The sequence below is a fragment of the Nymphaea colorata genome, chromosome 6, assembly GCF_008831285.2.
Source record: "Nymphaea colorata isolate Beijing-Zhang1983 chromosome 6, ASM883128v2, whole genome shotgun sequence".
Lineage (NCBI taxonomy): Eukaryota > Viridiplantae > Streptophyta > Magnoliopsida > Nymphaeales > Nymphaeaceae > Nymphaea > Nymphaea colorata.
Window position 1 is genome coordinate 23,425,897 of NC_045143.1, and position 576,716 is coordinate 24,002,612.

The window sequence follows — 576,716 nt, forward strand, 5'->3', positions numbered from 1 at the left end:
TTACTATCCCTCAACTAGCGTAAGAAATAACAAAGTACCCAAATTTTCGAGCTGGGATTCGTTGTTCCAATGGAAAATGTATCCATGTTGATTACTCGATGCCAAAGCATTTGACATTGTCATAGAAGCCCCGACTGCATCGCAACTAGCGCAGGTCAGTCAGTAGCCAGTAGGTGGCTGGTCCTTGGTTTGAGTCCTTGGTTTGAGTGGCAAAAATTTCTTTTGTCAATGGAGAAAAGGTGATACATAAGCTGAAGTGTAGTATAAGTTTCAAGCTTTGGACCTTGGATGGTTAGGAAAGGAGGGGTGTTTCCGCTCTCATATGGGGGGTGATAAGATGAAATACTCCTACTATTCATTTCAGACAACATCCTACTATTCATTTCAGACAACATTGTTATAAAAAAAAGATAGACCAGTAAAAATATGAGTGGTCACTTATATTTAGGGTGCAAAAACATTTGTTGGTTGCTTAGCTATTGGATTGGTGTTAAGTGTACTCGGTACCTTTTTCAATGTAGTTGACTAATATAGTTTTTAGAGGTTCGAAAACATCTCAAAAATGTTAAGAGATCTGACAACATCCTTGACTATATAGCAAAACTCGGATGTTGTTTCAACACGAAGAAACCACCCTTGGACATATGAACTGATTTACATTCACTCCATGTGCAAAAAGGATTAAGATTGTTAGAGGGTGGTGCAGACGAAATTTGAAGTTTGGAACTGCCCTCATATTTGACATTTAAGCCAGCCATGGCAATTGACAAACCATTGTATATTATGGTTTCCGATCATTCCAAATGATGGGTAAGAAGCCGACAACAAGGCAAATTCAGAAACAAATCTCTCTCTCTCTTTGTCTCTCTCTTCTCAACTAAAATTATGGGAAGAGCAGTTAGGCTCCTCATAGTTACTCAAAGCTTTTTACACTTTATGAATGAACTTCAAGTCTACTTCTCTTTTCAATTAATTGCAGGTAGCATACTTTGATGAACTTGAAAGATAATAATGCTTTATTCTGCTAAGTCAATTATAGCATATTAGTATCATTAAGCATTTATATGTGCCACTTCGTTTCTCCCTCACATCATAAAATTTCTTTGTTTAGTGATAACTGTCACACCCCGACCTTTTTAACCCCCATTTTTTTTATACAAAACGTTGAAATGCGACGACACAATAATTGAAATAGAGCTATGCAAATCAAAATGGCAATGAGTCAAAACATTCAATTATGTGACAAAATCAGTTCATACAAAATGACTTCACATTTATCAATGACACACATGACAAAAATGCTTCTAAAACCAAGGCATCGATGTCTAACAAAAATAAAACGTCAATGAAATCAAAAAATGATGTGTTGGTACGACTATAGACCCAAAATCTCCTTAGTAGAATGTGAGCGGAGCCATCTTATCAACCTACTACCTCAAGTCCACCAAAAACCTAAAAAATATAAACAATAGAAGGTTTAGCTTTCAGAATATGACAAAAACCCAGATAAATCTATAATCATTTTAGGTAAGAGCTTAAATCTGGAGTATAATATACAAAGAACGTAACCACTATAATATTATTATACATGCATGCAGTCACATAACTTGTCTTGGTATTGTTTAACATATTCCACGATATATAGAGAATGCTCAACGGGCACATCAAATTCATACACATTCACTTCATTCACATTGATAAATGGGCAAACAGTCTTTACTCCCAATAAGCACTTGTGTGTCTATCAATCAAGACACGGCTCCTTGCTTTAGATTCATTAACTCTGGACACTTTTAATAGTGGATGAGGGAAATACTCTTTCATGAATTCTTTGAGTGGTGACCAATGAATCCTTTTTACTATTTGAAATTGTGAGTGACAAAATTGATATTCTAATGGTTAGAGGCACCTGCAATATTTGGAAGATCCTCTCTACATTATGCACCTACCCCTCTACATCCTCAGCCTTCTTCATTCCCATTAACAGAGAAAGTCTACCATAAACATATTGTTAGTGATTCTGCCTTCTCTAATTTGTTGACCATGCAATTTTGTGCCGTCATTTTGGCAGTTGCCTGCATCTCTAGCATATGATTGGTATCCTCCACTTGCACTTTTACCATATCAATCTAATTTAAAGAGATAAGCAAATAACAACCAAGGTTTTGCCACCATGTGACAGGATCTTGAGAAGGGCCTTTATGAGGAGACATCTGATGGATATTCACCATATATAAAGCTCATGGGCACCTGGATCAAAATTTGGGGTGGGCATCGGGCCGGGCTGGGCCGGTGAGCCCAGCCCGGGCCCGATAGCCCGGGTCTCGGCCTGGCCCGGCCCATAAATATATATTATTAAAACAAAAAAAATAAAAATAAATATTTTTTTATTCTTAACGGGCTAAACAGGCCGAGCCAGGCTGACCCGGGCCGGCGTATCGGGCCCGGGCCAGGTTTTTCCCGGCCCGGCGGCAGCTCGGCCCGATGCCCACCCTTAATCAAAATGTTCTCATTTATGAAATGAAACTTTAACTTGCCAACTATATGTGCCCCATCGCTCTAGGTTCCAAAGTACCAAACGCATATGACAAAACGTCCACATAGACATGCATTCATTTCCAAGTTCATGTGAAACATGTCAACATTTAGAGTGACATTATTGACCATGGTTAAGGAGATGTGCATTGTTTGGTACATGCAATGAACACCCAACAATGGACAACCTAAAAACTATCCAACCGAACATAAAAATACATTCTATTCAGAGCCTATTCGGCAAAAAGTTGCATAACAGAATGATAGAAAGTATAAAAAATAATATCGATAAAACAAGAAAAAGAAACTTTCGACGCTGGTAAATAAGTTTGTCAAGCATAGTTCTTGTTTCGTCTCAATGCAGATTGACTTCGTAGTGTTTGGAATAGGTTCTACTACATAGCTAATAATTCTAAAGATATTGGTCTAATTGAACTAAAATTTTAGTCACTGTTCTAGACAAATGCCCAGTCCAAACAGAACGTAGGTTTGGTCATGCCTCTAGATAGGTTAGACTAGGTACTCTCTTAACAAGTAAAAGCAAATTCTTAAAAATTAAAATAAAATGTGTTTAACTAACACATGCAATACAAAACCAAATACAGAAGAAAGCAAGAAAAAAAACATTTGGAGAAAGGATAGAAATAAAATGGAAACTTCTCGGAAACGGGCATATTGTTGCTGGTTGATCTCCACCACAAAATGAACTATGTCGCATATTCATTTGTCTACTTAATTTACACCAATAGAATTGGTAGATATAAATGGGATCTGAGAATTTGCCAACATATTTTCATGAAGACTTATCTAATTTGCCACTGGAAAGATTATCTAGTCTACATTTTGGCTGGTTGGATATGATAAGGAAGTTTCGACTCGATTGCTGAATGGATTTTGTCTTAGTATGCATTTTCATAAGTGAATCTAAATCCTGGTTTGATATCCAAATGGGATCTGATAATGACCCAGCGAGATTATATTTACCCTAGCTGATCTTGTTATTATTAAATGGGTACGAGGTGTATTTGATGAAAGATTTGCATTCATATATATATTTGCAAACTTGTGAAAAAAAAATTATCAACCTTTTATTCTAAAAAATGTTATACAGTTTTTGTATCAATGTCACACATATGCACATTCTCTTTCTTTGGGAAGCTAAGCTATCCTCTTTAAGCGTGAAGGTTCTCAAAACATTGTATTATTTTGCTTGATCCGTACATCTTGCTCATAGCAGCTGGGGTTGCAAGAAGATGAAGAAACTAGTTCTAGTGGTTTATCTTTTGGAATCGCCAATAAACTAAAGGAAAAATTTATGATCATATATGCATCAAGAGTGAAGCTCAAGCAACTCTCATCCATCTCGTTTAAGTGGCTGAAGTTCAACAAAGTCGAAATTTCATCTCAATTGAACTTTAATATTGGCAGAAGAAATAGAATTTAGGGTACGCCACTTCTTTTATCCAATCAATTACTGTTTGTAAGTTTAGAACTAAACCAAACATCCTACTTCGTGTAATTTAAATTGCATTGATCTTATCTTGTTTACCGGAGAACAACATCGTTACCTTTTAGCCAGGTAATTGATTGTTCTACTCGCTATTCTTCCTTCCTTTCCAGTTTCCGGATAGCTGCCTAGTTAACTGTTAGAAATGCTAACCTTATGAAAGTGTTTTGAGCTTTATGAAAAGAAATCATTTACATTTATGTTTGAGCACATTGTTGTATATTTTTTCCGTAAAAAAGATAATCTTTGCTGCAAATTGCAGGCTGATCAAGACAGCGGATTCAACGGCCAGATTGGTATCCCTTGGATGATGAAAAGATGCCTTTTTTTACTATTTCTGGACGGCCCGTGGCGTCGGTCCCCCACCAAAAAGTGGTATTGTGCCAGACACCAGGTGGTGCGAGGTGATTTTTTTTTATAAAATATTTGGGGGGTATTGGGCGGCCTCTCTTGGGCTAGAGCTTCTAGCCTCCGTTTGAACATCCGGCTGGCCTCAGGCGGCCGCGACTCAGCTCCGTCTCTCCGGCTGCCTGCTTCCACGACTAAGGTTTTTTCTCTCTCTCTCCCCGCCCGCCGCTGCCAACACCACCCCCCACACCACCACCACCCCCACAACCCAAAGCCTGAGTAGCTGTAGTGCGTCTCAGGTGTTGCGTCGGCGGCACCATGCTTTTGGGAGTGACAGCTTGCAGTAGCAGCGGCGTCAGTGGAGTGCACGTGAGCAATCGGCTGTTGCAACTTGATCACTCTTCCTCTCTGCACAAGAAATACATCCCCCGTTGGCTCTGCCCGCAGTCGGTCTCCCTCCGTTTGCGCAACTTCGAGGGGTCGGTGAGATCCATGGCTGATGTGGGGACAGCATCGGTGCTAAAGAGCTCATCATCTGCTCAGCCAGGCTCTCGTAATCCCGGTACCTAGTTGGCTCCCTTTTTTTGTTACTAAAAGTTCGATTTTCGCCTTTTTTTTTTCTCTATTGCACATTGCATGGCCCCGTTTTTGTTCCTTCAATATGTGGATGTGTTTTGATGAACAGATATACATGCACTGGTTTCTGTAGCGGTTGTTAGTTACTGACTTTATATCGTGCTTGTTCCAAGTTGGATTTGATTCAAATGCAGGCCTAGTTTTACTTTCTATGGCAATTTTTGTTTATTGAGTACCAGTTTTGCTGGATTAGCTTGTGCTCGATTGAAGTTGTTTTTTTATATGTTTGATCGTTTATGTCCATTTGTTTGTACAAGTTCATGATTTCTGCCATCCGCTGCAAAGTTCACCCAAAGCCCTCGCTTGTTTAAGAGCCTATGGTTGTGGAGATGGGGTGGATGCTTGTTGAGTTTGAGTTTTTGTTTTGTACCTCCGTGAACTTTAAAAGCTGCTAGATGTGCTTTGACCGGCCATTGGTCCACGCTTCTGCTAAGAATATGTGCTAATTTTTCCTGTATGCATTTATAGGTAGCAAACAGGCACTTATATCGTTGTCAGATAAGCGGGACCTTGTTTTTGTAGGCAAAGGACTTCGTGACTTGGGGTATGAGTGGCTTCTTCACTTCTTGAATTTCCCCAGTATATCTTATTCTATTATTCCTTATCTCATTGGATTGCTCGTATCTTGCGAAAGAATGCTTTTATTGTTTGCTTTTCTATTTTCTTATGTGCAACAAGATATGTATTTTACTGTATTTGGAATAGTTTTCTGCATGGCAACTAGTGTGTGGTTAAAAGCTCTATGCTGGAATGACAATCGGTCGAAACATGGCTTCAATTGAAACCAAGTTTTGCCTTAAACCAGATTTTTGGTAAACCGGGCTTGCCAGAAACCTGGTTTTTGGCTCTGTTTGTCAATCATGGAATTCATTAATGGAGTTTTGGTTTAAAAAAAATGGAAGAACTGAACAGAAAATAATCTCAAACAAATTCTTGGCTTCTCACTGACTGGCACATGGTTTGGCTAGGACTGCCCCATAAGGTGATCCTGGCCATCCAATTTCCCTGCACCTAGGTGGCTAGGAAAGTAGTCTGAGGTGAAAAAAAAGCTCGTTTTGTTTTATATTTTTTGCCATTTTTTATCAGAGGTTGCCCAGAAAATGGTGACTCAGTCGTGTTGCTGAAGTGGTGCCATTCTTACGATGTCCCACTAGCCTCCAGCTGGAACTGGTCAAAAACTGCTTTATCCCCACCAACTGTGGTGAGGATGCACATCATCACTGTGAGGCTATAAAACATGGGTACAGCTAAAAGGGCCAAGTATCCATGTCGTAAAGGGTTGACAACTTGACACGGGTGTGGGCTTGGACACGGCAGCCTTAGTTTGTTTGTTTGTTGCTTATATTTTAGTATCTTTTGTACCTTTTGTATATATTTTAGTATTTTTTTTGTCCTGTAATATATTTTTATGAATGTAAGCAATGAATTTACGTGTTTATTTAGCCAAAGTCTTACTATCATACATATAAATATACACATAAAAATACATGTATGGTTGTACCCCTGTACCTGTGGTCTTTGAACTTGGTCTGCACCTGTGCCCAAACCAGCACCTGTGGCTGTACCCGAACTCACACCCATGCCCATGTGACATAGCTGTGAGGGGTTCATCGTGTCACCACCTCCATAAGAACCTAGTTTTGTAGGGACAACCTAGTTTTATATCAGTAAATCAGACAAAAAACTTGGTTTTTCTTAAAAAAAGTGGTTTTGGTGTCTAGCAAACAGCTCCTTGGACTTTTGTTGGTACTGCTGAAATCCCATGTGATCAGGCTTATTACTACTCAAGGGCCATTCATCATAGTAAAGATGTTCCGGTGTTAACTTAGTCAGTAATTCTCAACAATTTGAATAGGAAGTCGTCAGATAAATATGTTACAGATATGCATAATGTGAGTTTCTTTTCTCAAAGCTTCATATTATCCATGTCATCTGAATGGAGGTTTATATATGTACAGTAGGCGTCTTCATGACCTGATCTTCACTTTGGCTTGCATCTTTAAACATGATGGAGATAGATTCCCCACATTAATGATATATTTATCCATAAAACAAGTAATTCTAGAAATCCAATTATTGTCGTTGGTTACAATTTTGCTTGATCAGGCTTGCTGCTTTGATAAATTATCCAGTCTTTTCCTGGCAAGGCCTTGTTATGTACTGAATTAGGAGTTGCAACCAGGAAGCAGCCACTTTATTTTGCCTCAATGGGTTTGTACTCCTGATGATGTTGGGTAATAACACCATTCTATGTATGCAATCTTTGATCCTTCACGCAGCCTGTCTCTCTAGTACATAATATTGAAATAGAAAAGGAGCATATATGTCATCCATACTGACCTGCCTTTCCATTTCTTTTACTGTTATGGTTTTCTAGGAGGCCCAAAAAAATGGAAGAAAAATGCATATTTTGCACACTTATGGGAGACTAAGGATCAGTATGTGTCGGTTTTTTCAACTCTGTAGCCTGTACAATTGTCTATCTGATGGTTCCATGTGACAGTGGGCATTTAGTTTCTACAATTCATAATTTACTGCTGGATAAACTAGTGCATGATAGACAGGCAGAGAGGAGAACGTGTGGAGCAGCAATTCCTTGTCACATATATTTTAAACGTATCTTCAAATCATTGCACCTGCATGATCTCATGATCTTTAATTTTACTTTGATTTTATGGATTTCTCATCTGTGTTTATCATCCTAGTTTTGCATGCTTAAATTTTAGGTATTCAATTGTTTCAACTGGAGGGACTGCAGCTACTCTAAAAGAAGCTGGGATTTCTGTCATTAATGTAGAAGAAATCACCAATTTTCCCGAAATGGTAAAATGTCCTGATTTATTTTTCCTCCAACTGGTACAGCAAGATGTTTAAACTTTAAATCTATTAAGTTTGGTGATGAATATTTTTTCTGTTGACAATGGATGACCTGGACTGCTGATCTCTAATTTGGGGAATGTTTTTTCATTCTGTAGCTTGATGGCCGCGTAAAAACTCTTCACCCCATCATACATGGAGGAATTCTTGCAAAAAGAGACCAGATTCACCACATGGAAGCTCTGGCTCAGCATGAAATCGGTATGCAGAATGAACTTTTTTCCTGAAGAGGGTAACAAGGTAGTCACCTTTACGAGACTTCACTGATGTGGGTGTCAAAATGCCAGGAACTTTTGATGTCGTGATTGTGAATCTATATCCTTTCTATGATCGAGTTTCTGCTGGCAGTGGGGTCACTTTTGAGGATGGAATCGAGAATATTGATATTGGTGGTCCTGCAATGATTAGAGCTGCTGCAAAGGTGTTACTTTTTTCTGAATAAATAGTAGAATAAGATATAATGTTTCTTAGTGGTTTCTGAACATGCCTTGTTTTGCAGAATCACAAGGATGTTCTTGTTGTTGTTGACTCCAAAGATTATCCAGCTTTGCTGGAATATTTGCAAGAAGGTAGTGATGGTGAACAGTTCCGCAGAGAACTTGCATGGAAGGCATTTCAGCATGTTGCTTCCTATGATTCAGCAGTCTCGGAATGGTTATGGAAGCAAACTGCAGGAGGTAATAATTATTATAGTCTACTGATTTTGGAGAACACTTTCTTTTTGCTATTTATGCAGGATAGCTCAGTGCCACTTGAATTTGCCAGGCAAATTCCCTCCAAACATGACTCTCTCACTCTCCCAGAAATCCTCTCTTAGATACGGTGAAAATCCTCATCAGAAAGCTGCATTTTATGCTGACAAAAGCCTTTCAGAAGTTAATGCAGGTGGCATTGCTAGTGCTATACAGCATCATGGAAAGGTTAGTCGGCACTTGTTTGTATTTTGCCAACCGATAGATGATAGCTCAAAAATGTATAAATCTGACTTATCTTCTTGTTTGCGATAACAAGTCATACTCCCTGGGTCTCTAACTTTTATGTGTGTCGTGAAATTAGTAAGGTTGTATGGTTGCAAAAGTCTAGCTATTCCTTATTATGTTACAGTAGTCATGATTTTGGTAAATGGTAAGTTGTGAGCACCAACCTGATTGATACATGAGATCATGCAATTAGAACAATCCTGTAGATTGTTCCCCTGCGTCTAGAGTCTGTACAGTCATTTGCTTTGCAATGTACTTTGTTTGTTTATGTTGAGTCTTGGTGTAAGCTTTAGTGTTCACCTGTGTCGGAGCACCCTCCCAAAACGGCCCCAAGTGTAATATTAGGATTCCTTGTTTTGGATGGTCGGCATGGGAATTCTGTAAGCGGCTTCGGCCATCCTTTGTAAGTAAAGTGTAAAAGCTTACTTGCTTTCCCTCGTGATGTACTCAACTTTCTAAGTCAATATATTGCGAGTTTTCTTTCCACACTCTTTGTGTATTTCGTGTCTTTTATTTTCAAAAAGCGTTCAAGTGATCTGTGCACACTTGAACGAGGCGAAGGCTTGCGGCTTACTGGCGAGAGTTTACCGCACCGCACGGTCCGAAGGAGTCGTCGGCCCGTGACAGCTGGTATCAGAGCCTAGATTCTGATCAATCTGGAGAAGCGATCGGAGAGTCGGTGCAGAGCATCACGCCGGCTTGTTGCTGTTGAGGAGGACGTCATGGCATCACAATACAATCTGTGAGGTGCCAAAGGCAAGGAGTCGGCCCGCCCAGAGGAGGCGAGCCCGGCCCATGACCAGGGAGACCTGGAGGAGACGGTGAATCGGTTGGTCGCAGATGTGGCGACCCACAAGGAAGCCCTTGGCTTTGCTGTCGAGACCTTTGAGGGATTCAAGGAGGAGATGAAGTTGATGCGGGAACAGATGGCCGAGTCAGTGGCCATGAACCGATCACTCTCTGACTTGGTGAAGACCCTGCAGGACGAAGTCGCTGGACTTCGTGCTTCAAACCAGAGACTGCTACGTACTGATTCTGCCAGTAGTAGCCAAGGGAGGACCAGTAGGGTTGACGTTCAACGTCCGGCGAAGTACAGTGGTAGCCGGGATGCGAGGGCGATCGACAATTTTTTGTTCCAAGTCGACTACTACCTGTAGAAGAGGACTTGAAGATCAAGACCGCGGCAATATTGTTAGAGGGAGATGCTGTGGCTTGGTGGAGGCGAAAAATGTTAGACATTGAGAACCTGCACGATTCGTACCTTCGACGACTTCTGCGAACAGTTAAAGGGTTATTTCTGTTAAAATATAAATCCTTCACCAGCACGTTGAAGAGGAGTCTCTTAGGATTCCACCTCCTTGTAGAATCATGTGAAGAGTCTCCTAGGATTTTATGTTGTAGTTAATATCCTTGTTATATGGGAAGTCTCCTAGGATTCTATGTTGTAGTTAATATCCTTGTAATATGTGAAGTCTCTTAGGTTTCTATGATGTAATTAATGTCCTTGGAGCTTGTGAAATCTCCTAGGATTCTACGATTGGAGACTCTTAGAATTCTGGAAATGAGATTATAAATAGAAGCCGTGCAAACCATTTTGGCTACGGCTTCTTCTCCTCAGTTTCTTCTTGTTTTCATTCTCTCTCTCCCTCTCTCTCTCTCTCTCTCTCTCTTTCTCTATCTCTATCTCTATCTTCCTGTGTGAGTGCTGTTTTCTGGTTACAGATATTGGTGCTAGATTTCTATCATGGTATCAGAGCGCCAGGTTACGTTATCTCTACCAAACGAAATGCCCAAACAGGTCTGATCTGGTTAGAACTCTTTTCTCATCTTGTCTCTATCCTGAATTTACTTTTCTCTTGCGCAATTCTTGTTCCTTTTTCTTCTTGCTTACCCAAGGACACATCTTGTTATATCGTGTCTTCTTTCCCTCTCATCTTCTACCTATATACCATTCCTTTTTGCTGTCATGGAAAACCTTTCGCATTCTAGCATGTCCTCAAGTTTTCTTCCTCACCTTATTACCGAAAAACTCAACCATGAGAATTATCTGATCTGGAAAAGGCAAATCATGCCTTTCATAAGAAGTCAAGGCCTCTTTGGACATCTCGATGGTTCAACAAAGGCTCCACCAATATCCGTCTTACAGGAAATAAAAAATGAGGCAGGAGAAGTTATTGCTGTTCATGAAGACAACAATCCTGAACATGCTATGTGGATGAGACGTGATCAAAGTCTGGTTGCGTATATTTTGTCCACTTTATCTCAACAAGTGTTACTTTCAGTTTCTGATGATTGTACTGCAGAAGAATTATGGGAAACCCTTGTTGATACCTTTTCCCAAATATCAGAAGCTCGAATTATGTACTTAAAGAAAGAATTTCAAAATTTGAGCAAAGGTTCAACGTCTATCATGGATTATTTGGGGCGTATTAAGGCCGTCGCAGACCAACTTGCTGCCTCGGGGAATAACATTTCTGATAAGGAAAAGGTGCAGCAAACCTTGAATGGACTTGGGCATGATTATCATGCTTTTATTACAGCTCTTGAGGTCCTTCCTGTTCTGCCTTCCTTCAACGAACTACAAGGTAAACTTCTCCAACATGAAATGAATATGAAAAGAGTCATTGAAAGGACTGATCAAGGGAACTCCCAAAATGTGTTGGCTATGAATGTAAAGTTTGGTAAGAGCCATGGGAACTCCAACCATGGTGGTCGTGGCATTCTACCAACACCACATAACCAAGATATGTCTCCTTTGGATACTTCAAGAAAAATACCAATTTGTTTTCAGTGCAACAAGAAATGACACATGAAGGCACAATGTTGGTTTAATCCTCAAAATAAAAACAAAGGGGTAAGTCATGATTATAAACAAGGAGGACAAAGTTCTAAATCCACCGCTGAAGATATGCAACAGCTATTGATGACCGCATTCTCAAAAATGACTATAAAGCAAAATGAGCAGGGAGAATGGTTCTTGGATTCAGGTGCAGCTACCCATGTGACAGGAAATGCAGGTAAATTGACTAACTTATCCCTCATTACGGTAGAAGTTGCATTATAACAAGTGATGGAAAATCTCATCATATTACACATATTGGAAATGCACATATTCCATTGTCATCCTCGTCTCTATCACTGTCTAATGTTGTTCTTGCTCCCAATATCAAAAAGAACATCATATCCATTTCTAAACTCATTGATGATACTAGCTCTTTTGTTGAATTCACACCTTCTTCTGTCTATGTCAAGGACCTCCAAACGAAGAAAATGTTCGCTAGAGGGGAGCGTCAAGGGAATATGTACGTCCTCAAGGAATGTCTACCCAAGGATTCATCCACTTTTGATATAGGATTGAAGACATTTTCTCTTTCTCATAATGCGTCATCAGTGCCAAGTTCTTGCCATTTTCAATCAAAAGTAAGGGGCCCTAACCAATTTTTGGAGTCTGATTTGTGGCATAGTCGGCTAGGACACTGTGGTCGACATTTCATTGAAAAACTTGTCACAGATAGTCTCATTCCAAGATCAAGTTTACCTCTTACTTCAAGTGTCAAAAAATGTTCAAGTTGTGGACTTTGTAAGAGTCATGTTTTACCTTTCCATAATATAAATCAAAGGGCTTCCAAACCTTTTGAAACTATTTTTTCTGATGTATGGGGGCCAGCCCCTATTGATTCCATGTCTGAGTCAAGATATTATGTCTTATTCATTGACTCTTACTCACGTTTCACCTGGATTTACTTCATGAAACACAAATCAGAAGTACCTCACATATTTCGAAACTTCTATGCCATGATTCAAACTAAATTTTCATCCAATGTGGTGCATTTTCAATGTGATGGAGGGGGAGAATATTCCTCGCTTGATTTTATTGAATTTCTACGTGAAAAAGGGATAACTAGACAAATTTCCTGCCCTTACACACCACAACAAAATGGTGTAGTTGAGCGGAAACATCGACATATAGTTGAAAGCGCCATGAGCATGATGCATGATACTAATGTGCCCATTTCCTTGTGGACTGAAGCCTTCCATACTGCTGTATACATAATAAATTGTTTGCCTATGACACTCTTGATGTCTAAATCGCCATATTTTACACTCTTAGGCAAACAACCTGATTACAAAAACTTGAAGGTTTTTGGTTGTGTATGCTATGTTCACGTTGATGGTGCCTTGAGGAACAAGTTTCAAGACAAAGCTATTCAATGTAGATTGGTTGGATATGCTGATGAATATAAAGGTTTTCGATGCTATGATCCAACAACTAAACGTATCAAAACTTCAAGAAATGTCATTTTTGATGAACATAGTTTTGATAATACAAATGAAATGCCTATGACCATTGAATCTTATGATCCCTGGACCAGTATACAGTTATTCAATGCAGATCCTGTTATAGAAAATGATGTGCCTCAAAGTGAAGATTCAGAGAGAGCAATACAACCGTCGGATATGGCTCAAAGTGAAAATCAAGAAGATCCAACACAGTCATCAAGTCATCACGAAAACAATAATGAAGAACAGAGCAACGATGCACATCGGTATTCAGGTCTTATCTACAGTCGACGACTAAGGGACAGAGATGCTCACAGTGAAGAAGACAACATGCCCCACCTTAGAAGATCCCAACGCATTCGTCATCCCATTCACAGGTGGGTTAGCTATGATTCTTTATCACTTGATTTTCAGTTATTCATGACAAAAGTTGGCAAGGAGGAAGAACCTACTTCATTTGATCAAGCATCAAAATCACATCATTGGAGAAAGGCTATGAAAGAAGAAATGGATGCCTTGCATGAATGTGGAACATGGGAGATCGTTCCGAGGCCACACGAAAAGAACGTAGTGGGCTCCAAATGGGTATACAAAATTAAATACAAACCTGACGGCAGCATAGAAAGACACAAAGCAAGGTTAGTAGCAAAAGGGTTTACACAACAATATGGAGAAGATTATGATGAGACATTCAGCCCTGTGATCAAAATGGGAACAATTCACGTGATTATATCATTGGCAGTTGAATATGGATGGAGACTACATCAAATGGACGTGAAGAATGCTTTTCTTCATGGTGATTTAAGGGAGGAAGTATATATGGAACAACCTCCAGGATACACGAAAGGAGACTCTCATGCATGGGTTTGCAAACTAAGAAAATCTATTTATGGACTTAAACAGGCCTCACGTTCGTGGTTTGACAGTTTCTCTTGCAAGATTCAAGAATGTGGTTTTCGGAGATGTCCTCTAGATCACTCTCTTTTCATTTATCGAAAGGAAAACATATTTACTTTACTTCTTATATATGTTGATGATATTGTTATCACAGGCAATTCAGAAAAACACATAGAAGAAGCTAAAGTTTTGATGATGCAAAACTTCAAAATGAAAGAGCTTGGTGATTTACGATTCTTTCTTGGAGTGGAGATTGATAGGCACAATAATCGCCTCACATTGACACAACAGAAATACACGTTGGATCTGCTGAAAAAGTCAGGTATGTCTGATTGTAAGCCTGTTGGAACTCCTAGTGTTCTAAATCAAAGACTAAGTGCTCAAGATGGGGAGTTATATGAAGATCCTACGCAATATCGAAGTATTGTTGGGGCACTTCAATATCTTACATTTACTAGACCAGATATTATATATGCTGTGAATCAAGTATCTCAATTTATGCATGCACCTAGAGATACTCACATGGATGCTGTCAAAAGAATATTAAGATATCTTAAAGGGACAGCAGGAGATGGCTTAGTTTATGGTAAGAGTGAAAATATAACTACTGGACATCAACTTATGACATTCACAGATGCAGATTGGGCTGGAGATCCCGATCAAAGAAAGTCCATTTCTGGTTTTTGTATTTTCATTGGACGTAATCTTGTGTCTTGGAGTTGTCGAAAGCAAAAGGCAGTAGCAAGATCCAGCACTGAAGCTGAATACAGATGCATGGCTGCAGGTACTGCTGAAGTTACATGGGTTAGACATTTGCTAGAAGACATTGGAGAAAAGATTAAAACATCAATGTTAATGTGCGATAATCAAAGCGCTATTAACATTGCCTTTAATCCCGTACAACATGGTCGAACAAAGCACATTGAGATTGATCAACACTTTGTTAGACAAAAGGTGGAAGACAAGGAGATTTAGCCTATTTATGTTCGTACAGATGAACAAGTTGCAGACTTATTTACAAAAGGATTAACAAAGGAACGATTCTGGTTTCTAAAAGGCAAGTTGTACATGGTGCAAAACCATGCACAACTTGAGGGAGGGTGTTAAAATATAAATCCTTCACCAGCACGTTGAAGAGGAGTCTCTTAGGATTCCACCTCCTTGTAGAATGTGTTAAGATATTTAATGTCCTTGTAACATGTGAAGAGTCTCCTAGGATTCTATGTTGTAGTTAATATCCTTGTTATATGAGAAGTCTCCTAGGATTCTATGTTGTAGTTAATATCCTTGTAATATGTGAAGTCTCTTAGGTTTCTATGATGTAATTAATGTCCTTGGAGCTTGTGAAATCTCCTAGGATTCTACGATTGGAGACTCTTAGAATTCTGGAAATGAGATTATAAATAGAAGTCGTGCAAACCATTTTGGCTACGGCTGCTTCTCCTCAGTTTCTTCTTGTTTTCATTCTCTCTCTCCCTCTCTCTCCCTCTCTCTCTCTCTTTCTCTATCTCTATCTCTATCTTCCTGTGTGAGTGCTGTTTTCTGGTTACAGATATTGGTGCTAGATTTCTATCAATTTCATGCCCGTGAATGCTGAAAGGCACGCCTATAGGTTGGTTGCAAACCTGAAAGAGACTGGTGCCATGAGAGATTATATCTGAACCTATCAAAAGGTCATGTTGGATGTGCCTATGATGCTAGAAAAGGACAAACTTCATTGGTTCATCATAGAGCTCCAAGCCGACGTGGAGAGATCGAATCCTGAGACTTTAGAGCAGGCATATGTGGCAGCCGAGCGCTTGGCCGACACCTAACGCAGAAGCTACACAGATACCTTCAAGTCTACGAAGGAGTCTGACCACGGCGGTATGAGGGAGGAACGGCGAGACAACAGAAATGAATCGTCGTCTCAGAAGCCAGCCGAGAGAAAACCCTTCTTTTGTAAGGACAACAATGGGCCACCAAGAGAAGTGACTTGTTGGGTCTGCGGAGGAAGGCACTATACGCGTGTCTGCCCAAAACGGGTGAGACCTACTGAACAGGCCAATGCTGCGAGGGCTACCGAAGGCGGGACTGAAGAAGGAGAAGGATCGAGGATTGGTGCACTTCAGCTTCTCAACTAGAGAAAGCCAAGGTAACAACAACTCCTTCCAAGGAACTCATGTACATTAAGATTCTGGTGAATGGAAAGCCTACGATGACTATGATAGATACGGGTGCCACACACAATTTTGTCTCAGTTGTGGAGGCGAGGAGATTAGGCCTCACCCTTGAGAGGGAAGAGTTGCGCATGAAGGCAGTCAACTCAGAGGCAAAACCCATCCATTGAGTAGCTCGAGATGTGGTTGTGAAGGTTGAGAGTTGGTCAGAGAAAGCCAACTTCTCTGTGGTCACGATGGACGATTACCAGATGATTCTCGGCATGGTCCTTAGTGCAGCAAAGATGGTCCCGATGCTGCATTTGCATAGTGTCAGCATTATGGATGAGAAGTCTCCCTGCATGGTGCCAGTGGTAACACTGAGGAAAGGCAAGGGCAAGGCCGCGATGATATCTGCGCTCCAATTGAACAAAAGCCCAAAGCACGGTGACGGGATGGAGGTGGTGGCAACCAGGGAAGTGTCTAAAAACTCTCCTAGTTTGGTCCCAGAGGTGCTTGCGCCTGTCTTAGAGGAATTCGCTGGGACAACGCCTGCGAAGCTCCCTAGATGGCGGCCACCTCGGCATAAAGTGGGCCATGCCCCTATAAAATTGAAGAGACTAGCAGATCGAAGACGAGGGTCGATGGAATTTTGAGCAGGCGACCAAGTTCTCGTGAAGCTTTACGCAGACCGGGCGGGCATCTTTCGTGGGCGACGCCGAGCATGGATCAGAAAGTATAAAGGGCCATTTACTATGGTCAAGAGGATGAGGAAGCTGGCATACAAGTTAGATCTCCCGCTAGACTTCAAGGCTCATCCTGTGTTCCACGTCCGCAACCTTCAGCCCTTCTATGTCGACGCTGAAGACCCGGAGAGAAGCCAGCCGCGGCAAGAACCAATCTTGCAACGAGCTCCTTCGACCAAGAGGACCACCGACCGACAGTTGGACCAGATCTTCGGCACAAAAATCAACTACCGTGTCAAACCGAAGCGATACTTGGTCAGGTGGGTAGATGAAGACCAGCCAACAATGGAGTATGGCTTTCGTTTGAAGCGAAGCCATCTAAAAGAAGTCAGGGTCTACCATGAAGCTGCTAGCGTCGAAGACGGTGCCTGATTTGAAGGGGGGAGCATGTTCCCATGCGTCTAGAGTCTATACAATCCTTTGCTTTGCAATGTACTTTTTTTGTTTGTGTTGAGCCTTGGTGTAAGCTTTAGTGTTCACCTGTGTCGGAGCACCCTCCCAAAACGGCCCCAAGTGTAATATTGGGATTCCTTGTTTTGCATGGTCGGCATGAGAATTCTGTAAGTGGCTTCGGCCATCCTTTGTAAGTAAAGTGTAAAAGCGTACTTGCTTTCCCTCGTGATGTACTCAACTTTCTAAGTGAATATATTGCGAGTTTTCTTTCTACACTCTTTGTGTATTTTGTATCTTCTATTTTCAAAAAGCGTTCAAGTGATCTGCGCCCACTTGAACGAGGCGAAGGCTTGCGGCTTACTGGCGAGAGTTTGCCGCGCCGCACGGTCCGAAGGAGTCGGCCCGTGACATAGATTGCCCCGTTGATAAAAGTATTTAGGTGCCTAACAATAGGTGCCACGTATATTTGAAGTTCCCCTCTTCCCAAGTTAAAGCTGTCACACACCAATTTATGACATATGTCCAGCAGCATAATGTATCTTACAGGCACTTTAGAAGCGGATACCATAAAGTACTTCATTTGTACTATGTCCCTGTTTAACTATAAACTTGAGTTGCTATCCCATAACTTAGCATATACTTTTTGCTAAAAAGCGGCTGTTTATGTGGAAACGTTAGATATTCTGACAGCTTGTCATGACGTTGTTTTTCCCTTATAATTATGTGCTAACGTAAATATGTCCTAGTTGGTCCATGCATAGGTTGGTAGTTTCCCATTGAGTTCTATTGCTTGGGTGCAGGAAATGTCATACAACAACTATTTAGATGCAGATGCTGCATGGAATTGTGTATGTGAATTCAATAGTCCAACTTGTGTGGTTGTCAAACACACAAATCCATGTGGTGTAGCATCACGCTCTGATATATTGGAAGCTTACAGACTAGCAGTGAAAGCAGACCCAGTCAGTGCTTTTGGTGGCATAGTGGCTTTCAATGTGGAAGTCGATGAGGTTAGTTCAATGCAGAATTTGCTTATTATGATGAGCTTGGATTACACACTTGTATTTCTGTGCATTACAGGATCTTGCAAGAGAAATCCGAGAATTTAGAAGCCCAACAGATGGTGAAACACGGATGTTTTATGAGATTGTGGTTGCACCCAAATATTCAGAGCGTGGACTTGAGGTTCTCAAAGGAAAGTCAAAGAATCTTAGAATCCTCCAGGCAAACAAGAATGGAAAAGGAAAGCTTTCCTTTAGACAAGTTGGTGGAGGATGGCTAGTTCAGGAATCTGACGATTTGACGCCTAGTGATATTGAGTTTAAAGTAATGTCTGAAAAAAATCCTGAGGAGAGCACTTTTCGCGATGCTGAGTTTGCATGGCTCTGCGTGAAGCATGTTAAAAGCAACGCTATTGTGATAGCAAAGGTGGTTAGCTAGAACTATATACTGCTTCTTGTTGTCTTGCTCCATTTGCACTAGTATAATCCGCTGAAAAAACATGTTTACTTAGATAACCTTCTTGTTTAATTCAAGGATAATCGTATGTTGGGAATGGGAAGTGGGCAACCCAATAGACTGGAGAGCTTGAGGATAGCAATGAAGAAGGCAGGAGAAGAGGTTAAGGGTGCTGCTTTGGCTGGCGATGCATTTTTCCCATTTGGTAAGAGAGTTTCATGTATACTTAGTGGTCGTTCTTTGTTCCTTGTCTTACATGAGATTGCCCAACAGCTTGGAACGATGCTGTGGAAGAAGCATGCAGGAGTGGCATTGGAATCATTGCTGAACCTGGTGGTAGCATTAAAGACCAGGATGCCGTTGATTGCTGTAACAAGTATGGTGTGTCCCTTCTCTTCACCAACGTCCGCCATTTTAGGCACTAAAATAAGTTGGCTACGTCAAATCTTTTTCTATTTCCTTGTGGCGTTGTCAGAGAATTTTTGCCGGAAGGCACAGAATAACATGGTACCGTTAGCGAGCTTCCTTCACAACTGTTACCCTGTATCTGTTACCCTGTATCAATTCCGTACTATTTGAACACTTTCATTGAATGGCATCACCTGGCACACCTGCACTACCTGGAATTGAGCAGCATAGTTCAATATCTCTGATATCTTTGAAATGTCAGTTTAGCATGGTGCAGGAATGGCCTCTGGACAGATTTTTTAAAATAGATATCTTTGAAAGGTGATTATTGTCCATGTCTAGCAAAACATGGTTGATTTGAATCACCTTGATAAAGTACAGTACCCTTTCTACAGATTTAAAGGACTCCTCCTAAATCTGAAGACATGAGCTTTTAGAAATCCCAAAAAAATCTAGTTCCAAATTTTGAAAGCAGTAACAAACCAGACTTTTGTAAAAACGAATTGCTGAATATTGGAGGAAGAAAAGGACGAGAGAGAGAGAGGGAGAGAGGAAACTTTTAGATGCATTCACGTAACCCTAGTTTCATATTAAAAGAGATTAGGGTGTATGACTACATATTTACAATTTCAGTCCATTAAAATATAAAAAAACAATAAGTAGATCTTTGTCTATTTTTTAATATTAAAAAGACTAGAATTGACTCTTAAAAAACTTTAACATTTTTCTTGAAGTTGGAGCATAGATATCAATAATGTTTAGTTTGTTATATTCTCTCAAGAAATCTCCAATAAAAAAGTCTTAGTAAACATATCAGTCCTTTGATGTTCAAAGGAATATGTCCTTTGATGTTCAAAGGAATAATGACTCATTTTTGTATCAAAGTCTCGAACAAAATGGCAATCAACTTCAATGTGTTTCGTTTTTTTATGAAAAACATGGTTATTTGCAATGTATGTAGCAGCTCTGTTATCACAATACATCTTTATAGGAAGCTTCACTAACATTCTCAATTTTATAATGATTGATTTGACTTATGACATTTGAGTCATCGCCCTATATTCAGACTCAACACTCGAACTAGCAACCATATTCTATTTCCTGCTCCAAGAAATAAGATTTCGGCCAATAAAAACGTAAAAACCTTACAACATTCTATTTCCTGCTCCTTCAAGAAATAAGATTTCAGCCAATAAAAACGCAAAAACCTGTAGTAGATTTTTTGTCATTTACTGACATTTTATAATCAGCATCACTATATGCTTTTATGTCCAAACATTCTTCTTTTTTTTAACCATAATCCCTTTCTGGGAGCGGGACTGATTTCAAGTATTTTATCACCATAAAGCAGCTTCTCAAAGAACTTTTTGAGGTTTCTTCATGAATTGGCTAAGCTTGTTTACAGCAAAGCGAGTGATGGTCAAATATAAAAGTTTCTCTATCAGAGATATGTAAGAACGAGAGTAAAAAACCTTTGATTCATCATCGTGCATGAGTTCGATGATTCATAAGAAGTGTAGCAGGTTTGGCTTCCAATAATCATGTTTCCTGCAGAACATCAAGAACATATTTCCTTTGAGACATCACAATCCTTTTACTATTACGAGTCAATTCAATACCAAGAAAATAACGAAGTTGATCAAGATCTTTTGTGACAAAGTGTTTTTGTAGAAACTCTTTTGTTTGAGCTATTTCTCGAGTACTTTCTCCAGTGAGGACAATGTCATCAACATATACAATCATTATCACTATACCATAAGTCCCTCGCTTGATAAACAATGAGTGATCAAGCTGAGATATTCAAAATTCACATTTAAAGACAACCTCACTTAGCTTATGAAACCATGCATGAGGACTTTGATTAAGTCAACAAATAGTCTTTTTGAATTTGCATACATTGGAACACTCCCCCTATCGTTCAAAATCAAGTAGTTGTTACATATAGACTGTTTCAGAGAGATCACCATATAAAAATGTGTTTTTCACATTAAGCTGAAAAAAGGTCAATCTTGCTGAACTGTGAGAGATATAATTAGGTGAATAGTACTTAACCGTGCCACAGGCGAAAATGTCTCGAAGAAGTCCACCCCATAAGTCATGTATAACCTTTAACAACAAGACGAGCTTTCAATCGCTCTACAGATCCATCAGAATGATATTTGACGGTGAATACTCATTTTGAGCCGACAACATCACAATTCAACGGTGGGTCCACAAAGTCCCAAGTCTCCCTACAAAGAAGAACATCCATTTCTTCCTGCATAGCGTGCTTCCATCGTGAATCTAATAAGGCTTGGTAGTGAGAGGTCAGAATAGTGTGACTAGACATAGCTCGATCAAACTGCACCAAGCTTGTACTCAAATGGTCCATAAAAACTGAGTTCAAAATCGAACGTTTTGTGCATTGCCGCTGGCCCTTGCGAATAGCAATAGGTAGATCATATGCAAAATAGTCATTATTTCTTCTTGAGCTAGTCATTATTTCTTCTTGAGTCAGTTTTATTATTAAAACTTACCTCATGAGAAGACTCTAGTGGGTGGTTTGGAGAGGGACCTTGACGCATAGACTATTGAAGGATCACGAAAACGATCACCTAACAGTGGTGGAGAAGACATGATCGACTCAAGTGATACTGGGGGAATATGAAGACGAATAGACACGGGAAGCTCAGACACTGTGGTATTTGAAGCCAAAAAATAAGGACAAGACTCAACGAATATAACATCTGCATTGACAATCTCTTTCTTGGTATGAGGATCAAAACATTGATAGTCTTTTTGATTGGCAGAATATCCAATGAATACAATTTGACAGCTTGGGCAACAAGTTTGTTTTTGTTTGAGCCCAAGATGTGTGCAAAACAAGTGCAACTAAATACTTTGAAAGGTATATAAAATAATGGTCGATCGGGATATAGTATTTGAATGAGAATGCATTTTTGGATGGTAGACAAGGGCAATCTGTTGAGATAGCATGCGGTAAGAATAGCATCATCCCAAAAATAGGTAGGCATATGAGTATGCAACATGAGGGTGCATGCCACATGTAGAAGCTGTCAATGTTTATGTTCAGCAACACCATTTTGTTGGGATGTGTGAGGACATGTATATTATGGTAGAATCCCATGATTGGCATAAAATTGAAGTAGAACTGAAAATTTAAATTTAAAAGCGTTATCAATGTGAATATTTTTTACAATAACACCAAACTGAGTTTTTATTTCAGGGACAAATTTTTGAAGAATATAGATGACTTCAGACCTGTCCCATAACAAAAATACCCAACTGACTTGATGACTCTAGTAAAATCATCAACCAGAACAAGGTAATACCAAAAATGTGAACGACAGGAAACACGACTTGGACCACAAACATCAACATGCAGAAGATCAAAGAGACTTTGACTCGATGGACTCTGACTTAAAGGAAAACTACTACGTGTATGCTTGCTAACTGACATGCATCACATAAGAAAGACTCTGATGCAGGAATATCTGAAAAAATGCGATGAAGCTTGAACACAGAAGGATGCCCCAGTTTGAGATGTCACTGCAAAGAAGAAGGCTTCGACACGAAAGATGATGCAATAACATCTACAGGGACAGAGAGGAAATAGAGCCTCTTCCGTTCATGGTCGTCACCAATCATCTTCCCAGTTTGTAAGTCCTGAAATGAACATGAACCAGGATAAAAATGATTATACACTGTAAATCTCTAGCCAATTGCTTAACAGATAATTGGTTAAAAGGAAATCGAGGAACATATAGCACATGTGTAATGGTGCCAAAAGGTGTGAAATATATATCACTGCTGTCGAGAATAGGGGACAACTTGCCATCAACCAACCTGACGTGTTGTGGTATAGTGAACCTGGTAAACAATAAAAACATATCTGACTTATTACAACAATGTTTGGATGCTCCTGAATCAATTATCCATATCATAGCTGGGTCACTGGTAGAGGCACCAACAGAGAAGGCCGAGTCTATGGTAGTTGTGCTAGTTGAGATAGGAGTAGAGCTATGAGCAAAAACGAGATCATATTCTTCTTTGCTTAAGTTGAGAGAATACGATGGAGGTATAGAAAAACAGGTAGGACTGTAGGAGACTCAAACATAGAAGTTGTAGCTTGTGAAGAAGTTGTAGTAGATGAAGAAGACCCTTTTGACCTACTACTGTTAACCATAGAAAAAAAATTGTACTCGAACACGAAGACCACAACCAAGTGGTGGTAGGTCGAACACAAAACATACAACAAATATAATTTTTTCTCAAACGACAACAAACATCAATTTTTCAGACTATAGCAGGCAGCAAATGTTTAGACGACGGCAGACAACAAATTTTCAACATGCACCACACAATTATTTATTTATTTATTTATTTTTGGACGACCACAACAGGCAGCAATTTCAGATATAGATTGCAGGCAGCAAACACACATAGGTTGGACAGCTCCACTCAACGTCAACTATGTTGAAAAAAGAAACAAACTGAAACCAGTCTTGACTTCAACGATGCTGCCCCACAAAAAATCTGAAACCAGTCTACACCACTTGACTTCAACGATGCTGCCCCTCCATATGATTTCAACGCTGCCAACAAAACATACCTTTAAATGTGAAGATCCACAAGGCAGCACCCAACCAAGCATATCAGCATACCCTTGTCCATGGTCTGACCTTCTTCCACGACAACAACATACACAACGACATCAGGTTTGTTGTTTTTTTTTTCTGCAACTTAACTTCTTCAACCAAGCAGATTAGCATACCCTTGTCGATGGTCTGACCTTCTTTCATGGCAGCAACATACACAACGACATCAGGTTTGTTGTTTTTTTTTTCTGCAACTTAACGTCTTCAACAACAACACCAGGGTGTTAATCACGTCTCTACATGTTAAATGTGATTAGCACCTTTCCATCAAACAGTCTGATTGCTTCTTTTATAATCAGCAAAGATTTCAGACATGAAACCCTAGCTTGACGGGAGAGATGAGAAAGGAGGGAAGGAGCGTGAAACCCTAGATCGCACAGTCCTAGGTCTGTTGCTCTGATACCATGTTTAATATTGGAGGAAGAAAAGGACGAGAGAGAGAGAGAAAGGAAACTTTCATATGCATTCACATAACCCTAATCTCATATTAAAAGATATTAAGGTGTTGACTACATATTTACAATTTCAGTCCACTATATAAAAAAATAATAAGTAGACCCTTGTCCACTTTTTAATATTTCAAAAAGACTCAAATTGACTCTAGAAAACTTTAACACGAACCAGTCCCAACAATACTAACTCAAATGAACTATAATTTTACTATAAAACCTTTAAATTCTAACTAGGAAACTAATAAAACAGAGAAAAATAACAACCGAAGACAGCAAGTGCACAAACAAACATACAAATGAATCTGCTAGAGTTCAAGAATACGATGAACAAAGTTTTATGTCTGTTTTGCTAATAGAAAACTAGGTTTTGTATGGAGGTGGTGACACGATGAACCCCTGACAGTGATAATGTGCATCTTCACCACAATTGGGGGGATAAAGCACTTTCTGGACCAGTTTCAGCTGGTGGCTGGTGGGAAATTGTCAGAATAGCACCGCTTCATTTAGGCGATGTAAGGCCGACCATTTTCTGGGTGGCCTCTGATAAAAAATGGCAAAAAGATATTAAACGAAGTTGTCTTTTTCTTCACCTTAGACCACTTTCTTGGCCACCTAGGTGCCAGGACATTGGATTGCCAGGATCACCTTGTGGGGTAGTCCTAGTCAAGCCATGCTAGTCAGTAAGCAGTACTGTTACTTACGCTATAGAAAGTATCTATTTTTATTAACGTTAAACGCTTTTGCCTGAACAATTGTCGAACAATGGCCAGCATTACCACTCTGTCTGGCTAAAACTTCTTCTGGGCATTGAGAATCAATGTCTCAAGCATTTTACTTCTTTTATTATTGAAGCTTGCCAACTGTTGCAGTTTCTTTGAAGTTTTGTAATAATTTTTTAGTCCTGTAGACAGGATTCTCTCATGTAGGCCTGGGTGTCGGGCCAGGCCGCCGGCAAGTACTTGGTACCCGATGCCCACTCCTACTCTCATGTGAGGTTCCTGTTTTCGAGAGTGCAGTGACTTTCTAGGGCATAAAGGAGGTTTGATTGCTTGTCTTAGGAATCCAATCTCAGAACTGAAATTGTTTGTTCCTATCATATCAGATCTCTCTATGTTAACTGTCGTGATGTCAATCTACGGATGTAAACTGGCTATTTTATTAATAAACGAATGAACTTTATTTCCATATTCATGAAACAGTACAATTGATCTTTCCACATTACAGAATACGGATTGATTTGATTGAACCAACTTTACATTTTCAGGGAGAAAGTAGAAAAAGAGAAAGGAAAAAGATGTTGGCTTCTATCCCAGCAGGTGTCAAGCCACATTCGAATTTGACCTTGTCCAACTTTTATTTTAATCAAGGTATTAATCTTGAAAATTAATTATCCACCTTGGCTTATCACTGCCCAAATTTTTTTTAAGGACGCCTTGTTATAAAATCAGGATGCTTTCTCCTAGGCAAGGAAACCTGGCTTCTTCTGGCAAGAGCTTTAACTTTATAAAAAGATCATCCTGCTACAGTTACAGACCTCCTCAAACAAAAGGATCGACAACAGTACTACACTGCAGAACAGAGACGAGATTCTTCTCTCGCTGGCAGCTGATGCGTCTATCACTGGATTTTCAACGGCAAGTGCAGAACAATACAGCCTCGCTCCATGCGCCGGCAATGCCTCCCGGAGCTGCATATCTTCTTCTTTGTGGCTGAGTTCTGGTTATTCTGATTGCTATCTGTAACTTTTACCCGAACAATGTACGACCAGATGGTTTTGAACTACTCATCTCATGAGAGAAGGAAGTAGTGACAAGGTACCGCTTGTTCTTCTGGAGTACGAGCTGTGAATAATTCAGCGGGATGGATGTGGAAATACTCCAATACGTACATGAGCTGTGATATATTGATATTCTGCCATACAATGTGTTCCCTCATATATATTAATGTGTGCCTTCTTTTATATATATATATATATATATATATATATATATATATATATTCTTCCCATAAAGAAAAAAAAAAAAGGCTGATACCACTCGTTCTTGTCAGTCGGCACAGCCTGGTTCGCGTCACTGTTGAGAAGAACAAGATGCCCTGAATACAAATGTGTAAAGGGGCGTGTGATTGCTCATGATATAAAATCTTTAGGATCAGATTTAATATCAGACCTTCCTCTTCGGATCTACAGTTTTGAATGCAAAGAATTAAAATAAGAATTTTAAGTGTATATGTTAAGTCTGACCTGAGACTCTTAGGTTCATGAAGACTAAACGGAAACTTTTATCGTATCAACAAAAACATATCATCACATCACATCCACATATTATTATGTGGATTGATTCAAATACGAAATAATCAAATGTCTCGTAAAATAAGAATAACATTATTTAAAAAGGACCCTCCTCTTACCATTTTATCCGGATCCATTGCCCATAGTTCACATTTGGATTTGAATTCCAATGATAAACCGGTTCTTATTTGGATCCGGATCCGAAAGTGTCGAATTCTGCTGCGGTTCTAATTGAATTCGACCCATATCCGCTTTGTTTTTAGCCTCGTGCATTGAAACTCACTTGCGAAACCCTAGCCTCCGGAAGAGCCATACAAAAGGTAGAACAGCCTTCTCGCGGCTAGAGTTTTTGAGGCGGGAGCAGGCAATCGCCTAGGGTTTCCGAGCTTCTTCCCACAAGAAGGAAATCGAAATGGTGAGTTTTTCTTCTTGTTTGCGACAGCTCCGTCTTCTTTCTCTTTATGGACCCGTCTTCTCATTTAAAAGGACACACGCATTTGACGTATAAAATCAGGCCCTTGGGACCCGCCCGACCCGGCCCGGGAAGGATCTCCGGATGAGTGGGGAGTGGTCCGACCAAGTTGACACCCACCCCATCTTCCTCCCTCGCTTGCCGTCCTCTCGCTTCCTCCACCCACTTCTCTTTGCCTTCCTCCAGTCCTTCTCTTCGCCACCTCTCTCCCTCTCTTGCAATCGGAAGCCAATCTTCCCGTCTCATCAATGCCCTCTTGTTTAATTACGGTAAGCAACTCAAAGTGCTCTCTCCCTCCCGTATGTATATTCATATGGTTTTCCTTTGTGGTTATTTCTTGTTCTAAGGGGTCTAAGCGTCCTTTTTTCGGTGGGTTTTTTTCTCTTTGAGGAGTTACCGGACCTGGATGAGATTCCCAGTATATCGCCCTTGGCAAAAGGATGATGGGTCTGGCTGCTCTTAATGAGTTTTTCTCTTATTAATAATGATACCACGAGGGTTACTTGGTTTGATTTCTCCGGAGATGAGATGAGGAGTTATTGATGAGTATGTTGTTTAACTGCGAAAAGGTTCTTTACTAATTTTGCTTATAAATTGCTCCTGAATGCCGCTTCACGTTGAAAAAAAGCAACAAGTTTTAGCAAAGTGATGTTCCAATTGAAAGCTCCTCGAGAGCGTGGTAAGTTCGATAGTATGAGTGGAGCATTTGAAGTTGGGAAAGTATGGTCCTCAAGATAAGCCTTTTTTGTTTTCCACTAAAAAGTTGTGTTATAAATAATAATATAAACCATTCTTTTTGCGAAAAAGGTGAAGCACGAGTTGCCGTTTGCCCGTTTTCAACTGTAAATTTCAAAGCGTAAAAGATATTATTTGTTTGAAATGCCTGCAGCAATTTCTTTGAGAAATCTGTGTTTGTATTATGTTTCAGTCTTATGAAATTGAAAATTTGAACTAGTCACTCTTAACATTGAAGGTCTAGTTCAAACAGATCTTGGTTCAGGTTATTTAATGTTAGGGGGTACTTACACAAAGTTTTATAATGCATGTATTTAATGGAGGTTGATGATGTCATTCGATGTGAAATTAGACCTGATAGTGGCAAGAATCATCTTAATGAGCCTAAGATTTTTCTTCTTCTTCAATGTGTTAAACCTGAGCCTTGCTCATTTAAGCTTATGAAGTGTGAGCTTGTACGTTGTCAACTTTTCATTTTCCATAGTCAATTTTTCATTTTCCATGGAAATTGTCCCACTTAAATTGTGATTGAGACTATTAATGGCGCTGTTTTTTTTTTAATATTATAAATGTGGTATAGTAGTAGGAAACTGATAAAGCATACTATGCTAATCCTCTTTTGCACCTTAAGTTCAAACTGCCTTCAAGCCTTAGACATATGGATTGCATGGCCTTGTTAACTCAAGGATAGTGCTTCTGCTTGGATAATACTTGAGAGGAAACCAACCTTTGGTTTTTTTTAGCTTGATTCTTTGCTACCTGAACCTAGGTCAAGGTTGAAGACTATTGTTCAAGCTTGTCTCAGTTCTAACTTCTAAGCTTTGATTCAGCATGACCAAGCTTGAACATAGCAACTCATTTTTCTCTTGCTAAATCCAAGTAAAGTGTCTGTTCATGATCATATTGTACACTTAAATCATTATAGAGATTCAATCAACCTAAGCCCAAGCTCTATCTCATCTCATTAAGCCAAAGTGATTTTGAGTTCAGCCTGTTTGATAAGCATGATGAATCTGAATGGTCAGGCTCAGGAATGTCAGTTTATTGTGCAAAACTAAAGCATGTAGGCAAGCATGGAAACATCGGGCATATGATTCTTTGATGACATAATTAGTCAAGTTGAAAGTTTGTTTTATTCTCTTGGATCACTACAGCATTATCATTTAATTCTGAATTAATATTAATGTAGTTAGATTTGTTGCCAGGGTATTATATTTTCTCATTCAAAGGAAAATAACTTTTGGATGGCTTCCTTCAAATGCAAACTTAACCTTTTCTATTATACTAGTATTATCTGAGGTTCTTTTCTTTCCCACTTCATGCAATCTATTGAGTAACAAAAGCATTGGAATCCTGAAATATATATGATCATGAAGTACAACTGGCAATTTTTCAGATGATCACTGTATTTAACTGAATAGAGGTTCTCTCACTATTTAACAATCTATGTATGTTTCTAAAATATACGAGAAAAGTAAGAAAAAATGGTTGTTGTTCTCTGACCTCATTGTCAATTTCCTGCCCTTGTGTTGCTGAATCGGTCACTCTGATTTTACATGAATAAAGTTTTAAAAAATAGTATAAGAATATTAGACTGTTCTGAACTGGAGCTTGCAGAATCTTGTATTCTTTTTTAGCTGAACAAAACTGGAAATCAATTTACTAATAGGTTCTTTTTTGCATCAGCTATTCCCAGCTAAACTGCTAAGATTGCTTTTTTGTCTTGTTCCTTGTTCAATATTTACTAAAGAAGATGGTCCTTCGTGCATGGCATGTGAATGATAAGTAGATAACTTCTAAAAGGGCTACTAGCTAAGTCACATGGGTACTTCAGTAAGGTCCACATACCCGTGTCGCCGTACCCCGTACCCAAAATGGGTACTTTGACACTTGGGTACCTATAGATCCAAACTGCTTAATTTTACTTTGATTTAATTTTTTTCACCTTACTTTTTATTCTATTCTTTGGATGTGAAAATTCGATTGATGTTCATATTTTACTAGGGGGTTGTTCGGTTGTCCATATGTTTAAAGTTTTTCATAGGTTTCTTAAACATACTACTGCAAGAGTCGTTGATGTATATTTTCTATGTTATTTATTTGTTTATGTTGATGTATATTCTTTATTTTGATACATATTTTCTAAGTATTTCTTATTGTTTATATATATATACAGCCGTACCCCCGCACCCAAGTTTTTTTAAAATGGTCAGTACTCGTACCCGCACCGGTACCCGTACCCGTACCTATGTGACATAGGCTACTAGATATAATTTTGGTCCTTTAAACAGAAAAACAGAAATACAAGGAATTATTTATTGCTTATTGTCTGTTTAATTGTTCCTTAATTTGGTGGTCATTTCAAAAACTAATTAAAAAACATTTTTGCACGTGTTCTTGTTTGTGTGCCCATTCTCATGGTTAATTTCCGAGTGATTTGATTGTTTTTGTGTTAATGACTATTGAATGTCAGATGGAGGAATCAACAGTCTTCTAAGTCATCAGCTTATATGTTTCTTTGCCCAGTTAAGATGATTCTTGCTCCCTGTTCAGGCTTTGATTTGTTGGTAAGTTCTTTATACTTTATCTTTTGGAGCTTCAGAGGGAATTGCATAGTGTATTAAACGATCCTGTCATGATCAATTAATTCCTTCAGTGCCATATCTGTGAGTGGTAGTAGTACCTTTCATGTTGGCTGTCCGAAGCAAATGCATGCATTGGTTTCTTTTATCCTTAGCAAGCTCTTATGTTAATCTTATAGACATTATCTTGGTAGCTTGCTGAACTTTCTCCAAACAAATTATATATATATGGCATGTTCTTGTGTGCTATGTCTTGTAATCTGAAGCCCAAGTTGCACAACACCTATTGTTATCCAACAGGACTGTGGAACTCATTGAGTCCAGTATCCAGCCCATACCTGATACTGGGGACCACCCCAGCCCCAGTTCATGCCCTGAACTATGTAAATTCATGTATTAGTTTGTGTATAGAGGAGTACTTTGTAAATGGATGCTTGTGCTGAAGTTGATTGGAAGCAAAAGAGAAACAAGGTGGTTTTCATAGATCCAATCATCCAACAACTTAACAAATCTTGCTTCCTGACTGGTCAATCAGATCCTCCAGTTTGACTCCCATTCTTATTCCTTTAGTCCTATAACTTGGAAAAGTTTTTGGTCTTTCACGAAAGTTTTGCCAAAGCAATTGGTTCCACTCATTTTGCTTTGAAAAGGTTTTTCCACTTGTTATCTTACTAGTCTTTTAGACGAAACCTTCCTCTTCTTCTGGAGGGGAAGTCTTGTCTTATCCGGACTTGGGCACACAGCTTACTCATTCTTTTGTTTATCTTGTTGTCTTTAAAAAACAATCATGTAAAATGCCTTCGCTTGTTCTTTGTTTGTATTATTCATTAAACAAGTTCTGCTTATTAAAGGTTGTCATGCAAAAAAATTTCTGTAGGCAAGACCTATTCCTTGAATCAAAGAGGCCCTCATGTATTGGAACTTTGTTAGAAAGATTTTGCACATATTTTCAGTTGTATTCATGTGACCTTGCTTCTTGTGCATTAATTGGTTTCCAGCCATTGCAAATAGCATTGCAGGTGAAATCAGGTTGTCTACATAAAGACCAAGGCAGCCATAAAGCATAGGCCTTATAAGTGTGTTTGAAAAAATATAAAAATAAAAAAAGTAAAGAGTGTCTTATGAATGAAATATCAACTAGTGGTAGGAAAATAAGTGTTATGACTTCCAAGTTTGTCACACAAGCCACATCATGCATGACAATTTAACTAACAGATAACTGTAGTTATATAATTCTAAAAATATCCAACCAAGTAGGAGCAACCACTAAGCAAGACATCTTCATAAGTGTGGAAAACTTGATGATGTTAAATAACTTTGTGCACATTGAACCTGAGAAAGATTCGTAGTATATATACAAGTACTCAGTTTTGTGCATGTATACTTGATTTGAGTATTCATGCTCTTTAATGTAAAGAGCCTTGTGTTTAAGCTTGTTAATTTGTGCATATTAATGTATATAAGGCAGTCTTTAATCGACATGTGTGTAGTTTGAGCATGGGAGGCTAAGGGTTACCCCCATAACCGTTATTTTTGAAGGTGACTGAGGGTTTTCCCCCAAGGGCAGGCAATAAAAAATGTTTCGAAAAGAAACTCTGGCCCTAGGGAAGTGTATCTGAAGAAATTGGGTCTGGGGATCACCCCTACTTTATTGAAATGAATAAAAGAATACAAAAATCAAGAAAAAATAAACAAAGGCTCTACAGAGCAATCAACGAAACAGGGCCTTATGGCTATATACATTCACATGTTCCCCAAGAAGGGAAACAACTTCGTTCAACAAGAACTGATTAAACAACAGCAATGTTCTGAACATAAGGAATACCAAGAGCGGACCGCCAGCAACTCCAGTTGCTCTAAAGCCAGACCTGGAGCCATTTTTTCCACCTTACATTGTTAGATCTAAGAACCAGACGAGTCTCTCTTATGCCAATCCTTATTCCAAGGGAGTGTATCCAGTTCCCAAAAGGGGAGGAGTTTTTTCTTTCGTCGACATATGTCCCCTCTGCTCACTGTTTGTCAAATCACTTATGATGTTCTTTTGTACATCTTCAATATTTTACATATGTTGATTATTCGTGTTTCTGCAATAGATAAACTGAAGCTTTGAGTAGCATTTTCTGTACTGACGACTTTGTTTTCCTTTTCTTTGCATATAGTCTTCAATGTTTTCATTGTTTAAATCTTCGTAGCCAGCATTGGTTTTGAACCAAAGTTAACACATTTTCAATTGGGCATGATTTCTGCCTTGCAGTTGAAGCATCAAGACGCCAGTGTAAAATGTAAAATTGGCAAGTATTCTTGTGCTTTGGTGAACCATTTGTCAGATAAAAAGTTCTTTGCTACTGTTGCAAATGAAACCTTTGGTTGTATAAAGAAGCCTAGAAATTTTTCTATCCACTCTTCAGTTGATGATAATGTAGTCAGTACAGGACAGTCTAGCAAGGCTTCTATAGCAGATTCTGGTTCCTCTTCTAAAAGAGATCTCATTGCCTCGGAACCCTTAAGTTCTACAATGCTGAATTCCCAGATCACCGATGTTAATGTAGATGAAGCTACAGCTAGTCTTAAGGATCCTGATGCCGGATTGCAAACAGACTCTCTTCAAGAGGGGAATGAGAAAATATCAAGTACAGAGCAGATTTCAAGGAAGCCATCTATGACTGCACGGGAAAAGCTAAGAGCAGCGCGTGTGCTGTCCAGATTCAGAGACACTCCTGAAAGTTCAAAACAAGATATGGGTATGAAAGTGCTGGATGCACTGAGGGATAGTGATAAAGGGAAATCAAGATCAGGCTTGCCTCAAGCACCGACCAATCTATTTGATGACAGCAAGCGTGGCCTGCCCAAGCAAGGCCTAACATTTGATTTTCCTGGAGGCAGTGATCTGTTGTTCATTATTTTCTCCTTTGTATTCATTAGCTCTGTCATGTTTGCTACCACTTACATTGTTTGGAAAGCTGGTGCAATCCACTTTAATGAATACTGATTTTGTAAAATTGCAGGATGTCCACAGTTATTTTACCTTTTGTTTTTTTTTTTTTTAAATATATTAGCCATGTAACAGAAAATGAATCACCTGTTTAAAGAGCATATCGTGGATCCAGATGTTGATGGAAAATGACAGCCTGGTCTTCTAATGTTGTATATTTTGTTAAGAGAATAATGGTACCTTCTAGAAGTTCCATTGTTCATGTTCTTTTGGTCATGAATACTCTTCTCTGCTGTGACCGTGTGAATGTTTCCTTGCTTTTGTGTTTTAACTATTATTGCATTACCAATTGTCATGCAGCATGTCCTCTTTCAAGGAGGATTCTCTAAATGCAAACATGGGGGAAAGATGTTTAATGTCAACAATCCATGAGTTTAAATGCATTCCCTCATCTTTTCAAACTAACGTCCTGGTGAGCATCTTCGGACAACAATAAACAAATAGAGGGAGAGTGGGTCCCCTTGTCTGAAGACTATCACTATCTTGTTGGCGAGGAAACTTATCTCCCCCGTTAGTGGCAACCATGCACAAGGCTATCAAGTCCTTTGTCAATAAAGCCAACGTGGATCGATGCAGTCTTAAGAAGTTGACCATGCTATATATCTTGGACAAGCCAAGCTTTTATGAGTAAGGATGACCCATTATGTCTCTCTATATTATTGTTCAATTCATGCACTAATGAGATCTGACCCTTAGTAGTATTGGAGGAAGAACCAACCTCCCTTCTTTGGCTAATCGGCATACGGAGCCCCCACGTCTCTTCTGGCCAGCCATAATTTTACATGTAAATTTATATACTTAGTTGCAGAAAGCTTAGACCAAAAGTCTTTGATATCAATATCTCTTAGGCACTTAGGGATGAGGACAAAGTGGGTTCTATTGACCTTCTTAACCTGTTTCTCCATTCTAATGAAATCCTTGACCATTACGAAAACATCATTCCCACCACATCTTAGTTAGTGTTGTATAATCCAGTAAGAAAGTCATCAGCTCTCGAGGTCTTGTCACTATTGAATCACAAGACGGCCATTTCCTCTCCTTTATCACGTGCAGTAGATAAATAATCTACAACCAAGTAGCAATAGTTCCAAGCTTTCTTAACCACTTCGACACAACCCTCTCTAGGTGTCCAGCACATGAAGTTGAAACCTCTCCAGGTGTCTAGCACATGAAGAATTTGAAAATTCCCTTACCCGCCATCAAGATGGGATGGTCCTTAATCACATACAACAGTGAGTTATGATCAAAGAATGTACAAGAAGCACTTCAAGGTAAAAGCATTAACCAGGGTCCCAAAACAACCTCTAGCTAACCATGTCCAGTTATGTCTGTGTATCTGCGACCACTCTGAGGTACTTGTCACCAATATTTTAAAACCTGGTGAATTGGGACTCGACTTGTTCGTTCTTGGCTCGTGACTCAGCAGGTTAACTCGTGATTCGGGTCGGGTTTTGTTAACTATTGTTTTAAAAGAAAAACAATGTATAACTTGTCAGTTAAATATAAAAAAGTTGTAAAATGACTTGAATACATGTATAATTTATACCATCAAGTAATAACTAAGTAATATTATCTCTTTTGATAACAAGATCTACAATTGCATTTTTCAAATAAATTTGTGTGGCAAGGCTCAATATATCAACTAAAACAAATCAATAAAAATCAAACACTAAGATTAAGACATTCAGCATTTACAACTATCTAATGGTTAACAAATTTGACATAAATGTTAATATGATATAAAACTAAAAATCCAAAAGTAAAGAGTCCAATGTCGTAAAAAATTGAAATAATACACCGTACAAGAAGTTAAACCTAATTAGTTTTACATTTTTATTTGTAATATATAAGTTTAATTAAATGAACAATCATTCTAAATTCTTACATTTCAATAAGTTAAGAAGATTCATGTCAAAATTTAAATAACTAAGTGACTAATTAATAAACAAATGACCTTGTTAATTATAAAATCACTAGAATACACCAAGTCAAACCGACTTTCAGCCGAGTCATGGCTGAGGCGGACTGAGTCAGTCTGAGTCATGCCGAGTTTTGACAAAAACTGAGTCCCCTTACTGGTTTGACTTGTTAGAGGGAGTCAATGAGTTGTGAAACACTTCTTGTCACTGAGGAAATTCTTGGGAGTCATAGGCCAAAGGATTCCAGGGATTCCCAATTTTGTCCCACTAGAAGCTGATGAGGCAAAAGAAAGTGGGAATGGAAGAAGGACATCTGCTTCAAGGATGTTTGACTATGGATCATGGTAGATCCCTAGGACGGCTAATTGTTGTAGGCATGATTTGACTGCTCGGTTTAGTGCAAGCAGAGGCATTGGCTTTTCCATTAGCTACTACACCACCTTCACTTTTCACCTACTTTCATATCACCTTGACAGTTGAGGTCTCCATTGGGGCACCTTTACAATTCAATGAAGTACAAATTTGCACTCCATTTAGCACAAAAATGTAACCCTTCCTCAAAAAGATTCCTGCAAGGCAAGCTCTGACCAATATGAGTGTCAAGTTGAGCAAGATATTGATAAAGTTGCAGCGTGAAGGCAAACCACTTCTATTTTTTTCAACTTTTAACTGTACTTACAAAATGAACCCACGTCCTTTTATACAGAGAAAAGGGATGGATTTCAAATCTGGATCCATTTACTGTATTTGAGATTATCTGGATCTAGTTACAAAAGTATGGATCTGAATCTATCGCTCTGCATCAATCTCCTCAGGTTGGAGAAGAGTCTTCCTCGACAAATTTTAAATCTTTCAATCTACCAAAATGAGCCTTCACCTCCAAGGTTTGGTTCAGTTCAAAAGAGGCCCACTGCACACCTGCTTATGCTAGGTGGTGGACCGCCAAACATCTTCTCGTCGGGAATCAAGGTGGCAGCGGCTTCGACGGAGGTTCTGAGTGTGCAACGTGAGCTTGGACCCTCTCCAAAGGTGATCCCAAACCAGATCTAGTTCGAGAAAGCAGGCTAAATAGGTTTGGATCCGAATTCGGACTCTCAAACTCGAAAATCGGGTGTAACGGATCCGAATCGCGTCGTACTCTCGAACTGAACCGATCCGGTTCCATAAAGAACCGGCCCGCTCCTGTAGGCTCGTTTTCCCCTTCCACATCAAAGGGTGGCAGAGCTGCAGAATGGAAAAACCGCCCCACCCATACCTCCTTGCCCTTCCATGTCGGAGGGGATTGGCAAGCGGAGGGCAGCCGCCCCCATCTTCTTCGGCGGGCGGCGAACCCACGGGCACCAGTTCGGGCGGTGAAGGCCCCCCAGTTCTCACCCTCACCTCCCTTAGTCGAGAACATGGTCGATGGCGAACACAAGTCCTTCGGCCGCCTTCCCCCAATGACCGTGTGGCTGGGTACTGGTGGCGACGCCTCCAGGGATCTCCCACGAGCACCGAGCGAAACAGAGTCTATTCCACTGCTTCTGGTGGCGAATCCAACGCCTCCTCTGGCTGGAATCGTGCATGCCAGTGAACGCCACTCCTCCGGTCGCTTACCCAAAGCAATGACGACGTTCGGTGCCGTTTGTTCACGAGAAGGTGGAGTCGCCTGCTCTTCGATGGGTGAACCCAAGAGCAAGAATCATGCGGGCGGTGAAACTCCCCTGTTGCAGGCTGCGGGTCGAGCACCTCTGCCGGCTGCCAACGAGGCGGCTTCAGCGCTCCCAGCTCCCTCGACGACAACGGTACTCACCATTCTTTCCACACCGGCCAGTGGCAGACTCCCCATGAAACAAGGTCATGTCGCAACCCCTACACACTGGTGCGCGGAAGACCCAGTGTCCCTCGCCCCCCAACGGACGGTGGCCCGCTCGCTGTTCGGCAACTTCATTGCTACCGTCTTCCTCAACGACGGTCATTCTCCCACGATCCACCGATCGACGCCCTCAGCACCAGTGCCCTGCCATTCATGGGTATAAGCAAAAGTCGATTCACCTTCCTGTCTAGACGACGACAGAAGAACTCCGGCGGGAGCCTCTTCCGACGCAGCATCGACTCCACGGCCCCATAATTCCTCCAAGCTTCCAGTGCCTCTTGCAGAGCCCTTTCCAGCCTCATCGTTTGATGCGCCGATGCACGGATGGCGAGTACAACAGCAGTAGGATGAAAACTTTGTCGTAGAGCCGACCATAACAATTCATCGAGCTTTTGTGTGATAGAATCTAGCGGGTTGTAGCAGCAAAATCCTACTGATATTCGCAGTAGCAGACACGTGCCTTATTAATGTCTGTTGTACTTATACCTTCACGCCGCCATTTTTTCCTTGAGCCATTACCATTAATTGGTGAAACAATAATGCCCATAAAGTTTCGCTTTTATACTAATTAATGTAAACAAATTAAGATTAGCTGCACTTACAACTAAGCTAAAATTAAACTAAGAACTAACTATATTATCGTGTGTCTAAGAGTCTGTAAAGTCTTTTGCTTTAGATTTTTAGTTTTGGGTGGTCGACTTGGGAATCCTGTAAGCAGTTTTGGCCATCATAAGTAAAGTTGAGATCTTATATAAGTAAAGTTGAGATCATTCTCCTTGCTTATCTTTCTCATGATGTACAAATCTTCCAAGTTGAATACATTGCGATATTTCTTTATTCACAAAGCGTTCTTTATGCACTTGCTTCTTAAAACTACCTTTGCGCCCCTTTCGGTGGTTTGAAGGCTTACGACAATCAGGTTCTTGTCGTACCGCACGGGCTGAAGGAGTTAGCCTGTGACAACATGTATCAAAGCCAGGTTCTGCTCAATTTGGGAAAGCAATTGGAGAGTCGGTGGAGAACTACAAGCCGGCGATCATTGATCGAAGAGGATGTCCTAGCGACTCAATACAATCTGCGAAGCGCCAAGGGCAAGAGAGTAGCCCAGTCTGACGAGATGGGTACATCCCAAGGTCAGAAAGACCTGGCCGAGGTGGTGAACAAGTTGGTTGCCGATGTAACTACTCATGAAGAAGCGTTGCGCAATGCAACTGAGTCCTTCAGGGAAATGAAGGGCGAGATGAAGATCCAGTAGGATCAAATGACCGATCTCGTGGCCATGAATCGGTCACTTACTGACACAGTGACCGCACTGCAAGCTGAAGTCAAAGAACTTCAAATAAAGAACCGCACACTACAGCAACAAATCTCTGTAGGTGGAGGTGACGATCGCCTAGCGATGGTCGACGTTCAGAGACCAGCAAAATACAACGGAAATCGAGATAGTCGAGTGATCGACAACTTTTTATTCCAAGTGGAATACTATCTAGATCTGCAAGGTGTTGTGGGGGACGACCTTCAGGTCAAGACAGCGGCTATGTTGCTTGAGGGCTATGCTGTGGCATGGTGGAGACGGAAAAAACTTGACATTCAAAAGGAGATCTGCACAATAGACACTTTCGATGATTTTCAACCAGAGTTGAACTTACTTCATGCCCCTGAATGCGACACGTCATGCCTATCGAATGGTCAGTGAATTAAAACATACGGGATCTTTGCGAGACTTTGTGAGGATCTATCGGAGGCTCATGTTAGATGTGTCAGATATGTAGGAACAAGATAAACTGAATGGTTTATTTTAGGACTTCAATCATGTGCACAATCCGAAGTGGAAAGGAGTAATCTAGAGACCTTGGAAGATGCTTATGTGGTAGCAGAACGCTTGGCCGATACCCAGCCAAGAGCTACACTAACACCTTCAAGCCTTCGAAGAAGCCTGACCTTGGAGGAAAGAAAGAAGATCGACGAGAACATAAAGATGAATCATCGACTCAGCATCAAGTCGAGAGGATGACTTTCTTTCACAAAAATGACAACTCTTAAAATGGAGTGTTGAAATGCTGGTTTTGTGAAGGTAGCCACTTGGCAAGGCAATGCCTAAAGTGTCTAAACAGAAACAATCAAGCAAGCTCTTCAAGACAATCTGCTAGTGCGGTACAAGGTGAAGAATGGGAAGGACCAAAGATGGGTGCCCTTCAACTTCTGAACACCCTAAAAAGAAATGAGAAAATGAAGGTGACAGCGACACCTTTCAATGAGCTCATGTACCTAGAGATCTTGGTAAATGGAAGGCCTACTATGGCCATGGTAGACACTAATGTCACGCATAACTTCGTCTCAAATGAAGAGGTGAGGAGATTGGGCCTCACCCTTGAGAAGGGGTTACGCATGAAGGCGGTGAACTCAGAGGCAAAACCCATCCACGGTGTAGCCCGGGATGCAGTTGTGAAGATTGAGAGTTGGTTAAAAAGAGCCAACTTCTCGGTGGTCTCGATGGATGATTTCCGGATGATCCTAGGAATAGAGCTACTCAGTACAGCGAAGATGGTCCTGATGCCGCACTTACACAGTATCAGTATCATGGACGAAAAGTCTCTTTGTATGGTTCCAGCAATATCGGTTAAGAGGGATAAGGGCAAGGCCGCAATGATATCTGCTTTTCAGTTGAAGAAAGGTCTGAAGCACGATGAAGAGACGTACTTGGTGGCAATCAGAGAAGTAACTAATGACTCCCCTGGTTTGGTCCCAGAGGCGCTTGCACCTGTCTTAGTGGAATTCGCAGGAACAATGCCGGCGAAGCTCCTTAGACGGCTGCCACCTCGACGTGAGGTGGATCATGCCATGGAACTCCTTCTTAGTGCCAAACCTTCTTCAATGACACCTTATCGAATGGCCCCTGCAAAACTAAGAGAACTTCGGTGACAGTTGGACGAAATGTTAGTTGGAGGTATAATTAGACCCTCCAAAGCTCTTTTTGGTGCACCAGTGTTATTTCAAGCGAAACATAATGGCTCCAAAAAGGCTATGTGTGGATTATCGGGTGCTGAACAAGGTAACAGTGAAAAACAAGTACCCCTTACCTTTGATTACAGATCTGTTTGATCAACTAGGTGGAGCTTGAGTATTTTCCAAGCTGGATCTCAGGTCGGGATATTGGCAAGTTCGGATTGTTGACAGCGACGAGCCGAAGACAACTTGTGTCACTCACTACGATGCCTTCGAATTCTTGGTAATGCCGTTCGGGTTGACGAATGCTCCAGCTACTTTTTCGACTCTAATGAATAAGATATTATATCCGTACTTAGATAAGTTTGTGGTAGTCTATCTTGATAATATTGTAGTGTACAGCGGCTCAATGGAAGATCATGTGGAACACCTGCGAACAGTGTTCAAGGTGCTGAAGGAAAATAAACTATATGTGAAGCGCAAGAAGTGCTTATTCAGCCAACAAGAAATCAGTTTTCTCGGTCATATAGTAGGTAAAGGTTAGCTGTGAATGGACATAGAAAAAGTGAGGGCTATTCAGGACTGAAAACCGCCAACCAATGTATCGGAGTTGCGTTCCTTTCTCGGCTTGGCGAACTACTATCGGCGATTCATTGAGGGGTATTCTTTGATAGTTGCGCCTCTCACTGATTTGGTGAAGAAGAACCGGACTTTGGCTTGGGAAGGACTTGAAGAATGTGCCTTCGAGAAATTGAAGAGGGCCCTGACGCATGAGCTTATGCTTAGGTTATCCGACCACTCGAAGAAGTTCGAAGTCCACACAGATGCATCAGATTTTTTTATTGGCGGAGTGTTGATGCAGGAAGGTCACCCGGTTGCCTACGAAAGTAGAAAACTTAAGGACGCCGAGCGTCGATATTCTGTGCATGAAAGGGAGATGACGGTCATTATCCACTGTCTTCATACATAGAGGCACTACTTGTTGGGAAGTCAATTTGTGGTAAAGACTGATAACGTAGCCACAAGTTACTTCTAGACTCAAAAGAAGTTGACCCCGAAGCAAGTCCGATGGCAAGAATTCCTTGCGGAATTCGATTTTGCCTTGGAGTACAAGGTGGAGAGAACAAACGTCGTAGCCGATGCACTAAGTTGGAAGGCGGAGTTGACAGCTACTCAGACAGCATCATTCGAAGCACAACTTGAGAGTGCTCTTCTCGGGCGGATTCGAGAAAGCATGAAGCAGGACCCTGTGGCCAAGCACTTGGTCGAGACAGTTGAAGCGGGAAAAATGCGACGATTCTCGTTGCGGGATGGACTCCTGATGGCAAAGGGCAGACGGGTGTTCGTACCTAGATGGGGCAACCTTCGGTGAGAGTTACTGAAGGAATGACTCGTTGTGGGCTGGCCATCCTGGCCAGGAGCGGACGCTGGCATTCCTCGAACGTGGTTACTACTGGCCACAGATGCACGATGACGTTGAAGCATATGTGAAAACATGCTTAATTTGCCAGCAGGACAAGGGAACGAATCAGAAGTCTGTCGGTCTCTTGGAGCCTCTTCCTGTTCCAAAACGTTCGTGGGAATGTCTCTCAATGGACTTCATCGTCAGCTTACCCAAAGTTGACGGCATCAGCTCCATCCTTGTGGTTGTGGATAGATTTTTGAAGTATGCCACCTTCATCACAGCCTCTAAGGAATGTCCCGCAGAGAAGACGGCAGAATTATTTGTGAAGCATATAGTCAAGCACTGGGACGTGCTGAAAAGCATTGTCGGTGATCGGGACACTCGCTTCACAGGGAAGTTCTGGTGCGAAGTATTTCGTTTGCTGAGGTCAGATTTATTATTCTCAACGAGTTTCCACCCACAAACTGATGGCCAAACTGAATGAATCAATGGATTGTTGGAACAATATCTTCGGCATTATGTCAGCGCAAATCAAAAGAATTGGGTGAAATTGTTGGATGTAGCTCAATTTTGCTACAATTTACAGAAGAGCGAGTCTTCTGGACATAGTCCGTTCGAGATAGCCACTAGGCAACAACCGTTGATGCCTCATACCCTTGCAGCCCAAGAAAATGGACAGTCTACTTTTGCCTACCAGTTCGTTCGCGATTGGTAGGAACAGACGGAAATGGCTAAGGCGTTCTTACATAAGGCCGCTAAGAAGATGAAAAAGTTTGCAAATCGGAATCGAAGGCCAATGGAATTCCGAGTTGATGACCAAGTCCTCGTGAAGCTCTATCCTGATCACACGAGCATTTTTTGTGGACGACACGGGTCATTATTCCGCAAGTATGAAGGTCCCTTTATAGTGCTGAAGAGAATCGAGAAGCTAGCTTACAAACTAGACTTGCTGCCATACTTTAAGATGCATTCAGTGTTCCATGTCTGCAACCTGAAGCCCTTCTACTTTGATGAGGAAGACCCTGACAGAAGCGTCCCTGAACGAGACCGATCTTATAGTGAGCCCTGTCGACCCAGCGAGCGGCGGACCGTCAGATTGAGGAAATTCTTCGGCACAAAACAAACTATCTAGAGGAGCCGAAGAAGTACCAAGTGAAGTGGTTAGGCGAACAAAATCCAACCTGGGAGTATGCCTTCCGTATGAAGCAGCGCTACCCGCTGAAAGTTAAGGCCTATCATGAAACTGCTGGCACCGAGGATGGCACTTGATTTGAAGGGGGGAGCCTGTTCCCCTATGTCTAAGAGTCTGTAAAGTCTTTTACTTTGTTTTTCATTGTACTTCCTTTGCTTATGTTGAGTCATTTGCTTACGCTTGTTTGCTTGTAAGGGAGTACCCTCCCACTGGTCTAAGTGTTATGTATTGGGATTTTTAGTTTTGGGTAGTCGGCTTGGTAATCCTGTAAGCAGTTTCGGTCATCCTATATAAGTAAAGTTGAGATCATTGTCCTTGCTTATCTTTCTCGTGATGTACAAATCTTCTAAGTTGAATACATTGCGAGATTTCTTTATTCACAAAGCGTTCTTTATGCACTTGTTTCCTAAAACTACTTTTGTGCTCATTTCGGTGGTTTGAAGGCTTACGGCAATCAGGTTCTTGCCGTGCCGCACGGGCTGAAGGAGTCAGCCCGTGACAAACTAAAACTCAAGCAAAAAAAGGAAAAGAGGGAGAAATATAGCAAACCACTTCTTTTTTTTTTCAACTTTTAGCTGTACTTACAAAATGAACCTACTTCCTTTTTATTATACAAGGGATGGATTATAGATCTCAATCCATTTACAGTATTTAAAATTATCTGGATCTAATTATGAAAGCATTGATCTGAATCTGTCGCTCTGCATCACTAATGAAGCCCTCAATGTTGAAATCTGTCACTAGGCACCAACAACTAGTGACCAGCTCCGAATTGCCAAGTTTCCAAACTCCTTGGAAGATCAACCATACCGATGAGGCAGCACACTGGTAGTAGTTCAACACTGTTAGTTCCGGCTCATTGCTGACATTGCAATTAAGTCTGCATAAAGAATCAAGCCAGCATGAATGAACTCGTTTGTAAATGAGTTGAGCTCTAGTTCAAATGTACACCCGAAATATTAAATGAGTCGAGTTGTAAGAACTCGATTGAGCTCAAATGTTACATTATAATGAGATAATAATTAAACTAATAGTAGTTAAACGAGTTAAAAAAATGAGACATGTTTAACATAAATAAGTTAAATGAGTTGAGTTTGAGCTCGACATTCTATCATTGAGTCGAGCTCGAGCTTGTTCTATCAAACTCTACTCAAGTTTGAAGCTTGAGTTTTCTAAGTCAAGTCGAGCTCAACTAGAGATGGCCCAGCTCAGGCTTGACTCGACTCTTATGCTGCCTCAGTTGTGCCTCAGTTGTAACTAGAGCCATGAAAAGAACCAACCTCCTAGGATGGCATTGGGCCAGAGGGCTGAAGCCGTCCTAGTCATGATGCCACACAGCAGAACCCTAGCCTCAATTAAGCCTCGGTGACGTGAACTAGTAAAATGTGAATCTTAACCCTTACTTTGATAACCATGGATTTTGAATCAGTAAGACCTTACATGTTAGCAACAGGAAACAGGAAGATATTTTACCTCAGTATGTCATCTGAACAAAAGTCATTGCCATAACAAAAATGCCGTTTGCAATTTATCACATATCTGAAGCTGTCGCAAATAAAGCACAATTTTCCAACACAGCGCCATGTTCCGGACTATTTTTCGAAGAAGTTGAACTTAATTTCAGACTATGGAGATATAATATTCATTTCAATTATACATTTCCACATCTACCAACCTCGTCAATAATTTTGTTTAAAAACTTAAATGTAGTCATTTTTATAACCCCATATTTTCCCAATATTCTCCCTTGAAGAGTTGCGATAAAGACCCCTCACAGAATGTTTAAAAAAAAGTCAAGGTTGACATGACAGGTCACAACCAGAATAGCAAAAGCAGCGAGTGCTAGAGTTTGAGGAGATCAAGTCCACCGGGGACGTAACTGATTCAGATTCAAATAATCCAAGTACATCAAAAATATGATTCCATCAATTCAGTACATTTAAACAGTCACGACCCAAACCATATCCGAACCGGTTATATCCCCAAGTCTAATAATACTGCACAAAGAACCACAGTTTGGTGCAGCTAAAAAAGCCTTGATGAATAATCAAGTCACGTCCAGGTAATGGATTTACAAGTTTGAGATAACACTGGCATAGTTGATGATAGAAATATTATACAAGCATGTTCCAGATTCTACTTCACAATGTCTTGCTCATATAAGCGAAGAATGGTTGTTGTTGTGAAGTATAATACCAGTTGCATCATCAAGAATACACAACCCTGATTCTTTCCCCTTAATCCAACCCACGGTACAAAAGAACAATAAAGAACTAGCAGCAAATATCGAGAACAAAAATACACTTCGTAATACATTATCATCTCCCCTAGTTCGTCAGCTGTAAAGATCCATCCCTAAGTAGCTTCAAGCTCAGACTTGTAAAACGCTCCCGTGAATATTGTCTCGATGCCTTCCTCCAGTCAGTTCCAGCCTTCATCATTGTTGCAAACTCATCGTAACTTATCCGTCCATCCTGTGTAAGGTTGCTGTTAGTAAAAAAAAAAAAAAAAGGGGCACGAAAGAGCCTAAAATTAATTGTCCTAGTATCACTTATATACCCAATCAATAAATCAAAAGGTTGCATTTGATAGCCTCAGATCTTAGATCCGAGGCTGCATAAGTGTTTTGAGAGAAACTATGGATTTAAGGTAGGATGGGGGGTGGTCTGATCTTAAATCTACGGATCTGAGATCCTAGTACCTTAGATCACTGTCGATCTGAGATTTGAGGTGAAACAAAAACAACAAAAGTTTTTCCAGATACCATAACATTTTGTCGATGGTTAACAGCCTAGGTCCAGGCACATCTTATCTGCCTGTAGAGACAGCGCAACACTCCCTACGTCGAGTAAACTAGGATCCTTTTTTCTTTCCCTTCGAAAGAACTATAATGATAATTTTATGATATGAATATGCTAACCTTGTCAGTATCAACATCTCTGACTATTGAATTGACAACTTCATCATTATCTGGACCTAATTCATCAGCCAAGGCATCTCTCAGCTCCTCGATCTCAATGTATCCACTTTCATTCCGGTCAAAATATGCAAAAGCTTTATGTAGATGTTCATCATTGCCAATCTTTTTCAAGTGAATGGAAATAGCGACAAATTCTCCGTAATCCAGTGTGCCATTCCCATCAGCATCGGCCTGTATTATACAAGTGAGCTAACATATTCAGAAAATGGAACATGCAAAGCATCAAGTATATTTTCAGCAACCAAATGTTTATATAATAAAACTCATTAAAATGCAAAAAGGAAACTCATCCCTCCATGGCAAGTCACAAACTCAAAGTGATAACTCAGAAACCATAGACAGTTTGTGGACAGACGAATTGGCTATTCTTTCTTCATACAGATACAGGTGAATATAGAAAGCATCAGGAAAGTGTTGCATGTTACTACTAGCACGATATTAGATTAATACACCACCAAAAGCCAGATGTGCAGTCTCAAACCATGCATTTCAGTCTCCACAAAATGCAACATTTTATTCTAATCATGTACTCATAAGTTCACCATACAGATAGATTGCAATAAACAAACTGTTGCGGACCGACTCTATCTGGCCCGGCCAAGCCAATAGAAGGAGATGCTGCTTGGTCAGCTTAGGCATTGCTTGGGAAGCATGTGGGATCCAATCGAACGCTCAGTCAAGCAGAAGGCAATGCACGTGGATGTGTAGCCCGGTGGTATAGCGACGAAGTGTATAAGTGCATCATGGTCATCAGTCCCTTTGGAAGTGCAAGTCCGTCATTGGGGAATCAGCTGGGTTCCCCACACATAGCGTTTGGATGCACATGGGGGTGCGCATGGGTTAGGGGCAATTCCCCCGGTGGACGCATATGTTGCGTCCACATCCACGTAGAGTCACGCGGGGGCGAGTAAGTGAATGCTCGTCGTCGAGTAGGGTGATGGTCGGCCGCCTTGCTTAATGACATATAGTCATCAACTGGCTTCGGCAGGGGACTTCCTCCCAAGGGAAGTCTACCCCCACCCAGATTTCGTGTGGATGTAGATAGGCGCTTGGAGGAATGACGATGTTCTGACAAGGCCTTATGGCCACGACTTGCCGATGGTCTATATGTGGGATAAAGCTAGGTGATGGTGTGTCGAGTGCGTAGCACTCATCGTCTAGTCAATAGTCCCAGAAGATTGATGAAAGCTTCCGCTACATTAAGAACGAGTCAGGTTGGCTGAAGGCTTGAGAAACCTTCGGCGCTGCGCAGGCCAAATAGGCTTGAAAAAGTCGAACCGTGACACAGACTGTGCTCATAAGTAGAACATGTGTAAGGCTGTAGGCATCACGCACGGGTAAGCTTCAATGGGAAAAAAAGACCATTTATGCTATTTAGCACACCAACATATAGTTAGGAGTCATCTAAGAAAATATAGAAACCAGTGATCAGATGATTATTCCTTGAATCGCTTCCTCAGTCACAATAAGTATATGCAATCAAATCCAAGATAGATGCATATAATAATAATCATTTGGACAAAGATACTTAAACATACTAAATTATATGCATCAATATGCCTGTGTATATGAAAGTTGGATGCAGGAATTGATGTGCACAACATGCACAATATCTGGTCGAATAATACATAAGTACATGGTCGTGCCAACTAGTTCCTATATGGTGTGGGATCCTGCAAAGGCATTTTACCATTAATCTTCGTTTATTAACCAACTTCTAGAGCTTCCACTTATCATTTGTTAAAGATGGGTACTAATATCAGCAATATTTTGTAAATACTGTGATTCTATCATCAAAACATCATAAGCCATTTTAAAAGTAATAGTAAAGTCTCATAATATTTTCAAAACAGCACCAGAAACACTTTTTGTGACAAGACTGCAATATTTTCTGTCTACCTTTAAAAAAATACCATTTTTAAGATGTTTTTAGTGGAGGTTTCCATTTTTTGTTTATTTTAAAATTGTAAAAGCCATTTAGAGTCTTCACTAGTATATTTATAAGAAAATTAGTAATTCAAAATTTGTCCTCGTAATTTTGAATTCCCAAGAATGATCCGAAGAAAGACAACTTTGCCAAAAGGTTACCTGAGAAAAACATAGCTAGTAAAAGGCCCACGACCAAACTAACAGCCCCAAGAGGGTTGGTACCGTGGGTTAGGCTTTGGATGTCAAAAAGGCAGTCAGTTCAAATCTAATGGGCACTCCCTTGTACACAAGCTTAAGCAGGTATAAGCCCTAGGGACAGGGGTAGTAGCCACAAGGCTTCATGTAGGGATTAAACCTCACGTCCTGAATATCCTTCACATGTCAGATGACCCTCAAAACTATGTAATAAAACAAGGTCTTCCAACCTATGTATAAGGTAACATACTAACATGTATAGATCGAGTCAATAGTTCGATGTGTAATTTAACGTAAAAAGGAAAGTTGCAATCCTTTTAGTATTTAAAAAATGAAAAGATACAAAAAATTAAGCAAAAAAAAAATCGCCAAAGAAAAGTAAAATAGCATAAGCACAAGTTTATATAAAAAAGTAACAAATGACAAACATGAAGCACCAATTTTAGTAGAAAAATAGTAAATAAAAATTCACATTTCACCTAAACAAAGTTCAACTTCATCCATTAAATCAACTTAAAGTCCTCCATACATAAATTAAGCTGAAAACTTCAAGTACATTATTATAAAATTCAAATTCCTAATGATGAAACCCTTAAAGGCTATTAAGAGGGATCATTTACCTACAATAAAGAATAGACGACTTACTAGGTTGTTTGCTCTACTAAGTTCTCTTGTTTCTCCTAATCCACTAAGTTCATGATGTGTGTAGGTCAATACTGCTAATGTTGTTTGAGTGACACCTCATCTTCACTAAGTTCTTCTTTGATGTGTAGGTCACACATCATATTGATTCATATAAATGCATGAAGGCCTAAACGCACCCTTTAGGCACTTGTCACAACAAGAACATGTTACAGTCCTAAGCATTTCAACTAAAAATATTAATGTGCATAACCATTGTGTCTTCCAAATTCCATTAAATCCAGCCATTGACAAATCTAAGTTAAAGATTAATGAAAGAAAAGGCATATAAGTTATTCTAAGCATAGTCACAAATAACATTTCAAAGTTTTAAACAGCGAGATTTTTCTCGGGTATAATATGGTGAGCTTGAAAAAACGGAAAAAATACGGTAAAATTTTAAAATTTAAAAAAAACAACTGAAAATAAGGAAAAATAAAATAAGTGAGAAACTAATAACACAAACATCAAAAGATAAGTAGATTTGCAACAAATAAAATACAAAATGAAAAAAAAAAACTGTTTGGCATTTTAAAAGTTGAAAAAAAAAACGCATTAAAACGAGCTTTTTTGTTTTTAACATTTTTTTTTAAAAAAACACATTTTTTTGTTTTAAACGGCAATTTAATTTATCACGAATTCTTTTCACGTTTTTTGTGACTATGATTCTAAGTAAAAATAAAAACTACACTAAAAATCAAAATACCATAAAAATAGAAAAATAGAGTAACAATTGCAAAGTTTATATTTTTACAATGCAAATATACTCACACACAAAATGAGAAGAAACCCTTTTTCACCACAAAATTAGCCCCTCAGGCACATAGTCCTGATCAATGTTTTCCTCCTCAAAAGGGCAAGAGTCTCCATATGACTCTTAAGTGTAACTTGGAGATTTTCAACCCCAATACATTTTCATTTTTCTTCCTTCTTCCTCCTCCCTCCTCCTCTGTTTTTCTCTTGCTCCTTTTCTTTCTTTTCTTTGAGGGCCGCATCCTAGCACCACCCACATTACATTAAAATCAACGTGGCATCCAAGTTCCTTTGGTTATGTTGTATAATATCATGACAGTACAGTACGATATGCATAACACTGTTTGCAACAATGTTTGTGAAAGACTTAAGTTACATGGACACGCTTATCCTACTCTTCAATACCTTGCTTTTAGGTTGTTAGTTTAACTAGAAATGTCTCCATGCTACGACAGAAATTGGATTACATATCACAATATTAAGAGAAATCAACTTAGATGCAAGCATGTAGAACGTATAACCTATGTGCATTCTAACCTTCAGTTCTTTCATGGAACAAATGTTAATACAGGTAAATAATGAATTATAGATTTGTATGAGTATCTTATTTTATACAGTTTTATGTACTTGGTACTATCTATATTTTGTGGATTGTATTGTAGGGAAGAAACAAGCAAATATTGAGATGTGAACACTAAGGAATGTGACTTAGAAAGAGAAAATGAGTTTGAATATCTTAATTCAGGTTACATGATCCATCAATTCCATAATGTTTAATATGTAACAAGAGGATGATTTGGGGAAGGAGGTGGACATGGATGAGCTATAATAATGAAGATTTTGATCTTCTTATGATAAACAATGTTTCATAACTTTAATTTGATGGGGTAATCATGAGCAAAATGAACTACAAAATTTTGTCTACCAATTTTGCGTTGGTTTGAATTTTTGTGCGGTTATATATATATATATATATATATATATATATACAGGAAAATTGAAATCTGCCTGCAGCCGAATGTTGTTAGATGGCTAAATGTTTCAAAGTCATGGGTGAATGCGACATAAATTGTTGCTAAAAGCATCATAAACAGTCATTAGTATCATAAAACATTGCTAGTGTATCGATTGCATCGTGTTTTTAGCCACTGGTTTTAAAGATTTTGTCATCCGGCAACAACAAATTGAAATCAGCTGGCTGCCGGATGACAAAATATATAAAAACTATGGTCAGAAACACCATGCAAGTATTAGCGAAAGTTTATGCTGCTTTTAGCAACGTTTATGTCACTCTCAGTTTAGAACACTACTTTTTTGCCATTGTTTCATTTAAACATCAACCAGTTGAAACGATACAAACCGACATGACCAAAGTTGAACCCATATCAGTCGATATTCTAAGGACCCCTGATTTGTGAATTGAGGAGCCAATATGATATATGTTGACAGGTATGGACTGAGGCACACTGATATTGACATGATTGAGAAATGCCAGCCTGCACCTCTAAGAAAGGGCGCTAAATGCCTGAGCCCCAAATGTTTATCCTTTTTACCAAAAACAAAAAATCAGAACAGTCCTACCTTTGCCTTTCCTTTCTTACTAAAGTACCCATTCTGAAAAAGTTTGAGCAGCACATTTTAAGGACTTTAAACAATTTTTAAAAATACCAAAAATCTCCCTGTTAAAATGAGGTTCAGCAATGGAAAAAAGTTATAATATCACACGATGATGTTATTGCAATACCTCTGTGATAATTTCAAAACGCTAATCTACGTCAGATGGGAGTGCGGATGCAGCAATTTTCAAAAAAAAAAGGTGTGAGTGCAGTGAGTATATATATACATGCATATATATATATAATTTGTTATATAGTTAATTAATAGTCTACCTAACTTTACATCTTAAACATCTTTGTGTGCATCTAAAATGGTGAGCCTTGAGTCCTTGACCTAGTTTGCCGAACCACAGCAAACATGAAGTGTCAGAAGAGCACCAGGCACCCATGTCGTGTCGACGCAGGTGTAACAGCTGTTTAGAAGCACCCGCCCATCATAGATGCTGATTTTTTCATTGTTTCAATTTTTGCTGCATTATTATGTGAAAATATTGCTATCTGTGACAGTATTGTATGTGTTGATATATGTGTTTGTATAACAACTTTATAAAAGAAGACAGTTTTATGACGAGCAATGTCTACATGCAAGCTATCACTAAGGTTTATAGCCACTTATTGTTTTAATTAGATTAGTTTTTTTAGGTCTTAAAAATAAGAATTTTTAATGCTTCACCTTATGAAACTATAAGACCTTGCATGCTCTATAGCAATGAAAAGAATTGATCTTAAGTTATAAACCTGGTCTATTTATGTTATACAAACTCTAAACTCTAACCATCTAACATCATCAAATTTGATCTCACAAATTTTTAGGTTATGTTTATCGTCATGCTATGGGCATCCAGCATGTTACTGTTATCATGCACTTTAATTATTTTATTATGATATGTTGACAGTTAAAAGCTTCTCACTGAGAAAGCTTTAAGTTTCATTATTCAGTTAAACCATTAATGTTGCGTTGTAAATGGTTCTTTCCTTTTTCCTTTAGGGTGGGGTTGGGGGAGGCTTCTTATTGTGTGAGTGGGAGGGGGAGGAGAACTGGGGAGAGAAATCATGCTGTAAGGAGGAAAATTTTGAAATGAATGCTCACTGCTTCCATTAACATCTGCACATCTGCATCTGGAACCTGATGACCAATCTTGTGCAAGCCCACTTTCAGTTCCTCAAGTGTAATTTTTCCATTGTTGTTTGAATCCATCATGCTGAACATTTCCTTTATACCTGCCACTTCCTCCACGGATAAGTGTTCAGCAATCACCTGCAATGGCCAATTTTAAAAGTTCATAAGCGTTGGAAGAAAATATGATATTTAAGCTAAAAGAAACACTAGTATATATGAAGTTGCCATTGCTTTAATTCAATGAGAAAGCTAGACTAAGTGACTGCAAAAATACAAACTCAGCATCTTCACTATATAATGTGTTTTGCACAGCAAGATAGGAGAAGCCATATTTGCCTATTTGACTAGGCCTTGCATGTTTGAAAAAGTTTTTTAAAGAAAAAGAAAGAGTTTTGATCCAAAATTTTCCTGTATTTCATGACATACCCTTAATGCTTTCTTTTTGAACTTGCTCATGACAGAGAACTGTTTGAGCCTCGCCCTGACAGTCTCTCCGAGAGGAACATTTGGAGCTTTTTTTGCATTCTGCAACCATGTATGATCTGTATGCAAGAAATCATCAAGAAGCACATCATTATGTTTAGTAAATCTATCTACCTACCAGTACCAACTAGAGTAATCTAATTAGAAGAAAGTATCCAAATGGTTGTATAAATGCAATAGGCATTTAGTGATGAAAAATCAAAGGAAAGCACTTTCCCTTCCAAAAGGCATATGACAAGATAGTCTACATATTCTTGCAAGAATTATGCTCATTTGCTGAATATGCTAATTCCTTTCATGCAGCAATTGAACAACAGATGGGAATTAGACTGTTCACATGGCCACCAATTCCAAAACAAAACTGTGCAGACTGCAGAGCACATGACCAGAAGAGTCTTTCTCTGTAAATTATAAACTGTCATTACATATACAAGATTAAATAGACAAGACCTAGATAAGAGGTCATATGCCATGGACACACACACACATATATATATATATGGAAAGAAAACTACTGAGAGATTCAGAAGTAAAAAAGCACTGTGAAAGGACATTCCTTGGTAGAAACTAGCTTCTTAGAAGCCAGAAGGAGGAAACGATGTGAGTAAGAAACGTCAAGAGAACAAACAACAAAAGAAAACACACTGTATGTAGATGCTTGCCTCTATGCTCCAATGCAAACTCACCTTCTTCATAAATCTCTTCATGAAAAGAAGGAACAAAGTTCAACAGCAACAAAATTTTAAGGATTGGTTTTGATTTTCTATGTAAAAAAATTGTAAAAATCTTAATATATTTGAGCAAGTTTACCTCAAGCTTAGAATAATCAAAATCTCAGATATGATTGTACAGACAACTAACAACTAAAAAGTGCACAGGTTACTGCAAAGCTTATTTGACAACCAACAAGACAATTTATCTGCCCCAGGTGTGTGTGAGAGAGAGAGAGATGACTCCTTACGTCTGCATTTAAGTAATTTCATGATATGACATCTAAGAGCCATAGAGGGAGACATTCTTCAAAAATTAAAGCAACATGAAATCCTACAAAAATGGTGAAAAAAAAATCATAATTATTATATCTTATAAATAAAATACTGCAGCTGCATGTTTCACAGCTTATAAACTTTTATTGGTTCTACTCTAAAATAAATATCACCACTTATAATTAATTTTCTATTACAAACACCTTTTTTCACAGACACTGAGTCTGATTAGTTCTGACTTCGAGTTCTGATTTATGATCTGAGAAATTAGAAAGAATATGGATCAAACTTATCCACTAAATCACTGTCAGAGAATTAGTGCCTTTTGATGACACATCATAATATCACCGGATAACACCATTGCACAGAAAAATACAAGAAATAGATTTTGCTATCATGTGTTACATTTCTAACAGCATAACCCAGTCTAGATTTTGAATTTCACATACTTTTTGAAAAGAAACCTCCTACGAACCATAAGAGATCATGGGGTTAACCTCAACTTTGGAGAAAGCAAATGAACTTATGCCATAAGTTTCCAACAAGAAATTAGAGATATCAATATTTCAAATCATGACAATACCTTGAACTCAAAACATTAAGAAAACAAGGCAAATATGGAATCCTAGTAATATAGGCTCAACCAGTGTCCTGCTTCAATTCATAGATGAGCACATAGTGAGTTAGATTAATTCTGAAACCAACTTATGATCTCACAAATCAGAGACAACATGGGGTAAGATTATCCATTAAAATCACTGCCATTGATGGTCTTTTGGGACAAAAATACCACTGCACAAAAAAAATGCATGAGAAATTAGCTTTATGCTGTTCTTTTCTCGAGATAAGAGAGACCATAAACAGTTGAAATATGCCTAAATATGGCTTAAGGGCTGCAAATATAAATCAATGTCTCCATGCTTGTAACACAGACAAAATCAAAGCTTCATATCACAGTCAGTAGTTACAAAGTAAATCAACAATCTTCACAGACATACCGAGCACTTCCTGAGCTGACAGACGATGCTTGGGATCTGGATCCAGCATTCGCTTTACAAGATCTTTTGCATTGTCTGAAACTTTTGGCCAAGGGTCTCTCTTGAAGTCAATAACCCCACGAATTATTGCCTGTGCAACCCCCTGTTCAGTTTCTGCAACGGAAAGAAATTCATATAATATATATATATATATATATATATATATATATATATATATATATATAAGAAGGGAAATGCATATAACATATATATAAGAATTTTCTAGAGAGCAAACAGACTGCTAGAGCCAGGTGTAAGCATTTACAACTCATTAAACCCAACATCTTCAGCAACAATATCCTACTTGATCAAGTTCAAGCCTGCAGCCTCTATTGACTCGGTCATTCCAACCAAGTGACCATATCTATCATCTTCAAGTCAGAAGTTGCTAATAAACTTGGATTAGTTTAAGTCTATGAGTTCTAATCAGTTCAAGTTTATAATGTTAGCCCACTAACAACTTAAGTTGCAAATCCAATCAATGAACATCAAAGGTCAAAAGTTGCTTTAATTTAGACTAGTTGCCCAACCTACATATCCAGCCCATGTAGTCCAAAATCAGGTTAATCTATGCATCAACTCGATAGAATCAAATGAGGTTAACAGCTGTTTTCAGTTTATATTAAAATCAGTCGATTGCAGAAAGCTAACCTGCCCAAAATGGAGGAACACCACAGAGTAGGATGTACAGAATAACGCCTGCACTCCATACATCAACTTCCGGCCCATAATTTCGTTTCAGCACCTCTGGGGCCATATAGTATGGACTGCCCACTATTTCAGTAAAGCACTCACCTTCACAACATAAACAAGCATACTTGTTGATCCAAAAAAGCACCCCAGTCCAAGAAGTGAGTCATCAAATGGAGGCAAGAAAGGTCAACTTCATCATCATACCAGGCTTAAAGAAAACAGAGAGTCCAAAATCAATTGCTTTAAGGGGAGAAGCTTCCTTCTTGTTTGCAAACAAAAAGTTCTCAGGTTTTAGGTCTCTATGCATCACTCCATACTTGTGGCAAAGCTGCAAAAGAACAAGGGAAGTTTAAATCTTCAAATCAAGCATTCCTATTACATCTTCTTAAAGAAAGCAATGTTTTAAAACCCCGTGCCCTGGGATTTGACTCATCCATTACCCACTCTCTGCAGGACAACCCAATGATTTGGGCCAGGTTTTGTTAACTGTCGTTTTCGAAAAAAAGAAAACAATACATATTTGTCATTTAAATATTACTTATATAATTCAGAAATAAGTAGAATTAACATCTAATAAAGTCATGAATAAGTCACATTTAGTCATGTAATAACAAGAAACAAAACCATTAAGTTATTCTATTGTTGCAATTACATTATTCTACTGTTGCATACTTCAACAAACTGAAATCAAGTATCAATAAAGAAATGAAAAGCAAGATCTCAACAGCACAAAATTTAGGTAAGTTGAATGAGTTTTGGGTGAGTAAAGTCAACTTCACCCATTCACCCTAGTCATAGGCGACCGAACAGCTGCCCCCCCTAATTACTGGCAAGTTTTTTCAAGATTTTGGATAAAACCAAGTCCCTTTATTGGGTTGAACTGGTACCAAAGACTATTTTGTTCAATTGGGAAAAGAGAAAAAGAAAAACAAGAAAAGAAGAAGGAACTGCTGCTGAAAAGTCAATTGTGGCACCCTTACTTGTTAAGGTATGGACTATTCCACGCCTAGGCATGAGTCCACACCCATCGCGTATGTCGATCACTTAGGTGACATGTGCTAGACTGGCAGCTAGGTGTGCCTAGGCTGGACTAGGCGCCAGCACACCTAGTCCATGGGAAGTGAAAAATCACCTTCCTTCAAATCAAGTCCTCCAATTTTATTATACACTGTTATACCGTATATGCCTATATTATATGCAGTTATATTATATAATTTCTAATCTTTAGGTACAGTTATGTTAATTACATATTCTATATCAATTCATCAAGTGGAAGTTCCAGCCATACATTAATTACATATTCTATAAAACCAATGAATTTCTATTATAACTAATGTGCTCTAAAACATATTTTGTAGAACCTATGCCAGCCTTCTTACCCATGTTGAAACCTAGGTTTATGGTAAAAAGACCACTAGTTTCTCTTGTTCAGTGCATGTCTAGTAATTAGATAAATACGTGCGAACCTCACTTTCGCAACCTGAATACAAATTTATTTTCTCATTTGTGAGGCTGTTTTTGTGTTATATGTATATTATATGTTATATGTACAATCTGTTATAAACTTGTAATGTATATTATATGTACTGATTTGATATGATTTTTTTTTTAAATGATTCAAATGAAATAGTCTATATAGAATCTATAACTGAAATAGTCTATAAGAAATGCAAGAATTGTCCAGTATGCAAACACGAATGACATGTTTTCTTTTGTTTATCAAACTAAGACATCATCTAGAACAAAACAGCACAGTTTTGTAGTATGTAAGCAAGCTGGAAATGTACTGTTAATCTGTCATGAAAACAAGAACATAACAGTTTTTCATGTTTTATTTTTTGGCTTTATTTACAAAGTATAATCAATCAATTAGAAGAGAACAGAACATTTTTTCAAGTTTTACTTGGAATAGAAGCTTACAGTTCAGTCAGTAACTACATAGTTTTATTATGTAATGGTTAACATAACTAAAAAACTAAAAAAAGGTCACCTTTTTTGCCTAGGCACACCTAGTCCGGCCTAGGCGCTAGGTGCTGCCTGGGTGCCTTGACAACTAAGGTGGCACCTTAATCTTAGTCTGGAAATAGTTATAATTTAACAATTGACAGCCATCATGAAATGTGAAGCATGGGCAAATGGGCATTTAATCAAACATTCTCCAAGCCCAGACTTACTTTGGCACCCTCACAGTTGCAGAACAGTCCCCAATAATAAACATGTGGATGGATCTAAGAACATTGAGACTACTAATCACCAATGATGGAACCTTGGTTTCATTTTGCCAATAAGTTGGTATTTCAAAAACTTTTTAATCAGCTCGTAGCAATGGATTTGATTGCTTATGAATTGTAAACGCAGCAGTGGATACCAAGGAACTCCTTTCCTCTTTTTCTTAAAAAGCAAAAGCTTGGAAGTCAGAGAAAGACAAAAGTTCAACAAGACTAGGATATGATGGTTCATGCACACTGTAAATGGAATTTGTGTAGAAATTAAACCTTGACAAGAAAGTAACATAAATCGAAATTTGATTCATTTAGCATCAATCACAGCAACCATAGCATCTAGAAAAGAAAACATAAACACAGAGCTAAATCAAAAGTGGATGGTAATTGATGTTCCAGTCTCCAGATCAGCCAGTTCATGCACAAGGCAGAAGGTTAACAGTGCCCCTTGGGACCAAATCCATCTGGCCCTAATCTTTCAACCACAACGAATATGGGCAAGATAACAAAAACAGGAAGCAGTCCTCTTGGGCCACACATGTAGCCTTCTCCAGACAAAACAACAAAATTAAGCAAACAAATGGGACGGCCATTCTGAGGCTAACAAAGAAAAGAGTACAAGGTGATGGGAACTGAAATTACAAAAATGCCCAAAGTTACTCATCATCCTAAAAAGCAAGTTTGGATCATCTCATTCGGCAAAGGTTGATCCTTTAGAAAATATGGAATACAAAGAGACAAAGAACAAAGTATGAACACAGAAGGCAAATCGAAAAGAAAGAACCCGATCAACATCAATCCCGCTAGCCTAACTTTACGAAAAGGACACAAACAACACCAAGCCACACAAAAGAGGAAAAAGGAGACTGCTATGAGACATGCCCACCTCAGTTGCAAAAGGAGTCCCGTCTTAAGATAAACTAGAAGCAATGCAGTTATTAAAGAAAGCAGGATCAGGGATAGAAATGAAACTACACAAAAAGATTGTGCTAAACTCAATGAAGGCAAGAAAGAAAAAATACACCAGACCAAGGAATGGCATATACGAGAAAGGCGCCATAGAAATGGGAGCAGGCAAAATCAATCACGAGGATAATGTAAGACCTGAACAACTTCAACAATGGTTTTGGTGACAGCCGCTGCTGCTCTTTCTGTATAATGCCCACGGGCCACAATCCGGTCGAATAGCTCGCCGCCCTCGCAAAGCTCCATCACGAGATGGACGGCATTGTCGTCTTCGTAAGTGTCCTTGAGGGTCACTATGTTGGGGTGCTTCGGCAGGTGCTTCATGATTGCCACCTCCCGCCGGACATCCTCGATATCGACCTGAGTCCGAAGCTTCTTCTTTGATATGGACTTGCAGGCGAAGACCTCCTGCGTCTCCCGATCGGTGCAGAGGTAGGTGATTCCGAATTCGCCCCTTCCAAGCTCGTGGCCGAGCTCGTATCGGCTTTCGATGTCGTGGCCTGTAGGGTTGCTCAAGACTGCAAGCTTTCCGCCTGGGCCATTGTTAACCTGGTTACCGCCCGAGAAAGGATTCGTCTTTTCCTTCTTCTTTTTCTTCTTCCGTCCGGCGCTTCCCGGTGAAGCACAGCAATTACCCATCGTTCAATCACAGCAAGGAAACACCAATGAAGACCCAAATTCGTCTCTCCAATTTCATGGATCACCAAGAAAGAAAGCAAAAGGGTTCTAGGAATGCGATCAGGAAACAAAAAACCGCACCTTTCGACCTAGAAACGTGGCTGCACTAATCGTGTAAAGAGCTTGACAGTCGGAACCGACTATAGAATCTCTGTTCCTCGGGTTAGGGAAAAAAAATGGTCAATGATGCGGGACAGAATAGGGAAGAAAACTGTGATCTGCATGAGAGAGAGAAACCAGGAATGCCTAGGCCTAACCTTCTTTCAGGGATTTGGGGTTCTAGAGGGGTTTAAAATGGGTTGGGAGATTAGGAAGAAGAAGTTGGAAAGGAAGAGATTTGGGTGTGAGGGAAGATCTGGTGTCAATCAGCCATGGCGGAGGAGAGGCCCTGTCCCCCTCGCTCTCCTCTCTTCCCCCACCCCCACCACCAATTACGAAAAAAAACAGAGATCCTGGCCCAGGCTGTTTCCCGAAGATTGCCAAGAATGCATCTGAGGAATTTCAACTCAAGGATACCATTTAGTAATTATTTCGTAAAAGCTCCTAATTTTTCCAATTATTTTGAACAAGTTTGTTTTTTTGCTTAGCGCCCCCAAAATAAAGGTTTACTTCCACTTTTATCACTTAATTTGGTTAAAGAATCAATTACGTGAGATGCCCATAACATCTCTTTCTTTCTTGTATACAAGCGACTAAGAATCTTCAAATTAAAAATATAACATGAAAAATTATAAAAAGTGCATACCACGTTGAGGAGTTTGGATGTTATGTCCATAAGGTGTGAAAGCCCTCCCTCCGTCGCAAGTGGACGGGCTCCTGACAATGGGCCCGCCCTGTTTGTTGCATGTTAAAAAAATTTTGAAAAGTGAGTGCCCTTTTTATGTTTATAGCTAAATCACCGAGAGTGAAATAAAAAAAAAAGAGGCTATTGTAGAATTTTTAAAAAAATATATAATTAAAGATTATACGGATTTTACCGTTTGCGAACTATCCCTTCCTGCGTAGCTTTTTACAAAATGTTCCGCCGTTTTCTTGGTTGTCGTGAATTTTCTATGCGTTGTGAAGTACAACGCATTTTGGGGTTCGGAGGACTATCTAAAGTAGCAAGTATCATTTTGTTCGTTTTGTAACGGTCAGATTTTTCGTTTTTCGTTGTAATGTAGAATCAAGTGGTTTCCTTCTTAAACAGTCATGTCTGATGAATTATACTGCAAAACAATCCGTTATTTCTATTTTCCAATCCAAAGGATCCGTTCTTCAGGCGTTGCGACTTGTGAGTGACTGATTTTTTCTTTTCCACTATCCTCAGGTTTATCCGTTAGTTATCGTTGAGATACTATTTTAAGGGAAATAACACCCTAAAATTTGTTGCTGTGCCCTTTGAAGTAATGTAGGTGCTCTAATTGGCTACGTAGATATTCTTCAAGTCGGACGAGAATTTTTCTCTAAACAAGTCCATTCTATGAAATGACCGGCAGCCATTTGCAGGCATATGTGTCGCACGTCCCTCGGCAATGGGGAACGATGCACGAGTTGACATACAGTGCTAGCTCCAACTCAGGCACCGACATAGTCCCTAACCTTGGGGGTAGGGAGGCCTCAGCTCTCATTTAAATGGTGAGTTTTTTTTTTTTTTTTTGGTGAAAAAGAAGAGTATTTCAACATATATTGCCTAGAGGCTTCTATCATAAGCCTTATAGAGCAGTAAAACTCCTTCAGCCGACCTCCCCAACCCAAAGAATTACACATTGCATTGCTTTGGCTTATGACCCAAATGATATCCGTAAAGGCCTCAACCTTATCCACTATTTACTCGTTTTACGATAACCCTAACTAAAAGCTAAAGACGTGGATTGGGCCAACTTTGCTCAGTATAAATCTGCCAGAAACTCACTGTCGCATACTTTTAGAGGTCAGACATGATTCTCTAAAAATTTTCCAATCATTGATTTGAAACCAAGAGGGGCACCCATGAATTTAGAAAGGCGAGAGAGAGAGAGAGAAGGCGGGGACTGTCATGGACTTCATTCTACTTGGTAAAGATGACATGTGCACGTGATTTAAGTTGCCCTGGTATCAAAAGCAAGTTCAATGTACCATTTGGCCAAAAAAGCAAGTTCAATGGGCCATTTGGCCAAACTGGTAGGCTAATCGACTATATATAAGTAGATGCATGCCATAGTAAAGATGCGAAGCTCATGTGCGTTTACAAACCGAAGGTCCCTCCTACCACTATACATGGCAGCAGCTCGCTGATTGCATATCAAATTTGAAGTTTGCTGCGAAAGATTTCGGTTGCTAATGCAAGGTTAGACATTAGGAATCGTCTTGGTTTTGTGGCTCGGCAATTTTTATCTGACAGATAAAGGAATAATGAAGAATCTCATAGCAGACCAATAAGCTGGCCTGAACCCAATTTGGATTTTGGACCTGCCTCGCTGGACCTGAAACCAAGGAGGCTTTTACATCCTCAAATTAGGTACCAAGTACAAATCTGACTGATTTGCAGATCATTCATCTCAAGATTTTATGCTTTCACGAAAGACAATCAGCCAGATCGGCCAAGTCTTACTGCAACAGAGATTTTTTCCCTACCCCAAAACAGCCAGGTCAAAGAATAGAGAACGCCATGAGAAGAACCTATAAAACTTGAAGCAAATCAGGAGCTTCAACACGCTAGAGCTGCTCACTTGATCTGTCGAATTGAATCTAGAAACTTCAAATGCCGGAATAATTATTAGGGAATGGCAATGGGCCCATGGCATATCATACCAAGTAAACACTTCCACCAATTTAGCATCACCAACACAGAAAAAAATTTGGGCACAATGACTCTAGCTTGAACATGCTACTGCTGAGTCGAATCTGGTTCAGTGTTTATTCACAAATAAATATTAACAACCATTATCTGCTTAACATACTAAAAGCCAGCTACGAAGCATGTCAGCAATTCCAATGTCTCTGCCCATCCAATTGTGAATTCTGATAACAATGCCTCCCGTAACAGAGCCAGGAACACCTTCAGATTTCAATCAGAACGGAGCAAAAAGCTCGATTCCATTATTTCAGGATAGTATGTAAAAGGGAAGGGTGTTTTTCAAGGGAAAGACAGATTGTCAAAGATGGGACACTCTTTCCAACAAAAACCAAGTAATCGCAGTAATAAGATGAAACTATTCCTGATTTAATTATGAATCTTTTCAGAGGCTATCGAAGATGCTGGGATCCCTCAAAAATTTCTCCATCTGCTTTGCTCTAGTCCTTATTGACATATCAAAGAGCTTTTGTCCAAACTCAACCACCAAGCCTCCTAGAATGCTCTGGTCAATCTGCAGAAACTTTCAACATGTTAAATTTCTAACTGGATCATAACCATCATATTGCTGCTAAAGAGAGGGTGATTATTTGCGCCACAAAAGTTTGAGCAACTAAATGCAAGAACTCAGCAGTCCACTTCAGAGCGAACAAAGGGAATTGCAAAGCTGCATTCACAAGAACCACGACCTCTTCAATAAAACAACTTCCAAAGAAAGAAGCACGCATAATAATGAAACCAAAGAGCCTAGGTTGGGCTGTAATGCTGGGCTATGTAGCCAAAAAAGGCTACTTTCTAGGCTGCAAAACTTACTTAGAGTCTGGGTGGGACTAGTCAAGATCGACTTGGACTAGGCAGGGCTAGACAGTTCTAGGCGGTCCACAAAACAGAAAAGAGCAAAAAAAAATATCATGACCAATATTAAAATAATTTAAAACATGTGTTTCTACACAGTAACACAGTATACATGTCATACAATTGCATATGATGCACACCAAACAAAAGAAATTCAACAGATCAAGAAACGATTTAACCAAAGACAGCAGACTAATTTAACAAAGGAACAGATGCATACACACATTCAAAACACAGATAGAGGGAAAAGAAAATGCATGTTTCATATTGATCATTCCAAAAAACAATGAAGACATATAGGCATGTAATCACACAGAACAATAAGCACGTAAGGAAATTGATAACAACAAAGAAAACTGAACTCAAAATCTGACCAATGTATACATTGACAAATAATAATAGTTGACTGATATGCAATCAAGCACGTCAAATTTCATAGTATGTTAAATAAAAAGTAGTAATATCTTAACAAGTAAGAGTAGCACAACTAGATAAGAACATAAAAGAAGTGGCATCATAGCACAAGAGAAAAAAGGAAGAAGTGGAAGAAGAAAAAGTTAAAACAAAAAAATGCAAATAGAGGCAGGGTTTTAGCAAGCAAAAATGAGATGAGAGGAGAGGTTGAACCGCCTTCTTTGATGTTATACAAAAATAACAATAATAGTAAATCACATTTGTGTCAGATATGGCATCATGCCATGACTGCACTTGTGCAGGCAAGGGACAGCTTAGGCAAGCTTTACATGAAAATCTCTCTCTCTCTCTCTCTCTCTCTCTCTCATATATATATATATATATATATATGAAAACAAGCATCTAACCAGGGCCGTTTGATCCATCATGATAAACAGCTAACCAAAAATAAGGAGAAAAAAGTGATGAGACTTTCATCATCTACTATTAGTTCAAATTTTTTTCTCCTTTTTCTCTCAACCATCCATCTGCTTCAAATGGACAGCGCTCGTTAGATGGCCATAGATCAATGCAACATAACCGTCACTAGAAACAACACAAACCATCACTATACCATAAACCGCTGCTAGTGCTTCTATTGCAAGGTGTCTTTAGTGATGGTTCTTAAATATTTTGTTGTCCACCAACATCTGGCAGCCTACTGATTTCAGTTCCTCTCTCTCTCTCTGTCTCTCTCTCTCTCTCTCATATATATATATATATATATATATATATATATATATATATATATATATGAGGTCCAATGGTGTCGTATACCAGGTGTTGCTGGATGGTTAAAATTTAAAAATTTGTTGCCAAAAAAGAGCCACTAAATTGGTATGAAGTTATGAACCATAGTTTATGATGTGGAGACGGCTTAAGATGGTTTTAGCGGATGATTTTTTGGTCTTTTTAGTGATGAATTTTTAAAATTTGTTTTCCGTTTGCAGCAAGGAAATATGACAAGATTTCAAATAAAATAATAACACCGACATACACAATAATCATATGCATAGCGTTAAAAACAAATAAGGAAAAATGCTAAAACCCTAAATTCATCTAAACATGTGTACTTATCATGGTTCCATAAATTGCATAAAATGAATAACAAAACGAAATCTACAGTAATAATGCAAATAAAAAGACTAATTGACAAGAAAAACAAAAAATAGAAGTGAGACAAAGAAGCATCAAATAAAGATAAAAAGTGAAATGAGTCAATGACAGACAAAGCTTGAAAGCTATGACACATGAGCACAAAGTGCGGGTGTGCAACACTGGAAATATGTGTGTGCGGGTGCATTTTTGTGTGTGAGAGAGAGTTAAAAGAGGATTTTTTTATCATATACTGTAAAATAAGCCAGTTATTTAATAAAAGAAAATTTTAAAAAGGTAAAAAGTTAAAAAGGAACTTTGTAAAATGAATATCTTCCAAAAGTGATAATAAATGAGAGGTTTAGAACCAACAAACAAAAAAATCAATAAAAACCCTACCCCTAACCATTAACCTCAGCCATGTGTGCGTCTCCACCGGCTGCAAGCCAGGTATGTCTTCTTCTTCTTCTACTTCCTCCTCCTCTTTCCCACCTTTTTCCTTCTTTGATGAGGACAGCACCTAAGCAACACGCGCCCAAATGGTGCATCCATTTGACTTGAAATCAAAGGCCCTTGAGGACCAGAAATAATACTTGCAAACTTTGCTAAAACAATCAAAAAATAAAAAACCAAATAAAAAAAAAGAAAAAAAAAATCAAACATATATAACCCCTGAGTTCAGTCCGCTGTTTTATAGGTTGCCAGATATTAGCCAAGCTAATTTTTCAACTCATCATCCTTAACCAAAAGTGAAAAGAAGTTTACTCTTCATCTAAAACAAGTTCAAGTCAGCACCTCCACAGAAGGCTCAGCAAAAAAGCCTGTAAACTGGTTTATATCTAGCTCCACACTTCCTTCTAATTGGATACAGAAAGAACAGAAAGCTAGGAAAAAGGTGTCATCGCATTTATGAACCAAGGATGGTTTTCTCCCCTACGTTCGAAGGGGAAAAGTGACTCTTCACTTTCAGTAGTTTGCTGCTCTAGATAAATACCAACTTCACACAAAATCAAATAGAGGAGAATCGACATATAAACGAATGTTAGCTTTGTCATTTTGAAGTGAATCCACTTCCACATATTGAAGAAAAACCAGATAAATTTTGACAAACCATAAACTACCAATTTCAACCACCTCAAGGCTTTGACAGAAAAGACTTCAGTATAATAAGCAGAATGTGAAAGAACTATAAACTAATCAATATGGAGAAGAAAATTGAAGTACCGAAATAGTTCAAGGCCCAGGAGTTACAGAAAGTGAAACAAATGCAGGTTAAATGATATGACTGGTAACAGTACCCAGAAAAGAAGCACTTGCAAAACCAAATAAAGGTCCAGTACACAGAAACATCACCTTCTGTTCTAGCCTCACAGTTTTTCCCTTCCCAAGTATCTCTTGTAGGGTTTCCTTCAATTGCTTTTCCTCTTCAGCTGGCAATGGCTGCCCAAAGCACATACGAGGTCATAAACATGAGATTTGAATTGACTTGCAGCAAGATGACATACTTTCTTGTAGCTTTTCTTTGAGAAAAAGGACCCAGTATTGCTTGTAAATATACAGAAGTATTCTGCACATTTCCTTTAAAATCAATAAAGAATGCTTCACTTTCGCAAGTTCGGGGTCTCCAGCACATAAAATCTGAGCAAGTTTTTTGTCTGCAGAACATCGAAATTGTGCATGCTGGTCCAACAATTTCAGCCTCATGCTGGTCCTCACCATAATTTCATGTTCTAAGTGCTTCATTTTCTTCATTTTTTATTTTGTGGTGGGGGAAATGTTTAAATTTTTTGTTCCCACTTTACTTATTAGACTAGTAATTTCATATATAACTGTTAAGTGGCATTCATACTTACCACTTAGTTTATCATTGTGTTATGTTATGTATCTCAGGTGAATTGTGCTTTTTATTTGATTTATAGTGATATACTGTCTTCTTCTTAACTCAGATACATCATAATATGTCTGCTGTGGGTGTCGGATGTCGCCGGATGGCGGATGGTTAAAATTAAACAAATTTAACTCTAGAGAACAATCAATAATTTCACATTAGCCATGGTTTATGCGCCGCGATGATTTATAGTGACTTTAGCGATGCTTTATGGTTTTTTTAACGACAGATTTTTAAATTTTAACCATCCGGCAACTATCCAGCACATGTCAGCATCCATTAATAATATATATATATATATATATTAGAAATCCTATAAGACATAGCAGTTTTTAGAATTAAAGTAAAACAATATTTAGAAAAGTGTACATATCAACACCTTAATAAATGAAATAAAATAATAATTTATTTCGAGTCTAAACCATTGTCGTAAGTGTGTTTCTCAGGTTTTTATTATGGGAAAAAACTGTGCTCTTCTCAAATAAATATCTCAAATTCAGAAAGCCAATCTATAAATATAACAACAGAGATAGTTACGAACTCAGAGTCCACTTACAAAAAATTCTGATAAAAATTCAAAATAGTTATTGAACTATTAAAACAAACCTCAAAAGCTTTAAATATTTAAATACTTTCTTTCAGAAATTCTTTCAGAAACTCTATCATAATAACATTGCAAGACTTTCTTTTTGGCAACATTTTCTAAATATGATAATTTTTTCACATACACATATGTTCTGTTTTTCTTATTTTCCATCTTAACTAGATATTTTGAGAAAAAAAAAACACTAATATTTGAAACGATGAATTACACTAATGAAATGAACTTATAACTCAACACCAAGCCCGAGTCAAAGACAAGTCTAATGTGCATATCTTCCACCTATCACAGTTGACATTTGAATTTAGTGAACCAGAGCAGCATCAGCAACCAATGTACGACACATACACAGTGACAAAAGCTCTTTTATCATTATCAACAATTTTGGATACCACTTGGACCTACTCAAACCACCTAGCTACTACAAGTCCTTTTAGTCTTTTAGGAGATTCATGAAATAGGGTGTACGTATATCTCATCAAATCTTTTATTTTTGCTTTTTATTAGGTTTCTCTATCATAATTACATTTACATGCTACCTAGGCCAGAAAAAATCCGAAATTAACCACTTCCCACCATTTTCTAGAGTTAAACTATAATAAATTTTGCTATTCAAAAAGGGAAACTAATACTTACAATAACAGTTGTCACAATAACCTTCACCTCCCCTTTATGTGCCATTGTCAACTCCACAAATTTTTGGGCAATGCTCTCAATGGATCCCAACCTTCCATTTTCAGCTAAGATAGCTGAAGGCACAAAGCCAAGTGTGAGGGCAATTCTCCTTTCATTGATATTCTGAGAAACTATAAGGATAAAAAACAACTGAAAGAAGAAGCAATTTCACTAAGTGAAGGGCAATGATGAAATAGGATAATTGATAACAGCTGGACTTCTCTTGAACACACTAAGTGGATAGTGAACACACTAAGTGGATAGAAGGTTTAAATTAAATGCCACAAAATAAACAAAAATGTACACGTACAGCCTAAACTTCGGAACATGGAGGCAAGACAAGTTTCCCAAGAAAATGCAGTAATTTTAAATTAAAAAAATTGAAAACTCTTTCCTGTCTGACGGACTCCAAGAGGATGAAGTAGCATTCCAAGGGTGTGTTTGAAATAGGACATACTTCAAATTTTTGGATATGTTTGAATGCTGGACATGTTAATCTCAATTTTCAGCAGAGTGTACTTTCACCGACAATCAGGGAAAGAAAGTCAGACCACTACCAGACAACTTTCTTCTATCAGTTTTTTTCCGGATTAAAAAGTGAAGTAGTATATCTTCACCTGGTGGTTGATTGCCCAGGTGTATCTTGAGGTTAACTTTACATGTACTAACAATTATCCACAAACATTCCCTTAAATAAACAGTTTGAAAAAATCTTTCTCGTACAACAGACTCCAACACAATGATGCTAGAAGTGCAAGGGCAAGCTTGGAACACAAAGGTGAAGAACGTCTGCAATATGAGGCTCCATCCTAAGACCCATTCAACAAATGAAAAGATATCCGAGCATTGCATCTCCATGAATTCTGAAGGTGAAAAAAGTTAGACCACATCTTTGATTTTCTTAACCTGGATAGGTCCTCCAAGTTACAATTACCCTGGATGACTTATTCAGGCATTCAAACACACCATAAAGACAAGCCGAAACTGATTGGCATGATAAATACAACTTGATATGCAATTTGCCCAGACACATAACTCCAAACCACATAAAACTTGAACTAAACAGTTATTCAAAATTTGTAGTGATCAGGCATCAGACAAGCTGGTCGGCCATAGAATAATTCACTTGTTAGCAAGCAAATGCCCTATCAGATTATGCCAACCAACATGCAACACAACCCCCATCAACTTAAAGGGTCTTAACTCTTAAGACAAATTCTCCGGCCAGGTGAATGGAAGTCTTAGCAGTTAGTGAACTAATTAGAAAGATTGGTAAGATGTTCAGCTCATCTAGATGCAGAAGTACCTAAGAAGTTCTTTGTGACATTTGAAAAGCCAGCTTCAGAAAATATAACTTCAACAGCCTTCTGCCTAGTCTTTCCAGGCACCGATAAATCCTTAATAAATTGTGAGAAGATTGGACTTTTCTTGGAAGCAGCAACAACATCAAGAAGCTCCGCTTCAACTTTGTCCAAAGCATTAGCTTTTGATGCTGCAATAAACAATGCAGAAGCATAGTTTCCAGACCCACCAAATAAAGCAAAAGGTACCTGAAAAATTATAACCAAAACAAAGATAGCCAACATTACCTTGTAGCTAATGGTGAAAACTTAGCACAATAGAGATAAAAGATCAAGAAAAACACATGATAATTTATCATTCTTCCTTAATTTAGCAGTTAATCAAAACTTTTAAGAACAGAAAAAATCCATGACTGGCCTTCTACTTTCAAATGTAGAAGGAAAAGAAACAACAAAACAGAAAAGTTAAAAGCTAACAGTGGAGCGTGGACTGTGGCGAAAGGTGGGGTGGCAATCAAGTCTTTATTGGCCTCATCAGCTGGGCTACAGACATGCTACAACAATTGCGCAGCAAGGCAACTTGAACAGTGAAAGAGACAATCCAACTACAGGAAGAGGAATATAAGCCAGGGGTTTTCCCCAGCTTAACTATCAACAAGAAATAAAATGTTTGCAATCTTATTACAGCTCGCAAATCAACAGTCTAATTTATAAAATGTGCAAGGAAGATAACAAAATAGATGTTCATACTTTCAGTCATGCTATGAACAGGAGATCAGCAACATGAATTTCTTGTCATGCTATTGCTCATCTGGCTGGGCACTCATTTATATTTGCCCAAGAAAAAGACCATAAAACTCTTCAATTACCTAATCACCAAACAAGAAATTATTGGGATTGGAGAAAAAACTAGTTATACAATGAGCTCATTTTCAAAAAAAAATTTGTGGTTGGCAAATAGTAAGAAAAGTCTTTGGCACATTCTTTTTTATCTTTTCAAGTGTGTATGCATGTGTTTTTTGGGGAAGGGGGCTCTGTAAGGCAGTATTATGTGTATACAATATGTGATGTAACAATTGTGAAGGCCCTTGTGAATCTGTGATACTCAACCATTAACTAGTTACAGAGCTGTAATGTATCGTATCAACCCATATCATATGATACAGGTTGCAAAAATCAAAGTATTGTATCATATCCCAATCTTTTGCAATCTTATTACAGCTTGCAAAAACACAAATCTATGATACAGGTTATGATATCGTATCAACCCATATCATATGATACAGGTTGCAAAAATCAAAGTATTGTACCATATCCCAATCTTTTGCAATCTTATTACAGCGTGCAAAAACACAAATCTATAATTTACAAATGGTCAAGGAAGATAACAAAGTAGCAACTATCTATCAGGGATGCATACAATTTGTTTCCCAACAGAATGAACAAAGATCATCTTCAGGATTCATCATAGAGTAATGGTGTTCTCGTCCCTTTTTCTGTGGAAGGCAGCCAACATAGTACTTATCTGACGATCATCAGGGCAACTAAGAACTTCCCTTTGGTTCTCCACAGTGCAGTCAACGAGAAGTTTATTTTCATTTTCTATTATTTTGACATGCATATGTGTGTGCAGAATCTCCTTTTCTTTGCTGCACAGAGGGTAGTCTAACCAGCACTAACAACTTAAAATTCAGATCGCACAAGATTTCCCTACTTATTATATAGCAAAATAAATCAACTGCAGGCTTTTACCTTGACATCTACATCTTTCTTTGGTGTTGCAGTAGTTGCATAGTTCATAGATCTCTGCAAACCGAAATGGCAAGAATGTCAAAACATTAAAACAGTTACAGCACACCACCCACACACCTGCATACACACATGTTATCAGTGCATGTAAGTTTTGTTGTGATCTATATTTAGAAGCATGAAGCAGCACCTAAACAATGATTCCAGCCAGTGTAGCCACGTCTACGCTGTACTAAGTGCTTTAAGCAGTAAAAAAAACAGTAAAAACTAAAAACTAATAAAATACAACATTAAACGTTATTATATAAAAACATACATATAAACATATGTAACATCAAAAATTGTTAACATAATAAAAGCAATTCAAATGAATACACATGCAATCATATTAAGTTATATATGTGTGTGTGTGTGCATGTGCTATGCACTACGTTATGAAAAAAATTAGAGACAGCCTATGTCACACGGTCTCTTCAAAAAGGGTGCAGCACCCATTGCAACGCGATGCAGGCGAGGGTGTGGATGCGGCTCCGAGTCACACCCCAATCGCACCCTATATTATTCCCTTTAAAAAGAAAATCCCTCATTTTCTTTGTTCTCTCTCTCCCTCTCTTTCTTTATTTACATTTTAAAGTAATAAAAGTAAAAAAAAAAAGACAAATTAAGCTAAGAAACAACCATATAATTATATATATACCAGGAATACATATATTTATATATATAATAAATTTATATATATATATCCTCATCGCATCCCCGCACCCAATTTTTTTGGGTCGTGCCATAGAACCACCCACATCTGCACCTGCACTGGCACCCCGCATCCGTGTGACATAGGGCACAACCTAGGTAGGACCAGGCTCATTGGCGGGCCACCACCAAAAAAGGAAACCAATAAAATCCAATCTGTATTGTTAAAATCAATTATGAAACTAAAGCATTTCTCAACTAAAAATTTATAATATCAACTTATAATCACAATAACAAATAAAATCAAACCAATTTGGTAAAGTGCATATCGTAACATGTACAGGTTGGGCAAATAGATACCCAATATTTAACGTATTGTAAATGTATCATAAATTTATGTTTAACATTAAAAAATTAAAATGAATAATAAAGATAAAGGTAAATCAGAAAAATAAATAAAAATATGTTCTCCATAAAAAAAACATGTAGCATGTAAATATAATCTTTTAGGAATGAACATTCATCAATTGAACATAACATAATCATAATGTCATAACTAATAAGTAATAAGACATTAGTTTAAACTTTAAAGTCTTATGCATCATTGTTTAATGCAAATAACAAATGTAAATGACCAAATATCATCGAATCATCATTTATCATCTAAATATACTATTTGCAGATCATTTCAACTGATCATTTTCCTCACCTTTGTGCACCATTGTCATGCAAGATTGTTTGAAGCCATATATTTGCAAAAGTTCAAACAATAGAAATCTAAAACAATGTTCAATATTACTAATGTAATTAGAAAAGAAGAAAGTACATACATCCTCAGTTGTTTTCCATTACAGGTTTACTAAACAATAAAAATTAAGAAGATAATGCATATAAATTATTCAAAGTATAAGAGTATGTGAATTCTACTTGTAACTATAAATGTGTATGCACACACACACGCATGCGCGTATAATTCCAATACAAAATCACATGCAACAAGAAAAAAAAAAGTGAAAAAATGCCCCAAAACAGAGGTAGAAAGAGAAAATTATCTTGAAAGAAGAAAAATGAATAATAAGAAAGAAAGGGAAAAAAAGCTTATCAATGAGAGAACAAAACTAGCTACTGAGTGCCTAAGCAAGCCCGAGGCATCCTAACAACAGCTAGCCCAAGTGATCAGCCAAGACTAGGAGCACAGACACAAGACCAAGCAAGCCATTTGACATGCTAGGTTCTGATGAGTTATTCATTTTCACATTTAGAAGGTAAACAACGGATGGCAAGAAGTTTCCTTATTCCAGAGCAAGACAAGAAGCAAATTGAGATAACCACATCCTCCTTATCATCAAGTTCACAAATGGCCATACGAAGCAGCTTACATGTTGTCAAAAGCACTAGACACAAACTAGGCGGACCAAGCAGCCGCTCCACTACCCCCACCCCGAAGAAGGCAAGCAATGAAATGCAATATTAAATATTAAAATTGATAATAGAGTGAATCATTTCTCAATGAGGAACATATGCCTATCAACTTAAAAATAGACAATAACAATAACACATTAAGCATTTCATAACATGATAGCAACCATCACATAAACTTAAAACATCAAATTTTCACTCAAAATTTAAAAGTAATATGACATTTAAAGCAGATGGTGTAGACTGTATAGTATGCAAAATCTTCTAATTTCCTAAATGCCAACTGCCAAAATTCTAATACTAATTTCCAAATATAAAAAACCTAAACTAACTCAAAAGTTACTAATCTATTTTTTTAAAAAGGAAATAGAAAACATAAATCCTCAGCACAATCACAGTTTCCCTGTTAACGTTGTTTGTCACAAAATAGTCTTACATTACAATTCTATCAAACAAGAAAAAGTATTAGAAAGATCAATAAAAATATCCACATATATGTGTGTATGTGTGCACGCAAATGCGTGTGTGTGGGTACAAGACAGTTAAAAACCTAAAAGAGCATATAAATATTCAACATATAATAGTAAGTGAAATACAAGTCTAGCTATAAACATAAACGCATAAAAAATGACAAAGACAAACCCTGCACAAACGCAGAAGAAGAAAAATTTTAAAAGACGAACAAAATACTTCGACGACAAAGCATTTTCATGTGGCAGGTCCATAATAGCTAACACTGGGACCTAGGCGCACCAAGGTGCAAACTGAAGTAAATCTTCGACAACGTAGAAACGTTTTCATCTCAGATGATCACAATGCTGTTCGGTCGTCGTAATTCAACGATTTTGGGGCAAACCCACCGTCCAGAAAAGAAGGATCGGCTGGACTATTGAATTAGGAAGCACGTAGTCGTGACATTTCCCATATTTCTGGATAAGTGGCTACATCCAAATGACACAAAGTCGGTGCCGAATTAATCTAAGAAATCTAACTGAAGATTCAAAGACCCAGACACGCCACCATTCCTCTGTCTAAAGTTAATCACAGTTTTTGTGTTAGCATTTTCCAGACAGACAGATTTTTCTCGTCATACTCCCACCCGAATAAATTTGAACCAGGCCCAAGAAAGTTGGGGCTAAAAATTTCAGAAACCGGTAAAAATCCCCCCCTCGGAAGCCTCCCCTGGAAATTAAACCAAAAGTGTCAGAAAAAAACCCCGAAAAAAAAATACTATGATCGAGTCCTTAACGGACTTCAGCCTCTGTGCAATCACAGGATTATCATAATACAGTGTCTGTAATGCAGGGAATCTTGAAATTCTTTCTTTTTTCTCTTTCATTTTCCCATGCGAACCGGGATCAAATAGAGGCATCAGGGCGGAAAGCAAGCCATGAATCAACTGAACCACCAACAGAGAGAGAGAGAGAGAGAGAGAGAGGGAGACAAAGAGTACCCCAGCGAGAACAGGAGCATGAGATCCTGGGGAGGTCCTGGTGATGCAGCGGATGAGGGGGAGAGTCGATCTCAATCGAGACGCCATCGTCAGGACTCTCTCTGTGATCTCCCTGGATGTGTGCACTGGACCACTGGTGCCCTAGACGAAGTTGGAGGGAGAGAGGATGGAGTGCTCAAGCCAGCATGTGCAGCGAAGGGATGCAATGGACAGGATACGTAGATATGGTCCGGAGTATTGTTGATCCGAATCCGATTCCGCTGGCCAAGCTTTTTACATTTCTCGAGTGTCTTGCACCGCGAAGACTGACTTGTTATATCAGTTTATATGAATGTGTAGTTACAACTTACGGCACCTGATCAGATTTTTTAGGATGGATTGGATTTTCTCAATGGTCACAATATTTGCCTACGCTTCGGGTCGGTACAAATTTTTCTCCGTCATCCAGCCTAGACATTCCATGAGTATTTGTACGATTAGATTCACCAGAAGTTCTAGGTTAACTGAAAAGTTGGAGGGCACAGATTTGGGTTTTCCTTTTGCCACTATTTTGTAGATATGCATCATTTAATTTTGTTTAAAATAAAGCTGGGAGGCCTTTACAATAAAAAATTGGTTTGCATCAACAAAAAAATAAATGTAAGTTTGAAGTGTAGTTTGTATATATATATATATATATATAAAAAATATAGTTTGTGAATGAAGACTCTGGCAATCTAGAGTCAGCAGGCTTTTAAGCAGATGATTGAGATAAAAGGAATGAAAAAATAATGTAAACTAATATGACATAACAAAAATGTCCATCACCTTTTTTCTCATTGTTTTGCTCTTAATGTTGATTAAAATGGCCTCGATTAGATGGTTGGGTGAGTTTAAAAAGTCAAAGTAGTGAACTTTTCTTTGATTCAAAGGTTTGATGTAATTCTACATTTGGTTTAAACTTGAATTGAAGTAGTTGGGTTCAACAAGAAAAACTGTATCCACCTAGTTGTATGAGAAGGACATGGTACCTTCATACCGAGTCTCATAAATATCCAATTCCTCACTGATACCTGTCATATCCAAACTTAATTTCATGTAAACCATTGGATGCTATTTAGTATTTCTACATGCAAATGGTTTTATACAGTGGTAGCTACTTGATTTTCTGAATATGATCCACGATTGCCTCTACTTGGAGCCAACCGAATTTCCAACCTTTCTTACTGGATCCCAATAAATCTATACTGGATCCAAATATGATCCAGGATTGCGATAAATGTACCCGTACAGAGTTACATTATTCCAGAGAATGCATAACACTGATCTTTTAGATCCATACCCTAAAATGGACTGAAGATAAAGCTGAGTGAATCCTCGGGAGGCATTTATTCAGCAACAGTATTATATTGTTCCTGTCCCAACAAATGGAACAAATTTATTGAACACTTAAACACAGTGACTTATTTTTTGAGGATGTTGACGGGACAGTAAAGAGTGTTATTATTGCCGAACAGCTCATAGAACAACCGCATAATTCACGCGTCAGCTAAACGCATAGGAAATACGACTCCCATCGAACTTAATAGAGCCAAAAGTGAAACTCAAGGGTGTATGCAACCCATCTGCATCTCTCCTCGCTAATTCTTCCGATGTGAAAAAGTAACTATGCTAATTAAGCTGAACAATGATTCCCTATATTTTATACTTAAAAACTTGGATATAGTAGTAGTTGCATCCATTGTGAATCAAATCCGTTTGCATGGAGGCAAGTAAATATTAACCTTTGTTAATGGGTTGGAATGAAATTATTCCCCCAGTTTATACTGTTCTAAAACATGCAAAATAATAAGTTATGGTGTTCCAATAAATGCATAATATTGTACTTTTAGATGCATAACCTATATGGTGGAAGACAGAGACGGAACCCTATTGAATGGATTTTGATGATGGCAGTTTTTTTTTGTTCAGAGAAATGCATGCTATGCTATTGGCTTTGAGACAGATACCCTATGCGAATTGATGATGAGAGTTGAGAGAACCCTGAAGTGACCTTATAAATTCGGATCAGCAAAATGGCTTGGAAGTCGGATACCAATCGTATTAACTGGAGCCAAAAGTAAATCTTAAACCATATCCTAGTCAAGCATGTTGACAACACAAAAAGAAAAAAAAAAAATCATTATTGACTTGGATAGCTGAGTAGGCTAGAGATGGTGAAGAAGCCTGACTAGTACAATTCACGCTCAACTTAGTTGAAACTCACCCTAATCTCTATCACAATTTGCATTTAAACACAAAATGGAGATGGTCTTATGCACATTAATGTTACGGCACCCTGAAAACATAGTTTTCGTACAAACCGAGTGTCTTTTGGAACGTGTGTCGTGAGACCAAAATGACGTTCCATTGGGGAAAGGGTGGGTTAAAAAACATATGTTTATGAAAACAGAATGTGTGAGACAAAACTAATACAACATTTTTTGAGAAAAAACTGGGCGACCAACCCAGTTTAGATCATTATCAAAACACAACTTACATGGCGTTTTCATAAAGGTAACCAGACAAGCCCTAAGACTTCATCCCTTCGACCAGGGACCTTATTTTCTTCATCAAATCCACTTGTCCGTTAACCAGACCATCAAAATGCCAGCAGGTGTTACCTGCATTGAGCTCGTCCAGGCGACCTGATCTCACTTAAACGTTTTTAAGAAAGGACAAGAAATGAAACAAAGTCGCTGAGTCATTTGGTCTTTGCTAAGTTTAACAGGTTATAACTACCACAGCATTAAAAAAAAAAAGGTCCCCTCCACGAATAAACAAATTGTTTTCACTTGCAATAGTGTGGGAAAAAGCAACTAACTAGGAATGGGAAAAAACGCAAAATCGAGGGGATTGACGCACAAGCTAACAAAAACTCCACGGCCTTCACCTTGAACACAACTGGACAATAACAAAGAGCGGGGCAAGTTCAAAGCCTTCTTCCTCTTCGTCCACCCTTTCTTCTGGTGCTATCAGTGGGAATGGGAGTCACGTCCTCTGGAACAGGTTGCAGAACAAATAAGGCAAACGTAAACAAAATGCGTTACTTGAAAAGAAAAAGGATAATACTTATCCAAATGAAAGTCTACAATTCAGGAATAAGGAAAAAAGACTCTTGAGTTTCTCCAAGAGAGAAGGTTCAACAGAATCTCTAATTTTTCCTGAAAAAGGAGTATCATTTTCATGGACTTTTCAAAATGGTATTATCTCATTTCAAAAATATTTGCATGTTATTTTTATCAAGTTATTCCTTTATTTTCCCAAGGAATCCAACAACTAATTTGGGCCAGTAGAGTAAACGATATGGATAAATTTATCAATAGCATCAAGTTAGGAATAGTTTTGGAAATCATCAATGTGCTAGGGTCGAATTTGGAAAAACGGTTCAAATATATATGCAATCAGAACGTTTTGTCATACCTATCCGGCCAATTCTCATTCCAGACCGTGCCAAAGCACGAAGAGCTGATTGAGCACCAGGTCCAGGAGTCCTGGTCTTATTCCCTCCTGTTGCCCTCAGTTTGATGTGAAGAGCAGTGATGCCAAGCTCCTGCAAAGGGGCATATTCGATGTCAGATTTGATAGGGATCTTTAGAGCTCCTATAAGATGTTGGAGATATCACACAGAACGGGAGTGACAGCAAGAGTTATTTATGCCCCCCAAATATCACAAGGTGACTGCATCATAGACGTAAGTGAGCAGCCCAGCAATGGTAAACCACATAGACCCCACAACTAGCTCAACGAAAGAATGACCCCACTCAACACTTGAAACTGAGCAACTTAGCCTGGTTAAAGCAATGCTGATTGCTTGCCGTAAAACTCAAGGCAAGCCCAATGAGACACATAGGAAGACCAGAAACTCTCTGACAGGCCAATAAGGAAATCTAAAACTCCAATGGCAGCAAAGGAGGTAAGAACCTCTTCACCAAAAAGGCCCGTACGACTGCCATGGAGTTAATGTATATGTACCTAAAGAACTAAAATAAACTGCAATATCATGAGAGTACTCTGTCAAGTCACATGTGCAGGATTGACTAACTGTTCCACCATGCTCCATTTGGCTCGGGCGAAAAAGCATTAAATTGATGAGACTAAAAAGCAATGTCTAATGCTTGTCAAGCAATGAAAGACGAGGAGCTATGAATTGACCTACCAAAAACCATCAACAAACGCAGAACTGAAATGAAGAGACAAGCCAGAAGGAAACAATACTTTGCATCGCTGGGCAACATCTTGAGCTGCAAGCATAGCAGCATAAGGGGAAGACTCATCCCTATCAGCTTTGACTTTCATCCCACCTGCAAGGAACCACATTTATGACTAGTTAGCTTAACATGTCTGGCAATAGGAAGTAGGAAGTAGAACATCCATAGTGAAAAAAGACCTGGTAGGTACCAACTACCAAGTGGTGGGAAATGTCAAGAAATTAAATTCTTGGACCAAAACAACAACAAACTAAACATGTACACGTAAAACTCCGCAATGGCAGTAAAGGAGGTAAGAACCTCTTCACCAAAAAGGCCTGTACGACTGCCATGGAGTTAATGTACATGTACCTAAAGAACTAAAATAAACTGCAATATCATGAGAGTACTCTGTCAAGTCACATGTGCTGGAATGACTAACTGTTCCACCATGCTCCATTTGGCTCGGGCCAAAAAGCTTTAAATTTATGAGACTAAAAAGCAATGTCTAATGCTTGTCAAGAAATGAAAGACGAGGAGCTATGAATTGAACATGCACCTGTAATTCTAACGAGGGTTTCCCTTCCAGACAAATCTGTTACATGCTACAAAACACAATTCCACGCACATTTGAGTCAAATAGCAAATAAGATGTAATTAAAAGGTAATATTTTTGTTTCCATCAACGGAAAAAATTGTGAAAAAAAATCCCACATACAAACACATTATTGACCACAATATGCATAAAAAAAAAAAACGCAATGAAACTAACCACAAAGGTATCGTTGAAGGAGGCAAAGATATGAGCCACTCCAAAAACATGTTCACCCTCTCGAACAGTGGGGCCTAGTGTGACATTCTCCTCCTTAACTTCTCGAGTCTTCTTCCTTCCAGACTGCCAAAGATAGTAATTAGAAGCGTAAGAACTAAAAGCAAAAGAATACCCACCATATGCAGGCAACTGGTAGACTACTTTCCTTCCAAGCGTCTATGCCTAATGACACTTATCCCCTAGAAGAAAGACTTCCTGATCATTTCAGTGGTTCTACTTACACCCCTGGAACTAACCACAACTAAAAGAGACATGTCTGTGTGCACACATCTCATTTTCAACTTTCTTGGATCAATTACACCTAGTATCCATGTGATAACAACACGATGAGCTACGAATCAATGGAAAATTTAAAAAATTATGGAACATGGCATCGTTTTCCATAATTGAAATGGCAAAACATGAAGAAAAACCAAACACAAGGACAGCCTTTGACACGTCAACCAACTTCGACATCTCTCTTAACCATGGAGATAAACATAACGACAACACCATTAACAGGGAAGAAACAAATAGCTCAAGATCAAACTAATATAAGCAGAAGAAATTTCTTAGGAGCCATTCTGCAAATACACTGTACTTAGATAGCGTAGAGGCCATTTGACAACAGTAACACATTTTTACTGTCCCATGAAACAGACCCAAAAAATTGGACAAATTCATGGAACACTGCAACCCACCATTTCAAGAATCTCCCCCATTTCCAGGGCAGATTCGTGAAAGAGTAACGGGATCTTACTGTTGCCTAACGGGACCGCATGGAATACCTCATTCAGTTAACCGGTTAAGGCAAATGACAAATATTCCGATTTTATATTCAAAAAAAAGAAAAAGAAAAGAAAAAAACAACTGAACGCCTCAACATTTTTGAGCCGAAACTAGTTAACTAGGAAATACAGGTCAACCAACGCAATACGAATTATCCTGACATATTTATCCATGATTTTCCAGTCCTACATTGAGGATTAACCCTCGTACTTGGCCTATGGAATTTAGGTTGTTAAAGAAGAAAAAACTCGGTATAACTCTAAAAATAGCCACCAAAAGAACACCTCCAATCACTACACTTCCCAGCTCGAAAGCTTGTACAGGGTGCCGTATTTGAGCCATAAGCGTGCCATAACAACACAAAACAAAAGTAAACAAGAGAATTCGACGCAGCAACATATGTATTCCGCAGATATAATCGTCCTCGTATACTGTCTGTTTGAAAGATCAAAGACGTTACGAAAGATCACCAAATAAACGAAACCAAACAACAATTTCCCTAGAGACTTTCTTCTCCGAAAACCAAAAATAGGCCATATACCATCACATGCAGATCAAATGGAGAAATGGCAATATATCAATGAGAAGACGGATCCATAAGAGAAAGAAGACGGAGCTGCAGCAAACAAGAAGAAAACTCACCATTTCGATTTCCTTCTTGTGGGAAGAAGCTCGGAAACCCTAGGCGATTGCCTGCTCCCGCCTCAAAAACTCTAGCCGCGAGAAGGCTGTTCTACCTTTTGTATGGCTCTTCCGGAGGCTAGGGTTTCGCAAGTGAGTTTCAATGCACGAGGCTAAAAACAAAGCGGATATGGGTCGAATTCAATTAGAACCGCAGCAGAATTCGACACTTTCGGATCCGGATCCAAATAAGAACCGGTTTAGATCATTGGAATTCAAATCCAAATGTGAACTATGGGCAATGGATCCGGATAAAATGGTAAGAGGAGGGTCCTTTTTAAATAATGTTATTCTTATTTTACGAGACATTTGATTATTTCGTATTTGAATCAATCCACATAATAATATGTGGATGTGATGTGATGATATGCTTTTGTTGATACGATAAAAGTTTCCGTTTAGTCTTCATGAACCTAAGAGTCTCAGGTCAGACTTAACATATACACTTAAAATTCTTATTTTAATTCTTTGCATTCAAAACTGTAGATCCGAAGAGGAAGGTCTGATATTAAATCTGATCCTAAAGATTTTATATCACGAGCAATCACACGCCCCTTTACACATTTGTATTCAGGGCATCTTGTTCTTCTCAACAGTGACGCGAACCAGGCTGTGCCGACTGACAAGAACGAGTGGTATCAGCCTTTTTTTTTTCTTTATGGGAAGAATATATATATATATATATATATAAGAAGGCACACATTAATATATATGAGGTAACACATTGTATGGCAGAATATCAATATATCACAGCTCATGTACGTATTGGGGTATTTCCACATCCATCCCGCTGAGTTATTCACAGCTCGTACTCCAGAAGAACAAGCGGTACCTTGTCTCTACCTCCTTCTCTCATGAGATGAGTAGTTCAAAACCATCTGGTCGTACATTGTTCGGGTAAAAGTTACAGATAGCAATCAGAATAACCAGAACTCAGCCACAAAGAAGAAGATATGCAGCTCCCGGAGGCATTGCCGGCGCATGGAGCGAGGCTGTATTGTTCTGCACTTGCCGTTGAAAATCCAGTGATAGACGCATCAGCTGCCAGCGAGAGAAGAATCTCGTCTCTGTTCTGCAGTGTAGTACTGTTGTCGATCCTTTTGTTTGAGCCTTTATAGCAAACGCTTGTCGGTGGGAGCGAGTGCAAGTATTGCAAAAGAGCTTTCGAGTCTGATCATTGACAAGGAGGTCTGTAACTGTAGCAGGATGATCTTTTTATAAAGTTAAAGCTCTTGCCAGAAGAAGCCAGGTTTCCTTGCCTAGGAGAAAGCATCCTGATTTTATAACAAGGCGTCCTTAAAAAAAATTTGGGCAGTGATAAGCCAAGGTGGATAATTAATTTTCAAGATTAATACCTTGATTAAAATAAAAGTTGGACAAGGTCAAATTCGAATGTGGCTTGACACCTGCTGGGATAGAAGCCAACATCTTTTTCCTTTCTCTTTTTCTACTTTCTCCGTGAAAATGTAAAGTTGGTTCAATCAAATCAATCCGTTTTCTGTAATGTGGAAAGATCAATTGTACTGTTTCATGAATATGAAAATAAAGTTCATTCGTTTATTAATAAAATAGCCAGTTTACATCCGTACATTGACATAAAGACAGTTAACATAGAGAGATCTGATATGATAGGAACAAACAATTTCAGTTCTGAGATTGGATTCCTAAGGCAAGCAATCAAACCTCCTTTATGCCCCAGAAAGTCACTGCCCTCTCGAAAACAGGAACCTCACATGAGAGTAGGAGTGGGCATCGGGCCGGGCTGAGCCAGCCCGGCCCAATGGGGGGAAGGGGGGAAGGAGAGGTCCCAGGCGGAGGGGAGGGAGGAGGAGGAGGATGGGGGACGGGCCGGGCCGGGTACCAAGTACTCGCCGGCGGCCCGGCCCGACACCCAGACCTACATGAGAGAATCCTGTCTACAGGACTAAGAAATTATTACAAAACTTCAAAGAAACTGCAACAGTTGGCAAGCTTCAATAATAAAAGTAAAATGCTTGAGACATTGATTCTCAATTAGGGCTGAACACAGTCGAGCCCGAGGTCGACTCGACTCAAGCTCGAATATAGCTCGACTATCCTGGCTCAAACTCGACTCGATAGTCACTCATCCTTACTTGTTGAGCTCGAGCTCAATTAAGGCTCGATAAACTCGTTTGGTACTCATCCTTATCGAGCTCGATTAAGGCTCGATTACCAAGGAAATCAAATGTCCCATTGGCCGTTAATGTTTATCCTCATAATTATATTTTCCTATGAATTCCTAAAAAAACTTCAACTTAAAAAAATAATAATAAGAGGTCATATTTGAGTTGACAAAATTAAACATTATATGGGTTGGGAGTAAGATCTTATGAACATTATATATTTTCCTTTTGGTGCTATGTTGTGAGAGTAGGAGCAACAGAAGAGATACCTGTAACCAACATAAGAATAAGTTCTACGCATCAATATCAAAGTCATCTTCAGTGATTGATGAAATAATGGAACTAACACTCTTAAGGGAAAGCTTTCCGACTCTACCATGCAACCATTTACAGTTTATAAGTTTACAAGAACTCCCCTGTCTGCATAATGCTGAGGGTCTGGAGAAAGATCACATCTACAATCATCAAAGCCTTCATGGCAGAAATGGGGATTGACTTCATTTAACAGTTCATCATTTTGACCACAGCTTCTCAAAGCCTCCAATGCTTCCAAATACATGGGTCGACGAAGAACAAGTGAATTTTCTTTCATATACTGAAGAGTTAGAATCAGAACAAACATTTCCCTTGCTATTGAACACTTATGGACAAGAATATTGCAAGTAACCTTGTCAGGCTGTACCCCAGCATTTTGCATTTTGCATAAGATGTCAAATGCCTCCTTGAATTTACCTATATACATTAAAATATTGAATTAAAATAAAAGTCTGAACAAATGAAGCTCGTGTAAGCACACTAGCTATCCAAATACACTAATTTTTAAGTGGCGCAGATGCAGGTAAAAACCAAACAGCCAGGAGAAGCACTAGAAAAGGGATGTGCAAATTCTTGGTGCTAATGATAAGTCATCATACATCATCCACTAATACATAATGAGTTTTTCTGTGTTTTCAGGAATTTCTGTGTCCAAAAAATTAGTGTCAATGCAGGACGTGAAAGCCAAGTGAAACTATCTGTTGACATAGCTTTGAAATGTGAACTTGGAAAAACTCTCAGATACGCTTCAATGTGGATGCATCAGACATCAAATGGCAATGAGATGGAGCAACTAGTTCACCTAAGAGTAAAAAATGGTGACTGAAATAGTATTAACTACCACCACTTCCAAATGGAAAGTGACAGAAGCATATGAACTTTAAATACTGGTTGTGTGGAAATCTTGCAGAAAATAGCCTAATTGATTTTCAATAGAAAAGTAGAAAGAAAAATACATGACACGTTCACAAGTGCCATTTCCAAAGATTGCTCAATGGAATATGATGTCACATGATATTCAGAATGTCTATGGATATAATGATTTACAAAGATGATGTGAGGATCTTTGCATGTTATCTACATCCATATCTTAAAGACTGCAACTTCATGCAACAAACTGATGTGACAACCAGATTCCCAATGATACTATCCCTATAATAGCAAAAGCTTGGCTGAATTCAATGAAGATGTTCACTTGATCTTGATCAGGAGGCATTGCCGGACAATTCGTTCTTCTGCAAATACAATGAAGTCATACTTCACTCACCAAGAATGACATAAAAAAGCATTAGTAGCTTAACGTGCATGGTAGAAGGCATGCAATTATCTAAATTATGACATTATGTACATATGCTTATTTATAGCCAATCGGACCAAGCCTGATATTCTGAATGATGATGTTATACAACATGCAGTAATAAGCTTTATGAAATCCAGGAGACCATTTTAACAATGCTTACATTGTCCTGTGACTTTCGATCCTGAAAAACATAATTGAGCATTTGTCCAGTGAGAAAAGGGATGAAACATATGCATTATATGAACTCAATACTAGACATGTATGGTCAAGTACCAAGGCAGCAAGGGCCATAGCTTCACAAGCGGACTGCAAGAAAAATGAAATGCAGGTCAGTCATTGCTTAATATTTCAGCAGAAAATGGGAACCACCAAAATATTTGCCTGAACATCACCATGCTGACGAAGTTGATTTCTAACAAATCGTACAACATCTAAACTGAAAGCATCAACATGAAAATATTAGTGACCAAAACAATCATATGACTAAAAGAGTTCAACATGTTTGACTTTTGCAAACCAGCTCATGTAATCCCAGAGGCCATCTGATGCCAGGATTAAAAATTCTGCGTCCATGCCAAGAGCGACTTGGTATACGTCCGGAGTAGCAGTAACCCAGTCACCATTCATTTTCACCCTGGAAAGAAAATAAAATAAATAAAATCAGCCGAAAGTTTTCCTTGCCCCATAGCTAGTAGTTTGAGCTATTAGAAGAGAAACCAGAAAAAATTGTCATTTGCTTTTGCTTCTGATGGTTTCTACGGAATCACAGACCTGCTTGTTATATTGTCACCTATTTAATCATCGTCACTAGCTAAGAAAATCTCCAGTAGGATTATAGGATATCATGCCAGTGCTGTGTGCTACTTGAAATGGCAGATAAAAAATAGATATGTATTCCAACACGAAGTCAAAGGACCTTCATGAGGAAAGCAATGATCTGCAGGATAAACACACCAGATATATGAACAAGATAAAAGCATTGAATTTCATTTAAAGCTAAAGAGCACCAAAGGTATTTTCACTGTTCACACCTGAAAAAGTTTCTTCATGACACTTTTGATGCTAATATCTCATTCAGCCTTGCAGACTTTTGACCCTTGTGGAGCAAACGTGATGGAAGCACAGAAGAAAGAACAAATACAAATGCGATACAAAGGATTGCTAAAATTCCAACCCACCAAGCCTTGTATGGAATCCCAAGTAAAAGTTCATCACATACTGCATTTGGGAACAAAAATTGAAACTAGTAAGTATACAAAAGAACTTATTTGGAATTACCCAGATCCACCATTTGTTTCGTCTTTCAAGACAGAAAAAGGTAAATTGAAGAGGATGAACTCTTTGTATGTATTGAATTTGTTCATCAATATTTATTCATGGCAAATCATATAATGCTTTTATTGGGATAATAAATATAGATCAACAGTCTGCATTAAGTCGCCAACATGAGAAGTATGAGTTTAAGACCTTCGAGTTGAAGAAGCTCAACAATTCAATGCCCCGAGTGTATCTCTTGGCATAATCTGGTAGGGTCAGCCTACTCCCCTTTGCCAATTGGAAAAAAGGGTCTTCACAAATTTAGGAGCTCAATCGAGTGGGCAGCCAAATGACAAAAGCCAAAGATCAAGTCATCAGTTGCAGTGACTGAGACAGTAACAATATACCTTTAGCACCCATTTGTGTTCTGCCATACTTAGGAAATAATTCAGTACCTATGGTAGGGCAGCTGATTAATCGTGTAAATTCCTTACCAATGTTAAACATATCCTTTAGATGTGGCTTTGCAACAACACCTTCCGGCTGAACATACACTAAAGCACCCTCACTTGTGTCTTCATTGTTCTCCTAACAACGAGAGCAATCATAATAGTTAGTATGTATAAGACATCACTTGCTTTCCTAATTACACTCATAAATGATTGAAAAACAGTTAGAAACCAACCAAACTGTGACCTCCAGATCTGAAAATCAGCTTCTCAGTGTTAAGCAATCTTCTGAGACTAAAAGCACGTTCTTGTTCAAAGTTCCCCCTCTTCAATTCAATGGAAAAACTTGCTGGAATCTAATGAGTCATGGGATCAATATTATCTTAAATGGGCATCATGGTGAACATCAAGAATCAGCAAGGGATACTGAAATACGTACAGAAGCAGGGTAAGATATCTTCACTTCATACCAATGTAGAGGTTTCAGACCAATTAACTTGTAATAGCGGCTACCCATTTGTAAAGGTAAAGTTTCATTATGCAATTCTAGTCCAACAGACAGTTCCTTCATATCAGATCTGCGAAACAAATAACAAAGTAAACTTCACAGACGAGAAAACGTACAACAGTATAAAGATGGGTAACTCAGGAACATTATAAATTTGAAACTAAGAAGCTTCCAGGTTAAGAAAACTAACGTAGTTCCAAGCTCAGAAGATACACTGCAAATAAAACACAGATGAAGGCAAAGCAGAATACTCAGAGCTGCCATCTAACTGGTTGGGAGGAAAATAGCAGATAAGTAGGAAAATTGCACCATAGAACTGGACTCCCAGGCTGCCATGAAAATAGTGACAAATGATCAGTTATTCCAAACAAAAAGGCAAAACTCAACCACCAAAATGACACATCATTTAAAAATTTATGCTTTCATCAAATCATGTAACATGTTTAGCATGTCTCAGACTCATATATATTTCACCTCACGCTGCAAAAGAGATGAGCAGAGCGCAACAAGTGTATCTGGTTCTTCGTGGGAACCAGGGAGAGGCATTCGGATGTGTCCGAGGAGACGGAGAGGGAAAAGCGTCTGCAGGAGGAACCGAAAATATGAATCGCGATGAAAACGAGAGAGAGAATGCAGAAAGAAAGCGTGAGAGAGAGAGAGAACTTGCACAGGCAGGAACCTTGGTCAGCTTGAAGGGAGAAGCGCCAGAAGGCTGAAGCAGAGAGCACACGCAGACGCAAGAGCGGAGAGCACAGGCACAGGCAGGAACCTTCGGCTGAAGGCGGAGCAGCCGGCTGAGTCGCTGACCTTGAAGGCTGAAGTGTCCCACGGCCGCGGACGACGGAACTAGGAAAAACGCAGTCACAGACGGAGAACTGGAGAAGAGAAGGAGAAGTCGGAGAGACCGAGAGAGGGAGAGTCGGAGTCTGAGAGAGAGAGAAGTGAGAACGAAAAAAGGAAACCTAAGCGAAAAAGAGTTTCCCGCTTTCTCATCTGAACCGGTTTTTTAAAACCGGTTCATTAACTAATCGAAACGAGTAGAGCTTTAACGAGTTCGTTAAGTAGTTCATTTAAGTGAACTCGAACTCGAACTCGAACTCGAGTGAATTAGTTAAACGAGTCGACTCGTCAACTCGAGCTTGACTCGTTTAACTAAATAAGCAGCTCGAACTCGCTTACGAGTCGAGCTTAAATGAGTCAAACTCGAGTAGCTCGACTCGTTGTGCACCTCTATTCTCAATGCCCAGAAAAAGCTCGTTTATCAGTAAGCAATTGTCGTCACTTAGCTCAGATTTTTAGCCAGACGGAGTGGTAAGGCTGGCCATTGTTCGACAATTGTTCAGGCAGATGACTTTCTATAGCGTAAGTAACAGTACTGCTTACTGACTGGTATGACTTGACTAGGACTACCCCACAAGGTGATCTTGGCAAGCCAATGTCCTCGCACCTAGGTGGCCAAGAAAGTGGTCTAAGGTGAAGAAAAAGACAACTTTGTTTAATATCTTTTTGCCATTTTTTTTTATCAGAGGCCACCCAGAAAATGGTCAGACTTACGTCGCCTAAATGAAGTGGTGCTATTCTGACAATTTCCCACCAGCCACCAGATGAAAATGGTCCAGAAAGTGCTTTATCCCCCCAACTGTAGTGCTGTGAGGGGTTCATCGTGTCACCACCTCCATACAAAACCTAGTTTTCTATTAGCAAAACAGACATAAAACTTTGTTCCTCGTATTCTTGAACTCTTGCAGATTCATTTGTATGTTTGTTTGTGCACTTTCTGTCTTCGGTTGTTATTTTTCTTTGTTTTATTAGTTTCCTAGTTAGAATTTAAAGGTTTTAGAGTAAAATTATAGTTTATTTGAGTTAGTAATGTTGGGACTGGTTCGTGTCAAAGTTTTCTAGAGTCAATTTGAGTCTTTTTGAACTATTAAAAAGTGGACAAGGGTCTACTTATTATTTTTTATATAGTGGACTGAAATTGTAAATATGTAGTCAAGACCCTAATATCTTTTAATATGAGATTAGGGTTATGTGAATGCATATGAAAGTTTCCTTTCTCTCTCTCGTCCTTTTCTTCCTCCAATATTCAACATGGTATCAGAGCAACAGACCTAGGATTGTGCAATATAGGGTTTCACGGTCCTTCCCTCCTTTCTCATCTCTCCCGTCAAGCTAGGGTTTCATGTTTGAAATCTCTGCTGATTATAAAAGAAGCAATCAGACCGTTTGGTGGAAAGGGGCTAATCACATTTAACATGTAGAGACGTGATTAACACCCTGGTGTTGTTGTTGAAGACGTTAAGTTGCAGAAAAAAAAACAACAAACCTGATGTCGTTGTGTATGTTGCTGCCATGGAAGAAGGTCAGACCATCGACAAGGGTATGCTAATCTGCTTGGTATTGAAGTTAATTGCAGAAAAAAAAAAACAACAAACCTGATGTCGTTGTGTATGTTGTTGTTGTGGAAGAAGGTCAGACCATCGACAAGGGTATGCTGATCTGCTTGGTTGGGTGCTGCCTTGTGGATCTTCGCATTTAAAGGTATGTTTTGTTGGCAGCGTTGAAATCATATGGAGGGGCAGCATCGTTGAAGTCAAGACTGGTTTCAGTTTGTTTCTTTTTCAACATAGTTGACGTTGAGTGGAGCTGTCCAACTTATGTGTGTTTGCTGCCTGCAATCTATATCTGAAATTGCTGCCTATTGTGGTCGTCTAAAAATAAATAAATAAAAAAAATTTTGTGGTGCCTGTTGAAAATTTGGTCTGTTGTCGTCTGAACATTTGCTGCATGCTATAGTCGAAAAATCTGCTGCCTGTTGTCGTTTGAGAAAAAATTATATTTGCTATCTTGTTTGTGTTCAACCTACTGCACATTCTTTGGTTGTGGTCTTCGTGTTCGAGTACAATTTTTTTCTATGGCTGATAGTAGTAGGTCAAAAGGGTCTTCTTCATCTACTACAACTTCTTCATAGGCTACAACTTCTATGTTTGAGTCTCCTACGGTCCTACCTGTTCTCCTATACCTCCATTGTATTCTCTCAACTTAAGCAAAAAAGAATATGATCTGGTTCTTGCTCAGAGGTCTACTCCTACCTCATACCTCAACCAGCACAACTTCCATAGACTCAGCCTTCTCTGTTGGTGCCCCTACCAGTGACCCAGGTATGATATGGATAATTAATTCAAGAGCATCCATACATTGTTGTAATAAGCCATATATGTTTTTATTGTTTATCAGGTTCACTATACCACAACACGTCAGGTTGGCTGATGACAAGTTGTCCCCTATTCTTGGCAGCAGTGATATCTATCTCACACCTTTTGGCACCATTACACGTGTGCTATACTCCTTGATTTCCTTTTAACCTGTTATCTTTTAAGCAATTGACTAGAGATTTACAGTGTAGAGTCACTTTTTATCCTGGTTCATGTCTTGAAAGATGATTGGTGACGGCCATGAACGGAAGGGGCTCTATTTCCTTTCTGTCCCTGTAGATGTTGTTGCATCATCTTTCACGTCGAAGCTTTTTCTTTGCAGTGACATCTCAAACTGGGGCATCCTTCTGTGTCCAAGCTTCATCGTATTTTTTCAGATATTCCTACATCAGAGTCTTTCTTATGTGATGCATGCCAGTTAGGCATGTCCACCGTTCGCCTACTGTTCGGCAGGCCAACGGTGGAGCAACTGCACACGAACCGCCCGCGGGCAGACGGTCGGACCCAGGACCCGGATCCATAAGGATTTTCAAAAAAAAAAAATCCTTTTTTGCCGCCCGCTTGCGTTTCAGATTTTCTGGATCCAGATTGGGTCTTTTCGGAACCGACCCGTATCCATCTCGTTTAAGAGTTTCAGATCCGGGTCGGATCATGTTGGACCCGACCCGTATCAATCTGGTTTAAATTCAGTTTCAGATCCGGGTTGGGTCATGTTGGACTTGACCCGTATCCATAAGACTTAAATTTTGAAAATACGGATTTTCGGTTTCGGATCGAGTCATTTGGGACACAACCCGTATCCATACGATTTAAACTTTGCAAAACGGTTCTCTTTTAAAACTGTTTCTGAAGAGAATCGAACCGGTTCATTCGGTTTAGTACCGATTTGACTCGATTCAGAACCGGTTCGTGCTTTTCGGAATCGATTCAGTTCAAGTTTAAAATGGTTCAGACCGGTTCAATTGATTTTCAAACCGGTTCAGAATCGATTCAGTTGTTTTTCAAACTGATTCAGGGCTTTTCAGACCGGTTCATTCAATTTTGGAACCAATTCGGACCCTTTTCAGACTAATTCAAGGCTTTTCAGACCGGTTCATTCAGTTTTGGAATAGTTTCCGACCTTTTTCAGGCTGATTCAGGGTTTTTAGGACCGGTTCATTCAGTTTTGAAACTGATTCGAACCCTTTTCAGACCGATTCAGGGCTTTTCAGACCGGTTCATTCAGTTTTTGAACCGATTCTAGCCATTTTCAAACCGGTTTAGTGGGTTTTGGAACCGATACAGTCTAATTTTGTACGGTTCGTTCAATTTTTAAACTGGTTCTTTCCTATTTAGGACCATGTGAGTGGTTTAGTTGCGGTTTAAGAACGATACGAGCCATTTTAAGGTCGATTCTATGGTTTTTGACCCATTTAAACATAATTATGGTACCAGTTCATGAAATTTTAGATTCTTTTGGGCCCATTTCATTGAATGATTTTGGTTTTGGATTCAATGAAGGGACAATTTTGTATATAATTTGGTTTATGCATCATGTTTTTGCGTGTTGTTAATTTGTGGGTGTACTTTAGATGAATGTTTGGATTAAGAATTTGATCTTTGGCCATGTCTGTTGTTTGAAATGAGTAAGTTTGTACTTCATGTCACCAAAGTGACCACTGTTGTATGAATTTGCCTGTTTTGAACATTAGATGATAGTATACTTAATCCATGCGGGCAATGATCAACCCAAAGGAGGATTGTTGCTTGGTCAGGTTCAAGTATACATGGCAATGAATATGTGATGATTTTCAGGTTTCCATGTGAATAGCGAGTCAATCCAAAGATAGGCTCGTTGTTTGACAAGGTTAATTATCTATATTCATTGTTGATCAAGAATACCACCTGCAGTTTATATTTCAATCCAAAGATTGGATATTAACGTTGCACCGGTACATTGTGATGAGATTTAGGCCGTTGTATTTAAATTCATTTATATTTGTTGTTTCATCTTTGTACATGTATTGATTGTGATAATGTTTTGGTTTGTTCTTTGTACAGTGAGTTCTGCTTCTATGATATCTGTAAATTTGAGTACTATTCCTGAGTTCAATGATTCGATTTTTAAAAGTAAGAAAAGAAACAATATTAAGAAAGTTGCAGTTGACCTGTCATCCATTAAGAAATAGAAGAAGCAAAAGGAAAGCCAATCAGGCGGCTTCTTTTGTAAGGGTGAAGGTTATATGAAGAAAGATTGTGCTAAGTTTCACGCATAGCGTGAAAAGAAAAGTACACTTCTCACTTTGGTTTATTCTGAGGTTAATTTAACTTCAGTACCCAGAAACACTTGGTGTATAGATTCAGGTGCTACTACTCACATAAGTGTGTCTATGCAAGGCTGCCTAAATTGTCGAACGCCAAATGATACTGAAAGATTCATCTATGTGGGCGATGGCAAGAAGACGAAGGTTGAAGTCATAGCAGATTTTTGATTATTGTTAAAAACTGGTTGTTATTTGAATTTGACAGAAACTTATGTGGTACCGTCTTTTAGACGGAATTTGGTTTCTATTTCCTCATTGGACAAGTTTGGTTATTATTGTTCATTTGGAAGAAGTAAATTTAAGTTGTTTCTGTACTCAAATTTGATTGCCACTGATTCTTTGTCTAGTAGCATAACCTCTATTTGCCTGATACGGTTGCTTCATATCATGAAACCTTACATGTTACGTCTAGTTGTACTAAAAGAAAATTAGCCAATGAGAATTCTGCTATGTTATGGCATATGCGCTTAGGACATATTTCTGAAAAGAGAACAAAAGGCTTATGTTGAATATAATTCTTGAGTCCATTGTTTTTTATAGACTTTAATGTTTGCATTGAACGTATAAAGGGAAAACAAACAAACATTAAGGGGTTATAAGTTTTATAATCCATCCATTAAGTCTTTTTTTGAAACGAGAAATGCCTATTTCTTTGAGGATATTGAGTTTGAGGGAGGTGATGGGGTTAAACATATTGTCTTTGAAGAGAGATATGAGTCTACTCATACAAATGTTGAAAGCAATAGTCAGGTCTTTGTTCCTGCCATTGTTCCATCAACATATTCAGAAGAAGACAATGATGTCAGTCTCCCTACTGAAGAACAAACTCAACAACTTCAAGAAAATCAAGTAAAGGTGCCACTGAGGAAATCCATCTATGGGCTAAAGTAAGTTTCCCGTCAGCGGTATTACAAATTTTATCAAGTTATAGTTTCATTTGGTTTCGAGACTAATATGGTTGATGCATGTGTATACCAAAAGTTCAGTGGGGTAAATTTATCTTTCTGGTTTTGTATGTCGATGATATATTGCTGGCAAGTAATGATGTGAGTATATTGCATGAAACTAAGAAATTTTTGTCAATAAAGTTTGACATGAAGGATCTTGGTGATGCATCTTTTGTATTGGGGATCCATATATTTCGAGATCGTTCTCGGGTTATTCTTGGATTATCACAAAAGGCCTATATTGATAAGGTGTTTCAGTGATACGACATGAAGGATTGTAAACCAGGAGATACACCAGTTGCTAGAGGGGACAAGTTTAGTCTCAAACAGTGCCCTAAAAGTGAAATCGAATCTAAGGAAATGAAAAGGATTCCCTATTCGTCTGTTGTGGAAAGCCTTATGTATGCTCAGGTTTGTACTTGTCCGGATATTGCATTTATCGTTGGAATGTTAGGCAGATACTTAAGTAATTCAGGTATGGATCATTAGAAAGCAGTCAAAAAGGTATTGAGGTACTTACAAAGAACAAAAGATTTTATGCTCACATACAAAAAGTCAGACCAGTTGGAGATCATTAGGTATTCAGATTCTGACTTTGTTGGGTGCCAAGATAGTCGTAAGTCTACTTCAAGCTATGTATTTCTATTTCCTGGAAGAGCTATATCCTGGAAAAGTGTCAAACAGACACTTGTAGCTACTTCAATTATGGCAGCAGAATTCGTAGCATGTTACGAGGCATCCAATCATGCTTTGTGGTTGCAAAATTTTGTCACAGGGCTACGCATTGTGAATGGTGTAGAAGAACCACTAATGTTATTGTGTGACAGTAATTCAGTAGTCATGTACTCTAATAACAACTGCAGTTTGTTAAAGTCGAAGCACATCGACATTAAGTTTTTGGCTGTTAAAGAGAGTATACAGAATGGTCAGGTGTCTTTAGAGCATATTGAGACAAACTCTATGATTGCGGATCCGCTTACCAAGGGTTTAATACCTAAGGTCTTTCATGAACATGTTGTTCATATGGGGGTGTTGCCTTTGGATGATGTGCTGGTTTAGTGAGAGTTTGTATTTTGTTTGCTCTTATGTATGGACACATATTTAGTTTTCTGCAGAATAAAAGTTTAAAGTTCTTTGGTTCCATTATGTGTTTATTTTTTTGATCTCCATAAGGTTTTAAAGTTGGACCAGTTGAGATTAGACATGTTGTAATCACATTACATGTAATTCTCATGCTATACATCCATATCGAATATATGTCATTGATTGTGTTAACATTCGTGATCATTGAAGGTTTAGATAATTTTATTATAGCAAAAGCCACTTTGGTCATGTGTTGATATGATCATGGACGAGATTGGTGAAAATGACATTTAATAAGATAGCAGTTATGAGCTCCTAAGGTTTTATGTAATGTCTGAATGTATAAAGACATATTTGACCCAAGTGGGAGATTGTAAGGATCATTTGGTAGGCCGGCATATGTCTATGAGAAATTTCAGACATTATGGCTATCTTAATGTAAATATTCGCTTAAGTGATTGCATTTTGAGATATTACGTCATTTTATATGGTATGAGGTAATTTTATGATGTACAGATACCTGCATGCAATTATGGACTCTTTGATGGGTTGAATCCGTAATTGCCCATAATATAAAATGGTAGTGGTCCCTTGAGTCGTGCGAATGGTTGGCAGAAACGTTGGTTTCTAGGATGGTCTCTTCCCCATCTGAGAGTCACCACACGTGCATCGCAAAGACCCTGGAAGATTCTACCGCAATCTACCGTTCGTGCAGTTCAGATGGATTCAGATACGCTTCCGCTTAAGTTAAAGTTTTTGTTTCAATGATTTAGCATTAACATGATTCTGTTTAGGGCATATTCGTTTTGTGTATGCATGACGAAAATCTTCCATCAAGGCAGACATACACGTAGTAGTTTTCCTTTAAATCGGAGTCCATTGAGTCAAAGTCCATTTGATCTTCTGCATGTTGATGTTTGGGGTCCAAGTCGTGTTTCTTGTCGTTTACATTTTTTATATTACCTTGTTCTGGTTAATGATTTTACTAAAGTCAGGTGGGTATTTTTGTTACAGGACAGGTCTGAAGTCATCTATATTCTTCACAAATTTGTCATTGAAATAAAAACTCAGTTTGGTGTTATTGTCAAAAGTATTCACACTGATAATGCTTTTAAATTTAAATCTTCAGTTCTACTCCAATTTTATGTCAATCATGGGATTCTACCATAATACACATGTCCCCACACATCTCAATAAAATGGTATTGCTGAACTCAAACATTGACAGCTTCTATATGTGGCCTGTACCCTCATGTTGCATACTCATATGCATGCATATTTTGGGGTGATGCTATTCTTACTGCATGTTATTTCACCAACAGATTGCCCTCGTCTACCATCGAAGAATGCATCCCCATTCAAATACTATATCCCGATCGACCATTATTTTATATACCTCCCAAGGTATTCAACATACTTTCGAATCCAGATCCAAATAAGAACCGGTTTAGATCATTGAAATTCAAATCCAAATGTGAACTATGGGCAATGGAGTATGGATCCGATAAAAATGGTTTTGAGGACATTGCACACTTGTAGAAGAAGAGGGAAAGTAGGGATGATTGAACAAAAGCAAAGCCCTAATTTCCTCTCTGATTTAATGATGTAATTCAAGCCTCCGTTTCTTTCACAATCAGCAAAAGCCCCAATTCTGCAAATCGTAGTTTTATTTAGAACTTATTTTTCAAGATTGATCCACCGTTTCTCATAACTGATTTAACTGGATTTTATCATTTGGTTACATACTACAGTTGGTTTCAAGCTTGATTTGGGACTCTCAATTTTGAAACTCAATGTAAATATGACAAATATCTAAACTTCTTGTATAAGTAAAGGTGGGCGTCGGCCTGGCCCGGGCCGATTGGGCCCGAGCCCGGGCCCGATAGGCCGGTCTCGCCCGTTTAGATTAAAAAATTATTATTTTTTAAATATTTTTGTTTTAATAATATATATTTATTATTAATAAATCTATTTTATATTAAAAAAATTATTTTGTAATTAAAAAATTATTTTTTAATTTTAAATGGGCTGGGCCCGGGCCGGGCTCACCGGCCCGATGCCCACCCTTATGTATAGGTGGGCTGGTTCTTTATCAATTATAGACTCAAACTTAGATATAATTTAATAATTCCAGGACCATGTACCGAATCAAAATTGAGTTAACTGGATCCAACTAAAGGGATTCAGTTTGAGGTGGGCAACTAGATTATTTTTCATATTTATCAGAAGAAACGAACACAAACCAAATGATAGAGCTACACAAATGAAGATGATGGCTCACAAAATCCTTGTACCTAATTGTTTCTACCTAGTGCGCAAATACAACAAATAAAACCCTTACCATTCAAGAGATATCACACAATAATATATATATATATATATATATATATATATATATATATATATATATATATATATATATATATATATATATATATATATATATATATAAGAATGCAAATGAATTAATAAATTTAAGCAAAATAAGAGAGACACCAATTTTAAAAACCATATGATTGAGAACAACTCAAGAGCAATTCACTATGGAATATAAAAATGGCTGTAAGAGTGCAATATCCAATGCATACACTCCAAAAGTCTACAAACCACCACAAGAGAGATACAATAAAATCAAACAGAGAGGAAAGAGTGGGAGAATACCATCTTGTCAAGAGTCATGACCTTCCCATAACGAAATTCCTCTTTCTCTTGCCCCAATCTTTACAAGACAAGGAGAAAAAACAAGAAAAAACTCCAACCAAGAATTAGAAGCTCTTTTTTCTTTCTTTTTCAATCTTTCACTTTCTCTCTTTAACAATCTCTCATATTTCTTTAAATGAGTGGAGAACAAGACTCTCCCCCTCTTTCTTTCTTTCTTTGCTCAATAAGAACCATATGGAAGAAGAGAAACTCTCAAAGTCTAGTTTTCCTTCTTTGAAAATTTTAAAGTTTAGTCCATGGCCTTTCTTGAAATTACTTCTTTTCAACTCTTCTTCAAGTACAAGTGATTGTTTTCTTTTATTTTTTATTAGGATTTATATTTTTCACATGAAGGGGATCCAACCCAACACATCTCCCTCTCACCAAGTAAGTGGAGGATCTTGCCAACCAAGTGACAATACAACACACTTCAAACTTTGTATGAGACAATTCATTGGTCATCATATAAGAACGATTGTCATCTATATGAATCTTTTCAAGTTCAAGTTAGTTTGTTTTTAATACACTACATATCCAATGATACCTCACATCAATATGTTCTACATGAAAAGTAAAATTCTTGCCAAAATGAATTCACAAAGCAAAACATACTTTCCATATTGGTTGGACATAGTTATGATGAACAAAAGAGGTCACATTATCTAGCTAGATTGAAGTGGTGACCTAAATAAGCACAAATCCATGTCTAATTTGCTCCAATTCATAAATTGTGTTACCATCTATTGGCCTTAAGTGTAGTTATTATACTAATGTCAAATATGATGTTTGAAATCAGTTAAAACAATAATAGATGAATGAATATGCACATCATGTGTAGATATAATCTCAAAGAATAACTACATGAACCACACAAATACGTTACCATTTTTTTTTTCAAATGAAGTAACTTAGGTATATGCTCTATTCAGAAGCCAGCTGAGATGAGATGCACAAAACCTTGGCACACATACTTGATAGTGAAATAGGTTTCGGGATATTGATCAAGCTCAAACAAGGATTGTGATATATATATATATATATAAGCTATTGCATTGGTATCCAAGATAAGGTCGCTTCATCATATCGTTTAAGACCAACATTACTAGCTCCAAGTCATGTACGAACATGAAAACCAAATGAGAGAGCTCATATTGGTATCGTAAGATATTAGGCATCTTTGAGTGTTACTCGAGTTAGACCCTTATGAAGTCAACTCATAATGGGAAAAATGAAAGATGGTCTCTGCTTCTTCCTTGATTGAGTCCGTAAGGGGCACTTTGTCAATAAGAACCATTTCTTGCTATCCATCTATGTTCTACATGGAACATTAACAAACTGTTATTGAAACCAAACAGCCCTAAAGACACGATAATATGCCTTCCTTTATCCTAGTGCCCTTTGTGACTATATCTTGAGGAGAAAGCATGATATTGCTGCTTTAGTATGTTTAATAAAACCATGAATGAAACATGTCTAGGGAATCCATTGACCTTAATTAAAGATGCATGAGTAAATAAGGAAGAATATTTGTTGTTTCACAATTGCCCATGCTTCTCTAGAGAGTTGGCTCATTTCCAATCATCTTTTGTTTAATAATTGCCCATATTTATGTAAAAGTTGGATAATTTCTGACCGCTTGTTGTTTCATAATTGCCCACATTTTTCTAGAAAGTTGGTTCATTTCCTAGGAATTTGGACTTAATTGTGAACATGGATCACTAGAGTGAGGGCTTATTCTAAATGACTCAAAATTCTATATGTCAAGGGATTCAGTATGTCACGGTTCATAAAACGAATAATATATGAGCTACAGCTGGTACCTAGTGTCGACATGATGTCCACCAATTGACGTTTATTTAATGCAGATTAAGTATGTTTTCTTTCCTTTCTACTTGTGGGGATTCGTAATTAGATAAATAAAAAAAGCAGTCTAGTCTGCCTATCACGTTAAGTGAAAGAATAATTGCATTTATGAGCATGACCCCGCCCATCCTCTCAAGACTCCACTCACTCTCTTGTATACTAGACACACACACACACAACTATGCTAAGTCCCTTGAGGGGGGGGGGGGGGGGGGGGGGGGGGGGTGGGGGAGAGAGAGAGAGAGAGAGAGGCCAAAAACAGGTCTTGCAATAATTAAGAGGCCAACTATGCTAATAATTAAGTTTAGTGCAAGTTTAGTGCATATATTGGTTTGTCAAGCAAAACATGCATAGATTACAAGCACACCCAAGGAACATTCCAGGCATGTATATATATATAAAACGTTATCCGTAAGAGGATTGTGGGTGGAGCATTTAGTGCTCTCGCTGTGCATGTTAATGTGACTTCCAACTGGACCAGCATTGGAATTAAGCACCTATAATAAGAGAAACTTCAATGTCTATGCTTCAAAAATTCGTTGAGGTCAAGTTAAGATTCAAAGCGTTGATTGAAGAAGCAGCCTAATGGAGAGCAACAGCAATAGCCTATACTTCAACGATTGGAGGTAATTCTTAAGACCAAGATGCGCTTACTTTTGTTGCAGTTTTTGTTTGCAAAACATGATTGCTAGCTACCATTTTAGTCTTCCTTTGGGTTTAACTTACTGCATGTCTTTGGCTTTATGTTGGGGAAATGAGTTGCAGCTCACTGATACCAGTATGTTCCCAATGCAACCAGGATGCCACTTGGTGTTCACTGCTCCTGTGTTCGCCCTGACCCTGTCATTTTTGTAAAAGAATTGTGAAAGGCCTTCTACGACAATAAAGTGGGAAAACAAAAAGCTCAAGGATAGTTCTTTATATATATATATATATATATATATATATATATATATATATATATATATATAAAGAACTATCTTTGAGCTAATATTTTATCTGTTCCAGATCAGAATTTTTCAGCCGATCGATCAAGCAAGTAGTGCCAATTGCACTTATAAAGTGGCTCGTAATTTTGATCTTGAATCATCTCTTTTGTCATGAGTCCATTGTTGGCGTGCGTGCGTTTGAAGGCACTTGTATGACATTAAGCAACAAAGGAAGCAGATATGGGCTTGTGAGGAGGACAAGTGCCCACAAAGACTACCTCAAATTGCTTAATTCTATATTGATGTTTCTTGGACATTTTGACGAGCTGGCTCGACTCGTTGTGCAGCCCTACCCACATGTAACTGTACCGATGCACACATAGACCAGGCATCCTAAACCCATCGTCCTTCATAATAAACAGAGACAAAGGACGGAAAGAGAACTAGACTACCCTTTGGATGAATTATCCTTGTCCTATGCATTTACTTCACCTCTATAATCAGTGGGACTTGGTTTCACATTTCTGTCTCCCACCTATAATCAGTGGGACTATGTTCATTTCTTTCTTTCAATTTCCTTCCCTTAATATCTTTGCTAACCTAAATGGCTATTTTAAAAAACAAAAAAATAGTTGTTAGTGAATCTACCCTAAATATTAGGGCAGATTCATAAAACACAGTAATAAAATGTTGCACGAAGCGGTGAGATCCATGAAATTATAACAAACCATTCTTGTTGGCCAAGCGACTCCTAGTGGTTTTCATGTGAGTGGAAGGAAATCCTACTACCTGTGTGAGAATCGAAGCTCCTCCACCTTTCTTCCCTTAACCTTAAGGTCGAGGCCTTCATCGGTGTAGAGCACCACCATGCCACTAGGACCAGCGGCTAGTCGCTTACTGGCCATTGGCCGAAGCTGGTTCATGTACCAGCACCCAACCAAACAAAAATTTGGATCATCTCTAGATTTGTATAGTCATCCTTGTGTAGGGCCAGCCATGCTAATGTTCTACGTATGGTTCCAATTACTAATTTCATCAGGGGCAGAGCCAAGGTGGGGCTTGCATAGGCCTTGGCCTCACCTTAATTTTTTTTAAATTTACATATAAATTTTAAAAATTACATTTGTAGTATATAAAAATTTTGAAAAATGATATTTCGGCCTTAGTCAAAATTTAAAAACTTTAATTCAGCCTTCCTCATAAAAAATTTCTAGCACCACCCCTGTTTAATGACCTTAAATGCAATTGCTTCCTACTTGCATCATCTTGAAAACAATTTGTTCCATGCTTCCGCTTCACATATATATAAGAGTTCTCCATGTCCTTCTAAACCCTGTTGTTACGTGCCTCCTTGAATTGACGCAAGTTTTATTTAGGGCCATGCTCCTTACAAGTAGTGAGCACCTCTTAATTTGAGACTAAGATATCATGATTTCTTCTAAGAAACTTTTCTGGGGAAGATGAAAAGAAAAAAGGAGACTGGTAAGAAAATAAGATGTTGTGCTCCAGCTAAGTGACCTTACAAAGCACATCGATGGCCTCATTTGCACTGATGAAGCATGTCTTCCTGTGGTCTCTTTCGAGAATAAGTTGTGTGCACCGGTCCAGAAAGAAAAACAGGTAGGGGGATGTTTTAAGAATTATTAAAAAAATGTCTTTCATAATTTTTTTTTTACTTTTTTCAGTTTCTTTTTTTGTTTATACAAAAAGTTTCATTTTTTCATTAACCAAAAGCATTTTCCTAAGTTTGTGTACCGCAAGGTATACATAATCCACTTGAGTCTCTTTCAACATTTTCTTAATTGGTTAGCTCATCCACAAAAGAAAAAAGGAAAGTTCTATCGCATGACGCATGTTCATGTGGGGTTGCTAGTATCTGAGTTGGTACGCTCATACAACTGCACAACTAGCCGAACCAACTTGGGTTTGACTCAAACTTACTCGAAAAACTCGGCTTGTGCTCCATTAGTTTATAAATTAGCCGAATTCGAGCTTACAAAGATACTCAAAACAATAGATGAGTCGAGTTTGAGTGTCAAGATCTCGATTCCTTTATACTCGACTCAACTCGCAAACCAGTGACAAAACCGGTTCTATGAATCACTCGTTTTAACTTTTAAGGCTAAAACAAAATTTCACAAGTTACATGAGTTAACACTTACACGAGTTAAACAAGTTAATGCTTACACGAGTTAATGCCTAAACAAGTTAAATTGGTTAAACGAGTTAAGTTCGATCCAAGCTCGAGCTCGACTCAGCTCGTGTGCAGCCCTGTATACGCTCATGAGGTAACCCCATATCCTTGCCCATGATCATAATTGGGTCCCAGCATTTTCTTTTAAAACAGTAATTGCCATGTTGAAAATGACATTAATTACTAATTAGATCCCTCTCCTTAGCACCACTATCAACAACATCATGTCGTCATCATCATCATTAATTATTATCTTCTTTGAACTAAAAAATATATGGAAAGACAAAAAGTAAATACTTAATTCATTTATATAACAACAGCTTCTTGTTAATGCCAAACACAACCTTTTACAATTCTATATTTTTTAGAGAGCAGTAAGTTTTTCTCAAAGTTCAGTAGATAAACGCCTGCCTGCATGTTCGGTTTGGAAAGTATTTCTGCCTTCAAAAAGGAAAAAAAAAAAAACCGTTTTTCTACTTTCCTTTTTTTTTTCCATAACAGTGCATTTTTATCATTTTAAGGCTGGAACCTACAATCCTATGTTTGGGGCCCCAACATATAACCTTCCCATCATTGAGCTTACCCTTTATCTTGTGCAATCCTTTTACCCGTTTATCATTTTTCGTTCTTCTCATCTTTTGGACCTCAAAGGCTTCTGATCGATCGTCTTACAAAGTAAAGAAAGTCGACCACTGGGTTCAGTTTCAATGAAAGTTTCAGGGTTTGTTGTATAAATTAAGACAAGGACAAGCACCCGTCGGATAGTTTTCTAAAGAAAGACAAATATTCTTTTACTGCAGATGCTATGGCAATTAGGTACGTTATCCTAATTGCTAGGATAATGTGAACATAACCACACGAATAAAAAGTGAACAAAAACTGACTTCATAGTCAGCACCAACATCTCCGACATTATCTATCGAAAGGCATCATTGCTTCAATATACAAACATCATCCATGAATTTGTTTACTTTTCTTTTCCTTCCCTTTCCAAAAAGTTTTCTACCAATCAAACTTTTGCTCATAATTTATTTTCAATTTGAAATAGGCTCCACACTTAGTGGTGGAGCAACAAATTTTATCTATTAAAAGAAAAAAAAAAGGGGGGTAGGGGGGGGAGGGGGTGGGGTTTGGGGGTATGGGGCCGCGGAGGAGGCCGCAGATAGTGAAGAGGAAGTAACAACCATGTCCTTCTCCATGGGCATAGTGTGCACTTTGTAGGCAATATACACAAACCCATGAAAATGCATATTTTCATAATTGATATTTTGGGACAATCTTTTTATTTATATATTGGTGGCTTTTAAAAGTTTAAAATCTTATAACTGATGCCTATTATCCAAAATTTTCTGGCTCTGCCTTACATTCTTTCTAATGAGATAGGTACCTCCCCTGCTTGACGTCCGGAGCGTTGAGAGTCTTGTCCTTTTTTTTTTGTACCTTTTAATTTAAGAAAGTGTACTTGTCCAATTGGAAGGCCTGCAGTAGCCAATGTTTCCTTGGTTGCAAAGCCAAGGCGAGGAATCTATATATATATATATATATATATATATATATATATATATATATATATATATATATATTGAAATCAGTGTTCTACCTTTATGGGCAGATAGTTTTCTTTAATTTACAACATTAGAAATTTTTATAAATGGTTCATTCCATGACAAGAAACCTTGGCCGATTGACTGCCCTCGTGGATTGAACTATTTGTGATAGTTTTAGCATTGCAAAATATAAAAAAACAATCTGATCATAGAGGCTGGCCAACTGATTTTAATTCATATATATATATATATATATCACACACACAAGAGAGTGAGAGAGAGAAAAAGGAGACCCGTGGCAAACTCATATTGTGCACAGTGCAGATATATGTAGAAGAATGTCCCAGCAGAAGAATTTGACATTCCCTGATGAGGCATTAGGGCTTCATTATTAGCTTTTTCTTTTCTGTATACGTAGAAATTTGGTCGTTAAAAGTTGGAACAACCCCTTTCCGCATATCTCCGATTAAATTAGCCGAGAAAATGGAGAAGCAAAAACCATATGTTGTCCAAAATTTCTTGCTAGTTTCGATCAATTGTCTGGAATGTCTAGAAAATCTTCATTAGGAAGGTAATCTAGATATCAAGAACTCTGGTAAACAACTAAAGAAGGTAGATAAGTAGAAGAGAAAAAAAATGAAGGCTGCTGGTTTGTTCTCATCTCCAAGTAAACAGACGCAACAATTAGCAAGAATATGTGTTTTCTCTTTTCCTTCTTGATTGTTGCTGCATACGGCCCTTTTTCCTAAAAAAAAAAAATAAATAAAAAATTCAAGTCGAGGTACTACTTGCCTTCACCACCATGTTGTGGGTCGCTGCGTCTCATATTTGCAGCAAGCATGCGATCTGGCAGACAAGAGCTGGTTATTTGTTGCATGTTCTTCTCCTTTTCTACTTAGATATGGTAAATAATCAAAGAGTTTTTTTCAGCAGAAGGTTTGCATTTGGTTGGCGGTTAGTTCATCTGCCAGCATGAAGTATCTGTCTTGTTTCATCTCTTTTATCATCTTGCAAAAGAGCAAGAAACCAAAAAAGGATTCCTTCTTTTTATATATTGCTGAAGGAACTTTCTCTCAGTGGTCATATGCTAGTCACTGTATGCATATGGTCGCACAACAAGCTTCACCGAATTTGTGGGCATTTAAGCATGCACCCGTAATTTTCTTCTAACATTTTCTTTCTTTGCTTTTGTTGCTTGTTTGTTCATAGAGTAGAAAGAGGGAAATGGGTCATCGCTTAGCAGGGCCCACCATAACATGTTCACCATTGTGGCATTGTGTGGATTCACAACTACTGTTCTTCTTTTGGCATCATAGTTTGTAGGTCCAGCAGAATGGATTTCGAATTAGCAGTTTTCCCTCTTCGTTTTGTAGACCATTTACATAGTGGATGCTTGTACTGAGATAAAATGAGAGATGGGCATTTTTTTTGGTCTTGGAGCGCCAAAAAGGCGAAGGCATTTGCAGAATCTTCATATTATCTTAAGCAACTCAAATTTTGCTTTAACTCTTGTTAGTAATTGCCTGAAAAGGTGGTTTTTGATATGATAACTTCATTCAGATTGTTGTTCCATATAGTTGAGTACCTTGAGAATTGTGGCCCTAAGAAAGCAAGCTGCTTGGTTATGAGAAAAAGGGTCCCTACTGTTAGGTAGAGGTTTCCTATGTCATAGTCATTATACCATCTTCTCTTAATGACATGATGATAGCAAGTTGATTCCAGGTTCCACTAATGTAAAAATCAACATTCAAATAGAAAAATGGCTTATTATGAGCCACATATTTGATTATGTGATTATTGCTAGTTTATTCTCTTGCAATGGTGAAGCTGTTCTCAGGTTCATCATGCATTCACATGATAATGTTAACAAACTTAATGATTAGGCTAGTGGCAACTTTGATAGCAGCTCTTTGAGGAGGTTCTTTGGCTATTTCTACTTTCTGTTGTCCCTGTAATGTGAATGAAGCCAGTCAATTCCCACCAGAAAAGATGATAATAAAGTCCTTTACATGTTCTCTTTATGATCTTGACCTCCATGGAGCATTTAAATTTCAATGAAAAAGCTACCAAAGTCAGTCATTTTGAAGCCATCACCATCAATCTCATTTTCTAGTTTTGATGCTTTTTAGAGGTTGTTAACCTATACTTTTTTTTTGTTGTAAATGACTTGTGTTCTAAATATTATTGCTATCAGTTTTGAAGTTTTAGTAGATAAATTTTATTTCTTGTTTTGTGTGGCTTACCAAATGGTTATATTTCTTATCAGGCTTGTTTTCAGGATGGATGAGCTGGGCATAGAAATTGCACAGATCGCATTTCCTGCAGCACTGGCTTTAACAGCTGATCCAATTGCATCTTTAGTGGATACTGCATTTATTGGGCAAATAGGTCTGATTCTCTTGCTTGTGTTGCATGCAATCTGTCAGCTGCTATTGTTAGTGGCTGTTTTCTTTGGTTCATAATAAGTGTTAAAACACTTCATAATTTATGAAAATTGTTATGTTGCCTTTAAGGTTGCAATATTACAAATTGTTGTTTACTAAAATTATTTCCGATGGCAACAATAATACCAAAAGGCATGCGTTTGACTACTAAGTTCATGCTCTTGCCTCTTTTGCATGTTGCTTGACTTAATTAATCATGTCTTCTTCTCATAACCACACTATGTATACGCGTATGTATTGTGGTCGTCTATACATGTGGGTGGGTGTGTACTATTTGTAACTAGAACTTAATGCTTTTGTGAAAAATAGAACTTTGGTTCATAATAAGTGTTTAAACACTTCATAACTCATAAGATTACAGTTATGATGCCTTGAAGTTTGCAAATATTACAAAATTTTTTATTGAAATTATTTCTGCTAGTAACAATAATACCAAAGGCACTTTTGTCTAGTAAGCCCATGCCCTCCTCTCTTGCATGTGTCTTGACTTGATTAATGTGCATTTCTCCTCTTCTTCTCAATCACACTTGTATATGTTTATGTACTGTGGTTGTCTATGGGTGTGATTTTGTGTGTGTTATTTGTAATTACAACTTAACATTTTGTGAGAATAGAAGCATGTCGAGTTTCCATGTCCTCCTCTTAAACTGCACACATCAAAATCTTCCCATGGTCAAGGTGTTGGTTGATCTCTTCATGGTATGCTTTTTCATTTTGAGCAAAAAAAGAAGTTAGATGATATTTGGAGGCCAAGTTGGTAGCTATACTAAGTTTTGTTTTGTTCTATGTTTATTTCAGTAGAGCTATACTTGCCACAAGGAGATAGTTGTTATGAGTTGGATTCACTCTCAAGGGCAATAACATAGTTAGTCCTAGCAAGGACAAGGTCGCAAGTGCAAGGGTGCCATAATACTTACATTTTTGTAAATCAGTTTCTTGTGTTGAGAATTCTTATATTTCTCATTTACCTACTATCATCTTGATGAGTTTTTAGAGAAATACTCATGGACAAACAAAATAAGTGCATGACCATAGAAACTTGTTTTCCATTTTATGTAGGTCTAAGAAGTTTCATTGTTCAACTTTCTTTTAGTAGGGATAAGGGCCTCCCTCATAGACTTAGAAGATGTCAATCTAGTTGATGAGAACATCTTAAAATATTAGTTCTTTTGACTTGGCCACCGGCTCTAGTTAACCAACTTATAGTATGTCTAGGTGTGGCCAGCATTCTATCATGTGAGTAACCCTTGTAGGAAAGGAACTCTATTTTATGCGAAAAATGCCTACTCTAACTCCATCTGCTCATGCCTGCTATGTTCTAGCCTTATGCAAAAATCATGACTCATGTGTGTAGGTGGTCGTATTTTACTACTTTTAGCTTGTTGGTTTTGGTAGTCACAAGCCAGTATGACCTGCCTCAACTAGCTTTGAGAGCATTAACAACTGATCATGGTACAACTTAAGGTGATTGGTGTTTTTGTGTTAAAATCTCCACATAATATCAGCATTATTGTGTCTATAGGCTGGTCAATATTTCTTAGACATGTCTTGAAGATGAACACCATGATTTTTTTTTTTTTTAATTCATGGAGGGTGTACAAGTTATACATGCACAAGCATGTGTGTCTACATGTTAAAATAGTTAGAGATAACAAATAAACACATCTATACATATACATATATATGCTTGTATAAATATTACATATAACGTAAACAATGTTTTCAAGGAAAACATTATATTGTTTCTGTTTTTTCTTATTTTTGTTTGTTACAATAATTTTCTATGCTAGTCGAAGGATATAAGATACTTACTTTAGGGGTATGTAGTAGTCATATTTCAATATATGTTCATCTTTTGTTGTATAATTACACGGGCATATAAAACTGTAAAAGTTACTTTCATGTTTAGCTTCTTCTTAATGAAGAATGAATGCATTCAGATAGTTAGGATACATATTGCTCATTAACATACTGAAACAATTTCAAACATGGAATTACCTGATAGTTGAAAGTTCATGAGAGTTGTTTGCATGTCAGTTTACTGAAAAATGTAAACTTTTTTATTGATAATTTTCAATTTTTTTACATTTTAATATTTGCACATGTTTTTGTGTGTGCATATGCATGTGTGATGCTCTTGCTAGATACACAAGTTATATTTTTTATTATAAATTAACATATTTTACAACATTGACTTAACATTCTTATTGCTTTTGTACATTACATAATTGATGCACCATGTTTCAATTTAGATATCATTAAATCTCTAAGATTTTTTTTCCTCATCGTCTAGTTCTTCCTTCTATTTTTCAATGTTTTTCGCATTTGTAGGTTGTAAACATATGGTTATTATGTTTCAATTTCATTTTCATGACCTCCCATTGATAAAAACAACAGGTCCAGTAGAACTTGCTGCTGTAGGAGTTGCTATTGCAGTGTTTAATCAAGCCTCACGGATTGCAATCTTCCCACTTGTAAGTGTTACCACATCATTTGTGGCAGAAGAAGATGCAACATGCCAAGTACCTACTAATGAATTAACTAACTTGGAGTTGGAAAAGGGAATTAGAAAAGAAGAAGAGATGAAAGAGTTGTTGCCAAAAGTTGGTATGTCAATTACCTAATCCAATACAAAAGTGGTGTGATGGAAGAAGAAAATATGTGTTGCCACATTTGGTGTACACAACTGCTTGGTCACTTTTCATTCTACTTTCTATTTGCTATAATGATATTGATTGCTTTAGATTTTGCAGAAGCATATAAGTCTTCATGCATTTCAAGCATCGATCAAAAGATGAAGGATGAGAAAAGATACTACCCATCAGTGTCTTCTGCATTAGTAATTGGTGGAGTTCTAGGCATCCTTCAAGCAACTTTACTAATTATTGGTGCAAAACCTATCTTAAACTTCATGGGAGTGAATTCTGTAAGTAAATGTTTTTTCGATTAAAAGTTACATTTTTCTCATCATTTTATTTTTGTATAATTCCTTCTAAAATTATACACAAGAAAAAAACAACTTCTATTTAAATAAGAAAGCTTTCCCTTTTCTTTTGTTGATATTTTTATAATTTCAACTGTTTGAATAGAGTGATCATGTAGTCTTAAGTTTTTGAAAAGGACTAACGAACTTTAATTTGGTAAAACTTAATTTTAATGTCATTGGACGCTATTTTTGCTTTCATGAATACAAACATTTTAAATTGGATAACTTATAGAACTCATAGTGGTTTTATTGGATAAATGTACTAAAAGTGCAGAGTACTTAAAACTCATTTGCCTTTTGTCTTACTGTTAAAAATCCTAAAGAAATAACATGCAAAAATTAGTGGTCATATCTTAAAGCTTCATAGAACATATTCTATCAAGTCAAAGATCTTCAAAAATAAAAATAACCAAAAAATGTATAAAAAATAAAACAAAATGAAAATCACTCTAATTTTGCAAAAAAAACATGTCTATGTTTTATTGTTTATAACTATACATGATTATGTAATTAGTTAACATATAAAAATGCAGCCATATATGCATTTACATTAATTCATCTTAAAGGTTTTGGGTAGTTGAAAATTTTCTATTTTTGCAACAAACTTTCAAAATTCCAAAATCCAAGGACTGCTTATTGAGATACGCTACTTCAACATGATTAACTCAAGCTCATTTTACTTCAGGTATATGTAACAAATGGACAACATTTTTTTTTTCTTTTTATGAACAGTCTTTCTTGGTCAACTAGATTGCATTACCATTCACCAGTTTCATATCTTTTCATGTCATTACTACGAGGCATGAGGACGGCTAGAATCTCCTTGACCTACTTCTTGTATAACGTTGACAATAATACAACTTGGTGCAATCAACATCAATAGTGATAACTTTTTTCGTCTTTTCTCGTGATGATAGGAATCTCCCATGTTAAGTCCAGCACAAAAGTACATGACTTTGAGGTCGCTTGGTGCACCTGCAGTTCTTTTGTCCTTAGCTAGCCAAGGGGTATTTCGTGGATTTAGGGACACCAAGACCCCTCTTTACGCAACTGGTAATTTAAAATATTTGAAGGTCATATGTTACTTGGTTGATTGCTTTTTTTTTTGTTTGAAGCTGATAGGATGCTTAAATTTGGTGCTAACATACAAGAAAACAATGGAAATAAGATCAAATTAACATGGGCTTGACTTTTTAAATAAATAACACTAAAGAATGATGTTTGAGAGATGAGTATATAAAATACATATACATGAAATTAAGTTACCAATATTTTTTGCTTAACTTTTAAGATAAGGGACTGAATCATTTTAGTATGGAATGATTTTCATTGAAATAAATTTATTGATTGGTTAGTCTATGGGTTTGCCAAATACATAAAAGAATTATAGATGTCATAGGACATCATTAACTATAGCCATCTTATCTTCTTAAATTCATGTTGTAGAGTTAACTAGCATTGACCTTGTTATCTTATTCACCATCTTCTTTATATCCACATGATTTTATCTAATAAAGAAAAATAAATATGTGAAGCAAGAATGAAAGTTAAAATATGTTTTTTCTCTTTATGACAAATAACTTATGTAAAAAATAAAGGCTTAAATTAAATATATTAGAGATCTTACTTCAACAAAAATTTCAAATACTAATTCACCAAAGAGTAAAAACTGACTTGCAAATATTTAGATTTTTAAACTGCAATGACAGAGCAAGCAATCCTTGTTTTTGGATAAGAAAACCTCCACATATATTTAATCTGAAACTTGGGAGGCTTTGAAATCCCAAGATTGTCATTGTTAACTTCCTTGGTAAATTAAATATTCTAAAACTTTTTTTTTTTATTTTCTTGTCAAAATAGATTTTTTTTTCAAAAAAATAACAAATGTTCCAGATGAATGTACCAAGCAGAGGAGGCAAACGAGTATGAGACACCCAAGTAGTAAACTGAGGTCACTTGAAACCATTTCATGGCTTCTACCCTTTTTCATGGCAAAGTTCAATCCTGTGTCTATTTTTTTAATTATACAAATCTATTGCCAATCTCTTTTTTATGTTTTTTCTGTTTTACCCACAATCTATATACATGAGCCTAATACTTTCCATCTTTAGATTTTGTTCAAGATATTTTTTTTTCATGAAGTATTCTAAATAGAAGGCCGTTTATTTACCATTCCTTTAACAAGGTAGTGGTGCAATCCCTTCAGGCAATTCTATTGCAACTCTCAAATTCTTGAGTATCTACCTTTATGTGATGCAACTTGTTTTTGCTTATTTTTTTTTGGAATTCCCTAGTTATAAAAGGTTTCTTATCACTATTGCTTATGACAATTAGTAGATGTGCACATAAGTGAAATGTGTAATAGTTTTTAATCTTTTTGCTTAAGACATTAATTCTTTCTGAAATGGATCCACTTTTTTCTCTCTTCCTTTTCTGATATCTTGTCTTTGGTTATTCTTTGTTTTCTAACTCTTTTACTTTTTCTAGTGGTTGGAGATGCAATAAACATTATTTTAGATCCCATTCTCATGTTCATATTCAAGTTAGGTGTTACTGGTGCTGCAATTGCTCATATTTCTTCTCAGTAAGTACTGCATATTTTTGAAATTGTTTGTTTACTAATAAATGTGTATATGGTTTATTTGCTAACATGTTTCATAATAGGTACTTGATTGTGTGCATATTGTTGTGGAAATTAAGCACACAAGTTCAACTCTTACCAACTAGCATCAAAGAACTAGGATTTGACAGGTTTCTGAAAAGTGGTAAGAACATAACTGTTCATGATTTGCTGCTTTTTTTGTCCCTGATGGTGAAAGTCACAATTTTCTTCTAATATCCTTTTTTCATTTTAATAAATTTTAAACATAAATTATCAAAAAAATAGCAATATGATAACTTTGAGTAGCAACATGATGTATCTCTTTTACATGGGAACTCTATGTATGAACTACATCTTATATCAAACTATTTACATATTATTATGCTTTATTTGTCTTGTTTTTTTTATTTCACGACACTCTCAATAAACCATATTTAATCCTATGTGTTCTTGACCTTGAAACATAGCCAATTACGAACTTGGCATTTATGATTTCATAAAATGTTAATTTTTGTATAGCCTTTTTTGATCTAGATATTTGTTGTGGACATTGGAAATTGTTGCACTTTTTACATAGCAAGTAGAGAAACTCATGCACACACCTTATAAGGTCAAGTAACTGGCTGGCATTTTGCATGTCCACTGCCATATGTGCATGTCTTTACTTCTGTGTGCCGGTGTAGTCTTTCTCTTTGTATGCCATGCACCTTCTAGTGAACTTTCTATGTTTTCACTTTTGAAAAGTAGAAACAACACCCATCCTTCATTGTCGTTTCTTTATTCTTTGTATTGATAAATTTATGTTAATGTTGTCGACCTATGCTATTGGTAGGATTTCTGCTACTTGCCCGAGTCATAGCAGTAACATTTTGTGTAACACTATCTGCGTCTTTGGCTGCCCGTCAAGGAGCAATACCAATGGCAGCATTTCAGATCTGCTTGCAAGTATGGTTAGCAACTTCACTTCTTGCTGATGGCTTAGCAATTGCTGGGCAGGTAAATTATTTTGGCTTGTTAAAGCATTGGGTTTAGAGTAAGAAGAATGATCTTTTAAAGAAAAAGTGAATGTTTATATATATATATGTGTGTGTGTGTGTGTGTGTATAATTTTTGGGCATTTATTGGCGTGGCTTCCTGTGGTATTAATTTGAAAATTTGTCTTTTTTAGGAAAATCTTTGGAGCTTCTAGATACCGTCAAGACTGTCATTGTTTTTCCTTTGCAACTATGAGTTTTTTTTTCCTACCCACTTCCGCTCACTTAAAATTTTCTTTTAGCATCTGATTTACATTTCAATATTTTCAACTTAATTTTACTATTTGATGCTTTTGCTTATAATGTTTCAGACTTGTTCAAGAGTTTGGGTGTAAGATAATATTCAGGTTTTATTGCTTAAAGTTATGAAAGATTGACGTACTGTAATCATTCAAATATGCATGTGTATATGTATTTACTTTTATGGACATAATTGTTTCATACCCTAATCTAGTGTATAGTGTGCCTCCACAACAATTTTATCAATACTTTGGTTCATTACTGTTTCCATACTTGTGTCATCTTCATTTGCCATCTTGGACTATTCAATCAAATGCTTGGGTGTTTGAAAAATTTGTTATCACAAAAATGTACATTTTTTGGTATTTAAAAGAAAGTTTTATTTGATGTCACTCTAATGTTTAAGGATTTTTAGGCACTAAGATTAATTCTTTAGAAATATAAAAGTTTAAACTAGAATTTCACAGTTTATCATTTGATATATTAATGTGTATTAATAGGTTTTTCTTCTTGAATGGGAACAAAGAATCATGTCCAAAATTTATCAAGATACTATGTGCATGTGTGTCTCTTGGCATATGCAAACATGGTAACTTTCTTGAGCAGTTCTATACTTCTTGTGAGGTAAATATGGTAGTCACATGCATGGTCTTGCATTAGTTTTAAATGTTAGTTATTATTTTTATTTCATATGGTCTTGCCATAACTTCAAATTTTGTTGCTAGTTGTCTTTTTCCTTGCATTAGTTTTGAATGTTAGTTATTATTTTTATTTCACATGGTCTTGCCATAACTTCACATTTTGTTGCTAGTTGTCTTTTCCACATGTAGAAACTAATATCTGCCTTCGTGTCATGGTAGGCAATACTTGCAGGTGCATTTGCCAAAGGAGAACATGATAAGGCAAGAATAATTGCATCCAGAGTCTTGCAGGTAATCCCAAATTTAGCTCATCTTGTTTATTTTTACCTCAACATATTCATGATATGTCAAACGACATCCAAGTTTGTCTAAGTTATGAAATAATGGAATTATAAATTTTCTTGCTATTTTACTTTGATATACTCTGTAATAGCTTGCCATGTCCATGTACAATTCTAGTTATTAATTAGGAGTAGGGATCTCAAAAACTACCAAAATTTAACATATTACTCTAGCACTTTTGATTTCAGGAATGCCTTATTGATTATTTGAAAGTGACATTTTTTGTTTCTTGATGTGATTATTATCATATGTTAGTTTGAAATCACTTGTCAATATATATATATATATATATATATATATATATATATATATAAAAGTCCCGACCATTCAAAAACATACATCAAAAAAACATACATCAAACCAGGGCCGTCTATTTGTATGACCCTAATTTTTATTTTTTTAATATATTGCGCTCCTTCCACTCATGATCATGGGTAGAGGGGACAGGGGATTCCCAACAGCTGCCCCTCCCATCGCAAGCTTCAGTGGGAGCTGGTGACGGGAGGAGGGAGGGGGGAGGGGATAGGGCTCTCCCTTCCCTCAACCCATTGTGGGTGAAGGAAAGTGGGAAGCGTTTGTGACTTCTCCCTGCCAATTGAAGGACCCACTGCAGCTTTCCCTGGTGGTAGGGGGAGCTGCTGGTGATGAGAGGGAGGACAAGGGGAGAGAGATTGAGGGAGGAAAGGGGTAAATTTGGGTCGTTTGATCTAATCGGATGGCCCAAATTTGATGCCAACTGGTGTCCACTTAAATGTAGTCACCATTCAAATTTTCTAATATGTATGTGTGTGACAGCCTAATCGGTGAATCCCAACCCTTCCCCCAATAGCTTCGCTTCTTTCTCAAAAAACAAAAAACTAAACATCCGGACAACCAATCACTTAACAATCCCTTTTATGAGTTCCTCAAAATTCTCACAATCTTTGATACGAGATTAAACTGTTGGGGTGTTATAACCTACCCCCCCCCTTAAGGCACACGTATTCACGTGTGTGGGATCTTAGGTTTGAGTGCTAAACCAATATTGATACTCCTATATTAGCTTGATTGGTTGATCTCAACCTGCCCCCTAACAACTTTGGTTCCAGCTCGAAAAACGCTAGAAATCATGTAAATCAATGACTTAACAACCCATTTTATAGGTCTTCCAAGATTTTTCACAATCTTATATATATGTCTAAACTTTTGGAGAATTACAATTTGTGCCTGTGTGTATGTTTTATTGGGTTGCATCGATAGATAGTTAGCCATCTCATACGTCCTAATTTTTGAAAATTACTATGTTCTACCAAGTGCATCACTATTGCATGCTAGTTCTACTTTCTATATCTACCACATGTAGCATAAACCTTAAGAATTTGTTTGATCAATGAGGCATGCAATTGAAATGTGGGAAAATGGAAAATATGATAACTTGGTTTCAGATCATGCCACTTGTTCTATTCTTTGTTACTGAAAGCATCACCAACATGGTTTTCCAAGTGCTAGTCTTATGTATAAGGCTGTTAAATGCTATTAGGAGCAAGTAGGTGGGCGAACTTATGCTTCAAGGGTGTTTGTATAAAAGATCTATAGTTTTTTTCAACGGTTCATAAAACATATCAGATTTTATATGTATACTATACATATGTTACATATGTATATATAATATGTATGGTTCACCATAACTTTTGCCAACTTATGCTTGAAATTATTTTTTGAAAATTTTTAATTTGTTTATAAGATGTCACTAGATTGAGTATTATTTATAGGTATTAAATAGCACTTGCAACACTGAAGTCTTTTCTCATATAATTTATTTGGTTACATTTGGCAAGCTTGAGAGCAGTGATTTGCTTACAAATCCATAGGGATATTGAATTTTGAACAAATAATAAGAGTGCGAGGTGTTGGCTTGGAGCTTTGATATATGAATGCTAACTACTAATTGTTACAATGTTGCAGCTTGGTTTTGTACTTGGATTGATTCTTTCAATAGTTCTTGGAGTTGGCTTGCAGTTCACATCAAGATTGTTCACAGAAGATCCTCGTGTTATGCAGCTTATGCATATCGGAATACCTGTATGTGCAAAGCATGGGATGTGAGATTAATTGTATTTTAGTAAATGACTAGCTGAGATTAGATCTTTGATCATGTGGTGGGCATGATTTCTGCCATGGACACATGGCTCACGATTGAATCCATATTAAGGCAGCGTCATGGCCTGAAGCTAAGCCATATTCTTTTTACAAAAGCTTGTGCAAGTTTTAAGTATTTCTTCCACCTTTAATTAATAGTCTCATGCTTCCCTTGAAACTTGTCGATGCCTCAAATTGTAGCATTATCAGGCACACTGGATGAACCACATCTTGCCACCAAATTAATAGTTTGAAAGTTTAATCTTCTTATATTGGCTTTGTTCTTTTAGTTTTCAGAATGTTGGGTTTTATACTAACTGCTTGCAATGATCAGTTTGTTGCCGTAACTCAACCTATTAATTCAATGGCCTTTGTGTTTGATGGAATCAATTTTGGAGCATCTGATTTTGCCTATTCAGCATACTCTATGGTGAGTTATGGACCCTTTTGTCTATTTATGTGCAGGAAATAACAATAAAAGAGTCAAGAATGTTTTAGGACATGATGTAGCCTTGAGTGAATATGAAGGCATCATGATTTTTGTAATGCAATTCAATACATGCCGATGTTCTTAGTATTCTTTTGTTTAGCTAATTCTACTTGCTGCCTCATTCAATGACAAACTAAAATAGCTATGTTTATGGATTTCCAGGTTTTCGTAGCCATTTTAAGCATCTTTGTGTTGCTGATTTTGTCAGCCACATATGGTTTTGTTGGCATCTGGATTGGGTTGACAATTTACATGGCTCTTCGAATGATTGCAGGATTTTGGAGGTTCATGAATTCCTCTCTTTTTTTCTTTCTTTCTCTTTCCCTCTTTTTCTAATATATATGTGTGTGTGTGTGTTGCTGAATACACGTTGCTACTCTCTCAAGTTTGAGACTTGACAGCTGTTGTCCACATCATGCATTATCCATTTGGAAACTTAGGAATCAACAAAAACGTTAACATAGAAGTTGATGTAGTATATTGTTCTTGGTTGTCCGAAAATAATCTTTTAGATCTCATACATTCCACCAATATCAAGCCTAAGTTGGCACCGACCCTCGTGGTGAGGGTATGGGTGGAGCTACACATAGTTGAAGTGGCACGTGCCCCCATCCTAATTGATAAAAACTAACTTAGGTGCATGAACAATGATCTTTTTCACCTTTCCTCAAATAAAAAAAAATTAACTATAGGTGCTCCATCTAACTTAAATTTTGGCTTCACCAATTGGTGAGGGATCAAGCCATTTGATTGTATGGCCTCAGGAGTTCAAATGAGTCTCATATCTCATGTATCCTCATGTTAGGAATGAAAAAGAAAAACAGTAAAATGTATTTTTTATTTGTAAATCAAATTTTGTAATAGGTTTAGTGCATTGAATAGGCGGCCTCAATGTTTTGGTTTACAAAAATCTTATTTGCACTTCTAAAAGGCATGGTTTTCATATTCTTAGCATTTGGAACACAAAGATAAAATTCATCTATGTTTTTTGTAGGAAAAAGACTTGAATAAGCAACAAGTTTTGAATCCATAAGGGAAGTGTATATAATACACTTTGTGTGTGTGTGCGCGCGTGAGTGCATGTGTGTGTGAGATTTGTTGGTGTTAAAGGAGAAGGTTTTATGTCATAAATTTAAATGAATATAAGAATATTTTATGGCTTTTGTGCAGAATTGGGACAGCAAGGGGACCTTGGAGTTTCTTGAGAAGTTGATTGCGTTTGCTTCAACATTATTTTTACTGTACCCAGTTAGCAAGTCAATAGTGAATTGTGATGCCTCAAGTACCAAGAAAGGGAAGGTAGATGTGGAAAGGCAGATGAAGAGAGAAGCCACCCCATTATTTTATCACATAATGAGGATTCATGTTACTTCTATGAATGATCTTGCTCTTTCAGCAATCCATCAAAATGTACATATGCTTCCGTTATAAAATATGTTCAAAACATGTTCAAACATGAAGTTTGGTCTACCAACTTTCTCCTTCCCATGCTCCTCTTTTTCCCTCATTTTTCTTCTCAACTCTTCCCTTCCCATTGGGTAACTCTCCCTTTCTTTGATTTCATATACATATGTTATAGATAGTCCAATTTTTGAAAAATATGCTTCTTATTAAATTAATAATTACAAATATAGTAGCATGTACTTTTATGTTGTAACATGTATATATATATATATATATATATATATATATATATATATATATATATATATATATATATATATATATATAATTGAATGGTGATTATACATTTTTAGAGTCATCCAGCCATCTAACAAGGACCATTGGATCAAAAAGGAAAAAAAATGTGATTGACATTTTCACTATCTAATATTATTTCACACATTTTCATCCCTGTTTTTCTCTCAACCATATATTTGATTCAGATAAATGGTCATGATTAGATCTCTCTCTCTCTCTCTCTCTCTCTCTCTCTCTCTCTCTCTATATATATATATATATATATATATATATATATATATATATATATATATATATATATATATATATATATATATATATATATATATATATATATATATATATATATATATATATATATATATATATATATATATATATATATATATATATATATATATATATATATATATATATATATATATATATATATATATATATATATATATATATATATATATATATATATAACACTGAGAATATCTAGAGTCATCTAACTAGGGTCATCCATCTCAAGCAGATAGATCATTGAGAGAAAAACAAAGAGAAAAGGGTGTGAACTAATATTAAAAATGAAAATACCCTTTACAATTTTCTCTTTGCTTTTCTCTTAACAATCCATCATGTTGGATCTAATGACCTTGGCCCCTGTTAGCTGGCTGGTGATTCTAAAAAGTCATTGTCACCATTCAATTCCCAACCCTCCAAACACACACGCACACGCGTGCACACACACACACACACACACATATATATATATATAAAATTATTGAATAGGCCAATTTCAAATTAGATGAATACCGAGTGAAGAACTATGCCAATCTGGAGTATTCTCTACTTTCCATTGGTTTCTCCACCAAGTAGGTCCATCAAAGCTCCACAAAATCCAGGACAATATTACAACCACATTGAGGTGGTTCGAGGACTAGAACTATATGATTTCTTAATATAAGGTTGCTATACATGAACTTTATTGATCTTGTTGTTGCTATGTCTGAAATATTTAAAGTCAACCTGTCCTCATAAAGTGCAAAAAAAGAAAAAACAAATGGACATAAGAGAGCCTTCTACAAAAGAACCATAATCTAAGTAGAATGACCCATTCTCATGTCTTAACGAACAAACTGGAGACACTAAACCTACAACGGTTGCTTTATGGAATTTCACATAGTTCACAAGATAAGCTTCTGATTCTATGGAACTAGCATCTTGGTACCAGGGGCAGAGGTAGTTTGGGTCTCCCATGGGGCATACATCCCATGGATACCCGCTTTGGAACGTTAATTCACTGTTAAAATTTGAGTGAACTTAGGTCGAGTTATATGGGGTAACCCCACAAGATTTGGGATCACTACCCCATGGTCAATTAAAAATTTGTTAACCATATATTTAGTGTCCCATGGAAATAAAAAATTCTGACTCTGCCCTACTTTGGTGCACCAAGTCCACAACTGCTGTATATCATATGTATTATTCTTTGCACAACACCCTTCACTTTGAGAGCTATAAATGGCAACATACACAATAAAAAAAACTGAAGATGGTGAAGACTAGATCTCTTATACTAAGTACATCTCTATGTTCTATTGTGCAGCTCCATCCTGTTCATTTAGTATATATCCAGTATCATTCCATTAGATCTATCATTCCAGAATGAAGCATGTCATCAATTGCAAGAATACTTTCTTATTTGTTGTTAAACAGCACAGGTTTCTACCAAATTCTTAGAGGGAGAAAGAGAGATAGAGAGGAAGAGGCTAATCAAGTATCAATATGTAAATTGCAAAATAGAAAACAAAAGGCTCTAAGTGAGTAAGAGACTATAAACGCTACAAAACATTTTGTCAGTTTGATGAAAAATCAAGATGGTCCAAATGGTAAACATTGTCCAAATAAGGCTGCATATTGATTAAAAAAAGCTCACCTTAGTCATGCTCTTGTAGCGGTCATGGAACAAAGCCATAAATAGCTAGCAGAGTGGACCATTGTGACCTTGTAATTCCTAGAATCAATTTCTGCTGCAAGATCATGTTTACACATCATTTCCATTGGTTAAAGCAGGAAGGTTCTAGCTCTTGAGGCCTCTATTTGAAGTCAGATAGCTAGTGGGTACCATGGCAGGCCATTTTTTGAATTTTAATACGTACAGTTCGATCAAAAATCAGAAAATTGCCTCATAAAAGCTCTTCTGCTTCTTATAGCATTAGAATTATGACCGTTCAAATTTAAGATGGCCAAAGTTCATTGTTTGAATCCCTTGTTGGCTTAATATATTAGATATCTGCCTTAGGCTGTGTTTGATAGCCGAAGTTGGATTTTAAGGCAAGATCTATGGTTTTAACAAACGTTGGATCTCAAAACCTTGGATTTTTAAATCCTCAATCAGGACAAAACCACACTTTTGAGATCCAACCCCTAAACCCTAAACCCTAAATCACTCGCGTGGATCACAAATGCATGCGAAAAGTTCTCGGAGGAAACACCTGCACACACACACAGAAACATCTCTCGACCAAGGATGTCAGAAAAACTAGGGTTCTCCCCAAAAGGAGAGAGAAAGAGAGAGACTCACCATCGTCCAGCGTGATAGTTTCAAACCCCGGATCTTGTGCTACCTTATGGTAGTTGGTGTCCCCCAAAAATTGAAAAAAAGGGCATTTTTTCCATTATGCACATAAAATTAAATCTGCTCACATGCAGCAAAAGTTCACTAATGCACCTCAAATATTGGTAATTTGGGGAACATTATAGATGTACAACTATTTGGTAAATTAAAGGGGCGTGACTTCAATTTTCAAAAAGAAAATCAAAATCTAAAACGGAAAGCTGAGAATGGGCATACACACACACACACACACACACACACCCCTTTGCAGGCAAACAGACAAGGACTTGATCAACAAAGCAGTTTGAACAGAGGGAACTCGATAATGAACGAGAAAGATGAATCAAGCAACCGAGGGAAAAGTAATATCAGCTCTGGATTTGTAACTGAAACTATAGTTGTATCCTCCTTTTTCCCCTTTGTGGGTAATCATAATACCACTTTCTAATGAAGTCTGAATTACATATATCCATGGAGATATCCGTGTCTGTATGTGTCAGTCGTCACTTTGTGAAAAAAAATCAAATAAAAATTGACCGAGGACACTTTGTCTACAGAAGAGATGTAGTGTACTTCTGTCGGTGATATACCAGCTAAAGAATTCCATCGGACCAATTTGAGACTGATAATTTTTTGCATTTTTCTTTTTCTGTATATATACCACGTAAAGTGCCTAGTCCAGCATAGTTACCACCAGGCTTCGCAATATAGATCACAAGACAAGTTTAATTAGCATAACAAGTAGGACCATGACTGCAACAATCGACACTGCATTTGTTTACTAAAGCACCATTGAGCCATTGGATTGTTATGAAGTGGTTACATATATATATAGTTTCCTTTTACATAGTATCATGCTGTATATGCCACTTATGAACCCCAATTAGGATACCCATAAATAATTAGAAATCACGTGTTAAACTCTAGAAAAGCTTCATGTATATTTGCAACATTTCTCTCTCTCTCTCTCTCTCGGTATTTGTAATTAAAAGAAAAGGGAAAAATGAAAAGAGAAAAAGTGAATCACAGACAAAGTTGATCTCAAGAAAATGTGTTAGGAAACTTGCATTTGCATCATCAAATGAAATTCCACTTAGTTAGATGCTCCAATTATGACTACAATTCCTCCCTTCAAGGAAAAGCAACTATGTCTCCCATTACCGCCTTCACTTCATCATTTCCTCCATATATTGCACAGACAGCAATGGATTGACCAAAGAGAAACAAGCCCCACAAGCCTGGAAACCCCCAATAAATTATGAACCCTAGACGGCATGCGCACTCAAAACAATTTCGCAGGACACCAATGATGAACTTAAGGTGGTAATGGGAGATAAAATTATTTAATATGGTTGCCTCCGTGGCCGAGCAACATGTGGTCTTGTGTAGGCAATTGAACATATATATTCCCACATAAATTCCTTATTTTTATGTTAACATTCAGGACCCATTTACTTAGTTACATATAATTAGTTTGCCCTTAAAAATTAGAATATACCTAAACACCACCTTTTTTTTTTGTTCAATAGCTAGCTAATCATGCTTGGGCATAAAATTGGCAGCGAGGAAACGATTATCTATGTTGGTGCTTGGTGTGGACTAATATTTTTTAAAAATTTCTTTATATATATATATATATATTCCTACATGACATCCAAATAACTATCAATCAAGGGAATAAGTCCAGATCATGGAGGTGATCACATTTGCATAGTTAAATTAATTTTTCAGAATAGAACTTCAAAAATTGAGTTCCAAGCCCCATTTCTGCAATTGCTCTCTACCAACACCCAATTAGTTATCTGTGATTCAAGAAGTCAGAAGCAAAATGATAGATCGAGCCATATATTTGATGTCATATATAATAAAAATATACATGAGAGGTCATGATCAAAGCCAATCTAGCTGTTTGATCAATATTGTAAACGTATGGTCTGCAACATATCACATGAAAAGTAAAAAGTGGTCCTTGTTTACCAGAAAAAGACCCTTAATTTAGTATGCCCACCCATTAGTTCAGTCTAATTAATCGCTGTAAGAATCATTTCAGAGAATATAAACTAGAGCAGGATCTTGATCTTAATCTAAACGCAGACAGACAAAGCAAAGAAAACAAACAACCGATCAACTGGATTGAAGATTGATAATATGAATTTATTAATAGATCCTATTAAGATAAACAACAACCAAATTGACAAATTTAATTCAAAATTAACCACATCCTAAGAACATATAACGAATGTTCTAGCTAAAAGGGTTTCTGTCCCAATTAAATTCACCTATGATGTATGGTGAATAATTAATGACAATTTAAGCTGTGAACCTGCCTTTTGCTACTGACAAACCCCATTCCCTGCCTTTTCCCCAAATCATTCGTTGAGGTTAAGTCAAGCTTGCAAAATAAAACCAGTTTACCTTGAGTGAAATGGCATCAGTACCAAAGAAAAAGGCAGTAAAGAAGAGATAAAACTGCGACCAATATATATATATATATATATATATATATAACACCAAGACTTTAAGAGTTTAACTTGTAGGAACGACCTATATATAACACTAGTCCGCAATACCATCCACCTCAAAGAGGTCTGAGGTTTAAATCTTGTGGTCGCTGTCACGACCGAGTGTTCATCTTCTACACCGTAATAGGTCTTGAAGTAAGTTGTGAACCCTGAGCATGATGGGTACATCGGAGGAAGTCTTTGAGGCAGTGTAATGAACCACTAAGCCTGCGCACTAAGCCGAGCTGCTGCTAGGTACTCGACTTGACTTGGGCCTGGGCTTGGACAAGGAAAAATGAGACCCGGGCCAGCCCAGGTGGGCCCGATAAGCCCAAATTGGGCTTGATATTGATTTTTTAAGTTTTTATTAATTTTTATATATATATATATATAATTTTATTCTAATTAATTATTTTTATGTATTATTTGATATTTAAAAATATTTTTTTAATGTAATCGGATCAGACTTGGGCTCGGATTTTTCGAGTTAGGCCGAACCCGAGCCCGAGTTTTAGATGTTGATCCGGCCTGGGCCAAACCGAAGCCCAAGCTTCAGAACCACTCTTCCTAATTAAAAAAGAAAAAACCTTGCGTAAGAGCCTTCCCACCTTGGCTATAATAGACGATACAGAAATGGTGTTCTTCTTTAAATACAAAAGTCCAGACTCAAAAGAAGAGCTGCTACATCGGAAAATTATAGTAATCAACACCCTTGAGTTAAATACCACAAAAGTTGGATCCATGTGAAGACAGGGAATAGCCAATCAAATTGAGAGCAAGACTCCACAATCCTTCGTGACATATACAAGTGCTTTTGTTTCTGTGTTCTATTTAATGTTTATAAATAAGTTCAGCCATATGCCATCGGCTCACCAAAGTTTAAGTTCAAAGCTAGCTTTTTTCCAAGGATGTATATTTATTTCAAGTAAAATAAATTCATTTGCCAAACAAAATCATGCATTGCGCTGTCATTAAAATTCAATGCCTTCAATTAGATTTTGTGAGCCGAAAAAGTTAGAGATCATCAACTTTGGAATTGTTAGAACATCAGATCTACTACTCATTCTCTTTCTCGACCTCCTGGCTCTTAAAGCTAATTAACGCCACTGCCTTCCCTCCTCCTCTTCGTTTCGACCTCTACAAACGAACACACATGTCGAATCAAAGACAGGTGGAAGGCTATGAATTGGAAGAACAGATGAGGCTCAGCTGCTCTCCCGCCCTCTCCTCTCCCCATCATTCCGGCGACCCACCACCAGCGGCGGCACTCACAGCAGCTTTTACTCCTCTCTACTACGTCCAGAGCCCCCACTCCTCCCTTTCCCATGCCCACACCCACACAACTCAGCAGGCGGATCAGACGCCGCTGCTCTCCCCCATCACCTCCACTTTCACCGCCAGTGCTGCCACCGCCATGATCGTCTCTACCAATCATCGGCACCACGCCATTAATGACTCCAACAGCTTCTCTATTGCCCTCCCTCCCGATCAGAGCGCCAGGTCCAACCTCTCACGATACTCGTCCTCCAGGGGATCAAGCAGCTCCTTCCTTCGAGCCAAGACCAACTACGTCTTCTCCAAGCTGGAGAACGGTCTCCGCAATGTGGGTGGCGGCGATAATGGCGGCCATGGTGGTGGTGGCGATGACGACGACCTCGATACTTCGGCGCATTGTGTGTACCTTGTGGTGAAGATTGCATGGAAGGCTTTGGTTAGCTTTCTTGCTGCAATTTTTGTCTTCTTACTCCTTACACGACAGCCTATACCCCAACTGAATGTCAAGGTCTCTCTCTCTCTCTCTCTCTCTCTCTCTCTCTGATGGTGGAGGTCCTTGTTGCTCACTCAGATATCGAACCAGATTTGTGTCCGACTACGGCTACATTGACACAAGAAAAATTTTTCTGCCCATCTGTTAATTATTGCAGGACGTGATGATTAGAGAATTCAGGTTGGCTGAGGGAGTAGACAAGTCTGGCGTCCCAACCAAGATGCTGAGGTTCAACTGCTCTGTGGATTTGGAGATTGACAACAAATCTAGGGTCTTTGGTGTTCACCTTCACAAAGCAACGCTGCAACTGGCCTTTCAAAGCCTCACTCTTGCCATTTCACATGTAAATTCAACTACTCTTAATTAACCTTCCTTGCCTTGCATATATAGTGCATCTATACAGGACTTTTGAAAGGGAATCAATGGTTCTGTCTCTTCGACATCTATATCTATATATAGCTAGCGAGCCCATAATTCGGAACCACTGCTGATTTACAGTATCACAGAAGTTGACAATAGTTTTGCGCTAGCTAACTAGAAATGTTGATCATATATATGATCATAAGAAAACATTATGATTTTCCATGTGACATTTTGCAGTAAAACAGAACTGGTATACCATAACTTTGTTAACATAGCCATGATCGAGCCTGCCTTGTCTTAGCCATGCATATGGCTGTGCTTGTATATGTAATTAGGATGCATACATGCATGCAGGGGAAGAGATGTATGTGGAAAGGAACACGGTGCTGAGCTTCAGGCTGTTTATTGGTGGGAAGGAGAAGGCCATGTACGCGGCGGGGGAGGCGATGGATGCGAGGTTGGAGTCAGGGATGGGGCTGCCCCTTGAGCTGCGACTGAGCATGAAATCACACGTTGCCCATCTATGGGGCATCGTCAGGCCAAGCGGCTTCACTCACCATACCCATTGTACTCTGCTGTTCCTGGACCGCAAAGATCACGTTTTCCTGCGTCCCAAACAGGACCGGAACGTTACATGCACGACCCGCTCTCGTTAATGTTTACCAAACTTAATTTGCCAAGTCACTTTTTCCCTCCTTTTAGATCTCATATATATCGTCCGAGTTATATATTGTCTGTAAATGGTTATGTAGCTGCACGGTTCAGAGACCAATGCATGCTTCGGTGGATAGGATCAAGATCATAAAGTAAACAACATTTTATCTGTTGTTGGCCTGCTAATTCTCCTTATGAAAAGACGTCTTTGTTGTTTTCTATATGGTTTCGAAGGTGATTTACCATCTAACCTGCAAAGGAAGCCCATAAATTTTTTATGAGTATGGTTAAATTAAAGTTTTTAAGTTTTTGAAATGGGTGATTTTTATATAAAATAAGTAAAATTTTCTAAAATTTACACGTAATTTTTTTTGAAGGTGGGGTCAAACCATTGCCGGCCCCTTAGCTCCACTCCACAGAGAGAGAGAGAAAAAAAAAGAAAGAGATAATCCATAGTCCTAACTAAGCTGCCGTTAACAGGACTGAATAATCTCCCATCAAAAGATCATTACATAATTGAACTGGGCTAGAACTTTACCAATCAATTTGTACCAAAGTAAATAAACGACAACTTTTCTTAAGAGGCCTAATGCAATTGGGTGACAAGGCAGTTCACACTCAAGGGATCCATCACAAGGTTGTAAACTACGTGAAGTATGACACTCATTTAAACGATGTACTATAGGTCCACTCAGGATGCAGCAAGCCAAACCTTTGTAGGTGTAAAGATATTTATTGCCCTGAAGGTTTGACATCTAAGGCGGTTCCCCATAAGTAAACATTAAGAAGAATAAATACATGACTCCAAATTCCAACCATGCATATAAGAACATTAACGAACTTCAATCTTCAAAGTAACCAATGTATTAATCTAAGTCTAAATTAAACAACCCTTTAATGCATAACATGGAGAAGTGAAATAAACTTGATCATACATAAAATCATAAAAAACATTCTAACACCTAAGCTCTATTCTAGCAGACACACTATGATTGACAATGCCAATGAAATAACCTAAACTTATCGATGATGGGATAGATAGGAAACCAAACACACGTTATTTCCTAATGCGTGCAGGGAATAAAACTTTATGCTAACTAAAGTAGTGAATAGGGTAATTACTTAAACTAGCACAGCCTAACCAAATGACTTTACCCTAACTAGGTGTTTTTAGGAAGGGTCGACAGTTCAAATTAATGTCAATAAATCTGATTTGGATCTGATATCTATCCGAACTGGTGTTTTTTTTTTTTAAAAAAAAATGGATATGGGAAAGAAATTAACACTGATTAAGAAATCTGATCGGATTGGGATATGGATTAAGAAATTAACACTGATCATATTCAGATTTGGGTGTATATAGATATCGGATTGGAGTCACAAGCAGATTCAGCCTGGATTTAGTTTTAAGTCAACGTTCTATATCCAATGTACTCCAAGCATTTTGAAGTCAGTTCGTAAAACATGGTAATCTGGTCCAGATTTGGTTTAAGATTCAGAATCGGATACCAATGTGACTTTAATTATTGAATTTGAATTGTGAAAATCAGATTCATATGTGTCTTTTCTTTATTCGTATTTCAAATGGAATTTGAATTCAAATACGTGAACTTCCAAAAAAGTAAATATGTCCAAGAGAACATCAAACTTCAAATCCAATTTGTTGACGTCTCTATTCCAGAGCTAACTTGGTTCCACTTGAATCCCTAATTGCTAAGGTAAATGCTAAAGATAACTTTTTAAATATAATCACCAACTATTAAATGCCGACTAATATCCACCTAAAAATATAATGGTCTAACTAAAACACAGCCTAGCTAGCAAAGAGGGAGGTGGCGCTTCTTCCGATTCGGAGGAAGAATGTTCAATCCGGCCACCTATGGGAAGGTCTTGTTTCACAAACAAACAGGTTCTAAAGAAACCACCAATTCTGATATCCTAAAAAAAGCAGGGTTGGAGCCAAGGCCTGCCCCACCTCAAAAAAAAATAAAATAAAATAAAAGTTTACATATAAAGTTTAAAAAATTTCACTTGTCTTGTATAAAAATTTTAAAAACTTTAAATGAAAAATTACCCCTAAAAAAAAGCTCATCTCTCTCTCTAGCCTTCTGATTAGCAAGCTAGCCTGAAGATAAGGGAATATTTATTAACAAGAAAAGAAAATGATTTAATCCCAACTAAAATGACTCTATTTAAAAGCAAGAGAACAGTACTTTCACAATTCAATTATTTGGGTTGTACAAATATAATGAAATGGTAAAAAAGAAACATTATTATTGATGGTACAAAACCGTCACTAAAACATTAATTACTGATGGTGCATGCCCTTCAGTAAATTTATGCTTTTTACTTATGGATAGCGACGATGTTAGTATATAAGCTACAATGACGGGCTATTTCCCATTGGTAAATTTGCTGCATTTACTGACGGAAAAGAAAACCGTCTGTAATGATCATCTATTATATTGTCGGCTTCTTTCCTTCACTGTCGGATTGCCATGTCCGTCAGCGATACTCATGCCCATGGCTTCTAACCTATACTGACGTGTTCTGCCCATCATTAGAACTTCTCGTTTTTTGTAGTGAATACGGAAGAACTAAGAAAGCTACTTATAGCTACATAACTATATATGGTCAATCTAGTCTATAAAAAATCAACGATCACCAGAAACCTACCACTAGGTACGCTTCAAGGAATATTGTGGGCAACTCCTATGTCCTCCATTATTTACATGTTGCCCATTACTATTGAAAAAATATAAAACAAGCACAACAAATAAGAACAAGTAACGAAAAACTTATTTTCATTAAACGTGAATGGTTTTTCACCATAGAAGGTCATCTTGAGCCTCAGTTACACAAAGCATGGAAACAACTTAAATAGGTGAAGTTCACATAATCTTGGCAATGATAATCATGGGAAACTTAATCTGATTTTGTAGAAAATTTCATTTTCCTTTATCATTAATTTTGATTAATCTTGCGGACATTCTTTCCTTGAATCTCTCTAGAATGGTCGTCTTTCAACCTTATCGTTAACATCCTCCTTCAAACTGGATGATGGATCTAAAAGTCCAAGTTTGCTGCAATACTTTGTAAAAAGTGATCATGCCATCTCTTTGGCAATGATTCGGTGAGGCCAAATTTGACAGCGATTCATAAATCACAAGTTTGATTCGTCAAGATTTTGTTCACATGATCGAATCTTCACTTTGGTGAAGAAGGCAGTGATGTATTTGGTCGTCTCCAGGTCATCTATGGGCTTCATTCTTCTTCGTCAAGCACCATGTTCTGATACCATGTTGAAAAAATATAAAAAAAACAGAACAAATAAGAACAAGCAATGAAAAACTTATTTTCATTAAATGTGCATGGTTTTCACCATGAAATGCCATCTTGAGCATTGGTTACACAAAGCATAGAAAGAACTTAAATAGGTGAAGTTCTCATAATCTTGGCAATGACAAGGATGGGAAACTAAATCTGATTTTGTGGAAAAATTTTATTTTCCTTTATCATTAATTTTGATTGATTTTATTGAGATTTTTTCTTTGAATCTCTCTAGAATGATCAGGCTAGAAGTGATCAAGTCATCACAGCTTATCCATATCATGGATGGGAACTATTACTTTAAATAAAGAGCAAGCTGCAATTTGTTGAAGTATACAATATTTTCATCAAGAAATATAACCTTTTAGGGGTTGCTTGGTGATCATAACACATTGTTATTGTCTCATGAATGTGTTCCAAAAAATAAGGTAGATCCATAAAATGTATTGTTACAATGTGCCATGAATATGCCTTATTTTTTACCAAATATTCATGGGACAGTAACATTGTGTTATTATTGCCAAATGACATCTTAGGGGTACTTACCAAAACAAATAAAAATGGGAAATAGGGTTATCTTAGGGGCAAACCTCGCTTTGAATCTCTCCGGCTTGAAACACAAACTATTCTCTAGGTGTCCATTCTGAACCTAACAACATGCGCCTTAAGTGCTTTACTACATCAGTCAACAAGCTCACTAGCCAAGATCACATACGGTTGAATGTTTCTTTCCTTTCAACATTAATCTCAAAGGACATCCCGGTGGCACGCATTGATAAAGGCTACTTTTTACCGACATTTTCCTTTGGATATTGGTAAACAAGAATCTTCACCCACATTTACCCCTGTACGTCAGTAATAGTTGCCTTTCAGCGACGTCCTCTTGTCCACGCGTTGATGAATCGGTCTTTTTTATAGTGATTTGGCTGGCCCCATCTTTCCTTGAATTAAAGGTGATTTACATTAGGTTACACGATTAGTGGAAAATGTTGGTTCTGTTCTTAGATCATCCTTCCTCAATTTGTATGCATGAAGTAGATGTTATGGAAGCTAGAGGGCAAGTTAGATCATGGTGAAAATTGTTTCAACATCCTCATCATTCAATGTGACAATCAACAGCATTACTGCGCCTGATGTTGTTAGTGCATTGTAGTATGTCGTGAATCATCTTCCCAAGGAATATTTATCTTGAAGCCATAGATGGATTATGGAGATTCATTCAAGAGATCAGCTGTCATGACTTCGCCAGTCAACTATTCAACTATAAAAGCACTTTTATAAAACCAAAGGACATCCGAAGAAAAATATGTGCACGTCTATATTGAAAGGGAAGTGATTTTTTATTGTGTATTAGTGTACAAAGCAAATTACAGTATCACGACACAAAGAAAAAATGAAGCACTGAATTTTCTATATACATGTTTCTATTTTCAGCAGTACATATATACCCATAATTTTGCCTTTAATTGCTGCTCACCCTTTTCCCACTAAAATATTGTATGACCAATATATATAACCAGCTATCATGAGCACTAATATGATGCATGCATCCGGAAAAGTAAAAAAACTTTTTGTTAACAAAAAAAAGAAAAAGAAGTTGATGAACTTGAAGTGTCATTCATGAGTAGATACGTACCCTTATTTTGTATACCATGAAAACCTCTTCTGGTTTTTCCAAACTCAAATTGCACAAATCCCACGGGATTGTGTGAGTGAAAAAACTTGAAGCCTCTTCATGTGATTACTTCTTTTTCTTTTATCTAATAAACTCAAAAAAGTAAGGTAGGGAATAAACTAGTAGGACTCCTTTGGAAAGCCTTTAGGAGCATGGAACTAATTAATTGAGCAGCTACTAGCCCTTCAAAGAAAAGGCACACAAAATTAATAAAAAAAAAATTGGGACCCCAAATTTTAATGCGTCAAAAGACTGCATGACCTACTAGAAGCCTGCATGTGAATGCTATTCAGCTTGGAAATCAAGGAAGGGTAAAGAGAAGGATGCATCTTCAATCAACTCCTCCAAATCCCAATCCCTCAACCTCCACTTGTCTGCATCCCAATAATGAGCATCGCCAGCATTGTTATTGGTATTATAGTAGTTGTTATCAGCATTGGTGGTCGTAGTGGTGGTAGGAGTGGCGGCAGCGGCGCTGGTGGTGGCGGCAGTGGTGATTTCTTCGATGCTGTTATCCAAAGATGGCACGAAAAATTGCCCATTAGTGCCATGCATGATAGGAAAAGCTGCCTCCAAGCCACTGCTAATATTAGCATTTACGCCGTCCATTAAGCTGGTGGGCATGTGGAGGTAGCTGGTCAAGCCGGTTGTGGCGCCGCCATAGCCGGCTTCTAGCAACGGAGACGGATGGAAACGGTTGCTGTGAATATTGGAAGCTTGCATGGATAAGGATGAGGAGGAAGAAGAAGACGATGAGTCCATGTACATGATGATGGCAGGTTCCTGCATGGATGTGAATCCTCCCGTCATCTCATGATCCTTAGTCTCGGAACTGCCATGGCTTTGCTTTCCTGCTACTGTTGTCGACTGTACTGGTTGATTCTTGAGCCTCTTTTTGATGGTAGAATTCCAGAAGTTCTTTATTTCATTGTCAGTCCTGCCCGGTAGCCTAGCCGCAATTTGTGACCACCTGTGCATCAATAAATGCCAATGTTATGAGCAAGAGCAATCTCGTTCTTTCTCACACACACACACAGACATAAGGCCATAGGAGCGTAGCATAGTTGGTCCTGGAGGAGGCGCGTCAGATAGAACATCTTCTCCTCCATTGTTTCTTGAGCCGCTACTCCTCTTGAAGGCTTGAGTTTAAATATACAGAGAAGCAGGATTCAGGAGTCTTTCACCCCTTACTTTGATCTCCACTTAACTCTCTCTCGTGTAAGCTTATCTTGAATAGAAAATTTCAAGCAATGTAAGGTGGTGGAAGTAAGTAAAATCGATAAAAGAAAGTAGAAAATCATGTTTGAGGTTCGTTAATAAGTTTGGGTCATATGGTTGGTTGCACATGAATGAAAAACAATAGAATTGATGGACCTGGCAGGTGCGAAGAACTCGTGTCATCAGTTTGATTTCGGTATGCATTATGCCAAGCATCTTTGCAGTTAAGCTGGAGTTATCACGCAAACAGTCCACAAATAATAATAAATGGAAGCACGATCGACGCGCAAACATTAATATTAGTTAGTTGTTAAGGGCGAGTAGAAAGTAATTAAAGAGATTGGATACGAAGGTTCTTTCGAGACTGCCGGCTCTCCTTGTTGACGCAAGTGTAAATGGGACCCACCAACTAGTCCTTCGAGTACATATCATTAGAATTTTGGTGTAACCGAATTGAATAGAGGTGGCAGGTACCAGTCTTCATTTCGATTCTTCAAAGTCAAAGCCAACTCTTTGTGTTGTAAACAAGAACGCTACCGACAAGCAAATAGTGCGCACGACACACGTTTTATACCCTAAGAAATCAGGGGTTGGGTTCAACCTAACCTTTTAATCTTAGTTTCCTATATAATTAAATGAAGGACAATTAATTGTACTCAATTGATAATGGTGCGCCTATGGCTTGGTAAAAGTCAGTTCGCCGTTCGCCTATTCGGTAGCTAGCACTTCCTAAAATTGGAATGTTTTCAATTACTTAGACATGTACATAATATAGCAAAGAGTTTTCTGACACAATTATCTCTGACCTATTAAACTTTTTAGAAAAAATCAACATAAGGCAAACATCTGCATATATACCATATCGTATAAGGGCCTTAATATGTAGTGGTAAAACTTGTTTTTTTGTTAACCATAAAATAGTCTTTTCAGCTACCAGCTAACCTTTACAAAGTACAATCTATTCAAGATCACAACATTGTTCGCGTTCAATATGAATCCATTATATATATATATATATATAATTTGTTGTGATGAAAATAACCCCCATTTCGCAGCCTCGGATAACACTGATGAAGATATAGCTCAGGGCAACACCGTTATCCTACAAATCTTAATGTTTTAAGCAGCTATCATTGTTATAAGCAAGCTGTTTTATAGTCAAAATTCTAATTGTTATGTGTGTGTGTGTGTGATTCTCATAGTTGGTTAGCTGTATTAGAGTGTGATTCTCATAGTTGGTTGGTTTTATTATAGTATAAATCTTAATTTAAAATATTGGTTCTTTAAATGAAAAATGTGTTCTTTAAATTGCTAACAGCTTTTTACACGTTTTGACAAGATGGATTTCTTGAAATGCTACAGAATCCTGCATGCGCATTTCAGTCATTCTGATAGTTACTAAGATGAAGGCACACGGTTTCCTCTCCATGCATGGAAGCAGGCTTGGACCCTGGGGCACGGGAAAGGGGGCTTTGACTCTCATTCGGGTGCTAGGGCTCTTCTTCTCCACATATATGTGCAATGCACATTTGGGTAGTCAAATCTAACATAGATAACTTAACATGCTCTCTCTCTCTCATCTACCTTTTAATTTTATATTTTTTTAAGGTTAAGTAAATCATACAACTAAACATGCTTTCTCAAGTTGAGAAGAAAAAGGAAAAGACTGAATCAACTTTGCTCTTAGTCTCATAATAATAATTGCACTCTACTTTTTCTCAAATATATCGCTTAAATTAGACATGTTCTCAATCTGACAACTGTATCCTTATGATCATTGAGAGAAAAAACTAAAAGTGAACAATCTTCTAAATCACTCTAAGTGCTTTCTCTTAACTATTGATAGTAAAATAGTTTGCCAAAGAAGAAATATATTAGGTAAAGCAATCAATGCACTTTCGAATCAAGAAGCTGGTGAAGTTTGCTTGCTATCATACCGTGCTGGACCAAATTACATAGAATAAAAAAGGGTAGAGGGAGGGATGTGTGCGACTGTCATAATTTAACTAGCTACATAGAATAAAAAAGGGTAGAGGGAGGGATGTGTGCGACTGTCATAATTTAACTAGCTGCCTGCTGGGATCTCATGGCCATGGCAACTCTTCGTTCTCATGCATACAAACACGGCAACAGGTAAATCTGGTTCTGTATGGAAAGTGATACGTGAAGCGAAACTGAACAAGTAATTAAATTTCTTGAAAAATTATTTCATCAGCAGTAGTTGATATGATCAATGAAGAAAGCGATCTGAATTGGGAAGCAAAGCCAAGATGGGAAACGAAATTTCAGAAAAGAAAAGTAACTGATTCTCTGGTAATTAACTGTGATACACCTGTAATTAAGCTTATGCACATGCATCTACAAATTAATCTAGTTTTCTGTATTTAATAGTATATATAGATATAATCTACATAGTTGATTTTGTATGTATATATATATATATATATATATATACATCTGATGAAATTCCAACAATCAGAAATGTCAAAATTTTGTAATTTAAGAAACGCTTAAGTTTTATATTAATTAATGATAGATATGCCATCTTCATACCAGTCATCGTTCTGATCTCATATGCAGGAACATGTGTGAGTGCGGCGTCGTGTGCGAGAAGATCAGACTATATATGTTTAATTAGAACTATATCCATTTGCAACTTGCGATTAAAAATTCAGACCTAAGATATAATTTTAAAATTAGGGCTTCCCTATGCTGGGCTTTATAGATTCAGTTTTAGATTATTAGTCCTTTTTTTTGTGTATGCGCAAAATTAGAAAACTGTGAAATTGTTAAACTTTTTAGATCTTGCTATAGAACTTTATAGAACATCTAAACAAAGCCAATCTAGGAGTGAATACTTATGCTTTAAAATAGTGATATATGTCATACCCATGTGGTTAAAATTTTAAAAAGAAACATAAGGCTGGAACGTCAAATGTCAAATCATTGCACAGGAAAGAGAAATCTTAAGCATCTTTAGATGCATAAGAACTTTCAAGGCTACAAGTTTCCACCTAACAACGTTAAGGAGCCATGCTGATTTCATAAAGAGAAATCTAAAGAGATAGATAGATAAATTGAGAGAGAGAGAGAGATTTCTGTTTCAGCAGAAAAAGCAGTTGACACCATGCAAGTAAAGCTATGAGGGAAAGGAAAAGGCCGTCTATAAGATGAAAGTAGCAGGAGGCGACACCAAGAAGCAAATGAGGCAACCATTGGGAAAGCACATGCTAGTGGGCGAGACCGGTGCAATTCGTCCCTAATTACATCTACTGACTCTAGATGGCTTCAATATTTGTGATGAAATCTTACTTGTTGTAGAACAATTGCATTATTTGTGAAAATTACATCTTAAATCATAATAGAATATATAATTCGCCTTCTTTCAAACTTGGCATGCACCGGTGGATCATACAATTTACATGTGAAAAGGCTGCAAAGCATGAGTAGTAGAGCCAGAAATTTCTATCTGAGGAGCATTAATATGTGAAATATGTAAATTATAAGTAAATGACTGTTGGGTGTGAGTCTATGTGGGCAATTGCCTACACAAGCTAACGTGAGTCCGCAACTGCAAGATATATAGATGGACGTTAGAACATTTAGGTCTGAAAAAATCTAATGTGACTGGGGACTTAGTGCAGCGGTGCGTCTTATCAATTCTTTGTATTTTATGATATATGCGTATGCACAAGCAAACTTGATCAAAAGAAATACATGACTAATATGATAACACAATACCAGCTTCTTAATATTATAGATCTAAGTAAATTGATGATGGAGTTATTTGCCATTTTCGAAAAAAAAAAAATTAGAGAGAGTTCGTTAGTGCATGCCTGTTGCCGAGGATGGAATGGAGGTGGATGATGAGGTCTTCCTCCTGGGGAGAGAAGGCGCCGCGCTTGAGGTCGGGTCGCAGGTAGTTGATCCAGCGGAGCCGGCAGCTCTTGCCGCAGCGCTGCAGCCCGGCGTTCCTGGCGACGTCGCTCCAGCAGCCCTGCCCGTTCCGCATCATGTAGCTTATCAGCTTCTCGTCCTCCTCCGGCGACCACAGCCCCTTCCGCAGTTTATTACTTGACATGCCACCGCTGCTGCCGCCACCGTCGCTGTTATTGCCATTAATATTTGTAAGCAGCTTATTACAACACGGTGGAGGGGCAGAATCTGATGATCTTCTCATGATGGTGGCCTGTCGTCTATCCGGCCTCCAATTAGTGCGCAGGATTTTTGGTTTTTGCTGCTCTTCTCCCTGCTTTCTCACGTCACTGTACAGAGAGAGAGAGAGAGGGAGAGAGAGAGAGAGAGAGAGATTGATGATGATGTAGAGGTGATAGAAGATGTCGGGGAAAGGGTTGTCTTCCTCCTCCGCCTCCTACGCTCCTGCTTGTTTGAAATATTGGGGAGGAGGGACAGCTGATGATCAAGCTGGTGGTTGCAGGTCGATGAGAGAAACGGTTTGAGAAAGACAGAGAGAGAGAGGTTGATGGCGACCACTGGTCTCCTTGTCTTTGACTCCAGCTCTTGTCCTCTTTTCCATTTTTTTCTTCACTCACAAGGTAATCATCTTTCTTCTTTAAGAGAGAGAAGATTGTTTGACAATTAAGCTACCCATTTGCTTGGATTGTACATCTCTCTCTCTCTCTCTCTCTAGAGGCTCCTTCCTTCTCGGAGAAGTGCAATTAAAAGTGAGCACTACATCGAGCACTTTGGAGAAAATATTGAGCATGCGGATCAGGGCTTTGCTATAAGCGATCCACGAACCTTGTGTTCTTAGCAAAAGTAGCGAATTGTTTGCGACACAATAACCGCTAAAGAATTAAATAATACATACACGATACACATACACGTATGTGCGTATACATATGTACACGATACACACACAAATATGTGTATATACATATGTACATGATTTGTCTATACTGCTGATGTGGGTTCCAAGCATGTAGAGTTTGTGAAACTCTCCACCTATATTGGCATTATTTTTGCATATGTTTGGTTTTGCATGGACTACCCAAGTGCCTTGTTTACTAATTTGTGATATATATATATATATATATATATATATATATATATATATATATATATATATATATATATATATATATATATATAGAAAGAGAGAGAGAGAGAGGGTGAGGGAGGGAGGTATAACGACTTAGGTCTGGAACAAAAACTACATCATGATCTAAAATTCTCATTACGAACTATCTTAAATGAAATATCGACATGATAATACATTTACGGTAATTATGTTAGCACGAAATTATATGTTTCAATTCAAGTATTGATTTTATCAATATAAAAAATTGAGTGCTATAAGACCCATTAATTTTTCTTATAACGATTGTAAAAACTCATTTGAATCCAAAAAAAGGTTTGACTCTATTTTTGTTCATCCAAATTACTGCTAAGATCACACCTACACATAAGATTACATTGCATGCAAAGTACATTTCATTATTTATCCAAAATGTTTGGCTTCTGTCGGCCGGCTCCAAACATGAAACATGTATATTGGTTTTATCCAACTTGCTTTCGAAGTCGTTTCCTGTGAACGTAGTCACACAAATGAACACTGCTATGATGAGGTTTTAGAAATAAGAAAAAAAAATTATGAAATTCTGTCATTGAAGATTAAATTTTATAAGCTGATCAACACAACCTGAGACAATTGGTTAATTATAAATTGCAATCCAGACACAAAATTTTTACGATTGTTTTACTCTTCTACTTGGACATTTTAAGTTTATGATCCATATAGCTTGATGCATGTAACAACACAAGCATGACCCACTAGGCGTCATAGTTTATATGTCCAAAGTACTTTAATTAACCGTTCATTTATTAGGACCCTATAACATTCCATTTGTGCATGGAAAGAACATTATCTTTTCATTTCTAGGTTTCAGATAATCAGATTGGAGGTGGGCAGTAACTAAATCTGTATACGAAATATGCACACAGAGTATTGATGTTCAGTTTCGCACTTCCACTCGGGAAAAGGGAACGGACACACACACACACACACACACACACGAGAGGGAGAGATGGTTGATGTGTTGATGAAACCTAAGGGGGGAGAGAGGGAGATGATGTTCATGATACCTACGGGACGCGTGTATCTGTGCATCTGTTTGTCTTCGTCCAAAAGGACAAATTCATGAATTTCCATCTTTGAAACATCATGCATACGTTTTCTTGCTTTTCTTTCGTTTGTTTAATTTATTTTCACATGGAAAAGAAATGAAGGCCTGTCTTACGCATGTCTTCTTATTCTTGTTGACGTCATCAGGAAGAAATTCATGCTAGCTAGCTACTTATAACATGTGTGCATGCCTCCCTTTTCTCTCTCTCTCTCTCTCTCTCTCTCTCTCTCTCGAGAGAGAGAGAGAGAGAGAGAGAGAGAACATAACCAAAAATATCGCTGTATTGTCGAAAATATCGCTATTTAATAAAAAAACTAAAGAAAACGAAAAAGGAGAAAATATCGCTGTATATTGAAAAAACGTTAAAAAATCATTATCACAATTTTAACGTGATTTTATCATGATTTTTTCATTTTTATTTTCTAGTTTTATTTGTTTCAACTTTTGTTTCATCATTTTATTTCCTCTTGTTTTAGGTATTTCACTTGACCTCACCTCCTAAATGCAATAAAATAATTATTAAATTTTCATTTATTGTATTTTTACCTAACATTTTGATTTTTTATTTTTTAATAAACTCAGATTTTTTTTGGAAAAAAAACAACTTTGCCAAAAAAAATATTTGAGAAAACACGAGAATGATATTTATGCCTATGATATATTATGAAGAATATGACTTCTGGGGTTATTTATTGGAATTAAGTCAAAAGTGGCGAGCCATGCTCAGACTAATGCTTGTTTGGATGATAATACTAAATATAAAATCAAATCCATAAACTAAAATATAAATTTGTCTGGGGAAAGTGTAGCACGGACAAACTAGGAATTGACCGAAAATTAATGAAAATATCAATTTTCAATGATAATTCTCTACACTCTGGCGTGCAAAAAGTGTTGGTAACAGCAGCTCTGATGCTATTTTAACGAAGCTGGTTTTGTGAGACGGTTAGAAACCAATTACGCGTTATTTTTCACAATGATAATTTGTCTGGGGAAAGTGTAGCACGGACAAACAAAATTTGTGAACATGGTGTGAAATGACCAAATTACCCTCACCAAAATAAATGAAAAAAAAAACTTTTTAAATGAGTAAAAAAAATTGTGAAAAAGTCATTTTTTGTCAATGAATTAAGGGGCAATCTGCCAATCTCCCAACATTTCCTTTGATGGCAAAAGAAATAGAAAAATAAAGTCGTGCACATCTACCTAGAAAGAAATTGTATTTTGATGCTGTCAGTATCCAAATTGCGATTTGTCATATATGTGGGTGTTTGGATTCCAAAATTGATTTTGTTTTTAGAGTACTTAAGAAAAAAAAATGGAAATTAGAACTAGATTTGGATCAGGATTGAGAATTTGCATTTAGACAAAGATATGGATCTGGAATTTAGATTTTGGATCTGGATATGATCTAAATTGGATAAATCTTCGAATTTGGATCAAATGAATACAAAATTGAGATTTCGATCTAGGTTCATATAGGAAATTCTAATTTGGAACTGGGTTTGGATCTGAAAGTCAGTTTTGGATCTAGGGCTCTGATTTTGATCCTACAGTTTAGATTTGGATCTAAAGGTTGTTTTAGATCAAGAATTGGGATTTGAGGTTTGTGTATGAGTTTTTGGATTGGATCGAAATCGGAATTTGGATTTAAACTATGCAATATGCCTAGACTGAGATTAGGCCTGGGTCCAACATCAGAAATCAGATCCAAATGAGTTCCAAATAGAATTGACGATCGAATCGGATGAAAAGTTTATCAAAATTATGGGGAACTGATGCGTTTGAAGCCAAAATTCTTTGAAATTTATTGTAAATTTGTCATAAAATGTCCTAAAATTGCTGAATGTAGACCTATAAAAAAATTGAACTGGTTACACAGAGACATCAAAACATCTATGAAGAAAAAAAAAGGAACAGAGAGAGAGAGAGAGAGAGTTCCAACTGAAGAAAGGAACCTAGTTTTGAGAATTTGTTTCTGTGACAAGCTCAAAAGTTGTTGATCGAGCTCCTGTAAAGACTCTTTGTTATGGAGTCGGATCAATCTCGAACAGGGTGTCGCTCTGTTCGGCTCTAAGTGTGAATCCTCCGCTCTTCTTCTGGCCAAACAACCTATGAAGCTTCCAAACTTAGCGGTGACACTAATATAAGGGACGCAGAGACATGTAGAGGTTCCAACATAGCCTTCATGATTCATGTACCGCGTTTGCAGCAAGGATGTTGGGAAGATGATTTGGAACTCGAAACTGGTGTAAGGAATTGAGACACGTGTAGTGCTTGACTGTCGCCTTCATGGACAAGATGACGGAAAGAGGATAGAGCATGCCCATCTCTCCGATCCTCCTCCTAGTAATCCCCCATCTTTGGAATCACCAACATATGACATATCCAATTAAAAAATATGGCTTGAATTTGGGTTTAATAAATGACATATGATCGGAGTTTGATTTTGATCCAGAGTTGGTTTCAAAATAAATATCATATCATATATTTACCATTCATTCATTTGGAATGTCAGTTTTTAAGATATCATAATGCGGTTTGAATTCCGTTTAAACTTTGGATTCAGATTCGCTTGTAAGTTTATATTTGGATCAGATTTGAATTGCGAACGGCGATTCAAATTTGTACATGGTATATTAGACCGTTCTTCACTCATATTTGATTCTAACTTGGAATCCAAACTTGTTATATAACATACATGAAACAAGCACAGGAAAGAGCATATCAGATGGAATCCGAACATGGGAACATCCATAAAGCGGATATACCTCCGGTTTGAATATGATGTACTAGCATTGCTATTTGTCCTGGGGGCAAGGTGGGACATCGAGGACGTCGTCGTCGACTCGGCCGGCTGAGGGATGGGACTTTGGCCGACGAGACGTTGGGTTCCCAGCAGATCCGTTGGATGCTACAAGGTCATACTGGAGTGCGGCCAGAGGGTTCTACGAGCCTTGTGGCTTCGTTCAGAAGGAGCTCAAATGGCATGTACTTCAACCCACTTCCTCTTTCCTCTAAGCCTGCTCTTTAATCTATTCTTCTTCTTCTTCTTCTTCTTCTTCTTCTTCCTTTTATTTCGTCTATTTTTATTAAGAATTTGATCATCGTTGTGTGGATCAAAGATGAAATATTTATTCAAAATTATAATCTGAATCAGAATCAGGCCAATATTTCCTTGTATCCAAATCCGATCGAATGTCATTTTTTATATTTGAATCCAATCAGAATCCTAATCGAATATCAATTTTTTTCATTTATTTTTTTGAAATCTGGTTCGGTTGAATATGGGGTCTCAATTGGATTTATTAACATACTTATAAGCTGTATAAGGAGTGTTTGTTTTACCATGGATCTGAAATCCATAGTGATCTGAGATTCCTAATATCTCAAATGGATCACCCTCCCATCCGACCTTAAATCCATGGTTTTTAATGGATTTTAGATCAACATTACAAAATCCTCAATTTGTTTAAACTGACGATCTTGAGAAACACATCTTTTGATGCAACCTTCAATCTTAGATCAGAGGTTATCAAACACAACCATATAGACGCACATGGGATTGGCAGTTCAAAAAATTTGAACTAGAGTTGACCTTTGCCTCACTTGCAATGGTGGGCTCTAACATTTGGATTGACATCATAATCTCCAGCCTCGCCCCATCAGTGCCTTATCTTGTTCATCATATTTTCCTTTCCAGACCATGACGAAGATTCATGGAGTAGACAAAAGCCTCATACCTTGTGCATCTATTCTAGAGTCCAACAGTACTTTGGTCAGACACCTAAGCAGCTTCTGTTTCTTTTTTCTTTTTTTTCAAAATCCGACGCAAGCTTGGACTCGTTACCAATAGGGATCTTCCAGTCAAATCTGAACCGAATCTTATGAGAAATCTTCATTTCATATAATGGCTTTCTCCTCCCATTGCGATCGACAATGGTCATCGGCTTCCACAGGCTGCTTGAAGCCTGTAGGAAAATGTTTTTATTTTCTGGCTTTTCTTGAGTTTTTCTCCCAAGTTCTTGATTTCTAGGTTGTTTGTATAGACAAAGTATATTCTGTTAATTTAATATTTTTTTGTCTGAAACGTACTGGTTTTATACATAACCAGTATTGACCTTAGAAGATGTATGCCTAAAGATCACCAATTCGCAGATAGCAACAAAAGTGGAGAGACGGTGCCTTTAGAGCCCAACCCCTTTAAGAAGGATGGTGAGGAAGATACTTCCACCGTTGAAATGATTCCACCGGGCACCAGTTTTGCTGCAGCGTCTACTAAATCTAATCGCAGCTAAGCCAGGAAGGATGACCTACACAATGAAGACAAACACAAATATAACCTGGATAAGTGAACTAGCACTTACAGCTCCCTTGATCAGCGGCTTGTACACCACCACCATTTCTAGTCCTCGCCTCATTGATATTACGCCACCATTAACCCCAGATTTCTCCAATCCTTCTGGCAGCTCTGACCTCCATGACCCTGCCATTGTGGTCTCATCTCTCTGTTCCATCACAACACACACACACACACCCAGAGAGAGAGAGAGAGAGAGAGAGAGAGAACAACCCATAAAAACAAAGCTCCAACCAAGCTTCGAATAGCCCCACAAAGTTTCATGATTGTAGATGATTAACCAATTACAATGGGATTGCAGGTGTAAACCGCAAAGGCACATACTCGATGAACGGTTAGGATAAAATGGCTATGGAGACACCCATCTGTCCTAATGCTAACCATGCATGACTTGTCTCATCTTAATGAGCATCATAAAGAATGTAGGTACATCAAGCAACGAAATTGCATCCTCTTTCTCCTTGATTGATGGACAAGCATATTCTTAGCTTTACAATGTTGGAACCTGCCGTATCTCCTCCTGGAACAATTTGGCACTAGCACTAGCAGGTGGAGGCCCTTTATTATCAACAGATGGTTTGATAAATATATTGAATGCTATATTATTAAGAACAGTTATTACGACCAGAAAGGTAGCAATATATGCCAAATATGATCCTGAAACATCTGGCACATCTTCTGTTTCCAGCCCAGCAGCAATTGGCTCTCTTTTCTTGATATCTGCCTCTGAGAACAAAGCCATTTAAAAGAACGTCATACTAAACATCTGGCAGCTTGAAATGACAAAGATCTACAATTATTCTCACATAAATTCGATACAATCAGATGAACTGCATATTATACTTGTTACTTTTTTTGTAAACGATCTCATTTTATACATGTTTTGTAAGCCATGAAAATGCTAGTTTCAGAGAACAACCCATCAAAGATTAATGCTAAAGGAAAACCAATACGGGAACACAATGGCTGGAGGTTTCTTTTATGTTCTAAGATACAAGAAAAATTGCTAGTTATTTTGATAAAGCATACGTCATAAGGGTTATTCACTATCAGAAAAATGGATCAATAGATCATGGAATGTGCTCATAAATGAGTGATCAATAGATCATGGAATGTGCTCATAAATGAGTGAAGTCATCTGCTCAACCTGCTGCCCCTGGTCCACCAAAACCTGAAAAATGAAACAACAGAAAGCTTAGCCTTCGCAGTATGGCAACAAGCCAGGAAAATTTCAAACCCTCTTAGGTAGGGCTCAAATATGAGAACAATCATAAAAACAACCTATCAACATGTCGTGTCAGGGCATAGTCACATCAATTACCAAGAAAGCCTCTAACATAGACCACGACATGTAAAGGTCACTCAATGGCCACAGTAACACAATTACAATCACATGCAAGGCATGCTTAAACATATCCTTTCATTCACATCATTCACATGCACATCAATCACATACATCCATTCACATACATTTCATTTCCATTAATTTCAATGAATTGATAGTTCTTATGGGTGTAAACACAGACACGTGCACACCGCGGGCGACCTATAGCCGAGAGACAACCCCCGTGGTGGCCCAGAACAGTATGAATCTATTTACCCGCTGCAGCGGTAGAGCACTCATCTATGGATGTGTAAATTCCAAGGAGAGATACTCAGTCTTCCTTAGGACACCCAGGTTGGAAAGGCGGGAGCCCAACGCTCTAAGCACATCACACAACAGTACCCTAGGGCCTTGAACGGCCTGCGCTCCGAACAGGCGAGACCAGTGATGAAGGCGAGACAACTCCCAAACACATAGCCACATCCCACTGACCTCTCATCTCTTATTCTTTCATTCTTATAATTTTAATTGCACAATCACAAAACAATTGGCTATGTCATGAGGTTGGTTCACTTCACGAGTGCACCTACACCTCCAATTGCCTCCACACAAGGGCTACACATATCAATAACAGTCTTGGCTAGATGTCATAATAATATGGGTACAACTACCCTCCATTTCATTCATTTGCATCATTGCCCGCTACAATGTGTATGCAACAAAACAAAACATTCACATCCTTTATCGCATTAATCATATCTTTGAAAAACTTAGCCAAACCATAGAGAGTAGTCTCGAACTGTGATTGGCTCATAGCTGCCGTATGCAGTTATCATTCTATGACGCTTTATAATGCACAATTGTGGTCGAAGAGACACTCGACTCGATACTCCACCTCATGTGTCCTAAACAATTATCAATTCTAGCATGCACATGCAAATGTGTAACATTTTTAAAATAAGCTTCTAATAGCTTTTCAAAACAAACCATATCATATATCAATTCATTTGCATGCATACACACATTCACTCACAGAACAATCAATCAATCACAACACAATCCTAGGATCTCACAATCCTAGGAACACACATTCACACATTTGTCCCAGGCAGGGATTTGCCTGGAATGCTGTCATACTTGTCGCGTGCCCATAAAACTCTTCAAAATGCCTCAAGCTTCAAAACTGGTCGCTCAAGGTCTACGGGACGTACCCGGTGTACCTGCAAACATAACCAAAAGATAAGATTTCTACTAGTTAGCTTCACAATGCATACAAATATAAAAGAAAATCATTTAGACATATGTCATCGCCTCAAGAAGGTGTCGACAGGTAGTGTCGACCTACAAGCCCTCCAATAGGCCTCCTCCTAACTACTTGACATTGCCACCAAACGTCAACATTCACTGTTTCGATCAATCCATCACAACTCAATCCTCATTTGCTTTCTTTAGTCGAGGCATCAACCTCATAGTCATATCCAATTTATGTATACTTTTCTCAAATAACTCCAAGATACACCCGTTCACAAAAACATGTGTCACGTGCTCACTAAGACGGTTCTAAATCTTTCCCACAACATCACAATCTCTACCATACTTTCCTATTACTTCGAAAATCAACACTTCTTGCTTAAAAGATCAATATATACATGAATTATCACTTCTCCAACATAATCCTAAACTTTCCCCAAAAAACAAAATCGCTAACATGCATCCCTAATCATCAAATTCTAAATTCTAGCATGCTTAAACAATAATTATACATGCTCTAATAGAAAATAATAGTTGATTTAGGCTTGGTTAAGCCTCGCTCACCCAGAAATTAGAGCCTAGACTGCTGCAATCATCTCGACAGCCACCTCAAGCGTTCAATTGATCCCCAAGCGGTAAAAATCGTGCAATGCTGCCACCACCAACACCATCTAATCGCTGTTACGAGGAAAAGAACACGTCCCCCAAACTGAAATCCGATCAAACAGTGATAAAATCAGTGAGGAAGAGTGCTCGGCTGGGGAAATGGGGAAAAACAAATAGAAAATGGGGAGAGAGAGCTCAAGTATGGAGTGTGTGGGCAGGGAGAGGCGCTCACAGAGGAAGGTGGACAGAGGAGAGAGAGTGGGAGAGACGAGAATGTGTAGAGAGGGAGAGGCAGACAGAGAGGACAGGAGAACAATGTTTGGTTGAGGGAAAGTGAACGTGAGTGAGGGAGTGAGAGCTCGAGCAGAGTGGGAGAGGAAAAAAAGAAACCGTGCGAGCAGAGGGAGGGCACCGACGAAGAGGAGAGGAGGCTGCGCAGGAGGGAGGAGGTGAAGAAAGAAGAGGAAGGAGGAGGCGGAGTGAAGTCAGAAGTCTCACCTGAGCACCACGGCCGCCGTTCTTGTCGCCGCCAAGCACCTCTGTCTTCTTCTTCTTCCTTGCGCTGGCACGAGAGGCAACAGAGGGGAGGGGGTCTGAGAAGAAGACGAGGGAGAAAAGGGCGTCGGGCTCACACGCGGGTGGAGCTTGGGTCCGGGTCTGGACCTGACCTGACCCGACTTGCATATGCTGAGCATTACAATGAATATGATGAAGACGAATGTTTTCCAAGAACTAGTGTAAAAACATTTCAAAACAAATGTAGGAGACAATATAAAAACCAAATAGTAAAACATTTCCTGACATACTATCTAATAAATAAATTCGTAGGAAGATTAGAAAAGAAACTAATCACTAGAAGATACTATCCGTTTAAAAAAACCTGTAGGCTAGCAATGATAGAATACTATCAACTCGAACTGTAGGACAAAGTTATTGTCTTTTCAACCACACACCTATGTCAGATAATGATGAATAAACCCCCTATGAATATCATTAAAGATAAATTTATTTACATCTTAATAAAAGTCATCCAACGAGGATATAATAATAGGTATTACACATCATACATAGATACTGGAGCACAAATAAGTCTATGTAAGAAAAATTGTTTACCATTGCTGGCAAGAATTACAAAACCCTTTAGAAGTAAAAAGATTTAACATAACAAAGGATATTATAAAATACAAAGCAGAAAATATAACCATACAAATTTGGAAAAAAATAATTAAAATTTCACGTATCTACGCCTTTGAACTTGAGGGAAAAGATATCATACTTGGAAGATCATTTCTAAATAACTATCTTCCAATAGAGATAACCGAAAAATGTTTTATACTTACTTACTACACCATGTGGAGAAAAGATAAATGCACTCATTGTAAGAAACAATGAAAGAAGACAAGTAGCATGGATTAAAGGAAATAATAATATTACTCAAAAATTAACTAGAGCAAAAATAAATACTATCACACTACAAATATATGAAATAAATGAATTACATAATATTGGAAAAAGATTACTACGGCTTTATTCAGAAAACCCATTACAATTCTGGAAAAGGCACCAGACCAAAGCAACCATTGAATTAATCACCACAGATAGTATATGTACCTGAAGATTTGCATGAGTTTGATAAACATATCAAAGAATTACTTGATGAAGGATACATACAACCCTCGAACTTGAAACATAGTAGCCCGGCATTTATAGTAAACAAACATAGTGAACAAAAAAGAGAGAAAACTAGAATGGTAATCGATTACAGAAATCTAAGTGCCAAGACAAAAATATATAATTATCCGATACCTAATAAAATTCTCAAACTAAAACAAATAGCTGGATATCAATATTTTAGTAAATTTGATTGTAAAAGTGGATTTTATTACTTAAAATTAGATGAAGGAAGTAAAAAGTTTACAACCTTTACTGTACCCAACAAATTTTATGAATGAAATGTATTACCTTTTGGGTATAAAAATGTACCTAGAAGATTTCATAATTTTATGGATAAACAATTCCAAGGATTGCGCAATTGTGTAATATATATATATATATATATATATATATATATATATATATATATATATATATATATATATGTGTGTGTGTGTGTGTGTGTGTGATATGATATACTGCTATCTAGTCACAGTGCGGAAGACCACTACAAACTACTTGAAGAATTTATTGGCTATGTACAAAAGGCAGGAATAGCCTTAAGTCAAAATAAAGCAATTATATGTAAAAAACAAATAGAATTCCTAGGAATCGAAATAGACAAGGCATGAATAAAGATGCAAACACATATAGTACAAAAGATAGCACAGACTGAAGAACTAGTTGCAATCCTTTCTAGGATTAGTAAACCAAGTACGGGAATATATCCTACACCTAGCCAATTACTGCAAACCCCTACAAGAAAAATTAAAGAAAGACAAATAATACTATTGGAACAAAGAAGACCAGCAGAATATAAAGAAAATCCAATTGGCTTGCAAAAATTTGCCTAAATTAGAATTCCCAAATGAAAACAAACCATTTGAGTGGATAATTGAATCAGATGTTTTTGAAAATAATTATGGATCTACATTCTGATAGTTTCAAAAAAAAAATGAGTCGAAATGAAAAATAAACAAAAAAAAATTACTGGCACTATATTATTCTATCCTTCATTTCGAGATCTATGTAGTGTATACAAAATTCAAGGTAAGGACTGACAATACCCAAGTAAAATATTGGTTGAATTCAAAATTAGAAAACTCTACTGTGAAAAAAGAAATACGTATATTGGTCAATGACATAAGATTGTTTGATTTTACTATCGAAGTGATTAAATCAACTAAAAATGTCTTTGCTGGTTTATTATCTCGAAATAACAGTTTATGATGTGATATTGCAGATGCTGAAAATTGAAATTCTAAACTTAAAAGCATATATAGAAAGTCTAAAGAATGTTATAAGAGACTTAATAGCCTAGAAAAATAAACTAGCAAAAGATAAAGAATAGAAAAACCAATAGAGAATAGAATTATCAACCAAACAAACACAGTAAAAATCGAAACCATTGAAACAAGCATTCCAGTTAAACCTAGAGAACACAGATTCAGAAATACAAATCTGAACCAAAAATTTTTAAAACCAGAAATAATGACCAAACCAGTAAAGTTTGCTATACACCAAACCCAAACCTATGTAGAAACCATCATACAGGAAAGAAAAGAAAGCCAATCTATGATAGTGACCAACTATTTAAGAAACCAATATCTAGATAGTTTTAAACAAGCAGACGTAGGATCATATGATGTATGTGAACTGCGTCGGAACATGTTTATTGCATTCGTAGTTTCTTTGTGTTTCTTATATTCGTGGTTACAATAAGAACATGTTTCTTGCATTATTTATAAGTGAAGGAAATGTAGGCATTTTAGAATAACCGTCTATGACATTCTCGAAGTCTTTGTCCCTGAAAGCCATATCCCTAAATCATTTATGTTCGACATCTCCTGAACTTGCTGGGTCCATTCATGAAGTGAAAGCTATGGACAGGAAATAGAATCCTTCAAATTCCACAAACAAAGACAAAAAGGTGAGAACGTGTATGGTGTATGCAAGAGCTGAGAACATGTGCCTCTTGTTGCTTCTGCTGTTCTTAGCATGTTTAGTAGTATGTACACATATGTTGTATGTTGCATCATATATATCATATGATAAAACATATTGTGTGATCATATGATAAACATATTGCATCATATGGTTACTTTTTGGGTGACCTCTTTTTTTTGTTGGACACTAGTTTGGTGCACTGGCTTGACTGTGTAATGCTCAACTTGGTTTTTGTAGTTAGTTATTTTATTTGTTTTTCTTTTATTCCTTCACTTACCAATAAATTTCTCCAAAATTGAAATTTCAGGTTTTCCATCCTTGCGTTTGATGCCCTGCAAATTCACTATTCACCCACAAAGATTTTTCAAATTTTCAAAATATTTTCGCGTTTGTAACACGGAAATATTTATTCGATTTTGAAAATATTTTTCCGAAAACATATTTCCACCGGCGAGGTGGAAATATATTTTCGGATTTTTTTTTTGGACCGCTAGGGCACGCTCGAGCTGCTTGCAGGTTCTCCTCTTCCTTCCTGCTGCCGGGAGTTCCTCACGCAGCGGCAGCCCTCTTCGTCCTCACGCAGCCGCAGGTCCTGCTGCCGCGAGTTCCTCACGCAGCCGCAGCCGCGAGTTCCTCATGCAGCCGCAGCCGCTGCCGCTGCCTCTTCGTCGTCGTCGTCTCCCTCGCACATTCAGATTCCTGTACCTTGCTCTTCTCTGCCCATTCGGTCTACGCAGGTACCAGTCCCCTTCCCTTGACTCTCTTTCTCTCTCCCTCTCTCTCTCCCCTTCTCAACCCTTGGCCCCGGCCTTCTCCTACTCCAGCCAGACGGTAGCTTGTAGCGTCGAGTCAGTTCTCCCTCCGTCTCTCCCTTGCTTTTGGTTTGGGTTAACGCCTAATATTTTTGCTTTTCGTTTCGTTTAATGCTCCACTCGACCAAGGGTTGTCAGACTTGTAGGTTGTGCTCTGCTGTTCATCAAACAAGTTGTGCGCGAGAATATGAACAAGCAGCCTCTCCCCCACTATCCCAACCCTTCTATCTCTCTCTTGCTCTTTTTCGGTCTCCCTCTTCCTCTGTGGGTAGCCGTTGCTGAGGATCTTGCAATCCGACAGTAGAACGCTCTCCACCGACCTTGATCGATGGCACAGGTTCGCCTGAAGCCCTAGAGCCGCTCACTTTTGGCGGATACAATTCTTGTTGTTATGTACTCGTGGATGCTTAGCAACGCAGCAGAAGTTCTGGCATGCATTTCATTTGCTTTTAAAAAATTGTTCGTTTTTGTTGATGTTTTAGTGTCTTAGGATGGTTAGATTGGGATAGTGATGCATTTCATCTTCCATTCATATGTTTGTTCCTGCACTCTTCCTCTTCAGCCTCCTCCCCATCAGCTTTTTTTCCTGCTTTACTTGTTTGCAATTATTGGTTCTATTATATTCTCAGCAGCTATGTATTTTGTGGAAATAAAAAGAAGGTTTGAAGCTTTTCATGTTCTGCAATTTTTTCTTCATTATGTAAATCTGGAAATATATTTCTTTTTCATCAAACTAGGAAATATATTTCTGGAAATATATTTCTCAGTTATCACACACACATCAAAAATGAGAATAATAAAGATTTTTCTCATTCCTTTTTTTCAGGAAATATATTTCCAGAAATATATTTCCAATTCCAGATTTCCAGGCCATCAAACGGCCCCCTGGTGGAATTTTACATCCAAATCAAGGTAAATAAACAAACGCCCCCTAATATATATGTTACTCCCTATGTTTTTTGAAAGGGCTGTTTAGGAAATTTTAAAACCAAAGTTTGAAAACTTTTTGATTAAGATAGGTCAATTTTGAAACATTGGTGAGCAGGAAGGGTTTAATGAGCCCTACCACCTCTTTCCTTCTTCCGTTTAAAGAAAAACAGAGAGAAGAGTTTGAGAGAACGAGAAAGGGAGAGAACGGGAGGGAAAGAGCCAGACAAGGGAAGAGAGAAAGAGGGAGAACGAGTGAGAAGAGGCAAGGGCGGAAGAGAGCAAACGAGAGATTGAGAAATAGAGGAAGAGAAGAACAGTAGAGAAGGTAAAACACCAAATTTCAGTTTCTTCTTCAATCATTTCTTAAAATTTCTTGTTAGATTAGAAGATTGAATCTCTACGTTGTTATTTTGTGATAGAGAATCACGTTTTGATCAGATATTTAGCATGAAATTCATCATGAATGTGATATTTCTTGTTTATGGAGGGCTAGATGGGTCGCACGGTTGAATCTTTGAAGGTTGTTTTTATGTGTTCAGGTATTGTTGGCTAGGAAAGGAGTTTTGAGTACAGAATGTTGGCAAAAGAGAGAAATTTTAGTTCTGTGTTATCTTCAGATAAGGCTGCAGCTGTACGGTTCCTTGTTGGGTCTTAAATTAGAGTTAAATTGATGATAAGAAGGGGCTTTCATAATCTTTTATGTGCTGGGTTAATAGTAGGTGAATATGGGTTATGGGAAGATTGGCCAGCATAGTTAAGGGTTATAGTTGGTGGTAAGAGGATTGGGTGAAGACCTTTAATCGAGGATAATAACTGAGTATGTTATTTATTTGTTTAGGTGGGCTGGATCATGACGCCGCACCCAAGGACGTGCCTGGAGAACATATTGAACATTGTTTAATTTTTTGATGAGCAGATTTTAGTATGGTACATTTAAAATACATATTTCTGATTTATTTAGTTCGAAATTGCATGCGTTGTTATATTTAGACCTGCAATAGATTGTTAGCACAGCTGAATTGTAATGTTTGTTTATGAGCTATTTAATTATTTGATGTACATATCATGAAATATATAAATATAGCAGATGGAGCATGTTAGGCCTCTTGCTTAACGTTAAACAGATTTAAATTAAGATGTCATAGTTATTTGAAGTTGTTTAAACTTTAAAGCATCTATTTGAGATTTATAAGAATTATTTACAAAGGCTGTTATATATGATAGCAAACAATTGTAATGAGAAGACAATTTATTAGAATGTTAATAAAATACTTCAGCAAGATCCTCGCTTCACTTCCAAATACTGGCGTAGTTTGCATTCGGTTATAGGAACTAGATTGAGACTCAATACAGTCTTCCATCCACAAACAAATGGGCAAACTGAAAGAATGATTCAAACAAAGAATGATTCAAACACTTAGAGAATATATTACGTGCTTGTGTTTTAGAGTTTCAAGGCTTACGGGATGTGCATTTACATCTTGTGGAATTTGCATATAACAATAGCTATCAGTTGAGTATTGGGATGACACCTTATGAAGTACTTTATGACAGAAAATGCAGGACACCAGTATGTTGGGATGAAGTAGGTGAGAGAAAACCTTTAGGTTCAGAACTGGTATAGATAACTACAGATAAAGTCAAGTTGATCAAGCAAAATATGAAGGCAGCTCAGGATCGGGCCAAGAGTTGCGCAGATAATCAATGGAGAGACCCTCAATTTGAAGTAAGAGACAAAATATTTCTCAAGGTGTTGCTTTGGAAAGTTGTAGCTAGATTTGGAATGGGTGCTAAACTCAATCCACGGTATATTGGGGCCATACAAAATCCTAGAAAGAATCGGGAATGTAGCATATCGACTTCAGTTGACTACTAAACTATCTAGAGTCCCTAATGTTTTCCATGTATCAATGTTAAGAAAACGTGCTTTTGATCCTTCTCATATTCTTAAAGAACAACCACTACAACCAAATGAGGACTTGACATATGCAGTGAGGCCAATAGGAATTTTAGAACAGGACTTCATAATTTGGGAAGAAATGCACTTGTAAAAGTACAGTGAACCAATATGTCAAAATAGGATGCTGCCTGGGAACGAGAAGATGACATGAGATCTAGATATCCTTAGAGATCTAGATATCCTTACTTGTTCCTCAAGAGGTAGGTAAAATTTTGAGGACGAAATTTCTTAGAGGGGGGAAGAATTGTTACGCTCGTTAGTTTTCTAAAAGGGCTATTTAGGAAATTTTTAAATATAGCAGATGGAGCATGTTGGGCCTCTTGCTTAACCATGATTCGTTAAGTTATATGTTAAACAGATTTAAATTAAGATGTCATAGATAGTTGAAGTTGTTTAAACTTTAAAGCATCTATTTGAGAATTATTAGTAGTCAATATATGAAAGCAAACAGTTGTAATGAGAAGACAATTTATTAGAATGTTAATAAAATTCTTCAGCAAGTTGCTATCGTGAGTGGCCGCAGGCCCGCAAGGGCTGCCTTAGGACCATGACCAATGATAGCCCACAAGGGGCATAGCCTGCAAGGGGCGAGGATCAAGTCCTCTATAAAAAAAAATAAAGAAAATAAAAGGAAGGATGGTCCCTAGTCGCAAGATTCCACAAAGGAGCAAGTCCGTCAAGTGTTGGACCGCAAGTGGAGAGCAAGTCTCTCTTGAGGCGACAAAGCGAACTTAAGTAAGAGATTGCTATGAGAAAGTTCAAAATCCAATCGCAGACAATTTTACAAGTTCTAAGCTTTCAACAATTCTAAGAGACATGCTTGAAAGTTGTTTATGTAGTGTTATATTTTCATTGTTGATGTCGTGTATTTGCTTTCAATTGTTAGGATCTTACAGTGTCCTGCTCATTGAGTCAACAGGACTCATTCTTTTGTATTTTCTCTTTTTCAGCTCAGCAAAATAGTATTTCTGAATTCCCAGTGTAATAGGTAGGGCTTAGATCCATGTTTATTGGGTATGCATTGCATATCATGTACAAAGTAGTCGTTATACTTCATTTCGAAGTGATATTATCAGTTTTAAATGTGAAATTTTATCCTACTGATTGTTAGACTGTGAATTCTGCAAGAAAGTTACTGTTTTCTCCTCACCTCCTAGAGCAGGAGGTGACAATATATATATATATATATATATTTCTCTGAGAGGAATGGAGGAAGGTGCAGAATCGAGGTTCCTTGTGAGGAGGCTGGAGATCTCTAACTACAAAAAGGGCTTCATCAGCCTCCTTTGTCAGCTCACCATCTGCCCTCCCATCTCCCTCGATGAGTTTCGCTCCCGCTTCATGGAGATCGAGGCTCTCAGCGACGATCACGTCATTTGTGTTGTGGAGGATACCGAGCAGGGGAGGCTTGTTGCCACCGTCAACATCCTCGTGGAGGGCAGATGGTGAGCTGAGAAATTCCACAAACACGTTGGAGACATCCACATTCCAACTCGCACCCACAATCTACTACTGGGGAGAGCAACTAGAAATTAAGGTTGGTCTATCTTCGTGCCAATTTATCCATAAAAAAATTGGATTTTGATGCCGTCAATTATTCAGAAAGTGTTCTCATATATGTGGGACGTCTAAACACCGATAAAAGAAAAAAAAAAGGAAGAGAGAGAGAGAGAGTACGTATTGAAGAAAGGAACCTGGTTTTTGGACTTTGTCTCTGGGACAAGTTCAAAAGTTGTTGATCGAGGTCCTTTAGAGCCTCTTTGGCCTTCACTCGATCAATCTCGAACTGGGTGTCACTCTGCTCAGAACGAACCATGAATTCTCTGCTTCTATCTTTTCTTCTTCTGGTAAGATAATCAATGAAGGTCTGAAACTTACATCCACTTGGTGGCAACACTGGTACAAGGGATGCAGACATGGGTAGCAGTTGCAGCATAGTCTTCACGACTATTGTATCGCGTCTACAGCAAAGACGATGGGAAGAGGACTTGGAACTTAAAACTGGTACAAGGGATGCAAACACAGGTATCACTTGCAATATAGCATTAGCCATTGTTGTTTCACCTTCAAGGGCAAGTTAATGGAAAGAGGATAAATCATGCTTGAGTCTCTCTCTTTTCTTTCGATAATCCCCCTACATGAAATTACCATCTTTGGAGGAGGATGGCCAAAAATTACTAAATGTGCACCAATGGCTAGTTTTAGGAAACCCTAGGCGATCCCCCAACTTAGTCCACTACTACCGATTCTGCCTTTGGATTTGTTGAATAATCTTAACGATAGCCAAAGGTATTCTGGTCCATACGCAGGATCCAACCAAATGTTTGCCAGGAAATGAGCTGCGGTCGCCGAAAGTTTGTGAATTCCGACCGAACCCTAGAACTCCATCGATATCACTCTTGAAGCCGCTGGAACTCACTAATCAATTCTTATCTTTGGGCGATCCTTCTTTGAAGTGCTTCTTGCTGATTTGACGCCCTTTTTCACAGATTTTGTATTCTTTTTCTTGTTTTTTTCCGGCGAGCTAGAAGGCTGAAACCGAGGCTTCAACCATGGCCTTTTGGAATAGATTTGCCGGTGAAACGTGGTTGAATCTTTGGGAAATAGCACGGGAGACAATGGGTTTTCCTTCTGACTCATAAGAACGGATTTAAAACTGGTTTCCACCGTGGAAAAGTCGCTCAAACTTGCGAGTTTACACCGATGGAATGAACGCCAATCTTTGGCCGAACCCAATTCCAAATCAGCCCAACGACGTTACACAATTTTAGCCCAAAACCCATCTTACTAACCTGAATTTGCTTTACGTGAAGTCGATTGCTGCAACCTTTCTAGTCGCCTAGTCGGATTGCAGCCTTCCTAAGGGTAGATCTGGCCTCTAAACTTTCCTTGGGATTGGGAAAGAATGCACCTTGATTGCCGTAAGTGAAAGAGGGGTATTCGTGGACTGTTGGAGCAGCGGGACGCTGGAGCACACCGTGGATCTTTCAGCCGCCAATCCGTCGGTCGAGTGGGTGAGGAGAAGACCAAGAAAACGATGAAGGGAGAGGAAGTGACCGTCGGTTTGGAGAAACACGTGAGGGAGAAGACCTTTTGCCGCTGGCGAGTTGGGAAAGACGAGTGGTGAGGAGTGGCGCGGGGAGAAGAGAGAGAAAGTGGCGGAAATCAAACTTCAATTCCCATTAAGCATAATCCAAAAAACCTTAATTATAAAGTTTAAGTACTACCTAAGTGACTCGGTTCACAATTAGGCCGAACCGGTTCACTACACTTGAAATAAAAGCAAAAGCAAAGTGCTGGAATTTAAAACTAGACACAAATGACAAATCGTCTCGGTCAATAGTTCAAAGAGCCTCTGGTTTGGTGCGGCCGAGTGGGAACGTGTCTGGGTGCCGCCCAAAATCAGGTGTTCAGGTGGATAAGCTCGGCCTCCCCCACCCAAGTGGTTGGGCATTGGTTCAGCCGAGTAACCTGCCTAGGTTCGCCCTAGTCTACCTCTAATAGACTCGACACTAGGATGGACTTGACCTAGACCGGGGATAAGCCTATCTCCTTGGCCTCCTTCACCCTAGCCTGCCTGTAATAGACTCGACACCAGGGTGGACTTCACCTAGACCATGGATAAGCCTATATCCTTGGCCTCCTTCAGTGTTAACCTTGCCCACGTGCCGATTGTTCATCTTCTCTTCTTGACTTAGAGCCGTTGCATCTCCACCCTTGCCATCTGCAAGAGCACTAAATCCCTTGTCAACCTCCTCGGTTGCCTTTAGTCCCTCATGATTCGTGAGCTCCAGCCCATCTGCCCTGGCTCGGCTGCTCTCGCCCCTTTCAAACACACGTCTGGTAGGAGGAATATGTTGGACCGTATCACTACCAAACGCCCACATAATATATATGTACCCGGTAAAGTAACGATAATATATATATATATGCAGAGAGAGAGAGAGAGAGGTGCCACTTAGAATGGTGTATAAGAGTTTGGTTCGAATTTATAAAATTAAAGGCGGAGATTGTCTGGTTCGTGTTCGCCTCCTCCCCTTCTGAAATAGAACGAGAGAAGGTGTGAGAGGGAGAGAACGAGGGATAGGGCGAGAGACTTGACTAAGGGAGCAGAGAGAGGTGGAGGGAGGACGGAAGAAAAAAGGGGGGCAGAGAGAGAGAGAGAGAGGCGTGAAGGAGAAGAATAGACTGGAAGGAGGTAAGATTGATCTCATATTTTTTATTCTCTTGTTCCATCGTTAATCTTTCTCCTAAATCGACAACATAGATAATTGGTTTGTTCATCCATGACATATCATTTAGATTCTAACTAGTTTTAGTATATATTTTTTTAGTAGAAATGTTTCTTGATCTAAAAGAGGGTTAGATGATACGCACCGTTGGAGAACTTGAGGACCTTTTCTTGAATCCGTGTGTATATAGTTTGGGAGGAAGAAATTGAACGAATATTGAGGAAAAGAGAGAGATTTCAGTCTGATTTAAAAGCAACTATATTCTTTTGTTTCCAATTAGAGCTGTGGGCATGCACGATTCATCTTGAAGGTTTCTCTTAATTCGGGTAAAGCTTATTCAGAACGGAAGGGCTGTATGAATCCAACATGGAAGAGTAACTTCAACAAGTTTAGGTTTGAGGAAGTTATGTTCTCGTGCCCTTGAGGGGGTTGTGCGTACGTACGAGTCGACTCTTGGACCTTAATAAACATGATATTTAAATGAAAAATAAAAAGATAGGGTCTAATTAAATAGTGATCAGGCTGATTATATAAGAGTGCTGGAACCCAACGGTTTGGGAATTGGCTCAAGAATATTGAGCTTCTAATTGTGCGATTGGTTTTTAGGCGGGTTCGCAATTGTACCCATACCTGAAGACTGCATTGATTAAGATTTTTTTCTTGGTGAGCAGATTTTGACATAAATAGATCTATTCGTGAATAACTGGTTTATCCTATGCTTGATTATTTAGTTGGTGAGCAATTTAAGTGTGGCTGCTTTAAATGTGATTTGCTTACGTTAATGTTGGAAGAATGATGTGCTGGATTCCTTTATGGCTAGTTAATATGTGTGTGTGTGTGTGTGTGTGTGTCTATATATATATATATATATATACACACACACACACACACATAATATAGTTTGATTAACTCATTGATGGAAAGATAATGACATCAATTGCTACAGCGAACTTTGAGCCAGATGCTTAGGCGTTACTCATGAACTAATGAGTTTCTTGTTAATATAGATGTGACATTAAATAATTATGACAGATTATGTATGCATGATTGATGATTGCGCATGGACCATGACTAGAATTGTTACAAATTTATAGTGTTTGTACTCTTAGGGGAAGTGCTGGTGGTCACAGATTAAATAAGAAAAGGGAAAATTCCCCATGCAACACATGTACCTATCCTCTTATAGGATGTTAAGAATGATAGGCTGATAGCTAAGAAAGAGAATTTAAGAATTAAAGCAATATCTTGTTGAATGAATATGAGATACATGTTAAAGTGAGTATGATATATAGGAACCAGATTTTATAAGAGGTAACGATTAAAATTTCCAATTGAGTCTGTGTCATGAGTGGCCGCAAGCACTGCCTGAGGGCGCTGACTAAATAAGAATAGCCCACAAAGGTAGAGCCCATGAGGGGCGAGGAGTGAGTTCTTTAAGCACTCATTGACTAGTTAATTTATTACCAACTCGGGAAATCCATAAAAAGTCATTAGAAGACAACATTTCTAACTCCTTTGAGAGTCAAGATTGATTACATAAGTCACTAGTTGCAAGATTTCATGAAAGATCGGGTCCTTCAAGAGTGAAACCTCATTGTGAAGAGTGAGTCTTCCTTTGAGGCGATTGAGTGAACAATGAGAAAGATACATATAAGAAATGCAGACTTATAAGAAAGAAGCTCAAGAATAATGTGAAAGCAAGTGCAATTGAAATATGTGGTATTCTTGTTTGTGTGATTAGATTCCTTGTTGTTATATGTTTTGCTTGTAGAATGTTAAACTTATTATTGTTAATATGCTCATGGAGTCTAGGACTCATTATTTCTAGTATTTCCCCTTTGGCTTTCAGTTGAACGAGATAGAACTCTCAAGCCAGGCTGCCAAGCAACAGGTAATTAGTTAAGTCATCCAAGTTCCCACTATAAATTGTAGATTTTTTTTTTTAATTTTGTTATATTGTTACATAACATAATATAATAAGAGTTTGCTAGTTCTCTATTGACAGGAATGAACTATATGCACTTCCCTTTTGGTTAAATAATGAAAAAGTGGCCATTTAGTTTTGAATTTCTATCCAATGCTACCATTAAAATTTGAATTCTTGTTTTAGTGACTGTTACTTTTTAAAATTAGTAAGCAAGTTACAAGTTTCTCCTCACTCCTTGGCATAGGAGGTGACAGAGAGTCCTACCGTAGGACTAGTTTAAGTGGGTATAAAAGAGATACCATTTGCTGCTATGATTGCCCCAGCACACCAACAAACCAGTGAATCTCCTTAGTTGAGACAATTGAGATTGGAGCTGCGAAGGATCAAATTGGTTCAAGGAAACTCCAACCCATTTAAGTTGAAATTTTTAAAAACTAATTTTGCAAAAAATGACCCAAAATGATGGAAAAGTTAACATGCAAGACAGTCATTTAGGAAATGTGCTAAAAATGGCTGGTCTTTTACCCAACAACAGACTTTGTGAGCACTAAACTTTGAACATGAGAGATCTTCTCTTGCCTTTGAGGTTAATTTAGAAATTTAGTTAATTGTCCTAAACTACTTCAAGTTCAAACACTCTATAGGAAACATTATTTTCACATAGAGTGGATGTGAGGAGAGAGAAATAGAGGAAGTTAAGATAGAGAGCTAAGAAAGAAAACGATAGGAGAAAGATAAAATATCGGTGGCCTTATCTTCCTTTTGCCATCAAGATTAAGAGCTGTCATGGATGTCTGGTATGAGTTCAATGTATATCAGCTAGTACAATGCTCTCAAGTCTCAACCCATTTGCACCTAAAAATAGCATCTAGAAGAATCGAACTAAGATAGTTTTTCACCATGGCCAGCTTGTCGACTATGCCCCAGAGGCAAATAGAGATGTTAATAGATTATGTTCAAACTGGAGGTACTCTTAAACTATATCCAGTTTATGATGTTCCCATCTATCTGATATACTGTTTACTATACTTGTTTTGTGGAAATGCTAGGTTCGAAGTTAGATTTAAATATGGATGAAGAAAGGTCTAATATACATGTCCAAATTCGAATCCACATTCGCAATTTAAATCTGATCCAAATCTAAATTTTAAATGTATAAATGAATCTGAATCCAAGGTTTAAACGAAAATTGAACCACTTTATGATATGTTAAAAACTGACTTCAAAATGAATGAATGCTAGATATATGATATTTATTTAAAACTAAATCTGGATTCAAATCAGAATCTGATTGTATGCTATTTATTAAGTTTGAATTTGAGCTATTCTTTTAATTGGATGTTAAATTTTCTTTTTTTCATTTTTTTTTTGGGAAAACTTGGTTTGGATATCCAATCTTGACATCCATACGAACCGTGCCACTTTGCTACCTTCATTTGTTAGATACATAATTTTATATAAAATCAACACAAATGTCCTATTATTTTGATGAAAGATGGTAATTTCCTGTAGAGGGGATTATCGGAAGAAAAGAGAGAGACTCAGTCATGCTTTATCCTCTTTCCATTAACTTGCTCTTGAAGGTGAAACAACAATGGTGAATGCTATATTGCAAGTGATACCTGTGTCTGCATCCCTTGTACCAGTTTTAAGTTCGAAGTCCTCTTCCCATCGTCTTTGCTATAGACGCGATACAATAGTTGTGAAGACTATGCTGCAACAGCTACCCATGTCCGCATCCCTTGTACCAGTGTTGCCACCCAGTGGATGTAAGTTTCAGACCTTCATTGATTATCTTACTAGAAGAAGAATAGATAGAAGCAGAGAATTCATGGTTCGTTCTGAGCAGAGCGACACCGAGTTCGAGATTGATCGAGTGAAGGCCAAAGAGGCTCTAAAGGACCTCGATCAACAACTTTTGAACTTGTCCCAGAGACAAATTCCAAAAACCAGGTCCCTTTCTTCATTAGGTACTCTCTCTCTCTCTCTCTCTCTCTCTCTTCCTTGTTTTTTTCCTTTATCGGTGTTTAGACGTCCCACATACATGAGAACACTTTCTGAATAACCGACAGCATCAAAATCCAATTTTTTTTTATGGATAAATAGGCATGAACATAGATCAACTTTAATTTCTAGTTGCTCTCCCAATTGTAGATTGTGGTGCTAAATTTCAGGTTTTTGTCCCCACCCATCCTTTCCACACCCCCCCCTCTCTAACCATATACTTAAATTAAGTGTCTTAGTTTGGTCTGACATGCAAAATAATAAAACTAGGTTTGGCCATCTTACAATTCAGTGAAAGTTGCGTCATGCACTATATCATAAGATATGCTGGTGTTTCTTGCAAAGCATAATCTTTATTTTTATGTGAAAACTTTAAGGCAATAAAACGTGTTCCCACCCATGTGGTAACTCGTTGAATCCAGAAAGAATGTAAATACGAAGCAATAGGTTGATAATTTTCATTGGTAATCAACTTCTATAGTTCATAATACAGAAAAGTACACTAGGCAAGCAAACAATGACTTCAATTTGCAAAAAGGGAAAAAAATTGATATGAGCATTTTTTGCAACTTTTAAGTCAACAAGCACGAGTAGCAACGTGGGTCACTTCCAAAGTCTAAATTGAATGCTTCTGTTGTTTTCATGCCCTCCACTTGAAGTCCTTTACTCTAGGATCATCCACAAAATAAGACAACAAATTCTCTAGAGTATGCCTAAAAAATGGTTAACTCTTCCTACAATGACATTAATGATTTAAGAATATCTAAACACTAACTAATCACACTCTGGTTTCTAATGAAAACCAGAATTTAACACACCCTAATCAACTTAAGACCACTAATTCTAAGAAACACCAAAGACAAACTAGCAAGAATGGACTGGCTGGGACTAACCAATTGAGACTTCGACCATTGCTCGTTTTCTAATTCCTCCTTGAAACACCTTCAAATGCCATACATCTCTGATTTTCGGACAAAGCCAGAAGCTCTAAACACAGTTAAAACACCTAGTTAACTCCTAAATTAGTGTTAGACACAATGCAACAATCAGAATGAGAACTTTCTAGGACTACCTGATCCCAGTAGACTATCTGAGCTGACTCAGCTGGACTGGGTTCATTTAGATATGGTTAGGACTGCACCAAGCTAGTTTAAAACTTTAAACCATATGGGACCTAGCTAATAGCTTTGAAAGAACCATATCCAACATTCAGAACTTGTCCCTTAAGCAAATTCGAAAAGGGAAACATGGTTGGTAAGTATTTCAACTAAAACCTAGGAAAGTATGAACAATCCGCTTAATCATAGTCCTACTCTAACCTAATGTATGAATGCTTGCTAACACCAGACATTCTCATCTAATTCAGATAATAAATAACTCTTTAGGACAACCTCTACTGCATCAGCTATTGATGTTGAGTTCTGTTGTCAACGAATGCTTATGGTTGCTTATCCAGCTGTCAAAATCCCAGCTAGTTATTGGACTAGTTCGACTGGGTGGTTCAGTTATCTAGTAATTTGTGATTCAATCTAATGACTAGTTCGTCAGACTAGTAGCTAGATAGCCTAGTCATTATAAATATGGAAATGTATTTTCTTCGTATAGATACTTATGTTTCTGTATTTATGTCCCTATAAATATATATTTATTTATTGACAGTCAATTGACTAGTACTAAATCAGACTGACTAGTCCCAATTAGTCCTTTTAGGGTCTTTGAATGGACTATTTGTAACTTCTAGTTTTGCTAACTTAGTCTACGAGAAATCCCTGTTTAAGGCTGACTGCTTTCTAGTATTTTACTGATGGTAAATTTTTCATATTATGCTTCAAGTTGTTCCAACCCATTTATGAGCACATTCCATGATCTATTGATCCATTTTTCTGATAGTGAATAACCCTTATGACGTATGCTTTATCAAAATAACTAGCAATTTTTCTTGTATCTTAGAACATAAAAGAAACCTCCAGCCATTGTGTTCCCGTATTGGTTTTCCTTTAGCATTAATCTTTGATGGGTTGTTCTCTGAAACTAGCACTTTCATGGCTTACAAAACATGTATAAAATGAGATCGTTTACAAAAAAAGTAACAAGTATAATATGCAGTTCATCTGATTGTATCGAATTTATGTGAGAATAATTGTAGATCTTTGTCATTTCAAGCTGCCAGATGTTTAGTATGACGTTCTTTTAAATGGCTTTGTTCTCAGAGGCAGATATCAAGAAAAGAGAGCCAATTGCTGCTGGGCTGGAAACAGAAGATGTGCCAGATGTTTCAGGATCATATTTGGCATATATTGCTACCTTTCTGGTCGTAATAACTGTTCTTAATAATATAGCATTCAATATATTTATCAAACCATCTGTTGATAATAAAGGGCCTCCACCTGCTAGTGCTAGTGCCAAATTGTTCCAGGAGGAGATACGGCAGGTTCCAACATTGTAAAGCTAAGAATATGCTTGTCCATCAATCAAGGAGAAAGAGGATGCAATTTCGTTGCTTGATGTACCTACATTCTTTATGATGCTCATTAAGATGAGACAAGTCATGCATGGTTAGCATTAGGACAGATGGGTGTCTCCATAGCCATTTTATCCTAACCGTTCATCGAGTATGTGCCTTTGCGGTTTACACCTGCAATCCCATTGTAATTGGTTAATCATCTACAATCATGAAACTTTGTGGGGCTATTCGAAGCTTGGTTGGAGCTTTGTTTTTATGGGTTGTTCTCTCTCTCTCTCTCTCTCTCTCTCTCTGTGTGGTGTTGTGATGGAATAGGGAGATGAGACCACAATGGCAGGGTCATGGAGGACGGAGCTGCCAGAAGGATCGGAGAAATCCGGGGTTAATGGTGGTGTATTATCAATGAGGTGAGGACTAGAAATGGTGGTGGTGTAAGGTTTCACAAGCCGCTAATCAAGGGAGCTGTAAGTGCTAGTTCACTTATCCAGGTTATATTTGTGTTTGTCTTCATTGTGTAGGTCATCCTTCCTGGCTTAGCTGCGATTAGATTTAGTAGACGCTGCAGCAAAACTGGTGCCCGGTGGAATCATTTCAACGGTGGAAGTATCTTCCTCACCATCCTTCTTAAAGGGGTTGGGCTCTAAAGGCACCGTCTCTCCACTTTTGTTGCTATCTGCGAATTGGTGATCTTTAGGCATACATCTTCTAAGGTCAATACTGGTTATGTATAAAACCAGTACGTTTCAGACAAAAAAATATTAAATTAACAGAATATACTTTGTCTATACAAACAACCTAGAAATCAAGAACTTGGGAGAAAAACTCAAGAAAAGCCAGAAAATAAAAACATTTTCCTACAGGCTTCAAGCAGCCTGTGGAAGCCGATGACCATTGTCGATCGCAATGGGAGGAGAAAGCCATTATATGAAATGAAGATTTCTCATAAGATTCGGTTCAGATTTGACTGGAAGATCCCTATTGGTAACGAGTCCAAGCTTGCGTCGGATTTTGAAAAAAAAGAAAAAAGAAACAGAAGCTGCTTAGGTGTCTGACCAAAGTACTGTTGGACTCTAGAATAGATGCACAAGGTATGAGGCTTTTGTCTACTCCATGAATCTTCGTCATGGTCTGGAAAGGAAAATATGATGAACAAGATAAGGCACTGATGGGGCGAGGCTGGAGATTATGATGTCAATCCAAATGTTAGAGCCCACCATTGCAAGTGAGGCAAAGGTCAACTCTAGTTCAAATTTTTTGAACTGCCAATCCCATGTGCGTCTATATGGTTGTGTTTGATAACCTCTGATCTAAGATTGAAGGTTGCATCAAAAGATGTGTTTCTCAAGATCGTCAGTTTAAACAAATTGAGGATTTTGTAATGTTGATCTAAAATCCATTAAAAACCATGGATTTAAGGTCGGATGGGAGGGTGATCCATTTGAGATATTAGGAATCTCAGATCACTATGGATTTCAGATCCATGGTAAAACAAACACTCCTTATACAGCTTATAAGTATGTTAATAAATCCAATTGAGACCCCATATTCAACCGAACCAGATTTCAAAAAAATAAATGAAAAAAATTGATATTCGATTAGGATTCTGATTGGATTCAAATATAAAAAATGACATTCGATCGGATTTGGATACAAGGAAATATTGGCCTGATTCTGATTCAGATTATAATTTTGAATAAATATTTCATCTTTGATCCACACAACGATGATCAAATTCTTAATAAAAATAGACGAAATAAAAGGAAGAAGAAGAAGAAGAAGAAGAAGAAGAATAGATTAAAGAGCAGGCTTAGAGGAAAGAGGAAGTGGGTTGAAGTACATGCCATTTGAGCTCCTTCTGAACGAAGCCACAAGGCTCGTAGAACCCTCTGGCCGCACTCCAGTATGACCTTGTAGCATCCAACGGATCTGCTGGGAACCCAACGTCTCGTCGGCCAAAGTCCCATCCCTCAGCCGGCCGAGTCGACGACGACGTCCTCGATGTCCCACCTTGCCCCCAGGACAAATAGCAATGCTAGTACATCATATTCAAACCGGAGGTATATCCGCTTTATGGATGTTCCCATGTTCGGATTCCATCTGATATGCTCTTTCCTGTGCTTGTTTCATGTATGTTATATAACAAGTTTGGATTCCAAGTTAGAATCAAATATGAGTGAAGAACGGTCTAATATACCATGTACAAATTTGAATCGCCGTTCGCAATTCAAATCTGATCCAAATATAAACTTACAAGCGAATCTGAATCCAAAGTTTAAACGGAATTCAAACCGCATTATGATATCTTAAAAACTGACATTCCAAATGAATGAATGGTAAATATATGATATGATATTTATTTTGAAACCAACTCTGGATCAAAATCAAACTCCGATCATATGTCATTTATTAAACCCAAATTCAAGCCATATTTTTTAATTGGATATGTCATATGTTGGTGATTCCAAAGATGGGGGATTACTAGGAGGAGGATCGGAGAGATGGGCATGCTCTATCCTCTTTCCGTCATCTTGTCCATGAAGGCGACAGTCAAGCACTACACGTGTCTCAATTCCTTACACCAGTTTCGAGTTCCAAATCATCTTCCCAACATCCTTGCTGCAAACGCGGTACATGAATCATGAAGGCTATGTTGGAACCTCTACATGTCTCTGCGTCCCTTATATTAGTGTCACCGCTAAGTTTGGAAGCTTCATAGGTTGTTTGGCCAGAAGAAGAGCGGAGGATTCACACTTAGAGCCGAACAGAGCGACACCCTGTTCGAGATTGATCCGACTCCATAACAAAGAGTCTTTACAGGAGCTCGATCAACAACTTTTGAGCTTGTCACAGAAACAAATTCTCAAAACTAATGACAGCATGAGAAGAGTTCAAATGATTTTAAAGTATATCTCTTTGAACAATTTATTTTCTTGACTATTTAAAATTTTTACATTTCAAGCATGTCTTTCTAGGATCGCTACCATTTGGAGTTCATTAAAATACTCCTAAGTCCATAGTTATACTTTGAGGGCATTATTTTTTTTAACCAAACTCAGTTTAAATATCTTCAAATCTCACTTAATCTGTTAAAATTCATTAAAATTGAGCACACATGCATGTAGGACTTGGTTAACGTTCAAAAAATATTGGAATGTACAAAGCAAAGAGCTAGTTATTTGTTTGGTTACCTCCAGTAAAGTTGTTGGAAACAGCAGGGCCTCCTACCAATGGACGAGTTTTTCATTGCTTTCTCAGCATCTAATAGGCAAAGCCATAATTGACTCTGGGCCACCTGCCTTCCCATAAAACCCAGCTATTGCCATGTACTAGAAGGAGACAACTATGCACTTGATTGCCTTCAGATGTAAAGAAACTATTGATCCATCCTCATCGTCATCATCTTCTTCTTCTGCTTCTTCTTCTTCTTCTTCTTCTACTACTACTACCATTATGTACTCAGTAACATCTCAGAAGTCGGGACTGTTTTGGGATTCCGTGAAACCTACCTACAAGTGTGCTTGGGCACTGCCCCACTGCCTTCACCTTCCTCCTCTAGTGTCTTTTGTTTTTTGTTTTTTCCTTTTCTTCTTCTATAAGTGCTTGCTTACAATAAACGTATTAACCATAAAGGCAGATCCCCAATGTTTCTCTATACGAGAATTAGAATATTTTTCAATCACATGCAGCCGAAAAGTGCATTCTACTTGGTAGCTTATGAATTCATGCACGACAGATACATGAAGATAATGGTGCTTCCTTGAAAAGATCGGTAGGTAAAATCTTCACATGAGATGCCTCTTTACACTAAAGAATTTGGTTCGAGATACAGGGACTTCATGTTGTGAAAAATTTCTTCAAACTGTACTGGTCAGTAGACATCCATCATTTAGTTAGGAATTTTTCTATGCATGTTTATTTCTTAAGAATTGGTCCTCCCCCAAAAAATATTACTGTTAAGTTGGTGACGGCATCCTAATCAATGGGGCCACCAAATGAAGGGACTTTTGTTTATTGAAGAAGTTAATCGTTTTTTAAGGTCCTTATTCCCCGAATAAGAGATGTTAGCCCTCCTATCAGCAAGTCTGCTCGGGCTGCTATTGATTTTGCTTCTACTAATCAAAATATGTCTTCTATACCATAGGTCGGACTTTCTTCAGTGAGCCGTATTCCATTACACTCTTGTTAAGTATGACCTCTTGGTCTGCTATTGTCCTTCTTAATTGTTCTCTAAGTATAATATTTTATTAAAACACAAAAATAATGAAGAAAACTAAGTTTGATCCTCTTAAAGTTCAGCAAAAGTTGTGTCATGCTCTTTACCATAACTAAGGTATGGTTGGTGTTAAAACCTAGGAAAGTATGCATGATCCACTTAATCGTAGTCCTAATCTAACTTAATATGCATATAAATGCTTGCCAACACCTAATGTTTTTCATTTAATTTAGATAATAAATGAGTCTTTAATTAAGACAAATTCTGCCGCATCTGCTATTGATGCTGAATTCTATTGTTCAAAGGAAGCATATGGTTGTTTATCTATAATTGCATTTTACATGCCACGGTTTACCTACACTTCAGAAGAGATCACGATCATGATCTTGTTCGAATATTGTAGGCAATTAAAAGACAAGTAGACAAAAAAAAACGATGATATTGTTGTTAAAATAGAATTGGACATAATCCTTTCTAACAATCAATTGCTTCACCTAAAAATCAAAGGATAAATTAAACGACATAACTTGAGGGAGATTGAAGGCCACATTTGCACATTTGCAACTCTTGAGTCCACGTCTATGAATTGTTAGTACACATCATGTCTGTGAGACAATTCATGCTAAAAAGGGAACTATATATTGCATTCACTTAATTAGGCCTTAGCTGGCTCATTTTGCCCCCATCGACCTCAAAAGTACGCAATCCTTAGACTTAATTTTACGGTCACATGAGGTTAAAAATGACTTATTTCTAGAGTTGCCACTATCAATGGTACCGGTGCTTTTCGCATAGCGGCATGACATCTGGTGCTCCTAGTGGCACCAAAATAGCAGATTGAGTTGCGTGCATACAAGTATTAAAAGGTGAATCTGGGATGTTTGTGAAAATCTTTTTATGAAGTGATGGACATTTTATAAAATTCACAAATAACGTCAGAAGGGATTTCTTAATGAGCATTTTGTAATAATTTGTGGGTGAAGTATAATACTTAAAAGTTCAGTAACATTTGAAAAGTGAGGACAATGTTTGCACACTATTTGGAATAGTGGGAATAGGAGGAATTTCAGAATAGATAACCTTGAAATTGTGAGGAATAAAGCAAACATTTTGAGAAATATCTTAGTTCTTAAAAAAAATAGAAGTATACATATAATAATTAAATTTTGTAAATAGAAAAAACAGTAATGATATATGCAAAAATGAAGAAATCTATATGCATGCCATTCAAGAGGAAATGGCAATCTGAGAATGTAGCGAGATCTTTGAACGAGTGCTTGGGGCTGGCGCCTCAAATACAAGGACCCAACTTCTTTTTATTATTTTAGTGTAATTCTACTTTTCTGTATTTAACTCAAATATTTTTGTGTATATTGAAGACTGATTACTAATTAATGGGAATGGAGATATTTTTATTGGTTTGAAACTTTAAACATGAAAACAGCTAGCTTAATTGGAGATCACTAAAGAGGTAAGAGAGTAAATCTTCTGTTATCCTTTGTATCCCTTGCAGCTTATGGAATTGCAAAGAGAAATATTCAGTTCAAAAATTTGTGAAAAGAAATGGTGATCATGAGTCATGTATTACTTGTAGATTGTAGACTGATACTACATTTAGTGAATCTAGTGGGGGCCACTTCTAAGGAAGGATTGGCCATTTTTCTCCCTATTGTTGGCTGTAGATTTTGCTTCCATAATGTTGTGGTTTTGTTTGTTTGTTTTTTTAATAAGGTGCACTGCCTTAGTTGGCTACGGTCTACCATTATGGACCTATGACAAGTTGCAAAAGTTGAGGTTGTGTCTTGATGATACCCTAAAAAAGTGTCATATTTTGAAAACCAAGTTTTGTGAAGACATGCTTTTTGTCTAGTTTCCAAAACCTGCTTTGTGTAAGGAGAGGTGGGGAGGGGTTATTTACGCCCTTTTGAAAAAAAAATCATTTTTTCAGAACTGGGTTTTTCAAGAATTCAGTTTCGACCATCTCCCAAACATGCTTTAAATGTGGTTGGAGGCAAAACAACATTTTTCTTTCAAAATGACGTTTAAGAGAGTCACCCAAACACACCTTAAATGCATGCATCAGTAGGCAACTAGATATTGGTAGTAAGGATATATGATTCCCATGTCCTCAAGAATAAAACTGTATGTAACAGGGCTCCAGTTTACTTTGGTTTGATATATAACTTATTAGAGGCTTATTTGTCTTCAGGTGAAAGCCACTGCTGAGAATGTTGATGAAGCAGTTCGTGAACTTCCATATGCGAATTTGGTAAGGTACTGTTTCTGTGATGGAAAATAGTTAGCATACCTTCTGCAAAATAGTTCATCGTTTCCTGGGGTGTTCCCTTGTGAATACATCTACATTGGATTTTTAGGAAAACAATGGGAAGCTTGCATCAAAAGCATAATCATTGCAATGGGCATCAGCTCAAAATAAATCTCAGGAAGCTCAGGCAGAAATGAAATTCCCAAGACTCCTAGAGAGACAGAAAATTGAACATAAGAAATTTCATATATATAACAAGTGCATATGAATTATGCAAGCATACCATAGTATAAGACGTTAGCAGTTGGGGCTGTCAACATTCAGGCAGTGTGGGCAATCTTGATAAGCAATATAACAACAAAAAGTATTCAGACAAACGCACACGCACATAAGTATATACATATAAGACATAGTACTGCAAATATATACACACATAATTTGTACATAGATAAATAACCTTCTTATATTCCTTTCTAACATAATCACAGTCCACTTTATCTGCTTGATGCGGCCATTGAAGTATATGAAACTCTTGTCATCACAACACAATTTGGTTTCCTTCATATGGACCACCATATCTCTGAGTAGTTGTCTCAACTACACTATTTCTGTGTAAGTAGGTGCCATGGCTTTATACTCTGCTTCAGTAAATAATGGTGATACATTCTGTTGTTTCTTACAGTGTGAAGACATGAGAGATTCTCCTACAAATGCACAAAACATATATTTTTCAAGGGATCTTCTGCTTTCAGTTTAACTTTATACCCTCATTATCAACCTATCATTTTCTTATCTATTGGTAACTATTGTATGTCCCCACTGTTGACATGTTTTAATGCTTCTAGTTCTCTATGCATAGCTTGCCATCAATTTTATCTTTTGCTTTATTATAATTACATGACCCAGAATAGGAATGCATGGTCATTAAGCAAGCTCTAAATCTTAGGTAAAATGGATTCGTAAGGCAGTAACCTATTAGGAATTTTATGTACTCATTAGGATATTCATAGTGGCTTGGCTTGTTTGGTTGATTTGGAAAATTGAACACATTCATCATGACAATATACAATAGAAAAGCAAGTTGTGATTGTTTGCAACAGTGGCTAATGCAAAAGCAATTAAAATATGTATCCATTGTCATGCATGGGTGTTAAGTTTTATGAGAATGCATACAAAGAAGGGAGAACTTCATGCAGTTGTGACATGCTTTCCTACTTCATATCTTACAACCATAGCATTGGATGTCACAAGAAGGATTTGAAGGTGTTGACATATGTTGTATTTGGGTCACCTATCCGGGTCTGGATCTAGACCTGATCCAGTGTGTTACTGTTATGGCTCTACTTAACCTGTGTAAACCCTAATTTTGGTGTGTGAATGAAAGTTTATGAGAGAGTGTGTCTGGTTGCTAGTATGCACTAGTCCTCCTCACCCGTGGCTTTTTCCCTATAGTTGACGGGTTTTCCACGTTACATCCATGTGTGTTCATCATTCTACTCGCTTTTACCGTTTCTACTTGGTATCAGAGACAACGAGTTCATGAAATTTTTTTATCGAGCTCGTGACTGTTCTGTTCCCGGCCATTGTTCGTGAGTTTGTTTTGTTTACCGCCGTGCCTGTCACTGTTCAGATTGGATGGAGGATCCCTTGTCGCCGTTTGGGGAAGATCCTCTATCGCCCCTCTTTGCCACCGTGAAGTTCCGGTGGAGGCCCAACGCATGCTGACCAACTTCTGCTTGAACCCGACGCCTACTGCTCTATCGCCGATAGTTCCAGTGCTGTTGGTGTCGCCCGTGGAACATGTGGAGATCTGCCATTGACTCGCTGCCGTGGAGTTCCCGTGCATCGATAGAGGAGCGACGTCGCTTGTGTTGTCAAGGTCGCTCTTTGCCGCTGGCTCCAGCGTTGCCGCTTGTGCTTTCGGTTACCCTGTTTCTGCCACCGTGAAGTTTGGACATCACCCCCTGCATCACCTGTTGATTGCATCGTCCGACAAGCTGGTTGAGCCCTATTTTATGCTGTCATGGAGTTCTTGCCCAGCATTGCCCGTTGCCTGACTTTCCATCGCACGACGCTCTATTGTCTACATCGCCTGCTACCCAGTTCCCTGCGGCAGTGTTCTGTTGCGTCACCCGTACCTCCATCCTCACTTTCTCCCTCCTATGTCGTCGCCTCTCTCTGTTGTTCCCTGTTACCGTTGGCTGTCAATAGTTGTTTGCTGCCGCCATGATGTTTCGATAGTGGTCATCTCCTGCTCTATCGTCGTGAAGTTCCCGCGTTCAAGGGAGTCGACTATTTTTTTGTCACTTGTCTGCCTTTATTCCCGAAGGTTTTTTGCCCTGCATAGCTCGTGCCTCTGTCGCCTCCATCTGCTTTTCACGGTGTCAGCTGGCCACAGCCTTGCTAGCTGCCACATTGGTTGTCGCAGGAGCTGCATCGCCAATGCTGTTGCTGCCTCTTCTTAGCCACTGTTGCGCATGTTCAGCTTCTCTTATTGCTACTTTGGTGAACCTTTGTGATGGCGGATTCTCATATGAAAGAGTGGATTATTGACAGTGGTGCTACCCACTACATGACTGGAGATCCTAAGGTCTTTCATGGGTATAAGCTTTTGTCAGGAAAGGAACGTGTGTCTCTTGCCGATGGTTCCTCTATTTCTGTGGTTGGAAAAGGGAGTCACTCACTTTTGAACAAGTTCTTAGTTCACAATGCTCTACATGTTCCTCATCTTTCTTTGAACCTCTTGTTAGTTAGCAAGGTTACGAAAGAGTTGAATTGTGAACTTATTTTTTCTGTTGATCGTTGTGTTCTGCCGTACTTGATGACATGGAAGAGGATTGTGATTGGTTTGGTTTCTGAGGGGCTATATCGTTTACCCATGCATACTGCTAGAGCTCTCATGACAGCTGCCAGCAAGACAAAGAAGAGTAGAGAGGACTCCTTTCAGTTGGTTATGCGTTGGCATGAGTGCCTTGGACACCTTCCTTTTGGAATTCTTAGACAGTTGTTTCCTGATTTATGTTCCAGGTTAGATATGACTACCGTGTCTTGTGATGTCTGTCACCTAGTTAAACATGTTAGGGCTTCATATCTTGTTTCTATCAATCATTCTAATGAGGTGTTTGCCTTGATTCACTTTGATGTGTGGGGGCCTTCGGAATTTCTTCTTGTCATGGTTTTCAGTATTTTATCACCTTTATAGATGATTGTTCTCGTAACACCTTGGTTTACTTGTTGAAAGACTGTAGTGAAGTTCCTACTGTCATAGAGACTTTCATTGCTTATGTAGAAACTCAATATGGAACATCTGTTAAGACCTTTCAGTCTGACAATGCTCGTGAATACACGTACCAATCTGTTGATAGCTTCTTTCGAAAAAATGAAATTGTTCATGAGACTTTATGTAGTTATACTCCTTCAAATGGAGTTGATGAACGAAAGAATCGCCAGTTACTGAATATGACTCCGGCTCTTCTTTTTCAACATCATATTCCAAAAAGTATTGGGGGATGCTGTGTTGACCAGTGCATATCTAATCAATTGTATGCCTAGTCGTGTGTTGAATGCGCAGACGCCTCATTCTATATTACCGAGTAGTTGTGAACCTTTCTCTCTTCCACCTAGAGTTTTTGGTTGTGTCTGTTTTATTCACAATCACAGTCCAAATATTAAAAAGCTTGATCCAAGGTCGATTAAGAGCATATTTCTAGGTTATTCTCCCACTCAAAAAGGATACAAGTGTTGAGATCCTTCCACTGGTCGTGCCTATGTCACCAAAGATGTCACCTTCCTGGAACATGCTTCCTATTTTGGTGAGAATTCTCTTCAAGGGGAGAGGTCCACAATGAGAGAAGAGTACTCTTCCAATCAAGAGATTCGGTTTACAAATTTTTTGGATTACAAAAAGGAAGAGACTCAGATTACGAACCCTATAGAGCACAATAAGGTTGATGACTGTTCGACTGTGAATGAGGAGGAACATGGCTGTTTATTTGGACAGGTTTACTCTAGGTGAAGGTTGCCTACGGCAGGACCCACTGGTGGAGCTGACGAAGTGATGCCCTCTAGTGACAAAGATCCTATTCCTAATCCTAATGCTACTCCTTCCCTGGATGACCCAAGTCGTGCTCAAGAGATGTCAGTTGAAGGTACTCAGGCAGAGGCTGAAAGTGAAGAATTACTCATTGCTCTTATAAAGGGTGTCAAGTCATGTACTGAACACCCTATTGGTAACTTCATGTCATATTCTAGACTGAGCAAAGAATACAATTGTTTTGTTTCATCTCTTTTTTTGGTTGTGACTCCTAAGACTGTTGTTGAGGCTCGGAGTGATCCCAAGTAGATTTTTGCTATGCAAGAAGAAATGGAAGCATTGAACAAAAACATGACATGGGAGGTGGTAAAGATTCATGAAGTAGTTCATCTGGTGGGATCAAAGTGGGTTTACACCATTAAATATAAGTCAGATGGGAGTGTAGACAAATATAAAGCTCGTCATGTTGCCAAGGGGTATAGTCAGAAATATGGAATTGACTACTTGGAGACCTTTGCTTCGGTTGCGAAGATGAAGACAGTCAAAGTCATTATCTCCTTAGCAGTGATAAAAGAGTGGAAGATGTACCAACTTGATGTCAATAATACTTTTCTTAATAGAGACCTTGAAGAAGAGGTGTATATGTGTATGCCTCCAGGATATGAGGAACTTGGAAAATGTTGTAAGCTAAGGAAAGCTTTGTATGAACTTAAGCAACCCCCTCGACCCTGGTTTGAACGACTTAGACTTGTAATGAGACAATATGGATATCATCAAGGGAATGGAGATCATACACTCTTTGTGAAGTGGAATGAGCAAAAAGTTACTTTTTTGTTGGTATATGTAGATGATTTGATTGTCACAGGTGATGATGAAGATGAAATCACTAAGTTAAAGAAACTGTTGGCGATCGAGTTCGATCTCAAGGACCTCGGTATACTAAAATATTTTCTTGGCATTGAAATTGCAAAGTCTGGTACTAGTCTTTGCTAAATCAATGGAAATACACTCTAGATTTGTTAAAGGAGACCAAAAAACTAGGGTGTAGACCTGCCTCTACTCCTCTTGACGCTGGGCACAAGCTGTCTTAGAGATGGGGAGCCTCTCTATGAAGAGGCCAAGGGAAGATATCAACGTCTAGTTGGGAAGTTGATTATCTTACTCTCACTAGACCCGATATTACCTTTGTTGTGAATGTGATGAGTCAATTCATGCATGCTCCCACAGACGCACACTTGAAGGCTGTCGACAGGATCTTATGCTACTTGAAGAGGAATCCTGGTAAGGTTCTCCTATATGTTAAGCAAGACTCTCTTGGGATTGAAGGGTATTCAGATACAGACTGGGCAGGCTGTGTTGATACTAGAAGATCTACTTCAGAGTACTGCGCTTACTTGGGGGGAAATCTTGTTGTTTGGAGGAGCAAGAGATAAGATGTTTGTTCCAACTCAAGTGCAGAGGCTGAATATAGGGTTGTTGCTACTGGAGTGTCAGAATTACTGTGGCTGAAAATATTACTGACTGATATTGGGATAGAGATAAAAGGACCTATGAAGATAATCAATTTGGCCAACAACCCTATGTTACATGACCGAACAAAGCATGTCGAGATTGACCGCCACTTCATCCAGGACAGAATTGATGCTAGAGAGTTGATTATACCATATATGAAATTTGAAGACCAAATTGTTGTTCTAACTAAAGCCTTACCTGTGACTCAGTTTGAGAGAAATGTATCCAAGTTGGGCATGTTTGATATGTATGCCCAACTTGAGGGGGAGTGTTGACATATGTTGCATTTGGGTCACCTATCCGGGTCTGGATCTGGACCTGATCCAGTGTGTTACTGTTATGACCCTACTTAACCTGTGTAAACCCTAATTCCGGTGTGTGAATGAAAGTTTATGAGAGAGAGTGTCTGGTTGCTAGTGGGCACCAATCCTCCTCATCTGTGGTTTTTTCCCTCTAGTTGAGGGGTTTTCCACGTTACATTCATGTGTGTTCATCATTCTACTCGATTTTATCGTTTCTACAAAAGGCACTATTTTTTTCTTCAAAATTTAGAATGTATACTAAAAATCATAGTGCTAATAATGTGTTCCTATTATTCGTAATGGCAATGAGTTTTCCTATATGGTTTTGAATTATAAGCCCACGTTGCTCTAAAGAATGGTAACAAATGGTAAATCCAAGTGTTGAAACTTACTCCAGTGAGTCAATTAATGTTATCTAGTTTTGAGCAAGCAATTGTTATAAAAGGTTCTTTTTTTTTTAACAATAAGAAAGTTTCAAGCTGCTTCTGCCCCTTAGCTTCTGATCAGGATTGTGAAAGCATAACAAACATTTATAGAGCAGCAAGTTCTTCATATGCGCCCTAGAGACTATTATGAGAATGCAGGACATGCCAATTTTTATGAAGACCACAGAAGTGTTCTGTTACATTTGTGCACCGAGTTAGACCTTTTCACTGTTGCCATACTGAAAATTTTGTATAATGATCTTGATCATGAACGTTTGATGTGGATTTGGTATGATAGTTTGTGTAGACTCCTGATGATTTATGGGCTATTCATTCCAAACATGTATTCCCTAAGCCACACAAAAAGGGTAGCTCCTCTTGGAAAGCAATTCAAAAGGTAATGTTTATCATTCACCACATTTTATAAACTTTTTTCTTTTTTGTATGAATATCATATTGTAGACAAGGCAAAATTCTACGTCTTTCCATGGTTCATTTATTTTAGCAATTGAATTTGCTTGTTTGAAATTCAATAAGATTGTTCTTCCTTGTTACAATGCTTTTAATAGATATAGGCTTGTGTAAGAAACTGATTACAAAGACGAGCATAACCAAGTAATCAGTAGATATATTGGAACAGTTTGCTTATATTTGGGAGTCGAGTGGAGTCAGTTGGTGGATTCTCTCTTTCTCTCTCTCTCTCTCTCTCTATACAGCCTTATGTGCTTCTCACAATATAAGATGCTTTCACTGTTTCACACTATATGCATAAACGAAGTGGTCATGATGCTGAAAAAAAAAACTGATTGTCCTATTAGCATGAGTTGGTCAGTGTCAATGGTTGCTGGTTAGTCACTTGTTAATGAGAAGACTTAGCATTAGTTCAACAACTTCACATTGCAAGACATTACAAGTTTGCCAATATATTAAATTTTGCTTTATTTTCCTGATTCTCATCACAATCAAACTTGTAAAATGGTCTCTTTTGCTCTTTTAGATAACTCAACAAGGCGAGAAGATTAATTTGAGACATTTCAAGCCTATAAAACCATTGGGTTGTGGTGACACTCGTAGAATTTATTGCATATGAATATTAATGATTGATTTTAATAGTACTTGTTATATGGTGATTAATCTTGTGTATCTATGGTCTTTCTTTTTCTGAAGATCAAGTATATGAAACATGTCCATCTCCATTGTTTTATCAAATAAATGTATACAATGTTTTTGCTCAACCATGCTTCAATTTCTTATCCTCGCACTATTAGGATTAGGTGAGTATCATGCAGGGTCATTTCAGCTGGTTGTTCCCACTCATTTAAGAATCATGTTTTCCATGTGTGGTGGTTAAGCCTACTTGAAGAATTGAGTATCAGGAAAAATACAAGTTATGCAGAGTGACCACAAGGGCGACATGATTCACCAACTTTCCTTCCCAAAGATGCCAATGATAAAGGATCCAAATATAATTTTTGCAGAGTGAACTTTAATGGTGACGTGTCACAAATACATTTTATTTTTTCCAGTTCAACATGGTGTACTCTTAAGTCCCGACATATATCTATTGAGCCCATTAATTAAAATATAGGGGACTTACTTGCCCAGGTTACCAACCTGTTCAATTTTCTATAACAAGCATTCTTTTTTTTTTTTAAGAGAGAAAGGATGTGTATATCGTAAATACACTTATTTTTCTCAAGTTCAGCTTTGAGTATTCTCAAGTCCCAACTTTATTGAGCCCATTAATTGAAAGATAGAGCACTGACTTGCCCAAGTCATCAACATATTCAATTTTCTGTAGCTCAAGCATTCAATGACTTTCCCTAGATTAATTTTATAATAGAAAACAAAATTATTTGGAATTTTATTTTATCCATCCCCATTCCTGACCTGCATTTTGAAGGCTTGTCGCTCTGTAGTATCAGAGATACTATTCAAGTGTTGTATCCCATACTGTTTATAAGATACATTGTGATAAGTACCACAAATTTTGAAGAAATCCAGAACTTATACCCTAGTTAGATGAGTGTGCATCGCATGATACACAGGCGTAAGAAAAAACAGACTAGAGACAGGACTTTTGGTTTTGGGTTTTCAAAGCTCCTTCACACGTGACTTCTAAAGGAGATCTTTTCACTTTAAGGAAGAAAATGTTAATTTCAAGCTAGATTTGCTTCTTAGGATGTTGATAGGGAGGATCCCATGTACATCAGGGAAGATATTGTATATGAAGGAGATAATGCAAAATGACAATGAGATCGTGGATGAAGATGATGCATCATTGTATTTTCATCTACGTCACACAGGTACAGGGTGCACAGGAGTGGTGACTTTCATGAGTGAGTTGGGACCTATATATATATATATATGTGTGTGTGTGTGCGTGTGTGTGACTAAACAAGTCCCATTTGTTACCGGTTTTTCAGTTCTCCTTCCTAACAGGGGATCCTAGGGTGAGGACAATGGCTGTTGAAAAAGAAAAAATGAAGAGAGAGAGAAAGGTTAGGTGAGAGAGTGACAGAGAAAAGAGAGGGTGAACAAACCAGTCTCAAAATTGGAAGGGTGTGTGTGTGCATATATGTATGTGTGTAGATATCTGTATTTGTGTGTGTGTACATATACATATACATATGCATACATATATATATGTTTATATATATGCATAAGTAATTTATATTGACCGTTTATATATTTCATACATCAATTGCTGTAAAAAGTGCACTTACCTCTATAATCCAGATCCAAAATGAAAGATAGACTTAACAAAACTTTATATTCAACTCTTTCCTTAACGCCCACTATTTAAGACATTGAGTTAAAGTAGCTCTTGTAACTCATCCATTCAAGAAAAGAGGTTCCTACTCTGCCAAAATTCAAGAGATGGCTCGCTTAATTTCTTTCTATGAGAGGAATGGAAGAAGATGTCGAATCGAGGTTTCGTGTGGGGAGGCTGGAGGTCTCTGACTACGAAAAGGGCTTCATCAGCCTCCTTTCTCAGCTCACCATCTGCCCTCCCATCTCCCTCGATGAGTTCTGCTCCCGCTTCATGGAGATCGAGGCTCTCGATGACGATCACGTCATTTGTGTTGTGGAGGCCACCAAACAGGGGAGGCTTGTTGCCACCGGCAGCATCTTCGTGGAGCAAAAGTTTTTGACAGGCTGCGGCAAGGTCGGGCACATCAAGGACGTCGTCATCGACTCAGCCGCCCGTGGGATGCGACTTGGCCAGCGAGTCGTTGGGTTTCTATCCAAGCACGCCAGGTCCGTTGGATGCTACAAGGTCATCCTGGACTGCAAACCTGATAACAGAGGGTTCTACGAGCGTTGTGGTTTCGTCCTAAAGGAGCTCCAAATGGCCATGTACTTCAATCCGCTTCCTCCTTCCTCTTAGCCTGCTCCCAATGTGTACTTCTTCTTCTTCTTTTTCCCTTTAACTTTTATCTTTTTTTTTTTTAAGAATTGGATCATTGTTGTGTGGATCAAGAATGAAATTTAAGTTTCTTTTCTTGCTTCTATGAGTTTAAGCATAATTCCATAGGTTGAATTCTCTTTGGATTTGTCTAGATGTGTAATTAATACAATGGGAATCTCATGCCTTGGTTCTGGATTCTTTCTTGCGGACTACTTGCAACAGCGGGTATGTGAAATTTCTGTAGCAAATCATTGCAAGGGTTGTTGTCAAGTTCCTTGGTTTTTTATTCTTTTGGATTGATTATTCAAAAGAACATTGACTCTATTTTCTGGTTTGTTTTTGTTGTTGGGTGTCTAGTAGAGTGATCATTTTTTTCGAATGGTTTGGCTGCTAGTGCTATGCTGCATGATTTATTTGGGACTTGTTGATACTCCTCTCTGAGTTGTGGATACAATCGTTTGGGGTTTTGTTGATATCCTCTATGTATTACAGGGTACAATCGAGGATTTTCTCGTGCCTCGAAAGTATCTAAGCGAGCTCAAAAAGAACCTTTGGCATTGGAACGGCCCCCAAACTGATTTTCATGCATGGGCTCATTCAAATATGAAGGTTGGCCGCAACCTTCAGCATCTTCGGCAGCAGCAGCGGGCAGCCTTGTAGCTTCGTTCAGAAGGAGCTCCAGATGGCCATGTACTTCAATCCACTTCCTCCTTCCTCTAAGCCTGCTCTTTAATATATTATTCTTCTTCTACTTCTTCTGTTCTTCTTCTTCCTTTTATTTGGTCTATTTTTGTTAAGAATTTGATCATCGTTGTGTGGATCAAAGATTAAATATTTATTCAAAATTATAATCTGAATCAGAATCAAGCCAATATTTACTTGTAACCAAATCCGATCGAATGTCATTTTTTATATTTGAATCCAATCAGAATCCTAATTGAATATCAATTTTTTTCATTTATTTTTTTGAAATCTGGTTCGGTTGAATATGGGGTCTAAACTGGATTTATTAACATACTTATAAGGTGTACAACGAGTGTTTGTTTTACCGTGGATCTGAAATCCATAGTGATCTGAGATTTTTAATATCTCAAATCCATTGATTTAAGATTGGATCACCCTCCCATCCAACCTTAAATCCATGGTTTTTAACGGATTTTAGATAACATTACAAAATCCTCAATTTGTTTAAACTGAGGATCTTGAGAAACACATCTTTTGATGCAACCTCGAATCTTAGATCAGAGGTTATCAAACACAACCATATAGATGCACATGGGATGGGCAGTTCAAAAAATTTGAACTCGAGTTGTCCTTTGCCTCGTTTGCAATGGTGGGCTCCAACATTTGCATTGACATCATAATCTCCAGCCTCGCCGCATCAGTGCCTTCATCAATGGTGCTATCTTGATCATCATATTTTCTGTTTCTAGACCATGACGAAGATTCATGGAGTAGGCAAAAGCCTCATACCTTGTGCACCTATTCTAGAGTCGAACAGTACTTTGGTCAGACACCTAAGCAGCTTCGGGTTCTTTTTCTTTTTTTGTTTCAAAGTCCGACGCAAGCTTGGACTCGTTACCAAGAGGGATCTTCCAGTCAAATCTGAACCGAATCTTATGAGAAATCTTAATTTCATATAATGGCTTTCTCCTCCCATTGCGATTGACAATGGTCATCGGCTTCCACAGGCTGCTTGAAGCCTGTAGGAAAATGTTTTTATTTTCTGGCTTTTCTTGAGTTTTTCTCCCAAGTTCTTGATTTCTAGGTTGTTTGTATAGACAAAGTATATTCTGTTAATTTAATTTTTTTTGTCTGAAACGTACAGGTTTTATACATAACCAGTATTGACCTTAGAAGATGTATGCCTAAAGATCACCAATTCGCAGATAGCAACAAAAGTGGAGAGACGGTGCCTTTAGAGCCCAACCCGTTTAAGAAGGATGGTGAGGAAGATACTTCCACCGTTGAAATGATTCCACCGGGCACCAGTTTTGCTGCAGCGTCTACTAAATCTAATCGCAGCTAAGCCAGGAAGGATGACCTACACAATGAAGACAAACACAAATATAACCTGGATAAGTGAACTAGCACTTACAGCTCCCTTGATCAGCGGCTTGTACACCACCACCATTTCTAGTCCTCGCCTCATTGATATTACGCCACCATTAACCCCAGATTTCTCCAATCCTTCTGGCAGCTCTGACCTCCATGACCCTGCCATTGTGGTCTCATCTCTCTGTTCCATCACAACACACACACACACACCCAGAGAGAGAGAGAGAGAGAACAACCCATAAAAACAAAGGCCCCAACCAAGCTTCGAATAGCCCCACAAAGTTTCATGATTGTAGATTATTAACCAATTACAATGGGATTGCACGTGTAAACCGCAAAGGCACGTACTCGATGAACGGTTAGGATAAAATGGCTACCGCAAAGGCACGTACTCGATGAACGGTTAGGATAAAATGGCTATGGAGACACACATCTGTCCTAATGCTAACCATGCATGACTTGTCTCATCTAGATGAGCATCATAAAGAATATAGGTACATCAAGCAACAAAATTGCATCCTCTTTCTCATTGATTGATGGACAAGCATATTCTTAGCTTTACAATGTTGGAACCTACCATATCTCCTCCTGGAACAATTTGGCACTAGCACTAGCAGGTGGAGGCCCTTTATTATTGTTGAAGTTGAGGTAGTTTTTAGAATATTAAAGAACTTGACAGTTCTTTAATTATTTTCAATAACTTTTCGTTTACATTGTAATTTTGTTTTTACCCTGATTTTCCCTTAAGTAAGGGTTAGGGTAACTGATCAATAACAAGTTGGACGTGTTTTCTTCTCTCTCTTTCTCTCACGAAAACATGGTATCAGAGCCAGTGGCGTGATCACTTCAGGCTGCCGGCGACTGGCAGATTTCCGGCGATCTCCTCTCCGGTGACTGTCAGGTTTCTAACCCCTAAACTCTCTCTTCCTCTCTCTTAGGTTGATGGGCAGAGATTGAATCTCCCTCTCTCGTTCTTCCTCCTCCCTCGTTCTTCCCCCTCTCTCTCATCTCCCCATCTCCTTTCTCATCTCCTTCTTCTTCTTCCTTCTATTGCTCGTTGGAGGGTGGAATCTGATCACGCCTATGTGGAACGTGTGATCAGATCCACTAGTGGAACATGGTGTGGCTGCTGGGATCCTGTCGCTGTTGCTGATTAGAGATTGCTTGTTGCTGTTTTTGGTTGTGGATAGCTGCTGCTGATCGGGGAGATGGTTTGTTGACGTTGCTGATTGTGGAACAACAAGATGTGGACTTGTTGTTTGAGAGTTGAGTTTGGGAACAGAAAAAGCAGCGGCAGTCTTTGTCTGTAAGTTTGTTTTTCAGCAGTAATTATTGGCAAAGTTTCCTACTGTTCAGGGACGTGAAGGAAGTGTGACTGCTACCTGCTTTGAATGCATGTTAACAACATCTAGACGTTAAAATCTATGACTTGATTTTTTTGCCTACATGTTCATTGTTTTTTCCAGCAGTCTACATTAAGTGTGCAGAAATTTTATATTAAGTGTGCAAAGATTCTTTTCTTTGATCTTCACTATGGAGCAGTGGGATAGTATTGTTGATACACAGGGAGAATATAAAGTCTTTGGGAATCTTCTTTCATTTGGGTCTACCGTGAAGTTAGATGGCTCAAATTATGAAATCTGGTGTCGCGTATTTATGATGTCTGTTATGGGGCACATAAAGAAACATGTTATTGAAGAAGAAGAACCCCTAACTAAGACCGGAAAATATTCTACATGGGAAGAAGATAACAATATTGTTATGTCATGGATTATGAATAGTGTGCAGGCACACATCACTCCTACAATTGCTTATTATACCTCTGCCAAGCATATGTGGGAATTTTTGAAGCAAACTTACTCTCACAATAAGAATATGAGCAAAGTCTTGCAGGTTGAAGAAGAACTTCTTAAACTTCAACAAGGTGACTCAGATCTGGCCCAATACTTTGTGTCAGTCAAATCAGCCTATGAGAGGCTCAAAGTCCTACGTCCCCCATGTCAATCATGCTACAAAACCCACTTTGAGCAGCACATGGTGGCGAAATTTTTAGCTGGGTTATCTCTTGATTTTGCAGTGGCCAAAGCCCAAATGTTGGCTGGGGCTGAAATTCCAGACCTTGCTGAGGCCTATAATAGGCTAAGTCGTCAGGCGGTGACTTTATCCCCATCCTCAACTGATGCACCTTCTTCAGCATTAGCTGTCCTAGGAGGTCGTGGGTAGTCCTTAGCCATCTCAGGAAGCCGAGGACAGACCTTCAATAGAGGGAGAGGAGGTCGTAATTCAGGAGGCGGATGTGGTAAATTTCAATGCACGTTCTGTGGAAGACTTGGTCATCTAGAAGATAGATGCTGGAATAAACATGGTCGCCCAATGATCTGAGGCTCCGAGTCATCACAAATCAAGAGCTCATCTCATATCCCAAAAGCTTCACATGTTGAAGATGACCATACAGAATCAAATGCAGAAAATGTCACTGTTAGTATGAGTAAATCAGAGTATGAACAATTTCTAGCTCAGAAAGCTTCATCTTCCTCCTTGGCATCTACAATTGTGGGTGATTCTGCTTTTTCCACCACTATGCAGAACCAAGATACAGGTATGTCATGGATTATTGATTCTGGAGCCTCCAAGCACTTTTGCAGTAGACCAAACTTATTCACCATGCTTCACCATTTTCCTCAACCTAGACAGGTGAAGCTTGCAGAAGGGAGATTATCTCCTATTATCGGTTGGGGTAGTGTGAAAATTTCTGATTGTTTAACTGCGAATAACGTGTTGTTTGCCCCTGACTTTCCCACTCATCTTCTCTCAGTTAAAGGGCTAACTCATGATTTGAACTGTAGAGTCATTTTTTATCTTGGTTCGTGTTGGTTTCAGGACTTGTAGACTGGGAGGATGATTGGTGGAGGCCATGAACGAGGGGGAGTCTATTTCCTGTCTGAGGCCATGGACATATCTGCTACATCAGTTCCATCCAAACCTACCAGTCTTCAGTGGCATCTCAGACTTGGGCATCAATCAGTGTCAAAACTTCGTTGCTTGTTTCCTAAGCTTTTTATGTCAGAGTCACTCCAGTGTAAAGCTTGTCAACTTAGGAAACACACTAGGAGTAGTTTTCCTTCGAGTCATAGTATGTTTGATTTACTTCATGTCGATGTGTGGGGGTCTAGCCGTACTGCTAGCCGGTCTAAATTTTGGTATTATTTGGTCGTTGTTGATGATTTCTCTCGTGCTAGTTGGGTTTGCCTTTTGAAGGAACGTTCTGCAGCTATATGTATCCTTCAAAATCTTATTATTGAAATAAAGACTCAATTTGGAGTTTCTGTTAATTCTGTTCGCACTGACAATGCTCTTGAATTCAAATCGTCCAATCTTTTGCAATTTTACTCAAAACATAGAATTGTTCCTCAATTCACCTGTCCACATACCTCGCAACAGAATGGTGTTGCAGAGCGAAAGCATCGACATTTGTTGGAAGTTGCTCATACTCTTATGATACAGAGCCATGTACCATCTTACTTTTGGGAGGATGCGATCCTAACTACTTGTTTCCTCATTAATCGCCTACCATCCTCATCTATACTTAACAAAATTCTAGTTCAAATGCTTTACCCGGATCATCCATTGTTTCAAACTCTATCTAGTGTGTTTGGACACACATGCTTCGTTCATATCCTAAGACCAAAGCGAGATAAACTTGCTGCCAAACCCGAAAATGTATCTTCATTGGTTATCCCAAGAACCAACGAGGCTATAAATGCTTTGACCCTCTCACCCAGAAAGAGTATGTCAGTGCGGACGTCACATTCTTTGAGTCTCGTCCATATTTTCCACAACCACCAACCTCTTGCCCTGAGAGTCTCCCTCAATGCCCTTTGTCAATCCCACCTTTCCCGCTTATGTCCCTTCTGAGTTCATCACCACCCCAAAGTCGTTTTTCGGATCCTCCATTAGTTTACTCTCGCCACCAGGGTCTCTCACATGGCTCTCCTCCATCATCCTCTCATGAAGTAAGTGTACCTGATTCCTCACCTCTGGTTATCTCTGACTCGCATGATCTTCCTATTGCCTTGCGAAAGGGTAAACGTCACTACACCATTCATCCCATTTCACAGTTTGTGACGTCTGAATATGTAAGTGACAAGGTGCAACAATTCATTCATGTTATGTCTACTTATACTACTCCGACATGTCATCAACAAGCATTACTAGACCCTAATTGGTGCCAGGCTATGAAAAAGGAAATACATACTTTACAGCAACGCCACACATGGGACCCTATTGCTCCTCTTTCCAGTTGTGATATTGTTGGATCCAAATGGGTATTCACTATCAAATATCATGCAGATGGCACCCTTAAACGCTATAAAGCTCGGCTGGTTGTAAAAGGGTATACTCAGACATGTGGTATTGATTTCTTTGACATGCTCTCACCAGTGGCTCGGCTAAGTACCATTCGCCTCTTGATTTCTCTTGTAGTTCACTATAACTGGTAGATGCATCAATTGGATGTCAAAAATGCATTCTTGTATGGTGATCTTGAGGAGACAGTTTATATGCAACAACCACATGGCTTCGAGGTTCAAGGGGAGTGTGGGAAGGTGTGCAAATTGCGAAAGGTCATATATGGACTGAAACAAAGTCCCCATGCGTGGTTTCATAAACTATCTAATATTGTCTCACAGAGTGGATTCCAGAGGTCACCTCTTGATCATTTTGTTAAGAAGGGAGAATTGGGTATGGTTATCTTGGCAGTATATGTTGATGATATTATATTGACTGACAACTATAAACAAGGTATATCTGAGACCAAAGAATTTCTTCAAAAGCATTTTGCCACAAAAGATCTTGGACACTTGAGGTATTTTCTTGGAATAGAAGTGGCTCGTGGTAAGGAAGGAATAGTTCTTTCTCAAAGAAAGTACATTTTAGACTTATTACAAGAAACTGGAATGTTGGGAGCAAAACCTGCCACCATTCCCATGAATCCACGATTGCACCTACATGATGAGCAGTCAGAACTTGTAAAGTCCAAGACGTATAGATCTTTAATTGGAAAGCTTCTTTATGTGACAGTTACAAGACCAGATATTAGTTTCGAGTGGAAAAGCTGAGCCAATTTATGGAGAAACCAAGGAATATTCATTGGGAAGCTGCATTGATGATACTCAAATACTTAAAGTCTTCTCCTGGTAAAGGACTACTATTCAAGAAAGGGAAAACCTTAGATGTCCAAGCCTATAGTGATGCAGACTATGCAGGATCTGTTGAAGATAGAAAATTTACTACTGGATTTTGTGTTTTTGTAGAAGGGAATCTTATATCCTGGAGGAGCAAGAAACAGAATGTGGTCTCACGGTCTAGTGCTGAGTCAGAGTATAGGACCATGGCCCAAACGACAGCAGAATTAACATGGGTTAAATCCATGTTTGAAAGCCTTGACATTCCAGTTCAACTACCTATGACAATGTTTTGTGATAACAGGGCTGCCACCTATATTGCAAACAACCCAGTCTTTCACGAAAGAACTACACACATTGAAGTTGATTGTCATTACATTCATGATTTACTTCAAGGAGGAGTGATTTCTACAACTCACGTGGTCTCTGAAGAACAAACTGCTGATATCTTTACTAAGGCTCTTGCAATTAGGGAATTTTCAAAGTGTTGTAACAAGCTGAACATGGTAGATATCTATGCTCCAGCTTGAGGGGGAGTGTTGAAGTTGCAGTAGCTTTTAGAATATTAAAGAACTTGACAGTTCTTTAATTATTTTCAATAACTTTTCGTTTACATTGTAATTTTGCTTTTACCCTAATTCTCCCTTAAGTAAGGGTTAGGGTAAGTGATCAATAACAAGTTGGACTTGTTTTCTTCTCTCTCTTTCTCTCACGAAAACAATTATCAACAGATGGTTTGTTAAATATATTGAATGTTATATTATTAAGAACAGTTATTACGACGAGAAAGTTAGCAATGTATGCCAAATATGATCCTGAAACATCTGGCACATCTTCTTTTTCCAGCCCAGCAGTAATTGGCTCTCTTTTCTTGATATCTGCCTCTGAGAACAAAGCTATTTAAAAGAACGTCATACTAAACATCTGGCAGCTTGAAATGACAAAGATCTACAATTATTCTCACATAAATGTGATACAATCAGATGAACTGCATATTATACTTGTTACTTTTTTTGTAAACGATCTCATTTTATACATGTTTTGTAAGCCATGAAAGTGCTAGTTTCAGAGAACAACCCATCAAAGATTAATGCTAAAAAAAGACCAATATTTTTACACAATGGCTGGAGGTTTCTTTTATGTTCTAAGATACAAGAAAAGTTGCTAGTTGTTTTGATAAAGCATACGTCACATGGGTTATTCACTAATCACTATCATAAAAATGGATCAAGAGATCATGGAATGTGCTCATAAATGGGTCGGAACAACTTGAAGCATAATATGAAAAAATTACCATCAGTAAAATACTAGAGAGCAGTCAGCCTTAAACAGGCATTTCTTGTAGACAAAGTTAGCAAAGCTAGAAGTTACAAATAGTCCATTCAAAGACCCTAAAAGGACTAATTGGGACTAGTCAGTCTGATTTAATACTAGTCAATTGACAGTCAATAAATAAATATATATTTATTGGGACGTAAATACAGAAACATAAGTATCTATACGAAGAAAATATATTTCCATATTTATAATGACTTGGCTATCTAGTTACTAGTCTGACGAACTAGTCATTGGATTGAATCACAAATTACTAGATAACTGAACCAACCAGTCGAACTAGTCCAATAACTAGCTGGGATTTTGACAGCTGGATAAGCAACCATAAGCTTTCGTTGACAACAGAACTCAACATCAATAGCTGATGCAGCAGAGGTTGTCCTAAAGAGTTATTTATTATCTGAATTAGATGAGAATGTCAGGTGTTAGCAAGCATCCATATATTAGGTTAGAGTAGGACTATGATTAAGCGGATTGTGCATACTGCATACTTTCCTAGGTTTTAGTTGAAATACTTACCAACCATGTTTTCCTTTTCGAATTTGCTTAAGGGACAAGTTCTGAATATTGGATATGGATTTTCCAGAGCTATTAGATAGGTCCCATATGGTTTAAAGTTTTAAACCAACTTAGGTGCAGTCCTAACCACATCTAAATGAACCCAGTCCAGCTGAGTCAGCTCAGATAGTCTAGTGGGATCAGGTAGTCCTAGAAAATTCTCATTCTGATTGTTGCATTGTGTCTAACACTAATTTAGGAGTTAAATAGGTGTTTTAACTGTGTTTAGCTTCTGCCTTTGTCAGAAAATCAGAGATGTATGGCAGGTCATTTGAAGGTGTTTCAAGGAGGAATTAGAGAACGAGAAATGGTTGAAGTCTCAATTGGTTAGTACCAGCCAGTCCATTCTTGCTAGTTTGTCTTTGGTGTTTCTTAGAATTAGTGGTTTTAAGTTGATTTGGGTGTGTTAAGTTCTGGTTTTCATTAGAAACCAGAAAGTGATTAGTTAGTGTTTAGATATTCTTTAATTATTAATGTCATTGTAGGAAGAGTTTAACTATTTCTTAGGCATACTCTAGAGAATTTGTTGTCTTATTTTGTGGATGATCCTAGAGTAAAGGACTTCAAGTGGAAGAGGGCATGAAAACAACAGTAGCATTCAATTTAGACTTTGGAAGTGACCCATGTTGCTACTTGTGCTTGATGACTTAAAAGTTATGCTCATATCAATTTTTTTCCCTTTTTGCAAATTGAAGTCATTGTTTGCTTGCCTAGTGTACTTTTCTGTATTATTAACTACAAAAGTTGATTACCAATGAAAATTATCAACCTATTGCTTCATATTTACATTCCTTCTGGATTCAACGGGTTACCACATGGGTGGGAACACGTTTTATTGCCTTAAAGTTTTCACATAAAAATAAAGATTATGCTTTGCAAGAAACACCAGAATATCTTATGATATAGTGCATGATGCAACTTTCACTGAATTGTAAGATGACCAAACCTAGTTTTATTATTTTGCATTTCAGACCAAACTAAGACACTTAATTTAAGTATATGGTCAGAGGGTGGGGGAATGAGGGGTGGGGACAAAAACCTGAAATTTAGCACCACAATCTACAACTGGGAGAGCAACTAGAAATTAAAGTTGATCTATCTTCATGCCTATTTATCCATAAAAAAAAAAATTGGATTTTGATGCCATCGGTTATTAAGAAAGTGTTCTCATGTATATGGGATGTCTAAACACCAATAAAGGAAAAAAAAGGAAGAGAGAGAGAGAGAGAGAGTACCTAATGAAGAAAGGGACCTGGTTTTTGGAATTTGTCTCTGGGACAAGTTCAAAAGTTGTTGATCGAGGTCCTTTAGAGCCTCTTTGGCCTTTACTCGATCAACCTCGAACTGGATGTCGCTCTGCTCAGAACGAACCATGAATTCTCTGCTTCTATCTATTCTTCTGGTAAGATAATCAATGAAGGTCTGAAACTTACATCCACTGGGTGGCAACACTAGTACAAGGGATGTGGACATGGGTAGCTGTTGCAGCATAGTCTTCACGACTATTGTATCGCATCTATAGCAAAGACAATTGTATCTCATATCAATTTTTTTTCCTTTTTGCAAATTGAAGTCATTGTTTACTTTCCTAGTGTACTTTTCTGTATTATTAACTATAGAAGTTGATTACCAATGAAAATTATCAACCTATTGCTTCGTATTTACATTCCTTCTGGATTAAACGGATTACCACATGGGTGGGAATGCGTTTTATTGGCTTATAGTTTTCACATAAAAATAAAGATTATGCCTTGAAAGAAACACCAGCACATCTTATGATATAGTGCATGATGCAACCTTCACTGAATTGTAAGATGACCAAACCTAGTTTTTTTATTTTGCATTACAGACCAAACTAAGTCACTAAATTTAAGTATATAATTAGAGGGTGGGGGAAGGAGGGGTGGGGACAAAAACCTGAAATTTAGCACCCACAATCTACAACTGGGAAGAGCAACTAGAAATTAAGGTTGGTCTATCTTCGTGCCTATTTATCCATAAAAAAATTGGATTTTGATGCCATCAGTTATTCAGAAAGTGTTCTCATGTATGTGGGACGTCTAAACACCGATAAAAGAAAAAAAAAAGGAAGAAAGAGAGAGAGTACGTACTGAAGAAAGGAACCTGGTTTTTTGGAATTTGTCTCTGGGACAAGTTCAAAAGTTGTTGATCGAGGTCCTTTAGAGTCTCTTTGGCCTTCACTCGATCAATCTCGAACAGGGTGTCGCTCTACTCAGAACGAAGCATGAATTCTCTGCTTCTATCTATTCTTCTTCTGGTAAGATAATCAATGAAGGTCTGAAACTTACATCCACTTGGTGGCAACACTGGTACAAGGGATGCGGACATGGGTAGCTGTTGCAGCATAGTCTTCACAACTATTGTATCATGTCTACAACAAAGACGATGGGAAGAGGACTTGGAACTTAAAACTGGTACAAGGGATGCAGACACAGGTATCACTTGCAATATAGCATTCGCCATTGTTGTTTCTCCTTCAAGGGCAAGTTAATGGAAAGAGGATAAAGCATGCCTGAGTCTCTCTCTTTTCTTCTGATAATCCCTTCTACACGAAATGACCATCTTTCATCAAAATAATAGGACATTTGTGTTGATTTTATATAAAATTATGTATCTAACGAATGAAGGTAGCAAAGTGGCACCGTTCATATGGATGTTAAGATTGGATATCCAACCCAAGTTTTCCCAAAAAAAAAAAGAAAAAAAAAACAACATCCAATTAAAAAAATAGCTCAAATTCAAACCTAATAAATGACATATAATCAGATTCTGATTTGAATCCAAATTTAGTTTTAAATAAATATCATATATCTAGCAATCATTCATTTTGAAGTCGGTTTTTAACATAAGATAAAGTGGTTCAATTTTTGTTGAAACCTTGGATTCAGATTCATTTATACATTTAAAATTCAGATTTGGATCAGATTTAAATTGTGAATGTGGATTCGAATTTGGACATGGTATGATAGACCTTTCTTCATCCATATTTAAATCTAACTTCGAACCCAGAATTTCCACAAAACAAGTATAGTAAACAGTATATCAGATAGATGGGAACATCAAAAACTGGATATAGTTAAGAGTACCTCCAATTGGAATCTAATCTATTAACATCTCTATTTGCCTCCGAGGCATAGTCGACAAGCTGGCCATGGTGAAAAATTATCTTTAGATCGATTCTTGTGGATGCTATTTTTAGTTGCAAATAGGTTGAGACTTGAGAGCATTGTACTAGTTGATATACATTGAACTCATACCAGACATCCATGGCAGCTCTTAATCTTGATGGCAAAAGGAAGATAAGGCCACCAATGTTTTTTCTTTCTCCTATAATTTTTTTTCTTAGCTCTCAATGTTTTTTCTTTCTCCCATAATTTTTTTTCTTAGCTCTTTACCTTAACTTCCTCTATTTCTCTCTCATCACATCCACTCCATGTGAAAATAACGTTTCCTATAGAGTGTTTGAATAATGAAAGCCAAAGGGGAAATACTAGAAATAATGAGTCCTAGACTCCATGAGCATATTAACAATAATAAGTTTAACATTCAACAAGCAAAACATATAACAAGAAGAAGGAATCTAATCACACAAACAAGAATACCACATCTTTCAATTGCACTTGCTTTCAGATTATTCTTGAGCTTCTTTCTTATAAATCTGCATTTCTTATATGTATCTTTCTCATTGTTCACTCAATCGCCTCAAAGGAAGACTCACTCTTCACAATGAGGTTTCACTCTTGAAGGACCCGATCTTTCATGAAATCTTGCAAGTAGTGACTATTATGTAATCAATCTTGACTCTCTAAGGAGTTAGAAATGTTGTCTTCTAATGACTTTTTGCGGATTTGTGGAGTTGGCAATAAATTAACTAGTCAACGAGTGCTTAAGGGACTCACTCCTCACCCCTTGTGGGCTCTACCTTTGTGGGCTATTTTTATTTAGTCACTGCCCTTGGGCAGCGCATGTGGCCACTCATGATAGAGACTCAATTGGAAATTTTAATTGTTACCTCTTATAAAATCTAGTTCCTATATATCATACTCACTTTAACATTTATCTCAGACTCATTCAACAAGATATTGCTTTAATTCTTAAATTCTCTTTCTTATCTATCAGCCTATCATTCTTAACATCCTATAACATGATAGGTACATGTGTTGCATGGGGAATTTTCCCTTTTCTTATTTAATCTGTGACCAACACTTCCCCTGAGAGTACAAACACTATAAATTTGTAACAATTCTAGTCATGGTCCATGCGCAATCATCAACATGCATGCATAATCTGTTATAATTATTTAATGTCACATCTATATTATTAACAAGAAACTCATTAGTTCATGAGTAACGCATAAGCATGTGGGTGAAAGTTCGCTGTAGCAATTGATACCATTATCTTTCCATCAATGAGTTAACCAAACTATGTTATGTGTGTGTGTGTGTGTGTGTGTGTATACACACACACACACACACATATATTAACCAGCCATAAAGGAATCCAGCACATCATTATTCCCATATTAACGTAAGCAAATCACATTTAAAGTAGCCACACTTAAATTGCTCACCAACTAAATAATCAAGCATAGGATAAACCAGTTATTTACGAATAGGTCTATGTATGTCAAAATCTGCTCACCAAGAAGAAAATTTTAATCAATGCAGTCTTCGGGCATGTCTTCAGGTATGGGTACTGTAGAAACAGTAAAAGCGAGAAGAACACGGATGTAACGTGGAAAAACCCTCAACAAGAGGGAGAAAAAACCATGGGAGAGGAGGTCTGGTGCTCACTAGCCGCCAGACTCTCTCTCTCTCTCTTAAAACTTCATTCACTTCAGAAATTAGGGTTACAAGTCTTTAAATAAGGCCCAACAAGGACTACAAGCTGGATCGGGTCTGGACCCAAGACCCATCTTTACATGCTTCAACACTCCCCCTCAAGTTGGGCATACATATCAAACATGCCTAACTTGGATACATTTCTCTCAAAAAAAGTTGAAGATAGAGTTTTAGTCATAACATCAGCGGTTTGGTCTTCAGACTTCATGTAAGGTAAGATTAACTCTTTAGCATCAATCCTCTCACGGATAAAGTGGCGATCAATCTCAACATGCTTTATTCTGTCATGTAGTACAGGATTATTAACTAGGTTGATTGCAGACTTGTTGTCACAGTATATCTTTATAGGTCCTCAAATCTCTATCCCGATATCAGCTATCAATATTTTCAGCCATAGTAACTCTGACACTTCCATAACAATAGCTCTATACTCATCCTCTGCACCAGATCGAGAACACATATCTTGCCTCTTGCTTTTCCAGATAACAAGGTTTCCTCCCAAGTAGACACAGTACCCTGAGGTAGACCTTCTAGTATCAACACAACCTTCAAGTGTGCATCTGTCGGGGCATGCATGAATTGACTCAGTACATTCACAGCAAAAGTGATATCTGGTCGAGTGAGGGTAAGATAAATCAACTTTCCAACAAGACGTTGATATCTTCCTTTGGCTTTTTCACAGAGTAACTCCCCATCTTTAAGGCTCCACTTGCACCCAGCATCAAGAGGAGTATGGTCTACACCCCAGCTTACCGGTCTCCTCCAATAGATCTAGTGTGTATTTCCATTGATTTAACACAAGGTCGATACTGGACCTAGCAATCTCAATACCAAGAAAGTACCTCAGTTTACCAAGATCCTTGAGATCAAATTCGACAACTAGTAACACTTTTAGCTTTGTGATTTCATCCTCATCATCACCTGTAACAATCATGTCATCCACATAAACAAGTAACAGTGTGACTTTCCCTTCTTTCCTCTTCATAAACAGAGTTTGGTCTCCATTCCCTTGATCGTAGCCATAATGTTGCATTACTCGTCTGAGTCATTCGAACAATGCTCTCGGCGATTGCTTGAGGCCATATAAAACCTTTTTTAGTTTCCAGCATTTTTCTGGTTCTTCATATCCTGGGGGCATACGCATATACACCTCCTCTTCGAGATCGCTATTGAGAAATGCATTCTTAACATCCAGTTGTTACATCCTCCACTCCTTCATCACAGCTAGGGAAATAACAACTCTAACTTTCTTCATTTTTGCAACTGGAGCAGAGGTCTCCAAGTAATCAATTCTATATTTCTAACTAAACCCCTTGGCCACAAGATGAGCTTTGTATCTTTCAAGACTTCCATCTGGTTTGTATTTGATGGTGTAGATCCACTTGGATCCAACCAAGTGAGCTGCCTTAGAGATCTTTACAACTTCCCATGTCATGTTTCTTCTTAGGGCTTCCATTTCTTCTTGCATCGCATCAACCCACTTGGAATCACCTTGAGCTTCAGCAATAGTTCTGGAATCACAGCCAAAGAAAGAGAAGATATAAAACACTTGTAATCCTTGCTCAGTCTAGAATAAGATATGAAATTACCAATAGAGTGTTGAGTACATGACTAGACACCCTTTCTAAGAGCAATAGGTAAATCTTCACTTTTAGCCTCTGCCTGAGTACCTTCAACTGACATTTCTTGGGCACGGCTTGGGTCATCCAAGAAAGGAGTAGCATTAGGATTTGGAGTAGGATTTTTGTCCCCAGAGAGCATCGCTTCGTCAGCTCCATCAGTGGGTCCTGCCGCAGGCGACTTTTGCCTAGAGTAAACTTGTCCAAACAAATGGTCATGTCTCTCCTTATCCACAGGAGAACATCCATCATCCTCATTGTGCTCTAAAGGGTTAGTAACCTCAATCTCTTCCTTCTTGTATTCCAAAAAATCCGTAGACTGAATCTCATGACTGGGAGAATACTCTTCTCTCATTGTAGACCTCTCCCCTTGAAGAGAATTCTCACCAAAATATGAAGCATGTTCCAAGAAGGTGACATCTTTGGTAACATGGGCACGACCTGTGGAAGGGTCTCGACACTTATATCCTTTTTGAGTGGGGGAATAACCTAGAAAAATGCCCTTAACTGACCTAGGATCAAGCTTTTTAATATTAGAACTATGATTGTGAATAAAACAAACACATCCAAAAACTCTAGGTGGAAGAGATAAAGGTTCACGACTCTTCGGTAACATAGAGTGGGGCGTCTGCCAATTCAACACACGACTAGGCATATAGTTAATTAGATACACACTGGTCAACACAACATCCCCCCAATATTTTTTTGGAAATGACGTTGAAAAAGAAATGCCCGAGACATATTTAGTAACTGGCGATTCTTTCGTTCAGCAAACTCCTTTTTGAGTAGGAGTATAACTACAAGAAGTTTCATGAACAATTCTCTTTTTCTGAAAGAAGCTATCAACAGAATGACACGTATACTCACGAGCATTGTCAGACCGTAAGGTCTTAACAGATGTTCCATATTGAGTTTCCATACAAGCAATGAAAGTCTCTATGATAGTAGGAACTTCACTACGGTCTTTCAGTAAATAAACAATGGCGTTACGAGAACAATCATCTATAAAGGTGATAAAATACTAAAAACCATGACAAAAAAGAATTCCCGAAGGCCCCCATACATCAGAGTGAATCATGGCAAACACCTCGTTAGAACGATGGGTAGACACAGGGTATGAAGCCCTAACATGTTTGGCCAGGTGACAGACATCACAAGACACCATAGTCATATCTAACCTGGAACACAGATCAGTAAATAACTGTCTTAGAATTTCAAAAATAAGGTGTCCAAGGCGCTCATGCCAACGCAGAATCGATTGAAGGGAGTCTTCTCTACTCTTCATTGTTTTGCTGGCGGCTGTTGTGAGGGCAGTAGTGACACACATCTGTAAACGATATAGCCCTTCAGAAAACAAACCAATCCCAATCCTCTTCTCTGTCACCAAGTCCTGCAGAACACAGCGATCAGCAGAAAAAATAAGTTCACAATTCAACTCTTTTGTAATCTTGCTAACCGACAAGAGGTTCAAGGGAAGATGATGAACATGTAGAGCATTGTGGACTAAGAACATGTTCAAAAGTGAGAGACTCTCTTCTTCAACCATAGAAATAGAGGAACCATTGGCAAGAGACACTCATTCTTTTCCTAACGAAAGCTTATACCCATGAAAGACCTTAGGATCGCCAGTCATGTGGTGGATAGCACTACTGTCAATAATCCACTCCCCATATGAGAATCCACCACCACGTCGGGTTCACCAAAGCAAAAAAGGCCTAACCATGAAACAGGCACAAAGAAGGAACAACAAACGGCAATCGGGAACGACAGACAGGACGATGCTGGGTGGTGACGTAGGGAGAACTGACAGATCAGTGTGACAGATCTGCACGGGCAGGAAGAGAACAACGGCAACCGGCACACACCAGACGACGGCAAACAGCAAGGGAGGCCTCGGGCAACTGCAACGGAGCACAAAATGGTGGGCGACGGTGAGCGCTGAGCAATGGACGACGCTAGGCGCTGACAGTTGTTGAGCAACGGGAACTTAGGGCGACGACAAAGAAGGCGGAGCTGGGCTGCACTGGCGATGGAGCACGACGGGCGTGAGCTGGGCAATTATGCTGGGCTGCTGCTAGAAACCAGCAGCAAGGGCTGCCAGAATCAGCAGCAACAATGGAAGCGACGGCGGCAGCGGTAGTGGCGGTGGCGGTAGCAGCAGTGGCAGCAACGGAATAAGAGCAGCGAGCGATGGAAAGGTCAGGGCCGAAACTTCACGGCCGGCAAAAAATTTCACAAACTAGTCATGGCTCTGATACCATGTAGCAATAGTAAAAGCAAGAAGAACACATATGTAACATGGAAAAACCCTCAACGAGAGGGAGAAAAAACCACGGGTGACAAGTTGGATTGGGTCTGGACCCAGACCCGGTCCCAAGACCCACCTTTACATGCTTCAATAGGTACAATTGCAAACCCGCCTAAAAACCAACACACAATTAGAAGCTCGATATTCTTGAGCCAATTCCCAACCACCGTTGGGTTCCACCCCTCTTACATAATCAGCTTGATCACTATTTACTTAGACCCTATCTTTTTCTTTTTCATTTAAATATCATGTTTATTAAGACCCAAGAGTGGACCCTATGTGGGCACAACCCCCTCAAGGGCACGAGAACATAATTTCCTCAAACCAAAACTTGTTGAAGTTACTCTTCCATGTTGGATTCATACAGCCCTTCCATTCTGAATAAGCTTTACCCGAATTAAGAGAAACCTTCAAGATGAATCGTGCATGCCCACAACTCTAATTGGAAACAAAAGAATATAGTTGCTTTTAAATCAGGTTGAAATGTCTCTCTTTTCCTCAATATTCGTTCAATTTCTTCCTCCCAAACTATATACACACGGATTCAAAAAAAGGCCCTCAAGTTCCCCAACCGCACGTATCATCTAACCCCCTTTTAGATCAAGAAACATCTACTACAAAAAATATATACTAAAACTAGTTAGAATCTAAATGATATGTCATGGATGAACAAACCAATTATCTATGTTGTCGATTTAGGAGAAAAATTAAGGATGGAACGAGAGAATAAAAAATATGAGATCAATCTTACCTCCTTCCAGTCTATTCTTCTCCTTCACGCCTCTCTCTCTCTCTCTGCCCCCCTTTTTTCTTCTGTCCTCCCTCCGCCTCTCTCTGCTCCCTTAGTCAAGTCTCTCGCCCTATCCCTTGTTCTCTCCCTCTCACACCCTCTCTCGTTCTGTTTCAGAATGGGAGGAGGCGAACACGAACCAGACAATCTCTGCCTTTAATTTCATAAATTAGAACCAAACTATTATACACTATTCTAAGTCGCTCCTCTCTCTCTCTCCATATATATATATATATTATCCTTAACTTTACTGGGTACATATATATTATGCGGGCGTTTGGTAGTGATACGGTCCAACAGATTCCTTCTACTAGACATGTGTTTGAAAGGGTCGAGAGCAGCCAAGCCAGGGCAGATGGGCTGAAGCTCAGGACTCATGAGGGACTAAAGGCAACAGAGGAGGTTGACAAGGGATTTAGTGCGATGGAGATGCAACGGCTTTAAGTCAAGAAGAGAAGATGAACAATCGGCACGTGGGCAAGGTTAACACTAAAGGAGGCCAAGGAGATAGGTTTATCCCCAGTCTAGGTCAAGTCCACTCTGGTGTCGAGTCTATTAGAGGCAGGCTAGGGTGAAGGAGGTCAAGGAGATATGCTTATCCCCAGTCTAGGTCAAGTCCACCCTAGTGTCGAGTCTATTAGAGGTAGACTAGGGCTTCAGCTGAACCAATGCCCAACCACTTGGGTAGGGGAGGCCGAGCTCATCCACCTGAAGACCCGATTCTGGGTGGCACCCAGACACATTCCCACTCGGGTGCACCAAACCCAAGGCTCTTTTGACTATTGACCGAGACGGTTTGTGTCTTGTTTTAAATTCCGGCACTTTGCTTTTTCTTTTATTTCAAGTGTGGTGAACGGTTCGGCCCAATTGTGAACCGAGTCACTTAGGTAGTACTTAAACTTTGTAATTAGGGTTTTTTGGATTATGCTTAATGGGAATTGAAGTTTGATTTCTGCCACTTTCTCTCTTCTCTCTCCCGCGCCACTCCTTCTCACCACTCGTCATTCCCAACTCGTCGGCGGCTGCTGGTCTTCTCCCTCACGCGTTTCTTCAAACCGATAGTCACTTCCTCTCCCTTCATCATTTTCTTGGTCTTCTCCTCACCCACTCGGCCGACGGATTGGTGGCTGAAAGATCCACGGTGTGCTTTGGCGTCCCACGGCTCTAACATTCCATGAATACCCCACTTTCACTTATGGCAATCAAGGTGCATTCTTTCCCAATCCCAAGGAAAGTTTAGAGGCTAGATCTGCCCCTGAGAACCCCTGAGAAGGCTTCAATCTGACTAGGCGACTAGGAAGGTTGCAGCAATCGACTTCACGTAAAGCAAATTTAGGTTCGTACGTTGGGTTTTGGGCTAGAATTGTGTAACGTCATTGGGCCGATTTGGAGTTGGGTTCGGCCAAAGATTGGCGTTCATTTCCTCGGTGTAAAGCCCCGAGTTTGAACGACTTTTCCACGGTGGAAACTAGTTTTAAATGCGTTCTTACTAGTCACAAGGAAAACCCATTGTCTCCCGTGCTATCTCCCAAATATTCAACCACGCTCCACCAGCAAATCTATTCCAAAAGGTCACAGTTGAAGCCTCAGTTTTAGCCCTCTAGCTCGCCGGAAAACAGCAAGAAAAAAAATACAAAATCTGTGAAAAAGGGCTTTAAATAAGCAAGAAGCACTTCAAAGAAGGATCGCCCAAAGATAAGAATTGATTAGTGAGTTCCGGTGGCTTCAAAAGTGATATCGATGGAGTTCTAGGGTTCGGCCAGAATTCACAAACTTCTGGCGACAGCTGCTCATTTCCCGACAAACATTTGGTCAGATCCAGTGTGTGGACCAGAATACCCTTGGCTATCTTCAAGATTATTCAACAAATCCAAGGGCAGAATCGGTAGTAGTGGACTAAGTTGAGGGATCGCCTAGGGTTTCCTAACTCTAGCCGCCGGTGGACATTTGGTAATTTTTGGCCGTCATCCTCCAAATTCGGTAAGTGGACCTCTTTCCTAATTGCGTTCAATCCCAGCCATTCAGCCATGAAACGTGGCAATAATTTAGGGCACAAGATACCCGAGCAGCTCTAGCTCAGCCACTTCCCTATCTTAGCTCCAGTCTCACGCACCAATTCCCACCAATTTAGGAACCGATAGTGCCACCTCACCCACCAATTTAGGAAACATTCGACCTGCACCCCCACTTTCCCTCAACTTTAGGATCTCGCCTAGCCACCTATCCCAACCTTCCTAATTCCTCGCCAAGCCTTTCACACACGACCCCTAAACCTACGCTAAGTAAGGAAATGTTCCAATCATTAGCAACTTTCCATGCTAGTGCACCAACTCACCGCCCCGCACATTCCATATCCAACATTTCCACTACCGCCGCCCCTTGCTTCCTTGCCTAAACCCTAATCCAAACTACCTAACCTACCCTCGTATGTGGAACCTGACCCACACCTCTATCCCAAGTCGCAACCTTGATCCCATCTCGACATAGCCCATTGAACCGAGCCTACCACCCTATACCGAGTGAGCCCTTAACCTCATTACACAAATCCCTCACCCTCAGCTTCAGCATCATCGGCAGCAGCAGCGTCGTCACCGATCAGCCAGGAGGGCCGCGAGTGAGTCCAGCCTCTCGTCGCAGCATGTCGGCCAGGCGGGCCATAGTAGTCCAGCACCTGCTTTATTCCTTTGTGGCCAGGAGGGCCGTAACCCGTCGACAGTCGGCCATGACCGCTCGGCCAGGAGGGGCCGAGCCATCGCGTCCACCTTGGTCAGGAGGGCCGCGTCTTCATCCTTCCTTTGGAGCTGCGTTACAACGGGCACGGCTCACGTCGTAGGCTTTCTCCCGGTGTCCATTGTTGTTTGGGGTCAAGCTAGCCTCGACTGGTAACACCCTAACCTCCCTATAGACATGTGGACTGGTTGTCTTGCATGTTTGCTTTCTAACCCGACTTCAGCCTTTGCTCTTTGTGCGGCACCTCTAAGGCTTTGAGAGCCAATGACACGGTCGCCAGGGCAGCAACCTACCTAGTGGGATTGGGTATGGTTTGCTCGAATTAGGATTGTGGTTTGCTTGATTTGATGAGTGAGTTGTGAGTGATTTAATGTATTGTTCACGATTGTACTAGCCTCACACTCACTAGTATCTTGTAGTAGGTGCAACCTTGGGATGAAGTAACCCCTCTTGTATTCATTTACCCAATGGATTTTGGGTCAGGGTCCTATCCGGTCGGGTAGCATTTTGTACTTAATCTTTCCTTAGGTTTTGTTTTGGGTTGTCTCAAGTTGATCTTGGGATATGATCAGCCACCAGGATTGGATTTTGGTCGACCCGGGGATAAGTCCTATCAAGTAGCCGGGTGAAATTCCTCTCCTGGGTGAAACGCCAAAAACTTTACCCGGGGAATGTGGACGTTTTTTATTGAAATTTTCCAGAGAGGGGTCCCGACTATTTACAGAAGATGCCATGTTACATAAAACTCGCTGCTTCTTATTGACGATGTGCAGATTCTGGCGTCAGTGTCCTTCCCTTGCAGACATCCACATTCTAGAAAAGTCGTTGAGTGGCAACCCTTCTGGACATTGTGCAAATTCAGACCTCGGCGACATTCTATTGTTGACATCCATAGGTACCAACTTGACGCTGTTTTTTCACTCTCTATCTCTCTCTCACTCTCTCTCGTTTCCCCTTCTCGGTAGTAAAATTGGACCGTTTTCCTGATCTTGTAGCTAGATTTTTGCATGTTTGAAATTCTGCTGATATCTACTTGTTTCTGTTGGTCGTTTCTTTGTGCTCCTGTTTTCCCTTTTCTTCATTCCAAGTTCATGCACACAATGTGTTTTAAGTGTTTGGTAAAATGTTTATAAGGGAGACATTGCGTCTGTGACACACCATCATGTAGAAGCCATCTAAAATACTAAAATCGCCTAAAATCTAAATTTGCCAATGAATTGCGTCGAAACGTGTTTATTGCATTCATACTTTCTCTATGTTTCTTGCATTCGTGGTTACAATGAGAACGTGTTTCTTGCATTATTTATCTTGCATTATTTATAAGTGAAGGAAATATAGGTATTTTAGAATAACCGTCTAAGTCTTTGTCCCTGAAAGCCATATCCCTGAACCATCTATGTTCGACATCTCGTGAACTTGCTAGGTCCATTCATGAAGTGAAAGCTATATGGACAGGAAATAGAATCATTCAAATTCCACAAACAACGGCAAAAAGGTGAGAATGTGTATGGTATATGCAAGAGCTGAGGACATGTGCCTCTTCCTCTTGCTTCTGCTGTTTTTAGCATGTTTAGTAACATATACACATATGTTGTAAAACATATTGTGTGATCATATGATAAACATATTGCACCATATAGTTACTTTTTGGGTGACCTCTTTTGTTGGACACTAGTTTGGTGCACTCGCATGACTGTGTAATGGTTGTTGTAGTTAGTTATTTTATTTGTTTTTCTCTTATTCCTTCACTCTTAACCATCAAACACCAATAAATTTCTTCTGGTGAAATTTCAACTTTTCCACCCTTTACCAAAGGAAATTTTTTTTGGAGCGGGGTGCGTTTATGCCCTCAAAATCCACTATTCACTAGGGATATCAACGGATCATATATATCTTTAATCATATCTACTTTTTTGAATATTCATATATTCGGATTCAGATTCGAATTCGAATAAAGCAAAGTCATATCCGAATCCGAATTTTGAACCAGATTTTGTCATTTTTCAAGCATTAGATATAGGATATTTGTCTAAAAATAAATTTGATCTGAATTCAATATCAGTTTATGTTAATTTCTTCTTCGTTTACCCTATCCAATTTTTCATTTATTTGTTCAAACTTCTGGTTAATATTTTCTATAAGTTTTTCTAACAAACTTATTATTTTATCCATTTTATCTTCCAGATATGCACCGATTGTGATATATCAGCATTGCCGTATTCTTTCCTTTTTGGGTCTATTTTCATTGTTTAGTCTTTTTTCTGCTTCCTCTAATATAGATACATGTCATTTGGGTTTAACTCCAAGAATACCCGAATCCGAATCCAATCGATGCCATTTATTAAATCCGAATATTTCTTAAATCGAATATTAAATTTTTATCCATATCCGATTTTTTCGGATCGGTCGGATATCCGATCCAAATCGGACCGCTAGGGCACGCTCGAGCTGCTTCCAGGTTCTGCCTCTTCCTTCCTGCTGCCGCCAGTTCCTCACGCAGCCGCAGCCTCTTCGTCGTCGTCGTCTCCCTCGCACATTCAGATTCCTGTACCTTGCTCTTCTCTGCCCATTCGGTCTACGCAGGTACCAGTCCCCTTCACTTGACTCTCTTTCTCTCTCCCTCTCTCTCTCCCCTTCTCAACCCTTGCCCCCGGCCTTCTCCTACTCCAGCCAGACGGTCGCTTGTAGCGTCGACCCAGTTCTCCTTCCGTCTCTCCCTTGCTTTTGGTTTGGGTTAACGCCTGGTTTAATATTTTTGCTTTTCGTTTCGTTTAATGCCCCACTCGACCAACGGTTTTCAGACTTGTTAATGCCCCACTCGACCAAGGGTTTTCAGACTTGTAGGTTGTGCTCTGCTGTTCATCAAACAAGTTGTGCGCGAGAATATGAACAAGCAGCCTCTCCCCGATTATCCCAACGCTTCTATCTCTCTCTTGCTCTTTTTCGGTCTCCCTCTTCCTCTGTGGGTAGCCGTTGCTGAGGATCTTGCAATCCGACAGTAGAACGCTCTCCACCGACCGAGATCGATGGCACAGGTTCGCCTGAAGCCCTAGAGCCGCTCACTTTTTCTTTTTGGCGGATACGATTCTTGTTGTTCTGTACTCATGTGGATGCTTAGCAACGCAGAAGAAGTTCTGGCGTGCATTTCATTTGCCGTTTTTGTTGATGTTTTAGTGTCTTAGGATTAGATTGGGATAGTGATGCTTTTTAATTAGCATTGCTTGGCAGAAGAATTTGTGTGTGCGAACTCCTGGATCTGCATTTGTTTCATATATGCGTGGAGGGGAGTTTGACATCTTGAGGAGGCTTGCTTTGGTTAATTTGTATTGATGGTCTTGCTTATACAATGGATGCTGGCATTTTATTGTAGTAATTTAGCAGTTGTTTCTTTCTTCACAAGGAAGTGATGATTCTAAAGGATTTGTATGCAGAATCTCCTCCAAGTAACTGGGGATTTCTGAATGTCTCTACAATGTTAAAATCACTTAAATCTTGGAAGTCATCTGGCATAAATCTCTTAAATACATTCGTAATCTTTTATGTGCTGGGTTAATAGTAGGTGAATATGGGTTATGGGAAGATTGGCCAGCATAGTTAAGGGTTATAGTTGGTGGTAAGGGGATTGGGTGAAGACCTTTAATCGAGGATAATAACTGAGTATGTTATTTATTTGTTTAATTGGGATTGGGTGAGAACATATTGAACATTGTTTAATTGTTTGATGCGCAGATTTTAGTATGGTACATCTAAAATACATATTTCTGATTTATTTAGTTCGAAATTGAATGGGTTGTTATATTTAGACCTGCAATAGATTGTTAGCACAGCTGAATTATAATGTTTGTTTTTGAGCTATTTAATTATTTGATGTACGTATCATGAAATATGTAAATATAGCAGATGGAGCATGTTAGGTCTCGTGCTTAACGTTAAATAGATTTAATTAAGATGTCATAGCTATTTGAAGTTGTTTAAAGCATCTATTTGAGAATTATTAATAAAGGCTGTTATATATGATAGCAAACAATTGTAATGAGAAGACAATTTATTAGAATGTTAATAAAATACTTCAACAAGATCCTCGCTTCACTTCCAAATACTGGCCTAGTTTGCATTCGGTTATAGGAACTAGATTGAGGTTCAATACAGTCTTCCATCCACAAACAAATGGGCAAACTGAAAAAACGATTCAAACACTTAGAGAATATATTACCTGCTTGTGTTTTAGAGTTTCAAGGCTTATAGGATGTGCATCGCTTATAGGATGTGCATCTACATTTTGTGGAATTTGCATATAACAATAGCTATCAGTTAAGTATTGGGATGACACCTTATGAAGCACTTCATGACAGAAAATGCAGGACACCAGTATGTTGGGATGAAGTAGGTGAGAGAAAACTTTTAGGTTCAGAACTGGTATAGATAACTACAGATAAAGTCAAGTTGATCAGGCAAAATATGAAGGCAGCTCAGGATCGGGCCAAGAGTTATGCAGATAATCAATGGAGAGACCCTCAATTTGAAGTAAGAGACAAAATTTTTCTCAAGGTGTTGCTTTGGAAAGGAGTAGCTAGATTTGGAATGGGTGCTAAACTCAGTCCACGGTATATTGGGGCCATACAAAATCCTAGAAAGAATCGGGAATGTAGCATATCTACTTCAGTTGACTACTAAACGATCTAGAGTCCCTAATGTTTTCCATGTATCGATGTTAAAAAAACATGTTTTTTGATCCTTTTCATGTTCTTAAAGAACAACCACTACAACCAAATGAGGACTTGACATGCAGTGAGGCCAATAGGCATTTTAGAACAGGACTTCATAATTCGGGAAGAAATGCACTTGTAAAAGTACAGTGGACCAATATGTCAAAATAGGATGCTGCCTGGGAACAAGAAGATGACATGAGATCTAGATATCCTTACTTGTTCCTCAAGAGGTAGGTAAAATTTTGAGGACGAAATTTCTTAGAGGGGGGACGAATTGTTATGCCCGTCAGTTTTCTAAAAGGGCTATTTAGGAAATTTTTAAATATAGCAGATGGAGCATGTTGGGCCTCTTGCTTAACCATGATTCGTTAAGTTATATGTTAAACAGATTTAAATTAAGATGTCATAGATAGTTGAAGTTGTTTAAACTTTAAAGCATCTATTTGAGAATTATTAGTAGTCAATATATGAAAGCAAACAGTTGTAATGAGAAGACAATTTATTAGAATGTTAATAAAATTCTTCAGCAAGTTGCTATTGTGAGTTGCCGCAGGCCCGCAAGGGCTGCCTTAGGGCCGTCACCAATGATAGCCCACAAGGGGCATAGCCTGCAAGGGGCAAGGATCAATTCCTCTATAAAAGAAAATAAAGAAAAGAAAAGGAAAGATGGTCCCTAGTTGCAAGATTCCACGAAGGAGCAAGTCCTTCAAGTGTTGGACCGCAAGTGGAGAGCAAGTCTCTCTTGAGGCGACAGAGCGAACTTAAGTAAGAGATTGCTATGAGAAAGTTCAAAATCCAATCACAGACAATTAAGTTCTAAGCTTTCAACAATTCTAAGAGACATGCTTGAAAGTTGTTTATGTAGTGTTATCTCTTAATTGTTGATGTCGTGTATTTGCTTTCAATTGTTAGGATCTTACAGTGTGATGCTCACAGGACTCATTCTTTTGTATTTTCTCTTTTTCAGCTCAGCAAAATAGTATTTCTGAGCAGGTTCCTAAGCATCGGTTATAGTTAAGCTTCTGAATTCCCAGTGTAATAGGTGGAGATTAGATCCATGTTTATTGAGTATCCATTGCATATCATGTAGAAAGTAGTCGTTATACTTCATTTCCAAGTGATATTATCTGTTTTAAATGTGAAATTTTATCCTACTGACTGTTAGACTGTGAATTCTGCAAGAAAGTTACTGTTTTCTCCTCACCTCCTAGAGCAGGAGGTGACAATATATATATATATATATATATATGAGATGAATGGAAGAAGGTGCAGAATCGAGGTTCCTTGTGAGGAGGCTGGAGGTCTCTGACTACGAAAAGGGCTTCATCAGCCTCCTTTCTCAGCTCACCATTTGCCCTCCCATCTCCTTCGATGAGTTCCGCTCTCGCTTCATGGAGATCGAGGCTCTCGGCGACAATCACGTCATCTGTGTTGTGGAGGATACCGAGCAGGGGAGACTTGTTGCCACCGGCAGCATCTTCGTGGAGCGGAAGTTTTTGAGAGGCTGCGGCAAGGTCGGGCACATCGAGGACGTCGTCGTGGACTCAGCCGCCCGTGGGATGCGACTTGGCCAGCGAGTCGTTGGGTTTCTATCCAATCACGCCAGGTCCGTTGGATGCTACAAGGTCATCCTGGACTGCAGCCCTGATAACAGGGGCTTCTACGAGCGTTGTGGTTTTGTCCAAAAGGAGCTCCAAATGGCCGTGTACTTCAATCCGCTTCCTCCTTCCTCTTAGCCTGCTCCTCAATCTGTTCTTCTTCTTTTTCCCTTTAACTTGGTCTATTTTTGTTAAGAATTTGATCATTGTTGTGTGGATCAAGAATAAAATTTAAGTTTCTTTTCTTACTTCTATGAGTAGGCATAATTCCATAGGTTGAATTCTCTTTGGATTTTGCTTTCTACTTGTCTGGATGCTTTCTGGATTCTTTCTTGCGGACTAACAGCGGATATGTGAAATTTCTGTAGCGAATCATTGCAATGGTTGTTGTCAAGTTCCTTGGTTTTTTATTCTTTTGGAACGATCATTCAAAAAAACATTGGCTCTATATTTTTGGTTTGTTTTTGTTGTTGGGTGTCCGGTAGAGTGATCATTTTTTTCGAATGGTTTGGCTGTTAGTGCTATGCTGGATGATTTATTTGGGACTTGTGCATACTCCTCTCAACAACACTCGTGGTTTTTCTTCTAATTCGCACACTCAGCTTGGATGTGGTTATTGATGAAACAACTAGGCTGGCTGAATCGGTATTTGAGCCCAGCCCGGCCCAGCTTGGTTCGGCCCGTTTATGTTTAAAAAATATATTTTTTTTTATTTTTTTTGTTTTAATAATATATATTTATTATTAATAAATATATTTTATATTTAAAAAATATTTTATGATTAAAATTTTATTTTTTATTTTAAAACGGGCCGGGCCCAGGCCGAGACCCGGGCTATCGGGCCCAGCCCGGGCCGGGCTACCCGGATGCCCACCCTTAATCTGCATCCAATTAAAGAGGAAAATTGTTGTTATATAGCTACAGTTACTGCTGGATCCCTAAACTGTTTACAAGAGTGAAATACCTCAAGGAAAGTTGCAAGAGAGTTAGAACCCTTCACAAGTTTCAAATGTTAGATTGAAACATATGCAGTAAAGCTTTGCCTCTTTAGGATGGTTGCAGCAGGCATTTTGTGAACACAAGGTAAACAGTATATGCATTGTAAGGTCAACATTCAGCTCATTATAAGTAGACTTTTCTGAAGAATATGTCTGCTGAACGCCTACTCGTGCATCTTGCTGATATCAGGTCATTGGTATCCACCCCTTTTCCATCTGGTTGAGGAGGTGTTGATAGGTTACAATTACAAGTGAAAACTATATTGGAAAACATAAAATAATAAAAAGAAGAAGGCAGAGAATAAGACGGGGCATTTGGCTACTCGCTTGCACTGGTGATCTTAGCATTTGCATTGACATCATAATCTCCACTCTCGAGCATCAGTGCCTTCACCAACGCTGCTGTGTCGAGCATCACATTTTTCTGTTTCCAAACTATGTCAAAGCTCATGTAATGAAACAATCTTTTTACGTTGTGCAGATATTCTAGAGTCGATCACTTCAATCAGACACCCTACACTGCTTCTGGTTCTTTTTCTCTCAAAGTCTTTCTCCAATCAGATCTGAACCTGATCTTCTGAAAAAGCTTTCATAGAACGGGTCTCCCCACCCATTGCCATTGACAATGGTCATCGACTTCCACAGGCTGTCCGCAGCCTGCGGGAAAATGTTTTCTTTTCTGTTTTTTTTTTTCTTGAGTTTTTTTCTCAAGTCCTGATTTGTAGGTTTGTTCTATATGCCACATATATTCTGTTAATTTAAATTTTTTTCTCAAACATGTTGTTATACATAACCAGCATTGACCTTAGAAGATGCAAGTACTTGTGTTCCATGCAAACAGATTGGAATGTTATTGATGCTAATATCACATATTATACTTGTATTAGAAAAACAAACTAAACAGGTTTAATTATTTTGGTCAGTCTAGACTCATGATGCAAGCATACGGGTGAACTAAGGTTGTGTTCGATAGCCTTGGATATCTGATCTGAAGTCAGATTTGCAGAGTAACAATGTTGCAAGGCACAATGTAAAGGTGAGAAAGAGAACGTGGGGGACAGAGTGAGTGAGGGAGAGGGGCGATTCAGGAAAGGAGAGGTGCAGGGGAGAAAGGTTGCGACATAAGAGGTGATTGATCTGGGCCATTCGATCTGAAAAAATTCAATGGCCCAAGGTGGTGGATTCAATATATATATATATATACTGGTAGGTGATAAACATTCAGATGGTAAATTAATGTGGGACAAATCTTAGTTCTTGATTTTTTTGTGATTGACGGTTGAGAGAAAAACAAAAAGAAAAAAGTGAGATTGGTTTTATCCTTGTTTTTCTCTTTTTTTCTCATTGTTTTTCTCTCAACTGAGATTGTTCCATATTTATCTAACATCTAAGTGTCTAACACCTATTGATCTCTTTCTCTCTATTTTCTATATATATATTTATATACACACACACACACACACAAGCACTCAAATTTAATGTTTTCAAGAGCAATCATGGACTAAAATACCAATAGTTGCCAATCCGGAAACAATATTCAACTTCAAGGGAATTGACATAATTTTCAGTTGAAAGCATTCATCTAATTTGTCATTTTTTGTGTGTCAAAGATGTAAGCTCTCACTACTCCAAAATACCAGATGCGGATTATATTGTAAGGTATACTCAATACATAGTTACAAATACAACATAGTTACACCCCTGAACTAATGTCAAGGGTGTGATGTTGCCTATACTCCACTACAATATCTACCACATTGCTGGATAGCATAACACTGCCAAAGAACGTGAAGTCTGCACTGCTCTTCCACTCGATTGAGTTTCTCAATTCCCTATTCGCTTCAGGTGAAAACGTGGCAATTGAACAGTCAAAAAATATCTGAGGATTGAAAAAACATCTTGTCATCCTCCCATTGCCAATCAAAAGTGTCTGATTCTTTCCTTATCATTTGAATTGGCACATCTAGCTGAGGTGGCATCTGCAAAAAAGAAGATAATAAGTGACAGATCTATCAACCATCAAAGATCGATAATCTAATGCACTTGTATTTATAACCCAATATAAATCTGATATATTCCAAGAGTAGATACATCCACAATTAAGTGGCACTTGAATCTCAAAAGCATCACGGAAAAGTAATGTGCTTGCACCTGTAAACAAAATGGAACTGAAAAAGGAACTATCGGAGTAACGGTGAGGAGGCACATGCTTATATGCATGTGTTGAGCTTCTGATTCCCTTAGCGAGCTAAATGGTGAATGTGCTCCTTAACCCTACAATTTTATGGGATTAAAAACCTAACCCTACAGGGCTACCACACTACACAGTACTTCAGGATATTTGTTGCTTCAGCAGATGTATCAATTCAAGAACTATAGTATATAATGATTTACTGAACCGACGCATTGTCTTTAGGCCATGTCAAGCTATGCGAAGGCAAAGGAACACAATGACGGGAGAAGACGAGAAGATGGAGAAGGCCTCCATGTTTGGCACCAGTTTTTTTCCTTGATTCACTAATAATGACCTTTGACTTTGAGGTTATAATGAAAACCTAGTCATTTGATCATTTCTTGGAAAAATATTTTATGGAAGTTTCTTTAATGTGGATTGTGGATTTCTTGAGAAAGTACGAGGACGGTCTTGGAAGTTGGAAGTTTTGAAACTTACAAAATTAAAACACAAAAAAAGCTATTCTAAGATAATAGGCCTTTTAGTAATTATCTTACAAACATATAAAGAGAAGCACAAAATCGGGTTGCAAACATGAAAGAAAAAAGACACATGCTTAAAATAATGATTTCATGAGAAAAGGGTTTTTTTTTTTTCAATGGCCTAGGAAAATATTGGAAACATCTTGGTACAATATCAAAACATTTTTCTTTTTAAACGTAGGTGTTTTTGCATATATTAATCGTTTGACTTCAAAGAGGCAACAGTATAAGGATATCTTCAAAATACTGGAGATATTTGTGACTATGATTCAAATTAAGAAATGGCCATGCATGCAGAAAGTCGTGTACAACTAAAACAACACCAGTTAGCAAGTTTAAAATTTGGTCAATAAAATCAAAACATTGAAAAGAACAAAAGGAACCAAGGATTTATGGGTTCACACTGATCCTCTAGATTCCTTAGACCATCAAATGCATCAAAGGAGGAGGATGGAACCACATGGCCACCCAAATGATGCCCATAAGTGTGTCCAAAAATGAAAAGAAAAAAAGGAATTCGAAATTCACCCCCAACCCGGTGTTCACATGAAAAAGATCGATATAATACCATGCATCGGATAAGGGGCCAATTTATCCCACGGAAGAAAGGATGTTGCTTGATTTCATTAGCACCACCATTTGATCCTAGACGGCTTATAGGATCTCTGTGCAATAGCCGATGAATTAGTTGTCTTGCTTCAAGGCTCACCTGAAGAGGAAGAAAGGAAACCAATCAAATCATTTTATCTTAACTATTCAAAGACTTTAGCAATCAAGGTAGGTTAGAGATGCGAGTTGCCAAATTATGATACAAAAACAATTCACACTTAACAAAAATAGTAAACTCGAGAAAACCTATAAGCACCTAAACAGTAAATACAATTATCAAACAAGTAATCACATATTTAAAACTCATGAATCAGAATAACACACTAATTTCATTCAAAGCAATGAAAAAAATTTCACTTAAATTTCATAGATCACAAGATAGATGAGCTTTAGGAGTATCAGTTCTCAGTTGATCATAGATTCATGAAAGATCAATTTTTCTGCAAACACAGTAATCAATGTATAAAACCTAAGCATCATATTCTCAGTAGTATGTCATGAAAATGGAAGAAAAATGGACATGTGTCATTATGGTTAGAATGGAATGGATTTGTAACCACATTTATGTATATCCTTGTTTTCCTACAATCTCAAGTTTTGGAAGGAGTCAAAGCAAAGGCACCACCAGACAATAGCCTTTACCAAGGAAAATTTCACAATATCCATACCAACCTCTAAAAAGCTGTCTCCTAGTTCAATTGTATCATCTGTTTCACTTGATTTTGTTCTATAATAAACACAAATCCACCTTTGGTCATAGACCTACTCCCTTCAATTTCACAGGTAAATTCCATTAGGTGCATATGGAAGCCTTTAGTGATATCATGTATTTGATTTTCATGCAAAATTTAGTACTATAAGTCTATAATGTGATCTATAGACATTTGCAAATTAGGAAGCCAAAAACACTAATGTACTCTATTAGTTTGAAAAGCATATCCAAGTTAATATACCTGAGAGGAACAAATATCCGAAGGTTGAGAGTAAAAGTCAACTTTTCATGGAGAAAACTAGTAAGCATGCAATAAGAGAGCAATGAGAAAAACAATAGCACCATGTTTCACAATTACAAAGCCAAAAGCTAGCCATGACATTTGATGGAAATTGTTAAATTTCACTTACAGGTACGCTACTAGGAAATGTGAGGTCCTTGTGCAAAATATTTGCAAATGTTTTCTGTCGATTTTTCCCTCGGAAAGGTGTTCTGCCATAAAGCATCTCATATAACAAGATTCCTGCACATCCAGAAAATAGCAAGTCCAGTAAATAGCCAACATGAATCAAATTGTCATTAGTACCCTTTTGCAAAAAGTTTATATCAGTCAAACTTTTCTTGCATCGTTAATCTTAGTACTGTGATACTTCAGAGTTGCAAGGCATTTGATAACAAATGGAAGGAGGGAGGGAGAAAGAGAGAGATGATAAATATACATGTTGGTAACCACAATTTCCTATTTTGTGGGCGAGGCCTCACTTTGCAACTGCCTAGGATGGGGGAACTTTTAACCATAGATTGGGTTTGTGGGGTGGAGAGAGTGTCCGATAGGGTCTAGATTGGGGATTTCTTCGTGGTGGAGGCACAGGGCACCTCGACCGCCGGCTGTCGATGCTGGTAAAAGCTCGGCGAACCAGCCGATGTAGGACGTGGAGATGGGGAAGGAGGGGAGCGACTCCCCAGCTGCCGCTTCGTGGGTGGAAGAGTTTGCCCCTCTGGTTTCTGTTCACAGAGAACCAGTCATGGCATCAGAGTCTTGAGCGTCGCGAGTTGCAAAAAACCCGATCAGCTTGGAGGATCACGAGCTGTACCTTCAGATCAGAGAGGAGGATGGACAAAAACATCTATTCATTTCCAAGAACGGTTGTGAACAGTTGAAGAGGCCGTTCAAGTTTACGGCGATTGCAACCCTTGCAGGCGGCACAGGAAGAAACCGTCTGGACTACAGCTTGATATTCTCTGTGTTGAATTAGAAGAGTTTATGTTTCTAGGTGGTTCTTTGCAATATTTAATAGTTAGGAGGTCTCTTTAAACATTTCTCTATTTTCTGTTGATGTACTTTGTAAATCTCTCTTCAACCCTAATCTCTTTATTATGGAGATTAGGGTTAGCGAATGAAGTTACGTTTTCTCTCTCTAAGGCTGCCGGCTATAACATGGTATCAGAGCCAGCGATCTCACCCTTCTCCGCCGGCGGCTGTCGTGATTTTCCGGCGACCCCTTCTCCTCTTCCTCTCCCATCTCTTCCCACTTCTTCTCTTCCTCTATTCCTCCTTTCTCTCTTCATTCTGCTGATCGAAAGATAGTGAAGCAGCGTGCAAGGGGAACCTAATCACATGTGAGAGGTATTTGTGATTAGGTCCCCAAGGTGGATGTAGTGGAGCATAAGCAACTGCGTGGGAGTTGCAGTGGAAAGTTGTAAGTCAGATCTAGCTTCATGGATGAATAGCAGCACATGGACTCCATTATTATTCAGATCTAGGCTCATGGGAAGCGTAGCTGCATGTGGATTCAGTTCAGATCTGAGCTCGTGGAAGATTAAATGCACGTGGACCATATTCTTATCATATTTTTGATTACTGTGGAAAAGTGGCTGCAAGTGGAGTAGCTGCACATTGGGTATATTTTTTTATTAGATTGAATGTTTGTTTTATAATCTGGTGGACTGATTTGGAAGAACAAAGTTTTTTTATATGCATATGTGGATACGTAGAAGCCTGGTGGACTGTTTTGAACAACAAGTTCATAAGTTCATACATTCCTGTTCATTTATTGATTGTTGAGATTGGTGGACTGATTTGAACAACAAAGTTATTTTTATATGCATATGTGGATACGTAGAAGCCTGGTGGCCTGTTTTGAACAAGAAGTTCGTATATTCTTGTTCATTTATTGATTGCTGTGATTGGTGGACTGATTTACTGAGCAGCAAGTTCACAAAAATTCTTTTTAAGGACTGCTTTTGGTGCAAGAAAAAAAAAAAAAAATATATATATATATATATATATATATATATCTGCTGCCTAAGTTTTCTCAAGTTGATTGCTGCATGCTATACTCTTGATTGTATCATAGTGCAACCAGATTAAGATCACATTGTCAATTCGTGCACTATGGCCGTTGAAGGCAAGACTGAGACACAATATGAGCATAAGAATTAAGAACACAGGCAATCTCTTATCTTATGGCTCCACTGTAAAGTTAGATGCTCCTAAGTTGGAAGACAGATGTTGGAATAAGCTTGGTCGTCCTTCTGCTATACCCCTAGGAAAAGGTGTTGCATCTAAGCACGACAAGAATTCATTACAGTCTTCTATTGGATCTATCCAGGCAGCTTCATCAGTAGTAGAGGGGTCTTTACCTTCTTTCAATCCTGAGACTGTGACTGTGAATATCAACAAGTCAGAGTATGAGGAGTTCTTAGCACACAGATCTACTCAACCGTCGGCCTCTATAGTTATGATAGACAGTGCTATGTCCATTGATGCTGCTCCACATGATACATGTACTACTTGGATTATTGATTCAGGAGCATCGAGACACTTTTGTAGTAGGCCTTCTATGTTTATCGTGCTACACTCATTACGTCAGACACGTCATGTGAGACTTGCAGATGGTAGATGGTCTCCTATAACGGGCTATGGAGATATTAAGATTTCTCAGTATATGACAATTCCTAATGTGTTATATGCTCCTAAGTTTCCCACTAATCCTTTATCAGTTGGACAATTGATTAATGATTTACATTGTCGTGTTACATTTGACTCTAGTGTATGTTCATTTCAGGACTTGCAAACTGAGAAGACGATTGGTGGAGGCTATGAGAAAGGGGGCATCTACTTCTTGTCTGATTCTGTGGGTATTGCAGCCGTCTCGACTTCTTCATTGTCCTCCTCCTTCCAGTGGCATCTTAGACTTGGTCATCCATCTCTCTCCAAGCTCCGTCACCTACTTCCTCATCTATCAGTTCCAGAGTCGTTCCAGTGTGAGGCCTGTCAACTTGGCAAGCACACCCGTAGCAGTTATTCATCGAGTCTTAGTCCGTCTAGTTGTGGACTATTTGATCTTCTTCATGTTGATGTGTAGGGTCCTAGCAGAGTTGCTAGGAGGTCTAGATTTCGTTATTTCCTCGTCATTGTTGATGATTATTCTCGAGTCACTTGGGTTTTTTTTTTGAAAGAAAGGTCTAAGGTCATATGTACTCTCAAGAACTTTATTATTGAAATAAAGACCCAGTTTGGTATTCTTGTTAAAAGCGTTCGCACTGATAATGATCTTAAGTTCAAGGCATCTACCTTAATGAAATTTTACTCTGATAATGGCATTTCTCCTCAGTTTACTTGTCCCCATACCTCCCAACAAAATGGAGTAGCTGAACGGAAACATCGCCAACTTTTAAATGTGGCACGCTCCCTAATGCTTCATACTAATCTACCTGCATATTTTTGGGGAGATGTCATCCTCACTGCCTATTACTTGACCAATCGTTTACCCTCATCCTCCATTGACAACAAGGTTCCCATTAAACTTGTGTACCCACAACGATCCTTGTTTCCAGTAGCTCCCAAAGTATTTGGTTGCACATGCTTCATTCACATACTTGGACCCACACGTGATAAATTGGGTGCCCAAGCCATTAAGTGTATCTTTATTGGCTACTCCAGAAATCATAAAGGTTACAAATGCTTTGACCCCTTGACTCAAAAGGAGTATATCAGTACGGATGTGACATTCTTTGAGTCTCAGCCTTATTATAGTTCCTCACCTACCTATACTGAGATGCCATTGTCATTTTACCCACTACCTATTCCTCCTATTCCTTTGGAATCATTCCCTTACGAGTCTCCTTCTGGGGATTCTCCCGTTGTAGTGTCCAAGTTTCGTGATCCTCCGCTGGTCTACACACGTCGACAGAACCCCTCTCATGATCCTTCCCCAACCGCTTCTCAGGAGGTAAGTGTTAGAATGTATGTATTCCTATATATATATATATATCTATGTGCATGTACATTACATATATTAGTGTGCTAATATATGTCTTACATATATAGATATGTGTATATTTTAGGGTGCCTAGGTCATACTTGTAATTTTCCTTTTTCTTTTATGTATTTTTCTATTTCTTTTTACACCTTTATTATTATTTAAGAGGGGAACTAGTTGTTGGGCCTCTCTCCAATGGCTAGAATTCTAGCCGTTGGAAATGGCCCAACAGCCATTTCCCCTCCTCCTCTCTTCTTCCCTTGTATTATAAATAAGGGACTGTTGTCCCCTTTTAGGTTATGGCTTGTTAAGCCACATCTTGTAGTATTTTGCCTTGTTTGGCTGAAGATCAATATATTTTCCTTATCCTCTTGTTAGAGGATTCTTGTGTATTGCCTTGTTGAGTTAGTGAGAGATTCAAGAGTGATATTATTGAAGTATTTGCCTAACTTGGGCCTGATTTACATGGAATCAGAGCCTCGTCTTTGGCTCTTTGTCTTGCTGCCATTCAAGATTGAAGGTTCAGTTTTTATTCTTACGTTGGAGCTGTGAAGCACTCCAAGTGTTCGAGATATTGCTTGCTGAAGTTTTACACAAGAAGAAGAGTGTTTTTGCTGGCTTTTTGTGGTGATTTCTTGACGAAATTTAGCTCTCTTGGTGGTGAGCTCGTGGCTGTTGGAAGGGTGACTGGTTTCTATTATTGTTGAGTTTTTATCCTTGCCGTAGACTTCTTTTTACGTGGCTGCCATCTTCTTTATAACTTGTAAGTGGATCTACCTTGTTGATTGTGCCCATGGATGACAAAGTCTCTTCTCTTCCTTTTCCCAAACTCTCGTCAACAAATTACAATGGGCTAGAACTATGGAACACTTTATTCGTAGTAAAAGCCTTTGGGGACTAGTTGATGGGACAAAACTTGAACCACAACTAGTCCTTACGAAAGTTGTTGATGGAAGGGCTATGGAATTGGATGCAACCGAAAAAGAGAAGGTAATGGCTGAATACAACAAGAAATGGGAAGAATGGAGTGTTGGTCATCACAAAATTATTACTTGGATCTTGACTTGTGTTGACAATGCTACTAGCGGGCAAATCTCTCGGCTGCAGGCCGCCCGCGGTGTGCACGTGCCTGTCTTGCACCCACAGGAACTGTTAATGCACTAAAGTTAATGAAAATGTAATGTGTTTGATAGAATGCATGTGATTGATGCATATGTGAATGATATGAATGCAAGTGTTATGTTTAAGCATGCTTCGCATGTGACTGATGTTGTGTTAGTGTGGCCATCAAGTGGCTTTTACGTGTCGTACTCTGACACGACATGACGATAGATGGGTTGATATTTGTTCTTTTATTTGAGCCTTACTTGAGAGGGTTTGGCATTTTCCTGGCTTGTTGCCATACTGCAAAGGCAGAGCCTTCAGTTGTTTTCTATTTCAGGTTTTGGCGGACCCAGAGCAACAGGTTGAGCAGATGGCTTCACTCACGTCCTGCTGGGGAGGTTTTGGGATTGTCGTTTGTAGTGCCGGCGCGTCATGTTTTGGTTTTATTGATGTCTTCTTTTTGTTAGGCATCAATGTTATGATTTTGGGGCATTTTGGTCATGCACATAGATGTGAAATTGTATGAAACAAAATGGTTATATAAATGAAAGTTCGCCCCATTGTTTTGAATTGCTTGGCTCATCGTCTTTTTGAATTGTTGGGTAGTCACACCTCGATGCTTTATGTTCAGAAAAAAAAAAAAAGGGTTTGAGGGTTAAAAGGTCGGGGTGTGACAATTTAACCCAATGGGAGACACATGCAAAAGGTCATTTTCCTAATATGAATATGAGACAGGAATTCTTCCTTGGTACCTCATGTCTGGAGTGTGAAGTTGCTAAATTATGGGAAGAGATCAAATCGGTTCTATAAGCTTTCAAAATATGTTGAGGCATTCTGACAAATAATTTTGTTACTTTATCCCCTATGGGATTAGATTGATCAAGGGGGTATTCTCCATCCAGAGGTGAAGGTGGGTAGCTTTGGCTTCCCTTACACAGATTGCAATGTATCACTGTGTATGTCCTTGTGCACCAGTAGATACGTATAGCTACTATAGAGATACATGTATATGTGTGTGTGTTACATTTATATGTATATACATTTACTTACATACTTACATACATATTGTTAAAGATACAAAAAAGGGGTTTTCTGAAATATTAGGAAGTTAGGGAAGGTCTCTTTAAATGTTTTGTTATTTTTAGTGGACTTCTCTTGTAATTTTCCCTAACCCTAATCTCTTAATAGAGATTAGGGTCACGTAATGCATGATCACTTTTTGCCGCCTCTCTCTCTCTCTCGTAACATGGTATCAGAGCGGGTGTGGGCGTCGACGGCAGAGTGCGCTTTCCGGTGACCTTCTCCGGCGATCACCATCTTCTCCGGCGACAATCTTTCCGGCGAACAGCCAAGTGAGTTCGTTCCTTCTTTTTCTTTCGTTCTCTCCCTTGTCACCGCTACTCCTTATTCCCTCTTATCACCCAATAAGGAGACAGTGAGGGAATAGGGGTTGGGCGTGCCGTGAGAAGGAGGACCTGATCACGCCTATGTGGAAGGCGTGATCAGATCCTCATATTGGTCGTATGAAGAGACTATTGTGGATGCAGCGTGACGTGTGACGCTGTGGTTTGTGATGATCGTAAATACAGTTTCGGTAAAGTCAAGCTGCGTGAGGTGTTGTGGATGCTTTGTGGAGTCTATGTGCTGCTTATAAATTCAGGTTTTTGAATATGATCAGATTTTTTCTACAGATCGTGGATACAAATTCAGTAAAGAAAGGCTGCGTGAGGACTGTTGTTGATCCTTAGTACAAGTTTTTTGTTTGATTTCGTGGATTTCTTTGACACGTGGACAGGAAGTTTTATGAGAACTAGCTGCTGTTATAAGTGGCAGCAGTCTTCAGTCGTTGGGAGCAACAGTCTTCAGTCGTTGGGAGTTCATTCTTGTTTTTGTCATCGGCTGAACCAGATCTGAAGTGACAGTAATTTCCTAGCCCTCTTTCTTTAAACGTTTGCGTCAATCTGGTCTTCTTTATTTACTATGGCTGAAAACAGTAAATCTGAAGGGTCTACTGACTACAAGATGGCTGGGAATTCATTCTCTTATGGAACCACGATGAAACTTAATGGCTCAAATTATGAAATATGGTATAGGGTATTCATAATGTCGGTGGCTGGTCATAGGAAGAAATATATTCTTGAGGAGGATGAACCTATTGAGAAAAAAGGAATATATGTTGCGTGGGATGAAGATAATTATATTGTTATGTCTTGGATTATGAATAGTGTGGAGTCTCATATAGCCCCAACTATTGCATATTATACCAAGGCCAAGGATATGTGGTCTTTCTTGAGAAAGACATACTCGCATGCCACTAATGTAATCAAGATCCTACAACTAGAAGAGGAGTTATGCAACATTCGACAAGGGGATCAAGACCTATCTCAATATTTTGCTACTTTGACTGCTGCATATGAACGGTTAAAGGCTCTTCGCCCACCTTGTCAGCATTGTTATGCATCACACGTTGAGACTGGTATGGTGGCAAAGTTTTTATCTGGCCTATCTTCAGAATACTCTGTGGCAAAGTCTCAAATTCTAACAGGCAGTGAACTTCCAGATTTAGCAGACACGTATAATAGGCTGAGTCGCTTTGCAGCCACTCTTTCTCAGACTACGCATGACATACCAGTCTCTGCACTTGTGATATCAGGAGGACGGGGCCCTAGTTCTTTTGGAGGCACTAGGGGGCATGGTACAGGCCGTGGTGCTGGACGTGGCAGATTTCAGTGCTCTTATTGTGGCAAAATTGGTCATCTAGAGGACCGTTGTTGGGGCAAACATCCTCACCTCAGGTCTAATGTTTCCTCTGGACGTGGTGGAGGTAGAATCACCACAAGCAGAGGTCCTTCTTCATCCCAGGCAACTCATTCAAAGGCAACAATATCTATGGTTGAGTCTTCTACTGATCCTTCTATATCTATGTCATATTCTCTTAACCTAAGTAAAGATGAATATGATCGTGTTCTTGCTCAGAGGTCTGGCTCTACATCTGCCTCTACATCTACCAATGCTGCTGTTGTAGATTCAGCATTCTCTGTTGGTGCTCCTACTGCTGATCCAGGTATGACATGGATGATAGACTCGGGCGCTTCTAGACATTGTTGTAATCAACCACAAAATTTTTCATCTTTTGTCAGATTTTCTACACCACAGTATGTTAAGCTGGCAGATGGCAAGTTGTCCCCTGTTTTGGGTAGCGGTGATATTTATCTTCCACATTTAGGCACTATTACACATGTGCTATATGCACCTCAGTTTCCTGTTAATTTGATATCTGTGAAGCAGCTAGCTATCGACTTACAATGTAAAGTCATTTTTGAATCGGACTCTTGTTCTTTTCAGGACTTACCAACTGGGAAGATGATTGGTGGCGGCCATGAGCGTGAGGGCCTTTATTTTTTGTCAATCCCAGTTGATGTTGCTGCATCTTCAGTCCCTTCCAAGCCTTCTCCCTTCCAATGGCATCTCAGATTGGGTCATCCTTCCGTACCAAAGTGTGGAATATAGGGCTATGGCTCAAACTATGGCTGAAATGTCGTGGGTTAGATCACTACTTGTAGAGTTGGATGTCTCAGTGAATCTCCCAATGAAGATGTATTGTGACAACAAGGCAGCTACATATATCGCTAACAATCCTGTCTTCCATGAGCGGACTAAACACATTGAAGTGGATTGCCACTATATTCGGGACTTAGTTCAAGGAGGAATTGTTAGCACTATTCATGTCTCCTCAGAAGATCAGGCAGCAGATATTCTCACTAAAGCTCTTCCCATAGGCGATTTCCTAAGATGTTGTAACAAACTGAGCATGATTGATATATATGCTCCAGCTTGAGGGGGAGTGTTAAAGATACAAAAAAGGGGTTTTCTGAAATATTAGGAAGTTAGGGAAGGTCTCTTTAAATGTTTTGTTATTTTTAGTAGACTTCTCTTGTAATTTTCCCTAACCCTAATCTCTTAATAGAGATTAGGGTCACGTAATGCATGATCACTTTTTGCCGCCTCTCTCTCTCTCTCGTAACACATATAATATATATATACATATAATATATATATATAATATATATATATATATATAGAGAGAGAGAGAGAGAGAGAGAGAGAAATCACAGTTTTCCAAAAATATCATTTTTCAAATAGAAGATATAAGCAAAAATAAAATCTGAAAAAAAAATATTTCGAAAAAACACCACAAATAAAAATATCATGCTTTTTGCACATAAGAAATATATGTCAGTCAGTCTGTGTGTGTATATATGTAGATATAATTTTTTTACGTATCTTTTGATATTCTGATAACTATTTTTCATTTTCAGCGTTCTTCTTTAAGAAAATTAATAGAAAACTCATAATTTCATAATTTCTTCTATTATTTTTAAAATTTTGAGTTTTTTTAAAACTTTTTCTATTATTTTTTGGTCAATCAGGTAACCAGTCAAACCCAAACTAAGTAAGCCACCAGGGACCAGCCAAGAGCCAAGCCTCTTCCATGTTTCTTAATAGGAGACTTATGTATATATTGGAGTATGCTTCTTTCATGTCCTGGAAAGAATTCTTTATAGACTGGTTTTGCCTTACTGTCTATATCACATGGATGTGGATGAGCAGGCAAGATGCAATGAGTATAGTGGATGATACATCATTGTTAGGATGCAGGAACCATCTCTCTGTCTTACTCTCTACACACACACACGCGCGCGCACACACATACACATACATATATGTATTATGTATGTATGTATGTATTATTATATGACGTTAAACAAAAAAATATGATTACCAATGAAAAAATCATATAGCTGCTGATGCAAAATGTTGATAATATCCTATACTGTTTGACTGGAAGCCATGAAGTATCTTGTTCTCTTCGCAGGTTCTTGTTGTGTTGGTGCAGGTGCACATGTAAAGTAAAGTAACCACACGATGCCACTCAATAAAGTTTTTTCACCTTTTTTCTTGGTGCCCTATGTCACATAGGTACGGGTACGGGTGCCGATGCGGGTACGGGTACTGACCATTTTCAAAAAACTTGGGTGTGGGGGTACGGCCGTATATATATATAGACAATAAGAAATACTTAAAAAATACGCATCAAAATAAAGAATATACATCAACACAAACAAATAAATAACATAGAAAATATATATCAACCGCTCTTGCAGCAGTGTGTTTAAGAAACCTATGAAAAACTTTAAACATATGGACAACCAAGCAGCCCCCTATTCAAATATGAACATCAATCGAATTTTCACATCCAAAGAATAAAATAAAAAGTAAGGTGGAATAAATTAAATCCAAGTAAAATTAAGCAGTTTGGATCTATAGGTACCCAAGTGTCAAAGTACCCATTTTGGGTACGGGTACGGCGACATGGGTACGTGGACCTTACTGAAGTACCCATGTGACTTAGTTGGTGCCTTAATGGACTTCCTTCTCTCTGAATGCACGCATGCAATTTGCCAATCTTTGGTCATCATATTGTTTGTGATCTAGTGCTTTTATGATCTAACATGCATCTCATGTTTCTTTGCATTAGTGAAAGGAAAAGAAAATAACATAATGTGGACTCCATTGAAAAACACATTTGGAAGATGAGGTTCTTACCAAGAGCCCACCAGTCAATGGCACTACTATGGCCGGTACCAGTAATAATTTCCTGAAGAAAAGAAAATCCATGTAAAATCCTTGTCATGGATGAAAACAAATGCAGCACAGATGTACATTTCAAAGTGTGCTCAAAAGATACTGAAAGTTCACAGGAAACAGAATTTTATATCCAGAATACTGAAACAACACAACTTTCAAAGAAAAAATTAATTTGATTTGAAGTTCCTACTAATGCCGTGCATAGAAGGAAAGAACGGTTTCTAATGACGTACAGACATTGTTAGGGTAATCTTAGACCTATCTTTGATACAGGTTCTCATGGCTCAGCACTCCATGGAGGGGTTACCCATACATGGAGGTACAACTGTTTCTTGAGGCTCTAAATTGGGAAACCTTCTCATGTCGGTGATCAGACTTTCAAGATAATAAGCAAAGCGTAACTTGTATTCTTGGAACATTCTTTCTGAAAATGAAGTTGTAGTTGCTTTTTAGAGCATTGAGTGTAGATATCACATAAATGCTTGAGAAACTCATTGACCATCTAAGTTATATGGCGCAGTTATTTAACAGATATTCTCTTTCTATATAAAATGTACCTAGGTACATTGTATCTCTAGAAAACAGGCAATTAGAGGGTTCTGAACTTAAAGACCATCCTGCATGAACACTGAAAAGAACCACCATTTCATATGCAATAATTGCTTCATTTATGGCCTTTCAACTTTAACCACCATTTTTTTGACACTTCACATGCAATCGATAAATCTGAAAAATAAACAAATGGATGCATGTGCATGTATGCACAAAATATAATTTCCCAACATGCTATCACATGTTACAGCCCCTATTTGCCAAAAATGTAGTAACCAATCATGTTCAGTTCAAAGAAGCTAAATCATCCAAGCATGTGGAGTATGTCAGAAGAGAAATTCTCTTTAACAAAATTGATAATGAATTCCCTAAGTGAAGTTCTGGAAAAAGGTGACAACATATGAGAAACTTTTCATCTAAGTAACGTTCTTTTCATTTAAGTTACCTCTCTAGGGTATTCATAGAGGGAAAGTAGTCAGAGATGACAAGGTTGATTGTCAAACAATCATTTTCTCCCAGTATGAAGAAAATCTCTTTATGAATGTGAAACCATAGAAGTCAAAATCACATGCAACTTTAGATTTTGACAAGCATTGATGAAAAAAAACCCCTGTACTGCTTCTTCTATAGTACCATTATGGTGCGACTTAAAACGAAAGTGTTAGAACTTTCATGGAGATCATAATTAGGTCATGTTATTGATATAAAAAGGAAAAACAACTAAAAACATCAACAAGGTAGGACATAGCAATTGATAATCATCTTATTAGGTAATCATTGGAGGAAATATATTGGATAGAATCATGATTCAGGAAAAGATAACCATACTGGAGCAATGTACTCTTCAGTTCCCACGAATGAATTTGACTGAGTAGTCGGTTCTGCAAGAAATGTTGGAGGAATTTCATTTCTTGACCTTCGTTTCTTTGCCTTCAATGAGTTTCTCACAATCTGCACGATTAAGATGTTTAGCACTATGAAGGCAATTGTATTGTTTCACACTGTCTTCATGTGTTGCTGCAAATTCATTATTTCATAGTGTACAACAGACGATAATTACTTATAACCAAAATGACTTTTATCAGTAACTTAAACCCACTCTTCTTATTTTATTTCCTTCAGTATCCTTCTTCTTCTTCCACCTTCTGCCTCAAGTGCCATCCTTTTTCTCCCGTTCCCCACTCCATGCCACCTTCTTTTGTCTTTCTCGGACTTCTTTTTCATGTGAACTAATCTTAAATTCCATACATGTAATTGGTTTCTAACTGTCTGTCAATAACTTTTATCAAATTTTTTTGACATTGAATATTATGTGAATTTTCTTCCTTACATGCATGTTGTAGAATTATTAGGCACTGGCTACACCTTGACAAAAATCCAACATCTAGCTGCAGTCTAACAGTTGTGACTGAGAACATGCTGAAATAATCAAATAGAAAGATCAGATGAAGTGGTGAACCATTCACCAACTGACGTACACAATATAGTCAAAATTATAAAAATATAATTACCATATCACATTTTTGAAGGGTCTTCATGTAGAATTGTAATTCAAAAAACCCTTGTATGCTTATAGTTTTAAAAATAGCCATTTGTCAACGAAGAAACATAGCATTGTGTAGCTTTAGCAGAGATCATCTTTTATATTACAGAAAGCAAGAGCCTTGGGTACATTTTCAATGGACATTTAGGGCAACGGATTTTTTTTCTTAATACAGAAAACAAGAGCTTCAGGTATATTTTCAATGGTTATTTAGCAGAATATATTTTTATACTGTTTTCAGTGGAGCTAAATATGAAAAATGGATAAACATTCATACAGCATGCAATGCCTACATACTCTGAAACTTTTTAAGCACCAAATAAGCTAATTCTGAATGTTCAAGCCGCCTTCTAAAGCTATCCTTTTAGCAAACAAGATCAAAACAGGAGGAATTGAAACTCTCAGCAGCTGAACAGGAATATTTTTCACAATGATGACTTTTAGCATCTAACTTGATGTTATTATTGAGATCATACTGAAGGGAGAAACAACTTGTCAATCAAACTCTATCATTAAAAGCTAAATTCAAGTAAATTAAGCAACATACTTGTGGTTTACAGGATGTCAAAAAGGAAAGGTCAAAATCAGTCAACAATATGTGTCCATCTCTTTGAAGTAGAATATTTTCAGGCTTGAGATCTCGATAGATCACACCTGCATCTCAGATCCACATTAATAAGAAATAAGAAATGAAACTTCCTCAAATGAACAGGTCTAAAAAACTTAGTAACTAATTTGTCCCGAAACAAAACACGCTTGCTAAAACGAAGGGAAATTTATCCCATATTTCAGCTATAATAATCCCCTATGCATTTCAAGTAACTGATTTCAGGAAAAGCACAATTGGTACCAGTAAGCAAAATAAGTGACAACAAGTTCCAAATTTTCCTCCTAAACACAATAAGCCAGCTATAGGATTTTTATGAAAAACTCAATATGATTCTGGAAATCCAAAAACACAGGATCAGGCAGAAAGGAGAAACAAAATAGTACAGAGCTATCCTTCAAATAGACTCAAATTGATCTGAGCAATAGGAAGTTTATTTAGTAAAACTTGTATACACTCTTCCAACATAGACTTTCTACAATTTGTGAGGCTGTGTTACTCTTCAGGCTATAACAGAAAAGTAAAAGCATAGCCATTACAAGACCAAGCAATTTACTTCTCAACAACATGCAGAATCTGAATGAAGGAAAGCCGAGTCTTCCCACGAAGAATTGAGAAGCCTCATGTTCATAAAGGGCCATCTTTGCAGCAGCAAAACAAATAAAGAGCATGCAAGCAGAAGAAACAGAGTTGGAATGCCAGCAGGAACATCCATTGGAGAAAGGAAAGTTTCCAGGGTTGCACCAGTATGCTCACATTCTAGAACACACAGTTGAAGGTTCAGTTCATGAAACTCACCAAGTGATATCTTGGGGATTCTCACATGTTCATTGTATTACAAGGGCCAAAGGCCCTTGTGAATCATGCAGGACTTTAGGTAGGTATTGTTATCGGCAATATATCCATGCTTATTGTATGTACCCTTTATTCTTGATAACAACTTTTTCAAGTCTTATATGTCTTCCCAAGTAGCTTCACCTTTTAGTTGGCCCTTCCAGTTTACCAAATGCTACTGAGCTCTTGGTGTTAAAGCAACCTACTAAGTAATCCACTTCATCTTTCAATATTCAGTGTTAAAGCACTACATTGAGCTTTGTCATTGTCATGATTGATCTCTCCATAGTCTAAAAGACATGGTTTCGAGTGGCTAACATGCAACATCAGATTTTTGTGGTACTACTGTTGGCAAATCTATGTTGGAAAATGAGTTTTCCTTTTCAAGCATCTGAACAGTGTATTGTAATACCTTGATTCTGCAAGACCTGCTAGAATTCTCAAGAGTTGTGTAAAAGTTTATAGATGTTAATTGCAGGTAAATTAAGGTGATTTGTTTAGTGAAAACATGTTTTAGTACATTATTGTTATTAAAGGGGTAATCATAGAAATTAGGCGGCTAGAATTTCTAAGAAATTAGGAAGCTAGGTTCCTAAAGAAATCAGAAAGCTAGATTTCCTGAAGAAACTAGGAAGTTAGGTTCCTAAAGAAAATAGGAAAGTGGGTGGGATGTTCCTCCTACTCTTTCTAGAAAGAGACGGGAGAGGTGAGCTCTCTTTTGAGGAAGAGAGGGAGATAAGATAACATTGCAGAACCAGAAAAATCTGTTAAGACATCTTATCTGATATTAATACAGTTGCAGGAGTCAAAGCTTGCCATGCCAGCTGACACATGGTATACCATTCTTCAGCTACAATACAAGCAAATACACCACTTGTGGCTCCTGCTGGTGGACAGAATCACTTATGCATATAGTTAAGGATCTTTATCTCTGCTTGACTTGATTAGAAATGCCAACTCTTATTTAAATATTTTATCATCTTTAAATTATTATTTAAATACTTGACCACATTCAAACACAGAGACCTTCCTGGTCCTGTGAAAACACCCAGTGGTGCACAAAAGAGTCAATTTTCCTTTATGCAAGCACAAAAGCTGGCAAAATGCACTTTTTCTGCCTAGAAAACCTTGGTATAGATCTGATTTGAAGGTTAAATTGTTATTCAGGCAAGGTTAAAATAACTACCTCGAAAACAAATACTTGAGTTTCTGTTTTTTCTATAACTAAAACGTTTAGGTCAGAATTGTATGCACTGGTAACTCTGCATTACGTTCCTAATATAGCCAAGGCAAGGCAGGTGCTTGCCCACCCAAACTTAATATAGCCCATCACTAACTGAATGGTTAAACAATTGCAACTAGTTGCATACATCGCCTGTAAACTTATCATTTCCTATGTTCTAATAATTTCATGAAAAAATAGAAAATTAAACAAAATTTTATCCTTGAAAAAAGATGGACAAAGAGTTAATTGGTGCTTTTGAATTTCAGTAAAGGAGAAAAGAAGGAAAAAGATAGAGCAATTAGGATTTTTGGAGGCATTATTCAATTCACTGACTGTGTATCATCGATAATGTCTTGTGAGAAAAACTAACTCACTATTCCATTTGCTTATCAACTTTGAGCGAAGGAAATACCTAGGCAATGAAGATATTCCAGGCCAACCACAACTTCTGCAGCATAAAACCTGAAAACATAATTATCAATCAATCAGGTCAACTAATGAATTAAACAAATGAAAGCACATTAAGCATTTCAAATATGCATAAATCTTCTTAAAAAACAAATGTAATTTTCATGTAATATATATATATATATATATATATATATATATGGAAATGTGTTTTAATATAATCAAGCAGGATCTTTCCCCAAAAGGTATGGTCAAGCAATAAATAGTCATTATATTAGAACTTAGGCATAGAGTCAAGTAAATCAAAGGTATTCATTTTGGTGATCTTGTTATGGCTAGTGTATTATTTGATACTAGTCCAGCATGTTAGTTTCTTTCTGCCTGTCTTGCAGCAACCTTGAGTCTTTCTCCTCCATCCACAATTTTTTTTTTATCAAAGCTAATTCTCCTTCAGGTGCTTAATTTGCATGTGATAATTGTCCTGGTTTAGCTAATTTAATTACTGATGTGGTCTTGTTTCTGGCATGAGTTGATTGTCAGATTTCTAAAGAGAAAACCAAAAGTTAGCAAACAAGAGAAGGAATAGAAAGAACCTTGATGATGGGCTGAAACAAGTCACATCCTTCTCATAATTAGATGTGACCTAATCCTCTTCATTACAATAGGATTTTACAATATTTTGGTAGACAAAAATGCCCTATTATACAAACAATATTATATACTGCCATTTAAACCAAATACACAATGATCTGGGTTATAACCTTATCAGATTCATTAAATGATATCTTATTAGCCTCCCTCAAATTGAACATTTAACCATGGGGACATTACAATAACATTATTTGAATTGGAACCAGATCAAAGCAAGATATGCACACCTTCTTTTCACTCATCCTCAAGTTGTAAATGGTTTTGAACCATTAAAAAACTTATCTTTGAGCATTCAAAACCTGTCATTATGTCATTTGTAAATAAATTCGCAACCAGTTCTTCAGCTTTGACAAACTCTGGTGCATTATTTTTTACTTCTGCCTTATAAAATGTTAGTCAATCTCAATGTGTTTAGCAAGATCGTGAAGAACTGAATAAAAAGACATGCTTATGGCACTTTCGTTATGACATGGTAAAAGAGCAAGAAATGTTGAACCCATGTAACCTCAGTTGTTGGCAGCCACCATGGGTTTGTACTTTGCTTCAATGTTGGATGCCATTTCACTCAAGGTATGCCCACCATGAGTTTCTAGTACTGCAATTTGGTTGAAGATGCTTCTCATACATTTTATGGGCTTTATGAACCAGATATTTCAGCTATTTCCTTATTTTGGTTGAAGTTATTTATGAAATTAAGCCTATCTAAGAATGAAGACCAATGATTTGATCACTAGAAAGGAATACTTTATCTTGGGGAAAACGAAAGAATGTTTCAGAGGTGCAGAGCTTCCTCACCTTGGCAGTAGTACATGTTCTGGTTGAGATTTATCTCATACCATAGTCAAATCACTAAGGTCTCACGAAAAAGTAACAAAATTTATGTAAACACAGTGGCATAAAGGTGATTTCCAAGAGCGTAAGAAATGAGGCCCAAGTCCCAACTGCTCTTGTGTGAATTCACCTTTAGGCCAAAAAGGGTTCATAGTTTGTACTCATGCCTCTAGAGCTAGGCTAGATATGCTGTTTTAAAGTATAAAATTGTAAGATATGTATCTAGGGAATCGAGGATTGATGAAAGAAATTGTCCCACTGATGAACTGAGTTGGTTCCACTCTATGTTGTTAAGGCCTCGCCTAGGCATGGACTAAGCCTGACTCCACACCAGTCGCCTAAGTCCACCACTTAGGCAACTGGATATGTGTTGGCGCCTAAGCTGGGGCCAACACGCCTAGTCCATGAGAAAGTGAAAAGTCCCATTCCCTTTCAATTAAAGTTTTTTAATTGAGTATATATTGTTATGTACTTTATTTTGTACTGATTACATATTTTTATGTATTTTTATATTGATTATGTTGTTATATGTTTATTTTGTACTGATTACATATTTTTATGTATTTTTATATTGATTATGTTGTTATATGTATACTGTCATATATGTGTATACTGTTAGTCACTTAGTATGTTATATAGTATTGTGATATCTCATATCCTATATCGAAGGTTTGGTGGCATTCCCTATACTGTTGATAACTTGAGGCACTTTGTACATTTGGTGATTTAGGTATGGTCCTAATATGGATCTTATCCAATTGTATATACTCAATGGCATTTTAGACCTTTCATGACCTAATCTGTTTTGTGTTACAAAGAAGAGCTCTTCCATGTGATAAACGGCAGTTGCAGCAGTCAAGGGCTAGACTAGACAGTCTGTCCCCCATCATCTCCATAGACCAGATTCCACCAAGCAGCCCGGCAGGTTAGATTATTTAATTTTATTATATAGTAATAGAGCATGATTCATTGCTGGAGCAATTTGAACGAGTATAGCTCTTGTTTCTTTCTCACAATCCTTTTTTATCTTACCTGCTATCTTTCTCCTTTGGATCATGAATATATTTTCTAATTATTATTGTCTCTTTTTTCATCCCTTCATGTAAACCTTTTCTCTTGTTCTTGTGCAGAAAGCCTCTCTTTTGGGGGTTGTACTCGGTTTGGTCTGGTCTCTTCCTTCTTATCCTTCTTGTGTTGATTTTGTCTATTTTATGTCATTAATCAAATCCATTGCTTCTTTATTGTTCATTTAAGCTAATTAAATTTAACTATAGTGCTGCTGGATTGAGTTTTGTTTCTCCATTCAGTTTCTTTTTATTCTAGTCTCTACTGGCTTTTCTCTCCTCGTTCTCTCATATCTGATTTCCGTTTTCATGGATTTGATTATTTCACAGTCCAACCCCAATTAGTGCCAGAAAAGCTGAAAACAATAATTTTCTTACTTGGAAATGACAAACTTTTCCTTTCATTATGAGCTGTCCCCTGTCTGGGGATCTCGATGGTTCCATCAAGGAGCCTTTTAAGTGCACAAGAATCAAAAGCATGTCAGCTTGAGAGAGGCTGTTAAAATTGGTGTTACATGGTTAGTGTTTCAGGTATGAACCTAACAGAGATTGGAGCCAGTCGTATATACTTCAGGGCATTTAAGGCCTTTCAGTCCCTAGTTTTCTTGTGCTATTAAAAAGAAATGCAACATAAACAAAAGGTTGCTGCAGCACTTAAGAGCTAGATATTCTGCTGTCCGGCATCTCACCAGACCAGATTCAGTTCAGCAGCCCAGAAGGTCAGACTATTTAATTTTCCTGAATAAGAATGTCAAGTATATTTCTTACAAAGTGAACTCAATACAAGGCAGCAACTATAGTGAAACTTTTCAAGAAGAATGACTTTTTTATTGTTGTCATGCTGGAAAACCTTGTTAGCATATGGGGATCGGGTCTGTTCAGACCCGATCCATTCTCCTTATATCCACACGCCTAAAGTTACTGGGCGGTGGCTCTCTTGTAATATTTTATAATTTTATGTACAAATCTGTTGTAACCTATTAGGGTTATTCTCTTTAATTAAAAGATTAAGGAACGCACGGCAGTGTTAAGCCGGCTGCTCCCTTTCCTCCATCGTCTTCTTTCATCCTCTCCTCTCAATATATCTGTTTTGCATACGGAGAGACGAGTACTTTGTGAAGATTCTTACATGGTATCAGAGCCAGGTTGCATCGTCCTCCGGTGAGTGATTTCAGTTTGATGTGATTAGCCCTAATCTGCCCTAAATTCTTTCTTTTCTGGCGTGGTCATCCCTCTTCTCAGTTTCTGCCCTAAATCTTGCGTGATTTGCCCTAATTGATTTGCCCTAATCGTTGTGCCCTAATTTTCTCATCGTTTTGCCCAAATTTCTGTCGTTGCCCTAAATCAATTATGGATCAGCCGACTCCCTCTCTTCTATCTTCTAGCTTTCTCTCCCAACTTATTTCTCAAAAGCTGAATCATAGTAACTATTTGACTTGGAAACGTCAAATAGTCCCTTTTATTAAAAGTCATAGACTCTACGGGCATATCGATGGGACTACTCCAGCACCTCCTATGTATATTGACCGTGAAGTGAAGAAGACCGTAGTGGGAGATCAAGCTGCTAGGGCTGCGGCTATGAGTGAAATCAGATTTGAATATGAAACATTACTGAAAATAATCCTGAGTATGAAGTTTGGCTGGCTCACGACCAGTCCCTTGTTGCCTATATTACTTCTACTTTGTCAGAGGAAGTATTAGGAAGTGTTGATAGATTGTGGGTTTCGGGTCGGATCCATACCCGACCCGCCTTGTAGCCCGTTTTGGGCTCTACTTAAGTCATGTAACCCTAATCCTTAAGTGTTAATGATAATCTTAAGAGAGAGAGAGTCTGGCTGCTAGTGGGCACCAACTCCTCCTCATTCGTGGTTTTTCTCCCTCGTGTTGAGGGTTTTCCACGTTACATCGTGATCATTGCTTCTCTTCCTCTTCTTCTTGTTCGTATCTCTACATGGTATCAGAGCCGTGAAGTTCCGGCGTTTCTGGTTGTCTTTTGCCCGTGTTAGAGGAGAATCGCCCGACACTGTTCATCGTCTCGCCCGTGCCCGACGCTCGTGCCCGAGCGTCGTCTGTCGTCCCGCCGCCGTCTCCGCCCAGCGCCGCCCTGATCAGCGCCGCTCAGGATTCCGCCGTCTCCGCCTAGCGACAACCGGCCCAGCGACGCCCTGATTAGCGCCGCTCAGGAATCTGCTACTTCCGCTCAGCGACGCCCTGCCCAGCGGCGTTCCCGTTCAGCCGCTTCCGCCCAGCGTCGGCCTGCCCAAACGACGACCTGTCCAGCGGCGGTCTTTTTCCGCCCAACGCCGTGTCCTTTTCCGGCGCCGTGCCGCTCTGCCTGGTCTGTTTCCGCCCAGCGCCGCGCCGACTGCCTGGCGCCGACTGCCTGGTCTGTTCCCACCCAGCGCCGCGCCGCTTTGCCTGGTTCCGTTTCCTGCTCTCTGTCCGTTTTTTGGTGTTGTATCGTGTGATTGCTTCTTGCTACCCTTGCTGCCTACTGGTCTGTGATTATGGCAGCCTCTTCCTCGTCAACCGTCAACACCAATCCCACTGAAATAGGGGCTTTTAGAACTGAGAATGTTCCCATGCAGGTCATCACTCTTCGCCTCACCAAGGATAATTATTTCTCGTGGTCGCCTGCTATGACCATGGGGATTGCTGGCCGTGGTCGCATGGCCTATATTGATGGGAGCAACCCCGAACCAGCAAGAACAAGTGATGTGTGGCATACTTGGTTTCTTGAGGATAATCAAGTGAAAACTTGGATTGTCAATTCCGTTTCCGCCGATATTCAGCCCCTTATCCTTCGGAAGAAGACTGCTAGAGACATGTGGGTGGTCCTCGAGCAAATGTATGGCCAAAAGAAGACCGCAATTCGTACTTACCAAGTAATGAAGACAGTCTATGGCATTCGACAAGGGACCTCGTCTGTTGCAGAATACTATGGGGCTTTGAAAGCCAAGTGGGAAGAGCTTGACTATCATTCTGATATTCCTTGGCATTGTCCCCATGATCAGGCGCTCTATGTTGCTCATGAATGGGAAAACAGGGTGTTCCTATTTTTAGCAGGTTTAAATGATGAGTTTGAAGGTGTTCGAAGTCAGATTTTGAATTCAGGGGAGGTGTCCAGTATTGAAGATGTGTACTCCTGTGTTGAAGCGGAAGAACAGAGAAGGCTTGTTACAAAAGAAGGGAAGAGGGAACTTGTGCCCTATAACGAGAGATCTGCTCTCGTGAGTCGTGGTCCTGGCGGCCCATCTAGGTCTCTTCGCCGGTGCACTCACTGCAAGAAGACAGGTCACACTGTGGATTATTGCTGGGATCTTCATCCAGAAAAGAAGGGGAACAGAGGGAGATCTTTGACTGGGAGACCGCCCGTGTCTGAGGTGCAAGCCTCTAGTGGAGAAAAAGTCTCCATTTCTGCTGACCAGCTTCGTGAACTAAGGGCTTATTTGGGCAGGCTCGATGTCAACAAGACTGAGACCTCAGAGGGAACTACAGCTAATCATGCTCTTGCAGCTATTGGCAATCAAGGTAACTCTTCTGTGGGGGAATGGATTGTCGATAGTGGTGCTACTCATCACATGACAGGTAATCCAAAATTGTTTCATGAGTATAAGTTGTCCTCGGGAAGGGAACGTGTTTCTCTTGCAGATGGTTCCTCTACCTGTGTGGCAGGCGAAGGCACTCTGTCCTTGTTGGACAAATTTCATGTGCAGGGCGCTTTACATGTTCCCCAGTTTCCTTTAAATCTCTTATCAGTCAGTAGACTTACTAAAGAATTGAATTGTGAACTTATATTCTCTGCCGATCGTTGTGTTTTGCAGGACTTGGTGACAGGGAAGAGGATTGGGATTGGTTTAGCTTCTGATGGATTATATCGTCTTCCCATACGTGTGGCTACTGCTCTGTTGACAGCGATCCGCAAGACAGATAAGAGAAGAGAAGATTGTCTTCAGTCTTTTATGTACTGGCATGAACGTTTTGGGCATTTACCTTTTGGGATTTTGAAACATTTGTTTCCAGACTTGTGTTCCTCCTTTGATGTGTCTTCCATTTCTTGTGATGTTTGTCAGTTTGCCAAACATGTGAGGGCTTCGTACCCTATTTCTTCTAGTTGTGCTAATGAAGCTTTTTCTCTGATTCACTCTGATGTATGGGGACCTTCGGGCATTCATACCCGTCAAGGTTTCCAGTATTTTATCACTTTCATTGATGATTTCTCTCGTGCTACATTTATATACTTGTTAAAAGACCGCAGCGAGGTTCCTCGAATCATCGAGACATTTATTCTTCTTGTGCATACCCAGTATGGTGCGAATGTTAAAACTTTCAGGTCCGATAATGCCCGTGAGTACATGTGTCGGCCTGTTGAGGAGTTTCTTAGACAACGGGGGATTGTTCACGAGACATCCTGTAGTTACACCCCCCCTCAAAATGGGGTAGCTGAAAGGAAAAATCGTCAACTTCTTAATGTCACCAGGGCTCTTTTGTTTCAGAGAAATCTTCCTAAACACTATTGGGGTGATGCAGTTCTTACTAGTGCCTATCTTATTAACCGCATGCCCAGTCGTGTTTTGAATGGTAGGACTCCCCACTCGTTGCTTCCTGGCAGTCGTCCACCATTTCCTCTTCCTCCTCGTGTTTTTGGTTGTGTATGTTTTATCCATGATCACAGTCCAAATGTCAAGAAACTTGATCCTAGGTCTATCAAAGGTGTCTTTGTTGGATACTCCCCTACGCAAAAAGGACACAAATGTATTGATCCTATTACTGGTCGAGCTTATGTTACGAGGGATGTTACCTTCTTGGAACATGCCTCTTACTTTGGTGCGAATCCTCTTCAGGGGGAGCAGTCTGTGGGCAGGGAAGAGTATTCTCAGAGACAGGAACTTCAGTTTATAGATTTTTTGGACTACAAGAAAACAGAATCACTTAATACTGTTGATGTGCCTGAGAAGGAGGAAAGGGGTGACAATAGCATTGAGAAGGAAGGCCCTCAGTTGTTTGGACAGTTCTACTCTAGACGAGGTACTCGGACAGAGGTGATGACTTGTGATGCTAGATCTACTTCCAATCCCAATGCCACTCCTTCCCTGGATGAACCAAGTCCTACCGAGGAGACCGTGGAGACCCATGACGAGGTTGAAAAGAAGAATGACGATCTTCCCATTGCCCTGAGAAAGGGTGTCAGGTCATGTACTCAACACCCCATTGGTAATTTTGTTTCTTATTCCAGACTTGGGAAAGATTACAAGTGCTTTGTTTCTACTCTTTCTTTGGCTGTGATTCCCAGGACTGTTGCTGAAGCTCAAAGTGACTCCAAGTGGGCCGATGCAATGAAAGAAGAAATAGATGCCCTAAGAAGAAACTTGACATGGGAAGTGGTGAAGATTCCTGAAGCCGCTCACCTAGTTGGATCCAAATGGGTGTATACCATCAAGTACAAACCAGATGGGAGTGTTGAAAGATATAAAGCTCGACTTGTGGCCAAGGGGTTTAGCCAGAAATATGGAATTGATTACTTGGAAACCTTTGCTCCTGTTGCGAAAATGAAGACTGTGAGGGTGGTTATATCCCTAGCTGTGATGAAGGAGTGGAAGATGTATCAACTGGATGTTAAGAATGCATTCCTCAATGGTGACCTCGAAGAAGAAGTATATATGCATATGCCTCCAGGATATGAAGAACCAGAAATGTGTTGTAAGCTGAAAAAGGCATTGTATGGCCTTAAGCAATCGCCCAGAGCGTGGTTTGAACGACTGAGAAGAGTGATGATACGTCATGGATACAAACAAGGAAATGGAGATCACACTCTGTTTGTGAAGAAGAAGGAGAGCAAGGTTACTCTCCTGCTCGTCTATGTAGATGACATGATTGTTACTGGAGATGATGAGGAGGAGATTATCAAGCTAAAAGGGTTACTGGCTACAGAATTCGACCTCAAAGATCTTGGAAAACTAAGGTATTTTCTTGGTATGGAGGTTGCCAGGTCTAGTACTGGTCTTGTACTAAACCAAAGGAAATATACATTAGACCTGCTGGAAGAAACTGGTAAATTGGGATGTAGACCTACTCCTACCCCTTTTGACACTGGGCACAAGTTGAGTCTTAGAGATGGAGAGCCTCTCTGTGAAGAAGACAAGGGAAGATATCAACGTTTGGTTGGGAAGCTAATTTATCTTACCCTCACGAGACCTGATATCACCTTTGCGGTGAATGTTTTGAGCCAATTCATGCATGCGCCAACCGATGCACATCTGAAGGCTGTGGACAGAGTGCTATGCTACCTGAAGAAAAATCCTGGTAAGGGACTCCTGTATGTGAAACAAGAGACTGTGGAAATCGAGGGCTATTCTGATGCGGATTGGGCAGGTTGTGGTGATACCAGACGATCCACTACAGGGTACTGTGTCTACTTGGGAGGAAACCTTGTTGTATGGAGGAGCAAGAGACAGGATGTTTGCTCTAGATCCAGTGCAGAGGCAGAATATAGGGCAGTTGCTATGGGAGTGTCAGAGTTATTATGGTTGAAGATATTGTTGACTGACATTGGAATAGAGATTGAAGGACCTATGAAGATGTATTGTGATAATAAGTCTGCAATCAACTTAGCCAACAATCCTGTACTTCACGACAGAACAAAACATGTTGAAATTGATCGTCACTTCATTCGGGAAAGGATTGATGCGAAAGAGTTGATCTTACCTTACATGAAGTCTGAAGACCAAACTGCTGATGTTCTGACGAAAGCTCTTCCTTCAACTTCATTTGAGAGGAATGTATCCAAGTTGGGCATGTTTGATATGTACGCCCAACTTGAGGGGGAGTGTTGATAGATTGTGGGTTTCGGGTCGGATCCATACCCGACCCGCCTTGTAGCCCGTTTTGGGCTCTACTTAAGTCATGTAACCCTAATCCTTAAGTGTTAATGATAATCTTAAGAGAGAGAGAGTCTGGCTGCTAGTGGGCACCAACTCCTCCTCATTCGTGGTTTTTCTCCCTCGTGTTGAGGGTTTTCCACGTTACATCGTGATCATTGCTTCTCTTCCTCTTCTTCTTGTTCGTATCTCTACAGGAAGTATTGATGATGATTTAACAGCCCTAGAGTTGTGGTCTACCCTTGCCACCACGTATTCTCAAGTATCCGAAGCACGTTTTCTGCAGTTAAGAAGGCAATTTCAGGACATCAAGCGTGGGACGCGTACTGTTTTGGAATATTTGAATGAAATTAAAAGTGTAAGTGATCAACTTGCTGCCATTGGACATCCCGTCATCGACAAGGACAAAGTGCAACAAGCCTTGAGTGGACTGGGAACAGATTTTGATATTTTTTGCACAGCCTTGGAAGTCCTACCTGTTCTTCCATCTTTCGAAGTTCTCAAGGCTAAGTTATTCCAACACGAAGCTAGTCGTGTTCAGCGACAGAATTTGATTCCTTCCAACAGTCACAATGTACTAATCACAGGGACACATGCCTTGCAAGGGAATCGCACTCGTACTTGGATTCCTCAGGCAGGAATGGGAAGAGGGATTCTCCCAACACCACAGGGCATGAACAATACTTCTGCCACATCTAGAAGGGTTCCGACTTGTTTCTATTGCAACAAGAGGGGGCATGTAAAGTCAGAATGTTGGCACAACCCGCAGAACAAAAATAATCAGATTAGACGTGAGAACAAGGCAGCAGCAGGGTCAGCTTCATCATCATCTGGATCTAATGTTTCAGCAGACGTACAACAACTCCTCATGACAGCCCTGTCTAAGCTTCATTTGAAACAAAACGAGCAAGGAGAATGGTATGTGGACTCTGGAGCAGCAGCTCATGTTACTGGTGACGCAGGTAATCTCTCTAGTGCTCTCCCTTATTTAGATAAAGGCTCAGTTGTCACGGGAGATGGTTCCCATCACACAATATCACACATTGGAAATGTACAAATTTCTATGGGCTCTTCTTCGATTCCATTAAAGAATGTTCTTGTTGTTCTAAGTGTCAAGAAAAATATTATTTCAGTGTCCAAGCTTATTGATGATACTTAATCCTCTGTTGAATTCACACCCTCTTCTGTTTATGTCAAGGATGCTCGAACCAAGAAGACATTCGCTGAGGGCACTCGCAAAGGAGATATGTATGTCCTTGAAGGAGCTCCACAAATGTCAAAACCTCACCTTTCCGATTCATGTTTTCCAAGTCATAGTGAAGTCAATGTCACAGAGTATAATAAGCCATCCATTTGGCATGGTCGGTTAGCTCATTGTAGTCAATCTTTTGTTCGAAATCTTGTTGCAGACGGGCTCTTAGATAAGTCTAGTCTGAGTTCTGTCAGTGAGTCCAGCATGTGCTCGAGTTGTCATATCTGTAAGAGCCATGCCCTTCCTTTTCAATTAATAAATAAAAGAGCTTCAAAGGTTTTTGACACAATATATTCTGATGTTTGGGGGCCTGCTCCAGTTCCTTCTTCTTCTGGGAGTAGATACTATGTCATTTTTTGTTGATTCATATTCCCGATATACTTGGATCCATTTCATGAAACACAAATCAGAAGTTTTTCGTTTATTCACTCAATTTCATGCCTTGGTTCAAAATAAATACTCCAGTAATATTGTGCATTTTCAATGTGTTGGTGGTGGTGAATTTATTTCTAATGAATTTACTGAGTACTTACTAGATAATGGGATCACTAGACAAATTTCATGTCCGCATACACCTCAGAAAAACGGAATTGCTGAAAGGAAACATAGGCATATTGTTGAAAGTGCACTCAGCATGATGCATGAAACAGACTTACCTATGACATTGTGGACCGAGGCTTTCCATACGGCTGTACATGTTATAAATCGATTGCCATTGGCTTTGCTTGATGGAAAATCACCATTTTTTCTTTTACAGCAAGAACAGCCACGTTATGAGGAGTTGCGTGTTTTTGGATGTGTGTGCTATGTGTATGTTGATGTTTCCTTGCGAAACAAATTTCAAGATCGTGCTGTTTTATGTAGATTTATAGGGTATGCAGAAAATTACAAGGGTTATAGGTGTTATAACCCTAAAACTGGGCGTGTACATATTTCACGGCATGTTGTCTTTGATGAGAACAAGTTACAGGATCCCAAGGCTACTTCTGTGACACTCAAGGACAAAAATGAAGTTTATGATACTTGGCTTCATGCTGAAATCTTAAGACAAGGGGCAGCAATGTTGACTGAGCACAATGAGCAAGTTGTTAATGAGCCCGAGACATCTGTAAGTAGTTCCTTGAGCAGCACTACTTCCTTGGACAGCATGCCTTCATCTTCTCAGCCCAGTGAGCCACCTATACATAATCGGTTCTCAGGCCTGGTGTATTCTAGGCGATCAGTTCCTACTGCAGTTCCACGCCAATCACAATGCGTGCGACATCCTATTGATAGATGGGTGAGCTATAACAATTTTTCTTTGGATTTTCAGCTGTTTATGACAGAAGTCAGCAAAAAGGTGGGACCAACATCTTATCACAATGCGAGTAAAGAAAAATGTTGGGTGAAGCTATGAATGAGGAAATGGCAGCCTTGCATGAATGTCAGACTTGGCAGATTGTCCCTCGTCCAGCTGATAAGAATGTTGTGGGATCCAAATGGGTTTATAAACTGAAATATAAACCAGATGGTAGCATTGATCGGTATAAAGCATGACTTGTGGCGCGCGGTTTCACTCAGCAATATGGGAAAGATTATGATGAAACATTCAGTCCAGTCATCAAGATGGGAACAATCCGTGTGATTATTTCTCTTGCAGTCTCGTATGGATGGTCTCTCTTTCAGTTAGATGTCAAAAATGCTTTTCTTCATGGAATTCTTAAGGAAGAGGTATACATGGAGCAACCTCCTGGCTACACTACTCATGATTCTCAAAAATGGGTTTGCAAATTACACAAGTCTCTATATGGGTTGAAGCAAGCTTCTAGGTCATGGTTTGATCGTTTTTCTCATCACATACAACAAGTTGGTTTTCTCCGAAGCTCTCTCGATCACTCTTTGTTTATCTATCGCACTGGAGAAGCTACCACCTGGTTACTTATCTATGTTGATGATATTGTTATAACTGGGAATTCTTCTTCACATATATCTTATGTTAAAGGTATGTTGAAGCAAGAATTCAAGATGAAGGATATGGGAGAATTACGATATTTTTTGGGTGTTGAACTTGACAGGACAAATGATAGTTTGACTCTTACACAGCACAAGTATACCCTTGATATTTTGGACAGGGCAGGTATGACTAATTGCAAACTCATCACTACCCCCAGTGTTCTGAATATTAAATTGACTGCATCTGATGGAACTGCTGCATATTCCAATCCCACATTCTATCGCAGCATTGTTGGTATGTTACAATACCTTACCTTTACTCGCCTAGACATAGTATATGCTGTAAATCAGATTTCTCAGTTCATGCATGCACCCACTGAAGGACATATAGAAGCCGCTAAGCGGATCCTACAACATCTCAAAGCTACTCTTGGAGATGGACTAGTCTACACAAAATGTTCCAATGTTTATCTTGGATATAGCATATATACATATATTGATGCCGACTGGGCAGGCGATCCCGATGACCGACGATCAGTTTCAGATTTCTATCTCTTTCTTGATTCTAATCTCATTTGTTGGAGCAGTAAAAAGCAGCGTGCTGTTGCATGATCTAGCACTGAGGCAGAGTATAGAGCAATGGCTGCAGGGACGGCTGAAGCGTCATGGTTACGTCATTTACTTGGGGAGCTCAATCTTCCTATTGTTCGGTCATCATTACTGTTGATAGCTTGTGGGTTTCGGGTCCGGATCCATACCCGACCCGCCTTGTAGCCCGTTTTGGGCACTACTTAAGACTGTAACCCTAATCCTTAAGAGTTAATGATAATCTTAAGAGAGAGAGAGTCTGGCTGCTAGTGGGCACCAACTCCTCCTCATTCGTGGTTTTTTCTCCCTCGTGTTGAGGGTTTTCCACGTTACATCGTGATCATTGTTTCTCTTCGTCTTCTTCTTGTTCGTATTTCTACATGGTATCAGAGCCGTGAAGTTCCGGCGTTTCTGGTTTGTCTTTTGCCCGTGTTGGAGGAGGATTCGCCCGGCACTGTTCATCGTCTCGCCTGGCACTGTTCATCGCCCGTGCCCGACGCTCGTGCCCGAGCTTCGCACGACGCCCTTGCCCGACGCTTATGCCCGACGCCCGACGCCTGTGCCCGACGTCCGTGCCCGACGCCTGAGCTTCGTCTGTTGCCCCGCCGCCCTGATCAGCGCCGCTCAGGATTCCGCCGTCTCCGCCTAGCGAAGACCGGCCCAGCGACGCCCTGATCAGCGTCGTTCCTGTTCAGTCGCTTCCGCCCAGCGTCGGCCTGCCCAGCGACGCCCTGTCCAGCGGCGTTCCTCTCTGTCATCCGACGCATCGCCCACCGCCGTGTCTTTTTCCGGCGGTCTGCTTCCGCCGGTGCGCCGCTCTGCCTGGTTCCGGCGGTCTGTTTCCGCCCAGCGCCGCGCCGTTCTGCTTCGGTTTTTTTTTTTTCTCCGGTGCTGCCTCTCTCGTTGCCTGCTCTCTACCTTTTTTGGTGTTGTATTGTGCTGTTGCTCCCTGCTGCCCTTGCTGCCTACTGGGCTTCACCCGTAGCTAGACTGGTCTGTGATTATGGCAGCCTCTTCCTCGTCAACCGTCAACACCAATCCCACTGAAATAGGGGCTTTTAGAACTGAGAATGTTCCCATGCAGGTCATCACTCTTCGCCTCACCAAGGATAATTATTTCTCGTGGTCGCCTGCTATGACCATGGGGATTGCTGGCCGTGGTCGCATGGCCTATATTGATGGGAGCAACCCCGAACCAGCAAGAACAAGTGATGTGTGGCATACTTGGTTTCTTGAGGATAATCAAGTGAAAATTTGGATTGTCAATTCCGTTTCCGCCGATATTCAGCCCCTTATCCTTCGGAAGAAGACTGCTAGAGACATGTGGGTGGTCCTCGAGCAAATGTATGGCCAAAAGAAGACCGCAATTCGTACTTACCAAGTAATGAAGACAGTCTATGGCATTCGACAAGGGACCTCGTCTGTTGCAGAGTACTATGGGGCTTTGAAAGCCAAGTGGGAAGAGCTTGACTATCATTCTGATATTCCTTGGCATTGTCCCCATGATCAGGCGCTCTATGTTGCTCATGAATGGGAAAACAGGGTGTTCCTATTTTTAGCAGGTTTAAATGATGAGTTTGAAGGTGTTCGAAGCCAGATTTTGAATTCAGGGGAGGTGTCCAGTATTGAAGATGTGTACTCCTGTGTTGAAGCGGAAGAACAGAGAAGGCTTGTTACAAAAGAAGGGAAGAGGGAACTTGTGCCCTATAACGAGAGATCTGCTCTCGTGAGTCGTGGTCCTGGCGGCCCATCTAGGTCTCTTCGCCGGTGCACTCACTGCAAAAAGACAGGTCACACTGTGGATTATTGCTGGGATCTTCATCCAGAAAAGAAGGGAAACAGAGGGAGATCTTTGACTGGGAGAACGCCTGTGTCTGAGGTGCAAGCCTCTAGTGGAGAAAAAGTCTCCATTTCTGCTGACCAGCTTCGTGAACTAAAGGCTTATTTGGGCAGGCTCGATGTCAACAAGACTGAGACCTCAGAGGGAACTACAGCTAATCATGCTCTTGCAGCTATTGGCAATCAAGGTAACTCTTCTGTGGGGGAATGGATTGTCGATAGTGGTGCTACTCATCACATGACAGGTAATCCAAAATTGTTTCATGAGTATAAGTTGTCCTCGGGAAAGGAACGTGTTTCTCTTGCAGATGGTTCCTCTACCTGTGTGGCAGGCGAAGGCACTCTGTCCTTGTTGGACAAATTTCATGTGCAGGGCGCTTTACATGTTCCCCAGTTTCCTTTAAATCTCTTATCAGTCAGTAGACTTACTAAAGAATTGAATTGTGAACTTATATTCTCTGCCGATCGTTGTGTTTTGCAGGACTTGGTGACAGGGAAGAGGATTGGGATTGGTTTAGCTTCTGATGGATTATATCGTCTTCCCATACGTGTGGCTACTGCTCTGTTGACAGCGATCCGCAAGACAGATAAGAGAAGAAAAGATTGTCTTCAGTCTTTTATGTACTGGCATGAACGTTTTGGGTATTTACCTTTTGGGATTTTGAAACATTTGTTTCCAGACTTGTGTTCCTCCTTTGATGTGTCTTCTATTTCTTGTGATGTTTGTCAGTTTGCCAAACATGTTAGGGCTTCGTACCCTCTTTCTTCTAGTTGTGCTAATGAAGCTTTTTCTCTGATTCACTCTGATGTATGGGGACCTTCGGGCATTCATACCCGTCAAGGTTTCCAGTATTTTATCACTTTCATTGATGATTTCTCTCGTGCTACATTTATATACTTGTTAAAAGACCGCAGCGAGGTTCCTCGAATCATCGAGACATTTATTCTTCTTGTGCATACCCAGTATGGTGCGAATGTTAAAACTTTCAGGTCCGATAATGCCCGTGAGTACATGTGTCGGCCTGTTGAGGAGTTTCTTAGACAACGGGGGATTGTTCACGAGACATCCTGTAGTTACACCCCCCCTCAAAATGGGGTAGCTGAAAGGAAAAATCGTCAACTTCTTAATGTCACCAGGGCTCTTTTGTTTCAGAGAAATCTTCCTAAACACTATTGGGGTGATGCAGTTCTTACTAGTGCCTATCTTATTAACCGCATGCCCAGTCGTGTTTTGAATGGTAGGACTCCCCACTCGTTGCTTCCTGGCAGTCGTCCACCATTTCCTCTTCCTCCTCGTGTTTTTGGTTGTGTATGTTTTATCCATGATCACAGTCCAAATGTCAAGAAACTTGATCCTAAGTCTATCAAAGGTGTCTTTGTTGGATACTCCCCTACGCAAAAAGGATACAAATGTATTGATCCTATTACTGGTCGAGCTTATGTTACGAGGGATGTTACCTTCTTGGAACATGCCTCTTACTTTGGTGCGAATCCTCTTCAGGGGGAGCAGTCTGTGGGCAGGGAAGAGTATTCTCAGAGACAGGAACTTCAGTTTATAGATTTTTTGGACTACAAGAAAGCAGAATCACTTAATACTGTTGATGTGCCTGAGAAGGAGGAAAGGGGTGACAAGAGCATTGAGAAGGAAGGCCCTGAGTTGTTTGGACAGTTCTACTCTAGACGAGGTACTCGGACAGAGGTGATGACTTGTGATGCTAGATCTACTTCCAATCCCAATGCCACTCCTTCCCTGGATGAACCAAGTCCTACCGAGGAGACCGTGGAGACCCATGATGAGGTTGAAAAGAAGAATGACGATCTTCCCATTGCCCTGAGAAAGGGTGTCAGGTCATGTACTCAACACCCCATTGGTAATTTTGTTTCTTATTCCAGACTTGGGAAAGATTACAAGTGCTTTATTTATACTCTTTCTTTGGCTGTGATTCCCAGGACTGTCGCTGAAGCTCAAAGTGACTCCAAGTGGGCTGATGCAATGAAAGAAGAAATAGATGCCCTAAGAAGAAACTTGACATGGGAAGTGGTGAAGATTCCTGAAGCCGCTCACCTAGTTGGATCCAAATGGGTGTATACCATCAAGTACAAACCAGATGGGAGTGTTGAAAGATATAAAGCTCGACTTGTGGCCAAGGGGTTTAGCCAGAAATATGGAATTGATTACTTGGAAACCTTTGCTCCTGTTGCGAAAATGAAGACTGTGAGGGTGGTTATATCCCTAGCTGTGATGAAGGAGTGGAAGATGTATCAACTGGATGTTAAGAATGCATTCCTCAATGGTGACCTCGAAGAAGAAGTATATATGCATATGCCTCCAGGATATGAAGAACCAGAAATGTGTTGTAAGCTGAAAAAGGCATTGTATGGCCTTAAGCAATCGCCCAGAGCGTGGTTTGAACGACTGAGAAGAGTGATGATACGTCATGGATACAAACAAGGAAATGGAGATCACACTCTGTTTGTAAAGAAGAAGGAGAGCAAGGTTACTCTTCTGCTCGTCTACGTAGATGACATGATTGTTACTGGAGATGATGAGGAGGAGATTATCAAGCTAAAAGGGTTACTGGCTACAGAATTCGACCTCAAAGATCTTGGCAAACTAAGGTATTTTCTTGGTATGGAGGTTGCTAGGTCTAGTACTGGTCTTGTACTAAACCAAAGGAAATATACATTAGATCTGCTGGAAGAAACTGGTAAATTGGGATGTAGACCTACTCCTACCCCTTTTGACACTGGGCACAAGTTGAGTCTTAGAGATGGAGAGCCTCTCTGTGAAGAAGACAAGGGAAGATATCAACGTTTGGTTGGGAAGCTAATTTATTTTACCCTCACGAGGCCTGATATCACCTTTGCGGTGAATGTTTTGAGCCAATTCATGCATGCGCCAACCGATGCACATCTGAAGGCTGTGGACAGAGTGCTATGCTACCTGAAGAAAAATCCTGGTAAGGGACTCCTGTATGTGAAACAAGAGACTGTGGAAATCGAGGGCTATTCTGATGCGGATTGGGCAGGTTGTGGTGATACCAGACGATCCACTACAGGGTACTGTGTCTACTTGGGAGGAAACCTTGTTGTATGGAGGAGCAAGAGACAGGATGTTTGCTCTAGATCCAGTGCAGAGGCAGAATATAGGGCAGTTGTTATGGGAGTGTCAGAGTTATTATGGTTGAAGATATTGTTGACTGACATTGGAATAGAGATTGAAGGACCTATGAAGATGTATTGTGATAACAAGTCTGCAATCAACTTAGCCAACAATCCTGTTCTTCACGACAGAACAAAACATGTTGAAATTGATCGTCACTTCATTCGGGAAATGATTGATGCGAAAGAGTTGATCTTACCTTACATGAAGTCTGAAGACCAAACTGCTGATGTTCTGACGAAAGCTCTTCCTTCAGCTTCATTTGAGAGGAATGTATCCAAGTTGGGCATGTTTGATATGTACGCCCAACTTGAGGGGGAGTGTTGATAGCTTGTGGGTTTCGGGTCCGGATCCATACCCGACCCGCCTTGTAGCCCGTTTTGGGCTCTACTTAAGTCTGTAACCCTAATCCTTAAGAGTTAATGATAATCTTAAGAGAGAGAGAGAGTCTGGCTGCTAGTGGGCACCAACTCCTCCTCATTCGTGGTTTTTTCTCCCTCGTGTTGAGGGTTTTCCACGTTACATCGTGATCATTGTTTCTCTTCGTCTTCTTCTTGTTCGTATTTCTACAATTACTATGTGACAATCAAAGTGCGATAAAAATTGCTTTCAACCCCATTTTGCATAATCGCACCAAACATATAGAGATTGATCAACATTTCATTCGTCAGAAGGTTGAAGAAGCCGAGATCTTGCCTACTTATATATCCACCAATGAACAGATAGCTGATCTTTTTACCAAAGGTCTCACAGGGCAGCATTTTTGGGATTTGAAGAACAAGTTGTGCATGATCAAATCTCATGCACAACTTGAGGGGAGCTGTTAGCGTATGGGGATCGGGTCTGTTCAGACCCGATCCATTCTCCTTATATCCACACGCCTAAAGTTACTGAGCGGTGGCTCTCCTGTAATATTTTATAATTTTATGTACAAATCTGTTGTAACCTATTAGGGTTATTCTCTTTAATTAAAAGATTAAGGAACGCAGGGCAGTGTTAAGCCGGCTGCTCCCTTTCCTCCATCGTCTTCTTTCATCCTCTCCTCTCAATATATTTGTTTTGCATACGGAGAGACGAGTACTTTGTGAAGATTCTTACAAACCTAACATCCTTTTACACGCTCTTAGCAGGAAGTAAGAAGGAAAGATTGCAAGTATGATGTACCAAGAATAGTTCATGAAGATCTTATCCCTTTAGAGGCCCTTTTCTGCTCGAATTTGGAGTCAATAGATTATCATCTTTAGAAGAAGACTGAACTTCTACATCATACTAATGTTGTGTATCGTACCATACGCATACATACTGTTGATAGATTGTGGGTTTCGGGTCGGATCCATACCCGACCCGCCTTGTAGCCCGTTTTGGGCTCTACTTAAGTCATGTAACCCTAATCCTTAAGTGTTAATGATAATCTTAAGAGAGAGAGAGTCTGGCTGCTAGTGGGCACCAACTCCTCCTCATTCGTGGCTTTTCTCCCTCGTGTTGAGGGTTTTCCACGTTACATCGTGATCATTGCTTCTCTTCCTCTTCTTCTTGTTCGTATCTCTACATGGTATCAGAGCCGTGAAGTTCCGGCGTTTCTGGTTGTCTTTTGCCCGTGTTAGAGGAGAATCGCCCGACACTGTTCATCGTCTCGCCCGTGCCCGACGCTCGTGCCCGAGCGTCGTCTGTCGTCCCGCCGCCGTCTCCGCCCAGCGCCGCCCTGATCAGCGCCGCTCAGGATTCCGCCGTCTCCGCCTAGCGACAACCGGCCCAGCGACGCCCTGATTAGCGCCGCTCAGGAATCTGCTACTTCCGCTCAGCGACGCCCTGCCCAGCGGCGTTCCCGTTCAGCCGCTTCCGCCCAGCGTCGGCCTGCCCAAACGACGACCTGTCCAGCGGCGGTCTTTTTCCGCCCAACGCCGTGTCCTTTTCCGGCGCCGTGCCGCTCTGCCTGGTCTGTTTCCGCCCAGCGCCGCGCCGACTGCCTGGCGCCGACTGCCTGGTCTGTTCCCACCCAGCGCCGCGCCGCTTTGCCTGGTTCCGTTTCCTGCTCTCTGTCCGTTTTTTGGTGTTGTATCGTGTGATTGCTTCTTGCTGCCCTTGCTGCCTACTGGTCTGTGATTATGGCAGCCTCTTCCTCGTCAACCGTCAACACCAATCCCACTGAAATAGGGGCTTTTAGAACTGAGAATGTTCCCATGCAGGTCATCACTCTTCGCCTCACCAAGGATAATTATTTCTCGTGGTCGCCTGCTATGACCATGGGGATTGCTGGCCGTGGTCGCATGGCCTATATTGATGGGAGCAACCCCGAACCAGCAAGAACAAGTGATGTGTGGCATACTTGGTTTCTTGAGGATAATCAAGTGAAAACTTGGATTGTCAATTCCGTTTCCGCCGATATTCAGCCCCTTATCCTTCGGAAGAAGACTGCTAGAGACATGTGGGTGGTCCTCGAGCAAATGTATGGCCAAAAGAAGACCGCAATTCGTACTTACCAAGTAATGAAGACAGTCTATGGCATTCGACAAGGGACCTCGTCTGTTGCAGAATACTATGGGGCTTTGAAAGCCAAGTGGGAAGAGCTTGACTATCATTCTGATATTCCTTGGCATTGTCCCCATGATCAGGCGCTCTATGTTGCTCATGAATGGGAAAACAGGGTGTTCCTATTTTTAGCAGGTTTAAATGATGAGTTTGAAGGTGTTCGAAGTCAGATTTTGAATTCAGGGGAGGTGTCCAGTATTGAAGATGTGTACTCCTGTGTTGAAGCGGAAGAACAGAGAAGGCTTGTTACAAAAGAAGGGAAGAGGGAACTTGTGCCCTATAACGAGAGATCTGCTCTCGTGAGTCGTGGTCCTGGCGGCCCATCTAGGTCTCTTCGCCGGTGCACTCACTGCAAGAAGACAGGTCACACTGTGGATTATTGCTGGGATCTTCATCCAGAAAAGAAGGGGAACAGAGGGAGATCTTTGACTGGGAGACCGCCCGTGTCTGAGGTGCAAGCCTCTAGTGGAGAAAAAGTCTCCATTTCTGCTGACCAGCTTCGTGAACTAAGGGCTTATTTGGGCAGGCTCGATGTCAACAAGACTGAGACCTCAGAGGGAACTACAGCTAATCATGCTCTTGCAGCTATTGGCAATCAAGGTAACTCTTCTGTGGGGGAATGGATTGTCGATAGTGGTGCTACTCATCACATGACAGGTAATCCAAAATTGTTTCATGAGTATAAGTTGTCCTCGGGAAGGGAACGTGTTTCTCTTGCAGATGGTTCCTCTACCTGTGTGGCAGGCGAAGGCACTCTGTCCTTGTTGGACAAATTTCATGTGCAGGGCGCTTTACATGTTCCCCAGTTTCCTTTAAATCTCTTATCAGTCAGTAGACTTACTAAAGAATTGAATTGTGAACTTATATTCTCTGCCGATCGTTGTGTTTTGCAGGACTTGGTGACAGGGAAGAGGATTGGGATTGGTTTAGCTTCTGATGGATTATATCGTCTTCCCATACGTGTGGCTACTGCTCTGTTGACAGCGATCCGCAAGACAGATAAGAGAAGAGAAGATTGTCTTCAGTCTTTTATGTACTGGCATGAACGTTTTGGGCATTTACCTTTTGGGATTTTGAAACATTTGTTTCCAGACTTGTGTTCCTCCTTTGATGTGTCTTCCATTTCTTGTGATGTTTGTCAGTTTGCCAAACATGTGAGGGCTTCGTACCCTATTTCTTCTAGTTGTGCTAATGAAGCTTTTTCTCTGATTCACTCTGATGTATGGGGACCTTCGGGCATTCATACCCGTCAAGGTTTCCAGTATTTTATCACTTTCATTGATGATTTCTCTCGTGCTACATTTATATACTTGTTAAAAGACCGCAGCGAGGTTCCTCGAATCATCGAGACATTTATTCTTCTTGTGCATACCCAGTATGGTGCGAATGTTAAAACTTTCAGGTCCGATAATGCCCGTGAGTACATGTGTCGGCCTGTTGAGGAGTTTCTTAGACAACGGGGGATTGTTCACGAGACATCCTGTAGTTACACCCCCCCTCAAAATGGGGTAGCTGAAAGGAAAAATCGTCAACTTCTTAATGTCACCAGGGCTCTTTTGTTTCAGAGAAATCTTCCTAAACACTATTGGGGTGATGCAGTTCTTACTAGTGCCTATCTTATTAACCGCATGCCCAGTCGTGTTTTGAATGGTAGGACTCCCCACTCGTTGCTTCCTGGCAGTCGTCCACCATTTCCTCTTCCTCCTCGTGTTTTTGGTTGTGTATGTTTTATCCATGATCACAGTCCAAATGTCAAGAAACTTGATCCTAGGTCTATCAAAGGTGTCTTTGTTGGATACTCCCCTACGCAAAAAGGATACAAATGTATTGATCCTATTACTGGTCGAGCTTATGTTACGAGGGATGTTACCTTCTTGGAACATGCCTCTTACTTTGGTGCGAATCCTCTTCAGGGGGAGCAGTCTGTGGGCAGGGAAGAGTATTCTCAGAGACAGGAACTTCAGTTTATAGATTTTTTGGACTACAAGAAAACAGAATCACTTAATACTGTTGATGTGCCTGAGAAGGAGGAAAGGGGTGACAATAGCATTGAGAAGGAAGGCCCTCAGTTGTTTGGACAGTTCTACTCTAGACGAGGTACTCGGACAGAGGTGATGACTTGTGATGCTAGATCTACTTCCAATCCCAATGCCACTCCTTCCCTGGATGAACCAAGTCCTACCGAGGAGACCGTGGAGACCCATGACGAGGTTGAAAAGAAGAATGACGATCTTCCCATTGCCCTGAGAAAGGGTGTCAGGTCATGTACTCAACACCCCATTGGTAATTTTGTTTCTTATTCCAGACTTGGGAAAGATTACAAGTGCTTTGTTTCTACTCTTTCTTTGGCTGTGATTCCCAGGACTGTTGCTGAAGCTCAAAGTGACTCCAAGTGGGCCGATGCAATGAAAGAAGAAATAGATGCCCTAAGAAGAAACTTGACATGGGAAGTGGTGAAGATTCCTGAAGCCGCTCACCTAGTTGGATCCAAATGGGTGTATACCATCAAGTACAAACCAGATGGGAGTGTTGAAAGATATAAAGCTCGACTTGTGGCCAAGGGGTTTAGCCAGAAATATGGAATTGATTACTTGGAAACCTTTGCTCCTGTTGCGAAAATGAAGACTGTGAGGGTGGTTATATCCCTAGCTGTGATGAAGGAGTGGAAGATGTATCAACTGGATGTTAAGAATGCATTCCTCAATGGTGACCTCGAAGAAGAAGTATATATGCATATGCCTCCAGGATATGAAGAACCAGAAATGTGTTGTAAGCTGAAAAAGGCATTGTATGGCCTTAAGCAATCGCCCAGAGCGTGGTTTGAACGACTGAGAAGAGTGATGATACGTCATGGATACAAACAAGGAAATGGAGATCACACTCTGTTTGTGAAGAAGAAGGAGAGCAAGGTTACTCTCCTGCTCGTCTATGTAGATGACATGATTGTTACTGGAGATGATGAGGAGGAGATTATCAAGCTAAAAGGGTTACTGGCTACAGAATTCGACCTCAAAGATCTTGGAAAACTAAGGTATTTTCTTGGTATGGAGGTTGCCAGGTCTAGTACTGGTCTTGTACTAAACCAAAGGAAATATACATTAGACCTGCTGGAAGAAACTGGTAAATTGGGATGTAGACCTACTCCTACCCCTTTTGACACTGGGCACAAGTTGAGTCTTAGAGATGGAGAGCCTCTCTGTGAAGAAGACAAGGGAAGATATCAACGTTTGGTTGGGAAGCTAATTTATCTTACCCTCACGAGACCTGATATCACCTTTGCGGTGAATGTTTTGAGCCAATTCATGCATGCGCCAACCGATGCACATCTGAAGGCTGTGGACAGAGTGCTATGCTACCTGAAGAAAAATCCTGGTAAGGGACTCCTGTATGTGAAACAAGAGACTGTGGAAATCGAGGGCTATTCTGATGCGGATTGGGCAGGTTGTGGTGATACCAGACGATCCACTACAGGGTACTGTGTCTACTTGGGAGGAAACCTTGTTGTATGGAGGAGCAAGAGACAGGATGTTTGCTCTAGATCCAGTGCAGAGGCAGAATATAGGGCAGTTGCTATGGGAGTGTCAGAGTTATTATGGTTGAAGATATTGTTGACTGACATTGGAATAGAGATTGAAGGACCTATGAAGATGTATTGTGATAATAAGTCTGCAATCAACTTAGCCAACAATCCTGTACTTCACGACAGAACAAAACATGTTGAAATTGATCGTCACTTCATTCGGGAAAGGATTGATGCGAAAGAGTTGATCTTACCTTACATGAAGTCTGAAGACCAAACTGCTGATGTTCTGACGAAAGCTCTTCCTTCAACTTCATTTGAGAGGAATGTATCCAAGTTGGGCATGTTTGATATGTACGCCCAACTTGAGGGGGAGTGTTGATAGATTGTGGGTTTCGGGTCGGATCCATACCCGACCCGCCTTGTAGCCCGTTTTGGGCTCTACTTAAGTCATGTAACCCTAATCCTTAAGTGTTAATGATAATCTTAAGAGAGAGAGAGTCTGGCTGCTAGTGGGCACCAACTCCTCCTCATTCGTGGTTTTTCTCCCTCGTGTTGAGGGTTTTCCACGTTACATCGTGATCATTGCTTCTCTTCCTCTTCTTCTTGTTCGTATCTCTACACATACAGTATAGGTTTAGAAAACCTATATGGTATGCTTATGATACACGGTACGCTCGTGTATCATAAGCATATCACCTGTATCGTATGATACATGCACTGTATCATACGATATAGGCGATACACACCCGTATCGTACGATATGGGGAAAAACACAAAAAGGGGGGCCAAACGACCCTTTTTTGTGTTATGATTTTAAATGCTTCTCTCTCTCTCTCTCCTTATTTCTAAACACTCCAATAGACACAGGAGGTAGAGAGTTTGTCCTTTTTCACAAAAGAAAAAAAAAACAGAGAAATCATCGACTTTGGGGAGCCTACTAGCCAGTGGAGAAGCTTTCTCATAGTGGGAATGGTAGGAAGCTTGAAGAAAGAGCATGTTTTGGTTTTTAACACCAAGAAGGTAAATTAAATACATTTGTTATGCAAAATTGCAAATTATAATATATGTTTTAAAAATTTGTTAACTTGTTTTTTTCTCTTGTTGCACTTTAGGCAAATAGAAGCAGTATCTGTGATGAAACATCACACTCAATTTGATCCCATTGGCCTTGACAATTTTGATGTATTAGATTCTTGGGTTGAAGAAGAACCATCTGCGATCCTTGATGAGGACGATCTTGATTTTCTGAACATTGAAGGAGCAGTAAAGCTTTTTGAAGAAGAAGAGGCTGGAGAGCAATGAAATGTTGGTGGCATTCTAACAGAAGGGATTGAAACAATTAATGAAGAAAATGACAATGAAGATGAGGATGAAGATATTGATGCAAATAACAAAAATTGTCGTTGATGAAAGATGATAATTATAGGTTTTGAACTTGTGAATGACTCTACTACTAAGATTGTACAACATTTTCAAGTTTAGAATTGTGATGGATGCTTACTATGTTATTCTGAATCTCTAATTTCTTATTTTTGAATGTTTTGTTGATATATTATGGCATATGAATGACGCATGATGAATATTCCTTATGTATGATGATTTTTTTATACTGAATACATTTTTCTTGTTTTTTTCTGATTCTTCTCTATTTTCCTTAATTTTTAATATTTCTAATTAAAAATTTAACTTTATGATACGCTACATTATGTTTGCGATATGTTATGATACAACGTATAGGTCGGCCCAACCAATATAAGTTATGACATGCTTTTACAACATTGCATCATACAAAAACAAGAGGTTCCAAAACATCAGCATAAAAAATATTTAAAGACTTACAAGGATCCTTTGGAAATACTAATATTTGATTAATATAAATTATAAAATATAAGATCCATCCTATATGAATAACTTTATATTTATCAGTTCATATTTCCAATTCTGCACCTAAATGGTTTGCTTCGGAACCACATGTACTAGCGGAGGTTTTTTAGATATTTTATATAATATGAGCAGTATAACCTAAGACAGCAAAAAATTTGTTGAAAATGAAACTAAAATGTCTTCTTTCAACAAGTTTCCTATTTCCAAATGATAGAAGCCAAATAAAGAGGACCTCATAATATGAAAGAAGTTTGTGGAGACAGCAAAACAATTACACCCATATTGGTGGAATAGTTGTCCAAATTGGGAAAGCACTATACCTCACAGCATCTTCCTTCAGCACTTTCATAGGCTGCTTGTCAAGCAATGCAAAAAGCTCACCTCCAGGGCAGAAGTCTGTTATTAGACAAACGTGTGTGGCAGTCTGTGTAAAACCAAAATAAAATAAGAGCAGAAAATTATACTTATTTTTGGCAAAATTCTCTGCTATCCATCAAGAAAGAGCTGAGCAGTCAACCAAACTCATGGAATTAGTAATGGGTACAGAGGAGAACATAGTGGTAACAAAAGCAAGAAATCATAGTACAAGCAAGCACAATAACAAACACTGCAAATGCCACTGCTCATGCTGCTAAGAAATTTGAAGGCAACCTAGAAACTGAGCACAAACCCATGCATCATAATGAACATCTTGACTTCTTTGAAACTAAGGAGAATGAGGCAGAAACCATATGCGCAGCCAAATTGCCCATGTCTTGCTCTCCAGATGGCGCTGGAGACTTTGCTAGATGTCTATACACCATAAAGCTTAGTTTTACAATTAAACTAGAAGAATAAGCAACCTAACCTGAAAAGAAGTATAGAGAGTGGGAAGAAAAGGGTGATCCAACATAGAAATTATTTCTCTTTCTACGCAAGCTCGATGGACCTGATTTCCAGGAGAAAACAACAATAGCCATCAGTTGAGAAAAAAAGTTCACTGATTGCCTATGAACAGAACAAAAATTATTGGATAATTTTAAGTCTCAAACTTTGCAAAGTTCATAATAAAGGATTTGAGATAGGAAGTACAAAGCACACTCCATATACCTTGTTACGATTTAACATTGTTGACTTATCCATAGCTTTCATAGCATACAGCTCACCAGTACCCTTAAGCTCCACTAGATGAACACTGTCACATAAAAAACTTTGATTAAATTTAAGTTATATCACGTTATGGTCTCACAATAGCAATGGCAAACTAAAATTTAGTTATTGTCGGCATCACGAGTCACAAAATTGAGAAACCTAAAAAGCTGAAATGACCAGTGTGCACAGAACCTTAAAGAAAGCTCACTAAAGCAGACATAATAGAGAACTTAAAGGGTTTACCAGCTGGTTCATGAAATGGAGAGAAAACGACAAGCAATATCATGGGAGGATTCTAATTACAGAGTATAAAATATAAATTGTCATGTCCGTGTAGGTACCCTTAGAAATTCAGAATGTATCTATATTGGAAACAGCAAACTGGCATCATCATGGAAGATGGGACTATGTACAGTAATTTTCTTCCAGGACTCTACCCTAGATGACATTAATGTGAAACATCTGAGACTTACCAGCATCTGTGTAGTTCTATCTATGTATTCTTTTGGTGTTAGGGAGAAAAGAAAAGAGAGAGATAAACATTGAGATGTATGTATTACATAATATTTAGCGACCAAACAGATACCAGTGTCTTTGTGAATTAAGCAATCTAGCAGTGCCATCACATTAGGCGAGCCATCTCTTGAATTTTGGCAAAGTAGGAACCTATCATCTTGAATGGATGAGTTACAAGAGCTACTTGTAACTCAATGTCTTAAACAGTGGGCATTAAAGTAAGAGTTGAATATATAAAGTTTTCCGAAGTCTAATCTTTCATTTTGGATCTGGATTATAGTGGTAAGTGCACTTTTTACAGCAATGGATGTATGAAATATATAAATGATCAATATAAATTACTTATACATATATATAAATATACATATATGTATGCATATGTATATGTATATGTACACAGACGCACACACATACATATATCTACACCACACACACACACATATACATATATGCACACACACACACCCTTCCCATTTTGAGACTGGTTTGTTCACCCTCTCTTTTCTCTGTCACTCTCTCACCTAACCTTTCTCGCTCTCTTCATTTTTTCTTTTTCAACAGCCATTGTCCTCACCCTAGGATCCCCTGCAAGGAAGGAGAACTGAAAAAACGGTAATAAATGGGACTTGTTTAGTCACACACATGCACACACACACACACATATATATAGGTCCCAGCTCACTCATGAAAATCACCACACCTGCACCCTGTACCTGTGTGACGTAGATGAAAATACCATGATGCATTATCTTCATCCAAAATCTCATTGTCATTTGCATTATCTCCTTCATATTCAATATCTTCCATGATGTACATGGGCTCCTCAATATCAACATCCTAAGAAGCAAATCTAGCTTCAAATTAACATTTTCTTCCTCAAAGTGGAAAGATCTCCTTTAGAAGTCAAGTGTGAAGGAGCTTTGAAAACCCAAAACCAAAAATCCTGGCTCTAGTCCGCTTTTTCTTACACCTGTGTATCATGCGATGCACACTCATGTAACTAGGGTATAAGTTTTGGATTTCTTCAAAATTTGTGGTGCGTATCACAATGTATCTTATGAACAGTATGGGATACAACAGTTGAATAGTATCTCTGATACTACAGAGCAACAATCCTTCAAAATGCAGGTCAGGAATGGGGATGGATAAAATAAAGTTCTAAATAATTTTTTTTTTCTATTGTAAAATTAATCAAGGGAAAATCATTGAATGCTTGAGCTACAGAAAATTGAATATGTTGATGACTTGGGCAGGTAAGTGCTCTATCTTTCAATTAATGAGCTCAATAAAGTTGGGACTTGAGAATACTCAAAGCTGAACTTGAAAAAAATAAGTGTATTTATGACATACACATCCTTTCTCTCTTGAAAAAAAACAAAATGAATGCTTGTTATAGAAAATTGAACAGGTTGGTAACTTGGGCAAGTAAGTCCCCTATCTTTTAATTAATTTGCTCAATAGATATATGTCAGGACTTAAGATCACTCCAAGTTGAACTGGAAAAAATGAAGTGTATTTGTGACACGTCACTATTAAAGTTCACTCTGCATAAATTATATTTGGATCCTATATCCTTGGCATATATTTGGGAAGGAAAGTTGGTGAATCATGTAACCCCTGTGGTCACTCTGCATAACTTGTATTTTTCCTGATACTCAATTCTTCAGGTAGGCTTACTTAACCACGGCACATGAAAAACATGATTCTTAAATAAGTGGGAACAACCAGCTGAAATGACCCTGCATGACTCTCACCTAGTCCTAATAGTGCGAGGATAAGAAATTGAAGCAGATTTATATTTCATGATATGAAAATACATTACATACAGCACTATGCAAAGATTAGAATTAATCAATCATTTACATTGAACTCTGGCATAATTAAAGTCAAACCAGAGAAAAGCATGATTGAGCAAAAACATTGTATACATTTATTTGATAAAACAATTGAGACAGACATATTTCATATACTTGTTCTCCAGAAAAAGAAAGACCATAGATATGCAAGATTAATCACCATATAACAAGTATTATTAAAATCGATCACTAATATTCATATGCAATAAATTTACCTGCCAGTGTCACCACAACCCAATGGCTTTATAGGCTTGAAATGTCTCAAATTAATCTTCTCGCCTTGTTGAGTTATCTAAAAGAGCAAAAGAGACAATTTTACGAGTTTGATTGTGATGAGAAGCAGAAAATAAAGCAAAATTTAATATATGGGTAAATTCTTAATGTCTTGCAATGAGAAGTTGTTGAACTAATGCTAAGTCTTCTCATTAACCAGTGACTAACCAGCAATCATTGACACTGGCCAACTTATGCTAATAGGACAATCAATTTTTTTTTTTTTCAGCATCATGGCCGCTTCGTTTATGCATATAGTGTGAAACAGTCAAAGCATCTTATATTGTGAGAAGTGTTAAAGAGTATTTCTGCAATATTAGAAAGTTGAATAATAGTTCTTTAAATATTTTCTTATATTTAGTGGACTGATTTTGTAATTGTTATGTTGTCAACCCTAATCTCTTTTAATATGAGATTAGGGTCACGTGAATAAGCAAGAAAGTGTTTTCCTCTCTCTCTCTCTCTCTCTCTCTCTCTCTCTCTCTCTCTCTCTCGTCCCCTTCTTCCTCCAATATTCAACATGGTATTAGAGCTTTAGACCTAGGGCTGTGTGATCTAGGGTTTCACGCCTAGGGTTCCCTTCTCCTCTCATCTCTTCCGCCAAACTAGGGTTTCACACCTAGGGTTCTTGTTGTTTACAAAACAAGCAAGTTGATTGGTTGGTTGGATAGGGGCTAATCACGTTTTTAACATGTGAAAACGTGATTAGCACCCTTGTGTTGCTGCTGCTGTCGTGAAGTTGCTGAAAGCTGCTGCCGTTGAAGCTTATCACGTAGCTGAAATGGTGAATCAGATTAGACCTTGCTGCAAAATCAAATCTAACTCAAGTGCAGCCGTGGAAGATGTGCAGGCCAAAGAATGTCGGATCTGCTAGGGCAGTTTGATTTGTTTAGCCGTGTGATGCCTGGTGGATTCTCACAGGCAAAGGTATGTCGTGTGGGCAGGTTCAGTCTTTTTCCTGCATCGTTGAAGTGAGACAAGTTTGAAATTGTATGGAGTAGGCAGATTTCTGTTTTCTCTCTGCATCGTTGAAGTGAGACAAGTTTTCTCTACTGTCAAACTTGTGCTTGTTTGCTACCTATTATCGACATCTGAAAGTGCTGCCTGCTATCCACGTCTGAAAACAGTCCGCCAATTTGTTTTGTGTTTCTGTTCAACCTGATCCTTAAGTGGATCTCGTAGAGATTATTGTTGCTGTAATCAGATTTTTATGTTGACCGTGTGGGGCAGAGTCAATCTACTGCTTGTGGATATAATTTGATGTGAGGAGCAGAATGATCCACAGATCGTGGATATGAAATCTATAAGTTGAGGTTTCATTAGTTGTGGACTGCTGCTAATCGTAAAGTTCCTGCTTGTGTTGCAGCCATCGGCTGAAATTATTTTGTTGAGTTGCTGCCTGAGTTAGTGCCTATGTTGCTGCCTGTTTTAGTGAATTTCTGAGTTGATGATTAGAGCCATAAGTGTGTTCTAGATTCTTCTATGCTGTTGTGCCTTGGTTGAAGTTAACTACTGCACCTTATACATACATATTGTGAATACAATTCTGGTTGGAATTTTACTATGGCTGATGGTAATGTGTCTGAGGGTTCCAATGACTACAAGATGGCTGGAAATTCCTTCTCATATGCCTGCACGACTGTGATAGACTCTTCCCTCTCTGTTGGTGCTCCTACCGATGACCCAGATATGATGTGGATGATAGATTCTGGCGCCTCCAGGCACTGTTGTAATCAACCACATATTTTTTCATCATTAGTCAGGTTCTCTACACCACAGCATGTCAGACTGGCAGATGGCAAGCTATCTCCTGTATTGGGCAGCGGTGATATTTATCTCCCACATTTAGGCACTATTACCCACGTGCTCTATGCTCCACAGTTTCCTGTTAATTTGTTATCTGTTAAGCAGCTTGCTATTGATTTAAAGTGTAGAGTCATTTTTGACCCTGGTACATGTTCTTTTCAGGATTTACTAACTGGGAAGATGATTGGTGGCGGCCATGAACGTGAGGGTCTCTATTTCTTGTCTGTCCCAGTAAATGTTGCTGCCTCTTCATTCTCCTCAAAGCCTTCTCCTTTTCAGTGGCATCTCAGACTGGGTCATCCTTCAGTGTCAAAACTTCGTCGCATGCTTCCAGGTATTACTATATCAGAGTCCTTCTGTGATGCTTGCCAATTAGGCAAACATACACGGAGTAGCTTTCCTTCGAGTCAAGAACCATCTAGTCAAAGTCCATTTGATCTTCTTCATGTGGATGTATGGGGTCCTAGTCGGGTTCATTTTCACTCGCGTTTTCGGTATTATCTTGTTTTGGTTAATGATTTTACTCGAGTCAGTTGGGTATTCTTGTTACGGAAAAGATCCGAAGTCATATGTATTCTTCCTAAATTTGTCAAGGAAATAAAAACTCAGTTTGGTTTCATTGTCAAAAATATTTGCACTGATATGCTCTTGAATTCAAATCTTCCATTCTACTTCAGTTTTATGCCAATCATGGAATTCGGCCTCAATATACTTGTCCACACACATCCCAACAAAATGGTGTTGCCGAACGCAAACATCGACAACTCCTAAATGTGGCTCGTACCCTCATGTTGCATTCTCACATGCCTGCATACTTTTGGGGGGGTGCTATTCTTACTGCATGTTACCTCATTAACAGTTTACCCTCGTCAGCCATCCAAGAACGTATCCCATTCAACTTTTATATCTGTAGAAACACGAACCACACAGAGAGAGAGTGGAGAATGAACACACAATCTACGTGGAAAACCTCAGAAAGAGGTGAAAAACCACGGGGAGGCTCTGACCTAGGGGCACACCGCAACCCTAGGAGAGAGAAAAATTATATTTCACTTAATTCAACACTAAACACAAGTGACAATATAAAGAGGGAGAGAGGAGAAGCCGCCTAGGGTACCGAGCCCGCCTCGGTACCCGCGCCCCATAGAACCGGGTCCAGGAATGGATCCGGTTCCCACAGCAACATATTCTAACACTCCCCCTCAAGCTTGGCATACATGTCAAACATGCCAAGCTTGCTAACATTCTTTTCGAATGAAGAAGTACAAAGCCCTTTAGTTAGGACGTCTGCAACTTGATCTTCAGACTTCATATATGGCAGAATCAGCTCCTTTGAGTCAATGCGTTCCCGGATAAAATGACGGTCAATCTCCACATGTTTGGTCCTGTCATGTAGAACTGGATTATTGGCAAGATTAATCGCAGACTTGTTGTCACAGTACATCTTCATTTTATCTCCCAGTTCCACACCAATATCAGTCAAAAGAATCTTCAGCCACAGCATCTCTGTAACCCCCATTGCAACAGCCCTGTACTCAGCCTCAGCACTAGACCTCGAACATACTTCTTGCCTCTTACTTCTCCAAACAACTAGGTTACCTCCAAGAAAGATACAATACCCTGTAGTAGACCTCCTTGTGTCAGTGCAACCTGCCCAATCTGCATCTGAGTAGCCCTCAATAGTAAGTTTGTCCTGTCGAGTATACAACAGTCCTTTTCCTGGGTCATTCTTTAGATATCCCAACACTCTTTCTGCACTCTTCCAGTGACAATCCGTGGGAGCATGCATAAATTGACTTAGCACATTTACCGCATACGTGATATCAGGGCGAGTTAGAGTAAGATAGATAAGCTTACCTACTAGCCTCTGATATCGCCCTTTTCCTTCCTCATCCAGAATAGTGCCCGTCTTGATACTTATCTTAGTTCCCGACTCTATAGGAGTAAGATAGGGCCTACAACCAAGTTTGCCTGTCTCCTTTAGTAAGTCAAGAGTGTACTTCCTTTGATTCATAACCAGCCCTGTCTCTGATCGAGCAATCTCTATCCCCAGAAAGTATCTCAGCTTACCCAGATCCTTGAGGTCGAATTCCTTAGCTAATCTCTCCTTCATCTTTCTGTTTTCTTCTTCGTCACTGCCAGTGACAATCATATCATCAACGTAGACAAGGAGAAGACTCACCAGACCACCTCTCTGCTTTATGAATAGGGTATGATCTCCATTTCCTTGCTTGTACCCAGTAGACTTCATAACGATCCTTAGTCTCTCAAACCAAGCTCTAGGCGACTGCTTCAAGCCATACAAAGCTTTCTTGAGGTGACAACATTTTCCCTCTTGAACATACCCGGGAGGCATGCTCATATAGACTTCTTCCTCCAGATGGCCGTTCAAGAACGCATTTTTAACATCAAGCTGGTCCATGCGCCACTTCCTGTGCACAGCAAGAGCAAGAATAACCCTCACGGTCTTCAACTTTGCAACAGGGGCAAAGGTCTCAAGATAGTCGATTCCATACTTCTGACTGAACCCCTTTGCAACCAAACGAGCTTTATATCGATCTACAGTGCCATCAGGTTTGTACTTCACGTTGTAAACCCACTTAGAGCCAACTAGGTGTGTCCCTTTAGGAATATCAACAACTTCCCATGTTTTGTTCTTAGCTAACGCACCCATCTCCTCTGTCATAGCATGTAACCACTTGGGATCATCCTTAGCATCATCCACCGACCTGGGAATAACAACTTTGGATAAGGTTGTGATAAAACATTTGTAATTTGTACTGAGCTTATCATAAGAAACAAATCTCTGAATAGGGTGAGAAGTACATGACCTGGTGCCTTTGCGCACAGCAATGGGGAGCTCTTCATTCGATGGACTTGGGTCATCCGGGGAGATCACAGGATTGGGATTGGTTCTATCCTCATCACCAACATCTTCCACTGTAGCTTTCTCCTTTCTGACATAAACCTGGCCAAACAAGTGATCCCGGGCAACAATGGGCTGAGCATCCACCGTGACCCCTTCCATATGGCTGCCCTTCTCATTACTGACCGTGACCGTGTCAATCACACTGGGACTAACCTTGTAATCCAAAAACTCCATAAACTGAATTAGCTGATTAGAGGAATACTCTTCCCCTTTGTTCCCAAGACACTCCCCCTGAAGAGGATTCACCGAAAAATACGACTCATGTTCATGAAATGTGACATCCCTCGAAACATACACTTTGGAAGTAGTGGGATCCACACATTTATACCCCTTCTGAGTGGAAGAGTACCCCAGGAAAACTCCTTTAATAGACCGGGGATCAAGTTTTTTGAGAGTAGGGCTATGATTATGCACAAAACAACTGCACCCAAAGACACGAGGAGTAAGAGGCCACGGATTCTGAGTGGGCCACAGGGTAGAATAAGGAGACTGACCATCCAACACCCTAGTAGGCATACGGTTAATGAGATGTGCACTAGTGAGAAGTGCATCACCCCAATACCGCTTCGGGACATGATGTTGGAACATAATGGCCCGGGTAACATTCAATAGATGACGATTTTTACGTTCAGCTATACCATTTTGAGGAGGGGTATAACTACAAGAGGTTTCATGAACAATACCCTTGCCTTTCAAGAATTCATCAAGGGATTGGGAGACATATTCCCTTGCATTATCCGTACGGAAAGCTTGAACAGTAATATGGAATTGAGTCTCAACAAAGGCAACAAAGTTTTTCACAACTGCTGGAACCTCACTACGTTCTCGCAACAAGTACACGAACGTACATCTAGAGTAATCATCAATAAGCGTCAAAAAATAGTGACAACCACCACACGTGGGTACTCCAGAAGGACCCCAAACATCGGAATTGTTAAAATAGATGTAATGGGGAACCGGGTCCATTTCTGGACCCGGTCCCATGGGGCACGGGTACCGAGGCCGGCTCGGTACCCTAGGCGGCATTCTTCTCTCCCTCCTATATAATCTTCACTTAAGTGTAATTGTGTGATTAAGTGAAAATAATTTTCTCTCTCCTAGGGTTGCGGTGTGCACCTAGGTTAGAGCTTCCCGTGGTTTTTTCCTCTTTCTGAGGTTTTTCCACGTATATCGTGTGTTCCCCTCTTCTTCTTTCGTGTGTTGCATGTTTCTACATGGTATCAGAGCAGTTTCAACACTCGGACCTGGGGTCCCACACGCGCGGACGCGTGTGCTTTAAGGGGGGTGGATTGTAACACCCCAGAAGTTTAGTCCCGTATCGAAGATTGTGAGGAATCTTCAAGGGCTTATAATGGGAGGCTATTAATGAGATGATTGTCCTGGTTCCTAGCCTTTTTAGGATTGGAACCGAAATTGCTAGGGGGCGGGTTGGGATCCGTCGAACCAGGGGCCCGAACTCGGGAGTGGGTCGGGTTGTTATAGTGCCCTTATGTTTCAACGTCATGTCCCTAAGCGGTATTGGGGTGATGCACTTCTCACTAGTGCTCATCTCATTAACCGTATGCCTACTCGTGTGTTGAATGGACATTCCCCTTATTCTGTTTTGTGGCCTAATCAGAGTCCCTGGCCTTTGACCCCTCGGGTGTTTGGGTGTATTTGCTTTGTCCATGATCATAGTCCCACTCTCAAGAAACTTGATCCTCGGTCCATCAAAGCGGTCTTTTTGGGGTATTCCTCCACTCAGAAGGGATACAAGTGTGTTGACCCTAGCACTTCCAGAGTCTATGTCTCCAGGGATGTTACCTTTCATGAACACGAGGCATACTTTCCTGCGAATCCTCTTCAGGGGGAGTGTTTAGGTGAGAGAGTGGACGAGTATTCTTCGCATCAGTTGATTCAGTTCACAGATTTCTTGGATTACACGGCTAGTTCTCCGAGTGTGAGTGTGGATGACACAGTCAGTGAGGACAGAGACAGTCAGATGGAAGGGGGCCCTGTGGAAGAACAGTCCCGTGATCATTTGTTTGGTCAGGTATACACCAGGAAGAAGAATGATGTGATGGAGGTTGTTGATGTTACCAATCCCGATCTTGTGAGCTCCCCGGATGATCCAAGTCCAATGAATGAAGATCTTCCCATAGCCCTACGCAAAGGCACCAGGTCATGTACTTCTCACCCTATTCAGAGATTTGTCTCGTATGCTAAACTCAGTAAAGACTACAAGTGCTTTATTACCTCTTTATCTATGGCTGTTATTCCCAGGTCAGTGGAGGATGCCAGGGAGGATCCCAAATGGCTACAGGCCATGACAGAGGAGATGGACGCCCTGGCAAAGAACAATACGTGGGAGGTTGTTGATATTCCTAATGGAACTCACTTAGTTGGTTCCAAGTGGGTGTTTACTGTGAAGTACAAACCTGATGGCACTGTAGAACGCTATAAAGCTCGTCTTGTTGCAAAGGGGTTTAGCCAGAAATATGGGATTGACTATCTTGAGACGTTCGCTCCTGTTGCTAAACTGAAGACAGTAAGGGTCATCTTAGCTCTGGCAGTACAAAAGAAGTGGAGCATGGACCAACTTGATGTCAAGAACGCCTTTTTGAATGGGCACCTTGAGGAAGAAGTCTATATGAGCATGCCGCCTGGATATGCGCAGAAAGGAAAGTGTTGTTATCTCAAGAAAGCATTGTATGGCCTCAAGCAGTCCCCTAGAGCGTGGTTTGAAAGACTAAGGGTTGTGATGAAGACTAATGGATATAAACAGGGAAATGGTGATCACACCCTCTTCATCAAGCAGAGAAATGGTCTGGTGAGCCTCCTACTAGTATATGTTGATGATATGATTGTCACAGGTGATGACGAAGAAGAAAAAAGGAAGATGAAAGAAACGTTAGCTGCTGAATTTGACCTCAAAGATTTGGGTAAACTGAGGTATTTTTTGGGAATTGAGATTGCTAGATCTGAGACTGGTCTTGTTATGAGCCAAAGGAAATACACTTTGGACCTTCTAAAAGAGACAGGTAAACTGGGATGCAGGCCCTTTCTTACTCCAATGGAGTCTGGCACAAGGATAAGTATCAAAACTGGGACGATCTTGGATGAGGAAGGAAAAGGGAGGTATCAGCGGCTGGTTGGTAAACTCATTTATCTCACCCTTACTCGCCCGGATATTACGTATGCTGTGGGTGTGTTAAGTCAGTTTATGCATGCCCCTACTGATTGTCATTGGAAAAGTGCTGAAAGAGTATTGAGATACCTAAAGAATGACCCAGGGAAAGGACTGCTCTATACTCGACAAAGTCAACTCAGTATTGAAGGATACTCTGACGCCGACTGGGCAGGTTGCACAGATACTAGAAGGTCTACCACAGGATACTGCATCTTTCTTGGAGGTAACCTGGTGGTATGGAGAAGTAAAAGACAAGAAGTTTGTTCCAGGTCCAGTGCTGAGGCTGAATACAGGGCGGTTGCCATGGGGGTTACAGAAATGTTATGGCTCAAAATTCTGTTAGCAGATATTGGGGTGAAAATGGAAGAGAAGATGAGGATGTATTGTGACAACAAGTCGGCTATTAACTTGGCAAACAATCCAGTCTTGCACGACAGAACCAAACATGTGGAGATCGATCGCCATTTCATACGGGAACGCATAGATTCTAAGGAGTTGATCCTGCCCTACATGAAGTCTGAAGATCAAGTTGCTGATGTTTTAACTAAGTCTTTATGTACATCTCAATTTGAGAAAAATGTTAGCAAGCTTGGCATGTTTGACATGTATGCCAAGCTTGAGGGGGAGTGTTAAAATAGATGTAATGGGGAACCGGGTCCATTTCTGGACCCGGTCCCATGGGGCACGGGTACCGAGGCCGGCTCGGTACCCTAGGCGGCATTCTTCTCTCCCTCCTATATAATCTTCACTTAAGTGTAATTGTGTGATTAAGTGAAAATAATTTTCTCTCTCCTAGGGTTGCGGTGTGCACCTAGGTTAGAGCTTCCCGTGGTTTTTTCCTCTTTCTGAGGTTTTTCCACGTATATCGTGTGTTCCCCTCTTCTTCTTTCGTGTGTTGCATGTTTCTACAGGAATGAACTAAGGCAAACGGATGAGTGGTTTTATTCAAAGAAATAGGGTACGAAGCCCTGACATGTTTAGCCAATTGACACACTTCACAAGCGAAGGAGTCAATTGAGACAGAAGCAAACAAATGAGGAAACAACTTCTTTATTAACTGGAAGGGTAGATGTCCAAGACGCTCGTGCCATCGCAGAACAGTAGATCTATCGTTCACACCAGACAAGTGACCACTCGTGGCAGAAATCAATGCTGAAGCAACTTGTACCGGCAGCCTGTAGAGCCCATCAGTAACCGAACCAATCCCAATCTTCTTCCCCGTCACCAAGTCCTGCAGGGAACAATGATCAGCAGAGAAAATCAGATTACAGTTTAATTCTTTAGTAATACTGCTGACAGAGAGTAAGTTCACAGGAATATTTGGAACATGTAAGTTCACAGGAATATTTGGAACATGCAGGGCATTGTGGAGACGGTATTTGTTCAACAGGGACAAGCTCCCTTTCCCAGCCACAGAGATAGAAGACCCATCTGCCATAGACACGCGTTGCTTGCCAGAAGAAAGTTGATATTCTTGAAAGAGTTTAGAGTCCCCTGTCATGTGGTGAGTGGCTCCACTATCAACAATCCAATCACCAAGAGAAGGGTTACCTTGATCAGTCGAGGCAACGAGAGCTTGGGCTAGCTGAGCCCCTTCAGACGTGGAGGACTCCTCAGGGTTAGTAGATAGACGGCTGATGTACGCCTGTAGCTCCTTGAGTTGAGCAGGGGACAACTTGGACTTTGCACCACTAGAAGAATTGCTCTGACTGGAATCAGACACAGAAGGGCTACGCTTGCCAGAGGGAGGACGACCTCTGACCAGTCTCTTCTCGGGATGAAGATCCCAACAGAAATCCACCGAATGCCCCAACTTGTGGCAATGAGTGCAATGTCGGGCAGGACGCTGCCCAGTCCCTGAGGCACGGCTGACAAAGGCAGAAGGGCCATGACCGGTGTCAAGATGCATCACCTGGCGACGTTGTTCTTCAGACTCAACACGAGCATAGACTTCCTCTATCCCCGGAATCTCATCACCATTAAGAATCTGGCTACGAATAGACTCAAATTCATCCCGCAGGCCTCCCAGAAACAGAAACGTACGGTCCATCCATTCCTTTTCCCAGTAGAGGGAATGATCTGAACCGCATGTCCACTCATCAGTCACATGATAATCTAACTCCTCCCACTTGGTCTTCAGGGCAGCATAGAAGGCAGCAACAGACAAATCACCCTGTGTCAGAGAGTAAATACTGCGTTTAATCTGATAGGTGCGCAAATGTCTCTTCTTGCGACCATACATCTTTGCAAGCACAGTCCACATATCAAAAGAGGTCGGCTTCCGCAGAATGAGGGGCTGAATATCGGATGACACGGAGCTGATAATCCACACCTTCACTTGGCTGTCCTCCAACGCCCACGTCGCCCATTGAGGATCAGATTTGATGGGCGCAGGTTTGTCGCCAGTGATGTAAGAGAGACGCCCACGGCTAGTAATCCCAATCTCGAGAGCGGCAGACCAAGATAGGTAATTGTCCTTGGTCAGACGGATGGAGGTGACCTGGATCGGCACGTTCTCAGTCTTGGAGGCGCTGCCCGTGTCAAGAACGGCATCTTTTTGAGTCCCCATCGCTTCTGCCATCACAAACTAGCACACAGCAACAAGAGGCACAGCAGCGGGAATGAGGCAACGGCGTCGGGAAGGAGGCAGCGGCGACGACGGCGGGAATGAGGCAGAGGCAACGTAAAGCAGGCGACGGCGCAACACAGAGGCCACCCACGGTGGCAGAAACAAAGAACGGGACGAACGGAGGACCGCGGAGGCGTAACAGAGGACGGCGGAACAGAGGACGGCGGCGGCGGAACAGAGGACGGCGGCGGCAGAGCAGGGCGACGTCACAAGGGCAGCAGCGACGCCGGAACAGAGGACGGCGGCTGCGGAACAAAGGACAGCGGCGGCAGAGCAGGGCGACGTCACACGGGCAGCAGCGGCGCCGGAACTTCAACGGCGTCGGGCGACGAAAAAACGTGACGATCCGCGGAAAAAACGCTTCTCCAACTAACCTGGCTCTAATACCATGTAGAAACACGAACCACACAGAGAGAGAGTGGAGAATGAACACACAATCTACGTGGAAAACCTCAGAAAGAGGTGAAAAACCACGGGGAGGCTCTGACCTAGGGGCACACCGCAACCCTAGGAGAGAGAAAAATTATATTTCACTTAATTCAACACTAAACACAAGTGACAATATAAAGAGGGAGAGAGGAGAAGCCGCCTAGGGTACCGAGCCCGCCTCGGTACCCGCGCCCCATAGAACCGGGTCCAGGAATGGATCCGGTTCCCACAGCAACATATTCTAACAATATCCAAAACGACCACTATTTCATATACCTCCCAAAGTATTTGGATGCACTTGCTTTGCACACCCCGACAAAAACAAACTTGCTGCCCAAGCCATCAAATGTGTATTTATTGGATACTCTGCAAATAAAAAAGGATATAAGTGCTTTGATCCCCAGACCAAGAAAGAGATTATCAGTGCGATGTTACATTCTTTGAGTCTCGTCCTTATTTTTCTCCTTCGAGTCCTCCGTCTGAGATGCCTATACCGGTTCCTCTTCCTATTCCACCAGTGTCATTTGAGTCGATCCCTCCATCTTAATCTATGTCATGTGAACGTTTCCTTGATCCTCCATTAGCTTACACTCGTCGTTTGGGTCCCTCTCTCAACCGCCCACCAGCGTCTTCTCAAGAGGTAAGCTCCACTGATAAGACTGACACAGGTTTAAATGATGATCACACTGCAGATGATCTCCCCATTGCTATTCGCAAGGGCAAGCGACAGTGCACACTACATCTGATTTCTAATTCTGTCTCTACTGACCATTTGAGTACAAGTTTGGTGCAGTTTGATCGATCTTTGTCTAACCACATCATCCCGTCTTCTCACCATCAAGCCTTGTTAGATTCAAGGTGGCGGCAAGCCATGCAGGAGGAAATGGATGCTCTTATCTCTCGGGAGACTTGGGATTTGGTGGATCCACCGATGCACTGTGATGTGGTTGGCTCCAAATGGGTGTTCACCATCAAGTATCATTCTAATGGTTGAGTTGAACGGTTCAAGGCACGTCTTGTTGCTAAAGGATATACACAGACTTATAGCGTTGACTTCTTTGAGACTTTTTCGCCCGTGGCTCGGTTGGGCACTATTCGACTGATTATATCTCTTGCTGTCCAGCGAGATTGGCCTCTATTTCAGCTGGATGTGAAAAATGTTTTTCTGTATGAAGACCTGTCTGAAACCGTCTATATGCAGCAACCACCTGGTTTTGAGCAACAAGGGGAGTGTTCCAAGGTATGCAAATTAAAGAAGGCTATTTATGGACTTAAACAGAGTCCTCGTGCATGGTTCCATAAGCTAACTGAGGTTTTATCTAAGTGTGGATTTCAACGATCCCAGCTTGATCACTCATTGTTTATCAAGCGAGGCACATCTGGTATAGTGATATTGATTGTATATGTGGATGATATTGTTCTCACTGGAAAAAGTAATCAAGAAATAGCTCAGACAAAGGAGTTTTTACAACAACACTTTGTCACAAAAGACCTTGGACAACTCCGTTATTTTTTTGGTATTGAGGTGGCTCGTAGTAGTAAAGGAGTTGTAGTCTCAACGAAAATATGCTCTTGATCTTCTACAGGAAACAGGTTTATTGGGAGCTAAACCTGCCACACTTCCCATGAATCCCCGAATTCATATACATGATGATGAATCAAAGCCTTTTGACTCTAGATCTTACAGATCTCTTATAGGGAAACTGCTGTATTTGACGGTCACTCGCCCCGACATTAGCTTTGCTGTGAATAAGCTAAGTCAATTCATGGAAAAGCCTCGAAAGGTTCATTGGGATGCTGCTCTAATGATTGTCAGATACTTGAAATCAGCCCCGGGGAAGGGGTTATGGTTTAAAAAGGGAGAAGGTGTTGACATCGAAACGTATAGTGATGCTGATTATGCAGGATCTGTAGATGACAGGAAGTCTACCACAGGTTTTTGTGCCTTTGTGGGAGGTAATCTTATTTCTTGGAGGAGCAAGAAGCAGAATGTAGTGGCTCGATCTAGTGCTGAGTCGGAATATAGGGCTATGGCTCAAACTGCGGCTGAAATGTCATGGGTCAGATCATTACTTTTATAGTTGGTTGTTTCAATGAATCTCCCAATGAAGATGTATTGTGACAACAAGGCGGCTACCTATATTGCTAACAATCCTGTTTTTCATGAAAGGACAAAACATATTGAAGTGGATTGCCACTATGTTCGGGATTTAGTTCAAGAAGGAATTATTAGCACTATTCATGTCTCCTCTGAAGATCAGGCAGCTGATATGTTCACCAAGGCTCTTCCCATAGGCGATTTCCTGAGAGGTTGTAACAAACTGAGCATGATTGATATCTATGCTCCAGCTTGAGGGGGAGTGTTAAAGAGTGTTTCTGCAATATTAGAAAGTTGAATAATAGTTCTTTAAATATTTTCTTATATTTAGTGGACTGATTTTGTAATTGTTATGTTGCCAACCCTAATCTCTTTTAATATGAGATTAGGGTCACGTGAATAAGCAAGAAAGTGTTTTCCTCTCTCTCTCTCTCTCTCTCTCTCTCTCTCTCCCTCTCTCTCTCTCTCGTCCCCTTCTTCCTCCAATATTCAACAAGAAGCACATAAGGCTGTAGAGAGAGAGAGAGAGAGAGAGAGAGAAAGAGAGAATCCAGCAACTGACTCCACTCGACTCCCAAATATAAGCAAATTGTTCCAATATATCTACTGATTACTTGGTTAAGCTTGTCTTCATAATCTGTTTCTTACACAGGCCTATATCTATTAAAAGCATTGTAATAAGAAAGAACAATCCTATTGAATTTCAAACAAGCAAATTCAAGGCTCTTCGTCCACCTTGCCAGCATTGTTATGCATCACACGTTGAGACTGGTATGGTGGCGAAGTTCCTATCTGGCCTATCTTCAGAATACTCTGTGGCAAAGTCTCAAATTCTAACAGGCAGTGAACTTCCAGATTTAGCAGACACGTATAATCGGCTGAGTCGTTTTGCAGCCACTCTTTCTCAGACTACGCATGACACACCAGTCTCTGCACTTGTGATATCGGGAAGACGGGGCCCTAGTTCTTTTGGAGGCACTAGGGGACGTGGTACAGGCCGTGGTGCAGGACGTGGCAGATTTCAGTGCTCTTATTGTGGCAAAATTGGTCATCTAGAGGATCGTTGATGGGACAAACATCCTCACCTCAGGTCTAATTTTTCCTCTGGACGTGGTGGAGGTAGAATCGCCACAAGCAAAGGGCCTTCTTCATCCCAAGCAACTCATTTCAAAGGCAACAATATCTATGGTTGAGTCTTCTACTGATCCTTCTATATCTATGTCATATTCTCTTAACTTAAGTAAGGATGAATATGATCGTGTTCTTGCTCAGAGGTCTGCCTCTACATCTACCAATGCTACTGTTATAGATTCAGCATTCTCTGTTGGTGCTCCTACTGCTGATCCAGGTATGACATGGATGATAGACTCGGGCGCTTCTAGACATTGTTGTAATCAACCACAGAATTTTTCATCATTTGTCAGATTTTCTACACCACAGCATGTTAGGCTGGCTGATGGCAAGTTGTCCCATGTTTTGGGCAGCGGTGACATTTACCTTCCACATTTAGGCACTATTACACATGTGCTGTATGCTCCTCAGTTTCCTATTAATTTGTTATCTGTGAAGCAGCTAGCTATCGACTTACAATGTAAAGTCATTTTTGAACCTGACTCTTGTTCTTTTCAGGACTTACCAACTGGGAAGATGATTGGTGCCGGCCATGAACGTGAGGGCCTTTATTTTCTGTCGATCCCAGTTGTTGCATCTTCAGTCCCTTCCAAGCCTTCTCCCTTCCAATGGCATCTCAGACTGGGTCATCCGTCAGTACCAAAACTTCGTCGCATGTTTCCAGATATTCCTGCATCAGAGTCTTTCTTATGTGATGCATGCCAGATGGGCAAGCATACACGGAGCAGCTTTCCTTCGAGTCAGAGTTCGTCGAGTCATAGTCCTTTTGATCTCATTCATGTGGATGTATGGGGTCCTAGTCGGGTTCCTTTTCACTCGCGTTTTCGGTATTATCTTGTTTTGGTTGATGATTTTACTCGAGTCAGTTGGGTATTCTTGTTACGGGAAAGATCCGAAGTCATATGTATTCTTTCTAAATTTGTCAAGAAAATAAAAACTCAGTTTGGACTCATTGTCAAAAATATTCGCACTGATAATGCTCTTGAATTCAAGTCTACCATTCTACTTCAGTTTTATGCCGACCATGGAATTCGACCTCAATATACTTGTCCAAATATGTCCCAACAGAATGGTGTAGCCGAACGCAAACATCGACAACTCCTAAACGTAGCTCGTACCCTCATGTTACATTCTCACATGCCTGCCTATTTCTGGGGTGATGCTATTCTTACTATGTGTTACCTCATTAATAGATTACCCTCTTCCTCCATTCAAGACCGTATTCCAATTCAAATTCTATATCCAGGGCATTCATTATTTCATTTACCTCCCAAAGTTTTTGGATGCACTTGCTTTGCACACATCCTAGGCCCGAACAAAAGTAAACTTGCTGCCCAAGCCATCAAATGTGTCTTTATTGGCTATTCAGCCAATCAAAAGGGATACAAATGCTTTGATCCCTTGACTAAGAAAGACATTATCAGTGCGGATGTTACCTTCTTTGAGTCTCGTCCTTATTTCCCTCCGTCAAGTCCCTCTTCGTCTGAGATGCATGCACCTATACCTCTTCCTATTCCACCAGTGTCACTTGAGTCATTTCCATCATCTCAACCTAGGTCACATGAACGTTTTCTTGAGCCTCCGTTGGTTTACACTCGTCGTCTAGGTCCCTCTCTCAACCGTCCACCAGCATCGTCTCAAGAGGTAAGCTCCACTGATAAGACTGACTCAGGTTTAAGTGATGACCATTCTGCATCAGATCTCCCTATTGCTATTCGCAAGGGCAAGCGACAGTGCACCTTACATCCTATATCTAATTCTGTCTCTACTGCTCATCTGAGTACAAGTTTAGTACAGTTTGATCAAGCTGTATCTAGTCATGTTATCCCGTCCTCGCACCATCACGCCTTGTTAGATCCACGTTGGCGACAAGCTATGCAGGAGGAAATGGATGCTCTTCTTTCTCGGGAGACATGGGATTTGGTAGACCCCCCAACACACTGTGATGTGGTTGGATCATGATGGGTATTCACCATCAAGTATCATTCTGATGGTTCAGTTGAAAGGTTCAAGGCCCGTCTTGTCGCAAAAGGGTATACTCAGACTTATGGTGTTGACTTCTTTGAGACTTTTTCGCCAGTGGCCCGGTTGGGCACTATTCGACTGATTATATCTCTTGCTGTCCAACGAGAGTGGCCTTTTTTTCAATTGGATGTAAAAAATGCCTTTCTGTATAGAGACCTTTCTGAAATCGTCTATATGCAGCAACCACCTGATTTTGAGCGACAGGGGGAGTGTTCCAAGGTATGCAAATTAAAGAAGGCTATTTATGGACTTAAACAGAGTCCCGGTGCATGGTTCCAAAAACTTACTGAAGTGTTATCTAAGTGTGGAGTTCGCCGGTCCCAGCTTGATCACTCATTGTTTATCAAGCGAGGCTCAGCAAGACTTGTGATATTGATTGTCTACGTGGATGATATTGTTCTTACAGGGGAAAATGATCAAGAGATAGCTCAAACAAAGGAGTTTTTACAGCAACACTTTGTTACAAAAGACCTTGGACAACTTCGTTATTTTCTTGGTATTGAGGTGGCTCGTAGTAATAAAGGAGTTATAGTGTCTCAAAGGAAATATGTTCTTGATCTTCTACACGAAACGGGACTATTGGGGGCTAAACCTGCCACACTTCCCATGAATCCTCGCATTCATATACATGATGATGACTCAGAGCCGTTTGACTCTAGATCTTACAGATCTCTGATAGGGAAACTGTTATATTTGACTGTCACTCGTCCCGACATTAGCTTTGTTGTGAATAAGTTGAGCCAATTCATGGAAAAACCCCGAAAAGTTCACTAGGATGCGGCTCTAATGATTGTAAGATACTTGAAATCAGCCCCGGGAAAAGGGCTATGATTCAAAAAAGGAGAATGTGTTGACATTGAGGCGTATAGTGATGCTGATTATGCTGGATCTCTAGATGACAGGAAGTCTACTACCGGTTTTTGTGTCTTTGTGGGCGGTAATCTTATTTCCTGGAGGAGCAAGAAGCAGAATGTTGTGGCTCGTTCTAGTGCTGAGTCGGAATATAGGGCTATGGCTCAAACTGCGGCTAAAATGTCGTGGGTTAGATCACTACTTTTAGAGTTGGGTGTTTCAGTGAATTTCCCAATGAAGATGTATTGTGACAACAAGGCTGCTACATATATCGCTAACAATCCTGTCTTCCATGAGAGGACTAAACACATTGAAGTGGATTGCCACTATATTCGGGACTTAGTTCAAGGAGGAATTGTTAGCACCATTCATGTCTCTTCAGAAGATCAGGTAGCAGATATTCTCACTAAAGCTCTTCCCATAGGCGATTTCCTGAGATGTTGTAACAAGCTAAACATGATTGATATATATGCTCGAGCTTGAGGGGGAGTGTTAAAGATACAAAAGGGGTTTTATGAAATATTAGGAAGTTAGGGAGGATTTCTTTAAATGTTTTGTTATTTTTATTGGACTTCTTTTGTAATTTCCCTAATCCTAATCTCTTAATAGAGATTAGGGTCACGTAATGAAGTAATTTTTTCCACCTCTCTCTCTCTCTCTCGCAACATCTACAATATGATATTCATACAAAAAAGAAAAAAGCTTATAAAATGTGGTGAATGATAAACATTACCTTTTGAATTGCTTTCCAAGAGGAGCTATCCTTTTTGTGTGGCTTAGGGAATACAGGTTTGGAATGAATAGCCCATAAATCATCAGGAGTCTACACAAAATATCATACCAAATCCATATCAAAGGTTCATGATCAAGATCATTATACAAAATTTTCAGTATGGCAACAGTGAAAAGGTCTAACTCGGTGCACGAATGTAACAGAACACTTCTGTGGCCTGCATAAAAATTGGCATGTCCTGCATTCTCATAATAGTCTCTGGGTCGCATATGAGGAACTTGCTGCTCTATAAATGTTTGTGATGCTTTCACAATCCTTCTCAGAAGCTAAGAGGTAGAAGCAGCTTGAAACTTTCTTATTGTTAAAAAAAAAAAACTTTTATAACAATTGCTTGCTCAAAACTAGATAACACTAATTGACCACTGAAGTAAGTTTCAACTCTTCGATTTACCATTTTTTACCATTCTTTAGAGCAACGTGGGCTTATAATTCAAAACCATATAGAAAAACTCATTGCCATTAAGAATAATATGAACACATTATTAGCACCAGGCTCTTTAGTATACATTCTAAATTTTGAAGAGAAAAATAGTGCCTTCAAATCCTTCTTGTGACATCCAATGCCATGAAGTCTAAGATATGAAGTAGCAAAGCATGTCACAGCTGCATGAAGTTCTCTCTTCTTTGTATGCATTCTCATAAAACTTAACACCCATGCATGACAATGGATATATATTTTTGTTCCTTTTGCATTAGCCACTGTTGCAAACAATCACAACTTGCTTTTCTATTGTAGATTGTCATGAATGAATGTGTTCCAGTTTTCCAAATCAACCAAACAAGCCAATCCACTATGAAGATCCTAATAAGTACCTAAAGTTCCTAATAAGTTTGTGTCTTATGAAACCATTTTACCTAAGTTTAGAGCTTGCTTAATGACCATGTATTCCTATCATGTAATTATAATAAAGCAAAAGATAAAATTGATGGCAAGCTATGCATAGAGAACTAGAAGCATTAAAACATGTCAACAGTGGGGACATACAATAGTTACCAATAGATAAGAAAATTATAGGTTGTAAATGAAGGTATAAAGTTAAAACTGAAAGCGGGAGATCCCTTGAAAAATATATGTTCTGCGTATTTGTAGGAGAATCTCTTATGTCTTCACACTGTAAGAAGCAGCAAAATGTATCACCATTATTTACTGAAGCAGAGTATAAAGCCATGGCACCTACTTACACAGAAATAGTGTAGTTGAGGCTACTACTCGAGATATGGTGGTCCATATGAAGGAGCCCAAACTATGTTGTGATGACAAGAGTTTCATATACTTCAATGGCCACATGAAGCACATAAAGTGGACTGTGATTATGTTAGAAAGGAATATAAGAAATAAGTTATTTATCTATGTACAAATTATGTGTATATATTTACAGTACTATGTCTCATATGTATATACTTATGTGTGTGTTCGTTTGTCTGCATACTTTTTGCTGTTATATTGCTTATCAAGATTGCCTACACTGCCTGAATGTTGACAGCCCCAACTGCTAATGTCTTTTACTATGGTCTGCTTGCATAATTCATATGCACTTGTTATATACATGAAATTTCTTATGTGCATTTTTCTGTCACTCTAGGAGCCTTTGGAATTTCATTTCTGCCTGAGCTTCCTGAGATTTATTTTGAGATTATGCCCATCACAATGATTATACTTTTGATGCAAGCTTCCCATTGTTTTCCTAAAAATCCAATGTTGATGTATTCACAAGAGAACATCCCAGGAAACAGTGGACTATTTTGCATACCGTATGCTAACTATTTTCCAGCACAGGAACAATACCTTACCAAATTCGCATCTGGGAGTTCACGAACTGCTTCATCAACATTCTCAGCAGTGGCTTTCACCTGAAGACAAATAAGCCTCTAATAAGTTATATCAAACCAAAGTAAAATGGAGCCCAGTTACATACAGTTTTATTCTTGAGGACATGGGAATCATATATCCTTACTACCAATATCTAGTTGCCTACTGATGCATGCATTTAAGGTGTGTTTGGGTGACACTCTTAAACGCCATTTTGAAAGAAAAATGTTGTTTTGCCTCCAACCACATTTAAAGCATGTTTGGGTGATGGTCAAAACTGAATTTGTGAAAAACCCAGTTCTGAAAAAATGATTTTTTTCAAAAGGGCGTAAATAACCCCTCCCCACCTCTCCTTGCACAAAGCAGGTTTTGGAAACTAGAAAAAAAGCATGTTTTCACAAAACCTGGTTTTCAAAATATGTCACTTTTTTAGGGTATCATCCAGACACAACCTCAATTTGCAACTTGTCATAGGTCCATAATGGTAGACCGTAGCCAACTAAGGCAGTGCACTTTATATATAAAAAAAAGAAAAGAAAAAAGAAATCAACAACATAATGGAAGCAAAACCTACAGCCAACAATAGGGAGGAAAATGGCCAATCCTTCCTTAGAAGCGGCCTCTGCTAGATTCATTAAATGTAGTATCAGTCTACAAGCTACAAGTAGTACATGACGCATGATCACCATTTCTTTTCACAAATTTTTGAACTGAATATTTCTCTTTGCAATTCAATAAGCTGCAAGGGATATAAAGGGTAACAGAACATTTACTCTCTTACCTCTTTAGCGATCTCCAAATTAAGCTAGTTGTTTTCATGTTTAAAGTTTTAAACCAATAAAAATAACTCCATTATCATTAATTAGTAATCAGTCTTCAATATACACAAAAACATATGAGTTAAATACAGAAAAATAGAATTACACTAAAATAATAAAAAGAAGTTGGGTCCATGTATTTGAGGTGCCAGCCCCAGGCACTCATTCAAAGATCTCGCTACATTCTTAGATTACCATTTCTTCTTGAATGACATGCATAAAGATTTCTTCATTTTTCCATATATCGTTACTGTTTTTCCTATTTATAAAATTTAATTATTAAATATATACTTCTAATTTTTTAAGAACTAAGAAATTTCTCGAAATGTTCGCTTTATTCCTCACAATTTCAAGATATCTATTCTGAAATTCGTCCTATTCCCACTACTCCAAATAGTGAATGCAAACATTGTCCTCAGTTTTCAAATGTTACTGAACTTTTAAGTTTCATACTTCACCCACAAATTATTACAAAATGCTCATTAAGAAATCCCATCTAAAGAATGCTGACAATAGCACTTGTATCCATGAATGATAAAGCTAATCTATGCCTAACAGCTAACATGAAATCATTAATTAGTAAGAATATGCTAAATAAAAAATTTCCGTGATGAAGAAAGCATAAATCTCTACCAATTTAGTGCTCTCCATTTCTGAGGCTTCTGAAAGACGATTTTGAAGAGGCTGAACATGATCACTTCCATCTAATTGGACACCAATGAAGTATTGAAGTGCACCCTAATAAGAAGATTGCAGCCAATTAGATGATTTTGCGGAAAAGTCAGAAAGAACCAGATGCATTGTAACAACTAAATGATGAAATTTTGCAAAGGTTCAATAGTGAACTTCTAAAACAGAATTATTAGGATGGTACTCCCAAAATTCACCTTCTGGTCACGCATAGGCTGCAAATGAAATAAGTTCCAAAACTTTTTCCCTGCAAAGATGTAAAATGAAAAGCTTAGCATCTCCAGAAATTTTTTATGATCACTTAGATCATTCATTTCATTCCCTAGGATTTTTAGAAAAATGTCATTAGCCAATGTGTCTATAGATTTGCATTATACTCAAGAATAAAACTATCAAAGGCTCACCATTCTTTGTGTAGTTAATCAACTGAACAGTGACTTCCCTTTGTTCTTTAATAGCATCTCTTATTTTGGATACAGCTTCTTGATCAGTTTCAGGACCTTGGAGAAACCTGTTGAATCCATTTTTCACCAACATTATCTATGAGTTTGTCCTCTAATAAAAATCAAAACTACCATTTGAAGTTTCCTATGACAAAGAAACCATTAGAGTTCATTTTCCTAAGGGAGTAATCCTAGTTAATGTTACAGGAAGTAGCCAGATAGATACATTTTTGTCAATTAGACAAGTTAAAAATGTATAGGAAGAAAAAAAGATTTCAAGGTTAAGTTCTTCCATTTAGGATCTGTAACTAATTGGAACTTTGCAGGATTTTTTTTTTTTTTTCCAAACAGGTTCTTCTATATATGTAAATCTTCAAATTGAAATCAGGAAGATACCAGCAAGGTAGTAGATATTATTCCAGCACTTGGAGAAGAATTTTCTTCCCTAAGAGAGCAACTGCAGTTAATATTCATACTTATGTCCTTTTTTCCAAATTTGTGATCTTTTGTATATGCTGCACACATTACAAGCACTACTTGAACTAGAAAGAGGAAAGAAAGTCTGCAATGGAAACTGCCATGTAGCCCTTCCTCTTTGCAAATTTTCTATATCTTCGTGATTAATAAACTTGAGTAATGAGAACAAAATCCTACTGCAAGAAAGTAATGTTATTTGGATGTTTATTTATTGTAACATATATAATGTAGACAAAAGCCTTAGGTAGTCGATCTAACCCAGGGACTAGTCATGACTAGGCAGATCGAGGCACTCCATAAAACACAAAAGCAAGAATGAGAAAAAAAATACAACTAAATTTTGAAATCTTTCATGCATCTATTTTCAGAATTTTGAACAACGCTTCATACATGTCATAGTTATATACTGTGCACAACAAGCACAACTAATTCAACAAGTTTAAGAAATGATCTGACAACTTAAGACACACAGACTAATCTTTAAGGAAAAAGGGCAGCAACTACTATGGTATAAACATGCAAAAGACAAGCAGGAAAGTATATGTACATTACAAATATTCAGATTTTATAGCATGCATTAACGACACTACAGAAAAAAAATTTAAGAAACACAGGCATTTAACTATACTAGGAAAAGAAAAAAGGCATTTAGTGAATTAACACTACGAACTCTGCAACACACAAACATGCAAAATCTGTTCAACATTCTATTCTGGCAAATAGTTATGATCATCTAATATTTGCAACAAATAAAACATGACTAATTTACCAGCAACTATACAGGAACTGTGATATCTAATAGGAAAAATTGTAAGACCAGCACAAAAAATTTTAAAGATGAAGAAAAAGGAAGGATGGTAACAAAAGCAGAAAAGCAAGAAAAAGAAAGACAATGGGAAGAAGGGAAAAAATGTGGAATAAGAAAAAAAGAAAGGAATAAGGGAGGTACAAATAAATAAAGGGAGGCTTTGTAACGACTCAGCCCAAAACTGACAAGAGGGCCCAATATATGGTGGATCTCAATGCGCTCACAGCTAGCTTTAGCTTGCATCCTATAAGGCTATGGACCAAGACGACCAGACTTTGGCATCCTAAAAGCTAGACTTGGGTTGTACGCAGACAAGGTGATGAAGCAACAATAAAAAGAAAAAGAAAGGTCAGAATGAAAACAAAAATGGAGGAAAGGCATATCCTCACTGAAGTCATACAATAGAAGGATCTAGCTTTCAATAGGTTTACTTATTGAAGTCATACATATCCTAGAGAAAAAAAAAGTAGTGACTAAATCTGTGCTCGACCACTTACTTTAAATATTAACTGTTTCCATCTAAGGCAATCCATAAGCTATTTTGAAGTGCAAAACTTGTCAGAAAAATCCCTGTCTTTTAAAGGGGTTAAAATGCTCAACTATTTCAAGAGGGATGCTGAATAACTTGTGGGCGGAGACATGCAAATAAAAACCATGGAGCTCTATCATCTATGTCTTAGTTTCCCAAAATATAATCAACCTTTAGTATCAAGTACAGTTATGTAACGTTCGGCATTTTCAGGTGGGTCGGATAAGGTCCAGACCCGGACCCGAGCCCACTTGCGTGAGGCGCCCGACGCGGGGGCCTCTTCCCCCTCGTCCTCCACTTCGTCTTTTTCCTTTGGCTCGACCGTGTGAGAAGAGGAAGGCGGTAGTGTGGCGACAACGATGCTTGGGCCGACGGGGGAAGGACAACGGCGGCGGCGACAGCGACGGCGTTGCACAGGTAAGCCGTCGGTCTCCCTCTCCCTATCCCTTCTTTCTCCCTTCTTCTCCTCCACCACTCTCACCCACTGTCGCCCTCTCTGTCTGTCTCTCCCATGCTATGCCCGTCTCTCCGCCTCTCCCACACTGTCTCGCCCTCTCTGTCTATGCACCTCACTCTCTCCTTCCCCTTCCCGCCAGCTCTCATCCGCACGTTCCCTATCCTTTGCTGCCCTCTCTTGTCTCTCCCCTCTTGTCCGACATCTCTCTCTCAGTCTCTCCTCTTTGTCAGCGCCCTCTCCCACTTGTTTTCAGCCTCCCACACAACTACCGTGGGCTTCTTGTAACGACAGACCCCTCTCTTAAACCACCTTTCCATTGATTTTGACTTTTGGTGACTGTTGGTTTGGATTTGCAGCTAGGGGACACATCTTTCCCCTCATACCAGCGACTAGAATGTGTTGGTGGTGGAGGCAGCGATCAATCGTTGATGTTGGAGCTCAATCGAACTCTTGAAGTGGCTGCCGGGAGCACTACGACAGTTTGAATTCTAAGATTGGGGTGAGAAAGGCCTAATCGAGCTTAGATTGTTGTAATTTTCTGTTGGAGTACATATAATTATTGTTTGAGCATGCTAGAATTACAAATTGATGATTTAGAAGGCATGCTAGAGATGTCGCTATTTTGGGGAAGTTTATGCCCATTTTGAGACGGACGAGGACCTATGTGCATAAGTGTTTTTCTAGCATGATGTGTTGATCTTCGAAGCAATAGGGAAGCATGGTAGAGATTGTGATGTTGTGGTGAAGGTTTAGAACCGTTTTAGCAAGCTTGGGAAATAGGCTTCTATTGATGTATATATGCGTTGTATGTTGAGAATCTTAATAGTAGGGAAGACGCCTCAACTATGGAAAACAAGTGAGAATCGCACATGTGATAAGTCGAATATAAGTTTGAGTTCTAATCGTTGGTGGCAACCTCGTGGGTTGGGAAAAGACCCTTTTTGGAGGGCTTCGTGGGTCGACACCCATTTGAGGCGAAGACATGCCTCGATGATGGTATTTTCAGATTTGTATCGATTGTAAGCGAAACGAGTAGAGAACTTACCATTTGGTTATGTTTGCAGGTACACCGGGCACGTCAAGTAGGCCTTCAGCAACGTGGGTCCTAGTTCGAGGTGTTTAGTAGACGCACGACAGGTATGGCGGCATTCCAAGCAAATCCCTGCTTGGGCAATTGTGTGAATGTGTGTTCCTACGATCGTGATATCCTAGGATTGTGATGTGATTGATGGATTGTTTTGTGAATGAATGTGTGTATGCATGCAAATTGTTTGATATATGATGTGATTTGTTTTGAAAGGCTATGAGAAGCATGTTTTGAAAATGTTACGCATTTGCATGTGCATGCTAGAATTGATAACTGTTTAGGACAGATGAGGTGGGGTATCGAGTCGAGTATCTCCTCGACCCCAATTATGTATTAGAAAGCATCCTAGAATGATAATTGTCTAGGACAGATACGAGCCAATCACGGATCCAGACTACTCTCTGTGGTTTGGCTAAGTTTTGAAGGGTGTGACTGATGTGTGTGATTGTGAATGATTTGTCATGTGACAAGCTATGTTTTGGAAATCTATTAGAAGTATGTTTTGAAAATGTTATGCATTTGCATGTGCATGCTAGAATTGATAATTGTTTAGGACAGATGAGGTGGGGTATCGAGTCGAGTGTCTCCTCGACCCCGATTGTGCATTAGGGGGCATCATAAAATGATAATTGCATAGGACAGCTACGAGCCATCACGGATCGAGACTACCCTTCGGGATTTGGCCAAGTTTTGAAAGATCTGATTGATGTGTTTGATAAGATGTGAATGTTGTGATTTGTTGCATATGTATTGCCGTGGGCAATAATGCAATTGATTGAAATTGGAGGGTAGTTGTACCCGTATTGTATGACGGCTAGCTATGATTGTTAATGTTATGTGTAGACCTCGTGTGGAGGCAATTGGAGGTGTGGATGGACTCGTGAAGTGTACCAACCTCATGAGCTAGCCAGTCATTTTGTGAATGTGCTATTATAATGATAATAATGAAAGAATAAGAGATGAGAGGCCAGTGGGATGTGGCTATGTGTTTGGGAGACGTCTGCTTTCGCCACTGGTCTCGCCTGTTTGGAGCGCAGGTAGTGCAAGGCCCCAGGGTACTGTTGTGTGATGTGCTTGGAGCGTTGGGCTCCCGCCTTCCCAAGCTGGGTGTCCTAGGGAAGGCTGAGTATCTCTCCTTGGAATTCACATATCCATGGATGAGTGCTCTATCGCTGCAGCGGATGAATGGATCCATACTGTTCTGGGCCACCACGGGGGTTGTCTCTCGGCTATGGGCCGCCCGCGGTGTGCGCGTGCCTGTGTTTGCACCCACAGGAACTGTCAATTCACTAAAGCTAATGAAAATGAATGTATGTGAATGAAATGTGTGTGAACGAATGTATGTGATTGATGGGCATGTGAATGCTATGACTGAAATGGAATGTTTAAGCATGTCTTGCATGTGATTGAGATTGTGTTACTGTGGCCTTTTCATGTTGTGGTCTATGTTAGGAGTTTTCTTGGCAAATGATGTGCCTATGTCCTGACACTACATGACGATATATTGTTTTTATGATTGTTCTCAGATTTGAGCCCTACCTAAGAGGGTTTGGAATTTTTCTGGCTTGTTGCCATACTGCGAAGGCTAAGCCCTCTGTTGTTTCATTTCTCAGGTTTTGGTGGACCAGGGGCAGCAGGTTGAGCAGATGGCTTCACTCACATCCTACTGAGGAGGTTTTGGGTCTTTTGTAGCGCTGCCGCTTCTTATTTTGATTGTATTATTGTCTTGTTTTTGTTAGACATCAATTCTATGTTTTGGGACATTTTTATCATACACTTAGATGTGATTTTGTATGAATCTGTTGACGGATCTTGGTGTATGGGTCCGGGTCTGGACCCGATCCAGTATGTCCTTGTTAGGGCATACTTATATTAGTGTAAACCCTAATCTTAAAGGTTAATGAAAATCTTAAGAGAGAGAGAGTCTGGTCGCTAATGGGCGCCAGTTCCTCTTCGTCCGTGGTTTTTTTTCCTCTTGTTGAGGGTTTTTCCATGTTACATTGTGTTCATCTTATTCCTTTGTTCTTGATCTTCGTGTTTCTACATGGTATCAGAGCCGTGAAGCTCCGGCGTGACTGATTCGAGTTTTTGTTTCTGTTGTGGCCGTGTGAGAGGAAGACTCGTGCCGGTACTGTTCATTGCCCATCGCCCGACGTGGTCATCACCCGACGCCGTTGGAGTTCCGGCGTCTCTTAAAGCGACGCTCTCGACGCTGTTGGAGTTCCGGTGACGCCTCGACGCCGTAGGAGTCCCTCGACGCCATCTGGAGTTCCGGCGACTCTCTGTTTCTGCCTTGCTTGCCGTCGCCGCCAGCAGCTCCACCAGCTGCATCGCCCGCGGTTCTCTGAGTCGCCCGACGTTACTCTGTCGGTCCCTGTTTTTGACCCGACGCCATTGGAGTTCCAGCGTCGCCCCATGCTGGTCCCCGGTCGTCTTCCTCCTTCGTCTGTTCTGCCCAGGCTGCCCGACAACGTCGCCCCGTTCTGGTCCCCCGTCGTCTTCCTCCTTCTTCGTCTGTTCTGCACAGGCCGCCAGACTCTGCCTTGGTTGCTACCGTGAGGTCTGGTGTTCTTCTGCTGCTGGATCGCTGCCCTGCTCTTAGTCACCACTCTTTCTGCCGTTGCTGTCCAGTGTTGCCGCCAGTGTATTGTTGCTGCTGGTTCTTTTTTGTTCTCTTTGTAAGGCTGGTCTATAATTATGGCAGCGTCTTCCTCGTCCCCCATCAACACTGCTCAATCTGAAATTGGGGCTTATAGAACTGAGAATGTTCCCATTCAAGTCACTACTATTCGCCTTACCAAGGAGAACTATCTCCCGTGGTCAGCCGCTATGACTATGGGGTTTGCAGGCCGCGGTCGGATTGCCTATATCAATGGAAGGAAACCTGAACCGGTAGAGACAAGTGGTGAGTGGGACACTTGGTTTCTTGAGGATAATCAAGTAAAAACTTGGATTGTCAACTCTGTTTCCGCTGATATCCAACCCCTTATTCTTCGGAAGAAGACTGCTAGAGACATGTGGGTGATTTTGGAGCAGATGTATGGCCAGAAGAAAACAGTTATCCGGACTTACCAACTAATGATGATTGTCTATGAAATTCGACAAGGGAACTTATCTGTTGCAGATTATTATGGGGCTTTGAAAGCCAAGTGTAGGATCTTGACTATTATTCTGATATTAATTGGCATTGTCCTCACGATCAGGCACTTTATGTTGCTAAAGAGTGGGAAAATAGGGTGTTCCTCTTTTTAGCTGGTTTAAATGATGAGTTTGAAAGCGTTAGAAGCCAGATTCTGAATTCAGGAGAAGTGTCGAGTATTGAAGATGTGTATTCTCGTGTTGAAGCTGAAGAACAGAGGAGGCTGGTTACATCTGGGGGAAAGAGAGATCTCATGTCACATAATGAGAGATCTGCTCTTGTTAGTCGAGGTCCTGGAGGCACTACTAGATCTCTTCGTAGATGTACTCATTGCAAGAAGAATGGTCATACTGTGGATTTCTTTTGGGATCTTCATCCAGAGAAAAAGGGTAACAAAGGGAAGTCTTCTTACAGGAAGCCGACTGTGCCTGAAGAGACAAAATCTAGCGGAGGGAAGATCTCTATTTCTGTTGAACAACTTCGGGAACTGAGGGCTTATTTGGGTCGGATCGATGTCAATCAGGTCGAGGCATCAGATGAGACAAAGGCTAATCATGCTCTTGCCATTGTAGGGGATAAAGGTAACTCTTGTGTAGGGGAATAGATCGTGGACAGTGGTGCTACTCACCACATGACGGGTAACCCTAAATTGTTTCATGAGTATAAGTTGTCTTCAGGACGGGAACGAGTATCTCTTGCAAATGGTTCTTCTACCTCTGTGGCCGAAGAAGGGAGCCTGTCCTTGTTGGACAAATTTCATGTGCGAGGAGCATTACATGTCCCTCAGCTTCCCTTAAATCTCTTGTCTGTTAGTAAACTTACTAAAGAGCTGAATTGTGAACTCATCTTTTCTGCAACTCGTTGTATTTTGCAGGACTTGGCAACAGGGAAGAGGATTGGGATTGGTTTGGCGTCTAATGGCTTATATCGTCTTCTCATACGTGTGGCCACGACTCTTATGGCAGCGATCAGCAAGACAGAAAAGCGAAGAGAAGATTGCCTTCAGTCCTTCTTGTATTGGCATGAACGCCTTGGGCATTTACCTTTTGGGATTTTGAAACAGTTGTTTCCTGATTTGTGTTCCGCTCTGAATTTGTCATTGATTTCTTGTGATGTATGTCAGTTTGCCAAACATGTGAGGGCTTCGTACCCTATTTCTACTAGTTGTGTTAATGAAGTTTTTTCCTTGGTTCACTCTGATGTGTGGGAGGCTTCGGGAATTCATACCCGTCAAGGTTTTCAACATTTTATAACTTTTATTGAAGACTTCTCTCGGACCACCTTTGTCTACTTGTTAAAGGATCACAGTGAGGTACCTCATATCATAGAGACCTTCATTCTACTTGTGCAAACTCAATGTGGTAGAACTGTTAAAACCTTTCGATCGGATAATGCCCGTGAGTATATGTGTCAATCAGTCGAGGAGTTCCTTCAAAAAAGGGGGATTGTTCACGAGACGTCCTGTAGTTATACTCCCCCACAAAACGGGGTGGCTGAGAAGAAGAATCGTCAGCTCCTTAATGTCACCAGAGCCCTTTTGTTTCAGAGGAATCTTCCCAAGCACTATTGGGGTGATGCAGTTCTTACCAGTGCGTATCTCATCAACCGCATGCCCAGTCGTGTGCTGAAAGGTCGGACTCCCCATTCTTTACTTCTGGGAAGTCGTCAACCTTTTCCCCTTCCCCCTCGTGTGTTTGGCTGTGTGTGTTTTATTCATGATCACAGTCCCAATGTTAAGAAACTTGATCCCCGGTCTATCAAGGGTGTGTTTGTTGGGTATTTTCCTACTCAGAAAGGATATAGGTGTCTTGATCCTACCACTGGCCGTGTTTATATTACAAGGGATGTTACCTTCTTGGAACATGCTTCTTACTTTTGTGAGAATCCTCTTCAGGGGGAGAAGTCTGTGGTTAGGGAAGAGCAGGAGATTCAATTTACAGATTTTCTGGACTACAAGAAAGAAGAACCTCTCACAACTATTGATGTGCCTGAGAAGGAAGAAGGGTGTGGCACCGGAACTGAGAAGGAAGGTCATCGTATGTTTGGACAGGTATACTCTAGACGAGATGCTCGAACAGGGGAGCTGACTTGTGGTGCGAGATCTACTTCCAATCCCAATGCGATTCCTTCCCTGGATGAACCAAGTCCTACCTTGAAGACTCAAGATGAGGTTGAAAAAGAAAATGAAGATCTTCCCATTGCCCTGAGAAAGGGTGTCAGGTCATGTACTCAACACCCGATTGGTAATTTTGTATCTTATTCAAGATTTAGCAAGGATTACAAGTGTTTTGTATCTTCTCTTTCTTTGGCTGTGATTCCCAGGACCGTTGCTGAATCTCAAAGTGATTCCAAGTGGGTTGATGCTATGAAAGAAGAAATGGAAGCCTTGAAATTTGAAAAGGAACATGACATGGGAAGTTGTGAAGATTCTTGAGGCAGCTCACTTGGTTGGATCCAAGTGGGTGTATACCATTAAGTACAAACCTGATGGAAGTGTTGAAAGATACAAAGCTCGTCTTGTGGCCAAGGGGTTTAGTCAAAAATATGGGATTGATTATTTGGAGACTTTTGCTCCAGTTGCAAAAATGAAGACGGTTAGAGTTGTTATGTCCCTAGCTGTGATGAAGGGGTGGAGGATGTACCAACTCGATGTTAAGAATGTCTTTCTCAATGGTGATCTCGAAGAAGAAGTATATATGCGTATGCCCCCAGGATATGAAGAACCAAAGAAATGTTGTAAGCTGAAAAAGGCCTTATATGGCCTCAAACAGTCGCCTAGAGCATGGTTCGAACGTCTCAGACGAGTGATGCAACATCACGGGTACAATCAAGGAATGGAGACCACATTCTATTTGTGAAGAAAAAGGAGAGCAGGGTCACTCTTTTACTCGTCTATGTGGATGACATGATTGTCACGGGAGATGATGAGGAGGAGATCTTCAAGTTAAAAGTGTTATTGACTGCTGAATTTGATCTCAAGGATCTTGGCAAACTGAAGTATTTTCTTGGTATTGAGATTGCTAGATCTAGTAGTGGCCTTGTGCTAAACCAGAGGAAATATACATTAGATCTGTTGGAGGAGACTGGTAAACTGGGGTGTAGACCCGCTTCTACCCCACTTGATATTGGACACAAGTTAAGCCTTAGAGATGGAGAGCTGCTCTGTGAAGAAGCTAAGGGAAGACATCAACGTCTGGTTGGAAAGTTGATTTATCTTACCCTTACGAGACCAGATATCACTTTTGCGGTAAATGTACTGAGTCAATTCATGCATGCACCTACTGATACACACCTGAAGGCTGTGGACAGAACAATGTTGTACGTATCGTACGATACAACCCCGTATCGTACGATACGTATCGTATCGTACGATACGTATCGTATCGTTTGAAGAAAACGATACGATACACCCCCCGTATCGTAAAAAGGGGGTGTATCGGCCCTGTATCGCACGTATCGTACGATACAGGGCCCGTATCGTACGATACGGCCTAAAAACGCAAAAGGGGGCCGAGACCTACTTATTCGGCTTCTTTTTCAAATTTTTCTTCCGTTCTTCATTTCTAACGCTTGGATAGTGCCGTGAGGGAGGGCGATCGTTCATTTTCACCGTGAAAAACTTGATTTTCATCGTCAAATCGAAGATTAAGTGGTCGATTTGTGCGTGGGTGCTTGATTTTCGTGGGAAGGAAAGGGGTTTTCTTCATTTCAGACATTTCTTCTTCGTAAGGTATGAAATCTCATGTTCTTACCATGTATTCTTAATTTTTTACCGTATAATCGTAGATTTGAAGACTTTGAGTGTTTTTCATTAAGTTTACCATAGGATTTCGTTTTTTTTTTTGAAGATATGGATCCTACATGGCAATGGTGTGAAAGGGTGAAGGAGAATAACCGTTTGAAACTCAAATGTGGCTTCTGTGGGAATACACTTTCAGGAGGGATTATTAGAATGAAACACCATTTGGCAGGGACCTCCAAAGATGCGTCTCCTTGTGTTGGAGGACCAAACAAACCTTTGCCTCCATTTGTGCGTCAACAATGTTTAGATATGCTTCATGCTTTACGTCAAAAGAGAATACAAAAAGAAATTGAAGATGCAGATGTAGGCTATAATGTGCCTTTGGAAGATGAAGAAGAAGAGGAAGAAGCTTATGAATCTATGGTTGTTGAACACTTGATTGAATGTTTTATCATTTATGACTTTATCACTTTATGGCTTATGGCCTTATTGATAAGGATTAGAAAGAATAATATTTGATTAACATCGAAATCTGCCCTAACTCCTCTTTATATAGACTAGAGGAGAGAGAGAAGTTACAAGAGAACCATCTAAAGGAAAAGTTATTACAAAAGTACCCTCTTAAACCTAAAACTGAATATAAACACATCTTAACACTCCCCCTCAAGTTGGAGCGTATATGTCAAATAGGCTCAACTTGGAACAGCAGCTTTGGAATGGTCCCCTTGCAAGAGCCTTAGTAAAGATATCAGCCGTTTGCCCTGTAGTTGAAATGTGTGAGGTACTTACAAACCCCTTTTGAATCATGTCTCTAGTATAGTGACAATCTACTTCAACATGCTTGGTTCTTTCATGAAAAGCCGGATTATTAGCAATAAACAGTGCAACTTTGTTATCACATAACAGTTGCATAGGAAGAGGCACTTCGACAGTAAGATCCAACATCATGGATCTAACCCACATAACTTCAGCAGTACCCTGAGCCATAGCTCTATACTCAGATTCTGCACTTGATCTGGCAACCACAGTTTGCTTCTTACTCTTCCATGTAACCAAGTTGGATCCAATAAACACACAAAATCCAGTAGTGGATTTTCTGTCCGAGGGGCATCCTGCATAGTCGGCATCAACATACACAGATATAGTGAGTGAGGTACCATTCTGAAAGAAGAGTCCCATTCCTGGTGAATTCTTTAGATACCTAAGAATCATCATAGCAGCATCCCAATGAACTTTCTTGGGCTTATCCATAAATTGACTCACTCTGCTAACAGCATAGGCAATGTCAGGTCGAGTAACAGTGATGTATAGGAGCTTCCCAACAATCCCTCTATACTGTCTCGCATCAACATCTTCAGTATCATCATCATACAAGCGGGTATTGATATCCATAGGCGTGGATGCAGGTCGACACCCCAGCATCCCTGTCTCTTGCAAAACATCAATAACGTATTTCCTCTGGCACATGATAAGGCCCTTTTGATTTCTGGCAAACTCAATACCAAGGAAATAACGTAGTTCACCAAGGTCCTTGGTGACAAAGTGATGTCCAAGGACATCCTTGATGTTGGAAATCCCCTGATCATCATCCCCTGTAACAATGATATCATCAACATAGACAAGAACTATCACCGTACCTGTAGAAGTCTTCTTGACAAAGAGGGAATGGTCGGCCGAAGAACGTCTGAAGCCCTCATTCTCAATATTCTCTGACAATTTCTGAAACCAAGCTCGAGGACTCTGTTTCAGACCATAAATCGCCTTTCGCAATCTGCACACTTTCTGACACTCCCCCTCAGCAACAAAGCAACAAACCCTGGTGGTTGCTGCATATACACTTCTTCATGTAAGTCACCATAGAGAAAGGCATTTTTGACATCAAGCTGTGAGAGGGACCAATTCTTGCTGACAGCCACAGCAAGGAGAATCCGTAAAGAAGCATGTCGTGCCACAGGAGAGAAGGTATCATAATAATCAACCCCATAAGTTTGGGTATAGCCTTTTGCAACCAGACGAGCCTTATATCTGTCAATACTGCCATCTGCTCTGTATTTGATAGTAAAGACCCATCTGCAACCAACAATGGCTGCATCAGCTGAAGGAGTAACAAGTGTCCAGGTGCCTCTAGACTGAAGAGCATCCATCTCTTCTTGCATAGCTGCGGCCCATTTGGGATCAGAGAGAGCATCCATGGGATTCTGTGGAAGAGCAATAGCCGACAGCCCCTTGACAAACTGTCGGTACATAGGGGTGAGTCTATCCATGGATAAATGACCAGAGATAGGATGCAAAGTACAACTGCGTGTGCCTTTCCTTTGAGCAATGGGCATATCAAGTCCGTTAGGAGCATGAACATGCTCGTGACATTCTCCTATGTCATCATTACATAAAAAATTGTCAGTTGAGTTTGTGTCAGGAATTACCTTGGGCGTGCTGGGTGAAGGCACAGGTGCACATTGAACAGGCGCAACAGGTTTAGTACGACGTTGGTAGACAGCCCCAAAACGTGGATCAACTGGTTTTGGACAACTCATGAGAGGTAGAGGAAATTGGACTTCATCATTTAATTCAGGCGCCCTTAATTGAGTTCCATTTGGGGAGAAGAAAGAGGTTGATTCAAAAAATGTAACATCAGCACTCACATAATACCGACGAGTAGAAGGATCATAACATCGATATCCCTTTTGAGTGCGGGAATAACCAACAAAGATTGTTTTGATGGCCCGAGGAGACAACTTATCTCGCCCAGGACCAAGCAACTGAACAAAGGCAACACATCCAAAAACACGAGGTGGAACAGAAAACAAGTCTCTGTCAGGAAAGAGGACAGAGATAGGAATAAGGTCTCCCAACACAGATGACGGCATACGATTAATAAGATAGCATGCTGTGAGAACAGCATCTCCCCAGTAAGAATGGGGAACATGGCTATGTATGATAATGGTTCTGGCAACATCAAGAATATGACGGTGTTTCCGTTCAGCAACCCCATTTTGTTGGGAGGTATAGGCACAAGAAGTTTGGTGGATGATACCCTTATCCCTGAAAAATTGTTCCAAAGAGGAAGCACAGAACTCAAGAGCATTGTCAGAGCGCACAATTTTGACACAAGTATCAAACTGAGTCAGAATTTCATTGATAAAATTTTTGATTACATGACCCACTTCAGATTTATGCTTCATACCCAACTAACACGACTATGGTCATCGACAGCAACAAGATAATATCGATGACCTTGAAGATCAGGTGTACGACTCGGACCCCAAACATCAAAATGAAGTAACTCAAACACAGAATGGCTACTTCGACTGGGCCGCGGAGGAAAGGATGACCGATGGTGTTTGCCCAACTGACAAGACTCGCATTGAAAAGAAGACTTAGGAGACAGCTGAGGAAGAACATGCAGCAGTTTTTGAAACGGTAGATGTCCAAAACGTAAATGCCAAGTATAAGCCGAGGATGAGGACGACCCTGCAGAGGTAGACCCAGCAAAGGGAAAGGGATGCACTAGCCTGTAAAGACCTCCCTGTTCACGGCCACTGCCAATCACCCTGCCCGTCAGTATATCCTGAAACACAAGAGAAGAGGAGTCAAATATCGCACGACAGTTTAAATCTCTGGTAATCTGACTGATAGATAGTAGGCTATGTGGGAATTCTGGTGCATGAAGAACATGTTGCAATGGTAATGATGAAGTAAGTTGGACCTCTCCAAGTCCAACAACTGGAGAATATTTGCCATCTGCTAGAATAACCGAGCGACCAGGTGGAGTAGGGACATAAGAAGTAAACTGTGCCTGTCTCCACAGGGATGTGTCGATGCACCCGAATCAATGAGCCAATCTGTAGTGTCAGAATACATACCAGATGAAGATGCACTGGCAGCAGTAGTGATAGTAGAGGTGGTCGGATCAGGAGCTTGTTGAGGTCTATCTCCAATCAAGTGTCTCAACTGAGAGATAATATCATCTGCACGTAACTCACTGGAGGGAACAGTATGCTGAGTCTTAGGCTGCTCTGGAGAATCAGTAAATACAGTCTGATTGGCAACAGCTGGACGACCATGTTTCTGCCAACACTTATCCACAGTGTGACCAATGCGATGACAAAACTGACATACTGGGCGCGAAGGGGTATTGCCACGGCCACGGTATCCTCGTCCTCTGGCAAAGAGGGACCCACCTCTGCCACGAGTAGCAAGCATAGCAGAAGTGGTATAAAGAACAGTCGATGAAGGGATTGGAATTCTGCTTAGCCTACTATAAGCTTCATCAATAGGAGGAATCGAGGGACTAGTGAGCATCTAATTCTTTGCTGATTCATAAACAGAGTCTAATCCAGACAGAAATACTTCAACCATAAGCATATCTCTGTATGCCTTCTGTTGTTCACACTTACATGCAGGAAAGTAGCTGTTTAGTCTCTCAAACATGGACTTGAGACTAGAATAATAAGTATGTAGAGGGCGACCATCTTGGCGCATCTGATGAATATCATGATGAAGCTGCATAATTCTTGTTTCATTCCTTGCTTGTGAATAGGTGGCTGCAAGGGAATCCCACATATCCTTTGCACTTTCCTTATGCAGGACTTCATTGGCAATGTCTTGAGTAAGAGTACCAACAATCCATACCATAACCAACGAATTATCTTTAAACCAAGTAGTATATTTTCCTACCTTCTGTACGGGCTCGGGCTCCAATATAAGATGTTCCTTCTCATGAGCGATCAAGGTTCTTTTTACTTGCATGGCCCATATCTCGTAATTACCCCCATCCATTTTGGTGATAAAGCTGGAAAATGGGGAACTCTTCATCTCTCCCGACGACACAAATGAAGAGGTATTAGCGCCGCTGCTAATTTCAGACATCGCTCAACACAATGGAGGAAACCAAGCCACGGAATAGGAAGTGCAGGCAAAAAGAAGACAATCACATATCGAAAGACAACATGCTGATCATGAAGCAGTTAACGCAGGCAGCAATCCATAAGTCTGATCGGCTGGAAGAGGCAACAACAGAACTGAACGAAGAGAGATACCAGAGACGACAGCGAAGACGCTGAGAGGAAAATCAGCGTGCAGAGCAGCGGCGGAGCAGAGGAGAGTGGTGGAGACAGCAGAGGCGATGCAGCGTGCAGCGGCGATTCAGCAGCAGCGGAGAAGCAACAGCGACGGACGGCGGCGGCGGGCGAAAATGACAGAAACGGCGGGCAGCGGCGAAGATGACTGCAACGGCTGACGGAGGCGTCGGGCGGAGAAGACAGCAACGGGCGGAGGCATCGGGCGGAGAGGTCAGGACAGCGACTGGCGGAGGCGTCGGGTGGAGAGGTCAGCGACGGGCGGAGATGGGTGGACACGAGCGGGCGGAGGAAGCGCAGCGATGGGCGCGGGCGGCGCCGCTCAATCGGCGTGCCAAGGAGGAGGAGACGGCTGCTGCTCTGATACCATGATAAGGATTAGAAAGAATAATATTTGATTAACATCGAAATCTGCCCTAACTCCTCTTTATATAGACTAGAGGAGAGAGAGAAGTTACAAGAGAACCATCTAAAGGAAAAGTTATTACAAAAGTACCCTCTTAAACCTAAAACTGAATATAAACACATCTTAACACTTATGCTTTGTTGAATGATATTGTATTATTGTTATGAATTTTGATGTTTATGAATGATGAACGCGTAAGTTTATAGCAATAATAAGTCTATCATTATCTCAAACATGTTTTCTATGAACAATTTATTATTTTTAATTTTTTCTGATTTTTTTATGAATTTTCCGAATTTTTTTAAATTTTTTCTGATTTATTAATAATTTTTTAAAAAAATTTACAATACGGTTACGATACGTTACGATACGGCGTATCTTAAAGCCCGACCGATACGGCTTACGATACGCGTTTTACAACATTGGGACAGAATATTGTGCTATTTGAAGAGAAATCCTGGCAAGGGACTCTTGTATGTGAAACAAGAGACTGTAGAGATTGAGGGGTACTCCGATGCAGACTGGGCAGGTTGTGCTGATACTCGACGGTCTACCACAGGGTATTGTGTCTACTTGGGAAGAAATCTTGTTGTCTAGAGGAGCAAGAGACAGGATGTGTGTTCTCGATCTAGTGCAGAGGCAAAGTATAGAGCCATCGCTATGGGAGTGTCAGAGTTACTATGGCTGAAAATATTGTTGACTGATATTGGAATAGAGGTTGAAGGACCAATGAAGATGTACTGTGACAACAAGTCTGTAATCAACTTAGCTAACAACCCTGTACTACACGACAGAACAAAGCATGTTGAGATTGATCGTCACTTCATTCGTGAAAGGATTGATGCTAAACAGTTAATCTTACCTTACATGAAGTCTGAAGACCAAACCGCTGATGTTTTGACGAAAGTTCTATCTTCAACTTCATTCGAGATAAATGTATCTAAGTTGGGCATGTTTGATATGTACGCCCAACTTGAGGGGGAGTGTTGACGGATCTTGGTGTATGGGTCCGGGTCTGGACCCGATCCAGTATGTCCTAGTTAGGGCATACTTATATCAGTGTAAACCCTAATCTTAAAGGTTAATGAAAATCTTAAGAGAGAGAGAGTCTGGTCGCTAGTGGGCGCCAGTTCCTCCTCGTCCGTGGTTTTTTTTCCTCTTGTTGAGGGTTTTTCCACGTTACATCATGTTCATCTTATTCATTTGTTCTTAATCTTCGTGTTTCTACAGAATCAAAATTGTTATATGAATGAAAGTTTGCCCCATGGTTTCAAATGACATAGTTCCCTCTTTTTTTGAATTGTTGTGTAGTCGCACCTCAATGCTTTATCTTTAGAAAAAAAATTTGTTTGAGGGTCAAAAGGTTGAGGTGTGACAGTTATGTCGACGAATATGGCAACCATAAGTTTTAAACAGTATAATACTATGATACATAAAGAAATGATTGTACACAATAAGAGGGATGGCATACCGGCAGTTTCTTCCAAGAATTTCTTCTCGAGTATACTCAGTCAGCTCTAGGAAGCTATCAGATGCAAATATCTGTGCAGCAGAGCACCCATAACAGGTCAATGTTGTAGAAACCAAAATGTAATTTGTTGAACATTCATATAAGATTGAAGATTTGGAGAATGAATATGAATTAGTATCACATAAATTTGAACTAAGATAGACTCAAAAAGTGACCATTTCTGCTGTGAGACAATATAAGCTAATTGGTTTTGTTATAAGGAGAAGAAGGGGAGACATGAACACTGCAGCTAGAAACAACTTAGAACAGTTAATAAATGGATCATATGCTGGTACCTAGTGCTTGCAGACAGTAAAGCAATGAACAGTCTAAAAGCTGAGTCCTATATTATGGGCATTGCATCATCAATAAAGCAAAGTACACGCATTTTGGATATTTAAAAACAGGAAGCTAATGATATCCATGATGTAACCTTTTTATTATGGTAAACTAATAATCAACAACAAGAGCAACCAAGTATCTCAATACATCCTCTCTACATAAATGCAATCTATTTAGATTTGGTCCTTACAATTGGATTGTCGGGAAGCCTGGGATCTGTAATGACAAAATTTTTTTCAATACGTTCCAGTGTTGTGGCCAAATCAATTGCTTGACGGATATCTCGCCCCCTCTGCAGACGGTCCCAACTGTTAGATCGTTCTATGTCTTTTGTCATCAAAATCTCTGGCTCAATAGGAGTTTCAGATTCTTCCTTTTTTGCTAGACTTGATGCTCTTCTTCTAGATCTGCATCAGCAAATTAAGTGTTAACATATGCAGCATTTAGTTCTCCCTCCCTCTCTCTCTCTCTCTCCCTCTCTCTCTCTCTATATATATATATATGTATGTATGTATATATAATCGTCCCATCAAGAAGAATCAGATGGCCCTTTCCCTAAAACGAAAAGCAAAAAAAAAAAAAACTTTCATATATCCTTTATTTGCAATGACAGGAACAGTTCAGGTAAAACCATAACAGAAAAAAAAAGAAAAAGAAAATAGAGAATCAAATCAGGATTATACAATTCTGCCTTTCCCAAACTAATGGTCAGGAAAAACTCAAACAGATTGCAATTTTAGATGCTGGTGACATTCAGCCAATGCATGCAAAATGTTGATATCATGCTTGTAAGAATTACCATTCATAATTGTGTAACAATGTCAGCCCACTTGTAAACACAGATGTGATGTGGTAAGGAAAAAATAAAATCAAATTCATCTAAGGTGAAAGTACCCAGAAGGATTTTCAATGGCTGAAATTGTTTACATGTACAATTCAGAACCGAAGGCATCTAAAGCACATAGCCACATATGGTTCCACGATTGCATTACCCTTTTATCGAAAGTCGCTCTGATTTTCCAGAACTCTTGCTAAGATTGCTGCTTCTTCTGGATGCAATGGATTGATCAGTCTGCTGACTATCCTCTTTTACATTATCCATTGATTCTTTTCCCGCTGAGTCGATCTTCAATGGATCATTCCCAATGCCTTGGCCTTTGCTTGGGACCTCATTATCGACCATTTGTTTATTAGAATGAGGATGCATCACTGTCTGAACAACTTCAGTAATTGAGGAAATGGCTTTTTCCTTTTGACGAGCTGAATGCAAGAAAGAAAAGCAGTGATAAGACAATTATTGATTATTGTAGAAGTAAAACCTGCACCAAGACTTCAAGGAAAAGGTTCTCACCATCATAACGAATGAGAGATTTAGGCAGCCCGTTTGGCCTCAAGGATTTTTCATTTAAGCCCTCCGTATATTTGCTAACCTCAACCTGCATTCTGTGACGAGGATGGGCAGAAATGGATTTAACATGAACGTAACCTCCTGCTATGACTAAAATTTCCAAAATAGAAAACCAAGGGCAAAGCAGAATAATACAAAAGGCATCACATTTCTTCCCAAGTACAAGATGCCCCATAATGCATCTTTCCATTCTGATACTCTATCCAAGCTATCAGTATTCTATCTAATGATGGAACGCTAAGAAGACCAGAGTGTGAGTCAGCATACTTGCTTTTCATGTTCAAAGTAAAATGATGATACTGAAAAGAACAGCAATGGTGATGCAAATTTCATCAAAATGCTGATTTGAGGTTGCAAGTGTAGTTGTGGAGATACTTTGCCACTAGATTTAGTAGTCATAATGTTTGCACCACGACAAGAATAGCTATTATTCTCTTTACTAACCCTGCATATGGTTCCCATTGAGATTTTAGGCTTATTGAGAAGAGAAGCTATCAAATTCGTGTATACAAATTAACAGTAAGTGAATTTACAGTGCATAAAAGAGACTCAGAAATAGACAAGGGGCAGATACATAATAAATAAAATAGAGTAAAATTCATATGTATTTGAGTGTTCATGCATGTATGAACACATATATACATGTGCATGAATAGACCATAGATCCCAGCATCTGTAAATGCACTCCTTGACATCTAGGTGCTTGAAATTAATCACTTGCACTTCCAGATGCTTTTTAAATAAATCTATCTATATAGATAGGTCCAGAAACCTAGGACTTGACAAACTATAAATAACTTTCTGGTGAATAAATTGGATTCAATAGTAAATGGTCAGGCCATTTAATTTAGAAAAATACAAATACTGATATATAAATCAGAAAATTATGTACATACATCTAGTCCCAATTTGTTGATCATGTAAATCATGTCTACACATTCAAATTTGTAAAGTAATACAGATAATGTGCAGGTTGTCAATTTCAGGCATTGTAGATGTCAAAGAGCATCTCTCTGTATGTCACTTTCACACATACCTCTCACGTGTGATTAGGTTCCCCTTCTACGCTGTCCACTATTTTTTGATCAGCAGAGAGAAGAGAGAAAGGAAGGGTAGAGAAAGAAAAGGAAAGAAATAGGAAGAGATAGAATAGGAGAAGAGGTCGCCGGAAAATCACGTCAACCATCACCGGAGAAGGATGGAGATAACCGGCTCTGATACCATGTTGTAAAAGATGGAGAAAAGAGAGGGAACACAAGAGCACGAGAGGGAGAGAGAGAGAGAGTGAGAATAAACTATCATTACTTCATTGCTAACCCTAATCTCTTACTTAAAGAGAGAATAGGGGTCGGCTAGAGTCTTTACACAAGAGAGACACATAAAGATATAAATGACTAAAGAAGACTCTTAACTTTTGAATAATCAGAAAACTACCACACTTAAATATAAACTTTCTAATTTCAACACTCCCCCTCAAGCTGGAGCATAGATATCAATCATGCTCAGCTCGTTACAACATCTAGAAAAATCACCAATGGGAAGAGCCTTAGTAAACATATCTGCCGCCTGATCTTCAGAAGCTACATGAACTGTAGACACAACATCTCCTTGTATAAGATCCCCAATATAATGACAATCGACCTCTATGTGCTTTGTTCTCTCATGAAATACTGGATTATTTGCAATGTAAGTAGCAGCCTTGTTATCACAGTGCATTTTCATAGGAAGAGGAACTTGAATACTCATATTTGTTAGCATAGACTTAACCCAAGTCATCTCAGTAGCCGTTTGAGCCATTGCTCTATATTCAGATTCTGCACTTGATCTCGAAACTACATTTTGTTTCTTGCTTCTCCATGATATTAGGTTGCCCCCAACAAAGATACAGAAGCCTATGGTGGATTTTCTGTCATCAACAGACCCTGCATAGTCAGCATCACTGTCAGCAACAATTTCTAAAGATTCCCCTTTCTTGAAAAAGAGGCTCTTGCCCGGAGATGACTTTAGATATTTCACAACCATCAATGCAGCATCCCAATGGACTTTTTTAGGTTTTTTCATAAACTGACTTAGTTTTCCAACAACAAAGCTAATGTCTGGTCTAGTCACAGTGACATACAGAAGCTTGCCAATAAGTGACCTGTAAGATCGTGAATCCACTAGCTCCGATTGATCATCATGAAGATGAAGACGTGGATTCATAGGAAGATTAGCCGGCTTGGCTCCTAACATCCCTGTATCCTGCAGTAGGTCAAGTACATATTTCCTCTGAGACAACACTACACCTTCTTTGTTATGAGCAACCTCAATCCCAAGAAAATATCGCAAGTGACTAAGATCTTTCGTGACAAAGTGTTTATGAAGGAAAGTCTTTGTGACCGAAATTTCTTTATCACAATCACCTGTCAGGATAATGTCATCAACATAAACTACCATAACCACTATACCTTTGGAGCTCTTCTTGATGAATAGAGAATGGTCCAAAGGAGATCTTTCAAATCCACACTGTGAAACGACCTCAGATAATTTGTGAAACCACGCCCTAGGACTTTGTTTAAGTCCATAAATTGCCTTCTTGAGACGACACACTTTTCTACACTCCCCCTGTCACTCGAACCCTAAGGGCTGCTGCATATATAAAGCCTCTTCAAGATCACCATAGAGAAAGACATTCTGTACGTCCAGCTGATACATAGGCCAATTAGAGTGTACCGCAACAGAGATAATGAGTCGAATAGTACCCAACCTGACCACAGGAGAGAAAGTCTCAAAGAAGTCAACTCCACATATCTGAGTATAACCTTTAGCCACTAATGGAGCCTTATATGTAACGCTCGGCATATGCAGTCGGGTCAGGGTCCAGACCCGGACCCGAGCTCCACTTGCGTGTGAGCCCGACGCCCTCTCCTCCCTCGTCTTTTCCTCTTCTCCCCCGTCTTTCTCCTGGATGCCTCTCGTGTCAGCACAAAGAAGAAGAAGAAGACGGTGGTGGTGCAGGGCGGTGACGAGGACGGCGGCGATGGCGCAGGTAAGCCTCTCTATCTCTCCGCCTCTTCCTCCTTCCTCGTAATTCTTCTCCTCCTCCCTCCTACGCAGCCTCTCCCTTCTTCGTCAACACCATCTGCCGCACGTTTTCTCTCTCTCCCTCTCTGCTAGAGCTCCCTCCTCGTCTTATCCGTCTCCTCCTCACCATCTCTCCCATTGCCCCCGATCAATTTCCCTCCCCTCTGCCTGCCTTTCCCATTTGCCCGAAACCTCTCCCTGTCAGTCTCCCCTCTATCGGCAGCCCTTCAGTCAGGCACTCTCCCTTTTTCACACTCTCTCTTTCCCGCCAGTTTTCCCTCACTTTGAGTGTCTCTCATCTTCAACCGAACCAGCTCTTCATTGTGGAAGGTCCTCTTTTAACCTCCTTATTGCTGTTTTTGATTATTTTTGGTCGTCGTTGGGTTTGGAATCGCAGCTTGGGGACACTTTTTCCCCTCATACCAGTGAAGTTAAAGCATTGGTGGTGGAGGCAGTGATCAATCGTTGATGTTGGAGCTCAATCGAACTCTTGAAGTGGCTGTCGGGAGCACTACGACAATTTGAATTCTAAGATTGGGGTGAGAAAGGCCTAATCGAGCTTAGATTGTTGTAAATTTTCTGTTGGAGTACGTATAATTATTGTTTGAGCAAGCTAGAATTAAAAATTGACAATTTAGAAGGCAAGCTAGAGATGTCGCTATTTTGGAGAAGTTTATGCCCATTTTGAGATGAACGAGGATCTATATGTATAAGTGTTTTTCTAGCATGATGTGTTGATCTTCGAAGCAATAGGGAAGCATGGTAGAGATTGTGATGTTGTGGTGAAGGTTTAGAACCGTTTTAGCAAGCTTGGGAAATAGGCTTCTATTGATGTACATATGCGATGTATGTTGAAAATCTTAATGGTGGAGAAGATGCCTCAACTAAGGAAAACAAGTGAGAATCACACATGTAATAAGTCGAATATAAGTTTGAGTTCTAATCGTTGGTGGCAACCTCGAGGGTTGGGAAGAGACCCTTTTCGGAGGGCTTCGTGGGTCGACACCCATTTGAGGCGAAGACATGCCTCGATGATGGTATTTTCAGATTTGTATCGATTGTAAACGAAACGAGTAGAGAACTTACCATTTGGTTATGTTTACAGGTACACCGGGCACGTCAAGTAGGCCTTGAACAACGTGGGTCATAGTTTGAGGTGTTTAGTGGACGCGCGACAGGTATGGCGGCATTCCAGGCAAATCCCTGCCTGGGCAATTGTGTGAATGTGTGTTCCTACGATCGTGGGATCCTAGGATTGTGATGTGATTGATGGATTGTTTTGTAAATGAATGTGTGTATGCATGCAAATTGTTTGATATATGATATGATTTGTTTTGAAAGGCTATGAGAAGCATGTTTTGAAAATGTTACGCATTTGCATGTGCATGCTAGAATTGATAACTGTTTAGGACAGATGAGGTGGGGTATCGAGTCGAGTATCTCCTCGACCCCAATTATGTATTAGAAAGCATCCTATAATGATAATTGTCTATGACAGATATGAGCCAATCACGGATCGATACTACTCTCCGTGGTTTGGCTAAGTTTTGAAAGGTGTGACTGATGTGTGTGATTGTGAATGATTTGTCATGTGACAAGTTCTGTTTTGCAAAGCTATTAGAAGCTTGTTTTGAAAACTGTTATGCATTTGCATTTGCATGCTAAAATTGATAACTGCGTAGGATAGATGAGGTGAGGTATCGAGTCGAGTGTCTCCTCGACCCCGATTGTGCATTAGAGGGCATCATAGAATGATAATTGCATAGGACAACTACGAGCCATCACGGATCGAGACTACTATCCGGGATTTGGCCAAGTTTTGAAAGATCTGATTGATGTGTTTGAGAAGATGTGAATGTTGTGATTTGTTGCATATGTATTGCCGTGGGCAATAATGCAATTGATTGAAATTAGAGTGTAGTTGTACCCGTATTGTATGACGACCAGCTATGACTGTTAATGTTATGTGTAGCAATGTTATAAATACGCTAGTATCGGTCGGGCCGACCTATACGCCGTATCATAACATATCGTAAACGTAGCGTAACGTATCGTAAAATTAATTTTTTTAATTTTAAAAAATATTTAAAATTCAGAAAAAATAGACAAAAATCCTTAAAAATCTGAAAAAAATGAACAAAAAATCAGAAATCAAGAAAAATAAAAAATGTATTCAAATATAAAAAAGATCATCATACATAAGGAACATTCATGTGTATACTATCAACAACACATTCAAAAATAAGAAATCAAATATTCAAATTAACATAATAAGCATCCATCACAATTTTAAATTTGAAAATTTTATAAAATTTTAGGACTTAAAGTCTTAAGACTTGGAGTTTTAGGACTTAGATTACATCACAATTTTATAAGTTCCAACATATAGTCATCATCTTTCATGATTCAACGATGATATCTCCCAAATTGATGAATCCTCGGTTAATTTTTATGAAAATAGGCAAAATCTCTCCCTCCTATGTCAATTGGTGTCTTTAAATAGAAGAAGAGATAGAGGAAGGAGTGTTTAAACTTTTAAAAAATAAGGAATTTTATGTTTTCTCCCGTATCGTACGATACGGGGGTGTATCGCCCGTATCGTACGATACGGTGCCCATATCGCAGCATACGGGCGATATGCGTGTGATACGCACGTATATCGCATGTATCGTTCATCTTGATACAGACGATCCATATCGTACGATATGCATCCGTATCGTACGATACGGATAACATTGATGTGTAGACCTCGTGTGGAGGCAATTGGAGGTGTGGGTGCACTCGTGAAGTGTACCAACCTCATGAGCTAGCCAGTCATTTTATGAATGTGCTATTATAATGATAATAATGAAAGAATAAGAGATGAGAGGCCAGTGGGATGTGGCTATGTGTTTGGGAGACGTCCCGCTTTCGCCACTGGTCTCGCCTGTTCGGAGCGCAGGCGGTGCAAGGCCCCAGGGTACTGTTGTGTGTTGTGCTTGGAGCGTTGAACTTCCGCCTTCCCAACCTGGGTGTCCTAGGGAAGGCTGAGTATCTCTCCGTGGAATTCACACACCCATGGATGAGTGCTCTACCGCTGCAGCGGATGAATGGATCCATATCGTTATGGGCCACCACGGGGGTTGTCTCTCGGCTATGAGCCGTCCATGGTGTGCACGTGCCTGTGTTTGCATCCACATGAACTGTCAATTCATTAAAGCTAATGAAAATGAAAGTATGTGAATGAAATGTGTGTGAACGAATGTATGTGATTGATGGGCATGTGAATGCTATGACTGAAATGAAATGTTTAAGCATGTCTTGCATGTGATTGAGATTGTGTTACTGTGGCCCTTGAGTGGCCTTTACATGTCGTGGTCTATGTTAGGGGTTTTCTTGGCAAATGATGTGGCTATGCCCTGACACGACATGATGATAGATTGTTTTTATGATTGTTCTCAGATTTGAACCCTACCTAAGAGGGTTTGGGATTTTCCTGGCTTGTTTTCATACTGCGAAGACTAAGCCTTCAGTTGCTTCTTTTTCAGGTTTTGGCGGACCCGAGGCAGCAGGTTAATCAGATGGCTTCACTCACATCCTACTGGGGAGGTTTTGGGTCTTTGGTAGTGCCGGCGTGTCATGGTTTGGTCTTTTTGATGTCTTATTTTTGTTAGGCATCAAAGTTGTGGTTTGGGCATTTTTGTCATACACATAGATGTAATTTTGTATGAATTGAAATTGTTATATAAATGAAAGTTTGCCCCATGGTTTCAAATGACATAGCTCCCTCTTTTTTTGAATTGTTGTGTAGTCACACCTCAATGCTTTATGTTGAGAAAAAAAATTTGTTTGAGGGTCAAAAGGTTGGGGTGTGACATTATATCTCTCTACAGACCCATCTGAATGGTACTTGAAAGTAAAGACCCATTTAGAGCCAACAATATCACAATTTGAAGGAGGATCAACCAATTCCCAGGTACCACGTTGTAAGAGAGCATCCATTTCATCTTGCATGGCTTTTCGCCATTTACAATCTAGTAGTGCTTGTTGGTGACTAGTCGGTACAATATGGACTGTCATAGCATGAAGAAACTGTTGTAAGTTGTCATCAAGGTGGTCAGTGGAAACAAATTGTGAGATAAGATGCATAGTACACTGTCTCTTGCCTTTGCGCAAGACTATGGGCAAGTCCTGAGAAGGATCAATGTCAGGTATACTTACTTCAATGGAGCTCACATCCTGAGAAGATTCTGATGGTCGACCATGAGAGGGATCCTGCCGACACGTGTATACCAATGGAGGGTCCTGGAATCTATTCATAGTCGGAGTAGGAGAGGGAAAAGACTGCAACGGGACTGGAGGGATAGGTAGAGAAATAGGACATGGCATCTCAGATGACACAGAAGTAGGACTAAAGTAGGATTGAGACTCGAAGAAAGTGACATCCGCACTGATATACTCTTTGTGAGTTACTGGATCAAAGCACTTGTACCCCTTTTGGTTTCGAGGATAGCCAATGAACACACACTTAATGGCTTGAGCAGCAAGTTTATCACGTTTAGGCCCAAGGATGTAAACAAAACAAGTACAGCCAAATACTTTTGGTGCAAAACAAGTACAGCCAAATACTTTTGGTGCAACAGGAAATAAGCTTCGATTGGGATAAACAAGTTTAATCGGTACTTTGTTGTCAATGGAAGATGATGGTAAACGATTTGTCAGGTAACAAGCTATGAGTATGGCATCTCCCCATAAGTTTGCAGGTACATGATTATGAAGCATTAGGGTACGAGCAACAGTTAGAAGTTGTCTATGTTTTCGTTCGACAACTTCATTCTGTTGTGAGGTGTGAGGACATGTAAATTGGGAAGAGATACCATTTTCAGCATGAAAGGTCATTAAGGTAGATCATTTGAACTCAAGAGCATTATCAGTGCAAATACACTTAACCAGAGAACCAAACTGAGCTTTTATTTCAATAATCAAGTTTTTAAGAATAGGTACTACTTTAGACCTTTCTTTCAAAAGAAATACCCAACTAACTCGAGAGCTATGATACACCGGTACACCTCCTTTGGAGGCGTACCCTACCGGTACCGATACGACACCGGCACCAGTACGGGGCTGGGTACGGCTCCGATACGCGTTGACCGTACCGGGTACGATCAACGTACCGGAGGCCGTATCTGACCTTTTTCGGACACGGTCAAGTTTGACCGAGTCCAAATTTGTCTTTTTTTTTTAACGATTATTTCATTTTAAATTTTATATCTATTTTAACGTTTTAAAAAAAACAAAAATCGTAAGGGTTTCGCTCGAAACCCTTTTCTCGTTCCTCTTTACCTCTCACGAGCCCGGCGATGAAGGCAGCGGCGACAGGCGACGGCAGAGGCGACGAACGGAGGGCGGAACGACGACAGCAGCGGCAACCGACGACGGCAAACACTAGGAGGTGACGGCAGGCAGACTGTCTTACCTCTCAAGGTATATTTTTTGTCTTTTTGTTTTTATTTTTAAACCATTTCAGCGGCTCCACCCCTGCCATCGTTGCCGGCAACGACCGGCATCGACAGGCAGAATACCCATCGCCGCCGGCAACGACTGGCGTCGACAGGCAGAATACCCATCTCCTCCAGCAACGACTAGCGATGTGTGTGAGAGAGAGAGAGAGAGAGAGAGATTCTTTGTTTTTACATGTTTCGGTAGTCGGTATGGTATGAAGCGTTTGGTGGATTTGTTCATTTATTCTTATTTGGGTTTGATTTGTATGTGCATATGGGTGGGAGACTTTGATCGATATAGAATCCGGTGTCTGAATATTATGTTTTTGTTGTTTGAAACACTTTCGGCTAAAGCTTTTTTTGTGTTTCATTATTGGAATTTGCTTGTTCAGAGTTCTTTTCCTTCAACAGATAACTAATTGTCTAACTAGCGGTGACTTTTGTGTGCTGGACCTGCTGGTAAATCGTGCTTCTTGTTGCTTTGGCATGTGCAGCTGTTACATTTCAAAACAAGTTGATAAGCAATAATTTGTATGGGCGAAAAGTCTTCTTTTCATGCAGTGATGCAGCTTTGCTTGTATAGCTTTCACTTGGGTGACTGCAGCTTTTCCCTAGTTATGGCTGTGAATCTATCGTTTTGTGATAGGAATAGGATTCATCTATTTCAAATGATCCCTGTTTTTATTGGTTATGTGTTGCAGCTCATTTGCTAGGTCCTGTTCAGACATAAGTTGTAATGGCTGATAAAGGAAAATAAATACTGCCTCCTACAGGAAGTGGGAATGTAGAAAGCAGCAGTGGTAGTGTTAATACCGCTACAGTAGAGAAGGATAATCCATCTCAGCCTCTTTGGCGCTATGTGAAGAAACTATCAAAAGGACTAGGTGGTGGTGGGAATGTAACGTTTTCTTGCAAATTTTGTGATATGATGTTCACGAGCTCTTATACACGTTGCAAGGCACATTTTTCATAGTCACCATCAATAGTCTTCCCAGTTTGTAAGTCCTGAAATGAGCATGCACCAGGGTAAAAAATAATGTGACATTGTAAATCAGTAGTCAACTGTTTAACAGAGAGCAAATTGGAGGGAAACTCAGGAGCGTATAAGACGTGGAATGGTCATAGACTGAGAAAGCTTCACATCTCCATAACCCAATATAGGTGACATTCTACCATCTGCAATTTTAACATGACGTGGCTAAGAGAATCAATGCAACATAGTGAACAAACCAGGTCTACTGCAGAAAGGTCTCGATGCTCCTGAGTCAATAATCCAAGAGATACTTGAATCAGGCGTGGATGTACCCGTAGAGAGAGCTCGATCAATCAAAGTAGTGGAAGTTGAAGCTTGTGAGGCTTTGTGTGCCAAAAATTGCTCATACTCAGATCTGTCAATGCTAACTGTGACTGTAGATTCAAAAAAGGAAGGATTCCCAGTTCCTTTATAATCATTCCCACTATCTGGTTTGATAATCTCAGCCATAATAAACACAGAAGGGAGCACCAAAACAATTTTGTAGCAGTTTGAACACACAAAAGAAAGTCCAACTTATAATTAATCAGTCAAGTAAGGGGCTGATCAACAACACAGAATTCAACACTATCACTCGCAATCGCAGCACCACTGTCGCACGCCACTAATGTCACAGCGATGATTATGTCAACATCTTCTAAGTATATGTATACTTTTTCAAAGTCAGACGTAAGTAGTAGTATCATAAGTTGTGCACAGACTTAACGACAGCCAACAAAAACTTATTTTCAAACAACTTCAGAACTTCCAACGTGACCTCAGACTTCAGCGACATAAGAAAACAGTGTTGTGCATCATTCCACGACTTCTACTAAAAAAAAATGGACTTGCCTGCACGACATTGGTTTCCTCCACACGACTTCAAGAATGCATCGACCTAGGTTTTTAAGAAACCCTAGCTTGAGCAAACGAATCTGCCCAAGATGTGAGCAGACTTGCTCATAGAAGTCTGCCCTAGAAAATCAGATGTGAGAGAGTAGAAAGGAAGTACCAATAGATTGTGTAGGTCCCCAAATGTTCATGTTATAGCCGACAGTCTTGAGAGAGAAACGTCCTTAAGACATTAACCAATGTAGACTCTCTCACCGCTGTGCATATAAATTTCTGTTGATGTCCACAGCTTCAATGTATCGATGTCCAGAAATTGATATATATATATATATATATATATATATATATATATATATATATATATATATTTTATCGGATCTGATATGATCCACATTTCAGAACTGATCTTGTTGTCTCCCACACAGCAACGTCCAATGTGATCTGGCCTGAACTTCTTCTTCAACAGCAGCAACCAAAAAAAAAACGTCTGATACAACCCTTTGCAGTCATGTACCAGATGAAAAAAAAACTGTTCCACAACAACTCCCACCCGCAACTTCCACGTAGTTGCTTATGTTGCACTACATCCATGTTAGGGACCTAATCACACATACCTCTCACGTGTGATTAGGTTCCCCTTCCACGCTGTCCACTATTTCTCGATCAGCAGAGAGAAGAGAGAAAGGAAGGGTAGAGAAAGAAAAGGAAAGAAATAGGAAGAGATAGAATAGGAGAAGAGGTCGCCGGAAAATCACGTCAACCGTCACCGGAGAAGGATGGAGATAACCGGCTCTGATACCATGTTGTAAAAGATGGAGAAAAGAGAGGGAACACAAGAGCACGAGAGGGAGAGAGAGAGAGAGTGAGAATAAACTATCATTACTTCATTGCTAACCCTAATCTCTTACTTAAAGAGAGAATAGGGGTCGGCTAGAGTCTTTACACAAGAGAGACACATAAAGATATAAATGACTAAAGAAGACTCTTAACTTTTAAATAATCAGAAAACTACCACACTTAAATATAAACTTTCTAATTTCAACATGAACTACAGTGTGTATTGTGTAGAGAAAGAGAGCAGCACATAAAACACACGTTGATGTATGTCTCCGAACACATAAATGACTTGCCAACAAATATACCTACCTATTTTATGTTTTTGTATATACCATTTTATAGATATTATTTTTCTTTGTCATTTATTTTTTCACGCTTTCTTAGTTTCATGTGCTTTACAAGAGAATCTATGTCATAAGGTAATAAGCACTAGGAGTGCCCAATGACTAGTCGAAAAGGCCATTGGGCACTCGCAATAGCTTGTCTCTCCTCTCCCTTGTGTAGATACAGGGCCGAGTCAGCCACTTGTTGGCATTTATATTTTAGGAATTTATGTGACGCAAAATTCTTTTTGTTACTGTTATGGGTTACTAGTTGCACTTGGAGGCTTATTGTTTACATGAATATAATTGTCGAAAGTTATTTTCTTGTGTTGAATACCCATTTTGTGATGGTTTTATGGTGGTTTGAGTTCATGAACCACATACGTTTACTGTTTCTTCTAAATCTTCATGCAAAAGAGATCATTATTGACATCGATACAGAAGATTTGGCTGTTTTTAATCTTGTTGCGAAGGTTGTTCTTGTTTCTCTAGCAAACAGGTGAAACTAAACTAACAAAGGACAATAAGACATATAAGTAACTGATAGAAGACACACCCAATATATTTAATAACTTTCCCACTGTCATCCTTTATAGGTGTGATTGTTAGAAGGTTCCAGAAAGGAGTGCCATCCTTCTTATAGTTCAACAATCTCCCACAATAGCTTCTTCCTGTCCTCAAAGCTTCCTTTATTTTTGAAACCTCCATGTGATCAGTATCAGGTCCCTGAAGAAAGCGACTGCAAGGAAAGAGAAAATTTTTATTATAGGGATCTTTAAGGAGCTATTCTAAATGTTGACCTACAACTTGTAATGTGATGGTTACGATGGGTATGGTAGTGCATTTTTGTTAAATTTGCAAATGCAAGATAGTTAAGACAAACTGGCGGATAAACACATGCACATAGAGGGAACCCTTGCATATTTTCCAGGACGGAGTACCCAATTGAATCATCTTCTAGGTTTCACATAGAGCAGGAAAATGATTCATAAGCAATATCTCACATGCTAAAAATAAAGCTTTCTTTTTTTCTTTTCAATATAAAATATGAAAGGCATAATTTGGCCCAAACCACATGATCCATTCAATCACTGTTACATGGTGCTAGATCTTGAACCCATTACAGTACAAAAATTAGTTTATATGCCACATAGTGTGTACTTTGAAGTACTTAAGCAAGGTAGAAAATCATTTCATAATGAAGTGTGCAGTAGCTTTCAGCTGCTACAGAGTGCTCTCTATGAGACGTTCAATATCACAAATAGAATTTATTATATTAGAATACTGTCGAATGATGATTTTATGACTTCAATTTCTTGTATTACTTAGCTACATATTATTCCAGTATCTATTTATACAGGCCTACTTACTTTGCTAGGGGATCACAGTCAAATTAGTCAGCAAAAAATGCTGGGGGAGGAGGGGCAAGAGGGATGTTTATCACTGAATGATTAAGGGGCTCATAGATGTGAGTTTCTCCCATGCACCTGTAGCACCAGTTATTCAATATCTAATCTGTACATACACATACAGTTGCGATGTTGACTGTTTTCACTTGGATCAGATCCACCATATACCAGTTTCAATTTAGTTGGATAGTCTTTAACCGAATCCCTCTGTGAAGTCATATTTTGACTTGACTTTTTTTAACCAAATCTAAATCGAACAGAGGTATATCCGAACTTTAAGCAGAATCAAGTCAGATGTATATTGGATGTTGAATTCAGCCATCTAAACCATACTTGTCTAACTGCAGTTAGGACTTGTTCATCGAAAAAAAGTGCAGTTAGGACTTGAACCCTTCATGGATCTGAATGAATGAATCTGGCTTCAGGTTGGCAATCAGATCTTAACAAAATGGTGGACATCACAAGGTAGGGAAATATGTTTTACAACATGACCTAAAGACCTTTTCTGTTTCAACTTCTTGGACATAGTTTCACTGTTCGAAACATAGCCACAGATATTGTTTTCAGGTTTTTATCGATGAGGTTTTTTTTCAGCACTAACTGGAGAATTGTTTCCTTTCAAGAAAATCTCGTGAATCCAAAAATCATCTAAGAAATTATCAATTTCTGGTTATTTTCCTATAATAACGTCGAAAAAAAAAACAGTTATTAAGATGATAAAAGAAACAAAATGGTTAATAAAATAGTGAAAAATGTTTTTCAAATAAACCTTCAAAGATGTTGGACTATTGTCATGATATTTTCGTTCTGGCAACATTTTCAGAAAATCACAATAATTATCACCATTTCATAAAGCTTGCTGTAGAAAATGTCACATATATATGTGATAATGGTTTGAAATATGCCGATAAAAAATATTTTCAAAGCCATGGAAGTATGTAACAGGAGATTGTTTTTGTATCTGTCATCTCTTCTCTTTTTCCATCACCTTTCAGAAGTATCTATGATAACAGGAAAATAAGTAAGAAGATTTGGAACAAGGGTGTCAATTATATTGAATTAAAAGATATTACATGGAATTGTTTACCACACCCATGCACTAATGGAAAATATAGAAAGTACTTTTTTTTTTCCAAAACATATACATATCTAAAACATTTGTCATGCTACAATACATACTTTCTAGTATCACAATATACAATCAGAATCATGATCTTGTAGGGTAAAAAGTTTCTTGCTTCAGTTACCAACTTAAGAAACAATACTTGTATAAGAAAACAGCTCAAATAAACTTCCATAACATATAACCACCAAGACATTTCTGGCATAATAAAAGAAGAGGGTCAAACCAACAAAAAGTTGTAACAAGGACAAAGGGAATACTACATGAACAATTTGCCAGTTCTGGATATTTCAACACTGTAATATGCATAGGAGCTGCTCCAAGGAGCCCAGGAAAATTTTGAATATGAAAAATAATGTCATTGATATCACATTACTGAGAAAAAAGGAAAAATAATATAACATGTTCGACAGCGTGCATTCTGAATATTCATTAAATTCAATAAAAGTACTTACCAGTTTCTTCCGATCACTTCTTTCAGCGAGTAGCCAGTCATACTGAAAAAGCCTGCACTGGCATACATAATTGGACAGTCAGGTCTCGTTGCATCTGAGACAACAAAAGTTTGTTGCAATGTAGATAAAGCATCTTTCAACTCTTTAGGGACAGTTGAGAAGCTTGATTCTCTCTGATTTGATTCTTCAGATGACCTGTTAGAACCAGGAAATTTTCCCAATGTGCTCTGAACATCCTCTCGGACCTCTTCTGATGATTTCTTAGTGACACCTACTGATTGGTCTGTCTTAATAACCAATCCCCATTCAGCTGCCCTTTCTGCCATGCCAGCACCACTTAAGATGCTACTATCCTCTACCTGAGAAAACATGTGCTTAGATGTCTGCCGAGAGCTGCTTCCATTTTCTCCATCCAGGAAACCTTTCCCATAGAGTGGAGAATCCATCTGATCTTTTATTAGGTTTTCTTTCATGCTTTGGGGAGTCCCGGTAGAAAATGCCATCCATTTATCAACAGGTTCCTTGAACCTATCAGATGCAGATCTTTGCTCTCGTTCAATTGGTTCACCAATGTTTGAAGCTTCAATCATTCCCCTTGAATATACATATGGGCCTGATGTTGATGAATCATTAACCTCAACTGAAGTAAATTGTTGATTTGGATTGAAGATATCAATAGACTTCCGCTGATCACTAGTCGAAGATAGATCCTCTTTAGAGGCTTCATGTGATGTTTGTGAAGCAGAGTTCAGAGGCCTGGGTGTTAAGGGATTCATATTATTTTGTTTCAAGCCCAGTTCTCAAGTCTCAAGACATAGCATAATTCCTACAAGAAGAAAAAGCAGGGTCTTCAATTAAGATTAAGATCAGCTACTCTCCCACTTATATAACCATGTTCAATCTTCAGAGGGAAAAGCATGTAAATCATCAGCATAGACAATATCTAGTGTAACTGCACCAGCTTTACCTAAGATCAGTAGTTCTCCCTGTTATACCTTCCCATGTCTTCAAGGAAGAAAAAACCAGAGACTTTCCCGAGAAAAACAAACTTCTTGCAAGAAAGACCTTGCTGATGAAAACCCAAAAGCTGCAGTTCTGACAACGGAAGAAACATGTTAGCCATCAATATAGACAATGTCCAGATAACTCCACCAGTCGTACCTGGTTCATGTTATATGTCACACTATAAAGTTGTTTTCATTTTATTTGTCTAATTCCTAATTGTCACATGTTTTCATATTTTACAACATAATGAAACCCTCTTTCTTAAAGTATCATTTAAGGCTGGAGTACAATTCTCAAAATATATCCTTAGCAACTGCTTTCACCTGAAAAATAAAAAGCATCAAACTGCAGCCTAGAAATGCAATTGACAACCATGCAAAATCTCTAGTCAATATTCTTAGCTAGGTAAATGTTTTTACTTTCTGATCCGGAAATGGTATTCAGCTAACATATTTTTCAGGCTTACATATATGACCATTGCATTCCCTCCATTGACAAATTTCATCAAGCCTCCAGCCGAAAAAGGCTCTATTTTTTCAGTAAAAGGTACAGGAAACAGGATTCTTTTTTTGTTTCCTAATTTTACACTAGATAAATAAAATAATTTGATTTAAGCTGTGTATAGTAAATGGTAGACAATTTAAATGAAAACATGATCAGAAAAGATGGAAAGATAGAAACCCCCTCAATGCTAAAGTAGTCAAGCAATGTTCCTCGGAGAATGCGGGAGCACGATACTTATACTGATCTGTTGCTGGCATTGACCAGAATGAACACAAGACATTATACTCCTTGTTACAAATACAAGTTAGAGACCTGCCAATGCCTCGCTATGGGGAAGTTTGTCGAGATTTACTGTATAATGATATATAAAGCAAGAAACAAGCCCCTGATGTTGGAACCATACAGGTAGACTGACTGAACTCTTTTGAAGGATCAGGAAGATTATTAAGGGTATCTAAATCAGTCCCAAGCTGGCACTAGGTTTTCACTTAACTACGTTCACAATAAAGAACAGAACTCATAAACGTTATTCGTGATGTCCAGTTATTCCGAAAAGTAGGTGACTGTAAAGGTCTAGAAAATGAGATCATACTAGCAATAAAAGACAAAAACTTGTAACCGGACTTTACATATGGAAAAAGTTCTATGAAGTAGTTGTCAATGCGTATATACAAGTGGGCATGATCGAGCTAAAGTAAATCACCAGCTTCACGATATAATTCTAAATTTTCTACGCAAGATTCAACGAAACTGCTCGAGCAGACCCCAGCGAATCAGCGACCCAAAGGAGAAGGCAAATCTCGATAATGAGACTCAGCATGTCTCGGGTAATCAACTTACTTTTCACTGCCACTGACAGTATTACCATAAAGCAAACTGTAGAATCAGAAGGAAAATCCAATTATGATTCACGACCATGGGCACACAATAGAACCAAAAAGGTCAGGAAAGTAAACGAACAACCTCTAAGCTGACGCAACCACGGTTCATGCAAGATTAGCAAACACAAAATGCAAGAAAGCTATAAGAAAGAAGGCGGTATCCTGTTTCAAACAGCAAAACTTGAGCACAAATCAAACACTTCGCTGGAGAACAAAGCTTAGGAAAGACGCCATATGATTAATGTGAAACGCTGGTTGCTTCTCGTTGACTTTGCTATTCCCCACAAACATAGCACTCAAATTTTAGCTCCCTGCGGCGTTCAAACTCTCCTGGCAGGATAAAGAAACGCAAATTTCTAAGATAAAGAAACGCAAGCGCTTACAGATACCTTCGGGAGGTACCAATTTTCCAGAAACACGCAGAGTCCGTCTCGAAAGGGAAGGAAGGAAGATCAAATGACAACAGAGAGAGAGAGAGAGAGAGGACAGAGAGATTTCAACTAAGCTCCAGAGTTGAGAAGCAGATAATGAGAAGCGGCTAAATAGTCCAACTGTCACTCGTTGCCATTCGACGCTGGCCGTCGGATCAACTCGCTCGAGAAACCTCCACCGTCGCCGATCTCCAGTTTGTTCTGCATGCAAGAAAAGAAGATTTTGCCGCCTGCCATGGCCACAAATTACGAGTGCGTCCGTTTTCGGTGACGCGTCCTGACGGGTGATGGAGGAGTTGCCTGGCTTTTGGGCTTCTCAGTCCTTCCACGTGTCCACTCTCTTGAAAGTGGGCCAGCAAATGCAGTGGTTAAGCTTCGGCCACACTCCATCTCTAGCGATTTGAAATTTTAAAGTTCCCAACTCCTGGCACTGGTCCCGGCATAGCCAGGCTGGAGTGTTGGAAGGGACGTTTTGACGACCTTCAATTTTCATTTTATAATAAAATTTGAGAAATAAAATTCTATTGAAACTAAAATCGTAATGAAAATTCGAGTCTAGTATTTGATGGTTTGGAATTTCGATTTCAAAATTAAAAACGATGTGTTTGATAAACAATAAATAAAATTTTAGAATTGGTGAATTAAAAACTTCATAACACTTTACCTCAAGAGATGCAACTCATATGGTAGAATTATAATTGTAGAATTTTGATTAAGAATGGACTGACAACCTTAATCATCAAAAATAGGAATTTTATTCTAGAGTTCCACAATTCTAGCCTCATCAAATACCCCCTAAATGACCTTGATACAGTAATTATTTCAGCCAGTTGATAAGTTATCTGTGGGTAAGGAGGGCCTGATTTGATAATTAAGAAGTTTTGAGATGGTTGACACTTCATCATTAGCATAATGGTAAAATGAAAACCCTAAACATAATTGGAAGTTTTTTTAATTTTATTTGTTTCTTTTTTTGTTGCATGATCTGGCAATTCTTATGTCTTCTATCAATATGGCTTGCCGAACTTCTTGTCTGTCATTTGATCTATATGTTCAATTTTCATGCATGGCATGCTGTGAGCTAGCTTTAAAGTCTAATTAGCAAAATATATACATGCATTTGGTGAGTGTATGTATGAGTATCTATGCTTTAATGAGTTTGTGATTTCAAATAAAATTATCTCCATTTGTTATAATTATCAGCTGTCTTGCCTGATACCTACAAACTATTTTAGCTGAAAGTATTTGTAACATTATTGCCTAAAAAGAATACTATTTAGGTAACATGATTTTGGGTTTGGTGAGATGAGATAAGATGTCCTTTTCCTTATAATTTTGTGTTTCGAGTGAAATGGTCTAATGTAAGTTCTAGAGTGTTAAACTGTACTTTTGAAAAGAAATAGGGTTATTTAGTTTTGAAACTATATATTGCTTTGCTGGTTCAAACTTGTATATGCTTAGTTATATGTGGAACAATGCATGGAGCATAAAAACTTCACATATTCTAGTTATATGGGCCAATTATATATCATGGTGCACAAAACTTGGTTTTTTTTCTAATGTATAAGTATACTGACCTTATGATTTCTTTTCTTGCGCTTACTTTTATCTTTGTTTGAATATTATTTATTGATAATAAATGTTAAATATACATTTTTATGTTTATGTTTTTTATTGTATGTAAGGCTTTGTTGGAACATTCAGCTATGTTTCTTAATAGCAAAGAATCCAATGATGTTATGGAAGATAATGATGAAGTTGAGGTTGAAGTTGTCCCTAAAAGAAAAAAAAAACTGCACATAATAAGTTGATTTTGAATTAGTTAGATATATGGAAAATTTGAGAACCAAATAAATACTTTGTCATGAAAGGCTTATTGGTAAAGTTGTGACCAGACAAGTTATTTAAATCAATACAGAAGTTTATGCAAGAACAAATTGATGAGGATGCATCCATGGAGTAAAGAAGACAACTATCGTTATCATTTGAGTTGCAATGAATAAAAGCAGACAACTCTTTCGATACTTAAATTTAATGTGAATTGTACTCAAACAACAATAAGCAATGCAGCAGTAATACATGAACATTCATTTAGAATTGTAGAAAAAACGTTATCAAATTTTTTTGGCCTTGCAATCAAAATTTATTCCTTTTTTAGGAAGAACGCTGAAGAAAGTATATCAATACATAGGACAACTAAAAAATCTATAAAGAATTTTGTGTCATTAATATATTTTATTGACTTGTGACACAAGGACTTCACAACAAACAGTAAGATATCAGTGTGATTGGTTAAATCTTATACACTTGAAATAAATTGGTTCTCACATGCTTAAAAGCAGAAATGAGATTTGTGGTATTACCAAGCACTTTAAAAAAGTCACACAAAATAATATGTACAATTTCATTTATTATTAGAAGGTAAATTTGTGTAGTAAACATGTGCAACAATCAATTAGTCAAATGCCTCTTTGTAATACAACACATTCTTCAACATTAAATAAATATAATTTTATTAAGTTTTAGCATCATATAATTTTTTTTTACTTGAAGTCCAATTTTGTTATTATTATCCTTTAATCATGTTCTGACATTTTATAAACTTTACACTTTCATAAATTTTTGAATTGCTTCTTGTATATTGTGCCATGTTTGATTAAATGCCACCATTATCATCTATTTTGATTTTGTATGTGTGCTACCACTTCATGTGATATTTAATACTATAGCGATATTTAATACAATAATATAATATTGAAAAGGGTTTTTGTTCGCTTCCCACCCCTTTCTCAGGGGTGTCGAATGCGAATCAGCAAAAATTCTTTCTAAATTGGAGTTTTGAGGAAAAAATTTTGAAGAGAAAGGGGTCCGCATGTCGGTACGAGGTCCAACCATTTTTGCCGCCTTTAACAGGGGTAATTGGACCAAGGACTAAGGATCATTTGGATCGTGTATGAGTTATTGATGCAAATCCTATATTGTGCATTGAGATTTTGGATTCAATAACCAAAGTTCATGTCAAATAAGTGATTTGGCCTTGTTTTGAGAATGAATTCCTTTGATAAGTTATTTGAAGATTGGAGAGTTTTCAAGTTGATTTAAAAACCTTTGGTTTTTTGTCATTCGATTTGAAATCCACAATTCTTGGAGATTTTGAAGATTGAAATTGAGTTTTTGTTGTGAACTCAAGACGATTCATGAGTTGAAATTGTGATCGTCTTATGATCAATTTTTGGAAAAATAGCTAAGTTTCCTTAGCAAATAAAATTAATTTTGAATTCTTTTTTTGTCAAATCGTATGATTTGGTTAGGTAAAGCTCATTCTTTTGATGAAGCATAGGTTTTTAATTGTTAGAAAAATGTGTTGTTTTCTAAACATATCTTGACCATGATTATGAATGCATTGCTTATGTTTTCTTTAAAAGTTAAGGGAAGTTTACAAATTCTTGTTGCAATACGACTTGATCATTTTTTGCAACTCAAATTTGAATCACTGAATTTCATGAGAATGTGCATGTGGTGCTATTGATTTTGGGTGAAAGTGAATGCATGAAATGAGAAGGGAAACTATATGAAACATTCATTCTTCTCTCTCTCATAATCTCTCAAGATTCATTCATATAAAACATACATTCTTCACTCTCTCATAATATCTCAAGATTCATTCATTGCAATCACACGTCATATAATTTATGCATGAAAATTGATTTTAATTAAAATGTAGGACTTTCTCTAAATGCGCTCATCATATTATTAAGCACATGCATTAGAGATGCAGTCCATAAACTTGAGACTTAACATAAAATTATCAAAACAATAAAAAATATATAAATGATGCCAAAATCTATTCTTGAAATAGATGGGAGACGTGGATGACATCTACTTTTGTCTCAAAATAGCTAAAAAAAATCAGATCTTGTTTTGATTTAGATAGCTAAAAATCGTGGACATTGTTTTCAATAGAGAGCTTGTTTCTTAGATAGAAACGATAAGTCTTTCAAACCTATTCAAATTTCAGATTTCATACCAATGGAATCGTCAACTTCTTTGGACAATTTTAGGATAGTTGGTCTCCTTTTTAGAGAAATGAAAATGAAAATTTTCAGCATTTGAGGAGATGAATTAGTCTCATGCAAATCTGAAAACTTATGAATGAGAACAACAATGCATAAAAAAATATTTTAAGATGCTGATTGGATAAGTTTAGATTTTTTTTTTATTGTTCCTCAAAGCCTTGCCACTTTATGGCTAAAATTTGCATTTCAAATGTATAAACTTTGAAATTATTAAGCTAATTCCTATAAAGCATGGTCTGATTTCAGCAATTTGCATACATTTTGCGTATGTATTGCTGAAATTAAACAAATTTTAAAATAAAGTGAAAATAATTTTGTAGCCTTGTATTATGAACATCAACAAAATGATCCCCTTTCTTAAAAATCAGCTTGGAAATGTGTTCCAACTCGATTTTAAGAGAGGGAAATGATTTTGAACAAGAGATTGTGTGTATATATACAACAATATATACATATACATACGTTACTCCTCAAAATGAAATTTTATCAAGGGACCACATAACTCATGAATCATCATGATTCATGGCTGAGTTCTTTTATGTAGGAAGATTGAAAACTTGTTTATAATCTCCCCTACTACCTTTGATCAATTGAAAAAACATGAAACAAAATAACTTTAAATAGAAAGAGATAAAAAAATGCTCAAGCTAGTCTATCCTTAGTTTCGCCATGCAAAGGAGAATTTCATTCATGACAATGCATCCATCCTTAATAGGCTTTTTCGTCATATATATTGCAGCAAAATCACTCTCTCACCATGAGAGACCATGAGTTCAAAATGGTTTTTAAGCTGGTTGTTTTGAAAGGGAACGTGGCCTTAGGGCCCTTTTCAAAATTTGATTTGTGGGTTCATCTTTTAGACAAACCGACTTATGCATGCATTATGCATTAACATGTATATTTAATCATAGGTTTTCCCTAGCTGGACATCATTCTCACCTATAAAATAAATGAAAATAAACCCCTCCCTTGAATTGCTGAAATTAAAATGAACCAAAAGAAATTAAAGTAGATGAAAAATGGGTTAAAATCACCTACCATGCGGTCGGTCTTGATGCTTGATCTTCTTCTTCACTTGTTTTCCAAATCGAGCAATCCTAAGCAAGAATCCAAGCTTGAATTCGAGCTTAGAAAAGCTAGAAGAAGAACAACTTGCTGGAATTTGCAGTAGGGAAGAGAGAGCTTCTCTCCAGAAAAATCCTAAGTGAGGGTTCACTTAAGCACCCTAACTTAGGAAACTCAGTAAAAGAATAGGGGAAATGAAGAAGAAAATGAGATAGAGGGGGGAAGAAGGCTTGGATGAATCTTCTTTCTCCTCCATGGCTTCTCCCTCCTAGCTCCTTGACTGCAGCAACTTGATGAAAACTTCAAAATTTCATTTTCCCTCTTGGTTGCTAAGGGAGGGTTTATATAGAGGAGAAGAAGGGTGTAACCACCTTCTTTAATTTACCTTGGAAGATTAATCAAGGCTTAAAGAGTTGGAAAATTGATTAAATGAGTTTTTAATTGCTCTAACTAATCATTCTTATCCCATTTACATGTGTTAGGTGGGCTGGGCTAGGTGTGGTCAACATTGGTTCAGACCTAGCTTACCAACTTTAACCAAAATTTTGGATGAAAATGCCCTTAGACAGGGTTTTGCCTTATTTTGTTCTATTTATTTATTTTTTGTTTGAAATTGAGCTTGTTAGGTTAAAACCTAGTTGTTAAGCTCTAAATATTATTGAATTATGATAATTCAATTTAAATTTCAATAAAATTTGAAAATTCTATCAAATTTGGTTCCAAAATAGTATTTTCGTTCAAAACTTGATTGAAGATATATTTCAATTGAATCAAGCTTTGGTTTGAAATACTGAATTGTAATTTGATATTTGATTTATGCATTTGAAAAATCTTAATGTGTATTTGCCTTTCATAAGTCAATTTATGCTCTATAATATCAATTTGCTCATGAAAGGGTATAATTGTCCAAATTGGTCAGATTTGACCAATTGACCAAAGTCGAAGCTCATTTGCGAGTAATTTGACTTTGTTTGAGGTAATTTAATAAATTTGAGCTAAGAAGACTCTGAATTGAGCTAAATTATACCTTGACTGAGTTTAGTCAAAGTGGATTCAATTCGGTCAAAGTCTATTTTCATCCACTGATTGGGTCGCAGGACAAACCTACCCTTTTGGCCAAGCTAAGCTCATGTTTACTGAGCCTAGCTAAGATTTGTGCCATATTTGGGTGTACTAGGGTTGAACCTACTTGAATTAAGTGGGATTTACCAGCCTAGTTATTGCTTTTCGAAGATTGACGCAAGACCTAGTTAAAGAAGAGAGAGAAACATAAATGTCTCTCTTTTCCTAGGCTTCTAGTTATGATGTCATTCATTTCTCCTTGAAAATGATTTTTTCATTTAATTGAGAGAACATATTTATTTTCTTTTAAATGAGGTGTGTGACCCCTGGGGGCCGACTAGGTGGGGCCCACACATGGGTCCCATACAACTTTCTAAACCAAATTAGATCCAATTCTCTTAAATCAAAATTTGAATTTTGCAATTGGATTTGGATGTCAAATCCTAATTTGGACATAGTTTAGACTCGTAATCCTGCGTTGGATTCGTGTTGTGGGTTAAATTCATGATTTGAATCTAAATTGTTCTTTAGATTTGAAATTGGCTTTGCAATTGCATTTTACACAATTCTTTTGTAAAATTTTGACATTGCTTCAATTCTGATGTGGAAAAATTTGGAGTGTTAACAGTTTTGAAAAAGAATCTACTATGTGGACCAAGACACATTTTAAGTTAGTCGAGCCCAATCAATATGATAGATAACCTTATCAAACTTACTCTTATAGTTTGACCATGTAAGCTAATTAGAGAATCACAAACCACACTCAACTCATGTCGATGGATGAATGAGTTAAAGTGCAGACAAGAATCATAATTTGGGCTCCTCCCTATTTTATCTTCTGGGTGTGGGGAGCGCTCTTAAGACATTAAAATCACCAACTATATCACTAGGACTACTAAGATCCAGCAAGATGTCTGTAAGCTTTTCATATGACCTCCTCCTATTCAGCCTATTCATATGGAGGTTACCTTGAAGATGGACGCTTGACACCCCAAGGTTTTAAGGTCTCACCTAATACTTATTATAGAATCCCACAGAAACAAAAATCTATGTGGGATTCCACCCTATGATCCGTGAAAGTTATAAAAAAATCAGCATGAAATACAAATTTCTTGAATCTATTAGTAATGGTATGGAAGTTATTATGGTTGAGCATAAGATCCAAGAGAAAAATCATGTTTGAACAATGATCTTGGATGACTTGGATTAACTCTCTTTCGGCAGTCACTCTATCAAGCCCTCAGATATTCCAAAACATAATCTCCTAATGGTAATAGTTCCCCTACTTAACAACCTTAACGTCATCTCCCATTATCCCTTCCTTAGGAGCTTTCTTCCCCCCCTCTGTTGAGGGACTTCATGAGCATGTCCATTCTCCTGAAGGATAGGATGACTCATGTACATCTTCATTGAAAGTTATGTTATTATGGTGTGGCTTGCTAACATCATCAATAGATTTCACTTGATCCTGCATCATATTTTCCCAATGACACTGCTTTCTTTCTCTGTGACCGTTTTGGATAAGGCTTTAGACTTTTGCATGTTTCTACTCTCCCATGCTTAACCAGTCTTCCTATGTATTTCATTTAAATGCCTTCTCTTCCTCATGAATAGTCATGGTTCATTCATCTCATCCATACAAGTTGCCTCATGGGCTTTTTGTTTCCACACATTGCCTCCAAAACTAGGTGGGATAGAACACCTAAACTGTCAATTCCTCAAATCAGACTTCAGCAATGTCAGAAATTTACTCTTGGAGATAATATTAGCATTAATAAACCAAAAACATGCATACTTAGAGAAACTTTTGGTGGGATTAATTGGATTTTCCCCCACTACTATAGAGAGTCACATCTAGAGGCTTTTCAGCTCTCCTTTTTCTCCATCAATTTCTCTATGCCTACTCTATAGAGTTTGTTTCCCTTGGTGGGATGACATTTATCTTGCCCCGATGGTTCTTGCCACAATTTCACATTTATCTTGTTTCACTTGTTGAGCTTTGTTGTATCTCATGCCCTCCTCCTTTAACCAAGCTATTTTTTAACCACCCGTCATGAGACTTTTACCTTTAATAATCTATCTCTTCCTTGGTGGAATTGGTCCTTCTTAGGATTAACTACTTGACCCACTCAACACACTATTTAGTGAGATAGGAGGTCATTGACACTTGGCATAAAATTTAATGGTTCTTTCATACTCAATCTTTTGGCAGATAGTTTGATTTTTGCCCATCACCAAGTCAATCTCTTGTTGGAAAAAGCTTAGGGGGTATCTATACACTGCCTCATAGACCTTAAACAAATCATCATAACAGTGATAAATTGTCCACTAAAACTTGCAGTATAGTTTCAAATGTAGCATGATTCCACAGAATCGTTGAGAGTCCCAACAATCCACTTTCTAACTACGAATACGTTTCCATTATTTTTCATGATTCTTTTTCCTAACATTATGACTAGTTCTTCTATCTGCTCGGACAAGGAATGGACCCTTTCCCAGAAAGGAAAATCTAAGGCTCCTTGTACCTTTACATTGACTCCTCAAACTAGCCAGGATATAATAATTTCCTTTCTTTTCATGTCTCACAGAGCATCCTACACTACTTCCCCATTTTATAAGAACATCATTTGGAATGACCACCTTCGGTCTCCCATCTACAATCTTGTTCATCTAACATGGAAAGTGCACAATCCTCTTCCTTGAGATCCTTTCTAGCCATTTTACCCATTATCTAGTAGTGGGAGGCTCCAAGGTAGCAGTTATACTTGAGACTAACCTTAGCCCTAGAGTGATTTGTCATCTCTCAGGCACCAAGGTCACAGTCATTGGATTCCCACTTTGTTGCTGTCAAACTGCAAAAGACTCAAAGGTGAAAAAAGATTAGTTTTGTGTTAGTTTATATGCAATTGTAGAGTAGTAGGATAAAACAGGACTGACATGTCCAGACCATTTTTTATTAATTAAAAGAATGAAGCATCATGTATTCAAGTTGAGCTCAAGCTCGTAGAAGGAACAAGTGAGCAAAGCTCAAGCCAGCTTGTTTTCATATTATAATAACATGCTTCCACACTAAAAGTTGTGAAATTTAACTCAAGTTTATGGATTCAGTCTCAACCTAACTTGCATCTCATAAAATTTGAAAGTTGTCAAGAAAAAAGAAAGAAACTAACTTTCAAATTGATTTACTTTGAATATGTTTACTATATTGTATTTATTGTATGAGGGTTTTGTATGACTTGACCTTATAAGAGTAAAGGAAGGGTGTAGCTAGAAAGATAATATAATTTTAGAAATAGGTAAGTAAGGTGTTTTTAGAAAAGAAAAACAAAAAAAAAAAGAATTAAATCTTCTAACTAGGTGTGCCTAGACAAGAGCTTACCCTCTTTCCCCTTGCCTATAGAGCTAAAGTAGCATTGGGCCTCATATGAAGATAATAAGTATTACCTCATGATTTCCCTAAGGCACACTTAATATTTTAACTGGAACAGTGATTTTGGCTTCAGGGGTAAATATAAAAATTTATTTATTTGCCTTGAGGGGGATTCAAAAAATAGTATAAATCATACTAATGCCCAATGACAATATAATCTTGGTAAAAAAATTTAGTATAATGCAAGGAAAGTTAGAATTAAGGTAGAAATCCCAAAATCCAAAATGGAAGATGTAATTAGAATCTCCATCAAAGAAGTAGTTTGGGGACTTAATTTGTGCAATTAGTTGAAATTTTAGGCTGATTAATTTGGGAAAAAATTTTTAGGAGCATGCAGTACCAGTAGAGATGCTAATACTTAAAGGCTATCTAAAGAAAACAAGTTAATGGAGTGAGTTTTTTAGGGAAAAACATGGAGAATTAGTGTTGCATCTGGATTAGAGTCTAGGTCCATACCTAATTTTACTTGTGTGTGTAATATGCAATGCCTTATAGTTTGGAGGCCAAACTAGGGTGTCATGTGTGGTTGAAAACAAAAAAGATGAAGATGAGTGAAGGAAGTCAAATTTTCCTTTCCCAAACCTGTTAGTTTGAGCTTAGGCTTGTAGCAGCCAATTTGAGACGTCCATAGTAGAGTTTTGCAGCAGTGTGTTGCGCTGAACGTGTACTTGGGAGATTATTGTGGACTCCATTGGTAGTTAAGGACTGAGATATATAGTGAGCTTCATGGATTTTAGACATTTTATCAAATCTCTCCTCAAACGTTGAGAAACTACTATCTTTGATTGCCAAGCATGTGATGTGTGTTGATTGCTAAGAACGAGGATGCAAGTTTAGGCCCATTATAGGCAGCCTTATGAAGGACCAGCTAGGAAAGTTTTTTGTAAATTTTGGTGTTTTTAGGGTGTTGGGCACCTGCATCAGGCTCTAGATTTAGACCCGTAATGCCACCCATGTGAAGAGGGATGCCCGATGTTGGGGGTCTCTCTCCATCTTTTGCTGTTATGGGTTTGGCACATAGGAACAAGAGGTGGAAGAAGTGATAGAAGACAAAGTTGAAGGGGAAGAAGAAAGCAGAGGTTGAGGAAGAGAAGGAGAAAGCGGGAGGCCAACACTCTAAGCTGCACTTGTAAAGTGAACCAACCTCATGTGCTAGTCATTCTTATTGTGAATGTGCTTTTCTGATGATAAATTAAGAAAAACTAATTAATCAGAAGTCACTGGGTTAGGACAATATGTTTTGGATACATCCCTCCCTCGCCACTGGTCTCGCTTGCTCGGAGCACAAGTGGTGCAATACCCTAGGATATCATTGTATAATGTACTTAGAGTGTTGGCCTCCCGCTTTCTCAATTTGGGTGTCCTAGGGAAGGTTGAGCAAAACTCCTTGAAATTTACACATCTTTGGTTTAGCACTGTAGCGAGAATAGATTCGTATTATGTCGGGGCACCACAAGGGTTGTCTCCCGACTGTAGATCGTTTGTGGTGTGCACGGGTCTGTGTTTTGCACCCACAAAGTTCTCAATGTAAATAAAATGAATGTAAATTAAACAAGTTTAAATGAAGTGAACATGCATGAAATGAATATGACTAATAAGTGCGTTGATTGTGACTATTGAGTTGTCCCTTCATATTGTGGAATATGTAAGAGACTACAATGATGTTTATGTGAATGCACATATGCATTGTGATATCATAATGATTATTTTTATATTTGTGCTCTTACCTTAAAGGGTTAGGGAAATCTAGCTTGTCATAATACTATGAAGGCTCAACCTTCTACTATTTATTTTTTTTAGGTTTTGGCAGACCCAAGGCAGAAGGTTGATTGGATGGCTCAACTCACATCATATTGAGGAGATTTTTGGTGTATTGTTGTGTCAGTGTCTCATGTTTTTTCCCATTGATGTCTTATTTTTTTTTAAGACATCGATGTTTTATTTTGGGGGCATTTTTGTTATGAGTGTCATTGATAAATGTTAAGTCATTTTGTATGAAATAATTTTGATGTAAAAATGAATTATTTGCCACACTTTTATTTGATTTGCATAGCACCATTTTGATTGTTGTGTCGTTGCACCTCTAGGAGTTATGAAAAAAAAAATTGAGTCAAAAGTCAGGGCATGGCAGTTTAGTGAGTATGTATCAATCATGACTAAATTTTGATGTTTGAGTTTTTAAGTAACAATGAGGAAAAATACATGCGTTTACAGCATTTTCGCAAAGAGAGAGAAAGTCTTCATGAGGGTCCGCTAGCTAGGGTTTCTTGCAAGGGGTCGAGCTTCTGCCTCCTCCTCTATATGGAGCTACAGGCAAGCATGGAGCAAGATGCTCCATCAGGTAGCGAATGGGGCAGTCAGGTGATTGGTTCTACAACGAATGGAGGAGACAACTTGTGGAAAGGGCAAATCCCTTCTGTCGATGGAGAAGCTTGGGGCAAAAAGTCGTGGGCCAATATTGTCATGGGGGGGGAGGGGGGACCAAAAGTTGAAGCCAGAGCCTTATTTTGGGTCGCTGAGGGAGGAGGAAGTCGATGGTGGAGGTATACAGAGAGCTATCGAAGAGGTTCAACTACTCAATGATTGGGACCATTGTAGGAAACTATGGTGCTCGCAGACTCGACTATCTCTTCATCTTTGTTGCATTGAAGAAACAACGGATGCACCTCCTTTCAGTTCCTTTCACAATTTCTGAGAAGGGGAACTTTCTTATCTGCTCTTCGTCTGAGAAAGAAATTGCAGGCCCTCTCTTTTGAGGCACAGAAAGTGGAATAGGGTTTTGGTAGTTAATCATTGACAACCAAGGGAATCCGATGAAGGTGGCACCCCATAATCTCATTTGCATTAGATAAAGCTTCCAAATATGTCAACAAAGATTAGTGCACAAGACGTTTAGAGAGAGGATATTATGCTCGCATTCAACTGGAGGTTCCCATTGGGTTTTAGCCATCTATAGAACTGAGACTTGCAATAGAAGAAGCAAAGCTTTCACACAAATGCGAAATATTGATCCATTTGTGGGTCGATGACCCATCTCACTACTAATTGTAGTGAGCTTCCTGAAGACAAGGATCCCAAATCATCAATGGACAATGGCTGGTCGAGAATGAAAACCATGAAATTTAATCAAAGAAGAAACTTAAGTCCTCAACGGAATGACAGCTCTGTTAAAAACTGGTTTCAAGCGCTAAATAAAATAGGTAGTGAAATGGAACTCATGAAAGAACAACTGCTTCCTCCCACGCCGGATAGAGCACCCGACTACCCCACATTGGAAGGCTATTTGTTTCAAAATGGATGTCTGGGAAATTGGAGGAACAAAAGGAGGACTCCGGGGGAGTGCTCAGAGGAACAAGGGAATGGTGTTGGTGGAGAGCCAGTCTCTTCTAAGTAGGGGCCGCCTATGGGGGGATTCCATCTTCCATGAGTGACAGCAGAACAAAAGAGATTCTAATCTCTTTTGGGTCTAGCGGGCAAGCAGACACAACAGAACAGATGCCTAGTAAAAATAAGCAATAGGCGAAATCTGGTAAGGAGAAGATTGGCAAGTGACGGCTGAACTAGAGGGAGGTCAGCCAATACATGAGAAGGGCTAGCTTGCTGGAAGGAGAGGTTTTGACAGAAATACAGGTAAATGACAAAGCTGCATCAGATAACTCTAAGGGTAAATGTAGTAGGGAGAAAGATGGGGCAGAGGTGGTCTTGGTCTTCTTGATGGATAAGATGAAGAGTGATTCCAAAATGGATCTAGAAAATTGCCTTCTGCGTACCTCTATGGACGAAGTTGCCATGGAAGGATCAGACAAGGAGTATAATGATGAGGAGGAGTCGAACTTGACGCTTCCATGAATATAGTAAGCTAGAATATCCGAGGGGTGTTTCATTGAACATCATAAAGAGATATCGTGCTCCTGCTTGCGTCTGTCAAGTCGATCGTCGCTTTCATTTTTTACCCTAAGATCTCAGTTGATGGGCTCACCAGATTTAGTGTGAGGTTTCGTAATCACCAACTTATCTCCAACATTGGTGTTTCCAATGAGTGGGCTCACATCCTCGTGCTCTGGGATGACAGTAAGGTTGGTTTAATTTTCTATTAATTGGATGCATTTTAGATCCATTGTGATTTCAAAACTGTCTTTTCGAATAAGGTTTTTGTAATGTTGAGTGTTTGCCTCCACCCGGACCTCAGATACAGAAACACTAGCTTGCTAGCCTCAATGAGTGGATCAATCAGATCAATGCCCCATTGATCTGTTTAGGTGACTTTAATTTTATGTTGAGTTGTGCGAAAAAAACAAGTAAGTCTCCAACAACAAATAACTGTGCAGTCTTCTCCAATTTTGTTTTCTACAATAATCTAACGGAAAAGGTGAATGGTAATTGCAAGTATTCTTGGACCAACAAGAGGGAGGCGGCTAGCAATTATGTGTTCATTCTACTTCTGATAACAACGCCGTGATTGTGAAAGCTACAAAAAAAATTAAGTCAATGGTGGGCAAGGGTACTTTCCATTTTTACACTACTCATGAAGGAGCTTGCAAACAGATTATCAGAGATGCTTGGTCGGATCCCTCAGAAGGTTGTGCCATGATGCAGGTGATTTCGAAGTTGCAAAGAGTCTAAGAGGGACTGATGTATAGGGCTGGGCATCGGGCCGGGCCAACCCGGCCCAAAAAAAATGTCCAAATCCTAGCTAGTAAACTTTATCGGGCCAGCTCGAAGCCTGGCCCATTCCTAACTAGGCTGGGCCAGACCAATGAAATATCGGGCCTCAGGCTTATGCTTGAAGGCCGGCCCGATTATTAACAAGCCCTAGCTTGACTTTTTGGGTCAGGCATTCCTGCGCAGAAACAAACCCTTACCTCCTTTCGCCATTTTGGGCCCGATTATCAAACGACAGAGACAAGCATTCCGCAATGCTAAACTAAGGATTGAGCTCAACAGTGTCAGTTGCAACCTTTACCTTCTTCGAAGCGATCGATTTGGGAAGCCATGGTCTCAATGAATCTGGAGTCTCCATACCCGGTTCAGCTTCGAGCAGCCTTCCGACATTCGGTACCAATCCCTTCCATATCCACCTTGCATTCCTCTAGGGCTAGAATTGGAGTTGGGGCTAAAACCAGCCATCCCACTTCCATTCTCGAACCAAATTAGGTATACTGTTAGGGTTAGGGCTAGGGATAAAGTTAATCCCTCTCGGTTGGTTGTGAAAATCATCACCATAGATGGGGAAACAGAAAAAGGGAGAAGCATACTTAGGGTTTGCTTCAAATGGGGGATTCATTCTCATAAGGCTTCTCTACTGCCCATATGGTTGCATCAGAGGAGAGTTTCCCACAACTCCATGGCCTGCACAATTAAAGAAAAAAGAGAAAAATGATCAACATAATTGATGGAAGCATCAAAAGAAGCCTTGCAGGAAGGAAAAATCGTGTGGCTTGCCGTTTGCATGTTGTCGGCGGGCTTGCATCGTAAGAGAAGTCCCGCGGAGATTAGAGGATGAAGTCTCCTCCAGGGGCTTTTTCTTATTGGTGGCGAAGGAGAAGAAGCCCAGTGGATCGGTGCAGCCTCTCCTTTCGCTTCTCTACTTCTTCCATAGATGAAAGTTGAAACACAAGCCCTAACCTAAATTTGGTTTTGAAAAAAAAATGTTTTTTGTTGTGACCATCGAGCTTTTCGGCCCCTCGGCGGGCAGACCCATGCTCAGCCAATTAGTATCGGGCTGGGCCGGGCCTGATAAGAGAAGCCCGGTAAGTGGTTTTATGGTACCCAGGCCGGGTATCGAGTACCCGCCCTGGTGCCTAGTCCTACTGATGTAATGGTCGAAATCTACTAGAGAAGATCTCTCTAGTAATATTCAGAAAATAAGGGACAGCCCCTTGGTAGCCCAAGGGCAGGCAAAGGAGGAAATTTCTGAGGCTTTTGACACAGATAATGTCACACCCCAACCCTTTGACCCTCAATTTTTTTTTTGTTAAAACATAAAACATTGAGGTGCGACGACATAATGATTCAAATGGAAGGAGCTATGCAACTCAATGATAGTAGGGCAACTTTCCATTATATGACAAATTCAGTCCAGACAAAATTACATCATATTTTTCTAATAATACATATGGCAAAAATGCCCCAAACCACAACATTGATGCCTAACAAAAACATGACATCAATAAAACCAAAACATGATGCGTCGGCAATACAATAGACCCAAAATCTTCACAATATGATGTGAGTAGAGCCACCTGATCAATCTGCTGCCCCGAGTCCGCCAAAACCTGAAAAAGAAAAATAAATTGAAGGTTTGTCCTTCGCACTATGGCAACATACCAGATAAATCCCTAACTCTTTTAGGTAAGGGCTCAAATTTGGGATATATCAATTACGAAAGTTTATGTCATGATAGGGCATACAGTCACATGACTTGTCATGAAGGCCCCTTACATATATCATGATATGTAAAGGCCACTCGATGCTCATAATAACACATTCAATAGTCACATGCAGTTCATGTACAAACACTAATTCACATTCTCTTCATTCATATTCTTTTTATTTACGATAGCTTTAGTGAATTGACAGTTCTTGTTGGTGCAAACACATGCATGTGCACACCATAGATGACCTACAGTCGGGAGACAACCCCCATTGTGGCCCGAAAAGATATGGATTCATTCACGCTGCAGAGAAAGAACAATTATCTATGGATGTGTGAATTCCAAAGAGAATTACTCAGTCTTTCCTAGGACACCCAGGTTGGGAAGGCGGGAGACAACGCTCCAAGCACATCACACAACGATATCCTGGGGTCTTGCACCGTCTTCGCTCCAAGCAGGTGAGACCAGTGACGAAGGTGGGACATCTCCCAAACACATTGCCACAACCCACCAGTCTCTCATCTATTATTTTTTCTTACTTGTCATTATGAAAGCACATTCACAAAATGACTGGCTAGCTTATCAGGTTGGTTCACTTCACAAGTGCACCCATACATCCAAATGCCTCCACACGAAGGCTGCACATATAGTCAACGTTCTTAGTTAGCCGTCATAATATTACAGGTATAACTACCCTCCAAAATCATCCAATTGCATCATGCCCATGGCAATGCATTTTAAATATGTTGCAACATTCACATCATTCAAACATATCAATCACATCTTTCAAAACTTAGCCAAATCACGGTGAGTAGTATCGATATGTGATTAGCTCATAGTTGTCCTATGCAATTATCATTGTAGGATGTTTTCTAATACACAACCAGGGTCGAGGAGATACTTGGTTCGATATCCCACCTCATCTGCCCTAAGCAGTTACCATTTCTAGCATGCACATGCAATTGCGTAGTAATTTTTGAAACAAAACTTATCTCATAACAATTCAATCACATGTGTAGAAACATGAGCACAGAGAAAGAGAATACGAGGAACATGATGTAACGTAGAAAAACTCTCAACAAAAGAAAAAAAACCACGGATGAGGAGGAGCTGGTTGCCCACTAGCCGCCAGACTCTCTCTCTCTTAAGATTTCATTACACATAAGGATTAGGGTTACACGACTTAAGTAATGCCCAACAAGGGCTACAAGATGGATCAGGTATGGATCCGGACCCGGTCCCGAGACCCGTCTAACATACTTCAACACTCCCCCTCAAGTTGGGCATACATATCAAACATGCCCAACTTGGATACATTTCTCTCGAACGAAGTAGAAGATAGAGCCTTCGTCAGAACATTGGCGGTTTGGTCTTCAGACTTCATGTAAGGTAGGATTAATTCCTTACCATCAATCCTTTCACGAATGAAGTGACGGTCAATCTCAACATGTTTTGTTCTGTCGTGTAGAACAGGGTTGTTGGCTAAATTGATTGAAGACTTGTTATCACATTACATATTCATAGGTCCTTCAATCTTTATTCCAATATCAGTCAGCAATATTTTCAACCATAGTAACTCTGACACTCCCATAGCAACGGCTCTATATTCTGCCTCTGCACTAGATCGAGAACATACATCATGTCTCATGCTCCTCCATACGACAAGGTTTCCTCTCAAGTAGATACAATACCCTGTAGTAGACCGTCTGGTATTAGCACAACCTGCCTAGTCTGCATCTGAATACCCATCGATCTCTACAGTCTCTTGTTTCACGTACAAGAGTCCCTTGCCAGGATTTCTCTTCAAGTAACATAATACTCTGTCCACAGCCTTCAGATGTGCATCAGTAGGAGCATGCATGAATTGACTCAATACATTCACCACAAAAGTGATATATGCTCTCGTGAGGGTAAGATAAATCAACTTTCCAACCAGACGTTGATATCTTCCCTTAGCTTCTTCACAGAGCAGCTCTCCATCTCTAAGGCTCAACTTGTGTCCAGTGTCAAGTGGGGTAGAAGCAGGTCTACAACCCAATTTACCAGTCTCTTCCAACAGATCTAATGTGTATTTCCTTTGGTTTAGCACAAGCTTGGTACTAGATCTAGTAATCTCAATACCAAGAAAATACCTCAGCTTGCCAAGATCCTTGAGATCAAATTCGGGAGCCAGTAACCCTTTCAACTTGATGATCTCCTCCTCATCATTACCTGTGACAATCATGTCATCCACATAGACAAATAAAAGAGTAACTCTGCCCTCCTTTTTCTTCACTAACAGAGTGTGGTCTCCATTCCCTTGATTGTACCCATGATATTGCATCACTCGTCTCAGTCGTTCGAACCATGCTCTGGGCGACTGCTTGAGACCATATAAGGCCTTTTTCAGCTTACAACGTTTCTCTGGTTCTTCATATCCTAGAGGCATGCACATATATACTTCTTCTTCGAGATCACCATTGAGGAAGACATTCTTAACGTCAAGTTGGTACATCTTCCACTCCTTCATCACAGCTAGGGACATAACAACTCTAACTGTCTTCATTTTTGCAACGGGAGCAAAGGTCTCCAAGTAATCAATCCCATATTTTTGGCTAAACCCCTTGGCCACAAGACGAGCTTTGTACATTTCAACACTTCCATCTGGTTTGTACTTGATAGTATACACCCACTTGGATCCAACCAAGTGAGTTGCCTCAGGAATCTTCCCAACTTTCCATGTCATGTTTCTTCTCAAGGCTTCCATTTCTTCTTTCATAGCATCAGCCCACTTGGAATCACTTTGAGCTTTAGCAACAGACCTGAGAATCACAGCTCATGACACCCTTTCTCAGGGCAATGGGAAAATCTTCATTTTTCTTTTCAACCTCATCTTGAGTCTTCGAGGTAGGACTTGGTTCATCTAGAGAAGGAATGGTATTGGGATTGGAAGTAGATCTCGCACCACAAGTCACTTCCTCTGTCTGAGCACCTCGTCTAGAGTAGACCTGTCCAAACAACCGCTGGCCTTCCTTCTCAGCTCCAGGGTCACACCCTTTCTCCCTCTCATGCTCATAATCAACTGTAAGAGGTTCAGCTTTCTTGTAGTCCAAAAAATCTGTAAATTGAATTTCCTGACCCTGAGAATACTTTTCCCTAACAACAGACTTCTCCCCCTGAAGAGGATTCTCACCAAAGTAAGAGGCATGTTCCAAGAAGGTAAAATCCCGTGTAACATAAACTCGACCAGTGGTGGGATCAAAATATCTGTATCCTTTCTGAGTAGGGGAATACCCAATAAACACACCTTTGATAGACCGGAGATCAAGTTTCTTAGCATTGGGACTGTGATTATGAATAAAACACACACAGCCAAAAACACGAGGAGGTAGAAGAAACGGTTGATGACTTCCAGGCAGTAACGAATGGGGAGTCTGACCATTCAGCACATGACTGGGCATGCGGTTGATGAGATACACACTAGTAAGAACTGCAACACCCCAATAGTGTTTGGGAAGATTTCTCTGAAATAGAAGGGCCTTGGTGACATTAAGGAGTTGGCAATTTTTCCTTTCAGCCACCCCATTTTGTGGGGGAGTATAATTACAGGACGTCTCATGTACAATCCCTCTTTTTCGAAGAAAATCCTCAATAGACTGACACATATACTCACGGGCATTATCAGACCGGAAGGTTTTAATAGTTCCACCATATTGAGTATGTACAAGGAGAATGAAGGTTTCTATGACATGAGGAACCTCACTGTGACCTTTTGACACACAACCATTTTTTTTTTCTAAACATCAAACATCGAGGTGTGACTACACAACAGTTCAAAAGAAATGAGCCAAGCAATTCAAAACAATGGGGTGAACTTTCATTTATAGAAGAACGTCATTTCATATAAAATCACATCCCTATACATGACAAAAATGCCCCAAAATCCTAACATTGATGCCTAACAAAATAAGACATCAATACAAACGAAGCAAGATGCGCCGGCACTATACAAACAAAACCCAAAACCTCCTCAGTAGGACGTGAGTGAAGCCATTTGCTCAACCTGCTGCCCGGGGTCCGCCAAAACTTGAACAAGAAAACAACTGAAGGCTCAGCCTTCGCAGTATGGCAACAAGCCAGGAAAATACCAAACCCATCCATGTAGGGCTCAAATAAGAGAACAAATATCAAAATCATCTATCATCATGTCGTGTCAGAGTGTGACACGTAAAGGCCACTTAATGGCCGCACTAACACAATTTCAATCTCATGCAAGGCCAGCTTAAACATAACACTTGCATTCATATCATTCACATGCACATCAGTCATACACATTCAATCATATACATTACATTTTCATTAACTTTAGTGAATTAACAGTTCATGTGGGTGCAACACAGGCACGTGCACACCATGGGCAACCTACAGCCGAGTGACAACCCCCGTGGTGGCCCATACAGTATGGATCCATTTCATCCGCTGCAGCGGTAGAGCACTCAACCCTAGATGTGTGAATTCCAAGGAGAGATACTCAGTCTTCCCTAGGACACCCAGGTTGGGAAGGCGGGAGCCCACGCTCCAAGCACAACACACAACAGTACCCTAGGGCCTTGCACCGCCTGCGCTTCGAACAGGCGAGACCAGTGGCGAAAACAGGATGTCTCCCAAACACATAGCCACATCCCACTGGCCTCTCATCTCTTAATCATTTGTTATTATCATTAGAAAAATACATTTGCAACTGGCTGGCTAGCTCATGAGGTTGGTATACTTCTCGAGTGCACCCACACCTCCAATTGCCTCTACACGAGGTTTACCCATAACACTAACAGTCATAGCTAGCCGTCATACAATATGGGTACAATTACCCTCCAATGCATTCATTTGCATTATTGCCCACAACAATGAATATGCAACAAAATACAACATTCATATCAGTTATCGCATTAATCATATCTTTGAAAAACTTAGCCAAACCACAGAGAGTAGTCTCGATCTGCGATTGACTCGTAGCTGTCCTATGCAGTTATCATTCTATGATGCTTTCTAATACATAATTGGGGTCGAGGAGACACTCGACTCGATACCCCGCCTCATCTGTCCTAAACAGATATCAATTCTAGCATGCACATGCAAATGCGTAACCTTTTCAAAACAACTACTAATAACCTTTCAAACAATTCATATCGTATATCAAAGCATGGACAAACATACATATACTCATTTACAAGACAATCAATTAAGTCACATCGCAATCCTAAGATCCCATGATCCTAGGAGCACACAATCACACATTTGCCCAGGCATGGATTTGCCTGAAATGTCGCCATACCTGTGGCGCGCTCACAAAACTCTTCAAAATTCCTCGAGCTTCGAACTCAAGGTCGACGGGACGTGCCCGGTGTACTTGCAGACATAAACAAAAGGTAAGACTTCTACTAGTTACCTTAACATTCTAAATAAATACAAAACAAAATCATTGAGGCATATGTCATCGCCTCAAGAGGGTGTCGACGGGTAGTGTCGACCTACAAGCCCTCTCATAGGCCACTACGCAACTTCTTGCCGTTTCCACCCAACGTCAAAACCCCAATGCTTCGATCAATCCATCCTTAACGCATTTCTCATAACCTTTCCTTTATTTGAGGTGTCTTCCCAACATGCGCACCCTCTTCCTACTACACATACCACCCACGACATCAAGGGTGCTCCAAGCATTCCCCAAAGGCGGTCCTACGCTTCTCCACAACGTCTAACTCTACCATGCTTCCCTATAGCATCGAAAACAACCTATCATGCATAAAAGATCATAATAAACACGAATCATCTCTGCTCTTCCATCATCCTACACTTTTCCCAAAAAGCAAGGTCACTAGCATGCGTCCCTAACTATCAATTCTACCTTCTAGCATGCTCAAACAATAATTATACATGTTCTGATAGATAAAATTCAAGAATCTAAGCTCAAATAGGCCTTGCTCACCCCAATCCAAGTGTCCAAACTGCTGTAACGCCTCCGACAGCCCCCCTTCAAACGTTCAATCAAACTTCAACGACACCAATCGTGCAGTGCCGCCACCACTAACAAGGCCTAATCGCTGCTAAGAGGGGAAAAACACGTTCCCCAAGTTGGAAACCTAACAAACCATGCTGAAAACAGTGAGGAAGAGTGCTCGATTGGGGGAAAATGGAAAAACAAATAGGAAATGGGGAGAAAAACTCAAGTAGGAAATGTGAGGGCAGGGAAAGGGCACTATCAAAAAGGGTGGACAGAAGAGAGAGTGAGGAAAGGAGGGTTCAAACTGAAAGGGAAAGACGATAGAGGGGAGGGAAAATCAAGCGGCCAAGAAAGAGACGGTGAAGAGAAGACGGGCGGAACGAGTAGGGAGCTCTAGCAGAGAGAGAGAGGAAAAAAAAATCATACGGTAGGGGGAAGAGGCTGCGTGGGAGGGAGGAGAAGAAACAAACAGAGAGGGCGAGAGAGAGAGAGAGAGAGCTCACCCACGCTGCCGCCGCCGGCACCTCTGCCACTGTCGTCGCCACCGCCGGTCCAGCCACTGCCCCTTCTTCTTCTCTGCGCTGGCACGGGAGACCACCAGGAGAACGACGAAGGAGAATAGGGAAAGGCGAGGGAGGAGCCCTCACGTCGGGCTTCGTCACGACAAAGGGGTTCGAGTCTGGATCTGGACCCTGACCCGATTCAACCTGCAAGAACGTTGCACATTACATCCTACCCTCCTTAAATAAAATTTCGTCCTCGAAATTTAGATCATTCCTCAATGCAAGAACAAGTGTGGATATCTCTTCCGCATGTCCTCCTCAGGTTCCCATGTGCTCTCCTTCAATCCATGGTACTGCCATTCCACCTTCACTAAAGGAATTCTCTTCGTGCGAAGCACTTGCTCTCTTCGATCCACAATTCTAATAGGTTTTTCTTCCATTGTCAGATCATCTTGCACCTGAATACCTTGAAAATCAATCACATGTGTCGGATCTGGTACGTACTTTCGAAGCGTGGAAACATGAAAAACGTCATGAACATGACTCAAGTCAGGTGGTAGTGCCAATCTGTATCCCACCTCTCCAATCTTCTCTAATATCTCAAAAGGTCCTACGAACCTCAGGCTCAACTTTCCCTTCATATCAAAACGAAAAACACCTATAGTAGGGAAAATCTTCAAGAACACATGATCACCAACCTCAAATGTCAACCCTCTACGACGAATGTCGGCATAGCTTTTCTGTCTGCTCTGAGCAGTCAAGAACTTTTTCCTTATCAATAGCACTTGGTCGGTGTAGTGTTGCAATACTAAAGGGTTTTTGATCTTACCGTCACCCAATTCGGTCCAACAAGCTGGCAATCTACACGGTCTTTCATACAAAGCCTCAAAAGGTGCCATCCCAATACTAGAGTGGTAACTATTGTTATATGCAAATTCTACCAATTGCACATGTTTGTCCCATTCTCCTTTCCATTGTAAGACACATGCGCGCAACATGTCCTCTAAAGTCTGAATGGTCCTCTCAGACTGCCCATCAGTTTGGGGGTAGAACGCTGTACTTAGCCTAAGCTTGGTACCCAATGCCTTTTGCAGTTGCCCCCAAAACCTAGAGGTGAAACGTGGATCTCGATCCGAAATGATAGACTTTGGCACTCCATGCAATCTCACTATCTCGCCAATATATAACTCTGCGAGACTTTCCAAGGACTGACTGATTCTGATTGGCAGAAAATGGGCAGACTTCGTAAGTCGATCAACAATCACCCATATGGCATCATGTTGTCTTTGGGTGTGAGGCAACCCAACCACAAAATACATCGTAATATCTTCCCATTTCCACACTGGGATATCTATTCTCTGCAACAAGCCTCCTGGTCGTTGATGCTCTGCTTTTACCTGTTGGCAAACTAAGTACTTTGCCACATATTCTACAATTTCACGCTTCATTCCAGGCCACCAAAAATTACTTTTAAAACATACGACATCTTCTTAGCCGACACTTCTAGAGAAGTAGCAAATCGGCTAGAAATAAACGAATGGGTCGCCCTTGCATCAAATAACACTCTAGCAATATGAGAACCAACAAGTAAAGTACCTTCAACGAGGTCATGTGCCTGAAGCTCCTCCACGGTAGTAGCATAGACAAGTCCAGTCGCCTGTCGTGCGCTAGAAGGACCGGCCTCAGGCTTCTTCAATTCTCTTTCTTTAAGGGGTAATCCTTGATGAAGTGTCTTATTCCCCCGCAGTGTAAACAAGCCCCGGTCACTCGATAACACGGCTTCCCAGGGTGTACACGAGAACAAGTGGGGCACTTTGGTGAGGTCGGAGAGGCCACTGACCCCTGAGTGGTCTCACTGCCGCTAGGTCTGTTCCGCCTGAATGTTCTGTCGTCCCACCTTTCATAAGGCCTTGTCTTGCCTGCAAGATGTGGGTGCTTGACTGACAGACGCCCACCCTGAGTGTGTTGAGTAGTTTTCTTTTCATGGTCCCTCTGAGTCCTAGCCCAATCTTCTTATATGCATCTAGCCATGGTGACCGCCTCGTCTAAGTCACGAGGTCTACTTGTCAAAACTTTGCTTCGCAGTCCGTCCCGCAGCCCGCGCACGAACTTGCCTGCTCTAGCCTCATCTGTAGTATAGAGGTGCGGACAATACACCTCCAAGTGCCGATATCTCGCAATATATTCCTCCAAGCTCATTTGATTCTGCTGCAAATCGAGAAACTCTTACATTTTCTTGTCCCTGGCATGCACTGGGAAGTAAGTGTTGAAGAAGGAATCTCTAAACTGCTCCCAAGAGATTGACAGTTGGCACGCAAACCGGATCTCACTAGTCGATTGCCACCAATTCTTGGCATCACCCTTCAACAGATAGGAGCCATAATTCACTTTATCTTCCTCTGGCACCTTCAGAAGCCCAAAAATGTGTTCCACTTCCTCAATCCATTCTTTTGCCTTGTCGTGACTACCCCCTCCTGAAAAGATAGGCGGCAGCAACACCATAAACTCTTGGTACGACACCGCCGTTGCCTTCTCCCAAAGTGGGGCACTGGTGTCTCCTGAAGGAGATGCATTACTCCTCTGATTACTGACCATCGACTGTACTAGCAAGGTCAACGTCTACAACGTGGTCAGCAATATAGTCTGTTGATCCGCAGGCGGAGTCTGTCTCGGTGGGGTTTGGGCACCCACACTCGCCTGGGCATTCTGTTGCCATGAGGTACTGTCATCATGTGGGGTACGCGCGTCAGAATGAGCTGGACTTGGCTCCCTTTGTGCCTCTGTAGACGGTTCAACACGCTTCTTACCCCTACGTTGATATTCCATCTGTATAAACAAGAACCTTTATTCTCAAATCACGTCTAAGACCAAACTCACAAGTCAAATCACAACGTGCATTAGCACGAAGTTCAAAACATCGATCACATTATGTACTTATATTTGTAAAATCAAAACTACAATAACAATTTAATCAAATAAGTACGTACCTGGGCAACACGGCTTCACAGATAGGCTTTAACTCACATCCATAGTGGGGTTTGCCATGGCTCTGATACCAAAACTGTCATACCCCGACCTTTTGACACACAACCATTTTTTTTTCTAAACATCAAACATCGAGGTGTGACTACACAACAGTTCAAAAGAAATGAGCCAAGCAATTCAAAATAATGGGGCAAACTTTCATTTATAGAACAACGTCATTTCATATAAAATCACATCCCTATACATGACAAAAATGCCTCAAAATCCTAACATTGATGCCTAACAAAATAAGACATCAATACAAACGAAGCAAGATGCGCCGGCACTATACAAACAAAACCCAAAACCTCCTCAGTAGGACGTGAGTGAAGCCATCTGCTCAACCTGCTGCCCGGGGTCCGCCAAAACTTGAACAAGAAAACAACTGAAGGCTCAGCCTTCGCAGTATGGCAACAAGCCAGGAAAATACCAAACCCATCCATGTAGGGCTCAAATAAGAGAACAAATATCAAAATCATCTATCATCATGTCGTGTCAGAGTGTGACACGTAAAGGCCACTTAATGGCCGCACTAACACAATTTCAATCTCATGCAAGGCCAGCTTAAACATAACACTTGCATTCATATCATTCACATGCACATCAGTCATATACATTCAATCATATACATTACATTTTCATTAACTTTAGTGAATTAACAGTTCATGTGGGTGCAACACAGGCACGTGCACACCATGGGCGGCCTACAGCCGAGTGACAACCCAAGTGGTGGCCCATACAGTATGGATCCATTTCATCCGCTGCAAGGTAGAGCACTCAACCCTGGATGTATGAATTCCAAGGAGAGATACTCAGCCTTCCCTAGGACACCCAGGTTGGGAAGGCGGGAGCCCACGCTCCAAGCACAACACACAACAGTACCCTGGGGCCTTGCACCGCCTGCGCTCCGAACAGGCGAGACCAGTGGCGAAAACGGGATGTCTCCCAAACACATAGCCACATCCCACTGGCCTCTCATCTCTTAATCATTTGTTATTATCATTAGAAAAATGCATTTGCAATTGGCTGGCTACCTCATGAGGTTGGTACACTTCTCGAGTGCACCCACACCTCCAATTGCCTCCACACGAGGTTTACCCATAACACTAACAGTCATAGCTAGCCGTCATACAATATGGGTACAATTACCCTCCAATCCATTCATTTGCATTATTGCCCACAACAATAAATATGCAACAAAATACAACATTCATATCAGTTATCACATCAATCATATCTTTGAAAAACTTAGCAAAACCACAGAGAGTAGTCTCGATCTGCGATTGACTCGTAGTTGTCCTATGCAGTTATCATTCTATGATGCTTTCTAATGCATAATTGGGGTCGAGGAGACACTCGACTCGATACCCCGCCTCATCTGTCTTAAACAGATATCAATTCTAGCATGCACATGCAAATGCGTAACCTTTTCAAAACAACTACTAATAACCTTTCAAACAATTCATATCGTATATCAAAGCATGGACAAACATACATATACTCATTCACAAGACAATCAATCAAGTCACATCGCAATCCTAAGATCTCATGATCCTAGGAGCACACAATCACACATTTGCCCAGGCATGGATTTGCCTGAAATGTCACCATACCTGTGGCCCGCTCACAAAACTCTTCAAAATTCCTCGAGCTTCGAACTCAAGGTCGACGAGACGTGCCCGGTGCACTTGCAGACATAAACAAAAGGTAAGACTTCTACTAGTTACCCTAACATTCCAAATAAATACAAAACAAAATCATTGAGGCATATGTCATCGCCTCAAGAGGGTGTCGACGGGTAGTGTCGACCTACAAGCCCTCTCATAGGCCACTACGCAACTTCTTGCCGTTTTCACCCAACGTCAAAACCCCAATGCTTCGATCAATCCATCCTTAACACATTTCTCATAACCTTTCCTTTATTTGAGGTGTCTTCCCAACATGCGCACCCTCTTCCTACTACACATACCACCCACGACATCAAGGGTGCTCCAAGCATTCCCCAAAGGCGGTCCTACGCTTCTCCACAACGTCTAACTCTACCATGCTTCCCTATAGCATCGAAAACAACCTATCATGCATAAAAGATCATAATAAACACGAATCATCTACCCTTTCCCAAAAAGCAAGGTCGCTATCATGTGTCCCTAACTATCAATTCTACCTTCTAGCATGCTCAAACAATAATTATACATGCTCTAATAGATAAAATTCAAGAATCTAAGTTCAAATAGGCCTTGCTCACCCCAATCCAAGTGTCCAAACTGCTGTAACGCCTTTGACAGCCCCCTTCAAACGTTTAATCAAGCTTCAACGACACCAATCGTGCAGTGCCGCCAGCACTAACACCACCTAATCGCTGCTAAGAGGGGGAAAACACGTTCCTCAAGTTGGAAACCTAACAAACCATGCTGAAAACAGTGAGGAAGAGTGCTCGATTGGGGGAAAATGGAAAAACAAATAGGAAATGGGGAGAAAAACTCAAGTAGGAAACGTGAGGGCAGGGGGAGGGCGCTATCAAAAAGGGTGGACAGAAGAGAGAGTGAGGAAAGGAGGGTTCAGACTGAAAGGGAAAGACAGTAGAGGGGAGGGAAAATCAAGCGGCCAAGGGAAGAGACGGTGAAGAGAAGACGGGTGGAACGAGTAGGGAGCTCTAGCAGAGAGGGAGAGGAAAAAAAAATCATGCGGTAGGGGGAAGCTGACGAAGGGGGAAGAGGCTGAGTGGGAGGGAGGAGAAGAAACAAACAGAGAGGGCGAGAGAGAGAGAGAGAGAGAGCTCACCCACGCTGCCGCCGCCGCCACCTCTGCCACTGCCGTCTCCACCGCCAATCCAGCCACTGCCCCTTCTTCTTCTCTGCGTTGGCACGGGAGACCACCAGGAGAACGACGAAGGAGAATAGGGAAAGGCGAGGGAGGAGCCCTCGCGTCGGGCTTCGTCACGACAAAGGGGTTCGGGTCTGGATCTGGACCCTGACCCGATCCAACCCGCAAGAACGTCGCACATTATAGCAAGTGCATGATTAGCCTGTGTCTCATCAGATGTCTCGACCTGGTTGACATCGATCCGGCCCAAGTAAGCCCTCAATTCACGAAGCTGGTCAGCAGAAATGGAGACATTTTCTCCACTAGATTTAGGCACCTCAGACACAAGCGTTTTCCCAATAGAAGACCTCCCTTTGTTCCCCTTCTTTTCTGGATGAAGATCCCAACAATAATCCACGGTATGACCAGTCTTCTTGCAGTGAGTGCATCTGCGAAGAGATCTAATATTGCCTCCAGGACCACGACTCACAAGAGCGGATCTCTCACGATAGGGCATGAGATCCCTCTTGCCCTCAGTAGTAACCAGCCTCCTCTGTTCTTCAGCTTCAATACAGGAGTTCACATCTTCCATACTGGGCATCTCTCCAAAATTCAGAATCTGGCTTCTAGCACCTTCAAACTCATCATTCAAACCGGCCAAAAAAAGAAACACCCTGTTTTCCCATTCCTTAGCAATATAAAGTGTCTGATCCTGGGGACAATGCCAAGGAATATCAGAATGATAGTCAAGCTTGTCCCACTTGGCTTTCAAAGCTCCATAGTAATCTGCGACAGAAGAGTTCCATTGTCGAAGTCCATAGACAGTCTTCATTACGTGGTAAGTTCGAATAGCAGTTTTCTTCTGGCCATATATTTGCTCTAAAATCACCCACATGTCTCTTGCAGTCTTCTTCCGAAGAATAAGGGGTTGAAGATCAGCGGAAACAGAGTTGACAATCCAAGTTTTCACTTGATTATCCTTAAGAAACCAAGTGTCCCACACACCACTTGTCCTTGCCGGTTCAGGGTTCCTTCCATCGATATAGGCAATCCGACCACGGCCAGCAATCTCCATAGTCATAGCGGCCGACCACGTGAAATAGTTCTCCTTTGTGAGACGAAGAGTAATGACCTGAACGGGAACATTCTCAGATCTATAAACCCCGATTTTAGTTTGATTGCTGTTGACGGTCAATGAGGAAGAAGTTGCCGTAATCTCAGACCAGGCCGACAAAGGGCACGAGCGATAGTAAAACAAGAGAAGCACCAACGACAACGAAGGGATGGGAGCAGCGTAGACCCAAAGGGCAATAGTGCAGAGGACGACGGCAGGGAGCAGGATGCGACGCAGGGAGCAGGTCGACGGCGCGACAGCAAGGGCGGTGACGCCAGCGTCGTCGGACGACGCAGCAGAAAGGTAACGGCGTCGGACACGGCGGCGGCGGCGACGGCGGAAACGACGACGGTGACAGCAGCGGTGGCGGGTGAAGAAAACTCCACGATCACCAAAAAAGTCCCAATCTTGTGGGCTCTGATACCATGTAGAAACACGAGCACTGAGAAAGAGAATACAAGGAACACGATGTAACGTGGAAAAACCCTCAACAAGAGGAAAAAAACCACAGATGAGGAGGAGCTGGTTGCCCACTAGCCGCCAGACTCTCTCTCTCTTAAGATTTCATTACACATAAGGATTCGGGTTACACGACTTAAGTAATGCCCAACAAGGGCTACAAGATGGATTGGGTATGGATCCGAACCCGGTCCCGAGACCCGTCTAACATACTTCAACAACATGCATACATTCATTCAATCGTAAGACAATCATAGGATCCAATGATCCTGAAAACACACATCCAAAAGTTGGCCATAGGTAGGGATTTACCTGGAATGCTGACAATTATAGATCTAATGATCCTGAAAACGCACATCCAAAAGTTGGCCCTAGGTAGGGATTTACCTGGAATGTTGTCATACCTGTCGCGCATCAACAAAACACCCAAAACTCCTCGAGTTTCGAATCTTGTCACTCATGGTCTACTCGACGTGTCTGGTCTACCTGCAAGCAGAGTCAGATGATAAGTTCTCTACTCGCTTTGCTTTACAATCTACATAAGTATAAATAAAATCATTGAGGCATAGGTCATCACCTCAAGAGGGTGTCGATGGGTAGTATTGACCCAAAAAGCCTCCATTAGGTCCCTTCCCAACTCTTTGAGGTTGTGACCAAACATCTAAACTCAAAGCTTTGATCAATCTATCACTAATACATTTCTTACTTGCTTTCCTTAGTTGAGGCGTCTTCCCAATAACTACACCCAACTTACAAGCTCTTTCGCAACCAACAACGCAATACGCACATCGACAATATAGTGCGCCACATGTTTGCAAGAACAGTCCTACACCTTCTCCACAATACCAAAATTTCTACCATGTGTCCTAATCGCTTCGAAAATTAACTCATCATGCTAAAAAGATAGATATACACGTGGATCCTCGTCCCTCCAAAATAGTCTTAGACCTTCCCCAAAAAGCAAAGTCACTAGCATGCACTATAAATCATCCAATCTTAAGTCAAGCATGCTCATTTAATAATTATACATGTCTTAACAGAAAATATTAGACAATTTAGGCTTGGTTAGGCCTTGTTCACCCCACTTTTAGAGTCCAAACTGCTGTAGTGTTCCCGACAACCACCTCAAATGCTTGATTGATCCCCAAGCGGCTAAAATCATACAATGTTGTCAATGCTAACGCCTTCAATTCACTATTATGAAGGAAAAAATACATTCTCAAGCTGCAAACTGACCAAACAACAATAAATAGGGTGAGGTTTAGCGGAACAGATATCAAAAGAGGGGTCAACTGTTAGAAGAAGGCATTTGGATGTGAGAAGCTAGTTCGACTGAAGGTGGGAAACATTAAAAAAAAAAACTGGCGGGAAAGAGAGTGTGCAGAGAGGGAGGATGCTCGGTTGAGGGACAAGGAAAAACAATGCGTACGAGGCTGGTAGTGGAGAGAGTAAGCGAACAGAGAGATGGGAGAGGGTTGCACAGAAGGGATGCCATGTGGGACAAAGAGTGGCAGAGACAGGGAGACAACTCAAGCGGAGAGAGAGCACGTGGGCTGAGGGAGAAGCGAGTAGTGAGAAAGGGGCTGCGAGTCGGAGCAGCAACATATGGGGGAGCGAGAGCTTGCGAGAGAGGGATTGAGTGTGCTTGAAACAGAGGGAAAGATGGATAAGGAATGGCGAGGGAGAGCACAAACGCGAGAGGGAGAAGAAGAAGAAGAAACTGAGATGGGAGACGGCAGAAACAGAGAGAGAGGGAGGAGGAGAAGAAGGAAGAGACAAAGAGAGGTTGAGAGGCTCACCTGAGTGTCGCCGTTGCTGCAATTTTCTTCCACCTCCTTCTTCTCTATATTGCAGTCGAAGCAGAGGAAGAGACGAAAAGGAAGAGAGAGCCGGTGCCGGGCTCCTATTCACGCACGGAGCTCGGGTCCGGCTCTGGACCCGCTCCAGCCCAATCTGCCAAAATGAAAATTGTTACACCCTACCCTCCATAAATAAAATTTCGTCCTCGAAATTTAGATCATACCTTAATGTAAGAACAAGTGTGATACTTCTTTCGCATATCATCTTCGAGTTCTCATGTGTTCTCCTTCAACCCATGGTATCGCCATTCCACTCTTACTATAAGAATTTTCCTAATGCAAAGTACTTGCTCTCTTTAATCTATAATCCTAATAGGTTTTTCTTCCATCTTCAAATCATCTTGTACTTGAATACCTTGAAAGTCAATTACATGTGTAGGATCTGGTACATACTTTCGGAGCATGAAAACATGGAAAACGTTATGAATATGACTCAAATTAGGTGGTAGTGTCAATCTGTATGCCACCTCTCCGATCTTTTCTAATATCTCAAAAGGTCCAATGAACCTTGAGCTCAACTTTCCCTTAATACCGAATCGAAAAACGCCTTTAGTAGGTGAAAATTTCAAGAATACATGATCACCAACCTCAAAAGTCAACTCTCTACGTCGAATATCAGCATAACTTTTCTGTCTACTCTGAGCAGTCAACAATTTTTTTCTTATCAATTATCGGTGTAATGTTGCAATAGCAAAGGGTTTTCGACCTTACCATCGCCTAATTCAATCCAACAAGTTGGCGATCTGCATGGCCTCCCATACAAGACCTCAAAAGGTGTCATCCCAATACTAGAGTGGTAACTGTTGTTATATGCAGACTCTGTCAATTTTACATGTTTATTACATTCTCCTTTCCAGTCCAAAACATAAATACATAACATGTTCTCTAAGGTCAGAATGGTCCTCCCAAATTACCCATTAGTTTGGGGTAGAACGTTGTGCTTAGCTTAAGCTTGGTACCCAATACCTTTTGCAATTATGTCCAAAACCTAGAGTTAAAACGTGGATCTTGATCCACAATAATAGACTTTGGTACTTCAAACAATCTCACTATCTCGCTAATATATAACTCTGCAAGACTTTCCAATGATTGACTGATTTTGATTGGTAGAAAATGAGCGGATTTCATAAGTTGATCAACAATCACTCATATGGTATCATGTTGTCTTTTGATGAGAGGCGAACCCACTACAAAATCCATCGTAATGTCATTCCATTTCCACATTGGAATATCTATTCTCTGCAACAAGCCCCCTGATTGTTGATGTTTTACTTTGACCCGTTGACAAACTAAGCATTTTGCTACATATTCTGTAATTTCGCACTTCATTTTAGGACACCAAAAATTTCATTTCATATCCTAAAATATCTTTGTACTGCAAGGGTATATGGAAAACTTAGATTTGTGAGTTTCATCAAGCAATTGACATTTTACCCCTTCATCTCTAGGGACCCACAATCTTTGTCGAAATTACGATGAACCATCTTCGTCTTGATACCAAAGAGAATCTGTCTTCTTACTTTCTTCCATATTTTTAGCAAACTCAAGATCCTCTTTTTGCTTCAAGATAAGCTCCTCCAACAAAGGATATCATATCAAGGCCATTATTGTTGCTCTATTCTCGTTGCAAAGGTGAGGCTGCCATGCTATCATATCTTGCAACAACATCCAAGAGTGATTCATCATATTACATAACGTCGCCTTAGCATTTATACTCAAAGCATCAGCCACTACATTCGCTTTTCCTGAATGATATGATATTTTGAAATCATAATCTTTTAACTATTCAATCTATCTTCTTTGCCTCAGATTGAAATCTTTTTGGGAGAATATGTACTTCAATGACTTCTGGTTTGTAAACACCTCAAATATTGCCCCATAGAGATAGTATCTCCAAATCTTCAGTGCGAACACTACCACTCCCAATTCCAAATCGTGAGTGTGATAATGTTTTTCTTGTGGCTTTAATGATCTATATGTGTAAGCCACTACATGACCATGTTACATCAATACACAACCATAACCGATGCATCGGTGTACACCATAAATCCATAATAACCCGAAGGAAGTGTCAAAATAAGGGCGGTGGTAAGCTTGTCCTTCGGAGTTTAAAAACTCTTTTCGTACTCTTCATTCCGAATGAACTTCACTTATTTTCTTAATAGCTCAGTCATGGGCATAACTATTTTCGAAAAGTCTTGTATAAACCTGTGATAGTATCCTGTCAATCCCAAAAAGCTTCTAACTTCAGTTACGCTACATGGCGTCCTCCAGTCCTGCACAGCCGACACCTTAGATAGATCGATGGAAATTCCATCCTTTGAGATCACATGACCAAGAAAGTTTACATTCTCTAGACAAAATTCACATTTCAGTACTTAGCATATAACTTATGCTTGCATAAAATTTCCAACACACTTCTTACATGATCTCTGTGTTGCCTTACTATCTGAGTACACCAAAATTTCATCTACAAACAGATCCAAGTAGTATTGAGAAACCCGATTCCTGAGGTCCATAAATGTTACGGGAGCATTAGTCAACCCAAAAGGCATGAAGTGGAATTCATAGTGCTCATATCTAGTTTAAAATGCAATCTTAGCAACATCCACCTCCCAAATCAAGAGTTGATAATAACTTGTCCTCAAATCAATTTTGGAGAATACATTCGCATTCTTAAGCTGATCAAACAAGTCTTAATTTCTAGGCAGCAGATAAATATTATTAATGGTGACTTGATTCAACATGCGGTAGTCTATGCACAAGCGCATCGCTCCATCCTTCTTCATGAAAGAATGAGTTGCCCCCTGCATTAAACAACATTCTAGCAATGTGATAACAAACAAGTAATGTACCTTCAATAAGATTGTGTGTCTGAAGTTCCTTTTCGGTAGTTGCATAGATACGTCCAGTCATCTTTTGAGCACTAGAAGGACCGGTCTCGGGCTTCTTCAACTTTTTTCCTCACATAATGGGGTAATATTTGGTGAAGGGTCTCATCCTTTCACAATGTAAACACGCTCCGGTCTCCCGATAGCACGGTTTCCTGGGGTGCATGCATGAGCAAGTAGGACACCTTGGTAGAGTCGGAGTAGTCACTGCCCCCTGTGTGGTGTCACTGCGGATTGGCTTGATCCACCTGAATGCTCGGTCATCACGCCTCCCATAAGGCTTTGCTCTACCTGCAAAGTTGTGGTGCTTGGCTTGCATCTGCGCACCATTTGTGTGTTGGCTTGTCCTCTTGTGATGGTCCTTCTGAGTTCTAGCCTAATCTTCTTCCATGCATCTAGCCATGCTAACCACCTCGTCCAAATCGCAAGGCCTGCTGAACATCACCTTGCTTCGCAGCCTGTCATGCAATCCATGCACAAACTTGTCTGCTCTGGATTCATCTGTGGTATAGAGATGTGGGCAATATAGCTCTGAGTGTCGATACTTGGTAACATACTCTTCCAAGCTCATATGGTTTTGCTACAACTCAAGAAATTCCTACATCTTTTTGTTTCTGGCATGTGTTGTGAAGTAAGTGCTAAAGAATGAATCTTTTAACTACTTCCAAAAGATTGATTGTTGGCCTACAAACCGGACCTCACGAGTCCATTGCCACCACCGTTTGACATCACCTTTCAACAAATGTGAGCCATAGTTAACTTTGTCTCTTTCTGGCAACTTGAAATGCTCAAAGATGTGTTCAACCTCTTCAATTCACTCCTCTGTTGTGTCTGGGCTGCCATCTCCAGTAAAGACAGGCAGCTGCATCAACATAAATTGCTTGAATGACACCGAACTTGCCTTCTCCTTAGGTGGTGCAGTGGTGTCTCCTGTAGAAGATGCATGACTCCTCTGATTACTAACCATTGACTGTATTAAAAACGTCATTGTCTACAAGGTCATCAGTAGTATGGTCTGCTGATCTACAGGTGGAGTCTGCCTTGGTGGGGTTTGTGCACCTACACTAGCCTAGGCGTACTGTTGCCCTGAGTTACTATCATCCATGGGGTATGCGCATCTGAATGAGCCGAACTTGGCTCTTTTGGTGCCTCTGTAGTTGGCCCATGTCGTTTCTTACCCCTACGTTAGTACTCTATCTGTGCAAACAAGAATCTTCATTCTTATTACATGGTCTGAGACAACTTTTACAAGTTCCATTGGCAAAGATGCATTATGACAATCATCAAGACCTCAATCCATCACATACATATATGTCACTATAAAATCAAAACTATTGTAGAAACACACAGCGGAAGAAGAGAAAGGAAAACAAACACAAGATTTACGTGGAAAACCTCGAAACGAAGTGAAAAACCACGGGGAAGCTCTAACCTAGGGGCAAAACCGCAACCCTAGGAGAGAGAAATCTTAATTCACTTAATCAACAATTACAATAAGTGATTAGAATAAAAGGGAGAAGAAGAGAGACCCACCTAGGGAACCGAGCCCATCCTCGGTTCCCATGCCCATGGGTACCGGGTCCATATCCGGACCCGGTTCCCTATTACACGGTATTCTAACACTCCCCCTTAAGCTTGGCATACATGTCAAACATGCCAAGCTTGCTAACATTCTTTTCAAATTGAGATGTACATAAGGCTTTAGTTAGAACATCTGCAATTTGATCTTCAGACTTCATATAAGGAAGGATCAACTCCTTTGAATCTATGCGCTCCCGTATGAAGTGGCGATCTATCTCCACATGTTTGGTTCTGTCATGCAGGACAGGATTATTTGCCAGGTTAATCGCAGACTTATTGTCACAATACATTTTCATTTTCTCTTCAATTTCAATTCCAATATCTGCTAGAAGAATCTTTAACCATAACATCTCTGTAACCCCCATAGCAACAACCCTGTATTCAGCCTCAGCACTGGATCTAGAACAGACCTCCTGCCTTTTACTCCTCCATACCACCAGGTTTCCCCCTAGAAAGATGCAGTACCCTGTGGTAGACTTTTTGGTATCCGTGCAACCAGCCCAATCGGCGTAAGAGTATCCTTCAATATTAAGTTTGTCCTGCCATGTATACAGTAACCCTTTACCTGGGTTATTCTTCAGGTACCCCAACACTCTTTCTGCATTCTTCCAGTGACAATCAGTAGGAGCATGCATAAACTGACTCAACACATTTACAGTGTTGAAATTAGAAAGTTTGGTTTTAAATGTGGTAGTTATTTGACTATTTAAAAGTTAGGGTTCCTTTTTGTCTTTTTACTGTTTTATTTGTCCTTCTCTTGTAACTGCCTCAACCGTGCCCTAATCTCCCTTTAAGTAGAGATTAGAGCACGAGATGAAATATTTTTTTTCGTCTCTCTCTCTCTCTCTCTCTCTCGTTCTCCCCTTCTTCATCACATAACATGGTATCAGAGCCTCCGCTGGCGTGATCGACTCAAGTTTGCTGGCGTGATCCTCTCGTGCCTTCCTTGCGGTAGTGACTCATTCTGCCAGCGTGAAACTTGTTGTATCGTCTCAGACTTCTCGTACGTGTGCATCTCAAGTTGTTGCTGGTGTGATCGCTGATTTCCCTTATTTTTCTTGCTGCGTGGAAGAGGACCTGATCTCGCCTATGTGGAAGGCGTGATCAGATCCTCAAATGGAGTGTGTGGAGAAGGTATTGGGCTGTTGATGGATTCTGTTGAGAGTATTTAACTGAAGCTGTTATGCTGTTAGTGGCTGCGGTTTAAGGTATGATCAGAAGTTCTGGTGACGCAGAATACTTTTTGCAAAATTTGTCTACGCAAGATGTGGACGTGCTGTTTGATAGTTGAGGTTGGGAATAGAAGAAGCAGCGGCAAACCTTGTTTGTAAGGTTTTTTCAGCAAGTTATTCCTTGTCCTTTTCTGGTGTGTTTTCAGCAGGCTATTTCCAGCAAGTTGTCCTTTTCTGGTGTGTTTTCAGCAAGTTATTCCCTGTCCGTTTCTGGCGTGTTTTCAGCAGGCTATTTTTCTTTGCTGTTTGGGGATGTGAAAGAAACGTATGCATGTTTCTTTGTCTTTTCTTTTATTCCTGTTGTCCTCGTGAAGTTGCTGCATATATACATTTTATCTTGGTATTCTCATCCTTGTTGTGATTTATTATGGCTGAGAACCAAAATTCCGAGGGTGGTAACGATCACAAAGGAGGTGGAAATCCTTTCTCCTATGGATCTATAGTTAAATTAGATGGACACAACTATGAACTGTGGTCCAGATCCTTTATGTTGTCAGTTAAAGGTCATCGAAAGAGACACATAATCGAAGAGGATGAACCTATTAACAAGTCGGGGAAGTACATAACCTGGGAAGAGGACGACAGCATGGTAATGTCTTGGATTATGAATAGTGTCCAACCTCAAATCGCTTCTACCATACTATACTACTGCGAAGGAGATGTGGGAATTTCTTAGACAGACATATTCTCAAGATAAGAATGTGAGTAAAATCCTTCAAGTTGAAGAAGAGTTGCACAACCTCCGACAGGGAAATCAGGATTTATCTCAATACTTTGCAACAGTTAAAGCTACTTATGAATGTATGAAATTCTTGCATCCTCCGTGCAAATCGTGTTATAAGTCACACTTTGAACCTACTATAGTTGCAAAGTTTCTTGCTGGTCTCTCTCCTGAATATGCTGCTGCTAAGGATCAGATGCTCACTGGAAGTGAAATTCCTGACCTCTCTGATGCATACAACCGATTTAACCGTCTTGCTATTAGCTTGTCTCAACCAGTTGGTGTGATGCCTGCCTCTGCTCTTGCTGTCGGGGGTGGTCGTGGTCATGGCTCCTCCTATAGTACAAGAGGAAGAGGTATAGGTCATGGAATTGGGGGCCATGGGAGGTTCCAATGCACCTATTGTGGTAAGATTGGACATTTAGAGGATCGTTGTTGGGATAAACATGGTCGCCCATCCTTTTTGTCACAGGGAAGAAATATGGTCACCAAACAAGGTAAGAGCTCTACTCACTCGTCTATGGGTTCTGCACAGATTGTCACTCCTACAGTGGAGGACTCTTCGCCTAGTATAGTACTAGAGACAGTTATAGTTAGCATTGACAGAGTTTAGTATGAGCAATTTTTGGCACACAAAGCCTCACAGGCTTCAGCTTCTACAGCGGTGATTGATCGAGCCTTCTCAGCGGGTCTTTCCACGTCTGACTCAGGTACTTCGTGGATTATTGATTCAGGAGCATCGAGACATTTCTACAGTAGACCCAGGTCTTTTACTACTCTGCACAAATTTCCCCAGCCACGTCATGTCAAATTTGCAGATGGTAGACTGTCACCCATATTGGGTTATGGAGATGTGAACCTTTCTCAGTCTATGACTATTCCACATGTTTTATATGTTCCTGAATTTTCATCTCATTTACTCTCGGTTAAACAGTTGACTACTGATTTACACTATCGTATTATTTTTGACCCTGGTTCATGCTCATTTCAGGACTTCAAACTAGGAAGATGATTGATGGCGGCTATGAGAAAGGGGGCGTCTACATCCTGTCGACTCCTATGGGCCTTGCTGCAACCTCTTCTACATCAGAGTCTACAGTCTTCCAGTGGCATCTCTGGCTTAGTCACCCTTCAGCACCCAGGCTCCATTCTTTCCTTCCTAATCTTTCTGTTCCAGAGTCTTTTCAATGTGAGGCTTGTCAACTTGGCAAGCACACACGTAGTAGTTTTCCTTCGAGTCTTAGTCCTTCTAGTCAATGGTTATTTGATCTTCTTCATGTTGATGTGTGGGGGCCTAGCAGGGTTGCTAGCCGAAATAAGTTTAGGTACTTTCTTGTCATTGTTGATGATTATTCTCGAGTCAGTTGGGTATTCCTTTTGAAGGAAAGGTCTGAAGTAATTTGTATTCTCAAAAACTTGATTATTGAAATAAAGACTCAATTTGGTTCTGTGGTTAAGTGTATCCGCACTGATAATGTTCTTGGGTTCAAATCATCTATCTTAATGACCTTTTATGCTGAAAATGGTATCTCTCCCCAATTTACTTGTCCTCATACCTCACAACAGAATGGAGTTGCTGAACGAAAGCATCGGCAACTTCTAACTGTTGCTCGTACCCTCATGCTTCATAATCATGTACCTGCATACTTATGGGGTGATGCCATACTCATGGCTTATTACCTGACCAATCGTTTGCCATCATCCTCCATTGACCACTAAGTACCAATCAAACTTGTTTATCCCAATCGAAGCTTGCTTTTTGTTCCACCAAAAGTTTTTTGGTTGTACCTGTTTTGTTCATATTCTTGGGCCTAAACGTGATAAACTTGCTGCTCAAGCCATTAAGTGTGTGTTCATTGGCTATCCTCGAAACCAAAAAGGGTACAAGTATTTTGATCTGGTAAATCACAAAGAGTATATTAGTGCGGATGTCACTTTTTTCGAGTCTCAGTCTTACTTTAGTCATACTTCTGCATCATCTGAAGTACCATGTCCTATCCCTCCTATCCTGTTGCAATACTTTCCTTCTCCTACTCTAACTATGAATAGGTTTCAGAATCCTCCATTGGTCTATACTCGGCGACAGGACCCCTCTCATGGTCGACCATCAGACTCTTCTCAAGATGTGAGCTCCACTGAAGTAAGTATACCTGATATTGTTCCTTTAGATGACTTGCCTATAGCCCTACGCAAAGGCAAGAGACAGTGTACCATGCATCCTATCTCTCACACCCATCTTGATGATAACTTACAATAGTTTCTGAAGGCTATGGCAGTTCATACTGTCCCAACTTGTCATCAACATGCCTTACTAGATTGTAAATGACGAACAGCTATGCAAGATGAGATGGATGCTCTCGTACAGCGTGGTACCTGGGAGTTGGTTGATCCACCTAAAGATTGTGACATTGTTGGTTCCAAATGGGTATTTACAATCAAATATAATTCAGATGGGTCATTAGAGCGATACAAGGCTCGATTAATGGCTAAAGGATACACTCAGACATACGGGGTTGACTTCTTTGAGACGTTCTCTCCAGTGGCACGATTGGGCACTATTCGCCTTATTATTTCTGTTGCGGTACACTATGATTGGCCTATGTATCAGCTTGATGTGAAGAATGCTTTTCTGTATGGTGATCTTGAGGAGACTGTATATATGCAGCAACCACCAGGGTTCGAAAAACAGGGGGAGTGTAGGAAAGTGTGTCGATTGAAGAAGGCTATCTATGGACTTAAACAAAGTCCCAGGGCATGGTTCCACAAATTATCAGAGGTGGTTTCACAATGTGGATTTGAACGATCTCCTTTGGATCATTCCCTATTCATCAAGAAGACCTCCACAGGTATAGTTGTCATGATAGTTTATGTTGATGACATTATCTTGACAGGTGATTGTGGTCGACAAATATCTGCTACAAAGGTTTTTCTTCAAAAACATTTTGTCACAAAGGATCTTGGTCACTTGAGATATTTTCTTGGGATTGAAGTTGTGGAAAACAAAGAAAGTGTAGCATTGTCTCAAAGGAAGTATGTCTTTGATTTACTGCAGGATACAGGGATGCTAGGGACCAAGCCGGCTAATCTCCCTATGAATCCACGTATTCACCTTCATGATGATCAATCAGAACTAGTAGATTCCTGATCTTACAGGTCTCTCATTGAGGGGGAGTGTTGAAATTAGAAAGTTTGGTTTTAAATGTAGTAGTTATTTAACTATTTAAAAGTAGAGTTCCTTTTTGTCTTTTTACTATTTTATTTGTCCTTCTCTTGTAACTGCCTCAGTCGTGCCCTAATCTCCCTTTAAGTAGAGATTAGAGCACGAGATGAAATATTTTTTTCGTCTCTTTCTCTCTCTCGTTCTCCCCTTCTTCATCACGTAACATACAGTATAAGTAATGTCAGGGCGAGTAAGAGTAAGATAAATAAGCATACCAACCAGCCTCTTATACCGTCCTTTTCCTTCTTCATCTAGGATGTTACCAGTTTTGATACTTATCTTTGTACCTGACTCCATTAGAGTTAGAAAGTGTCTGCTTCCTAGTTTACCTGTCTCTTTTAGGAGGTACAGAGTGTACTTCCTTTGGCTCATAACAAGCCCTGTCTCTGATCGTGCAATCTCTATTCCCAGAAAGTACCTTAATTTTTCCAGATCTTTAAGGTCAAATTCAGCAGCAACCCTCTCCTTCATCTTCCTTTTCTCTTCTTCATCATCACCTGTGACAATCATATCATCAACATATACAAGAAGAATGCTCACAAGGCCACTTCTCTGCTTAATGAACAGGGTATGATCACCATTTCCTTGTTTGTATCCATTTGTCTTCATTACCACCCTCAGTCTTCCAAACCATGCTCTAGGGGACTGCTTCAGGCCATACAGGGCCTTCTTGAGATGACAACATTTTCCACTTTGAGCATATCCGGGAGGCATGCTCATATAGACCTCCTCCTCTAGATGGCCGTTCAAGAAGGCGTTCTTGACATCAAGCTGGTCCATGCCCCACTTCTTTTGCACTGCAAGTGCCAAAATGATCCTCACAGTCTTCAGTTTTGCAACATGAGCAAAGGTTTCAAGATAGTCAATTCCGTATTTTTGGCTGAACCCATTTGCAACCAGACGAGCTTTATACCGTTCCACAGTGCCATCAGGTTTATACGTCACACTAAACACCCACTTGAAAGGGGAACCAACTAAGTGAGTCCCCTTGAATATGAGACAAATCTTTGAATAGGGTGAGAAGTACATGACTTGGTCCCCTTGTGCAAGGCTATGGGAAGCTCTTCATTCATTGGACTTGGTTCATTCGAGGAACTCACAGGATTGGGATTGGTTACATCAACAGTCTCAACCACATCTTTCTCCTTTCTAGTGTAAAACCTGCCCAAACAAATGATCACGAGATGTGGACTGATCATCCACAGGGCCCCCTTCCACATGGCTATCTTTATCATCCCTGACTGTATCTTCCACACTGTGACTAAGTTTGTAGTCCAAGAAGTCAGTAAACTGAATAAGCTGATTTGGAGAATACTCTTCCACACTGTTCCCTATACACTCCCCCTGAAGAGGATTCACAGGAAAATACACCTCATGTTCATGAAAGGTAACATCCCGGGAGACATAGATTTTGGAGGTAGTAGGATCAATACATTTATATCCCTTCTGAGTGGAGGAATACCCCAAGAAGAAAGCTTTGACAGACCGAGGGTCAAGTTTCTTGATGGTGGGACTATGGTTATGAACAAAGCAAACACACCCGAACACCCGAGAAGTAAGAGGCCAGGGGTTATGAGTGGGACTGAGCACAGAGTAAGGAGTACGGCCATTCAACACACGAGTGGGCATACGGTTGATGAGGTGGGCACTAGTGAGGAGAGCATCGCCCCAGTAGCGCTTAGGAACGTGCCTGTGGAACATAATAGCTCCGGTGACATCTAATAAATGGCGATTTTTACGTTCGGCCACGCCATTTTGAGGAGTATAACTACAGGACGTCTCATGAACAATACCCTTGCCCCGTAGGAAGTCATTCAGGGATTGGGAGACATACTATCTGGCATTATCAGTACAGAAAGTTTGAACAGAGGTCTGAAATTGATTTTCGACAAAGGCAACAAAATTTTTGACAATGACAAGAACCTCACTGCGTTCTTTCAACAAGTACACGAACGTACAATGGGAGTAGTCATCAATCAGAGTCATAAAGTAACGAAAACCACGACAAGTGGGTACTCCCGAAGGACCCCAAACTATTGATAGAAATAGGGTACGAAACCCTAACATGCTTAGCAAACTGACACACTTCACATGTGAAGGAGTCCATGGAAACAGAAGTAAACAACCTAGGAAACAACTTCTTAATCAACTGGATGGGAGATGTCCAAGGCACTTGTGCCATCTCATAATGCTAGACCTGTCCTCCACGCCTATCAACTGTCTGCTAGTGGCTGAGATGAGAGCAGAGGCAACCTGTACGGGCAGTCTGTAGAGGCCATCAATAACCGAACCAATCCCAATCTTCTTCCCCATCACCAAGTCCTGCAGGGTACAATTATCAACAGAGAAAATTAGATTGCAATTGAGTTCTTTGGTGATACTACTGACAGATAACAAATTCATAGGAATATTGGGAACATGAAGAGCATTATGCAGAAGATATTTATTTAATAAGGACAAACTCCCTTTTCCAGCCACAGAGATCGAGGACCCATCAGCCATAGATACACGTTGCTGCCCTGAAGACAATTTGTACTCTTGAAACATCTTAGGGTTCCCTGTCATATGATGAGTAGCTCCACTGTCAACTACCCAATCATCAAGTAAGGGATTACCTTGATCACTTGTGGCAACAAGAGCTTGGGCTAACTGAGCTCCCTCAGACGTGGAGGCTTCCTCCTTAGTAGTAGATAACCGGCTGATGTAAGCTTGTAATTCCTTGATTTGGTCAGAGGAAAGCTTCGGTTTTTCAACACTGGGAGAGCTAGTATTAGGCACAGGAGGACCCCGCCTACCAGAGGGAGGACGACCACGGTGAGCCTCTTCTCAGGATGAAGATCCCAACAAAAATCAACTGAGTGTCCCAACTTGTTATAGTGACTGCAACGCCGAATAGGACGCTGCCCAGTCTCTGGAGCACGACTAACAAAAGCAGAGGGAGAACTACCATGACTAGAGTCGATATGCATCACTTGACGGCGTTGTTCCACAGATTCCACCCGGGCATACACTTCCTCAATTCCAGGGGTCTTGTCACAGTTGAGAATTTGACTCCTAATGGATTCAAACTCATCACGCAGACCTCCCAGAAAAATAAAAGTGCGGTCCATCCATTCTTTCTGCCAGTACAGTTCATGATCAGAACCACAATTCCAGTCATCATTCACATGATAATCCAGTTCCTCCCATTTAGTCTTCAGGGCTGCATAGAAGGATGCCACAGACAAGTCACCCTGTTTAAGAGAATAAATGCTGCGTTTAATCTGGTATGTACGCAGGACTCTCTTTTTATGGCCATACATCCTCGCAAGCACAGTCCACATGTCATATGAGGACAACTTTCGCAAAATAAGGGGCTGAATAACAGCAGAAACAAAACTAATAATCCAAACTTTAACTTGACTATCTTCCAACGCCCAAGTCGCCCATCCAGGATCAATTTTACTAGGCGCAGGTTTTTCCCCAGTGATATAGGGCAGACAACCGCGACTAGTGATCCCAATTTCAAGCGCAGCAGACCTAGAGAGATAATTGTCTTTGTTCAGCCGAATAGAGGTGACTTGAACATGCAAATTTTCACTCTTGGTATTGCTGCCTTTGTCAAAGGTAACATCGGTCTTGGAGGTCATCTCTTCAGCCACAACGACCACAAAAAAATCCAACAGTCAGAGAATACCAGAAAAACGTAGGAGGAGGACCCGGGCGCTGTGGCACTTTGCCTACAATGGAGGACGAGCAGCGGGATCTCCGGCAAGCAGGCACAAGGCGGGGAACAGGCCAGGCGACAGCGGGCGGCGTCGAACAGCGAGCGGCGTCGGCGCACCCAGGCGACGTCAGGCAGTGTCAGACCAGCGGACGGCGGCGGCGCATGCCAGGCAACGGCAGGCGGTGGTGGGACGGCGGGCTGCGTTGGCGGCGGGACTTAGGGCGACGTCTGAGATAGAACTCCAGCAAGGTCAGACTTAGGGTTCCAAAAAAAACCCTAAATCACACACGAACGAAGAAGCCAAACAGCACGAACCTGGCTCTGATACCATGTAGAAACACGCAGCGGAAGAAGAGAAAGGAAAACAAACACAGGATTTACGTGGAAAACCTCGAAACGAGGTGAAAAACCACGGGAAAGCTCTAACCTAGGGGCAAAACTACAACCCTAGGAGAGAGAAATCTTAATTCACTTAATAAACAATTACAATAAGTGATTAGAATAAAAGAGGGAGGTAGAGAGACCCACCTAGGGAACCGAGCCCATCCTTGGTTCCTGTGCCCATGGGTACCGGGTCCATATCCGGACCCGGTTCCCTATTACACGGTATTCTAACAACTACAATAAAAGCAAACTCATGTAGCACGTACCTGGGCAACACGGCTTCACAGATAGACTTTAGTTCACATCCATAATGGAATTTTGCCATAGCTCTGATACCAAAGCTAACACATCCCTACCCTTTGACCCTTAATTTTTTTTTGGTTAAAACATAAAACATTGAGGTGCGACGACATAACGATTCAAATGGAATGAGCTATGCAATTCAAAGACAGTGGGTTAACTTTCCATTATATGATAAATTCAGTCCATACAAAATCACATCATATTTTTTCAAAAATACATATGACCAAAATGCCCCATACCACAACATTGATGCCTAACAAAAACAAAACATCAATAAGACCAAAACATGATGCGCCGACACTACAATAGACCCAAAATCTTTTCAATAGGATGTGAGTAGAGCCATTTGATCATTCTGCTGCCTCGGGTCGACAAAACCTGATAAAGAAAAACAACTGAAGGTTTAGCCTTCGCAGTGTGGCAACATACCAGATAAATTCCTAACCCTTTAAGGTAAGGGCTCAAATATGAAATGTAGCAATTACGAAAGCAAAACACTATCATGTCATGATTGAGCATGCAGTCACATGACTTGTCAAGAAGGCCCCTCTTATATATCATGACATGTAAAGGCCACTTGATGGCCACAATAACACATTCAATAGTCACATGCAGTTCATGCATAGACACATCATTCACATTCTCTTCATTCATATTCTTTTCATTTACATTAGCTTTAGTGAATTGACAGTTCTTGTGGGTGAAAACATAGGCGGCGTGCACACTATGGGCGACCTACAGTCGGGAAACAACCTTCGTGGTGGTCCAAAATGATGTGGATCCATTCATGCTGCAGTGGAAGAACAATCATCCATGGATGTGTGAATTCCAAGGAGAGTTACACAGCATTCCTTATGACACCCAGGTTGGGAAGGCAGGAGTCTAACGCTCCAAGCACATCACACAATGATATCCAAGGGTCTTGCACCGCTTGTGCTCTGGTGAGACCAGTAACGAAGGAGGGACATCTCCCAAACACATTGCCACAACCCACTGACCTCTCATCTATTATTCTTTCTTACTTATCATTATGAAAGCACATTCACAAAATGATTGGATAGCTCATGAAGTTGGTTCACTTCACATGCACCCATACCTCCAAATGCCTCCACACGAGGGCTACACATATAGTCAACATTCTTAGCTAGCCGTCATAATATTATGGGTACAACTACCCTCCAAAATCATCCAATTGCATCATGCCCATGACAGTGCATATAAAATATGTTGCAGCATTCATATCATTTAAGCATATCAATCACATCTTTCAAAACTTAGCCAAACCACAGACATTAGTCTCGATCCATGATTGGGTCATAGTTGTCCTAGGCAATTATCATTCTTAGATAATTCTAATGCACAATGGGGGTTGAGGAGATATTTGACTCGATACCCTACTTCATTTGTCATAAGCAGTTATCATTTATAGCATGCACATGAAATTGCATAGTAATTTTTAAAACAAAACTTATCTTATAACAATTCAATCACATACATACATTCATTCAATCACATCACGATCATAGGATCCAATGATCCTGAAAACACACATCCAAAAGTTGGCCCCAGGCAGGGATTCACATGGAATGCCACCATACCTGTCGTGCATCAACGAAACACCCAAAACGCCTCAAGCTTCAAATCTTGCCACTCAATGTCTACTCGACGTGCTTAGTGTACTTGCAAACAGAGTCAAGTGATAAGTTCTCTACTCGCTTTGCTTTACAATCTACACAAGTATAAAATATAATCATTGAGGCGTAGGTCATTGCCACAAGAGGGAGCTGATAGGTAGTATTGGCCCATAAAGCCTTCATTAGTCCCTTCCCAACTCTTTGAGGTTGTGATCAAATGTCTAAACTCAAAGATTCGATTAATCTATCACTAATATATTTTTCACTTGCTTTCCTTAGTTGAGGCGTCTTCCCAATAATTACACCTAACTTACATGCTCTTTTCCAACCAACAACACAATACGCACATCGACAATAGTGTGCACCATGTGTTCGCAACAACAGTCTTAAACCTTTTCCACAATACCAAAATCTCTATCATGCTTCTTAATCTCTTCGAAAATTAACTCATCAAGCTAAAAAGATAGATATACACGTGGATCCTCGTCCCTCCAAAATAGTCTTAAACCTTCTCCAAAAAGCAAAGTCGCTAGCATGCGTTCTATATCGTCCAATCTTAAATTTAGCATGCTCAATTAATAATTATACATCCTAACAAAAAATATTAGACAATTTAGGCTCGGTTTGGCCTCGCTCACCCCACTTTTAGAGTTCAAATTGTTGTAGTGTTCCTAACAGCCACCTCAAATGCTTGATTGATCCCCAAGCAACAACACCTTCCATTCATCGTTATGAAGGGAAAGATGTGTTTCCAAGCTGCAAACTGACCAAACAACAATAAATAGGGTGATGTTTAGCGGAAGAGATATCAAAGGAGGGGTCTATTGTTAAAAGAAAGCATTCGACTGCAAGAAGCTCGTTCTGCTGAAGGTGGGAAAAACTTGGAGCGAAAAAAAAAACTGGCGGGAGAGAGAGTGTGCAGAGAGGGAGGATGCTCGGTTGAGGGAGAGGGAAAAATAATGCATGTGAGGCTGGCGGTGGAGAGAGGAAGCGAACAAAGAGATGGGAGAGGGTTGCGCAGGAGCGATGTCGTGCAGGAGGGAGAGTGGAAGAGACAGGGAGAGAGCTCAAGCAAAGAGAGAGCACGTGGGCAGAGGGAGATGCGAGCAGTGAGAAGGGGCTGCGGGTGGGAGCAGCAACACACGGCGGAGTGAGAGCTTGCGAGAGAGAGGGATCGAGTGTGCTTGAAACAGAGGGGAAGATGGACACGAAAAGGTGAGGGAGAGGACAGACACGAGAGAGAAGAAGAAGAAGAAACAGAAGAGACTGAGAGGGGAGACAACAGAAACAACGAGAGAGGGAGGAGGAGAAGAAGGAAGAGACAAAGAGAGGTCAAGAGGCTCAACTGAGCGCCTCCGTTGCCTCCCTTCACCTCTGTCGCTGCTGCTGCAATTTTCTTTTGCCTCCTTCTCTGTGTTGTAGTCAAAGCAGTGGAAGAGACGAAGAGGAAGAGAGAACCAGCATGGGCTCCTCTTCACACATGGAGCTCGGGTCCGGGTCTGGACCCGCTCCAGCCTGGTCTGCCAAAATGAAAATCGTTACAGAGAACTTGTTGCAGCACAAACTCAAGTTCTTTTTTAGGTTAGAGGAGTCTTATTGGAAGCAAAAAACTTGGATTAACTAGCTCAAACATGGGGATTCCAACTTCCATTTTTTCCATGAGATGGTTAAAGTGCAAAGATGCCATAATAATATTCTCCATCTCTACTGAAACAGGGGAGGCCTCAGATCCAGTTGAGATTATGGAGATTGTAACAAACTATTTCCAGCAGTTTCTCGGTGAAGACCCAACAAATGGTCTCATGCTGGATGGTACGACAGTAGCCCTATGATATCAGAAGAAGAACATTTAGCTTTATTGGCTCCTGTTTCATATGATGAAATCAGAGCAATCATTTTGGAGTTCGATACCAAAGCTGCCCCAGGCCCAAATGACTTTAATAATAAATTCTATCAAGCGAATTGAGAATTGGTGCAACAAGATGTTAACAAAGCCATTCAGATTTTTTTTGACTTGGGTAAGCTTGTTCATAAGGTCAACAAAACTCATTTGGTTTTTATACCTAAGTTCCCCAATAACAATCAGATTCATCATTTCAAACCGATATTGCTATTTAATTACATTATAATTTGAAGCCAATTTTGCTATGTAATTACATTAATAAGTTTATAAGTCGTGTTGTAGTCAACAAGATGCAACCTTTTCTGTGTAGAGTGATTTCCATGAACCAAAATGCATTTCTTCCTAACAGATGCTTCTATGACTATTTCCTCTTTGGCTATGAAGTGCTTCACTCTCATCTTTAGGGGGAAGCCAAATCCATTTGCTTATAGTGTACTTGAGCAAAGCATAAGACCATGTGAGCTGAAAGTTTCTTGAGGTCACCCTTCTCACTCTTCGTTTTGACTCCCAATGGGTTCAAAGGGTCATGATGTGCACTTCCACTGTGTCATCGGCAGTTTTGATTAATGGACGAAAGGGAACTTGGTTTGAGGTGAAGATGGGCCTTTGTCAAGGCGATCCCCTATTGCCTTACTTGTTTCTTGTCGTGGCTGAGATGGTGTCTAGGCATCTAAACCAAGCGAGCTTAAGTAAGGCCATTCAAGTGCCATAAGGAGGTCAAAATGTTTCCTCAGTCTCGTTGATATTGTATGCTAATGATCTCCTGCTTTTTATGCCATTCCACAGGTGCCCTTGCTTTCATTTTGTTGGAGGTAGAGCAGCAGAAGTGCTTAAAGTAAACTTTAAAAAAGCTAAGTCGCTGGGCTTAACATGTCTGAGGGAGAAATTTCACAAGTGATAGCTTTCACAGGTTGGTATGCTAACTCTTTGTGGATTAAATGCACTGGTTTTTCCATTGCAAGTGAAAAGATTCTCATTGCATTATTGCCAGTCTATGATATTGAGAATGGAGATTAAGCTCTCAAAGGGGAAGAAAAGGGTTTTGTCCTACACCGATAGGTTGTACCTAGTCCAGCATGTCCTTGCTACTATTTCAAATGATTGGGCTATGGTGGTTTAGTTTACTGCTTCAATTATTAGTAGGATTAACCTCCTATGCACCAATTTCTTTTGAGGGATCTTAGAGCAAGTGAGAAGAAGGCACCTTCTTAGTTGCGACCACCTTTGCTTTCCCAAAGCCATGGGAGGAATAGGTCTGAAGAACCAGTTGAAAGCTAACAGGTTTGTGCTAGGTTTCCTAACATATAGAGCAGCTACATGCACATAAACATGGAGCTGTTATGTAAGACACAAATATCTTTCCAACCATAGCATGTGGGACGACCGCACTATTGCCAAAAGCTCACCTTGTTGGAAAGCTATATTCAGGGCATGGAGTCTATTTAAAGATAAGATCAAATGAAAGATGAGGGATGACAACTCGATCTGCCTTGAGCAAGGGATTGTTGTGTGGTTGCATTGCATGTTTTCAAAAGACTAGAGACACCTCTTAAATTGGGAGGATTTAATTTCCACTAGAGATGACATTTTCACGAAGTTGGAGGTAGTGCTTGATCTGCTAAGGACTATCTTTTCAAATGCCCATGTCCCAGTTGTAGAGGAGTTTCAAGATGCATGCCATGTCCGTCTAGTGTGGATGCATCAGGAATCTACTCCTATCTATCATCGATCTATCTAGCATGCCATTAGGAAGAGGAAAGACAACATAGTTTGGAGACAAAAAAGTTGGTTTAGATGGGCTCCTCTGAGAGCTTGCTAGACCACTTTTTTAGCATGCAATAACAAGCTTTTAGTGAAGGATAGATTTCAACACATGGGTGTTTTGCTCGGTTCCTGCTGTTCACTATGCTATAGAGCTCACAAATCCATACCACATCTATTCCTACATTGCAGATTTGGTGAAAGCTATGGGGTCATTTTGGGGTTCTTCAGATACCTATGATGCAAGTAAGTGAAGTGTTCAAATATTGGCTTAAGTTGAAAGGGGCCAAAAAAGCTTGCGAAGTGTTGAATCCTCGTCTTTCACATTAGTATATGGAGCATTTGGCTCATTAGAAATGAAAGGCACCATGGCAGACAAAATATTATCAAAGAAGCCTTTCAATAGGTTTGGGACAGATGCATCAAACAATTTCTTTCCCTTCCCATTGAGGGAACGACAAAGAGATGCATGTCTCTTTGGATCAAATTTGGGGTTTGGGGAGAGGATGGGCACCAGGATTGCCACCGATCCCCCCTTTTCAAAATTGTCTCCTGGCAGCATGACACTAAGTTAGGGTTGTAGTCTTAGTTTTTTATGGTTAGGGCAAGATTAGAATTGCTTTCGTTAGTTGGTCCCTATTTGGTCCATATATGGAGTTTTGGGCCTTCGATCGTTACCTTATGCCTTGTTTGGATTGAAGGACATCTAGGGAAAGGGAAGAAAAGAACAATCAATCCTTTGTTTGGTTGATTAGTTAAAGGAAAGAAAATTAAAGAGTTTGTTTGGTTGCAAAAGGAGGGAAAGGAAAGGGAAATCTACTCCAAAATTGGAGGGATTGAGAAGGAAAGGAGAAGTCTATCTTTTTTTACTATGTATACCCTTTCCACCCACCCGCCGGCAATTCCATCTCTCACTCTCTCTCGCGAGAGTGCACGTTCTCGTTTAGGCCTCTATCTTTCTTTGCTCCAAACGACTCTATCTCTACCTCAAGGTATGGCATGCAAGCTCTTATCTATCTTTTCCTGTTCATATGCTTTTTGTTGTTGTGTTTCTTTGTTCATATGCTTTCTTCTTTTCCGTTATGTTTTTTTGGTTTTTCTTCCAATTTGGGGCCAAATCAAAGAAACTATGGTATTCTGCTAGGCCTGCTTCTTCATGTCCCTGTGTTTTGAGAAACAAGATCCTGCAAATGTCCCACTTCAGCAGCAGGCCAATCTTTCATCACAAACATGCCGAAAAACAAATGCCCTACAGAAGCTGGAATCCAATAAGGTCGCTGGTGACTCGAACTACACTTTTAATCCTTGGTTGTAGTTCACCAACATTTGTTTGAAGTGCAATCATTTTGGGGACCCAGTCTTCACTATCTTCAACTGATATGTTAGTCCATCCAACAACTCCTAAACTAAACACTCCTTTGTCATATCTAACACAACATTCAACACCCACTTTCATATTCTTGAATTAGGCCACAATGTGAATATTAAGAATCATGAGATATTAAAGAATCGTTCCTTCAGGCCAACACCATGCCCCCCACATAATGCCAACCACACCAGTTTTAAATTATAATTTTGTCTACCTTCCTGTATTTCAGGCTAAGGGTATGTTCTTCACATCCGATCCACGCCCTTTCCTTCACTTTTTTTAATTTTCTCTTCTTTATTATGTCCCCCCACAGAATGCCAACCACACCAGTTTTAAATTATAATTTTGTCTACCTTCCTCTATTTCAGGCTAAGGGTATGTTCTTCACATCCGATCCACGCCCTTTCCTTCACTTTTTTTAATTTTCTATTCTTTATTATGTCTTTTATTGTTCCTCAGCTTTTAGCTAAACCAGATCAATAGATGGAAGCAGTACTTCCAGCATTTATCAAGCATCTTGTTACAAAATCTCTGTTTATGCCACCATTTCATGCCTTGGAGAAGGTTTGGGGGAATTTGCCTCCAACAACCAAACTGCTTCTACCCTTTTCCATATCCTTTGGGTCCTCTCGCTGGGATTACAAAGATAATATCGAGAGGGTAGACTGAAGCCCATTTCCTGCAACTTCGAGTCAAGTGTGGTTGCTCTTTTATTGAATCAGGAAATCAAATTAAAAAATATTTTTATTTGAATGATAAATTTTTGAATATTAAGGGTATTATTATAAAATATTAAAAATTATATTCTTTAATTTCCTTTATATAGTCCAAACAAACATAGTCTTAGCAATTCTTTTCTTTATATCCAAACAAGCTTTATAATCACTTCTTTTCTTTCCTTTCCTTTCCTTTTCATTTCCTTTCTTTCTCATTCTCTTTCTCTTCCTTTCCTTTCTTTCTTTTCCTTTTCACCCCTCCCTTTCCCTCCATCCAAACAAAGCATTAGGGAATGTGACTCTCAAAGAAGTGAGCTGCATGTCAGGGCAAACAATGCTCAGTGTAGAAAGTACATGAAGTGGTGTATCTGTCACCGCCCTCAAAACCTTAACAAGTTTCTAGTATATTTTCTGGTTTTTAGACTGCTTCAAGTTTTGTTTTAAAGTGCCTAGTTATTCTTTGTGCGCTTTATTTTTTGTGGGAGAGGAGAATTCCGAATATATGGAATGGCATGCTCCGCTCGTAGATTGGGACCCAGTGGATTGGCTAACTTTTGATCTCATCCAACACCGTGGGTGTTTGGATACTTTTTTTTTCTTGTAATTACTCCTTTTTTTTATAATAACGGTCGAGGGCTGAATCCCTCAGCAGGTTTATGCCGGAAGTAACAATCTGAGGTTCCTTTAGTCTTCTTTTATTGGGAGCATCTTTCAACATCTTTCAAGGTGAGACTATGAGATGGTCTCTTATCCACGATAGGTAAGTTGAAAAGTGTCTCATTAGAAGAAATTGGACAACTTATGCCAAGCGTGCCAAGAGCAATCGACCCCTACCCACGTATGCCAAGCGCCGGCAGAAGCACTCCGCCGCTTCGACCTTGTGATGTCCGCTCAGGTAGGACTCGCTTCTATGCACTCATTGCATAGACGGATAACTTCTGCCCAACTCCAGGTCGGGTCGACACAATCTCCATGTCCATGAGGAAGGCCCAGATAATGGCTCCGCGCAGCACAGATGAAGAAAACGACGCTGGTTTTTGTTCGAGACTTCGATCGGGTGACCGTATTTTGGCTGGATTCGAGTTTGAGCGGTGCGGATTTTGGAAGGAGGAAACCATTGTATAATATTACATGAAATACTTGCCTAAATCTTCGTTGGGGAAAAAGAGACCGAGAGTCGGGCCTTCTCGAAGTGGCTGGCACATTCTCTCTCTCTCTCTAGGCTTTTCTGATTTCTTGATATTCCCTTCTCAGTGACCTTTTTTTTCCATTTCCAGCCACATATTCTAGAGATTGCTGATTGCTTGCTCGCTCCATTCTCTTCCTCCTCAGATACCTCTCTTACTGCTCATATACCTCTCTCTCTCTCTCTCTCTCTCTCTCTCTCTCTTCCTGTGAGTAAGTAAAGCCCTTTCCTCTTGTGTTTTTCTTTATTGCTCCATTATTCTTATTTTCTTCATTCTTTTGTAATGAACTGAGGATCTTGGTGTTTTTTCCCTTGCATTTCAGTATCCTGTAGATGGTCTTGCTGGTCATGCTTTAGAGCGGCCGACCATTGGCTGCATTTCTTCTCTCCGTTTTATTTTTCTCTGTCATGAATTTATGTGCGATGACCTTTTTTGAGGAAACTCACATTATTCTTATGCTGGACACAACAATGTTTCCTGTTGGGAATCCTTTGTGCTGGAGTTTCTTGTAGATAGTTTTACACTTTTTGTTGTTCAGAGCTTTTCAACGATCAAATTTCACTCTGCTTTGATGTTCTGCATTATGTATGATAGAACATAGCAGACTATTCCAAACTATCTCCGTTTTGTGGGCTGGGACATCTATGACTATTTGCAATTGAACCAGTACAGAGGCACCATCTTATCTTGAACTTCCTCAAAGATCTTTATGCGGTAATCCACCAGGTGTCTTGGCCGTAGATAAGACTTAGATCTGCTGATTTACAATTTGAGGGCACCTTGCTTCTTCCTTCAGGAAATGGTGATCTCTTAACACTGCAACCTCAGTTGTATGTCCAAACCTATTTGCGTTGATGGCAAGGTAGTGTGGATGCCAATGGAGGCGTCTCCTCTGTTTCTCTTCCATCCTCTAAGCAACCTGAAACGACCTAAGTCATGTGGAACCTACTGTATCGTTCTTCATGTGTAGTATCATTTCTGAGAGCCACATTTCATGCAAACTTGGAATGAGCTGATATCTTCGGTCTTGATTACACCAAGTTCATACTTTCTCTGGGGCTTGAAAACCCTTGGCTGGCTTGATTGAAGTTTGATGACCATCATTCTGGTCGTTGGACACAAAAAAGGGGCACAAAAAAGGGGGTATACATTTTGGCCTTCTGTTTGTTGCTTTAAAGGAAATCCGAAACATTTAAAGAATATAGAGAGTAATGTTTAACCAAATATTGGTCCTTGGTGTATCCTAGCTTAACAGAAAGTTAAAGGATTACCTTCGCTTTACTAGTCAAAAAATGCAAAGATTGTATACAGTTTCAAACTCCCTGAAGCTCAAAGATTCTCAAACCATCCATTCTGTCCCTAAGTATAGTGGTGCATACATCTCAAAGCTCAACACTTTTAAGCTGATTTCAGCACATATAGTTCCGACTTTCCTTTCCATCATCAGTGCCAAAAGTGAATTATATTGTCAAATGTTCTATTTCTATCCTTAATGTAAGAAAGCATGTGTCTCAAAGCTAACTCTGTTCTCAGATTCTCAGCATGAAGTCCTAAGATCTACCCAGAGTGAAGAATGTTATAGGTAAGTTGTGTGACCGAGTGGACCTCAGACTATCGGGTTGGAGTCTCATACCAGGCATTTTGTACCTGAAGTAAATAATAGGGTTCAATCATGCTATTAGGTTGTTTAAATACAATGGTGGTGCTTTGTGAGTATACATGCCGTTGTTATTCTAGTCTTTCCAGAGTTCACTTGGTGTATCTAAAGTTTTTGAATATTTTCTAAAAGTCCGTCTCGGGAAAGTTTGTTGCTTTCAATAGTCATTATGGAAATAGACTTTGTAGACCATTTCTTTAGCGATTTAGGGCTTGACAGTTGTACGTTTATGTGTTGTCTTGATACGTTTCAGTGATTCTTCTCCTTTTCTTTCAGAAATGTCCCAACAAGCATATACAGTGGCGTCTGACAGTGAAACAACTGGTGATGACCGACATTTTTCTGCAGCCTTTGAACCTGCTATAGGACTTGATATTGGAACTTCAAGGTGTAGTGTTGCAGTATGGGATGGTGCACGCGTAGAGCTGCTGAGGAACCCCAGAAATCAGAAAATGATGCGCTCATATGTGATGTTCAGCCATGAGAGTCCTTCGGGGGGTGTGAGCGATGAATTTGCCCATGATGAGCAAGAGATCCTCTCGGGAAGAGCAGTTTTCAATGTCAAACGCTTGGTTGGCAGAACAGATACAGATCCTGTTGTTCATTCAAGCAAGACTCTGCCATTTCTGGTGCAAACCATGGATATTGGTGTTAGGCCCTTTATTGCTGCTCTTGTTAATGGTGTATGGAGGTCAACAACACCAGAAGAGGTCCTTGCAATCTTTCTAGTTGAATTAAGAGCCATGGTGGAGGTTCAATTTAAACGAGATGTGCGCAATGTTGTTTTGACAGTTCCAGTATCTTTTAGCCGTTTCCAGCAGACTCGTATGGAGCGTGCCTGTGCGATGGCTGGTCTTCATGTGCTACGGCTTATGCCAGAACCAACTGCCGTTGCACTTATCTATGCACAGCAGCAGCAGCAGGCTATGCAAGGTAATGTTGGAAGTGGATCCGAGAAAGTTGCCCTTATCTTCAACATGGGTGCAGGTTATTGCGATGTTGCTGTAACAGCTACAGCTGGAGGTGTTTCACAAATAAAAGCTCTATCCGGGGCAACAATAGGTGGTGATGATATATTGCAGAATGCCATGAGGTACTTTGTACCCGACCTGGATAGTTTCTATTCTGGACATGGCATTGATGAGATCAAAGCGATGGGATTTTTAAGGGTTGCATCACAAAATGCTATTCATGCTCTCTCCTCTCATACCAGCACCATGATGGATGTTGATATGGGCAAAAGGCCAAGATTGACCAGGAGCTTTACTCGTGATGAATTTGAAGCAATCAACAGGGAAGTGTTTGAGAAATGTGAAAGCTTGGTAAAGCAGTGTCTGCACGACTCCAAGCTACTCCCAGAGGACATAAATGACGTGGTTCTGGTTGGTGGTTGTTCTCAGATTCCTACGATCAGAAGCATGGTTCTGAATCTGTGCAAGCATACAAGTCCTTATAAGGGGATACATCCATTGGAGGCTGCAGTTTCAGGTGCTGCATTGGAAGGCGCAGTGGCATCAGGAATTACCGATCCCTTTGGCAATTTGGATCTTCTCACCATTCAGGCTACTCCTTTTAGCCTTGGTATTCAAGTGGACGGAACAAATTTTGAGCCAATTGTTCAGCGGAATGCAACCATCCCCGCAAGGAAGGAGATGATTTTCACGACCATGCACGATAATCAAACACAGGCCCTGGTTATTGTTTATGAAGGTGAAGCCAAGCAGGTTGAAGGGAATCATCTCTTAGGTTTCTTCAAAGTTGGTGGAATCCCCCTGGCCCAAAAGGGTCTGCTAGAATCAGCGTGTGCATGGATGTGGATGCATCAAACGTATTGCGAGTGCTTGCCGGAGTAATATTACCTGAGCAACATGGCTCTATGCCCTTTATAGAGGTAAGGATGCCGACAATTGATGATGGACATAGTTGGTGTACTGATGCACTTTTGAAGAAGTATGGCTCCACGCTTGCCATGGCATCGATAAGAAAGGAGGAATAAATAGATACTGCCCTACTACTGGTCCGCCTACTTTGTTTCATGTGCTTAGGGAATTTACTTTCTCCCAAGGACTCCCGTGGTGTCTTGCTTTTCAACTTTCAATTGCTTCGCGTTGTATCCTGTCTTGTAACTTTCCTGTATGAGTACTGTTTTGTGTTTCTAGTGTAAAGACAGACAGAACTTGTCTGAAAGTGGACCGTTGATAATGGCATGTAGTCATGCTTAGTCTTTGTGCAATATGGTTTGCCTTTTCGGGTGAGGGTGAAGTACTTGTGATTTGTTTGAAAATTGGGTTTCGTATCTTATTTTGAAAAACTTTTCCTGCTCTGGAGATGCCTTTGGAAGCAGCTGTTCCTTCAAAATATAATGAAAAGTAATTTAAACAAAAGATCAACACGTGGACATGCTTACTATTACTAATTCAATGCAAAACATGTTTCAATTCGATTTTTCTACTATCAAATTAGTGTTCCCTTTCTGTTTTTTGCTGATTATTAAAATAACATAATCTCTAACAAAAAAATGATTAATTAAAAATTTATGTTTCACATCGAACTGCTCTTACACAAAAGGTACATGAAAAGACTATTTTAGGTGGTTTGGTTTTTGTTTCTGACTGAAGCGGTTATGGCAGTCGTGGCTTTTGGTGCAATTATGAGGCCGCTTACTTCCGCTTGGCGTCACAAAAGAGTGAGTGGGATGCGAGTTAAATCGATGCCCTTTCAATTTTCGAATGGGATGGTTCGTGTAGGTCGCCCATAAGTCGCAAAATCTGTAGCATGGTATTCATAGTAATAGAAAACACCTTTTGTTCGAAAAAAACGTTAGAATAAAAAAACGTATTTAAAAAAACATTAAAAACGGAACAATTGCGTTTTTAAAGTGTTTTTTTCATGTATTTTACTTTTTTTATATTTTTGTTAGTTTTTCCTGTGCATCAAACAGGGCTTAAGGAATCCTAAGGAATGACGAATTCTATATGTCCTCATGTTTTCTTGCTTGTTCTATAAAACAATTTTATCTCACAATTACATTACATATGTGTTCGATTATTCAACATAAAAAGCTGCAAAACATAAACCAATATGATCATTTATGAGATAACAAATGACAAAGAGCATGTTTCACTTACTTGATAGTAAGGGTGAGGCACTTGTAATCTCATGATACTGAAGTATCAGAAAATGCATAAGAAGCTCTTTCTTGCCTTTAAAGAAAAAGAAAGAGTACTAGACGAAAGCTATGATGATGATATAACATCTATGAAGACTAATGAAGACAATAATTTTGATGAAGACAGCATAAAAAAAAAATTGAAAGAATTCATCCAAAGATGTAAGAAGCAGTTTGTCACTCCATGAGCCAGAATCTATCATGAACTACCTGTAGAGTAGAAAGAAGGGTCAGAATTTCTCTGAGTATGGAAAAATCCAGCTATGAATGGAACATGACCAAACAAAATAATATTTGATTTTGTAAAACAAATTCATATAAGGACCTTATTCACAACCATACGTCTCCAAATTGTAACACATATTAGAATTACGTCTCAATATAAAAAATGAGGTGTGCACAACCTCCAAATATTCATAGACTTCCAACCGTGGTTCTCTGATAATGTCATGGTCATCGTGTCGAGCAGCAACAGAAATCCAACAGAATGAGAGTAACTTGCAGTGAAGTCTCCTGAGATATTTCAGATCGCCGCTGCAGTAGCATGGTCCCTCTAGGAACCCAGGGTGAAGGACCAGGAGACGCATTGCTTTCCAACAGAAACAGTAAAATCCCGGACCTTTGTGCCGCCCAATACCCTGTGGGCCCTCTAGTGCAGGCAAAAGAGTGTGCATCAATAGTGAGCTCATGTGCACCACTACCTCCCAGGACGAAACCAAACACTGGGCAAAACACAAGCTCGCACTTGCATGTACGATTGCACGCAGTCCATGTTTCACCTTTGAATTTTAAATGTGAGGGTTTACCATCACTAGACATCGTCTAGTGCCTCTCACAAAAACCGCCCTCAAACTCGGTTTCTCAGACAGAAGCAATAAGTCATTTTCTAACTTTATTTAATATCAACAAAGCAAAATCGAATATGAATATGCAACAATAAAGAGTATGTCACTTCTATAAATCTCAAATAATGTTATAATAATTATCATTTGGAAATAAAAAATTTATATTTAAATTCTCAAAACGTGGCTCCCCTAAGTATTCTGAATTTAATTTCAGAACCCTATTTCTGAAATTTTACAACAAACTCAGGGTACCAAGGAGTAATAGTACATAACATTATGTTCTTCCATCGTAATTACAAACAAATTTATAAAAACCCTCTTTTAGACATTTTAAGAACTTGAAGGGTACTGATTCGTAATTTCATAAGAGTTCTTCGGTTCTTATGAAAAAGAACTTTCGCGGACATACAAAGTCATCCAGGCATTGGTACTTCAAACCTCTTCATCCAATAATAAGTAACGCTTGAAAACTTCTTCATCCAACGAGTCGTAACAAGTTTGACAAGATTGATCAAAAGCATCATATGTATTTGTAATGTCAAAAGAATTTTTTTATTTATTTATTTTTTTTTATGTGTAGAGCTAGTACTAATATGAAGGAGTAAAGTCCATCAATGACGAGTTATCTACTCATTTGGAAATAAAAGACATGGTAAACTTACCATTTATAACTAGGACCATGGGTACCCGGCTGATCTTGCTCGGGTTTGGACTCGAAAAGACCGGCTTGAGCCGGCCTGATCTACCGGGTCAGCCTGGATTGGTCCGATGTGGCCCAATTCGGTCAGATATCTTTTTAATATTATTTGTATTTTAAATTAATATATATTTTATTATTAAATATATTTTATATTAACAATATATATATATATATATATATATATATATATATATATATATATATATATATATATATATATATATATATATCTATATATACCTAGCCAAGCCCAAGTTCGGGTTTTAGTTGTCAGGTTGAGCCCAGGCTCGTGTTTGAGTTGCAACCGGCTAGATGGCCAGGCTTACTTTGATTATATATATATATTTCTCTCACCATTTTTAGTCTGCTGTTTGTATAGAGAAGAGTGTTGTGAGCACTTGAGCCAAGTCGTTTGAGTACTGTCCCCATTATAAAAACATGAGTGTAAGGTAGATGGAGCCCAACAAGTGATATCATGGGAAAGTAAGAGACGTTGGACCTAAGTTTGTGCATAATGGGTCATAATTTAAGCCATTATCTAAAAGGAAAGATAATAGATTATCGAGAAAAGATTTGGCATCAATAAAGAAAATCTTAAGTATTTTCGTCACTTGGTCGTTCTCAAACGTGATGATGTAATTGGATTTTCCATTTTTCCATACATGATAATGGCATCCTCGAATTTGAACAAAAGATTAACAACCCATTATTTGAAAAAGTCCCCAAAGCTCTTCCATTCCTTATGTCTCTAGAGTCTTGAACTGCATTGCAAAGAACTGGTCTCAAAATTCAATGTCTTTTATCAATCACTTTGACGACAATATAAAATGTATGATCTAGAATTTCTTCAGCGAATTTGGTGGTTGGATCTGAATCGATCGATTCATGCCTGATTCCAGCAATTTGGGAAAAAATCAAAACGATGAACGATGACTATCGTATCGGTTCAGGTTGCAAATCGGAAACTGCCGATTCAACTCGAATCGGCGGATTCCGATTCAGCCTGAAGGAGCGCACATATGGCGGCGGCTGCGGCTGCGGCGCGTCTGGGGCCCCAATTTTTGACCCCGCAAACGAAGGCGACGCGGAACCCGAGCGCGTACCCAATCCGATTTAACCCCGCGACTTGGAGTCCGCAGCCCTTTAAAAAGTGCCTGACGACGCTTCCGCACTGCTGCAGATGACAAAAACCGGCGAAAATCTTTGACCTCCAGCTCTAAAAAGGGAAAACTTCTTCCTGGCCGATCGTCGCCGGATCCCGGGAATCCCGGCAACCTAGTAGGAAGAGGAGGAGGCTCCTCGCTTTGTCCGTTTGGTGGCACTGCATCGACCGCCCGGGATGTGTCCCCTCCGCATCATCCTCGTCTTCCTTTCGGCGTCTCTCGCTGGGTACTTTGCCTGGAAATCCATCCGATCCGAGACCGACGACGATTCAGGGGAGCTCGTCGGAAAGACGCCGGAGACGACTGAGGAGTCCGCTTGCTCCATTAGAAAGGTCCGTATAGCTACCCAGTCGCCGCGGTTTCTCTCTTTTCTTTTCTTACTTTCGATTTCTCAAATTTTTTTGGGACGCTTGGAGCTTCTACTGGATGTCTTTTCCTCTGGTGGCGTTTTTCTTTCATTTTTGTGTATTCTTTCGAGTAATTAAGGAAAACCTGATTTTTTTCTTCCGCCTTTGAAGTCGACGCGTTTGGGGTTCCATTTTCTTGATTTTCTAGACGATCGGAGTTCCTGGTCATTTTCTCGGCATTTTTCTTTTATTTAATCGGAGTTTTCGTTTTCTTGAGATGAAGATCATGAATTGCCGACATCGTTGCCTCGCAGTTAGTTGTTCCTGATTTTCTTGATAATGCTAATTTCTCAGCTCTCTTCTTTTCCCAAATCACTCTCCAATTGGATGCATTTCCGCTTTTAAAATTGCCTCTATGCCTTAAAAATTAATTGATTTTCCCATTACTTTTCTTCTTGCAGTTCCCTTCAATGATGGTCGCGGCATTCTGGATCTTCGTGGATATGGCCAGCGGCAAGTATTTGTGGAGAAACCTTAGGTCGGGGACTGAAACCGCGAAGAAAGAATCCTAAAATGTTCAACCTGGTATGGGGATGTCCTCGTCTGTTGTTGTCTTTTCGGTGAATTTGTAATTGCTTCTCCTCCTTGTTGGGTATGGAGATGCATATACATGATTTTTCCTGTAGAAATTGTTGGGCGTGGAGGAATGCAAATACAAGAGGGAAAATTGTTGGCAATTGAAGAAATCTGGGATCCCCACCTGGCAGTGAACCACCATGGTGATATATGTATACACATATGTCATTTCCCTTATCTTAATGGTTGTATATTTTAGTTGAAGCCATGAAATAATCATGTAGCAATGAGGCGCTGAATGCTTTATTCAACCAATAAATCATCTGTCGGGGACTCCGTCCTTGCACTTTGATCACCATTTTTGCAAAAGAGAGAGAGGAGTGAGCAGTGGCTGGGGCGTCCCTTTACAGCACAGAGAGAGAGAGAGGGAGAGCAATGGATGGGGTTGTTGTTCCTGTACAGCACGAAAGAGGGAGAGAGAGCAACGGATGGGCGTGAGAGAGAGAGAGCGAATGGATGGGGGCGTTCCTGTACATCACAGTGCAGAGAGAGAAAGAGAGAGAGGGAGAGAGCGATGGATGGTGGCTTTCCTGTACATCACAGAACGAGGTATCCAAATATCCGATGTGCATTGATTCTTACGAGTCGCTCGCGGGAGAGCAGCGGAAGTAGCCAGAAGTGTCTCAGAGGTCCGAGCCGCCACGTTCTTCGGCTGGATTCAACTCTCCAACAAGGTTCTTTCTTCTTCCCAGCTTAACTTCACGGAAAAAGTTTATTGAGAAAAAGGGTGGTTGTTGTTCGCTGTAAAGAGATTAAAAAAAAAAGTGCTTTAAAATTAATAATTTTTTTCAACGTTTAAGTGCAGCATAATGAAGATGCAGTTGAGTCTCATAATAAAGTGGCCCCTTCCTAATATCTTAGAGAACACTGTGGCTACAAGTATTTGTTTCCCTACCTAATGGCCTCCTAACTTCAAACTTTTTGCAGGGGCCTTTCTTCAAGTTCCCCTTATCCAGTTTATCTTATTCGTGCAAAAATGAAAACTCTTTTTTCTAATTAAAGACGAAAATACCCTTTTAAAAAAACATATGGATTCAATTTCATGCTCGAGTCTAAAAGACTAAACTGTCCAAGAAGGAAAAAAGGAACGCCGATAAAATGAGAAAAAGAAAATGCCCTTAAACAATAAATTCCGCGTTGAGTTTAATGCGTGACGCCATGGCGCCCTAAACATCAGGGTCAGAAAGCACCAGTAAGAGGGTAACGCAACAATGATAAATTGCAAAGTCAAATCGAGGTGAAGTCGTATGTGTTGGAAGCGGGAGCAGTTCCGTTTTGGCAGGTGAGACTTTCGCGGAGTGTTCATACATATGCAAGTCATAAATGGCGGGCCACTTTGATTTTTTTTCAAAAGCAACAGTGCGGCCACGCGTTCGTTGGCTTTCGTCCACCCACTGATGATCTCTAGTGAAGCTTCTAAACCACACAAGTGCATTATTAGTGCCCATAATGGCGATCGTTTCTAACAGTAAGACGGACGCCAAAATTAAATTGCAAAGCATCCTTCCAAAAGTAATTTAGCATATATTATATGTTCAGTTCACCTGTTATTCATGATATTCATGAGGACCAACAACGTCGTTAATGGGGAAATGGATTTGGATAAGATATTGGACCAAATAGCTTTATAAGAAATTGGACCGGGTTCGGATTTAATAAATCAAATATAATAGTTTGATTTGGATTTGGCATTAAATAAATATCCAAATGAATTTGGATTTGTGTTCAAATTCAGATTCAGTTTCAAATGAATATCTCATATGCAATAGCCTTATATTTTGGAAGTCACTTTTTAACATAACGTAATGCAGTTTAACTTCAGCTGTGTCTCTAAATGTTGGATTTAGAGTCATGTGTGAAAATGAAAGTCAGATCAAGTTCAGATTTGGGGATTTAATATTGTATAGGTTTTTCTTCCTTCATATTCAAATCCAAATATGTACGCATTGTCAAATATGGTAAAGAGTGGGTTCAATTCAAATCCGATACATTAACATCTACAATCGTCAAGGTTGCACCCCATACTCCAAATCGCCATCCGCCATTCTTTTTGAACAAGTTGGGAAAGTTGAGTTGGTATACTCGAACAATGCAAAGAAACAAATTAAGGTGGGTGGAAAATTCGGAGCGGAACAGGTCAACCGATCCCAATAGTGAGCAAGAAGTAATGAGTGCAGAAGGAACAAGTTGGCGGATAATTCTTCCATATGACAAATTTCCTTATTCTAGAAAACAAAAGGAAAAAACAATTGCTTGGTCAATCGCATCATCAACCACCACAGCTACAACTCACGTAAAAGAATCAAAAAGCCCAAGATGAGCTAGCAAAAAAGATGCTTTCAACGCCCATACCTTACCAAAACTTATTTTACATTGAAAAATAAAAACGAAAATCAAGTGACTGTCGAAGTTTTGAGACTTTTGGGAACGAAACCCAAAAACAGATATAAATAGATTTTATTATTTATGAATACATACAAGCATAACTCATCCTTTTTTCCTAGGTTTACCAAGAACCGTGAACATGAAATGGTTTCACCTCAACACATCTTCCATCTTAACACACAAGTCTAGCTCCAACCAGAGGCACCAGGTGTTCGGGGTCACCATCAAACGTATATCTCGCCAATTAGGATGGTTGTCCCATGCAAGCACCGTCCAGTCATGCTAGTTTAACTAGTCATAACAAGGCCCCAAAATGGTCGTCGTAGAACCAGTCAAACAAAATCACAATAAAGGCGCTCGTCAAGCGATGATAGAAGCCAGCCCACAAGTTGAAGCCAAGGGAAAGAATTTGAAGAGAATATTCCTTTGACGATCTAACTCCGGAATTTGCGGAGTTTTTTCCACCGCCCACCAGCAGGTAGGGGTGAACAACGAGCCGAGTAACTCGTTAAAGCTCGGCTCGAACTCGAGTTCGAGCCAGCTTTTTTACTCAATAAGTCGGGAATGAGTTGCTGGTTCAGCTCGTTTATTTATTGAGTCGAGTTTGAGTTCGTTTAAGAAGCTCGATTAACTCGGCTCGTTAGCTCGAGTAACCAATATCGTTCTTGCGAGTTCTGCGCCACTTTCCTCTTCTTCTTTTTCTTTCTCTCTTTCTCCTTTGCTGCGTCACTTTCCCATTTTTCTCTCTCTTTTCACTGGCTTTCTCTTTTCATTCTCCTCAACTCCCACCGCCACTAGCCACCGATTCTCTAGCGGTCAAAGTCTATAACATAAACTACATAACGCTAAGGTACTCTCCCTCTCTCGTTTTGCCCAGTCTCTCCATCTTCTCTCCCCTTCTCTCTCTTCCTCTCCGATCTCACACTCTCTCTCTTTTTGCCTCCCTCTCTGATCTCACATTCTCCCGAAAAGGTTTTGCCCAAGCGAGGGTTTCACTCACTCCCTCGCTTGGGCAGGTGAAGGGTTTTTTTGCCACAGATAGGGTTTTTGGAACCCTGGGTTGGGCAAAGGTTTTGCCCAAGCGAGGGTTTCGCTCACTCCCTCGCTTGGGCAGGTGAGGGTTTTAGAAACCCTCACTTTTTGAAACCCTTCTCATGGGTTTTGGGTGGGGAAGAAACAGGTGAAACCGTGACGACAGTGGCTAGCAAGGCGAAGCAGGGAAGACAAAGCAGAGATACGCGCAAGGCGAAGCAGGGAAGACAAAGCAGAGATACGCGAAGCAGACGACAGTGGTTGAGAAAGGAGAAGCAGGGAGACATGAAGCAGTGACGACAAAGCATAGAGACGAGTAGTGACGACAAAGCAAGAGACGAGTTTGTCGAGCCTCTCGAGCCGAGCTCGAGCTCAACAAATTCTGTCAAGTATCTGCATCAATCGAATTTTCTCGAGCTCGAGCTTGAGGTTTCATTAGCCGAGCCGAGCTCGAGCTGGGTGAACTCGGGCTCGACACGGCTCATGTTCACCCCTACCAGCAGGGGCAGCTTTTGCATTTCGCTTCATGTCTTATCACTTAAGGAAGGGTAAAGCTCAAGTCGATCATAATGGACTTCCTGAATTTCATGTTCGAGTGAGATAAATGTCCACTTGAAGATACTTACCTGCATGGGTTCCTTGGGTGGGTTCCTTCGGTGATCAAATGTCCACTTTAGATCAAATGTCCACTTTAGGAAGGAGAGCCAGCAAGATGGCAAATTTGCTACATTTCAACGGCTTCACCCTAATCCAGTCAACAGATGAGAAAGGAAAAAAGAGCGCATGGGTTGTGCTTCACTGATTCCAGGTGAGCCAGAGGTTGATCTCTACAGCCTGAAGCCCAAAGGCCATAACATTCTTCATGCCTCTAAGGTTCTGAGAGGCATCGGTGACCATGATAACAGTGTGTGCACCCTATCGGTGACCATGATAACAGTGTGTGCACCCTTTAACTTGGATGTTGCACCCTACCACCTTAAGACGCAAGAGCATAGCACCCACAGGAATCAAACTAAAAGCATAGCACCCACAGGAATCAAACTAAAGACTTAGCTTTATACAGGCCCCTAACCCAACCATATGCCATGCCTCTTGCTCCTTGAGGCCTGGGTTGTGTTTTACTGATTACAATGGAAAATTAATGAGATAAAAGAAACATTCAGTTTGGAAAACGGAAATCCATATTATATGCAACATAATATTTAACAACATACAAAAATTAAGCCTCCCCATGAACACCAAGAACACATGCACAACAGAGCAACTTGGACCAGATAACAGAACGTGGTTAACAGTATATCCAAAAGGAGCTTCTACTACCACAAAACATTAAACCCATAAACAGATGTCCAAAAGTCCAGAACTAAGGTTATGCATAAAATCAAAGTCACTTGCTATGAAAGTGAAGATGTCTTCAACCACAACGGCCTCCCTAACATGGCATCTCGGTGGACAGCAAGATAAGCCGCATTTAACCTGGTAGAATTTTATGAATTTATTAGTCCATAACCAACAAGAAATAAAACAATAGAAAGAGTACACAGGAGTGGTAGAAAAAGTATAAACAGTAAGAAGAGTATAAATGAAAGTTTTTTTCCTTCCACCAAGTTGGAATATGCAACTAATGAAATTGAAGCAAAGCTTTGTTTAGGAGTCTTAAACCCAAAACATTCCCATGTGGTAAAATATCATTTTGCCAATGAAAGTGAATTTCAGGAATGAAGCTGCCAGCTTGGAATAGTGGTCTGAGGGTTGCCCCTCTCTAACAGAAACTGATAAGACACTGCAGTCTAAACAATGATGTTGGCAAACTCATTGCTATGAGAAAGCTAAGAGCACTGGACAAATCACACTCTACAATAAGTGCATGTATAAAGCTCTAAATTTTGGGATTTAATGGAATGTTTGTAACATAGCACAAAGGGAAAGTGAGAATCAAGATCATTCCAAGCATTTAAATAAGAAAATGTTTGTTGCAAGTCTGGTGGTTGATTGTTGAAACTTGTCACATCAAAACAATTGCAAGGGGTGGCTTTGCCATTTCTCAAAAAGACATCAGGCGAGAGTGCAGCAATAGCTTGTGACCGAATGCTGTATATATATATACATATATATATATATATATATACAGAATGGTGTTTCCCCATGTCTACGTGCACCAGATTAAGTGACATGTTTTTATTTATTTAACCTAATGGCATAGATTTCCTAATATTTTTTCATAAATCATGATTGGATCATACCTCTAGAAAATAAAGTCATGAATTGTTTACCCAGGAAATGTTAATGGATTGTGAGTAATTGTTTGTTTATGCCCTGGACTTTCCTTTTTACACCTTCAAATAACTTGCTTTGAAGGTTATTTTGTTTGTTAAAGGAACTTTGTAGGTCACGCGTCAAACTATTTGGTTCATCTGATCACTTGATTGAATGGCTAGAGTGGGGAACAGGGAAGCACATAGAATCTAAAGCCACATCAGTCCCAAAATAAAACCTAGTATCCAACAATCCCAAGGTGGAGAGTATGGATGTCAAAAAGAAAAATGTAAAGGAGAAGAAAGAAAAAATAGGTGAGAAAAAGAAAGTGTGGGGAAAAACAGTCCGAAAATGGGAATGCTTATATTATATGACACACACACACACACACACACACATATATATATATAGAGAGAGAGAGAGATTTTATTCTCACTTAACACAACCTTACCTCTTAGTGTCTCCACGACGACCACACCACACCCCCTCCCCCCCCCTCCCCCCACTCTCCCCACCTCTCTCTTTTTCTCCCTCTTCTCCTTCAGTAAGGAGGTCGACTAGGAAGTCATGACTGGTGGTAGGGAGATACAAAAGAAATATACACAATAGAGCATAAAGTATAATAACCATCCATTATTAACATCCACACCCCCCACAGCACCTACCTCACTCGACTTCAGTGACAGCCTATTTGCAGCATTCATGCAACATAGATCGAAACCAACCATGGAACCAGAGAAAGCATAGACTTTTCCTGACCAGTACTTCAATGTTGTATCATAAAATTCCAGTAAAGGTAAATGAAGAACAGATGTTTATGTACTACTACTATGTATGATCAGACCACCACATTGAACCAGACCAACATGTAAAGGAGAAATTACTTGTTGACATCAGGTACTGCCAGGGGATCAAAAAGCTCTTCCTTTTGCTCTAGAGGCTGAACCACACTAGCCATCGTTGCCATGTCATGAACACCTTCAACCTGAAACAAGTACCAGATAACTGCTCAAATGTAGTCGCAGACTTTAAACATATCAGGCTTAAACATCCTTGGACATGATGAATTTGCGTTTACTTATTTTCCAAAACAGACATAATCATAATTTTAAATACAGGATTGTTTACCATTCTGATCAATTACCTGGTGATCCATGATGATTTACCACTTTTACAGTCACTTACACTACATTTTCCTGTTATGACAAAAAAAATGCCCCTGAAACTTCTTTCTCTAACGTCATATCAAAGTTAAATGCCCACATATCTAGTAGAACAACAACACTATTTAGTAACAGGCAACAAGCCTCACGTAGACGCAACATAGGGAGGAAAAAGGTCTCCCTATTACCTGTTGAGGGTAGCCAGCATAACCACTATAAGCCCCATATGCATATAAAGAAGGATCCTGAGCAGCAGTATATGAGTAAGGATCATATCCTTGCCCATAACCATAATAAGCTCCAGCCCATTGGTTAGGATCTTGTTGAACCCAAGCACCAGATTGTTCCTGCAAGGTGAGAATGCCAGTAAGAATAAATCTTTATGTCGATTTAAGTAATTTAGACTCTAGCATCCTAGTGGATTAAAATAAGTACTGAAAGATGAAGACAGTTTCAAAAACAACAGAAAGTAACCACTGCAATCTTGTTAGAATGCATAATTGCCTAGATTCTTTATATGTTTCGCTGCAAAGCTATGCTACATGTTCTGAAAAAATGTGGCAAGAGTTCTTCTGTCAGAACTTGAGTATTTGTTTCATAAGATATTCCAAATTACCCTTCACCATGCATTATGAAGGATGGATGCATTTCACTCTCAGAATTCAATTTTCAAGGAATGTGAACTACATAAACTTATTTATCAGGTACAATCATATATTGTCAGCTATCCTGTTCAAAATTAATGAAAAACAGGTTAAACGAGGTTATTAACAAGACAAGTCTGCTTTCTGGAGGTACTTCTTCTCTCTTTATCTGCTCTCTGTCAAGCAGAATTCAAGCGATGATTGTTTACTGACAAAGATTTGTAAAGTTACTAAGACTTCGACTTAACTGATTAAACCAGGGCTACTCAAAGCATTATCTTAGGAAAGGAAGCCAAACTTCTTAAGTCGGGTACTTGCTTCAGTGAAACATGGTAAGAAGCTTACTTCACCTTTGCATCCATCTATATTTTCATTTGTTTCACTTCCACCTTATGATTCTCAGTTGCTTTCTATCGTGTTTCCTCCAAAATTTTCTCTAAGGTTTCCGAGGGTTGATTTTGGATCTAAGATTTGAGGTTTTTAAATTCAGACCATTAAAATGCAGTGTTTGGTTTTCTTTTTCATTGGATTGGATTCTTCCTTCTCTCTCCTTCTCTCAGATTCAGGCATCCAACCGCTAGGGGGTGAGTAGTCCAGGGAATCCGACGGCCAGACGAGCGACGGATCTCCAGTGGGTGATAGCTCTCTCTCTCTATCTTTGAGCAAGAGAAAGAGGGGTTTGAATCCCTCTTATTCTGGCCGGAAAAGGAGGGCCTTCCAGCCAGAATAAGAGGGACTCAAACCCTCTGAAGCCCTCGACCATTGCCAAGGGTTTCGATTTTGAAACCCTCAGGCGGTCACATCCGAAGGTTTCAATTCTGAAACCCTCGGCAATGGCCAAAAGTTTCTTCTTTTTCTTTTTCCGACAAGCCTTTCACTGGAAGGTCACAGAAGAGAGAGAGAGAAACAGAGAAACAGAGAGAGAGAGAGAGAGGACCGCAGAGGGAGTTAGGCAGGGGTTATGGTGCGCCTCTTCCTGGCTATCAAACACGCCCTAATGCATTTGAGATGATTACACTAAATTTAGGTTTAAAATCTCAACTAGTACTACCAATAAGAGCTTGATATAAAGCAACATCGGTGATAGCCTGGTAGACTCCTTGTGACTGTTGAAAGGCCATAAAAAGTGTTTCAATGGACTTACTTAGCCTTATCCCATTTGTCAGCAAGATGACTGGACCAGCAGAAACTGGATAGGCTGTTAGTTTCATTGTCAATCCCCAAAAGGCTATGGCAAATTGTTATAATGGATTTTATCATATGACATTGCTTGAGAAGAACGGTCTTCGATCGATTTTGGTGTTCACCCAGTGAAACGATAAATATATGTCAGGTTGGGTTTTTCATAGTTAGTTTGGGCAGGTTCGACTAGAAATGCTATGCTTATGAACAAGACTAACTTCTTCCTGAGCTTTGCAGGGACTATTTTATGACGATGGACATCGGCCTCTAGGGGGTTTACTGCACAAGGACCCGCAGAGAAGACAATTGATCCTAGCTAATATAAGATGACAAATTTCTTTTTATCTCCACGTCACCTCCTTTACAGTTTCTCTGATTCTCATTTTCTGTTGATTTTGTTTTTTCTTCCAATTCAATTTAGAAGGCATGTCTACATTATTGGTTTCCTTGCTTCCAAGTCATCTCGCACTTCACACTTCCTAAGAATTTTAGGATCCCACTTGCACTTCCCATATTGTTTCTCACATCTGCTTCCAAGCCTGCCAACTTTAAATTATATAGCAAAGAGCATGAATACCTTTATAAACAAGAACTTGCAGAAGGAAAAACTATAGATGAAATAAGGGTAACTAGCAAACAAATCAATTGCATAGGTTTACTACTGGCAGATAAAAGCAAAAAGAACACAGCTTAGACTAACCGACTGCGTTGTAGGACCTCTGCCCCAAGAAAGACGAACCACTTGCTGACCAATCATTGTCCCTTGTAACCTTTGCAAAGCTTCTTCAGCAGAATTCCTATATAGTGAAAATGAAACCAATAATTTGCCAAGTCAAAATGGAAAAGAGAAAAGGACTAGAGAACAAAAAAAATAGCAAGAGATGTCAACGACAAGTTAATCAAAAAATACCTTGCAACAAATTGTACAAAACCGCATCCTCTTCCTGGAGGTATTTTAACATAAACAAGATCCCCAAACTGTCCAAAGATATGCCTCAGTTCATCTTCTGAAACATTAACCTCCAACCCGCCAACAAATATCTGCTAGAACAAATAAAAAACAGACCAGACATCCTGATGAAAGGAAGTAGACTTGCTGAAAACAAGCATGAAATGGATCTTAGAGTATCATGTGAACTCACAGTTGTATTGTTGGTATCAGTGTCTGCTGGAAACGATTGAGCAGGTGGAATGCTGTAAGTTGGTACCTGATATGCAACTGCATATAAATCCAATTGATACTAACTCTTTGTTCTTTAAGAATAAAACAAAATGAAATGTCATAGATCCCAAGAAAGTTGACGGCATACTGGTGATCATTTCCCAAGGAAAAACATGCTCCAGTTATAAAAAGGAAATCTGAACACTACAGAAGTATACAAACAATAACAGCAACAGCATTACCAACTATAATAAAACAAAAATAACAATGAACAGGATCCCTTGTAGTTCAGAACCATAGCATAGACTGAGCCAGAAAAGTACAAAACTGATCTTACAAACTTTATTTCATATAAGCATCTTTCTAAGTTGGTGCTTAATCACAAAGAAAGTTGGTGGTTAATAAATAATATCTTAACCCACCTTCTTATGATGCATGTTTAACAAGGTTGATAGAAAAAAAAATCTTGCAGAATAATACATCCAAATTTTGGACTTTTTTACGAAAATAATTCAATCAGTTTGTAAATCAAGTAGTTGACCTTATGGGCAAAAGAAACCGTAGACCAGCTCTTAGTTTTTTTGGGATCTCCAAAGACTATGACATAGTTAAAATACATTAAACACAAGTATCTTTTGGGCATCAAAACTTACTCATGATACTGACATTTGCATGCATATGCTACGTGTCTCTATCATCACTTAAACTGTCTTTGAGTGAACCAAACATCTTCAGTGTGCTGAAAAGGAACCCAATTCTGCTCCTGCCTTGACTTGCAATATGTCTATTTGTACAATACACAATCCATATTCCACTTTTATCAAAGCAAAGGGTAACAATCGGTATTCTCTTGTGCAACTCCTGCTAAAATATTCCAACACAACCTCCAGTTTCTTATAAATGTCATAGAGTAGCTGTTCAAATTCACTCCACAAGCTCAGGATACAACTTCATTCTCCCTTCTTCTCCATGTCCTATATAGGTTGGCTTGATTTTTCTCACTCACCACAGATCCGTTATTTCAAAAAAACAATACATGACACTTTCTGAATTTCCAGTATGGAAAATATTATGATACTATCATGAACAAAATATTCTTTGAGATTTTGAAAATAACACGAGATTTTCTCTTTGAAAACAGCTTATGCTGTGTTGGCAAGAAAAACATGATATTTTCAAAAAAAAAAAAGAAAGCTTATATTTGTGATTCTGCTACAAAACCATGCCTAGTCTTATGCAACATAAAGTCATGTTGGTGTATTAATATCATCAATTCTTATACTGCTGACATACTACATAGCAACATGCAGATTAATACGGAAAAAAAAAGAAAGAAACAACCTAAAGATACTAGAAGGATAGTAGTGAAAAAGACAAACCACAAACAATACCTTCAACAAATGATGAACTTTCTTCCCAAAAAAAAAAGTAGAATTAAAGTATTAAACATAAAAGAAAAAAAACCTTTAGCAGTTGGATACTGTTGCTGGGTAGCAGCAGTCTTCTTTGGAGTAGCTTGACTAATCCGCATTGGCCTAGATGAACAATAAACTCCGTTCATTTCAGTCAATGCACGATTTCTTTCTGTCTCATCAGCAAATTTAACAAATCCATAACCCTTTGAACGACCAGTATTAGGATCTGTTACAACCTTAGCACCCCTTACAGATGGATATTGGGCTCTGAAGGTCTCTTGCAACAAGTAATCTGTAACATCAGGTGACAGATCCCCAACAAAAATGGAATGTTCAGGTCCTGCATCTGCACGCCTTTCACCAATTCCAAAAGAGGCCCAATTCATCCTGAAACACTGTTCAGTTCCAGGCATTTGTGTCCCATTGTATGTCTGCAGAATTCTTTCAGCTGCTGCATGTGACACAAACTCAACAAAGCCATAACCTTCGGGGTGACCAGTAATCTTATTGCGTATTATCTTCACTGAGACAACCTGCTCACAAGGCACCAACATAACTTAATCTTTATCCAAAGGCACATGCATAGAAAAGCCAACACACTTAACCATACATACCCACATAAATTTGTGGTGTTTTCTTTTCACTAGGCACGTCCAAAATATATCAATTTCAGTTGGTCGGGAAAGAAAATGCTCAGATATAAAAATTCTAAACACTTTGAAGTCAGATACCTAAAGACCAAAAGACAAATAGAAGGAAAATACAATCACAAGGTTATTGATGATTTTCCCAGATAAATTCTTGCACAAAGTGAATTTAAAATAAAATGCCTTCTCAAAGATAACCATGGTAAAAATGAATAGGCTACAATTAGATACACAAAATAGAAACTCCAATCCAGCATTTAAAACCCAGGGAATTAACCACATTGACTTGGTTGACCTGGTGATTCAGTTGCCTGCCTGACCAAAATAATGAATGACTAGGAAGTTGACAATACTCAACCAACTCATGGGATGTACTAGCCAAGTCACCTAATTTTTCAGCCAAATTATGGATCACTCAACTGAGTTTTAGCAGTAGTTGGCTCAGTTATAGGTTGGTTCAACGTAGTCAATTATGTATATGACATTCCTATGTGTGTTACGCAGGTACAGGTATGCTTTCAAAATAATGTTAAAACTTATGACACACATGCACACAGAGACATAGATACTTTATATAATGCTCTAGTATATTGTATACAAATTACAATGTAATACAATATGCATATACTAATAATATATCTCAATCTCTCAAATTACTGATCATGAATATAATGTACCTTTCTCATCTAGAGGTTGATCTATAAAGAATCACCAGTCCAAATAGTTGACTGGGAAAGGCTCTAAAAGGGGAGATCTTCATTTCATGAATCTTTTGTAGCTTTCTAAAATTCATTTTCTACTGTTGCGAAAAGAATAATGATGTTCATATTGGGCACAATAGATTGAAACATTCTAGTTTTCAAAAGGTATAGTGTATACCTTTTCTAACAGGATTATGCAATGAGAACAATAAATGTAATGATTGCATTTGGCAAATGACATCCATTCCTTTTGGAGAAAGAATATTCTTTTGCAATGAGAACAATTGAAGTATGAATTTGAACACATGGATTCTATCACTTATAATGTCAAAAGGATGTTTTTTTATTATGTAATATTGGTAAATGACTTCGCTATATACACCTGCATATATTTGCCCAAATTAAAATCAGAAGTTTTTGAAAATTTAAAGAGATCTCATGAGATGATAAAGGATAAATTTAACACCAACATTAGAAATTTTAAATTGGACTCGGTTAGAATATTTATCAGAAAATTTTCAGTCCAAACTAAAAGAAAATTGCCAAAATGGAATCATTCATTAAATGTCTTGTCCTAACTCCTAAGACCTCATTGAAAGTTGAAAGTTGAAACCACAAGAACTCTAATTACTTCAAAAGAAGTACCAAAAAATTTTAGGCCAGCAGCCCTTACATCTGCATATCTAATAAATAGACTTCCTTCAGAAACAGTAAATGACTAAATATTTCTCCATTTCACAAACTTTTCAACTTAGAGCCTGATTGAGAAAAAATTAATAATTTTGGATGAAAATTATTTTCCTTTGAATAATAAGAATGATAAGCTATCAAGTCAATGTGTATTTTTTGGCTATTCAAAAACAGAAAAAGAATTTAGATATTATGACATAAAGAATTATAAATTATACGTTTCTAGAAATGTAACTTTTCTTGAAAATGAAAAAGAATTTGATGAAAGTACCTTTAAGAGACATATGGAATACTTTCACTTACTAATGAAGATCATTGTCACAAATGTTATTCTCAAATATATGCATGTGAAAACAATTTGGTTATAGAGATTTCCAGAGAAACCATAGAGGAAAATGTAGATGTGAGTGAAACAATATAAATCTAAGTCACACAGGTGGAGGTACATGTGAAAATGTAGGTATGGTGATATCTCTTCGAACATGGCAGGTTAAAAAAAAAGTGGACATGGGAGTATGGCAAAGTATATAATCGACAAAAATGCCTACTGGTGACACGGACAAAGTTGGACATCTTTTAGTAATTTTTTCATTCGGTTCCCATAATAAGGTCATCAATCAGGTGCAGGCAACAGCATGCTCTCTATGATATTAGTGTGGATCCATGTGAAAGTGAAACAGCTTTGACAATAGCATGCCAAGGTTGAATCTATGCCTGATAAAGGCAGTCAGCCCAAATGTGCGGCCCGATTCCTCCATCTTTTGGAACTGATAGAGCATCATAAGTATCAGCCTCCTTTTTGTAGGGGCAGAGGGGGCGGCGCGGGGGGGGGGGAGAGGGGAGAGAGAGAGAGAGAGAAGAAATGGGTTGGGTTTTCTGCTCGATTAGCAAGCATAGTTACAGCTACGGCAATGGCACATGACATTGTCATGGCCTACATGTCCCACTTCAAAGTTCAAACACTCTGGCAAGGTACAAGTGCTGCTACTGCTACTCAGTCTGTCATGTCATCCCATCAAAATTCATTGTTTCCATCGCTATTCTTGTTGTCCGGCAAAGGTAATAATGACCTATGCCCTCCTACACACCATCGTTCCCATTTCCCCTTCCCTTGTTTACCATTGTTGTTCGATGTGATTGCATGCCAGTAAAAGATAAAAGAGAACAAACCCAAATATCTTGTTCTTCCTTGCCAATGACTGATGTCGAAAGTGTGTTTGTTTCATCAACTTCTCTATCGTTTGTTGTTTAATTGGTTGTCTATGGGTTTTCAAAACCTTAGGTACCAGATCAACCTCTTCTGTAAATTTAGCTCCGCAAGAGTTGGGTACCAGCACATTCACGTACCATTGTTACATATCTATAACCAGTACATTGTCATTTTAAGATAGAATGGTAAATGGACGTGCCAGTGAAGACTGTGACAGAAACATATCCTAAAGACAACACTGCTCCATATATGCGCTCAGGAATAAAACGCCAATATCCTATTTAATCAGAAGAACCACAGAACCCTAATCCTGCAGTCAATACAAAAAGCAACTGAAACGACAAAAAGGTAATATGTGAAAATGGACAGATGGAGCACCCAACCACGCAGCTGTGAAACAAACAACCACAGAACCCTAATCCTGCAGCCAATACAAAATATCAACTGAAAGGATGGAACGGGTATCCTGTGAAAAGGGATATGGGGTCGCGCATGGGCACGCATACATACGCACGAGAGAGGGAGAGACAGACCTTAGACATGCACAAAAACTATAGTTCAAAGGCATGGGCAACTGTAACATGAAATAGAAGAAGCAAGACGAAGAAGAAGAATTGACTCAAAGAAAAACAAGGAAAGGTCCAGAAAGCAGAAAGCATAGCGCACAAGAACCCTAACAGAAAAAACAGAAAGCAGATGAAAAGTCCGAGCCCCCCAACCCAAAATCCCCAGAAGGACAACTACTTCGAGACCCGCCCACAAAAGAGTAGCCACCCCAAAAAACAGGAAAACAGACGAAGGGTTACGAATGGAATGAGAATGGAGGGTAGGTAGAAGTGTGTTACCTCGCCGGTGTGAGCGAAGCAGCTGTGGAGGTACGCCTCGTCCACCCAGTATTGAAGGTCGCCGATCCAGAGAGACCGCACCTCCTCCACTGTCGTCGGCTGATGATGCTGCGGCTGCGGGTGTGAATGCACCGCTCCCCATTGGTGCTGCTGAGCATCCATCTCACTCTCTCTCTTCCCCTCCCTCTCCCTAATTTCAAGGTTCTCTTGGCGCCCGCCGCCCGAAGCCAGGCCTTCCCTTCGTATTTATTGTTTTGCCTTCAATGAAAACGGCGAGATTTGAGGCGTGAACAGACGGGCTGGGGTGCCAAGGCGTGCAGCGTGCTGTGTCCTTCGAACGCCAGAACGGAACGAACGCGGCCCCTCCCTTGCCATACTCGACCCTACTGAGCCGGGCTCGACCCAAACAAAACAAAAAAGAAAAGAGCATCGGCCGGCCCGATTTCTTATCGGATCGGCTCGGTTTGACCCAAGCTCGGGTGGGTGTTAACACCCCAAATTTTTTCACATCAAAATTGAAGCAATGTGAAAATTTCACAAAAGAATTGTGAAAATTTACAATTTCAAAACCAATTTCGAATCTAAAGAACAATTAGATTCAAATCGTGAATTTAACCCGATACACGAATCCCAATGCAAGATTACGAGTCCAAATTCAATTGCAAATGTCATTTGAAATCCAAATCCAATTGCAAAATGCAAATTTTGACTTAGATCCAAGAATTGGATCTAATTCAGTCTAAAATGCTACGTGGGACCCACGTGTGGGCCCCACCTAGCTCGTGTGGTCAAGAGCCCCCCAGGGGCCATGCCCCTTCCATGTCAAAAAAAATAATAAATAAATATTTTCTCTCAAATTAATTGAAGAAAAGTCATTTTCAAGAAGAAATAAAGGAGAAACTTAGGAAAAGAGAGACATTTATGTCTCCCTCTTCTTTAACTAGGTCCTCATTAAAGAAAAAAATCATTTTCAAGGAAGCAATTACTAGACTGGTCAAACTCACCTAACCTACTTAATCCAAGTAGGTTTGACCTGGGTGCACTCAAATGTGGTGCCAATTCCAGCTAGGTTCGGTCACCATGGGCTCAACACAGTCAAAACGTAAGTCTGTCTCATGATCCAATTAATGGACGAAAATAGACTTTGACCGAACCAAACCCACTTTGACTAAACTCAGTCAAAGTACAATTTAGCTCAATTAAGAGCTTTCTTGACCCAAATTTATCAAATTACCTCAAATAAAGTCAAACTACTTGCAAATGAGCTTTGACTTTGGTCAATTGGTCGAAATTGATCAATTTGGATAATTTTGCCTTTTTGCGGTCAACTTAAGATTAAAAAGCCTAAAATGGTTTATAAAAGGCAAATAAACATTTGAATTTGTCAAATGCATGAATCAAATACCAAATTTAAATTGAATTTCTCAAGTGAAAGTTTGATTCAGTTGAAATCCATTTTCAATCAAGTTTTGGACGAAAATACCCTTTTCAAACAAATTTGATAAAATTTTTAAATTTTATTAAAATTTAAATTTAATTATCATAATTCAATGGCATTTGGAGCTTAGTAACTAGGTTTTAACCTTATAAGCTCGATTTCAAATAAAAAATAAATAAATAGTACAAAATAAGGGCAAAACCTTGTGCAAGGGCATTTTCGTCCAAACTTTTGGTCAAAATGGTCACCTAGGTCTGAACCCAAGTTGACCAAACCTAGCCCAACCCACCTAGCTCGTGGAAATGGGCTGAGAAATGGTCAATTAGAGCCTTTAAAGTCTATTTAACTCATTTTACAAGTCCCCAAGGTCTTAAGCAAGTTCCCAAGGTGAGTTAAGAAGGTGGTTGAACCCACCTCCTCCTCTATATAAACCTCCCCTTGGTCACCAAGGGGGAGGACGAAATTTTGGAGCATTCTATCAAATTGCTGCAGCCAAGGAGCTAGGAGGGAGAAGCCAAGGAAGAGAGAAGAGGTTCGTCCAAGCCCCCTTCCCCTTTTTCTTCCATTCTCTTCTTCACTTTCTTCTATTCTCCCCATTGATTTTGCTAAGTTAGGGTGCTTAAGTGAACCCTTACTTAGGATTTTCATGGTGAGAAGCCCTCTTTACCACTCCAAATTCCAGCAAGCAAGCTATTTCTTATTCTAACTTTGCTAAGCTTGAATCCACGGTTGGATTCTTGCTTAGGATTGCTTGTGTTAGAAAACAAGTGAAGACGAAGGACAAACATCAAGAACGACCGCAAGGTAGGTGATCTTAACTCACTTCTCTTCTACTTTAGCTTATTGTTGATTTATTTTAATTCCAGCAATTCGTGGGAGGGTTTATTTTCATTTGCTTACGGCTGGGAATGATGTCCAGCTAAGGGAAACCTACGCTTCAATGTACATGTTAATGCACAATGCATGCATATGTCGGTTTTTCTTAAATATTAACCCAAGTATCAAATTTTGAAATGGGCCCCAAGGCCAGGTCCCTTTCAAAGGAACCAACTTAATACCATTTTGAACTCCCTACCATGAGAATCCCACGGTGAGAGAGTGATTTTGCTACATCACGTATGATGAAAATGCCTATAAGGGATGGATACGTTTTTATGAATGTGATCCACCATTGCATGGCGAAATGATGGACGAATAAGCTTGAGTATTGTTTTATTTTCTTTCTTATTCACAGTCATTTTGATTCATGTCTTTCAATTTAATTAATCAAGGGTAGAATGGAAGATTTGAAATAAGTTCTTAATCTTCCTACATAAAAGAACCTAGCCATGAATCATCATGATTCATGAGTCATGCGGTCCCTTGATAAAATTTCATTTTGAAAAGTAAGGTACGTATATGTATACATTGTTATATATGTACATATATGTATCTGATTTCTTGTCAAAAATTACATTCCTTCCTTAAAATCAGGTTGGAACATATTTCCAAACCGGTCTTTAAGGAAATGGGCCATTTTTATTGATTTTTCTAGTGCAAGATTATAAATTATTTTCATTTCATTTTTACTTAATTTCAGCAAACTCATACGTAAGATGTATGTATGTTGTTGAAATCAGACCATGTTTCATAGGAATTGGTTTAAGAATATCAAATTTACATATTTGAAATACCAACCATCCTAGAATCATCCAAAGGAGTTGATGATTTCATTACTACGAAATCTGGAATTTGAATAGATTTGAAAAACTCATTGTTTCTATCTAAGAAACAAGTCCTTATTGGAATCAATGTCCACAATTTTCAGCTATTTAAATCAACACAAGGTCTGATTTTTAGCTATTTTGAGACAAAAGTGGACGTCATCCATGTCTCCCATTCGTTTCAAAGATTGAACTTGACATCATTTATATATTTTCATCATTTTGATAATTTTATGTCAAGCCTCAAGCTTATGGACTACATCTCTAATTCATGTGCTTAATCATATAATGAGCACATATAGAGAAAGTCCTACATTTTAATCAATCTTCATGTATAGATTGTATGACGTGCAATACGGACTTTGAGAGATTATGAGGGAGTGAAGAATGTATGTTTCATATGAATGAATCTTGATGGATTATGAGAGAGAGAAGAATGAATGTTCCATATAGTTTCCATTCTCGTTTCATGCATTCACTTTCACTCAAAATCAATGGCACCACATGCACATTCTCAAGAAATTAAGTGATTCAAATTTAAGTTGCAAAAAGTGACCAAGTCATATTGCAATGAGAATTTGTAAACTTCACTTAACTTCAAAAGAAAACACAAGCAATGCATTCATAATCTTTTGGCCAAAGTGCATTTGAAAAACAACATGTTTTCTAACAATTTGGAACCTATGTTCTTTCAAAAGAATGAATTCTACAAATCACATGATTTGACAAAAGAAGAGTTCAAAATCAATTTTTATCATAAGATGATCATCATCATCTAGAGTTCACAACAAAGAACTCAATCCCAAATCTTCAAAAATCCTCAAGAATTATGTGTTTCAAATAACACCAAAACAAAGGTTTTTAAACCGACTTGAAAACCCCCAATATTCAAATTCATTTATTCAAAAAAATGAATTTCGGTTCTTGAATCCAAAACCTCAATGCATAAGCATATAGGACTTACATCAATAACTCGTATATGATCCAAATGATCCTTAGTCCTTGGTCTAATTACCCCTGTTAAAGGCGGCAGGAACGGTTGGACCTCGTACCGACGAGCGGATCCCTTTCTCTTGAAAATTTTCTCAAAACCCAAATTTTAAAAGAATTTTGCTCACTCGCATTTCGACCTTCTTGAAAAAGGAGTGGGGTGCGAACAGATGGCACGCCCGGTGGGACCCGTCATTGTTTGTCTAAAGACTTATTTGGATCATATATGAGTTATTTTCACCAATGTCGGACATCAATTGCACAAAAAAAAAAATTAAATTCACAAAAATGCATACCGACATCATGTAGTGTACATTGAGGAGATTTCATGAACCTCATTCATTTCAATTTATCCTACCCCTCTTCAATTTAAGGATTGTATGCAGCCCATGTATGCTCTCAAAATTTCAAATCCATCTCTTAGGAATGTATGCAATAGAGCTATCTATTTTGCATCTTCTCATGAATTTTGAAAAACAAATCCTTACCTATATCATATCCCGGTCATCATGTTGCCGGGCTATTTCTAGGACATTAGTCCAAGATATAGCCTTACAACTGGACCACCCAATTGGACTGAGAAGTCCCCCCATTAGTACCGAAACAGACAATAGTCTCGGTATATCGATGGGTGAACAAGGAGAAATGGAGAGCCCAAATCTAGAAAACCCTTAGAGGAGTCAATGCTAGTACCATAAATTTGGTATATAGGTATACCATAAATTTTGGATAAATAAAGAACCATTTACCCATTTATTTTCCATAGGTTCCAAGACCAATTTTCAAAATAATGCATATAGGCAAGAGTCCTAAGAATTGCATTATCAATTTTTCATTAACTGCTTGTTTGGATGCATGTGATGTTTTACTTTGCCCCTAAGTTCATGTCCAAACCCAATGTCAAAACTCTTCTCGAGTCTCTATTGGGTCAATTCATGTCAAAGTCTAATACCTTTTCTTGTCTAGATGGACTCAGAAAGTATCTTCCCATATGACCACATCCTATTCAGGTCATGTCAAGGCCGATCCGGACTTCGCATCATCCCAAGTAGAGTCTACCTACCTCAGTGGTATCTTTCATGGTACCCAACTTTTCGGTGTATGTTCCCGGATCACTTAGAGGATTGCGGTCTTGAAGAAACAGTCAGTCTTGCCATACAGCCTATCAATGGCAATCTAATCCATGCAATTGCTGAAAGATGGAACCCAAGGACCAACACATTCTGGTTTCCATGGGGTGAAATGACAATCACTCGTGATGAGTTCTCCAACATTATGGGTTTGCCAGAACCAAAAGGTGACCCAAGAGGTCCAATTGAAGACCAGTTCCTTGTAAACCAAGGTCAAGTCAAAACTCTAGAAGTGATTCGTAAACTCCCAGGGAAAAGGAGTTGGCATTTTCTAGAGAAAGATGGACATCAATATCTTCAACTACAAGAGCTTGGTGAAACATACTCCCAATTTGTCAACCTTGCGTCACTATCTAGAACTGTTGCAGACAAGTACAAAAACTCCATGGTGACTTGTACCGTGGGTCTTATCTTCTTCAATAATGAAGAACACATAATGGATTTCCGCATAGCTCGCCTCTTCAGAAAATGGGGGCATGTCAAAGTCCGTCACATTTCCATAGCAATGGCAGCGTTGACATTCCTTTACAGAGGGTTGGCCAAATTTTCAATTGGAGATGCAGACTCGATAGAAGGATGTGTCTTTGCACTGCAAGCATGGTTCTACAAACATGTGGGGCCACAATCATGTCATTTTCAAAACACAGACGGTCAGTTATCCAGTATGGAGCACTACCGCAGAAAGATGGAGGAAGTTGATGACTCCACCATCATTTGGGACTTCTTTGATCGAGAGGTCATCAAGTCAAGATACACTTACAACCCAGTCAGAGGAAGTCTTCTATTGGGACCGTTTTTCATAATTGAATATCATCCGGAGCGTTGCCTCAGGCAATTCTCACTGCGTCAGAGGAAGGCATATCCAATTGAGTCGGAAGGAGCCATTGTGGAGTGTGAACTAGACACTGAAGAGTGGTCCGGGATATACACCTATGCCCAGCAACGTTGGGAATCATTTGCTCACTTGTATCTTGTCCTTGGTCCAGGAATGGGTCCCGAATATATAAAATGGTGGGATGAAGTCCGCCCATCTACCCTTCTATCCTAGATTGTCATGTCTAGTTCATTGTCATTAAGCCAAAATTTGTCAAGTTTTGTCAAGTTATGTTAAACTTTGTCAAGTTTTGTCATTCTCATCTTTCTTTTAATATGTAATCAAAATTTGTCACCTCTCATCAATTCACATCCTAACATTTTCAATTTTTCTTCTTGCAAGGTGAACATCCGCTTTATGGTTGAAACCAGAAGCCAAAGCAGGAGAAGGAGTGAAATGGAGCTTGATCAACCTTTTATAGGAGACAGGGGAGAAGAATCCTCCTCAGAAACACCTCCCAAGCTGGAAATAAATGACCCAGAATTTGAGGAATACAGAAGATTCCGGAAATACATGATCATGTTCAATGAAGAACAAGCGCAGGCAGAAAAAGCCAAAAAGAAAGGGAAGAAAACAAGAAAGTACTCATCAAGCAGTTCAGACTCTTCTGAAGACGCTACAACATAATCTAGTAGTGAGGAAGAACCGAAAACTCCAAAGAAAAAGAAGAAGGGAGAATCCTGGAAAACAAAAATCCAGGAAGTTGAAAAGAAGTTAAATGCAGTACAACTTAAAGGCAAGAACAAGAGGAATTTCACTTGCGAAGATTTCTACGAAAGCTTCGAAAATGACAAACACATAAAAAACTTGCCCAAGAAATTTATCAAATTTGATGGCCATGGAGACCCAAAGGCACATTTGGCCATGTTCTTTGCTGAATGCTACAAATTCCGCCACAATCATAGGGCCCTCTTTCGATGTTTCCCTAGAAGCTTAGAAGGAATTGCAGCACAATGGTATCGGGAACACATCAACCCAGTGGAATTGAAAAATTTTGACATGTTAATCAACCTTTTCATCGAAAGGTTCATTCAAAACGTTGAAACTGCACCAACGATCACCACATTATGCTATCTAAAACAGAGGCCAGGTGAAAAGGTGAGAGATTTTATTCAGAGGTGGAGGTCTTCTTGCAACAAGATGAGAGACCCAATCTCTCAATCCCATGCACTAAGATTGATCGTAAACAATTTGACACAACCATTAAGGAGCCTCATTTCCAATGCTCCAATCAAGTCTTTCATCGATCTCACTGAGAGGGCAGAATGCATTGAAGCAGGAATTGAGAATGGAGCTTTTGATGCTGTCATCCCGGTAAAAGTAAGGGAAGATACAAAAAAGAATAGCAGAAGTCAGAATGCTCCAACCAACATCGTGGCCAACGCTGCAGCCTTCAAGAAAGAAAAGTCCAAATATCCAAGAATAAAGGGGTAATGGACAGAGCTAGTGGCAGTAGTAGTGGCACAAAAACAAACATCCTGGATGGGGGTACGATAGAAAATTTACCCCATTACAACAAAGTTATGAAGAGGTCATGCATATGCTAATCGAAAGAGGTACTCTGTTTCTCCCAAAAGTCTCCAACCCCCCACCAATGATGGGGAAAAACAAAGAGCAATTCTGCAAATTTCATCGCGCTCCAGGACATGATACAGAAGACTGCCTTGTACTTAAAAATATTGTGCAAGATGCAGTTGACAAAGAAATAATCAAAGAGGTCAGTGAACAGCCGGACATTCTCAAGAATCCTTTTCATAAACATGGCAAAGGAATAGTTTCGATGGTCAGATTTTCAACAGGTCGTCAAATTATGGTGACAAACAAAAGGGATACAGCGTCCCTGGATTTCTTTGGATTGTTTTTCAAACATGATAAATGATCCATCAATGCACAAACCGGACTGGTTAAACAAGACCATCTGACAGAGATTGATCAGAAGTCACAAGTGTGTGACCCTGAACCATTGGAATCCATTTTCAATGAATTGGACCCCTTACCTGAAGCCAAGAAGGGAGGGTTTAGCCCTAACAGAGGGAATGAATGGGCTTTTGAATTATGTGAAAATAGTCCGATCATATTCTCTGATAAAGATCTACCAACTGGAGGTGCATCGCACAATGATGCCTTGCACATAGTGATAGAGACAAGGGGCACCAGAGTCTCCCACGTTTTAATTGATGGTGGAGTAAGCCTGAACATCTGTCCACAACAAACAGCTCGTGAGTTGGGCATAAGACAGGCTGACTATACTCCATCCAAAATTTTCATCCACGGATATGACGGGACAGGACAACCATGCCTAGGATGCATATGTCTGGATTTGAATATTTCTGAGACGTATCATCGGGTTTTATTTCATGTGGTGGATATAGAACCCTCCTTCAACTTGTTGCTTGGCAGGCCATGGATCCATGCTACCAATGCAGTTCCCTCCACTCTACATCAGTGTGTCAAATGGACTCACAACGGGAATTCTATAACCATCTATGCAGAGGATAGGGAAAGTCGGCTTGTACACCCAATGATTCCGGTACCAACATATACAATTGAGGTACCCAGTATTCGAGTCTGCAAAGAGGAAGAAATATCTCAAAGTCTTAGCAGGTTGGCCATTCAAAAACCAAAGAAACAGGTATGGGTGAAAAGGGGTACCAAACTTGAAACAAGTTACAAAAGTCATCCGTTGTTCAAGAAATTCTGCCAGAATGAGAAAGGATTGGATTTACTCATACGCCATGGCTACCAGCCATTTACTAGCCTTGGCAAACATGAAAATAGAATCTTGGAACCAGTTACCTTGACAGGACAACGAGGCACTCAAGCCTTGGGGTGCCAAAGCTATGTAAAAGTGGATGTTGAGGAAGAATTCAAGCCAGTACCTTTCGTCAAGAGCAATACCATAGGCGGATGTTCACCATCAATTTGAATCAACAAATCCGTCATCATTTTGTCATTTTGTCGTCATTGTACTCAAATAGACCAAGTGTCTTCATTTTGTAATACCTTCAAAAATACAATGACAAATGCAAATTACTTCCATATACAATGTCTCAAATTTCATCTAACTTCTTTACAATCTTTAGGATGGCATTTGAGGATCAAACATCAAAAGCTTTTAAGGAGATAAATCCAGAACTCACTGAGGCCGAATGTCCAGAGTTCATCCAAATGAGAAAGCAAGATCAACCGTCACCTCTGATTAATGATCCGATTGAGGAAATTAACATTGGCACGGAAGAGAGTCCAAAGATTTTGTAAATTGGAACAAGTCTCTCAGCATCAAGAAGCCTTTGCGTGGACTTATGAGGACATGCCAGACTTGATACAAAATTAGTCGAGCATCGACTACCATTGAAACCAGAATGCAAGCCAATCAAACAAAAGTTGAGGAAACTAGACCCTCGTCTTGAGGGGCAAGTTAAGGAAGGCCTGGAAGACCTACTAAAGGCAGGGTTCATCCGAACAATCGACTATCCTGAATGGTTAGCAAACATTGTGGTAGTCCCAAAGAAAAATGGTAAAATTCGGCTCTGCATCGATTTCAGAGATTTGAATAAGGCTACACCAAAGGATGACTACCCACTTCCAAACATTGACTTGTTGGTAGACAGTACCGCAGGTCACGCTATGTTCTCCTTTATGGATGAATATTCTGGTTATAACCAAATTAAGTTGGCAGCTCAAGATCAAGCCAAAACATCATTTACAACCCCATGGGGTACCTTCTGCTATACAGTAATGCCATTTGGTTTGAAGAACGCTGGGGCAACATATCAAAGGGCTATGGCAGCTATTTTTCATGACCAAATGCATCAAATCATGGATGCATATGTAGATGATCTACTAATTAAGTCAAAAACAAGGGAGAATCACATCAACATTCTCTCTCAAGTTTTTGATAGACTCTTACAATACAAACTTAGATTGAATCCACAAAAATGTGTATTTGGTGTGGAATCCGGTAAGCTTTTGGGATTTATGGTCAGCCAAAAGGGAATCGAGATGGATCCTTCCAAAGCAAAGGCGATCATCGAAATGTCACCCCCAACAAATCTTAAGGAGCTACGCAGCTTGCAAGGCAGAATTCAGTCAATCAGAAGGTTTATATCTAATCTCGCCATGAGATGCGAACCCTTCAACCATTTACTGCGGAAAGGAGTCAAATTTGAATGGGGGCATGAATGTCAAGCCTCATTCGAAAAGATCAAGAAGTATCTTCTTTGCCCACCAATTTTAAAACCTCCAATTTTAGGGGAACCTCTACTCCTTTACATCACAGTTAACGATTCAGCCTGTGGTGGATTTCTGGCTCAATATGAAGAAGGATGCCGAATAGAACATGTCATTTATTACATCAGTAAGACATTTGTGCAGTATGAAAAGAACTACTCGCACATGGAAAAAACTTGCTTAGCCTTGGTGTGGATGTGTCAAAAATTAAGGCATTATCTATTGGCTTGTGAAGTTAAAATTTTATCCAAACTTAATCCACTCAAATATATCCTCGAACAGCCATTTCTGAATGGAAGGATAGCAAAGTGGCAGGTTTTGCTGATGCAATATGATTTGGAATATGTGTCACAAAAATCAATCAAGGGGCAAGCCATTGCAGACCAATTGGCAGATTTTCCTCTATATGAAGAAATTAGAACAAATGATGATTTTCCAGATGAGCAAATCCTGACAACTGAACCAGAGCCGATTTGGGAGATGTACTTTGATGGATCTAAGAGCACAGCTGGGGCAGGCATTGGGATACTTTTCATTACACCAGAAAGGGAAATGATTCCTTACTCTCTCAAATTGAATTTTTCCTGCACGCATAATATGGCAGAGTACGAGGCCCTAATCCAAGGACTCAAAATGTTGCTCAAATTTAAAGTGCAGAGAGTTCGCATTTTTGGAGATTCTCTCTTAGCTGTCAGTCAGGTCAATGGAGATTGGCAAGTCAAAGATAAAAATTGATCCCATATCAAGAGTTAGCAGCTTCCCTCTTAAGACAGTTCGAGGAATGTCAACTCTTACATGTCAAAAGAGAATTTAACCCAATAGCAGATGGTTTAGCCAGTTTAGGCTCTACCATTGCCTTCAAACCTGGAGAATCTATCAGATCTTTTGAAGTTGGAAGACTCGAACAACCATCTTTTGTCATACCAGAACAGGTGTTGCAAGCAGAAAGTAGAGAAACACCATGGTATCAGAACATCAAGGATTTTCTCCAAACTGGAACACTTCCACCAAAATGTCTCGAAAAGAGCAAAGAGTTTTGAGACACATGTCTTCAAGATATTTCATTCTAGCCGACATCCTATACAGAAGAGGATTCACACAGAATATGCTAGATGTCTCGATGCAAATGAGGCACTAGAAGTCATTCAAGAAGCCCATGAAGGAATTTGTGGGGACATGTAGGGTATCAGACCCTCGTCAAGCAGATAGTCAGAGCAGGGTACTATTGGCCCACAATGCAAAGAGACTGTCACCAATTTGTCAAGAAATGCATCAAATGTCAGTTGCATGCACCATCAATTCATGCTCCAGCAGCGTACCTTCATTCGGTCAGCTCACCATGGCCATTCTCCATGTGGGCCTTCGACGTAGTCGGTCCAATCAATCCACCTGCCTCAAATGGACACAGGTATTTTCTTGCAGCTACAGATTACTTCACCAAATGGGTGGAAGCGATCACTTTAAAAACAGTCGAAGGACAACACGTAGTGTCCTTCATTCATAAAAATCTTTTGTGTAGATTTGGCATCCCGCATGATATCGTTTCTGATAACGGTACTCATTTCAAAAATGAGAAAATGCGCAATCTTTGTCATAAACACAAAATACAACATCACTTTTCTGCCCCATATTACCCTCAAGGTAATGGTCAGGCAGAAGCAACCAACAAGATTTTGATTCGTGTCTTAGAAAGGACAGTTGAAACAGGCCGAGATTGGCACGAGAAAATGCACAATGCACTTTGGGCATATCGAACCACAATTCGGACACCCACCAATGCTACACCAGCAGAATTAGTATATGGAACGGAAATTGTCCTTCCATTACATGTCCAAAAACCAGCAATGAAATTTGCTGCTCTCATTGAACTCCCAATTAACAAATACCAAAAAAAGAGACTTACTCAATTAGACCTCTTAGACGAGAAAAGACTACAAGCGGCAGAGCATGCCGAAGTCTATCGTAAGAGAGTCGCCCGACATTATGCCAAATCAGTCATTGAAAGAAAATTTCAGGTAAATGATCTTGTTTTAAGATCCATAGTTCCACTCAGGAGTAGACCCAAAGGAAAATGGGCGCCGAACTGGGAAGGACCATATGTTGTCAAAGAGGTTCTACCTCACAATTCTTATCGACTGATTGATGCCGATGGGGTTGAAATCCCCGATCCAATTAATGCTTTGCATCTCAAAAAATTCTATACTTGAATTTGCAATTCAAAAAAAAAAAAAAAATTCAAAATAGTTGTGCTTTGATAAGCACGTTTGTAACAATTTTCAAACCAACTAAGGGGCATGGTATCCCTTAGGGAAAAGTTTCAAAAATGCATCAAAATTTTCAAACTCAACCCATGTCTTGAGACAATTGCAAGGGCATCGTCTTGAAATAGGCAAGAAATTTCACAGACATTGAGGGACTTATGTATAGTAATTAATGTTGGTCCCGACAATCGGCATTTGTAAAGGTCTAGCATGAGATGCCATAAGAAAAAGTCTTGTCACCTAAAAGACCTTGGCAAGATGCTAGAAAAAGCTATCAAGCGAAATGAGTTGAGCAATGAGCTCGGGGTGAGTGTAGTTGTTCCTCTGGTTCAAAGCTCAGCAGGCGCGGGTGGGCATATGACCTATGCTTACGCCGTGAAGCTAAAAAGCAATCCATGAACATTTTGCTTATATTAAGTCTCCTAAAGCCTTCTGAATTCGAGCAAGTAAGCCCGGGGAGTGTTTTACATTTGGTACCCTGAGGCCAACTGGTCTAGGAGTTACCGGCCCAAAGCTTGTTACAAGGGTTCAGAAGAAAGCCCGATAGACTTGATATTACACAAAGCAAACTACACAATACCGCCAAAGCGGTGGAACTCCGTAGTAGCTTTTGGGGTGGTGAGGAATTTCTCCCAAGAGTGAAGGGTGGCTCAAAAAGAAAATCAAAATTCAAAAGCAAAAGAGAGTATGTGAAAAATTAAGTAAAAGAAGAGAAAAAGCACTTGCCAATGGTTTAGAAGGCATCGAAGGCAAATTTCTCAAAGCATCAAATGCAAAAACTTTCACAATTACAAAATTTTTCAACCAACATTAATTCCTCTACAAAGTCTCCAATGAGATGGAGAAAGATCTTCTTATTTCAGGTCTATGCCTAGCATTTCCCCTCAAGGGAGGATGGTTCAACATCATTTGAAAAATGGATTTTCCAAACGATTTGCAAAAATTTGGTGCGTGAATCTTTGCTATTAAGCAAATTATTCAATTTGCTTAACAACAAAGAGGGGCATCTGTTAACACCCCAAATTTTTCCACATCAAAATTGAAGCAATGTGAAAATTTCACAAAAGAATTGTGAAAATTTGCAATTTCAAAGCCAATTTCGAATCTAAAGAACAATTAGATTCAAATCGTGAATTTAACCCGATACACGAATCCCAATGCAGGATTACGAGTCCAAATTCAATTGCAAATGTCATTTGAAATCCAAATCCAATTGCAAAATGCAAATTTTGACTTAGATCCAAGAATTGGATCTAATTCAGTCTAAAATGCTACGTGGGACCCACGTGTGGGCCCCACCTAGCCCGTGTGGTCAAGAGCCCTCCCCAGGGGCCATGCCCCCTCCATGTCAAAAAAAAAATAATAAATAAATATTTTCTCTCAAATTAATTGAAGAAAAGTCATTTTCAAGAAGAAATAAAGGAGAAACCTAGGAAAAGAGAGACATTTATGTCTCTCTCTCTTCTTTAATCAGATCCTCCTTAAAGAAAAAAATCATTTCCAAGGAAGCAATTACTAGACTGGTCAAACTCACCTAACCTACTTAATCCAAGTAGGTTTGACCCGGGTGCACTCAAATGTGGTGCCAATTCCAGCTAGGTTCGGTCACAATGGGCTCAACATAGTCAAAACGTAAGTCTGTCTCATGATCCAATTAATGGACGAAAATAGACTTTGACCGAACCAAACCCACTTTGACTAAACTCAGTCAAAGTACAATTTAGCTCAATTAAGAGCTTTCTTGACCCAAATTTATCAAATTACCTCAAATAAAGTCAAACTACTTGCAAATGAGCTTTGACTTTGGTCAATTGGTCGAAATTGATCAATTTGGACAATTTTGCCCTTCTGCGGTCAACTTAAGATTAAAAAGCCTAAAATGGTTTATGAAAGGCAAATAAACATTTGAATTTGTCAAATGCTTGAATCAAATACCAAATTTAAATTGAATTTCTCAAGTGAAAGTTTGATTCAGTTGAAATCCATTTTCAATCAAGTTTTGGACGAAAATACCCTTTTCGAACCAAATTTGATAAAATTTTTAAATTTTATTAAAATTTAAATTTAATTATCATAATTCAATGGCATTTGGAGCTTAGTAACTAGGTTTTAACCTTATAAGCTCGATTTCAAACAAAAAAAAAATAAATAGTATAAAATAAGGGCAAAACCCTGTGTAAGGGCATTTTCGTCCAAAATTTTGGTCAAAATGGTCACCTAGGTCTGAACCCAAGTTGACCAAACCTAGCCCAGCCCACCTAGCTCGTGGAAATGGGCTGAGAAATGGTCAATTAGAGCCTTTAAAGTCTATTTAACTCATTTTACAAGTCCCCAAGGTCTTAAGTAAGTTCCCAAGGTGAGTTAAGAAGGTGGTTGAACCCACCTCCTCCTCTATATAAACCTCCCCTTGGCCACTAAGGGGGAGGACGAAATTTTGGAGCATTCTATCAAATTGCTGCAGCCAAGGAGCTAGGAGGGAGAAGCCAAGGAAGAGAGAAGAGGTTCGTCCAAGCCCCCTTCCCCTTTTTCTCCCATTCTCTTCTTCACTTTCTTCTATTCTCCCCATTGATTTTGCTAAGTTAGGGTGCTTAAGTGAACCCTTACTTAGGATTTTCGTGGTGAGAAGCCCTCTTTACCACTCCAAATTCCAGCAAGCAAGCTATTTCTTATTCTAGCTTTGCTAAGCTTGAATCCACGGTTGGATTCTTGCTTAGGATTGCTTGGGTTAGAAAACAAGTGAAGACGAAAGACAAACATCAAGACCGACCGCAAGGTAGGTGATCTTAACTCACTTCTCTTCTACTTTAGCTTATTGTTGATTTATTTTAATTCCAACAATTCGTGGGAGGGTTTATTTTCATTTGCTTACGGCTGGGAATGATGTCCAGCTAAGGGAAACCTACGCTTCAATGTACATGTTAATGCATAATGCATGCATATGTCGGTTTTTCTTAAATATGAACCCAAGTATCAAATTTCGAAATGGGCCCCAAGGCCACGTCCCTTTCAAAGGAACCAACTTAATACCATTTTGAACTCCCTACCATGAGAGAATCCCACGGTGAGAAAGTGATTTTGCTACATCACGTATGATGAAAATGCCTATAAGGGATGGATACGTTTTTATGAATGTGATCCACCCTTGCATGGCGAAATGATGGACGAATAAGCTTGAGTATTGTTTTATTTTCTTTCTTATTCACAGTCATTTTGATTCATGTCTTTCAATTTAATTAATCAAGGGTAGTAGGGAAGATTTGAAACAAGTTCTCAATCTTCCTACATAAAAGAACCCAGCCATGAATCATCATGATTCATGAGTCATGCGGTCCCTTGATAAAATTTCATTTTGAAAAGTAAGGTACGTATATGTATACATTGTTATATATGTACATATATGCATCCGATTTCTTGTCAAAAATTACATTCCTCCCTTAAAATCAGGTTGGAACATGTTTCCAAACCGGTCTTTAAGGAAATTGGCCATTTTTATTGATTTTTCTAGTGCAAGATTATAAATTACTTTCATTTCATTTTTACTTAATTTCAGCAAACCCATACGTAAGATGTATGTATGTTGTTGAAATCAGACCATGTTTTATAGGAATTGGTTTAAGAATATCAAAATTTACGTATTTGAAATACCAACCATCCTAGAATCATCCAAAGGAGTTGATGATTTCATTACTACGAAATCTGGAATTTGAATAGATTTGAAAAACTCATTGTTTCTATCTAAGAAACAAGTCCTTATTGGAATCAATGTCCACAATTTTCAGCTATTTAAATCAACACAAGGTCTGATTTTTAGCTATTTTGAGACAAAAGTGGACGTCATCCATGTCTCCCATCCGTTTCAAAGATTGAACTTGACATCATTTATATATTTTCATCATTTTGATAATTTTATGTCAAGCCTCAAGCTTATGGACTACATCTCTAATTCATGTGCTTAATCATATAATGAGCACATATAGAGAAAGTCCTACATTTTAATCAATCTTCATGTATAGATTGTATGACGTGCAATACGGACTTTGAGAGATTATGAGGGAGTGAAGAATGTATGTTTCATATGAATGAATCTTGATGGATTATGAGAGAGAGAAGAATGAATGTTCCATATAGTTTCCATTCTCGTTTCATGCATTCACTTTCACTCAAAATCAATGGCACCACATGCACATTCTCAAGAAATTAAGTGATTCAAATTTAAGTTGCAAAAAGTGACCAAGTCATATTGCAATGAGAATTTGTAAACTTCACTTAACTTCAAAAGAAAACACAAGCAATGCATTCATAATCTTTTGGCCAAAGTGCATTTGAAAAACAACATGTTTTCTAACAATTTGGAACCTATGTTCTTTCAAAAGAATGAATTCTACAAATCACATGATTTGACAAAAGAAGAGTTCAAAATCAATTTTTATCATAAGATGATCATCATCATCTAGAGTTCACAACAAAGAACTCAATTCCAAATCTTCAAAAATCCTCAAGAATTATGTGTTTCAAATAACACCAAAACAAAGGATTTTAAACCAACTTGAAAACCCCCAATATTCAAATTCATTTATTCAAAAAAATGAATTTCGGTTCTTGAATCCAAAACCTCAATGCATAAGCATATAGGACTTACATCAATAACTCGTATATGATCCAAATGATCTTTAGTCCTTGGTCTAATTACCCCTGTTAAAGGCGGCAGGAACGGTTGGACCTCGTACCGACGAGCGGATCCCTTTCTCTTGAAAATTTTCTCAAAACCCCAATTTTAAAAGAATTTTGCTGACTCGCATTTCGACCTTCTTGAAAAGGGAGTGGGGTGCGAACACTCTTGCATGAGTCCAAGCTCCCCTCCGGTTCACATTAAACTTGAAGTTGGTAATTTTAAGTTATTCCTTGATTTCTAATCTTGTGAAGGTATGGATGTATATACATGTTATATACATCTATGCCAACATTATGACCCCCCATCTTTCTCTCTCTATGCTTTCACTTTCCATTTTATAAATTTTGATATGTGCATGAATACGTATGTACATATGCTCCATTTTTTCTCTTTCAAATATTTATTCCTCTTTTCAAGACAAATATCTTCTCTTATAAAATTTCTCATACCCATATATGCGTATGATATTTTTTTTCCTCTAACTCTTTCTCTTCGAATCAATACATCTTTTTCTCTTAAGCTTTCATATATGTGTATATGTGATGGTATGTATACATGTATGCATGTCTTTCTCTATCTCTCTCTCTTTCTTTTCATAAGAGTGTTTTATCTCTTGTATTCTTTTTAACATTCTCCTCTCACGAACTTTCTATTTACCAACTTCAATAAGACCACAAACCAAGTAATGACCCAATATTGGAATCATGCTTGATGGTCTACAATCTCTATCCCTTTTTAAAAACTTTTCCTTCTTATATACAATAATTATAACAACGAAATCTTAGATGTATGTTGTGGTAGAAATGTTTTACATTCTTTCAATCGTATAAGGTAAATGCATCCATGCATTCTCACCCACTTTATTTCAATTATGATCACAAGCACCTCTCCAAAAGAACTTAAGCAAGAAGGGATGAAGCTCTAGCTAGGTGGTAACCGAATTAGTGCAAAATCTCAAACCTACTTAAAGTCTTAAGAGAACATTAAAGTGATTTCAAAATGATTTCATAAGTTTTTCAAATGATATTTACTAGTTCCACTTTTTCCTCAAAACATTTCATATTTTCAAGCAATTCTTCAAGAACCTTTTCAAAAGTTTGAAACTTTAAACTTTCAGTATTTTCTACACCGCATATAGAATCAAAAAGATGTTTAAGTTAAAACGAAATGTATCAATGATAAACATAGTCCTTAGGTTGATTACCCTCAGTAAAGGCACCGGGAACGGTTGATCCTCGTACCGACGTGCGAGTCCCTTTCTTTCCTCTTTCAAAACAAAAACTTCATTTTCCTGGAGCACTCCAAAACCAATGAAAATTTTGAGATGCAAACAGATGGCGACCGTGATGGGACCTGTCATCGTTTGGCTATAATTGGAATTGATGCATTTTCACTAATTTGAACATCTTATATATTGCCAATGATAAAGCATGTCCCTTATTTTGGCATCGACCCCATTGACATTTCATTGCATTGTTTGGTGATTGTGATTGTTTTCTTACACATAGGACTAATTGAGGAGGATCAATCATGTTCACATATATCTATGATCACATACCACCCTTGTAACGCGCGGTGTTTGGGCGGAGCGGGTCGGGTCAGGGTCCAGACCCGGACCCTAGCCCCACGCGAGAGGAGCCCGACGCTGTCCCTCCTCCCTCGCATTCTCTTCTCCTTCGCTTTCCTCTTACCGTCTCTTCCTTACCCACGACCGGAGCTCAGGGAAGAAGGCGACGGCGGCGGCGGCGGTGACGGCGGCGGCGTTGAGGTGAACCCTGTCGTCCCCTGCCTCTTCCTCTCTTCTCTTTTCTTCTCCTTCCCGTTTTCTTTCCCTTCTCCCTCTCCCACCGTCTCTCGTCTCCCCTCTCCACCGAACGACCCTCCCTCTCCCACTGTCTCTCGTCTCCCCTCTCCACCGAACGACTCTCCCTCTCCCACTGTCACTCGTCTCACTCTCCACCGTCTCTCTCTCTTCTCTCCCGTCCTCTCCCCTCACTGCCTTCTTTTCCCCTTTTGACCGAACCCTCTCCCCATTTTCTGCTCGTTTTCTATTTTTCTCCAATCAAGTACTTTCTCTCACTGATTTTCACTGTGCTATCACTGTTGGATCCGTTTTCAGCTTGGGGATTTGTCTTCCCCCTCGTAACAGCAATTAGAGAAGGCCTTGGTAGTGGCGGCATTGGAGGATTTTAGCCGTTTGGGGACCACTTGGACGCGTGAGGTGGCTGCCGGGAGGATTACAACAGTTTAGACCTTCAATCGGGGTGAGCAAGGCGAAATTGAACCTATTTTATGATTTATTTCTCTTTGGAACGCTCATAATTATTGGTTGAGCATGCTAGAGCTTTGAATTGATTATTTGGAACACATGTTAGTGATTTCGTTTTTGGGGAAAAGCTTGCGATTATGTTGGGAAGCGAAGATTCATATTTTGGATGATCATTTAAGCATGATAGATTAATTTTCGAAGCATTAGGGGAGACATGGTAGAGTTTGTGAGGTTGTGGGGAAGATTTAGGACCGTTTTAGTGAGCCTGTAGCACGCGTTTTTGTGAACGGGTGCATCTTGGAGTTAAATAGGGATAACGTACATAAGTTGGAAGTATCTTTGGGGTAGACGCCTTGATTTAAGAAAAAGGGAATTTTGAGAAAGGCGTTAGTGATAGACGGATTGATGGCTTTGAGTTTTGGCATCTATTGGCACGGCTAGGAGTGGGAAGTGACCCTATTGGAGAACTTGTGGGTCGACACTACCCGTCGACACCCTCTTGAGGCGATGACGCGTGCCTCAATGACCTTGTTTTGTTTTTGTTTGAATTGTTGAGGTTTGTAGTAGGAATCTTATCTTGTGTTTGTGTCTGCAGGTTCACCGGGTACGTCCCGTCGACCTTGAGTTACCGGATTCGAAGCTCGAGGCATTTTGAAGATTCTTGTGAACGCGCCACAGGTATGGCGACATTCCAGGCAAATCCCTGCCTGGGCAAGTGAATGAATGTGTGTTCCTAAGATCATGGGATCCTAGGATTTGTGATATGAATTGATTGAGTGTTCCGTGAATGAATATGTGTATACATGTACATAAATTGGTATATGATATGAATTGTTTTGAAAGGCTTATAGTAATTGTTTTGATAATGTTACGCATTGTATGTGCATGCTAGAATTGATAACTGCATAGGACAGCTACGAGCCCACCACAGATTGAGACTACTCTCTGTGGTTTGGCTAAGTTTTCAAAGATGTGATTGTTATGATGATGAATGTGAATGGTATGTTTATTGAATACTCATTGCCACGGGCAATGATGCAAATGTTTGCACAGTGGGTAGTTGTACCCATATTGTTATGACGGCTAGCCAAAACTGTTGTGGTTATGTGTAACCCTCGTGTGGAGGCAATTGGAGGTGTGGGTTCACTCGTGAAGTGAACCAACCTCAGGAGCTAGCCAGTTAAATGTGTTTGTGCAAGTATAAGTATAAGAATGAAAGAATAAGAGATGAGAGGCCAGTGGGATGTGACTATGTATATGGGAGTTGTCCCACTTTCGCCACTGGTCTCGCCTGTTCAGAGCGCAGGCGGTGCAAGGCCCCAGGGTACTGTTGTGTGATGTGCTTGGAGCGTAGGCTCCCGCCTTCCCAACCTGGGTGTCTTAGGGAAGGCTGAGTATCTCTCCTTGGAATTCACACATCCATGGATGAGTGCTCTACCGCTGCAGCGGATAGATGGATCCATACTGTTCTGGGCCACCACGGGGGTTGTCTCTCGGCTGTGGGCCGCCCGCGGTGTGCACGTGCCTGTGTTTGCACCCACAGGAACTGTAAATTCACTGATAGTAATGAAACTGCAATGTATGTGATTGAAATATATAGGATTGTTGTGCATGTGACTGTTGTGCTTATGAATGCAAGTGACATGTTGATGATGCCTTGCATGTGATTGAAATTATGTTATTGTAGCCATTGAGTGGCGTCTGCATGTCGTGTCTTGACACGACATAATGATAGATTGTTCTGATGTTTGTTTGTGTACTGAGCCCGACCTAAGAGGGCTTGGACTTTTCCTGGCTTGTTGCCATACTGCGAAGGCTAAGCCTTCAGTTGTTTCTTTTTTTCAGGTTTTGGTGTACCCGGGGCAGCAGGCTGAGCAGATGGCTACACTCACGTCCTACTGGGGAGGTTTTGGGTTTTGTTTTGTTCTTGTAGTGCCGGCGCGTCGGGTTTTTGGTTTTACTGATGCCTTGTTTTTTATTAGGCATCGATGTTGTGATTTTGGGGCATTTTTGTCAAATGTACAATTGAATTGAAATGCTATATAATGGAAAGCTTGCCCCATTGTTTTGAATTGTATGGCTCATTCCTTTTTGAACTATTGTGTAGTCACACCTCGATGTTGGATGTTAGAAAAAAAAATGTTTGAGTGTCAAAAAGGTCGGGGTGTGACAGTTTTGGTATCAGAGCCATGGCAAACCCCACTATGGATGTGAGTTAAAGCCTATTTGTGAAGCCGTGTTGCCCAGGTACGCATTCATTTGATTAGATTGTTATTGTGGTTATGCTTTTTCACGTATAAGTACGTAATGTGATCTATGTTTTGAACTTCGTGCTACGTTGTGATTTGATTTGTGAGATTAGTCATAGACTGGATTTGAGATTAAGGTTCTTGTTTGTACAGATGGAATATCATTGTAAGGGTAAGAAGCGAGCTGGGCCGTCCACAGAGGCACAGAGAGAGCCTAGTCCGGCCCATTCTGATGCGCATACCCCACGTGACGACAGTACGTCAGGGCACCAGTATGCCCAATTGGGTGGGGGTGCTCAAACCCCACTGAGGCAGACTCCACCTGTGGATCAACAGTCTATTTTGCTGACCACGTTGCAAACACTGACCTCCCTTGTGCAGTCCATGGTCAGTAACCAGAGGAGTAATGCATCTCCTTCCAGAGACACCACTGCGCCACTTAAGGAGAAGGCATCAGCGGTGTCGTTTCAACAGTTCATGGCGATGCAGCCGCCTATCTTTTCAGGAGGGTGCAGTCACGATAAGGCAAAACAGTGGATTGAGGAAGTTGAACGCATCTTTGTGCTTCTGAAGATGCCTGAGGAAGACAAAGTGAACTATGGCACTTACCTGCTGAAAGGTGATGTCATGGATTGGTGGAAATCAACTCTTGAGATCCGGTATGCAGGCCAACCGTCAATTTCTTGGAAGCAGTTTAGAGATTCCTTCCTCAACACCTACTACCCAGTGCATGCTAGAGACAAGAACATGCAAGAGTTTCTTGATCTACAGCAAAATCAAATGAGCTTGGAGGAATATATTACAAGATATCGACACTTGGAGGCGTATTGCCCACACTTCTACACTACAGACGGAGCCAGGGCAGACAAGTTTGTGCGTGGTCTGCGGGAGGGACTGCGAACCAAAGTTTTGACGAGCAGACCTCGTGACTTGGACGAGGCGGTCACTATGGCAAGATGTATAGAAGAAGACTGGGCGAGGACACAGAAGGATCACCAGAAGAAAGCAAGCCAGCATTCACAAGGTGGACGAACCCAGGTGAAGCGCCACCACTTTGCAGGCAGGACAAGGCCTTATGAGAGGCGGGATGATCGAACTTTCAGACGGAACCAGCCAACCCGTAGTGAGGCCACCCAGGGGTCAGTGGCTACTCCGACTTCTCAGAGGTGCCCTACTTGTTCGCGTGTGCACCCTGGAAAGCCGTGCTATCGAGAGATCGGAGCTTGCTTACACTGTGGAAGGATGGGGCACTTTATCAAGGATTGTCCCTTAAGGAAAGAAAGAGAGTTGAAGAAGCCAGAGGCCGGTCCTTCTAGCGCACGACAGACGACTGGACGTGTCTATGCTACTACCGTGGAGGAGCTTCAGGCACACGACCTTGTTGAAGGTACTTTACTTGTTGGTTCTCATATTGCTAGAGTGTTGTTTGATGCTGGGGCGACCCATTCATTTATATTTAGTCGATTTGCTACTTCACTAGAAGTGCCTGCTAGGAAGATGCCGTATGTTCTGAAAGTTGTTAGCCCTATGCATGCTCAAGAGTCGTGTAGTGAGTATCTATCTGATGTGGACGTGGAGATCCATCAACATCACTTACATGCACAGTTGGTGATCATGAGTTTTAACGAATTTGATGTGATTTTGGGCATGGATTGGTTATATGCACATTATGCTAATATAGATTGCAGGAAGAAGCAGATAAAGTTGTTGACTGCTCAGAGTAGACAGAAAAGCTATGCCGACATTCGTCGTAGAGAATTGACTTTTGAGGTGGGTGATCATGTGTTTTTGAAGATTTCCCCTACTAGAGGTGTTTTTCGTTTTGGTGTGAAGGGAAAGTTGAGCCCGAGGTTCGTAGGACCTTTTGAGATATTAGAGAAGATTGGCGAGGTGGCCTATAGATTGGCACTACCACCAGACTGGAGTCATGTTCATGACGTTTTTCATGTTTCCATGCTTCGAAAGTACGTACCAGATCCGACACATGTGATTGATTTTCAAGGTATTCAGGTGCAAGATGATCTGACAATGGAAGAAAAACCTATTAGAATTGTGGATCGAAGAGAGCAAGTGCTTCGCACAAAGAGAATCCCTTTAGTGAAGGTGGAATGGCAGTACCATGGATTGAAGGAGAGCACATGGGAACCTGAGGAGGACGTGCGGAAGAGATATCCGCACTTGTTTTTGCATTGAGGTATGATCTAATTTCGAGGACGAAATTTTTTTGTTAGGAGGGTAGGATGTAACGCACTGCGTTTGGGCGGAGCGGGTCGGGTCAGGGTCCAGACCCGGACCCTAGCCCCACGCGAGAGGAGCCCGACGCTGTCCCTCCGCCCTCGCATTCTCTTCTCCTTCGCTTTCCTCTTACCGTCTCTTCCTTACCCACGACCGGAGCTCAGGGAAGAAGGCGACGGCGGCGGCGGCGGTGACGGCGGCGGCGTTGAGGTGAACCCTGTCGTCCCCTGCCTCTTCCTCTCTTCTCTTTTCTTCTCCTTCCCGTTTTCTTTCCCTTCTCCCTCTCCCACCGTCTCTCGTCTCCCCTCTCCACCGAACGACCCTCCCTCTCCCACTGTCTCTCGTCTCCCCTCTCCACCGAACGACTCTCCCTCTCCCACTGTCACTCGTCTCACTCTCCACCGTCTCTCTCTCTTCTCTCCCGTCCTCTCCCCTCACTGCCTTCTTTTCCCCTTTTGACCGAACCCTCTCCCCATTTTCTGCTCGTTTTCTATTTTTCTCCAATCAAGTACTTTCTCTCACTGATTTTCACTGTGCTATCACTGTTGGATCCGTTTTCAGCTTGGGGATTTGTCTTCCCCCTCGTAACAGCAATTAGAGAAGGCCTTGGTAGTGGCGGCATTGGAGGATTTAGCCGTTTGGGGACCACTTGGACGCGTGAGGTGGCTGCCGGGAGGATTACAACAGTTTAGACCTTCAATCGGGGTGAGCAAGGCGAAATTGAACCTATTTTATGATTTATTTCTCTTTGGAACGCTCATAATTATTGGTTGAGCATGCTAGAGCTTTGAATTGATTATTTGGAACACATGTTAGTGATTTCGTTTTTGGGGAAAAGCTTGCGATTATGTTGGGAAGCGAAGATTCATATTTTGGATGATCATTTAAGCATGATAGATTAATTTTCGAAGCATTAGGGGAGACATGGTAGAGTTTGTGAGGTTGTGGGGAAGATTTAGGACCGTTTTAGTGAGCCTGTAGCACGCGTTTTTGTGAACGGGTGCATCTTGGAGTTAAATAGGGATAACGTACATAAGTTGGAAGTATCTTTGGGGTAGACGCCTTGATTTAAGAAAAAGGGAATTTTGAGAAAGGCGTTAGTGATAGACGGATTGATGGCTTTGAGTTTTGGCATCTATTGGCACGGCTAGGAGTGGGAAGTGACCCTATTGGAGAACTTGTGGGTCGACACTACCCGTCGACACCCTCTTGAGGCGATGACGCGTGCCTCAATGACCTTGTTTTGTTTTTGTTTGAATTGTTGAGGTTTGTAGTAGGAATCTTATCTTGTGTTTGTGTCTGCAGGTTCACCGGGTACGTCCCGTCGACCTTGAGTTACCGGATTCGAAGCTCGAGGCATTTTGAAGATTCTTGTGAACGCGCCACAGGTATGGCGACATTCCAGGCAAATCCCTACCTGGGCAAGTGAATGAATGTGTGTTCCTAAGATCATGGGATCCTAGGATTTGTGATATGAATTGATTGAGTGTTCCGTGAATGAATATGTGTATACATGTACATAAATTGGTATATGATATGAATTGTTTTGAAAGGCTTATAGTAATTGTTTTGATAATGTTACGCATTGTATGTGCATGCTAGAATTGATAACTGCATAGGACAGCTACGAGCCCACCACAGATTGAGACTACTCTCTGTGGTTTGGCTAAGTTTTCAAAGATGTGATTGTTATGATGATGAATGTGAATGTTATATTTATTGAATACTCATTGCCACGGGCAATGATGCAAATGTTTGCACAGTGGGTAGTTGTACCCATATTGTTATGACGGCTAGCCAAAACTGTTGTGGTTATGTGTAACCCTCGTGTGGAGGCAATTGGAGGTGTGGGTTCACTCGTGAAGTGAACCAACCTCAGGAGCTAGCCAGTTAAATGTGTTTGTGCAAGTATAAGTATAAGAATGAAAGAATAAGAGATGAGAGGCCAGTGGGATGTGACTATGTATATGGGAGTTGTCCCACTTTCGCCACTGGTCTCGCCTGTTCAGAGCGCAGGCGGTGCAAGGCCCCAGGGTACTGTTGTGTGATGTGCTTGGAGCGTAGGCTCCCGCCTTCCCAACCTGGGTGTCCTAGGGAAGGCTGAGTATCTCTCCTTGGAATTCACACATCCATGGATGAGTGCTCTACCGCTGCAGCGGATAGATGGATCCATACTGTTCTGGGCCACCACGGGGGTTGTCTCTCGGCTGTGGGCCGCCCGCGGTGTGCACGTGCCTGTGTTTGCACCCACAGGAACTGTAAATTCACTGATAGTAATGAAACTGCAATGTATGTGATTGAAATATATAGGATTGTTGTGCATGTGACTGTTGTGCTTATGAATGCAAGTGACATGTTGATGATGCCTTGCATGTGATTGAAATTATGTTATTGTAGCCATTGAGTGGCGTCTGCATGTCGTGTCTTGACACGACATAATGATAGATTGTTCTGATGTTTGTTTGTGTACTGAGCCCGACCTAAGAGGGCTTGGACTTTTCCTGGCTTGTTGCCATACTGCGAAGGCTAAGCCTTCAGTTGTTTCTTTTTTTCAGGTTTTGGTGTACCCGGGGCAGCAGGCTGAGCAGATGGCTACACTCACGTCCTACTGGGGAGGTTTTGGGTTTTGTTTTGTTCTTGTAGTGCCGGCGCGTCGGGTTTTTGGTTTTACTGATGCCTTGTTTTTGATTAGGCATCGATGTTGTGATTTTGGGGCATTTTTGTCAAATGTACAATTGAATTGAAATGCTATATAATGGAAAGCTTGCCCCATTGTTTTGAATTGTATGGCTCATTCCTTTTTGAACTATTGTGTAGTCACACCTCGATGTTGGATGTTAGAAAAAAAAATGTTTGAGTGTCAAAAAGGTCGGGGTGTGACAACCCTTCTCAATATAGGATTTGTTTGAAAACCATGTTTGCTCTTCTATTTTAATCATCAAACTTAGGCAACATTGCATTAGAGACAACTCATTTTATATGATTTCTCATATTTCAAAATTCCTCATACCTATTTGTCTCGGTCATCATGTTGCCGAGCTTGGTCTTTGGCGGTAGCACAAGACTAAGCCTTACAACTAGACCACACCTTGGGCGGGAAAGCCCCCTCGTTAGTACCATGAGTGGTAATTTATGGTATATCGACGAGTGATCAAGAAGAAGTTGATGAACTCTACCCTTAGTTGCCTAAGAAAGATTCTATACTTGTATTAAGCCATTTAGCTAAGGTATATAAGCATAACTTGATATCGGATTATCGTGACACAAAATTATCTCAATTAGGTTCCTATACCCAATTTTCTAAAAAAAAAAAAATTATTTCATGATAGATGTTGATGTGCGTGAAACCTTATGTGATGATCTACAACTTCATTCCACACATCTACCTCATATTGTCTTTGTCAACCTAGTCAATGTTTTCCACTAATTCAATCTTTATTTTTTAGAGTCATCATTCAAGATGTATTCTTTCCAACGTGGTGTCACATTCTCTTATGATCACATCTTCTTTGGGGAAGGTCTCGAACGGTCCACCTACATTTCTCTTGAGTCTAAACCTTTGGCTCTCGAATGGTATCGGACTTGGCATCCCACCTTCTCTCGGATGTTTCCTTCTTACTTTGAAGAATGTGGGCTAGAGACAGTGGCAGCTGGAGGAATGCAGTCAGTTGATGGAAATTTGGTACATGCAATCGCCGAGCGTTGGAATCCAATGACTTCCTCTTTTTGGTTTCCATGGGGAGAAATGACAATATTACGAGATGAATTTGCCGAAATACTAGACCTCCCTACCCCAACTTGTGACCCAAATGATCTATTGGAAAAACAATTCCTTATGAACCCAACTAAGGTCAATGCAAATGACCTCATTGGTTACTTTACTGGACGAAAAACTTGGCCTTTAGTAGAAAACCATGAAAATCAAAGCATCAACATGAAAAATTTGTATGAAGAATTTGGAACCTATGTTGAACCTTCTACCCTACCTCGAAAAGCCATAGGGAGAATTAAACATTGTATGATGCTCTGCACGGTAGGAGTGACCCTTTTTACCGATGGAAGTGACCTTTTAGATATCTGTATTGCCCAACTTTTTCAAGTATGGGGGCATAGAGGGACCCGACACTTGTCAGTAGCAATGACAGCCTTAGCCTTCCTTTACCGAGGACTCACCTGCTTTACCATTGGAGATATCGACTTCATAGAAGGATGCACATATGCTTTACAATTGTGGTTCCTCAATCATGCGGGACCCCAAGCCAATCTATTCAGAAACACTGATGGATCATTGACAATCTTGGAGCAATACCGTCGTTTGATCGAACAATTGAATGAATGAGAGATCATTTAGGAGTATTGTGATCGTTGGCAGAACCTACCCCGATACACTCACCATCATCATGGGCGTACCACACTCTTGGGCCCTTACTTCATAGTTGATTATTGTGCTGATAGATGTATGAGACAGTTCTCTCAAAGGCAGAAGATGGTCTCTGTGCATGCACCAATTGGAGCGATTCCCAAATTCGACCTTAGTTCTCCTCAATGGACGGCATTGTTTGCAGTAGCTCGACAAGAATGGAAGACACAGATATCATACACTTGGTTCATATGCCCAGTGGTGAAGAAGGAATATGCTGAGTGGTGGGATGCCAACTGACCACCATTCATAATTCCCTAAAAATTTTATGTTGTCAACTTTGTATTCCTTCTATCATTGTCATCTTTATTAGTATCTTTGGATGTAACTTTTAAAACTTGTAATGCAATATGAACATTCATTTTGTCATCATTTCCATCCAATAACTCTATTTTCTTGCGTCATAGAGGTAAATACTTGAAAGCCAACAAGATGGTTGAAACTAGATCGCAAGCTAAGCAAGCTCCTCAGAACGAGGCTTTATCTTCTGAACTCCGGCCAGAAACATTTGGCCTACCAGCAATCGAGCCAGAAACTTACCATATGTTCCGTTTGTTCATGGAGCGATTCATGAAAGAGCAAGAAGAGCAAAATGCCTTGATGGTTACTCCAAAGCCAGAGAATGAAAAGGCTGCCAAGCAGAAAGAAAGAAGAAGAAGAACAAGTCCTCTCCTACAGATCAGGATGAAGATTATTTGAGTTCAGATTTGACAATTAGTAAGGAAGAAAAACCCGAACTGCTTTCTCTCAAAAAGAAAAAGACAACAAAGAAAAGCAAAAAGGGAAAATAAATTATGATAGAAAGCAGCTCACCTAGTCCTATCACCACTGAAAGTTCGGAAGAGAAGCCCAAAAGGAAGGGAAAGTCTACCAAGAACTACATCCCTAGCAGTAGCTTAGACAGTGAGAGTTCTGAAGAAAAAGTAAAGGAGATAAAGGGCAAGAAGAAAAAGACCAAGCTAGAATTGGTCGAATCAAGTGATGATGAAAGTCCGACTAAGCGCAGATTCTATGAAATGGAAAAAAAATAAACAATCTTGAGCTTAAGGGAAAGGGGAAACGTTCATATTCGTGTGAGGACTACTTCCTTGGCATTGAGGGGGACAAAGATGTGAAAGACCTGCCCAGAGAATTCATCAGATATGATGGAACCACTTGCCCATACGTTCATCTTTCAACCTTTTTCAATGATTGCTACAAAATTCGGACAAATAACAGAGCTTTGTTCCGATATTTTCCAAGAAGTCTTCAAGGCATTGCCGCACAATGGTACAAAGAAAATGTCAATCCAATTGAACTGAAGGAGTTTGACAAGTTGATTAACATGTTTGTTGAAAGTTTTGAACAAAATGCTCCCATGGCTCCAACCCTCAGTGTCATTTGTAGTCTTCGTCATAAACAGGGAGAAAAAGCTCAGAAATTCATCCAAAAATGGAGAATTCAATGCAATATGATGAAGGAGCCCATTTCTGAGACACAAGTCTTGTCACTCATTAGGAAAAATCTTGTCCAACCCTTGAAAAGTCTCATCCGCCACGCCCCAATCAAAACCTTTGCTGAGTTGATTGAACAAGAAAACTCGATAGAAGAAGGGATTGAGGAAGGAGATTTTGATGGAATTATTGCTCCGAAGTACAAAGAAGATGGGAAGAAAGGAGGAAGGACACAACTGCCTGCACACTTCATAGCCAATGCTGGCATTAGAAAAGACCATGGCAATAACTACAAGCATGACAAGGAAGTCAGTTTCAAGAAGAACACGCAGTTTATCAAAGGCGATGATGAAAGAAAAAACAAACACCCAGGTTGGAGCTACGACCGGAAATTCACTCCTCTGAGCCAGTCTCGGGAGAAGATCCTGGAATACCTTCTCGCCAAAGGAACTATAGTCTTGCCAAAAGTATCAGAGCCTCCAAAAATGATGGGATGAAATAAAGAAAAACTATGCAAGTTTCATCGTACCGCTGGTCATGACACTGAGGATTGTTTTGTCCTCAAAAATATTATTCAAGACTTCATCAACAAAGATCTCAAGATTTGTGATGATAGCACCCCTGAGATACTAAGGAATCCATTCCCTGACCACGGAAAGGCGGCAGTGGCCATGATCACTATAGGCACTCCACTTCCGTACCATCCACAAGAGCACATTCGACCTTATATTGGAAGCAGTTCACACAAAGTCATGGTGGTAAACCAAGAAAAGGAAGCTCTGGATTTCATTGCTATAATGAATGGCAGGATAGAAAGTTTGCCCAAGAAACGTCCCATGATTTCAAAAACTTTTATCTTACAAGGCGACAAATCATCAGATGACTCCTCAGATGAAGATCCATGCTATTTGGACGTTCTCCCCTTGGAAGAGCGTATGGATGAGGGAGACTCAGTTCAAGCTTCTAAAAATCAATCAATTACCTTCTCAGAAAAAGACCTCTCAAAATGGGAATATTTCCATGAAGATGCTCTTTACATCGTTGTTCAGGTCAATGGGATGACGGTGCCATATCTTTTGATTGATGGAGGAAGTGGTTTGAATATTTGTCCTGATCTCACGGCTAAAACATTGGGGTTTCGTGAAAACAAATATTGCTCAAATGATATCAAGATCTACGGATATGATGGCCGAAGCATGAACAGCAAAGGTACTCTCGATATGAACGTGACCATCGAAAATACTAGCCATCACATTATGTTCCATGTGGTAGATGTGCCACCATCATATAACTTACTTTTAGGACAACCTTGGGTCCACCAAATACGAGGAGTCCCATCCACTCTTCATCAATGCCTCAAATGGAATTTTGGCACATCAGTCATCACTATATGTGCTGATGATCCAACCGAAAGGCTAGTGCAACCAATGCTCCCTAGGCCAATTGATCCAGTGAATGTACCCATCATAAGAACAACGAAGGACAGATCTTTGGAAGAATGGATGCAGAACATAAAGATAGGCGAATCATTTGAAAGTGCCCATATTGTTTTGTGCAATCATGCAAGTTACCAAGACCATCATTTATGTGTTCATTTCACAAAAAATCCTAAAGGTTTTCAGTTGCTTCTGAAAGGTAGCTACCGTCCATTCACTGGCCTCGGAAAAAATGAAAATGGCATCTTACAGCCGATTAGCATCCCTTTTCAGATGAACACGAGAGGACTGGGATATCATGAAAGAATTTGAAGAAGATCTTGAGGGCTAATAGTATTCACTTTTGTTTCAAATCCTCTCCATTTAAACATCTTTTTGTCTGGTCTCATGAGAGGACCCATTCTATGAACTAAGAACCTTTTTTTTTTTTTGTATGCAATGCGAGTAATCTTTTGTTGTCAATTTTAATTTCGTCCAACTCTTTCCTTTATCCTCTTTACAGGATGTCAGAACTCAATATGTCTCAGTTTATTCTTTTTCCATGGAAGTCCCCCCAGAAAGCATTTATCGAACAAGTAGTCGGTGAAAGGGATTCTATGACAATACCCGAGTCAGAATTGCCAGAATTCACTCAGATTCAGAAACAAGAACATCCATCATCTTTGGTTAATGATCCAATTGAAGAGATTAATATTGGAACCAGTGAAAATCCTAAAATTCTTCAAATTGGCACCAGTTTGTCAGTAGATGAAAAGAAAAGATTGGTGGACTTTCTTATAAGTAACCAAGAAGTTTTTTCTTGGACTTATGAAGATATGCCAGGTTTAGACCCCCAGTTGGTCAAACATCGTTTGCCTTTAAATCCTAATTGCAAGCCGATTAAGCAAAAATTGCGCAAGCTTAACCCTCGACTAGAAGGCCCTGTAAAAGAAGGACTAGAGGACCTGTTAAAGGCAAAATTCATTGATGCCATTGATTACCCCGAATGGTTGGCAAACATCGTGGTGGTCCCCAAGAAAAATGGCAAAGTTATGTTGTGCATCGACTTTCGAGACTTGAACAAAGTCACACCGAAGGATAATTATCCTCTTCCAAACATTGATCTGTTGGTAAACAGTACTGCAGGCCATGCGATGTTTTCTTTCATAGATGGATATTCGGGATATAATCAGATCAAATTAGCAGTCAAAGATCAACCTAAGACTGCTTTTACTACACCCTGTGGCACTTTTTGTTACACGATAATGTCATTTGGGTTGAAGAATGCTGGAGCAACCTATCAAAGAGCCATGGCCGCCATTTTCCATGACCAGATGCATAAAATCATGGATGCATATATCGATGACATATTGATCAAATCCAAGACAAGAGAAGATCACATTGAAACTCTTGCCCAAGTATTCGAGAGGCTTTTACAGTACAAGCTTCGCCTGAATCCTCAAAAATATGTGTTTGGGGTTGAGTCAGGCAAACTATTGGATTTCATGGTCAGTAAGAAGGGAATTGAAATGGATCTTACCAAAGCTAAGACAATAATCGATATGCTACCACCTACCAATATCAATGAGTTGCGAAGCTTGCAAGGACGAATCCAATCCATCAGACGATTCATTTCCAATCTGGCCATGAGATGCGAGCCATTCAACCAGCTGCTGAGGAAAGGTGTCAAGTTTGAATGGGGTTTTGAATGCCAACAATCATTCGAAAGGATCAAGAAATACCTTCTAAATCCACCAATTCTAAAACCACCAACGTTGGGAAGACCATTGCTGCTTTACATCACAGTGAATGAGTCAGCATGTGGCAGCTTTTTGGCACAATATGAGGAAGGAAGTCACATCGAACATGCAATCTATTACATTAGCAAGACTTTTGTTCAGTACGAAAAGAAGTACTCTCCAATAGAGAAAACTTGTCTGACATTGGTTTGGATGTGTCAGAAGTTGAAACATTATTTATTAGCTTGTGAGGTCAAGATACTCTCCAAACTAAATCCTCTCAAGTACATCTTGGAGCAACCAATCCTTCATGGGCGTATCGCCAAATGGCAAGTTCTGTTGATGCAATATGATTTTGAATATGTGTCTCAAAAGTCAATCAAAGGACAAGCAATTACGGATCAGTTAGCAGACTTCCATCAGTACGAAGAAATCAGAACAAATGATGAGTTTCCAGATGAGCATGTACTAAGATTGGAAACGGTTCCGACATGGAAGATGTACTTTGACGGGTCCAGAAATGTGATGGGAGCAGGCATAGGCATCTTACTCATCACTCCAGAAAGCGAAATGATCCCGTACTCTTTGAAACTTGATTTTTCATGTACCCATAACATAGCTGAATATGAAGCCCTCATACAATGACTTCGTTCTTTATTGAGTTTTCAAGTGAAAAGAGTGCATGCCTTCGGTGACTCTCAGCTTATTATAAACCAAGTGAATGGAGAATGGCAAGTCAAAGATAAAAAGTTGGTGTCATATCAAGAAATTGCTACCTCCTTAATCTGTCAATTCGAAGAAGTACAATTGGCTTACGTAAAGAGAGAAAGTAACCCTATTGCGGATGGCCTCGCGAGCTTAGGATCGACCATCACTTTTCGAACCAATGAAGCAATCCGTTCTTTTGAGATTGGAAGATTAGAACACTCTGCTTTTGAAACGATGACACATGTTCATCATATCCAAGGGAGGAATATGCCTTGGTACCATGACATCAAAATGTACATTGAAAGCGGAGAATTCCCGGCTGAAATGCCTAAAAATGAGCAAAAAGCAATACAACGTATGTCAACGAGGTACTTTATCCTAGCAGATGTTTTATACAAACGTGAATTTAGCACTGAATACTCTCGGTGCCTTGATAAAGATGAGGCAAAGGAAGTAATCGAAGAATCACATCGAGGAGATTGTGGAGGCCATGTTGGTTACCAAACAAATAATTCGAGTAGGACATTATTGGCCTACCATGCAAAAAGACTGTCACCAATACGTCAAAAGATGCAAAGAATGCCAACTGCATACTCCAGTGATCCATGCCCCAGCCTCTCACTTGCATTTTGTGACATCTCCTTGGCCATTTTCAATGTGGGCCTTTGACGTAGTTGGACCGATATCCCCTACAGCTTCCAATGGTCATAAGTATTTTCTTGTTGCAACAAACTATTTTACCAAGTGGGTAGAAGTCGTCACACTCAGAACAGTAGAAGAACGTCATGTAGTGTCCTTCATTCACAAAAATCTTCTTTGCAGATTTGGAGTCCCTCATGATATAGTATCTGATAACGAAACTCATTTCAAAAATGAAAAGATGAAGCAATTGTGCAGCAAGTACCACATCACGCACCATTTTTCAGCTCCTTATTACCCCCAAGACAATGGAGAAGCAAAGGCTACCAACAAAATCCTGATCTGCATCTTAGAACGGACAATAGAAACTGGAAGAGATTGGCATGAAAAGATGCATAACGCTCTATGGGCATATCGCACCACTATGAGAACTCCAACAAATGCCACTCCAGGAGAGCTAGTCTATGGAACAGAAGTGGTTCTACCATTACATGTGTTGAAACCTGCTTTGAAGTTCGCTTCTCTCATAGAGCTCCCTCTTACTCAATATCAGCAGAAAAGGCTAATGCAGCTCGATTTGCTAGATGAAAAGAGGCTAAAAGCGGCTGAACATGCTGAAGCTTATCGCCAAAGGGTAGCCAGACAATTTGCCAAGTCAGTTATTGAGAGAAAGTTCAAAGTAAATGATTCGGTCCTACGATCTGCGGTGTACCTTAGAGGACGACCACGAGGCAAGTGGGCACCAAATTGGGAAGGCCCGTATGTCATTAAGGAAGCTTTGCCCCCCAATTCATACCGACTAATCGATGCTGATGGGGTGGAACTTGCCGATCATGTTAATGCCCTTCACCTCAAGAAATTTTATGTCTAGTTCTCTTGTATTCACTTTCCAATCAATGTCAAACATTTGTGTTTCCACATCGGCTATTCAATCTAGATTCTTCCCAGTCGTAAAACATGACAATTACACTGGGGCATTTTTATTTTTATTTTTATTTTATTATTATTATCGCTCAGGACTTGAGAGCAACCCGTGTAGGTAAAGGGTTAAACCTACAATATGAGGGCAACCCAAGCAGGCAAGGGGTTAAACTTGCAATGCTAGCCAAAGCAACAAGAGGTTAAACCTGTGCTACAAGCCAAAACAACCCACACAGTTAAAGGGTTTAACTTGTGATGCAAATCAAGGCAACCCATTCAGGGGGGTTAGACCTGAATTTGAAATCGGCAAACCCATGCAGGTAAGGGGTTAAACCTGCAATTTAAACTCAAACAACCCATTCAGGTAAGGGGTAAAGCCTGAAACAACTCTATGAAAATGTCTTGTTTGTAAAATTTGTGGCGTTTATCTTTGTCACTAAGCACGGCTCACTCCGGCTTATTAACAAAGAGGGGCGTCTGTTCACCCCAATTTTTTTTCTAAAATATTATGATGTTTTATCCAACTGCGAAATTCAAATTTAAGCACAAGATTCAAATCCAAAATACAACTCTTAGATCCAAATGAAATCCAAAGTACAACTTTTAGATCTAAATTAGATCCAAAACCCAAGTTTAGATCCAAATCAAGCATTTAATACCAATTTGCCCCTCCTTTTGACCAAAAACCTCCTTTTAAAGGGTGATTTTAGTCTTTTGGGTAAACAAGACCAATTTGCCCTTCCTTTTGACCAAAAACCTCCTTTTAGAGGGTGATTTTAGTCTTTTTGGATAAACAAGCCCGATTTGCCCCTCCTTTTTACCAAAAACCTCCTTTTAGAGAGTGATTTTAGTCTTTTTGAGTAAACAAGACCAATTTACCCCTCCTTTTGACCAAAAACCTCTTTTTAGAGGGTGATTTTAGTCTTTTTGGGTAAACAAGACAAATTTGCCCCTCCTTTTTACCAAAAACCTTCTTTTAGAGGGTGATTTTAGTCTTTTTGAGTCAAAAAATTCAAATTTAAGGTTTTGGCTCCAAAATCTTCTATAAATACCTCTCATTTGCCCCCCCCTCTTAGGCAATATTGGCCCTTGGGAGAAACTCTAGTGTATTCTCACTTGAAGACTTAGAGTTTCTCTTGAGCTCACTCTCTCTCCCTTTTCCATTCTCCATTTTCCTCTCCAACTTGGAGCAAGCTACAACCCTCTTAAAGACATCATCTTAGAGCTCCACTCAAAGGGGATCTTCAAGTGAAAGTGTTCATCTTCCTTAGGTTATTTCTCATTAGAGGTATGTAACCATCATCCCTCTCATTTCTCTTTCATTTTCTCTTCTCATCTTCATCTCCCTATTGCCAAAGGAGATATAGCACTCAACCTCTTTTTAGAGACAAGAGGCTATGCTCAAGTGCACCGGGAGCAATAAGAAGATGAGATGATATTTTATTTTATGATTAAATCATGTTCTTTTAAGCATTCTTGTTGTTGTTGTTCTTTCTCTTCGTTAATATCTTTTTGCTCTTTCTTCTCTTCAATGTATTCTTGTTGTTGTTGTTCTTTCCCTTCATGAATATATTATTGTTGTTATTGTTATTTCCTTTCTTCAATATAGCCTTGTTCTTGTTATTTTTCTTTTCTCTCTTCCTCCTCTTCCCATGGCCAAAGGAGATAGCACTCAATCTCTTTTTAGAGACAAAAGACTATGCTCAAGTGCATTGGGAGCATAAAAGATTTGAGGATCTTTCATTTCATGATTGAATCATGTTTCCTCTTTTATTAAATATATCATTGTTTTTCTTTCTACATTTTCTCCTCATCTTCATCTCCCCATGACTAAAGGAGGTAGCACTCAATCTCTTTTTAAAGACAAGAGGCTATGATCAAGTGTACCGAGAGCATGGAAAGATGAGATGATCTTTCATTTTAATCATGTTCTTTCTTTTCATGAATACATTCTTGTTGTTATTTTGCTTTCTTTTATTTTCCTCTATTTCTTATTTCTCCATGGCCAAAGGACATAGCTCTCAATCTCTATTTTAGAGTCAAGAGGCTATACTCAAGTGCACCGGAAACATGAGAAAATGAGGTGACATATCATTTCATAGTTACATTATGTCCTCCCTTCTAATTGAACCTTACACTTTCCATCATCCTCTTTCTCTCTTTCCTTTCTTGAATGTTGTCTATATATTATCCATGCATAGTTGCTTGGTTTTGCTACTTATATGTGAATGTATGGTGGGAATGAGAGTATGGTTTGGGGACTCTTTATTTTTATATTAATTTTTGAGGTTGGGATTTGTTCAACCCAGGATATACCCTCACGAAAATGTACATGTTAATATGCATTTGCATGTCATTTTGCACTAGTTTCCTTCTTAATCATCCCATTAGGAACCCTAACGAGTGTCTCGTTATGTTGCTTGTTTTCTTCCATACCCAACGGTGGAAGAAATATATCCCTTACAATAAACTAAATAATAACATTCTATGCTTATATAAATCCTATTTTTCAAAACATTTTCAAAAGGAACCTTCTAACATGGCCTTAGGGACTTAGCTTAAACTCTTGCATGAGTCCAAGCTCCCCTCCGGTTCACATTAAACTTGAAGTTGGTAATTTTAAGTTGTTCCTTGATTTCTAATCTTGTGAAGGTATGGATGTATATACATGTTATATACATCTATGCCAACATTATGACCCCCCATCTTTCTCTCTCTATGCTTTCACTTTCCATTTTATAAATTTTGATATGTGCATGAATACGTATGTACATATGCTCCATTTTTTCTCTTTCAAATATTTATTCCTCTTTCCAAGACAAATATCTTCTCTTATAAAATTTCTCATACCCATATATGCGTATGATATTTTTTTTTCCTCTAACTCTTTCTCTTCGAATCAATACATCTTTTTTTCTTAAGCTTTCATATATGTGTATATGTGATGGTATGTATACATGTATGCATGTCTTTCTCTATCTCTCTCTCTTTCTTTTCATAAGAGTGTTTTATCTCTTATATTCTTTTTAACATTCTCCTCTCACGAACTTTCTATTTACCAACTTCAATAAGACCACAAACCAAGTAATGACCCAATATTAGAATCATGCTTGATGGTCTACAATCTCTATCTCTTTTTAAAAACTTTTCCTTCTTATATACAATAATTATAACAACGAAATCTTAGATGTATGTTGTGGTAGGAATGACTTTAGATGAATGTTGTGGTAGGAATGTTTTACATTCTTTCAATCATATAGGGTAAATGCGTCCATGCATTCTTACCCACTTTATTTCACTTATGATCACAAGCACCTCTCCAAAAGAACTTAAGCAAGAAGGGATGGAGCTCTAGCTAGGTGGTAACCGAATTAGAGCAAAATCTTAAACCTACTTAAAGTCTTAAGAGAACACTAAAGTGATTTCAAAATGATTTCACAAGTTTTTCAAATGGTATTTACTATTTTCACTTTTTCCTCAAAACATTTCACATTTTCAAACAATTCTTCAAGAACCTTTTCAAAAGTTTGAAACTTTAAACTTTCAATATTTTCTACACCGGATATAGAATCGAAAAGATGTTTAAGTTAAAACGAACTGCATCAATGATAAACATATTCCTTGGGTTGATTACCCTCGGTAAAGGCACCAGAAACGGTCAATCCTCGTACCGACGGGCGAGTCCCTTTCTTTCCTCTTTCAGAACAAAAACCTCATTTTTCTGGAGCACTCCAAAACTAATGAAAATTTTGGGATGCAAACATAGTCCACAAACCGTGCTTGAGTGCATTTAAAGAGAAAAAGAACAACGGGAAAGACCCACCATCCATCACCCTCCCTATTTCTGCATAGGAAAAAAAGAGGATCACAAGTTATAACCAGAAACACAATTTCACAAATGACAATGAAAAAGATTGAAGGCTTTAAAGCATATTATATGATCATCAGAGCAATCAAGGTCGGCTTTTAACAACTAAGAACTCGTCTAACGGAAGAATTAACAGCCTGACCATGTCAACCGTGCCAACCCAAAATTTCTTGTTGAAGTTAATGTGTTGAACTGGACTTAGACAAGGCAATGTCGACGTTATTACGACGGAAGATTCCTAAAGGCTGCCTAGTTGAAAGTAGATATTCTGAAGGTTGGACTTTAAGGGCCCAGTTTGCAACTTCTTACAATAACTGGACAAGCAAAATTACAGCACTATTGTTGATTACATTCACTGGACCTGGTCATACTTTCTCACAAGTTAGTTTGGCCTTGATATCTGACGTTTGACAACAAATGACCCATCATAAAAGTCAGTATGAGCTTATACCATATATCCACAACCGCAACCATCTGCTTAGTTACTTGGTATAATCTCCTAGATTAAGACAAACTATAAGGATCGTTGGATAGATACCTTCCAAATGTCTGAGCACTCATAGTTTGAGAAGATTTTTGTAGGAACCCGTAATAAACAAGGCCACAAATGAAAGATACCAACTGCATTAATGCCAAAAAATTTGTCAGAGATCTCCACAGCCCACATTCATGGGCTACTAAAAGAAAGCTAGCATGAGAAGCCTTGTATAATTGAAAATCAACTTCATCAAGATATTGCTTACATTCATACCGGGTTTCCTAAAATGTACTTCAAGTTAGAAGCAGAACACATGTATAAAAAACCAAAACATGCAAAAAGACATACATAAACTAAATATTTCCTCATATCTACGTATACCACCAAAACCACAAAAGACAATAAAGTATAAACTCATAAAATAACAAGGTAGACAAATATAATATTAAAAATTGAAGAGAATATAAAGCAGCAACTTTCTAAGATAATTATATTTCCCGTATTGGCAGCTGCTGCAACTAAAATACCAGTAGCAAATGCAGGATTAAGTTGCAATGTTGCTAAGATACCAGTAATATATTCAACCATTCTCCTTACTAATGGAAAGCATAAAGCCACATATAAGCACACAAAAAAATGGTACATAGTTGTATATATCATGTAATTCAATATTTCCAAACCAATATTACAAAACTACTATAAAAAGAGGAGCATATATGACAATGTACTTACGATGTTGGAAAGAGAAGTAGCATTCCATAAAGCATAAACCCGTGCAAGAGAAGATCTTTGAGTGACTGAAATGTCCATCTGCAATTTAACATGAAAAAAAAAATTTAATAAAAATTAACATGTGCTTGTCAGCATAGAATACGAAGCATTAATTAAAAAAATTTACCATAATAAGCATGCACTTGATTAACATTCCTCGTCAAAACAGTGCTCTGCATCATGAGAACTGTAACAAAGACACTTATTAATTTAAGCACACTATTATGTTAATATGTATAAACTATGAAGCATGAACATCTTACCTTTCACACAAGTTGCTTGCATCACGAATCCAACTTTGTGTGCAGATTAATGATTCTATACTTTCAGGCGTAGTTGAACATCGATAATCATTAATAATTCTTCCTGATGTACTGAATGCAGATTCTGAAGCAACTGTAGATACAAGAATAGCTAACACATCTCGAGCCATCTTTGCTAGAATTTTATATTTGCTTTCATTTGTCTTCCACCAAGATAATATGTTGAACTCTATAGTAGGTGAAATTTCTTCTATTGGATCAAGCAAATATTTGTCTAGATCTGTGTGAACCACTACAGGAGATATAGAGTTGACACATGTTTTAAACCCATATCTAGACACACTTTATACTCTTCCCTTGCAATCAAGGTACTAGTGGATGCATTGGCCCTTTCCAAACCACACGTGTCACTATCCTCATACATATTTCTGTACTCAGCATACAATTCATGAAGAGTGCTCTCTATAATTTCATATTTCACTATTGCATCAGGTTTATCTAAATTGCCAAGCAAATACTTGAAGTATGACAACTTGAACTTAGGATCCAAAACAGCTGCAATTGCGAAGAGAATATTGTAGCCCTTAAAGTATTTGTCAAACTTTTCTTGCATTTTGCATGCCAATGCCCTTATATGTACATTTGATGTTCCACAATGCCTATACAAATGATGATAAATTGATACAATTTCTTCAAAAACAATATTAGCTGTTACCTGCTTGGTGGTAGATAATAGATGTGTTGCATCGTAGAAGACCTTTAAGAACTAACATAAATGAGATGCATGAGACCACTCATCCTCAGAAGGCAAACATGTATAACTAGGATCACACGATGCCAAATGTTGAAAGACATCTTTGAATAATAATGCATCTCTCAACATTATAAATGTAGAATTCCATCGAGTAGGAACATCATAGTTTAAGTACCCTAATGTCTGTTGTGAGGACCACATATCAAATGTCAATGATACTCGCTGCACTTGGTTATTTAGAACTTCTTGATATCTCTTTCTTTCAGTCAAAAACATTGATTGTACCTCTTTTGTAAGTGTTCTCCTAGAAATTGGCACAAACCTTGGATTGCACATCTTTAGAAGATCGTTAAGATATTCATATTCTGCAATACTAAAACGAAGTGCATGCATTATTGTCAACTTAGCCAAACCTTTTCTTATATTGTCCATATCAAATTTGTCACTTTGTAGACCTACATTTGAAGCACCAGATTCACCAACTCCAAATGACAACATTCGTTGTTTTTCATCAAGTATTTGTTTTCTGACACATGTATCTCTATGTCGTTTTAAGTAGCTCGTACCACTACTATTATGTGCAGTAAATCGTTCACCACAATGTTTGCATTTCGCCCACTTTTTTCTATTAAATTCTACTAATTTGAAGTCATTCCAAACTATTGAGTATCTTTTTCTCTTGGATTGAACGTCTTTTTCAGTACATGTAAAAGATTCATCTTCTTCTACATCTGCCATCGGACGATAGTCTTCATCCCCAATGTTAGATGACATGACTTACTATTTGAATGAAATCCGAACAACCTAAACATAGAGTCATAGGGAAACCAATTACAAAAATTCTTACAAGAGGGATTCACAGAAACTTCCCATAAACTAGAGGCTCTTGCAAGTTATACATTTCAGAAATTGAAAATATAGAATTGCAATGAGCAAACAACAAAGCATAAGCTAAAAAACTAACTTCTTCATCAAATCTACAATTAGTAATCAGAATTAGATTTCAACCCCTTAACCGTGAACATCCATTTCAACAATGTCAACCAGATACAATAGATTAATAAATGCTTGTGCTAACAAAATGGTTTGGACTATTTCTTCCCCTTAAGTAGGTATAAAGTTTGGTATATTTGTTAGTGTTTATGGCTAAGCACGGATGCTTTTCTTTTATGAACTATGTCGGTGATGTAAACTTATATATCTAGGGTTTCAAGGATTGTGTACTTTCATGTATGTATCATAATTTCAAGTAGGATGTCTCTGTAGGCATATTCATGTATTATTGCAACACTTGTCACTTCGTAAAAAGTAAAAACAGTGACGTCATCAGATGAGATGCTCACCCAAGAACTCCATTCTATTGATTAATCATGTGATGTGAGATCTACTCCCGAATTCCAATTATGACCCATATCCTGAAATTTGTTTCAGGAAACACATTCATCTATGCAGTTGAAAATCAAGTTGAGCGTGATCATATCCTGAAATCTGTTTCAGGAAACACATTCATCTATGCAGTTGAGAATCAAGTTGGGGGTGATCCTATCCTGAAACTAACCTACACTTGATGACTTGACCAGACTTAATGGGTTCCTAGTAAGCTGCCTGACCTAGATGACTATTAATATTCCCTTGGGTTATATTGTGTTAAGATTTTCAACTTTATGTAGGAAAATTTTTCGAGCCACTCCTAAAGAATCATTAGTTAAAAATATACCCAATCTTTTCATACCTCTAAAAACAACGCTTAAGTTTTTTTTTCTTTTATGATGAACTGAAAAAGTTTGTAAATTGTCAGTTCATCTGTGTCATGTGTTAAGTTGGTGTAGAATCCCCATTTTACCTTTTAAAAGCATAATTCTTTGTTGCTGGTTTTCTCCCCTCGCTCAGTGTGAATTTATATACATATATAGGCAAATGGAATAGTGAGTTAGAGTCATTCAGCTACCGAGATAATTAATCAATTGAGGGTTCGTTTGAATATCAAGTGGGCTGCTATCAGGGTGACCGTCAACACCCAACCCGAGCGAAGATCAGCTGTACTCCTATCGTCCCATGGCTGCTAACAAAATCGGTATCAATCATTTATTAGTTGAGGCGAGATCAGCTTGCTGTAGCTAGGATATAGTGCCCATGGCCGTCAGAGTGTGAAGCAGAAGAAATAAACAATGTGGAAACCAAAAACGTAGTGTCTAGGAAATATCTCTCTATATCCTACAGGTATTTCATTGTTTACAGAACAAACAGGCATTGAATTTAGATTTGACACGAGATTTTTCATGCTAGCACACTTTTGCATAAAACTGAAATAACAACGAAAAAAAGGATGCATCAATTCTGCAGCGTGTACCTTGAAAAGGGCGACGGTGGAGTGGACCAGTGGCGGAGCCGCGAAAGGGCGAAGGTGGCCCAGTTGTGGAGCGGAGACAGCGGTGGCGGTGGCACATGGTAGTCTTCGTCTCTCCTTGTCTCTGCCTCGTTCAACCGATGGAAAATGCGAATAGGGGAAAAAAAGAAGGCGCAGCCGGCAGAAAATGAAATGAGAATTGAGAAATCTCTTGACCAGACCTAACGGGCCGTCGGGCCGGGCCAGAATCATGACCGGGCCCGACCCGTTAAGAACTCGGGCCGGGCTGCGCTCACTCATGTTGGGCCCGATATCAAAATTTCTTTACCCAGACCCGGCTCGGCAGCGGCCCGGCCCGACGGCCAAGCCTACTCATTGGTCGATTCGAAAGATTTCAGAATATAAAATTTATATGACCCAATTTTGGTTGTATTTAGAGAAAATGACCTAATATTTGAGAAATTGCCGCACCCGCACCACCCCCACCCCCAACCCCAACCCCAACAACGAAAAAAAAAAGAAAAAGAAAACGACACGCGGCATCCCCCTTCCATGTGAAAGTTACTTGCGATTTCTCTAATATTAGGTGGTCATTATTCAATACATCAAAAATTGGTCCGCCGTTTATATGTTCCTAAAGCTTTTTCCCTCTACTGGGAGTCTGCTCACTAGAGAGAGTAGGTCAAACTATCCGGTAAGAACATCGGCAAACCTCTCCAAAGCAAAGGCATGCAATGCACGATCTATTGTGATGATGTTTATGGGAAACTAAAAGTTTTATTTCTAATAGAAACAAATTTCAGACACCAAAAAAAAAATTATTTACTTATACAGATCTTTTCTAGAGGCACAAAAGCCGCTTTCTAGAATCGAAGTTGTCGACAGTTTTCACGTCGGTAAATTTTTTGAAAGAATGCCCTAAATGTCTCGGTACGCTACAAACTGCAACTCCTTGTATATGATGCCTAAAGACAATGTCACTTCGGTTTAAGTTGCAAATAAATTTCATTACAACTGAGATTGATGTGCACTACAAGATATCCTTCCCCGTATATTTTTATTTCTCCATTTTTTAAAATCATGGATTGACAAACGAGAATGAAGATGAGTGGAGATGGCCACTCACTGGACCAATAAAACTGCACATCACAAGAATCAGTTGATAACTCCATTTCCATTACTTGCCTTCTTCTCTCAGCTTCAGTCATTGGTTCCAACCGGTATTCTACTTGTACCGACAATAACAATCACAAGATAGAATGCACTCATGAAAACACACCCACTGATACGCACATGCAAGCTTCTAACATAATATGACTGATAATTTCAATCAACCAAACTTGGCCTTTTAACACTACAAAGTATCCATCTTCCTGCAGACTAGTTGCAGGGACTATTCCAAAAGTTGCAGCAAATATATTCCATTGCCCATGATTTAATGGCCTCACAAAGTGGTCAAACTGGACAAGTTCAGACAAGAAGCTGCATAACCAGCAAAAAGAATCACTACACGTACAGTTCAAAAGGTTCTGAATCCAAAATGTTTAAGGTTCCGTCGTTCTGAACATTATACATTTTCTTGTGGACATCCAAAGAATTGAAAGAAACCACCAAGTACCGTGGCTAAAGCTTGGGGGGCAGGAGCGTAGCCGCTTGTTCTTCTCTTCTTATTTTCTCAAAATGACTATTTACAACAAGAATACATATCGACACTCATTCGGAAAGGACTATTGTTACTGACCATTAAGTTACTACAATCAGCCGCCCAAGGCCTCGTTTTTCACCAAATAAATGATTTGAATGAGTAAAAAAATCAGGCTGAAGAATAATAATTTAAGAAAAATTGGTTTCTTTAAAGCCAGCATTTTTAGACCGGTGACGTCGTGAGCCTGTTTTCCTCTCTCTCACACGCTTTGTTGGCAACTTTCTAACTGGATTTCTCACAACCACCCTGTCATTCACAAGCGGCGTTGCTGGTGGTCTTGGTAGGTTCACATGGCGATCACCAGTCACAACTGGCAGTAACCTGGCAGCTGCAGCCCTCATCGCATTTCTCTGCTCTAACACATCTCTATGGTATGCCTGCAATAAATTTGGTTGCCAACTGTATTAAGGAAATGGATTTAAAATATACAAGATACTGAATACCCATAATAGCAGTTTTTCCATTTTGTAGAATGGTTGACAGAACTTCAACTGACAGAACCAAAGAATTCTTAATCATTTGCCATATAGTTAATGAACAAAAGGAAGTCTAAATTCAGGATTCTGAGATTAGCACAATAGTTCATTCTGGAAAATCTGGTCAGCAGTCCTATAAAAATAACAATGGCGTGCTTCACCGCTTCTATCTAAAACAAACAAGCTTCTAATGAACTTGGACAAACCAACATTAGTGACATGGAAACTTGTCTGTTTCTCCAACACGTCCTACAATTGATTAATAGAACTAAGTAAAAGAACCCCAAATTTTTTTTTTTTTTACATTGATGAGTGGGCAGAAGCCACTGGAAAAATGGCCTTGTGATAGACGCTAGTTACTAGAGACACATTGTGAGCCCTACAACAACCATATGATGATTTTAACCACTTAAAATATAGAAATCCTCTGGAGTCTAAATCATGCCATAAATGTAAGGCTTGCTTCAAGGTGTTCCTTAGTTGTTAAGGCATGGACTAGTCCACACCTAGGCATCGCCTAGGCGTGAGTCCACACCCGTCGCCTAAGTCCATCACTTAGGCAGCAGATGTTAGACTGGCGCCTAGGTGCACCTAGGCTGGACTAGGCGCTAGCACGCCTAGTCCATGGGAAGGTGAAAAGTCATCTTACCTTCAAATTAAGTCCTGTAATTTTATTATACAGTGTTATATCGTATATACTTATATTATATGCAGTTATATTATATAATTTCTGTTCTTTAAAAGTACAGTTTGCTGTACGTTAATTACATATTCTATATCAACTCATCAAGGGGAAGTTCCAGCCATACGTTGAGTACATATTCTATAAAACCAATGGATTTCTGTATATATCTTATGTGCTCTAAAACATATTTTGTGGAACCTATGCCAGCCTTCTTACCCATGTTAAAACCTAGGTTTATGGTAAAAAGACCACCAGTTTCTCTTGTTTAGTGCATGTCTAGTAATCAGAGAAATACATGCAGACCTCACTTTTGCAACCTGAATACAGATTTATTTTCTCATTTGTGAGGTGTTTTCTGTGTTATATGTATACTATATGTTCAATGTACAATCTGTGCTTCTGTTGTAAACTTGTAATGTATATTACATGTACTGATTGGATACGAGTTTTGTTTGAAATTATTCAAATGAAATAGTCTATAAGGTCTACAACTGAAATAGTCTATAAGAAATGCAAGCATTGTCCAGTATATAAACAAGAATAATGTGTTTTCTTTTGTGTATCAAACTAAGGCATCAATTAGAACAGGACAGCACAGTTTTCCAGTCATGAAAACAAGAACAAAACAGTTTTTCATGTTTTACTTTTTGGCTTTACTTATGAAGTATAATCATTCAATTAAAAAAAAAAACAGAACATTTTTTCAAGTTTTGCCTTGGCACGGCTAGTCGCGCCTAGGCGCTATGGCTGCCTGGACATACATGTAAAATTACCAGTTTATCTATCAATTTTTATGAACTAGTGTACCTGGATTACGAAGTTGCGTCTCTCACAGTCCAAAAACATGTTAATGCCCCAATTCACTTTGGATATGAACTTGTCTCTTACAGTTGAAAAGCTTAGCTGGTCCCTGGAAGTGAAGCGATCAACTTCGTTGAACCACAGACAAGTGAACAGGTTGGTAACGGGGATGTGCTCTCTTATAATCACACACCCCTCTGGGACATCTGAGAGTAACATATGAACACGTCATTTGGCTTTTCTGTTCGTGAAACTAGAGGCAGAAAGAAATGTTACATATACCAACTTACCACTAGTTATAGGAAGCTTGGCAGAAGAATATGGGCTCAATCCCTCCTTCTTATAGAATTCAACTTGTGCATCAATGGAGGCATTGTCGTACTTTCCTGCAGCTTTGTTAGCCTCTGCTTCCTCGAAGACATCGAAGCGCCTGTAATGCCTAGAGATTGCAAAAGTGGCATTTGTCCTCCACAAGAATCTACAAGAGAATAAAAAATCATATCAGAGAACATAATCAGAAAATAACTGGTAGGATTAATTCTTTTAACTGCATACTTTCATGCATGAATGAGTTCCGGCAAGTGGACCTTTTTGTTGATATTAAGACCTCATAGCAAACCATGTGACACTGCTGTTTTGCAGTCTTTTTTGTTTCTAGAAAATCATCGTCATCATAACATCACCAGTGATTAAAAACTCAACAAGTCGACTAATTGACTCAGCTTGGTTCAGCCCCAACCAGGTCAACTCAGTGGGGAAACTTGTTTGTGTCTGAGACTCGGCAGAAACTCATGAATCAGAGGATTCACGAGCTATGCCACATGGATTCTTCAAAAAAGGGGCAGCACCCGCATTGACACAATGCGAGTGCCAGAATAGACAAGGGCACAGCTCCGACAAGGACCCCAACCATCTCTTATTTGCTTAGAATCCCCCTCTCTTTTTTTATTTACAGTAATCAAAGTAAAAAAAAAGACAGGTTAAGCTAAGAAAAAACCAATATAATATATATATAGGTATATTATATTATGAATACATATATTTATATAATATATATATATATAATAAATATAAATATATTATACCCTCGCCGCACCCGTGCACCCAAGTTTTTTGAGATGTGCCACACAAGCACCCGCATCGGCACCTATACGCCCCCATCCATGTGACATAGTTCACGAGTCACCCAAGACTTAGGCGAGCTTTGTTTCAATCTTTTAGAGAACTCAATGACTCTTTTGGTCGACTTGGCTGACTTAATAACGAGTCACGAGCGTTTAAAACTAGACCAATTAAGTTCAACGGCACAATTGTAGAAAAAGAAAGAACTAGGCTTATGCTCATTTGTCCTTGAAAATAAGAAACCCGAGACTAGGGTTTTGTTGCATGTTTCTTCTTTGCATCTCTGATGAGTGTCGGCAAAACCTTACACCTATGTCACATGGGTACAGGCTACGTGACACGGGTACGTAGATTCAATCCACTTACCCGCTCTGGTGTGCCGGTACGTAGATCTGGGTATGGCAAATGGGTGGGTACAGGTTGGGATCGGGTCTGGGTACGTTCGAGTTTATATCAAACTGAAGTCGAGCTCTGCACTTTACTAGCGTTTTCTGCAGCAGAGTAAGTTCGGCAACTATGGTCGGCGGCGACGATGACGTCCGGCAACCCACGGCGACGTCCGGTGGTGTCCGACGGTAGGTAGGTAAGTGTTTTTTTGTTCTTATCAATATTAGAACTTAGGGTTTCATTTTCTTGATTTGGGTTTTTTTTTTTTTTTTTGGATTTGCCGATTTGAGGATGTTTTTGTTTGAAGATTGGACGGTTAATCCATCGATCTTGAGCCTTAACTCTTGTTCAATGCTATGGATGATGGATTTAGCAGACTTTATTTTTGTGGACGTGCAAGTTATAGTCTTGCGGCTCTTGAGTTTTGCCTGATCTTCCATATAATCAATAGAAATGTTAGTTGAATGTTGCTGAGTGTGCATGCGTTCGTTCACTGAATTCATGTTTAGGTATTGTATCTGCAGTGGCTTTGATTGTTATAAGGTGTGGTGCTTCGACGATGGCTTTGTTTGCATGATTTTTCTATCGGAGTCTATCTACAGTCACCAGGGCAGTCAGCCTTTGGAGTCTATCACAGTCTACAGTTATTCTGATACAATGAACCTCAAGAAATGTCCGTAATATAATTGGAATGACGTATATGCTGGTTTCACATTTATGTCAACTTTGCAGATATTTTAAGTTGTAATGCTTCCTTACGCACTTATAATGTTGAGATGTTTCCCAAAAACTGCTTGGTAACTTATTCTTTTGTTCATTAGTATCGATTTTGTTGAACTATTGTGTATTTTTTTATTCCTTCAATTTTCTGTTCATTATATCTTTTTTTGCATCTTTTTATTATTTTTATTGAGACTTTCTTACAACTTACGAGGTTGTCAGAGTGAACTATTATTTTTTTTTTCATTTTATCAGTTTTGAGAATATTAAAATTTGTAGTACCCGCATACCCATGATTTTCAAAATTGCCGTGTCCGTACCCGTACCATACCTGCACCCGTGTGACATAGGGTACAGGTATGGGTGCTGGTATGGTATGGGTGCAGAGCAATTTTTAAAGAGTTGGGTACAGGGATACATAATCATAAGATTTTAGTTAAATGAACACATAAATTCATTGTTTACATCCATAAAAAATATATTACTGACCAAACAATATTAAAATATCTAAAAAATGCAAAAATTAAGGCTGCCATGTCCCTGCACCCATGCCGACATGACTTTTTAGCCGTACCCACGTTTCATAGCCCAACAGTGATTAGGCAGCTGCTGTGATCATCAATCAGATTCTGGCAACTACATAAGTGAGAGAAGCTGATTCCAACAATATTAACGTCCATCAACAAGGAATCTGACAGCTAGTTTGTAACTTTTGACCTTGATAGATGCCAGTTTCTAGTGACTACACTGCAAGAACAGTATATCAAATGACTGCACCAATGGGAACAGTTAATTCAGCAACATCTGAGATACGTGTTGCTGTTCTTTTTTTCACTGATTCAGTATTTCACTGTCTCCCCATTCTTTTCCCAACCATATTTCTGGCATCTCTCTCTCTCTCTCTATATATATATATATATATATATATATATATATATACATATATACATATATATATATATACTCTCTTTTATACTGTTTTTAATTATTAGTTTTTCTTTGTATTGCTTCTGGACTCAGCAAGCTAGGATAACTATTACGAACTTATGCATGTGCAATCGATTCGTCAGACAACAGAATAATGTAAACCATCAGAAGCAACAATACCGCTCGAGAATTTGGTATGGATCTCTGACAAGCTCTAGTTTCCCATCAATCCATATAGAAAAGCGAACATTAGGGAAGAGCCGATGCAGCAATAGCTTTGGGACCTGCCAACAATAATGACATTCAGAAGTAAACCAACCTGTGTAAATTAAAGTTTCAAAGAGACAATTATTTCAAAAGTTATAGCGGATGGAGACAAATAAAACAGAGTCTTGGAGAATGTGAACATGACAAGTAGCCATTGCTAGAAGTAACTAAACATTGTTCCAAAGAACGGGAAGAAACTTAAAACGAGAGATCACAAGAATTATTTAAGAAAACTGTACTACATTGCAAGAACTTGGTTCTTGGTTGAGGACATCTGTTAAAAACTTAAATATTAGAAATCTCGAATCCTAGGGACTGCCGTCCCTACACCACAACATATTTTTCCTCCTGAATTCCAGCAGTGATGTTACCAAAGAAAAAATTAATGTGCAAAAGGTATTGTTTGATTTATCTCAATCTGAACTCCAATTCAAGATATTAAACCTGAAGCCAACCAGATAAGTTCCAGTAAGTCAGAAAAGACATCAATGGTTATATCCAGTGATCTAAAGTTCTCTGCTTAAACAAGCACACCTAGAAACTATATTAATAGTTCCTCAATTATTGAAAGCAATAGGAGACAGGGACTGTTGTCACCTCATCTGATAATGACCTTCATATTTCATGCTCAATGGATTCTTTTAAAGTGATGAAGAAGCTAAGGAATCAATCTTATAGGCCATGATGCCACTATCTTTACACAGCCTATGGATTCTTTAAAGTGATGTGGAAGCTTAGGTGTCATTTTTCTAGCCCATGATTCAAGAAACTGGTCAATTCAGGACCCTAAAATGACTAACTGTGAATGGTCAATCTGACTCAGTCCAAATAGATTAACTATAAACAAATATATATATATATCTATATATATATACATACATATATATATATATATATATATATATATATATATATACATATATATATATATATATGAAAACAAAAACGAAAACATATATATCTATATGAACAATGAACATATATACTTATAGATCAGGAATTAGTCGGCTGACCAATGACTAGGCCAACTAACTGACTAATTGGACCAACTAATCGCTGGTTTGAAACAAAGGCTGGTCGATAACTAACTGGTAGAGATCTTGACACACACACACACACATACATATATGTACATTCGTAAATTATGGTGTCTACTTTATCTAAATTTTGCAGCTGTTTCAATGAACCCAGCCACAGGGATATATTCTATATATCAAGGAATAGAGGATTTGGAAAATCAAAAACAGAAGTGTAGATTGGAACTTGCAAGGGTCATAAAATCAACAGTTTAACCTTTGTCAGCCCATAAAATCTGGTCTACACATTGAAATTTCATGATTGCTTTTTTATTCCAGCATCTTTAGGCATACTGAGTCTGTCCACGCAGTTAGATTATTCGGAAAAAGCTTGAAAATACCAAAAGACATCGTAGACATCATATTTTTGGACAGCACAGAGAAGAGTGTACATATCACTGTCACAAATAACAGCAATATTTTAACTATCACAATATAATTGCCACAACAGACTGACATATTTTAATCAGCAAATATCAAAATATCTTCAAAATATTTCAACAAAAATAACTATCACGAGTTACGACATTTCTCACTTAAACTTTTTTTATATACATTTTAAGTGTATAATTCTCAACCCTTCGCTTCTTTTAAAATCTTAAAATGCATTTTGAATGCTTATATCAACTTTTAATAAAATTAATAAAAAACTCATTATTTCATAACTCCTCTGTTTTCTTTATTATATTCTTACATTTTTTAAATAAGATTAGCTGATAAGTCTAGGATGATTTTTTTTGCAATGGCTTGTGTATATATAGCAATAAATATAGGCCACAAATTTAATGTATCACAAAAGAAATACCCCACAGATTTTTTTTTCACGTTTTTTCATTTTGTTTTTTTTTTCAAAAAAAAAGCATCTTTTGCTGTTTTTTTCCAGCAGCTAACTTATTTTTTTACATTTTTTGTGACTATGCGAAGATCAAATCACTTGTATAAGTCCCAGATTAGCCCTTTGTCAATCAGATGTTCCTAGGTGACACTTCTTTTGTTGTTTTTTTTTCCAGCTAGTTCTTTCTTCGATATATAGGCAGCATTATATCACTTCTTTTTTTCCAAATTCATAACTTTTAACAATTACATGCAACTTTTGTTGAGAATATCATTTGCTATAATGAGATACAAGTATAAGAGGTTTACTGCTGAAAGTGCAAGCCCTCTTTTACATGCAAGACTCTTTTGTCTTATGCTTAACTGTGCAGTTGTGCTTGTTTAATCTAGGGAACTAGTTCATGCATGCATACATACAGACAAATGGCTGCGATGAGAGGAAGCACAGGCATGACTTGCTCTGTCTTGACTCTTAACAAATGAGAACAGGCATGAAATATGACGAAGGTTTAGGATCCTGTTCTTTTGGCTGGCTGAAAAACTACTCATTTTAGTCACTTGAAAGCTGTTAGGATTAGCTAAGCATTCTTTACTTTTTCTGAACATGTGACTAAAGATATTTCTCATTTTTTAACAGGTATTTATCTGCAAACATAAGTTCATAAATTTATTCAAGATTTCAGTTGAATCAATGCAAGTACGGGCAACTCCAGGATAGATAGCGGGAAAAGTGATAGGGGTAGCTGTTCAGGTTCCACAAACTCAAAAATCGCATAAACAATTTCCACTAGCATATGCATACAGGACACTATATATACCACATATGTCAAGGATACTATTTTGTCTTGTAAAGAGGTGTGACTTTTCCTGGATATTTCATTTTAACAATGATTTTCCTTTTTGAAACTTGACGATGTACTCAGTACAGTATCACTAGGCAAGAAAAATATAATGATGATATGTTTGAACACTTCAGGACCTCAAATTACATGTCTTTGGTTTTATTATTTTTCTCAGCCTTAGTCCCAACTTTCTGAAATTCTGTTTTTTTTTTTTTCAAATTACTGACAGACAATCTTTTCAAATATTTTCCTTTGTTAGCAAGTAGGATGAATATATATGTGCATATGTGCGTGTGAACATGCAATTAGCATTTTTATCTATACATGGAAAACAGAAACGGATAACAAATAAGATATGAGTGTGGTTCATCAAAATCTCTTGTTCACAAAAGAAAACTAATGTCGATTATATAGAGAAAACTTTGAAGATAAAAACAGAACTTACTTTTCCTGTACGCCTTGCATCTGCATATGGTAGATTATTCACAAGAACAACCCTCCACAGCCCTAGCCTCCTTGTACTATCCAACGCATTAGTCTTGTTTATAAAGGACATTGTTTCTTCATCTACAAACATGAAGAAACAAACATCTCGCTTTGCAACATCACTGATATTTTTTGGCTGTTGTATTTCATCATAGTTACCTGTTTTGGAAGCACAAATTGGATGACATACGTAAGGATTAGAGCATGCCAAAGATGATAAAGGTTTTGTTTGATCCATACCAAAAACGGCTGAGGCAACCACAATTCCATCACACAGCTCCATTTCCAGAAGATCAGCCTCATTGATATCAAATCCAGTATTGCTACCAGGTTTATTTCCTCTCACAAACCTGAAAGTATAAAAACCACTAATAACTTCACCAAAAAGTTTGAGTGTGTAAAGTACTAGCATTTACTCTAACTAAAAAGGTTTAATTGAGTTTGAACTTTGAACCCTGATGTTGTTGCATTAGAAACTGATACCCGCAATGGATGGTCATCGACTCCTTCAGATTGTACGAGTCATCTCTCTCTGCAAGAGAAGGATATCCACCAAAAGTGGATCCAGCAGCAGAATTATTCTGTACCAGGTTTTCAACTTGGACAATGTAGGTTAGATTCTTAACCACAGGAGATATTGAAGGTGTTGCTGGCATAAGAGACTTTGCCTGCTCAACTGGGATGTAGCAAACTGGGCATGCTGAGAAAAACATACTTATATGAGTACCAAAACAGAAGTGGTAAAATTACCATAAGGATAGTATTCATAGAACACGAGACGATTACTTACGACGAGGACCAATTCGTCTTCTATCAGATGGTGGAGGAGGTGGGACCATAAAATGGGCACATGGATGGACTGTTAAAGGTGCAACAGGAGTAGCAATTGGAGGTGGAGGAGGAGAAGCAGGAAAATGCAGGTGGCCACGATTCTCAAGCTCATGTAATGAAACATTTGATGGTTTGAACTCATCATTTGTTTTACCATGTTCCCCATACTCAATTGTACTTCTAATATTAATCATTGTGGCACCTTTATTTCCATCGTGTGAAATGGATTGGACTGGCATTCTATTTACAGGAACTTCTTGAGCATCTTCTTCTGAAGAATATAAAGAATGCATATCATCACAATAGAAAATATCACATAGGCAACTGCTAAAACAAAAGAATAAAATTTGGCATAAACAATAATGATTACATGGTCACATGAAAAATGAGCATCAAACAAAATTATCAATTTGATACGACAAGGCAACTGCTGTATGTAAGCAATTCAAATAGCACCTCCCTTTATTTGATGCCATGTAAGCACCATACTGGTTCATACAGGAAAGGTAATTTGGACCATAGGAGACCTAGTTGACATATTAGATGAACTACTAAGTCAATCTACTAAAAAAGGCAATCACTGGATTACATGAATTGACAACCGCGTTCACAAAAAATACAACCACGATAACCAATATTTTCAAATATAAATCAAAACTAACTGCAGGCTGCAGCAAAGTACTCCAGCATATTGCAGAAGCAGGAATAAAGACAAAAAAATAACGTGGCTACCTTATACCACCATTACAATATAACTCTTACATGAAAAGTTAAGAATCAGACAAAGTATACTAAGTAGGAACGCAAAATGCAGCATAACATCGAGAATCGCCTGGTATTTGTGTAGGGGGAAAAAAAATCAAGGACAGTTCATGAAATAGCCCATGCTTTTGGATCCCGCGTCCAACAAACAGAAAAGGGCAAAAACAAGCCCCATAACTCTACAAGAATTTAACACCAATTACATTAATTTTTAAGAAAATTTTACCACACTTAAAGAACACTATAATCAGTGATTGAAAGGACGATTCCGCGGAACAGGCCTTCCTCTTTTGGAATGGCGATCCACGTAATAGTTAAAGACATACTTAACAAATGGACGTGATGGTGGAGTTCAGATATCATGTTTTAATACCAGGAAGATGTATATGTATATATGAGAGTATTTAATATCGTGCTGCATCAAGATCATACCATGACGTGCCACGGACAGAAACCCCGGGTGCAGGGAGAATAGGAAGAATGAGCAGAAAAGGAGAAAGCAGGCAAAAGAAACACCTACCCTTATATAAGGAGGTAAAAAGCGATAAGAATACAAGCAATGATACAGCAGCGAGGATGAGCATTCCAGCACGCCTCCGGCCAAATAACTTGCAGATCCTGGGCAGGAACCTCTCCTTCGAACACATCTTCAAGGGCTTCCGCACGACCAAAGGCGATGTCTGCTGAATCGGGAGGATGCTGTTGTTAGGCGACTGTTGCTGCTGCTGCAACGATCCATAACTTCCCGTGCGTAGACCCAATGACCCTCCAGTCATTGTCCCTCCACAGGCACGGGTTGCCCTTTCATCTCCCCCCTCTCCACGCCGCGCTCCTTCCTTTCGGCCCTTCAGAGTCGCTTAAAGGCTTGCTAAAATCCTACGTTTTTCTTCCTCCGAACACAACATATCCAAAGAAGCCCGAATACGTTCCAGATCGACCTAAAGCAACCAGATCAAACAAATCTATCATAATTGACGTACAAGCTCATTCCATACAGCAAATCAGCCGAAAAAACAATGAACTCGCTCTCTTCCGATCGCCAATTCCAAAGAGGATCTAGCCGAAAAAAGCCAGATGCTCATTGTCCAACCAGATCTACGCTGATCTCCACGAATGTCTATCATATCCGGCAGGTGTCGACATCAGAAGAGACGCCACAAGCACGACGCAAGAGTTCTGCCCGATCCGGTAAAGCTTTAGACAGCGACAGAGACAGAAAGAGAAATACCTACTTCTCCGGTGACGGAATCCGCCGGAGAAGCGAGAAAGGCCGCTGGATCAGAGGTAGGCAACAGTCTGTTTAGGGTTCGACGGCAGAGAGAGAGGGAGATTGGGGCGGGGGTCCCTCTTCTGAAGCTTCTCCGCCCGTCGACGTCGATGGTAAGTCAAAAATTCATGAAACGGCATCGCCCCCCTTTTGGAAACAACTGCCGACGGTTCTCGGGTCGTGGTACTCGCAACCGCTTATGAACCCACGTCGGACCCGGACCCGTTCCTCCTCCATGCTCCTCATTCTCCAATATTAGCGTGCTCGACTTGAACTAGTTTCTCAAAATTTGACTTTAATTCGACTCATTTAAACTCGATTCGGTTCAACTATACAATGAATGCTAAAATCAATTTAAAAAAAAAAAAAAAACAGATATACTTAACATAAACAAATTGAACTAATTAGGCGAGTTAAGCTTGAACCTTAGCTCAAACTCGACATCTATCACCATGGGACGTAGGTCTCGCATGTGCAAAAAAAAAATTAAAAAAATTACTTATAAATTTTAAAAAATTTCACTTGTTATATATAATTTTTTTTAAAAATAATATTTTGACTCTAATCAAAAATTAAAAATTTTAATTCAGCCCCTCTTATAAAAAATTTCTAGTTCCACCTTGTCTGAATCAAGTTTTAACCTGTTCTATAGAGCTCGATTCAGTCTCAGTCTCAATTTGTGTGAACCCAACCACAGCCAAATAAGGTTCGACCTTTTTTTTCTCTAAATCAACTTAAATTCATTCAAAAATAAAATAAAAATCAGTCATCGAACTCGTCTCTACCTTGACAAGAATTGGGCAGCCACCGCTGTAACTGCCTTTTTCACCTTTGTTTTTGCATTTACTTACTATCGTTGATTAAATTTAAATTGAAAATAGTTTACTTATCTTCGTTGTCATCATCATCACAACATTATCTTTGTTGTTTTATTTAATTATTCGTATTTCTTCTTACTAATTCTAATTAACGTCACTTTTACGTAATTTTTAAGATTTAAAAAATTGTTGACTTTTCTTTAAAAAAATCAATTTTGCAGAAAAATACCATGGAAGAAGCAACCGCTCTCTAAAATCGTGAAAATGATATTTTGTAATGATCTTTAATAACGAGACAAAGCCCACCACCCATTTCACGTTCAATCGATCATTTAATCTTTCAACAATTTTAAACAGATGGTGACGTCGTTTGTCGTTGTTGACTAATGAAAGCAGTAATGACAAGCGAATTGTCAATGCATTCTTTTGTGGCACCCATTGCCACACGAGTCGACGTTGTCGCTCCCAATTTTACTTAAGCTGTGGCCTTTCACAATGGTGTCGAATACTTTTGGAGTTTAAGGAGCGCAGGGTTTGAGCAGGGGTCGTATTGTAGGAGCTCCTCTCCTTTGATCATAAATATGTTCACTACCCTCCTAAGCTCCAATATAACCCAGAACTTAAAAGGTTGGGTTGAGGCTTCCTATTACTCGAAAAAAAAAATGTTAAATAGTGCATTTTTTTGGAGCTTTACATTGTTTATAGCGATATTATTTTTCCTTACTTAATTGATAATAACGGTATATATAAATATATATATATATATATATATATATATATATATTGGATTGGACATGGGTTTTATGCAGAGTAGGGCCTGGCCCCACTTCAAAAAATAAAAATATTTGGCCTGTTGATATATATATATATCACCTTTAGCTTAAAACCCCAAGGTCATATCCTTATGTTGATTAATATAGTTGCTAAATAAAACTTCCACGATGAATTGCTGACTATGAGATATAATTTCCTATTATAAGCTTGAAACCGATAAAACCAACATTCTCCTCGTTCCCAATAAATTATTGACCCCCTCCAGCTCAGAGTATTAGTGTTTAGTTATTACTTATTATTCTATGACAGTACTATTTTACTATAAATTAAAAGAATCAATCGTTTCAAATTTCAATTTCAAAGCCCACAATGGGAGGCCACGTTACGTACTTACGTGAGCTTTCATGTCAACAAAATATATTTCATTCTGCTGTTCATACAGATGCCTTATAAGTTCACTATCTTTGGAAATGTAGACGAGTCCATTTTCGTATTAAAATGGAATGCTATGTTATGTCAGGTAGAAACATACATGGACCTTGCTTATATGATGAACATTTTCACTTCTAATATTAGTTTACACATTTTTTTCTTATTTTTCTTTCAACTATCCATATGTTCCATATGTTTTATATAGACCGACGGCCTTGGTTAGATGGTTGGGTATATATATATATAGTTACCTTTATGGCTGGATCTTTTTTATTTTGTGCCGCAAAAAAAACTGTCGAAAGATGTGCATTGCAGCTGTTTGAGCATGGTTTTAACAACAAAATGCACTTTTTATGACAGTTTTTAACTACTCAAAAATAAATACAGCCATAAAGGTATCTAATCCTTTGGATGTATAAATTGCTTATTTACATATTAGTATCCCATAATCTCATTGACCAATGAGAGGTGTGTTAAGATGCATGCCCCTCTTATGGTCTGCATATAACCTCCTTGGCTGGGTTACTTGTTTACATGCATAAGTGCCCCTCAAGCATTGATTTTTTTAAATGTCTCAAACATTGATTTTTAAAATGCTTGCCAATTAACTATAAATTTTAAATTATACGACTGTTACGATGTCTTCATCGTTTAGATGTCCAACAAAAGTTTAGTCATATGACAACATGCAAGGAAAATGCTACTTTTGTTTTTTTACATGAAGATGTCACTTTCTCCTACTAAAGTGGGGTTCAACCATTCGGGTACAGCTTGCCATTTTCAATGTAAAACCAGACTTTTTTTTTTTAGGGCGTCTTCCTTGAATATGTTGAGATCGTGATTTTTCTGTTCTATTCTCTTTTTTAGTTTAATTCATTTTCGTTTCTGATCTTTCAATGTTGTCCTCGCTAAACCCTTACTGTTAATCAAGATAAATCATTCCTTTCTTCTTTTTTTTCTTTTTTCTTTTTTACTTTTGAAAAAGGTGGAAGAAAACTATCAGGAAAAAAAAATCTAGAAAAAAAAATGTTGAAAAAATGTGCAAACACGTCTTTCAAATCCTGGGAATTCTTCAAAGATCAGAACATACACTACAAGAAAAAATCGGCATGTTGCAGTGGTTGAGCAGATGATCGATATGGCGGAACACCATGTTGCTGAATGAAGGAGGTCTGTCCGTGATTTTGCCAAGTATGCCTTACATGGCATGTGTTTCCACTTTCAAGCTAGCAATTCTCTCTCTCTCTCACGCACGCACACACACAGACACACACACACACAAATTTGCCTTCAGGTGCGTCACACAAGTTGTCTCTATGTTTTCTTTCTCCTTGCTATCATAGTACTTATTCGTGGAATTGTCATGCATTGTCCCTGTGTTGCCTCTCGTGTTACGTATACTTCTTCCTTCTTCTTCTTCTTCTGTTGTTGCTTTTGCTTAATTTTGTTATGTTTCTTATATTTCATGTTTACGTAATCTTCTAAACAAGACATGAGACTTTGTTTATGATCTCTATAGTCCAGTTTTTAAATCAGATTTTGTTATCTTCTGATTCTCTTCAGAGTATTACAGCTCCAATCTTGAGCTCAATCCTGCAATAGTAACTATGAGATCAACCACAAACTGTGTATGAAACAATAGACATGGTTTTCAACCAGAATTCTATGTGAAGTTCTGCTTTTTGAACTATGCATGATAAAACAACACCCCTTACCAATTGAAATCCTCTAATTTGGTGTGATGATGTGGCTAGAATTAATTCCAGAGCATCAGATGGTAGAGCTGGGATCTATATGTTTCGGTTTCAGAAATGTAAATAGGCAGTGAAGAAAATTTTGGTATATCAAGGCCCCAAACCATAATCTAACCATTTAAATATCTAAATGGAGGACATTAATTCAATATTTGTTGCATTTCTTTGGATTTCAATGCAACTGACATGCAAAAATTTCAATTTAATTGCTAACAGGCAATGACATACCGATTCAAAAACCATATAGTGATGCAAGATACATATATAATTTGAGGGGACATCTTTTAACCTTATCTATAATTTTGTGACGTTTTCAACATTCTTTTCTGATTTTAATTATCACGTGGATGAAAATTCACTATCCAGAACCACTTTCCTATTGGATCATCCATCTTCCACACCTAGGCGAGCATATGAAAAACTATAGATGCCAATAGCACATGGATCTCCATATTTTCCACTCTTGCAAAAATCATGTTCTTTTGTTTTGAGTTTAATCTTCTTGAATACACTCATGGAGACTGATTTAGTTGACATGTATTGAAATAATAATTTTTTTTAAGTATGTCATTTGGCAAGTTTAAGTATTTTTTTGCCTGCATAACTAAAACTCAAGATGTTCAAAAGCACATAAATCCCATGAGCTTGTTCTTATATTGGTGTGCACTGAAACCACGTATATCTACCGAATCAAACTAACATGGTATTCTAGTTGGAGCTGTTAAGTTATGGTTTGGGTCGAGTCAGACCCAATCTATTTTCACCACACGAGCACACGAGCGGTGGCAAACTTGTGATATTTATTATTCTTTTGTGGATTTTATTTGTAACTGTTAAGTGTGATTAGCTTTAAGTAATGAAAGGGTCGGGTGGTAACCCTAAGGTCCTTGTTTTCTTCTCTCTCTCTTCTCATGCAGACTTGTTCTCAACTCTTCCTCTCATGTCTTCTTTAAGATCCCATTCGGTGGTGATTTAACAAAATCTTACATGGTATCAGAGCAAGTTTTGCCAACGAGAATGTTCGGTAAGAGTTTATGATTTTTGCCCTAATCCTCAAAGTTTTATGGCCTAATTCCTAAAACTATCATGAGAGTTTCTAATTTCTGTGCCATCCTTATACGTATAGCCTCAAAACCTCAGTAGGAATCAAAACTGCAATTCAACCATTTTGTCATCTACCTTCCTCTCTCAATGTATCTCACAAAAACTGAACCATACCAATTACTTGACGTGAAAGTGTCAAATAGTTTCATTTATCAAGAGTCATCATCTCTATGGACATCTCAACGACACCATACTTGCGCCATTGGAGTGGATCATGTGGGAAGTGAAAAATGCTGCAGGACAAATTTTGGAAACCATCACAAAAACCAATCCTGAACATGAGACATGGATGGCTCACGATCAATCTTTTGTTGCATAAATTACTTCTATGCTATCAAAGGAAGTTCTGGTGGGTGTTGATGACGATCTTTCAACACTTGAGTTATGGAATGTACTCACTACTACATATTCTCAAGTATTAGAAGCAAGATTCCTGCAACTCAAGAGGCAATTTCAAGATATCAAGCAAGGAACACACTTAGTTATGGAATACATGCATGAAATTAAAAATGTCAGCATATCAACTTGACATCATAGGACATCCAGTCAGTGACAAGGACAAAGTATAACAAGCCCTGAGTGGATTGGAGTCAGACTTTGATATTTTCTGCACTGCTTTAGAAGTGTTATTTGTTCTTCCTTCTTTTGAAGACTTGGAAGTAAAATTGATTCAGTATGAAGCAAGTCGTATACAGAGACAAGACTTGCCTCCTTCTTGCGGCCACAAGGTATTGGTCACTAGCACCCATGCCTTACAAAGAAATCGTCCTAGAGTTTGGAACTCACAGGTAGGGACGGAGAGAGGTATTCTTCCTACACTAAACATAAATGCAAATGCAACAAGAAGAATATCAACTTGTTTTTATTGCAATAGGAGAGGTCATGTAAAGTCAGAATGTTGACATAACTCTCAAAACAATGGAAAACAAGTTAGGCATGAAAATAAGGCATTAGGACCACCTATGTCAAACACAATAGCAACACAAAACATTCCTCTTGATGTGCAGCAAATCTTAATGACAGCTATGTCCAAAGTCAATCTTAAGCAAAATGAGGAAGAATTATGGTATGTGGATTCTGGTGCTACAGCCTGCCCGCATGACTGATGATGTAGGTAAGCCTTCTAGTGATCTCCCTTATTTAGCTAAAGTCTCAATTGTCACAGGAGATGGTTCTCATCACAAAATATCTCATACTAGAAATGCACATGTAACCATAGCTCATTCCTCCATACCTTTAAAGAATGTTCTTGTCGTTTCGGATGTTAAGAAAAAATATTATTTCTGTGTCAAAGCTTATTGATGATATTCATTCTTTTGTTGAGTTTACTCCATCTTCTATTTATGTCAAGGATGCTCGAACAAAAAAGACATTCGCTGAGGCTGTTCGCAAAGGAGATGTGTATATTATTGAAGAATCTCCAAAAGATTCTGAGTCATGTGTTTTAGATTCATCTTTTTCTAGTCTGAGTGAATTCAATCTAATGCAGTATGATATCAAGTCTTTAAGGCCTCTAAATCAAGCTGTTGTGGCCATACCAGTGCCAATTAATAAAAAACCAAACATGTAGTAATCTATACTAGATATCATTAATACCAATAGATGTACACTTCCTCCTTTCTTTGACAAGATGCCTTTGTTTTCTTTTGATATCTCAAGGATGATGAACCTCATTTTTAGGAATTGGATGAAGAAGAAAAACCCAAAAAATAGAAACATCTGATTATGTGGATGAATGGCCAAAAGAGAAAGAGAAAATAGAGGAAGAACCCAAAAGAAGAAAAAGGGGATTATAAAAGAAAAGATGATAAAAGACAACTGAGGAATGGAAAGCAATAGCAGAAGCTTGAGATAATATTATATTTGCTCAAGAAATAAGGAATTCCATATTAGTAACCCACTTGATTCGTAAAAAATACATCACATTACCTTCATTGGTAATGGTTAAAATTATACGATGTATGTCATTATTTCAATTCCTTGAGTGGTATGAAGATTTTGCCTAATGGAGTAGGGAAATGCATGTCAAATGCACATCTAATGGTGTTCAACTATCAAAAACATAATTTCCAAAAGATTGGTTAACAAATGGTATTCAATTAAAAATCCTATTTCTTTTCTCTCTAAAGCCTTGGCATAGAAAAACACTACAATCTGATCACAAGGATGTAAGAGAAAAAACAAAAAAGGTTTCTGTTTTTTAATGATTTGGGGATGGAAAAAACAAGAAAAAAACCTCTTAACTCCAGATATCGAATATATAGATATTAGTACTAGCAAGGGAAATTGTAGTGATAAAGAACCAAACCATGGAAACATATTTGGAAAATATGTAAAAAAAGAAGAAGTGCACGATTAATCTCTAAATGGGACTCTTTTATGAAATCTTTCATTGAAAGAATATAATGGGTATCCTTCTATGTATCACAAACATTTACATGATCAATGTACAATTTTTTCTTGACCCAACAAAAATTACTTTAAAAGGATACACTTACAATGACAAAATAAAGGAAAAGGATACCAATGAAACAAATCCCAATCTAATTCCCTTCATTTTGACTGTAAAATCTCTTTCTACTTATACTACTAATATAAGCAGTGATAGTAGTTCACCGATTTACTGTGACTCATCTTCTTTTTCACAGCCTATGCATTTTACAAATTATTGCAAACCCATGTTAGTAACAAATATAAGTTAAAATCCATATTTAATTATGACAGAACATGTCAAATAGAATAAAATACTATTTCCATACACAAAGAATATTTGTTTCAAAGTCAAAACACAAGAAACTGCATAATTCTGGAATGGGTAAATGGAAAAACTGGCTAAAGAGCCGTTATCAATACAATTTCTCCCATGACAAATGGCTAAAGATTAGCACCTCTAAATTGGAGAAAGAAAGTCAATTAGCATTGTATGATTAAAAATAATGACTCATCAAAATTGGGTTCATATGAAGAAAAAGACCAATTAATTCATTCCAAGAAAAAGGATTATTATAAATATAAATTGGGCTTATTGATGATCTTAATTATGAAGATTAGTAAAAGCAAAGAAGAACATCTCAGTTTCAATCAGTTGACTATAAAGAAAGCAAGAAAAAAAAAAAAGATAGTAGGCTCTTGAGCTTATCAAGCCTTAAGGTCTCTAGATCAGGCTGCTCTGGCCTGACCAATGCCAATTAATAATTGTAGCTCACTAATTAGTGCTGAATATTACAGTTTTAAAAGCTCAATCCTAAACATTCAGTACCATTAAAAGAAAAAGACTGAATGCTGCTGCAGCCAACAGTACTCTTCCTCCCAAGTGCCAATAAAATGACTGGTAAGCTAATCTAAGGGAACATTTTAAGCTATTTTGCATTTGTATCAAATTGGGATTCGTCCAGGGTATAAGAGCAAGAAAAGGCATGTAAGATGTATAATTTTCATGCATCAAACAAAAATTGTTTATGATTACTTAGGATAATCTTTCTTTCATAAATGACTAGTCGCAGATATTGCAGAAACATGAGCAAAACTTCATGTGAGATTCTCAGTCATCCAGAAGGTGGATCAGACATGAAGGCCTGAATCTAAAAGACCTTGTTTTGAGCATTGAGTCCTAAGAAACTTTGTTTGACAGAGACAAGGAAAGGCAGCAGCGCCTTCTCCTAGAGCTTGCTTTTCTCTGTGGTAGGCATATGCGCTGCCTCTACCTTATAAAGGAGCCAACAGCCATCAGGCTATATATATATATATATATATATATATATATATATATATATATATATATATATATATAGAGAGAGAGAGAGAGAGAGAGGGAGAGGGAGAGAACCAAGACTCCATGACTTATTGACATCTTATTTGTCAAATGAACAGCCGATCAAAGCCATCTGATCTTTAGATCGGACAGCCCTCTTGCTGTCCATTTATTTTCATTATATATATATATATATATATATATATATATATATATATATATATATATATATATGGAGAGAGAGAGAGAGCCGATAAAATGGGAATGTATATCAAAATTTGGGACAAGAAGTCCCCTAGATACAAAAATTGGGTACAAGAAGTCCCCTAGCTACAGTAACAAACCACAAGACAGAAGCAAAAGAGGAAATATATAATACAACGTACAGAAAAAACAAAATAAGAGGGGTGGAAAGATAGAACGGCAACATCACCCAACCGCAGAAAGAGGACGACGCCGCAGCTGAATGGCAAAATGAACATCTCCTTGCACAAGACGAGCTACAGACTCCAACAAAGAGAAGGTGCCCCTGAAGACCCTGTTGTTGCGCTCCTCCCAAATGCGCCACCAAGCTGAAATGAGCCACAACCTCCAAACACGACCCCAGAAAACAGCCAAGTTGGGGGAAGGACAGAAGAGAAAAAGAAAATGAATGGAAGGTGAGTCTATAAGGCTACTAACAAGGGAAGGCCTAACAGAGACAATGATACTAAAGAAGAAAGGACAAGAAGTAAAAAAGTGGACCCGAAACTCAGCCGCGATGAGACAGAGGGGACACTGGTTAGCTAAACTGATGCCAAGGCACTATAAGTGGTCAAAAGTGTTGATGTGACCAGCAAGAAGAAGCCAAGCAAAAGCAATGGCACGAGGAGAGGAGCCAGGAGACCAAAGGGATCAGGGTGGGAGCGATGCCACAGAAGAACCAAAAGAAGCCAGGTAGCAAGAAGAAAAAGTAAAACTCCAGGAAGGTGAAAGAGACCAGGAAGGGGGTGCAAACGATGGGAGGTCAGCAAGGCAGAGGAAAAGAGGAATGGCGGAAAGCAGGTCACACCAAAAGTGAAAGGGAGATATATGAGATATGGAACCACTCCAAACACTAGGGGAAGGCAGGTCAAATTTGGAGCAAATGAATAGGGTGATGGGAGAGTGCTCAGTTGCCAGATGCCACCACCAAAAACACAAAGAAGACTCACAAGCCCGACTAAGGTTGATAACTCCAGTACCCCCAAGAAGACGCATAAAGACAACCATATCCCAGCGTGCAAGGTGATTTGAAGGCCGATCACCATCCCAGATGAAATTACGAATGATTCTGTCAAACCTATTCAGAACAACTACAGGGGGTCGAAAGACCGTCTGAGCATGGAGGGGGGACAGACGCGAGGCAGTGTTTAGCAAGAGTAATACGACCTGGGAGAGAAAACAGTTTTCCTTGCCAACACTGAAGGCGATTAGCAAGTTTCTGCTCCACTCCATCCCAAAAGGAGGGTGCATGAGGCGACAACGTAATCTGAAGACCTAAATATTCCATAGGCAGGTCAGCAGTCTTACACCCAAAGCAAGCTTCCGCAAGAAGTACTGTAGCCGGATCCATGTGAATGAGAGAAATGTGACACTTAGAAGAATTAATAGAAAGACCCGAGATGAGCTCAAAAACCCAAATGATGAGCCAAGTTCTCACAATTTGTTGGCAAGAAGCAGTGCCAAACAAGAGAAAGTTGTCAGCATACTGAAGGGTGGAGAATGTCTGTAAGTGAGGGAGTGAATGTGGTGTGAGGAAGCCAATGACCGCAGCGTGATGGAATAAAGCAGAAAAGTACTCGGCAACCAAGTTGAAAAGCAAAGACGATAACAGACAACCTTGACGAAGGCCACGACCGAGACAAAAGAAATCACCATACAACCCATTGAAGGAGACCGCAAGCTAGGCTCCAGTGACAAGCGAAATGATTCACTGTCTATACGATAGACCAAATGCAAGGCGGGTAAGGAGGTCAGAAAGGAACTCCCAACTAACCGAATCAAAAGCCTTAGAGATGTCCAACTTAAGGATGAAGGAAGGAAGACGCAGACAGTATAGGGAGTGAACAACCTCATTGGCGATGAAAGCAACCTGAAAAGGGTTAATAATGGAAGACAAAACAGGCGCAAGCAGTAAGGAAAGCAACTTAGCAATAATCTTATAAGGTGTGCCTAAGATGGAGATCAGGGGAAAGTGGGTGACGTCCGTAGGGTTAGGACGCTTAGGTACCAAGACGCAGGTGGCTCGATTAAATTCTTTAAGAAAGACGGAGTTGGAGGCAAACTCATCACAAAACGTAAACACATCAGCGCTACAAGCCTCCCAAAAGGTGCAAAAAAATTCAATAGGAAAACCATCAATGTCGGGTGCTTTACCAGTGCCAAGGGCCCAGATAGCGCTTTTGATCTCTTGGTGTAGAAAGGGCCGCTCAAGAGAGATCGCACACGAGACGGAAAGGGACAAGAGGTAAAAGTCCGGCAATGGGGCACAGAAGCGAAGAGGCTTAGAGTAGAACTCTCGAAAATGAGCAGTCAAAGCTGGGAGAATGTCATCACCAAGAAAAACCATATGCCTGATAATCATGGACTGGAGCAACGTCTGGCGGCGCCTTTGAGAGGCAGCGAAGTGGAAGAATCTAGAATTCTGGTCTCCATTCGAAAGCCAACCCAACCTAGACCGCTGTTGCCAATGAATAGACTCTCTAACCCGCCACTCCTGAGCAAGATACTGGAGACAAAGAAGACGAGAAGACTAATCTGCAGAAATATTGTCAGAGAACTGAATGGACATGATCTCCTCATCCTAAACAATCACTTCAGAAAATTTGCCACTCTAAAAAATGCGTTTCCAGACAAAAACCTCCTTCCTGATGGAGTGTAACTTTCACGAGAGCCTAAAAGCAGCCTACCTGCCATTGATGATGCAAGCCCACCCTTTAGGGACAGCAGCCACAAAGGACTCATCACGGAGCCACCAAAGCTCAAAACGGAGTACCAGCCCTACCCCGAAGAAGGGAAAGAAACAAAGCATGATCAGACAAGTGTCTCGGTCCTAGAACCAAGAAGGACAAAGGAAAAGCAGAGAACAGCTCAGGCGAGAGGAAGACACGGTTCAACCTACGAAAAATGAGAGGATTCCTATTGTTGGACCAAGTAAATTCACCATTATTCAGAGGCACGTCAAAAATACCAAACTCTTCAACGAACGAGTGAAAAACAGACATGGAAGGACCATAAGTGATAGGGGAGAAAGAATCAGCAGGGCTAAGCAAACAATTGAAGTCTCCTGCCAAAAGCCAAGGCAAAGGAGCAAGCTAACGAGCATGATGTAGCTCAGCCCACACGCAAGGGTTATAGATCACAGTAACTAAGACCGCGCCATTGGGCCAAAGACCATTGAGAGAGACTGAGATAGAGTACCTACCAACATGCACAACCACTCCTGTAAGAGGTGGAGACCAAGCCAGCAGGATGTCGCCAGCGGCCCCATTAGCAGGCAGGAACCCAAAGGACGGTTGACACAACAACGTATGAACACAAGCATGAGAGATCACCGACAACTTAGTCTCAACTATGATAAGCATAGAAGGTCCATGTTGACGGACCCAAGAAGAAAGATATCTACACCGATAACAGGCACTCAGGCCCTGCACATTCCAGCACGCAACCCTCATGGGGAAATCACGTGAAGCGACATATGCCTGGTTGTCCTAGCCACACCGGGGGGGGGGGGGGGAGGATGGAGGGTGCGGAAGCCCCAATCTTGTGCAATTCCCTCCACAACCTAGCAAGGTTGGGATGGGAGACCGGCGCAACAACGACAACAAAAGAAGAATGTAGGATATCAAGTTGTTCCTGCGGGAGAGAGACCTTAAGAGCGGGAAGCACATCCGGAAGGGAGATGCCTAGCTCAACATCTAACAAGGGGAAGACAGGTGGCAACCTTTCGGGCAAGAGGGGACTAACAGCAGGTCCAGTGGTGGGACCAGGCAACTGAGCAGGAGAGAGAGGCGAGGATGGGGGGATAGTAGTGGACAAAGAGTCAGGACTCTGGGCGAGGGAAGAAGTGTCAACATAAGGGAAGTGGGGGAGGGCAGGGCTAACATAGGGGAGGGGTATGCAGGCGGGGTTGCGAGGACAGCCGCGACTGAGTCCAGAGAGCAGTACGTGCAGGGAAGACAAGGCGGTGGTAAAGCTACAGCCAAAGGAAATAGAAGGAAGTCTAAGCAGGTGAGCGAATGGGGGGGTCTTGGGAGGTAGAGGGGGGCCGGTAGCTAGGGTAAAGAGCAAGGAACATGCAACAGAGTGGGATGGGCTGGCCGGGGGTGAGGAAACACTAAAGGTCAAGGCAACAGAGGTCGCAGTAAAAAAAGAGCGAATAACAACAGCAACCTCAGGGGAACGACCCCCTACAAACGGGCAGGCAGCCGGCTATGACGGTGCATAGGACCAGACGTGGCCAAGATCAGCCTGAGTAGCGAGCAGCGCGGTGTCGGGGCAACCAGAGGTGGACGCGCGTGAACCTCCAACACGTAAAGAAGAGAAAGGAAGGGGGGAGCAAGGTACCTCAGGGGAGCGCGGCAGAGAGTAGGCAGGACTCTACGGAGAAGGCGAGGCTGGCTCCGGTGGTGAAGGAAGCAAGGGCGGGAGCAGTGACAGTGGGAGCACGACAAGCGAAGAACCCTGGTGCAACAGATCACCTGCGGGACCTCTACCGAGAAAGGCAGACCTCGTGTGCCAGGAAAAGCAGGCCAGGGCCAAGGAAGTCTGATAGAGCAAAAAAAAAATAGAGCTAGCATCTAAAGAAGGCGACAGAGGAGCAGCTGGCACAGGAATCTGGACCCAGAAGGAGGAAGCAACCGCTGCAAAGCCATGCCGCTGACCAAAAAGATGCGGATTATTCCGACAAGCAGGAAAGCGACAGCAAGAACACGTAACGGCCCGACGACCGTTCAAGGAAGCACACCTCTGACACCACCACTGGCCCCATCTGACGCGGATAGAAGCGACAGACCAAAGAAGGTGACGAAGCTTGAAAGCACGACGGGAAGAGGGAACACACCAAGGCGAGGGGGTCGGCCTATCAATGAAGACCACCTTGGGCTGCCTCGGCCGCAAAGAACAATCACCCATTTGCAAGAGGAGAAACCGACAACGCGCAGGAGGGAGGAATGCCTGGAGGAGGCCGCGAGCATCTTACAGCTGAAGCGAGCCAGTGAAAACACAACTGAAGATAGTAGACTGCCAACTGAATGACAATGCCAAAGCCTGATGGGCCCCCTCAGGCGAGCAAAGAAAACTGATTGTAGCACGACAAAACAAGCAATTAAGGGGGAGAGGGTTACTCGGCTTGATACCACAGAGACTGGTACCACCAACCCAAGCCCCCTATGGCGGACGCAAAGGTGGAGGAGGAGGGACGGTGGCCATGACACCACCCCTATGCAAGAACAAAGTGGTCGGTCCGAAACAGTGAAGCCAATCACACGTGTGTGTCCACCCACTACCAAGGCAGCTGCATTTGGGCCCGCTCAAAGCCTAAGCTGAGCACGGCCCCGCAGGCTGATGAGGCACAACTTAGCGCAACGTGAGAGCAAGGCACCAAAAGAGGACGAGTCAGCTAACAAAATGCTGTAAAAGATAATTCATCGAACAATTGCCGTGCAGCTCCAAAGAGGTGAGGAGACGGGAGGTGAGACGCGGAGGGGGGGGGGTGTGTGGAGGTGGGAGGTGAGTGGACGGGCGGCAGGTGAGCAGATAGGGGGGAGGCGGGCAGAAGGGAGGGGAGCGGACAAGCGGCGAGCGAGACGGGTGGCACGCGAGCAGACGAGAGGAGAGGAGACGAGAGGTGAGGAGCCGGGCAGGTGGGAGAGACGGGCGAGCATGTGAGGAGACGGGCATGTGGGAGCGACAGCCGGGCAGTTGGGTGGGAGACGGCCGAGCAGGTGAGCGGGAGAGACGGCTGGAGGAGACGAAGGGAGAAAGGCACCAGCGGCTAACACCAACAGGCCAAAGACCCGAGAGAGAGAGAGAGAGAGAGAGAGAGGGAGAGAGAGAGAGAGAGAGAGAGAGAGAGTGCGAGAGAGAGAGAGAGAGAGAGAGAACCAAGACTCCATGACTTATTGACATCTTATTTGTCAAATGAACAGCCAATCAAAGCCATCTGATCTTTAGATCGGACAACCCTCTTGTTGTCCATTTATTATTATTAATATTATTATTATTATTATTATTCCATGTTCTCTCTTCTACATCCTCCCTCTCTTCCTCCTCCCTCCCTTCCACAACCCCCTCCCTTCTCACCTTCAACAGTCCTCGGCACAATTTTGGATGCTGGCTGGCCCACTGGCATCTGGGAATGGCGCTAGTGGCCTCTCCCCTTTCTCAACTTCCTTATTTTTTCTAAGAGAAGATGGGTGGAAACTCCACCCATCACCTCACTGGCGGACCAGCTAGGACTCGGCAGAGCCCCGACGAGCCTGCCAGCGAGGCACTGCGCGGCGGTGACCAAGATGGGAGGAGTTTCCACCCATCTTCCCCAAAAAGAGGGAAAAAACAAGGAGAGTTGAGGAATGAAATGAGGCAGCTCATGGGAGATTTCCCTCATGCATACACAAAACGAATATGCCCTAAACAGGATCATGCTCATACTAAATCATTGAATCAAAACCTTAACTATAGCAGAAGCGTACCTGAATCCATTTGAACAACACGGACGGTAGATTGCAGTAGGATCTTTTAGGGTCTGTGCGACGCACGGACAGTCTCTCTCAGATGGGGAAGAGACAACCCTAGAAACAATGTTTCAAGCAACCGTTGCCCGACCTCAGGGACCACTACCCCTTTATATTAAGAGCAATTATGAATTCAACTCATCAAAGAGTCTGTAATTGCGTACAAGTATCTATACATTATAAAATACCACATACCATATAAAATGACGTAATATCCCAAAACACAATCACTTAAGTAGATATTTACATTAAGACAGTCATAATGTCTGAAAGTCCTTATTAACATATACTGGTCCACCAAATGATCCTTACAATCTTTCACTTGGGCCAAATATGTCTTTATACATTCAGACATTACATAAAACCTTAGGAGCTCATAACTGCTATCTTATTAAACATCATTTTCACCAATCTCGTCCATGATCACATCAATACAGAACCAAAGCGACTTTCGCTATATTAACATTAGCTAAACCTTTAATGGTCACAAATGTTAACACAATCAATGACATAAATCTGATATGGATGTATAACATGAGAATTACATGTAATGTGATTACAACATGTCTATTCTCAACTGGTCCAATTTTAAAACTTTAGGGAGATCAAAAACATAAACACAGAATGGAACCGATGAACTTTAAACTATATTCTGCAGAAAACTGAATATGTGTATATACATAAGAGCAAACAAAATACAAACTCCCACTAAACCAGCACATTATCCAAAGGTAAAACCCCCATACGAACAACATATTCGTGAAAGACCTTAGGAGTTAAACCTTTAGTAAGCGGATCTGCAATCATAGAGTTTGTCTCAATATGCTCTAAAGATACCTGACCATTCTGTATATTCTCTTTAACAGCCAAAAACTTAATGTCGATGTGCTTCGACTTTGACAAAGTGCAGCTGTTATTAGAGTACATGACTGCTGAATTATTGTCACATAATAACCTTAGTGGTCTCTCTACACCATTCATAATGCGTAGTCCCGTAACCAAATTCCACAACCACAAACCATGATTGGATGCCTCGTAACATGTTATACTACTGTCTTGGCATCTAGGAATCTGAATACCCAATGATCTCCAACTGGTCTGACTTCTTGTATGTGAGCATAAAATCTTTTGTTCTTTGTAAGTACCTCAATACCCTTTTGGCTGCTTTCCAATGATCTATACCAGGATTGCTTAAGTATCTGCCTAACATTCCAACGATAAATGCAATATCTGGACGAGTACAAACTTGAGCATATAAAAGGCTTCCCACAACAGATGAATAGAGAATCCTTTCCATTTCTTTAGATTCGAATTTACTTTTAGGGCACTGTTTGTGACTAAACTTTTTTCCTCTAGCAACTAGAGTATCTCTTGGTTTGCAATCTTTCATGTCATATCGTTGAAGCACCTTATCAATGTAGGTCTTTTTGTGATAATCCAAGAATACCCCGAAAACGATCTTGAAATATCTGGATCTCCACTACAAAAGATGCATCACCAGCATCACCAAGATCCTTCATGTCAAACTTTGTTGACAAAAATTTCTTAGTTTCATGCAATATACCCACATCATTACTTGCCAGCAATATATATTCAACATACAAAACCAGAAAGATAAATTTACCTCCACTAAACTTTTGGTATACACATTCATCAACCATACTAGTCTCAAAACCAAATAAAACTATAACTTGATGAAATTTCTAATACTACTAGCGGGAAGCTTGCTTTAGCCCATAGATGGATTTCTTGAGTTTGCAGACCATTTTCTTTGCATCCCTTGAAACAAAGTTTTCTGGTTGCACTATATATATCGTTTTATCAATGTCTCTATTTACAATCGTTGTATTTACATCTATCTGATGCAGCTCTAAGTCAAAATGAACCACAAGTGCAATTATGGTCCTGAAAGAGTCTTTCGACGAAACTGGAGAGAAAGTCTTTGTATAATCAATGCATTTCTTTTGAGTAAAGCCCTTTGCGACAAGACATGCTTTATACATTTCGATGTTTCCTAATTGAATCCATCTTGGTTTTAAAAATCCATTTACAACCAATGGGTTTCACACCTTCAGGCATGGGAACAACGTCCTATACATCATTATCCATCATGAACTTTGTTTCCTCATTCATGGCATCTGTCCATTTATGAGATTTAAAACTCTTTATCGCTTGCTGGAAGTTAATATAATCATCTTTCATTAAGCCCATATCAACATAATGTTCTTGGAAAGAGACAAAATCATTTGAAATTGTACTTTTCCTCTCTCTAGTGGATCTCCTCAGTGGCACCTCTACTTGATTTTCTTGAGGTTGTTAAGTTTGTTCTTCAGTGGTTTGAATAGGGGGATCGTCATCATTGCCTTCTTCTGAATATGTTGATGGAACAATGGCAGGAATAAAGACCTGACTATTGCTTTCAACATCTGTATGAGTAGACTCACGTTTCTCTTCAAAGACAATGCTTCTAACCTGATCACCTCCCCCAAACTCAATATCCTCAAAGAAATGAGCATTTCTCGTTTTAAACAAAGACTTACTGGTTGGATTATAAGACTTATAACCCGTTAATGTTTGTTCGGTTTTCCTTTATACTTTTAATGTAAATGTTAAAGTCTGCAAAATCAAGGGATTCAAGAATTCCATTCGACATAAGCCTTTTGATCCTCTTTCAGAGATATGTCTTAAGCGTCTATGCCACAACATAGCAGAATTCTCATCGGCTAATTTTCTTTTAGTACCACTAGATGTAACATGCATGGTTTCATGATATGAAGTAACCGCATCAAGCAAATAAAGGTTATCACTACCTGACAAAGAACCAGTGACAATCAAATTTGAGTGCAGAAACAACTTAAATTTACTATCTCCAAATGAATAATAATAACCAAATTTGTCCAATAAGGAAATAGAAACCAAATTCCGTCCAAAAGACGATACTACATAAGTTTCTGTCAAATTTAAATAACAACCAGTCTTTAATAACCGAAAATCTGCTATGACTTCAACCTTCACCTTCTTGCCATCGCCCACATAGATGAATCTTTCAGCATCATTTGGCGTTCAACAATTTAGGCAGCCCTGCATAGAAACACTTATGTGAGTAGTAGCACCCGAATCTACCCATCAATTGTGTCTTGGTACTGAAGTTAAATTAACCTCAGAACAGAACAGACCAAAGCGAGAAGTGTACAGTCCTTCTTCATATGACCTTCATCCTTACAAAAGAAGCAGATTGATTTGCCTTCCTTATGCATATTTTGTTTCTTAATGGATGTCTGGTCAACTGCAATTTCCTTAATAGCCTTTCTTTTCTTACTTTTAGGCATAGTAGCTAAGTGAGCACTTTCTATCTTATCATGCTTCAATCTTTCATCTTCTTCCACACAGTGTGAAATGAGTTCATTAAGAGTCTATTTCTCCTTTTGATAGTTATAACTGACTTTAAATTGTCCATACTGTGGTAGAAGAGAAAGAAGAACCATATGCAATATAAAGTCTTCAGGTAACTTCAGACCTAGTGCCTGTAATTTTGAAGCAAGATGAGACATTTCCATAATGTGCCCCCGTATGTTCCCCTTGCCTTTATATTTCAGCGTCACAAGTTTACTCAAAAGAGTACTTGTTTCAGCCTTTTCATTTTTAGCAAAACGCTTTTCAATGTCTTCGAGGAGCGCCTTGGCATTAGCCTTTTTAGTAACTTAGTCCTTAAAATTTTTTTGGGATTGATTTGTTCATGATCATTGGACACATGTGGTTTGAGAGTTCCCACCATTCAAAGTTCTACTTATCCTCATGGAATTTTCATCTCTTAACTGAGGTGGGCACGACTCCCTAAATGCAAGGTCTAGATCCATACAACCCAGAACAATCATGACAGTTTCTTTCCAGTCCTTAAAATTCAAACCATTTAACTCAGGAATAGTACTCAAATTTATAGATATCATGGAAGCAGAACTCACTGTACAAAGAACAAAAATACCAAAACATGCTCACAATTAATACATATACATAGATGAAACAACAAATATAAATGAATTTAAATACAATAGCCTAAATTCCATCACAAGGTACCAGTGCAACATTAATATCCAATCTTTGGATTGAAATATTAACTGCAAGTGGTATTCTTGGTCGACAATGAATATAGATAAGTAGCCCTGCCAAATAACAAGCTCATCTTTGGATTGACTCACTATTCACATGGAAACCTAAAAATTATCATATATTCATTGCCCTGTATGCTTAAACCTGACCAAGCATCAATCATCATTTCGGTTGATCATTTTCTGCATGGTTTAAGTATACTATCATCTAATGTTCGAAACAGACAAATTCATACAACAGAGGTCACTTTGGTGATATAAAGTATAAATCTACTCATTTTGAACAATAGACATAGCCAAAGATCAAATTCATAATCCAAATATTCATCCACGGTACACCCACAATTTTAATAACATGCAAAACATGATACATATATTAAAATTCATATACAAAATTGCCTTGAATCCAAAACCAAATGATTCAATAAAATAGGCCCAAAAGAGTCTAAAATTTTATAAATCGATACCATAATTGTACTTAAGTGGGTCAAGAACCACTGAATCGACCTTAAAATGGCCCGTATCATTCTTAAACCGCAACTAAAACACCAACATAGCCCTAAATAGGGCTGAACCGGTTTAAAAATTGGACGAACTGGTAAAAAATAAACCGAATCGGTTCCAAAACCCATTGAACCAGTTGAAAAATGGCTAAAATCAGTTCTGAAACTGAATGAATCGGTTTGAAAATCCCTGAATCGGTTCGAAAATCAACTGAATCGGTTCCGAAAAGCATGAATAGGTTTGAAAATCAACTGAACCGGTCTGAAAAACAATTGAACTGGTCTTAAAATCAAGTGAACCGGTCTGAAAATCAACCGAATTGGTTTTGAAAAGCACGAACCGGTTCTGAATCGAGTCGAATCGGTCTTAAACCGAATGAACCGGTTCGATTCTCATTAGGATCGGTTTTAAAAAAGAACCGTTTTACAAAGTTTAAACCGTATGGATATGGTTCGGGTTCGACATGACCCGATCTGGATCCGAAAATCCATATTTTCAAAATTTAAACCATATGGATACGGGTCGGGTCCGATGACCTGACTCAGATCCCGAAGAATCGTATGGATACGGGCTGGTTTGACATGACCCGACCGGGATATGAAAGAACTGTAATGATACGGGTCGGTCCAACATGACCCGACCCGGATCCGAAAACTTTAACTTAAGCAGGGGCAGCAAATTTTTTTTTTTTTTAAAATCTTTATGGATCCGGGTTGGGTCAGGACAGCTCCACCGTTCGCCTACCGAACGGCAGGAGAACGGTGGAATGCCATTGGCATGCCACCCAGAGACCTTGGGTGGGCGCCGACGGGTCGCACGGCGCCGTCCGGCGATGGGAAACTCGCCGGACCGTCATCGAACGGAATCGTGCGAAGATGGGTGCTTGCCTTTCTCTTGCACCTCTTCCTGTTCCTTCAAAAATGAAGGTGGACACGCCTCACGGTAGGTGAACGAACCGGCGGTCGCCGCCCGCCCTTCTAGCCATAACGGCCGGCCCCGACCGTTGCCCCTCCCTGTTCCTTTGTCTGTGGTTGCGACGAAAGCCCGATGGCTTCCATCGTCCACAACAGAAGCCCGACGGCCATAGCACCTCCCTTTGCTTCTTTCTCTGGTTGCAACGGAAGCCCGACAGCTTCCATCGCCCACGCCCGTGGGCGATGCAAGCCGTCGCCCCCTTTTCAATTTTTTTTTTAAAAATCTTACAGCTGAAGAAAGAGGAAGATCCGAAAGGGAAGAACACATAAAAATTTATCCAAAAATTCAACGATTCAACAATGAACACAGGGCTCTGATACCAATTGATGGGAGATTTTCCTCATGCATACACAAAACGAATATGCCCTAAACAAGGTCATGTTCATGCTAAATCATTGAATCAAAACCTTAACTGTAGCGGAAGCGTACCTGTATCCATCTGAACAACACAGACGGTAGATCGCAGTAGAATCATTTAGGGTATGTGCGGCGCACATACGGTCTCTCTCAGATGGAGAAGAGACAACCCTAGAAACAATGTTTAAAGCAACCGTTGCCCGACCCCAGGGACCGCTACCCTTTTATATCAAGAGCAATTACAGATTCAACCCATCAAAGAGTCCGTAATTGCGTACAAGTATCTATACATTGTAAAATACCTCATACCATATAAAATTATGTAATATCCCAAAACACAATCACTTAAGTAGATATTTACATTAAGACATTCATAATGTCTGAAAGTCCTCATTGACATATGCCGGCCCACCAAATGATCCTTACAACAACTGCCCGTCCCATTCCTTGACATCGACAAGCCTGCTGGTCCTCTGCCATTCCAATGGAGGTGCCATGGGCTCGCTAGCATTGGAGAATGGCACCGGCAGCCGTTGATGGTGGTGGAACTTTGAGAGAGAGGGGGAGTTAGGAAAGGGAAGAGAAAGGGGAGGGAGAGAGAAGTGAGAAAAAAACAAATTAATAAATGGACAATGTGAGGTAAAGATCGGACGGCTCTGATCAGCTGTCCATTTGACACACATACACTCGGACAGCGTGAGGTAAAGATCATGCTTTACTGCATGATGGGTGTTGGATCTGAAGAGAATTGGCGAAAAAAAGTGGATGCTATGGGATTTCGGTCATTTCCAGCTCTTTCATATTTCTAAAAGGCACAAGGAAAGATAGCAGCCCCAAAGACACCGAAGAGGTTAGAGGTGAATTAAGGCCCACAAACTTCACTATCATTTTGTCTCATAAAATTTCATCTTCAGTGTTAATATGTTAATTTGGCAGAAAATAATTAACATATACTCAAACTTCTTATTTCCAACAAGACTAGCAATTAAGGAAGAGAGAGTATTCAGATTCAATATAAAAGTAATGGCATGAACGCTACTTATTTCAGTTCTTCCTTAATGAAAACAATAACGAAACCACATTGAAGAAATGAGAGAAACTTGTCTACATCTCTCTGGTAAATTATGGAGAAAAAAAACTTATGTGCTTTAAGGGACTAAGTTGAGATGAACTGAAGAAAACAAGACCTCATATGGATAATGAAATCACTGAAAATGCATATGGAAAGCTGGACTGCATAAATGGAAAGATCTTAGTTGGCATCAAAAACTTATATTGCCTTAAGATCACAAAATGCACGGATTGAAATGAGATAACATCTTTTATCAAAGAAGATCCCAGTATATATAATTTATGCAAGGATGATATAACATACAGAGATGTATACAACAAGCAGGATTGCATTTTTTTATGCAAATATATTATTCAATTAATAAAGGAATAGGGGCCTACATTAATGCATGTTTAATACTATTTATTCCTCTATTAACATTCCTCCATTAACACTTGTTTATGGCACTCAGCTCTTCCAATAAAGGAACTACAGAAACAGAACCTTCCATGAACAATTTCAGTACTGTTTCAGCAAGTTCAGTTGCATGGTGGAATGCAGTATGATGAACTAAGTTACCTTAGATCCTTATCTGAAAGAAATCCATGTAACCAGCGGTCCTTTTTTCTTTTCTTTTTTTGTTAAACCAGGAAAGGGAAAAACGTTCAATTGATTGCATATTTATTGACTAGATAGAATACGGAGTGGACATCGGGCCGGGCCGGACTGGCCCAATTTGAAGCCGGGCCCGGGTCCCATTTTGGGCAGTTCAGGCCTAGGCCTGACCAACTTGGACTGGGCCTGGGCCTAGTCTGGCCTGGTTCATTTTCATGGGCAAGGCCCAGCCCAAAAGCCTGACCGGCCCTAGTCCCTCGGGCTTGAGAACATTGGGCATAACAAATGAGTAGAATGGCTGAGGGAGTTATTTGATGATGGTGTCCATTGACATTGAATGATGAAAATAAAGATGCAAAGAAATTTACAAATGAAAGAAAAATTTCTAGATAGTGAAAACCCTTTATGCACATTACAATGTATTCTTTGGGAATGTTGTTCATATGACTCTTGTAATGTCAGAATTACAGGTACATATTTGTACAAAGTTACGACAACCCAATTGCTCTTGTGACAGGGTTAAGAAGTATTTTCTCTTTGTATGGACTCACAATGGTGCCAAACAAGTTAACTCAATGCACACAAAGCCAAGGTGCCAAACAAGTGCTAAGTTCATATCGGTGATGTTTATCCACGGCAAGCCTCAACTTGTGCAGGATCAGCTGGTTGGTGCATGTGATCTAGTCGAGGACTGAGTTCTCCCATTAAGTTTGACCAGTCATACCAATCAGTTGCAAGTGTGTAGATCAATAGTATGTTCATCTTAACAATGATGTCTGACAGCTTTAGAATAATGATGTTGTAACTATGTTTTATCTAGCAATACAAGACTTCACTTCAAGCGTCAGGGCACTTGCAAAGATGGAGTTCTCAAATTCAATCACATCAGCAGTCATATGGGACGCCTAACAAGTTGGGCCATACATTTAATCTTGTGAAAATTATCAGCATAGTAACTATAATATATTGAGATCAAGATGAAGAGTTTTAATTTGGAACCACTTTACTAAGATAAAAGGAGTGGTTTGTGTTCGATCAAATAGGTGGCCTTTATAAGTTGGCTGCATTCGTGATCATATGGTTAGATTTAGCATTGAAGGCCTACAATCTGAACAGCAGGCTGGAATCTGAATCCAGATCCAATTTGAATCTGCCAATGCTATATTGGTCGAACATGAATCAGAGCAGTAAAAGAAAGTCACTCATATGCCAAAGTAGCAAGGGCTTCTATCTATTTTCATCTGAATTCAAGCGAGGGCATAACTTGTCTTATGGTCTGATCGATTTAGATGAGCAACACTACACAAAACCAGTTTGGTGAACATATGAGTGTGAAGTTACCAGTAGTATTTGAAATCAGATATGAAATGATTGATACTTTTGCAGCCACATTATAAGCAATGGGAAAAGAACATAACAACATAGAAGAATTTGCATAAATATGTAAAAATTTCAACAAGACCACAAAACAAAGATAAAACTGAACACTGGGAAAGGATAGATTGTATTTGCAGCAAAGCCATAGAGATACTATACCATAGAGATTGCCTGTTGGAATCACAAGCTGGTAGATGTATGCTTTGGTTTCAGCAGAAAATCTGCTGTGAAATCCAAAGAGGCTGACTCTTTAGTAGACTTACTTCAGCCACATGAACATTAACTTACATGATTGATAGAACTCTTTTGGGTAATACATCATGGCTATCTTAAAATTTATTAAAGCAGCCTGACGTCAAGACAAATGAAAGGCTTGTACTTAACAAAATAAAACTATCCGATACAAGGTTCAATAAAATCTGTGAAGTTCATACAACATATATATAGAACACTCATTGACAACAGAAATGACATCTTTTAGGTCACTATGGTCTCTGCAATAGAATCAGAAAACATCAGAGAGAAACTAACTGCTCCACAAACTAAACTAAAGAACAGCCTGTGAAGAAACTGAACACTAGACCGAAAAAGAGAAAAAGCCCTTCTAAGTATCCAAAGCCTCTAGATAAAGCAAAACCAGAGCAAGACTCAAAACGAGAAGGAAATGATGATCCCAACTTGGTGGAAATGTTTATTTAAGGAACTAACCACAGATACCATGATGAATATGAAGAACATGAATGAAACTTGAATGATATACTTTTTTATTAAAAATAAACTATTTCATTATTGTATTTTGAATATTTCTTGTAAACAATTGCTTAAATCAATGAAAAAATTGCTCTATATGGTTTGGTTAATCAAATGATTCAGTGAACAAAAGACTTCATAACATGAAAAGAAAAACATGTATGATCATAAATAGCAACATCACACCTGCAAAGTCAACAAAAAAATAATAAGTATCACACACTCTCCCAAACTTAAATGTGCACATACTCTAGCTGTCAGATCTTCTAGCTTCACTTCAAAATCATTTGTTGAACATCCTATTCATAAGACAACATAAAAAGAAAAATAATTGATTTGGCATTAAAAAACCTATATATAATAGATATCAAACTGTGTATATATGGTACAAGTTCAAATTCAATTAATTATATTGTACCTATGATGCAGGAAATTAACTTCCATGCATACCTCTCATCATTGTCAAATTTCTCAAACACTTGCTTGTAATTGTCGGTTTTCTATTGCTAGTTGTTCATTATCTTTTTAGAGATCGTCTATTTTCTTCTCTAAATAGTCAATCCTTCTTTTTGCTAGCATAGATTCTTTTATTAATTCAATCTTTGTTCTTCTTCTCCAATAACTTGTGCAAAAATATCATCATCAGTCACAATTGATCGTCTATCTAAATGGGCTAGTCTCTCCATGAATTCAACCTGTAAAACTAAATTTTCCTAGATAATGCATCATTAGACATGGATATAAATAGTTAAAATAAGTTGACAAAGCTTACAGCTATTTGAGCAAACTTTGATCAATATATTCACCATTCCTCATATGTGTTCTCATGAAAATTTCAATTCTACGTGGCTCTAATCCATATTCTTTCTCTGTCATCTAACATATACAAACACAAAATAAAATATTTCTTTTACAATAATGAATAAATAAATAAAACGTAAAGTTTAATAAAATTTGTCAACTACCCTTTCTTCACGAACACTTGTAAGGCTTTTGCTGCCCCTAGTATGAGGATACTTTTGTTTTGCATGACTATCTGTATTTTTCTTACACAGTTTCTTCAATGAAAAAAAAAGACAACATGTTAATAGTACATATTGCATAAGTAAAGGTAAATTCACTTATTATACCTTCCTTCATCAGAGTTCCAAAATTCTACAAGTAAAGTAATCCCTCTTAAGTGTACACTTCCATTCTCTCCATTGTTTTCCAAGAGTTTTAAGCATCCACCTCTTAATATACTTATGAATCTTGAATTTTTCCTGCATAATAAAGATTAAGAAATTTTTATTTAAAATAAAAAACATCTATAGAATCATAAACTATACCTTGACACAATGTCTTATGTCTCTTTTGTATCTCTTTTACATCTGCTTCCTAGTTTTGTATGTAAGAGGTGCTAAATGACCATCTCGTACAAGTAGTCGCACATACTTGGATAATGTACTTGCATTTTTCACCAATAGGTTGACCAAGGTAATTGTAGGGTACCTTAAGTTTTTCACCATCACACAACTTCATTACCTTCAAAACACGATTTGGTCTATACTTTCTTATTTCTTGAGTGCCTTGCTCTATTCAAATATACGTGATAATAATATCAAAATAAAAAAATATGAGAATGACAATAGTTTGCAATAATTTTAAAAATTCATGTCATAATTGGGCATGCCAATAGACGAAGACTCTCCATGGGCTACTTCTACAATAGAGACAGCTGTAGCTTTCGTTTATGAGGAATCTAGGCTAGGAACTTGATATTGAAGTTAAACATAGAGCAATCGATCAAATGTTGATTTAAACAAAAGCAAAATCAAAACAACATAAACAACACAAAACAAAACTGAGCTACTTGATGTTAGCATTAATTTCAATATGGTATTTGACAACATTATTCAGTATTTTCAACTTCTCTAAATTCTTGATTACAATCAAAATTTCCATTAACAGTTGTTCTAGAAATGCCTGTTCCAACCCAAGCATCTTCATCGTCTTTGGTTGTGTTAGCATTCAAATAGACATTGTAGGACTAAGTATCCAAGTATATGTTGACATCACTAGTATTTGTTAGGCTTCTTCTACAAACATGTCATTGCACATATTGAAAAGTTCTCTGGGGACCATCTTGATAACCACTTCCAAATCTGAATCAGTAGGATTGTTTACATAAAATACTTGTTCTACTTGTGATGCTAATACAACATGTTCATTACCCATACGAGTGTGAGACATATTCTCAAGTGTAAAACCCATCTCATCCTTTTTAATGTCTCTATGTGAGCCGAGAACATCGAACCAATCACACGAATGTAACATACTTCATCTTAGCACTATATTCTAATTCAATAATGTCCTTTAGGACACCATAATAAGTAACATCTCCATACACAGGATGTTTATCTTTAGCACTTGAAAAACTTGATGTTCGGGCATTGACAACAACACCACTGTTTTGGATTTTCTCATTTAATTCTCTATCTTTTGTGTGGAATCTAAACCCTTTAATAATGAACCAACTAAATCTTTTTGCAATTCTATGAGGTTGTTGAGAGGGCCACACAAGTTCTTTAGTAACTTGATTAGATCCAATTGTAGGTAATTTTTGAACCTATATGAAGAATATGATGATTAATAAAAAATTGACATGTTTATTGATGATTGTGCCATATATGTCGTACATTTACGTACATGCATTTCAAATCAATAAACAAATAAATTTTTATGGATATTTTTTATATTATGGATGTTGTGTCGAAGTTGCATTCTTAGTAGTTAAAGATGTTTCCTACATAAAAATTAACGTGTTTAACAAATGTTAGATATTTAACTTGATAGTTGATATGAGAAATGTAAATTTGACGAAAAAATGTGACTTACTTGATGAAGGGTGAAACACAAGCACTATTGAATAACACATATTGATGTGCTTGTCATATGGGAGTTTTGTCTCATGTGAAAATCTCATTTTTTCTTAAAACACACTTTTGTAATATCATAGAAGCTTAATTTTCTTCTATGCATGCAATATAATCATTTTTTTACTGGTTAAATCTTGTTTGAATATTTTTCAAATATCTAAGCACCCCTCAGCTTTATATCCTTCAACAATAGAACCTTCTGGATGACTCTTGTTGTGTACATATGACTTAACTGTATGTAAGTATATGTTAATTGAAAAGATTCTATTCAAAATAAACAATAAAAAATAATAATTGTTTTTGATACCAAAAAGTTGGATTAAGACATCACCTCTCAATAGGATACATTTATCGATATTGATCTGGTCTGCCCAATTTTGCCTCTGTTGCTAAATGAATTGGTAAATAAACCATGATATCAAAAAATTCTAGTGGGAAAATTTTTTCCAAGTAACACAATGTTAATGCTATTTGATCTTTCAATAATTTCATTTCTCGCTCCTGTCCAACTTTAGTACACAAGTCCTTAAAGAACCCACATATCTATGAGTGCAAAACTGACATTCTTGGGCATTGATTTGTGAACAGTCAATGGTAGAAACTGGTGCATCAAGATATGATAATAATGTCTTTTAAGTCCTGAAATATTGTGTCTTTGCAATTAAACACTACATGATATATTTGCTGAATAATTGTCTAGCACTTTTATATTCTGGAAGACACTACAAAAGATATCCTTTTCATTTTTACTCATATTAAAGCATGCGGAGGCAACTTCACTTTATGTATTCCAATGGCTTGTGGTTGAAGATTGTGTCTTATATTCATATCCCTTAAGTCCAAATGAGCATTTAAATTGTCTTTAGTTTTCCCACCCACATCCAATGGTGTGACAACTATTTTTCACATAGATTTTTTTCAATATGCATCACGTCCAAATTGTGACAAAGTAAGTTATCTTTTCAGTATGTCACGCTAAAAAAAATGCTCTTCTTCTTCCATATATGGCAATGACATGCTTGAGGAATGTTTTTCTTCTTTTTCCAAGTCTGTTCTCACTATGTGCCACCTGATTGAGTACATTAGATCTTGAAAGAGAAACTAGCAAAGGCCTCATTTCGATGTTGCCATCAAAACATCGACTATGAAATCGATAATGGTGATCTATTGGAAGGAATCTTTAATGACCCATGTAACACCTTTTGTGACTACTTTTTAATGAATAGTAACACGTATCTTTGTGACAATTAGGACAAGCTAAGTTCTCTTTTGTACTCCACCCTGATAAATTTGCATAAGCTGGAAAGTCATTAATTTCAAGTAAAGCCACACACATGATAAATGTCTCTTTTTTTTATGCATCATATGTTTCCACACCATCTTCCCACAACTGCTTCAATTCATCTATCAATGATTGCAAAAACACATTAATGTCATTTGAAGGAGATCTTGGACCTAAAATGAGCAATGAAAGGATAATAAATGGTTGTTTCATGCATAACTGAGGTAGTAGCTTGTATGGAACAACAACAAGCCATATACTATATTTATAACTCATCATTCCTGTCGCTAGCCAACAAGCCTATATTATGAGGATCTATTGAAAAGATGGGTGCAATTGATGAAATGATTTCCAAGCTGGTGAATCTGCAGGATGTCTTAATATTCCATCATCTGTACAAACCTCATGATGCCATCTCACATCAGATGCAATTTTTCCTAACATGAAAATCCTTTGAAGTTGTGGTATTAGTGGAAAGTGGCGCAAGAACTTAGCATAGGCCATATGAACTTTTTTCAATGAAGTTGTTGGATCATCATGCTTATTTTCTACTGTTTTCCACCTTCAAGCCCCATAGATATCACATATTTCTTTGTTGCTAGATTCTTTCCAATAAAGCATGCAACCATTTGGACATGCATAAATCTTATTATAGTTAAGACTTACATCTGTAATAATTTTCTTGGCTTCATAAAATGATTTTTTGGCAACTTTGCACTTTTAGGAAGTGCCTCTTTCAACAACTTAAGAAGCATAGTAAATGACTTGTTGGTCCACCTATTGAGATATTTTATGTGAAAGAGTCGAATAAGAAAAGACAACTTAGAAAACCTCATATAATTTGTGTATCATTCTTCTTCAGCATCCCCAATTAGTTTAGGAAATGCATTGGCCTTCTTTCTATTTTCTTCATCTGCATCATTTGTGTGACTACTTTCTCCACCATTTTCATCCATGACTCCACATATATCATTAATCACACATGACATATCATCCAATTCAAAATCATAATCAACATGACTATGTCTAGAAGATGGCAATGTAGCTTCACAGTGAAAATGACAATGTGTGTAGGTAGGACAAAATCCATCACATATCATGTGTGTATATGCATCACTTAAGAACTGGTACAAACACTTACTACGTTTGACACAAGGACAATTGATTCTACCATCCACATCAACATTTTTGCAATTGCAAAATCGAGGAACCTCTTAATGCCATTTGCATAGTTGTGACATGTCCTATTTCACAAAATTCACTATTAGCAATTCATTAGGGCAATGAAGAAAATGTAACCAAAAATCTTATTTACAACAAATAGTTGAATATTGCCTACGCATTTGAATCCAACTTCTGTCATCCGTGTCATCCATCTTCTATTTATAAGAAATCATTAATGAAAAAAATAATTATAAAAAAATAACATCACAATGACACATTAAGAATATACTAATGTTTGTTACTTGATGTACATAAACTAGAAGCATGCAGAACAGCCACCAAAAAATTATGACAACCCCCTTTCATTGTAAATGTCCATGAAAATTGGTCCACAATAACTGAAGTGAGCCTTTGCTACTACAACAGATATTGTTAACACCATTAACTTGCCCTTTTCCACTACCCAATAATGTTTGTTACTTGATGTACATAAACTAGAAGCATGCAGAACAGCCACCAAAAAATTATGACAACCCCCTTTCATTGTAAATGTCCATGAAAATTGGTCCACAATAACTGAAGTGAGCCTTTGCTACAACATATATTGTTAACACCATTAACTTGCCCTTTTCCACTACCCAAAAGCTTGGCTCCACTATGTGTACAAGTACAAAACAATCAACCTTGTTTTGACCCCCTTCCTTTTCTTAGAGCTTGTTTTATGACATGCAGCCCCATGAGCAGATCAAACCCATGAGTAGCACAGGCTAAGGTGCTTCATGTTTTCTTGGTTTAATTGTTGCCATGTAAGAAAAATGGTATAAACGGATTTACCAATAACCATAAAGCAAGAAAAAATATTGTCTGCAGCAACCCATAGAAAGACATTGACATAAGAAAAAAGAGTAAAAGCAAAAGAACAAGCATGAGGACGCCAGTAAATGGAATTAGAGAACAAAAAAATTTCTATTTATCAATTTATGTATATCAGTTAGATTTTGGTTGTTCACTCTTATCTGGTCATTCAGCCCATCCAGGCTTTTCAGCATTTATATTTGTGATGAATCCAATAATTAGGATTGTTAAATATTCTAGACAGTCGATTAGAGTGTTTTTGAAATATTAGGAAGTTGGAGTGTAGGTCTTTTAATATTATCTTATTTTGTTTAGACTAATATTGTAATTCTTGTACCACCAGCCCTAATCTTTTAACTTTGAGATTAGGGTTACATTAATGATAATTTTTGGAGTTTCTCTCTCTCTGGTCATAACATGGTAACCAAGTAGGTTCTCTGGTGACTCTTCTCTCCAGCGTCTTCTTCTCTCTCGTCCTCTTACTGTCACCCATCTCTCTTCTCCTTTATCCATCAGTAGAGAGGCGTTAAGAGGATAGAGTCTGGTCATGCTGCATGGAGGAGGACCTAATCACGGCTATGTGGAAGGCATGATCAGATCCTCAAGTGGATCGTGCGAAGTAGAATTTCTTTACTATTCGTGGATGTTGTTTAGTGTATTGAAGTTCACGGATGCCGTTTAAGGTGTGATCAGAGTCTACTGTTCGTGGATGCTGTTTAGAGGATTGCAGCAGAGTTGATATGCCATTTGTGGATGTTGTTTAAGGCTTGATTAGATTAGTGTGGAGTAGAATGGTGTACTGTACTAACATTGGAGCTACAGAAGTCATCGGCTATTCGTGTGGAGCAGAATTGTGGACTGATAGTTGTATGTGCAGTCATATGTGGGCCAACTAAAATTAGAGTTGCAGCAATCATCGGCTGAAACTGTAGTAATATGTTATCTTCTCTTGTTCTACTATTCAGAATTGACCAAGGTCTCGTGATTACAAACTCCTCTTTGTTGCCTAGCTTATGATATTCTTATGATTTCAGTAGTCTCTAGAGATACTTTTCTCGATTGTAGTTGACTGCTGTTATATACTCATATATTGTGCGTAAAATTTTGTTTGGGATTTTACTATGGCTGATGGTAATATGTCAGAGGGTTCTAATGAATACAAGATGGCTGAAAATTCCTTCTCTTATGGAACCATGATCAAGCTTAATGGTTGAAATTATGAAATCTGGTTTAGGGTGTTCATGATGTCTATGGCTGGTCATAGGAAGAAATAAATCCTTGAAAAAAATGAACATACCAAGAAAAAGGGGAAATATGTTGCATGGGATGAAGACAATAACATTGTAATGTCTTGGATTATGAATAGTGTAGAGTTTCGTATAGCTCCAATAATTGCGTACTATATCAAGGCCAAAGATATGTGGTCTTTCTTGAGGAAGACATATTCTCATGCTACTAATGTTATTAAGATTCTATAGATGGAAGAGGAATTATATAACATACAACAAGGTGATCAAAACTTATCCCAATATTTTGCTACATTGACTGCTGCATATGAACGGTTAAAAGCTCTTCACGCACCTTGCCAGCACTGCTATGCATCACAGTTTGAATATGGTGTGGTAGCAAGTTTCTATATGGGTTATCTTGAGAGTACTCTGTGGCAAAGGCTCAAATTCTCACAGGTAGTGATCTTCCAAACTTAGCATATACATATAATAGGTTGAGTCATCTTGCACTCATTCTTTCTTAGCCTATGCATGACACACCGGTCTTTCTACTTGTGGTAGCAAGAGGGCATGGCCATAGTCCTTATCTTCGAGCTAAGGGACATGGTACAAAAGTGGTGCAAGTTGCTGCAGGTTTCAGTAAATTGGGTCATTTAGAGGACTATTGTTGGGACAAACACCCTCATCTCCATTCTGTTGGTCCACCAGGGCATGGTGGAGGTAGAATCACTATAGGCGAAGGGTCTTCTTCATCTCAAGCAGCTTCCTCAAAGGCTACAGTATCTATGGTTGAGTCTTCTACTAATTCTCCTATATTCACATCATATTCTCTTAACTTAAGTAAGGATGAACATGATCTTGTTCTTGCTTAGAGATCTGCCACCACTGCTGTAGTGGACTCAGCCTTCTCTGTTGGTGGCCCTACCAGTGACCCAGGTATGATGTGGATGATAGATTCAGGAGTATCTAGATACTATTGTAATCAGCTACAGATTTTTTCGTTATTAATCTGATTCTCTACACTACAACATGTCAGACTGCCTGATAGCAAGCTGTCCTTTGTTTTGGGCAGCGGTGATATCTATCTTCCACACTTAGGCACCATTACACATGTGCTATATGCTCCTCAGTTTCATGTTAATTTGTTATCCATTAAGCAACTGGCTAGTGACTTATAGTATAGAGTCATTTTTATCCTGGTTCATGTTCTTTTCAGAACTTACAATGATTGGTGGCATCCATGAATATGAGGGACTTTATTTCCTTTTTGTCCTAGTACATGTTGCTACGTCTTCATTCCCTTCAAGGACCTCTCCTTTCCAATGGCACCTCAGATTGGGTAATCCATCTGTGTCCAAACTTCATCACATGTTTTTAGATATTTCTACATCAAAATCTTTCTTATGTGATGCGTGCCAGTTAGCCAAGCATACATGAAGCAGTTTTCCCTTGAGTCAGAGTCCATCTAGTCAAAGTCCTTTTGATCTTCTTCATGTGGATGTTTGGAGTCCTAGTCGGGTTTCTTTTCATTCGTGTTTTTGGTATTATCTTGTTTTGATTGAGGATTTTACTAGTGTCAGTTGGGTATTTTTGTTATAGGAGAGATCTAATGTTATTTGCATTCTTCAAAAATTTGTCAAGGAAATAAAGTCAGTTTGGCTTCATTATTAAAAGTATTCACAGTGATAATGCTCTTGAATTCAAATCTTCCATTCTACTTCAATTTTATGCCAATTATGGAATTCGACCACAATATATTTGTCATCATATGTCCCAACAAAATGGTGTTGCCGAATGCAAACATCGACAACTCCTAAATGTGGCCCACACCCTCATGCTGCATTCTCATATGCCTACCTACGTTTGAGGTGATGCTATTCTTACCGCATGTTATCTGACTAACAAATTACCGCCGTCTACCATCCAAGAATGCATTCCCATTCAAATAGTGTATCCAGGTCGGCCGTTATTTCATATACCTCCCAAAGTGTTTGGATGCACTTGTTTTGCACACATCTTAGGCCCAAACAAAAGCAGACTTGCTGCCCAAGCCATCAAATGGGTATTCATTAGATATTTTGCTAATAAAAAAGGATATTGGTACTTTGATCCCCAGTCCAAGTAAGAGATTGTCAGTGCGGACGTTACATTGTTTGAGTCTTGTCCCTTCTTTTCCTCTCTGAGTACCCCTGAGATGCCTATTTCTATTCCTGTTCATATTCCTTCAGTGTCACTTGAGTCTATCCCCCCCTCTCCACTTATATCATGTGAATGCTTTCTTGATCCTCCATTAGTCTACACTCATCGCCAAAATCCCTCTCCAAACCACCCACCAGTGTCTTCTCAATAGGTAAGTTCTATTGATAAGACTAACTCGAGCATAGATCTACTTTGCAGATGATCTCCCAATTGTTATTCGGAAGGGCCAGCGACAGTGCACATTGCATCCAATTTCTAATTCTATCTCTATTGACTATCTGAGTACAAGTTTGGTGCAATTTGATCGACCTATGTCTAGTCACAAGATCTTGTCTTCTCACCTCCAAGTGTTACTAGATTTATGGTAGAGGCAAGCGATGTAGGAGGAAATGGATTGCTCTTATTTTTAAGGAGACATGGGACTTGGTGGATCCACCTATAAACTGCGTTGTTGTTGGTTCCAAATAGGTGTTCACCATCAAGTATCATTCTGATGGTTCAGTTGAACAATTCAAAGCATGTCTTGTCGGTAAAGGATATACACAAACTTATGGGGTTGACTTCTTTGAGACTTTTTCGCCTGTGGCTCGCTAGATACTATTCGACTAATTATATCTCTTGTTGTCCAACATGATTGGCCTCTATTTAGCTTGACATGAAAAATGCCTTTCTATATGGAGATCTCTCTGAAACAGTCTATATGCAACAACCACCTGGTTTTGAGCGGCAGGAAAAGTGTTTCAAGGTATGGACATGGTTCATAAGCTAACTGAAGTTATATCTAAGTGTAGATTTCGAAGATCGCAGCTTGATCACTCATTGTTTATCAAGCGAGACACATATGGTATAGTGATATTGATTATGTATGTTGATGTTATTATTCTCACCAGAGAAAGTAACCAAGAGATAGCTCAAACAGATGAATTTCTATAGAAGCACTTTGTCATAAAAGACCTTGGTCAACTCCGTTAATTCCTTGGTATTGAAGTGGCTCGTAGTAGTAAAGGGGTTATAGTGTCTCAAAGAAAACATGTTCTTGATCTTCTACAGGAAACATGTTTATTGGGGGCCAAACCAACCACACTTCTTATGAATCCTCAAGTTCATATTCATCATGATGAATCAAAACATTTTGACTCTAGATCTTGTAGATCTTAATAAGAAAACTTTTATATTTGACTGTCACTCGGCCTGACATTAGTTTTGTTGTGAATAAGCTAAGTCGATTAATAGAAAAACCCCATAAGGTTCATTGGAAAGTTGCACTAATAGTGGTAGGATACTTAAAATCAGTCCGAGGCAAGGGGTTGTGGTTCAGAAAGGGAGAATGTGTTGACGTAGAAGCCTATAATGATGCTGATTATGCAGGGTCTACAAATGATAGGAAGTCCACTACTAGTTTTTGTGTATTTGTTGGAGGTAATCTTATTTCTTGGAGGAGCAAGAAGAAAAATGTGGTTGTCCGATCTAGTGTTGAGTCAGAATATAGAGCTATGGCTCAAACTGCGGCTGAAATGTCATGGGTCAGATCAGTGCTTCTAGATTTGGGCATTTCAGTGAATCTCCCAATAAAGATGTATTGTGATAATAGGGCAACAACCTATATTGCAAACAACTCTATTTTCCATGAGAGGAAGAAACACATTGAAGTGGATTGTCACTATGTTTGAGACCTGGTACAAGAAGGTATTATTAGCACTATTCATGTCTCTTCTGAAGATCAGGCAACTAGTATTTTTACTAAGGCTCTTCCCATAGGCAATTTATTGAGACATTGTAACAAGCTAAGCATGATTGATACCTATGCTCCAGCTTGAGGGGAGTGTTAAATATTCTAGACAGTCGATTAGAGTGGTTTTGCAATATTAGGAAGTTGGAGTGTAGGTCTTTTAATATTATCTTATTTTGTTTGGACTAATATTGTAATTCCTGTACCGCCAGCCCTAATCTCTTTAACTTTGAGATTATGTTACATTAATGATAATTTTTGGAGTTTCTCTCTCTCTGGTCGTAACAAGGATCAAGTCTAATGTTAAAAAATATAAGATTAGAAAAGAAAACATGAAAAACTGATGTAAAGTATAAGGGTTATAAAATCAACGGTCTTGGCTTTATAGCTGACAAAATCTAGGATAGACATAAACACCATTACTTTTTTTTTTTTTTAATTTCTATATCTTTGGATTCTGAGCATTTATGCAGTTAGATTTACTAGTAAAGGTTTAGTGCACATGGTTACCTGGACTACTTGATGAAACTAAGACATTGATCTTGGTGTTCTTGCGGTTGAGTAAGTATGAGATAACTTGGATTGATGGAGAAGTGGGAAAGGTGGATGACATGCCTTTTTTGCTCCCATTATCAACTGCTGCACCTCCACATAAATCTGTGCTGGTTACTGCTTTGAAATTGGCAGATTTTAAGCACTTTCTTTCTAGTAAGGTTGTTTCGGTATGCTCTCTCTATTTCTTTCTCTCTTTGTGTGTCTGAGAGAGAGCAAATTTTAATTATTCTTCTGTTACTACATTTTGGGTGATTTCGAGCTTCAAATCTTGCTTCTTGGTCTAATTGACTTCTAGGCAATGAGCTAGTGATATGTCTGGACAATATCCAGGCAAGCTAGGAATAGACCAACATGGGACATTTATTTCATTTGTCTTTTTGGTTTACTTTAGGTCTCAATTTTTTCCTTGAACAGTTTAGACATTTGTTAAATTCAAACCTCTGTAGTTCATGTAACCAATCTGATCTCATAAAAATTCTAAAGAATTTCAGATAAAGTGTTGCACCTTTGAAACTAATAACAATACCACACTGCACCAAGTTAGGCACTGTACAAATTAGGAAAGGTGGGACAAAAAATTGGAGGTGAAGTAAAGGAAAATCAAGTAGATAATTAGAAGCAAAACAAAAAGTGAGCCCAAATTGGTTAAGGAAGCAAGTGAGAAGTGAATAACAAACAAATAAAAAGAATAAAGCAGGTAGAAAGCTAATCAAGTTTTCTTAGCAAAAGAGCTCCTCTCCAACATAACACTTCTCAGTTCTCACCATTCTTTAGAAGTATTGTGTTGCACGCTTCCAAGGCACACTCCCTAGAAAATTTGCATTTCTGCCCTGGATCTGGACTACCTTAACAAGTAGTTGCTTAAATAACCATCTAGTAAAAAATTTTGCTAACATACAAATAACCAAAAAGGAGTAACTAAAACCTAGCAAATGAATACATTCTATATTTTGTGTAACTATTCTTTAAATATTCTTCCAAGGCCTTTGCTTTATAGTACAATTTCTTCACGCTTCAGCTTATCTTTTTAACATGACATCATGTACAGTCATATATGTATTATCCCCAAAGTTTCACATGCATCTATATCAACTCCATCAAAGACTGTAGGTGTCTTTTTTATAATTTTTTTCCTAATCTTTTCCTTTGTCTTTGGTTTGACAACCTGGCGTTAGGCAGATTATAACAGATTAAGCCCAAAAGGTATGCTCCAGATATTGAACTCTAAACCTGCTTCAACCTAATAGGCCTTATGCTCAACCTTTAGCTAGGTGGATGGAACCAACATATCTTCATCCTATGTTTTTATCATAAAAAATAATAGTCACAGAGTAATTACCAACTTTTTACTAGCATTTTACATCATTGTTTCCACTCTTGAAACCATTTTGTTCAAAAAACTACATTATGATTAACCCCCACCTAGATATCACCAACGATTAACAGCATGTGCTAATGAGAGAATTACTTGTAACACTGCCAAATTGCATATATTGAACGAGATTGTGTATTTGAAACCTTCTAGATAAAAGGATGGAAATTTGGTCCAATATTTCAACATAGTTGTCCAATTAGTTCATAAATTGACAGCTTGGGAACTTTATGAAAGCCAAAGGATCAACCCATCATGTAATGACCTGAAGAACATGGGCATCTTGAAGTTGTAATGCCCTAAAAAAAATACTCCCAAAGAGAAGAGAAGAGAGAGAGAGAGAGAGAGAGAGAGAGAGAGAGAGATTCATGATACCACATGAAATATTTAGATCAAGTTTGCATCTGAACTAACGAGACTATATTTGAAAAGATCAATGATGCATGAACCACATTTATGATCTACCTCAAAGTGCAAACATAAACGTGAAATACTACTGGTGCATAAAATGAGAGAAAATAATGAAACAATTAAGATCCAACATTAACATGTTGCTTCTATTCTAGTACTTCGTACTAGAAAAAAAAAGTTTAATCACAAGTAACACTAAAAGATATAAAAAACACATCAGATATTAGTAGTCGGACAAAATAGATTGCAATAACGCAACTGTAGGATTCATTTTATGATACACTTATATAAATCATTTTTACAAGGACACGATAAGCACTTGGAAAAATTAAATTCGACAACGACACTATATTGACTGGTTTTATGATAAGAAGACATTTACTAAGGGGTGATAAGCAGAGAGACAAATCACATTGCAATAACGCAACTGCAAGATTCTTTTTATGATACACTCAAATAAAATCTAGTTTAAAAAGACGCGATAAGCACAAAAAAAATTAATACAACAACGACACCATATGAAGTGGTTTTATGATAAAAAGGTGTTTACTAAGAGGTGATAAGTTGTCGAACAAAACAGATTGCAATAATAGGATTCATTTTACGATACACTCAAATAAAATTATGTTCACAAGGACGCGATAAGCACTCGAAAAAATTAAATATGACTATGACACTGTCCGAACTAGTTTGATGATAGAAAGGTGTTTACCAAGAGATGATAAGCAATCGGACAAAATAAATTGCGATAATGCAACTACATGATTCGCTTTATGACACACTCAGATAAAATCATGTTTACAAGGATACAATAAGCACTCGAAAACAATATATGCGACGACATTGTATAGACTAGTTTTATGATAAAAAGGCAATTTCTAAGAGGTGAAAAGTAGTTAGACAAAATAAATTGTGATAAGACAATTACAAGATTCATTTTACAATACACTCAAATAAAATCATGTTTACAAGGACATGATAAGAACTTAAAAAAATTAAATGCGACAGTGACATTGTATGACTTGGTTTTAGATAAAAGACATTTATTAAGAAGCGATAAACAGTCAGATGAAACAGATTGCGATAACGCAACTACATGATTCGTTTTTAGATACACTCAAATGAAATTGCATTTATAAGGACACAATAAGTACTCGAAAAAATTAAATGCAACAATGACATTGTTCCCCTAAGTCTGAATCGTTTTCTTTTTTCTTACTTTCCATTTGCTTTCAATGTCTTTGGTTATGTTTTTGTTTACTTGTAACAAAACACCCTCCCACCAGTCTCAAGTGCATGTAAGGGATTCCGTGTTTTGGATGGTAGGCAATTGAAACCTGTAAGAGGCCTCGGCCATCCTATGTAAGTCAAGCTGTGATTTCTTGTGATCAATGCAATTTACGCCCATTGCAAGAGCATCCCTCAAATTTCCTTGCGATCTTTGATTTTCTTGCACCCACGTTATTCTCAAGTCTTCCACAAACTCTTGAGCCCCTTAGGATTATGGTGAAGGTGCTATCACCGGGCCGCACGAGCTGAAGAAAGTCGACCCATGACAACTGGTATCAGAGCCAATTTGATCATCTGGCACGGTGGGGTGTGGGGAGCTAAGTCATTGTCGAGCTATCCGACGATTGACTGCTATCTATGGCAGCATGGCTGCTGATGAACAAAATTCTATAGCAGAGGGAGTACAAATTCGTCAGTAGAAGAAGGCGAGTGGGACCAATGGAGGAATGGAAGCTCGGTTGGTTGTGATCGAGGCAACCATTGCCTCCTTGAGTCATTCCATGACCAAAGCTGCACGGAGCTTTGAAGTGTACAATGTTGGGATGAATCAGAACCTGGACCGGGTGAACTCTCTATTGGGAGAAGTTCTAGCCCGTTTAGCTGCGATGGAGGATGAGATGGAAGTCCTCAAAACACGAAACAGGACCTTGGAGAATCGGCTTGCTAGAGGGCATGAAGCCGGAGGCATAGGTGCAGTGCCTCAAATGAAAGTCTCTAAACCAAAGAGGTACAGCGGTGTTCGAAATGCTAAGGAATTCGAGAACTTCCTTTATCATCTCGAAAAGTACATGAAGGTGAACTAGATCCGTGATGATGAAATGAAGATCACGACCGCCTCATTGTTTTTGACGAATGTCGCCATGCTATGGTGGCGGAGGTAGTAGAGTGATGTTGAAAGTGGCATCTGCATTATCAACACTAGGAAGGAATTCAAGCATGAGATGCGTGAGTATTTCTTGCCCAAAGACACATAATATCTTGCAAGACGGCGAGTTATGGAATCAAGCCAACTGGATCGATCCATGACTATGTTCAAGCAATTTACTGCGAAGATGCTTGGAATTTCAAGAATGACTGATGAGGATCAGCTATTCCATTTCATAAGCGGATTATAGTCATGGGCGGAGCAGGAACTCTTGCGACAAGACCCTAAAGACTTGAGTAGTGCCCTTGTAGCGGCCGAATGCTTGGTGGATACCTCAAGGCAACTCCAAGAAGGGTGGAAACGGTAACCACAACAGTGGTGGGAACAACTAGAAAACTGGACAAGTAGAAAAGGGAAACAATAATGCTACTGTCCAGAAGAACAATGGTGGAAGTGTGCGAGATGGCAACACTTATCGGCCTTTACGGCCACTTTAAGGATTGAAGTGTTGGCACTGCAGTGGGAATCACTTTGCGTCAAAATGCTCGAATGTCGGAAGCAACCAGGCCAACACTTCCAAACAATTTGCTAATGCTATGTAGGGTCAAGGAGAGGAAGCTCCACATATGGGGAGCACTCCAAATCCTTAGTGCTTTGAAGGAGACCCCAAAGGTGACAACAACGACGGCTACGAGACTCATGTACTTGGACATCTTGGTGAATGGGAAGTCTACGACAGTGATGGTGGACACTAGTGCAACACACAACTTTGTCTCGGAAGTGGAGGCAAAGAGATTGGGCCTCACCCTAGAGAGGGGCAAGTTACGCATGAAGGCGGTGAACTCTGAGGCGAAGCCCATCCACGGAGTAGCTGGGAATGTGCCAGTGAAGATTGAGGGTTAGTCGAGAAAATCCAACTTCTCGGTGGCACTGATGGACAATTTCAAGATGGTCCTAAGCATGGAGCTCCTCAGTTTGGCAAAGATGGTCCCGATGCTACATCTACGTGCCACCAGTATTCTTGATGAGAAGTTTCCTTGTATGGTTCCGATACTAACAACAAGAAAGGATAAGGGCAAGTCTCTGATGTTGTTCGCTATCTAGTTGAAGAATGGATTGAAGCACGATGATGAGACATACTTGGTGGCGATCAAGGAAGTGGCTGAAGACTCCCCTGATTCTATCCCAGAAGCACTTGCGCTTGTCTTGGAGGAGTTCACAGAAATGATGCCTGCAGAACTCTCTAGGTGACTGCCACCGTGATGTGAAGTGGACCACGCTATCGAATTGGTCCTAGGTGCAAAACCACCTACAATGGCCCCTTATCGGATGGCTCCCGCGGAGTTGAAGGAATTGCAACGTCAACTAAATGAAATGTTGGTGGGAGGGATCATCAGGCCCTCCAAGGCTCCTTATGGAGCACCTGTGTTGTTTTAGTTGAAGCACAATGGCTCAAAGTGACTATATGTCGACTATCGTGCATTGAAAAGGTAATGATCAAGAACAAGTATCTGTTACCGCTCATCGCTGACTTATTCGATCAGTTGGGAAGTGCACGAATCTTTTCAAAGTTGGATCTTCGATCGGGCTACCGGCAAGTCAGAATAGTGGAAGGGGATGAACTGAAGACCACTTGTGTCACCACCCGCTATGGTGCCTATGAATTCTTAGTTATGCCATTCGACTTGACTAATGCTCCAACAACCTTCTCAACACCGATGAACAAGATTTCTATCCATACCTTGACAAGTTCGTGGTAGTCTATCTTGATGATATCGTGGTCTTTAGTGGCAGCATGGAGGAGCATGTCAGTCATCTGCAGACGGTGTTCTGAGTATTAAAGGAGAATGATCTTTATGTGAAAAAGGAGAAGTGTCTTTTCGGCCAATAGAAGATCAGTTTTCTCGACCATGTTGTTGGTCATGGCCAGCTAGGAATGGATCCAAGGAAGGTGAGAGCCATCCAGGAATGGAAGCTGCCAACTACAATACCAGAGTTGCGGTCCATCCTTGGATTGGCCAACTATTATAGACGGTTCATCGAGGGGTATTCTTTGATTGCTGCACCTCTCACTAACTTGCTCAAGAAGAATACGGCTTGGGCTTGAATGTAGTTTGCTCAAGATGCCTTTGAAGAATTGAAGAGAACACTTGTGAGAGAGCCTGTGCTCAAGTTGCTCAACCACTTGAAGCCTTTCGAAGTACATACTGATGCCTCTAACTTTGCCATTGGCAGCGTATTCATGCAAGAGGGGCATCCAATCACCTATGAGATATAAAAGTTGAAGGAAGCATATAAGCGCTATACTGTGCATGAACGTGAAAGGACTGCAATCGTGCACTGCCTTTGTATATGGAGACACTACTTGCTGGGAGCACAGTTCGTCATGGAGACTGATAATGTAGCTACAAGCTACTTCCAATTGCAGAAAAAGTTATCTCCCAAGTAGGCTCGTTAGCAGGAATTGCTAGCCGAGTTTGACTTCGTGTTGGAGTACAAGACAGGAAGAACCAACATCGTGGCAGACTCGCTGAATCGCAAGGCAGAGCTTGCAGCCACGCGAGTATGAACTTTTGAAGTGCAACTAGAGGGTGACCTTGTAGAACATATTTGAGAAGGAATGCAGCAAGGCTCTATGGCAAAGAATCTAGTAGCCCTAGCTGAGAAGGGCAAGACCAGAAGATTTTGGCTAAGAGATGGACTCCTTCTCACTTGAGGTGGATGAGCGTTTGTGCCGATATGGGGAAGTCTTTGGCGAGAACTATTGAAGGAGTGCCATGATACTCTGTGGGCAGGCCACCCTGGCCAGGAGTGAACCTTGGCTTTACTTGAACGTGGCTATTATTGGCCACAAATGCAGGATGATGTGGAGACTTATATGAAGACGTGCCTCATTTGTTAACAGGATAAGAGAGTCAATCAGAAGACTGTCGACCTATTGGAACCTCTTCCTATTCCAGAGCGTCCATAGGAAAGTTTATCCATGGACTTCATTGTTAGTCTCCCAAAGGTTGATGGATTCAGCTCTATCTTCGTGGTTGTGGATCGATTCTCCAAATATGCAACATTCATCCAAACCTCAAAGGAGTGCCCTGTAGAGAAGATTGCGAAGTTGTTAGCGATCGTGACACCTACTTCACAAGCAAGTTCTGGCGAGAAGTGTTTCAACTGCTGGGCTTATACTTATTGTTTTCAACAAGCTTCCATCCACTGACTAATGGCCAGATTGAATGCATCAACACCTTATTGGAACAATACTTAAGGCACTTCGTGAGCGCGAATCAGAAATGTTGGGTGAAATTACTTGATGTAGCCCAATTCTGCTACAACTTACAAAAGAGCAAGTCTTCGGGGCACAGTTCGTTTGATAGCCATTGGTCAACAGCCGTTGATGCCGCACACCCTTGCTGCTCAAGAAAAGGGAAGAACAACCTTCGCCTACCAGTTTGTCAGAGATTGGCAGGAGCAGACGGAGCTAGCCAAGGTGACCTTGCACAAGGCGGCCAAGAAAATGAAGAAGTGGGCTGACAAGAAGTGACATCCTGTAGAGTTCAGAGTTGGAGATCAGGTCCTTGTGAAGCTATACCCAAATCATACAGAAATCTTTCGTGGGAGACACTGTGCCTTGATACAAAAGTACGAAAGACCATTCATCATGATCAAGAAGATCGGGAAGCTGGCGTACAAGTTAGACCTACCACCAGACTTCAAAGTACATCTGGTGTTCCATGTCTGCAGCCTGAAGCCTTTCCATGCTGATGAAGAAGATCTTGAGAGGAGCATGCTGTAGTGAGAGCCAATCCTCCAAAGAGCACATCAACAAAGTGAGCGACGGATCGACGAATGGAGCAGATTCTTTGGCACAAAATCAACTGTCTTGGAGAGCTGAAGAAGTACTTAGTCAAGTGGGCGGATGAGGAGCAGCCAATGTGGGAGTACGCCTTATGACTGAAGAAAGAACATCCAGAAGAAGTCCTGGACTACCATGCAATAGTTGGCACCGAGGACGGCGCATGATTTGAAGGGGGGAGCCTATTCCCCCAAGTCTGAATCTGCTTCTTTTTTTTGCTTATTTTCCACTTGCTTTCAGTGTCTTTGGTTATGTTTTTGTTTACTTGTAACAGAGCACCCTCCCATCGATCCCAAGTGCATATAAGGGATTCAGTGTTTTAGGTGGTCGGCAATTGAATCCTGTAAGAGGCCTCGGCGATCCTATGTAAGTAAAGTTGTGATTTCTTTCCAAACGCCTTTGCTTACATCGCTCTTGTGATCAATGCAATTTATGCCCATTGCAAGAGCATCTCTCAAATTTCCTTGCGATCTTTGATTTTTTGCGCCCGCATTATTTTCATGTCTTCCTCAAACTCTTGAGCCTTTAGGCTTACGGTGAAGGTGCTATTGTTGGGCCGCACGGGCCGAAGAAAGTCAACCTGTGACAGACACTATATAGACTAATTTTATGATAAAAAGACATTTAGTAAATGGTGATAAGCAGTCAGACAAAACAAATTGCGATAAAGAAACTACAAGATTCATTTTACGATACACTCAAATAAAATTGTGTTTACAAGGATGTGATAAGCACTCGAAAAAATTAAGTGCGACAATGACACTGTATGAACTGGTTTAACGAATAAAAAGTGTTTACTAAGGGGGAAAAACAGTCAGACAAAACATATTGCGATAATGCAACTGCTGGATTCATTGTACGATATGCTCAAATAAAAAATGTTTATAAGGATGCGATAAGCACTTGAAAAAATTAAATACTACAACGACATTGTATGAACTAGTTTTATGAAGAAGCAGTGTTTACTAAGTGGCGATAAGCAGTCAGAGAAAAAATTAAGCGATGCTGCAACTGTAGGATTCATTTTACGATACACTCAAATAAAATCGTGTTCACAAGAACGCAATAAGCACAAAAAGTCGTGCGATAATGCAACTTCATGATTCGTTTTACGATACATTCAAGTAAAATCATGTTTACAAGGACATGATAAGCACTCAAAAAAATTAAATACGACAACAACATTGTCTGGATTGTTTTGACGATAAAAAGGTGTTTACCAAGAGGTGATAAGCAGTCGTACTAAGCAGATTGCAACAATGCAACTACATGATTCGCTTTACGATACACTTAGATAAAATCATGTTTACTAGGATGCAATAAGCTCTCTGAAAAATTAAATGTGACAACGACACTATATGGATTAGCTTTGCGACTAAAATGTGTTTACTAAGGGGCAATGAGCACTTAGACAAAACAGATTGCGATAAAGCAACTATAGGATTCGTTTTACGATACACTCAAATAAAATTATGTTTATAAGGATGTGCTAAGCATTTAGAAAAATTAAATTTGACAATGACACTATATGATTTGTTTTAACGATACAAAGGCACTTTCTAAGAGAAAGTCGGATAAAACATATTGTGATAATGGGATTGCAAGGTTCATTTTACGATGCACTCAAATAAAATCATATTTACAAGGATGTTAAAAGCACAAAAAAAATGAGTGATAATGAAATTGCATGATTCATTTAAAGATACACTCAAATAAAGTTGTCTTTGCAAGGACGTGATAAACATTCATAAAAAACTAAATGTGACAAGACAATGTATAGAATGGTTTTATGATCAAAAGGCATTTACTAAGGGACAACAAGCAGTCAAACAAATGAGATTGCGATAACGTGACTGCAAGACTCTTTTTACAATACACTCAAATTAAATCTTGTTTACAAGGACACGATAAGCTCAAAAAATTGTGCGATAATGCAGCTGCATAATTCGTTTTACGATACACTCAAGTAAATCATGTTTACAGGCAATTGAACAAAACAAGTGCGATAATGCAACTACAATCTTTGTTTTATGATACACTCAAACAAAATCGTGTTTAGGACGTGATAAACACTCAAAAAATTAAATGCAATGACGACATTGTACAAAGTGGTTTTACGATAAAAAGGCGTTTACTAAAAGGTGATAAGTTGTTAGACAAAACGGATTGCAATAATGCAAGTACATGATTCGCTTTACAATACACACTCAAATAAAATTATGTTTATAAGGATGCACTAAGCATTCAGAAAAATTAAATTTGACAATGACACCATATGGGTTGTTTTTATGATATAAAGGCATTTTCTAAGATGGAATAAGAAGTCAGATACAATATATTGCGATAATGCAATTGCAAGATTCGTTTTACGATGCACTCAAATAAAATCATGTTTATTAGGATGTTAAAAACACACAAAAATGAGCGATAATGACATTGTGTTATGTCTTTTAGCCTTCGGGCCATAGGAGGAATTGCCTAATTTCCCCTTTGTTCTTGAAATTGTTGCCCCATTTATTATCAAACTATCATTCTGTTGATAGAATGGTAACAAAGAAGGTAAATGTCATGCTAATCAAATTGTGTGAGCTTTTTAGAAAGTTATGTATGAATATTGTAATGAACAATAACTTGCAACAAATGGAAGAACAAATTACACTGACATTATATATTCCACCAATATCTTTTGATATCATGGTTCATTTAATAATCTACTTAGGATATGAAGTTCATTTAGGTGGACCAATCTAATATCATTGACGTACCCTACTGAGATGTGCATAATTTTAAAACTCAAAAGGTTAAATGCATATTCATACTGATTTTTAATTTTGTGTTTTACACATTGTAGGCACTCATTGAGGACAAAGAATTATATAGACAATATAAGCAACCATAAGGTCCTCTTGCAGAAGGATATTGGTAGATAAATGTTTGACATTTTATTCAACATATTATCAGGGTGTAAAGATAAGATTTAGCATACTAAAAAGGAATAATGAAGAAGTTGTTGTATATGTAGAAAATGAATCTATTGTGATTGGAACAAGTTGTCCATTAAGGGTATTCGAGTTGTTTTGTTCACTCTGAACACCTTAACCTATCAACAAGTGTATATTTACATACCATTGAATCATACGGTAGTGGAACCATATCTTGAACAATAACATAAGTTGCATTTACATATATTAATTTGTTTATTAAATATATATTCTATATGTCAATTAACTTATATGTATTTTTGTAGGTATCACTTGAGGTGGTTAGGCGTTAATGCTCCAAAGACTATGATATTGAATGTGTTCATAAAAAAACATTTCTAGATTAACTTCAAAACATTATATGTTTAGATACCTTATAAGTGTTAACTTAATTTATTGAATCAAGTCTCTTGAATCTAATAGACATATCGTCATTCTCATAGTTTGTCAACTATGTGACAATAAAAGTCCAGATATCCCATAAGACGTTGTATGGTTTTCAATTCTTGAACACAAATGCATTGAGATATAAAGGTCTTATAGCTAATAGGTTCAGGTTTTATATAAGAGACAAAGATTAAAAAAAATATGAAATACCAAAATATTGATGCATTTGTTCATGCACAGATTTATAATTTTTTAATACAAGAGATAAAAACTCATTAATGGTTGAAGTTATATATTATGGATTTCTTGCATATACTATTGATGTCAATTACAACAATAAGCTAAAATATGTTTTATGCAAATGTAAATGGTAAGATATACTTAATTCACATGACTGAAGCATTAAACAAGATAAGTTTAGGTTTATATGTATGAACATCAACTTTACATGTATGAAAGAGAAACCTTTTGTCCTAGCTTCTTAAGCACATAAGTTCTTTATGTAAAAGAGCTATAGAAAATAATTGGTATGTTGTTATTAAAATAAACTCTAGAGAACTATATGATATTTTATGAAAATAATAATTACGATATAGATCTACACAGCTCACCAAGTGTTGTTGTTGATAATGTTGATGATGATATGACTTGGGTTAGCAAGGATGTATAAGAGTTTGTGATTAATGATCCATCCAAGAATAATTGGTATGTTTTTTTATATATTATTGTTTAAACAATTTACTCATGATGTTCAGCTTGACACATTACATGTAAATACATCTCAAAGTGCTCTTTGTTGGATTTATTCATTGTTTTATTCATATCTCTCTATCTAAGCAGAATAAGTTGTTTATCTAACATTTTCTTGTTTTATATTTGTTGTATTTTATATGGTTTATCAACAACAATTTACACCATTGACTTTTGATATCACAAAAAAAGATGCTTAGAATGAAGCTAGTTCAATTTTATGTAAACAAAGTTGCAAAATATATGAGTTGTTTTTATTGTCTTTACTAACCACTTTTTATAGCACCTATAGGTTAAAGTGCCTCCAAAATGATTGGAACTCTAGACACTACAATGTTAAAGAGTGGCTAAAGGCACATGCTTCATGTGAACAAGTATAGTCAGTTAATCAGCATGAAGCACAATGGTTGACAGCATACATCGAAACCCACACTATTGACTTTTGATGAATAGATATTATTGATCAACTCATTTAAGGAAGAGCTTTGGCAGTGTGTGCAAGAAATTAATGTGTTCCACTATCCAGAATAGTTAACATCTAATATCAGCTTTTATGTGTTCAAAATAAGAGTAATTTGATATTGAGCAAAACCAGAAGGTTTGAGTACAAAAGTGGGTAATGAATGAATATACATGCTACCTCAAAAATTGGAGGTATCAATTGACAAAACTATTTAAACAGTTGCATACGAATGAATTGCATTGCAAGTATATTCCATATGATAAGTGGGAATTAATTATGAAGTTTCTTGATGAAGCTAAGTCAAAGCTATGCATTTCTTCTATAAAGTTATTAAATTCATTCATATCATAAATTTTAGTGAAGATATGCAAGCTATCATATTAGATATTTGGTGTAGTAGGAAATTAATGAAAGAAATGCATGTGTGCATACAATGCAAAAGTACCAACGCGCCATAGGTACATAGAGCTTTGTATGATTTAAGGTAAAAATGTATTTTTTCGTTGAAATTATTACAAAGTGTATATATATCTATATATATATATATTAAACTATAAATGAATGAGATAAACACATTATCTGTTCTCTTGTACCATTTACAAAAGATAGACCAGAACCCTTATGTGCTTAAGTTTTCTATTACAACTCGAAATAACACCAATGCAAGCTATTCTAACCTAAAACCAACAATGCCATTGTAAGCATTATGCACATTTATTTGTCATTTTCAGGTATCTATATATATATGTGTGTGTGTGTGTGTGTGTGTATGTATATATATTCACTTTGTATGTATTATTTGATAGAAAAAATTGAAAGAAATGGCAGCTAACTTTCTCTAAGGAGCATCTAATTCATCTGGAAACAACAATGTGCTATCTCAAGTGATGAGAGAAGATAGACATAGTCGGGTACATGTGGTAGGGCTAGGTGTGAAGCCTTCATAGTTCTCTAGTGTAAACTTGTCCATCAATATGCAGTATTTCAAGATCAAATCAATAATTTAGAAAGAAAAATAACTGTGCTTGGGGATAAATGCATTGGATGGATGAGCTCAATGCCAAATGTGTAAATCCCTAGAAGTTACAACCAAAATGAAGGGATAAGATTTGAAAATCTTTCCTGTTAAGATAAGGAGAAGTATCAGTTAGTTTTGATAAACTATTCACTTGCATAGATCAATCTCTACCTTCCCATCTTCTTACCAGCATGTTATCACCAAAAGCTGCAAGTGTCGGTTGAACTCCTACTGTTTATTCATTTGATCACTTGACAATTTGGAGGTAAGGAGAAGAAGGTTGGCATGTCATCCAAGGTAAGCTTTCCTCTCCAGCTCAAGTTCTTTTGTTTCTTCAAAACTTTTCTTCTTCTGATATCTTTTTTGTTACTTATTCTTTCTTTCATATAATTTGATCACTGAACAAAGAAAGGAAGAGCAAGACCTTCCTTTGAAGATGAGTTTGAGTGTTTCTTCTGTTCTTCTTTTATTTTATGTATTCTTTTTTTACACATCTAATTCTCCTTTACTTCTTCAATGGCTTTTTGTATTTGATTACATGATTAAAATCAAAGAGAAATAAAAGGTTGAAGGAAACTAGCCGGCCATTCAAGGTGAGTTGAGGGTATGTCTTCTCCTTTTTGTTCTTCTTTTTCTTCTCTATTCCACGTCTTACTCTTCTATTTCTTTTTCTTTAGCTCTTCTTCAAATTTTTATTTTGAACTTCAAGTTGCATGTTAGGGATTGAAAAAAAAAAGATCTAGAAGAGGCTTCATCATACCTAAGTTTGATAGAAGAAAAGAGGATGAAAGTAGAGAAAAACATCCTTAAGGTGAGTCAAGTATCTCTCACTTCTCCCTCCCTTTTTTCTAAATCTCATTTTCACTCTCTCACTTCTCGGTTTTTGTATGTCTCATGTTCCCTTTAAATTTTACCTTTCTCAAGTTCTATTTTAGTTTTCCACAGTTTTGCTTTTTTTCTTTTGCTTCTTCTCTACTACAATCCTGGAAAGAAATATGGAGAAAGAGAAGAACTAGCAGAGAGGAGCAGCATATCCCTCACAGCACATATGAAGAAGGCATCTCTACCTCTCTTTTATTTTCTCTCTCCTTTTTTTCTTCTTTTGTTCTTCCTTCATTCCATTCTATGCACATTCCCTTGCAACCCTTCTTTGTCTCCTCCTATTTTAGCAATTCACATTAGTTCCTCATCAATGTTATGTGTTTTCATATCTTTGATATGTTGAACACATGTAGATACATGAATTTATTTTCTTAGTCATATTCGTGACCTAGTGTAGATCACTTTGTTACTTTAACATTTGATATGTATTCTTTCTAGGTTGCATTATTGATATTTATGGTGGATGAGTTCTTTTTGGGTGATGCTTATTCTTTTAATTGTTAGTTTAATTTTACCACATGTTTGGCTTGTTTACATGAAGTCAATCCCTTCTTTCTCCATGGAAAAGATATCTTTATATAATCAGTTAAAGTGATAAAGCATTAATTCTAACTAATCAAAATCTTGCAATGAGGGCTTCAGTGAAAGAAGTTTTTTGCAACTACATTGCACAAATGCTGCAATTGACACATATTTCAAAAAACACCAACATATATTGGTGACCTATGTAAGCGTAGTTGTCACTTTAAACAACTGTGGGACATGTACTTTTTTAAGTCATAATGCACTGAACAATTTGAAAATAGATATAATAAAATGATAAGGTTATATCTCAGGTTGGAAAACATTGAATGAGCTACAAACTTATGAAAAGAAAGAGACGTAATATAAACCCTATTGTAGCAATGTTTTTATGGCAAAAATGTCTAAAACCTAGTAAGGTAAAAAACATGAATAGTTAATACAAACTGGATGAATGAACATATTTAATGAATTTATCATAAAATATGGTGAGACCATTGGTAGAAAACAATACTATAAAAAAAGTAAGATTTCAAAATGAATAATGAAATTCTACTTAATAAGACATAACGTTTTATGGAACATTATTTTTGAGATATGTTTGTGACAATGATGCTTTTTCACTGCTTTACTCAGCCAACTTGATGGTGAGGTTAAAGTATATATTGTGAGCTTGGTAATGGAAGGTGAACATATATATAAAGCTGACCCAATTGATAAGGAATGCATAATTTCATATGATATGAAGAACCAACATTTCTAAAGTTGTCAAACCAAACTATTCGAATCTTTGGGTCTTGTATGTCACCATATGCTTATAGTACTTATCACAGAAAAAGTATATAAACTACCGCATGCTTATACACTTATAAGATGGACTATACAGGCAAAAAAAGGTGTGAACCTTTCAACTAGCGAAGCATAACTAAATGCAAAACCATCCTCGCTAATAAAGAAAAGTATCCTTCATTGGAAGGCAAACAATTGTATTTGAAACATGATGTGTTAAATAGATGTGACGAATTATTTGCAACATTTGAAAAATATAAAAATTAATCACCTAGAGTCAATTAACAAAATGTCAAGTGTGTCAACGCTATGGGTGATCACAGTGAGCATCAAAGTGTGAATAAAATGCAAGGTCCTAACCATTCATGTGCAAAAGAAGTTATGAGTGAATTCTTTTAGGCATCCATGAAAGTAAATTGTATAGACATTGTACAGCTTGTGGTCTACATGAACATTATTCTTATATATGTAGTTTAAGCATGAAGGCAAGGTAAAGTTGCATACTTCATGTATATAAAAACTTCATAAACATAGTACTAGGACTTATTTGATGTCTTTATAGAAAACTTCAATTGATGGAGAGATTGTGGGATGACAAGTGTGCCATTCATGTAGAGAAACTAACCATAATAAACAGAATTATTCAAAATTAAAATATGCAGCAAGTAATGACATGTTTGTAGATGTTTTCAATATAAATCACCAATATAGAACCAATACTTAATTGAATTGATATTGCTATGTAAGCACTTAAATGACATAGCACATGTTTGTTGCACTCACACAGTAATTCTTGCACTCACACAAAAAATGTATTTTCATGTGTAGGGGCGAGTGGTCCTTCATGATGTTGATATTGCTAGATCTCTTGCTACACATTGATATTGCTACATAAATAACCAAAATAAATTTAACATTCTATTTTATTCTTGAATAAAATATCATTTACAGTTAGTGAACATTAGGCTAAAATTCTTAATAGAAAATACTAACTGAATCTCCCTAAGTGTGATGCAAAATATGCCAATGCAGTTTACACTTTTTCCAACTTTGTAATAATATCATTACTCAAGTTGAAGGGGGAGCAAAAGCCATGAAAGCTTTTGCCATACTAGATTATGATAATGTAGTGTTACTAATGTGTGTTATATTAGAGTGTTTTGTATAGTTGTTGAATGTTTTGTATAATTGTTAATGCAATGTTATATTTGAATGTTTATGCTACTGTTGATGCTAAGGTATTGATATGTATGTGGAAATTCAATGAGCAGAGAACAATGGTGAGAAAAATGTACATGATAAGTAAGTGACAGCCAAGTGGTTGTTTGAATTATGAAACAAACAAGTTAAAGGTTGTTCAACCACCATTTAAATTTTATGTATGTATAGGGTGTGCTTGCTTTATTCATGGTTCCAAGGATTGCAGAAAAAGAAAAAAAAAATGTAATGTGATTGATGAAGAGGATGAAATGGCGAGTCACCTTCTTTTTTGTTCCAAGCTCGGCATTCTAGGGGATGGAAGAACATGCACAAACATCATTTGCATGACCTGCATTCGCATTGATGCATAATTTACAAAATATACATTTAGCAAACATGATTTGTGAATCAAATGTCCTCTCACATAACATCTTATGGTTTAACCTTTTGATGATAGGGCTGATGAAAATTTTTGATGGATTGTAGTTCTTATAAAATATAGACTGACCTCCCAATGAAACACAACTCTTAAGTTATAGCATTCTACCCACTAAGCTGTCCAATGGGGCTGGTATGGTGGTCAAAATTTGCACTTGCCATGAAAAGGTAAGAAAAACATGTGATTATAATAAAAAGAAGTTTTTCTAGCAATACAATTAGAAAGACAAAATCATAAAAGGAGCAATGTATTGACTGTTAGATGCATTCCCAATATCAAAGAAGTTTATAGTAGACAATTTAATATAACTGTACATTTCATAAAATGTGATGTCTTTTCCCTTCACCTTAAACATGTAGACCTCACGATTACATATAAAATTTACATAAAAGTATTGCAAGTGTAAGAGAGATAGAGTGAATTAATTATATGTCTCAATGTTGTTACACATACAAGCATTATCTCCTACTCATATTTATACTGATATTTACAATATTTAGACTGTTTATGCGTTCAATTATTTATTCATCATGGCGCAGTGTATGGTAGCTCCATCATCACATATAGTCAATTCTTCGAGTTTTTTACTCATATTAAGTATCTCTTTTCATGCATTCTCCAGTTTGTTGATAAAAATGTAGGTTGTCTTCTTTTGACATATGCATACCATATATATTACATTGCCATTGAAAAAAATTGAAACAGATAGCTAGTCGATAGCAATTAGAAATACCATTAAACAATTTAAATCATATTACTTAATTGTCACACCTGTAAAAAAGTCTCTCTAACTTTCGACCATGTCTTATTGTACAAATTGATAAATAGCTCACAATTACAGCGACAATTTCAACAACCAAAGGCACCTCCCATTCAACAATGTTATTAAATACTAAATAAACATAGATTATCTTAAAATAAAAAAGTTTGTCCCGATCAATAAATATAGCTCATCAAAATCAACCCATAGTCCAAAATAATGAAGAAGAGCAGCTCATTCCAATCAGTATATTCATCGAGAACTGTAATGATCCATACACATCAAGTTAAAGGTACATTATGTGTTCATAATTGAGAAGATGGAGTTTCATCTAATTCATTCAAGTAATGGTAGTATATTTCTTGACCTCATATAGCAAGGCTTTGGTCAAGTTAATATACCATGACATATGAAGTTTCCTTAGTAAACAATGTATAGGATGAACTGCTACCTTGAATGTGACAAGTAAAATATTTTTTTAAGTTACTTGTGCTACTCTATGAACCATATCTTCAATTTAAACTTATAAAATGTGATCATTGTTAGGAGATTTTATTCAGATTAATGTAGACAATAGTGATAAAGAAGAGCAGCACATTCATGTGGAGAGTCTATCATTTCCATGATGATTCTATCTAGTTACAAGTCCATGAACACATGAAGTTCCTCCCTAATATTTATACAGAATATATACACATATATTGTTGATTTTGAGCTTGGAACTATGACTATACAAAGAGGACCATGAAATGAAGGACATAACTTGCTTTTTGTTATTTTTGACCAACTTTAGAGCCTATATGTTTTGAATGACAATTTAACTTGTATATTATATCATATTCTTTTTCTCCACATAATGTTATTGGGAAGCATTAAAATGCTACAAATGGAGGACAAGCACTACAGCAAGGATAAAAAATTTGCTCTAACTCTCATATATACAATTTACAATTTTCAAATCCTTGCAGTAGTTATTCACGGTTCTTGTATGTACTAAATCAGTTTAGTAGGAATCTATCTATAGAACCAATTTTGGGAGAACACATTGTAAAAGAAGATTGATATAATTTCAAGTAACCATTCACCATTTTGCTTTAAAGTTCAGACTAGAATACTTATAAAGGTAAATTAAAATGATTCAAAGATGTCAATGATAGACAGCAATTGGGGGAAGGTGCCTGCTGGACAATGTGTCCTCAACAGCAGCAGGGAGGATGGGTCGATAGGGGCAGCAACCTCAGTAGCACGGAGATATGCACATATGATGGGTTTAACAGGGAAAGGGGGAAAGGCATGAAAGAGATGAGAGAGAGTGGGCAGAGGAAAATAGATAAAAAAAGTTAGATTTTGTTACAAGTTGCCCGCCTAATGAGCCAGACATTGATATCAGTTGGTCGGTGTCTTTTGATTGAACCACTCATATCGATGAGTCAGATTGATTTGCTTATTGAGTTAAATCCAGATATCCTCTCTCTTCATATATATATATATATATATATATATATGAGTAATTGGTGACCCTGACTATCTAAAGTCTCTCATCCATCTTAATAGGTCATTCATTCGAAGCAGATGGATAGTTGAAAGAAAAACAAAAAGAAAAAAAATGTGAACTGATACTAGATGATAATGTATTCATGTTCTTGTTTTTATTTTAACCATCCGTTATATTGGATCACACAATCCTAATTAGATGTTTGGGTGATTCTATTCAGAGTCACCATTCAATTTTCCTATATATATATAATTGGTGCCTCTAGCTTTTTAGGGTCACCTAATACTCTAAACAAGGTCGTCCATCTCAATTAGATGAATGATGGAGAGAAAAAATAAAGAGAAAACTAATATTAAATGATGAAAATGTTCATCACACTTTTTCTCCTTGTTTGTCTTTTAACCATCTATCATATTGAAGGGAATAACCTTAATTAGATAGCTGGGCAACTCTGAAAAGACAAAGTCACCGTTCAATTTTCTTATAAATAATATATTGTTAAATTGTAAAAGGTACCATCTGTTGCTAAAAATGTTGCAAAAAGTGATTCCATTGCTCAAACATGTCCAAACAATTAGCTGTCACAAATATACATTTTCCAATGGTTTTTAACGACTTAAAATAAAAAATAACCTTCTCCATAGAGGTGGCCAATTAATTTCAATCCTCTCACACACACACACACACACACAATATCCCTTTACTTGTTTAAACGTTTACGAGGATATGCTGATTCGTCCTTGGAACGTAGGATAGGAAACCTATTGATGGCAGTTTACTATACCACGCTTGAGACCAACGGAAGAAAGAGGATCATTTTCTCAGCTCCTTATTGTTCAAATATGTTTCCTTCACGCTAGTACTTGCGGTCTCTCGTTCACATACGAAATGCCCTCTAACCTTTCTTTTACTTAAAATAATATTTAAATACTTTGTTTGTTCTTTTTTTATTTATTTGCCTTGTTCTGCAGACAGGTTGAATTTGGTGTCTTGTTTCCACATGGAGGCGTAAATAAAGACGTGTGAAGGAGGGAAGAGAGGGGGGAGGGAGAATTCTGGGTTGATGTCTTGTTTCCCTTCTTTTTCTTGATTCTCAATGCAAAAGCGAGAGAGAGAGAAAGGGAGAAAGAGAGAGAAAGTCTTGTGGGATACGCCGTCAGATAAGCGGGGATGAAGGGTAACTGAGGGCTTTTGGTCTTTTTCCTGTCCTCTTGCGTTACCTCCTCTTCGTTTTCCAGTCGGGTCTCAATCTTGTCTGCTTGCCCTTTGAAGAATCAATCCCTTCCGGGGGAAAAACCCGTAGTTGGTCTTCCTTCTCCATTATTCAACAATCCCAATTCATTTTTTGGTTTCTTTCTGCTATCTCTTCAATGGATATGTAATTCATTCGGCGTTCATAGATCTGTGCAATCGTATCCTGTGATTTAAGGTTAGGCGTTAACCACCGATCAACCTATTAAAGTAATCGTTTTCGTTATATTCCTTGTTCATTTCTTTTCTTTGTGCTTTCCTGTTTTCTTGTGTTTCCATTTATTTGCCTTTTCTGCTTTCTTGTGTGCGCGTGTGTGCGTGTGTGTGTTAATCACCTTGCTTTTCCTATGGTGAATCTTCTTTACACTGTGTTCTGCTCCTCGCTCTGGCTTTTTCCATTCTTTCAGTCTGTTTATCCTTCCATTTGCTTGTTGTTGAAAATATTTTTCCAGAGTCAGATTCCTTTATTTATATCACTGTGCATTTATTTGAGGGTTCATTTCCTTTGTTCTTGGGATATGTATGGGTTCACTTATTTTCTTCAAGATGTCCTTCAAGTTCTCATGTTTGCAAAGAGGCATTGCTGATTGTTTGGTTATTTAATGAATCACCTCATAATTGATGGTTAAATTGGTGCACATGTTTGTCCACTGAATCTATTTATTGTATATACAAACTGAGCTTTGGAAATGAAGGTACATAGAAGAGTCACTTGGTCGCCGTCAAAATCTGCATTATCGACTAACTCGATTTCTATTTCTCAATGTAGACCACATTGATTCAGCAAGGGGCCTACAACAGTCACAGGACAACGTGAATATGCGAGCCATTTGCTAAGTAAAGTAGTGTGAAATGTTCCTTCAGCTACATCTTAAAACAACTTATAGGGCATATGTAGGCTATGACCCATTTTTCTCATTGTAGGAATCTAATGAAAGGTTTTTTGCCTCCTTGATTATGCTCATCTTGTCTTCTCATGGTTCTAGATAGGCAATGCCACATTTTTACCGTTTGTTATTTAGTCAATGATTGCATGTTGATGATAATGCACTTCTTCCTGGATCTGGGTTTATTTATTTTTGTTTGATGTAGATAGTTTTTTTTTTGTCATGATAAGGTGCTAGCTCTATGTTATTGTCATATGGTGGTAGAACCACATGGTCACAAGTACTTGTCTAGTACAGAGAAGTTACAACTACAAGTGTCCATGTGGGGACACATTAGTGTTCTTTCTATGTGCATTATAGAGATTTAATTTTTCTTTCAGATGCTGTTGTACTGGACCTCTGTATAATCAACTGTACATGTTGAAAGTTCATGGTTTTGCTGCTCAAGTTTTGGAATCATAATCTAGCTGTATGTTCCCATTCAGGAGATATGATGTTAACCTTGTAAGTTGTTGCAAGGCATTTGATTAAACTTCATTCTCTGCTCCATCTGCCTACTTGGTGCTAGGCCATTTATGGGATAAACTGTGGCCTTTGCACATTTCATGGGAGGTGTAGAGGACAATGAACCACCTTTGAAACGTGTCAGATCATCACCTGAAGAATTGAGGAGTGTCTCAAAGAACTCGTCTCTTATAGAGCCTATTGGCTCTTTTGGAGACACAATGGCAAAATCTTTACCTTATGTAAGGAACGAGACAGTCGGTTCTATGGGTGTTATAAAAAAGGTGGAATTTGTCAGGATAATTACAAAGGCTCTCTATACCATGGGTTATGAGAAAAGTGGTGCACTTCTGGAAGAGGAATCTGGAATACCACTACATTCACCCACTGTCAGCTTGTTCATGCAGCAGGTTCTTGATGGAAACTGGGATGAAAGTGTCACCACATTGGGAAAAATTGGACAGTTGGAAGATAGTGTATTCAAGTCTGCAACTTTTTTGGTATTTGAGCAGAAGTTTTTTGAGCTTCTTGAAAATGGTGATGTTCTTGATGCATTGAAGACACTGAGAATGGAAATTGCACCTCTATGTATAAAGAAGGATAGAGTGCACGAGCTTGCAGGTTGCATTATATCTCCTTCTCTATGTAATGAACTTGTGCTTGGAAACAAGGGTCTGCTGCATCGAAGTACGCGCTTCAGGCTTCTTGAAGAACTGCAGAAGTTGCTTCCTCCTGCTGTTATGGTACCTGAAAGGAGGCTGGAGTATCTGGTTGAACAGGCTCTTACTGTGCAAAGAGAATCATGCATCTTCCACAACTCTGTGGATAGTGCACTTTCTCTCTACACTGATCATCAGTGTGGGAGAGATCAGATTCCCACCAAGACAATTCAGGTCAGAGTTTGTTCCTTTGTTTCAAAATGACTTATCTCAATAATTCCATGGGTCTGACCGTCTGAGTGCCTTTGTTTGGTTAAAATAGATTGTCAATAGTAGACGTAAGTGATCTTTTCCTCTTCTCTTGTTTGAGCTTTGAGCTACTATTCAGCACTTAGTAATTATAAAGTACACTTGTTAACTAAATGATGAAGAATTTTTTTCCTTATTTGAAGAGACTGGTGACTTGCATACATGCTCAAGTTTTCAGTAGCATTGGATACTAATATTCAGATTATAATCTTGCAGTGTTACTGTACTTGATTCACAATAACATTTTTATGTCTACAATTACTTTCTATATATTTTAGTTGTTGCATTTGAATATTATCTACTTCGAGTGACTATCCCTTACTAGTCTCTTGAGGGGCTTCATTGACTTGTGTCTGACTTCCAATTTTAATACATTCTAGATATTGGATGGAAGATCATCAGATTAGTTAATAAATAATACGATCTTGATGGTTGAACTTGTCTAGCATGCCTTTTCCTCTTTTCTGTTGACTGGATCTCGTTTTCTCACTTCTTGGTAATTGAAATTGATACATAGGGGTGCTATGGGAGCCACAGGAAAGCATTTGCATGACTTATCCACTTGCTGACAAGAGCTGAGAGTCTTCAACTTTCTTGACTTTTCAAAGAAGTGGTGAAAGTACCTTTGGATGTTGTAATGCTGAGATAGTACTAGTCCACTAGAATCAATTTATGGATATGCTTCTGTAGTCAGACAATGATCCTGTGTATTAATAATTTTGCTGGTATCTTCATCGTCCAACTGTGTGAATTCTTTGTTTTCTTTCCTTGAGGTTTCTGCACAGGAGATTCTAGTATTTTTTTTAAACTTTAAAGTTTAGATACTTTTTGTTAGATTATTTATGGAAGTGGATGTTCTTATTGGTCATTTGGTTTGCTGGTTTCCTACCTTAAGAGTCTCACGTTTAGGCTGAAGTACTTACATAGGATGTTGGTTATTGCATGAAGTTGGTGTAATTTTACTTCGCAGCAAACTAAATAGAGTGCAAATGTGTTACATTGCACCCACCTGTTTTCGTTGTTAATATCTTTTAGATCATATATGCTTAACTGTATTCTTTATTTTCCTTATTTTGTTCTTGTCAGCAGAAAAGCAGTAAACTGCTATCTGCCATCCAATATGGGATAGGAGTCTGATCACAAAATATTGGCCCAGACAGCAAGATGCAATTCCGTGATTGTCAAAAATATTGCTGAATTTTCCAAAAAAGAAAATGCAAGAAACAGAGTAGGAAAAAATTTGATATTTGAAAAAATACTAAAAAGAAATAGTACATTTTTAATTTTTATTATGTTTTTAAATATATTTTAAACAGTTATGTTTCTTTTATTATTTTAGTAACTATTTTAGATTTGATCAATGATTTTGCAAGATAATTAATATAAAGCTCAAATTTCAATTTTTTTTCCAAATCTTTTTAAATTTTTAAATTCCATGACTTTGATAAAGAACAAACATACAATTTAATGCCCGAGAAAAATCTTGTTGGTAAAGAATAATGTTTGTGATAATGTTTTAATCTATGGCTACAATGAGGCCATATGATGAGTGAAATGATCAAAGTATCACTGTGGAGCTATTGTCTTTTAGTGAAATTTGTTTAGCTAGAGCTTGAGCTTGCATTAGTAGAGGCTTATAGCCTCATGTTATTAAGTTGGATCTTTCTAGAGTTGGACCTGGTGACTTTTTCTTTTTCCTTTTTTTTCTTAAGATTAGCTTGGTGCAACTCTCTATGGTTATTGTCCATGTCAGATTTCCTGGTATGCGTGTTGCATGTTCCAGATATTTAGCTTTATCAATAGATTTTTGCCTTCTATTAAAGTATTGTATGTACTTCTCATTGTCATTAAGTAATATATGTTTTGTATTTTGAAATGTATATTTACTTTCCTGCTTCTTTATTCTTGTGTTTAGATTGAACATTGTTGTTGCTTGTTTTCAGGTGTTGCAAAAACACCGTGATGAAGTCTGGTTTTTACAATTTTCCCATAATGGGAAGTACTTGGCTACAGCATCTCAGGACTGCACGACAATGATATGGAAGGTGACCATGCTCTATTTAGTTTAGAATCTAGATAATAGTTTTGGTCACAGCTTTTAGTTACATGAAGGCATTTTTGTTACCAAAATGTCTTAAAATTGACATTTTTATATATGCATTACTGCTGTTTGATATCAAAGGTTTTGGTTGTAGGTGATCTTTTGAATGCTTCGGGAAATACATGGCGTAAAAGAACAATAACATGAGGAAAATTTTATCTTCTTCTACTAAGGGACTTAGTGGATAATTTTATCTCACGATTGATGTCATGTTGTGCGAACTCTTTTCAGTTAAGAGTCAAGTGTGGAATTTGAACATATCTAAGGGAATTGGATGGTATTTGATATAATGTAAAATGAATTGTCTCTTGGAATTGTGGTAAGGAATGTTGTACATATTGCTGTAATTGGAAGAGCCTACAGGAGTTCATACCTGACTAGGAGAGTCATCTTAGATTCTTAAGGCTTTTGGAGGACACAAGCTATGTTCCAAAGCTTGAGGTACCGAGTCAGACAAGTTTGGACATTTGACACTGACACACTCGTTCATTAGTCAGAATATGGCATTTTTTCAAGTTATATATGGAAATTTGAACCTAACATCTCTCTCTCTCTCTCCCCCCTTCTCTGTGAGAGGGATAATACATCACCTGCTGTCCGCCTGTCCCTTTTCTTTTCTGAAAATTGGAGGCAGAGGAGGAAAAGAAAGGGCAATATATTTTATATCCTTTGTCTAACCAATCTTCTGGATTAAAGAGAGAGGGCAGAACATGACTTGCCTTTCCCTCCTTTGTCTTGATGCAATGGAAGGAAAGTAGAAGAAGCCCCTTCTCCCCATTTGTCTGCATCCCAATTCTTCAGGTCAGTGAATCTTCTTCTTACTGCCTCCTTTTTCCTGGAAATTTCAAAAAGACAAAGGGAGAGTAACGCCTCCTTGGGGTTTGGGGTGGTTGTTGGGGGGGGGGGGTGGTTGGTGGGTGGTGGGGAGGATGGATTCCAGTCGTACTATATATATAGCACTGTGGTAGACCATTGCTTTATTTGGTAGCCTTCATTCTTGAAAATGGAAAAGAGCCAACATTTATTTGTCTTAGTTGGCAGCTTATAATCATTTGACTTCACAAGGTTGAATGGTTAAAGACAGTGCACATAATGCTTATATAGTCATATGTTTAAACACATCTAACTATTTAGTCTTTCATGTGTCCTACTTTGAGTGTTTACCATTTATGCTATCTAATATTATATGCTTGTGTCAAGTGTCCAGTGCACATAATGCTCATGGATGTCTACTTTGACCTGCTTTATTGATCATGGGTTGAGTTGGTCCAAAGCTGTTTATTATCTATAATTGTATTAAAGTATGTCAAATCCAAAATCAATCTTATTGCTGTCTGGAGAATGCATGCCTGTGGCTCTTAAAAACTTTGAACTTGTTGGAGCACTTCTTTGTGATGCATGTAAATTTTGAGTGTATTGTTTTAATTATATGCAAAATTTTGAATATTGATGCAGTCACTTCTTGTGTACATTCAGATAAACAACCACTCTGAGGTGTCATTGAGGCATGTATTAGCAGGACATCGCAAACCAGTGTCTTTTGTCTCATGGAGTCCTGATGATCATAAGCTGTTGACTTGTGGCATTGAAGAAGTTGTCCGTTGCTGGGACATTGAATCTGGTAATTGCTTGCAAATATACGAGAAAAGTGGTCTTGGCTTGGTCTCATGTGGGTGGTTCCCAGGTGGCACGAAGCTATTTACTGGTGTTAATGATAAAAGTATTTGTGTATGGGATTTAGATGGAACGGAGGTCGATTGGTGGAAAGGTCAGCGTGCTGTTAAGATGTCTGACATGGTGTTCATGAAAGAAGGAACTATGATAAGCATGAATAAGGAGACTAGCATTCTTTTGCAGAATAGGGAAACAAGGGCTGAGAGGGTAATTCTAGAAGACAATTCTATTACTTCATTTTCAATATCAAAAGATGAAAGGTACATACTCGTGAATCTGTCAAATGAGGAGATTCACTTATGGAGCATAAAAGATGATCCAAGGCTCATGGCCAAATATAAAGGGCACAAGCGTACTCGGTTGGATATACGTTCTTGTTTTGGTGGATCAGAGGAATCATTTGTTGCTAGTGGTAGTGAAGATTCACTGGTACATAATCCCCCCTCTTCCTCTTTCTCTCTGGTGGTTACAATCATTTTTTAGTGTTTACATTGAATATTTTGTGGATCCGAAAAATTGTTCTACAAATCTTTTTTGCATAGTGTGCATTCATTAATGTTAATTTGAGGGACATTTTTTGAAAATTTAAGTAGATGCTCAAAACATTGTTAGAATTTTCCACTATAAACTTGTTTTTCTAGTCTAGAAATTATCTGAATTTTGTTAAAAGTGAACCACAGTGTTCACATCTAGAAAGCTGATTGATACACGTTGCCTATAACTATGACATTTTACTTGCAGGATATCATATATTTAATGATACAACATACAAGCTGCAGTCTTGTTAGCTCACCGCTTAACTGTAGCTAAAGTTTGTTGATTTGGTGCGTAGTTTCTGTTGGCTTATCTAATGTAAGTTGATAGTTGAGACAAGAAGGGGATCTGCCAGGCCATCTGTATAATGCCGGTTGCAGTTCTACAAGTCTCTTTCACAGTGCTTGAGATAACAGTGTAGTTTGACTGCCCTACAGCTAGGGCGAGTCTAAATGTACACTAGAAAGCTTCATATGTTCCCTTTCCTATTTTATGGTGGAATACCTGTCTGTTGTTTCTTCATGCCTTAGACGTGAATCGCCTGGGGACGTGGAGTGAATTTTGGTGACCATAGTCTGCAGGTTCATTACCTTGTACCTGTTTCAAGATCTGATGTAGCAAACTGATAATTGTTTAGTATGCTAACCAATACATAAACTTTCTGTGATACTGGTAAAATCTGGCTTTGCTGGATGGTGGTGTAGGTGGTTTAGGATCTCAATGCCTTCTCTGATGCACTGTGCATGACATAGACATTTTTTCATGGAGCTGACGTTGACCAATCAAATATTATGTAGGGTTTGTTTTATTTGGATGTTTAATGAAACAAAATTAGTTCGTTCATTGGATGGTAATTGCGGATATTTCCTCGTCTTCTTACCTTTTGCTTTATTAGCTCAAATTGTACTTTGCTTAGTCTTCTCTTTCTTTTTTCTCCCTTTTTTTTATTTTTTGGGGTTGTTGGCGGTGTTGCATGCGGGTTCAGGTTTACATATGGCACAGAGGTACAGGAAAGCTTCTGGAGAAACTTCCAGGGCATTCAGGAGCTGTGAACTCTGTGAGTTGGAACCCTGTCAATCCACACATGTTTGCATCAGCAAGCGATGATTGGACTGTACGAGTTTGGGGTCTTAGTGATTCTGATTTGAGGCTTGTGAATGGGTGTTCCAGTAATGGCCACATATGCAATGGAGTTGGATGATGACACAAATTTAATTGCATTTAGAAGAGGAATCGGGTATGTTTTATTTCTTTTCTCATTGTATACATCCACTTTTTTCCTTTACATGGCGAATGTAGCAAACAATGTGTAAAATATGGACGCCAATAAGTTCTGTTATGATGAATCCTTTCCAAATTCTCTCTAGTACTATCTTAACTAAATCAGTCTCAGTTTTATGTTTGGCTGAAAATAGTTGCTGTTTGAGCATGTTCAAAGTTCAGTTTGCAAGGTTGCCCCTGCCTGCCCATGGCACTATATCAATGTGAATCTCTGAGACGAACTTGCATAGCACAGTATCATGTCTCCCTAATTCGATCTAATATAAGTGCAACGGTCTCTTGAAAATTTTCCTATTTTTTTTGTCTGTTAGTTGGCTGTCTTTGTTCTCGCTATTTTTTTGAATTGAATGCTTGCATTCAGAAACATTTATTAAATGAACTTTTGTTGTGGGTGCATTTCTGCACAGAAATATTATGTTTTAGACGTTTTTCAAGAACCGTGTAGAAGGTTTCTGTGCTCTAGGATCTGGTGGGGGGTGTTGGTTCTTGATTTTTGTAGACAGGTGTAATGTAGACGATGGTCATACCTTGGTACTTGAGTTGGTGCGATGATGTCGATGTATTTTCCTGATCTGGTCTTTTGAATACTAAGGATTACCTAGCAGTAGCCTGTGAGCCTATTTGGGAAAGGGAACACTTCCCCTGGGCACAAAATGAGTCGCATCGCTTTTCTTTCCCCTAGGCACAAAATGGACATTTAACTGCCATTGGATGAGTTCTCTTCACGGGAGCACCACTCTGATTGCAACGCGACAATGGAGGATCTAACCGTACGTGTCCCTCATTTTGTTGTGATAACCTCATCCATCCGATATTGGGATTCATTCGAGTTTCTCCACTTTTGGTGGTTAATTTCTACCGCATGCTTAGTCTTTAGATTTGGGTTTCAATGAATCTTTGAGATATCAGAATACATTCCATGATTTTGTGCACCATGGCTTGGGTAGGCCAAAGTAAAAACCTTTTCATCACCCGTAACACGTTCATAAGCCTTCTGTGAGTTCCTCTCTTTTCTTATTTTTTTCAGAGTCTTTTTGGATGAGCGGAAGGTTACTCTCACCATGTTTACTGTACTGGTGAGCGGAAGGTTAATCCCACGATGTCTACTCATTTGCAATGTTCTCAAGATATTCGCTTCCTTGCTTAATATCATTCAATAAATACGCACATTCCTTATATTTAAATTGTGACTTTTCGTTGAAAAATAATTGGGTTTTGAGGGTGGGGCGGGGGGGGGGGGGGATCAAAAAAAGGGAAAGCAAATGGAGACTTGTGAGCCTCTACGAGGGAGGGAGAGAGAGAGAGAGAGAGCACGGGTAGTCTCCTTTACGTTAAACAAAGGAAGGGACTTTCTTGTTCAGACACTTTTTTAGCCGAGAGAAAAGCATGAACCGTCTCTTGCTTTGTGGATTATACAGACCTGTTGATAACGGAAATAAAAAAATTAATTTTGAAAAAAACAGAAAAATGGGAAACTTAAGCTCACACGAAAACGTCTTGCTGAGCTTTGGGAAAATGTGGGGCACATTATCAAAATTATGTACAACCATCAGCAATATATACCAAATGGAAACGTAGAAATTCAAAGGGATCCGTTGCAGTACAACTAGTGGTCAGGATCATGTTGGGGCGGTGAGATTTGAGGTATGGATCAATTGTTTGCCCATTGTGCCAAATTCAACTGCTCTCCTTAAGAAAAAACATAATCCAGTATAATATAACAAACCCCAATATAAATTTGCCATTAGAGACCAAAGATATGTATCAATCTTTTCAGACGATACTTTATTGCCCTCCAACCAGTGTTTCCCATGTGGGTGTCGTTGCACATCGGATCAACTACAAAATAAAATCTTACTGCACAAAATGAAGGTTGAAATATTAGTTTTTGTTTTATTTAATAGTTTGAATTAATTTGTTGATTATTTTTTAAATATAAAAGAAGAGAAATATCTCAATGCAGGCTAATGGATATTGTCTGAAATCCATAGGTAAGCAAAGCCCCATGATGTCCAAATAGATATTGACAACATTGGTTCCTTACGTCTAAACTTGATAGGGTCCAAGGCCTTCTGCTCTCTAGAATAGAAGAGGCTACTGATTATGAGTTACTTGCTGAGCGAAGAACTTTGTCCCTCACTGGAGGAGGATGACAATCTATGGAAGCAAAGAGCCTGGACAAATGGGTTGTGGTGTGGGAACCACTACACAGCCACCTTCCAAGCTATAGCTAGGGGCACACACTCCAAAAATATTGGCCATCAGTATAATGGGCAATGTAATTGAAAATCCAAACCAGATAACATCTATGATGAATATTACCATAGCCTCCTAGTAGTTGAAGAAGGATGGGGTAATCTCTTCTCCAAGAAGGAAGAGGGAACATCAGTTACTATGGATGAGATGGGGACCTCTTTCCTCTCATCCCAAAAAGAGAAGGGGTTTGTGGGATTCAGGATTATTGCCCCATCACCTTCTGTAACTCTTTACACAAGTCCATTACTAGATTCATGGCTAATCATATGAAGAAGAGCCTACAGCGAGTCATTAGTCCTGATTAGGGGTTTGTTTGTGTGGGAGATCAATGGTCGACAATACCGTCCTTGCCCTTGAAGCTATTCACTCCCTTCCAAAGCTAGAGCCATTCTCATGCTGCTTTACGATGAAAGTCTCTAAGGCATACGACAAGTGTAGGTTCATTGGAATTTCTGTATAACAACTTGCATCATCTAAGATATGTCAACCCTTGGGCAGAGAGGATCCATACATGTATTTCCACTACCTCTGTGTCAGTGTTGGTAAGAAGTCGTTTGATTGCTGTCTATTGGGACAAGATAGATATGATATCCTGTCTATCACACTACTGTCCTGTCCTCATAGACAATGATGTTCATTGTCCACCGTTTGATAATTTTAAGATCAGAATACTACAATCTTCTTGTCTGACATTTGTTTCGTATATGTCTGCCCTATCTGTTCTGTCTGTCCTGTCCAGCGTTTGTTTCTGTTCTGTCCAATCTGTCTGCTCTGTCCAATGTTTGTGTCTTCTATGGTCAATTTTATCTATTATGTCTATTCTGTCTAGTGTTTGTTTATGTTCTGTTTGAACTATCTGTTCTATCAATGATCAGTTTTGTCTATTATATCTGTTTTGTCTGCTATATGAAATTATATCTATATCAAATTAGGTGCATCTAAAAAACATCAAGTCGGACCCCATAAGAAAGAACACATTCAACTAGCAAGTTTAATTTTTTTCCCTTTTTTTTGTGAAAAATTGGAAACAAAAAGACAAAATCTTTGTTTTTTGATCAATATGAAAAGATATTTTATGAGCATTTCCTTAGGAGGAATCAATTGGACTATTAAAATAACTACCTTACCTGTTCCATATGTCATGAATATTTATATCTACATGTTCTAAACAACACACGTACAATCTTAGGTTAGATTAGTTATGTCAAAATAGTCTTTTCAAGTTGCAATCAGCAAACATTTATTACGAGAAGATTATAGTTTGAGGTAACAACGTGTAAGCCTCAACTTTGGTACATGAGTCCATAGAGCCAACTTTACTATGTTCTTCAACTTTGGATCTTATTTCATGATACAACTATGGAAAAAACCTTGGTTCTATCACTAGTTAGTTAAGGCCTCAAGCTCCATAAGCACTAGTTTTCAACGCATGCAAATGTATAGGCCACGGTTTGTATGACCAGGGAAATCTACCAGCCTCTCAACCAATCGAGGCTTCATTGGGCTTCCCTTCTAAGACACGATGGGAAATTATACCAGAAACCAATATTACATACAAACTAACAAAGTGGAAAGGAAAGAAAATATGCCACAAAGATAGCACTACTCATTCTTTACGGAACGAACGAAGAATATGAAGTAATTAAACAAGCAACACACTGCCCTTATTTATCCAGCCTATGAAATTTTCTCAACATTCACACTACAAAGAGCTAAAAGTTTGGCACTAGACGACCAGGCCAGGCAGCCATGGGTGTTCACACTCTACTATCCATCCATTACAATTTCGACGAAACCATTATATGGCCAGCTTCTGTCAACAGCGGCATCAACTCTGCCTTCAATCTTTACAGTCTTTGAACAATATTTGTCAACAATATTTACAAATTCTTGTTGCTTGCTGCATCTACTCTGTTTCTAACTATAATACAAGTGAAAGAAAGAAAAATAAAAAGGCAAAAGCAATTGACATTTGTGAACACTCTTTGGACACACCCTTTTCACTTCTTACAGAAGCTCCACTGGAATTCCATGGTTCACCAACTATAGCAGAACAATCTTTATTACAGCCACCAATTGGAAATTAAGATGGAACTGAAAAATAAGCTTCAACTGTGAAATTTGTTGGTTAGGAATTTAAACTGGGATCCAAAAATAAACTATGTTGAGGTAACCCATGACTCATGCAAAGCCACAATCAAGTTCTTCATTTCTCTGCAGCACAAAATAATTAGTAAACACATACCAACTCGATGCTCTATGATTGAGCAACGACAAATGGCATATCAACATGGGAATTCAAACTTGAAACAAAGCCTACATAAGTGTATCAATGACTAGAAGACAGGTCTGCACTCATAAAAGAACATCAAGAGAGCAGGATGTAGTCTTAATTTCCACATACATACTCGCTTTAGTCGTGACTATGTGACCCTGTGCTGCAAGAAAATTTCGCTGAACCATCTCTTGGAGCAAAAATATTCAAAAGAAGATGACAATTACTTGGAAGAATCCCGGTTCTTCACATCCATTAGCGATTTGAACCATTATGGCATGCCTATCTTCACCATCAAGCTTTGAGAAATCTATCACTGGAATCACCATGATCAATACTTCTACCTCTCTTCAGCAAACTCTCAAGAAAAGGCTACCGCACTAGCCATAAAGCGTATAAGGAGCAGAGCTAGGCACTCAACTCGCAATGAAACAACACTCCAGTCATGTGGTTATTTATAAACTTCCTTTGGGTCTCAATCCATATAAAAGAAATAGCAATCTTCTTGGAAAATATGGTGGCCGGTGTATTAAATTATGAAGTAAATCGAAGGTCAATGTCCTCGATTGCAGGCCACAGATAGAGCCATTCCTTTGTTCTGTATTCGTGCATCTTCATCATCACAGAATATTCATGAACAATCCTGCCAACCACAATGGCTGGAGCAATCTTTCCACCACTTTTGGAAGATTGAAGTCTGTGGGAGCTGCAAAAGGCTTCAAGACTATTTCCGCTCTGTTGAAGCTCCTGTGTGCATTTGCTCTCTGGCTTCTTAAGCTATGGTTTTGGTTAGATAACATGTTCCAATTTTTTTTTTTGTCGCAAACATGAGGTGGCAAAATGATTGAGAAGGAAAAATACCAAATTTGTTTACAGATGCCAAATGTGGACCAGATGAACTAAAATACAAATGAAAGCTATTTAAGAATTTCAGCGAACACTTCATCGGTGATTAATGAATTTATAGAGTAACAACAGACAGAAAACCTAACAAGCACATTGCTCTGCTAGTCATATTCTTGGTAACAGTACAGAGAGGATGCCCTTAATAAATGCTTGGCCTTGTAAGCTTGTAAAGAAAGAGCGTGAAGGGAAGAAAAATATAACTGCATGAATATGTTTTTCAATGGCGTTTCTAGGATGCCATAAAAATTTCACCATTTCAATGGCATTTCCAGGATGCCATAAAAATTTCACCATTTCAATGGCGTGGATAGATGCAGGGAGGAAGGGAGGGAGTCAACGAGAGAAAGAAAGAGAAAAGGACCCCACATCGATGCAAAGGAGGAAAAACCCTAGTTACTGCAAATCAGAGACGAATAGAGGGAAGGAGAGAGAGAGAAAACAAGAGAAAGAGAGAAAAATGAGAACTGGACCTCACTTGGAAAAGGTTATTCACGACAATGGAGCTCCTTGCAGCAATGAAGGTGATCGTACGACCCGTCGCTGATGCAATGGAGGAAGTGAGCAACAAAGAGAGGCATAGAGCAGTGGGTAAGGGAGAGACTGAGAAGAGAGAAGGGGGGGAGATGGAGGAGGAGGAGAGAAAGGGCAGTTCGGGGCGGAGAAGGAGAGCTCAGATGGAGGAGAAGGAGAGAAAGAGAAAGGGCTAGGGCAGTTCAGGGGTGGAGATGGAAGAGAAGGACAAAAAGAGAGAGGGATAGGGCAGCTCAGGGGCAGAGATGGAGGAGAAGGGGCAACTCGGGGGTGGAGATGGAGGAGGAGAGAAAGAGAGAGGGCGAGCTCGGGGTTTGGTAGAGGCCGTGGGGATAGAATGTCCGCGCAGTTCCGTGGTAAACCATAGAAGCATTGGAACGCCTCGACCTTTTATACCTATTTTTTCTATCCTGTGTGTCCTGACCATTCTCTGTCCAATATTTGCATCAACTTCGCCTAAACATAACGCATCTGTTTTGTTCCGTGGTGTTCCAATGCATTCAAACGACCTCTAATGGCACACTGAGCTCCTGTTTTGATATGCGTTGGGGACCTCTTTACCCCTATCTCTTCTTTAGTGGAGGTATTGTTGAATTGTGTATTATAAAGTTCGTAATAAGCAGATTTTGGTGCCCTCCATCCCTCTTATTAGTAAATGCCCTGGCATATTATCCTTTGCAGACGATGGCATATTATCCTTTGCAGATGATGCTATATTTCTTTTTGCATGAGAAATTCTCTCTTTTGTAGAGAAGCTAGTCCAGCCAAATCCACCGGTGACCCAAAAGGCCAAAACTGCTCCAGCAATTCCAATCACACCTGGCCCATTGTCTCCCTCCCTATCACTTACTTGGAACTTCCAATATTTGATGGCGCATGAAGAAACTAGCATCTCGAAAAACAGGATTGTTATCCTACATATGTATGCTTTGTTTGAGCAACTGTCCTCTCTAGCACTATGGATTTTTCACCTTTCCTAAATCCACTAGGAGAAAACTCTAAACAACCATGGCTACATTTGGAGGCAAAACTACCACCATTTTGGTGTCACGACCCAAGTTTTTGACACCATTTTGTTTTTGTATAAATAATAGCGGAAGTAACATTGAATCATGACCAAAACCAAATCCAAATCCAACATATTGTATTAAAAGACAATATGATTTATTTCAATAATAAAACACTTGGACCCAAACAACCAAAATAACCACAATGCCCAAAACCGATGCAGTGTTCAAATTGCCAATGCCCATCCATCACAAGCCTGAGGATGTCGATCTAGCAGCCACACTCTCAAGAACTACCTGTAGAGATAAAAGGAAGGGCCAGAATTCCTCTGAGTAAGGAAAAAATCCAACCATGAATGGAACATGACCCAACAAAGTACTATTTGGTCTCGTCAAACAAATTCATAATTCATATGGGGATCTTATGGTCAACAGCCACAAGTCATCAAATCTTAATACACAATAGAGTTACATCGCATTATAAAAAACGAGGTGTACATAACCTCCAAAAATTCGTAGACTTCCTACCATGCCTATCATTACAATGGGTATGGTTATCGTGCCGAACAACAACAGAAATCCCCGTTGGCACAACTCATAGGTACAAAGAACATATCTTCACCAGGTGATCCAACTGATTGAGGGTAACCTGCAGCGAAGCCTCCTGAGATATCTTAGATCGCCGCTGCAGTAGCAGGGTCCAACCACCAGTGTTATCTGAAGTGGTAGACCGGCCCCTCTAGGCACCCAAGTTGAGGGACCAGGAGACGCCTCACTCTCCAACAAAAATAGCAAAATCCAGGGCCCTTGTGCCGCCCAATACCCTGTGGGCCCTCCAGTGCAGACAGAGAAGTGTGAGACAACAGTGAGCTAACGCGCACTACTATCTCCCGGGCGGAACCAACCATTAGGCAAAACACAAGCTCGCACTCACATATACCAATGCATACATAGTCCACGTTTCGCCTACGAAATTTGAATGTGAGGGTTTATCATCACTAGACACCGTCTACTACCTCTCACAAAAACCACCCTCAGGCTCGATTTCCTAGACAAAAGCAATAAGCCATTTTCTAACTTAATTTAATGGCAACAAAGCAAAGTCGAATAGACATGCATCAATACAAAGTATATCATGCTCAGAAATCTTAAATAATAATATTGTGATCATCATATAGAAACAAGAGATTTCAAAACCTTTTTTCTGAAATTTTAAATAAAACTGAGGGTACCACAAAGCAATAATGCCAAACATTACGTTTTTCCATCGAAATTGCAAACAAATATAAGAAAACCCCCTTTTTGACAATTTGAGAAACTGAGGAGGTACTATTTCACAATTTCGTATGAAATCTCTGGTTTTTGATGAAAATAACTTTTGCAAGCCTCTTTCTAAAAAAGTTTTCAGCAAAAACGTTGCGGCATGGATTTCTAATAAGGTGGACTAATTTTGCTAATAAGGTGGACTAATTTTGAAAATTCTCAAATTTGATATAAATTAGGTTGAACCCTAGATTTTTCTCATTTCCTCACCCGACTTTCTCTCTCCTCACGGGAGCGCCCCCCTCTTCTTCTCGTTCGACCGATGGTGGCTTGCACCGATTCTTCAGCAACCCAAAACCAGAGAGTGATGGATCTCCCTTTGCCGCGAGATCCGTCGTTCAGATTTTCCGCGACCGCGCCATTGACCGACCGACCGACTCCCCTAGCCGTCGTCGCCGCCGCCGCCTCTTCCCCTGCTCTCGTTCATTCAACACTGTCATTTTCTGGCAACGGGGATGAACCACAAGCCAAGAGGAATGACAAGAGGAGGACGCTGCGTTCCACCTTTAACCAAGTCGCCTCTCTGCCCCCAGCGTGGGGAAGATGGCTGGTTTTCCAGTCGATCGGGTGACAACTTCTACTCGTTGGTAAAAACCTATCATCTATCCTTCCTTCCCTTCGATTTGGGTGTTGATTTTAAGCTTACTGTATGTCGAGCAGAGGCAGCCTTGCTCTCTGCCGGTGACGTTCTGGACTACTCCTTTTTTTTTTTTCGTTTGATTATATACTAGGTTTGGGATGACAACAGAGTCTTCCCCCTTGCATTTTGTATAGCAAGTTATGTGATCAAACCCTCCATGAGGGTTCCAGTGGATCGTTATTTTCTGCAGATGGTTTGGATTTTCTAACGAAACCCTTATCTCCGATATGCATGCTTTGTTCTAAGGTCGACTCTAGTCTCACTTTCTCATGAATGGAATAACAAAAGAAAACAAGGGGAAACAACATAATACGAACATCAGAAAGGCTCGAAACCCAACAAAGACTAACATGCTTCACACTTTATACCTCGCATGCTTCATTTTCTTTTTCTATGAAATCAGAGAGAACTATAACTAAGAGCACTGTATTCCCATTCTAGCATACAACCATTCATGAATGATTCATATTTAGGCATGTACACACATAGATCCATCATTATATCATGCAACCATATATTTATCTCTATCTATAAGCAGTAAAAAATACAAGGGCTTCATGATCTATTCACAACTGAATATTCCTCATACCTGTAAAATCGGAGATGAATTTCCAGCCGCAACTCTTCTATGCTGCTGGTTCCTTTCCAGCAGTCCCTTCCCTTGATCTCAACCGTAAGAAAGCAGAGATGAGGATCTCTTCCTCTCTTTCCCCCCCTCTCTCTCTCTCTCTCTCTCAATTTCTCCATTGCTGGACGTTTTCCTGTAGTGCTGCAGTAAAAGGAATGGTCATTTTCTGTAAAATGGGGTTAAATAAACCCTCTACAAGCCTCCCATAACAGTCATACAATTTTTTGTTTTTCCTCATTCCATTAATATTTCAGTTACTCTTGTAGTCGGGTTTATCCTTGGTAACCCGTTCTTCTCTTTCCATAACTGTTCTCTTTATAATGGAAATGACAATTTCAAGTATATATTTAACAGTCTACTATTTAGTATTCCTTCCCATATTAATGCTTTTCATAATTAAGGAAAAAGAAAAGAAAATCGTGGGCCTTACATTCCCCCCTAAAAAGAAATTTCATCCTCGAAATTTGAGCATACTTTAATGAAACAACTGGGGGTAACTCTTTCTCATGTCCTGTTCTGGATCCCACATACATTCTTTGATGCCATGATGCTGCCACTCTGCTTGAACTAGTGGGATGGTCTTCTTTTGCAATATACGTTCCTTTTGATATACGATTCGAAGTGGCTTTTCTTCTGTTGTCATGTCTTCTTACAAATCAACTTCTTCGTAGTCTATCACATGTGAAGGACCAGGTACTTATTTCCTTAGCATTGACACGTGAAATACTAGATGAACATGGTTGTATTGCTATGGATAAGCAACCTTTCCAACTTTATCCAAAATCTCAAATGGACCAACGTATCTTGGGCTCAATTTTCCCTTCTTTTTGAATCGAAAAACACTTTTGGAAGGTGATATCTTGACAAATACGCGATCTCCTCCTTCAAAAGCTAGCTCTCTTCGTCATCGGTCTGCATAACTCTTTTGTCGACTCTAAGCAGCCAAAAGTTTCTTTCTAATCATGTTGACCTGGTCAGTGTAGTGTTGGTTACTAAGGGATCCTCAATTTTGTTGTTTCCTATCTCAGTCCAACATGATGGTGATCTACAAGGTCGGTCATAAAGAGCTTCAAACAAAGTCATTCCAATGCTAGAATGATAGTTGTTGTTGTAGGTAAATTCGGCCAACTTTATATGTTCATCACATTCACCATTCCATTACAAAACACAAGCTCTTAACATATCCACTAGAGTCTGAATGGTTCGCTCGGATTGCCCATCAGCTAACAAATCACATTGATTTAGGGATTCCATGAAGTCTCACAATTTCATCAACATACAAATCAACCAAACTTGCAAGTGATTGTAAAATATTGATAGGAAGGAAATGTGCAGATTTAGTTAGACGATCCACCACTACCCAAATAGCGTCGTGCTGTCGTCGAGTACGTGGTAACCCTACTATGAAATCCATTGTCATGTCTTCTCATTTCCATTGAGGAATCTCTATTCATTGCATCAAGCCACCCGGTTTCTGATGTTCCATTTTAACCTGTTGACACACCAAGCATCGTGAGACGAACTCGGTAATCTCTTTCTTCATTCCGGGCCACCAAAAGTTTATTCTTAAATTTGATACATCTTGGTGCTTCCTAGATGTATGGTGCATTTTGTTTTGTGTGCCCCTTCTAGCAGCTTGTTTTTCACCTCTAGATCATTTGGAACATACAATCTACCATTGAACCATACAGATCCATCATCATCTTTACAATAAGGAGTTTCCTCTATGTGACACTCGCGTATCAACTTCGTATATTCAGGGCTCTATTTTTCAATAATTTCCTCAAAGGAATCTATCTCTAATTATTCCAACACACTTCACCTTTCCATTATCATCTCGCAATGGATGCCATTGTTCAAAGTCTTCCACAAAATTCATTGTCTGCATTAACAGTCCACCAGCTTTAGTAGGCGTCTTTCTGTTGAGTTCATCAGCTACCACATTAGCCTTTCCTGGATGATGCTTTATCTCAAAGTCGTAATCTTTGAGATATTCCAGCCATCTCCTCTGTCTTAGATTTAATTCTTTCTGCGAGAACAAATATTTGAGAGATTTGTGATCGGAAAATATTTCAAATTCCACACCACAGAGGCAGTGCCTCCATATTTCTAGTGTGAATATCACGGGTCCGAATTCCAAATCATGCATTAAACCCGTAATCACATGCAAGGTGTTCATAATGATCTCTTGCTGTTGTTGGAAGTTTCCAACTGGTGTCCCACATTCAATAGGATGAGTCACAACTTGGCTACTCCTGGTGTTGCGAGGGCCTCTGCCTCTTCCTCTAGTACTTCCTCCTCTAATGCGTGCCATTTGAACTACACCATATGGAGGAAACAAAACATAACTATTGTATTTGTACATAACGCAGTCATTTTAGACTGATATAAAACCTTAAAACTCAATATTCACAATAAATCAAAAACACCATTCTCTAACAGGCTTGGATGACTTTTCCTCTGCTTGTGATCGACATTGACATTGGACAAGAACTCTAGACACTATGCTCTAATACCAAAGTTGTCACGACCCAAGTTTTTGACACCATTTTTTTTTGTATAAATAATAGCAGAAGTAACATTGAGTCATCACCAAAACCAAATCCAATATATTATATTAAAAGACAATATGATTTATTTCAATAATAAAACACTTGGACCCAAACAACCAAAATAACCACAATGCCCAAAACCGATGCAGTGTTCAGATTGCTAATGCCCATCCATCACAATCATGAGGATGTCGATCTAGCAGCCACACTCTCAAGAACTACCTGTAGAGATAGAAGGAAGGGCCATAATTTCTCTGAGTATGAAAAAATCCAGCCATGAACGGAACATGACCCAACAAAGTACTTTTTGGTCTCGTCAAACCCCTGAGTATGGGAAAAATCCAGCCATGAATGGAACATGACCCAACAAAGTACTATTTGGTCTCGTCAAGCAAATTCATAATTCATATGGGGACCTTATGGTCAACAGCCATAAGTCATCAAATCTTAATACACAATAGAGTTACATCTCATTATAAAAAACGAGGTGTACATAACCTCCAAATATTCGTAGACTTCCTACCGTGCATATCATTCCAATGGGTATGGTCATCGTGCCGAGCAACAACAGAAATCCCCGTTGGCACAACTCATAGGTACAAAGAACATATCTTCACCAGGTGATCCAACTGATTGAGGGTAACCTGCAGCGAAGCCTCCTGATATATCTCAGATCACCGCTGCAGTAGCAGGGTCCAACCACCAGTGTTACCCGAAGTGGTAGACCGACCCCTCTAGGCACCCGGGTTGAGGGACCAGGAGACGCCTCGCTCTCCAACAAAAACAGAAAAATCCTGGGCCCTTGTGCTGCCCAATACCCTGTGGGCCCTCCATTGAAGACGGAGAAGTGTGGGACAATAGTGAGCTCATGCACACCACTACCTCCCGGGACAGAACTAACCACTGGGCAAAACACAAGCTCGCACTCGCATATGCCAATGCATAAACAATCCACATTTCGCCTACGAAATTCGAATGTGAGAGTTTATCATCACTAGACACCGTCTATTACCTCTCACAGAAACCACCATCAGGCTCGGTTTTCCAGACAAAAGCAATAAGCCATTTTCTAACTTAATTTAATGGCAACAAAGTAAAGTCGAATAGACACGCATCAATACAAAGTATATCACACTCAGAAATCTTAAATAATAATATTGTGATCATCATATAGAAACAAGAGATTTCAGCACCCTTTTTCTGAAATTTTAAATAAAACTAAGGGTACCACAGAGCAATAATGCCAAACATTACGTTTTTCCATCGAAATTGCAAACAAATATAAGAAAACCCCCTTTTTGACAATTTGAGAAACTGAGGAGGTACTATTTCGCAATTTCATTTGAAATCTCTGGTTTTTGCTGAAAATAACTTTTGCAAGCCTCTTTCTGAAAAAGTTTTTAGCAAAAACGTTGTTGCATGGATTTCTCAAAATTATAATAGCTTATCCAAGAATTTTTCTAAAAAGGTGGACTAATTTTGAAAATTCCCAAATTTGATATAAATTAGGTTGAACCCTAGATTTTTCTCATTTCCTCGCCAGACTTTCTCTCTCCTCACGGGAGCGCCTCCCTCTTCTTCTCGTTCGACCGATGGTGGCTTCCATCGATTCTTCCGCAACCCAAAACCAGAGAGTGTGGGATCTCCTTCTGCCACGAGATCCGTTGTTCAGGTTTTCCGCGGCCGTGCCACCGACCGACCGACCAACGCCTCTAGCCGTCACCGTTGCCGCCACCTCTTCCCCTGCTCTTGTTCATTCAGCACTGTCATTTTGTGTAGCAAGTTCTGTGATCGAACCCTCCATGAGGGTTCTAGTGGATCGTTATTTTCTGTAGATGGTTTGGATTTTCTAACGAAACCCTTATCTCCGATATGCATGCTCTGTTCTAAGGTCTACTCTAGTCACAGTTTCTCACTATTGAAATAACAAAAGAAAACAAGGAGAAACAACATAATACGAACATCAAAAATGTCAAAACCCAACAAAGACTAACATGCTTCACACTTCATACCTCACATCCTTCATTTTTCTTTTTCTTTGAAATCAGAGAGAACTAGAACTAAGAGCACTGTATTCCCATTCTTGCATACATACAACCTTTCATGCATGGATTCATATTTAGGCATGTACACACATAGATCCATCATTATATCATGCAACCATATATATATCTCTATCTATAAGCAGTAAAAAATACAAGGGCTTCATGTTCTATTCACAACTGAATATTCCACATGCCTGTAAAATCTGAGATGAATTTCCAGCTGCAACTCTTCTATGCTGCTGGTTCCTTTCCAGCAGTCCCTTCCCTTGATCTCAACTGTAAGAGGGCAGAGATGAGGATCTCTCCCTCTCTTTTCCTCTCTCTCTCTCTCTCTCTCTCTCTATTTTTCTATTGTTGGACGTTTTCCTCTAGTGGTGCAGTAAAAGGAATGGTCATTTTCTGTAAAATGGGGTTAAATAAACCCTCTACAAGCCTCCCATAACTGTCATATGAATTTTTGTTTTTCCTCTTTCCATTAAATATTTCAGTTACTCTTCTAGTCGGGTTTATCCTTGGTAACCCGTTCCTCTCTTTCCATAACTATTATCATTATAATGGAATTAACAGTTTCAAGTATATATTTAACAGTTTACTATTTATTATTCCTTCCCATATTAATTTTTTCCATAATTAAGGAAAAAGGAAAGAAAATCGTGGATCTTACATTTGGAGGGGAACTCGTGTGGCAAGTGCTCCTTCAACTGCATAACTTTGGAGTGAGAATGGGCTGCATAAGTTGTTTTGTGTGAGTTCCAAACATCATGAGATGCTTTTGATGAAATTTAATGCAAAGAATCATGTGTGCAACTATTTTGTTATTTCAATTAATATAGAATGTGAAGTGTCCACCTTTTTTGGTTCCCCAACAGATCTACATTCCAAGAATCATGCACATAACAAGTGTTTCTTTAAGTTTCTCCTTATTTAATTCTTCATTTTTTTTTCTTTAATACTTATGTCAATTATGGCTATACTGGAATCACCACAATCGACGTGGGATTTATTTGTCAGTTTTTGGCCTGTCATGTATATATATAGCCCTTTGGATGGATTGAAATATATGAAAAAGTTTTTTGTGAGGTCAAAACTTTATCACATTATGTGTGCAATTTTAGGTTTATGCTACCTTGTGTCTCAAGTGTAGAAACAAGTGGTGAATTTGTGTGGTGTCCTATTCTTGTGTTATCATTGTGTGACTCATAGGAACACAAGAAAGAAGAGAATGTGCAGGCTGGTCCATTACTTCAGCCAAGAGTGGTATCAAAGACTGAGGTTCATCCATTCTAAGCATCATTGTCTTGCCGTGATTGCCTGTGAAAGTGCAAAATAGAAGCACACAAGGTGAAGCATGTTTGCACATAACTTGTTTGATAAAATTTATGGGAGAAAATTTTCATTATGGCTAATGGTATGGCCACTCTAAATCTTTTTCAATAGCTCACCTATATTTGATGGACATAATTATGGGTTTTAGAGCATAAAGATGTAGACCTTCTTTTTGTCACAAGATCTCTGAGATCTAGTTGAGAATGACTATATTGAAAGTGCGGAGAGCTTTAAATAAGGAGAAAATACATTGGAGTCAACATAGCAATGGAAGAAGGATTCAAAGACCTTACTTATTCTTCAAAAAGTAGTAAGCGGGACTATCTTTCCCCCGATTGCTAGTGGTACTAGTTCAAATGAAGCATGAACTATTATCAAGCAAGAATATCATGGTCATAAAAAAGTAACAATAGGAAGCTCCAAACCCTCCATAGAGAGTTTGAGACATTTTTTATGAAAAACAATGAATCAATCCAGGAATTCTTTTCAAGAGATTTCATAATTATAAATCAAATGAAAATGTTTGGAGAGGTTTTATAGTAACCAGAAAATTGTAGAAAAAATATTGAGGAGTTTACCGCCTAAATCTGATCATGTGGTTATGGCAATAGAAGAGTCGAAGGATTTGACTGTATATTCTACTAATGGATTACTGGGTTCTCTTTTAGCCCATGAACAAAGAATGAGCAGGTCAACTGAGAAAAGAGTAGAACAAGCATTCCAAGCTCAAGTCAAGTTGGATGACGCTAGCAAAGAGGAAGAGGAAGCTACTAAACAAATGAATGCAAGTCATGGGTGAGGTAGAGGTGGCTATCGTGGATGTGGACAAAGAAGACTTGAGGCAGGTAGGAATAAGCCAAAAGGTGGTGACAAAAACAATAAAAAAACATGGCCACAAAAACAAGTATTGTGATCTTTGCTAAAGAAATGGTCATACTGAAGCATACTGCTGAGATAAACAAAACAATAAGCCAATGTAGTGGACAAGAAAACAAAAGATGATAACTTGTTTTTTATTCATACAGAGTCAAAAGAAAATGTTGATTATGTATGGTTCTTGAATAGTGGATGCAGTAATCATATGTAAAAAAAAAAGGATTTGTTTCATCATATTGATGAATTGATAAAGCAACAAGTTTGACTTGGAGACAAAAAAATGTGCAAAGAGAAGGTAAGGGCACAATTTTGATACCAATTAAAAGAGGTACTAAATGATTGGTATATGATGTTTTCTTTATACCTGGATTAGCGTATAACTTGCTAGGTGTAGGACAGTTAGCTCAAAAAGGATATTTGATTTCATTTCATGATGATGTGTGTGAAATAAAAAAGAAATGTTCTACAGTGCCATCTATGGTACTGTACATGATGAAGAACAAAATGTTTCCAATCGAGCTTTCACATTTTGATGATTATTTCTTAGTTGCAAACATGAATAAGGTGCCTAAATTATGGCACTTAAAATATGGACATTTGCACTACAATGGACTCAAGTTATTGGGGGTAGAAAAAATTAGTTGTTGGCTGGTCTCATCTTACCATTAATGAAGATATTTGTGAAGCATGTGTACATAAAAAAATCACATGATCTTTCATTTCCAGTTGGTAAAGTCTGGATTGCAAAAGCTCCTTTAGAATTAGTGCATGCTGATATTAACTCAATCTCTGAATAATACTAGATATTGTTTACTATTCACTGATGATTTTTCTTGCATGAGTTGGGTGTTTTTTCTTACTGAAAAATCAAAACCCTTTGAAAAATCCAAGGTCTTCAAAATATTTATAGAAAAAGAATGTGGGTGGCCTATAAAAATATTTCCTACTGATAGAGTGGAAGAATTTCTATCATGATTTTTGTAAATTACATGGTATATATAACTATGAGAAAAACTCCTCCGCAAGTTGTTAAAAGAAAGAACCACATAGTGGTAGAGATGGCTAACATTATGTTGAATGAGAAACATATTCTCAATAAGTTTTGAGTTGAAGTAGTGGCTATAGATAAGTACCTTCTCAACATATTACTAACGAAAGTAGTCTGCAATATGACTCTATATGAAGCATGGTGCGAAAAAGCATGATGTAAATGACTTAAAAATTTTATGAGCATTGCCTATTCCTTGCTTGATTTTAGAATCAAGACAAAATGTATAAAAAAAGTGAGAAATGTAATTTTGTAGGTTATAGTGATAAATGAAAAGATTATCAACCAAACAATCTGGTAACAAAGTCTTTAATCATTCGCCATGATATCATTTTTTATGAGAATAATTCATGGGAATGAACAACAATAAAAAATCAACACATTCCACTTATTGAATCAACTTCTCACTCAATTACATCAGCATCAAGTGTTAGTCGTTGAAAAGAGACCAATTCAAATGAAGAAGATATTGTTGAAATAATTATAGATGGAGATTCTCCACCGTGAAAGATACGATCTCTGCATGACATACATGTCTGTTGTTCATTTGTTTTTATGGTAACTGAACCAACATGTTATGATGAAGCATGTGGTAAAGAAAAATGGAAAAAGGCAACGTAAGAAGAAATCACTGCTAATAAGAGAAATAATACATATCAACTTACTAACTTGCTACAAGGAAATGAACCTATAAGTGTGAAATGGGTTTACAAAGTGAAACATAAAGTTGATCGAGATATGCATAAATACAAAGCCAAACTAGTCATCAGAGGGTATGTACAAAAATATGGCATTGATTATTTTGAAACTTTTTCTACAATTGCTCATTTTGAAACTATTAGACTGGTATTGACACTCACAACTCACTTAAAATGGAAGGTATTTCAAAATTTGATGTCAAATTCATTTTATTGAATGGTACTTTAAAAGAAGATGTATATGTACACCAACCACATGGCTTTGTCACAAGTAGACAAGAGAAAAAAGTGTATAAGTTAAAGAAGGTCATTTATGGCCTCAAGCAAGCACCAAAAATATGGTATGGAGACTTGACAGATAGCATTGGAGAAATGATTTCATCATTTTGAGAGTGAACCCACATTATACTTGAAAAATGAAGGTATTGACATGCTTGTGGCATATGTTTATGTAGATGACGTTAACTACATGGGATCAAGTGATGTGCTCATTTATGAATTCAAGGACAGTATGATGAGTTCAAAATGTTAGATTTGGGTTTATTGTATTTCTTATTTGGTCTTCAAGTTGTTCAAACAAATAATGGCATTTTTTTATCTTCCAAGAAAAATATCCATTAAACCTACTTAAGAGGTATAACATGTTCAATTGCAAGTCTTTCTCTACTTCCATAAATGAAGGTGAACAAATTGACTTTGTTTGATGGGATGATCAGATATTTCATTTGTTGCCAGCTTAGTAACTAGTTTCATGCACAATCCTTCATTGCATCATTTGGGGGCAGCAAAGCACATTTTGCATTTCATCCATACAACCATTGAATATGGAATCTAGAATAAATCAAATGTTTGTTTTGACTTATTTGGTTATACTGACAATACTTGGGTAGGAGCTATAGATGATCTAAGTAGCACAAGTGGCTATGCTTTTACACTTGGATCAGGTGCTATATCAAGTTGTTCAAAGAAGCAAAGTACCATGGCATTATCATCTTCAGAGGTTGAGTATATTGGTGCATCTGCAACTACCTGTCAAGCAATTTGGATGCATTGAGTTTTGGAAGATCCTAGTCAAAGTCAAGCACAAGGAACACCAATCTATTGTAACAACAAGTCAGCTATGGCAATGACAAGAAATCTGATCTACCATGGATGGGCAAAACATATTGAACTTTGTCACCATTTCATTCATGAAATTGTTGGTGGTCAAATCTCATTGAAACATTGCTCGACCAATGAGCAAGTTGCAAATGGGTTTACTAAGGCACTGTTCTACCCAAAATTTGTGAAGTTTTGGTCTCCACTTTTCTTCTTGAGCTTTGCATTAAGGGAACTGATGAAATTCAATGCAAAGAATCATGCATGCGGCTGTTTTGGTATTTCAATTAAAGAAAAAGGTGAAGTGTCCACCTTTTTGGTTCTCCAACACTCCATATTCAAAGAAGCATGCACAAGGCAAGTGCCTCTTCAGTTTGCCCTTATTTAATTTTCAGTTTTCTTATTTAACACATATGTCAATTATAGCCACAACAATAGATATGAGATTATTTCTATCAGATTTTTCTTGGAGCATCATGTATACATATTGCCCTTTGAGTGGGTTAAAGTGTATAAAAAAGTCAGAGCTTTATGTCATTGTGTGTGCAGTTTTAGGTTTACACTGCCTTGTGTCTCAAGTGTAGAAACAAGTGGTGAATTTGTGTGATGTCCTATTCTTGTGGTATTGTTGTGTGACTCATAGGAACACAAGAAAGAAGAGAACGTACATGCTGGTTCATTACTTCAGCCAACAGTTTTTGGACCCACTACTTAAGCATGAATAGGTTCAAACAAGGAAGAAATGATCCAACTAAGCAAGAGGTGGTCTTGACACAACCATTCAATATACTTAGGATCTGGTGTTTTAACACCATTATTTTGAAGAAACATGGGTGGACAAGGATTAGTGGTGTCCACAAAACCATACATATCATATGAGATAAGCAACAAAACAAACTCACTTTCCCATATAAGGTAATTTTCAGTAGTCATCTTAACGAAGAGAATACTGCAAATGAGTAGGCATAGGGACAAAACTTATTTGTTTGAGCAAGAACCCCTATTTCCTAAGTTGGGAGTGCCTAAAGACACCATAGCTGAGATACACCTATTGCCCACACACACACACACAGACACACACACACACACACACAAAGAGAGCAATACAACAAGAGGATAGACCAGAGACAATGCTGAGAGAGACGAAAAAACTAGGATGTTCAGAATTGGATCCTTTCGGTATGTAACTTGCTCTGATACCATATCAGCAATATGGAAATAAATCATACAAAAGGCAATCAAGATTTTTATAAAGGTTCAGTTTATAAAAGCCTACAGCATCTGTATCTCTTGCTCACACACTCCCAACTTATGTGTGGTTCCATTTATAAGAAGAAGCTACACAAATGCATGAAGTGATAACGCCTCAATTACATTAGCTTCTTTGTCAATACATTTAGGAACCACAAGTAAAAATTTTTGTGTTGAAGCTTGTCTATTCTTCTTGCATTTTCTAATTTCTTGTTCACGGTCTAGCCTCCTTTCATGCTTCTGGTTTGAATTTCATAATCTCCATCGATCACCCACTTGATGTGCAATCCCACACATTTACTCTACTGTAGGTTGCACCATTAAAGCACATGCTAAACAATTTCGTATGTTGGTTGTTGATTTGGGTTTACAAGTCATTCTCTTGGAGTATGGGCAACTATTTCATGCAAGTGGTCACTTGCCATTATCAACTTTGTGTGGGCCATGATTCTCCCTATTTGTCTACCTCAACAAAATTCTTTCGATTCTTTGGCTCAAAGCAATTAAAGACCATTGCTTTACCAATAGTTAAGTCACCCTTCAAGTGTAGGAGTTTATCTACTTGTTGCAGCACCCTATTACTGAATTTAAGTTGTTGCTTGATGTCTGGATCCTTGCATCAGGGTTCCAATGCATAGATGAGGAATTGAAGTATAGTTTGTAGGGATCTGCTTTTCTGTCGGTTACCCCTTTGTTGAGGTCCATAAGACACCAAATGCTGCACTTACACCTCCAAGGCAGTCATCTAGGATTCGTAAACCGAAGGACGTCTTTGGTTAGTCATGTGAATCACCTCTTGAAATAGTCGATGACTCAATGCCTCAAATTAGAGTTTTTACTAGCCAACTGGATTTGACAATACAAACCAACTATCATTGCCATTTGTGAGACTAAAATGGTCAACATGCATATTTCAAATGTATCTCAGATATGACACAATGGAGGGTTTTGTTTAAAACCGGCTTTGAGTCAGGTTGGGGGCATATTGATTTTTTGGACCCTTTTCTTTAGGTTCAATAGGTTGATGTTGGCCTAAACTCTTTGTTTGTTCAGTGCCTCTTCACGGTACAACAATTTAGAGGCCCAATATCGCTTTCAGATGCCCAAAATTTTGGGCTGATCTCCAGCAGATGCAGATGTAATTTTCTTCTCTGCATATGATCTTGGAGGATTTCAATTGCCTTTTATTTGTCTCTAATTTCATGCCCTTAGTGCATCTCACAAGGTCTATAGCAGGCTTTCAGAGTTTTATTCAAGACCACCATTTGTGTTTGCTTCCAATTTCTGGGAGCACTTCTCTTGGTCCAACAATAGAACCCAATCATCTATGAGGCTTCTTGATCAGATATATGTCACATCAAACCTAATGGGTACTTTCCTTTGATCACAACCATGTTGTCTACTAAAATAACATCAGACCATGGTACTCTGCTCATTGATAGTGCAAGTTCATTTCTTAACAACACTGGCTAAGGGAGCATATGTTTAAGCAAGTCTTTACTTATGCTTTGGCATCTTTGCCAAGTCACTATTGGGCAGGTCTATATTTTTCTACCAAATTGAGGATCATGGTTCGGGCCATCCTCAAGTGGATGCAGCATTGCAAAATTAGCAAGTTCAATTTTCTATGTCAATGGGAGCAACAACTTGCTGATATTGGTCACTAGTTGTTCAATGACACTCAGTTTGACTTGTCCCAACTGCAAGAGTTCCACTTCAGGCAGTTGATATTTCTTTTCTGGTGGCTGAATTGAGGACAAGAGAAAGATTCATTGGAGGGCTCAATCTTGCATTTCATGGCTGCATCTGGGTGATCATATAACAAGTTAGTTCATCAGATGGTATCCACAAAGTTGGGGCATAATCATATTTCGCAGTTGATAGTCCCCTTCTAGCTACTATAAAATTTTTTATGCAGCTTTATTCTGATGACATCAACCCTCTATGCCACATCGGCCCGGTACATGGAGTTGGAGATCTTGCAATTGGTTAAGCAGTTATGTAGTTAGAAATCTCTTGGAATTGATGTATTCCAAGTGGACATTTTTAAGGTCATTTGGAGTAAAGTCAAGGTTGACTTTATTACGCTCTTTTTTGAGATATTCTGGAATCAACAACTTGCTTCTTGCTTTATTGTCACCAACATCATACTCCTTACAAAGATGCTGACCACCATTGACATTGCTTCCTTTAAACCAAACTGTCATATATTGGATTGTTACCAAGGTCTTCGCTAATTGCCTTGCACTTGTGATGCGTTGGCTTGTCTCCTGATCTCAACATGCATTTATTTGTGAGTGTCAACTACAATATGATTTTGTGCTCACAAATGAAGTGGTTCATTTTATGGAGAGATCCGATCACGCATTGTTCATCATAAAAATTGACTTTCAAAGGGCATACAACTTTGTTTGATGGTCTTTCTTGCTTCAAAATTTGCATCATATGGGCTTTGGGATGCAGTGACTGGCATGGACCAATCAATTAGTTACTAAGGCTTATGTTGTTGTCTCTATTAATGGCCAATAGGAGCAAAAATTTTCCTATAATCATGGACTTCCCAAGGATGCCCATTGTCTCCCTTCCAATTGAACCTAGTTGTTGAAGGATTGGCGGTTCATGTTTTCAAAGCTATTGAGCACAAACTTTTGATGCCTGTACAACTCCATGGCTTTTGTGGAATCTTATTCAATATGCAGATGATATTTTACCCTTCAAACCTACTACTAGTTCTAGAATGGGAGCTATATTTTTCATCCTACATGTGTTTGGGGAAATGTTTGGCATTCAAGTGAGTGAGTAGAAAAGCATAATGTTTATTATAAATGGAAATGAGTGCTTGGCAAGAATGGTTGTGTCTTCAACTATCCTGTAAGTGACCTCACTTTCACTTATTTAGGGCTGCATTTGTACGTTTCTTCGATCACAAAAACAGCATGGAATACTACTATTGACAGAACTCAATGGAAGCTACAATATAATAGAATTCAAAGGAGGATTGAAACTTGGAGGGGGGCCCACCTAACCTTTGTTGGTAGGTGTTAACACCCTAAATTTTTCCACATCAAAATTGAAGCAATCTCAAAATTTTACCAAAGAATTGTGAAAAATTACAATTTTAAAGCCAATTTCGAATCTAAAAATAATTTAGATTCAAATCATGAATTTGACTCATGACAGGAATCCCAAAGTAGGATTGCGAGTCCAAACTAGATCCAAATTAAGATTTAAAATCTGAAGCCAATTACAAATGTCATTTGAAATTCAAATCCAATTGCAAAATTAAAATTTTGATTTAAATCCGAGAATTGGATCTAATTCGGTCTAGAATGTTCGGCCCCACCTAGCTTATGTGGTCAAAAGCCCCCCAAAAGGTGACACACCTCCCTAAAAATATATCCTTATGATTACTTCAAAAAATAATTTTTCAAGAGAAATGAATGAGGTAACTAGAAACCTAGGAAAAGAGAGACATTTATGCCGCTCTCTCTTCCTTAACTAGATCCTCTTTAAAGAGGGGTCAACCTCCAAGAAACAATAACTAGGCTGACTAAACCTTTTTAATTCAAGTAGGCTCGACCCTCGTGCACCCAAATGTGGCACCAAATTCAGCTTGGCTCAGTCAACACGAGCTCAGCTTACCCAAAAGAGTAGGTCTATCGCACGACCCAATCATTGGTCAGAAATAGACCCTGACCGGATCAAATCCACTTTGACTAAACTCAGTCAAAGTACAATTTAGCTCAATTAAGTGCTTTCTTACTCAAATTCATCAAATTATCTCAATCAAATCGATATCAGCTCCCAAATGAACCTTGACTTTGGTCAATTTGTCAAATTTGACCACTGGACAATTTTTTCCTTCTATGATCAAATTGATATTACAAAACCTAAATTAGGATGTTATGAAAAGCAAATATACATTTGGATTTGTCAAATGCATAAATATCAATTTAAAATTAAATATTTCAAACCAAAGTTTGATTCAATTGAAATCCATCTTCAATCAAGTTATGGACAAAAATACTTTTTTTGAACCAAATTTGATAGAATTTTAAAATTTTATTCAAATTGAAATTGAATTGTCATAATTCAATAAAATTTAGAGCTTAATGACTAGATGTAACCTAATAAGCTTGATTTCAAGGAAAGAAAAAATAAATAAAATAAAATAAAGCAAAACCTTGCACAAGGGCATTTTTGTTCAAAATTTTGATCAAAGTTGGGTAGGTAGATCCGAAACAAGGTACACCACACCAAGACCAGCCCACCTAGCTCGTGTAAATGAGCTAGGTATGGTCATCTAGGATCATTAAAATTCTATTTAATCTATTTTATAAGTCCTCAATGTCTTAAGTGAGTTTTCAAGGTGAGCTAAGAAGGTGGTTGAACCATCTTTTTCTCTATGTAAACCCCTCCTTGGCAACCAAGGAGGGGGACAAATTTTTGAAGTCTTCATCAAATTAATGCAGCCAAGGAGCTAGGAGGGAGAAGCCAAGGAGGAGAAGAAAAATTCGTCCAAGCCCTCTTCACTCTCTATCATTTCCTTCTTCACTTTTCCCTATTGTCTCTATCGATTTTGCTAAATTAGGGTGCTTAAGTGAACCATTACTTAGGAATTTCATGGTGATAAACTCTCTTTTCTCTACTGAAAATTTCAGCAAGTAAGCCATTCTTCTTCTTGCTTTGCTAAGCTCAAATCCAAACTTGTGTTCTTGCTTAGGATTGCTTGATTTAGAAAACAAGCAAGAAGAAAGATCAAGCATCAAAACCGACCATAAGGTAGGTGAATCTAATCCATTTTTCATCTATTTCAGTTTCTTGCTTTTATTTTAATTTAAGCACTCGTGGGAAGGGTTTATTTTCAATTATCTCATGGCTGGGAATGATGTTCAACTAGGAGAAAAGCCACAAATCAAATGTACATAATAATGCATGATGCCCACATGAACCGTTTTTTTCAAAAAAAACCTATGAATCAAGTTTTGAAAAGGGTTCCAAGGGCACGACTCTTTCAAAATCAACCAGCCTACCATGAGTGAATCCCATGATGAGAGAGAGGTTCACTGCAATATATATAATGTAAATGCATATTAGGGACAGACACATTCTTATGAATGTGATCCACCCTTGCATGAAAAAATTAAGGATAACTGACTTGAGTATTCTCTTGTTTCCTTTCATTTAAAGTCATTTTTAATTTATATTTATTTTATTTCAATTGATCAAGGGTGGTATAGGGGATTAGAAACCAGTTTTCAATCTCCCTATGTAAAAAACCCAGCCATGAATTATCATGATTCATAAGCCATGTGGTCCCTCGTAAGAATTTTTTACTTGGAGGGGTAACGTGTACATATATATATTGTTATATATATGCACGTGTGGCCTCATGTTAAGAGTCATGTTTCTTTTTTAAAATCAGTTTGGAATATGTTTCTAAATTGGTTTTAAGAAAAAGGGATCATTTTGTCAATTTTCATGATGCAAAGTCATGAAATCGCTTTCATTGCATCTTAAAGTTTTCTTAATTACAGCAACTCATACGTAAAGTGAATGCAAGTTGCTGAGATTAGATCATACTCTACAAGAATTAGTTTACGAATTTCAAAGTTTATATGCTTGAAATACCAATGTTCAACCACAAAGTGGTTATGTCTTGTACAACAATGAAAAGTTTAAATTCCACCTAATCGGCTCTCTAAAAACCTTTTAGAAATTACTGATTTCATTCGTCAATTTTCTAGACTTACATGTGATTGATTAAGTTTCAAGAACAATGTAAGATCATGCTTAAGACCCTAATCTTTGTATCTCTTAGAGAACAAGATTAAAACTGTTTTAATAGTCCAAGAAATGAACGGATCTTTAACACAAGAATCTTGAATTTAATTTGATTTTGGGGAGAAAGAAAGGTTCTTAAAACTTCATGACATGAATGAGAAGCATGTAGCATATACTTTTGGACCGACTTGGATGTTTAGTTCATATGTGGACAAACCGAATTTCATCATTTTCTAAGGGTCCAACACTCTTACAATCAACATTTTAAATCTAAACCATTTAAATGAAAATAAAATTTGATTTTTATGACAATTTTGGAAAATGGATGATATCCACATTTTTCCTATGTTTTAAAGATTGATTTCATCTTCATTTGTCTAATTTTTAATTGTTTTATGATTCTTATCCATGACTCAAGCTTATGGACTACATCTCTAACACTTGTGCTTAAGAATATGATAAGCACATTTAGAGAAAGTCCTACATTTTAATTAAAATCAATCTTTATGTGTACATTGTAAGATGTGTAATTTCATATGAATGGACTTTGAGAGATTATGAGAGAGTGAAGCATGAATGTTCCATATAGTTTTCCTTCTCATTTCAGACATTCATAGTCACTTAATAGTACCACATGCATTTTTTCAAGAAATTAAGTGATCCAAATTTGAGTTGTAATCATATATTTTATTAACCTTACCGAAAGAACAGAATGCATCGAAGTAGTAATAGAAAATGGAGCTTTTGATGCTGTCATCTCGGTAAAGTTCAAGAAAAATACAAAGAAGTACAACATGACTCAAAATACTCTAGCCAACATCATAGCCAACACCGCCATTTCAAAAAGAAAGAGCAGACTATCCCAAGAATAAAGGGATGGCAGACAAAGCTAGTAGCAGTAGCAGCGACACTAAAAACAAACATCCTGGATGGGATACAATAGAAAATTCACCCTATTACAATAGAGTTACAAAGAAGTCATGCACATGCTGATCGAAAGAGGCACTCTGTTCCTCCCAAACGTTTCCAACCCTCCACCAATGATGGGAAAAAATAAAGAACAGTTCTGAAAATTTCATTGTGCTCTAAGACATGATACAAAAGATTGTCATGTACTAAAAAATATTTTGCAAGATGCAGACGACAAGGAAATCATCAAGGGGGTCAGTGAACAACCAGACATCCTCAAAAACCCTTTTCCTCAACATGAAAAAGGAACAGTTGCAATGGTCAAGTTTTCAACAAATCAACAAGTCATGGCAGCAAACAAAAGGGATAAAGCGTCACTGGATTTCTTTGGGTTACTTTCCAAACACGACAAACGATCTGTCAATGCACAAACCGGGTCAGACAAACAAGACAATCAGATAGAGATCGATCAAAAGTCACAAATATGGGGTCCTGAACATTTGGAATTCATTTTCAAGGAATTAGACCCTCTACCTCAAGTCAAGAAGGAAGGATTTAGCCCTAACAAGGAAAATGAATGAGCTTTTGGACTATACGAAATGGTCCAATCACATTTTCTGATAAAGATCTATCAAATGGAGGTGCATCGCATAATGATACCTTGAATATAGTGGTAAAAACAAGGGGGCACCAGAATCTCTCATATCTTAATCGATGGAGGAGCAAGCCTGAACATTTGTCCATAGCATACAACTTGTACATTAGGCATAAGGCAAGCCGACTATACTCCGTCAACAATTTTCATTCATGGATATGATGGAAGGGGACAACCTTGCATAGAATGTATATGTCAGGATCTGAATATCTCTAAGACATATCATCAGGTTCTATTTCATATGGTGGATATAGAACCCTCATTCAACTTGTTGTTTGGCAGACCATGGATCCATGCTACCAATGCGATTCCTTCCACTCTACATTAGTACATCAAGTGGACTCACAACATAAATACTATAATAATCTATGGAGAGGACATGCAGAGTTGTCATGTGCATCCAATGATTCCAGTACCAACATAAACAATCGAAGTGTCTAGCATTCGAGTATGCAAAGAAGAAGAATTATCTCAAGGTTTTAGCAAATTGGCTATTTAGAAGCCAAAGAAACAAATGTGGGTAAAAAAAGGTACCAAGCCTGAAACAAATTACAAAAGTCATCCATTATTCAAAAATTTCTGCCAAAATGAGAAAGGATTGAATTTACTCATACGTCATGGCTACCAGCTATTCACTGGCCTTGACAAACATGAAAATGGAATCTTGGAGCCGATTACCTTGACAGGACAATGAGACACTCAAGCCCTGGGATGTCAAAGTAATGAAAAAGTGGATGCCGAGGAAGGATTCAAGTCGGTACCTTTCGTCAAGAGCAATACCATAGGCGGATGTTCACCATCAATCTGAATCAACAAATCCGCTATCATTTTGTCATCATTATATTCAAATAGACCAAGTGTCGTTATTTTGTAATACCTTTAAATATGCAATGAGATATGCAATTTAATTCTATACAAAGTATCTCAAATTTCATCTAACCTTTTCATAATCTTTAGGATGACAGTTGAGGATCAAACATCAAAAGTCTTCAAGGAGGTAAATCCAGAACTCACCGAGGTAGAACATCCAAAGTTCATTCAAATAAAAAGACAAGATCAACCATCACCTTTGATTAATGACCCGATTGAGAAAATTAACGGTGGCACAGAAGAGAATCCAAAGATTTTGCAAATTGAAGCAAGTCTCTAGGCAGAAGAAAGAGAAAAGTCAATAGACCTCCGCAAAAATCATCAAGAAGCCTTTGCGTGGACTTATGAAGACATGCCATTACTTGATACAAAATTAGTTGAACATTGATTGCCATTGAAACCAGAGTGCAAACCAATCAAACAAAAGTTGGGGAAACTAGACACTCATCTTGATGGGCAAGTTAAGGAAGGCCTACAAGACCTACTAAAGACACGGTTCATCCGAACAATTGACTATCTCGAATGGTCAGCAAACATCGTGGTAGTCCCAAAGAAAAATGGCAAAATTCAACTCTGCATCGATTTCAGATATTTGAATAAACCTACACTAAAGGATGACTATCCACTTCCAAACATTGACTTATTGGTAGATAGTACCGCAGACCAAACTATGTTCTCCTTCATGAATAGATATTTTGGCTTTAACCAAATTAAGTTGGCTACTCAAGACCAGACAAAAACATCATTTACAACCCCATGGGGCACCTTCTATTATACCATAATGCCGTTTGGTTAGAAGAATGCTGGGGCAACATATCAAAGGGCTATGGCAGCTATCTTTCACGATCAAATGCATCAAATGATGTTAATTAAGTCAAAAACCAGGGAAAATCACATCAGCATTCTCTCTCAAGTTTTTGATAAACTCTTGCATTATAAGCTTAGGTTGAATCTACAGAAATGTGTTTGGTGTGAAATCTAGTAAGCTTTTGGGATTTATGGTCAACAAAAAGGGAATCGAGATGGATCCCTCGAAGGCAAAATTTATCATTGAAATGTCACCTCCAACAAATCTAAAGGAATTACGTAGCCTACAAGGCAGAATTCAGTCAATTAGAAGGTTTATATCTAATCTCGCTATGAGATGTGAACCCTTCAACATTTTCTACAGAAAGGAGTCAAGTTTGAATGAGAACATGAATGTTAGTTCTCATTCGAAAAGATCAAGAAATATCTTTTTTGCCCACCAATTTTAAAACCCTCAATTTTGGGAAAACCTCTACTTCTCTACATCACAGTTAACAATTTAGTTTGTGGTGGATTTTTGGCTCAATATGAAGAAGGATGTCAAAGTAGAATATGCCATTCATTACATCAGCAAGACATTTGTGTAGTACGAAAAGAATTACTCGCACATAAAAAAAACTTGCTTTGCCTTGGTATGAATGTGTCAAAAATTAAGGCACTGCCTATTGTCATGCAAGGTTAAAATTTTATCCAAACTCAATCCACTCAAATAATATCCTTGAGCAGCCATTTTTTATTTGGAATATGTGTCACAGAAATCAATCAAGGGTCAAGCCATTGTAGATCAATTAGTAGATTTTCCTCTATCAACTGAATAAATTAAAACAAATGATGATTTTCTAGATGAGTAAATCCTAATGATCGAACCAGAGCTAATGTGGGAGATGCATTTCGATGGATCTAAAAAAATGGCTCGGGCAGGCATTGGGATGCTTTTCATTACACCAAAAATGGAAATGATTCCTTACTCCCTCAAATTGAATTTCTCTTGTATACATAATATGGCAGAATACAAGGCCTTAATACACAAGCTCAAAATGCTTCTCAAATTTAAAGTGTAAAGAATTCGTATTTTTTGAGAGATTCTCTCTTAGTCGTCAGTCAAGTCAATGGAGATTGGCAAGTCAAAGATCAGAAACTGATCCCATATCAAGAGTTAGCAACTTTTCTCTTAAAACAATTTGAGGAATATCAACTTTTGCATGACAAAAGGGAATTTAACCCGATTGCAAATGGTTTGGCCTGTTTAGGCTCTACCATCACCTTGAAACCTGGAGAATCTATCAGATCTTTTGAAGTTAGATGACTCGAACAACCATCTTTTGTCATATCAGAACATGTGTTATAAGCAAAAAGTAGAGAAACACCATGGTATTAGAACATCAAAGATTTTCTCTGGATAGGGACACTTCCACCTGAAATGTCTCGACAAGAGCAAAGAGCTCTGAGACACATGTCTTCAAGATATTTCATTATAGCCGACATCCTATACAGAAGAGGATTCAACACAAAATATGCTAGATGTCTTGATACAAATGAGGCACTAGAAGTCATTCAAGAAGCCCATGAAGGATTTGTAGAGGACATGTTGGGAATCGAATCCTCGTCAAATAGATAGTTAGAGCATAGTACTATTGGCCCAAAATGCAGAGAGACTGTCACCAATTTGTCAAAAAGTGCATCAAATGTTAGTTGCATACACCATCAATTCATGCTCTACCAACATACCTTCATTTGATCAGCTCACCCTAGCCGTTTTCAATGTGGGCCTTTGACGTGGTTGGTCCAATCAATCCACCTGCCTCAAATGGACACAAACACAAAATACAACATTATTTTTCTGTCCCATATTACCCTCAAGGTAATGGTTAGGCAGAATCAACCAACAAGATTTTGGTTCATGTCTTAGAAAGAACTATTGAAACAGGCCGAGATTGGCACTAGAAAATACACAATGCACTTTGGACATATCGAACTACGATTCGAACACCCACTAGTGCTACACCAACAGAATTAGTATATAGAACAAAAATTGTCCTTCTATTACATGTCTAAAAGCCAACAATGAAATTTGATGTACTCATTGAACTCTCAATTAGCAAGTATAAAAAAAGAGACTTGCTCAATTAGACCTCTTAGACGAGAGAAGACTACAAGCAACGGAGCATGCTGAAGTCTCTCACAAGAGAGTTGCCCAACATTATGCCAAATCGGTCATTGAAAGAAAATTTCAAGCAAATGATCTTGTATTAATATATATAGTTCCACTCATGAGTAAACCTAAAGAAAAATGGGCATCAAACTGGGAAGGACCACATGTCGTCAAAGAGGTTCTACCTCACAATTCAATAACATTTAGAGCTTAATGACTAGGTTTTAGCCTAATAAGCTCAATTTCAAGCAAAGAAAAAAAATAAAATAAAATAAGGTAAAACCCTGCACAAGAGCATTTTCATCCAAAATTTTGGTCAAAATTGGGCAGCTAGGTCCGAACCAAGGTAGACCACGCCAATCCCCAGCCCACCTTGCTCGTGTAAATTTGCTAGGTGTGGTCATATATGATCATTAAAATCCTATTTAATCCATTTTACAATGCCCCAAAGTCTTAAGTTGAGTTAAGAAGGTGGTTGAACTCATATTCTTCTCTATATAAACCTTCTCTTGGCAACCCAGGAGGGGGACAAATTTTTGAGGTCTTCATCAAATTGATGCATCCAAGGAGATAGGAGGGAGAAGCCAAGGAGGAGAAGAAAAATTCGTCCAAGCCCTCTTCCCTCTCTCTCATTTCTTTCTTCACTTTCCCCTATTCTCTCTATCGATTTTGCTAAGTTAGGGTGCTTAAGTGAACTCTTAGAAATTTCGTGGTGAGATGCTTTTTCTTCCCCACTGAAAATTCCAGCAAGTCATTCTTCTTCTTATTTTGCTAAGCTCAAATTCAAGCTTGGGTTCTTGCTTAGGATTGCTTGATTTAGAAAACAAGTAAGGAAGAAGATCAAGCATCAAAACCAACCACAAGTTAGTGATTCTAATCGATTTTTCATCTATTTCTGCTTCTCGCTTTTATTTTAATTTAAGCACTTGTGGGAAGGCTTTATTTTCAAGTATCTCATGGCTAGGAATGATGTCCAGCTATGGTAAAAGCCTCAAATCAAATGTACATATTAATGCATGATGCATGCATGAACTGCTTTTTCCAAAAAAACTATGAATCAGGTTTCGAAAAGGGCCCCAAAGCCACGACCCTTCCAAAATCAACAAGCCTAAACCCATTTTGAACTCCCTATGATGAGTGAATCCTACGGTGAGAGAGAGGTTCGCTGCAATATATATAATGTAAATGCCTATCAGGGACGGACACATTCTTATGAATGAGATCCACCCTTGCATGAAAAAATTAAGGAAGAACTAGCTTGAGTATTCTTGTTTCCTTTCATTTAAAGTCATTTTAATTTATATTTATTTTATTTCAATTGATCAAGGGTGGTAGAGGGGATTAGAAACCATTTTTTAATCTCCCTACATAAAAAACTCAGTCATAAATCATCATGATACATAAGTAATGTGGTCCCTTGTCAAAAATTTTCATTTGGAGGAGTAACGTGTACATACATATATTGTTATATATATGCACGTGTGGCCTCTTGTTAAAGAGTCATGTTTCTCTTTTAAAATCAGGTTGGAACATGTGTTCAAGTTGGTTTTAAGAAAAGGGGATCATTTTGTCAATTTTCATGATGCAAAGTCATGAAATCGCTTTCACTGCATCTTAAAGTTTTCTTAATTCCAGCAACTCCTACATAAAGTGTATGCAAGTTGCTGAGATTATATCAAACTTTACAAGAGTTAGTTTAAGAATTTCAGAGTTAACATGCTTGAAATACCAATGTTCAGCCACAAAGTGGCTATATCTTGTACAACAATGAAAAGTTCTAATTCCACCTAATAGGCTCTTTAAAAGCCTTTTAAAAATTGCTGATTTCATTAATCAATTTTTCAGACTTACATGTGATTGATTAAGTTTCAAGAACAATATAAAATCATGCTTAAGTCCCTAATCTTTGTATCTCCTAAAGAATAAGACCAAAAGTGTTTTAACAGTCCAAGAAACGGATGGATCTTGTAACACAAGAATCTTAAATTCAATTTGATTTTGGGGAGGAACCTTAAAACTTCATGAAATGAATTGAAAGCATGTAGCATATGCTTTTGGACCAACTCAGAGTTTAGTTCGTATGTGGAGAAACCGAATTTCATCATTTCTAAGGGTCAAACACTCTTAGAATAAACATTTTAAATTGAAACCATTTAAATCAGAATAAAATTTGAGTTTTATGACAATTTTGAGGATAACGGATGATATCCATGTTTCCCCTATGTTTTAAAGATTGATTTCATCTTCATTTGCCTAATTTTTAATTGTTTTAAGATTCTCATCCTTGACTCAAGCTTATGGCCTGCATCTCTAATAGTTGTGCTTAAAAATATGATAAGAATATTTAGAGAAAGTCCTACATTTTAGTTAAAATCAATCTTTGTGTGTAGATTGTATGGTGTGTAATTTCATATGAATGGACTTCGAGAGATTATGACAGAGTGAAGCATGAATGTTCTCAATGTATGAACTTTGAAAGATTCTAAGATAGTGAAGCATGAATGTTTCATATAATTTTCCTTCTCATTTCACACATTCACACTCATTTAAAGTCAATAGCACCACATGCACTTTCTTAAGAAATTAAGTGATCCAAATTTGAGTTGCAAAAAGTGACCAAGTCATATTGCAATAAGAATTTGTAAACTTCACTTAACTCCAAAGAAAACACAAGCTATGCATTCGTAATTTTGGCCAAAATATGTTTAGAAAATAACACATTTTCTAACAATTTGGAACATATGTTTTATCAAAAGAATGAACTCTACCTAACCAAAGCCCAAGTTTCTAATATCTTATATCAAATCACACGATTTGGCAAAAGAGAATTCAAAATCAATTTTGCTTGCTAAGGTAACTTAGCCATTTTCCCAAAAATTGATCATAAGACAATCACAATTTCAACCCAAAAAACATGTTGCGTTCACTACAAAGAACTCAATTTCAATCTTCAAAATCCCCAATTAAAACCACTTTCAAGAATCATGGAGTTCAAAAGAAAGGACAAAAGAAAGGTTTTCAAATCAATTTGAAAACTCTCCAATCTTCAAATAACTTTTCAAATCATTTTTCAAGGAATTTATTTTCAAAACAAGTCACTTATTCAAGATAAACTTTGATTTTTGATTCCAAAACCTCAATGCACAAGCATATAGGATTTGCATCAATAACTCGTATATGATCCATAGTCCTTGGTCCATTTACCCCTATTAAAGGTGGCAAGAATGGTTGGACCTCGGGCCAATGGCGGATCCTTTTCTCTTGAAATTTTTTTCTAAAATCAATTTAAAAAGATTTTTTACTGATTCGCATGTCGATGCCCCCGAGAAAGGGGTGGGATGCGAACAACAGGGTTCTTTTTATTAAGCATGCATGGGCCATGGTCCCGTACTTCCATATGTCCATGTACATGATGCTTGCAAGTATTTTCAAAAGAAGATCAATATTATAATCCAAAAGTTTATTTGCTCCAACATGCATGAGGACAATAAGTAGCATCTTGTGTGGTGGGATGAAGTCACAAGACTACACGAGCTGGGCAGGATCTCTATCCCTAACTTAGAATGATGAATGCCACTCGGCTTGTTAAGTGGTGGTATTTATATTATTGTCTCAAGGTGTTGTGGGCTATGGTCCTTATTAATAATTACCAGCTCTTTCTCAATGGCTCCAAAGAGTCGATACAACTACTAGCACACAAATCCAACGTGTGAATCTCATGGTTGAAGGCATTTAAGGTGTTCAAGGATACAAATAACTTGTTTGTCCAAGGAAATTCAAGCTTCCAATGGATGATATCTTTTGGCGGTTTTTCTTATGCCAAAATTTATCAATCCTTATTGCCACTAGGGCTCAACTATTTTCAAATGGAGTGTTGTAAGGACTAGGTCCCATGCCCAGGTCTCAATATCTTGCATGGTTAGACTACATTCAATGAATGCATGCTTACATAGTAAGTAATTTTTGTTGTTTTGTGTAGGAGCTGTCACAAATGTCATGTGAATGATTGCCTTAGCTGTTTCGGAGTACTTAGTGTTCCCCAAGACTTTTGGTGAGAATGACTCAGTCATTAGGGATGTGATTATAGGGTCGACGACATTTGCAGATCCAAGAATGCATGCTCGCTCATTATGGAGGTGCCGGTTAATGGAGGATGATAATAGATAACCAGGAATGAATTATGTTTAGGATGCTATACTAAATGTTAACAAGCATAGCTAAGGCATACTTTAGTCCTTTATAGAAATGAAATGTGGACGAATACGTGTACAACTATTTCAAGGTTCTTTATCATATTGAAATTCCATTTAAAGTAGCTAGTTCATCATATTTTAGTGGGATGATATGAATTATGGGTGAAGCTGGGCCCAATTTGAAGCCCCCTAGTAGAAAGGAACTTGCCAGAAAGTTGTCAGATGATGCAATAAAGAATATCAAGATGTCGTTGAAAGATTTGAAAGATCCATGGAGCTCAACTGGTTGCACAATAATGGCTGTTGGTTAGAAGGACATAGAAGTTGAACATTGATCAAATTTTTAGTTTATTGTCCAAAAGGAATGTACCTTTTAAGGGCAAAGGCAAACAGTATATCTATGATGTTGAGTTGGCAAGGAGAATGTGGTACATGCAACCATCAACAGTTATTAACTTTTTAATGTCTTTTAACTATATAATATTAAAATTTCAAGTTATAAACTCATAATATTTATTTTTACCATTCTTTTTAGGTTATCATGGATAGTGCTACAAATTTTCTGGTAGTAGGAACGTTACTAGAAAAACAAAAAAAATTGTTTTGTATTCCATGTATGACACATTGTTTGGATCTTATCATTGAAGAAATTGGGAAGATGACTGGAGTAGAAAAATTGTATATCTAAAACAATGAAAATAACAAAATTTATATACGGTCATACATACTTATTGCATACGATGAGGAGCACTTGCACCAACAATAGGAAGTTTTTGGCACTAGTGGACACACGTTTTGCAACCAATATTATTTTGCTGAAAAGTCTATTGGAGCAGAAAAATGATTTGAGAAAAATGTTTTTATCCACTCTATGGAATACTTCAGGATTCCGTAAGTTGGGAGGAGGAAAGAAAATTGAGAAAGTCATCTTGAACCCATTTCTTGGAAGACAGTGGCTATATTAGTGATGACAATAGAGATTTTGCTTCAAAATATTAAGATTGGTTGAGAGTGATGATCAATAAAAGATGAGTCATATATATAAAGTAACGGATCAGGCAAAAAGTTAAAAGTAAAAGATATTTATGGTGATGATGAGATTAAATATAAAGTTTAATTAGATTTAATTGACAAAAGAAGAGAAGGCCAACTCCATCACTATCTTCATGCCACAGGATATTTCTTAAATACAACATTTCAATATTCATCAAATTTTTCAAAAATAAATTACAGTCTTGTCACTTAGTTTTTATATGTCTCATGTTTGTTTATGTTGTCATAATATTTAGTAGTTCATGACAAATATGATTTTTTTCATTGTTATATTTTTAACATCTTGAGATGAGGTGTAGATGAACAGAATGCATCAAGTGCTTAGAGACACTCAAAGGGCAGTAGATCAACATTATAGGTCTGTTTTATCTTTTACATACCAAGAGCAAACATTCAACCTTGAAACTCATATGTATGTAATGTATTTTTTTTATTAAGAATATTTTTTATTCCTCATTAAATTAAAGATTTCACATGAGCTACATCAGATTTTGGTACTCATTTGGCTGTGTCAAAAGGAAATGCCATATGCCCATTTATAGCTTTTTGCTTTAAGCTTTTGAAAATATAAACAATTCAATGATTTATTCAATGTATTATATAATGTTAATAATGACTTGGTTTCACTTTTACTATTTTGCATATTCCTTTAAAGGTTATTTGATAATGACAGAACAAATAGAATGTCATGTCTATCACATTATTATCCTATCTGTCTTGTTAGTGATGTCTTATGTGCATTGTTTGGTTGTTTGAGAAACATAACCCCATGTCCTTTCTGTTTGTTGTTTGTTTTGCCTTTGTCTGTTCAGTTCATCTTGTCTATTATGTCCAACATGTGTTTCCCATTCTGTCTATTCTGTCTATTCTGTTTATCCCATCCAATGTTTGTGCCTTGTCCAATTCTTAATGTACTTGAACATTAATGTCACACTGTAGTGTTTTTTATAACTAAAATGCCTGTGTATTGGACTATCATATGTTAAATCATTAGATTTGGTGAGTAGCTGTAAAGGGTTGATACACAAATATTAATAACTGTTAACACTCCAAATTTTTCCACACCAAAATTGAAGTAATGTCAAAATTTTACAAAAGAATTGTGAAAAATTGCAATTTCAAAGCCAATTTTGAATCTGAACACAATTTAGATTCAAATCATGAATTTGACTCGTGATACGAATCCCAAAGTAGGATTACGAGTCCAAACTAGATCCAAATTATGATTTGAAACCCAAATCCAATTACAAATGTCATTTGGAATTTAAATCCAATTACAAATATGATTTGGAATCCAAATCCAATTACAAATGTCATTTGGAACCCAAATCCAATTACAAATATGATTTAGAATCCAAATCCAATCACAAATGCCATTTGGAACCCAAATCCAATTACAAATATCATTTGAAACTCAAATCCAATTACAAATGTCATTTGGAATCCAAATTCAATTACAAATGTCATTTGGAATCCAAATCTGATTGCAAAATTCAAATTTTGATTTAAATCCAAGAATTGGATTTAATTCGATCTAGAATGCTATGTGAAACCCACGTTTGGGCCCCACCCAGCTCGTGTGGTTAGAAGACCACCCAAGAGGTCACACACCCCCCTCATTTCCAAAAATATCTTCCCTCAATTAGATAAAAAAAAATCAAAAGGAAATGAATAAAGGTTTGTAGGAAAAGAGAGATATTAATCTTTGTCTCTCTCTCCCTTTGTTAAAGAAAAATCAAATTCCAAAGAAGCAATAAGTGTTAGAATTAAACTCATCTAACCTACTTAATCCAAGTAGGTTTGACCTGGTGCACCCAAATATGTTGTCAATTTCAGCTAGGCTCGGTCAACATGAGCTCAACTCAGTTAAAAGGGTAGGTCTGTCCCGTGACCCAATCAGTGGACAAAAATAGACCTTCACCGGTTCAAATCCACTTTGACTAAGCTCAGCCAAAGTACAATTTTGCTCAATTAAGAGCTTTCTTAGCTCAAATTCATTGAATTATCTCAAACAAAGTCAAACTACTCGCAAATGAGCTTTGACTTTGGTCAATTGGTCAAATTTGATCAATCTAAACAATTTTGCCATTCTATGATCAAATTGGGATTACAAACCTAATTTAGGATTTTATGAAAGGCAAATATACATTTGGACTTGTCAAATGCATAAATCAAATACCAAATTAAAATTCATTATTTCAAATCAAAGTTTGATTCAGTTGAAATCCATCTTCAATCAAGTTTTAGACGAAAATACACTTTTCAAGCCAAATTTGATAAAATTTTTAAGTTTTACTCAAATTTAAATTAAATTATCATAATTCAATGGAATTTAAAGCTTAGTAACTAGATTTTAACCTAGCAAGCTCAATTTCAAACAAAGAAAAAATAAATAAAATAAAATAAGGCAAAACTCGATGCAAGGGCATTTTCATCCAAAATTTTGGTCAAAGTTGGTCAGCTAGGTCTGAACCAATGTTGACCATGCCTAGTTCATCCCACCTAGCTCATGTAAATGAGCTAAGAGTGATTAATTGGAGTCATCAAACCTTATTCAACTCATTTTACAAGTCTCCAAAGTCTTTAGTGAGTTTCCAATGTGAGTTAAGAAGGTGGTTGAACCCTTCTTCTCTTCTATATAAACACTCCATTGGCAACCGGGGGGAGGGGGGGGGACAAATTTTTGAAATTTTTATCAAGTTGCTGTAGCCAAGGAGCTAGGAGGGAGAAGCCAAGAAGGGAAAGAAAAATTCGTCCAAGCCCTCTTCCCCCCTCTCTCTCATTGTCTTCTTCATTTCCCTTATTATCTCTATCGAATTTGCTAAGTTAGGGTGCTTAAGTAAAACCGTACTTAGGATTTTCGTGGAGAGAAGATTGAGCATCAAGACCGACCACAAGGTATGTGATTTTAACTTATTTCTCATCTACTTTAGCTTCTTGTTGGTTTATTTTAATTTCAGCAATTCGTTGGAGGGTTTATTTTCATTTATTTTATAACTAGGAATGATGTCCAACTAGGAGAAAACTATGATTAAATGTACATGTTAATGCATAATGCATGCATGAGTCGGTTATTCTAAAAGATGAACCCATTATCAAATTTTGAAAAGGGCCCCAAGGCCACGTCTCTTTCAAAACAACAAGCTTAAAACCATTTTGAACTTCCTACATGAGAGAATCCTATGGTGAGAGAGTGGTTTTGCTGCACATATATGATGAAAATGCCTATTAGGGATGGATACATTCTTATGAATGTGATCCACCTTTGTATGGCAAAATTATGAATGAACTAGCTTGAGCAAGGGTGGTAGAAGAGATTAGAAGCTAGTTTTCAATCTTCCTACGTAAAAGAACCCAGCCATGAATTTCATGAGACATGCAGTGCCTTGATAAAATTTCATTTTGAGGAGGAAGAAATGTTTTCAAACTGGTTTTTAAGAAAGAAGATCATTTTATTGGTTTTTGTAGTGCAAAGCTATGAAATAATTTTTTCTTCATCTTAAAATTTGTTTAATTCCAGAAACTTATACATAAAATGTATGCAAGTTGTTAAAATTAGGTCATACTTTACAAGAATTCGTTTAAAAATGTCAAAGTTTACATATTTGAAATGCCAACTTTCAGCCATAAAGTGGCTAGGCTTTGAGGAACAATAAAGAAAACTAAACCTATCCAATTGGCATCTTAAAATGCTTTTTATGGACTGTTGATCTCATTCATAAGCATCAAAGATTCCATTGGTATGAAATCTGAAATTTAATAGGTTTGAGGAAAGAAAGTTTCCTAAGCATCGAAACCGAATGTGCATATTTGGCACAAAGGGAAACATATTTTCGAAAGGTGCATTCCTTTTGTTGATTTAAACAATCAACTCATGAAGAATCAAGTTAGTTTCCAAAGACTTGTTGTCTTTGTCCAAGAAATAAGCTCTCTCTTGGAATCAATGTCCACAATTTTTAATTATTTAAATCTGCTCAAAATCTGATTTTTTTTTTTTAATTTTGGGACAAAAGTGGATGTCATCCACATCTCCCATATATTTTAAAAACTGATTTTGACATCATTTGTATATTCTTCATCATCTTGATCATTTTATGTTAAGTCTCAAGCTTATGGACTGCATTTCTAACATATGTGTTTAAGAATATGATGAGCACATTTAGAGAAAGTCTTACATTTTAATTAAAATCAATCTTTATATGTAGATTGTATGACATGTAATTCCAATGAATGGACTTTGAGATATTATGAGAGAGTGAAGAATGAGTGTTTCATATGAATGAATCTTGAGAGATTATGCGAGAGAGAAGGAAGAATGTCTCACGTAGTTTTCCTTCTTATTTCATGCATTCACTTTCATCCAAAGTCAATAGCACCACATGCACATTCTCAAGAAATTAAGTGATTCAAATTTGAGTTGTAAAAAGTGACCAAGTCATATTGCAACAAGAATTTGTAAACTTCACTTAACTTCCAAAGAAAACATAAGCAGTGCATTCATAATCTTGCTAAAAATATGTTTAGAAAACACGTTTTCTAACAATTTGGAACCTATTTTCCATCAAAAGAATGAACTCTACCTAACCAAATCACAAGTTTCTAAATATCTTAGACCAAATCACACGATTTGGCAAAAGAAGAATTCAAAATCAATTTTGATCATAAGATGGTCACAATTTCAACTCATGAATCATCTTGAATTCACAACAATCCCCAAGAATCAAATCAAAGGAATTCATTTTCAAATCAAGTTCAAATCACTTATTCAAAATGAACTTTGGTTCTTGAATCCAAAACCTCAATGCATAAGCATATAGCATTTCCATCAATAACTCGTACATGATCCAAATGATCCTTAGTCCTTGGTCTAATTACCCCTGTTAAAAGCGGCGAAAACGGTTGAACCTCATACCGATGAGCGGATCCCTTTCTCTTAAAAATTTTCCTCAAAACCTTAATTTTAAAAGAATTTTGCTGATTCTCATTTCGATGCCCTTCAAGGAAGGGGTGGGGTGCAAACAGATGGCACACCAGGTGGAACCTGTCATCGTCTATCTAAGAATTTATTGGATCATATACAAGTTACTTTTACAATAATGGATATCAATTGCATAAAATTTTTCAATAAACATGCATACCGGCATCATGTAGTAAACATTGAGGAGATTCTATGAACCCCTTTTATTTCAATTTATCCTACCCCTCCTCAATTTAGGGATTGTATGAAGCCCATGTATGCTTTCAAATTTTCAAATCTATCTCTTACAAATGTATGCAATAGAGCCATCTATTTTGCATCTTCTCATGAGTTTTGAAAAATAAATCTCTACCTATATCATATTCTGGTCATCATGTTGCAGGCTATTTCTAGGACATTAGTCTAAGATATAGCCTTATAAGTGGACCACCCAATTGAACTGAGAAGTCCCCCTATTAATACCAAAACGGGCAATAGTTCCGGTATATCAGTGGGTGAACAAGGAAAATTAAAGAGCCCAAATCTAGAAAACCCTTGAAGGAGTCTATGCCAGTACCATAAATTAGGTATATATGCATCTTTAAATTTTGGATAAATCAAGAACAACTTACCCATTTATTCTCCATAGGTTTCAATACCAACTTTCAAAACAATGCATATAGGCAAGATTCCTAATGATTGCATTATCAAATTTTCATTAATTGCTTGTTTGATGCATGAGATGTGATGCTTTACTTTGCCTCCAAGTCTATGTCCAATCCTAATTTTAAAACTCTTCTCGAGTCTCTATTGGGTCATGTCAATGGCTAATACTTTCTCTTGTCCAGATGGACTCAAAAAGCATTTTCTCATATGATCACATCTTATTCGAGTCATGTCAAGGTCGATCCGGACTTCACATCATCCCAAGTGGAGTCTACCTACCTCAGTGGTATCTTGCATGGTACCCAACTTTTTGGTGTAAGTTTTCGGACCACTTAGAGGTTTGCGGTCTTGAAGAAGCAGTCAGTCTTGCCATGCAACCTATGAATGACAATCTAATCCATGCAATTGCTGAAAGATGGAACCCAATGACAATTACATTCTGGTTCCCATGGGATGAAATGACAATCACTCTAGATGAGTTTTCAAACATTATAGGTTTACCAGAGCGAAAGGTGACCCAAGAGGACCAATTGAAGAAAAGTTCCTTGTTAATCAAGGTCAAGTCAAAACTCTAGAATTGATCCGTAAACTCATAGGAAGACGGAGTTGGCCCTTTCTAGAGAAATATGGATATCATTACTTCCAACTACTTGGAGAAACATATTCCCAATATGTCAACCCTACTTCACTATTTAGAAATGTCGTAGATGAATACAAAAACACTATGGTGACTTATACCCTGGGTCTCATCTTCTTCAACAATAAAGAATACATAATGGAGTTTGGCACAGATCGCCTCTTTAGAAAATGGGGGCATGTCAAAGTCCACCACATATCCATAGCAATGGCAGCCTTGACATTCATTTACCGAGGGCTGACCAAATTCTCAATTGGGGATGCATATTCTACAAAAGGATGTGTCTTTGCATTATAAGCATGGTTCTACAAACACTTGGGGCCACAATCATGCCATTTTTAGAACACCAATTACCAGTTATCTAGTATGGAGCACTACCATAAAAAGATGGAGTAAGGGGATGACTCCACCATTATTTGAGACTTCTTTGATTGAGAATTCATCAAGTTAAGATACACCTACAACCCAGTCAGAGGATGTCTTCTATTGGGACCATTCTTCATAGTTGAATACCATATAGAGTGTTGTCTCAGACAATTCTCACTGTGTCAAACGAAAACATGTCCAATTGAGTTAGAAGAAGCCATTGTAGAGTGTAAACTGGATACCGAAGAGTGGTACGGAATATACACCTATGCCCAACAATGTTGGGAATCATTTGATCATTTGTATCTTATTCTTGGTCCAGAAATGGGTCCTAAATATGTAAAATGGTGGAATGAATTATGCCCATTTCTGTCCTAGATTATCATGTTTAGTTCATTATGGTTAATCAAGCCAAGTTTTGTCAAGTTATGTTGAACTTAGTCAAGTCTTGTCAATCTCATTATCCTTTCAATATGCAATCAAAATTTGTCATTTTGTCATCTATACAAATTATCTCTCATCAATTCAAATCTTGACATTTTCATTTTTTCTTCTTACAAGGTAAACATCTGCTTTATGTTAGAGACCAGAAGCCAACAAAGGAAGATGACTGAGATGGAACTAGAACAAGCCTTTTTGGGAGACAAGGGAGAAGAATCTTCCTCCGAAACACCTCCCAGGATGGAAGCCAATGATTCAAAATATGTAGAATACAAAAAAATTTAGAAATACATGATTATGTTCAATGAAGAACAAGCCCATGCAAAAAGGGCCAAAAAGAAAGTGAAGACAACAAAGAAACATTCATCGAGTAGTTCCGACTCTTCTGAAGACACTACCACAGAATCCAGTAGTAAGGAAGAACCAAAGACTCGCAAGAAAAAGAAGAAGGGAGAATCCTGAAAAGCAAAAATCCAAGAAGTTGAAAAGAAGTTGAACGCAGTTCAGCTCAAAAGCAAGAACAAAAGGAATTTCACTTGCGAAGATTTCTATGAAAGTTTTGAAAATGACAAACATACAAAAAATTTGCCTAAAAAATCTATCAAATTTGATGGCCATGGAGACCCAAAGGCACATTTAGCCATGTTCATTGTTGAATGCTATAAATTTTGCTACAATCACAGAGCTCTCTTTCAATGCTTCCCAAGGAGCTTAAAAGGAATTGCAGCATAGTGGTATTGGCAGCACATCAACCTAGTCGAATAGAAAATTTTTGACAAACTAATCAACCTTTTCATTGAAAGGTTCATCCAGAATGTTGAAATAGCACCAACAATCACCACATTGTGTTATCTGAAACAAAGGCCAGGTGAAAAAGTCAGGGACTTCATTCAAAGATGGAGGTCTTCTTGCAACAAGATGAGGGACCCAATCTCCCAGTCCCATGCATTGGGATTGATCGTCAACAATTTGACACAACCATTGAGAAGTCTCATTTCCAATGCTCCAATCAAGTCTTTCATCGATCTCACCGAGAGAGTAAAATGCATCGAAGCAAGAATTGAAAATGGAGCTTTTGATGTTGTCATCCCGATAAAGGTTATGGAAGATACAAAGAAGAATAACATGAGTCAAAATGTTCCGGCCAAGATCATAGCCAATGCCACCGCCTTCAAGAAAGAAAGGTCAAAATATCCCAAGAATAAAGGGGTAACAAACAAAAGTAGCAGCAATAGCAGTCACACTAAAGACAAACATCCTGGATGGGGATACAACAGAAAATTCTCCCCATTACAGCAGAGTTATGAAGAAGTCATGCACATGTTGATTGAAAGAGACACTCTGTTTCTCCCAAAAGTTTTCAACCCCACCAATGATGGGAAAAAACAAAGAACAATTATGTAAATTTCATCGTGCTCTAGGACACGATACAGAAGATTGTCTTGTACTCAAAAATATGGTACAAGGTAAAGAAATCATCAAGGAGGTCAGTGAACAACCAGACATCCTCAAAAACTATTTTCCTAAACATGGGAAAAGAACATTGCAATGGTCAGGTTTTCAACAAATCATCAAGCCGTGGTGGTAAACAAAAAGGATAAAGCCTTCTTGGATTTCTTTGGGTTACTTTCCAAACATGATAAAGGATCTATCAATGCACAAACCAGACTGGGAAAACAAGAAAATCAGACAGAGATCGATCAAAAGTCACAAATATGAGACCCTAAACCTTTGGAATCCATTTTCAAGGAATTAGACCCCTTACCTCAAGTCAATAATAAAAGATTTAGCCCTAATCGGGAAAATGAAGCTTTTAGATTATATCAAAATGGTTTGATCACATTATCTGATAAAGACCTACCAAGTGGAGGCGCATCACATAATGATGCCTTACCCATAGTGGTAGAAAGAAGGGGCACCAGAGTCTCCCATGTCTTAATCGATGGAGGAGCAAGCCTGAATATTTGTCCACAGTAGACAACTTGTACATTAGATATAAAGCAAGCTGACTATACCCCGTCATCAATTTTCATCTATGGATATGATGGAATGATAAAACCTTGCCTAGGATGTATATGTCTAGATCTGAATATCCCCAAGACATATCATTGGGTTCTATTTCATGTGGTGGATATAGAACCCTCATTCAATTTGTTGTTTGGCAAACCATGGATCCACGCTACCAATGCGGTTCCTTCTACTCTATATCAGTGCATCAAGTGGACTCATAACATGAATAATATAACAATTTATGCAGAGGACAGATAGAATTGTTTTGTACATCCAATAATTTTAGTACCAACATATACAATCGAAGTACCTAGTATTCGAGTATGCAAAGAAGAAGAAATATCTCAAAGTCTTAGCAAATTGGTTATTCAGAAGCCAAAGAAACAACTGTAGGTAAAAAAAAGTACCAAGCCTCAAACAAGTTACAAAAGTCATCCATTATTCAAAAATTTCTGCCAGAATGAGATAGGATTGATTTACTCATACACTATCGCTACTAGCCATTCACTAGTCTTGACAAACATGAAAAATAGAATCTTGTGGAACCAATTATCTTGTCAGGACAGTGAGGTAGCCAAGCCTTAGAATGCCAAAGTTTTGAAAAAGTAGATGCCGAGGAAGAATTCAAGCCAGTACCTTTTGTCAATAGTAGCACCATAGGCGGATGTTCACCATCAATCTGAATCAATAAATCCACTATCATTTTGTCATCTAGCCATCGTTTTGTCATTTTGTCATCATTGTACTCCAATAGACCAAGTGTCTTTATTTTGTAACACCTTCAAATATGTAATGACATATGCAATTTACTTCCATATAAAATGTCTCAAATTCCATCTAACCTCTTCATAATCTTTAGAATGGCATCTGAAGATCAAACATCAAAAGCCTTTAAGGAGGTAAATCCAGAACTCACCGAGGCAGAATGTCTAAAGTTCATCCAAATAAGAAAGTAAGATCAACTGTCACCTTTGATTAATGATCTGATTGAGGAAATTAACATTGGCACAGAAGATAATCCAAAGATTTTGCAAATCGGAACAAGTCTTTGCATGAACTTATAATGACGTGCCAGGACTCGATACAAAATTAGTCGAGCATCGACTACCATTAAAACCAGAATGTAAGCCAATCAAACAAAAGTTGAGAAAACTAGACCCCCGTCTTGAGGGACAAGTTAAGAAAGCCTTAGAAAACCTACTAAAGGCAGGGTTCATCTGAATAATTGACTATCCTGAACGGGTAGCAAACATCATTGTAGTCCCAAAGAAAAATGGCGAAATTCGGCTCTGCATCGATTTTAAAGATTTGAATAAAGCCACACCAAAGGATGACTATCCACTTCCAAACATTGACTTGCATGGTCAATGTTGTTCCACTGTGTCTAGGCCTGAACTCATGTCCACATCCATGTTGGGACATGTCGGCATGGGTGTGTTGTATGCATGTCTTAGGTTTCCAGAAATTTGGAGTCAATCTCTTGCGAAATTTGATAATCAATGTTGGCTAGGAAATAGACTATGGTCTAGACTCAAGTCCAATTATTGGATTGTGAAGCCCCTATGACTCTTTTCTTTAAGTGCCCTTAGTAGGGTAGCACAAGTTTTTAACTTATTGTAGTCCTTGTGATGATTGAAGAAGAGATGGGAAAGAAGTTAATGCATTATCTATGATCATATCACCTATGCATCTGCACATGCAAATGTACCAGCCAAACACTTTTTTGCTCTTTAGGGAATGGCTGTTGCAATATTTAGGTTTATAGCACTGTCTACTACTTGGCTGCTACCTTTATTAATTATTTTCTGGTTCTGTGTTTTTTTTCTTTATTTGTTCTCATTTTAAACTCATTAAACCAACCAGAAACCCATCCATCTTGTCAAAAGGAGCTGATTCATTATAAGAAGTCAAAAGTAGAAAAGAAACTGTAGGAAAACATGTTGATTCAACGTGCACAATATGGTTAGTTATGAATACATGATTATAAGTCTAATATTAATGCAATTGTAACAAACAATTCGTGGTTTTACTTTGTTTCCCTATGTAGTTTAGCATGTGGGTTCCTTTGTTTAGGGTGTCATGATTAGCTAATAATTTATCTTTAGCAAGACGATTGAATATTAAAGTAGTGTATTTTCCACATGTGCTTTTCTCAACTCTTTAACTTTGCAAAACTTCTTGTTCTCCGCCATTTTACCCACAAAAATACAATAGCTACAAGCTTATCCTTGTGTAAAATATAGTATATAAATCCATGGATGTTGTTTGCCTTCCCAAGTTTCCACTTTGCTGCACCTAGTGAGATGTCCATAAGCTAAGAATATCTCTGGTCAAGGTGTTGTTTTCAAGAATTTAATACATAGTATCTTTGTCACTCAATGTGGTTCAGACATTTGATCTGCCCAGTCTAAGCTTGCCTATAATGCACTATATAAAATAGTTCTCCCTCTCCCTCTCTCTCTCTTTATATATATATATATATATATATATATATATATATATGTATGTATGTATGTATGTATGTATGTATATATATACACATATGTATATATATCGTAGCATCTATTTTTTCCTTATGTAATACTTGAAATTTGAGTTCCAAATTGGAGAAGAATTTTTTTTCCTAATTGTTTTTCATGGACAAAAAAGCTGTTACCATGTAGAACAAGTTATTGCTACTAACTCTTTCTTCAATTGATTCAATTCAGTTGAATAAAAAAGGCTTGATTGAATACATTAGATTGTTTGTTATGGAAACTTATTTTGTTTCTCACCAGACTTTACTACATGAGAAACCTAGACTTAGGCCCAGTCAAATTTTAATACATGAGAATCTCAACTCGTACACCAAGAACTTAACTAGCCCAAGTTTTTTTATAGCAAACATGGGTCAATGTGCAGGTTATATAGTACATAAATCATCTCTTTGATGTTACAACAAACAAGTACATTTTGCTCCAAAGTTACATAAGTATTAGAACAATATGTTCCACCAGTTAAGAGTTTAAGTGAAGCAAAAAACCTACTCTCTTTGGTTCTCAAAACAAGAAAAAAAATGGGAAGGAAATCAATAAAGTTAATGCAAAAAAACATGCCAACTTGGAAATAAACAATACCAGCATAACCATCAATAAATTAAACACATTTTGATATTCTTTGTAAATAGTAAAAAGAGAAAAACATAGATGTTCAGGCAAAGCAAATACTTATTTGCCTTGAGACTTGAATGGGTGTCCTCCCCACAAGAAGGTTTCCTCAAATTGGTGGCGTCTAGATAAACAAATCAAAGTGTGAGCAAACGACAACAGGGGCAGCCTATTTGATTTGCATGCATATATATATATATATATATATGTATGTATGTATGTATATATATATATACACATATGTATATATATCGTAGCATCTATTTTTTCCTTGTGTAATACTTGCAATTTGAGTTCCAAATTGGAGAAGAATTTTTTTTCCTAATTGTTTTTCATGGACAAAAAAGCCGTTACCATGTAGAACAAGTTATTGCTACTAACTCTTTCTTCAATTGATTCAATTCAGTTGAATAAAAAAGGCTTGATTGAATACATTAGATTGTCTGTTATGGAAACTTATTTTGTTTCTCACCAGACTTTACTACATGAGAAACCTAGACTTAGGCCCAGTCAAATTTTAATACATGAGAATCTCAACTCGTACACCAAGAACTTAACTAGCCCAAGTTTTTTTATAGCAAACATGGGTCAATGTGCAGGTTATATAGTACATAAATCATCTCTTTGATGTTACAACAAACAAGTACATTTTGCTCCAAAGTTACATAAGTATTAGAACAATATGTTCCACCAGTTAAGAGTTTAAGTGAAGCAAAAAACCTACTCTCTTTGGTTCTCAAAACAAGAAAAAAAATGGGAAGGAAATCAATAAAGTTAATGCAAAAAAACATGCCAACTTGGAAATAAACAATACCAGCATAACCATCAATAAATTAAACACATTTTGATATTCTTTGTAAATAGTAAAAAGAGAAAAACATAGATGTTCAGGCAAAGCAAATACTTATTTGCCTTGAAACTTGAATGGGTGTCCTCCCCACAAGAAGGTTTCCTCAAATTGGTGGCGTCTAGATAAACAAATCAAAGTGTGAGCAAATGACAACAGGGGCAGCCTATTTGATTTGCATGCACATAGGGAGAAAGTGAGAGGGCTTCTACAAGTTGGAGGGAATGGTCTCAAAGATAGACAATCAGAGAAAGGAGGCAATGCTTGGGCTTGGCCCTACTGAGGCTTCTACTTTTTCTTGTTGAGTAGTAGTAGTAGTAGTAGTAGAGAGAGAGAGAGAGAGAGAGAGAGAGAGAATGATGTCACAGCTTCAACAAAATGGAATAGAGAGCAATAAAGGGGGAAGGTATGGCTTTGATTTCAAAGAGAAGAGAGCAAGGCAGACAGGAAATAGAAGAGGGGAGAGGGGATGAGTGAACCTGCCAACGTTGGCTCATTTGCTTGATCTGGAAAGGGGTAAGAAATGGGGATGTGAAAAAGAGATGCGTTCTTTTCAACCCAAGACCCTTGTTTTTTGCAGATTAAATGGCCATATTTTTAAGAATGGTTTTTCAGTTATTCTCAAAAATATTTTTTGTAAGCTTTTAAAGTACCTTTTTTGCTACTCATAATACCAAATACTAGGAAAACTAAATCTTCACATCCAACAATATTGCCAACCTAACCACTATGCCTCTTCTTTTTATATGTTAAGAGGTCGTTTGATAGATGTACCGTAGGACAGAACACGTCTTGTCTATTACACTACTGTTCTCTCCATCATGTCAATGTTGTTCTCTGTCCATTGTTTGACAGTTTTAGGAATGAACATCATGTTCCTTATGTCCAGCGTTTGTTTTACCCCTATCTGTACTGTCTGTCTTGTTCGTCCTGTCCACTGTTTGTTTATTGAAGTCCCTTGTTTCATTATAAGAATACTCAAAGAAAGTGTTTGAATAGTGAAGATGAAGCAATAGTTTTCTCTTATATATATATGTATAGAGGGAGAGAGAAAGAGAGAGAGAGAGAGAGAAAAGATAGAGACAAAAAGATCATCAATTCATGAAAAAAATGATTTTTGTTATTTATACAAAAACAATTACATTGTTCATGAATTATCAACTCTTCATAGTTGCATGTATAAGTACAAACAACCTTCCAACTATTTCCGTGTATACTCTCAATAGTGGTCTCCCCATTTCTATACTCTTTCTTTCTATAATAGTATTGTACAATGACCATCAAGAGTATGCTCATCATTTCCATTCATCATGTAAACTTGATTTGGGCCATGTATTTGCTTCCTGCAAACCATAAAAATTAAGCATTAAGCATTCACATGTCAATTTAATATTAGAAGGTAAAATATAGATAAAGTAAGGGCAAAAATAGCAATTAGCAAACCAAAGAAATAACAAATCATCTAAAGTATATTTCTGTCAAGCATGAACAGTCTTCTGCACAAGATATAAACATTTCTGCCGAAAAGAAAAAGGAAAAGACTAACATTTTCCCCACAGGCAAGCTGCGGAGAAGCACCCACTAAAAGTTCATGCTAACAGAAGTATCCTGGCTATTAAAAACTTAATCCCCCTTCAACTTGAAGGTATTAAGTCTAAACCCCTAGATGAATAAACTTCGGTGGACTACCTGTAGTCTCCTCGACAAGAAGTCAAAACCCCCCAGCGGGGTGGATAGAACTCTTTTCTGCAAGTTGGTCCACCTAGTGTGTTTGGACACAACAAGAATGGAAATCCAAGTATTGACACTGCCATTTAATTTAATACTGTCGGTGCTTGTTACTGTAAAAGAGAATGAAAAGTGTAGTCTTTTGCTTGATGACATAACTGGAAACCTGCAATCCCAGAAGATTGGCCTCCTAAGCAACATCATGCTTACTCATATCAAACCGAAGGACAGTCTACCATCAAAAACACAGAAGGACAAACATAAGTGTGTCGAGCACATACGTTGGTTTAAATAAAAGACTTATCTGATCATCAAGATCAGATCACAAAACTTCTAATGCTGCAAGACTTGATGACTATTACATGACTGGACAAATCATACCAGATGTGGTTTTTTAATGGAACTATCAAGGTCAGTGCCATTATATGAGTCCGAATTGATGGAGTAGAATCAACATCCTGTAGCTTATTAATGAAGAATCAGACTTGATAAATAGTTAAAACAATAATTGGCGCACCAGTCTCAGCACTTACGTTATATAACAAAATCATAAAACTCTGCAAAAGCAGGTAGATGTCTCACTTCATCTACACATCCACATTCACATAAAAACAAACAAAAGTGGAGAGAGAGAGAGGTATGACAAGAATTAATTTCGGTAATTTGTCATTGATATAAGGCACAAGAAGAATTTGTCCTTGTGGAGTTGCAGAAGCCATCTGAACGAAGCCATCGTTCCTTCTTTAACCACCTACTCCCCTTCCTAGCATGAAATCAGACGTTTGGGATTGAAAACAAAGAACTCAAATTAACAATGAAACATAAAATGCACATGACCCTAGAATGTGGGAGAAGTAAAATGAGCGACCTGCTTGATTGCATGAGCACTAACTTCAGAGGGCTGGATTGGAGTTCTGCCCACCTGAGTGTGCATATGTTGACGGTGAATCCGAGTCCTTCAGAGTAGAACCGAGCTGCCTTGGGGACGTCCTTGTGGAGTTGCAGAAGCCATCTGAACGAAGCCATCCCCTCTCTCCCAGGCGTATCTGAAAAGCACGAACAACCTAGTTTGCTGATGAAAAAATTCTCGGAGGAGAAGTGGCTGGAGGACGTGAGAAAGCTGGGCAAACTAAATAGTATTATAGCACCCTTTTCCAGCCTGTAGGAACTAAATCCCTGGCCAGCCGCATCATCGTATCAGCTACATCTCATGGCAGACAGACAAATGAGCATCAGATGTACCAGGAACAATGATATGAAATCAAGGCAAAGCTTAATCCCCAAACAATCGACGAAAAAAAGGAAAAAGCCCTAAATCCTGTAACCTAATCGTTGCCATTTGCAACAAAGCTCAAAATCAGACAATGCAAAAGGGGCTTTTGCTACCATTGATAATAGAATCGAACAATAGAGAGAGAGAGAGAGAGAGAGATGGGAATAGACCGGTACCTGGAATGCAAATGGTCACCGAGACGTTGGAGATTAATAGAAGGCTGGAATACCAGTCGGCAGCAGGCAGGGGCAGCAAGTGATGCTGCGACGGCTGCCCTCCAGCGGAGACGGGGGTTGGGGGGGGGGGGGGGGGGGGGGCGGGGGCGGGGAGAGGAGGAGAGGAAGAGATGGGGTGGGCGAGGGGAAGGAGAGCTCGGGGTTGGGAGGCTGTCGGGAGAGGCTGTTCCGTGCTGTTCCATGGTTTACGACGGAACACGGTGGATCTCTTTATCCTTTTATACCCCCTGTTCTCTGTCCTGCCTGTCTTGAGCGTCCTTTGTCCGGCGTTTGTGTCGATTTTACCAAAACGTGTCTGTTCTGTTCCGCGGTGTTCCAATGCAATCAAACGACCTCTAAGTGATTATCATTGAGCATTTAATGAAGAAAAGAAGACCAACTTATAAGGATTATCATATATTCAAATGCTCCTCAAAAGTTTCATAGAAAATTTAGTGAGAAGAAAAAGACTGCTTAACATACAGAACTAAACTGAACTTAAGGGTCAAAGCAAGTGATGCAAACAATTGGTGCTTTAGATTAGATAAATGTGTGAAAGGTTGACTCCATAGCACCATCTATTACAAGAAAAAGAATACCAAAATCGTACCTTGAACATACCATACATTGGGTTGGTAGGTCCAATGTTTAAGCTTTATATTATTATTCTATTGCATAAGCCAACAAAAGTGTGGGCCCCAAAAGTGACAGTTTCATTTGGAACTTTAAGCTGCTAGCAATTTGCGTAACTCTAATTATCTAGGCATGTTATACAACCATTTTGACTTCAGGTGGACCTATGTTCATTTGGGCCTAGACCTGCATAGTTTGACAACCAACCGGACTACAATGATAGAATAATGCAATGTCAAGCATGTTAAGCGTCCAAAGGCATGGCATAAATGCATAGTGGTGGGAGTTAAAGCCATGTTGCATAATGGGTTAGTTGTTAAGGGATAGTGGAAAATTGCATGTGGGTCAGTGTACTAGTTTTGTGGCATTTTCGTTATTTCTTTAATGTCATGTTCTAATGTCATGTATGTAATGGAGTTCAAGCCATCATTATGATAGAGAAAAGTAATCGGTCCGCTTGGGTCATATAAATAGGTGTTCAAGTTTTGGGTCTCTATGATATGAAGATTGTGTTATATGTATTGGGGAGTATGATAGTTGTATTGTGTTTTCATCCTCAAATGAAAAATATGATTTGAAGTTTCACTTGTCTACAACAAAAACCAGTATGTACATTTTCTGTTTGTCTCAACCTTGTGGTATCAAAGCTTTAGTTTGACTGCACCAGGCATGTTTGTACGTTGCAAAGATAATTGCTGAAGCCAAATCTTCAAGGTTGTTCATAAACACCTAGTGTGAATCATAATGTCAATGGGTATGAATATTAATAGTCTCAATCTTTCATACACCTTGGTAGTTTTTAATGGAGAAAATTACGAATTTTAGATTATTAAGATGAAGATACTTATATAGCAAATTGTTTGAGATCTAGTTAAAAAATGATACGGTAGAGTCCTCAAATAAAGTAAAGTAATTGTGTAAAAGATATGTGAAGGCTCTTCTTGTCTAGCAGCAAGTTATGGTTGATAGCATCTTTCGTCACACTGTATCAGCCATCATGTCAAATGAAGTTTGAAATACTTCAAAGAAAGCATATCATAGTGATAGCAAGGTAACAACCATAAAATTTCAATCTATCTGTAGAGAATTTGAGTCCTTGATGATGAAATAAAGTGAGTCAATCCAAGATTTCTTCTCTAAAAGTATCTAATTTCCATGAACCAAATGAGAGTGTTTGGGCAAATAATTGAAGACAAAAAGGCAATAAAAATTATTATGAAATTTCTTATCGAAGTTTGATTAGGTTGTGACTGCTATAGAGAAATATGAGGTGTGATTATTAATGAATTTATTGGTTCTCTTTTAGCTCATGAGTGCAAGTTCAATAGTTCAATTGAGAAGAATACGAGCTTACATTTCAGGCCAAGGTAGAAATTTCTAGTAAGCAAAAAGCTGAAGAAATATGTTAGATACAGCCAGAGGAAGAAGAATATATGGATCTTGAGGTCATGGTCGTGGACATATTCGTCATGGGAGATTTGATGTCAGCGGAGATGAGTTGATAATAGAGCAATCCAAAAACAGCACAAGGACAAGAAATGTCATTATTGAAATAATTATGGACATGCCAAAGGCAAATGATCGCAGAAACAAAAAAAAAAAAAAAAAAAAAAAACTAATGTTACTAATAAACTTAAAGAAAGCAAGCGAGGTATTCTTTTCTTTATCCATTTGGAAGCTAAGTTGATCATGTGTGATTTCTAGATAGTGGATGGAATAATTACGTAAGGGGCGAAGAATTGTTTCCAAAATATTGACAATTATAATAAGTTTTATGTCTTGTCTTGGAAACAACAAATAAGTGCAAATTGAAGGCAAATGAACTATTGAAATTAAAACTATATCAAGTAGTAAAAGGCTAATTCTTATTGTTTGTTACATACCCCTATTTACCTTGCAAATTTTTTGACTGTTGGACAACTACCTGAGAATGGCTATTTGCTTAGCTTTTATAATGAAATATATAGAATTTTTTTAATGCATTGGATAATAATCCTCTCATTATAGTAAAATGATGGTAAACAAAATGTCATCTCTTGAATTTACACATGTAAATTATGTTGCTTTGATTAGAAATGTTAATAAAACATCTTGTCTTTAGCATTTAATATGTGGACTTTTACACTCCAATGGTCTAAAATTATTAAGAAGCAAAAAGATGGTTTTAGATCTGCTTCATGAAACACATAAGGATGGGTTTTGTAAAAGATGCATATCTAGTAAAAAACATTATATGTCTTTTCATGTAGGAAAAACATGAAAGGTTAAGAAGCCCTTTGAGCTAATGGACATCTTTGTGCCTCTGAATACTCCATCCTTGAATACCATTAAATAAATAATCTTATGTGAATTGGGTGTATTTTTTAGTCCAAAAGTTGGAAATTTTTCAAAAACTTTCAAGACTTCTAAGTCCTTGTAGAAAAAGACAACATCCATGCCATAAAGTATTTGCACATAATAGGGGAGAAGAATTTTTATCTACTCATTTTAATGATTTTTACAATGACATAAAATTCATAGATAGTTGATAGTAAAGAAGATACCTAAGCAAAATGATGTGACTAAGTGAACCAATTTGACTACGATAGAAACGTCTAGAAGCATGTTGAGTGAAAATCAACCTCCAAAGGATTTTTGCATGAAAGTAGTAGCTATTTTAGTCCATTTCTTTAACACCTTAGCAACTAAAGCAGTACACAATCAAATATCTTTGAGGTTTGCTGGGAAGCACAAAATCAATGTGAGTAATTTATGATTTTTTGGTGTATTTTTTATTCTTTGGTTGGTTCATGTGATCACATTAAGATGGACAAAAAGAGTGAAAAATGTACATTTATTTGATACTCATATGTTACAAAAGTTTTTAAGTATTCACCCCAATAAAAATTATTATCCAACAAAATGTTATTTTTAACGAAAATGGTTTTTGGAAGTAGGATAAAAATAAAATGAGTATTTGGCCATAAATAATGAGGTAAAAAAATAAGATAGATTTCAAATTTTACCAAAAACATCATTTTCTTTGAGAGCCCAACCTGAACAAGATGCTAATCTTACTATGGACAATGATACTCCTCAAATGATGATAGTTATAAATATGCACTTGTTTTGGTGGTTGTAAAACTACATATTTTGAAAAATCATGTAATGATGAAATGTGGAAAAAGTCTATGAATAAAGAAATACAAGTTATTATGAAAAATAAAACATATGAATTTGTAGATTTATTACATGAAAAAAAAAAGCTATTGACTCGAAATGGCATACCAAGTAAAAATGCAGTGCTAATGGGAGTGTGCGTAAATAGATAGCAAGATTCTTTGCTATAAGGTACGGTCAAGAGTATGAGGTAGATTTTCTAGGAACTATTATGGAACTGCTAGAATTTTTTTCACCTTAGCAACTCATATGAAATAATCAGTTTTCATTTTGATGTAAAGATGACACTTTAAATGGCTTCTTACAAGAAAAGGTATACTTTTGCCAATCACAGGGATTTGTCGTTGGAGAAACAAAGAAGAAAGTATACAGGTTCAAAAAAAACTTTTGTTGTCTTAAACAAGCACAACAAACTTGCTATGAGAGATTAGATTCATACTTGCTACAGATCAACAGTTGCCACAAAAGTGAAAATGAACACCCTTTATATGTGAAGGGAATAGGTATTAATGTTCTTATAGTTTATATATATGCAGATGACGTCATTGATACATGTTTTTTTAGTAGCCTTATTGAAAAATTTAAAGTGACCTTGATGTGTAAATTCAAGTCTTGGATTTGAGATCGTTAAATTAGCTTTTGGATGTCATATCCAACAGACTGATGATGGTGTTTATTTCTCAATAGAAGCATGTTTCGAACTTATTTGAGAATTTTAGTATGTTAACATGCAATCATATTCCATTCTTATAAATACTAATGAGAAATTAATACATGTTGGCATTGTGAAAGCTGATGGGATATACAAGTGTTTAGTTGGGAGGTTGATGCATCACATATAAACATGTTCGGATATGATGTTTCCATTAGGTTGACATCAAGATGTATGTATTGTCCATTAGTACGCCATTTTGCAGTGGCAAAGAGGATTCTCCATTATATCTAAGCAACACCTACCTACGGAACTTTTACCAATCTTAGAGGTTCTTTTGATAGCAATTGGGCTGTCGTTTGCAAATGATAAGAACACTAGTGGATTTCTTTTTATCCTTAGCTCGGAGGCTATGTTATGGATATCAAAAAAACAAGCGTTTGTGTCTATGTTTCTTCAAAACCAAAGTATATTGTAGTCATTGCATCTGCATATTAAGCTATTGATATAATAATTTTTAGCAAATTCGCATCATGAATAAGTATACATAAGTTGTACTTTGTTAATCAAATGACAATTTCCATGACAAAAAATACAGCGTTTGAAGAAAGAACTAAGCTCGTTGAGCTCCATCGCCACTTCATCTAAAACCATTCGTTGAATGAAGTACTGTTCGGTGAGTGATGAAGTTGTTTATGGATTTAAAAAAGCACTGTGATATCCAAAATTTGTGAAGTTTAAATCCTTCCTTGACGTATTGAACTTAGCGTCAAGGGGAAATAACAGGATATGGTGCAACGTGGGACACGTAAAGAGACCAAACACATGACAAATGCATAGTGGTGAGGAGTAAAGGCTACACCATGCCATGGCTCAGTGGGTACGCATTACGTGTGGGCAAATGTGCCTATTTTGAGGCATTTTGTTTTATGTTTTAATGTAATGTTCAAATGTCATGCATGTAGTGGAGTTAATGCCATCATTATGATGGAATGAAGCTACGGCTCTTTTTGGGCTTTAAGTAGGTGTTTTTGGCCGGTTGTCTGGTATGTTTTGGGTGTCTTGGTGAGTGTGACAGTTGTATTTTGTTTCTTCCTCAAATGAAAAAGATGCCTTGAAGTTTCACTTGCCTGCAACAAAAACTAGCAGGCACATCTTCTGGTTTTCTTTTCATGGGAACCAAAGCCTGGTCCTTAATCTGGATGCTCTGGTTTATATGTAAATTTTTCATTTAGATAAGTTCTACTAACACCCAAATTACATCAAGTTTAATTTAGTGATAAGTTCGAATGAAATACAATCTAACAAATGAAAATGAAAATGCCATCTACATGTTGTTGCCAATTCACAAAAATTGTAAATAGAGACCATTTTTATGTAGCATTTCAACATAACTACAACGACCTCTATTGGCTCTAGCTATCAAATATGTATAATATGTGCTTTATATATGTTATACATCACCTAGGGATGTCAATACGTTTGATGTCCATCGGATGTCTGATCAAACCATTCCAAAAATCAATAATTTGGAAAAATATTTAATATC

The 576,716-nt window shown here is 38.9% G+C and overlaps 22 protein-coding genes, 1 long non-coding RNA gene and 1 other non-coding gene across 83 annotated transcripts; 12 read left to right on the forward strand and 12 right to left on the reverse strand.

The window, feature by feature from the left end:
- The first annotated feature begins 4,431 nt into the window (after positions 1-4,431).
- On the forward strand, positions 4,432-19,422 carry LOC116256187 (uncharacterized). Its single transcript, XM_031632457.2, has 12 exons — positions 4,432-4,589; positions 4,690-4,952; positions 5,495-5,570; positions 7,753-7,849; positions 8,002-8,104; positions 8,191-8,324; positions 8,403-8,580; positions 8,669-8,823; positions 18,139-18,348; positions 18,419-18,766; positions 18,875-19,001; positions 19,070-19,422. The coding sequence occupies exons 2-12, from the start codon at positions 4,709-4,711 to the stop codon at positions 19,219-19,221; spliced, it is 1,824 nt and encodes a 607-aa protein (XP_031488317.1). The 5' UTR covers positions 4,432-4,589; positions 4,690-4,708; the 3' UTR covers positions 19,222-19,422.
- Positions 19,423-26,902: 7,480 nt separating this feature from the next.
- Positions 26,903-33,587, forward strand: LOC116256677 (uncharacterized). 2 transcript variants are annotated; one of them, XM_031633086.2, is made up of 4 exons: positions 26,919-27,019; positions 27,119-27,345; positions 30,285-30,378; positions 32,648-33,587. In XM_031633086.2, exons 3-4 carry the CDS (start codon positions 30,322-30,324, stop codon positions 33,380-33,382), a joined length of 792 nt encoding a protein of 263 aa, XP_031488946.1. In that variant the 5' UTR covers positions 26,919-27,019; positions 27,119-27,345; positions 30,285-30,321; the 3' UTR covers positions 33,383-33,587. The 2 variants fall into 2 exon arrangements, with proteins under 2 accessions (XP_031488947.1, XP_031488946.1); XM_031633087.2 differs by lacking the exon at positions 27,119-27,345 and having other exon boundaries at positions 26,903-27,019.
- A 10,963-nt stretch (positions 33,588-44,550) lies between these two features.
- Positions 44,551-59,473, reverse strand: LOC116256039 (calcium-dependent protein kinase 20-like). Its single transcript, XM_031632176.2, has 8 exons — positions 58,502-59,473; positions 55,380-55,503; positions 55,134-55,277; positions 54,444-54,596; positions 52,403-52,518; positions 51,947-52,114; positions 45,623-45,853; positions 44,551-45,176 (listed from the first exon to the last, which is right to left on the reverse strand). Exons 1-8 carry the CDS (start codon positions 59,000-59,002, stop codon positions 45,030-45,032), a joined length of 1,584 nt encoding a protein of 527 aa, XP_031488036.1. The 5' UTR covers positions 59,003-59,473; the 3' UTR covers positions 44,551-45,029.
- A 2,332-nt stretch (positions 59,474-61,805) lies between these two features.
- LOC116256040 (ATP synthase subunit O, mitochondrial) lies at positions 61,806-74,244 on the reverse strand. Its single transcript, XM_031632177.2, has 6 exons — positions 74,036-74,244; positions 70,477-70,530; positions 68,730-68,973; positions 67,385-67,497; positions 65,613-65,699; positions 61,806-62,370 (listed from the first exon to the last, which is right to left on the reverse strand). The coding sequence occupies exons 1-6, from the start codon at positions 74,120-74,122 to the stop codon at positions 62,242-62,244; spliced, it is 714 nt and encodes a 237-aa protein (XP_031488037.1). The 5' UTR covers positions 74,123-74,244; the 3' UTR covers positions 61,806-62,241.
- Positions 74,245-76,739: 2,495 nt separating this feature from the next.
- Positions 76,740-80,623, reverse strand: LOC116255414 (40S ribosomal protein S14). Its single transcript, XM_031631215.2, has 6 exons — positions 80,486-80,623; positions 79,016-79,138; positions 78,803-78,848; positions 78,272-78,357; positions 77,477-77,606; positions 76,740-77,053 (listed from the first exon to the last, which is right to left on the reverse strand). Exons 1-6 carry the CDS (start codon positions 80,486-80,488, stop codon positions 76,986-76,988), a joined length of 456 nt encoding a protein of 151 aa, XP_031487075.1. The 5' UTR covers positions 80,489-80,623; the 3' UTR covers positions 76,740-76,985.
- A 2,311-nt stretch (positions 80,624-82,934) lies between these two features.
- Positions 82,935-87,448, reverse strand: LOC116256269 (uncharacterized). Of its 14 annotated transcripts, none has more exons than XR_004173080.2 (9): positions 87,177-87,448; positions 86,972-87,079; positions 86,688-86,826; positions 86,429-86,567; positions 86,226-86,345; positions 86,035-86,128; positions 85,315-85,501; positions 84,444-85,220; positions 82,935-83,400 (listed from the first exon to the last, which is right to left on the reverse strand). XR_004173080.2 is itself a non-coding variant. In XM_031632585.2 (8 exons), exons 3-7 carry the CDS (start codon positions 86,759-86,761, stop codon positions 85,329-85,331), a joined length of 600 nt encoding a protein of 199 aa, XP_031488445.1. In that variant the 5' UTR covers positions 86,762-86,826; positions 86,972-87,079; positions 87,177-87,448; the 3' UTR covers positions 82,935-84,917; positions 85,315-85,328. The 14 variants fall into 14 exon arrangements, 4 of the variants coding, with proteins under 4 accessions (XP_031488445.1, XP_031488443.1, XP_031488444.1 ...); XR_007573655.1 differs by having other exon boundaries at positions 84,031-85,220; XR_004173087.2 differs by having other exon boundaries at positions 82,935-84,719; positions 84,801-84,917; positions 85,055-85,220; positions 85,315-86,128.
- An 11,702-nt stretch (positions 87,449-99,150) lies between these two features.
- Positions 99,151-117,573, forward strand: LOC116256248 (protein DETOXIFICATION 42-like). 3 transcript variants are annotated; one of them, XM_031632552.1, is made up of 13 exons: positions 99,151-99,233; positions 105,544-105,665; positions 108,119-108,328; positions 108,466-108,647; positions 109,625-109,760; positions 111,195-111,291; positions 111,372-111,472; positions 112,142-112,305; positions 113,444-113,515; positions 115,511-115,627; positions 116,019-116,114; positions 116,337-116,458; positions 117,345-117,573. In XM_031632552.1, exons 1-13 carry the CDS (start codon positions 99,193-99,195, stop codon positions 117,385-117,387), a joined length of 1,503 nt encoding a protein of 500 aa, XP_031488412.1. In that variant the 5' UTR covers positions 99,151-99,192; the 3' UTR covers positions 117,388-117,573. The 3 variants fall into 3 exon arrangements, with proteins under 3 accessions (XP_031488412.1, XP_031488413.1, XP_031488414.1); XM_031632553.1 differs by having other exon boundaries at positions 108,475-108,647; XM_031632554.1 differs by lacking the exon at positions 116,019-116,114 and having other exon boundaries at positions 116,383-116,458.
- On the reverse strand, positions 100,480-100,583 carry LOC116256937 (U6 spliceosomal RNA). The gene has a single exon (XR_004173257.1). It is a non-coding gene; the product is annotated as a U6 spliceosomal RNA (small nuclear RNA).
- A 6,344-nt stretch (positions 117,574-123,917) lies between the features above and the next one.
- On the forward strand, positions 123,918-125,912 carry LOC116256477 (uncharacterized). The gene is made up of 3 exons (XM_050078416.1): positions 123,918-124,764; positions 124,907-125,092; positions 125,466-125,912. Exons 1-3 carry the CDS (start codon positions 124,135-124,137, stop codon positions 125,766-125,768), a joined length of 1,119 nt encoding a protein of 372 aa, XP_049934373.1. The 5' UTR covers positions 123,918-124,134; the 3' UTR covers positions 125,769-125,912.
- A 4,543-nt stretch (positions 125,913-130,455) lies between these two features.
- LOC116256124 (transcription factor MYB46) lies at positions 130,456-136,361 on the reverse strand. Its single transcript, XM_031632350.2, has 2 exons — positions 135,826-136,361; positions 130,456-131,741 (listed from the first exon to the last, which is right to left on the reverse strand). The coding sequence occupies exons 1-2, from the start codon at positions 136,167-136,169 to the stop codon at positions 131,057-131,059; spliced, it is 1,029 nt and encodes a 342-aa protein (XP_031488210.1). The 5' UTR covers positions 136,170-136,361; the 3' UTR covers positions 130,456-131,056.
- Positions 136,362-142,711: 6,350 nt separating this feature from the next.
- Positions 142,712-156,147, reverse strand: LOC116256126 (uncharacterized). 12 transcript variants are annotated; one of them, XR_007573723.1, is made up of 6 exons: positions 154,673-156,147; positions 146,175-146,363; positions 145,635-145,779; positions 144,957-145,039; positions 143,643-143,666; positions 142,712-143,215 (listed from the first exon to the last, which is right to left on the reverse strand). XR_007573723.1 is itself a non-coding variant. In XM_050078466.1 (3 exons), exons 1-3 carry the CDS (start codon positions 155,029-155,031, stop codon positions 142,986-142,988), a joined length of 630 nt encoding a protein of 209 aa, XP_049934423.1. In that variant the 5' UTR covers positions 155,032-156,147; the 3' UTR covers positions 142,712-142,985. The 12 variants fall into 12 exon arrangements, 3 of the variants coding, with proteins under 3 accessions (XP_049934423.1, XP_031488213.1, XP_031488214.1); XR_007573722.1 differs by having other exon boundaries at positions 142,712-143,221; XR_004173051.2 differs by having other exon boundaries at positions 142,712-143,666; positions 155,771-156,147.
- On the forward strand, positions 147,797-207,766 carry LOC116255925 (glucosamine 6-phosphate N-acetyltransferase). Of its 17 annotated transcripts, none has more exons than XM_050078477.1 (3): positions 147,797-150,013; positions 154,111-154,151; positions 207,146-207,766. In XM_050078477.1, the coding sequence occupies exon 3, from the start codon at positions 207,177-207,179 to the stop codon at positions 207,654-207,656; it is 480 nt and encodes a 159-aa protein (XP_049934434.1). In that variant the 5' UTR covers positions 147,797-150,013; positions 154,111-154,151; positions 207,146-207,176; the 3' UTR covers positions 207,657-207,766. The 17 variants fall into 17 exon arrangements, with proteins under 17 accessions (XP_049934434.1, XP_049934435.1, XP_049934433.1 ...); XM_050078478.1 differs by having other exon boundaries at positions 154,141-154,151; XM_050078476.1 differs by lacking the exon at positions 154,111-154,151 and having other exon boundaries at positions 147,798-150,013; positions 207,132-207,766.
- LOC116256128 (uncharacterized) lies at positions 156,918-163,861 on the forward strand. Of its 4 annotated transcripts, none has more exons than XM_050078468.1 (4): positions 156,918-157,176; positions 159,060-159,108; positions 160,650-161,107; positions 163,352-163,861. In XM_050078468.1, exons 3-4 carry the CDS (start codon positions 160,732-160,734, stop codon positions 163,585-163,587), a joined length of 612 nt encoding a protein of 203 aa, XP_049934425.1. In that variant the 5' UTR covers positions 156,918-157,176; positions 159,060-159,108; positions 160,650-160,731; the 3' UTR covers positions 163,588-163,861. The 4 variants fall into 4 exon arrangements, with proteins under 4 accessions (XP_049934425.1, XP_031488215.1, XP_031488216.1 ...); XM_031632355.2 differs by having other exon boundaries at positions 159,060-159,101; XM_031632356.2 differs by having other exon boundaries at positions 159,060-159,101; positions 160,721-161,107.
- LOC126410184 (glucosamine 6-phosphate N-acetyltransferase-like) lies at positions 178,870-181,984 on the forward strand. The gene has a single exon (XM_050078469.1). It carries the CDS (start codon positions 179,259-179,261, stop codon positions 179,745-179,747), a length of 489 nt encoding a protein of 162 aa, XP_049934426.1. The 5' UTR covers positions 178,870-179,258; the 3' UTR covers positions 179,748-181,984.
- LOC116256125 (uncharacterized) lies at positions 193,510-198,679 on the reverse strand. Of its 2 annotated transcripts, none has more exons than XR_007573721.1 (3): positions 198,443-198,679; positions 195,354-196,773; positions 193,510-195,275 (listed from the first exon to the last, which is right to left on the reverse strand). XR_007573721.1 is itself a non-coding variant. In XM_031632351.2 (3 exons), exons 2-3 carry the CDS (start codon positions 196,036-196,038, stop codon positions 195,208-195,210), a joined length of 672 nt encoding a protein of 223 aa, XP_031488211.1. In that variant the 5' UTR covers positions 196,039-196,773; positions 198,443-198,679; the 3' UTR covers positions 193,510-195,207. The 2 variants fall into 2 exon arrangements, 1 of the variants encoding a protein (XP_031488211.1); XM_031632351.2 differs by having other exon boundaries at positions 195,435-196,773.
- A 2,374-nt stretch (positions 207,767-210,140) lies between the features above and the next one.
- Positions 210,141-316,866, reverse strand: LOC116256790 (phototropin-2-like). Of its 2 annotated transcripts, XM_031633276.2 has the most exons (24): positions 316,588-316,866; positions 314,776-314,903; positions 313,809-314,634; positions 311,378-311,560; positions 299,198-299,289; positions 298,839-299,106; positions 298,037-298,253; positions 297,466-297,536; positions 280,233-280,339; positions 280,026-280,075; positions 279,772-279,876; positions 278,302-278,361; positions 276,451-276,540; positions 258,592-258,668; positions 255,963-256,047; positions 255,721-255,801; positions 255,194-255,297; positions 228,744-228,793; positions 226,213-226,319; positions 224,951-225,073; positions 223,529-223,580; positions 212,963-213,075; positions 211,800-211,940; positions 210,141-210,495 (listed from the first exon to the last, which is right to left on the reverse strand). In XM_031633276.2, the coding sequence occupies exons 3-24, from the start codon at positions 314,582-314,584 to the stop codon at positions 210,385-210,387; spliced, it is 3,063 nt and encodes a 1,020-aa protein (XP_031489136.1). In that variant the 5' UTR covers positions 314,585-314,634; positions 314,776-314,903; positions 316,588-316,866; the 3' UTR covers positions 210,141-210,384. The 2 variants fall into 2 exon arrangements, with proteins under 2 accessions (XP_031489136.1, XP_049934272.1); XM_050078315.1 differs by lacking the exons at positions 276,451-276,540; positions 278,302-278,361; positions 279,772-279,876; ... (8 more) ...; positions 314,776-314,903; positions 316,588-316,866 and adding an exon at positions 267,722-269,174.
- Positions 217,080-221,693, forward strand: LOC126410143 (uncharacterized). Its single transcript, XM_050078316.1, has 2 exons — positions 217,080-220,985; positions 221,267-221,693. The coding sequence occupies exons 1-2, from the start codon at positions 219,902-219,904 to the stop codon at positions 221,302-221,304; spliced, it is 1,122 nt and encodes a 373-aa protein (XP_049934273.1). The 5' UTR covers positions 217,080-219,901; the 3' UTR covers positions 221,305-221,693.
- A 53,684-nt stretch (positions 316,867-370,550) lies between the features above and the next one.
- On the forward strand, positions 370,551-374,872 carry LOC116256314 (heat shock 70 kDa protein 8). The gene is given in 3 exon segments (XM_031632652.2): positions 370,551-370,690; positions 372,916-374,403; positions 374,406-374,872. Coding segments are annotated over 3 exon segments (1,812 nt in total). The 5' UTR covers positions 370,551-370,596; the 3' UTR covers positions 374,636-374,872.
- Positions 374,873-384,079: 9,207 nt separating this feature from the next.
- On the reverse strand, positions 384,080-395,072 carry LOC116256739 (polyadenylate-binding protein RBP47B'-like). 3 transcript variants are annotated; one of them, XR_004173192.2, is made up of 9 exons: positions 394,832-395,072; positions 390,788-391,271; positions 389,304-389,380; positions 389,072-389,205; positions 388,862-388,958; positions 386,524-386,682; positions 386,317-386,368; positions 386,057-386,157; positions 384,356-384,392 (listed from the first exon to the last, which is right to left on the reverse strand). XR_004173192.2 is itself a non-coding variant. In XM_031633205.2 (8 exons), the coding sequence occupies exons 1-8, from the start codon at positions 394,991-394,993 to the stop codon at positions 384,311-384,313; spliced, it is 1,296 nt and encodes a 431-aa protein (XP_031489065.1). In that variant the 5' UTR covers positions 394,994-395,069; the 3' UTR covers positions 384,080-384,310. The 3 variants fall into 3 exon arrangements, 2 of the variants coding, with proteins under 2 accessions (XP_031489065.1, XP_031489066.1); XM_031633205.2 differs by lacking the exon at positions 386,317-386,368 and having other exon boundaries at positions 384,080-384,392; positions 394,832-395,069; XM_031633206.2 differs by lacking the exon at positions 386,317-386,368 and having other exon boundaries at positions 384,080-384,392; positions 389,072-389,202; positions 394,832-395,066.
- Positions 395,073-413,892: 18,820 nt separating this feature from the next.
- LOC126410160 (uncharacterized) lies at positions 413,893-416,526 on the forward strand. The gene is made up of 3 exons (XR_007573660.1): positions 413,893-414,393; positions 414,994-415,076; positions 416,244-416,526. It is a non-coding gene; the product is annotated as an uncharacterized LOC126410160 (long non-coding RNA).
- Positions 416,527-417,528: 1,002 nt separating this feature from the next.
- On the forward strand, positions 417,529-421,741 carry LOC126410159 (branchpoint-bridging protein-like). 2 transcript variants are annotated; one of them, XM_050078402.1, is made up of 2 exons: positions 417,529-418,034; positions 421,438-421,741. In XM_050078402.1, the coding sequence occupies exons 1-2, from the start codon at positions 417,596-417,598 to the stop codon at positions 421,464-421,466; spliced, it is 468 nt and encodes a 155-aa protein (XP_049934359.1). In that variant the 5' UTR covers positions 417,529-417,595; the 3' UTR covers positions 421,467-421,741. The 2 variants fall into 2 exon arrangements, 1 of the variants encoding a protein (XP_049934359.1); XR_007573659.1 differs by lacking the exon at positions 417,529-418,034 and adding an exon at positions 419,647-420,270.
- A 12,047-nt stretch (positions 421,742-433,788) lies between these two features.
- LOC116256444 (uncharacterized) lies at positions 433,789-438,768 on the reverse strand. 4 transcript variants are annotated; one of them, XM_031632809.2, is made up of 5 exons: positions 438,642-438,768; positions 435,402-435,461; positions 435,236-435,313; positions 434,564-434,646; positions 433,789-434,001 (listed from the first exon to the last, which is right to left on the reverse strand). In XM_031632809.2, exons 1-5 carry the CDS (start codon positions 438,736-438,738, stop codon positions 433,996-433,998), a joined length of 324 nt encoding a protein of 107 aa, XP_031488669.1. In that variant the 5' UTR covers positions 438,739-438,768; the 3' UTR covers positions 433,789-433,995. The 4 variants fall into 4 exon arrangements, with proteins under 4 accessions (XP_031488669.1, XP_049934372.1, XP_031488670.1 ...); XM_050078415.1 differs by having other exon boundaries at positions 435,402-435,670; positions 438,642-438,749; XM_031632810.2 differs by lacking the exon at positions 438,642-438,768 and adding an exon at positions 435,538-436,229.
- A 1,171-nt stretch (positions 438,769-439,939) lies between these two features.
- LOC116256081 (probable hexosyltransferase MUCI70) lies at positions 439,940-451,946 on the reverse strand. Its single transcript, XM_031632244.2, has 10 exons — positions 451,788-451,946; positions 451,080-451,497; positions 449,757-450,068; positions 449,450-449,666; positions 449,207-449,316; positions 448,926-449,125; positions 445,642-445,745; positions 442,596-442,783; positions 442,312-442,511; positions 439,940-440,720 (listed from the first exon to the last, which is right to left on the reverse strand). Exons 2-10 carry the CDS (start codon positions 451,333-451,335, stop codon positions 440,472-440,474), a joined length of 1,836 nt encoding a protein of 611 aa, XP_031488104.1. The 5' UTR covers positions 451,336-451,497; positions 451,788-451,946; the 3' UTR covers positions 439,940-440,471.
- A 57,315-nt stretch (positions 451,947-509,261) lies between these two features.
- Positions 509,262-517,639, forward strand: LOC116255823 (WD repeat-containing protein 26 homolog). 6 transcript variants are annotated; one of them, XM_031631858.2, is made up of 6 exons: positions 509,267-509,783; positions 510,873-511,889; positions 513,908-514,009; positions 515,542-515,686; positions 515,807-516,168; positions 517,259-517,639. In XM_031631858.2, exons 2-6 carry the CDS (start codon positions 511,098-511,100, stop codon positions 517,472-517,474), a joined length of 1,617 nt encoding a protein of 538 aa, XP_031487718.1. In that variant the 5' UTR covers positions 509,267-509,783; positions 510,873-511,097; the 3' UTR covers positions 517,475-517,639. The 6 variants fall into 6 exon arrangements, with proteins under 6 accessions (XP_031487719.1, XP_031487718.1, XP_031487717.1 ...); XM_031631857.2 differs by adding an exon at positions 510,375-510,447 and having other exon boundaries at positions 509,296-509,783; positions 515,542-516,168; XM_050078346.1 differs by adding an exon at positions 510,375-510,447 and having other exon boundaries at positions 509,296-509,783; positions 510,978-511,889; positions 515,542-516,168.
- The last annotated feature ends 59,077 nt before the right edge of the window (positions 517,640-576,716 follow it).

Bases quoted from the DNA above. Each gene is read 5' to 3' on its own strand.
- LOC116256739 (XM_031633205.2), bottom strand. From the start codon at position 394,993: ATGGATGCTCAGCAGCACCAATGGGGAGCGGTGCATTCACACCCGCAG. The intron at 389,381-390,787 runs GTTTTTTTTCTT...ATTTATATGCAG, and splicing joins ACAGTATCCAACTGCTAAAG to TTGCATATCAGGTACCAACT. The intron at 389,206-389,303 runs GTGAGTTCACAT...TATTTGTTCTAG, and splicing joins CTGATACCAACAATACAACT to CAGATATTTGTTGGCGGGTT.
- LOC116255823 (XM_031631857.2), top strand. From the start codon at position 511,098: ATGGGAGGTGTAGAGGACAATGAACCACCTTTGAAACGTGTCAGATCA. The intron at 511,890-513,907 runs GTCAGAGTTTGT...GCTTGTTTTCAG, and splicing joins TTCCCACCAAGACAATTCAG to GTGTTGCAAAAACACCGTGA. The intron at 516,169-517,258 runs GTACATAATCCC...ATGCGGGTTCAG, and splicing joins GTGGTAGTGAAGATTCACTG to GTTTACATATGGCACAGAGG.
- LOC116256124 (XM_031632350.2), bottom strand. From the start codon at position 136,169: ATGAGAAGATCATCAGATTCTGCCCCTCCACCGTGTTGTAATAAGCTG. The intron at 131,742-135,825 runs GCATGCACTAAC...ATTGATGCACAG, and splicing joins CATTCCATCCTCGGCAACAG to GTGGTCACAAATTGCGGCTA.
- LOC116256040 (XM_031632177.2), bottom strand. From the start codon at position 74,122: ATGGCGTCTCGATTGAGATCGACTCTCCCCCTCATCCGCTGCATCACC. The intron at 67,498-68,729 runs GTACTTCTGCAT...TTGTGCCTTCAG, and splicing joins TGTCACAAAGAACTTCTTAG to CTATCTTAGCTGAAAATGGA. The intron at 65,700-67,384 runs GTAAGTATTAGT...TGCTTTGGGCAG, and splicing joins TTATTGTGACAACTGTTATT to CCATTGCCAGCTGAAGAGGA.
- LOC116255414 (XM_031631215.2), bottom strand. The intron at 78,849-79,015 runs GTTAGTTTCATT...TGTGTTTTGTAG, and splicing joins CCTTCAACGATACCTTTGTG to CATGTAACAGATTTGTCTGG. The intron at 77,607-78,271 runs GTATTGTTTCCT...GCCCCTTTGCAG, and splicing joins ATGTTGCCCAGCGATGCAAA to GAGCTTGGCATCACTGCTCT.
- LOC116256248 (XM_031632552.1), top strand. From the start codon at position 99,193: ATGGAGAGCAACAGCAATAGCCTATACTTCAACGATTGGAG. The intron at 99,234-105,543 runs GTAATTCTTAAG...ATTTCTTATCAG, and splicing joins CTATACTTCAACGATTGGAG to GCTTGTTTTCAGGATGGATG. The intron at 116,459-117,344 runs GTTCATGAATTC...GCTTTTGTGCAG, and splicing joins ATGATTGCAGGATTTTGGAG to AATTGGGACAGCAAGGGGAC.
- LOC116256187 (XM_031632457.2), top strand. From the start codon at position 4,709: ATGCTTTTGGGAGTGACAGCTTGCAGTAGCAGCGGCGTCAGTGGAGTG. The intron at 8,581-8,668 runs GTAATAATTATT...TGAATTTGCCAG, and splicing joins ATGGAAGCAAACTGCAGGAG to GCAAATTCCCTCCAAACATG. The intron at 8,824-18,138 runs GTTAGTCGGCAC...GCTTGGGTGCAG, and splicing joins CTATACAGCATCATGGAAAG to GAAATGTCATACAACAACTA.
- LOC116256081 (XM_031632244.2), bottom strand. From the start codon at position 451,335: ATGACTGGAGGGTCATTGGGTCTACGCACGGGAAGTTATGGATCGTTG. The intron at 442,512-442,595 runs GTAAGTTGGTAT...TGTTACTCTCAG, and splicing joins CAAGCTTCCTATAACTAGTG to ATGTCCCAGAGGGGTGTGTG. The intron at 440,721-442,311 runs GTACACTAGTTC...AATTTATTGCAG, and splicing joins GACGCAACTTCGTAATCCAG to GCATACCATAGAGATGTGTT.
- LOC116255925 (XM_050078477.1), top strand. From the start codon at position 207,177: ATGGAAGAAGGTGCAGAATCGAGGTTCCTTGTGAGGAGGCTGGAGGTC.
- LOC116256269 (XM_031632585.2), bottom strand. From the start codon at position 86,761: ATGGCAGCTCTGAGTATTCTGCTTTGCCTTCATCTGTGTTTTATTTGC. The intron at 86,568-86,687 runs GTTAGTTTTCTT...TTTGTTTCGCAG, and splicing joins TCTTCTGAGCTTGGAACTAC to ATCTGATATGAAGGAACTGT. The intron at 86,129-86,225 runs GTTGGTTTCTAA...TCTCGTTGTTAG, and splicing joins GATCTGGAGGTCACAGTTTG to GAGAACAATGAAGACACAAG.
- LOC126410143 (XM_050078316.1), top strand. From the start codon at position 219,902: ATGGCTGAAAACAGTAAATCTGAAGGGTCTACTGACTACAAGATGGCT. The intron at 220,986-221,266 runs GTATGACATGGA...TGTTCTTTTCAG, and splicing joins TGCTCCTACTGCTGATCCAG to GACTTACCAACTGGGAAGAT.
- LOC126410184 (XM_050078469.1), top strand. From the start codon at position 179,259: ATGAGAGGAATGGAAGAAGATGTCGAATCGAGGTTTCGTGTGGGGAGG.
- LOC116256039 (XM_031632176.2), bottom strand. From the start codon at position 59,002: ATGGGTAATTGCTGTGCTTCACCGGGAAGCGCCGGACGGAAGAAGAAA. The intron at 55,504-58,501 runs GTCTTACATTAT...GTTCTTTTGCAG, and splicing joins CCATTGTTGAAGTTGTTCAG to CTTTGCCACAAGTATGGAGT. The intron at 52,115-52,402 runs GTATGTCATGAA...TGGCCATTGCAG, and splicing joins TCAAAAAGAAAGCATTAAGG to GTGATTGCTGAACACTTATC.
- LOC116256477 (XM_050078416.1), top strand. From the start codon at position 124,135: ATGTCGAATCAAAGACAGGTGGAAGGCTATGAATTGGAAGAACAGATG. The intron at 124,765-124,906 runs GTCTCTCTCTCT...TAATTATTGCAG, and splicing joins TACCCCAACTGAATGTCAAG to GACGTGATGATTAGAGAATT. The intron at 125,093-125,465 runs GTAAATTCAACT...TACATGCATGCA, and splicing joins TCACTCTTGCCATTTCACAT to GGGGAAGAGATGTATGTGGA.
- LOC126410159 (XM_050078402.1), top strand. From the start codon at position 417,596: ATGGCAAGATGTATAGAAGAAGACTGGGCGAGGACACAGAAGGATCAC. The intron at 418,035-421,437 runs GTACTTTACTTG...TCTTTTTTTCAG, and splicing joins GGCACACGACCTTGTTGAAG to GTTTTGGTGTACCCGGGGCA.
- LOC116256444 (XM_050078415.1), bottom strand. From the start codon at position 435,428: ATGTTAATCAAGTGCATGCTTATTATG. The intron at 435,314-435,401 runs GTAAATTTTTTT...GTTAAATTGCAG, and splicing joins TCAAGTGCATGCTTATTATG to ATGGACATTTCAGTCACTCA. The intron at 434,002-434,563 runs GTATCTATCCAA...TTTCCTATGCAG, and splicing joins AGTGCTCAGACATTTGGAAG to AAATAGGGAGGGTGATGGAT.
- LOC116256128 (XM_050078468.1), top strand. From the start codon at position 160,732: ATGGTGAATGCTATATTGCAAGTGATACCTGTGTCTGCATCCCTTGTA. The intron at 161,108-163,351 runs GTACTCTCTCTC...CTTTGTTCTCAG, and splicing joins CAGGTCCCTTTCTTCATTAG to AGGCAGATATCAAGAAAAGA.
- LOC116256677 (XM_031633087.2), top strand. From the start codon at position 30,322: ATGTTTCTTTGCCCAGTTAAGATGATTCTTGCTCCCTGTTCAGGCTTT. The intron at 30,379-32,647 runs GTAAGTTCTTTA...TCTGCCTTGCAG, and splicing joins GTTCAGGCTTTGATTTGTTG to TTGAAGCATCAAGACGCCAG.
- LOC116256125 (XM_031632351.2), bottom strand. From the start codon at position 196,038: ATGCCTAGTCGTGTGTTGAATTGGCAGACGCCCCACTCTATGTTACCG. The intron at 195,276-195,434 runs GTACTCAGGCAG...CTGTGATTCCAG, and splicing joins CCAAGAAATGTCAGTTGAAG to AACTATTGCTGAAGCTCAAG.
- LOC116256126 (XM_031632353.2), bottom strand. From the start codon at position 155,031: ATGGCTAATGCTATATTGCAAGTGATACCTGTGTTTGCATCCCTTGTA. The intron at 143,667-154,655 runs GTACTCTCTCTC...TTCATTTTTCAG, and splicing joins CAGGTTCCTTTCTTCAATAC to GTTTTGGTGGACCAGGGGCA. The intron at 143,222-143,642 runs GTTGAGCAGATG...CTTTGTTCTCAG, and splicing joins TGGTGGACCAGGGGCAGCAG to AGGCAGATATCAAGAAAAGA.
- LOC116256790 (XM_031633276.2), bottom strand. From the start codon at position 314,584: ATGAATCCCTTAACACCCAGGCCTCTGAACTCTGCTTCACAAACATCA. The intron at 299,107-299,197 runs GTGAGAACCTTT...TCTTGCATTCAG, and splicing joins ATCTCTCATTCGTTATGATG to CTCGTCAAAAGGAAAAAGCC. The intron at 280,340-297,465 runs GTATGCCATCCC...TGGATTCAACAG, and splicing joins ATTCTTGGAAGAAACTGCCG to GTTTCTCCAAGGTCCTGAAA.